This window comes from Rana temporaria, chromosome 8 (assembly GCF_905171775.1).
Source record: "Rana temporaria chromosome 8, aRanTem1.1, whole genome shotgun sequence".
Lineage (NCBI taxonomy): Eukaryota > Metazoa > Chordata > Amphibia > Anura > Ranidae > Rana > Rana temporaria.
Genome location: NC_053496.1, coordinates 34381613 through 34850131, shown reverse-complemented (window position 1 = coordinate 34850131; position 468519 = coordinate 34381613). Strand labels below are relative to the sequence as shown.

At 45.3% G+C, this 468519-nt stretch overlaps 2 protein-coding genes across 23 annotated transcripts; one reads left to right on the top strand and one right to left on the bottom strand.

Moving 5' to 3' along the window:
- Positions 1–16047: 16047 nt before the first annotated feature.
- On the bottom strand, positions 16048–314009 carry ABLIM1 (actin binding LIM protein 1). 22 transcript variants are annotated; one of them, XM_040361538.1, is made up of 25 exons: positions 313784–314005; positions 267570–267704; positions 224194–224377; positions 218258–218370; positions 189360–189486; positions 184994–185087; positions 131887–131974; positions 124708–124766; positions 113555–113632; positions 111643–111798; positions 108784–108822; positions 97000–97035; positions 92684–92813; positions 87281–87400; positions 74687–74791; positions 62078–62125; positions 52161–52307; positions 44073–44161; positions 40601–40697; positions 39154–39218; positions 30150–30210; positions 30022–30029; positions 24728–24802; positions 23230–23310; positions 16048–16974 (listed from the first exon to the last, which is right to left on the bottom strand). In XM_040361538.1, exons 1-25 carry the CDS (start codon positions 313800–313802, stop codon positions 16861–16863), a joined length of 2268 nt encoding a protein of 755 aa, XP_040217472.1. In that variant the 5' UTR covers positions 313803–314005; the 3' UTR covers positions 16048–16860. The 22 variants fall into 22 exon arrangements, with proteins under 22 accessions (XP_040217472.1, XP_040217473.1, XP_040217479.1 ...); XM_040361539.1 differs by having other exon boundaries at positions 52161–52301; XM_040361545.1 differs by lacking the exon at positions 52161–52307 and having other exon boundaries at positions 313784–314009.
- Positions 314010–425529: 111520 nt separating this feature from the next.
- On the top strand, positions 425530–465489 carry FHIP2A (FHF complex subunit HOOK interacting protein 2A). The gene is made up of 17 exons (XM_040361537.1): positions 425530–425735; positions 439473–439551; positions 440561–440730; positions 448155–448259; positions 449350–449472; positions 451057–451329; positions 451414–451610; positions 453107–453221; positions 453935–454011; positions 454106–454298; positions 457160–457329; positions 457937–458077; positions 459107–459197; positions 459304–459447; positions 461234–461374; positions 463450–463553; positions 464313–465489. The coding sequence occupies exons 1-17, from the start codon at positions 425691–425693 to the stop codon at positions 464416–464418; spliced, it is 2274 nt and encodes a 757-aa protein (XP_040217471.1). The 5' UTR covers positions 425530–425690; the 3' UTR covers positions 464419–465489.
- The last annotated feature ends 3030 nt before the right edge of the window (positions 465490–468519 follow it).

Genomic DNA, 468519 nt, shown 5'->3' with positions numbered 1-468519 from the left:
TAGTGGGAAGAATGTCCCTCTTATAGTGGGAAGAATGTCCCCTTTACAATGGTTGCCAGTGAGAGGAACATTCCCTTTACACTGGTGCTCAATGTGGTGAATGTTGCTCTCAGTGGTGGCAAGTGTGAAGACTGTCCCCTTTACAGTGGTGGCCAGTAGGAAGAACGTCCCTCTTTCTTTGGTGGTCATTGGGAAGAATGGCTGATAGGATGCTTCTGGATTCAAGATATAACCCACCAATGGGATATCACCAACCCAAGCTATGCCAAACACCTCCCTCATGTTCTCGCCTGTCAATGTTCAGACAGTTTTATAACAGCAAACAGGCTATCACATCACTTTGATCCAGGCGTTAGATTTGTGGTTAGGACAAAACTAAACCAAGACTTCCATCTTCTCTATAGAAACATCTACTTCTGATTTCAGAGCAACAATATATTTAAAGGAGTAATAACCCAAAACAAGAAATATATTTTAGGGGGGCTCTAACCCCCACCTCTTTCAATGGCCCCCTTAAAACGGTAGTCAGAACTCCACCCTTACAGACATCTAAAAAAGATCATTGGTGACTTGCTAATGGCTCTTTCAAATGGCATTGGCCATGAAATGGAAAGTGACCATCAAATGAATGAATGAATGAATGAAAAACTTATAAAGCGCGGCGCATGCGAACTGAATCGCTTCTGGGCGCTAGTTGTTCGTGTCTCATGTCATCAAAAGAGCAGAGTTTTGATTCGTCTTCTGAAAGTCAGGTGGTTTTCCTCCAACCGAATGCTGGTTGGTAAAGCGTTCCATAGTCTAGGACCCTGAAAAGCAAACCTTCTTTCTCCTTTGGACTTGTATTTGGTTTTTGGTACCCTGACCAGATTTTGGTCGGTGGATCGCAGAACGCGATTCGAATTGTGAGGTTCTATCTTGTCGCAAAGATATTGCGGAGCCTTCCCATGGATGCACTTATGTGTCAGGCAGAGTGCTTTAAATGCAATTCTGTCTTTTACTGGCAGCCAGTGAAGGGTTCTCAACGAAGGTGAGATTGATTCCCATTTTTTTTTCCCAGTCACAAGTCTGGCGGCCGTATTCTGTACGACTTGCAGACGAGAGATTTGGTACTTTGGGAGTCCGAGGTAAAGGGCATTTGCATAGTCCAGTCTGGAATTCACGATTGTTCCCACCACGACTGCTACGTCTTCTTTGGGGATAAATGGAATAAGTCTGCGTAGTAGGCGCAACAGATGGTGCGCTCCGCTGACTACTGACCCTATTTGTGCGTCCATTGTCATAAAGGTGTCGAAGATGACCCCGAGACTTTTGACTTTGGAGCTAGGGGTGATGATTTGGCCCAGAATGGGCGGGGGTGTCCAGGTTGTTGCCAGTTGACTCTTTCGGCTGGCGTGAAACATAAGGAGTTCTGTTTTTGAACTGTTGAGTTTAAGATAACTCTTAGTCATCCAGTTTTCTATCAAAGAGAGACATTTCTCTAAACTGAGATGATGATCCTTTTTGTTGCAGATGCGAAAATACAGTTGCGTATCGTCTGCATAAGAGTGATAGAGTAGTTCTTGGCTACTGATAATATCAAAGAGAGGGCGAAGATAGATGTTGAAAAGCACCGGTGACAGGGGGGATCCTTGGGGGACTCCACATGACACCGTGCGCTTTTCCGACGTGAAACAACCCAATTTAACTGTTTGTGATCGGTTTTCAAGAAAGGAAGAAAACCATGGTAAATCACCTTCTGCGACTGTGGCTACCTCAGCCAGTCGCATCAGTAACAGTTTGTGGTCTACCGTGTCAAAGGCTGCGCTTAGGTCCAGCAGAACCAGGAGACAAGATTCTCCTTCGTCTGCGGCCTCGAGGGCATCGTCCCATATTTTGAGTAAGGCCGTTTCTGTCCCGTGTCCGGGACGGAAGCCTGATTGTAATGGATCCAGTAGATTGTGGGTATCTAGATGCTGTTGCAGCTGTTGTACCACTACTTTCTCCATTATCTTCAAATGAAGAGGACCACCTAATAAAGAGGTCCACCAAATGAAGAGGACCATCAAATGAAGAGGACCATCAAATGAAGAGGAACACCTAATGAAGAGGACCACCAAATGAAGAGGACCACCTAATGAAGAGGACCACCAAATGAAGAGGACCATCAAAAGAAGAGGACCATCAAATAAAGAGGACCACCAAATGAAGAGGACCACCAAATGAAGAGGACCATCAAATAAAGAGGACCACCAAATGAAGAGGACCATCAAATAAAGAGGACCACCAAATGAAGAGGACCATCAAATAAAGAGGACCATCAAATAAAGAGGACCATCAAATGATGAGGTCCACCAAATGAAGAGGACCATCAAATGAAGAGGAACACCAAATGAAGAGGACCACTAAATGAAGTGGACCACCAAATGAAGAGGACCACCAAATGAAGAGGACCATCAAATGAAGAGGACCACCAAATGAAGAGGACCATCAAATGAAGAGGACCACCAAATGAAGAGGACCACCAAATGAAGAGGACCGTCAAATGAAGAGGACCATCAAATAAAGAGGACCATCTAATGAAGAGGACCACCAAATGAAGAGGAGCACCTAATGAAGAGGACCACCAAATGAAGAGGACCATCAAATGAAGAGGACCATCAAATAAAGAGGACCATCTAATGAAGAGATCCACCAAATGAAAAGGACCATCAAATGAAGAGAAACACCAAATGAAGAGGACCACCAAATGAAGAGGACCACCAAATGAAGAGGTCCACCAAATGAAGAGGACCACCAAATGAAGAGGGCCACCTAATGAAGAGGACCATTAAATGAAGAGGACCATTAAATGAAGAGGACCATCAAATGAAGAGGACCATTAAATGAAGAGGACCATTAAATGAAGAGGACCACCAAATGAAGAGGACCATCAAATGAAGAGGACCATCAAATGAAGAGGACCACCAAATGGAAGGTGAACCAACCATAGCTTAAGGAAACCCTAGCAATCTCTTGAGGAACCCTGGTGGAGAAAGGCTGTTCTACATAATGATGGACTCAAAGCTGTATGTTTTCATACATTAAAAGCAAGTTTTAACAAAATCAGTGAGTGAACTGCTGAATGTTGAAGTGCTCTTTTGTTATGCTGAATGCCTAATTGAGATTTTCCCTCTCGTCTCGCTCTGATTGTACACGTTGTATCGGTTGGGGATTCTCTCGGTCCCTCAGTCACATTCCTCTCTTGTTACTCACAGACTGAAGCCCCTTCTGCTGTGCCGGACTGGTGAAATGGGGAATTGTCCAAGCTCCCACATGCCGGCCGGGGAAGCTGAGTCTCCAATTCATATGAGAAAGACAGAATCTTGATCTTTGCTCTCATTGCTTCATTAGGAGACAGCCGAGGGATGGAGAACAGACAGTTGTTAAAATCAATAGATGGAGCACCAACACTGACCGGCACAAGACCACCAAATGTTGGAAATAAAAAGGATGTTTTCTAAGAGAAACATGGAGGTCACCAACGCTTACTCTTCATTCTGAAAATGCCAGATGCTTGGCTGGCATTAGGGTTTTCCACCTCATTCCTTTAAAACCAAACATGCAGCCCCACCAGCGCTTATCAATGCAGCTTACCAGCAACCATCAATGCAGCCTCACCAGTGACCATTAATGCAGCCTCACCAGTGACCATTAATGCAGCCTCACCAGTGACCATTAATGCAGCCTCACCAGCGCCCATCAATGCAGCCTCACCAGCGCCCATCAATGCAGCCTCACCAGCGCCCATCAATGCAGCCTCACCAGCGCCCATCAATGCAGCCTACCAGTGCTTATCAATGAATGTTTGCTTGCGTCCAATCATTCGGGAGTTAGGACACAGAGACAGTCCTCTACCGCCAATGTGCCTCTACCACTATGGGGGTTATGTACGAAAGGCAAATGCACTTTGCACTGCAAACTACAAGTGCAAAGTGCTTTTGAAATTGCAGTCGCTGTAAATCTGAGGGGTAGATCTGAAATGAGGGGAAGCTCTGCTGATTTTATTATCCAATCATGTGCAAGCTAAAGTGCATTTTTTTTATTTTCCTTGCATGTCCTCCTGGAATCTACAGCGACTGCACTTCCAAGTGTACTTTGCACTTGTAGGGCAAGATTCACGTATAATCGCGCAAATCTGCGGCGGCGTAATGTATGACATTTACGTTACGCCGCCGCAAGTTTTACGGGCAAGTGCTTGATTCACAAAGCAATAATTCAATAATTCCGCCTAATTCAAATGATCCAGGTAGGGGGCGTGGATCATTTAAATTAGGCGCGTTCCCGCGCCGAACGTACTGCGCATGCGCCGTCCCTAAAATTTCCCGACGTGCATTGCGCTAAATGACGTCGCAAGGACGTCATTGGTTTCAACGTGAACGTAAATGGTGTCCAGCCCCATTCACGGACGATTTACGCAAACGACATAAAATTTTCAAATTGCGACGCGGGAACGACGGCCATACTTAACATTGGATACGCCACCTAGGGGGCATGTTTATCTTTACGCCGCGTATCTCTTACATAAACGGCGTAAATTTACTGCGACGGGCAAGCGTACGTTCGTGAATCGGCGTAACGACTCATTTGCATATTCTACGCCGACCTCAATGGAAGCGCCACCTAGCGGTCAGCGTAAATATTGCACCCTAAGATACGACGGCGCAGGCCGTCGTATCTTAGGCATGTTTAAGTGTATCTCAGTTTGAGCATACACTTAAACTTACGATGGCTTAGATTCGGAGTTACGTCGGCGTATCTACTGATACGCCGGCGTAACTCTTTGTGAATCTGGCCCGTAGTTTGCACTTGTAGTGCAAAGTGGATTTGCCTTTGGTAAATAACTCCCATTGTATGAATGGAGCGGCTGCTACCTGCTGATGCTGAGACTTGCTGAAGAGAGAAGAGAGTGGGAACACCAGTGGCTGGGCGCCCTAGGCGGCTGCCTAGTTTGCCTAGTGGTAGCACCGACCCTGCGCTCAGCACAGAGCACTTCCCATTCATTCCCTGTCCAGTGCAGCTGAGGCTGCAGAGAAAGGCACGTGTGTTGGGGCTTTGGGGTGCACAGTTGCTCAGCACCCCTCCGCAGAGTACTCAGTCCTGATACAAGCAGTGGGCGGGCTCTTGGGAGGAGTTATGCAAATATCACAATGCATTGATACTGGATGTTAGTCTGGGGGGAGTGGGTGTTGCTAGGCGGGATGTATTTGCAAACAGACCACCCTGGGTAACAGCCGCACTCTGAAAAAATTGCAGCCTTTATTAACCACTTAAGGACCGGACCAATATGCTGCTAAATGACCCAAGGGGTTTTTACAATTCAGCACTGCGTCGCTTTAACAGACAATTGCGCGGTCGTGCGACGTGGCTCCCAAACAAAATTGGCGTCCTTTTTTCCCCACAAATAGAGCTTTCTTTTGGTGGTATTTGATCACCTCTGCGGTTTTTATTTTTTGCGCTATAAACAAAAATAGAGCGACAATTTTGAAAAAAAATCAATATTTTTTACTTTTTGCTATAATAAATATCCCCCAAAAACATATATAAACATTTTTTTTCCTCAGTTTAGGCCGATACGTATTCTTCTACCTATTTTTGGTAAAAAAAATCCCAATAAGCGTTTATCGATTGGTTTGCGCAAAATTTATAGCGTTTACAAAATAGGGGATAGTTTTTTTTTTTTTACTACTAATGGTGGCGATCAGCGATTTTTTTCGTGACTGCGACATTATGGCGGACACTTCGGACAATTTTGACACATTTTTGGGACCATTGTCATTTTCACAGCAAAAAATGCATTTAAATTGCATTGTTTATTGTGAAAATGACAGTTGCAGTTTGGGAGTTAACCACAAGGGGTCGCTGTAGGAGTTAGTGTTCACCTAGTGTGTGTTTACAACTGTAGGGGGGTGTGGCTGTAGGTCTGACGTCATCGATCGAGTCTCCTTATAAAAGGGATCACTCGATCGATGCGCCACCACAGTGAAGCACGGGGAAGCCCTGTTTACATACGGCTCTCCCCGTGCTTCAGCTCCGGGGAGCGATCGCGAGGGGGCGGCTAGAAACAAATAGCCGCGCCCTCGTCCCGGATCACTCCTGAAGCCACGGGAACCGCCGCATGTACCGGGGGGGGTCCTGATCGGACCCCCGACCCACGTCTAGGCAGGGACGTACAGGTACGCCAATGTGCCTGTCCGTGCCATTCTGCCGACGTAAATGTACATGCGGCGGTCCGGAAGTTAAAAGAAGGACAGCACTACAAATCACAGCAACATAAAATAAAACCTGACAGCTGACGCGTTTCGCACTGAAACTAGTGCTTAGTCATAGCTATGACTAAGCACTAGTTTCAGTGCGAAACGCGTCAGTAGTCAGGTTTTATTTTATGTTGCTGTGATTTGTAGTGCTGTCCTTTTAATAAAGGCGACAATTTTTTCAGAGTGCGGCTGTCCAGAAACAATTTTTGCTCCTGCAATGACTCGGGTGGACTGATCCTTGAAGTAGTGGGGTAGTTTGCTGAGTGTTCTGGGATTCTGGTTTAGCAGCAGTGATGAAATGCGCGGTTCATCAGAATGACTCGCCGTGTGAAATATCTGCTGGGGCTGGGCCCTGTGTGGGACATCACTATGGGCTGTTTATTTTGGCTATGACCGAAGCACAGTTGTAGTGACACGCCCGGGATCTCTGCGTGGGATCACTACACAGCGAGCGCCGGCCCTGGGAGTCAGGACAATCTCACCTACTGACTAATCGGGGTCCTTTGTGAGTTATGGGACTATCTGGGAAAGTTGCATATAATCAAGTTTCTATTGGCTGGGGGAGGCTGCAGAGGTTCTCTGTTCATTGGCTGCTTTTATTGCCACCAGACCCCATTAGATGTTTTGCTGTAGTTTAGAAAGATGTGCAGCTCTGGGCCGTGTTCACAAATGTTTAACACAGATCAGCCCCGGGCTGCATCCTCTCATCTTGTGATTTTCTACAAAGTTACAATGTTGCAGTCTGATCACTGGGGGGGGGGGGGGGAGAGGAGACTGAGGAAATGCTTGCCTGCAGCAGAATGAGAACACTAGTAGTCAGATCCCTGTACATGTGCACATGCACTGTCAGCTGCTGCCAGATTTAAAAAAAACTTTGCACCGTATCCGCACACGTGACGGATTTTGGAACATAGATATTCTATACCAGTGGTCTCCAAACTGCGGCCTTTTGTTTGCTGTTATTTGGCCCTTGGGGCAATATTTTATCCACTGACAAAACAATGGAGCCACGGTTCCTCCCAGTGACTCCAACAATGGGGCCACGGTTCCTCCCAGTGACACCAACATTGGGGTCACGGTTCCTCCCAGTGACACCAACAATGGGGCCACGGTTCCTCCCAGTGACACCAACAATGGGGCCACGGTTCCTCCCAGTGACACCAACAATGGGATCACGGTTCCTCCCAGTGACACCAACAATGGGGCCACGGTTCCTCCCAGTGACACCAACAATGGGGCCACGGTTCCTCCCAGTGACATTAACAATGGGGCCACGGTTCCTCCCAGTGACAGCAACACTGGGGCCATGGTTCCTCCCAGTGACACCAACAATTGGGCCACGGTTCATCCCAGTGAAACCAACAATGGGATCACGGTTCCTCCCAGTGACAACAACAATGGGGCCACGGTTCCTCCCAGTGACAGCAACAATGGGGCCACGGTTCCTCCCAGTGAAACCAACAATGGGGCCACGGTTCCTCCCAGTGACACCAACAATGGGGCCACGGTTCCTCCCAGTGACACCAACAATGGGGCCATGGTTCCTCCCAGTGACACCAACAATGGGGCCACAGTTCCTCCCAGTGACACCAACAATGGGGCCACGGTTCCTCCCAGTGACACTAACAATGGGGCCACGGCTCCTCACAATGAAACCAACAATGAGGTCACGGTTCCTCCCAGTGACACCAACAATGGGGTCACGTTTCCTCCCAGTGACAGCAACGAGGTCACTAACAATGGGGCCACGGTTCCTCCCAGTGACAGCAACACTGGGGCCATGGTTCCTCCCAGTGACACCAACAATTGGGCCACGGTTCATCCCAGTGAAACCAACAATGGGGCCACGGTTCCTCCCAGTGACAGCAACAATGGGGCCACGGTTCCTCCCAGTGAAACCAACAATGGGGCCACGGTTCCTCCCAGTGACACCAACAATGGGGCCACGGTTCCTCCCAGTGACACCAACAATGGGGCCATGGTTCCTCCCAGTGACACCAACAATGGGGCCACAGTTCCTCCCAGTGACACCAACAATGGGGCCACGGTTCCTCCCAGTGACACTAACAATGGGGCCACGGCTCCTCACAATGAAACCAACAATGAGGTCACGGTTCCTCCCAGTGACACCAACAATGGGGTCACGTTTCCTCCCAGTGACAGCAACGAGGTCACTAACAATGGGGCCCCAGTTCCTCCCAGTGACACTCACTTTGGGGCCACAGTCTCCTCCCAGTGCCACCAACAATGGGTCCATGGTTCCTCCCAGTGACACCAAAGATGGGCATTGTGTACTCCTACTGATGCCAGGACATTTTCTACTCCCAATGGCCAGTCTGGCCCCCAGTCTGAAGGATAGTAAACTAGCCATTTGTTTGGAAAGTTTGGAGACCCCTGATGTATACATAAATACAATATTGGTAGAGCTAAACAATCCGATTTCCATATTCTTGGTCCCCCTCATGTCAGCATACGATGGGATGTAACCTGCAAAAATGAATAAAAAAGAGAACAGAGATGGGCAAAAAACAAAAAAGGATGACAGAGACAAAGCTGTTGGTCCGCTGGCATGAAGAGGATCAGGAAAACATATTTACAATTGATACAATGGTGTCTCTATGGTGTCACAGCGGGATATTGGACGCTTGTCACTTCCAAGGTGAAGTCAGCGGGTGAACAATTTCCTCCATCTGTGGCGCACTTGTCACAAAGAAATAAATTGTTATTGGATTGTTTCCCCTCATTAGGAAGCGGAGATTATGGCTGAGCGATCGATAACAATGGACTGCGATCCCATTATAGAGGCAGCAGACAGTAACCGACCCCAACCCCCCACAGTGCCACTGACTGTATGATGGCAAAGAATGTGACAGTTACAGAAAGAAGAGATCAGACAGTATAGAAAAGAGATTACTGCATGAGAGACGGCTTATATCCTACCCTGGGGGGACATTCTCAGTATCTGTTCCTATTCTGTATATATGGACTCTGCACAGTACTACTTCTCCTGTCCTGAATGCTGGGTGTAATTCTCAGTATCTGTTCCTATTCTGTATATACAGACTCTGCACAGTACTACTTCTCTTGTCCTGTATGCTGGGTGTAATTCTCAGTATCTGTTCCTATTCTGTATGTATGGACTCTGCACAGTACTACTTCTCTTGTCCTGTATGCTGGGTGTAATTCTCAGTATCTGTTCTTATTCTGTATATATGGACTCTGCACAGTACTACTTCTCTTGTCCTGTATGCTGGGTGTAATTCTCAGTATCTCTTCTTATTCTGTATATAAGGACTCTGCACAGTACTACTTCTCCTGTCCTGTATGCTGGGTGTAATTCTCAGTATCTGTTCCTATTCTGTATATATGGACTCTGCACAGTACCACTTCTCTTGTCCTGTATGCTGGGTGTAATTCTCAGTATCTGTTCTTATTCTGTATATAAGGACTCTGTACAGTACTACTTCTCTTGTCCTGTATGCTGGGTGTAATTCTCAGTATCTGTTCCTATTCTGTATATAAGGGGCCAGATTCACAAAGAGATACGACAGTGTATCTACAGATACACCATCGTATCTCTGATTTTTACTGGTCCTATCTATGCTCATAGAATCAGATACACATAGATAGGGCTGAGATCCGACAGTGTCACACTGTGTTACACTGTCGGATCTTTTTTTGGATTTAAAAATGGCGCCGGGGGCGTTCCCGCTGATTTACACTGAATAATATGTAAATCAGCGAGATACGCGAAATTCACGAACGTACGCGGACCCGACTCTGTGTTCTTACGTCGTTTCCGTAGCGCGGTACCCGTCGTATACTTACCCCTGCTAAAAGCAGGGGTAAGTATTGTTAAGTATGGCCGTCGTTCCCGCGTCGAATTTGAAATTTCCTACGTCGGTTGCGTACGCCGATTCACGAACACGCGCGTCGCAAGTCCCGCTCACGTCGCAACCACTGACGTCCTAGTGACGTCACTGGGAGCAATGCACGCCGGGAAATTCCCCGGACGGCGCATGCGTATTTAAATCGGCGCGGGAGCGCGCCTGATTTAAATAGTACACTCCCCCAGCCGTGGAATTAGAATTCCGCCGGGGGAGTTAGGATCCGCCGTCGCAAGTTTGGAGGTAAGTGTGTTGTGAATTTGACACTTTCCTCACAAACTTGCGAGGGCGGATCTTAAAACACATAGGTTACACGGATCTAAAGATCCGCTAACCTTTGTGAATCTGGCCCAAGGACTCTGTACAGTACTACTTCTCCTGTCCTGTATGCTGGGTGTAATTCTCAGTATCTGTTCTTGTTCTGTATGTATGGACTCTGCACAGTACCACTTCTCTTGTCCTGTATGCCGGGTGTTATTCTCAGTATCTGTTCCTATTCTGTATATAAGGACTCTGCACAGTACTACTTCTCTTGTCCTGTATGCTGGGTGTAATTCTCAGTATCTGTTCTTATTCTGTATATAAGGACTCTGCACAGTACCACTTCTCTTGTCCTGTATGCTGGGTGTAATTCTCAGTATCTGTTCTTATTCTGTATATACGGACTCTGCACAGTACCACTTCTCTTGTCCTGTATGCTGGGTGTAATTCTCAGTATCTGTTCTTATTCTGTATATACGGACTCTGCACAGTACCACTTCTCTTGTCCTGTATGCTGGGTGTAATTCTCAGTATCTGTTCTTATTCTGTATATATGGACTCTACACAGTACCACTTCTCTTGTCCTGTATGCTGGGTGTAATTCTCAGTATCTCTTCTTATTCTGTATATAAGGACTCTGCACAGTACTACTTCTCTTGTCCTGTATGCCGGGTGTAATTCTCAGTATCTGTTTCATATAAAGGACACACAGGATTAGTGTAATATTCCTCTTTAATGAAGGTTGTACAGATAACAGGTGAGGGTTCAATACTGAGGGGTGGTTGGCGGTTGGCGCCTCTCCTGCTATGGGGGGGAGGGGGGTCAGGGGTCACACGTACATTATTTCATACGTTCTTCCTTTTATATATTTGATATGTGAAAGTTCCTAAACTCCAGTTATATGCGGTTCCTGATCAGAGAAGCAGATTGGTGCACAGATCAGCGCCCTTCCCCCATCCTGGCTCCCAGAGATTGTCTGTGCGGCTGGCAGGAGAAGTGCAGACGGGTCATGGAGGGTGGCAGAAACATCATTTAGTCAAAAAAATTAATGGAAATACAAAAAAAAAAATTCCAACCACACCTCACTCACTGCAAGAGAATTTAATCAGATTGTCAGTTTAATCCTTTATTTTCTGTGTAGGGACACCTCCCAGCACTGGCATAGTTGTCAAGTGTCCCGGATTTTGCGGGACAGTCCCGGGATTATAGTCCCTCTCTCGTAATGCCCGTCCCGCAGAACCCAGGACACTAGGACTTTGCAGAATGGCAGCACCCGGCACTGAAAAACTGGTACTATCTCAGGTAGATGTGATCTCCACCCAACACTGCAAGTGTAGTCCCAGCCTGATGCCATCCTGGAGACTGGCAGTGATGCAGGTAAGGAAACACTGACTGCCAATGCAGGGGGAGGGGGAGTGTACATTTCACTGCAATGACCACTAATGTTAGTGATGGGGGGGATGGGCAGTAAATATCTCTGCCCCTGACCACCAATTATGGGGAGTGTACATTTCACTAACATTGACCCCCAAGCAGAGGGGAGTGGTACATTTCACTGCCATTGAGCTATGTGGGCAGCAGTTAAATAGTAATGCCACGGACACCAGTGTGGGGGTGTTTTTTTATTGCAGCCACTGACTCCAATGCTGGAACTTATAGTTCCACCCACTGACACCAAACCAGGGGGGTTAATTATTGCTTCCACTGACTCCACTGCTGGGGGGTAATTATTGCTCCCCCTGACTCCAAGGCTGGGGGGTAATTTTTTCTCCCACTGACGCCAATGCTGGGGGCATTTTTATTACTTCTCCTGACACCAATGCTGGGCGTAATTATTGCTCCCACTGACGCTAATGCTGGGGGGTAATTATCTGGCACCGATACTGAGAGCATTTTTCATACTTCTAATGATACCATTGCTGGAGGTAAAGGATTTGTAAAGGAACTGCAATGGCAGTGATCTCTAACAGTCTCTGTCTCTGAATATGCTCTGTGTCTCCAGTCCCAACCCCCCCTGTAGCATTGTCAACAGTCTCTGACCCTCTCCTGTGGTACCATTTTGTATTACATATACTGAACATGATGGGGTCTATTTATTCATTTTTATGCAAAAAAAACAATGGGCCAGATTCTCGTACCTGCGGCGCAGCGTAACGTAACCCGTTTACGTTACCCAGCCGCAAGTTTTCAGTCTAAGTGCCCGATCCATAAAGCACTTACCTGTAAACTTGCGGCGGTGTATCGTAAACACGTCCGGCGCAAGGCGACCCAATTCTAATGGGGCGGGTACCATTTAAATTAGGCGCGCTCCCGCGCCGGACATACTGCGCATGCTCCGTTCGCAAATTTCCCGACGTGCTTTGCGCAAAATTACGACGCGCCGACGTGTTGAGAATCGCGACGTGCGTAACGTACTTACGCCAAGAAAACAAAAAAATTCAAAAGCGACGCTGGAAAGACGGGCATAGTTTAACATGGTGGAGTAATTTTACACCATGTTAAAATACCCCTAACTTTGCGACGGGAAACTAAGACTTGCGCCGACGTAACGACGGGAAAAACCTTGGTGGATCGCCGTAACTGCTAATTTGCATACCCGATGCTGGAAAACGACGCAAACTCCCCCCAGCGGCGGCCGAAGTATTGCATCCTAGGATCCGACGGTGTAATTCAATTACACCTGTCGGATCTTAGGGCTAGCTATGCGTAACTGATTCTATGAATCAGTCGCATAGTTAGAACGGCCCTAAAACAGAGATACGACGGCGTATCAGGAGATACGCCGTCGTATCTCTTTTGTGAATCTGGCCCAATATTCTTTAGGCTATTTTCTATTCTTAACAATATTTTTTTTCATTATAGGCAGTAGTTAAATACTATGGGCCAGATTCACAAAGCACTTACGCCGACGTATCTCGAGATACGCTGCGTAAGTGCACAGATGCGCCGTCGTATCTATGCGCCTGATTTTGAAAGCAAGATACGCCTAAATTTAGGCTTCATCCGACCGACGTAAGTTCCCTACGCCGTCGTATCTTGGGCGCATATTTACGCTGGCCACAAGGAGCGCTCCCATTGATTTACGATTCGAATATGCAAATGAGTGAGATACGCCCATTCACAAATGTAGTTGCGCCCGGCGTAAGGCTTACGTCCGGCGTATAGTTATTCCCCATATATGAGGCGCAACTCAAGCAAAGGTATGGACCTGGGAACTGCCGTCGTATTTTATGTAGTTTACGTGGTAGTACGTGAATAGGGCTGGGCGTAGGTTACGTTCACGTCGTAGGCAGTGATCTTAGGGAGTAGTTTTGACGTGATTCTGTGCATGCGCACTGGGATACGTCCACGGGACGGTGCATGCGCCGTTCGTTCTGCCCATCATTTGCATGGGGTCACGGTTCATTTAAATGGATCACGCCCACTTCCACCTACTTTGAATTAGGCCTGGTTACGCCTACGAATTTACGTTATGCCAGCGCACCGTTGGGAGCATTTCCTTTGTGAATACTGTGTGAATACTGTGTGAATACTGTGTGAATTCTAAAGAACATTAGCCAAGGTTAAATTTTTCACCAATTTCCTCTAGCGTTCTCTACAATTGTTACATTAGACCTCCAATGTGTGGCTCTTTGGTGATGTCAGGGGCCACAGTTGAGGCCCTCTATACCTGGTAAATTGACAACCTCTGAGCTAGAGAGTCCAGTATAAAAACTAAAATATATCTGAATATGTGACTTCCCACCCAAGAGAGCACCTAGTTACTCGAAGATAAGCTCCCGTCACTCCTAGGTCACCCTGCGCAAGGCAGAAAAATTTAAGAAAAGGATTTTATCAAAAATAAATAAAAGCGGAGAAGCAGGAATAAAAGATATATTCCTTTGTCTAAAAACAAGTGCATCAAGTAATAAAAACATACAAGTGATGGTGGCCTTAAAACAATCCAATCAATAATGCTGGGACCTTCAGGTGGACATAGAGAAGACAGCACTCTAGACTTTTGCTCCTTTTGTATTCTACTGAAGGATGACAGTGATAGTCTGGTAGATATGTGACAGCCCTGGACTGATGGGAATGGTCATTTTTCTAATGTACATAAAAATGACAGCCTTCTTTACCTGTGGTGAAAGTGTGGTGTATGTGGACCTGGTCCTGGTCCTAGGCTTTCTGGTGATCTCCAACTGGTAGTCACATTTGTACTAGGAGCACCTAACCACACATTCAAGAGAGGCCCAGCTAGGGAATTTCAGTGTCACTAATGAGTTGTGTGCCTCTTAACTCAATCATAGAGACTAAAAAGGACCTGTACAGATTGCATATGGGAAATAACGCTGCTGACCCCTTAGACCTGAAAGTGTCAGAGCCTCATTTTTATATACATATAGGAAGGTTCCCTTGAAGTGTTGTTCCTGATCCATAGCCAAACTTCCTGACCCAAACCCCTTTCCCAGAGGAGCGAAACTCAGAGTAAGGTCTTTGTCCAAAGTTGCTGACCCAAACCCCTTTCCCAGAGGAGCGAAACTCAGAGCAAGGTCGTTGTCCAAAGTTTCTGACCCAAACCGCTTTGGACAAAGACCTTGCTCTGAGTTTTGCTCCTCTGGGACAAGCGGTTTGGGTCAGGAACTTTGGACAAAGACCTTGCTCTGAGTTTTGCTCCTCTGGGACAAGCGGTTTGGGTCAGAAACTTTGGACAAAGACCTTGCTCTGAGTTTTGCTCCTCTGGGACAAGCGGTTTGGGTCAGGAACTTTGGACAAAGACCTTGCTCTGAGTTTCGCTCCTCTGGGAAAGCGGTTTGTGTCAGGAACTTTGGACAGAGGAGCGAAACTCAGAGCAAGGTCTTTGTCCAAAGTTCCTGACCCAAACCCCTTTCCCAGAGGAGCGAAATTTAGAGCAAGGTCTTTGTCCAAAGTTCCTGACCCAAACCCCTTTCCCAGAGGAGCGAAACTCAGAGCAAGGTCTTTGTCCAAAGTTCCTGACCCAAACCGCTTGTCCCAGAGGAGCGAAACTCAGAGCAAGGTCTTTGTCCAAAGTTCCTGACCCAAACCGATTGTCCCAGAGGAGCAAAACTCAGAGCAAGGTCTTTGTCCACCCATTGGTTTGGTCTGATGATTTAGACCCATGCTGAGGGATGCCATATACATAGAGAAGTAATATCAGATTTTCCAAGGCATAAACTTGGCTGGATAACATTACTAAAGCCTGAACCGTACCACCCCTCCATACCCGAGGTTCCTGAGACAAACCACTTATTCGAGAGGATTAGAAGTTTGAGTAAGTAAGGTCTTGCTCTTTGTTCCCCTATTGGTTTGGCCGGAAGACCTAGCATAATACCGAGGGATTCCATATGCCTAGAGAAGTGACATAAGGTCTTCCAAGGCAAGAACTTGACTGGGTAAATTTACTAAAACCTGAACCGTACCACCACTCCACACCTGGGGTTTCTGACCAAACCACTTATCCTAGAGGAACAGATGTTGGAGTAAGGTGGTCTTGCTTGTTGTCCTATTGACCTATTGGTTTGGCCTGAAGATCTGGGCCCATCCTGAGGGATTCCATACACCTAGAAAAGTGATATAAGGTCTTCCATTGCATCAACTTGGCTGGATATAGTTCCGAAAGTGAAATATTACAACAATCACCCATTTATTAAAGAAAGATTGATTCCCGGAAATGACACTGCTGACTTGTGGAGCATCAGGGCCACGTTTTTCAAATGTAGATATAGGAAGGTTCCCTTTAAGCATTGTTCTTGATCTGTACCACAACCCCAGACCCAGGGTTTATGACCCATACCACTTGTCCTAGAGGAGCAGAAGTCGATGTAAGGTCTTGCTCTATGTCCAGCTGACGGCGCATCTGTGCACTTTGTTTAGAAAGTTTGGAGACCCCTGATCTAGGCCCATGCTGAGGGATACTAGGTGCATAGAGAAGTGATATGAGGATTTCCATGGCCAGGATATATTTAAAGCCAAGTTTAACAATGGTCACCCCTTTTCTATGAAAAGCGTCTCTAGTATCATATCTGTTATCAGCACTATGACCAGCCCACTCTATAAATCACAACAGCCCAATGTTACATCGACTTCAAAAAGTTAAATTCTCTTGCACAAACACACACACACACACACACACACAAAAAAATGCACCCCCCAGGCAACTTGCACTCTCATCTTATATTTGGATCCGCAGGGGAGGGCAGAATGATCCGCGGGGGAGGGCAGAGTGAGCCAGTGTGGCAGTTTAAGGACACCTGCCATCCATTGTCCAATGGCACGCCTAGAGACAGGATGTGGAGTAGCGTGGGAAGGCAGGGTGGCACCACGCCCGCTTTCCCACTAGCACCGCCCCGTTCGAGGGTATATCTTATCACACGGGGCAGAGTATTGGGTTGCTTCCTGTAAGTGACACAGCCGCAGAAGGGCTCCGGCGGTAAAACGTCTCAGAAAAGCCGGGCCCTCTTCTTCAATTCGTTGCGTCTCCAAAGCGGCAGCTTGTCGAATTCCTGTATCGTCATCCTAAAGATCTCTTGGAACGCTTCGGGTGCCAGGTGACGCTGCGGAGAGGACATGGAGAGGACATTAAAATCCACACTTCATTTATTTATGAATTTGTTTTACATTTAATAAAGGAATTAGCTAAAAAAACAACTACAATTCCTTCAGGGCATGCTCTTTGCCTGGCTGTCATGCCGATCCTTCTGCTGGAAAACTTTCTAAATCAATGACCTGGAACAAGCATTCTGTTTGGTAGCTGTAATTTCATTTTCCGCCTGTTCCAGCTGAGCGACTGAATAATAGGTAGAGTTAGGCCGACTTATCAGTAGATAAGTCGACCTAACTCAGAATCTACGCCGACCTATGTTTAAGCGTATGCTCAAACAGAGATACGCTTAAACATATCTAAGATAGGACGGCTTGCGCCGTCCTATCTTAGCTTGCAATTTTTCGGATGGCCGCTAGATGGCGCCTCCATTGCGGTGGGCGTAGAATATGTAAATGAGTTTGTACGCCGATTCACGAACGTACGCCCGGCCGCCGCAGTTGATTTATGCCTTTTCTGTAAGGCCTTAGGCGGCCTAAAGTTATTCCACCTATTAGGTGGAACAACAATGTTAAAGTATGGCCGCCGCGAGGTTCGAATTTTAACGTTGTTTGCGTAAGTCGTCCGCGAATCGGGATTAAGTCGTTTACGTCCACGTCAAAATCAATAGGCCCGTGCGGCGTACGTTACGTGCAATGCAAACTGGGAAATGTAGGCGCCCGGCGCATGCGCAGTGAAATAAAAACGTCAAAAACATGAGGTCAAGCCTCATTACCATGAAACACGCCCCCCTCCAAGTCATTTGAATTAGGCGCCCTTACGCCCGCCCGCTTTAGGCTACACCGCCGTAGATTAGCAGGCAAGTATATTGAGAATCATTACTAGCCTAGCTAATTTACGGCGGCGTAGCCTAAACAGGCTAAGCTACGCTGCCGCATCTTTAGGCACTCGTACCTGAATCTACCTATATGTATTTAAAGTATAACTAAAGCCCAAGCTTGGATGAGAAGTGGAAGGGTTAGAACATATGACAGGTTTTTATTGCCGTCTGTCCCCACTGGGAATATTCATTCTCTCGACTGTTCCTGGCGTCGCTGTGACAGAAAGTGCATGAAAACCCAACATTTTTGGATTGTCACCAGAAGAGGAAGTGAGGCGAAATCTTTCAATGTGGACACCTTCACTTGGAGAGATTTCCTCTCACTCCCTGTTGTGTCTCTAGAACAAGATGTAAAGGGAAATTTCTCTGATGGGGCAAAGACAGCAAAGAAAAAAGAAACAACCCCCCCCCCCCCCCACTCATAAAAAAAAAAGTATTCTTACAAGTATTGCATCTACGGAGCCTAATAATTTAAATCATTTTTTAGTAGCTTTTTGCCCTGATTACTTGTCCATCCTGCCGGTGTTTGCAGTGCCTCCTGGACTTCCTGGAATAGGGTGACAACACTAAACCAGCAACTCCCAATGCTGCAGTAGCATTGTCACCCTTCTCAGCTGTGCCACTAAGCTCCAACCACAGCCTCGGTTGGCCCTAAATAAATGGCAGTCAGATGACATCTGATGAATCAGCTCCAGTATGGTGAAATCTGTGGGTGTTTTTTTTTGTCATGCATATAGTGTATGGAGTAACTGATGATTTACATATACACTATATTACCAAAAGTATTGGGACGCCTGCCTTAACACGCACATGAACTTTAATGACATCCCAGTCTTATACCTTGTGCACACGATCGGTTTTCCCGGCGGTAAAAAGTCTGCTGGGAAAACCGAGAACCTGCTTGGCAGCTTTTTCCCCCTACACACCGCCGGTTTTCCTGGCAGGAAAACTGCCATAACAGCTTTGGTTGGGAAACCCGGCCATGTGTATGCTCCACCGCAGTGTTTCCCGTAGGAAAACTGCCGGGAAAAAGACCGCCAGGAATCCCGGCGGGAAAAAAGAGAACATGTTCTAATTTTTCCTGCCGGGATTCCCGGCGGTTTTCCTGTCGGGAAAACTGCCATGGAGCATACACACGGCCAGTTTTCCCAGCCAAAAGCTGTCATGGCAGTTTTCCCGACGGGAAAACTGGTCGTGTGTACGGGGCATTAGTCCGTAGGGTTCAATATTGAGTTGGCCCCCCCTTTGCAGCTATAACATCTTCAACTCTTCTAGGAAGGCTGTCCACAAGGTTTAGGAGTGGGTCTATGGGAATGTTTGACCATTCTTCCAGAGGCGTATTTGTGAGGTCAGGCACTGATGTTGGACGATAAGGCCTGGCTCGTAGTCTCTGCTCCAATTCATCCCAAAGGTGTTCTATCGGGTTGAGGTCAGGACTCATCCATGTCTTTATGGACCTTGCTTTGTGCAGAGAACTGACCTTAACCCGATAGAACACCTTTGAGATGAATTAGAGCGGAGACTGCGAGCCAACATCAGTGCCTGACCTCAAAAATGCACTTCTGGAAGAATGGTCAAACATTCCCATAGACACACTCCTAAACCTTGTGGACAGCCTTCCCAGAGGAGATGAAGATGTTATAGCTGCAAAGGGCGGGCCAACTTAATATTGAAATCTACAGACTAAGACTGGGATGCCATTAAAATTCATGTGTGTGTAAAGGCAGGCTTACAGTGCCGTGAAAAAGTATTCATACCCTTTGACATTTTCCACATTTTGTCATATTACAACCAAAAATGTAAATGTAATTTATTGTTTTTTTTTTATGTGATAGACCAACACAAAGTGGCACACAATTGTAAAGTGGAAGGAAAATGATAAACGTTGTTTTAAATGTTTTACAAATCAATATCTGAAAAGTGTGTGGGGGGGGGGGCATTTGTATTCAGCCCCCTTTATTCTGATACCCCCCAACTAAAATCTAGTGGAACCAATTGCCTTCAGAAGTCACCCAATTAGTAATTAGTGTCCACCTGTGTGTAATTTAATCTCAGTATAAATACAGCTGTGCTGTAAAGCCCTTAGAGGTTTGTTAGAGAAACTTGTGAACAAACAGCATCATGAAGATGAAGGAACACACCAGACAGGTCAGGGATAAAGTTGCGGAGAAATTTATAGCAGGGTTAAGTTATAAAAAAATATCCCAAGCTTTGAACATCTCATGGATCACTGTTCAATCCATCATCTGAAAATGGAAAGAGTATGGCACAACTGCAAACCTACCAAGACATGGCCGTCCACCTAAACTGACAGGCTGGGCAAGGAGAGCAATAATCAGAGAAGCAGCCAAGAGGCCCGTGGTAATTCTGGAGGAGCTGCAGAGATCCACAGCTCAGGTGGGAGAATCTGTCCACAAGACAACTATTAGTCGTGTTCTCCACAAATCTGTCCTTTATGGAAGAGTGGCAAGAAGAAAGACATTGTTGAAAGAAAGCCATCAAAAGTCCCATTTGTAGTTTGTGAGAAGCCTTGTGGGGGACACAGCAAGCATGTGGAATAAGGTGCTCTGGTCAGATGAGACCAAAATTTAACTTTTTGGCCTAAAAGTAAAATGCTATGTCTGGTGGAAAACTAACACTGCACATCACCCGGAACACACCACCTGTGAAACATGGTGGTGGTAGCATCAGGATGTGGGGATGCTTTTCTTCAGCAGGGACAGGGAAGCTGGTTAGAGATGATTGGAAGATGGATGGAGCCAAATACAGGGCAATCTTAGAAGAAAACCTGTTAGGCCTTGTACACACGACCGAACATGTCCGCTGAAACTGGTCCGTGGACCAGTTTCTACGGACATATCCGACCGTGTGTAGGGCCTAGCGGACAGTTTTCTGGCCTAGCGGACAGGTTTCCAGCGGACAAAAGTTTCTTAGCATGCCAAGAAACTTGTCCGTCGCACATGTCCGATGGTTAGTACGACTCATCGGACATGTCCGCTGGTTATGACGTATAACCAGCGGCCCGAAATCCCGCGCATGCGTCGAATTGATTCGACGCATGCGTGGAAGCATTGAACTCGCGTGTTAGAGAACGTCGGTGTCTTCTCAGTCATCGCGTTCTCTGTCCGCTGAGATTTTGGTCTGATAGTGTGTACACACATCAGACCAAATGCTCCCAGCAGACATGTCCGATGAAAACGGTCCGCGGACCGTTCTCATCGGACATGTCTGCTCGTGTGTACAGGGCCTAAGAGTCTGCAAAAGACTTGAGACTGGGGAGGAGGTTCACCTTCCATCAGAACAACGACCCTAAACATACAGCCAGAGCTACAATGGAATGGTTTAGATCAAAGCATATTCATGTGTTGGAACGGCCCAGTCAAAGTCCAGACCTAAATCCAATTGAGACTCTGTGGCAAGACTTGAAAATTGCTGTTCACAGACGCTCTCCATCCAATCTGACAGAGCTTGAGCCATTTTGCGAAGAAGAATGGGCAAAAATATCCCTCTCTAGATGTGCAAAGCTGGTAGAGACATCCCCAAAAGACTTGCAGCTGTAATTGTAGTGAAAGGAGGTTCTACAAAGTATTGACTCTATACAAATGTACCCCACACTTTTCATATATTTGTAAAAAATATTGAAACTCGTTTATCATTTTTCTTCCACTTCACAATTATGTGCCACTTTGTGTTGGTCTATCACATAAAATCCCAATAAAATACATTTATGTTTTTAGTTATAACATGACGAAATGTGGAATATTACAAGGGGTATGAATACTTTTTCAAGGCACTGTAATATAGTGTACTTTAACCCTTTCTCTGCTCTAAAAAACAAACACAAGTTTTTACTGTAAATATAATGTAAGCCGGTGAGTCAGCATAACAGCCAGTCAGCTAGCATTTTCTTAAAAGTAGGTCAGCAAAGGTCATTTAAATCCCAGCTAAAATTTCTGTTTAAATCCACTAAATACATTGCAGGGGCAGAAAACAGAAGGTTTGCAAAGTCCTACCGTTTGTTTTGCTTAGAAAACAACCATAGAATGAGTAGCAAGGCCTATCCTATGCCAGCATGCTACAAAGCGTGGAAGCAGCAGTCTCTCTGCAGAGGGCTGACACGCACCCTGCTGACTCAGACCAGTAGCCCTGGAATTAACAAAGCTCATACTCTCCATTGATTGGAGAGATCTTGGCTAGAGGTGTGTCAGAACTCTACAGGGAGACCACTGCTTCCACTCAGAGAGCAACAGTCCTTCTCTGCAGCATGTTGACAGGGGACAGGCTTTTCTACTCAGGCTGTGGCTTTGCACACATGTCATTAATGTAAACTAAAAAATTCAGTTGGGCTTTAAGAGTTAATTTACACTTCCGCATTGAGGTAACACATGAGTTACCCTGTGCATTATGGCAATATGCATAACACACATAACATGCATTGTCATTCATTTTGAATGGCACCCTAATGCACTAAGGCAATGCCCCCCATTGGAGCATGCTGCAAATACATTGCATTGGATATGCTTTTCTCAAAGTGTTACTAAACCCACAACAGTATAATTAGTTGTTAAACAGTAAAGCATGCTTGTTATACTCACTGTGGGACCTAAGGGGTTAATCCTGCTCATTGTGTAAAAAGGCTGTTTGATCCTGTCTTCTCTGATCCTCCCTTTCTTCCACTTCCCCAAACCATTTTCTGATAGAACAGAGCCTTGGAGACACTCTGCACATGCTCAGTTTGGTGTGTATTGCAAGAGAGATTTTTTTTTGGGGGGAGAGTGCATGTGATCAGCACAGGGCCAATCAGCACTGTCTAGAGTCTAGACCAGGGATCCTCAAACTACGGCCCTCCAGCTGTTGCGGAACTACACATCCCATGAGGCATTGTAAACGTCTGACATTCACAGACATGACTAGGCATGATGGGAATTGTAGTTCCTGAACAACTGGAGGGCCGTAGTTTGAAGATCCCTGGTCTAGACAGTGCTGATTGGCCCTGTGCTGGTCACATGCACTCTCCCCCCCCAAAAAAAAACTCTAGACAAAGGGTCAGGGATCCTGCATCCTCAAAAGACATAAAGAGCAGAATGAAAACTCCTCCTACAAGCTTTAACCAGACACTGATAGAAATCACAAGACTGCTCTATACTGCTGATGAGAAAAGGTATTTAGCAGTTTTTAGATTTAATACAATAATTGCATTCCCATGTTCTGTGTACTGTAGGAGATCAGATATAGTGAATGTCGGCTCCTGGGTTTAGTAACACTGTAAGCATGTCAGGGTGCATTGGCGGCCCATTGAACTTGCCTTTGCACGGCAAAGTAGTAAATGGGTCCTTAATATTTACTAAATAAAAAAGAGAAATTCAAAGGAAGAGTCACTGGTCTCACCTCCAGTCTAGTCCGGTCCACATCCCTTAGGATCTTGTTCCGAGCCCTGTTTGTTACCATCAGCATCTCATAGGGGTGAATCTGGGATAAACCAAGCAAATCATCAGTACTCAAGGACTGTATGATAGAGCAGAACACCCACTTGTGCAGAGGGAGGGCAAGTCATATGTGTGTGGCTGGTAGTATTGGAGGGGTGTCACTGCTGATCTCAGCCACTAGAGGGCAGCATGGAGCAATAGGGTACAGAATACTGTCCCATCACTATTACAGATACTGCTAGGGGTGCAGCCCTCTCCCTAAAGAAACCCCTGAGAATCATGACAGTCCCGGGGCCCCATGCCCTTATCACTTCCCAATTGTTATCGTAAGAACCTTTTGGACCCACAAACCAATTCAATCATGCTATGATGTCATACTGGTCTCAGAACCCCAGAAAACAAGTTAAGGCCTGACTATGGGGCCCAATATTCCGGTAATAAAGAACTGCCAGACATCTTTGTTTAATGAAAACTTTTTCTTGGAATGCCAAGGCCGCCATTGCTGATGTCTCATTCTGAAAAATGATCTGGCTGCTAGGTTGACCCTTTACTTTGCTTTGATTTTTCAAGTCGCTGACCTAGAACAAGCAAGCAGATGAGGATGTCTTCCATTACTCTCATTTCCCTGATGCTTCTGCTGGGTCATTGACTCAAAAAGTATTAAAGCCAGAGAGTAAGAAAAACAGCCAGGAAATATGCATTTTCAGAAGATGTTCAATGAAGGCTCCTGTATTCCTTCCTAGGGAAATTTACATTAAGTCCACCCAAAAAAAAAATATATACAGCAATCCACAGTCTATATGTGCTTTTTAAAGGGCACCTGTCATGAGACATATGGACAACCATTAAAGAGACCTGTCATGTAGGCCTGCTGCCCTACTTCTGAAAATGCTCTTCGCCTAGCTGCCTCTGGCTTCAATTGCAGGGCTGGGACAGGTAAACCAGAGCTCTTAATTTGCATACAACTGGTAAGATACTGAAGCCAGGCAATTGGCACTTTCAGAAGGTGGTCAAGCAGCAGCAGCCTACACGACGGGTCCATTCAAAACGGATTTGCCTGGACTGACACCCCATAATCCAGTGTTTCCCAACACCAGTCCTCAAGGCACACCAACAGGTCATGTTTTCAGGCTTTCCATTATTTTGCACAGGTGATTTGATCAGTTTCACTGCCTTAGTAATTACCATTTCCGAGGGAAATCCTGAAAACATGACCTGTTGGTGTGCCTTGAGGACTGGAGTTGGGAAACACTGCCATAATCTAACCCCAAAAGTGAACATTTCATAATAAAACCTCCTAGCCTGACCCCCTCGGCTACCTTCTCCCCGAGAACCCCCAAAAACAGACGGGGCCCCCTTTCACCAAATCAGAGGAAGTGAAAGCCGAGGCAACCCAAGCGCCATCCATTTCCCCCGTAAGCATCGGCGCCATGTCTTGTAGTGTATAAAGGAGAACTTGCCTTTGGTTCCAACATGTTGGGCATAGAGACACCCCTATCCATTCTCATGGCGGGAACGTGACCATCGGGCAGTGACTATGTGGAGAAACATTCAGAGAAGCACCAGTTACACAGAAGCAGGGAGGGTTCACTGCGCTTCCTAAACACCAGCTCTATGGGTACACATGCATCTACGTGGAAGTCAGGACGAGCGCACAGACAGGTCTACGCACAGAGCGCAAAGGGTTAAGGCAGGAGCTCTGTCACACTGCAGGTAAGCAGGATAAACGACTAGATCCACCTGGAATTGATATTCCAATTTTGGGGTGGCGACTAGCAGGATGGAGCACCCAGTGGTTTCGCACATCTTTCGGGGGACTCCAGCTTTGCTCAGCTGCTGCAGCCATTCTCATCGCTTAGTATGTGCAGCAGGTGGAGTGAGACTCCATTGGGCTATACTTTATGACAGCGGGAAACTCAGGCCTCGTACACACGACAGAGATTCTCGGCAGAATTCACCGAGAAACTCGGTCAAAACCCGGATTCTGCCGAGAATCTCTGTCGTCTGTACAGTTTTGGCTCGATGGAGCCGCCGAGGAACTCGACGAGAAAATAGAGAACATGTTCTCTATTTTCTCGTTGTCCTCGTTCTTCTATGGGAGAAGCCGGCCCGCCGAGCTCCTCGGCGGCTTCATCCCAAAACTCGACGAGGAACTCGACGTGCCAAGCACGTCGAGTTCCTCTGTCGTGTGTACGGGGCCTCAGAGGTACAAAATGATGGAGAAGCCTCTGGATGCGTCCAGCTGCAGCCATTCCACCCAAAATGGAATCATTCTTATTTTGGGTAATATTACTGCTTAAGCATTCAATGTTATCACTGTTGTCTTGTCACACTGTCTGCAGTCTACATGGGCGAGTCAATGGTCTGTCCCCATTTGCAATCATCTTTCAGTTTTCTAATGCTTTATTGTTGCACCAGCACGCCTGCTGCCTTCCTCTGGGGCCCTGGCATGAGTGAGGGGCCCAGGCTTAGCGACGTGAACAATAAAGCTGAAATGTTCTCCCCCTTTACCTGTCCCCAGTGTCTGGAATCAGCCAGGTGGCATCAAAAAGAGGATAACCAGAAGATAAAAGAGGCACCTGTGTGTTATCATGGCACTGCATTGCTCCCAGCCAAGGATGGCACTGCAATGTTACTAGTAAAAGATGGCACTGCATTGCTCCCAGCCAAGAATGGAATTGCACTGCTCAGAGAAAAAAGTCACTGTACTGCTTGCCAGGCCAGGATGGCACTGCACTGCTCCTAGAAAAATATTGTAATGTTTAGCTCCCAGCTATGGATGGCACTGCACTGCTCCTAGCAATAGATGACACAGCGCTGCTGATCACCCAAGAATGGCGCTGCTGACCAGTTAAGGATGGCGTTGTTCTGCTGACCAGGCCAGGATGGCACTGCACTGCTCCTAGCAAAAGATTGTAATGCATAGCTTCCAGCCACGGATGGCACTGAACTGCTCCTAGCAAAAGATGGCACTGCGCTGCTGACCACCCAAGAATGGCACTGCTGACCAGTTAAGGATGGCACTGTTCTGCTGACCAGGCCGGGATGGCACTGCACATTGGGTCAGGATAGCATTGGACTGCTGACCACACCAGGGTGGCACTGCTTCTAGAATTTTTTTTGTAATGCACTGCTCCCACCCACGGATGACACTGCACTGCTCCTAGCAAAAGATGGCACTGAGCTGCTCGCCACCCAAGAATGGCACCGCGGACCAGTCAAGGATGGCGCTGTTCTGCTGACAAGGCCAGGATGGCATTGCACTGCTTATTAGGCCAGGATAGCATTGGACTGCTGTCCACTTCAGGATGGCACTGCACTGCTTCTAGCAAAATATTGTAATGCATATCTCCCAGCCACGGATGGCACTGCTCCTAGTAAAAGATGGCACTGCGCTGCCCGCCACCCAAGAATGGCACCGCTGACCAGTCAAGGATGGCGCTGTTCTGCTGACATGGCCAGGATGGCATTGCATTGCACTGCTTATTAGGCCAGGATAGCATTGGACTGCTGACCAGGCCAGGATGGCACTGCACTGCTCCAAGCAAAAGATGGTACTGTAGTGCTTTAAAGCCAAGAGTGGCACAGCAACCCCAGATGACATTGCACTGCTGACGAACCAAGGGTGGCACTGCGCTGCTCCTAGCAAAATCTGGCACTGCATAGCTTGCAGCTATGGGTGGCACTGCTCCAAGTGAAAGATAGCACTGCATTGCTGTTCAGCCAATAATGTCACTTGACTGCAAGCCAAGGATGGCTCGGCACTGCTACCCAACCACACTGCACTGCTGACCAGCCAAGGATGCCACAGCTCTTCTGATCAACCAAGGATGGCACTGAAATGGTCTCAACCAAGAACGACACTGCATTGCTGCCCAGCCAAGGACGGCACTGCATTGCTATCCAGCCAAGAATGGCATTGCATTGCTGATCAACCTAAGATGGCACTAAACTGGCGATCCATCCAAGGATGGCACTGGACTGCTGATCATCCAAGGATGACACTGCATTGCTGATCCAACAAGGATGACACTGAACTGGTCCCAGCCAAGTGTGGCACTGCACTGTTGCACAACATCACTGAATAATGCACCATCACACAACATTAGACCTATCAGTACTCGATACTTGTCAGCACTGCAGATAACTAATTGGCACTTTTGCTTTGCAGACTTGGGGCCAGATTCTTGTAGAATCTGCGGCGGCGTAGCGTAAGGCATTTACACTACGCCGCCGCAACTTACTGGAGCAAGTGCCGTATTCTCCAAGCACTTGCTCCGTAATTTGCGTCGGCGTAGTGTAATTGGCCCGGCGTAAGGCCGCGTAATTCAAAGGGGGCGGCTTGTATTTAAATTAAGCGCGCCCCCGCGCCAATCGAACTGCGCATGCGCCGGGCTTAAAATAGCCCAGTGCGCATGCTCCAGTTCTCGATGGAAAACGTCAATGACGCCGACGTGGGTGTCATTGACGTAAAGTCGTATTCGCGGACGACTTAGGAAAACGACGTAACCGACGAAACAAGCCGACGCTGACCCGACGCCATACTTAACATGGCATACGACAGACCTACGTAAACTTGCCCCTCATATTAGCAGGGGCAAGTTTACGCTTACGTAAACGTCGTAAATTCTCTGCGTCGTTCGCGCGTACGTTCGGGAATCGTCCTAAATTGCTAATTTACATAAGCGACGGGGAAAACGGCGACACCTAGCGGCGGGAAAAAAAAATGCATTTAAGATCTGACAGCGTAAGAGCCTTACGCTTGTCAGATCTAAGGCCTGGTACACACGATAGGATTGATCCGCGGATACGGTCCTCCGGAAGTAACCGCGGATAAATCCTCTGGTGGATTTGGATCGTTAACATGTACTCACCATCGGATCCAAATCTGCCGCGGAATTCAACCGCGGTGACATGTCGCGCCGTCGCCGCGATGATGACGCGGCGACGTGTGCGACGCTGTCATATAAGGAAATCCACGCATGCGTCGAATCATTACGACGCATGCGAGGGACGGGTTCGGACGGATCGATCCGGTGAGTCTGTACAGACCACCGGATCGATCCGCTGGAGCCGATTCCAGCGGATAGATTTGTTAGCATGCTAACAAATTTTTATCTGCTGGAAATCGGAAATATCCGCAGATAAATATCTGCTGGAACGTACACACCAGGGGATCTATCCGCTGAAACCGATCCGCTGAGATTTTTCGGGGGCCTAAGGGATATCTATGCGTAACTGATTCTAAGAATCAGTCGCATAGATAGGCCGGGCCAGATTAGGACTTACGACGGCGCAAATGGCTTTGCGCCGTCGTAACGCCTTTGAGAATCTGGCCCTTGGAGTTCTGAGTTCATATCCACTCTGCATGGAGTTTGCATCTTTCCTCCCACAATCCAAAGACCTATTGGTAAGTTCACTGAAATCCGTTTAAACTGGCTCCGCAATGTGTACACTAATGAGGAAATAGATGGTGAGCTCCTTTGGTTGCAATGTGTGATATGTACTCTGTGACGCTCTGCATATGTCAGTGCTAGTTATATACATAAATATGAGTAATAGATAAGTAGTGTGAAGCTGCCAAGCAAAGTGCCACTGTGTACTGCAGAGTGAGAGTACATTATACAGTAGATGCTGCTGTAAATCACAGCATTGCAGTGCTCCACCCCGCAACAGCACAGCGCTATCCGGTAAGGAAGCAGCGAGCAAAAGGTTATATTAAACTTTTATATCATATAAGATGATGAGTACAAAGATTACATGATAGCCATAATGATAATCACAGCTGTACTCAGCAGATAACAATGCAAAACACCCAGGTGGAAAGCATCAGATGGAATTGCTCAATCATAGGCTGCATACTATTAGCTCTGGAGCAATGATGTCACTTGTAGTGAAGCTTAATAGCTTCAGCTTCACTGCCCCAGAACGAATACTAGACCTGGGAACCAGAGCAGAATAAGGTATTTTTTTAAAGTGAACCATTCACCAATAAAACAGTGCTAAAAAAGTTCACCAATTACATAACCAATGCTTCCGCCGGGTGTATCATTAGCAGCACTAAGATGAAGAATTGTTATCTCCCGAGTCCAGGTACCGAGCAATGCCCAGGCTGCTGACTCCATCCAAGCTGTCTGCTGTATTGAATTGAAATCACTAATTTTTCACTGCTGACTACTCATGGATTTACTACTCACAAAATGTAGGTAAAAAAGTGAAGTGAATTCTGCATTATTGCCATTCACTAGTTCTGTAATCTTGTCTTACGTGTGAAAGATTAAGAAATCAAACTTACTAGACTGTCAGACTGAAAACAGTGACCATGCAGTGACATAAACACAATGTAAAAGGTTTTTGAGGACAAATAGCTGATACAGTGTCATTCATTTCTATGCATTTCAGCTGCTGTATGCATGAATGTCCCTGGTGTGCCAAACATAAAAATATGATGAATAATAAAAATATATACACACACAATATATATATACATGAAGTATTTATATATATTTACATGAAGTGTTTAATATAAAGTAGTGGCATTTTTAAACACAAAGACAGATGGGGACAGACAGATCATTTCTGGGGACAGACAGACAGAGACATACAGACAGGTATAATTTCTACCCTACTAAAGTACATTCACCAGTGTAAATCTCATACACACCACATGGGGGCAGACTGGAGCAGAGGTTAGGCATATATCACCACACTGCCCCCTTTCAGTATAACATCATAGGGGCGAGGGGGCACCTACCTGAAAATCTGTAGGGGGGGGAAACAGAAAATATAGTCATTAGCTCTCATTATTAATCTCTTTATTATTTTTTTTAACACTGTATACTACTGTACTTTTAAGTGTTTTTATATAGTGCTGCTGCTTACCTCGAACGTCACTGTTTATGTCCCCGTAACTGTCATACTGCGCAAAATCCGTGGACACCGGCTGAAGCAAAAGAGGGAAAAGTCACTGATTTTGTACAGACAGGGAGTTTTCATTTTAAATGAACATTTATTTTATTATGTTCAACATAAAGTAAATATACTATGAATATTAAACATAAAGTATACTTAGGCTGCATTCACACCTGAGCGTTTTGTCGCCTGAAGCGCGATGCTCAAATACGCTAGAGGGGAAAAAATAGATTATGGTTTACATCTGCACGCCAATACGCCTGACGCCTGAAGCTCAAACAAGTTCTGGACCCTTTTTTGTCGCGCGTATCGGGCGGTTTGGGCGTATTTGAGCGTTTCCATTTCCCATAGAAAAGCCCATAGAATAGCGCGACAACGAGCGCTTTGCTACGGGCTTTTCGTCGCTTTAATCAATAGAACTTCTCACCCAGGCAGAAGATTAAAAAAATCTACCAACATAGCAACAAGTGATGAAAAGATGATCATTTTTCCTATTGGCTAAAATAAAAAACGTTGAAGTACAAAAAAGTCGGACAACGCTGTATGCAAACGCGCAAATAAGCATGAATACGCGTGACAAAACACCGGAAAAAAACGCCCGAAAAAACGACCGACGCTCAGGTGTGAATGCAGCCTTAAAGTTAAACATTTCTTTTTACATGTATAGTTGTGGGCGGAGTGGAAAACAGTTAACAATGGTCAAAAGGCCCAAATTGTGTTTTATGTGATTATCAGAATAATAAGAAATCCGGACATCCCCCAAATCAGAGTCTCCAAACATTTCAGTACAATTCAATAAACTTGAGCCAATTAGAACCCCATTTCATCAGAGTCCTCATCAGATGTTCTCCTTATATCAGAGTCCCTATTAGAGTTCCCACTTATAGTACATCAGGATCCCCATCAGAGTTTCCCCTTTCATTAGGGTCTCCATCAGAGTTCCCCCTTACATCAGGCTCCCCATCAAAGTTCCCCCTTACATTAGGGTCCCCATCAGAATTCTCCCTTATATTAGGGTCCCCACCTGAGTCCCCCTTTCATCAGGGTCCCCATCAGAGTACCCCTTTGCATCAGGGTCTCCATCAGAGTTCCCCTTTTCATTAGGGTTCCCATCATAATTCCCCCTTATATTAGGGTCCCCATCTGAGTACCCCTTTACATCAGGGTCTCCACCAGAGTACCCCATAACATCAGGGTCTCCACCAGAGTACCCCCTTACATCAGGGTCTCCACCAGAGTACCACCTTACATCAGGGTCTCCATCAGAGTTCCCTTTTATATCACAATCCCCTTCAGAGTCCCCCTTACATCAGGGTCCCCATCAGAGTTCTTCCTTAAATCAAGTTCTCCATCAGAGTTTCCCCTTACATTAGGGTCTCAATTAGAGTTCCCCCTTACACCAGGGTCTCCATCAGAGTTCCCTCTTATATCAGGGTCCCCATGAGAGTGCCCCTTACATCAGGGTCCCCATCAGAGTTCTTCCTTATATCAGGGTCCCCATCAGAGTCCTCCTAAAATCAAGGTCTCCATCAGAGTTCCCCCTTACATTAGGGTCTCTATTAGAGTTCCTCTGTAAATCAGGGTCTCCATAATGCCGTGTACACACAATCGTTTTTTTTCCCCGATGAAAAAAGTCCGATGGACTTGTGTGTGGGCCCCATTGGACTTTTTTCCATCGGTGTAAAAAAATAGAACATGTTTTAAATTCTTCCGATGGTAAATTCCGATCGTCTGTGTGGAATTCCGTCTGAGAAAAATCCATGCATGCTCAAAATCAAGTCGACGCATGCCCGGAAGCATTGAACTTCATTTTTCTCGGCTCGTTGTAGTGTTTTACGTTGCCGCCTTTTGGACGGTCGGAATTTAGTCTGATGGTGTGTAGGCAAGACTGATGAAAGTCAGCTTCATCGGAAATCCGACGGAAAATTCCATTGGAAATCCGATCATGTTCCCCTGTACACCAGGGTCTCCATCAGAATTCCCCCATACATCAGGGTTCCCATCAGAGTTCCCCTCTTACATTGGAGTGCCGCATAAAATTTTGCAGCAGGCCACATTTAGCCCTCAGGTCACAGTTTGGAGACCCCTGATGTAAAGTATCTACTTGTGTTATTTATATTTTCTCCTTTATACAATAAAATATAATATTTTGTAAGAATCTTTATATCTTCTCACTTGTGTTGTAACCCTGATGAGGTGAGATTGTCTGCACCCCAAAATGTGTTGACTTTCTAATTTTACGGATTATCTTATAAAATACCATTTTGGGACTCTTTGATCATTGGCGGACCATTGGCACCCTCACTGCTTCCTACATAATTGGATTTCTCCAAAGTATCCCCTCCCATTGGGGGTGCTTTGGTACATATGAGCAGCCTCACCAAAGTCAATCAGCTCAATCAATAAGATGGTCTTTTACAAAAATGGATATTAACAATAGGAGATCTAATAATCAGGTTTTTACTGCTGTTTGTGTCCCTGATGGGGAGATTCCTCCTTTCTACTTCTTCTAGTGTCACCAAGACAGAAAGTGATTGGACAGTTTACAGAAAGAAAGAAAAAAAAAAAAAAAAAACAATTGAGACACTTGTTCCAATGACAACTGTCACTTTGGAGACATTTTTCTATTACTTTCTGTTGTATTTCTGGTACAGGAAGTGAATATAAATCTCTTCAATAAGGTATTAATAAAATATATATATATTATAATAATAAATAGAAACTGACCGGGGTTTTAAAGTTGATTTCGTGCATAACCATTTTATTAAAATTGATTCCCCAATAGCAACAAAGAACATAAATCCATGTTGTGTGCACCAGATGCAAAACTATAACCTGAGAGCTGTGGGAGGGCCTAGGAGGCTCCACACATGGCAGATTGCCTGCAGAAAACTACAGGAGGGGGCGGAGCCAAGACCAGTCACCCTGCACAAGGAGAGAGAGCAGCAGTGAGCGGTCTATATTACAGGAAGCTCCTGCCCAGTGGTAACATTTTCACATTGTATTACTGCACAGGCAGGTGGGGGGGTCAGGCAGCTGCTACAGCATTGGGAACATGTTACATGTTCAATAGTTTCTCATTAAATAAATAAGTGTATAAATGAATATATAATTACTGTACTGAAACAGTGATAGTGGTGACAACAACCAATATTGAGTGAATATATATGTGGATGAAGTCCACAAACAAAACCAAACATAACAATATTGAGTCCATCAATATGACTTGTGGATGAATAATGAAGAAGATAAACATATGACCACGTAGATCCTCATAGGCAAACAATCATTCCTTCCAACTAAATATAGATGTGAATGTGCTTACCGGAACAAGTGGATCTACCGGTCAGCGACAGCAGATCATGTAGACATAAGAAATCTCGGGGCAAATCAGCTTGGCTCCGCTGGAAAATGGGAACCATGAACTGAATATATGAAAACCCAGGGCTTTTTTTCAGGGGGAACGTGGGGGAACGCAGTTCCGGCACCTCCTGCACTGAATGTATGTAATGGCAAATGGGTGCTGGGGTGTGCTGGAGGGTCTATTGTCACTGATGGGGGATCTATTTTTGCATGAGGATCTATTGTTGCTGGTAGAGGAACTATTTTTGCTGGGAGGGTCATGCTTGGGGTGGGTGGGGAGTGGAACCAAGGAACATGCTTGGGGGTGGAACCAAGGGAAATGCTTGGGGGTGGGTAGGGGGGAGCTACCAAGGGATATGCTTGGGGGTGGGTAGGGGGGAGGAACCAAGGGACATGCTTTACAGTGGGTAGGTGAGTGGAAGCAAGGGACATGCTTGGGGGTGGGTAGGGGGGAGGAACCAAGGGACATGCTTAGGGGTGGGTAGGGGAGTGGAAGCAAGGGACATGCTTGGGGGTGGGTAGGGGAGTGGAACCAAAGGACATTCTTGGGGGTGGGCAGGGGAGTGGAACCAAGAGACATTCTTGGGGGTGGGTAGGGGAGTGGAAGCAAGGGACATGCTTGGGGGTGGGTAGGGGGGAGGAACCAAGGGACATGCTTGGGGGTGGGTAGGGGAGTGGAACCAAGGGACATTCTTGGGGGGTGGGCAGGGGAGTGGAACCAAGAGACATTCTTAGGGGTGGGTAGGGGAGTGGACCCAAGGGACACGCTTGGGGGTAAGTAGGGAAGTGGAACCAAGGGACATGCTTGGGGGTGGGTAGGGGAGTGGAACCAAGGGACATGCTTGAAGGGTGGGTAGGGCAGTGGAACCAAGGGACAAGCTTGGGGGTGGGTAGGGGAGTGGAACCAAGGGACATGCTTGGGGGTGGGTAGGGGAGTGGAACCAAGGGACATGCTTGGGGGTGGTAAGGGGGGAAGGAACCAAGGGGCATGCTTGGGGGTGGGTAGGGGGTGGAACCAAGGGACATGCTTGGGGATGGAACCAAGGGACATGCTTGGGGGTGGGTAGGGGGTAGAACCAAGGGACATGCTTGGGGGTGGAACCAAGGGACATGCTTGGGGGTGGAACCAAGGGGCATGCTTGAAGGTGGAACCAAGGGGCATGCTTGGCAGTGGGTAGGCGGTGGAGAAAAAAAGCCCTGTGAAAACCAAGGATCCTCAATGATATGGTGATATGGCCCCTTAAAGCGGGAGTTCACCCGAAAAACGATTTTTAACATTAGATTGAGGCTCATTTTGTGAAGGCGAATCGGGTGTTTTTTTTTAAATCGAAGCAGTACTTACCGTTTTAGAGATAGATCTTCTCCGCCGCTTCCGGGTATGGTCTTCGGGACTGGGCGTTCCTATTTGATTGACAGGCTTCCGACGGTCGCATACATCGCGTCACGAGTAGCCGAACGTCGGTGTGGCTCTATACGACGCCTGCGCACCGACGTTCGGCTACTTTCGGAAAATCGTGACGCGCTGTATGCGACCATCGGAAGCCTGTCAATCAAATAGGAACGCCCAGTCCCGAAGACCCATACCCGGAAGTGGCGGAGAAGATCGCTCTCTAAAACGCTAAGTACTGCTTCGATTTGAAAAAAAAAACACCCGATTCCCCTTGACAAAACGAGCCTCAATCTAATATTAAAAATTTAGTTTTTGGGTGAACCTCCACTTTAAGGGGATAAGGCACAACGGAACTAAAAAGCAAGAAGATACTCCCTTCTCCGTCTCCATCTTGAACACACGGCCACCAGCATGAGATTTTCTCCATATCAGACAACACAGGGATACAGTATATATGGTAAAGATGCCCACGCCGGAAAAAAGAAGGGGAGTATCTTCTTGCTTTTTAGTTCCATTGTGCCTTATCCCCTTAAGGGGCCATATCACCATCCCCTCCATCCGTTGGATTTGGGGTGGGCATCTCGGGAGATCCGGTTCACCGTTCCAGGATATCGTTTATCTATGGTCCTTCATTGAAGATCCTTGGTTTTCATATATCCAGTCCATGGTTCCCATTTTCCAGCGAAGCCGAGCTAATTTGCCCCGAGATTTCTTATGTCTACATGATCTGCTGTCACTGACAGGTAGATCCACTTGTTCCGGTAAGAGCATTCACATCTATATTTAGTTGTAAGGAATGATTGTTTGCCTATGAGGATCTACGTGGTCATATGTTTATCTTCTTCATTATTCACCCACAAGTCATATTGATGGACTCAATGGGCCGGATTCAGCAAGAATTTACGACGGCGTATCTATTGATACGCCACGTAAATTCAAAGCTGCGCCAGCGTATCTTCTTTCTGTATTCAGAAAGCAAGATACGCCGAAATTAGGTTAAGATCCGACTGGCGTAAGTCTCTTACCCCGTCGTATCTTAGTTGCATATTTACGCTGGCCGCTAGGTGGCGCTGCCGTCGATTTCAGCGTAGAATATGCAAATGAGCTGGATACGCCGATTCAGAAACGTACGTGCGCCCGGCGGATTTTTTTACGTCGTTTGCGTAAGGCTTTTTCCGGCGTAACGTTACTCCTGCTATATGAGGCATAGCCAATGTTAAGTATGGACGTCGTTCCCGCGTCGAATTTTGAAAATTTTACGTCTTTTGCGTAAGTCGTTCGCGAATAGGGCTTTGCGTAAATTACGTTCACGTCGAAAGCATTGACTATTTGCGACGTGATTAGGAGCATGCGCACTGGGATACGTTCACGGCCGGCGCATGCGCCGTTCGTGAGAAACGTAATTTACGCGGGTCATGTTTTATTTACATAAAACACGCCCACCTCTTGACAATTTGAATTCAGCGCGCTTACGCCGACAGATGTACGCTACCCAGCCGTAACTTAGGGCGCACGTTCTTTGTGAATCCAGCCCCAGCCTCACTAAGTTACGGCGGCGTAGCGTATCTGAGATACGCTACGCCCGCACAAACTTACGGCGGGCTTTCTGAATCTAGCCCAATATTGTTATGTTTGGTTTTGTTTGTGGACTTCATCCACATATATATTCACTTAATATTGGTTGTTGTCACCACTATCACTGTTTCAGTACAGTGATTATATATTCATTTATACAGTTATTTATTTAATGAGAAACTATTGTTTCTATTGCACCACTAGCGATACATTTTTCTTTACATCACTATTCTATTGTTGTCACATTGTTGTGTAGCAGCTGTTCCTTAGTTTATTCATTTTAATTTAGATCAGCGCAATATTTTCCCCCTTTTTCGCATGTTACATGTTCCACCTTAAAAATGGGTGTAACATGTCCTTAGAAGTGAACTTATCCTTTACGTGCACGACTTTAAGATGCCATATAAACCATACTGCAGTTTGATGATTCAGGGTCAAGGTTTGGGATCACAAGCTGAGATCTACATAACAAAGCTGAACTCCGGCCTTTTTGGTATCTGTGAAGTCTACCCTAACCAGTGGTAAAAATAGTTTATGGAGGCGGTGAAGAAATGGGTCACACGGAACATTGACCGGAGCATGCTGTGAGCTGACATTTCACAGGAAGGTCTGGCTGTCCTCATAGGAAAGTTATAGCTTGTTAGTATAAATATTACATAAAAGTCAATGTAGATCCCATGCCTGCCTAATCACCTCTAATTAGCTACATTGTATCAATATGTAAACACACTTCCTCTTGTATAATGATGCCAGTCGGTTAACTCCTTCCTGTCAGCCCTTTAAAGTGGAGGTTCACCCTAAAACAATTATATAACATTACATCCAGCATACTTGCGACATGAACAGTATGCTGGTATTTTTCTTTTCTCCGCCGTACATACCGTTATATTGTTATTTTCCCCCCTGGCTTCCGGGTTCTGATTTCCGCAGAACTGGGCGTTCCTATTCAGGAGGAAGATGATTGACGTCTGGTGAAAAACTTCCCAAGGCGCATAAGGTGCGTCACCAGTTTTCCGTAAATAGCCGACCTGCGAGTCGACTCTATACGGCGCCTGCGCCCGCCGTGTTGAGCTAACTGCGCAGGCGCCATATAGAGCCGACTCGCAGGTCGGCTATTTACGGAAAACTGGAGACGCGCCTTATGCCCCTTGGGAAGTTTTTCACCAGACGTCAATCATCTACCTCCTAAATAGAAACCCCCAGTCCCGCGGGAATCAGAACCCGGAAGCCGGGGGGAAAATAACAATATAACGGTATGTACCGCGGAAAAAAAAAAAAAAATAGCGGCATACTGTTCATGTCGCAAGTATGCTGGATGTAATGTTGCATAATTGTTTTAGGGTGAACCTCCACTTTAAGTGGGTTGTAATGCCCGTTTTGTGGCATGGCTTCTGTATCTTGTGCAGTGGCGTTGCTATGGGGGGTGCGGCCGTCACCTGGGTGACAGTCACAGATGGGTGATAGCATCCCAAGGGTCCTGGGTCCCGGAAGCAGGTATTTTTTCAGCCAGAACACACTCATTGAGCACTGGTGTCTATTGGGGAACCAAGCCTGTACTGGGGGAGTCTATACTGATGGAGGGGGTCTGTACTGAGGGGGGGGGGGGTCTATACTGATGGAGGGGATCTATACTGAGAAAGGGGGTCTGTACTGAGGGAGGCTGTACTTAGTAGAGGGGGGTCTGTTTAGGCATGTTTTTCCCCCACTTCAGCTCCTCTAATCAACGCGCTGGTGGTGCATTCTTTTTTTCTTCTAATATGCTTGAAAATGCCTATGTGTCCATGGACACATAGGGGTTCATTTACTAAAGGGAAAAAAGTTGCTCCAGAGCTTAGTAAATGAGCAGAAACTCGTCTGACTTCCATCATCCAATCATGTGCAAGCAAAAAAGGGGTGTTTTTTTTCCCTTGCACGTGATTGGGTAGCACATTTATTAAGCTCTGGAGAAAATGCACTTTTAGAGGGCAAGTGCGCTTTGCAAAGTGCACAGTCTATTTATTTACCTTTAGTAAATCAAACCCATAGGCTAATATAGATGTGCATTTACAGGCAGAAAAAAAGAAAATGCCAAACGCTCGTAAAAGTGGCGATTGTTACGCCCTGTGTGCATGAGGCCTTAATCAAACAGGGATCAGGTGCTGATACCTTCCTGATTGGCCTCAGTCCTAGTCTGCAGTTTCAGATTGCAGAAAAGCAGAATGTAAACAATGCAATGTTTACACTTGTTTGGAATGGGGTCTATCATTGATGGCAGCCAGAGAGTCTATTAATGCTGGCTATGCAGAGATCTGTTGATGCTGCCGGGAGTCTATTGTTGCTGGGGGGAAATTTTGTTGTGGGTTGTGCATTGTTGCTAGGGGATCTATTTTACTGTTTTTCTCGATATCATTACCAAATTCCATACAAATTACTTAGCACCACAAAATGATACTTTGTTCAATATTGTCTAAAAGGGGTGGTCCTGGGAGGTGGGTAGGGGTGGAGAAAAGGGGTGACTTGGAAAGGGGGAGTTCCTGCACCTATTGTCTGAGAAAAAAAAAATGATATTTATAATTCTAATAGGTAAAGTGCCAACTTCTCAAAAACAGGGCATTGTTAAGTAAACTATTATGAAACACGCAAGCTATTCACATGAATTCTTCTTACCCGGTGGAGGCCGTTCCGACCGTACCCTGGAAGAGAGGACGTCTTGGATACATCGGTGTGGAGAGCTGCAGTGAGAATCATTATTCTTAAGTATTTGTGAGTCATCTTTTGTGCAGAAAATGTTAAAAAAAAAAAAAATTTAAACAAAAAGTTATCTGCAAAACAACTTTTCAATAAAAAATTAACAAAAGCATTAACATTTTTGGAATAAATAAAAAAAAGTTTTTGTAGAACATTGAGGGGAGAAGGGGGAGAGCTACAATGTCTTATAATGTCTCGGTATAAATTCCATGTATCAGCACATCAGTCTAAGTATATCTAGTTTATCACATTCATCCGGACTTGGGCCCAGATTCTCAAAGGGCTTACGACGGCGCAACGCAATGTGCGCCGTCGTAAGTCCTAATCTGGGCCGTCGTATCTATGCGACTGCTTTAGAATCAGTTACGCATAGATAACCATTAGATCCGACAGGCGTAAGGCTCTTACGCTGTCGGATCTTAAATGCAATTTTTTTTTTGCCGCTAGGTGTCGCCTCCGTCGTTTCCCCCGTCGAGTATGCAGTGAAGTTACGACGTTTACGTTAGATTTGCGACGCGTAAAGTTGCCCCTGCTATATGAGGGGCAACCAATGTTAAGCATGGCCGTCGTCCGTTTGCGTAAGTCGTCCGTGAATGGGGCTGGACGCCATTTACACTCACGTCGAAACCAATGACGTCCTTGCGACGTCATTTAGCGCAATGCACGTCGGGAAATTTTGGGGAGGGCGCATGCGCAGTACGTTCGGCGCGGGAACGCGCCTTATTTAAATGCTCCACGCCCCCTACCCGGCTCATTTGAATTAGGCGGGCTTGCGCCGGGGGATTTACGCTATGCGTAAATAGACACCACAGACACACTCCTAAATCTTGTGCACAGCCTTCCCAGAAGAGTTGAATTTGTTATAGCTGCAAAGGGTGGGCCAACTCAATACTAAATCCTACGGACTAAGACTGGGATGCCAGTAAAGTTCATGTGCGTGTAAAGGCAGGCGTCCCAATACTTTTGGTAATATAGTGTATATTATGACCTGGATAAAAGAGAACCTTTAGGCCCCTTGCACACTGGGGCGTTTTTCATGCGGTACAGCGCTAAAAATAGCGCTGCTATACCGCATGAAAAAACCTGCCCTGTAGTGTTCAATGTGAAAGCCCGAAGGCTTTCACATTGAAGCGGTGCGCTAGCAGGAGCGCACCAAAAGTCCTGCTAGCCGCATCTTTACCGCGGTATAGGAGCGGTGTGTTCACCGCTCCTATACCGCGCCTTTCCATTGAAATCAATGGGAAAGCGCGGTAATACCGCCCGCAACGCGGGCGGTATTACCTCACGCCTCAGTGTGAAAGCAGCCTAACAGACAATCTAAATATAAAAATAAAATAAGAGCGCACAGAACTGAACGGCGACTTACAAGAGAGGACCGAGGGGTCGTATCGGCCGGCAGAGTGCGGTCTCTCTCGGCTCTCCTTCTCCTCCTTCAGTATCAGCTGACCCAGACCTGAATTCAGCTAAAAATGAAACCACATCAGACATCAGTTATGAAAACAGTTGTAAATAGTTGATAATGTTCTGGAAACATTCATAGAAGATGTAACTGTAACTGTAGATCTGCTACTATATAACAAGAGCCATTTATAGCAGTGAATCAATTCTGCTACAAATTACAAATGCCAATGATTAACAGCGATTTATTGCTAGCATATAGGTTACTGGCTATTTGTTGCTGCTTCAAGTTACACATATATATATATATATATATATATATATATATATATATATATATATATATATATATATATATATATATATATGTATATATATTTAGCAGAGCATCTAGAGAATAACATGGCGATTGTTGCAATATTTTATGTCACACGGTGTTTGTGCAGCAGTGTTTTAAACGCAACTTTTTTGGGAAAAGACACTTTCATGAATTAAAAAAATATATGAAAAAGTAAAGTTCAATTTTTTTGTAAAATGTGAAAGATGATGTTACACCGAGTAAATAGATACCAAACATGTCGCGCTGTATAATTGCACGCACTCGTGGAATGGCGAAAAACTACGGTACCTAAAAATCTCCATAGGCCACGTTTTATTTTATTTTTACGGTCATCAGGTTAGAGTTACAGGGAAGGTCTATGGCTAGAATTATTGCTCTCACTCTGACGATCGCGGCGATACCTCACATGTGTGATTTGAACACCGTTTACATATGCGGGCGCGACTTCCGTATGCGTTTTCTTTGCTGTGCGAGCTCGCGGGGACGGGGGTGCTTTAAACATTTTTTTTCTTATTTATTTTTACAAAATGAAATGGTGTTTAAAAAAAATAATAATAATTTTGTTCACTTTTATTGCTGTCGCAAGGAATGTAAACATCCCTTGTGACAGTAATAGGTGGTGACAGGTACTCTTTATGGAGAGATCGGAGGTCTAAAGGACCCCCAATCCCTCCTTTGCACTTCAAAGTATTCAGATCGCCAAAAACGGCGATTCTGAATACTGATGTCTTTTTTTAAAACCGGCGCCATTGGCAGCCGAGTAAACAGGAAGTGACGTTGTGACGTGTTTACATTAAAGAGATCGAAGCCGTTCGCGGATTCGTTTCAGTCTCTCTCTAGGCACTGGAGGCGGCGGCTCGTAGATCGGGTCTCCCGGTGAGACGGAAGGCCCGGTAAGAGCGCCGGAGGCGGCGCGCGCGGGGGGGATGTCCCTTCTTGCTCATCCAAAATAACAACCAAGCGCATTTTAGCCGCATCGGTTGTTATCCCTGGAAAGTCAATCGCCGGCTCTAAAAAATTGTATCGGGATGATTCCTGCAGCTGCGGGCATCATCCCGGTATAACCCCTGTGACAAGAAGTCAGGTAAATCTGTGGGTGTTGTCACAAACGGACATACATTTCTGCCTTGTTTAGACAATACACCAATTGTTATTAGGCGTCGGCTGCAAATGTAGCCAGAAATGGTCTAAGGGCGTTGGAAGACTTCAGCTGTTCAGAATGAGGCAATTAAGGCCTATATAAGTAGTCCAGAGGATTACCACTGATTTGCTGCATTCTGAGGCTTTCTGAGTGAAAGAGAGCAGTACTGAAAGTCTTCTGAGGAGGTGAGGAGAGGATTGATTTTTCTGTGTGATAAAAATCAAAAGACTATTTTTTTTCTGCTGTATGACCAGCACTGTCTACCCAGCAGTAGGATGTGCTAGACTCCATAGATAGGTTCCTGTGTGGAAGGTAGACGCCCCAAATGGCCAGGGTTTATTTTATGTTTGATTTTGTTTATGCTGTTTGGATGCTTGCACTTGTTTCCAGCAAGATGGAAGAATAAACCAAAATCTTTGTTTTCAACAGTCTTCGACTGCCTGTCTGTATAAATTCAGTGTGTGGTGAACCCATCCAAGGGGTCACACACCCCGCTACAGAGCTAACCCCTTACACCCCCGAAAGCCGAAGAAGCATATGTGCGTACGCTCGGCGACAATGGGGGTTAAAGGCTAAGTTCACTGTTTTTTTTCTTTTAAATACCAGCTCCCCTATGTATCAATATTATTAGTATTTGTTACTTCTTTTGCAAAAATAAAACAGGTTTCCATTAATTCTACAACACTTTACCTCACTCTCTTCATGGCTGTTTAAACACACTGCTTCATTACTTCTGCCTTACTTCCTGGTCAGACTTCAGGTCGTGACACAGGAAGGAGTTGACACAGCCACAGCCTTATACACAGATTATTTAATTTTCTATACTAGTTGGGCTAGATTCAGATATAATGGTCTATCTGTCCGCCTCGGCGTAACGTATCATAGATACGTTACGCCGCCGTAATTTAGGGCGCAAGTTCTGTATTCAGAAACAACTTGCGCCCTTAGTTACGGCGGCGTAACGTATCTGTGTCGGCGTAAGCCCGCCTAATTCAAATGTGGATGATGTGGGCGTGTTTTATGTATATTAACTGTGACCCCGCGTATTTGACATTTTTTACGAACGGCGCATGCGTCGTTTGTGAAAAAATCCCAGTGTGCATGCTCGAAATTCTGCCGCATTACTTTCGACGTGAACGTAAATTACGTCCAGCCCTATTCGCAAACGACGTAAAATTTTCAAAACTCGACGCGGGAACGATGGCCATACTTAACATAGGATATGCCTCATATAGCAGGGGTAACTATACGCTGAAAAAAGCCTAACGTAAACTACGTAAAAAAATGCGCCGGCCGGACGTACGTTTCTGAATCGGCGTATCTAGCTCATTTGCATATTCCTCACGTAAATCTATGGAAGCACCACCAAGCGGCCAGCGTAAATATGCAGCCTAAGATACGACGGTTTAAAACACTTACGCCGGTCGGATCTTAGGGAAATCTACGCGTAACTGATTCTATGAATCAGGCGCATAGATACGACCGGCTGGACTCAGAGATACGCCGGCGTATCTCCTCTCTGAATCTAGCCCGTTGTATTTATTTATTTTAGAAGAGATTAAAGTAGAACTTTGAGTAAGGGAGAGTTATAACTCAGATTTTTTTTTCACCATCTGTGTCCCATTGCAAAGATTTCCTTTCACTTTGTGACCCATAGAGAAACAGGAAGTGAGAGGAAATCCTTGCAAATGAAGGGAATTCCTTGGGGACCCCCCAGGTCACCAGAACTAGTATCCCCATTGGAAGATTTCCCCTCTAACCTTTCTGGGGATAACCCAAAACTTGGCATTTTCTTTCACTTTGACTCTCAATAATAATGGTAAACAGGACAAATAGAGAATCTCCTAATGGGGGCAAAGACAGCAATAAAAACCGACAGATGTTATAATCCCTCTGCATCCGTCCAAAACGTAGTTATAAGTTACACTTTAAGCAATCGATTTACATTGGCTCTCTCACCTTCATTAACTGCTCTTCCTGCAGCTGGCGACGTTTTAACAGTTCCTCGTCCTCTTCATCCCGGCCGCTGGACCGCCTCCTGGGGTCACCTAATCCCCGAAAATAAGATGACAATGAACTTTCTAATATAGTTACTGTGCGGTTATCCCACAGTGGTCCAGCCTGCTTATTGACAAGGAATTGGGACGGCCCCCTTCCATTGGCTGAGAGCGCTGATCGCATGCTGCTTTGCAGACCATTTTCGGTCATGCCCCTTCGACAGAAGCCGGACGAACGCTGTCGAACCGGCTGCCGCACACATGGGCCGAATGCTGCCGGTTCAATAGAAACCGCCTGATATTCAGCCTGTGTGTATGGCCCATAAGTGTAAGTTCTGTCTGCTGCTTCATTCCTCTGCTATCAGTATGAATCACTTCTGACAAGTTTTCCTGACACCAAGAGAAAAAAGGTAACATGGGAGGAAGCTCCAGCACACAGCCTGTGACTGACAGTCTCAGCTCTGTTCCTATGTGCCGTGTGAAGGGAGGTGTGTCTCTTCCATCCAATCAGTTCTCAGAGCACTCCCTACTGAGCTGTAAATTCTGGACTTTGAATGGATGTAGAGAAGAAAAGACAGCAGATAAACAATGTACAACTTATGTAGATTTGTTTCATCTCTTTGTATCACCTGAGGCCAATCACAGCACTGGGTATATGTCAGGGTTTACAGCCACTTTAAAACACATAAGAATATTCAATTAAAATAGGCTAAATACAATTCAGGTGCAATAAAACAAAAATTAGTTCAATGTCTTAAAGGGGAGTTCCAGCCAATAATTATGTTTATTAAAAGTCAGCAGCTACAAAAAGTGTAGCTGCTGGCTTTTAATAAACAGACACTTACCTGCTCCAGCGTTCCAGCGGCGCGCCGGCCGGGGCTCCGCTCCCCTCCTCCCTGGCCGGCGTCTTCATTGTCACTGTGGGCACCCGGCCGTGACAGCTTTTGGCTTCACGGCCGGGTGCCCACTGCGCATGCGTGCGCGGGCCGGCGCTGCGCCGTTTGATTGGACAGGCGATCGCCTAGGACCTGTCACGTGTCCTAGGCGATCGCTTACAGGGAGGGGCTGCCAAAAGGCGATTAAGCTTAATCGCCTTTGCAGCCCCTCGGCGGAAGGAGGAAGTGGGACAGGAAGTCCCCTTCTCCTGAAGCCCCCACTCCCCCCCCCAAAAAAAATGACATGCCAAATGTGGCATGTAAGGGGGTGAGGAGTGGGATAAGCGGAAGTTCCACTTTTTGTTGGAACTCCGCTTTAAAGTCTATTTTCTTTAGAAAGCAGCCACAGCTTGGGAAGAAAAGCCTTTCTCGTGCCAGCATGCTGCAAATGAGGGACCCTTGCTCTCTTTGTGAAAGCAGTGGTCTCTCTGCAGAGGTGTGACATGCCCCCTGCTGAGTCACAGCTATAGCTCTACAATCTGCAATGGTCATGCTCCCTGCTGCTTTGAGATCTCTAGCTCTGACCTCTGCAAAGAGACCACTGCTTCCAAACACACTGCAAGATCCTTCTCTGCAGCATGCTGGCAGGGGGACAGGCTCTCCTACTCAGACTGTGGCTACTTTTTAAAGGCAATTGTAAAGCTTACACACATCTAAATTTTGATGCATCTGGAACATATTTAGCTGATTTAATAAGAACGTTTACTCGGGCTTAAACAGAGCGCATTCTGTATCAACTCATATGCCGGAAACTGAGATCTGACAGATCCACTTGAAATGATGCTTATTTATGAAGACTTATTAGGCCTTAGGATGCATAATACAGAGGGGCGATTGTTCCGGGACAGCCGAGTGTCACTGTATTGGGGATACGCTGCAGATGGTAAATCCGGCTACCATGTGACACATGCCTGGGACCCCAGAGGCTGAAAACACAACATGTAGGATGCTAAATGAAGTGCCTTCTAGATCAATGTGGATATTGTGTCTGGAATGATATATATAGATATATAGTCACACGGAGTGAGACCCTCCATTGGCAACAGACAGCTGTAGATGAGGACTCGGGGAGGGAGTGCATATAAAGCCTGTACTGTGTGCTGCACTGCCATTCATTTAGAACGGCACCCAACATAGATCTACAGTAGCAGGCATTGAACTAAAGCTGCAACGCACCACAACACACACGCCATGCGTTGTGGTGAGCTGTGTTCCTAAAAAAAGTCATGTCTGTTTGGCAGGCCCTTCATAATGAATGAGTCTCCTTAACCACTTAAGCCCCCCGGACCATTTGGCTGGCCAAAGACCGGGCCACTTTTTGCGCGATTCGGCACTGCGTTGCTTTAACTGACAATTGCGCGGTCGTGCGACGTGGCTCCCAAACAAAACTGACGTCATTTTTTTCCCACAAATAGAGCTTTCTTTTGGTGCCATTTGATCACCTCTGCGGTTTTTATTTTTTGTGCTATAAACAAAAATAGAGCGACAATTGTGAAAAAAATTCAATATTTTTCACTTTTTGCTATAATAAATATCCCCAAAAATGTATAAGTTTAGGCCGATACGTATTCTTCTACATATTTTTGGTAAAATAAAAAACGCAATAAGTGTTTATTGATTGGTGTGCGCAAAAGTTATAGCGTCTACAAAATAGGGGATAGTTTTATGGCATTTTTATTATTTTTTTTACTAGTAACGGCGGCGGCGATCAGTGATTTTTATCGTGACTGTGACATTATGGCGGACACATCGGACACTTTTGTCACCATTTTGGGACCATTGTCAATTTTTACAGCGAGCAGTGCTATAAAAATGCACGGATTACTGTAAAAATTACACTGGCAGTGAAGGGGTTAACCTGTAGGGGGCGCTGAAGGGGTTAAGTGTGTCCTAGGGAGCGATTCTAACTGTTAGGGGGCATGGCTACGAGTGACACGTCACTAATCGCTGTTCCCGATGACAGGAAACAGACAATCAGTGACATGTCACTAGGAAGAACGGGGAGATGTTGTGTTTACACTGACAGCCCCCCATTCTTCAGCTCCATGACACGATCGCGGGACACCGGCAGACATCGAGTCTGCGTGTCCCGCGGGCACGGTCATAAAGCTCATGACAGGGTCATGAGCTTTATGACAACCACACGGCAGCAAATTAAAGGGGACGTACCTGCACGCCCATTTGCCTGTACGTGCCATTCTGTTGACGTATATGTGTGTGAGCTGGTCCTTAAATGGTGCATGTAACACACAAAATATCACAAAGTATAATATATATAATGGGCCAGATTCTCAAAAGAGATACGACGGTGTATCTCAAGATACACCGTCGTATCTCTGTTTCTGAGCCCGGGTATCTATGCGAATGATTCTTAGAATCATTTACGCATAGATACGGCGTAGATCCGACTGGCGTAAGTCACTTACACCGTCGGATCTTAGATGTAATTCCACGCTGGCCGCTAGATGGCGTTTACGATGATTTCTCATTTGTCTATGCAAATGAGCCTGATACGCCGATTCCCGAACGATTTTGCGTTGCCTCGTCGTCGTTTACGTTGTTTCCGTAAGCGTAAGGTTACCCCTGCTATATGAGGGGTAACCTTACGTCAGTCCGTCGTATGCCATGTTAAGTATGGCGTCGGGTCAGCGTCGTCTTTTTCCGTCGTTTACGTCGTTTTACTAAGTCGTTCGCGAATAGGACTTTACGTCAATGACGCTCATGTCGGCTTCATTGACGTTTTCCGTCGTGAGCTGGAGCATGCGCACTGGGCTATTTTTACGGCCGGCGCATGCGCAGTTCGATCGGCGCGGGGCGCGCTTAATTTAAATACAAGCTGCCCCCTTTGAATTACGCGACCATACGCCGGGCCATTTACACTACACCGCCGCAAATTACAGAGCAAGTGCTTGGAGAATACGGCACTTGCTCCAGTAAGTTGTGGCGGCGTAGTGTAAATGGCTTACACTACGCTACGCCGGAATCTACGAGAATCTGGCCCATTCTGTGTATGTCAGTGTTCATATATATATATATATATATGTATGAACACCGACATACACAGATTTTTCCAGTCCACTGGGAATCATACAATTGATCCTGAATCATGATTGGCTGGGTTTCTGAAAATTCTCCACAGAAGAGATCCACATAAAAATATTTCAGTGAAAATTACACAAATGTGCAGACATCAGTTTTCAGTAATATTTCTGCCACGCTTAAAGGGCATGTATTGTGACCAATCATATATAACAGTGAGGAGCTGTGTGGGGCCAAGAGTTTCGAGTTAAATTAAGTTTAAGAGTTGGGACCAAGAGTTTATCAGAAGACTTCTGTGTCCCCACATCGGGTTCACTGTGGCTTAAAGGAGATGTATAACCAAAACCTTTGCTTTTTTCATTTTGGATAGAGTATGGAAGGGATAAATCAACCGTCAAAAGGTGGGGTTTTCACCTCCCTTGTTCTTCTATCGCCCTGGGTGGTCACCAGGACAGAAAATAGGGAAAGTCTACCGAAAGTGGACATTGATTCTAACCTTCCATTTAATCCAAAATTAAAAATATATTTGATTGAGGTTGGTCTTTACATATTACGGATAAATGCAAGATAGATAGATCTACAGATCCTCAAGATCCACAAATCCATTTAAGTACAGAGGGATCCAATTCCTTGTGTTCCAAAATTAATGAGCTGAAGGCCAGAAGAATTCAAATATTCTGGTTAATGTCAAGCAAAGTTTACAATGATCCAGATTCAAACAATGGCTGTACTTTGGGATCTATAGATTTCAGCAAATCACACTTTATGAAGCACGAAAAACTCACACAGAGTAATGTGTGATTTGGGGAACACAGAAGGTGGAGAGAAGATGGAAACATAAAGATCAATGTAGTAAGTAGAAGACATATTGCTTGTTTCATGAGTTGTATCACAGTCCACATACACAAGGGGATATTTCAGAAAAATATCTCACTATAAAAAAATTACACAACAGGCAACGAATACACAATACGGCCAAAAGTTTGTTGACACCCGACCATCAGACCTTTCTATAAGCCAAAAGTATGTGGGTCCCCCCAATAAATGATTGAGATCAGATGTTTGAAGAAGACTATTATTACTACAATGAAGAAGACCATTAATACTACAATAAAGAAGACCATTATTACTACAATGAAGAAGACCATTAATACTACAATAAAGAAGACCATTATTACTACAATGAAGAAGACTATTAATACTACAATGAAGAAGACTATTATTACTACAATGACGAAGACTATTTTTACTACAATGAAGAAGACCATTATTACTACAATAAAGAAGACCATTATTACTACAATGAAGAAGACCATTATTACTACAATGACGAAGACTATTTTTACTACAATGAAGAAGACCATTATTACTACAATGAAGAAGACTATTAATACTACAATGAAGAAGACCATTAATACTACAATGAAGAAGACTATTAATACTACAATGAAGAAGACTATTAATGCTACAATGAAGAAGACCATTAATACTACAATGAAGAAGACTATTATTACTACAATGAAGAAGATTATTAATGCTACAATGAAGAAGACCATTAATACTACAATGAAGAAGAACATTATTACTACAATGAAGAAGACCATTAATGCTACAATGAAGAAGACCATAAATACTACCATGAAGAAGACCATTATTACTACAATGAAGAAGACCATTAATACTACAATGAAGACTATTAATACTACAATGAAGAAGACCATTAATACTACAATGAAGAAGACCATTAATGCTACAATGAAGAAGACTATTAATGCTACAATGAAGAAGACCATTAATACTACAATAAAGAAGACTATTTTTACTACAATGAAGAAGACTATTATTACTACAATGAAGAAGACCATTAATACTACAATAAAGAAGACTATTAATACTACAATGAAAAAGACCATTAATACTACAATGAAGAAGACTATTATTACTACAATGAAGAAGACTATTATTACTACAATGAAGAAGACTATTAATACTACCATGAAGAAGACTATTATTAATACAATGAAGAAGACCATTAATACTACAATGAAGAAGACTATTAATACTACAATGAAAAAGACCATTAATACTACAATGAAGAAGACTATTATTACTACAATGAAGAAGACTATTAATACTACAATGAAGAAGACCATTAATACTACAATGAAGAAGACTCTTTTTACTACAATGAAGAAAACCATTAATACTACAATGAAGAAGACTATTAATACTACAATGAAGAAGACTATTAATGCTACAATGAAGAAGACCATTAAAACTACAATGAGGAAGACTATTATTACTACAATGAAGAAGATTATTAATTCTACAATGAAGAAGACCATTAATACTACAATGAAGAAGACTATTATTACTACAATGAAGAAGACTATTAATGCTACAATGAAGAAGACCATTAATACTACCATGAAGAAGACTATTATTACTACAATGAAGAAGACCATTAATACTACAATGAAGAAGACCATTAATACTACAATGAAGAAGACCATTAATACTACAATGAAGAAGACTATTATTACTACAATGAAGAAGACTATTAATGCTACAATGAAGAAGACCATTAATACTACAATGAAGAAGACTATTAATACTTCAATGAAGAAGACTATTAATACTACAGCATACAAAGACTATTTAGACATCAATGCTCTTCCAACCTTGTGGTAGAAGTTTGGTGAAGACCCTTTTCTGTTCTAACATGACTACGTCCCTGTGCAAAAGCCATCTCCAAAAAGACTTGGTTTGACCAGATTGGTGTGGAGGAACTGGGGTGGCCTGCACAGAACCCTGACCTCAACTCTACTGAACACCTTTGTGATAAGCTGGAATGGTAATTGTGAGCAGACATCCAACATCAGTACCTGACTCTACAAACTGGCACAAATTCCCACAGACACACTCTGTGAAGAGTGGAGGATGTTATAGCTGCAGAAGGAGGAACCAACTTCATATTAATGGCCATTTTTTTAATTGGATTGTCAACAAGCTCATGTACAGTAGCTGTAATGGTCAGATGTCTACAAACCTTTAGCCGTACAATGCAAATGTTGACTTTCAGCTATAATCTGATCACTGTAGATCTGTTTTTCAATCTGACCAATGTATTCTCTTGGGAATGGAATGGGTTAGCCCACAAAAATGATATCACAGTTATGGAAGCATCTAGTAGTGGTTTCCCATATCTCAGAGGCTTCATCCCTGAGATCTATGCATCTGTGTTCTCAGCTACACCCAACTGCTATAAGAGACTACATTTTTTCACACATTTTACACTATATACAGTTGGAGGAGTGAGACTCCTAGTAAACTTGAGGAGAGTAGGAGATTTCAGGGAGTCTCTTAGGAGTCTTAGGAGTCTCCAAGATGTATCATGGGTAAAGCAATCCATCAGATTCCATCAAATGACTGAAAAACATACAGTCTGATTTTTCCATATAATTTTGTCTATATGTAGTAGTAAGTATGTCAGTTTTGAAAAATATTCCCCATTATGTATGTATGTGTCTTATGGAGGAGATACCAACTCAGAAGACGCGCTATGTGCTTAGCTAGCAATCCCACATCTCATATCAATCAACATCAAGGGTGTAACTTAGCCATAGCAAATGGGGCCCAGAGTTGTCTGCTTGTACAGAGAATTATGCAGGAAGCAATAGCACATGACAAGTACATTTTGATACAGGTAATCCATGTATATACAGAATTTTGGAACTCTCGATACACTTGATATGCAAGCAGTAAGTATTCTGTATTGGTAGAAGATTTAGAGATCAGAGAGGCAATAGTTTTGCTGTGGGGTACCATTACACATAGTTACAACTCTGATCAACATTAAGAGATAGAAAAGACTTTAGTGTTGTCAATCCCAGCTAATGAACACCATAGAGGATAATATGATGCCAGAACAAACAGCCTCACCAAACCGGATCTTCAAAATTACAGCCAGCATACTCCTGAAAACCTCTGCAGATGTGTTTTCCGCTCTGCCAATCCTCCTGGGCCTACCGGTTCATTGGAAAAGAGCCACGTTGTGAACAGTTTGGTCTGCCTACCTATGGCGGCGACTGAGGGTGGGCCTGGCCAGTAGTCGGTCTCAATCTTTGGGACTTCATTGGGCGCTGGAGCGTAGGCAGCCGGAAACTTGGAGGATTTGATGATATCGTCTGAGCTGTTGGCGAAGGCTGCCATGGCAGCTGCATCTGGATGGGATCAGGGAGGAATTTGTATGGCTCAGTGGGGAGAATGTGCCAAGGCAGGAATGCCAACCTGTTGCATCATGTGATTAAGAGCGCCGTGCACCAGGACAGTGTGATCTCATCCCTCTGCAACCAGCTGATTACTACACTAATCTTAACAGTCCAGTTCTGACAACTCCCTCCCAAGAGGCCACAATCCTAAAACCCACAGCTGACCAGTCTATAGGACGAGTCTACGTAAAAATCTAGAATATATATTTATCTTAAATTGTCTCCATTGAACTGGACTTAGTAAAACTAAAGGGTTTAACATTTTTTTAAGCATTATTTAATGAGTGTGATGCAATTTTTTTTACACTTTTTAAAACATTTGGTCAAAAAATTATTCTGTCAAAGTCATCTCTTTTCATAGAATGGGCCTTCCATTTCCTCCTGATCCTACAAGTTCCACCTCTCTGGTCTTCCTCTGTCCAACGTCTCTTAATTTCATTTCACACAGTCATTTCAAAACACCAACCAAACAACTAGGCACACAACCACACACTGCCATTATGCTCCCAGTTGCGGGGCGTTATTCGAGCGTTTCTCAGTCGCTTTGGCGTTAAAAAAAGCCTGTAAAGCGCCCGAAAGAAGCCTCATCTGCAATCCCAATGTGCAATCCCAAGAGTGCTTTCAGAGCCCTTTCACACTGCCAGCGCCCGAAAAACGCTGATAAAGACCCCTTTCACACTGGGGCATTTTTCAGGCGCTTTGGCGTTAAAAAAAGCTCCCTCAACGGGAAGGGGGCTCTAGGAGCGGTGTATTCAACGCTCCTAAAGCGCTGCAAAGAAGCTGTTTGCAGGACTTTTTTTGACGCCCTGCCAGCGCAGCGCCTCAGTGTGAAAGCACTCGGGCTTTCACATTGGGATTGCAGATGCAGCTTCTTTCAGGCGCTTTACAGGTGCTTTTTTTTAATGCTAAAGCGCCTGAAAAAAAGCCCCAGTGTGAAAGGGGTCTTAATAGTAGACTTTAAATAAATTTTACCCCCCTTCCTATCCTCCCTAAAGTCTTTCAGTTCACATAGGATCCCATCCTGTTTCATGCACACATTTTTAAACTTAAAAAAAAAAAAAAAAATGTAGGCCAGGTTTTCCATGACCCTACTTCATCGATGGAGCCAATGCATTAATTGGAGACATGGGCGATCGTGCAGAAAATGTGCACATTCCTCGCCGTGTGATCCTGGAACGATGCAATTCTAGCAAATATTTGTCTCCGGCCCCGAAAGCTGCTTCTGATTTTCAGCAAAACCTTTTCCTTCCTTGCAATAAGCTTCACCCAGAAGAGGCAAATAGACTTAATCCAAGAATTCCATTCAACAGCTTAGAAACTGCTTCTACTTTCTCGGGTTAATTATTTTCAGATTATGAGTTTATAAAAGTTTAATCACAAAAAATGGCGTAGTGATAGGCAGGTCAGGGAAACAAACCCTGAAGGTTTTCAACAATTTTGGAGACATAAACCCGTATGGCCTCTTTTAGGAGGACCAGTCTGGACAGGGATATGGGATCTGACATGGCAGATCGATGGAAGCAAGTTTGGGGGGGTTGTTGTCCTCATCTAGGCTTTAGAGCTGGTAACAGTATTCAAAACATTAAAAGTGTGGATATATGGGGCTAGGGAATGTACAGACACTAAGGCCCCGTACTCACGACCAAACATGTCTGCTGAAACTGGTCCGCGGACCAGTTTCAGCAGACATGTTTGGCCGTGTGTAGGCCCAAGCGGACCATTTTCGGGCGGATCAGACAGGTTTCCAGCGGACAACTGTTTCCTGGACTTGCTTTAAAACAGTCCGCTGGAAACCTGTCCCCCCGACATGAACGGTCGTCTGTACAGACCTACCGTACATGTCCGGCCGCCCGCCATCCCTCGCATGCGTCGAATGACTTCGACGCATGCGTGGAAGCATTTAAAAGGCAGGCCCGCCCACGTCGCCGCGTCATTGTCGCGGCGACACTGCGTCATCGACGCGGCGACACCGCGGACACGCCCCGCGTATTGTTTACGCGCAGAATTCTGTTCGATGGTGTGTACAGCCATCGAACAGAAGTCCCCGGGCAGACATGTCCGATGAAAACGGTCCGCGGACCGGTTTCATCGGACATGTCTGCTCGTGAGTACAAGGCCTAATATGCACAAAAATGTTTAGCAAACATACTGTCACTAAATGGGACTAACTAACACCCTTTGATCTAAATTTATTCCAAGAAATCTAATAAAAAAAATAATTAAAAAACAAAATATTTGATCCCCAAGCAAAACATGACTTGGTACTTGGTGGAGAAACCCTTGTTGGAAAGCACATAGGTAAGACGTTTCTTGTAGTTGGTTACACAATTTGCACACATCTTAGGAGGGATTTTGGTCCACTCTTCTTTACAGATCTGCTCCAAATCCTTAAGGTTTCTTGGCTGTCACTTGGCAACTCAAAGTTTCAGCTCCCTCCATACATTTTCTATAGGATTAAGGTCTGGAGACTGGCTAGGCCACTCCATGACCTTAATGTGCTTCTTCTTGAGCCACTCCTTTGTGGCCTTGGCGGTATGTTTTGGGTCATTGTCATGCTGAAAGACCCATCCTCAACCAATCTTCAGTGTTCTGGCTGAGGGAAGAAGGTTCTCATTCAAGATTTTACAATACATGGACCTGTCCATTGGCCCCTCAATGCGGCAAAGTTGACCTGTATCTTTAGCAGAGAAAGAGCCCTAAAGCATAATGTTTTCACCTCCATGCTTGACTGTAGGGATGGTGGGCCAGATTCACAGAACAGATACGACGGCGTATCTCCTGATACACCGTTGTATCTCTTGTTCTATCTATGCGGCTGATTCATAGAATCAGTTCCGCATAGATAGCCCTAAGATCCGACAGGTGTAATTGACTTACACCGTCGGATCTTAGGATGCAGTACCTTGGCCGCCGCTGGGTGGAGTTTGCGTCATATTCCAGCGTCGGGTATGCAAATTAGCAGTTACGGCGATCCACAAAGGTTTTTCCCGTCGTTACGTCGGCGCAAGTCTTAGTTTCCCGTCGCAAAATTAGGGCTGCTATTAACATGGTGTAAAATTACTCCACCATGTTAAAGTATGCCCGTCGTTCCCGCGTCGCTTTTGAATTTTTTTTGTTCTCGGCGTAAGTACGTTACCAACGTCGCGATTCACAAACACTTCACGCCGCCGTAATTTTGCGCAAAGCACATTGGATAAAATTGCGAACGGAGCATGCGCAGTACGTCCAGCGCGGGAGTGCGCCTAATTTAAATGGTACCCGCCCCATTTGAATTGGGCGGGCTTGCGCTGGACGTGTTTACGATACACCGCCGCAATTTTACAGGTAAGTGCTTTGTTGTGGATCGGGCACTAACTCTGAAAACTTGCGGCGGTGTAACGTAAACGGGTTACTTTACACGGCCGCAATTCTTTGTGAATCTGGCCCGGTGTTCTTAGGGTCGTAGTCAGCATTTTTCTTCCTCCAAACACGGTGAGTCGAAATTAATGTTGTATAGATTAATTTTGGTCTCATATTGCCACATAACTTTCTCCCAATCCTTCTCTAAATCATTTAGATGTTCATTGGCAAACTTCAGACGGGCCTGTACATGTTCCTTCTTAAGGATGGGGACCTTGCGGGCACTGCAGGATTTCAATCCATGGCGGCGTATTGTGTTACAAATAGTTTGTTTGATTTTGGTGACTGTGGTCCCAACTGCCTTGAGATCATTCACAAGCCCCTCCCGTGTAGTTCTGTACTGATCCCTCACTTTTCTCATGATCATCCTCACCCCATGAGGTGAAATCTTGCATGGAGCCAGAGACCGAGGACGATTGATGGTCATTTTGTATTCCTTGCATTTGCGAATAATCGCTACAAAAGTTTTCTCCTTCTCACCAAGCTTCTTGTTGATGGTCTTGTAGCCCATTCCAGCCTTGTGCAGGTCTACAGTCTTGTCCTTGACATCTTTTGACAGCTTCTTGGTCTTGCCCATGATGATGGGAATGGAAGAAAGATTCTGTGGGCAGGTGTCTTATACACATAACAAGTTGTCGTTAGGAGCACCTTCTTAAAGCGGGGGTTCACCCTTTTTTTCTACCATGCCATCCAGCATAGTAGCGCGAGCTACAGTATGCCTTTATTTTATTTTTTTGCGCCGTACTCAGTTTAATCCCGTAGTTAAGTTTCAGACTCCCCGCGGGGAGTAGGCGTTCCTATGCAGAGGGGAACATGATTGACGGCCGGCTATGGCGCGTCACGCTTCCCGAAAATAGCCGAAATAGGACTTTGCTCTTCACGGCGCTATACGGGATTAAACTGTGAGTACAGCGCAAAAAATAAAAATAAAGGCATACTGTAGCTCACGCTAGTATGCTGGATTTCATGGTAGAAACTTGTTTTTTTAGGGTGAACCACCGCTTTAAATTTACAGGACTAATCTGTGTACCACATGAGCACCTACTGTAGCCAGTCTCTGAGAGACAGAATTATTGTTGGTTGGTAGGGGATCAAAAACGTATTTTACTCACTGAACTGCAATTCAAATTTATAACATTTGTATTGTTTGTTTTTTTCTGGATTTTTGGTTGATATTCTGTCTCTATTATTTAAAATACACCTATTATAACAAATATAGACTATGCATGTCTTTGTAAGTGGGCAAACTTACAAAATCTGAAGGGGATCAAAAATCTTTTTTCCTCACTGCACACACACACAAAACAGACTTTTTTTTCTTCAGTAACTATTTTTTCATCTTCATACGTTCTGTAAACATCTGGCCACAATCCCTGTCTCTGAAATTTTACGCAATCCTAATATTTCCTAACAATCCTAGTTGAAGCTCGAGATTCCTAAACCCAGAAATTAGAAGCAGTTCTATTCTGGATTTAGTTCATCCCTTGATGCCTTATTTTCTTAAAGGGATAAGCCAGTCCCTCAAGATTTGTGTAGCGTTTTATGTTGAAACATAAATATGTCACAGTGCAGTCCCACAGAGGTGACAGCAGGGAAGACACAAGGTCACCTCTCTATCCTGTCCCTGACACCACCTGACTCTACCTAAGTGACCCCACTAAGGAGAGGATCCCACCTGTTCCTGGTGCACAGTAACCCACAAAGCCTACAGTACCAAGACAGATCCAAGAGAGGCTCATGCACAAATCAGAACCACCCAGAAAGTTAGAGGATTATAAAGGATTAGCGGCAGAGGAGAAGGAGGGAGGATCAGGCAGGAGCCCTAAAGAGCTGACCATGTGCTGGGGATACAGCTACTAATGGTAACATCCTTCCCCTGTGTCTTCTAAACTAATGATGCTGACAGATGCTGTATCTTCTATAGGTGTGTATGTGTGCATGTGTGAGTGCATGAGTAATGACAGGAAGGGAGAAAGGAAAAGTTAAAGAAATAATACATACATAAAGAAAGAAGGGAAAGCAAGGGAATGCAAAATAAAGGATAGGAAGGGAAAGGAGAAGAAAGAAAATTAAGGGATGGGTCTAGAAAAGAAATAAAAGGAGAAGAAAAAGGAAGCAAACAAAGAAAGGTAAAATGGAATAAATGAAAATGAAAGAAAGGATAATAAATGAAGGGATGTGAGAGGTTAGGAGAGAGTAAAGGAAATGAAGGCCAAGCACATGATAGGAAGGTAGCGTAGCAGAAGATATGGGAGAGGAGAGGAAATGAAATGAATGAAAAAAAAGCAAAGGAAAAATGGAAAGAAAAAAAAGGGGGGAAAGGAAGAGAAAGGAAAGAACAAGTAAGGAAAGAAAGGGAAAGGCAAGGAAAGGAAAGTAAGAGCTAGTTTACACTTGCTTCAAAACAGGGCTTCGGACATGCTTTGTTAAAGCTCTCTCTCAATGCCAGTCAAAGCCCAGTCACTAAATAAAATGGTTCGCTTACAGTAGGGTTAACACCTTGCTTTTGCTTCAAAAATTATACCCCACGTCGCTTTATTGGTGCTTCAAAGCATCTTCAAAGCCCCATAGAAGTCTAGGACAAAGCTTGCTTGAAGCACCACCGAAGCAGCATCAAACTATCATCGAAGCACCACTGAATCATCATCGAAGCACCCCCGAAGCATCAAAAACACTTAAAAAAGGCATGTTAAAGCAGTAGGCGCTTTAATGTGTGTTGAAGCTGAAGCAAGTGTAAATGGGCCCTAGGGGTTCGACAAATAAAGGAAAAGGAAAGAAAAGGAAGGAAAAGGAGAGGAGGAGAAGGGAAATGAAAGGAATTAGAAAGGGAAAGGAAATTAGGAAAAAGGAAAGTGAAGGGAAAGAAAGAAAGAAAGAAAGAAAGAAAGAAAGAAAGAAAGAAAGAAAGAAAGAAAGAAAGAAAGGGAAAGAAAGAAAGAAAGAAAGAAAGAAAGAAAGAAAGAAAGAAAGGGAAAGAAAGGTAAAGAAAGAAAGGGAAAGAAAGGTAAAGAAAGAAAGGGAAAGAAAGGTAAAGAAAGAAAGAAAGAAAGAAAGAAAGAAAGAAAGAAAGAAAGAAAGAAAAACAAGGTAATGAAAAAAAGAAAGATATGAGAAAAAAAAAAAAAAAGGGTAGGAAAAGGAGAGAAATTGAATAGGAGGGTAATGGACGGAAAAAAGGAAAAGGAATCGAAAGCAAATGAAAAAAAAAATCTAAGGAAAGAAAGGGAACTTTAAAAATGTAAAGTGAAAATAAAGAAAAAAGGAGAACAAAGGAAAAAGAGAAAAAGGAAAGGGAAATAAAAAAAGGAAGAAAACAAGAAAAGGAAGTTGGAAGGAAAAGAACAGAAAGGGGAGGCAAAGTAAAGTTGGAAGGAAGAAAATGGAAAGAAAAGTAAAGGAGGGGAGAATGGAAATGAAAGGAAGGGAAAATAAAAGTAAAGTAAAGGGAAGGGAAGGAAAGAAAAGAAAAGAAAAGAAAAGGAAAGGCTAGGTAACGCAAGAAAGATACAGGAAAAATGGTAAGGAAAATGAGAGCAATGAAATAAAAAGGGAAGGAAAGGAAAAAAGAATAGAAAGCAAATGAAAGAATCAAAGGAAAGAAAGGAGAATTAAAAAAAGGAAAAGTGAAAATAAAGAAAAAAGGAGAGGAAAGGAAAAAAAATGGAAAGGGAAATAAAAGCAAGAAAACAAGAAAAGGAAGTTGTAAGGAAAAGAAAAAAAGAGAAGCAAAGTAAAGTTGAACGGAAGAAAACGGAAAGGGGCTGAAGGGAAAGGATTGCAAGGGAGGGAAGAAAAAAAACAATGTAAGGGAAAGGAAGAGAAACAAAAGAAGTTGCAATGAACGAAGAGAAAGATAGGAAAGGGAAGACAAGAAAAAGAAAGTTGTAAGGGAAGAAGTAGTAAGGAAGAAATGAAGTGGAAAGAACAGGAAACCTGAAGGTTGGACAAATAAACGTTTTTAGTGCACATTAATCTTTATGTGGCTCTGGTGCTCTCTGGTGGTGATTTGTGATTTTACACACAATACAGGAGCCTGAAGCCCCATCTCAGAAAAGAGTGATGGAGAGGTCGAGGCGCATTGTACATGATATAAAAGTGTATTGGATACATACACAGAAGTTTGCCTAGTGTGTGCAGAGAACACATTTCTATTCTATTTCATTTTCTGTGTGATCCTTCTACTCTCCATCCATCTCTTTCTCTTCCCTGATTTTTTCTTTTTGTAACAATGAAGAGACGAGGATTCCCAGGGACATGCTAAGGTATCCTGAATTTTATAGAGGCGTTAAAGAGTGGGAGTGCAGGAAATGAGAAGAACAGACTAAGCCAAGTGCCCAGAAGCGCTTTGTGGGATTGAGGAAGCCAAGTACTTACTGAGAAAATACGATGAGGCCGCAGGGCACATATCATGTTAGGAGGGTGACACACACAACACACCATAAAACAAAATAAAACAAGACAATGTTACAGAGATATGAGATGGGATGGTAGAGATTCATACTTTTACAGATAATTGGAGCTGTAGGGGACATTGATCAGTCTGTACGCATCCAGCGAGAAATCAGAAAGCGCATTGGGGGAATTTCTTGCTAAACCAAACTCTTTCTAGGGCTGCCCATACATTATACAATTTTCTTATTCCATTTCCTTTAGATTCACATTCAACTATGTAGTGCATGAGCCTGCCTGATTGCATACAAGCAGGGACCGACTGACCATTGGGGCTCTCGGGCACTGATGAGGGCCCCATGCCACTAGGGGGCCCCATCAGGGTTGCCAGGCTCAACAAAACCAGGAAAAGTATGTAAAAATCTGTGTTTTTTTTATACATCTGTCCCTGAAACTGACATGCTTTTGATGTGAAAATCTAGAGATTTTAACTGCCCTGCCTCCTGGCATGGTGGTCATCTGTAAGCCCGGGGGCCCCATAGTCTTCTATTGCCTGGGGGCACCATGAGTTCTCAGTCCGCCCCTGCATACAAGTTAAAAGTGTTCAGGTTTGACCTCATATTATATGGTTATTGGTAAAGCAAAATTGTAGAAGAACATTGTATAATGTATGGCCAGCCTAGGCTTAAGAGACCCAACCATCATCGATTAGTAGGATTTCCAACCAGCCTCCAATCAGCAACTGAAACTAGCGCCAATCACAATGAAATGACTGCCGTTGTTTTGGTTACCACTGCAACGTTTTGGGGATATTGGGGGTTAAATGTTACCCACTGAGTGCCAACAGCAGTCTCACACCCAAATGTGGGTATATTTTGGTTAAAGACATTTTACCTTTATATAAAAAATAAATATTATAGACGTTTATACATTATTATATTGTGGCAGCAGGCAGGTTAAATTCCCTGGTTGCATCCAGGATGCAATATCTATATGTCCTAGGTTCAGGCTTTATGCCAGTTTATACCTCTAGGGGGAGTGCTGGGAGGACCTAATGAGCCCACCTAATTCAGCTGGGCTCATCAAGTCCTCCCAGCACTCCCCCTAGAGGTACAAACTGGCATAAAGCCTGAACCTAGGACATACCGTATTTATCGGGGTATTGCGCGCTCCGGCGTATAGCACGCACCCCTAAAGTGGACCCGACATTTCTGTAAAAAAACATTTTAGTACTTAGTTTTGGTGTCTTGCGCGGCGTCCATCAGCGGCCTCGTCGTGTCCGGCATCCGCCTGCGGCTTCGGGTGTCCTCTTCGTCGGGTCCGGCGTCCTTCTGCGGCGTCCTCCCCGCTCGATCCCCGCCGAGTTTGAATACTGCGCCGGCATATACCGAGCGCAGTACACTCGTGTATCGTCGGGCAGGCTCGGCTACTCTCGTGCTCACGTCCTTTACGTCCAGGACGTGAGCGCGAGAGGAGCCGAGCCTGCCCGACTATATACGAGTGTACTGCGCTCGGTATATGCCGGCGCAGTGTTCAAACTCGGCGCGGGTATTGGCGTATATCGCGCACCCACGATTTTGCCCTGATTTTCAGGGCAAAAAAGTGCGCGGTATACGCCGATAAATACGGTATATATATTTTATCCTGGATGCAACCAGGGAATTTAACCTGCCTGCTGCCACAATATATTTTATTTTACTGCATCTCCATGATAATGACAAGTGGGAGTTTAGGGTGATGTGACACAGAAGTAAGTATTGAGGATCTACGTTTGATTAAATAAAAGACATCCATTTTTAGGAAGCAAAATATTGGTTGCTCTAAGCCACGCAGTGTCGGTGGGACCACTGAGAAGATGGACATGCATAGGCCAGGCCATTAATGCACAGCAAAACAGGCAGAGACGACTATCTGCAATCCAGGGAAAACGTTACCTTGCTGTTTGTAGATGGGGGGCTTCCGGTACATGTTCACGCCTTGGTCTGCGGAAAGAAAGAGAGAATCTGTTAGCCAGCATCGGAAACTCCAAGAGACGACAGGCTCACAGAGAAAATAAAACACCGGCTTTGAAAGTCAGAGAAATAATGAGAAAGTCGTTTTGCCACACTACACATAAAACAAACAGATGCCAAAAAAAAAAAAAACCCCGAAGAGACACCATCATATATTATTGGCAAAAAAGACACAAGACAGATGGAGACACAGCGGTGGAGACACGAAGCATGGAAGAACGGAACAGAAATGGATATGTTTTGAGAAACATTTGTTAAGAGACAACTTGCAACTATTTCAAGAGACAACTGGAGCCGCAGGCAAAATACCATCCAGCTGGGTGGATGAAGCGTTTTAATGGACTCATGAAAAAACTATTTTCTCCCCATTTATTTATTTTTAGGTCATTTAATTTATTAATATTAAAGTCTTATAAGTTCTATAAACACCTAGGGCCAGATTCACATAGAATTGCCCAGGCGCAGCGTATCAGAGATACGCTACGCCGCCGTACCTTACCTGGCTCTAAGTCGAATCCAGGAAGATTTTGCGCCGTAAGTTACGGCGGCGTAGTGTATTTCTCGGCGCGTATTTCAAATTGTTCGGGTAGGGGGCGTGATTCATTTAAATGAAGCGCGTCCCCGCGCCGATTGAACTGCGCATGCTCCGTTTTGAAATTTCCCGCCGTGCTTTGCGCGAAATGACGTCGCACCGACGTAATTTTTTGAACTTCGACGTGAGTTACGTCCTTTCCTATTCACGGGCGACTTACGCAAAAAAAAAAAAAAATTAATTTGACGCGGGAACGACGGCCATACTTTAACATGGCAAGTCTATCTATACGCCACATAATAGCAGCTTTAACTATACGCAGGGAAAAGCCGACTAGCGACGGCGTAAGAGAATGCGACGGCCGCGTGTACCTTCGTGGATCACCGGAAAAAGCTACTTTGCATACCCGACGCGGAAAACTACGCGAACTCCACCCAGCGGGCGCCGAAGTATTGCACCTACGATCTGAAGGCGTACGAAGCCGTACGCCTGCCGGATCGAAGCCAGAAGCCGTCGTATCTTGGTTTGAGGATTCAAACTAAAGATACGACGCGGCAAATTTGAAAGTACGCCGGCGTATAAGCAGATACGCCGGCGTACTTGTACTGTGAATCTGGCCCCTAGGGGTTGATTTACTAAAACTGGAGTGCAAAATCGATTGCAGCTCCGCATGGTAGCCAATCAGCTTCTACCTTCAGATTGTTCAATTAAGCGTTGACAATAAAATGGAACAGTGGCAGCTGGTGTTTTTTTTTTTTTGGGGGGGGCAAACAACCCCCCCTCCCCCCCCCCCCCCGGGCAGCCGGCGGCACCCCCCATCTAGGTTGTGGGCAGCAGCTTCTATCACGTCTCCTCCTCCTCTGCATCACGGCGTCCAATAGGATTCTGTCCTTTCAGCCAATCGGGTGATGGGTCTCAGGACCCGCTTCCTGCTTGACAGGGAGGAGGATCAGTATGACCATAGCGAATATTAATTCGCTATGGTCATACAACTGGGTGGGCTCGGAGCGCAGTGCTCTGCGCCCGAGCCCACTCTTTCTTAAAGCCTATTAGAGCCGCTGGTTCTAATCACATGCTTAAACCCCCCCCCCCTCCCCATTGGAATCCATGCATCCGGCGACATGTAGATTAGGAGGCTGGACGCATGGATGGGGGAACTGGAAGCTGATTGGTTTCTATCAGAGCTGCACCAGATTTTGCACTCTCCAGTTTTAACAAATCAACCCCTTAAAGCGGAGTTCCACCCAAAAGTGGAACTTCCGCTTTAAGTACTCCTCGCCCCCTTACATGCCACATTTGGCATGTAATTTTTTTTAGGGGGGGGGGGGAGGGGGTGGTTACTTTTGGGTGGTTACTTCCTCCCACGGCCACCTAGGCGACTCCTCCTCGCCTCCTAGGCGGTCCCATCCCTCTCTGCAATCTTCTGGGACAAGTGACAGGTCCCAGAAGATTGCCTGTCCACTGGGAACATGCAGCGCAACTGGGCGTGAAGCCGAAAGCTGTCAAGGCCGTGCCCACAATGGGTATGACGGTACCTGCGGAGAGGAGGGGGAGAGGAGCGACACTCCTGGCGGCTGCATCGCTGAACTGTGGGACAGGTAAGTGTGTTTATTAAAAGTCAGCAGCTAAACGTTTTGTAGCGGGTGACTTTTAATAGACAAAAAAAGCCTGGAACTCCGCTTTAAGCTTGCCATACACTATACATTTTTCTTCAGATTTACCCTGAACTATGTAGTGCAAGGGCCTGCCTGATTGCATACAAATTGAAAGTGTTTAGGTGTGACCTCATATTATATGGTTTTAATAAATCTAAAGGAAAATTTTACAAGAACATTGTATAATGTATGGCCAGTCTAATGCCGCGTACACACGATCATTTTTCGGCATGAAAAAAACGTTGTTTTTAAAAAATGTCATTTAAAATGATGGTGTGTGGGCTTCACATGATTTTTCGGGTTCTGAAAAACGACATTTTTTTTTCCGAACATGCTGCATTTTTTAAAGACGTTTTAAAAGATGTCGTTTTTCGGGTTGTAAAAAATGATCATGTGTGGGCTAAAACGACGTTAAAAACCCGCGCATGCTCAGAAGCAAGTTATGAGACGGGAGCGCTCGTTCTGGTAAAACTACCGTTCATAATGGAGTAAGAACATTCATCACGCTGTAACAGACAGAAAAGCGCAAATCGTCTTTTACTAACACGGAATCAGCTAAAGCAGCCCCAAGGGTGGCGTCATCCGCATGAAACTTCCCCTTTATAGTGCCGCCGTACGTGTTGTACGTCACCGCGCTTTGCTAGAGCATTTTTTAAAGACGATGGTATGTGGGCAACGTCGTTTTAATGATGAAGTTGGAAAAACGTCGTTTTTTTTCATGCCGAAAAATGATCGTGTGTACACGGCATTAGACTTTTTAGGGCTGTGCATTTTTGGGTATCCTTTTCCAGATGTGCACAATGCAAAATGTAGATGTAAAACAAAATCTGAGCTACAGCTATGAAAAAAATGAACTGAACCGCCAACGCTGTAGTATCAGTTTGTTAAATCGGCATTACACCCAAAACCAAAAATGTGATATACTGCAGCTTACTGATCATTAGATGTGGTGGCTGCATTCATTTTCTTTTTTTAGGCTTTTTTCCCTTTGTGTTCACCTGGGGGTCTGGCCAGTAACACACCTCCTGTATTAGAATGCCCCCACTCTGGAAAAATGGCACCTGTGGACAGCAGCATTGTCAGTCTGGGGGGGGGGGGGATAGAGGAGTGTTAGATGTAAATAACAGGGTGTCCCCGAACCTCCCACTAGGGGAGACACGGGCATATGTTTGTTTTTTTTAGCATGCCCAGCAAAATAGTACACAAAAAAGCAATGTGCTTAAAAACAACAATATTTATTATACACGGGTTAATTCAGAGTTTACAGTCTAAAAACGTGAAAAAATGCTGCCAAATTTGTTATACAATCAACAGAGCCAAAATGGTGGGATTGACGTGTTTCGCCCAAATTGAGCTTCTTCGGGACCCACTTGGTGTTCACAATATATTAACCCGAAAAAGCAGAGGGAGCGGAAGGTTGATGGGGAGATTAGCTCACAGTAAATATACCAACAGGGTATCAAGAGAGATAGTTTTCCTTACAGAGGAGTATAGCTCAATTTAAACTCTGTAGGTCCGTATAATGTGAAGGGAGTTGATGAAAGTCACAGCCATAGATGGAAACCCCACCAGTCATCCATATGGATCACTAAAAGCGTCAGCCCTGCATACAGCCAGAAAAGCAACAAGTGCCGCTGAATCGGCCAGGACTACAAAATGACGACGAGTGTTCTATGTACAAGCAGATTTGCCTTTAGGAAATGGGACGTTGCAATGTAATAAATGTTTGCTTTTAGGTTTAATATTGCTTTAATTGGAGTGGTACTATTGGGTGTATATTAAACCAGCGCTAAGAAATTTTACACAGGACAAATGATTTGTTGTAAAACCATAAAAAAAAAAAAAAAACGGTTGCATTCGAAAATGTAGAAAGCTAATACTACATTACATTCAGCCGAGTTGTCCTAATGACAATCGGCTGTTTTTTTCCCCGTACGTACCGTATTTCACCGCTGCTTCCAGGTATGTCTTCTGCGGGACTGGGCGGTCCTATCTGATTGACAGGCTTCCAACCATCGCATACAGCGCATCACGAGTTGCCAAAAGAAGCCGAACGTCGGTGCGGCTCTATACGGCGCCTGCGCACCGACGTTCGGCTTCTTTCGGCAACTCGTGACGCGTAGTATGCGACGGTCGGAAGCCTGTCAATCAGATAGGAACGCCCAGTCCCGCAAAAGACATACCCGGAAGCGGCGGTGAAAATACGGTATGTACGAAAAAAAAAAAACAGCCGAATGTCATTAGGACAACTCGGCTGAATGTAATGTTAATTTTTTTTTTTTTTGGGTGAACCTCCACTTTAAGGGGAGGTGTGGAGAGTGTGAACCCCCCAAAACGCATTGGCTCATTTATATTATTGGTCATTTATAAAATTAAAACTATTCTTTTGGACTCAACCAATGATAAAGCACCCTTTCTTTCTCAAGACCTCCTCATCTGTTTGGTGATTTTATCGAATGTCTCCTCCCTAAACGTTTCCATCAAGGTCGTTAGCACAACTATCAGTCCCTCCGCTCATGCCAGTGTGCTCGGTGTAATTCTGAACTCAGACCTTTGCTTTGGGCTGCACATCTAATCACTGTCCAAATCTTGCTGACTTCACCTCTAACATTTCCAAAACATGCTCCTTTTTAATCAATGACACCACCAAACTTCTAATTCACTCCCTTGCTCTATCCCCTTGACTACTGCAACTCCCTCCTCACCACCCCTCTCTGCCAATCCCTTCATAGGCTTACTGTCACCCAACAAGTAAAATTCAAAACACCACAACATCCAAAGCCACCCAAAACTTTGTCCCAAGCTACATCACCAACTTCATCTCAAAATGTCACCCATGTCGTTCTCTTTTCTCCTTTGAAGACCTGGATCTGGATCTCCCTACCCTAATCTGATCACCTTTATGTGACCCATAAAATGCGATCTAGTGCCTCTTATGCATGCACTCCTGTTGCCACATGTATGTCCAGCTTTATCCTGACATTCAAAAATAGATATTAACCCCAACCTAATCTTTAACCGCTTGAGGAACGCCGCACGACGATATACGTCGACAAAATGGCACGGCTTGGCACAAGGGCGTACATGTATGTCCCCTTTAAGATCCCAGCTGTGGGTCACGAGCGCGCTGCCGCGCTTGCGACACAGTCCTCTTCTCCGTGACCATCCCTGCATGAACAGCGGACCCGATCGCCGCCGGTGTCCCGCGATTGGGTCACAGAGAGAAAGAACAGGGAGAGGTAAGTGTAAACAAACCTCTCCCGGTGCTTCCTAGTCAGACTGTCACTGATCGTCTGTTCACTGTCATAGGGAACGACGATCAGTGACGTCACACGCCGAGCCACGCCCCCCCACAGGGAGAATCACACATTAGGGCACACTTAACCCCTACATGGCCCCATCCTGGTTAACCCCTTCACTGCCAGTGTAATTTTTTACAGTAATCGGTGCATTTTTATAGCACTGTTCGCTGTAAAAATTACAATGGTCCCAAAATAGTGTCAAAAGTGTCCGCCATAATGTCGCAGTCGTGATAAAAATCGCTGATCGCCGCCATTACTAGAAAAAAAAATGTATTAATAAAAATGCAATAAAACTATCCCCTATTTGGTAGACACTATAAATTTTGCGCAAACCAATCAAACGCTTAATTCTTATTTTTTTTTATATATTTTTGGGGGATATTTATTATAGGAAAAATAAAAAAATAGTTTTTTTTTTCAAAATTGACTCTCTATTTTTGTTTATAGCGCAGAAAATAAAAACCACAGGGATGATCAAATACCACTAAAAGAAAGCTCTGTTTGTGGGAAAAAAAGGACGCCAATTTTGTTTGGGAGCCAGGTCGCACGAGTTAAAGCGACGCAGTGCCGAATCGCAAAACGTGGCCTGGTCTTTAAGCTGCATAATGGTCCAGGGCTTAAGTGGTTAAACCCAAGACTACACCTACAGATATTCTTTAATATAACTCCTATTAACATTAAAAAGAAGAAAATGATTTATATCAAAACTCAATTCTATCACGCCAAAAGTACCTCTGTAATTTGGTGCTTTTTGCAGAAACACACTACAGTTCATTTACATGTTTTCCTATGGGACACGTTCACATCCATGATTTTTTTTCAGCTGCTGCGTATTTGGAAAGGGCAAGGACTTTTTAACGCAAAACGGTGCTATTTTGTTTTTTTTAGCTTAATATACTTTATTGGAGAAGCTGCGGAAAAGCATGTCATGTGTTTTTGCGGCAATTTGTGTTTTGTAATCTGCCCAACAACTAATTGGCCCAAAAAAAATAAAAATGCAAATCTTTTTTTTTTTTAAGGATATTATCCGATTAATCATAACAATAATCGGCCAACTAATCGATTATGAAAGTAATCGTCAGTTGCAACCCTAGATTAAGCTATTTTTTTGGACAAAACGTGATGGAGGATGACAAGAGGGATGTCATATTTAGTACTACTGGGCTAATTGATGGTGACATCATTCGTTTATTCATGTGACCCTTGTTTGTGGAGCAGTGATGCCAACAGCCAGAGGACCAAGGACTAGAGGGTGTTAAGGAGCAGCATAGATTACTGATGGCCCCATAAACTGACATTTCCTTGTGGCAAATTCCCCGCTGACCAAGCATTTGAAATGAAACCACCAAAACCCAGTTTAGTTTATATAGAATACTGCCATGTGATGGGTGGGCATACAGCAAGTCGCACTGCCCATCTTTTTGTATGCATTAATAACAGGAGGGAGCTATTCAACTCTACGGCTCTGCAAGGCACAAATCCACAAAGGTCTTCTCTGCTGCGCCCATTTCTATGGCTCTCTGAACACACAACACTGTCTCTGCTTATTTCAGGGAGACTATATTATTTCTGCCGATTCTTTTTAGAATAACTTGATGTAAATGAGGTAATCAATGCATATGCTTTAAATATTTTGACTCTATAAGTTGTAATTATATATGCACATGTGCACGTGGATGCAATGCAGATCTGTGGATTCTACTTTGCAGTGCCACACAATGATTCTGCTTAATTTTACGTTGCAAACCTAAGTCTTCTGATACATTACAATGACTTGTCAGCAACTTTACAAGTGTGCACATGAATACATTTTCTGACATGTTACAGCATACAACAATATAGATGTATTGTATATTATAACAATATATCTATAATATAGATATATTGTAAGCAAGGTCTATAAAGACATGAATGTGCAAGGTTGGGGTGGAGGAACTTGCCTAGCTTGTACTGAGTCCTGACCTCAACCCGATAGAACACCTTTGGGATTAATTTGAACAGACACTGCGAGCCAGGCCTTCTCATACACATCAGTGCCTGACCTCACAAATGCGCTTCTGGAAGAATGGTCAAACATTCCCATAGACACACTCCTAAACCTTGTGGACAGCCTTCCCAGAAGAGTTGAAGCTGTTATAACTGCAAAGGGAGGGCCAACTCAATATTGAACCCTATGGACTTATGCCTCATACACACGATCGCGATTCGTAAAGAGAAAAGTGCGATGTGAGCTTTTTGTCGCAAATTCTGACCGCATGTATGCTCCATCGCACTTTTTCTGTCAGAATTACGGCCAAGAAAAGATTGAGAGCAGGATCTCAGTTTTCGTGACAGGAAAAATTCCTGTCGCGAATGTCTGTATGCAATTACGATGTGCAAAAAAAACGTGCATGCTCAGAATCATGCAGAAGAGCCGAACTGCCTATTGAACTTCATTGATCTTGGCTCGTCGTACGTGTTGTACGTCACCGCGTTCTTGACGTTCAGAATTTCAGACAAGATTTGTGTCACGTATCAGGTGTGACCAGATCTGTGTGGACTGCACAGAGAGAACCAAAATGCAGGTAAGTGAAAATATAATAATTTATTAAGGTAAGTGAATATAAACACAACCACCTCCAACAATAAACCAACCAACGAACAGATCCCAAAAATAACAATAAGCAGATATGTACAAATAAATGGGAGATATCAGAATCGTAAACAAAATCCAGGCCGGGGTCATACACAGGGAGATCGGCAGATGGGTAAGGACGGGAAACCAACAGGACAGGGAGAGGATGGATGGACAGGCTGCAGGGCAGGGATCCAAGGTAATCAGGTTACAGGTGGGACAGGTCCAGGATGAGCTTGGAAAAGGGATCAGGTCAGGTCAGGTGCAGGCTCAAGGTCAGGATTGCAGGCTCAAGGTCAGGGAGAGAGATACCAAGGCAGGCATGTGAGGGCTTGTCGGGTATTTATAAGACTGCAGTGATTGTGCTCAGGTGACACATGAGCACGGGAGGTGCTGCCTGCCCCATACTGCCAGGATCCATCCGCTGGAGAACACCAGTACTGCGGCCAAAAGATGACAACTCCAGCAGTGAGAAGTTCCCCTGACAGTTCCAAACTGCCAGGAGACACCTGCTGGTGGGCCCCAGTACTGCAAGCCAAATGATAATTATCACCAGTGGATGGAACCTTTCCTGACAATTAGTGTGACTGTGTGTGCGCAAGACAAAAAAAACATGATTTTATTGTCGGAAATCGCGATCGTGTGTGCGAGGCATAAGAGATCTAAAAAAGCAACCCATCATGCTGCGATCTAAAGAAATTAAATAACAAATGAGAAACAAAATCATTGACATGTATCAGTCTAGAAAGGGTTACAAAGCCATTTCTAAGGCTTTGGGACTCCAGCACACCACGGTGAGAACCATTATCCACAAACAGAGAAAACTTGAAACAGTGGAGAACCTTCCCATGATTGGCTGGCCTACCAAAATTATTTCTAGAGCATGACGAACACTCATCCAGGAGGTCATAAAAGAACCCAGAACAACATCTAAGTACCTGCAGGCCTCACTTGCCTCAGGTAAGATCAGTGTTTCAACAATAAGAAAAAGACTGGGAAAAAATGGCATCAGAGGGAGATTTCCAAGGCCAAAGCCACTGCTGACCAAAAAGAACACAAAGGGCTAGATTCAGCATTGAATTACGCCTGCGTATCTATAGATACGCCGTGTAAATTCAAAGCTGCGCCGGCGTATCTTCTTTCTGTATTCAGAAAGCAAGATACGCCGAAATTAGGCTAAGATCCGACTGGCGTAAGTCTTACGCCGTCGTATCTTAGGGTGCATATTTACGCTGGCCGCTAGGTGGCGCTTCCGTCGTTTTCGGCGTAGAATATGCAAATGACCTAGATACGCCGATTCACAAACGTACGTGCGCCCGGCGGAATTTTTTTACGTCGTTTGCGTAAGGCTTTTCCGGCGTAACGTTGCTCCTGCTTCTATGAGGCGTACGCAATGTTAAGTATGGACGTCGTTCCCGCGTCGAATTTTAATTTTTTTACGTTGTTTGCAAAAGTCGTTCGCAAATAGGGCTGGACGTAATTTACATTCACGTCGAAACCAATACGTCCTTGCGGCGTACTTTGGAGCAATGCACACTGTGATATGTACACGGACGGCGCATGCGCCGTTCGTAAAAAACGTCAATCACGTTGGGTCACCACCCATTTACATAAAACACGCCCCCCCAAACTCATTTGAATTAGGCGAGCTTACGCTGGCCCCATTTACGCTACGCCGCCGTAACTTAACAGGCAAGTGCTTTGTGAATACAGCACTTGCCTCTCTGATTTACGGCGGCGTATCGTAAATACGATACGCTACGCCGCCTTAACAATGCGCCCGGCTACCTGAATCTAGCCCAATGGCTTTTGGGCAAATATTCTGTGGACCGATGAGACAAAAATTTAACTTTTTGGAAGGTGTGCGTCCCGTTACATCTGGCATAAAACAAATACAGCATTTGATAACAAGAACATACCAACAGTCAGACATTTATGGTGGTAATGTGATGGTCTGGGGCTGCTTTGCAGCTTCAGGACCTGGACGACTTACCATAATTGATGGAACCATGAATTCTGAGCTCTACCAGAAAATCCTGAAGGAGAATGTCCGGCCATTCATTCCAGACCTCAAGCTTAAATGCACTTGGTTTATGCAGCCGGGCAATGATCCTAAACACACCAGCAAGTCCACCTCTGAATGGCTCAAAAAAAAACTAAAGGTTTTGGAGTGGCCTAGTCAAACTCTGGACATAAATCCAAATGAGATGCTGTGGCATGACCAAAGGCGGCTCTGGGCTTTGTGAGGCCTTAGGCAAAACTTGACATGGGGCCCCACTCACGCCCATGATGGCAAAAATAATTCAAGGACAAGAGCCTCTTCCCCACAACCCTGGCCGGTGGTTGTGGGGGTCTGCGGGCAGGGGGCTTATCAGAATCTGGAAGCCCCCTTTAAGAAAGGCGGCCCCCAGATCCTGCTCTTTAATAACTAAGGGGCAGGGGCCACCCGGTGATGTCACCTAGTGAACCCGCCCCTTGTGACATCATTGACTGAAGGCATGCTGGGTCATTGACGTCACAAGGGGTGGTGTCACCAATATTCACTGGTTGTTAGGGATGCTGGCGGCCCCGCTCCTGAGTTAGGGCTCTTAACGCTGCGTGAACACAGCATTGTTAAGGTCCCACGTCCCTCAAGACTGGAGTAATGCATTGGGTAAGGCCGCGAGGCCCCTGTGAGTGTGAGGCCTTAGGCTAATTTGCCTAATTAAAAAGCCGCCTCTGGGCATGACCTTAAACAGGCCGTTCATGCTGGAAAACCCTCCAATGTGGCTTAATTTCACATAGGGCCAGGCACTAGGTTTGGGCAGCTTTTTTCCCTTAAATGAAATAATGTAAAAACGGCATTGTGTAATATTAAAATTTGTTTGATGATCTGAATTATTTAGGTGTGACAAATTTGCAAAAAAAAAAGAGCAAGGGGAAAATACTTTTTTACAGCACTGTACTGTATATAATTTTCATTTTCCTTCGACAAAAAGCTGTCCTTGAGCTCCAGTTAGCAACTTTGCCTAAACTGAAATTATGTCATCGGTCTGCTGCAGGCAGGAGAAAGCATTTCCTCAGTCTTTCCTCCCCCAGTGCTTGCCATTAGACTGAGATAATCTTGTGCCAGTAAAGAAGTACTGCTGGACTGAAATTGAATATCACAACAAAAGCTGTTATTTTTTCTTGTTTTTTTGCTTTTAATGGGCTATTAATTTTAATTTGTTATTTCTGGCTGGAGTTCTGTTTTTAATACTTTTCTATTATTTTAGACAGGAAAATACAGAGTGCAAAGACAGACTAATGCATATTTGGGTGTAGGCATTGAGACATTTTCCTGTACCCTTCCATCAGCACATGATCCTGCAATTGAAATTTCCAGTTCTAGGTGGAGTTATGCTTTAAAGCTATGCACACCGGGGTAGATCCACGTACAACGGCGCATTATTGCACCGGGCGCAGTGTATCTAAGATACGACGCCGCTGTAACTTACTTTTTTTGTTTCGAATCCTCAACGAATTTGCGCCGTAAGTTACGGCGGCGTAGTGTATCTTTTGCGGCGTAAGTGCGCGGGATTCAAATGGAAGTGATGTGGGCGTGTTTTATGTAAATACGTCGTGACCCGACATAAAACAAAGTTTTTTTTTAAACTGCGCATGCGCCGTCCATGGGGGTATCCCAGTGCGCATGCTCGAAATTAACCCGGAACAAGCCAATGCTTACGACGGTGACGTCATTCTACGCAAATTCCTATTTGCGAACGACTTACGCAAACGACGTAAAAAATTCAAAATTGTACGCGGGAACGACGGCCATACTTAACATTGAGTACGCCTCAGAACAGCAGCTTTAACTATACGCCGTAAAAAGCCGAACGCAAACGACGTAAAAAAATGCGCCGGGCCGACGTACGTTCGTGGATCGCCGTAACTAGCTAATTTGCATACTCAACGCGGATTTCGACGTGAACGCCACCTAGCGGCCGCCGAAAAATTGCAGCTTAGATCCGACGGCGTACTAAGACGTACGCCTGTCGGATCGATCCCAGATGCCATTGTATCTTGTTTTGTGGATACAAAACAAAGATACGACGCGGGAAATTTTTAATTACGCCGGCGTATCAGTATATACGCCGGCGTAATCCTTTTGTGGATCTGCCCCACCATCTGTAAGTAGGTATGTCCTGTCAATGTTGGCTTTACAGGTTAGATTACCTATGGGATCTCCAACCAACTAGCCACTGCCTGTGAACCCCTTACCTTGAATCATCCATAATGAGTCAATGTATCCATTCTACAACTTACAATTATGTTTGCACTACAGCGGAACCCCAAGACACACAGCATGGCTCCCAGCAAACAAGACAATGGAAACACAGAAACAGACGGATTCTCCTACACTGTACACTCGGACAGGACGCAGACAGACACAGCACAGCCTCCTACCTGGAAAATGGAAATGTTTGGGGGCCTGAGAATATGTAGGCGTTAGTGGGCGGCTGTCTGGCCGATGGGGGAGAGGGGAATTCCTGCCGCTGTTGGGCTCAGTGCCTCCAATGGAAAAAAAAAATAAAAACACAAAAAAAAAACACAAACAAAGTGAAAAGAAATAAAAAAAGAGAGAGCAGAACATAAGCTGGAGATTGAAATTTTCGTAAGAAAATTATACAAAAATCTAAGAAACCAAAGTTTAATCAAGCAAGAAGGACGGTCAGAACACAAGTGACTCCACAGCAATATGAAGTGTCAGTTAAAAAGGAGAGACAAGCGACCCATTCAGCGCTATCATGGCGTCCTGGGTGGGGTGGAAAACTGGTTTGATTGTGTTATTAAGGGGTTAATGTATATCACACAGTCATTCCCGCTACAGAACTTTCCTGCCAGGTAGGACATATCAAGAGTGGATTACTAAAGTGACTCCATACATGTATCAGTTTCAAGAAGCAAATTAAAAAGGAAATCCCTATTTTACTTGCCTTTAAAACAAGCACAACCCCAATGAGAAAATTACAGTGGGCCGGATGCAGATACAATGGTGTATCTGTCCGGCCGGCGTAACGTATCTTAGTAACTTTGGGCGCAAGTTCCGTATTCAGAAAGAACTTGCGCCCTAAGTTACGGCGGCGTAACGTATGTGGGCCGGCATAAGTCCGCCTAATTCAAATGGCGATGTGGGGGGCGTGTTTTATTTAAATTTGGCTTGACCCCGCGTTTTTTCCGTTATTTTTGAACGGCGCATGCGCCGTTCGTGAAAACATCCCAGTGCGCATGTTTGAAAATCCGCCGCGACGTGAACGTAAATTACGTCCAGCCGTATTCGCGAACGACTTACAAATTTGAAAACTCGGCCCGGGAACGACGGCCATACTTAACATAGGATACACCGCACATACCCCTCATATAGCAGGGGTAACGTTACGCCAGAAAAAGCCGAACGCAAACGACGTAAAAAAAAAGCGCAGGGCGGTCGTTAGTTTCTGAATCGACGTAAATAGTAATTTGCATATTCCTCGCGTAAACAAACGGAAGCGCTACCTAGCGGCCAGCCAGAAAATGCAGCCTAAGATACGACGGTGTAAGACACTTACACCTGTCGGATCTTAAGGATATCTATGCGTAACGGATTCTCTGAATCAGGCGCATAGATACGACCGACCCCACTCAGAGATACGCCGTCGTATCTCTTTTCTGAATCTGGCCCAGTATATCTAAAGACTTTTTTTTCAATGTATCTGGCATAGGGAATGGCTATACATTGCAAGTCTGTCAGGTTTGCTTTCATCTCTGTCCCATTGGAGAGATCTTTCTTCACTTCCTGTCTTATAGAAAAGATAAGAAGTGAGATGAAATCACTCAAACTTGAGTATACTGGATATATGGGAGAAACACCAAACCAGCCCAAAAGGTGAATCAGCAGGGCGACTTCAGCCAACTCAACCCAGGCCACGCCCCAATGCATTTCACCCCACCCACAGGGCTTAATCATGGAGGTCAAAATTGAGAGAATTCCCCTGTTAGGTGTCATCAAAACAAGTGTCCTTCTTGGAAGATTACCCATCTATTCCGGTTTTGGTGACAACTCAATTTTGGATTTTCCTTCACTTTTAGTCCTGGTGCCAATGGCGACGGACCAATAGAGAGGGAAGGACACCGACCACAACAAAAAAATAAATACAGGAATAAACATAAAGCACCACTTTAAGTGGAAAAGTCCTTAATGGTATTTTATTTAAGATAGCTAAGGAAAATCCGACATGTTTCTCGAGTTATGAAAGTCCTCTTTCTTCAGGACTGAAAAAGTCTATTCCTATTTGTTCCATTGGGAGCCATATGTCTCGCTTTAGTTTATAGAAAAGCTTTTGCTCACCACCATAACACATAAACTAGGTTACAAAAAGTATTGGGACACCAGCCTTTACACACACGTGAACTTTAATGGCATCCCAGTCTTAGTCCGTAGGGGTTCAATATTGAGTTGGCCCACCCTTTGCAGCTATAGCAGCTTCAACTCTTCTGGGAAGGCTGTCCACAAGGTTTAGGAGTGTGTCTATGGGAATGTTTGACCATTCTTCCAGTAGTACATTTGTGAGGTCAGACACTGCTCTGGATGAGAAATCCTGGCTCACAATCTCTATTAATCCCAAAGGTGTTCTATCGGGTTGAGGTCAGGACTCAAGTCAAGGCCAGTAAGGTTCCTCCACACTCATACATCCATGTTTTATGGACCTTGCTTTGTGCACTGGTCCAAATCATTTGATGGAGGGGGGATTATAGTGTGGGGTTGTTTTTCAGGGTAAGACTTGCCCCTTAGTTCCAGTGAAGGGAACTCTAAAAGGTGTCAGCATACCAAGACATTTTGGACAATTTCATGCTCCCGACTTTGTGGCAACACTTTGGGGATGGCCCCTTCCTATTCCAACATGACTGCGCACCAGTGCACAAAGCAAGGTCTATAAAGACATGGATGAGCGAGTTGACTGGCCTGCACAGAATACTGATCTCAACCCGATAGAAAACCTTTCGATAAATTAGAGCAAAGACTGCGAGCCAGGACTTCTCATTCACATCAGTGTCTGACCTCACAAATGCGCTTCTGGAAGAATGGTCAAACATTCCCATAGACACACTCCTAAACCTTGTGGACAGCCTTCCCAGAAGAGTTGAAGCTGTTATAGCTGCAAAGGGTGGGCCAACTCAATATTGAACCCTACGGACGGGATGCCATTAAAGTTCATGTGTGAGTAAAGGCAGATGTCCCAATACTTTTGGTAATACTGTGTATATGCGTCAGCAGGGCGGATGGGCCTTAGAAGATAAGTAAAGGATTCCCCCCTCCCCCAATTATACTTACCTAGGTGGATGCAGCATCGGTCCAATGCTGCATCTGTCCCCCAGCACCTCTACACTGAGAATCGAGCCATCAAACACCACCGATCACTCGGTTCTGACAGTTCCCCAAGCAGAGAGCTGCTGACTGTCAATCAGCAGCTCTTCGCTCTGGCTCCTCCTCATTCATTGGAGAGCTGGGCTGTGGAGGGGCATTAAGTGGCCAGCTCGGTCTCTCAGCGGCTCGCTGAGAGGTTGAGATGGTGGTGTCGGTTCAGGCACCTGGCGGATCCAGACTCCCATTGTCAGGATGACTGATGGACTGATTTCTGTGACGTCAGCAGAGAGCGGACTTCAGCTGACTTCGCTAAGAATGGGTCACAGGAGTGCAAAATGAATTCACTCCTGTGATCCATAGAAGTACAGCTAAACAAGCTTTGGCTATACTTCTCCTTTAATGCTCAGTCGTCGTACTTATACGTCTATGTGGGTCCTAGGTTGTATTCTGAGAAATCGCTGACAGCGTCTGGTCTCTGATCAGAAACCAGACGGACGAGGCTCCCGATCATGTGATTGCTCTGAGAGCCAACCACAGTGATCATTTGATGGGGATGCTGTCTCTGCTTTCAGCGTTAATACCCACCTAAAGGGCACTGGGAGGGGTTCAAGCAAGACACAAGGCTTCCAATGGACATATGAGCAATTACTTACCCATGCCTTTGATACTAATGTCTGGTCCAGATTTCAGACTTTGTATCCTTTTTTAGTCTTTAAAGCGAAGGTGCGCCCATTTTTTTTAAAAAAAAGCCAGCAGCTCCAAATACTGCAGCTGCTGACTTTTAAAAAATGGACACTTACCTGTCCAGCTCGCCCGCGATGTCAGCAGACGAGGCTGAGCAATCGATCAGTCCTCGGCTGCCTCCGCCGCCATCCTCAGTGAGGGGATCAGCTTCACTGCCCGATTCCCTACCGCGCGAGGATCGCGGCGCGCCATCACTGGTCCCCGCTCTCTCCTGGGAACAGTGTTTCCCAGAAGACAGCGTGGGGGGGGGGGGGGGTTTGACGTCACGAGGCTGGACTCCCGCGGGAGTCAGAACCCGGAAGTGGTGCAAATACCTGTCTCAGAGGGATCAAAAAAGCAGAGGTTGACATTTTGTGTGAACCTCCGCTTTAAGAAGGGTCTTTTGATAACCTCTGAAATGCGTTGATCTTTTATAACTCCAAAAAGCATTTATTTTCCTTCACAATTCTAAATAAAATAATATTCTGGACTTTTATACGTGGAGTTCACTTATTTTCCTTATCGTATATATTAATGCTTTTCTAAGGTCCAAGGTACAAATAGAGCTTCCAGTTGACTCCAATACAAAAATGTTTAAACCTTTAGATACTCATTGAGCAATCCAGCTCTCCTCACTACCTGGAAGAATTATCAAGCAATGAAAACCTGACAAGGGTTCTGACGACTTGCCACTGTATTCAAAACTAAATAAAAACGTTTCTATACATTTTAATACAAGTCCCTAAAAGATTCCAGCATGTCATTGAACATCTGCTCTAAGTTCTGACCTATGCAGTGCAACCTTTCTACCGGATCAGATTAGGACATTGCCGATCCATTACATACACATCATTGCTGAAAATCTTGCACTAACAGGCCCAGATTCACGTAGAATCGCCTATCTTTCAGGCGGGCGGGCATAGCGCCTCTGAGATACACTACGCCGCCGTAACTTAGAGCGGCATGTCCCGTATTCTCAAAGAACTTGCGCTGAAAAATTTTACGCTGTTCCGACGTCCATACCTAACATTGGTACGCCTCATCTATGCCTCATAGATCAGGGGTAACTATACGCCGACAAAAGCCTTACGCAAACGACGTAAAAAAATGCGCCGGACGCACGTACGTCTTGAGACTCGGCGTATCTAGCTCATTACCATATTCGACACGTAAATCGACGAAAGCGCCACCTAGCGACCAGCGTAAATATGCAACTTAGATACGACGTCTCTTACCCCGGTCGGATCTAAGACAAATCTATGCGTAACTGATTCTAAGAATCAGGCGCATAGATACGACGCCTCAAACTCAGAGTTACGACGGCGTATCTGGAGAATCTGGGCCACAGTTTCCACTTTAAAATTTGAGGGCCTATTCACTAGGGGCCCTTTTATCACATGTGTATGTGTTGCGTTAAGGCCACTGTTTCTAAACATACTGTCAATGCCTTTTAATCCACCAGAAACCGCGCCTGCACTATTTTTGACAACCCGGTATACCGCAGTGAACCCATGATTTCTTGTGTGTTGCAGTAAGGCACAGAAAAAAATGTGTTTTACCACACGTTACCACAACACAATAGTGTAAATGGGCCCTTGGTTTTTTCTTAAGGGTCTATTCCCCTGATGCCCAACCTGTGGCCCTATGGTGTTGGTGTGTGGCTCTTAGACCCCAACAGTCTTTAAAGCAGACCTACAAAAGTCAAAGGCCTCCTCCCCACTCTAACAATTATGGTGTGTTTTTTTTTTTTGCCTGGGAGCGGCTATTTTTTTTGTGACAGGTACTTTCTCCCACTTCTGCAATTCTCGCCAGGAATTATGAAAAAATGTATCAGCCACACTCCTTTTTTAGCAAATCTTGGCATATTTATTACTTATCAACAAAATGACTACATGCACCAATGTCTCCACTTGGGAACCAACCATTCTTGATGCGTTTCACCACTCCTGGCTTGCTCACAAGGATATCACTTATCCTTGTGAGAAAGCCAGGAGTGGTGAAACGTATCAAGGAAAATTGGTTCCCAAGTGGAGACATTGGTGCATGTAGTCATTTTGTTGATAACTAATAAATGTGGCAAGAGGAGTTAAAAGTGGAGTGCGGCTGATACATTTTTTTGTATTTCTGATGGGGAGTGGAGACGGACTACAGTGGACGGCACCCAGGTTGTCCATATACAGGTGAGGCGAGTCTTGAGCATGGCAGTGGATTTGGGTATGTTTCTGGTAGGTAAGAATTACTTAAGCTTGGCCTGGTCCCACACATGTGCATAGTGGGGAGCTGGCTATAAGCCTTCAGGAAGTCACAGCTGGCTTTCACATCCAAAATAGGATACGAAGCCCGACCATTTTTAAAAAACAGGAGTGACGTTCCTTTTTAATAGTGATAGCAGTGATCTGTACTCGGCTCATGTAACATGTCCCCACTCACTATCTTCTGAAGCAAATTCTTATGCCGCGTACACATGATCGGACATTCCGACAACAAAACCGTTGATTTTTTTCTGACGGATGTTGGCTCAAACTTGTCTTACATAGACAGGGTCACACAAATGTTGTCCGAAATTCCGATCGGCAAGAATGTGGTCATGTATAACTAGAGGTCGACCGATATATCGGCCGATATTTGGCCGTTTTGGAGAAATCGGCATTGGCCGATTTTTATCCAAATCGGGCCGATATTTTACAATCCCCGCTAGCGATGCCACGGCTCCGGAGCTAGGCCGGAGCCGCGGCCTTTCCTGATGCTGTGACCGTGGCGGCAATCCGCGGATTCGTGGATTGCCGCCGCGGTCACAGCATCAGGAAAGACCGCGGCTTCGGCCTAGCTCCGGAGCCGCGGCCATCTTGGTACACCCAGCGCGGCGTCCCTCCTCTGTTAACGCCCACAGAGGAGGTGGGGCCCGTGCTCGTAGGACACACACCGCTCTGGTGTCTGTACTACGGGGGGAAGGGGGGGGTGTCTATACTGGAGGGAGAGGGGGTCTGTACTGAGGGGGGGTGACACCATTTTTTTGCACCAGTGCCACTTGCCATCTGCCAGTAACAATACCAGCGCCACCATCCAGTGCCATCTGCCAATGCCACCTACCAGTGCCAATACCAGTGCCACCATCCAGTGCCAATTAGTGCCACCTTCCATCAGTGCCAATGCCACCTGCCAGTGCCAATACCAGTGCCACCTTCCATCAGTGCCATCCGCCAATGCCACCTGCCAGTGCCAATACCAGTGCCAATTAGTGCCACCTTCCAGTGCGATCCAGTGCCACCTACCAGTGCCAACTAAAGCCATAAGTGCCACCTGCCAATGCCAACCAGTGCTAACTATTGCCACCCAGTGCCACCTGCCAGTGCCATCAACCAGTGCCATCTGCCAATCAGTGCCACCTGCTAGTACCATCTTTCAGTGCCATCCAGTGCAACCTGCCAGTGCCAATAAGTGCCTTTTGCTAGTGCCATCTTCCTTCCAGTGCCAATTAGTGCCATCCAGTGCCACGAGCCAGTGCCACCAATAAAAAATAAAAATCGGCTTAAAATATCGGCCACAAAAATCGGCATCATATATCGGCCACCGGCCGCCCAGATTTCTAAATATCGGCATCGGCCAGAGAAAAACCCATATCGGTCTACCTCTATGTATAACATGTATGACTACACTATAAAAGGGAATTCCAATTGCGCCACCCTTTGGTCTCCTTCTGCTAATCTCGTGCTAGTAGAAGTTTGGTGAGAGACGATTTGCGCTTTTCAACCTTGTGCTTTCAGCCCATTACAGCGTGATGAATGCGCTATCTCTATTATGAACGCTAGTTTTACCAGACCGAGTGCTTCTGTCTCGTACTTGATTCAGAGCATGCGTGGAATTTTGTGCATCGGAATTGTCTACAGACGATCGGAATTTACGAGAATGGATTTTGTTGTTGGAAAATTTGAGAACCAGTTCTGAATTTTTTTTCTCTATAAATCTCTGTATTACATTTTCTCTTTTCACATGTCCAAATATATCTTTCACATTTCACATTTATCAGCTTACTCCAAGTTCTCAAATTTTTGTTGTCGGCAATTCCGACGGCAAATGTCCGATGGTGCATACACAGGGTCGGAATTTCCGACAACAAGCTCCCATTGAACATTTGTTGTCTGAAATTCTGAGCGTGTGTACGCAGCATAAGTCTCGAAGCTTACCCGTAGCATGACTCTAATCTCTGACCATCATTTCCTCGAGTATGTCTACGGTCTCTGGCAATCCTCACTGGCATTACATATATTTAAACTTATGTGATGTCCTGCCTCTTGTAAGATGACAACCATTGGTCTTTACCCTAAATTCAAGAATAATGGACAATATGCACCCTTGTGTACCGATTACAGTGAGAAACATGTAGGAAAATGTATGTCTTCTCACCACATTTTGTTTTTCTGTTAAAATGCTCAAAGCCCGTCAACTTTCTATTCCACTCCAAAGCAGTGAACTCCAAACCACAAAACTATTTCAGAGCAAACTACCTTTATTGAAACCTGACCATTTGTGCAGTTGCAAAATTCTATAAGTATCCCTCACCACCACAATGTGAGGCCAACAGTATTACAAAACTATATAACAGACAATGATGACAATTGTAAATTTATACCCTTTATTATTAACCAGATTTTTTAAATATTAGGGAAAAACAAGTATAGGATAACCACATTATGGGTGGAATAGTATTACAGAGCTAAAAAAGAGGTATACAAATAAAAAATTACATATACAACAAAAATAGCCTTGATTTATATTAAGGTGTTCTATATGGTTAGTTGTTTGTGGACAGTTGGCCATCACACTGATATAAGCTTGTTAGACATCCATTCCAAAGCCATGGCCATTAAAAAGCAGTTGACCCCCCCTTCCTTTGTGGCTATAGCATCCTCCACTCTTCTAGGAAGATTTTCTACAAGATTTTGGACAGTGTCTGTGGTACTTTGTAACCATTTGTAAGGTCAGGAACTGGATGAGAACACCTTGCTTGCAATCGATTGTCCAATTTATCCCAAGGATGTTCAGTAGGGGTTAGGGCTCTGTGTAGGCCACTTGAGTTCCTCCTCACCAAACTAGTCAAACCATGTCTTCATGGAGCTGGAAATAGCATTCCCCAAACAAGGTACATAAAGACATGGGGCCATATTCTCTCTAAATATCCGCCTGCTGCGCTTAGGGCACTTACACTCCGCTGTCCCAACTTACTGGAGCAGGTGTTGTATTCCCCAAACACTTGCTCCATAAGTTGGGACAGCGGAGTGTAAGTGTCCCGGCGTAGCCTGGCGGATCTCCAAGGGGGCGTCTTCTATTCAAATGAAGCGCGCCCCCGATGCTAAAGAACTGGGCATGCGCCGGGCTGCAAAAAGCCCAGTGCGCATGCTTCAGTTCTCGGCGGAAAACGTCAATGACGCCGACGTGTGCGTCATTGACGTAAAGTCGTATTCAAGAACGACTTACGTAAACGACGTACCCGACGAAAAAACACGACGGGGACCCGACGCCATCCGTAACATGGCCTACGCGAGACTTGCGGAAACTTACTCCTCATATAGCAGGAGTATGTTTCCGCTTACGCAAACGACGTTAGCGACGGTTACGCGACGCGAACTCGTTCGGGAATCGGCGTAGAAGGATCATTTGCATACGCAAATGACTCCTTCACGTAAATGCCATCTAGCGGCGGCCGGCGTCATTGCATTTAAGATCCGCCAGTGTAAGTGACTTACAGATGGCGGATCTTAAGTGTATCTATGCAAAAATGATTCTGAGAATCAGGAGCATAGATACACTGGCCAAAAAAGGGAGTTACGATGGAGTATCCTGACTTACTCCATCGTAACTTCACTGAGAATATGGCCCATGGATGAGAGAGTTTGGGGTGGAGGAATTTGACTGGACTGCACAGAGTCCTAACCTCAACCCAATAGAACACCTTTGAGATTAATTAAAACAGAGACTTTGAGCCAGGCCTCCACCCCAAACTCGCTTATCCATGTCTTTATGTACCTTGTCTGGGGAATGCCATTTCCATCTCCATGAAGACATGGTTTGACCAGTTCGGTGTGGAGGAACTCAAGTGGCCTACACAGAGCCCTAACCCCTACTGAACATCTTTGGGATGAATTGGACAACCGATTGCAAGCAAGGTGTTCTTATCCAGATCCTGACCTTACAAATGGTTACAAATTACCACAGACACGCTCCAAAATTTTGTAGAAAGCCTTCCCAGTATGAATTAAATTATTAAGAATAAATATATACAATATATAAATAAAAATAATTTAAATATGAATATATAATATTACATTTAAATATTTTACATTATAATAACTACTATATGATGACAGTAAATATAATTATTCTGGCAACAGCAATCATTCAGGATAAGAGGAAAGCACACACTCCAAACAGCAACCAAAATCTCATTTTCGGAGAATATTGGTAGAAATTTGTGGAAAGTGTTCCAAGGCTTCAGACTGCAAAGTTTATTATACAACATCTACTGCATGGAGAAAGACGCCCAGCAAACTATAAAAGATATACGTCTCTTTTTTTAAGTACACAGTAAGCAACAGAGCAGGGTGCAGAAATGTGCAAACCAACAACCATATCTGTGTAACGAGAGAGGTGATCTCACATCCCACATCAGTATGTGAAGTATGAATGTGTTCTATGAATCAAGGACCGGTAATTCTAAATGGCACCATCATTTTGTAGGGTTGGAGAAATTAGAGTAGAGTAGAATTTCTACCACATAGGTGACTTCATTTTCCTTGTACAGCATTAAAGGACACTACAGGCAGATTCTGTAATCCAATAGTGACCTGATGGTGGGCATAACCAGATGATATTTTTTATTTTTTTCAGCCAAAGGGGGATCTTTTATTTATGGCAGGGCCTTTTTTACTTGAATGGGCTGCATTTGTTAATGGTACTAGGGTTGCACCGATACTGGTACTTGTGCAAATGCTTCGATACCTGAAACCGATGCTTTCAGGCTCCGTTCTTTTAGTGGTCATAGGGATTCCATCCACTGACAGCTGAAATGTTTATATATAAAAAAAAAGCTGTCAATTATCGGTTCCAATCATTCATTCAGCTGTCAGTGGGGTCCCCCTGTTGACAGCTGAAGTATAAATGAAGTCCCGGCATTTAGAGCTGTCAAAATAAAAATAAAAATAAAAAGCAGCATGTTTATCAACAACATTGCTCAACCACTGAAACATTTTTTCTTTTTGGATCTGTTTCTTCATCTACAGATCAAAGGAATGAACTTCCCTCTGCAGATGAATTCAGTTTAAAGCAACCTATCAAGTAAATAAATATATATTTTTTTAATTAAATGTTTTAACCCCTTACTAACCCTTAAGTTACTTTAATCAGCCTTAATTAATCACCTCCATTATTTTCCTGCAGATTTTTTTATTTCTTTTTTATATTTTATAAACTTTTTTTTTGTTTGTTTGCTTTGTTCGACATTATTTTTTAATTAATATTCAACATATATTTAAATGTTGAAAAATGTTGAAAAAAAGAATTAATGCTTTGTACCATTGCTAAAAGCTGAAGTGTAAACAAAACAGTTGCGGTAGGTTTCGGTAATTGGTATCGACAAGTACTAAAAAAAAAAAGTGTCAGTACTCGGTGCATCCCATAATGGTACTGCTTGCCAAATGCGACCTGTTGCATTACATCTTGCCATGCAGCATCCGGGACAGTGTTTACTTAAATGGTCACTGGCCATGTTAATTTGTACCTTGGTGGTCAGTGGGAAAGTGACGGGGAAAACCGCGGCTCATCCACCTACTTTTACATCCACATGGCTGCCTGTGTAAATTTGCCCTACAAATCCCATCTTCTACAGTGGCAGACAAGACTTCTAGTCAATTTTTTTGAACAATCTCTGGCCTGGATGACATTGAGCTAAATGTCAAAGAAACCAGAATGCTGAACCCTGCAATTTAGGTAAGGGAAAGGCAAAAGAAACCAGAATGCTGAACCCTGCAATTTAGGTAAGGGAAAGGCAAAAGAAACCAGAATACAGAACCCTGCAATTTAGGTAAGGGAAAGGCAAAAGAAACCAGAAAGCTGAACCCTGCAATTTAGCTAGAGGAAAACGGGGGTTTGGGGATGAGGTATGTGACCATGTTTCAGGTTACACTCTAAACATGAGTATAATAATAACACAAAACATGGTTCAAAAAATGGATTATGCCTTTAAGAAGGGGAGGTGCACAGCAGTTGCACAATTTCAGCCAATAAAAACAACAACGAAACACATGAAGATACAATGCTAGATTTTGCACAGGAAATTGTGCAACATATGCTTTTTTTTTTACAGGAGGGCAATTTGGATTTTAGGATTACTGGCCCTTTAAATTCATTTGTGATTTACACTTTTCCATTAAAGGGTCATTCCACCTTTAAACTGACATTTCAGCTTTTAATAGATGCTGGATAGATGCTGTTTCATATATCTCTTGGAGTTCCCAGCTCCGCCCACCTGCTGTGTCTATTATTAGGGGTTCCCACTCTGGCCACTGGATTTTTTATCAATTTTATATTATGGACAATGTAACAAAGAGGAGCTAGAACACAGGTGGGTGGCAACAGAGCCTGGAACCAAAATCAGGACTTCTCGCCGTTATAGTTCAAAAGAGATATAAGAAGCCAGCGGGCAGCTCAGCCAATCAGACGCCGCTCATTACTAAAATCCCATGTTTAGGTGGAATGGCCCTTTAAGCATGCCGTTAATGAAACACACACAAAAGGCTGTCATTACAAGCGGTGCAGCCACCGTGAAGCGTGCAGCAAGAGAGCGGCCTCCGAGCTCAGACACTGGACAGCCAACTTATTGGTTTCCCGCCCGGAGAAGCCAATAACGCTACCGGCGTTGGCGTGACCGGTCCGCTTACCTTTGACATGGAGGATCGTGTGATGTCTGAAAGGGGAGTTGGGACGGGAGTCGCTGAGGGTGGAGCTGAAGCTGCCGGTGCGGGTGTACGAGAAGCGCTGCACACCAGTACACAACAGCTCTGGAAAGTTACAGGACGTAGTAAGAAAGCCGGGAGATTATGGACAAACCAAAAAAAAAAAAAGAACAGGAAAAGAGACAGACGGAGGGTCAGAGAACAGAACAAAATAAGAGACAGATTCGGGAGGAATATGGAGGACGCAAAACCTTTTCTCAAATTAAGCAAAAAGTTATAGCCTGGAGGAGGAAAAGAACTTAAAACATTACAGGAACAAAAGGGTTAAAGCGGCAGCCTTGTTAACTCTGACAAAGAAAAGTTTTAAAGAAGACCTTGCGCCGTGACCATGTTAAATATATGATATTCGTAGAAAACGTCCCATTTCTAATACTGGGTCTATATATTTCTTGCATTACCCGTGAAAGAGTGTATTCTGGAGCTGGCATATCTAAGAAGCCTCAGGGCTAAGAAACAAGGGGGATTCAATATAGTGCTACTGAGAAATTTAAAGGGGAACCTGTCAGTAACTTAACATGTTTGCATGTTCAGACATATCACAATATACATCAACAATATCTTTTTCTGAAAGGCTCCACTTTTTTCATATCTTTATTTTTGTACTTATCGTCAAATCTTTTCCTTCAAGTCTTTTTAGGGACACAGGAATTCAGGTTATACTTCTGCTTACAATCTGGGACTAGTAATGAACTAAGGTTTTGGCCGAACAGTCTGCTCCCCCACCCCCACGTCTTTATTGGCTGGCTAGGACACAACTGAGGCATGCTGGGTAAAGGAGTTATACAGGGGGCCGAAGTACAAATCTTCTGTTTGCCAGTGTCCCAACTAGTGATAAGCTAAGGTATGGACCACAGTCAGTTCCTCCCAAACTCGCTGGTAGATGTCACATGAAAGCAGGCCACTGGCCCAATCAGCTGTGGCTGGGAATTTCACACCCTGCAGGTATTTCCCACCCATAGCAAAGAGGCGGGAATGCTGGTGACATCATTGACCAAATATGGCACCATGGTCATATCTGGTCAATGGTATTGTCCAAATATGGCCATGTGGCCACATTGGGAAAATAACATCAGCCAACATTTCCACCCCTTTGTTATGTGGAGCTGCGGGGTGGGGAATTACCAGCCACAGGTGATTGGATCGGTGGCCTGCTATCATGTGACAACTACCAGCGGGTTTGGAAGTAACTGACTTTGGCCCGTACCTTCGCTTATCACTAATTGGGAAACTGGCAAACAGATGAGATGTAAGCCAGTCCCTTGTATAACGCCTCCTGTACCCAGCATGCCTCATTTTTTTTAAAAGCATACAGAGGGCCAGGCAAAAATCACACAGAGGGGTGGGACCTGTGGCCTTCAATGGACTTGAAGGAAAAATATTTATGGTTAGTAAAAAAATCTTATTTTCTCCATCATCCTTTAGGGACATAGGAGTTTGCAAACAGTCAATACATTCAAAAGCAGTCCAACTGAGGGGTCAGCAACAGCTATTAAAAAAAATAAAAAAAAAAAAAGGTCCAAGGGTATTATAAACCCTCTAAAAACACAGAGGTTCCTGAAGGACCAATGCCTGGATCAGAGCCAGTTGAGGAGAACCCTAAAAAGACAGTGACACTGCCACAGCCAAGGGGAGATATCCAGAGCAGGAATAGAGGCCACCACCAAAGGCTGTGGCACGTTGGGTAGCGGAGGGGTTATACAGGGGCTGGCTTATAACTTTTCTGCATGCCAGTGTCCCAACCTGCTGCAGGTGGCAGTATAACTTGACTGTTTCTGGATTCCTGTGTCCATCAATAGATAGTGAAGAAAAGCTCTAAGTAGCAGAAAATGAAAACCACTCATGTAGCTCTAGCCTTAGGCTGGTCTCATATATCCATGACTGCTTTTTGAAGCCCAAATCCAGTAAACTTTAAAATGACCACTTGCAGTGGGGCTGCACCCACACGGCAAAGGTTAGTTCCTCGTTTAAGACTGGGGGACTTTGAAAAGAAGATTATTATTTACCCGATCCTCCAGCTCTCTGCACAGCTAGACCTGTCCCTGCTGGTCAAAAGCCCTGGATTGGATGTGAAGATGCTAAGGGACACATGCTAAGGGACACTCCACCGCCAGAACGTGGGGGAACCGAGGATCAGGTAAGTAAAAAGGGCTTCTCCTCTCACCTAGATAAAGAGTTAACCCTTGCAGCGCAGGCACAGCCCCACTGCAAGGGATCACAGTAAAGTTTCCCAAAGTTGGGCTTTAAGCCTAATGAAATGTCCTTCACACAAAACAAGAGAGGACGATTATTACACATTACATGGACAGTCTACCGCGAGATGTTTTATGTCTGCACTGGCTCAATGCCACCGAGTTGCAATTAGCATAATGCAGTGAAAGGGGACAGAATTTTTGTACAAGAATATAACAAAAGTAGGATTCATATATTTTACAAATCTTTGGGAACATTTAAGTTATATAAAAATAGATTTTTTTTTACAATTTTTGCAAGGTCTGCTTTAAAGCAAAACTCTAGGCAGTTCTGAACAACACGCTGTACATATTTCAATGACAATCATAAAATTACTTTTTTTATTTCTGCCAGAATAATAGCAGTCAGCCATAATATTGAGTTGCCACAATCGCTGAGAGATGATATACGGCTTCCAGTGAAAGTGCCTGCCCTAGCAGCTCATGGGCAGGAGGAAGAGGTAGTCAGGTGGGTGTACAGGAGCTGATTTGATGACCTCTGAGTGGTGGTGTCACCAGTTTTATAGCGGAGCAGGATGGGGGGATCCCTGGAGAATGTATACTACTTTATAGGTAAATAGAAACCCTATATACTGTATCACCCACATATGTATTTAGCTGTGAATATTTGTTGTCAGAATATTTCCAACTTGCTACAATGAAAAAAGGTTTACAGTGCAGAAGCTCACAGGCTGCCATGACAGGGAAAGGAGAGAGAATCAGGGAGATAAGATAAGACACTATCCTTGTAAGTGTAAAGCCCTTTTCACACGGGGCGGTCCGATCGGACCCTCCATTTACCCCTACGGAGTGGCGGATATCAGTGGTGACATGTCCACCGACATCCGCCGCCATCCGATCCTGCACTCTAAATCCAGACAGATGGTAGTCCTATTTTCCATCCATCAGGCGGATCGAATATGATTGGAAAACCAATCGCCTGTCCGTTTTCACCCAATTTCCCCATAAGGAAGAGCGGGACTGGGTCCGTCTCCGCTCACTGTGCAGAGCGGAGAAGGACCTGTCACAGTTCTCCCTGTGCCTGTGTGGGTTTCCTCCTGCACTCCAATGACATGGGGGTAGGTTAGTTGGCTGCTGTCTAAATTGACCCTAGTATGTGTATGTATGAATGTGAGTTAGGGGCCTTAGATTGTAAGCTCCTTGGGGCAGAGACTTATGTGAATGTACAATGTATATGTAAAGCGCTGTGTAAATTGCAATATAAGTACCTCTAATAAATAAATATGTAAACCCTGGGAATGGACTTCTTGTATTTGTTCCCTTTCAGCCCGTTATATACACCATGGAAAACATTTTATTTTACCTGTTCAATAAGCCCCAAAATATACCTGTTAATCCTGGATTTAGTAACACTTTAAGATGGACTAAGTGGCACTTGAGGCATGCTGGTATAACTAAGAGTTCCATTTATCATGCCTTAAAACATAACTCCACCTTTGTTGAGAAATAAACAGTCCCCTGTGGGTGATCTATGTACATTACAAGGATTTTAACAAACTTTGTTGCAGATTTCTACCCTTTGTTAGTCTGAAGAAATCCCTGTTTGTTCCTCTGTGCCCCTCTAATGGGAGTGGGTTCATAATTATCAATGAGCTGTTCACCTGCAGGGCTCTAATGAGGAAAGCTGCTGGGCCTGTTTCCCTTTAAACGTGATTTCCTATTGGGAGTATCTCACCAAAAAATAAAACTTTTGTTGCAGGGGATGCCTGAAATCTGACTTGTATATTAGTGCAGACTTCTGGGAAAATCAGTGAGCCAATCACACAAGCAGGAAATGATGTTTCTGGGGGGCGTTCTGTATACCATCTTTGTACAGAAAACCTCCAGGTGGCCATATTGCATTTTCAGAAAATTACAGAGCTGCAGATTGAAAAGGAAATGTATATTTTAAAAACATTCAGATACAATATGACTTGTTTCGCAGTTGTATGCGCTATATATATATATTTTTTATTTGCTAAATTGTTCCCCCCATGGAGTTACCCTTTAAGTGTTATTTAGCATCAACGTGTTTTGGCCGCTTGATGCTATCTTGAGGAGAACATGTCCTATCATGGAGTTAAGAAGTGAGGGGAGATCTCCCCAAAGTGGTCACAGCATGCAAACTTAAATCTTCCAAAAAAAAAACTAACAGGATCTCTAACCCTTCCCAGCTCTATCCAAAATAAATTTGCGTTGCGCTGGGCTTCACACAGCCACTTAATATTTCCTGGTTCAGCTTTTTTTCAGCTTTCACATTTGGCCACACACAGGTATGAAAACTCAAACCTTTCTTTGTGCTTTGTTCAACTTGTTGGCATGGGGTCGTCTGCTACATAAAAGGTTGCCGAGTTCCTACAATCATCCCCAGGGTAATGTTCTACACTTGTTTGCATACAAATTATGCTTAGCAGAGAGTACAGCCAAGGATTCAGCTGCAGCCAAGTCTTACTCGAGAATTCTGAGCCCAGCAGAGTTTAGGGTGCGAACGTCTCACTGTTCCTTATCAATAATTTTATAAAGTGGTCACAGAGACAAAAACCTGCCAGAAAATGTACAGCAAATTCTCACGTCTGGTTGACTATGATTGGCTGTCTTTAAACCAGAGCTGTCTGCATTGACCAATCAGATTGTAGTATTCATTTTTGAAAATCTGGACCCGATCGGTATCTTTGTTGGGTCTGAATTTGTCCCCTGACTGACACTACACGATCTTTTTAAGTATCTGGTTTTATATTTATGTATTTATGGACATCAGTTTGAATGTATTGCTATTATGTTTTATATCTGTTTTGTAGCCTCGATGAAGGGAGTGTTGTTGCCCCGAAATGTGTCAGAATTTTTTATATGATAAAATTTCGAACAATTGAAAGCATCTTGGACTTTTTGTCCTTTGTTTTGTTGCCATTTTTTATATGTCTATCCATTGACCACACAGTCGTGGTTCCTTCTGTGCCCAAGTCCTCTGAACACAAGACAAGGATGGCGAAGTCTTGGCGCTAGCTTGAAAGTGTTTGCACTCACCAGGGTTTTTCAGCACTGTATTCCTCCCTTCCCCTTCTATGTAAAGTCTCAGACATGCTCCACACCTGGTACTTACCGGGTCTGTGGAAGTGCTGGGGTGAGCGGGAGATGGTGGGGGTGTAGTTATGACGGCTGTACACTGGAGAGTTGATGGATCCCTGACTGGTAGATCGCTGGATTATCCGTTCCCGTCCATCCTGGTAGCCCTGCAATGACACAGACAGCACGGTGACCCCCAATGATAAATATAATAATCATACTTGTGACAACCTGTAGAACCCCCATAAGATATCACCCAGAGAGTTGGCCACAGTTTGAAGAGACCCTGTCACAACCTTCTAGAATTGTATGAAAAGCCCAGAAAATCATGTATTTTAAATTCTTATGCCGCGTAAACATGGTCGGACTTTTGACTGTGCAAAACTGTCGGAATTTCCGCCGGAAAAATAGAGAACCTGCTCTCTGAATGAATGAATAAATGAATGACTTGTATAGCGCTACACATGTGAACTGAATCGCCTCTAGGCGCTTTTTCCAGCCAGTGTCTGCTTGGCTGGTGCAGTCATTTTACCCCGTAGGATCTTGACACGTTTGGGACACACAGATATACATATATATATATACTGGGCCAATTTGGACAAGATCCAATTTACCTACCAGCATGTCTTTGGAGTGTGGGAGGAAACCGGAGTACCCGGAGGAAACCCAAGCAGGCACAGGGAGAACATGCAAACTCCAGGCAGATGGTGTCGTGGCCGTGATTCGAACCAGCGACCCTTTTGGTGCTCGGCGAATGTGCTACTCACTGCACCACTGTAATCAACCCAAAAGCCCAAGTAAACCCCCCCCCCCCCCAAAAAAAAAAAAAACAACAACAACATTTTACCATTCCCGAAGACTCCAATGCATATCACCAAAAAGGCAACATTTCACCAAAATTTGATTTTCACAGAAATTAGATCGAAATAAAATCTCCTAATTTTGCTAGTCCCTATCGGTACTAATTGTTTTACATAAACTGGTTATTACATGACCAAAAGGGAAAAAATTCCCTAGCCAACATCTGGATTGTTTCTCTGGACCAAACCTCCCCCTTATCATCCTTTTCTTGAAGGACTAAGCTTTGTCCTTCTTTCTTAGTTTTGGATAAAGTAGGGATTTGTTAGAACCGCTGTCTGTCTCCCAACTTTTTCTTCACTTCCTGTCCCAAAAACAAAACAGGAAGTGGGAGGAAACCTGTCAAATATGAAAGGGGATACTCTCTTAAACTTGCCATACACCAGTAAAATTAAAACATTTTCATTTCTATTAAATTTTCTAATCATTAGTGCAGTCAAATCAACATTTGTTTTCAACTGCAATGATGAGAAAATAAAGCCTCACACACGCGATCGGATTTCCATCGGACAGCCCTGGAATTTTGTTCGAAGGGCATTGGCCGTGAACTTGTTCTGCATACAGACGGTAGAACTTTTTCTGCCAACATACACAAAACTTCGTAGTGTGACAGGAAGTCAGGTAAATCTGTGGGTGTTGTCACAGACGGGAGATACATTTCTGCCTTGTTCAGACAATACACCAATTGTTATTAGGCGTCGGCAGCAGAAGCAGCCAGAAAAGGTTTAAAGGGCGTTCGAAAACTTCAGCTGTTCAGAATGAGGCAATTAAGGCCTCTACAAGTAATCCAGAGGATTACCACTGATTTGCTACATCCTGAGGCTTTGTGAGTAAGGAGAGCAGTAGCTGAAAGTCTTCTGAGGAGGTGAGGTGGTGATTGATTTTTCTGTGTGATAAAAATCAAAAAGAAGATTGTTTTTCTGCTGTATAACCAGCAGTGTCTACCCAGCAGTAGGCTGTGCTAGACTCCATAGATAGGTTCCTGTGTGGAAGGTAGACGCCCAAAGTGGCCAGGGTTTATTTTATGTTTGATTTTGTTAATGCTGTTTTGATGCTTGCAAATGGTTGGATTTTCCGACAAAACCCCGCCACCACACATTTGTTGTCGGAAAATCCGATCGTGTGTGCGAGGCTTAAGAATTTTCATACAAATGTTCGTACATTCAAAAATGTATTAGTGTATAACCAGCAGACAGTTGTCACCAGAACTGGTGTCCCTATTGGAAGATTTGCCCTCTATTAATGTTCTGGGGACACAACTGTAAAATGTCGAATTTCCCATCGCTTTCTGTCTCTGTGGCAATAGTCACTAGTACAAATAAAGAACCTAAATCTCTCCATACTACTTTCAAAACGAAAAGAAATTTGGCTTTAGATAGACTTAAAAAAAAACAAAAAAAAACCCCAACAGTGCAAAAACATAAATCTCAAATAGAAAAAAAAAAAAGCTTCACTCCAAATCATCAACCACATGTTTGTATTAAACAAATTCCTGGTACACCGGCAATTCACCTGACCTCCCCCACTAACGCGTTTCACTCAATAAAAAATAAGCTAAGAGTTGGCACCGAGATTGAGCTTGGCTGGTTGTATGGAGCGCAGCATGGATATGTTTTTAAAAATGCAATAAGGAGCATCAATCACACAACACATCAATGCACACAACACACCTGCGACCACAACGCACGGATGCGAACCTAGAAAAAAAGAAGCGCAGGTCCATTAAAAGGTCTGTTGTGCCACTTTTTGGTAAAGCGCTGGACCCAAAAAAGGTGGGATGAGACTTTAAATTGAAAATTTTAAAGCAATTCTCTGTTAGCAGGGGTATCCTTGGGGGACCCGAAGTAGACTAATGAATATGAATAGAGAGGGAACACCAAAAGTATAATGCAAGTCCAGTAAATCTTTATCATGACAGGAGGTCACAAGAAAGGGGCCAACATGTTTCAGGGGCTCAACACTCCCCTTCATCAGGTTTAAATGCTGACCATAAGTAGGGAAAATACTTGTCTGTCTGACCGGCAATGCAAATGATCATATTTAATCGTTTTAGGCGTCATGCACAGAGGTTCATCAGGCCATACAACTTTAATTAAAGCGAATATTCCCACCCAGGAGACAAAGCTGCAGCATACAGCTGCCCAAAGCTGCTGTTAGAAATCACAGGGCCCCATACAGACAACCTGACATGGGGGCCCCATACAGCCAATGCTTCAGTTATAAATTAATACAGTGAGTGATCAGTACTGATCATTCCTTGTGTTCATTCAGGAAAGGAAGGCGCTGCTCAAGATTACATTTATCAGACCCTTTCCCCACGCTCCATCTTGAAGGATCCTATTATGTGTGTTGCAGCTTCTGGCAGGAAGGAGAGGAGGGAAGCTGGCAGCACTGCAGGGGTGGGAGAGCACACGGGGGGCCTGGAGAACAGGGGGAAACGTTTGGTGCACAGGGAGCGTAATCTAGCTTCTTCTCCTATCCCTCCTTTTGGCTTTCAGCTGCTGCAGAAACAGCCATACAGGGGATCAGTTTTAATATGCGCACACCCCCCCCCCCCCACACACACCGACCACCCTCCCTGCCCACATCCAATTCTCCCCGGCTGCCTGTGCCCCCCTGGTGGCCAGGGCCCTGTACAGGAGGACCAGTAGTACCCCCTCATCCAAGACCCTGCAGCTGCACACAGTAATAAATAACTGTACACTTGCTGTTGAGGGTGTACTTGTGTAAACTTGCGCACTGACATAAATCCCTGAAAGCTGATTGTCTGTATCTAATGATTCGTGTCCGTGTACAATTTTAGCGCAGTATTAACCCCAAAAGCAAAATGTATTATATTGCAGCTTACCAATTCCTATGTGTGATGGCTACATTAGTTTTCACTTTTTAGCATTTCTTTCTTCTATTTTCATGTGGTGATCTGGCCAACAAGTCTGTTATTTTAAAAAATACCAGGCTCTTTTCCAGATATATAAGTGTACATGGATGGCGCCCTAGATCGCCGGGAACACAGGACGTCATATAACGTCCACCCGATTCGGCGAGGGGTTCCATCATTTCCCTATGGCGCGGTATGGAAGCTAGCTACAGCTAGCGTACAGCTATTGACTACGGTGGGTGGCAGTATGCTATGGCTGTGCCTGCAGAGCATGTAAATACACCCACAATTTATGTTGTACAGCCTTATGCATTGATGTACATCAGGCATTCCTTTTACATCCTATTGTGCTGTATTCTCCCTATTTACTTTCAGAATCTAAGCCCTGATGAAGGGGAGTATTTAGCCCCCCAAAACTTAATTTTTTTTGACCTACTGGTCTATGCAGTAAAAATTTACTAGACTCGCATTATTGGTGTTCTCATCCTTTTCACTTTGTGGCACTTTGTATCCCATTCCAGGCTGCCTTACTGCAATGCACATGAACACATGACATAACATGCCACAAAGGCGCAAGTCTGCCCTTAGTGTTTGGGTTCAAAGATTTTAAGACTCACCTCCGCAGATGGTGTCGGGGACAGGGTCCTGGGAGACTGCAAGAAACAAAAACAATATACAACATCAGGAAGCGAACACGGCCATAGAGATTACATGATCGGCCCCAAGCGGGAAAAAGAGAAGAGCTGAAACTAAATGTTACATTACAGATCAGAAATAAAATTATTTGTTTAATTGTGAAGGAGCATGCAAGAGACCGACTTCTGGATCCAAGTGTTACTACAGGATAACCAATCAGGACATATCCCTAAAATAGAGGAAAGTCCCCTTAAACTGGCCATACAAAGTACAATCTGATTGTACAATCTCCTCTAGATTTCTCCAATAATGGAACAGAATGAATATAGAGAGATCTCACTTATATCCCATCAGGTAGATCCTTGCCATATCGTTACATCATTTAGTAATTCTATATCACAATTGTGGTGGACCATTTAATATCAATAGATGCATTCGGCACCTTACTAACTCACAAAGTAGGTAATGGTGCATCTGTTGATGTTAAATGGTTCTACTTTCCTCTCCTACAAATGATTCATTGAGTAATAAATAGAGGATTAAAGGCATATTTGTAATATAGTAAATCAAATTGCAATTTGTGTGGCCAGTTTTAGATTAAGCGCAAAGAACAGAGATTAAGGCATATGGAAGCGACAATAGTAAAGAACAGGGGAAAACAAGTGACATTTTAAAATGATATACCGTAAACATCAAAGAAAAGCAAAAGAGTAACTAAAGGCACATGTGTAATATAAAACAACTATTTATTACACTGATATAAGCAGATTACGTGAATTGCCATCCACTCCATAGTATCTCTGCAAAACATTTCTGCCATCGTATTTTTGCAGATGACACAAAGATGTGGGATAGCGCGACTATTCCTAGAGGTGTTTGTAACATGGAACGTGATTTGGCATCGCTGGAAGATTGGTCAAAGTATTAGAAATTGCAGTTTGGCATTTCTAAATACAAATTAATGCACTTAAGGGAAAATAATCCGCTGATGGAGGTTCCAGTTCCTCTAGATAATGTAGATACTTTAGCCATCATTACAAAAGGAATTGCCAGCAGGAAGGAAAAAGGTCCTGGTTCCTCTATATAGATCTTTAGTTATCATTATGAGAGTAATTACCAGCAGGAGGAAGGAGGTCCTGATTCCTCTATATAGATCTTTAGTTATCACTAGAGGAGTCACCAGCAGGAGGAAGGAGGTCCTGGTTCCTCTATACCAGAGGTGTCCAACCAGTGGCCCGGGGGCCACATGTGGCCCGCGGAGCCCTCTGATGTGGCCCGCGACCTCCTGCTCTGGGACGTAATAAAATAGAATAGAATACTGTTATTAAAAGTAAGTTTATTACTAAAATCACAGTGTATATATATGGGCATATCTGTTCTGCAGGGGTTACTGGGCTTCTTTCAAACTGATCCACAGGTGCAGAGAAGTGCATCTGTGGGCTACCTGCACTGAGCCATAGACTTCTATTACCTGCGAGTTTTGTGTGCTTTCTGAAAGTGCACCACACCTATAGGATATTATAGAAGTCTATGGCAAAGTACAGCTAACCTGCAGGAAAGCCACAGGTGAATTGTGCTACACCCGCGAGGCGGGTAAACAGTGCATCAGTGTGAAAGCAGCCTTATGCCCATTTCACATGGTCAGTCCGACCCAATCGGACCCTCCAGTCACCTCTAAGGAGTGGCAGATATAAATGGACTTGTGTCCGTTTACAAATGCCTACCACCAATCCAATCCGCAAAAAAAAAAAAAAAGTAGAGTGGGCTGCCATCCACCAGCTCCGCTCATTGTGGCCCGCGACTGGTTACCAAGTCGCTTAAGCGGCCCTCGCTCTTCAAAAGGTTGGGCACCCTGCTCTATACTGTATAGATCTTTAGTTATCACTGGAAAGGAAAGAGGTCCCAGTTCCTCTATATACTGTATATTTTCAGTTATCATTACAAGAGGAATTACCAGCAGGAAGGAGGAGGTCCTGGTTCCTCTATATAGAGTTTTAGTTATCACTGGAGGGATCACCAGTAGAAGGAAGGAGGTCCTGATTTCCCTATAGGGATCATTAGTTATCACTAGAGTAATCAACATAAGGAGGAAGGCGATCCCGATTCCCCTAAATATATATATTTAGTTATCGCTAGTGTAGCACTACCCCCGAAGGAGCTGCTGGTTTGATTTGGGTGGCATGTTACCTCTATTTCTCTGCCGTCTAGGGTACTGGATTAGAGCTGTAAGAAAGTAAATGTCCACACTGTAGGTCAGGGCCGATCCTAGGCAGGGTGCTCAGGGTGCTTTGCACCCAGGCGCCTGCAGAGGTGAGTGCGCCAAAGTGGCAGAGTTCTCCCCTCCCTCCTTCTCTCCTTGTTTGTGTCCATCCAGAACTAGTGTTCTGAGCATAGGTGTGTGTCCGTCCAGAACTGATGTGTCTCTGACCATCTCCTGTACCATTTCTGCAGTCTCTGACCGTCTCCTGTACAATGTCTGCAGTCTCTGACCGTCTCCTGTACTATGTTTGCAGTCTCTGACCATCTCCTGTATTATGTCTGTAGTATGTCTGGGGGCTCTTTCTAACAGACTCTCTAACAGTGTCCATCACAGAGGCCCCCCTCCAGGTCCCAATAAAGTACTCTGCTTCTTTTCCTGTATTTTGTTTATTGTTAAGAGATCATGTAAGGATCCCAGGGTAAGGAAGACTTTGTGGGGGAGCATTTCTGTGGTTGAGTCATTGCCATAGAAACATTTGTAAAGGGGAGGAGTTAGTAAAATGACCACGCCCATGTGGGGGCACCAGAAATATTTCTGCACCCAGGTGCCTGTGACCCTAGGATCGGCCCTGCTGTAGGTATCTTTTTTCTGTGCTTTATTACCCAACGGGGTAAAAATTGTAAAAGTAGTAGTAGGTGAGATGATAGAAGAAGTGGTAGGTAAGGGATTCAGGCGTATAACAGGGTTTCGGAAGCAGTCCTGCTTCCAACGACAACTTACGTCACCACTCCAGCCAGAGTGGGTATAGTGCATCTGGATAGGCCAGACTAGCAGCCAGAGTGTCACTCCGAACTTTAGCAAAGTCTCTGCCACAGACCTTCCCAAGGGTGGAGATATTCTCGGTCCAAAATCCTTCTCAACACTGGTTTAAGCACCCGAATCTCCCTTGGACAGCTTTTAGTAATCTCGGGACTGATAGGCGACCATCGTCCAGCCTCTCAGTAATGATGTGTCCTTCGATGAAGCACTAGGCCTCTCTTGAGATACCAGCCTCGTGCTCTGTATTTCCCAGACAGGTTATCCATCGGTCGCAGACTCAATCTACACACTGAGCCTACTAATTCGATTCTTTGCTCCAGACCAACGTGGTGCCGGAGCCAGGAACACTGAAACACACACACCCCGGCCAGGAGGGCCACACACAGGGGTGGTGGGACGACTGCCCAGGCGGAGTGCGGCGAAGACGAAACCCTGCACCACTGGAGTCTGCCCCCTAAAAACCCCTCTCCAGCATGCCCGCCGAGGCGATCAACCCTCCTGATTGGCCCCGAGGAGAAACATCCACACTACCCTGACTCTACTGCTGCCACCTGTCGGTCTGGGGTGGGACCAACTCCCCAGATAACGACAGTGTATACACACAGTACAGCCAAAGCTGGAACAAAAGCCCTGAATTTATCAAAATAAACACGGTCAGAGGCAACTAACTCTCTGACCACCCTCTAAATTTACAACAGCACCGGCTATGAAAGTAGCCAGGCGCTACACTAGCATGGCCACCAGCAGAAGGAGATCCTGATATATCTATATAGATCTTAGTTATCACCAGAGGGATCCCAAGCAGGAGTAAGGAGGTTCTGATTCCTCCATATAGGTCTTGAGTTATTGCTAGAAGGATCTCCAGCAGAAGAAATAAGTTCCTGATTCCCCTATAGAGATCATTAGTGTGACGGTATCGGTATGATATCCCCGTCAACGTTCCCTTCTTCCCATAACGAAAATCACCCCAATATTCCACGAGGAGGGATATCCCTGGAATCGCCCAGAAAGCCACACATGAGACCAGCTTACTGCTTGAACAACACAGACTTTAATGTTATAACACACAGCTTATATGTCATTTCCAAAACTGTTACAATGACAAATCTCCGCCCCCCTCACACTGGGGCTTCCATACAGATGACTAGGTAGACACGACGGGGCCGATGCTGAAACACATTTTCTTTAGACAATGACATCAATGACGCTGAGCACTAGCTGTACTGAATACATCAACCAGACCGCTCGACCCCGCATATAGAGAGATAATTACCACAATGAAGCAATCAGAATAATTAACACAAGCCACTTAAACCCAGCTCTCCTTCACACAACACAATAGATCAATTAACCTTTAGAAATAGTGAGGGGACATTAGCACATCAATAACCTGGCTAGCAGGGAGCAGTAAACTGAGACATATAGGCAAATGTATCACAATGGCCCCCCTTTTGCTCCCTGTTCCGGCAAACCCGGTTGGACCTTCCCTGGTCCAGTAGGGTTGACGGGTTCAGAGCTATTAGTCAGAGGTTAACTCCGTTTGGCATGACTGACCTCCCTTGGCAACTGCTTCAGACTCAGGTATGTCACCGGGTCGTCAGATCACACGCCGGTCAGTCCCCAAGTCTTTGTGCGATCTGCAAAGTCACCAGAAGTCAGTGTGAAGACAGCGAATGGGTCTGTGCGCCGCCGTCTAGGTGTCCCGCTATGGGAGGGGGCAGGTTATGGCTCTGAAGTGACAATCCCAGGGGATTCATAAAAAGAAAAAGTTATATTTGTTGAAATGCTGTAGCACTGGTGCTCAGAGTCCGGGGAGGGGGGGAGGGGAATCGGAGCCCCATAAGGTCAGCCACCCCCGGCTCCCTCCGCAGCCGCCGGTTCTCCTCTTGGAGCTTCTCCAGCTCCATCTCCAGTTCATGCTGCTGTGACCTCAGGTGGTTGTTCTCCTCCTCCATGCGGCTTATGCACTCCTCCAGCTCTATGTACTCACGGATCAGCTCCTGCTTGCTCATGTCCTGCAGGCTCTCCACATGGTCCTTCATCATCAGGAACTGGGTGGTGGTGTAAGGGGCCACCGGTGGGCCCTTGGCGAACATCTCGGCACGCATCTGGGACGCCCGCTGCGACTCCCTCTCCTCCAGTCGCTTCTTCTCCTTCCAGGTCAGCTTGTTATACGGCTTCCAGGACCTCTTCTTCTTGAAGGGTGGCCGGCGGTGCCTCTTTCTGCCCAGCTCCCTCCAGGGCCCCTCCGGCTCAGGGCTGTCGCCCATGACCAGCTGACAATGGTGTTCCCTGTTGTCCGTAATAACAGATTGTACCATGAGGGCTTCGTAAGGGGTGCCCAATGGTTCTTCCTGACCCAGCTCCTTTGGATCCCAAGCCGAGTCTACACAATGGGCTGCTGCTGGTGGGCGGTACCCAGGTTGAGACCAATTTGACCTGGTGTTGTCATTCATGGGGCAATTCTGCTTGAAGTGACCCAGCTGTTTGCACCGGAAGCAGCGTTGTTCGTTGCCCTCCTGGCGATGATAGCGAGGGCTAGATGTCACCGGTCTGTTAGGAGGTTGGTATCTAGCGGTTGGTGGGTGTGAGGGCACCGTTTGTGGTGGAGGTTGTTCCTGTGGTGTGACCTGGTTCGTCTTGCGAGTATCTGCATATTCATCCGCCAACTTCGCGGCCTCTGGTAGAGTCATGGGCCTGCGATCTCTCACCCAATCCTTGACGTCCGTCTGGATGTGATTGTAAAATTGCTCCAGGAGCATTAGTTGCAAAATGTCCTCTGCGGTGGTGGCCTGGCTGCTGTTAGCCCAGTTAGAGGCCGACCGGGACAATTGGCATGCCCATTCCGCATAAGAGTCTTTCGTGGTTTTGCGTGAGTCCCTGAACTTCTGTCGGTGGGACTCTGGGGTTACTGCATAACGAGCCAGGAGCACTTCTTTAACCCGGGCGTAGCTATGGATATCCTGATCTGGCACGGTCCGGAAAGCATCAGAAGCTTTGCCTGACAGTTTGCCTGACAATATTGCAACCCAGTCTCCTCTAGCTATTCGGTGCAGGTTACATTGTCGCTCAAAATCCGCCAGGAAGTTATCAATCTCACAGTCCTTTTCATCAAAAGCTTTAAAAGCGCTAAACGGAATCTTCCTTGCGTCTGCTGTGCTGTACTCACTGTTCGTAGAAGGTGCGGCTGCTTGTTGGACTGCTGCCAGTTTTAACTGTAGTTCTGCGTCCCTTATTTGTTTATCCTTCTGTAGTTCTGCGTCTCTTATTTGTTTATCCTTCTGTAGCTCTGCGTCTCTTATTTGTTTATCCTTCTGTAGTTCTGCGTCCCTTATTTCTTTATCCTCCTGTAGCTCTGCGTCTCTTATTTGTTTATCCTTCTGTAGCTCTGCGTTTACTAACATGTCCATCACTTTCAGTACCACATCCGGCGTTGGGTTCGGGCCGAACCACGCTAGCTTCTCTCTCATTAGCTTGTTGGTTGGCGATTCCTCCTCCTGAATCACTGGTGTCTCCATCTCTTGTACTGCTGGCGTTGCTGCAATCCCGTCCTCCTGGTCTAGCTCCATTGATTCTGCTATGATGACCCGCTTGGTTTTGTTGCTAGCAATCCTTCCACGAACTTCCAGTAGTTCTTCCAGTGTCTGCTTGGAATCCGGGTGTGAAGGGGAATAGAAGGGAAAAATCCCACTGCTACCAACCAATTGTGACGGTATCGGTATGATATCCCCGTCAACGTTCCCTTCTTCCCATAACGAAAATCACCCCAATATTCCACGAGGAGGGATATCCCTGGAATCGCCCAGAAAGCCACACATGAGACCAGCTTACTGCTTGAACAACACAGACTTTAATGTTATAACACACAGCTTATATGTCATTTCCAAAACTGTTACAATGACAAATCTCCGCCCCCCTCACACTGGGGCTTCCATACAGATGACTAGGTAGACACGACGGGGCCGATGCTGAAACACATTTTCTTTAGACAATGACATCAATGACGCTGAGCACTAGCTGTACTGAATACATCAACCAGACCGCTCGACCCCGCATATAGAGAGATAATTACCACAATGAAGCAATCAGAATAATTAACACAAGCCACTTAAACCCAGCTCTCCTTCACACAACACAATAGATCAATTAACCTTTAGAAATAGTGAGGGGACATTAGCACATCAATAACCTGGCTAGCAGGGAGCAGTAAACTGAGACATATAGGCAAATGTATCACAATTAGTTATCACTAGAGATCACCATCAGGAGTAAGGAGATCCAGATTCCCCTATAGAGATCTTTAGTTATCACTAGAGGGATCACCATCAGGAGCTAGGACAGTGGTCTCCAAACTGTGGCCCTTTGCACACATTTAACTGGCCCTTGAATCACTATTCCTTCCACTCATACAATACACTATTATACCATCTGACACCAACAATGGGGCACCATTTCTTCTACTAACACCAACAATGAGGGATAATTTCTCCCATTGGCATCAAAATGGGGCACTATTCCGCCCTATGATACCAACAATGGGGCATTATTACTGCCCCTAATAACAAATGTTTTGATGTTTACTCCCACTGGCCACAGTCCAGCCCTCCTAAAGTCTGAAAGACAATAAACCGGCCCTTTGTTTAGAAAGTTTGGAGACCCCTGGGCTAGGAGATCTAGATTCCCCTATAGAGATCTTTAGTTATCACTAGAGGGATCACCATTAGGAGCAAGGAGATGCTGATTCCATAGCTCCCAACTGTCCCTGATTTCGAATCTTTGGAGAAATGTCCCTCTGTCCCTCATTCCTCCTCATTTGTCCCTCATTTTGGTCTGATCTATATATATATGTTTCAAAAAGTGTTTCCCAGTGCTAAACCTTTCATCCAAATTCTAAATTGCTGGATTTGTAAATTTTAAAAGCCAATATAAAAGGAAAATTTGTGGTTAAAAAAAAAGAAAAAAAAAATCCCTTGTGGATTTAATTAATCTTTTTTTGATAATTCTCCTTTAAGGGGGTGTGGCAAGAGGCGTGTCCTATGCCTACATACGTTTGCTAGTAGGTGTCCCTCATTCTCATCTCAAAATGTTGGGAGGCATGCGATTCCCCTATAGAGATGTTTAGTTATGATTGGAGGAATCACCAGCAGGAGGAAGGAGGTCCTGATTTCCCCAATAGGTCTTTAATTAATACTAGAGGAACCTAGAAATATCTCAAAGTCTAAAGAGGTAATTAAACCCCCAAATGTTAAATATCTATAGGGCAGGGGTCTCCAAACATTTTAAACAAAGGGCCGGTTTATTGTCCTTCAGACTTTAGGAGGGCCGGATTGTGGCCAGCAGGAGTAGAAATTGTCCTAGCATCAGTGGGAGTAAACATCCCCGTATTTGGGTTGGGGGATAGTGCCCCATTGTTGGTATCCTAGGGAAGAATAGAGCCCTCATTATTTGTGTCGGTGGGAGAAATGGTGCTCCATTTTTGGTGTCAGATGGCATAATAGTGTCTTGTATCAGTGGAAGGAATAGTGCCCCAAGGGCCGGGTAAAGGCAAGCAAAGGGCCACATCCGGCCCTCAGGCCGCAGTTTGGAGACCACTGCTATAGGGGATGAACTCAATGGACCAGTTGCTCCTTTTCTACTGTCATTCTTCCATGTCTCTATCCAGTCACTAGATGGCACTGCAGTCAGTGTGGAATACTGCAAATTGATGTTCGGTGTGACGGGTGTATCCAGTCTGGGCTTGTAAATGTTCTTGCATTTCTTAGGGGATAATACTTGGCTGTGGGAGGTATTAATCTTCAGGTATAACATAATGTTCTTTAACAAAAGATGTTGCAGCAATACTTGCTTACCTACATAAAGCTAATACTGATTATAATTTATATATTTATTTTACTATTCTGGGGAATTTAGCTGTTCTTGTGAAGCTTCTTTCAAATTGGCCAAGAAAATTATCTTCAAATTTACTCGGTATAATTTTTTTTGCACTGGCCAAAGGAGACAAACTTGCCGTATGATAAAATATTTATACTTTGTATTCATGGTGTATTATATTGTACAGAAGAAGGAGTTAAACTTGGAGGCATTAATGAATGGGCAGGAATGCTGACCCACATAGCGGGTATTGTCCCGTGCCATCCGCATGGCCGCCTCTCCCTGACCGTTCTCATTAATCCAGAACGTTACAAATGTCAATGTGTCATCAGCATAATGAAGTGGAATGAATTTTCCAGCGAGAACACATGGCAAATAAACAGAATGATCATGTCCCGTCCCGTGCTCGGGGAGCGGCTGATCCGGGTGAAATAAAAAAACTTTCTAGGAAACAGATTTTGCGTATAAAATAATTAAACCGCTAACGTTACCATTGAGTCAGCACCAGATAGGACGGGAATGCAGCTGTTATCACCTGTCTTCCAGAAGGTTCTGTGTGGCATCAACTAAACTTTGCAGGACAATAACTTATAGGGCCCATTCAGACTTTAGGCATTCTGTCGGGGTGCGTTAATGCACACGTTGCATTTTATTACATATGTTAAGATAGCCCATTTATTATGAATGGGCTGCCAATGCACCACAACGAATGTTGCACTTTAAACATATAGTGCCCCTTGCACTATTTATGAAGTACTCCTGTATATGCCTCATCCAGTAAGGCAAAGGGCAAACCCTTACCAACCAGAGTTTAGTGAGCTGCCTTTAGAAAAATAGAATCTCATTGGCTGTTGGCTAACACTTTGTTCTTTAGCTCTGCTCTTCTGTTGTTTTGCTATTGCAAATAGAACAACATTCTCAGGAAATAACGTCCCAAACTGGATTTTTCTTGTAGGGACGCATCCATAGCCTGGGTTCACAGTGTATTGAACACAGACATCGCATGTCAGTTGCACCCGCATCGCGGTGCCGATCACATGCGATGTCTGTGCTATGCAAGTTCAGTCATACAGTTCTATGGCTAAAATGGCATTGGACTTTTGGCAGTACAGGTAGTTAATGTAAAAGATCTATAAATATTTATTTTGTAAAAAATGCATAAATAGAAACTTGTACACATAATTTCATGAAACAATATCAGCATATGATATCAGTGCATCCAACACAAAGTAAGAGATAAATTTGTACTTATACAGATACATTCATGGCATAAAAGCACATAGTGTCAAGAAGGTATAGAACTCTGAGGCCTCGTACACACGGCCGAGGAACTCGACGTGCCAAACACATCGAGTTCCTTGGCGAGTTCAGCCCTGAAGCCGCCGAGGAGCTCGGCGGGCCGAGTTCTCCCATAGAACAACGAGAAAATAGAGAACATGTTCTCTATTTTCTCGACGAGTTCCTCGGCGGCTCCATCGGGCTGAAAGTGTACACACGACAGAGTTTCTCGGCAGAATCCGGCTCTGACCGAGTTTCTCGCTGAATTCTGCCGAGAAACTCTGTCGTGTGTATGGGGCCTTAGTGTTTGAAGCTGAATCCGATATGTATAATGGTAGATCTTGCATTTACTCTCGACATGTTTCGCGTACAGGACGCTTCATCAGGAGCATAAAAGTGGATCAATCGAATCTCAAAGAGTCCAACCACTGATTGTGTGGTAAAGAGTGTACAACGCTTTTAACCTAACCAGCCTCCTGGGCATGTGGTAGGTACTCGTGTCTAAAGGTACAAAGGTAGGACCATGGTACAAACTGTTGGTAAACAGTATATGTAAATGGGCATAAAAGCCCTAACTGGGATCCCACTGGCAGGCCTTGGACTGAAGTAGACTCCAAATGGCAGATTGCCAATTGGCCAGACATTAGAGGGGAGGTAACCACCTCAACAGCTACCGACAGAAAAATAAATCTGTCATTAAGTAGAACAATGTCTGATCATAACGAAGTTGAAACAGCCAGGAAAAGAGACCAGCAAAAAACGGAGGTCCATGCATAGGCGCCGTGATCCCTTGGCAATCTGCCATTTGGAGTCTACTTCAGTCCAAGGTCTGCCAGTGGGATCCCAGTTAGGGCTTTTATGCCCATTTACATATACTGTTTACCAGCAGTTTGTACCATAGTCCTACTTTTGTACCTTTAGACACAACAAGTACCTACCACATGCCCAGGAGGCTGGTTAGGTTAAAAGCGTTGTACACTCTTTACCACACAATCGGTGGTTGGATCGACTCTTTGAGATTCGATTGATCCACTTTTATGCTCCTGATAAAGCGTCCTGTACGTGAAACATGTTGAGAGTAAATGCAAGATCTACCATTATGCATATCGGATTCAGCTTCAAACACTAAGAGTTCTATACCTTCCTGATGCTATGTGCTTTTATGCCATGAATGTATCTGTATAAGTACAAATTTATCTCTTACTTTGTGTTGGATGCACTGATATCATATGCTGATATTGTTTCATGAAATGATGTATACAAGTTTCTATTTATGCATTTTTTACAAAATAAATATTTAATGATCTTTTACATTAACTACCTGTACCGCCAAAAGCCCAATTTATTAGTCCATTAATTTCCATTGTCACTTTCCCGGGACGTTGGTACATTAAAATTAGTGCATTCACAGTGATTAGGCATCCTGTGATTATATGCAAGTCTGGCAAGACCCATTTAAATAAAATGGCATTGGATTCGCACAAAAAAGGTGCAGGGACTTTTTTTTCCCACACTGGAGTATCCTAATGTATCCTAAATGTATTTCTTCCTATAATTTTAGATATTAAATCTCTGGACATTACTTATCCCAACTTACACTCTCGTTGTATGATGAAGACCTGTCACTTCTGGCGCTCTGTTGGTGAGAGGTGACCACTCATTAGTCACATTTACCAATCTACACAGTATTTACTACACGGACTAAACACAGAGAGGCCTGTTTATATGGTTTTTATAGTTTCTGAGCCGAGTGACTTCTGCACCAATACATTAAGGGTAAAAATTACCCAATTTTAGACCTATTTTTCAATTTTTTAAAGAATTTTCTTTTCAGAAAAATTTGCTGATGACTTTCTCCGCCCTAAACATTGACCAATTTTTTTTTTAGTGGAGGAAAATCAGAGAAAGACTTTTCATCAAGGTGACATCGGAGGTAAAAGGAAAATTGTGATTTTTAGCGGCAAACATGATACTTTCCCAGTCCTTATAAATAGGCCTCTTAGCAATATGAATAAACATTAATTAAACTGAATAGAAATTAAAGATTGTTCTTCTGATGCCCAAAAATTAAAGAGTACATTTTAGGAATTTGCTGCAGGGAAAGAATAGTGAATTAAATACATATATATATTTTTTTATTTGCTATTAAGTAGAAAGACCAAATTCAGAGTTGAAAGCCGATTACACGTTACATTTGGTTAGTACAATCTCTTTTAATGGTTTTAATTTTTTTTTTTAAAACAAACATGTTATATTTACCTGGTCTGTGCAAAAGTTTTTTTGCACAGAGCAGCCCAGATCCTCTTCTTGGCTCCCCCCCCCCCTGGTAAATGTCCCCAAGGCAAGTTGTGTGGGCATGATCCCTAGCTGCACTCTGTGTGTACATAGACACACAGAGCGAGGCTCTGTCCTGCCTCCCTATCTCTGCTCACTGACTTTTTTAGGACCGAGTACAAGTACCGATACTTTTTTTCAAGTACTCACCGATACCGAATACCGATACTTTTTTTTAAATGTGTCCCCAAATGCAGCCATGTCCCCCACGAATGCAGCGATGTCCCCCACAGATGCAGCCATGTCCCCCACAGATGCAGCCATGTCCCCCACAGATGCAGCCATGTCCCCCATATATGCAGCCATGTCCCCCATATATGCAGCCATGTCCCCCATATATGCAGCCATGTCCCCCATATATGCAGCCATGTCCTCCACATATGCAGCCATGTCCCCCACATATGCAGCCAAGTCCCCCCACATATGCAGCCATGTCTCCCCATACCTAGATGCCGCCGCCTAGTTAATCAGCGTGCGGGGAACATTACAGCTTTCATTTGAATAGCTGTCTGTTCCCCGCCGCGCCGCGTATAGACACTCCCCCTTGCTCGCGATTGGACGGGTGATCTGCATTTGATAGACAGATCACCCGTCCAATCCTGAGCAAGGGGGAGTGTCTATACGTGGCGCGGCGGGGAACAGACAGCTATTCAAATGAAAGCTGTAATGTTCCCTGCACGCTGATTAAATAGGCGGCGGGGGCGTTGCGGTATGCGGCGGCGGCGCGGGGGGGGGGGGGGGTTAGTATCGGATCTGGCATCGGGGGCATTTGCGGGAGTACAAGTACTCCCGCAAATGCTCAGTATCGGTCCTGATACCGATACTGGTATCGGTATCGGGACAACCCTAACAGAAAGTGTCTGGTTTGTGATTAGTCATCACCATACAACATAAAATATGGTACATCAAAGAAGCCAAATTATGAATATACCTTTTAAAATATACTATAAAATAAGCACTTTTATTTTTGTTCACAAAAATTGGTTTAAAATCGCAGATGACAAAGATACGTGCCATTACATGTTTTTCCTTTTATATCTGCAAATAAATCAATGACATAACCTCCGACTATCTCATAACCTCCTATCTAGCCGAATCAATCATATCTAATTGTATATGTAACTTACCGTATGTGATACCAGCAATTAGATATAATTAATTCAGCCAAATAGAAGGTTATGAGATAGCTGGAGGTTATGTTATTAATATAAGTGCAGATGTAATAAATTAAAAAACACATGTAATGGCATGCAGTTTTTTAATCTGCGATTTTAAGAACAATTTATGTGAACAGAAATAATATTCAGTATTTTAACATGCTTATATGTGTAGTGTCCAATGGCGTAGCCTGGGGTGAGGCAAGTAATTTGCGCCCCCCCCTGACCCATGGACTTACCTATTTTCAGCTATCTCCAGTCTGGTCACATGATCCAATATGTGAGACAGCAGTGGCTGTAGGGAAGAGGAGAGTGTGCTTGATAATGACTGGATAAGCCAGGAGTGGTGACATCATGCATATGTTCCTATGTCCCATCTGTTGTTGGCGCTCCCTCCTCTTCACACTCGTGACATCGCCCCTCTAAATTTTGCGACCGGGGCGGTGGCCCCCCTCACAGCCCCCACGCTACGCCACTGGTAGTGTCACTCTAAGCAAAAAAAAAGAAGATATATATTGTCCTGCTGGCAGTGGTGTATTTTGGTTTTGTGCTGCCCAAGGCAAGACTATGTAAATTTGCCCCACCCCTTCCTGTTCAATGGATGTGACTCCCTCCAAATTTGAAGGACTACAAGTCCCAGCGTGAACCCCTGGCTGCAGTCGCTGATTGAATGCTGGTTTTTAAGCAGGACCATTCAACAGAACCTGGTCTATCGATTGGCTTCTGTTGAACAAACAGAGCTGCACACCGATGGAAATCCAGCCGGTTTCTGCTGAACCGTCTGAATTTTGATACATGTGTACCCACATTCGGTAGATAGTCTGTAGTTATCTTTCTTTTTCAAGTGAAGATAATGAGTTAAAAACAAGTTCATCAACAATTGGCTAGTCCTGAAGAGATGCTACAGAATTTGTCTGGCTCCTCGTTTTTTAAGGTATACACCGTTAATATAAGAGACCACATACCTCACCCACACTCTGCCTGTCCTGGCGGTCTTCATAAGTGGACGTATAGAAGGATTCATAGGTGATGAGGTCTGGCCGTTCAATGTCGTAGATGGCTTTTACTTTGGGGATGGCGGCGAGGTCCTTGTAATCCAGGATCTCATCATCCACTTTAGCCTGGAGAGAAGAACAAGAAGAAGAAGAACATCACTGTAGGGTTATACATGTCTGCAATATGATCCTTCAAAGCCAATGCAGCAAAAAGTGGCCATATGTCGTCACCCTGTGATCCTTCAGAGGTAGTGTTGTAAAAACTGGCGGTGTGGCATACAGAAGGACTACTTTTGGATATTGTAGTAAAAGCTGACACAGTGATAACTTAATTTGATCCTTCAGAACCAAAGCAGTGAAAACTGTCATGGAACTGGCATAAGATCACATTGGCACAATGTAGTCAAAGCTGACACTGTGATATTGTCATGTGATCTGTCAGAGGCTCAGCCACTATAGTGAACACTGCCAATATGATAAAGTCATGTGATCACTAAGAAACAATCTAGTGAATGATTGCAGAGTAATGCCCCTGCAGTGTGTGCCATCGTAAGGTGAAAGCTGGCAGGGATGTGAGCAAGGGTTTCTTAGAAGCATGATTCTGCCAGTAGAAAGAATGTCTCCTTACATTGGAGATCAGTGTGAAGAATGCCCCTTAGATTGGTGATCAGTGAGAAGAATCCCCCTAAAGCCCTGTACACACGATCGGATATCTGATGGAATCTAATCCGATGGATTTTTTCGTCTGATATCCGATGAAGCTGACTTTCATCAGTCTTGCCTACACACCATCAGTCAAAAATCCGACCGTGTCCAACGCGGTGGCATAAAACACTACGACGACTTGATTCTGAGCATGCATGGATTTTTGGATTGATGGACTTCCACACAGACGTTCGTTTTTTTATCCAAAATTTTAAAACAGGTTCTATTTTTTTTCACAGATGGAAAACAAACCATCAGACAAACCGATCGTGTGTACAGGGCTTTACATTGGTGATCAGTGGGAAGAATGCCCCTTACATTGGTGATCAGTGGGAAGAATGCCCCTTACATTGGTGATCAGTGAGAAGAATGTTCCTTACATTGGTGATCAGTGGGAAGAATGTTCTTTACATTGGTGATCAGTGGGAAGAATGTCCCTTACATTGGTGTTCAGTGGGAAGAATGTTCCTTACATTGGTGATCAGTGGGAAGAATGTCCCTTACATTGGTGTTCTTAGTGGGAAAAATGCTCCTTACATTGGTGATCAGTGGGAAGAATGTCCCCTACATTTGTGGTCAGTGGGATCATCAATACTCCATACATTGGTGGTCAGTATGAAGAATGCCCCTTACGTTGGTCGTCAGTGAGAAAATGACCCCTTACATTGGTGGTCAGTGGGAAGAATGCTCTTTACATTGGTGCTCAGTATAAAGAATGTCCCTTACATTGGTGGTCAGTGTAAAGAATGTCATATACATTGGTGGTCTGTGGGAAAATGCCCCTTACATTGATGGTCAGAGGGAAAGTGCACCTTACATTGATGGTCAGTGGGAATAATACTGCTTACATTGGTTGTCAGTGGGAAGAATGCTCCTTACATTGGTGGTCAGTGGGAAGAATTCCCCCCTCACAGATAACTAAAAAGGTTTTTGGTGCTATTCAGCTGGCTCTACTAAGTGGTCTTGCCCCTGGGACCATCCAAGCACCTTTAAATGGGAGGTGTATCAACCACATCTCAAGGAACCCATAAAAAACTATAGAGGAACCTCAGGGTTGAGAATGTCTGGTGTAGGGTGCTATTCTCTGCCTGTCATTGGCTGTGCAGTACTATGTTAGCCTCCTGGCACTCTCGGCAGGACTCTCTGACCATAAAAATCCATAACAGAAACTACTTACACAGATGGTGTGGCCCGGGGAGCCCGGTATACTGGATCCAGGCCGGGAATAGACACTTTCAGAAGATGACCTTGTGGGCTGCAAAATGAGAAAAAGAAGAGTTAAAGAGTGGAGAGGGATTAGATCCCCTGTCAGGTTTTTATTTTTTCTTGTGTCCTCATTAAGAAGATTCACCCTCTCTATTTGTCCGGTTTACCATTATCATTGAGTGAAAGCAAAAAATGTTTTTTTTTTAAAAGTAATAGAGGGAAATCTTCCAATGGGCACACTAGTTCTGGTGACCTGGAGTTCCCCAAGGGATTCCCTTTAGCTTGCAGGGATTTCCTCTCACTCCCTGTTGTGGCCATGGGACAGTAATTGGATGTAAATCTCTGCAATGGGAGACAGATGGGCAAAAAAAATCTGACAGGGGTAACCTTCCTTTACTCTATCCAAAATGAAGAAAAAAAGTTTTGCCTAGTTTTATTTTAAAGCAGATGAAACAGACACACTAAGAATAAATGCTCCACTGTGCACTAAACGTTGTTGGGGTAAAGAGTCCAGCCCAGCCCTCTGCATGTTGCTGCGGAACTGAAAATGCCAAATTGACAGCCCGCAAGGCCAATCCTAGGGTCATAGGCGCCTGGGTGCAGAAATATTTCTGGCGCCCCCACATGGGTGTTGTCATTTTGCTAACTCCTCCCCTTTACATTTCATTATACATCACATCTGTAGATGGACTAGGCACAGGAATGGGCATCTATCATGCCATAAAATCTATCATGCCATAAAACATCAAGAGCAGGGGCAGCCCAGAGCACGTGTAAAGGGATGCTGGGGATGCCATCCCCCAGCACACTGAACACTGTGACTCACCTCGATTCTCTCTCTGGGCAGCCTGAGATAGAGATGGGAGTGGGAGGCATTCCAACTGGGGTTGGTGGAGACAGGATCCAAGACTCCCAGTGTTAGGAATTCATTCCTGCACATCAGCACTCAGCAGCCACTGAAAACTAGAACTCTCATGTCAGGAAGAGGAGCGGCCCCTCCCCCCGAGTACTGCAAGGCTGGACGGGCTGCCCTATGCTCACACATCAGTTCTGGACAGACACACACCTATGCTCAGAACACTAGTTCTGGACGGACACAAACAAGGAGAGAAGGAGGGAGGGTAGAACTCTGCCACTTCGGCGCCCCCACCTATGCAGGCGCCTGGGTGCAATGCACCCTGCCTAGGATCGGCCCTGACAGCCCAGATTTTGCAACTACCAACATTTTATTTACCAGGGCCTTTGTTTTAATAAAATATATACCTATGGTGGGGTTTACAGTATATTGTAATAAAAATTAAATTCTAACATGTGTGCAAAACATTTAAAACCTTCCCTGGTAGACAATTAGTTAAATGGAATAGGGCCCCAGAGAGATCTAAGAAGGATAAAAGTTACTTTTTCCCCCAAACATGTAGACTTGTGCCCGGCAATAGAGGTAATGCGGCCCCTATAGACACAATGTGGCCCCCTGTAACCTTTGAGTTGTGTAAACAGACTCCAGACTACTGTTGGTGGAAAATGTTCTCCCTGCGATAGTTTCAGCCTGAAGGTAAAATTGTGTCTGCCGGAGAACTTAGAATGGATAGGAAATATAATGTGCTGTGTCAGGTTGTACAATTCTTCGTCTCTAACATGTTTCTGTGCCGAGATTCTGTCTGCAGCCATTTGGACTGCATGGCAAGAAAGGGCTTAATGCCCCCGACACATCCAGGGCTGCAGGTGTTTACCCAGCCGGCGGGTCTGGGACATGACGTCACTTAATTGCCTGCGACAATGGCAGCTGATGACATCATAAGCTATGTAAAGAGCAATAGGAGAGGTAAAAAAGGTTCACAACCAGGATTCTTTAATACAACCTATTATGCATGAACCTATCAGAGCTTATCTTACACCAATCTGACTGAAGAAACCCAAATTCTGATTGGTTGCTGTGAGTTATTGCACTTTTTACATCATCAATGCTTTTTTAGATATTGCTAGCTGTATTCCAAACACTGATTACTATAAAACTTTATTGTTACAACAACTGCATAATCTCCTCCCTCTCCACTCCCAACAAAGCTTTACCACTTAACCCCACTTCCTGGTGGCCCTTTAAGTGGGCTTTAATGCCCCGCATGTGCCTTTAAAAAGTAGTCATACCCCTTGGGATTTTCCAAATTCTGTCATGGTACAACCAAAAATGTAAATGTAATTTATTGGGATTTTATGTGATAGACCAGGGGTCTCCAAACTTTCTAAACAAAGGGCCAGTTTAATATCCTCCAGAATTTAGGAGGGCCGAATTGTTGTCATCAGGAGTAAAAAGTAACCTGGCATCAGTGGGAGTAAACAATGCATCTTTGGTATTAGGGGGTAAAATGGCGCCCTATCACTGGTTTCATTGGGATTAAAAGTACCCCATTGTCACTAGTGTACCATCATTGGTGTCAGTGGGATTACTAGTACCCCATTGTTGATATCTGTTTGAGGAACAGAGCCCCATCATTGGTGTCAAATGGAAGGAATAGTCCCCTATGGTTGGGGTTAGTGGGATTAATAGTGCCCCATCGCCGATGTCAATGGAAGAAATAATGCTCCATCATTGGTATCAGAGGGAAGAATAGTGTCTTGTATCATTGGAAGAAAAAGTTCCCCAAGGGCCGGATAAAGGCAAGCAAAGGGCGGCATTCGGCCCCAGGGCCACAGTTTGGAGACCCCTGTGATAGACCAACACAAAGTGCCACATGATTGTGAAGTGGAAGGAAACTGATAAATGGTTTTAATTTTTCTTTTACAAATAAATGTTACTTTACTTTTTACTTTGATACCCCTAACTAAAATCTAGTGGAATCAAATGCCTTAAGAAGTCACCTAATTAATAATAATGCCGCGTACACACGACCGTTTTTCGGGTTGTAAAAAAATGACATTTTTAATGGTCTAGAAAAAAACAAAGTTTTTTTCAACCCGATCGTTAAAACGACCTTGCCTACACACGATCGTGGGAAAAAAAATGCTCTAGCAAAGCGCGGTGACGTACAACGGCACTATAAAGGGGAAGTTCAATGTGGATTGCGCCACCCTTTGGGCTGCTTTTGCTGATTTTGTGTTAGTAAAAGACGATTCGTGATTTTCAGTCTGTTACAGCGTGATGAATGTGCTTACTCCATTACGAACGCTAGTTTTACCAGAACCAGTGCTCATAACTTGCTTCTGAGCATGCACGTTTTTTTCAAGTCGTTAAAGCCCACACACAAACATTTTTTACGACGTTAAAAACGTAGTGAAAAATTAGAGCATGTTCTAAATTTTTAATGGCCATTTTTTACATTGTGAAAAATGCTCTGGAGCGCACACACGATCGTTTTTAATGACATTTAAAAAAAACGTAATTTTTTACAACCCGAAAAACGGTCGTGTGTACGCGGCATAAGGGTCCACCTGTGCGTAATTAAATCTCAGTATAAATACAGCTGTTCTGTGAAGCCCTCAGAGGTTTGGCAGAGAACATTAGTGAACAAACCGCATCATGAAGGCCGAGGAACACACCAGACAGGTCAGGGATAAAGTTGTGGAAAAGTTTAAAGCAGGGTTAGGTTATAAAAAAATATCCCAAGCTTTGAACATCTCACAGAGCCAGCGGCTCTGATAGGCTTTCCGAGTACAGCCCTCGGGTCCCCGGAAGCTTATCCTCGGAGCGCACGGGGGGTGCGTTCCTTGGATAAGACTGTCTCAGCCAATCAGGTTGGCCGGTTCTGGCTACCGGTAACCTGATTGGCTGAAGCGTCATCGAGGGCGGGAGAAGACATCGAGGGTCGAGGACGTGGATGGCTGACTCCAGTAAAGGTAAGTGCCGGGGCGGGAGGGGAAAGGGGCATTTTACAGGGCACAGCGGCGACGAAGGGCACAGTGACATCAATGGGCACAGTGGCGACAATAGGCAAAGTGGGGACAATTGGCACAGCGGCATGAATGGGCACAGTGGCGACAATTAAAGGGCACAGTGACATCAATGGGCACAGTGGCGACAATAGGCACAGTGGGGACAATGGGCACAGCAGCATGAATGGGCACAGTGGCGACAATTAATGGGCACAGTGGCGACAATGGGCACAGTGGCGACAATTAAAGGGCACAGTGGTGACAATTGGCACAGTGGCAACAATTGATGGCACAGTGGCTGTGTTTGATGGCATGGCACAGTGGCTGCGTTTGATGGCATGGCACAGTGGTGACAATTGATGGCACAGTGGCTGCATTTGGTGGCATGGCACAGTGGCTGCGTTTAATGGCATGGCACAGTGGTGCGAATTGATGGCACAGCGGCTGCGTTTGATGGCATTGCATAGTGACTGCATTTGATGGCATGGAACAGTGGTGACAATTCATGGCACAGTGACTGCATTTGATGGCATGGCACAGTGGTGCGAATTGATGGCACAGTGGCTGTGTTTGATGGCATGGCACAGTGGTGACAATTCATGGCACAGTGGCTGCATTTGATGGGCACAGTGACGTTTCCCTTCTTTTTTTTTCGTTTGCGCCCCCCCAAAAATTTTGAGCACCAGCCGCCACTGCATCCGACAAAAAATGTTATAGTCTGCACATCCAGCTTTTGTCTGACAAAAAAATCAAATCGGCTGTCGAAAGCACCGTACTAACCGAGGCCTTACACAGATTAGCACCCTGCTGCAGCCCTTCATCTTGTGATCTTGAAGTTTCAATCTGATCACTGGTGGAGAAAAGACTAATGCCGCGTACACACGACGCAAACAACGTAAAATGTTAAAACTTCGATGCGGGAACGACGGCCATACTTAACATTGGCTGCGCCATGTATTTGGTGGAATAACTTTACGCCTGAAAACCCCTTACGTAAATCGGCGTATCTAGCTGATTTACACATTCTAGGCGTAAATCAGCGTACATGCCCCTAGCGGCCAGCGTAAATATGCAGTTAAGATACGACGGCGTAGGAGACTTACGCTGGTCGTATCTTAGCAACATTTAAGCGTATCTCAGTTTGAGCATACGCTTAAAGTTGCGACGGCGGGGATTCGGACTTACGACGGCGTATCTACTGATACGCCGTCGTAAGTCAATGTGAATCTACCCCTATGTGTGTCGGAAAACTAACACGGTCGTTTTTTGTGATGGAAAAAAATTACATTTTTCAAAACGTCATTTAAAATGACCGTGTGTGGGGAAAACTTTGTTTTATGTCTTCTGAAAAACGACCCAGAAAAAATTCGAGCATGCTTGAATTTTTTATGTCGTTTTTTTAAAACGTCGTTTTTTGTGTCATAAAAAAATCATCGCGTGTAGCTAAAACGAAGTTTAAAACAACGTTTTTAAACCCGCGCATGCTCAGAAGCAAGTTATGAAGCGAGCTTGATTGGAACAGAGTGCCGCCGTACGTGCTGAACGTAACCGCGCTTTGCTAGAGCATTTTGAAAAAACGATGGTGTGTAGGCAACGTCGTTTTTTAAAATAAAGTTTGAAAAACGTTGTTTTTTTTTCATGAGAAAAAATGACGTTTTTTTTATCACAAAAAACGACCGTGTGTACGCGGCATAAGGAAAAGCTTCCTCCTGCCTGAAGCAGACTGATGAGATCATCTCAGCCTAGGCAACGTCACTGGACAGGAGCCAAGGTGGAGATTTTCTGAACAATGATATTGTTTCTCTATATTGTGATATTTCAGGATTCTATTCATGCCGACTTTTTAATACCTCCATTAAAAAGGGTGGTGGGTCATGTCACAGGGAGATTTTCTAAGAAGCTTAAAAATCTGTGTGCAATAACAATAATGAGTCTGGAAGGGTTCATGCTGCTCCATCCTCACCTGAGCCGCCAGATTCAGGGAGGTGACGCAGGGGTCGCTGTATTCACTGTATGAATTCACTTTCTGGGTGCGGGCGGGGATTACAAGTCAGAGTTATAGAATTAAGAAACACTTTCTACTCATCCATCTGGTTCTACAAGTCTCCAATGGTTCGGTGTAATGCTGACAATATATATTTCACTATGGAACCACCCAGATGATTCATGAGAAAAAAGGTAACATGTTACATAATAAACAGCGGGATGGTGGAGAACATAGCCTTGCAGCTAACCATGTACCACAAGTTCCAGCATGCTTTGGAACCAGCAACAGCCAACTGAACATGAACCTATACTGCTTGCGGAAATCACTGTATCAAGTATGAAAATGGAGCCTTATTTATATACTTTTATCATATAAATATTACCCCTAAGTTCTGGTTCACATCTAGGCGACCTGTCAGGCGACTTAGCCCCCTGACAAGTCGCGCTTCATGCACTGCAATGAAACAGTTCTAATAGGAGAGACTCAAGTCGCTCCGACTCAGATAAAGGTTCCTGTACTGCTTGGGGGCGAGTATTGTGCATTGACTTCTATTACAGAAGTCGTTTGCAAGTAACGCTGTACAGGGTGGCTTCAGAGTAGCGTGACTTTGAAGCTGCCCCAGTGTGAACCGGTGTCCTGACGAGAAATGCCCCCTATGGAAAAATGCCCGCCCGGAACTGCGCAGAACGAAGCCTCAAAACACCTGAATTTATGATCAGCTGTTGTCTCGCGTTGCCGAGGCACGTTCATCTAGGAGAGGGGAGGATAGTTACATGGATGGGGCGGATATTTACATGATGAGCAGTGCTGGGGGCAGAATTTTTATCGATGGCCAAACAAATCCGAAATAAATATTTATCTGCTATTCATTTTGAACGCTTGCGGGCCGTGTTTAGTCAATTGAGGGGCGGCTTTTTTTTATATTAGATAAAGATTTCTTTAGCAGATTTGTTTGGCCAGCGATACAAATTTCGCCCCCAGCACTGCCCATCATGTAAATATCCGCCCCCTTCATGTAAATATTAGCCCCTCTCCTACATGAACTTGTCTCGGCCACGCGAGAACACAGCTGATTGTAAACTCAGCTGTTCTTCAGCTCCGTGCGGCGCCTGCGCTGCTCCACCCGGGCACTATTCGATAGCCTGGCAATTCTCGACAGAACACCGACACTCAGGCCTCGTACAGACAACCCAACATGTCCGATGAAAAGGGTCCGCGGACCGTTTTCATCGGACATGTCCGCTGGGATCATTTGGTCTGATGGTTGTGCACACCATCAGACCAAATTCCCCGCGGACAGGATACGCGGTGACGTGGTGGCGACGTTGCAACGACGTGGTGGCGACGATGACGCGGCGACGTACGCGACCCCGGAAGTTCAATGCTTCCATGCATGCGTCGAATCACTTCGACGCATGCGAGGGATTTCAGCCGAGCGGACATGTCCGTTGAGTCGTACTGACCATCGGACATGTCCGACGGACATGGTTCCAGCGGACATGTTTCTTAGCATGCTAAGAAACATTGGTCAGCTGGAAACCTGTCCGCTAGGCCGGGAATCCGGTCGGTCGGCCCTATACACGACCGAACATCTCCGCGGACCAGTTTCAGCAGACATGTTCGGCCGTGTGTATGAGGCCTCTGGACGCCTGTGTGAACGAGCACTTTATCTTTTTTATTCTGTTTGGTTTTCCTGTTTATTATTACCATTATTTTTATTTTATTTATAAACGTTGAATTCATCCAGCTGAGTATCCCTATTAGTGGCATTACTTGTCTGTAAGCCTGGGTTCAGACTATTGCGAACACAGATATCGCATGTAATTCGCACCCACATTGCGGTGCCGATCAAATGCGATGTCTGTGCAATGCAAGTTCAGCCATACAGTTGTATTTACACAAAAAAGGTGCAGGGACTTTTTTTCCTCGCACTGGAATCGGATCGAATGGGTGTTCACACCCACGTGATCCGATTCCTGTCCAAATCCACAGTTCCCACTGCGATCCATGGGTGTCATTAACATTGTATTGACACCCGCAGCGGTTCGCAGAAGGCAGTGTGAGAGATGCAATGCGGAAACCGGCTCTGGAATCCCGCATCAATACAGTGTGAATCCAGGCTAAAGGCTTTTGATTAGAGGGTGGTCTACTTTGGCTCTGGAGTCTGGACGACCCTTTATATTTTTTTTCTGATTGTATATACAGACCAATGCCCCGGTATTTCTATGAAACATACGTAATCACAGGAAGCTCATTAATATTAATAATAATGAGAAATTGATAATCTTCTTTCTTCTCTCAGGTCTCTGTATATTTTCTCATAAACAAAAAGAGCAAAGAATAAAAAAAAAAAAAATGCAAAGACTAAAATAAATTGACTGTGAGTTGGTGTACGGTGTCAGTGCTGCAGGTCAGGAAGTGACAAGTGAATTCACAGTCGGCAAAACACAACTCGTGAATCAAATATCCCCAAAAGGCCGAGACGGGACCCAGGAGGGTGTCACACAGTGATGTTAATTATAAAGAGGCTAAATAGAGTTATGTCACCAGATAATAACACAATACCTTCCTCTGTCTGAACCTCGGAAATAAGGGAGGTAATCTCTGTAGAGACATGAGATGTAACTGAATGTGTATTGAGGATTTTACAGGCTGAACTGCACTACAATTATCAGCACATTAATATAGAGACATGTATTCAAACTCTGCATAAATAAACAGTGCTGTGCTACTTAAAGTACAATGTGCATAAACAATACAATGAAAACATGAACTAAATATTCCAGTCCATGAAAAAGGATGAGTAAAACAGGTGACAGAAAACAATCCACCATTCGTGTAACATGATAAAGGATGAGATGTTCGAAACCCGCACGTGCAGAGCCCGCCAGGACATTTCCTGATCTCTGCAGCCACGGATCAGAAAAATGTCTCACTGCCTGTGATTCGTGCTGTGCAGTGCCGACTTCCTGGCGGGCTCTGCACGTGCAGGTTCCGAACATGCCTGAGCTCATCCTTAAAGATAATGAAAATAAACGGCACTTGTGCTCTCCTCCACCTGTGTATTAGGCTGCTCACCTCACAATTTGACCCCCGTTTCACCAGCGGGTCAAATAAAGCAGTTCCCCTCTGGGGATATCACAAGGGAATGGCGTAAAGCCGACACCGGAAGTTCTCAATTCGAAACACTTCCTCTAAGTGGTTGACAAGTTCTCCAAGTGTGCAACGATCAGCATATGTATAAAAACAGAATGGCGAGATCTAGTGCCGTTTATTTGGATAATTCTACACGAATGGTGGATTCTTTTCTGTCACCTGTTTTACTCATCCTTAACCGCTTCAGCCCCGGACCATTTTGGTGGTCAAAGACTAGGCCACTATTTGCGATTCGGCACTGCGTCGCTTTAACTGACAATTCCGGTCGTGTGACGTGACTCCCAAACAAAATTGACGTCCCTTTTTTCCCACAAATAGAGCTTTTTTTGGTGCTATTTGATCACCCCTGTGATTTTTTTTATGCGCTATAAACAAAAAAAGAGTGACAATTTTGAAAAAAATCGATATTTTTTACTTTTTGCTATAATAAATATCCCCCAAAAATATATAAAAAAAATCTTTTTTTCCACAGTTTAGGCCGATACGTATTCTTCTACATATTCTTGGTAAAAAAAAATCGCAATAAGTGATTGGTTTGCGCAAAAGTTATAGCTTCTACAAAATAGGGGACTGTGTTATGGCATTTTTATTAATATATTTTTTTTTACTAGTTATGGCGGTGATCAGCAATTTTTATCGTGACTGCGACATTATGGCGGACACATCGGACACTTTTGACACCATTGTCATTTTTACAGCGATCAGTGCTATAAAAATGCACTAATTACTGTGAAAGTGACACGGGCAGTGAAGGTGTTAACCACTAGGTGGCGCTGCAGGGGTTAAGTGTTCCCTAGGAAGTGATTCTTACTGTTAGGGGGCGTGGCTACACGTCACACATCACTGATGACCGCTCCCGATCACGGGGAATGGTCATCAGTGACAGTGTCACTAGGCAGAATAGGGGAATGCCTTGTTTACTAAGGCATTCCCCTGTTCTGCCCTTGCCGACCGCAATCGCGGGGCTCCCGGGAACATCGAATTACAGGGACCCGCGGCCGCACTCGCGAGGCACGTGGCGCGCTGGGCAGCAAATTAAAAGGATGTACCTGTATGCCAATCTGCCTGCCCGTGCCATGTTGTTGACGTAAACAGTCGTGCGGCGGTCGGCAAGTGGTTAATATACTGATTCCAAAATACTCTGCTCTGCTGGAGGACTCTGCTCCTTCCTCTATCTAACTCTCATCTCCTGAAATACTCTGCACTGCTGGGGGGCTCTGCTCCTTCCCCTAACTCTCCTCTCCTGAAATACTCTGCCCTACTGGAGGACTCTGCTCCTTCCTCTATCCAACTCTCCTCTCCTGCAATACTCTGCACTGATGGAGGACTCTGCTCCTTCCTCTATCTAACTCTCCTGTCCTGAAATACTCTGGTGGACTCTGTTTCTTCATCCTGATTGGATGCAGGTGCTGTTCGTTCAACTATTTTCTCCCATCTTCTTTCACAATAGTTGATTGAAAAATCAACTTTTGTTGAGCCCAGGTAGTGCCAAAAGGGCCACCAATGGAGTGAATTTCAGCAGATTCAATTTTGATTCATGTATGGCCAGTTGAAGCTCTACGAGTAAGGCTCTGACATTAAGATTTGCCTCGAACACACCCAAGTCCTGTTATCAATAACAATAAATAATTCTGTGATTTCCCAGAACAAAACATTCTTTAGTTCTGTAGAACAGCCAAGATCAGAGCAGAATGATCACTTTCATTGTGGCTCTGAACCAACCTCTCAGAGTTTCCACACTCTGGTCAGCACAGAGTTCATGGCTGATAATTGGCGAGCCAGCCGGAGACTCACAGATATTATGAAACAATCCACAACAGCCCTCCAAGAGCTTCTAACTGTCATGGGACACTCAAGGGAAATCATACATGGGCCGATGTATAAAGCCCTGCAAAACTGTTGCTTCCAATAATTTTACAGATTTTACTAATTTATGAGAATTTATACAGAAAATGATTTAAAGTGTATATTACCCCTATATTTAACATTGCAACATGGCCACCGGTCTTCTAAATGTCCCTCTGAGGTTTCGTTTTATGAGTTTAGTATTAAATAAATGTATTTCCTCATCACAGAGGTATGAAACACCTCGTCAAGGATGGGAGGCCACTTACCCGCAACTTCTCCTCTGCCTTGGTGCTTTGCTTACAGTCGGGATGCCAGACGGTGGAACCTGCAGGAAACAGAAGAGACAACTTAGAGTGAGGTGATAACAGCTCCCACGGGAGGATTCCGATTGGTCAGTTCCACAAAATGCGATAACAAATATTCAACAGGTTGGCCAATCCTAAAAGGACCCGACCCGCTCGCGACCTGGTCCGAAGCTCCAATTGCAGCCTGCATTCCGGTTTCAAACAGCCCCACTGGTAATTTGGCTATATATAACTTTTGTGACCCCCAACGAGCGCCGCAGGAGCCACAAAAGAAATACACCCGTATTTATGTATATATGGACAGGGAGGGGGAGCTGGACGAGCGCTGACACAATACATACAGTGAGCATCTCCTGTTTACTCAGCGGCCTCTGTAATAGGAACTCCCGTCTCCTGGGCTGCCATTGGACGACTGATCTGTCTATCATAGGAGGCGGGACTTTGTATTAAAGAGGCTGCCAAGAAAACAGGAGATTCTCCTGTATGTAATCTGTTGACGCTTGTCCCGCCACTGTGCCCTCCGAGGCTGCAGATGGGCATCGATCAGGCTGCACTGATGGCAATGGTAGGGCTGCATTAATGCAATAGTGAGGCTGCATTCATGGCAATGGTAAGGCGGAATTCAGGCAATGGTAAGGCTGTATTCATGGCACTTGTGAGGCTGCAGCTGGGCACTGATTAGGCTGCATTGATGGGCACTAACCCTTATTATTTTTGGGCAGTGTATTAGTGCTTGACGAACAGACTTAGACTGAATTTTAATGGTTCAACGAATGTCAGGCAAAATGGTCGGCCCTCACGCACGTTCACTTCATCAAATCTGGCCCTCTTTGAACAAAGTTTGGACACCCCTTCTTTTAAGGCCATTGCTGCCATCGATGTTCATCCTCTATACTCAGGATCAAGGCTGTATGTAGCTATCGTACAATTGGACATATGCATGATGACACCCTTTGTACAAGCTCTACCTCTTGCCATATAATTATTTTAGTAAGAACTAATGGTAGGATGGTGTATTGGAGGATTTGCATTCCAATTTGCACATCTACCTTTTAACTGTGCAGATCAACAAATAAAAAGAAGCAGAGATGGCTTATGAATTATAAAGTATCCCCTGACGGTTCTCCACATCCCCTAGCATAAAGAGTCTCCCAACTCTTCTAAATGCCCCCTCCCATAGACAGCCTTATGACTCTTCTCAACATTCCCTCCTATAGAGAGTCTCCTGACTCTTCTCAATGCCCCCTCCCATAGACAGCCTTATGACTCCTCTCAACATTCCCTCCTAAAGAGAGTCTCCTGATTCTTCTCAATGCCCCCTCCCATAGACAGCCTTATGACTCTTCTCAACATTCCCTCCCATAGACAGCCTTATGACTCTTCTCAACATTCCCTCCCATAGACAGCCTTATGACTCTTCTCAACTCCCCCTGAGACACAAAATTTCCAGAGGTGGCCACAAAAGGGAATCAAAATATGAAAATGATCAAAGTTTGTAAAATGTACGGCTTGGTGCCCCCTCTCACCTTGCTGTCCTACGCTGTGGTCCACGAGTGCCATTTTCAGGGTTGTTAACAGACTGGTGATAAGTTATAGGTTCCAGTGACTATCATTCCGCTGCAAGATGGTCAGATCACAGCTGAAACCAGCCAGTGACTCTGCAAACTTCCCCATATCTCCGCAGCTGGGAACCACATGGGAAACGCAGCTCAAGGAGGGCCCCTCTCCAGGGCAAAGAGCACAAATATTTATCCCGACACCGACAGCCAATCTCTTCACTTCAAGGGAAGGCTCAGAATTATTTGACATCCACAAATACTCGATTTGTATTAAATTGGCGGCTTAAACGGCCAGTCAGTCATGTTTATTTATTAGACATCCCTTTGGAGTTCCAGATCGTCTCCAAATCCCTCCATGGCAACTCTTTATATTCTCATATATATCAATACGCATTATATATTTACTGATGTCATCAATCTGTATTATTATTATTCTGCTTTATACATTTTTTATGTTTTTATTTTTAGATTGCATTTTGCTTCAAGGCCGGTTATTTTGGCAATGTTCGGACATATCTAATTTTTTTACTTTTCCACCAGAAATAATGCAAAGGCTGAACTTTATAGCTTTCAAGTTTTTGCTTTAATAATTTGTGAGATGTCGTTAAAGAGGAACTGCAGTCCGCTCACATAATTTGTAATAAAAACATCTTTGCCATTCTGAAGCTTCCCTCCAACCAGCAAATTATTTTATATATATACTGTGATTCTGTAAATGCCAAATATACTGCAGAAATCTCCATCCACCAAGTCTGGCTGCAGCCATTTTAACTGTGGGCAGCTGAAGCTGCTGCCTGTTTACTTCCTGGATTTACATAGACACACAGAGGCACACCTCCAGCTCTCATTGGCCCTCTTATGACTCATCCCTCCTCTCTTCCTGGCAAACTCTCACAAGAGTGAGAGAGAGCTGTGCATGATGTCATAAGCCTAGGCTATGCCCGCCTCTGTATCATGGGAGCCGAGACAGCCGCCGAGGGACCCCAGAAGACCGGATTCGTGGACACTCTGTGCAAAACAAGCTTCACAGTGGAGGTAAGTATAACATGTTTGTTATTTAAAAAAATAATAATTCCGCCTTTAGTGTTCCTTTAACGTAAAAAAAAATCTTCAATTTTCAAATTGGGATGCAGACAATAATAAAAATAAAAATCTAAAATGTATGTTACCCCAACATTTCATATTCCTGATACGTGTCTGTTGAACCATGTAATTTGTGTGAAATAGCTGATGATTCTGCCAGTGCTCTTGCTTTCCTATTTTGAACTGACCACACTAGTCAGTTTTCTGGCTATGCTAGGAGCACAGCCTGTCAGTCTTCTTACTGACACAACCCCCTGAAATCTCCACCACCACCTCTCCAACTCCCTTATGCATTTTTGGCCTTGATTTCTGTTTTAAAATTAAAGTGGTTGTAAACTCTGTTAGACCACTTGTACCTACAGGTAAGCCTATAATAAGGCCTGCCTATAGGAACTGTAAATATCTCCTTAACTTGCACAATATAGGAGATATTCACTATATACACTGCTACCGATGTCATCGGCGCATGTCCACTGAAGAAATGGCCCGCTGGTGCCGTTTCTTCAGAACCCAATACCGTGACCGGCGTCTCCTATGTCCATGCGCGGGAGTGACGTAATTGCGGCTCCGGCCAACCACAGCACCGGAACCCGTGAACCTGGAAGTAACTCTAGTTAAAGATGTCGGTCCATGGCAGCAGAGTGCGGGCAGCACTGCAGGGCATCTTTCCAAGGTAAGAATTTCATAAGGAGCTAGTATGAGATACTAGCTCAGTGATGGTGAACCTTGGCACTCCAGATGTTTTGGAACTACATTTCCCATGATGCTTAACTACACTGCAGAGTGCATGAGCATCATGGGAAATGTACTTCCAAAACATCTGGGCTGCCAAGATTTGCCATCATTGTACTGGCTCATTATGGCTTTTTCTTGCAGGTTTTTCTTTCTTTTTTTTTCTGAGGTTTACAACCTCTTTAAAGTGGGTTGTAAAGGTAGAAGGTTTTTTTTTTATCTTAAAGCATTCTATGCATTAAGATAAAAAAAACTTCTGCAATTAGCAGTCCCCCTAATACTTACCTGAGCCCCATCTCTGTGCATGAGCAGTCCGGGACTCTCCCTCCTGTTTGGCTGAGACACAGCACAAGGAGCCATTGGCTCCCGCTGCTGTCAGTCAGTTAGCCAATCAAGAGAGAGAGGGGGCGGGGCCGCACCACTGCTCTGTGTCTGAATAGACACACAGAGTTCTGACTCGGCTTGGGTGACAACCTGTAGAACGCTGCTGACTGAGGGGCACTCAAAGGAGGGAGGGGCCAGGAGCAACACAGAGCGACCCAAGAAGAGGAGGATCCGGGCTGCTCTGTGCAAAACCATTACACAGAGCAGGAAAGTATAACATGTTTTTTATTTAAAAAAAAAAACAAGACTTTACAATCACTTTAATGAGTTACAGGTTCACATACATGGTAAGCTCTCTCTAGTCCAAAAAAAAAAAAGAAGGGGCAGATCCTCAAAGCCATTACGCCGGCGTATCTGTTGATACGCCGCGTAATTTCAAATTTTGCACATCGTATCTTTTGGTTGGTATCCAACACCGACGGCATCTGTGTTAGATCCGACAGGCGTACGCCTTAGTACGCCGTCGGATCTAAGATGCAATTTTCCGGCCGCCGCTGGGTGGCGTTTCAGTTGTTTTCCGCGTCGAGTATGCAAATTAGCTATTTCCGACGATCCACGAACGTACGAGCGCCCGTCGCATTTTCTTACGTCGTTTTTTTCCCGGACGGGGCATGCGCAGTTCGTTCGGCGCGGGGACGCGCTTCATTTAAATGAAACACGCCCCCTACTCGCCGCATTTGAATTACGCTCCCTTACGCCGCGAGAGATAGACTACGCCGCCGTATCTTACGGCGCAAATTCTTTCTGGATTCGAAACAAAGCCAGGTAAGGTACGGCGGCGTAGCGTATCTCAGATACGCTGCGCCCATGCAATTGTATGTGGATCTGCCCCGAAGAGTTTTGCAGCATTGGCCTTAGCTTTCCAAGGGACCCTATATTCCCAAATTAGGGACCATTACGAAGATTGCATAATGCTGTTAAAAATCTAAGCGCTAAAAATCCCAATTCATGTTCTGCTTTTCTCAACATTCTCCTGATTGACAAGGAAAATAAAGATTTACAATCTACAAGTTGTTCTTGAGAAAGTTGAAAAACCAGAATATAAAATGTGAGGAGTCACAATGTAACCAGCACCGCGTGACCCCACTGTTTGCACAGAGGAAACGTTCTGTATAAAAGACGATTGGAAGCCTTAAAGAGAAGGCGATGCGGCCAACTCTGAAACATTTATCAGCGGAACAAAAGCCTCTCCTGGGCCAATGTAAACATTATTACTGACAGAGGCCAGAGACGGCTCGGATCCCACAGTACGGACCGCGCAGGGCCCGGGGGCTTCTACCAATATCAGGGGGAGAGGAGAGGAAGCTGCAATCCAGATCACTCTTATTACTTATTGATAACACAGCAAAACCAATAAGTTGCATCTCAAAAGTATAGGATGCATCCACAGAAATACAACACAAAGCAAGAAACACAGAACCGTCATCTACACTGCTCTATTTACGTCAATGGGAATTTGTTGCATTTGATATGCATTTCAAACACCATAAAAAATCTCCCTGTATATGATTAGGCTCCGTTCACACTTGTGCAACTTGTCATGTGACTTTGGACACAAAGTCGCCCAAATCGTCCCCTCTGCTCCTCCCAGGATCTCCTATTCTCTAGCTTCCTTGTCATCTCCTCCCATGCTCGCCTACAGGACTTCACTAGAGCCTCTCCCATGCTCTGGAACTCCCTGCCCCAGTATATCCGATCAGCCTCCACCCTGTCCACCTTTAGGAGATCCTTGAAAACTAATTTATTCAGGGAAGCCTGTCCCACACCCACCTAAGAACTGTACCCCCACCAAATCATCCCCCACAGCTATTACCTGTTGTACCCTCACAGCTATTACCTGCTGTACTATCTCTCCCCTCCCTTTAGAATGTAAGCTACATGAGCAGGGCCCTCCTGTCCCTTCTGTATTGAACTTGTGCTGTCCCCCCTCTACATTGTAAAGCACCGCGCAAACTGTTGGCGCTACATAAATTGTGTATAATAATAATAATAATAATAAAGTCGCATGACAAGTCACAGCCCATTGTTTTCAATGACACCCGTTTCGATCTATGTGACTTAAAGTTGCAGCAAATGAGAAGGTAGGAAGGAAGGGAAAGAGAAATTAATGCAGCAAGGGGGATAAAGCGGAAGAAAGGAATGGAAAGGGGAAAAAGGAGGGAAGGAAGGAAGGAAGGAGAGAAGGAAGAGGGAGGGAAAAAGAGGGTGAATGAGGAAGGAAGAAAGAGTGAAAGAAAGAGAAAGGAATGCAGGACGGAAGGAAGGAAGAGAAAGAGAAAGGAATGCAGGAAGGGGGCTAAAGTGAAAGAAGGGAATGGAAGGAAGGAAGGAAGAAAGAGGAACGGAAAGAGAGGGTGAATGAGGAAGGAAGGACAAGTGAAAGAAAGGGGGGAAGAAAGAGAAAGGAAGGAGGAAAGAAGAAATGGAAAGGTGGAAAAGGAAGGAAGGGAAGGAGGGAGAAAGAGGGTGAAGGATGGAAAAGAAAGAGGGTGAAGGAGGAAAGAATGGATTGGGTGAAAATGCAAGAAAGAAAGAAAGAAAGAAAGAAAGAAAGAAAGAAAGAAAGAAAGAAAGTGGGTGAAAGAGGAAGGAAGGAAAAAAATCAGGCGAAGGATGAAGGGAGGGTATGGTTGAAGGAGAAAGAAAGAAAGAAAGAAAGAAAGAAAGAAAGAAAGAAAGAAAGAAAGAAAGAAAGAAAGAAAGAGAAAAAGAAAGAGAAAAAGAAAGAAAGAAAGAAAGAAAGAAAGAAAGAAAGAAAGAAAGAAAGAAAGAAAGAAAGAAAGAAAGAAAGAAAGAGGGTGAAAGAGGAAGGAAGGAAAAAAATCAGGCGAAGGATGAAGGGAGGGTATGGTTGAAGGAGGAAGAAAGAAGGAAAGAAAGAAAGAAAGAAAGAAAGAAAGAAAGAAAGAAAGAAAGAAAGAAAGAAAGAGGGTGAAAGAGGAAGGAAGGAAAAAAATCAGGCGAAGGATGAAGGGAGGGTATGGTTGAAGGAGGAAGAAAGAAGGAAAGAAAGAAAGAAAGAAAGAAAGAAAGAAAGAAAGGAAGGAAGGAAGGAAAGAAAGAAAGAAAGAAATGAAGGAAGGATGGAGGCGAAGGATGAAGGGAGGGTGTGGTTGAAGGAGAAAGAAAGAAGGGAAGGAAGTTTAGGAGAAAGGGGTGGAAGGAGAGGGAGAGGAGAGGTGGGGTGAGGCGGGGAGAAGAGAGGAGCAACTTTATTTTGAACGGTGCAATCCCCCTCATAAAGTAGAACTGACTTCTCCTTGCTCTGGTGGTGTCCAGGCGAGGTGTTTGATCAGGAACAATGGGTCAGCTGTATGTTGGGGGGGGGGGGGGGGGGAGATCAGAGAATAGTCGATCAGTTTACAGATAAAGGGTTCCTCACCTTGCAGGTACATTTCCTCTCCTTCGGTGAACATCTGGTGGCATCTGCTGCATCGTGCACAGCTCGGATGATAGTGCTTGTCCCCAGCCTGCGGACACAAATACAGAGACGGTGCTCAGCACATGTCATACCAGGACCCCAACCAGAACACAGCAAGAACATTCATTACTTTACTTCTATTGTTTGCATTTTAAGGCAGGACTTCAGAGTTTTACATTCCAGTGTGATAATATTCAGGGACAGAACCCAGGAAAAACATAATTAGAACAAGAGGTAGAAAGAGCTGGAAGCAGAGGGGTTAAGGGTTCAGTCCAACCAAAATCCATGATGTCATGTAATAGATATAGACAAGAAAATTGAAATCTCCCAATGGCTTCCTATAGAAGAGAGGGCTTCCTTCAGAAGCATACTTCACATTCCATTGGTAAAAGCTGTATTAAACCCAAAGACAAAAATGATATATATTGCAGCTTAACAATCCAAGGACCTATTCACATCAGGTGTGGTAGGACGGCGTTGGGCTGCTATTCCAGTGCAGTGCCACTGCAAGACAAGACATAATGCCTCGTCTCCTACCTGCCTGCTTCACACCATTGCATTACGGCAGTATGGCAGCATGCACCACTTTTTTTCAGCACAGTGCAGTGCAGTGCATTTCAATCCACCACCCCATACAACTTAATGTGATGTCACTGTGGACCATTTCAATATAGTTAATAAAAAAAAGGTAACAGTGCGATGCGGCACTGCTTTCATCCTACCACATACCAGTGGCTGGGTCCAGTCACATGATTCAGCAGCTGTGGTTCCCCTGTCTAAAGAAGCGCTCAACAACAGCTGGGAATTCTGGGAGCCATGATGTCACCCACAGGCTCTCATGGCCCAGCCATTGTTGGAGCCCCCTCCTCTCCCCTGCAGCAGCCATTCACTGACACAGGAGAGCTGAAGCTGCAGAATATAAAAAACAGACCAGAGAGGATTGAAAATAGGTAAGTTCACCGATCCTTTTTTACAGGGTATACGGGATAGGTAGGAGGAAGGGGGAGGAGAATGTTTTTCAGAATAGCTAGAGTTAGGCCCTTTTCACACTACCACGACTTCAAAGTGGCACGATTTTGCGGCCACAATTTTGATGCGATTTTGACGCAATGTTTGCCGCGGTTTTCATTGTCTGTGCAACTCGCATCAACGTCGGACCAAAGTAGTGCAGGGACTACTTTGAAATCGGCATGATTTGAAGTTGTACTAATATGAATGGTTGTCATTGGAAATCATGGGATGCGACTTGTCATGTGACTTTGCAGTCCCAAGTCGCAGGGCAAGTCGTACAAGTGTGAAAGGAGCCTTAGCCTTTTTTTCCACTTTTAGGCTGCATTCACACCTGAGCGTTTCAAAGTCGGCGCGATTTTTACTGCCTGATTCCACAGCAACTGAATAGACGTTCCCAAACTATATATTACTGTAAGGCTACTTTTACACTGAAGCGCTAGGTGCGCCGGCGCTAAAGCGTTGAGGTTTTAACCCCCCTTAGTGACCGAAAGAGGTTTTAACCCGCCTGCGAAAACGCCGCCTTGCGGGTGGTTTGGAGGCGGTACTCCATTGATTTCAATTGGCAGGGGTGCTGTAAGAGCAGTATATTCACCGCTCCTATAGAGCCTCAAAGATGCGGCTGGCAGAACCTTTTATTTTACAGTCCTGCCAGCGCAACGTTCCAGTGTGAAAGCCCTCAGGCTTTTACACTGGATATAAAGGAACGGCTCTTTCAGGGCGCTGTGCAGGCTCTATTTTTAGCGCAATATCGCCTGCAAAGCGCCTCAGTGTGAAAGCAGCCTAAAAGGTATTTACTATGTGCTATAGCTACCTGCATAGATCAGTGTAACTATACAGCTCTGGGCCCCATAGCAGTCACATGGTGTGTAATATGACATGGCGTCAGTGACGTTTTTTTACTGCAGAGATGTATGAAGCTTCAGCTGATCTGTGATCTGTCCTCTCTTAGGCTGGATTCACACCTACAGTAGGCATTTTTAGTGCTTTTTGCATTTTGCAGATTTGCACTACAGAACGTGTTCCATAGGAAACCATGTTAAATGGACTGTAGTGCAAATTTGCAGAAAGCGCTGAAAATGCCATAGGTGTGAATCCAGCCTTAGAGTTCTGCTTCAGCAGAGGCCGGACACAAGCAGAATGATAACAGATGATAAGAGATGTGTATGACGTGAGTTTAGTAAATGTGGATTGTCTGGAATGTATCATTTTCAGGATCTGATTGCATTAGGGTGGAAGGGGGATTCTAAAATGTCAGCTTGTTATTACAGACCACACCTTCCAGCAATGTGATGTATAAGCCGATTCTCTTGTAATAAAAGGGGTCAGCGGGGTCGTCTACCAAATAAACACACCACATTCCCCAATCAATAGTGATTAATATACTGCAGATTACTGCGGAGAGGGTTCCAGGAGAGACACATTAAAGTAGAACTCTAGTATTATTTTATTAAGTGCATTTAGTGACAATGACAATGAATCTAGACAAGCAGCCTTGATGAGAAGGACATGATAATTGCACCGGAACATGCTGGCTTTATATTCCCACAAATAATATCCATTATTACGATCAAACTGTCTGCCCTTTTTCCCTGGATTATATGACAACATATGACCCGCTTTCACTACACTGACTCTGGGTGATCACATGACATCACACTGTCAGTTTTCACTAAATTGGCCCTGGATGATCACATGACATCACACTGTCAACTTTCACTACACTGGCCCTGGATGATCTCATGACATCACACTGTCAGCTTTCACTACACTGGCTCTGGATGATCACATGACATCACTAGTGTCAACTTTCATTACATTGGCCCTGGATGATCACATGACATCACACTGTCAGTTTTTACTACACTGGCCCTGGATGATCACATGAAATCACACTGTCAACTTTCACTACATTGGCCCTGGATGATCACATGACATCACACTGTCAACTTCACCACACTGACCCTGGATGATCACATGACATCACACTGTCAGTTTTTACTACACTGGCCCTGGATGATCACATGACATCAAACTGTCAACTTTCACTACACTGGCCCTGGATGATCACATGACATCACACTGTCAGTTTTCACTACATTGGCCCTGGATGATCACATGACACCACACTGTCAACTTTCACTACACTGGCCCTGGATGATCTCATGACATCACACTGTCAGTTTTCACTACACTGGCTCTGGATGATCACATGACATCACACTGTCAGTTTTCACTACACTGGCCCTGGATGATCTCATGACATCACACTGTCAGTTTTCACTACACTGGCTCTGGATGATCACATGACATCACACTGTCAGTTTTCACTACACTGGCCCTGGATGATCACATGACATCACACTGTCAACTTTCACCACACTGGCCCCCCTGGATGATCACATGACATCACACGCTCAGCTTTCTGTTACTGCAGATTGATGATTAACATGCAAAGAATAATTCATAGAGTATTTTCATCTATAAGGATTTTAGTTTTGTTTGATACCATGAGTGTCTGCGTCCTTAGTAATGCCTCTATATCCCAGGAGGTTTTCAGCCAATCATTGGTTTGTCCTGTAAAATGCAGCCGTACTACACTTCCCGAGCCTGCACAACCTGCACAATGTGTAAGTAATTATTACAACACACACGATTCTTTCCGTTCCAAGACTCGAGGCTCGCTGTGCCGATTCCCAGAGGCCCCCGGGATCACATCCAGAGCTCAGCAATCTTCATCCAACCCCACCCTGTGTCTGCGCACACACACGACCCCAGAGAGGGAAGATAGTTAACATGCTAATCCAAAGATCAGCAACTTTCCATCCCCCGTTGAACTGCAAGTCCCAGCATGACAGATCAGAGCTCCCATCTACAAACATGAACGTTCATGACCTGAAAGCCGGCCCAGGCTGTGACCTGCTGTGTGTCTGTACACTGACGGAGGAAACAGTGGGCCACTGGCCAGAAGTTTCCAACCAAGTCAAACTTTCACTGGGATCTTAAAGTGAACCCTTCACTCCATTTTAGAGTCAACACATGCATTCAATTATTCATTTTATTAATACTACTCTGCTCTGTGCTCCTCTCTGATTCAGTTTCACTTTGTTACTGGTCTTGGCTTGTTGGTTACTCTATACCAGATTGTAGAGAGTGTAAGGTGTGTGGCCAGCTTGGGTTCCCGTTTTCAGGCTATGTTCCCGATAGTTTCACCAAGTGGTCCTGCCAGTATCACACGTCTTGTCCTAGGGTGACAACACTCACTGGGGGGGGGGGGGGGGAGACTGGAGCTGCTTATTAACATTTTAATAAAGGGGGGATGGAGGAACCAGGGAAGGAAAGTATAAGCAGATCAAACTTTATCTTTAAGGTGTGGGAAAAGCTGAGCAGGCCAGTACATTAAAGTCATCTGCAGGTGGAAAATTCCTTTAAGACTTGACTGTATACGTCACGCACTCCCCGTGGTGCCCGGGGCTGCAGGGCACCTCCTGCAGATAATCACCTTCATGATTGACATTCCAGAGGGAAACACAAGCTGAGAATCGGCGGTCTCAGAAATCGGAAACAGAAGAATTCCTCAGACAAAGAGAAGGAAGTTTATCCTAAAGGAAATACGTGAAATTGGCTGCCTGGAACGGGGCCTTTAAAGGGAAACTCCACTTACCTTACAGAAAAGTTGCCATAATCCTACAACTGCTATACAGGTCACTTTATATATTATTAAGGATCACCAATCTGCTTCAGTCCACAGTTACTCTTATTTTTTATTGTCTACATGAAATCCAAATGGGGCTACAAGACAACACTGGGGGTGGTCTGTACGCTACCTGTGTGGTTGGCTCATTTCTTCCACCAGAAATCTACATGAAGTGCCATACAATAAAGCAGTAGAGATGGCGGGAAGAGCAGGTGTGCAGACCGGGGAACTCAGGCATGATGGGAACCCCCTCATAATGGTTCCATCAGGTGTGCAGACCTGGGAACCCCTCAAAATGGTCCCATCAGGTGTGCAGACCAGGAAACCCCTCATAATGGTCCCATCGGGTGTGCAGACCTGGGAACCCCTAATAATGGTTCCATCAGGTGTGCAGACCTGGGAACCCCTCATAACGGTCCCATCAGGTGTGCAGACCTGGGAACCCCTCATAATGGTCCCATCAGGTGTGCAGACCTGGGAACCCCTCATAATGGTCCCATCGGGTGTGCAGACCTGGGAACCCCTCATAACGGTCCCATCAGGTGTGCAGACGTGGGAACCCCTCATAACGGTCCCATCAGGTGTGCAGATCTGGGAACCCCTCATAATTGTACCATCAGGTGTGCAGACCTGGGAACCCCTCATAATGGTACCATCAGGTGTGCAGACCTGGGAACCCCTCATAATGGTCCCATCAGGTGTGCAGACCTGGGAACCCCTCATAATTGTACCATCAGGTGTGCAGACCTGGGAACCCCTCATAATTGTACCATCAGGTGTGCAGACCTGGGAACCCCTCATAATGGTACCATCAGGTGTGCAGACCTGGAACTCAGCACAGGGATGGTGAGGACCCCTCATAATGGACACAACAGATGTGCAGACCCGGGAATTCAGCACAAGAGATCTCACTAACCGAGTCCCTGAGAGAGCAGCAAACCACATAACTATTTACATTGAACCACCTGCTGACCATGCTGTAGCCAAAAGGCAGACACAGCTGATCACATGGTAAAGGGACGCCGTGATTGGCCCTTTACCATGATCTGTTGACGCCCTCCCAGAACCCCGCCCCTGCCCAAATCACCCCCCCTACAGTGCGCGCTCTGTGACCGGTGGTCACAGATCAGGGTAAAGGGGCCAATCACAGCGGCCCTTTACCATGTGATCAGCGGTGTTCAATCACAGCTGATCACATTTAAACAGAATTATTGGTTATTAGCAGTCCTTTCCTCCCACTCTGTGATAGGAGAGGCGTTAACCGGGAAGCCTGTCAGCACATCATTTACACTGTTTATCAGTGCAGCATATCAATGCCCATCAGTGCAGACTGTTAACGCTTGGACAGGAAGGGGGTGAGTGCCCAGTACTGCATTGAAGTGGTAAAAGTTGTCACCAAAACAGGAATAGAGAGGAATTCTTCCAATGGGGACACATGTTTTGTTGACAACTAAGAGGCGATTACTCCTCACATCAGTTGTGTCTCTAAAGAAGGAAGAGAATGTAAATTTTCTGAATGAGACACGCAGCAAAAACCTGACAGCTATTCTAATCATTCATTCAAACATGTAACAAAAGATTGTCCATTAGATACATTCTAATGGAAGTTAATGATAAGTTGTTACATTGTGTGCTAGTTAGAGCCGCTTCCAGTTCTGGGATCGCTCCTCCAGCGCTCCGGTCTACATCAGCGCCATCCCCCCGAGGACCGGAACTATTCCTTTCATCACTTTGCATTACAAATCGCCGCGTCTGACGGTTAATTATACGTGAAGTCAGCAATTCTGAACCTTTCACAATGACCGGCTCTGGCTAATTATCACATTGAAGGCTCCCCAGCCACTGGAGCCGACCCAACTCCGCCGGGTGGTTTTAATAAGCGCGATTACACTTGATTAGAAAGACCACAACAGGGCCTCCCCCTGCACTCTAATTCCATCCAGACTCTCTTCCAGGAGAACTACAAGTCCCAGCATGCAGTCACAGCCCACAACAGGGGGCGAGAAATCGCAGCTGGAGATTTTGCGCTGTACAAGAACTAAACCTGACCTTCAGTCTTGCACAGTTGTAGCGGCTCCTCTCCTCCACTGAAATGGCTTACTCTGACTTCATAGGATATGATTTCAAAATTAAAGGATTTCAGGTCATAGACTAAAGGCCTGTACACACGATCGGATATTCCGACAACAATTGTCCGACGGATGTGTTTTGTCGGATAATCCGACCGTCTGTATGCTCCATTGGACAATAGTTGTCGGAATTTCCGACAACAAAGGTTGGATGGTCATGCTCTCACATTGTCTGACAACAAATGTGTTCCTTCGGATTATTCGATCGTTTGTGCACAAGTCCGTCAAACTAAAATCCAAAGTACAAACACGCATGCTCCGAACAAATGCTAAACATCAGACAACAATACCAGAAGTTGCCCAAAGGGTGGCGGTAAAGAGCTGAAAAAACACGTAGTTTGGTGAATGTTGGCTGAAAATGTTCTGCCGTCTGTATGCAGAACAAGTTCACGGACAACGCTCTTCGGACAAAAATACACGGATTTATCCGATGGAAGTCCGATCGTGTGTACAAGGCTTAAGAATGTATTAAAGCCAGAGGAACAACATGACGGCATGCAGGTAAAAGGTGTATTAAGATAATTGGGGGGAATTCTATTTTGAAGAATGAGTTCTCTTCACTCTGACCTATTCCCCCCCCCCCCCCATGGCAGAATTCCTCTTTTTAATGATTTTTTTTAAGGTGTGTAATTAGCTGGAATCCAATTGAGTATATGGTGGCAATTATTTAAGGAAAGGTGAAAGGTGAAGGTCAGGGGCTCCGGACGTGAGCTGCAATTCCGCTCAATTAATGACATCTAATGAGGCCACAATGTCATTATCACCTTATAAACCAGAGACGGTCCCAGTTCAGGAACAGGCTGGAGATGGAATCCACAGACCATGGAGCCCAGGGGAGCACATGTGGCCCTTTACCCCTCGGGGGCCCCTGCAGACAGTATTCTGTGTTTTGGTTCTCACTTATGCCAGTGAAAAAATATATATATTCTGTAGAATGGTTCTAGTAGTTGCATGGTTTGGGGTATTTCTTTCACAGTCTTGCTTTCTTTCCCAGTGCTGTCTGTCTGTCTCTTGTCATGTTTTTTTTCCCTCTAATCTTTTATAATGGATCTTACGAACATAAATATCAGATATATCACAAGTCATTTTATGTGAGCTGCAAGGAGCACAAACCTAGAAGAATCCATTTGAAATAAATGCTGTAACAGAAGAGATCTCTCGCAGTCTCCCAGTCACCAACAACACCTATATAGCATATCAGCACGCTCTATCTTATGGAGCATATCTGCTGTCTCTGACCATCCCTTGTAGGTTACCATTAATCTCTGACCCCGTTTCATAACATTCCCATAGTCTCTAATCATTTCTTGTAGCATTGCTGTAGTCCCTGATCTTCTCTTGTAGCATGCCTTTAAACACTGACCTACTCTAGTAGGAAATGCTGTAGTCCCTGACCTCCTTTTGTAGCATTCCTGCAGACTCTGACTATCTCTCGTAGCATGCTTGTAGTGTCCGACCATCTCTCACTGCATGCCCATAGTCTGACCATCTATTGCAGCATGTCTGCAGTCTCTGACCATCTCTTGCAGCATGCCTGTAGTTTCTGGTCATCTCTTGCAGCAAGCCCAGTCTCTGATCATCTATTGCAGCAAGCCCATAGTCTCTGACCATCTCTTGCAGCATGTCTGCAGTCTCTGACCATCTATTGCAGCATGTCCATAGTCTCTGACCATCTTTTGCAGCATGCTTATAGTCTCTGACCATCTCTTGCAGCATGCCTGTAGTCTCTGACCATCTCTTGCAGCATTCATGTAGTCTCTGACCATCTCTTGCAGCATGCCTGTAGTCTCTGACCATCTCTTGCAGCATGCCTATAGTCTCTGACCATCTCTTGCAGCATGCCTGTAGTTTCTGATCATCTCTTGCAGCATGCCTATAGTCTCTGACCATCTCTTGCAGCATGCCTGTAGTCTCTGGCCATCTCTTTTTCCATACCTGTTGTCTCCAATCTTCTCTTGTAGCATTCCTGTTTTCCCTACCTACTCTAGTCCCAGGCCTCCTTTTGTCGCATTTCTGTAGTTTCTGACCATCTCTTGTTGCATGTCTGTAGTCTTTTATCCTCTCTTGTAGCATGCTCATAGTCTCTGACCTTCTCTTATAGCATGTCTGTAGTCTCTATTTCTTGTAAGATGCCTGTAGTCTCAGGTGGTCTTTTAGCATGCCTTTAATTTCTGGCCTTCTTTTGTACCATACATCTAGTCTCTGACCATCTTGTGCAGCATACCTGTAGTCTCTGAATATCTTTTGTACTATGCATCTAGTCTCTGACCATCTTGTGCATCATGCACACTGTAGTCTCTGAATATCTTTTGTACTATGCATCTAGTCTCTGACCATCTTGTGCAGCATACCTGTAGTCTCTGATTATCTTTTGTACTATGCATCTAGTCTCTGACCATCTTGTGCATCATGCACACTGTAGTCTCTGACCATCTCTTCCAGAATACCTGTAGTTTGACCATCTTTTGTACCATACCGGTAGTCTCTGATTATCTCCTGTAGTTTCTGACATTCTTTTGTAGCATGACTGTAGTCTCTGATTGCTTCCTGTAGCATTACATTCCCTAAATATTATGTGCAGCACTTTGGTGATTTCAGTGTCAAGGCCCACATTCAAGGTCCCTTATATAAATTACCAATGTTACTTCATATAGAGGGGAAGCGTCTCCTCTCCCCCAGTGATCAGACTGCAACATTGAAAGGTGAGAGGCTGTAGCAGGGGGCTGATATGAGTCAGAAATTTGTGAACACATCTAGGAACTGCACAGGCACTCGGATTTGAATGACTACTGTATATCAGCTCTGAGCCAGCATCTCGGTCCAGGAAGCAGATGGTGGCCTTGGATGATGACTGAACAAAGATGGTGCTGTCCTACTTGAGAAAGACTCATTACTTAGTCTGCTGCATTTAGCATTTAACAATATATCGGATGACAGGTCCACTTTCGGAAATTTGGGCTACTGACAATGCAGAATAGAAAAGTGTGCAAAACTCTGATTGGTTCACAGCTAGTACCAGCATGCCTATTCCGGGGGGGGGGGGGGGGGGGGGTGTCCCAGGTGAACTCTAGCAGAGCAGCATGTCACCCTCTATGCCGGTTGGACTCTCAGGGCTCGCATGTCTGCCGGAAGGCTCGGTGTCCACTGGGATGGCAGGACGGGCAGATGTGTGCGCACTTCTTACAAAACCGCCCTAAGAAATGCCCAGAGAAATAATGCGATGAGTCACATGACCCACAGCGCAGGGACATAGACACTGTCACTGGTGGTATAAATAGCACCGCGGTACAATGCGACGCACACACTGTTATTACTCCACCGCCTGTGTCACCAAATACAAGAGCTTAATTACAGGGACAGGAATAATAATGACAAGCTGAGATTTTATATGTTTAATGAGCGAGTCTGAGAAAAACTCCCACAATTACCATTTATAGGACTTTTAATCTGTTTAAAAGTTCCTTCCCGGTTCCTTCCTCCCCCCCCTCCCCCTCATCAACATGCTAATGACAACTGTGCAAGACTGATGCCGCGTACACACGATCATTTTTCGGCATAAAAAAAACGTTGTTTTTAAAAAATGTAATTTAAAATGATCGTGTGTGGGCTTCACATCATTTTTCGGGTTCTGAAAAACTACAATTTTTTTTTTCGAACATGCTGCATTTTTTAACAACCTTTTAAACAATGGCCCAGATTCAAAGAGATGTGCTCTTTTTTTGCGGAGTCACAGGGCAACGATTTTGCCCTGCACCCCCGCAAATTTGCGGCGCTGCCCTCGATTCACGGAGCAGTAGCTCCGTAAATTGCGAGGGCGCGCCGGCAAAATTGCCCAGCGTAAGCGCGCGCAATGTAAATGATCCCGCCGGGGGCGGGAATCATTTAAATTAGGCGCGTTCCCGCGCCGATCGTAAAGCGCATGCTCCGTCGGGAAACTTTCCCGACGTGCATTGCGGCAAATGACGTCACAAGGACGTCATTTGCTTCAAAGGGAACGTGAATGGCGTCCAGCGCCATTCACTTACGCAAACGACGTAAAATTCGAACGTCGCGACGCGGGAACGACGGGTATCCTTAGCATTGGCTGCGCCTGCTATTAGCAGGAGCAGCCTTACGCTAAGCACGCCGTATGGAAACGACGTAACTTGCGTACGCAAGGCCTGCGCAACAATTGTGAATCGGTGTTAGTATGCAATTTGCATACGATACGCTGATCACAATGGGAGCGCCCCTTAGCGGTCAACGCAAGAATGCAGCCTAAAATCTGCGTGGCATAAGAGCCTTATGCCACGCAGATTTTAGGCTGCAGTCGGCGTTACGATGTTCCTGAATCAGGAGCATTCGTAACGCCGGAGCAAGTAAGCAATTGCGCTGCGTAACCTATGGTTACACAGGCGCAATTGCTTCTTGAATCTGGGCCAATGTCGTTTTTCGGGTTGTAAAAAATTATCGTATGTGGGCTAAAACTACGTTAAAAACCCGCGCATGCTCAGAAGCAAGTTATGAGACGGGAGCGCTCGTTCTGGTAAAACTACTGTTCATAATGGAGTAAGCACATTCATCACGCTGTAACAGACAGAAAACCGCGAATCGTCTTTTATTAACATGGAATCAGCTAAAGCAGCCCAAAGGTGAATGGAACTTCCCCTTTATAGTGCCCTTGTACGTGTTGTACGTCACCGCACTTTGCTAGACCATTTTTTTAAATGATCGTGTGTGGGCAACGTCGTTTTAATGGTGAAGTTGGAAAAACTTTTTTTTTTTCATGCCGAAAAATGATTGTGTGTACGTGGCATTAGGGGAACGTTGGAGGTCAGCTTTAAAGTGTCTGTAAAGGTTGAAGGTTTTTTTACCTTTCAGCGGACATGTCCGCCCGGAGATTTCTGTCTGATGGTGGCCGCGGCCCTGGAAGTTCAATACTTCCACGCATGCGTCGAATCAGTACGACGCATGCGAGGGATGGCGGTCGGTCGGACGTGTCCGGTGAGTCTGTACAGACGACCGAACACGTCCAACGGACAGGTTTCCAGCGGACAGATTTCTTAGCATGCTAAGAAATTTTTATCCGCTGGAAACTGTCCGATCCGCCGGACAATTGTCCGCTCGGGTCTACACACGACCGGATCTGTCCGCTGGAAGTGGTCCGGCGGACCAGTTTCAGCGAATCGATCCGGTCGTGTGTACGGGGCCTTATACATTCTATACATGAAAGTAGAAAACCTTCTGTGTGCAGCAGCTCCCCTAATACCAGAGCTCCCTCTTGATCTAGTAATGTACACAAGAGCATCAGCTCTTGGGGACTCACCCTCCTCATTGGCTAAGACAGCGGAGGAAACCATTGGTTCTCGCTGCTGTCAATCACAGGCAGACAGCCATTAAGAGAGGGGTGGGGCCAAGGCTCTTTGTCTGAATGGACATGCAGAGCAGCGGCTTGGAAGTGTGCCTGCTTGGGTGCCCCTTATAGAAAGCTGCTTGCTGTGGGGGCACATGACAGGAGGGAGGGGCTTGGAGGGCCGGTGGGGGACTGAAGAAGAGGAGGATAGAGGCTGCTATGTGAAAAATCAATGCAGAGAGCAGGTAAGTAGAACATGTTTGTTATTTTATTTTTTAAATACATTTTTGCCTTTAAGATTACTTTAATAATAACTGACTATATTTACTTGTATGCACTTCGAGGCCTCTATTTTATATTTCACTTCTAGTCCTGATGACAACTGGTTGTAAACCTCAGACACGAAATAGGAACAAAGCATATCCCTCTATGATGTCTTCTTGTCTCAATCCAGAGCACTGAGTGTCATTTCTGTCTGCTGTTTCCTACCTCTGCTATCTGCATGAATCAATTCTGATAAGTCTTCCTGACACCATGAGAAACATTGTGACAGGGGGAACCTCCAGCTGATTGACAACCTCAGTGGTGTTCCTGTGTGAAGGGGGTGTGTCCCTTCCCTCCAATCAGCTCTTAGAGCTCTCCTTTCTGATGTAACTTCCGCCCCCTTCTTTTCAGAGCTGAGAGATCCTGTGTAAATTCTGCACTTTGAATGGATGTAGGGGAAAGACGGCTGTAATTAACAGGTACAACTTATACAGGAGGATTGGTTTTCTCTCTGTGTATCACCTGGGGCCAGTCACTTCATCGGGTATATGGAAGGGTTAACATCCATTTTAACCACTTGACCTCCAGAAGATTTACCCCTCGCCCCCCTTTATGATCAGGCCATTTTTTTGTGATACGGCACTGTGTTACTTTAACTGACAACTGACAATTGTCCGGTCGTGCAACGCTGTACCCAAATAAAAGGTATGTCCTTTTTTTCCCCACAAATAGAGTTTTCTTTTGGCGGTATTTGATCACCTTTGCGTTTTTTTTATTTTTTGTGCTAAAAAACAAAAAAGGCCAACAATTTAAAAAATATATATATATATTTTTTTTACTTTCTGCTATAAAACATATCCAATAAAAAAAAATTGAATTTCTTCATAAATTTAGGCCAATATATTATCTGCTACACGTTTTAAAAAAATCCAGATAAGCGTATACTGATTGGTTTGCGCAAAAGTTATAGCGTCTAAAAACTATGGGATATATACTGGAATTTCTATATATATTTTTTTATTTATACTAGCAATGGTGGCGATCAGCGACTTATAGCAGGACTGCGCTATTGCGGTGTGGACAATCTGACACTTAAGCTGCGTACACACAATCGGTTTTATTTCCATCGGTGTAAAAAAATAGAACATGTTTTAAATTTTTCCTATGGATAAAAAACTGATAGAAAAATCTAATCGTCTGAATGGAACTCCATCGGACAAAAATCCACGCATGCTCAGAATCAAGTCGACGCATGCTTGGAAGCATTGAACTTCATTTTTTTCGGCTCGTCGCAGTGTTGTACGCAGTGCCGATCCTGACCTCCCTGGGGCCCTAAGCAAAATGACATGTCACATTAAAGTTGGGGGGGGGCGCTGCCGATGGTGACATGTCACATTAAAGTTGAGAAGTGGGGGGAGGGGGTGTTCTGCTGTCAGATATGACATATTACTTTAATGTGAGAAGCAGGGGGTGATGACTTCTTACCTCTTCTCCCATGCAGCCAGCGAGTTGAGAAGCAGGGTGAGGGGCTGAAAATGACTTCTCACCAGGCGGTGCCTATAGTAATTTGGGGGGCCCTCCGCAGCTTTGCAGGGCCCTAAGCGGCTTGCATAGTGAGCCTATAGGGCGGATCGGCCCTGGTTGTACGTCACCGTGTTTTGGCACGATCGGATTTTTGACTGATGTAGGTAGATTCAAGTAGACTTATCAGTAGATAAGTTGACCTAACTCAGAATCTACGCCGACTTATGTTTAAGCGTATGCTCAAACAGAGATACGCTTAAACATATCTAAGATTGCAATATTTTGGATGGCCGCTAGGTGGCGCTTCCATTGCGGTCGGCGTAGAATATGTAAATGAGGAGATTCACGAACGTACGCCCGGCCGACGCAGTACTTTTACGCCTTTTGCGTAAGAGATAGGCTGCGTAAAGTTAGAGCTAGGCCCTAGTGGAATAGTAATGTTAAGTATGGCCGCCATTCCCGCCGCGAAATTCGAAATTTTTACGTCGTTTGCGTAAGTTGTCCGCGAATCGGGATTTACGTTGTTTACGTCCACGTCGAAATCAATAGGCCCGTGCGGCGTATTTAGCCGCAATGCACACTGGGAAATGTAGGCGCCCGGCGCATGCGCAGTTTAAAAAAAACATAAAAAACGTGAGGTCAAGCCTCATTAGCATTAAACACGCCCCCCCTCCCCAACACATTTGAATTAGGCGCCTTTACGCCCGCCGATTTAGGCTACGCCGTCGTAACTTAGCAGGCAAGTACATTGAGAATCATGTACTTGCCTAGCTTACTTACGGCGGCGTAGCCTAAACACGCTAAGCTACGCCGCCGTAACTATAGGCTCTGCTACCTGAATCTACCTAATGGTGTGTAGGCAAGACTAATGAAAGTCAGCTTCATCGGATATCCGAGAAAAAAATCCATTGGATCAGATTCTATCAGATATCCCATCGTGTGTACAGAGCTTTACTGAAACGTTTGACACTAATACAGTGATGAGTGCTAAAAATATGCACTGTCACTGTAATAATAACAATGGCTAGACAGGGGTTAAACATCTAGGGCGATCAAAGCATTAAATGAGTGCCTAGCCAGTGTTTATGTGTACTATGTGGTGCTTTTACTAAGAGGTGCTTTTGCAGGGAAAGAAAATCTATCATATCCGCTGTCAGAACGGAACATGGTTTTCATAAGCAGCCTGTCTCCTCGACAATCAGCGGGTGCTGGCGGACATCCATTGGCTGGCAACTGCTGATTGGCTTCTGCTGTCACTAATCACAGCAGATGTGGAGTGTGCGTGCGCCTCCTACCTGGAAGTGCCGATCACCAGGGCTGGACTTACAATTGGGCTTGACTGGGCCCAAGCCCATGGGCCCGCTCAATAGGGGGCCCCGGGAGGAGGAAGCAGGAAGAGCCATGTCGCGAAGAGGTAAAAAGTCCCCTTCACCCCCCGTTTAACAACTACGATCAGCGGCACGCCGCCCCCCGCTCGACAACTTCAACCCCCCCCCCCCTTTGCTTCTCAGCTCTAGGGGGCCCCTCAATCAACACTCAAGCCCAGGGGCCCCCACCACCCTAAGTCCTGCCCTGCCGATCACGTACAAAGTGGATTTATATCCTTTGTGGCTGTTGAGGAATATATTTTGATTCAAGTTTTTGTGCTCGGAGTTCAGCTTTAAGCTGGTCGGGGAAGCTAAAATGCGAGCCCAGCAATGATATAGAGCAGCTCTAATCATTTTTTTGATGAAACAAATACAGATGTAAAGGTTGTACAGTCACACAGCATGTCCCTCACCCCCATTCATTGGAGTCAGTCACTGTGAATGGGACTTGTACGATGAATGTGGACAGCCAGACGCACGGACACGGGAAGTGACTCGCGGGTGAAGAGATTTAGTAAATCAGGAAAGGGTAACTCTCACTTAAGCGGGGATCAAAGACAAAACAAGGGATAAGGAACAAATCTCTTCCTTCCTCTTTTTGCTAATTAGACCCAAAATGCATCCAGACTTTGTCACTACGCTACACTCAACTGTCTGAATGCCAGCCCTGCCATGACGCCCAACGTTGGCCGTCTCCACCGGCCCTCACTGCCAACATCCAGCTGATCTGCGGCTACTGCCAACACATGACACAGCTACCGAGTCGTGGGATTTAAATGGTCAGTCCACCTAGATGTTGTATTTCAATTATGAATAGATGACAGTGGGCGGAGTCACATGATGTTTTTTTTTCCAACTCGATCATTTTCTCATCATGGTTCTGCCTTTAATTATGTTGGAGGTTTGGGTGTCTCCCTAAACCCAGCAGTATTCACAGCTTACAGAGTTGAGAGGTCAGTGGTATGTAATGCAGAGGTTGGAGGTCAGGAGTAAGTAATGAAGAGTTCAGGGGTCATCAGTATGTAATGCAGAGAGTAAAAATCAGGAGCAATTAACTCAGAGGTCATTAGTATGTAACGTGGAGTGCAGGCCCAGGGGTAAGTAACACAGAATGGAGAGGTCAGTAGTATGTAATGCAGAGTTCGGGGGTCAAGAGTAAGGACGATTTCAGGGGTCATTAGTATGTAACGCATAAAAATCAGGAGCAAGTAGATCAGAGATCAGTAGCATGTAATGAGAAATGCAGGGGACAGGGGTAAGTAGTACAGAGCTGAGAGGTCAGTAGTATGTAATGTGGAGTGCAGGGGCCAAGGGTAAGAATTGAGAAGTCAGTAGTATGCAAAGCAGAGTTCAGTGGTCAGGAGTAAGGACAAGTTCAGGGGTCATTAGTATGTAATGCAGAGGGTAAAAATCAGGAGCAAGTAGATCAGAGATCAGTAGCATGTAATGAGAAATGCAGGGGACAGGGGTAAGTAGTACAGAGCTGAGAGGTCAGTAGTATGTAATGCGGAGTTCGGGGGTCAGGAGCAAGTAAGGAAGAGTTCAGGGGTCACCAGTATGTAATGCAGAGGGTAAAAATCAGGAGCAAGTAACTCAGAGGTCATTAGTATGTAACGTGATGTGCTGGGGCCAGGGGTAACACAGAATTGAGAGGTCAGTAGTATGTAATGCAGAGTTCGGGGGTCAGGAGTAAGTAAGGACAAGTTCAGGGGTCATTAGTATGTAATGCAGAGGGTAAAAATCAGGAGCAAGTAGATCAGAGATCAGTAATATGTAATGTGAAGTGCAGGGGACAGGGGTAAGAATTGAGAGGTCTGTAGTATGTAATACAGAGTTCGGGGGTCAGGATTAAAGGAAAAACATTTTTTTGCTGAAATGACTGTTTACAGGGTATAGAGACATAATAGTTAACTGATTCCTTTTAAAAATGATTACAAATTGATAAAAATCAATCATATAATGCACTTGTAGTTTCTAGTTTCGTTTTTGCATGTTGTTTCCTGCTTCTCTGCTGTACAGAGCGCCACAGAGCCAATACAGGGCAGTGATGGTTTGGAAAAACGAAACTGATTGGTGCTGAGGGGTTTTAGACACACAGTAATCACACCTCCTTGATTAGTGACCACAGAGAGAAAGCTCCCAGTACTGTGGTTATCAGGAAACAGACAACCAGGAAGTGTGGAGATCAGAAAAGATTTACAGCAACTTGAGAGAAAAAACGGAAAATGAGGACATGAAAACAGCACTGCATTAAGGTAAAGGAAGCTATTAAGATAAAAAATAAAATTTCCTTTACAAACCCTTTAAGTAAGGACGAGTTCAGGTGTCATTAGTATGTACTACAGAGAGTAAAAAACAGGAGCAAGTAACTCAGAGGTCATTAGTATGTAACGTGGAGTGCTGGGGTCAGGGGTAAGTAACATAGAATTGAGAGGTCAGTAGTATGTAATGCAGAGTTTGGGGGTCAGAAGTAAGTAAGGGCGAGAGCAGGGGTCATCAGTATGTAATGCAGAGAGGAAAAAAAAATCAGGAGCAAGTAGCTCAGAGGTCAGTAGTATGTAATGTGGAGAGCAGGGGCAAGAATTGAGAGGTCAGTAGTATGTAATGTGGAGAGCAGGGGTAAGAATTGAGAGGTCAGTAGTATGTAATGCAGAGTTTGGGGGTCAGGAGTAAGTAAGGGCGAGAGCAGGGGTCATCAGTATGTAATGCAGAGAGGAAAAAAAAAAATCAGGAGCAAGTAGCTCAGAGGTCAGTAGTATGTAATGTGGAGAGCAGGGGTAAGAATTGAGAGGTCAGTAGTATGTAATGCAGAGTTCGGGGTCATTAGTATGTAGTTCACACAGATGGAAGCCCTTGCTTAGGGTTAGGGTTCACTTTTCAGAGGGCAGTAGAGCAGCGACTGCTAGGCATTGAGGAGGCGATACTGCCACCACCTGAATGTCCTTATTTTTTGGCCCCGTGTGTGTCCATCGGCTCAGCGCGGATCATCTGTAAATCCCCGCTGAGCTGTCGGCGGACAGGGTGGTCCCCGCACACTGTGCAGAGACCGCCCTGTCTTTCCTCCGCTCTCCCCTATGGGGAATCGGATGAATACGGACTGTGTGTCTGTATTCATCTGAACCATTCCGCCAGATGGAAGAAAAATAGGGTTTTCTTCGTCTGAAAAAGCGGATCTTTGCGGACGTTAGCGGATGCTAACCGTTTGTCCACACATGTGAAAGGGCCCTAAATGTCCTTATTTCTTCTGAGAAATCCTCACTTGCTGTTCTTCTGTCTGTAACTACACACAGTAATGCAAGGCTTTCTTCCTGGTGTGGAGTGTCGTGCTCGCCCCCTCCCTTGGAATACAGGAGAGTCAGGACGCTCTCTACATTGCAGATACAGAAAAAGTGAAAAGCTTCTGTGCAGTTCTATCTTCACATAAAAAGAGAAAGCTAAAGCCACAAAACGCTCACAATGCAGGGCGGAGGCCGGTGTCACTTTGATCTCCAAATCCTCCTAATAAAGCGTCATTACACTCACACTGCAAAATATTCCAAAAAATAGATTTCTATTAAAAGGTGGAGGAAGAATATGACAGGTCGTTAATCCGCGCCGTATTCATAACACAACAAGCGGAAATCAGACATCCGAACGCACGCAAAGGATGACACATATACAGCCTGGCAAGTGTCTGCCCGCGTGTCACCAGCTCTGTAATGGCAGCGACGCCCGGCACAGCCCAAATCTGTCACCTCCACCTGGAGACCTTTAAATGCCAAAGTGATGGAGGAGGGAAAGGGTCAGCCCACCCAAAAGTGATACTTCAGTTATAAATGGAGGTGGATGGACTGAGTCACCTTGTTCTATCCCATGGACTCTCCCTACAGTAATTCCTGCCTCTGCTCCCTGTTATGCAGACTCAGTAGCTAGGAGACAGAAGTTATGCAAGAAAAGCCGACCATAGTTACAGTGCCTTGAAAAAGTATTCATACCCCTTGAAATTTTCCACATTTTGTCATGTTACAACCAAAAATGTAAATGAATTTTATTGGGATTTTATGTGATAGACCAACACAAAGTGCCACAGGATTGTGAAGTGGAAGGAAAATGATAAATGGTTTTCAAAATTGTTTACAAATAAATATGTGAAATGTGTGGTGTGCCCCCATGCAGGACGCCGGATGCATGAAATCCAATGGCGGGGTGTTTTTTTGGAAGGACGTGATTAGAGGCAGAGGCTCCAGACCCGACTGTACCGAAGGGGTGGGTTACCCGACCAACACGGGGGGGGGGGGGGGTGTGGCTTGTGGGGTGGCTGTGGGTGCACTGTTTGAGGCCCCACCACCCCAACAAATTACCACCAGCCCCCACTGCTTTTGTGCACATTGCTGGATTACAATGGGATTCAGATAAGGTATTAGGGGGGCTGAGGGGGGACCTGCATACAGAAGGTTTTTTTTATCCTCATGCATAAAATGCATGCATGCATTGAATAGTAAGAACCACTTAAAGGGTTTTTTTTTTATTTAAATAATAAACATGCCTATAGTTACCATCTCTGTGCAATCATTTTGCACAGAGCAGCCCCGATCCTCTTCTTCTGGGGTGCCCCGTCAGTGCTCCTGGCCCCTCCCCTTCATCGGGTGCCCCCATGGAAAGCCGCTTTCCCTGGGGGCATTGTGCAGGCTCGCTCCCGAATCCATTGACACAGACAGCAGGACTCGGCCCTGTCCTCTGCTCCCATGACACTGGATTTGATTGACAGCAGTGGGAGACAATGGCTCCTGTTGCTATCAATCTGTCCAATGAGGAGAGAGACATCAGCTGGTGCCGCTGCACTCGTGCGCATCGCTGGATCAGATGGGGCTCAGGTAAGAAAAAGGGGGTCGGAGGGGGAACGCTGCATAGAATGCATTAAGATAAATAACCTTGAGGGTTTACAACCCCTTTAGGTGATTTTGTGATTGGTTTTGAGCCACAGTAAAATTAAGTGGTTCAGAATTTCGGATTTTTTATTTTGAAAAGCACAATGAACATTTTCCTCCTGTAGCCGCTGAGTGCCAGCTGGAGAGAGAGAAGGAGAAGCCGGCTTTCAGCGGTTGCCGGAGGAAAATGGTTCCAGTATATGCCGCCCCCGCTGTGCCTTCTTTCCAAGTATAAAATAGAATGCGACATGGAAACTGCATGGGCCCCCTGGAGCATGGAGCAGGGTCACCACTGCAACCCCTGACGCTACACCAGTGGTTGGGGGTGTGCGGTATGACTCAAATATGGGGTTTTCCCCCCCCCCCCCCCCAAACTGTAAACAAGTCCTTACTGCCCTGAGCCCCCTATAAGGGGAGTTCCAGACGTTTTTTATGTTTATTAAAAGTCAGCAGCTACAAAAAGTGTAGGTGCTGGCTTTTAATAAACATACACTTACCTGTTCCACAGTCCAGCGACGCTCCGCTCCTCTCCCCCCTCCGCCAGCGCCTTCATTGCAACTGTGGGCACCCGGTCGTGACAGCTTTCGGCTTCACGGCCGGGCACTCACTGTGCATGCGTGAGCGGCGCAGCGCTCCCTGAGTGGACAGAAGATCGCCTGGGACCTGTCACGTGTCCCAGGCGATCGCCTACAGGGAGGGGGCGCTAAAAGGCGATATGACGTGTCGCCTAAGCGGTCCCTGGGCGGAGGGAGGAAGTGGGACAGGAAGTCCCACTCCTCCTGAAGCCCCCACTCCCCCCCCCAAAAAAATTACATGCCAAATGTGGCATGTAAGGGGCCGAGGAGTGGATTAAGCGTAAGTTCCAATTTTGGGTGGAACGCCTCTTTAATACCCTGTGGTTTATCCGCACTGTACAGCGCAGTGCACCTGCAGCTCCCCTGCGGGTTATCTGCACTAAAAATGAAGCTTATCCACAGAGTTTTACCACTAGGGTGAACGAGCTCTAAAAGTGTGAAAATGTATCCAAATAAAACAAATCCCTCTGACTAGTTACAAGCAATCTGTTCTGCATTCAGAATCATTTATTATTTGCAGAGCGCAGTGTCGCTATGTATACAAACACTTCCCCGCAGATCGGACGGCTCTTGGCGTCTTCTCCAGGGAACGCTGCAGCTGTTGGAGGAGCAGGTGGCGTAATTATGTCTAATAACAGCGAGGTGCGCCAATCCGCTCACCGCCAAAACAAAGACATTGCGCCTCTGTGTACACAATGACAGCAAGTGATACACGCATTCCGGCGTCACTTCTTGTGGTTGTGAGACACAAATAATCGCCGTCTTCTGCGCCGGCGCTCGCAATCACTTCGAGATTTTATATGCATTCAGGGAAATCTGTGTCACTGCGCACTGAATGCTCCGCCTTCTGTAAAGGAATTAACAATGAGAGTGCCTCCATCACTATTACAGATTATTATTAGTTATTATTATTGTATACTCGTATTGTATTATATATTATTATTATTATTATTATATACTCGTATTGTATTATATATTATTATTATTATATACTCGTATTGTATTATATATTATTATTATTATATACTCATATTGTATTATATATTATTATTATTATTATTATTATTATTATATACTCATATTGTATTATATATTATTATTATTATTATTATATACTCGTATTGTATTATATATTATTATTATATACTCGTATTGTATTATATATTATTATTATTGTATACTCGTATTGTATTATATATTATTATTATTATTATTATATACTCGTATTGTATTATATATTATTATTATTGTATACTCGTATTGTATTATATATTATTATTATTATTATTATATACTCGTATTGTATTATATATTATTATTATTATATACTTGTATTGTATTATATATTATTATTATTATTATTATTATTATTGTATACTCATATTGTATTATATATTCTTCTTCTTCTTCTTATTATTATTATTATATACTAGTATTGTATTATATATTATTATTATATTTTTATTATAATAAGTAATAAAAATAATAACTATTATTTTTAATTATGGAGAGTTATGAACAATCATTATTGAAAATTTGACAAAAGAATCTGGAACACACAAAGGTGGGCGGGGACACCCGAGGGTGGGGGGGAGGGGTCAGGAACAAATACGGGAATTATGTCAGGAAGCTCTCACTGTTGGAAGTATCCAAACAGAAGCTGCCTCATCTTACCAGGCTACACCTATAATGAAAATATCACTTTTTGGGTGGACAAGCCTTTTAAGAATTAATAAGCCATGAATAGGTTTCTTAACCACTTCAACACTGGGCACTTTTACCCCCTTCCTGCCCAGGCCAATTTTCAGCTTTTAGCGCTGTCACACTATGGATGACCAATTTCGCGGTCATGCAACACTGTACCCATATGACATTTTCTTCCCACAAATAGAGCTTTTTTTAATGGTATTTAAGTTTTGCTAAAAAACAAACAAACAAAAAAGACAGAACATTTTGAAAAATAAAAGTTTTTCTTAGTTTCTGTTAAAATGTTGTAAATACCGTATTTATCGGCGTATAACACGCGTATAACACGCAGGCACGGTTTACTCTCTATTTTCAGGGTAAAAAAGTGAGTGTTATACGCCAATAAATACAGTAAGTAATTTTTCTCCTTCACTGGATGAGCACTGATGAGGAGGCACTAATATGCAGCACTGATATGTGGCGCTGATATGCAGCATTGATGGGCACTGAAAATCAGCACTGATTGGCATCACTGATGGGCACAGACTGGTGTTACTGATGGCACAGATTGGCCTAATTGATGGGCACTAAAAGGCATCACTGATGGGCACAGACTGGCCTCATTGATGGGCACAGACTGGCATCACTGATGGGGACTGTTGGGGCTGCACTGTAATCAGTTCCCCCGATTACCTGTACAGGTCTCCCCTGTAAGGAGATGCCACTGATCGGCTCTATTCTCCACACACTCTGCCAGTGTGAGCCAAGGAGCACCGATAAGCATCTCCTTGTTTACATGTGATCAGCTGTGATTGGTTGGTTGAATCCTCAAACCAAGATATGACGGCATCTGGGTTAGATCCGACAGGCGTACGTCTTTGTACGCCTTCGGATCTAAGATGCAATTCTTCGGCGTCCGCTGGGTGGCGTTCCCGTCGTAATTCGCGTCGAGTATGCAAATTAGCTATTCCCGCGGCGGTCGCATTCTCTTACGTCGTCTCTAGGCGGCTTTTTCCGGCGTATAGTTAAAGCTGCTGTTTTGTGGCGTATAGTTACACCTGCCATGTTAAGTATGGCCGTCGTTCCCGCGTTTAATTTGAATTTTTTTTTTTTCGTTTGCGTAAGTCGTCCACGTCAAAACAATGACGTCCTTGCAACATCATTTAGCGCAATGCATTTAGCGCAATGCACGGCGGGAAATTTAGGGACTGCGCATGCGCAGTTCGTTCGGCGCGGGGACGCGCTTCATTTAAATGAAACACGCCCCCTACTCGCCAATTTGAATTAGGCGCTGTTACGCCGTAAGAGATACACTACGCCGCCGTAACTTACGGCGCAAAATCTTTATGGATTCGAACCAAACTGCAGTAAGGTACGGCGGCGTAGCGTATCTCAGATACGGTGCGCCGGGGCAGATCTTTGTGGATCTGCCCCTGAGTTTCTCACAATGTGCGTTAGAAGCTGCAGCAAGTAAGACAGAGCCTACCTCATTTCCTGGCTGGAGGGCGTCCAGCATCATTTAGTACTCTCCTCCCCAGCCTGACTGCCTCTGGTCTGTCCCCTTCATTTATTGGAGTTCAGGTCTACCAATCACATGTGTGTGCTACCTAGCCTGGTTTACATTCAAATACAGTCTGCTAGGAATGGCCACACCTCCACACTAACATCTACCCATCAAGGCACTTTGATATTTGCATAACTAACTAGCAAGATGGGTGTCGCAGGCAGCATAGAAAAATTGTTTAGGTTCCTTTCGTGTCATTTATTTCAGTGCCGGCACATAAGTGCCAGCCATCTGTCAGTGCCCATCCATCAGTACCAGCTATCCGTCAGTGCCCATCCATTAGTGTCACTGCCAGCCATCAGTGTGTGCCACCTATCAGTGCCATCTTTCAGTGTATGCCGTCTTTCAGGGTGTGCCACCTATCAGTGCCATCTTTCAGTGCGTGCCATCTTTCAGTGCGTGCCACCTATCAGTGCCATCTTTCAGTGCGTGCCATCTTTCAGTGCGTGCCACCTATCAGTGCCATCTTTCAGTACGTGCCACCTATCAGTGCCATCTTTCAGTGCGTGCCATCTTTCAGTGCGTGCCACCTATCAGTGGCATCTTTCAGTACGTGCCACCTATCAGTGCTATCTTTCAGTGCGTGCCACCTATCAGTGCCATCTTTCAGTGCGTGCCACCTATCAGTGCCATCTTTCAGTGTGTGCCACCTATCAGTGCCATCTTTCAGTGCGTGCCACCTATTAGTGCTATCTTTAAGTGCCATCTTTCAGTGTGTGCCACCTATCAGTGCTATCTTTCAGTGCCATCTTTCAGTGTGTGCCACCTATCAGTGCCATCTTTCAGTGCTTGCCACCTATCAGCGCCACTACCAGCAATCAGTCCTAGCCATCAGTCAGTGCCACCTTTTAGTGCCCATCAGCCAGTTCAATCTATCAGTGTGTCACATGACAAAAGTATTGGTAATCAGTATCGGCGAGTACTTAGAAAAAAAGTATTGGTACTTGTACTCTTAAAAAAGTGGTATCGGGACAACCCTAGTTACATAGTAGGTGAGGTTGAAAAAAGACACAAGTCCATCGAGTCCAACCTATGGAGTATCCAAAACAGCGGCCCTCCAGGCTCCGCCTACAACCATACATAAAATATGATCCTTTAATAACCACCACCCATGGATATGCTCCTTCCAGCAGTCAGGGTTGTGCAGTGTGACGTTGTTGTGGAAATGACATGCAAGACTGAGAACCATCAAGATGTATCGTGTCTGTCACCACCAGCTAATTACTCGTGAAAAGAAACTGGAAAATACAGAGACGCAAAAAGATTATCCTCTATTGACTGTTCGCCACGCGGGAAACCACCAGAAGTGTTCAGAGACGCCGTCCAGGAATATATTTCCCCTGACAACCTACTCAGAGCTGAAGACATAAGGTTACATTGTTACACTGGGTTTGCAATCTCAAATATTTGATGTTAGGCCGCGATTATAAAGAGATCAATTTAATGGAGTGCAGATGGAGATGTCACCAAGACTGAAAGTGATGAAAAAACAAAATGTTACTGTTGTCACCAGAACAGGAAAGAAGGGGAAATCTTCCAATGGGGACAACCAAAGGCAACAAGAATCCGATATTTCACTCTGCACAAGTCCGGAATTTTCAGAACCAAACACATCTGAAAGACCAATAATGTATGTTTGGACAACCCGCCAACTTGTTAAAAAAACGCAGAACCGGCCAACGTGTCAACGCTTTACACACCGATAAGCCATAACATTATGACCACTGACAGGTAAACCAAAAGGGGGGGGGCCCTTTCACACGGGCGGACGAACGGACTGTTTTTTACAAGTTCGGTGCGAAATTTCTAGGATAAATTTTATTTAAATTGGATTTTTTTTATTTTTTATCACATTTATTTTAATAAAATGCTTTTGGAGTAAAAATATATCTAAAGATAGTTTTCTAATTAAGGTACATTAATCATTTAGTTTATTCAGCATGGAATGGAGCTTAGTTATGTAGCATGAGGCTGTATATTTTACAATATTAACATTTTTGGTAAACCCATTCAATGAATCCAAGTTCTGCAAGCTGACATAACACGCACTGCATTGATGCATTCACACAATTTCACTGAAACCGTGAGATAGAACAAAATTCAGGAATATTCCTTTATCCCATTGTTTTGCAAATCTATGTACACTACGAACTGTATGATTGAATCAGTTCTGATATCGCTGTTTTACTAACCTGACAACTTATTATTCTGAATAGGAAACCTTCATTTTGTTTGCAAATATTAAAGATTCGAACTACCAGCAAGATAAAGTCCTTACATTTAAAGAGCACCTGTCATTTCAGATCCATCATGGCAGCACTTGTTAGCGGGAATCCACTCACCCTACTGCCGCCACATCCCTCACCTTGTTGTGTCACCGCCGCATTACCAGCCGTCCCATTTAAGTGAATGGGACTGTCGGTGAGTCAACAGCGGGTCAGAGGAGGAGCCGCTGCAGGACAGAGATGACAATTACTCTTTAACCACTTAGGACCGCCTCCTGCAGATATACGTCGGCAGAATGGTACGACTGGGCGCGCACCCTCGACCCGGTCCGAAGCTCTGTGACCGCGGCTGCGGGACCCGATCACCGCTGGAGTCCCGCGATCGGTCCCCGGAGCTGAAGAACGGGGAGAGCTGTGTGTAGACACAGCTTCCCCGTTCTTCACTGTGGCAATGTCATTGATCGTGTGTTCCCTGATATAGGGAAACACGATCAATGACGTAAAACGTCCAGCCCGGCCCCCCTACAGTTAGAAACACAGATGAGGTCACACTTAACCCCTTCAGCACCCCTAGTGGTTAACTCCCAAACTGCAATTGTCATTTTCACAGTAAACAATGCATTTTTATAGCATTGTTTGGTCCCAAAAATGTGTCAAAATTGTCCGATGTGTCCGCCATAATGTCGCAGTCATGAAAAAAATCGCTGATCGCCGCCATTAATAGTTAATTTTTTTTTAATAAAAATGCAATAAAACTATCCCCTATTTTGTAAACGCTATAAATTTTGAGCAAACCAATCGATAAACGCTTATTGCGATTTTTTTTTACCAAAAATATGTAGAAGAATACGTATTGGCCTCAACTGAGGAAACATTTTTTTTAAATATATTTTTGGGGGATATTTATTATAGCAAAAAGTAAAAAATATTGAATTTTTTTCAAAATTGTCGCTCGATTTTTGTTTATAGCGCAAAAAATAAAAACCGCAGAGGTGATCAAATACCACCAAAAGAAAGCTCTATTTGTGGGGAAAAAAAGGACGCCAATTTTGTTTGGGAGCCACGTCGCACGACCACGCAATTGTCTGTTAAAGCGATGCAGTGCCGAATCGCAAAAACTGACCGGGTCCTTTACCTGCTAAAGGTCCGGGTCTTAAGTGGTTAAAATTTTTGATTTAAATCAATACTTTTTTTCTAGTGATTTAAATCAAATCCACCCTGTGAAATACAGAAACAAATATTCTGCAAATGTGAATAGTTTTTAATATCTGACTTTAGAATTGTGTGTTCAGCAGAGAATCAGACAATTCAGTGACTCACAAATTTCCTAATTCTCTCCAAATTGGACGCATGGCACACCTATGTCTTCACACAAAAATCGCACAACAAATTGCATCATTTCTCGAATTGGATTCATTGACCATGATGAACAACGCATTGGAAACACAAAGAGGCCTCTTCCATACAGACAGCAGTCCCTGACACTCCTCTATAAAACGATCTGCAGTGGTTCACTTTTTAAAGGCGGTTTGCAGGCGTTCATACTGTCCGCTGCTGAATGCCTCTTTTTTTTTGTTTTCTCTTCGACTTTATTATTCCAGCATTGAAATACCCCCTGCCACCAAAAGCCAAGAATTTCGCTCATGGTCCCATTGACATCAATGGTCGCGTCTGACAGGTGCTGCCGGCTGTCAAACTCAGCATGCCGAGATTTTGCTGTACCCGGGAAATAAAGCATTGAGGCCGACATGTGTACAAGGCGAGTCCCTCCGGGTGCCATGTGAGGTTTTAGGTGGGCAGTCAGGGGACAGTAAAAAAATGGATCAACCACCTATTATTAATGCCCTCCCCTGTGTAGACCTGATCTAATATCATGTGTGAAGGTGTGAACTAAAGCTCCATTAGAAAAATGTGTGAAAGTTGCACAAAAGATACACTATACTACCAAAAGTATGGGGACACCTTCTTTTACACGCACATGAACTTTAATGGCATCCCAGTCTTGGTCCGTAGGGTTCAATATTGAGTTGGCCCACCCTTTGCAACTATAACAGCTTCAACTCTTCTGGGAAGGCTGTCCACAAGGTTTAGGAGTGTCTATGGGAATGTTTGATCATTCTTCCAGAAGCGCATTTGTGAGGTCAGACACTGATGTTGGGTGAGAAGGCCTGGCTCACAGTCTCCGCTTTAATTCATCCCAAAGGTGTTCTATCAGGTTGAAGTCTGGCCAGTCATGTTCCTCCACCCCAAACTCACTCATCCTTGTCTTTATGGACCTTGCTTTGTGCACTGGTCCAAATAATTTGGTGGAGGGGGGATTATGGTGTGGGGTTGTTTTTCAGGGGTTGGGTTTGGCCTCTTAGTTCCAGTGAAGGGAACTCTTAAGACGTCAGCATACCAAGACATTTTGGACAATTTCATGCTCCCAACTTTGTGGGAAGAGTTTGGGGATAACACCTTCCTGTTCCAACATTACTGCACACCAGTGCACATAGTACACTTGCAACAACACAGTTGAGTATTATCTGGGATGCTTACATAGTTGATCAAGTTGAAATAAGACACAAATCCAAATAGTTCAACCAAAAGAAGAAAGAAAAAAATAGAGAAGAGAAAAAAAATATAAAACAAAAAACAAAATAGAGAAGGGAAAAATAGAGTATAGAATAAAAAATAGAGAAGAAAAAAAATAAAGGAAAAAAATAATCAGTGAAGAGAAGAACAAATAAAAATAAACAGACAAGACAAAAAAAAATTAAATATATAAAAGAAAAAAGAGAAAAATATATATATAGTAAAATAGAGAAGAGGAAAAAGTTAAAAAGGGGGAACATTTTTTAAAAAAAGCTTTAAAAATAGAACAAAATACAAATATAGAAGAAAAAAATATTGAAAATAAAATTTAAAAAAAGAAAAAAATAGGAGAGGGAAAAAAATGAAAATTTAAATATAGAAATATAGAAAATATTTTAAAAAATAGAGAAGAGAAAAAAGAAACATTAGAAAAGAAGAAAACAAATAGAAACAAATAAATAAAATTGAAATAAGAGAAAATATATATATATAAAAAAATAGAGAAAAGAAAAAAGAAAGAAGTTGAAGAAAAGGGGAAAAAAATTGAAAAAAAAGGTAAAAAAATATAATAATAATATAAAAAAATATTAAATATGTAAGAGAAAAAATATTGGAAAAAAATAAAAAAAAGGGTAAAAAATATTTTAAAAAAAATAGAGAATAGAAAAAAAAATTTAATATAGAAGGGAAAAATAATTCAAAAAATAAAGAAGAGAAAAAAAAATTAGAAATTATGAAAAAGATAAGAAAATAGAGAAGAAGAGGAAAAAAAGAATAGAAAAAAATTCTAGAAGGGAAAAAATATTTTAAAAAGAGAAAAGAAAAAAAAAAGAAAAACGTTAGAGAAGAGGAAAAATGTACAAAAAAATGGAAGAAACAGAAAAAAGAAAAACAAATAGAAAAAGCAAAAAAAAAAAAAAAATGTATTGCATTTTTTTTAAATTAAACTTTTGTTTATTAAATATATGTGAAAATCTTTTGGGGTGTACTTTAGTCCTGCCAGGGTGGTGAAGGGGGGGGGACCCCAAATGCTTGTACTCATATTTAAACTGTTATTGCAAACGAAAAGTATCAACTGTGTTATCAAAGTACTCAACTGTGTTACTCCAAGTCGCTCACTTCTTCAGAGCGCCGGTCACACATAATGGATAATATTTTACACAATTCTAAAATAAGATTTGAACCCATCAAATGATCCTACTAAGCTTACAATGAAAAAAAAAACCCAGAAAACTCCATGAAATGTCTCCTCGCCCCGCAGCAAAGCAGAGCTCAGCGAGAGCGTTTCCGACACAAGTTCACAGAAAGTTGATGGAGAACATCCTACAGATAACAATCCCCATCCTATTCATCCCCAGGCTTCCTCCGGTTACCTCTCAGCTGATCCCCCGATGTCGGGTTGCCCCTCTGCCCTGAGTCTTGGCTCCTTATTCGTCCTCTTTAAAACATTTGCCACAAACGAGAACTCTCCAGCGTTGTCACCTCATATCGCTGCGATTACATAATGAGCCGAGAGGGGGAAAAACACACAACTGCAGCTGTGTCGCTTGACAAAAACACAAGCCAGCAGAACGGGGAGGGAGGGAGGGGGCAGAGAATGTTCTGCAGCCTCAGACACGTTCCAGCAGAGCCTGGGCCGGGCCGGGGAGGGGGAGCGGATCCAGGTAGCTGGGGAGGCAGAAAGGACTACTACATCCCCCCCCCTCCCCTCCCAGGAGGTAATAATTACAGATTGGAGTCATCACTTTTCCCCCAGCAGGTCATTGCACATGACACATGTCACCAACTACAAGTCTCCATAAATAAACTCCCAACTTATCCAGCAATTATCATTTTCCACAAAAGCTCCACCTTTTATCATAAAAATACTGGGCCAGATTCACGTAGAATTGCGGCGGCGTAACGTATCCTAGATACATTACACCGCCGCAATTTTTCATCGCAAGTGCCTGATTCACCAAGCACTTGCGATGAAAACTACGCCGGCGGCCTCCGGCGCAAGGCGGGCCAATTTAAATGGGCGTGTGCCATTTAAATTAGGCGCGCTCCCGCGCCGGACCTACTGCGCATGCTCCGTTTCTTAACTCCCACCGTGCTTTCCGCGCCGTGACGTCATTTTTTTTAACGTGAAGGCGCGTAGCGTACTTCCGTATTCCCGGACGGCTTACGCAAACGACGTTAAATTTTGAATTTCGACGCGGGAACGAGGGCCATACTTCAGACAGCAATACGCTTGCTGACTAGTTAGGGCACCAAAAAAAACGACTAACTTTGCGACGGGAAACTAGACTAGTGGCGACGTAGCGAACGCGAAAATCCGCCGTGGATCCGCCGTAACTCCTAATTTGCATACCCGACGCTGGTTTACGACGCAAACTCCCCCCAGCGGCGGCCGCGGTACTGCATCCTAAGATCCGACAGTGTAAAACAATTACATCTGTCGGATCTTAGGGATATCTATGCGTAACTGATTCTATGAATCAGTCGCATAGATAGAAACAGAGATACGACGGCGTATCAGGAGAAACGCCGTCGTATCTCATTTGTGAATCTGGCCCACTGTCTTCAAACTCCAGTCAGTGGCCCGGATTCAGATAGATTCGTCTATCTATCTGCGGGCGTAACGTATCTCAGATACGTTACGCCGCTGTAACTATGGGCGCAAGTTCCGTATGCAGAAAGAACTTGCACCTTTAGTCACGGCGGCGTAACGTATGTGTGGCGGCGTAAGCCCGCCTAATTCAAATGGGGATGTTGTGGGCGTGTTTTATTTAAATTTAAGATGACCCCGCGTATTTTACGTTTTTTGTGAACGGCGCATGCGCCGTCCGTGAAATATCCCAGTGTGCATTGCTCCAAAGTACGCCGCAAGGACGTATTGGATTCGACGTGAACGTAAATGACGTCCAGCCCTATTCGCGAACGACTTACGCAAACGACGTAACATTTTCAAAACTCGGCGCGGGAACGACGTCCATACTTAACATTAGCTACGCCTCATATAGCAGGGGTAACTATACGCCGAAAAAAGCCTAACGTAAACGGCGTAAAAAAAAATGCACCGGCGGGACGTACATTTCTGAATCGGCGTATCTACCTAATTAGCATATTCATTGCGTAACTATACGAAAGCACCACCTAGCGGGCAGCGTAAATATGCAGCCTAAGATACGACGGTGTAAGACACTTACAAAATAAGTATTTGATCCCCTACCAACCAACAATAATTCTGGCTCCCGCAGACTGGCTACAGTAGGTGCTCATGTGGTACACAGATTAGTCCTGTCAATATAAGAAGGTTCTCCTAACAACTTGTTATGTGTATAAAAGACAATGGCCCGGATTCAAATACATTGGCGCATAGTTATGCGAATATACGCTACGCCGACGTAGCACAGAGCGGCGAGCACAGTATTCACAAAGCACCTGCTCCCTAATCTACGCAGGGTTCCCTCGGCGTAACTCGTCGTAAGTGGCAGTGGGCGTGAGCCATCCTAATGAGGAGTGACCCCATGTAAATGATGTACTGAGCGTCATAAAGATACGAACGTACGGCGCATGCGCCGTCCCGTGGACGCAACCCAGTGCGCATGCGCAGAATTACTGCAAAGCTTCTCCCTAAGATACGTCGAATCACTGCCTACGACGTGAACGTAACCTACGCCCAGCCCTATTTACGTACTACTACGTAAACGGCGTAAAATACGACGGCTGTGTTCCCTGGTCCATACCTTTGCCTAAGTTGCGCCTCCTATTTGGGGAATAACTTTACGCCGGACGTACGACTTACGCAAACCGCGTATATGATGCGCCGGGCGCAACTACGTTTGTGAATCGGCGTATCTCCCTCATTTGCATATGTGCAATGAGGCGGCAAGCGTAAATATGCGCCCACGATACGCCGGCGTAGGAAAGTTACGTCGGTCGGAAGAAGCCCATTTTCAGGCGTATCTAGTTCTGAGGGCACGGCGCACAGATACGACGGCGCATAGTTACACTTATGCTACGTGCTAAGTGAATCCGGGCCAATCTGTCCACAGAATCTCTTTCTTCCATTCAAACCCACCATCATGGGCCAAGTCCAAGGAGCTGGCAAAGGACGCCAGGGACAAGATTGTAGACCTGCACAAGGCTGGAAAGGGCTACAAGACCATCAGCAAGAAGCTTGAAAGAAGGAGACAACTATTGGAACGATTATTCGCAAATGGAAGAAATACAAAATTACCATCAATCGCCCTTGGTCTGGAGCTCCATGGAAGGTTTCCCCTCTTGGGGTGAGGATGATCATGAGAGAAGTGGGGGATCCACCCAGAACTACATGGGAGGAGCTTGTGAATGATCTCAAGACAGTTGGGACCACAGTCATCAAATAAACCATTGGTAACAATTCGCCGCCATTGAATAAAAATCCTGCAGTGCCTTCAAGGCCCCCCTCCTCAGGAAGGCACATACCCGTCTGAAGATTGCCAATAAACATCTAAAAGATTCAGAGAAGGATTTTGAGAAAGTGCTGTGATCAGATGAGACCAAAATTGAGCTTTTTGGCATTAACTCGACTCGTCGTGTTTGCAGTAGGGTTGTCCCGATACCACTTTTTTGAGACCGAGTACAAGTACCGATACTTTTTTTTCAAGTACTCGTCGATACCGAATACCGATACATCACGGGGGGAGAGCGTCACAGAGGGGGAGCGGCATGGATGGGTAGAACACATCACGGGGGGAGAGCGGCACGGAGGGGGAGCGGCATGGATGGGTAGAACACATCACGGGGGGAGAGCGGCATGGAGGGGGAGCCGCATGGATGGGGAGAAGACGGCACGGAGGGGGAGAACACATCACGGGGAGAGAGAGGCACGGACGGGGAGAAGACAGCACGGGGGGAACAAGACGGCACGGGGGAGAAGACATCGGGGGGGGGGGGGGGGGAGACAACACAGAGAAGACTTGTAACTCCCCCCACCACCCGATACCTGACTGTACAAGTATCGGGTGAAGCATCGGAGCATTTCCCCTCCGAGTACAAGTACTCGGGAAATGCTTGGTATCGGTCCCGATACCGATACTAGTAATTCTTTATTTATATTTGTTCGATTTCAATTGTGTTGGTGCGAATATTACAGAAAAGTCACGCAGATGATTTCCTTTACTGAAAAACAATCAACATTAAAGTGGTTGTAAACCTCAGACATGAAATAGGAGCAAAACATATGCCTCTATAATGTGTACTTGTCTCTGTCCAGAGCACTAAAGCCCTGTACACACGATCGGCTTGGCCGCTGAAAACAGACCGATGGACTGTTTTCATCGGACAAACCGATCGTGTGTGGGCCCCATTGGTTTTATTTCCATCGGTGTAAAAAAATAGAACATGTTTTACATTTTTCCTATGGATAAAAAAAACGATAGAAAAATCCGATCGTCTGTATGGAACTCCATTGGTCAAAAAGTCGACGCATGCTCGGAAGCATTGAACTTCATTTTTCTCAGCACGTCTTAGTTTGGCACAGTCGGATTTTTGACTGATGGTGTGTAGGCAAGACTGATGAAAGCCAGCTTCATCGGATACCCAACGAAAAAATCCATCGGATTAGAATCCATCAGATATCCGATCGTGTGTACAGGGCTTAAATGTCATTTCTGTCTGCTGCCTCCTTCCTCTGCTATCAGCATTTATCACTTCCGAAAAGTTTTCCTGACACTTTCAGCCTTTTTAGGGTAAAAATAGGCAGTGAGGGGGTGACATATAGGGAGAGATTAAGACCCCTTTCACATTGGTGCAGTGGGTGCATCGGCGGTAAAGCGCCACTATTTTATCGTTAATTTTGCGGTGCTATTTGGCCGCTAGCGGGGCGCTTTTAACCCCTACTAGTGGCTGATAAGGGGTTAAAAAATGGGCAGGAACGGTGGAGGAGCGGTATACACACCGCTCCAAAGATGCTGCTAGCAGGACTTTCTTTACCGTCCTGCTAGCGCACTGCTCCAGTGTGAAAGCCCTCGGAGCTTTCACACTGGAGAGACAGCAGCAACTCTTTCAGGGTGCTTTGCAGGTGCTATTTTTAGCGTTTAAGGGTTGGATTCAGAAAAGAGATACGACGGCGTATCTCCTGATACGCCGTCGTATCTCTGAGTCCGGCCGTCGTATCAATGCGCCTGATTCATAGAATCAGTTACGCATAGATATCCCTAAGATCCTCCAGGTGTAAGTGTTTTACACCGTCGGATCTTAGGCTGCAATTTCAGGCTGGCCGCTAGGTGGCGCTTCCGTATGTTTGACGCAAGGAATATGCAAATTAGTATCTCTGAGTCCGGCCGTCGTATCAATGCGCCTGATTCATAGAATCAGTTACGCATAGATATCCCTAAGATCCTCCAGGTGTAAGTGTTTTACACCGTCGGATCTTAGGCTGCAATTTCAGGCTGGCCGCTAGGTGGCGCTTCCGTATGTTTGACGCAAGGAATATGCAAATTAGGATTTACGCCGATTCAGAAACGAACGACCGCCCGGCGCTTTTTTTTTACGTCGTTTGCGTTCGGCTTTTTCCGGCGTATAGTTACCCCTGCTATATGAGGCGTAGCTAATGTTAAGTATGGCCATCGTTCCCACGCCAAGTTTTAAAATTTTACGTTGTTTGCGTAAGTCGTTCGCGAATACGGCTGGACGTAATTTACGTTCACGACGAAAGCATGACGAGTTGCCGACGTCATTTGAAGCATGCGCACTGGGATTCAGTCGCGGCCGGTGCGTGCGCAGTTCGTTCGGCGCAGGGACGCGCATCATTAAAAATGATACACGCCCCCTACCCGCCGAATTTGAATTCCGCCGGGTGGATTTACGATACGTCGCCGCAACTTTACAGGCAAGTGGTTTGTGAATAAAGCACTTGCCTGAAAAACTTGCGGCTGCGTAACGTAAATGAGATACGTTACGCCAGCAGAAAGATCCGCTGATCTTTCTGAATCTGGCCCATAGCGCCTGCAAAGCGCCTCAGTGTGAAAGGGGTCTTACTGAAACTGGGGCACTCAGAATCTGGTGCACCTGTACACGGCAACCAATCAGCTTCTGACTTCAGCTTGTTCAATTAAGCTTCGATAATAAAACCTGGAAGCTGATTGGTTTCTATGCAGAGCTGCTCCAGATTTTGCATGTTCCAGTTTTAGTAAATCAACCCCATTGTCTCCTCAAACGCCTCTAAAAAACAATCCAGTCCAAATTGCTTTTCAGAGGGGTGGCACATGCCACCACATGTGGGAACAATCCCTAAAGTACAATTAGAAGCCCTTTCTATCATATCCTACACCTAGATGACATGTTAATGTTCCGGGTAAAAACCAGAGCCTCCCTGTTGCCCAACACTCCTTAGAATATTATATTACTTTCACAGGCAGCTTGTTATTATTATAGGATGACATTGCAACAGTGACCTGGTGAGATCACAAAATGACATTGTTATAATGTATTATACAGGTATTATCCCAATCATATCACTCCCATACAAATTAAAGATCAGAAAACGCCTGAAATAATTACCGTTGTTCCAGATTATACTAATAAAATATTGTCACAGCAATTACCTTAAAGAGGTACTATATAGTATTACAAATGCTGGGGTAGATTCAGCAAGCAATTACGCCTGCGTATCCATAGGTATGCAGCGTAATTGGTAAGTAGCGCCGGCGTATCTACTTTCTGTATTCAGAAAGCTAGATACGCCGACTGTAGCCTAAGATACGACTGGCATAAGTCTCTTATGCCGTCGTATCTTAGGGTGCATTCTGACGCTGGCCGCTAGGTGGCGCACCCGTAGTTGTCAGCGTAGAGTATGCAAATTGCATACTTACACCGATTCACAAACGTACGCACAGCCGGCGCTCGTTTTTTACGTCGTTTGCGTACGTCGTTTTCGCCGTAAGGCTGCTCCTGCTATTAGGAGGCGCAGCCAATGGTAAGTATAGACTTCGTTCCCGCGTCGCGATTTTCAAAATTTGCGTCGTTTGCGTAACTCGTTCGTGAATGGCGCTGGACGCCATTTACGTTCACGTCGAAGCCAATGATGTCCTTGCGACGTCATTTACCGCAATGCACGTCGGGAAATTTACCCGACGGAGCATGCGCAGTACGTTCAACGCGGGAACGCACCTAATTTAAATGATCCACGCCCCCTACGGGATCATATAAATTACGCGCGCTTACGCCTGCCCCTTTTACGAAACGCTGCCGCAAATTACGGTGCAAATGCTTTGTGAATGCAGCGTAGCTCAAGTAATTTACGGAGGCGTAGCGTAAAAACGATACGCTGCGCCGCCGTATCAGTGCGCGCCCCTACCTGAATCTGGGCCGCTGTTCTTTGGCGGACTGGCATAGTGTAAACTCCTCTGATGAATAGACTGATGTGACTGGTTCAGTGTTTTCTATACAGCGCTATGAAATATGTCAGAGCTATATAAATGTATACAAATAGTATGTGACTGTACTGGGACATTAGAGTGTAAGCTCTTCTGGTGAGGAGACTGGTGTGACTGCCTCAGTGTTCTCTGTACAGCACCACAGACTATGCCAGAGCTATATACACGTATAATAATAACAGTGTGTGACTGCGGTGGAACATTAGATTGTAAGCTCCTCTGGTGCAGAGAATGACGTGACTGGCTCAGTGTTCTCTGTACAGCACTGCAGTATATGTAAGAGCTATATACATGTATAATAATAATAATGTGTGTGACTGTGATTGGACATTAGAGTGTAAGCTCTTCTGGTGCAGAGACTGATGTGTCAAAGTTCTCTGCTCATGGGCCCAGATTCACAGAGAGGTGGGCGCACATTACGCCGCCGTAACGCAAATGCCGTACGCCACGCCGACGCAGCGCAGAGAGGCAAACATGGAATTCAGCAAGCCAGTGCTCCCAACGTTGCACCAGCGTGGCGTAGGTTTCGAAGGCACAGGCCGGCGTAGGTGGAAGTGGGCGTGACCCATGCAAATGAGGCGTGACCCCATGCAAATGATCGGCCGAGCGCCAGACAAGTACGTATATCGAACTGCGCATGCGCCGTGACGTGGATGCATCCCCCCGCGCCTGCTCACAACCACGTCGGAACAACTGCCTAAGATACGCCGGATCACTGCCTACGCCATGAACGTAACCTACGCCCAGCCAGACACACGTCCAATGTAAAATACGCCGGCTTGTGTTCCCTGGCGCAGACCTTTGCATGTCTGCTGCTGGGTTACACCTCCTTTATGGGGAATACGTTTACGCCGGACTTACAACTTAGGCACACCTCTCGTAGCCTGCATCGGGCGCACGCAGGTTCGTGAATCGCCGTATTTCCCTCATTTGCATGTTTGAATGGCTAATCAATGGGAGCGGCACCATGCTCCCAGCCTAAATGTGCGCCAACGCTACGCTGGCGTAAGCAAGATACGTTGGCGGGGTGTAGCCTGGTTTTAGGCGTATATCTGTTTGTGGGTCTTGCGCACAGATACGACGGCGCACATTTGCACTTACGTCGGCGTAACTTGTTATACGTCGGCGTAAGTGCTTTGTGAATCTGGGCCATGATGTTCGGATTATGTCCTTCATATCACAATGACAATAAACATTTCTGCATAGTGATAATAATAAATTGCAGGTGACATAATTACTGTCTGTGTTGCACATGACTCCCGGGGGGACACATTGTAACACATTGCCCTCTATACTGAAGTCAGTGGACTGCACCGGCTGGGAATCGTCTCACTGAGAACTGGCAGGAAATGGACCTTTCAACTATTTCTGGTCTGTTCTACAAGGGGCCCCGGAGGAGGGGCCCTGACCTCTGTTTCCTTGGGAACCGCAGGATGTAAAGTACACACTGATATCTATGGGTTGCTGTAAGTTCTGTATTCAGGGAAAAGGAATTCACATGAATCTGTGATTGTCTTATTGTCTGTGACATTTCACTCACAATGTTCCTCAGATTCCCAGGACGGTGGAGTCTGAATATCAGCACACAAGACGAGTTCCCAATGACCTATCGGGATACGGTGTGTACTGACTCTGCAAGGGCCTCCGAGTGTAACAACAAAACATATTGGACCCTGGATCCCAAATGTCAGTGTGTCATTGTTATGGACCCCAAGTGTCAGTGTGTCATTGTTATGGACCCCATGTGTCAGTGTGTCATTGTTCTGGACCCCCAAGTGTTAGTGTGACATTGTTATGGACCCCAAGTGTCAGTGTGTCATTGTTATGGACCCCATGTGTCAGTGTGACATTGTTATGGACCCCAAGTGTCAGTGTGTCATTGTCCTGGGACCCCAAGTGTCAGTGTGTCATTGTTATGGACCCCAAGTTTCAGTGTGTCATTGTTATGGACCCCAAGTGTCAGTGTGACATTGTTATGGACCCCAAATGTCAGTGTGTCATTATTATGGACCCCATGTGTCAGTGTGTCATTGTTATGGACCCCAAGTGTCAGTGTGTCATTGTTATGGACCCCAAATGTCAGTGTGACATTGTTATGGACCCCAAGTGTCAGTGTGTCATTGTCCTGGGACCCCAAGTGTCAGTGTGACATTGTTATGGACCCCATGTGTCAGTGTGTCATTGTTATGGACCCCATGTGTCAGTGTGTCATTGTTATGGACCCCAAGTGTCAGTGTGACATTGTTATGGACCCCAAATGTCAGTGTGTCATTGTTATGGACCCCATGTGTCAGTGTGTCATTGTTATGGACCCCCATGTGTCAGTGTGTCATTGTTATGGACCCCATGTGTCAGTGTGTCATTGTTATGGACCCCAAGTGTCAGTGTGTCATTGTTATGGACCCCAAGTGTCAGTGTGTCATTGTTATGGACCCCAAGTGTCATTGTTATGGACCCCATGTGTCAGTGTGTCATTGCTATGGACCCCAAGTGTCAGTGTGTCATTGATATGGCTAAAACGACAGGCGCTGTAATTGGATGCCTATTACCCGCTTCCCCACTAAGACAGTGCCGGGCAGACGTTGGCAGTGTTTGATGGGCACAGTGGTGGCCTTTGTTGGGCAGAGTAACTGCAATTGATGGGCACAGTGGCGGCCTTTGTTGGGCACAGTAGCTGCAATTGATGGGCACAGTGGCTGCAATTGATGGGCACAGTGGCTGCAATTGATGGGCACAGTGGCTGCAATTGATGGGCACAGTGGCTGCAATTGATGGGCACCGAGAGGCTGCAATTGATGGGCACAGAGAGGCTGCAATTTATGTTTTTTCCCCCAAAATTTTTCAGTTTGTTTGCGCCCCCCCCCCCCAAATAAAATGTGAGCACCAGCTGCCAGTGAGAGCATTCGATGGGCACAGTGGGAGCATTTGATGGGCACAGTGGCAGTGTTTGATGGGCACAGTGGCAGCCTTTGATGGGCACAGTGGCAGCCTTTGACGGGCACAGTGGCAGCCTTTGACGGGCACAGTGGCTGCAATTGACGGGCACAGTGGCTGCAATTGACGGGCACAGTGGCTGCAATTGATGGGCACAGTGGCTGCAATTGATGGGCACAGTGGCTGCAATTGATGGGCACAGTGAGGCTGCAATTGATGGGGTTTTTTTCAAAAAATCAGAATTTTTCAGTTTGTTTGTGCCCCCCAAATTTTGAGCATCAGCTGCCAGTGGTTCTGGATTAGGTTGGCAGGCACCGGCAAACACATTGTTCTATTTCTGTGGCCTATATACAGATATAGACATTTTATATGGACCTATGATTATAAATGAAGTGCATTGTCCATTCCTCACCGCCCTTAATAAAAGTTACTAATAAGACGTTTCCATCCCTGTAATATAAGTGTAAAAGGTGTCAGCATTGTGTCCAAATTGTGCGTTAGTCGCTCTATAAATTGTCTGTATATCCTACCACAGGTACCAGGCTATGGAGACACCCAACATGCTTTATATAATAATAATAAATATTTACACCCTAACAGAAAATGGATCCACACCCACCAGCATTACAAAGAAACCACACTTGTTGAACTAAGAATTTTAAAGTGGACCTGTCCTGTGCAAAGCCACAGGTTCCCCCTAAATCTGACCTGCAGCCTTCCCTTCAGTCTTGCACAGTTGTACCGACTCCTCTCCTGTACGGAAATTGCTTGCTTTGATTTCACAGCACACTGTGAGCTTCTTATGGAGCTTGCCAACCCTTGGGCACCCTCTTGTGGTGACTTTAATTAGTGATCACTCAATATCTGTTGGGCAGTTCCTGTTGTGCGCTCCTGCAGTGCACCAATAGACCACCCGATATCAATGGCCTTGAGAATGCTGGTGTCATCCTGAGATCCCGTCATCTTGAGTTTTTTTCCCATCTATTTATGTGATTTATGATTATATATAATTCCTTGTGGATATTTAACGTGATAATGGGTGATATTGGATAATAGTGTAAGCTTCATGTAACTAGCTCTCCCTGAAGAAGCCGGAAAGGCGAAACATGTCAGAGCAGGAGCATTTACGTGAAGCCATTTTTTTGACACAAGAATTACTATGATGTTTGATGATTTTAATAGAAAATAAAATTGAATCTGTTTCTATGGAAAAAATGTAATTGTTATCCTTTTAGTTAACATTTTGGGACTGTTTGGTACTTGAAAAGTCCCATCTATTTCTACTTTTGTTGATCTTTAACCACTTAGGCTACAGATTTTACCCCCTTCATAACCAGGCCATTTTTTGCTATTTAGCACTGCGCTACTTTAACTGGCAGTTGCGTGGTCATACACGTACATTTTGGCCAAAATTTATATTATTTGTTTCACACAAATAGAGCTTTCTTTTGGTGGCATTTCATCTGCACTGGATTTTTATTTTTTGCTAAATAAACAAAAAATACAGAACATTTTGGAAAAAAATAATGTTTTACTGCTATGAAACATCCAATATTTTTTGTTTTTTTTTAAATCAATTTTTTTTTATAAATTTTGGCCAAAATGTATTCTGCTGCATGTCTTTGATAAAAAAATAAAAATAAAAATATAGCGCTTACAAACTATGGTATAGATCAGGGGTCTCCAAACATTATAAACAAAGGGCCGGTTTATTGTTCTTCAGACTCTTGGAGGGCCGGACTTTGGCAAGCGGGGGGTGGAAATGGTGCTCCACTGTCGGTGTCAGAATAGTGCCTCATATCAGTGGGAGGGATACTGCCCCAAGGGCCGGATAAAGGCAAGCAAAGGGCCGCATCTGGCCCTCGAGCTGCAGTTTGGAGACCACTGGTATAGATACTGGAATTTTGTTTTATACTACTAATGGTGGTGACCAGCAATTTTTAATGGGACTGTGATAAATAGTGCGGTGGGCATTTTGACACTGACCCCAACGCACCCCCCTAAACCATACCAGGCCATGTGCCCGCAACATGGGGGGGGGTGCTTTGAGGTCAGTGTTATCACAGCCCCATTATAAGTTGCTGATCACCACCGTTAGCGGTATAAAAAAAATTGCAGTATTGATTCTATACCATAGTTTGCTCACTTATCCCCTTCCCTTTCAAGACCTGCCGGGCTGCATGCTCGAATATGGTTATGGTATTTTTTTTAGGAGGGGGGGGCACACCATTTAAATAAAAATAACCTTTGCGTGGGGTTCCCCTCCAAATCCATACAAAACCTGAAGGGCCTAATATGGGTTTGGGGAGGGGGGGCCACGCAGTTTTTTTTTGCCTGAATTTTTTTTTTTTACAATCAGCTGTCAGCGGGAAAACCACTGACAACTGATGTCTCATTGATTGCTAAAGACGCAGTGGACGGCTTCCTGGCCGCTCCTTAGCAACCAACTATACACCATTAAGTGGTCGTAAATTTAGGCGTATTCTGGAAACAAGATACGCTTAAATTAGGCTAAGATACAAGCGGCGTAAGTCTCCTACGCCGTCGTATCTTAGGGTGCATATTTACGCTGGCCGCTAGGTGGCGCTTCCGTTGAGTTCAGCGTCGAATATGCAAATGACTAGATACGCCGATTCACGAATGTACGTGCGCCCATCGCAATTAGTTACGCCGTTTACGTTAGAGATACGCCGGCGTAAAGATAAAGCTGCTTCCTAGGTGGCGCAGCCCATGCAAGGTATGGACGTCAGAACAGGCCTATCTTTTTACGTTGTTTGCGTAAGTCGTACGCGAATCGGGCTGGACGTAATTTACGTTCATGTCGAAACGGCGTACTTTGGAGCAATGCACACTGGGATATGTCCACGGACGGCGCATGCGCCGTTCGTAAAAAACGTCAATCACGTCGGGTCATGAGTAATTTACATAAAACACGCCACCCCATCATCATTTGAATTAGGCGCACTTACGCCGGACCATTTACGCTACGCCACTGTAACTTAGGAGGTAAGTGCTTTGTGAATACAGCACTTGCCTCTCTGACTTATGGCGGCGTAGCGTATATGCGATACGCTAGGCCGCCGCAAAAGTGAGCCGCCCTATCTGAATCCAGCTAAGTGTGTTTAACCACTTAACCCCCGGACCATATTGCTGGTCAAAGACCAGAGCACTTTTTGCGATTCGGCACTGCGTCGCTTTAACTGACAAGTGCGACGTGGCTCCCAAACAAAATTGGCGTCCTTTTTTCCCCACAAATAGAGCTTTCTTTTGGTGGTATTTGATCACCTCTGTGGTTCTTAGTTTTTGCGCTATAAACAAAAATAGAGCGACAATTTTGAAAAAAAATATTTTTAACTTTTAGCTATAATAAATATCCCCCAAAAATATATAAAAAAACGTTTTTTTTCCCCTCAGTTTAGGCCGATACGTATTCTTCTACCCCTATTGGCTGCTGGGCGAGGTGACGTATAGCTACGTGCTCTCGCCCAGCATAGCCGATCGGCGGCTGGTCGGCAAGCAGTTAAAGAATGCATGAAAACTGCAGGCAAAAATGCATCAAACACATGGGTTTAAAAACGCAAAACCCAGCTGAAAACTGCATCAACCACAACCGTATACATGTCAACCTAATGTAATACAGTGATCAGTGATAATACTATGCACTATCACTGTACTAATGACACTGGCTGGGAAGGGGTTAACATCTAGGGCGATCAAGGGGTTAAATATGTGCCTAACTATGTGTAATGTGTGTACAGGGTGCTGCTTTTCCTATTAGATCTCTAGGTTACACATCCTTGCTTTGCAGAGTATCAAATCGCACCACAACACAAATCAGTGCGTTGCTGCACCTCGAGCTTCACTACATCACAAATCAGGCAGCAAGGTGCTTTGGGACACCATTCAGAAGGAATTCCACCGCAGCGCGCCAATCTGAACACCACACATAAAATCTCTGCTGTACTTTATGACCAAAGGATCTTGGGGCTTGCTACAGGGTTGCAAAACATAAGATGAAATATGTAGCAGTTCAGGGGGAACAGAGACTCTGATTTATCGGCCTCTCCTAAATCCCGACGTACCAGATCGCCGTCATCAGATAAACTCTGTTCTGCCAAATAAAACATTATCAATCAGTGCCGTAGAATGACTTCATCCGCAAACAATTCTATTGAGTAAAAATATTCTGAGCAGAGAGGATGGGATCGCTTTGAGAATTGAGTGAATGTGGGGAATTTAAAGTGGTTGTAATCCTCAGACATGAAATCTGAACAAAGCATATCCTTCTATAGTGTGTACTTGTCTCACTCCAAAGCACTAAGTGCAATTTCTGTCTGCTGCTTCTTTCCTCTGCCATCAGCATAAGTCAGTTTTGACAAGTTTTCCTGACACTAAAAGAAAAAAGGTGACAGGGGAGGGAGTTCTATCTGATTGACAGCCTCAGCTCTGTTCCTGTGTGTGTGTGTGGGGGGGGGGGGTGTCTCTTCCCTCCAATCAGCTCTCAGAGCTCTTCTCACTGAGAACTGCAGAGTGCAATTTCAGCCCTTAGCCTTTTTTGACAAGGATCTGTGGTGGCGATATGGGGGGGAACTGAAGACACCTGGATAAAGACAGGGGTGCTGCAAGGGGATATAATTGGGGATGGGGAGGTCTAAGTTTTAAGTTGGGCTTTCAAACACAATTCCAGGAAATCAGAAAGTTCCTTAATGCCAGTGGTCTCCAAACTGCAGCCCGGGAGCCTGACGTGGCCCTTTGCTTGCCTTGCCCTTGAGGAATTATTCCTGTCACTGACACCAACAATAGGCACTATTCCTTCCACTGACACCAACAATGGGACATAATTCCTTCCACTGACACCAACAATGGGGACATAATTCCTTCCACTGACACCAACAGTAGGACATATTTCCTTCCACTGACACCAACAATGGGGACATAATTCCTTCCACTGACACCAACAATAGGACATATTTCCTTCCACTGACACCAACAATGGGGACATAATTCCTTCCACTGACACCAACAATGGGGACATAATTCCTTCCACTGACACCAACAATGGGACATAATTCCTTCCACTGACACCAACAATGGGACATAATTCCTTCCACTGACACCAACAATGGGACATAATTCCTTCCACTGACACCAACAATGGGACATAATTCCTTCCACTGACAACATTTGAGCACCATTTCTCCCACTGACTACAACGATGGGGCACTATTCCTCCTCCTAATACCAAAGATAGGGCATTGCCTGGCCCCCTAAAATCTGCATGACATTAAACTGGCCCTTTGTTTAGAAAGTTTGGAGACCCCTGTTCTATGCTATAGGGCTGAGCCCTTACTACAAGGTTTACTACAACTGCTTGTTTATTCTAGGGGAGAGTAAAAGCAATTTACCTACCTCATCCTCTGCTCCCTTGGTAGGCAATGCTCCCACATGTTCTGAAAGTGGACTGCCCCTGGGCTTTATCACATCCAATGTAGGGCTATGAACGCTGCATTGGTCTTGATGATTCCAGGACCTTAGACCACAGAAACATGGGGGGAGACGACACTGCAAGGACCTGGAGAAGTGGAGGATCGGGTAGGTAAATCTTCTTTTCCATGCCCGCTACAACTAAAGGACCAGTTAACCCTTGACAGGTGGGTGCAGTCCCATTACAAGGAGGATCTCTTACGTTGCCCAGAGTTGGGCTTTAAGAGTCGACGAAACAAACTAGGGGTGGGTAATCGGAAAAGTCCTAACACTGGTGAGTGACGCATGAGATTTTATTATGTCGAGGCTGACTCGTTCTCACATCAGAAAATATTTGCCATTTTATTGGTGGTTCACTGCCTCGTTTCCACTAAACAGATTGGTACGGTACGCCATTTTGGGTGTTTCCATTATGAAAGCGGCCCATACCACCGAACCATACCGCACCATTCTGGGTCCTGCTTCAGATGTGGGGCCATAGAAAATAGGGTGCGACTTGTCATGCAATTTTAAACTGTCAAATCATACGACAAATGGCATTGGTGTAAAGGTGTGCTTAGAGTGGAACTCCTAACAATGACCACAAGTGTAAGGTCTCTTTCACACGAAGCGTACTCCGTCGCTACGGAGTCCGCCAGCTCAGCGGGAGATCTCTCCGCTGAGCCGGTGGATGACAAGTCCCTCTCTGCTCACTGAGCGGGGAGGGGCTTGTGCAGTGCCGCTGTCTCCTATGGGGAGATCTGATGAAAATCCGATCCGCCATGGACGGATGGGGACGTCTGATTTTGGCGGATCGGGTCGGATGTCAGCGGACATGTCTCCGCTGACATCTGATGCTCCATAGGATTGCATGGAGTGGCCATTCGGGTCCGCTGACAAAACTGACCTGAACTGTGTGAAAGGGGCCTAAGGATCATTCCTCCCACTGACCATCACACTAATGTATCATGAGTTGTAGATATAGTAATTATTAGCAGAGGGTTCCCTGAGATCAGAAAGTTATTTCAAGGGTTCCTCTGTGTTGAAAAGGTTAAGAGAGACTGATCTATGGCCACACACGCACAGAATTTCAGCTGAAACTGCTTGTTTTCAGAAAGATCGTTCGACAATCGTGCCATTAGTAGACCCAGCTTTATCAAGGATATCGACTGTGGGACCGGCTAATGTCAATGGATCTGACGTGAAAACGTCTACAGGTTCAACTATAATGTATATGTGTATGTTGTAATCGAAATGAAAAGAATATTCTGTCTTGTATGATTTATATACCGTATTTATCAGGGTATTGCGCGCTCTGGCGTATAGCGCGCACCCCTAATTTTGACCCTAAAATCCTGTAAAAAAAATGTATTACATTTTACTACTTACAGTTTTGATGTCTTGCCCGGCGTCCATCGGCGGCCTCGTCCGGTCCGGCGTTCGTCTGCGGCCTCGGTGGTGTCCTCCCGGCTTCTCCCGCGAGTCTTCATGTCGAATCCCCGCGCTCAGTTTGAAGCCTCCGCCGACGTATACCGTGCGCAGTACACTCGGGTATATTCGGCCAGGCTCGGCTTCTCACGCATAAACGTCACAGAGCGTGACTACGAGCGAAGCCGAGCCTGGCCAAATGTACCCGAGCGTACTGCGCTCGGTATATGTCAGCGCAGGCATTCAAACACGGTGCGGGAAGCGGGTATCGGCGTATATCGCGCACCCACGATTTTTCCCTGATTTTCAGGGCAAAAAAGTGCTCGGTATACGCCGATAAATACGGTATGTTTTTATAGTTGTCCAACAATCACTTTGATCATGTCAGTAAGGCATTTTTTTTGTGCGTTTTCATTGTTGCAGAAACACACTACAGTCCATTTAACATGGTTTCCTATGGATGTAGTTCACATCTGTGGGCCAGATTCACAGAATAAGTACACCGGAGTATCTGCTGATACTCCGGCGTACTTTCAAATTTGCCACGTCGTATCTTAATTTGTAATTCACAAACAAGATACAACGGCATTTGGCTAAGATCCGACAGGCGTATGGCTTCGTACAACTTCGGATCTTAGGATGCAATACCTCGGCCGCCGCTGGGCGGAGATTGCGTCGTTTTCTGCATCGGGTATGCTAATTAGCTGTTTACGGCGATCCACGAAGGTACGCGCGTTCGTTACGTCGTCGCTAGTCGGCTTTTCGTGTCGCAAAGTTACGGCTGCTTTTGAGGTGGTGTAACAATAGACAGCCCATGTTAAAGTATGGCCGTTGTTCCTGCGTCGAATTTCAATTTTTTTTTCTTTTTTGCGTAAGTCGTCCGGGAATACGAAAGTACATTACGCACGTTGCCATTCAAAACATTATGTCGGGGCGACGTCATTTCGCGCAAAGCACGGCGGGAAATTTCAAAACGAAGCATGCGCAGTATGTTCGGCGCGGGAACGCGCCTAATTTAAATGGTCCCCGCCCCATTTGAATTAGGCGGGCTTGCGCCGGACGGCTTTACGCTACACCGCTGCAAGTTTACACGCAAGTGCTTTGTGAATCAAGCACTTACGATGAAAACTTGCGGCGGAGTAACGTAAAGGACATACGTTACACCGCCGCAATTCTTTATGAATCTGGCCCTGTGTATTTTATGGAAAGGGCCGGGGACTTTTTTCAGTTTTTTGGTTCCATAGACTTCAATAAATCAAAAACGTGTTGAAAAAATGCAAAATACACCTGAAATATGCAAACTGCAACCTGCATAGGTGTGAACCAGGCCTCAGTAGCCAATTCGCTTTCGACCAACGAATAATCCTTCAGTGTGCAAACGGCCGAAATGTTGTGCGTGTATGGCCAGCATCAGACTGGGTTCACATCATTGCGAAATGCTGGTTTCCCTTGCATCCAATTTGCATGTCAGGAGATTGTGACCGTCGCCGACTCTCTATGGAGCCGGGTTCACACAGCTCCGGCACGGCTGCAGAGTGCACAGTGAATTGTGCGTCTTCTGGTCCGCTTCAGTTCCGACATCAGGCAAAAAAAAAACACGGAAATCGGACCTGAAATGGTGAACAGGGACTCACCGGACACCCTCCGTATGGCAGTGTGAACCCAGCCCCAATGTGTAAAAAAAAAGAGACTAGTCAATAGCATAAAAATGATCCATCAGCACTCTCTGCTGCCCTCTGCTGTCAATATGGAGAATTGACATCCTAAACCACCCAGAAAAGGAAGATCACAGGTCTTCTTTTTAGTTATTTTTGCTTTAAAACTTCTAGTTATTGTGCTGATTCTCTGACTTGAATACTTTCTCAGTCACATAACAAGCACACAGCCAGTAAAGTTACTCTTACCTGCACAGCTTACCAACCGTGGCTCTAGAGTCCTTATAACAATATATGTATTTATATATTTTCATTATATATACATACATATATATATATATATATATATATATATATATATATATATATATATATATATATATATAATCTCAAAGATATACCTGGTGGTCCAACTATATTTATTTTGCTGCTTAGCAGCAACATGGTTGTGCCTCGCTGGCCCTCTTACCAGTCTGATTGAGAACAGTGCACTATCTGCAGTCTCTAATAAGTGAAATAGCCTCGATGATCCTGCCTGCCAGGGATCTCGTGGTCTTAAAGGCACAAAAGCATTTAAAAAAAAATAAAAAATACAGTTTAACAAGCTATTGTATTTTGGGAAGCTGAAAAGCCCCCCTTTGATAAAGGACCGAAGTGCTGCAATTGAACAGAACAGATGGGCTCTAAGAAGTTTGGAGAATATTGCTGCTGATGATTAAGGTAGAGTATCCCAGCCCCTGGAATGCACAAGCCGGTTACCCCACAACTTTAAAGCAAAACTTCAGTAATTTTTTCATCTATTAAAGCGGAGTTCCACCCAGAAGTGGAATGTCCGCTTAATCCACTCCTCACCCCCTACATGCCACGTATTTTTTTTATTTTTTTTTGGGGGGGGGGCTTCAGGAGGAGTGGGACTTCCTGTCCCACTTCGTCCTTTCGCTCAGGGACCGCTAAGGCGATACGTCATATTGCCTTTTGGCGGCCCCTCCCTGTAGGCGATCGCCTGGGTAAAGTGACAGGTCTGTCCAATCAGGTAGCGCAGCGCTGCTCGCGCATGCGCAATGAGTGCCCGGCCGTGAAGCTGAAAGCTGTAAGGAGAATCGTGCCGCCAAACACAAACCCCGCTCCATGACACACAGCGGAAGATGCATGCTGTGTGTGTGTGTGTGTGTGATACAAAAGGAGGAGGAGAGTGCTGCAGCCTCGGCTCAAAGCGGCGCCAGTGTTTGTGTGAGGTGTGTCTGAACTGATGATGGGGCACAGTAATGTGGCAATTGATGGGGGCGATGTGATGGGGCAAAGTAATGGGACAATTGATGGGGCAAAGTAATGTTGCAATTGATGGGGCACAGTAATGCGGAAATTGGTGGGGCAAAGTAATGCGGCAATTGATGGGGCACTGTAAGGCTGCAAGTGATGGGGCACAGTAAGGCTGCATTGATGGGGCACTGTAAGGCTGCGTTCACTGGCACACTGAGGCTGCAAAGATGGGTACTAATATGCTTTATGTTACTATTGTTAAAGTTGTTAATATTTATTTTTGGAACTTAATTCTGCTTAAAATATTTAACAGTGTAATTTCATGAGATAATTTACAAGGGCGTGTTTAGGGGCGGACTTAGGGGTGGGGCAGGGGAGGTGTTAGGTGGGGCAACTGTGGCAAGTAACTCTTAAGGCCTGGCTAGTGGCTCAGGACTTGAAATTTTGAGCCCTGTATATATATATATATATATATATATATATATAAATATATATATATGGCACAGGAGGGCACATAAGAACCTTCCATAAGGGATCATGCACCAAGATGTATTGATCACATAGAACTGCCAGGATAATAGGATGGCTCATTGGGAGGTCTGAGTGTTAAATCCTCATAGAATAGACTTTGTTATACCTATAAGAGTCGTTATATCACAGCACGCATTCCTACAAAACACTGATTATATCTTATTCATTCTCCGCCAGCCTTATTATTATACTTTTTAGTAGATTTTATGTGTAATAAAGGGATGTTTTTATTTTTTGTAAAGTCTGGCTGGTGGTGAATAAATGAGATGTAATGAGTGTTTTGTAGGAACCCGTGCTGTGATGTAGAGATTGTTCAAGTATAACAGTGTATTCTACGATGATTATATTGTAACAATACACCTTCACAGTCACAGCAATTCTATGTGGTGCGGGAAAGCTTGCACCCCCGCATGCGTTCCTGCATTGCATGAGACTGCATGTTATACTGCAGTGGGAATTGCATTGCTATTATTTTGTTTAATGGCACCCAACACACCTAGGCATCACATGCACTGCATGCGCACCACAAAACATGGTGGTGGTTATTGTGGTGCAGTACGATTTAAAAATTCACACTTCTTTGGCACAATGTAAATGAATGGGCTTGGCCCTGCTGCAATACACAGTAACTTGCATAAAAACGCACAGCAACGCATGTGCGCTGCTGCATCACACAGATGTGAGCGCGGCCTTCGTTTTCCTGGAAGCAGCGTCAGATACAAAGCTAAGAGAGTGTTTCCTAAAGCAGGCATGTGAAGCCTGGCTGAGTTTTGGGACTACATAACCCAAATCCCCCCCCCAAAAAACATATAAACCTGGGACTCGGTCACTAAGGCTACTCTCACACTGCAGCGTTGCGGTATTTGGCAGTAAAGCGCCACTAAAAACAGCGGCACTTTACTGTTGTTTTTGCAACGTTTTTCAGACGCTAGCGGGGCACTTTTAACCCCCACTAGCGGCCAAAAAAGGGTTAAAATCGCCGGAAAAGCAGCGGTTTGGAGGCACTGCCCATTGATTTCAATGAGCAGGGGTGCTTTAAGAGAAGTGTATTCACCGCTCCTACAGATGCGGCTGGCAGGACTTTTTTGAGCGTCCTGCCAGCGCATCGCTCCAGTGTGAAAGCCCTCTGGCTGGAATGAAAGAAGCGGCTCTTTCAGGGCGCTTTGCAGGTGCTATTTTTATCACTATGGCGCCTGAAAAGTGCCCCCGTGTGAAAGTAGCCTAAAGATAACAAAGCAAGGCTGGTTGTTGCAGCTACTGAAGCCATGAATTTAAAAATCACATTCGGAGTATAGGCAAAGGAGTGCCAGAGTCCGGGAAAACTTTTATGACAAGTGATTAGAGAGAAAAAAAAAACAACATGTTTCAGGGGCTTAAAATGTGCCCTTCATCAGGGCTAACAAACAAGAAAATACAAGTCAGTGTCAACAGAGAGAAGATCTAAAAGAACTATCTTTTATACTAATAATTGAATATATTGTACTATATATAAAAATAGTACCGTATATATAATAATGTATATATATATAAATATATATATATATAAAAAAAAGTATATAGAACTAAATTACATTAAAGGCAGGATTAGCCCCACAATAGGTAGTAAAATCACGGGAAAATAAATGGGCCCGGATTCAGATAGCAGTTACGACGGCGTATCTCCGGATACGCCGTCGTAACTCTGAGTTGCGGGGTCGTATCTATGCGACTGATTCATAAAATCAGTTACGCATAGATTTCCCTAAGATCCTACCGGCCTAAGTGTCTTACACCGTCGTATCTTAGTTGCATATTTACGCTGGCCGCTAGGTGGCGCTTCCGTATATTTTTTACGCGTGGAATATGCAAATTAGGTAGATACGCCGATTCAGAAACGTACGTCCACCCGGCACATTTTTTTACGTCGTTTACGTCGCTTTTTCCGGCGTAAAGTTACCCCTGCTATATGAGGCGTAGCTAATGTTAAGTATTTTTTTGAAAATTTTACATCGTTTGCGTAAGTCGTTCGCGAATAGGGCTGTACGTAAGTTACGTTCACGTCTAAAGCATTGACGATTTGCGGCGTAATTTCGAGCATGCGCCGTTCGTAAAAAACGTCAAATACATGGGGTGATAAATAAATAAAACACGCCCACATCATCCACATTTGATGTAGGCGGGCTTACGCCGGACCGCATACGTTACGCTGCCGTAACTTAGGGCGCAAGTTCTTTCTGAATACGGAACTTGCGCCCTAATTTACGGCGGCGTAACGTATCTGAGATACGTTACGCCCGCCGAGAGATACACCATTGGATCTGAATCCGGGCCACGGTATCATTAGGTACTCTAAAACAAATCAAAATAAGAGCAAACGCTTTACTATTCTCCAAATAACATTTAATCGTATGCACATGCTCTTTCCTGTGGTTGGTATAGCTGCAGCTAAAAAGTCCACTTATAATGTCAGACCATTTAGAAAAATAAATTCAGCTCATTGCGTCCCCTGGTGTCACCTCACTGCGCACTTCTATACACAATCGTAAAATACGGCGACTCACCTCCAGCACTTTCCCCGTGATAAATTCGTGGCACGCTTCACACTTGACCCCGAACAGAACCTGATAATCCTTTTCACAGTATGGAGAGCCATCCCTGAACAAGAAACACAAGCATCTTATAACTCTTCAGAAGAAGAAATGTAATGTATATTCCCTCTTATAGCACCAACAACATCTGGAGCGCAGTAATATTTTATTGCTACAACTATTGATTAATACAGTCTTACATCTGCCTTAGCTCGGTACAAAGTGGGGGCATACATGGGCTGTAGCATTATATTATACACAACTACACAAATGTCATGGGGACTATCACAGGTCACAATTGTTATTTTTCATTTTTTTTTACTGAAAACATGAATTGTAATAATTTTGTCTTAAATCTGCCAGGAATCATTTGTCACAATTTTTCTATATGAGGGACATTCTGACAATAAAACCTCATGGTGACACATCATTACTGCTAGTACAACTTTCTTCCCATGTATAGTCAACAACTATTGCATTGCACAGTGCTGGTAATCTCACATCAGACACATCAGACACTGGCAGCTAAAGGGGAACTTACAATATATGGGCAGCTTACATAAGAGAACGCAATGACCAGACAAGAGGTCCAAAGTTACAAACGCTGAATAGTATTTGCTACACTGTCATCTGGCAAGGATTTGTGATCCACAAAATAGCCAGATCAGAATTAGAAAGATTTTTTTTTGGGGGGGGGGGGGGAATAGTTCACGTACGTTTGTTTCATCTCTGTATTTCGCTATTTGGCTGAAGTCATACTTTAAAGCATCGATGTTACCTACAGACACTATGGGGTTTATTTACTATAAGTGGAGAGTGCAAAATCTGGTGCAGCTGTGCATAGAAGCCAATCAGCGTCCGCCAATCAGCGTCTGCCCTTGTTCACACTGAACACACAGCTTTGAAATCATGCGACTTCATCTGAGCTGCATTTCAGTCTGACTTCGGGGGCGACTTGAAAGACATCTGTGCGGGTTCATGCACAGATGTTTAATAACCACTTAAGACCCGGACCAATATGCAGGTAAAGGACCAGGCCCCTTTTTGCGATTCGGCACTGCGTCGCTTCAACTGACAATTGCGCGGTCATGCGACGTGGCTCCCAAACAAAATTGGCGTCCTTTTTTTCCCACAAATAGAGCTTTCTTTTGGTGGTATTTGATCACCTCTGCGGTTTTTATTTTTTGCGCTATAAACAAAAATAGAGCGACAATTTTGAAAAAAAATCAATATTTTTTACTTTTTGCTATAATAAATATCCCCCAAAAATATATAAAAACACGTTTTTTCCCCTCAGTTTAGGACAATACGTATTCTTCGACATATTTTTTGTAAAAAAAAAATCACAATAAGCGTTTTTATCGATTGGTTTGCACAAAATTTATAGCGTTTTCCAAAATAGGGGATAGTTTTATTGCATTTTTATTAATAATTTATTTTTTACTACTAATGGCGGTGATCAGCGATTTTTTTCGTGACTGCGACATTATGGCGGACACATCGGACAATTTTGACACATTTTTGGGACCATTGTCATTTTCACAGCAAAAAGTGCTATAAAAATGCATTGTTTACAGCAACCATATCAAATGATTGATAAGCATCAATATATTACATTTTTGGTTTTGGGTTTTGTACCGATTTAAGCTACCCACAGACACAGCTGATAAAAGCGTCTGAAAAGTGATCATTGCTGGTGGTATAACAATGGTACCTACACCTGTAATTCTGGATATTAAGCAGAGTTTAACAAATCATTGATCAGGAACAATTATAAATGCTGTGTGCTGTCAAATGGGCCTTGATCTGGTGTAATAGTTCCAGCTGACTCATATGTATTATAATCATAGCGATTATGAATAAACACAGAATAACTATTTTCCAATTTATAAATAACAAATATAATTCTTCCCACTATAGGATTTGAAGATAATGCCATAATGTGTCTTAATTTTCCAAAGTCAGGCTTGGCTGCTATTCCCTGAAAAGTCCATTAGATGGCAGCAGTGCTGTTTGCACACAGAACAGGGGCAGTACAGCGACAGCTACAGTGCTGCGTAGTCTGACGTTGGTATGGCAGGTCTCTCTGGACTGTTCTATTCTACTGTTCAGTAATTATTTTACCATATATTATTATTAATAATTAGTATGCAGGTAGACAAAATCTATTTGTCCCATCTAATGCCTGATTCACACCTATACATTTTTAGTGCTTTTTGCATTTTGCAGATTTGCACTACAGAACGTGTTCCATAGGAAACCATGTTAGACTGTAGTTCAAATCTGCAAAATGCAAAAAGCACTAAACATGCACAGGTGTGAATCCAGCCTCAGACAGGGATACACATTATTTATTCATTACCTGCAGCTCAGTTTAAAGTGATAGTTCACCTTTTCCAGGATTTTTTTTAAAAGGTGAACCAACACTGGACACCCTCCCCACCCCCCACTGTACTTACCTCTGGGGTTGACAAGCTGTCAGCACCCCTGCAGCCGCTCCGCGCTCCATGCTATATATAGGGTCAATGCACACTGGATTTAAAAAACGCTGTTTGTATAGGAGTTTTGCGTTTTGCCTGTAGAAGCAGTTAATGTTCTCTTATGTGTCCATGCACATTAGGATGTTAAAATATTCCTCTAAAGCTCAGCGTTTAGAAGCAGAAAACAAAATCTTCTGGTTTGCGTTTTTGCGAGCAGTTTTCTAGCAGAAACAAATGCTAAACGCTCCCAAATGCCTGTACAAAAATGCTCTATATGAGCGTTTTTTTTCTTCTGACAAATGAACTGGCTTTTTTTTTAAGCCCAGTGTGTATGGACCCATAGAAAAATCCATACATAGGTGGAACCAAAAACCGCAGCTATCCCAGGCGAATACCGTACAGAAGATGATGCATATACCTTATAAGAAAAACAGAAGAGAGAGGGAAGCGCAATAATGTTTCACAAAATTGCTGCACTTCCCTATCTCTTCTTCTTCTTCTTTTATCAGCATGAGGTCAGGAAGCTGACACAACTCGAGGTTAAAGGGATACTAAAGGTTCACGTTCAAAAAAAAAAAAGTAACAAACATGTCATACTTACCTCCTCATCTGGGGTCCCACTGCGGCTCCTCCCCACAATAGCTGACCCCCTCTGGGAAGCACTTTTCCCAGGGGGTTACCTTGCGAGAGCGCTCCTGTGTCATACACTTGGCATACATAGACACGGAGGGCCAGATTCTTAAAGAGATACGACGGTTTATCTCCTGATACACCGTCATATCTCTGAGTTAGGCCGGTCGTATCTATGCGACTGATTCATAGAATCAGTTTCGCATAGATATGCCTAAGATCCGACAGGTGTAACTGTGTTACACCGTCGGATCTTAGGCTGCAATTCCCGGCCGGACGCTAGGTGGCGTTTCGCTTTATTTACGTGACGATTATGCAAATGAGGAGATACGCTGATTCCGTAACGAACGACCGCCCGGCGCTTTTTTTTTACGTCGTTTGCGTTCGGCTTTTTCCAGCGTATAGTTACCCCTGCTTCTATGAGGCGCAGCCAATGTTAAGTATGGCCGTCGTTCCCGCGTCGAATTTTGAAATCTTACGTCGTTTGCGTACGTCGATTCTCAAAAGCGCTGGACGCAAGTTACGCTCACGCCGAAACCAATGACGTCCTAGCGACGTCATTGGGAGCAATGCACGCCGGGAAAATTCGCGGACGGCGCATGCGCATTTAAATCGGCACGGGGACGCGACTGATTTAAATAATACACTCCCCCTAGCCGCGGAATTTGAATACCGCCGGGGGATTTACGATGCGCCGCCGCAAGTTTGGAGGTGTTTTGTGAATTACCCACTTGCCTCTCAAACTTGCGGCGGCGGATCTTAAATCAGATAGATCACGCGGATCTAAAGATCCGCTGATCTATCTGAATCTGGCCCGGAGTGTATAACTTGGCGTCATTGGATTTAATTGACAGCTGCGGGAGCCAATGGCTGCGCTGCTATCAATCTATCCAATGAAGAGCCGAGAAGCAGTGGGGAGAGCAACGCGGGATTGCGCCCATGGTAATTCGGGGCTCAGGTAAGTAAAACGGGGGCCCGTGGGGGGGTCACGGACACAGCAAGGTGTTTTTTCACCTTAATACATAGGATGCATTAAGGTGAAAAAACGCAAGGCTTTACAACCCCTTTAACTCTCAAAGTCAGTCTCAGGCATAGTACAGAATATGCATCTTAAACCCGTTTTGATAGGATAAAACTGAATATATATCGCATAATCTCAGCTGTGTCTGAAACCCAATAAAGATTCAGGACTGCATCAGGACCGACCCAAACTGGAAGTAATTACGTACTTGCTGATGTACTCGCCGGTCAGGACTTTGCCGCAGGATTTGCACTTGAAGCAGCCGAGATGCCACTGCTTGTCCAGCGCTAGTAAGGCTTGGCCGTTCTTGATGTCCCTGCCGCAGCCTGCGCAGCCTGCAAACCAGAACAATAAGAAATGTAAGAAAACTTCCATCAAATTTGTAAATTGCTACAAAAGGTACAATTTGTAGTTCGGTCACTAGAGAAAGGAGACTGAAGAACTGCTGCCTCCTGCCTGCAGCAGGCAGGCTGATGACATCATCTCAGCCTAGACAAAGTCACTGGAGATTAAGGACTCTATAGTGGAGCTCATAAAACCTGTACAATCAGACCGTAATGTGTGTGGCACATCAAGAGGACATTTTGGACATGTGGGTTCATGTAAGGGAACACAGAATTGTTAAAAATGTAAAGGTTACACAAAACAAATATCGGTGAATAACCTCACAATATTTTATATACGATCAGCATTGTGGGGAGTATTCTGTCAGAGTGATGTGTGGCTGAATTGCACAAGGATATCTTGCAAGCACAGGATCAGTTTAAAAATATGAGAAAAATATTGATTAGAGATACCTTAAAGGGAACCAGTCATGCAAGAGTCCCTGGAAGGAGTAATGCCGCGTACACACGACCGTTTTTCATGTCACGGAAAAAACAAAGTTTTTCTCAACGCGATTCCTCTCAAGCTTGCCTTGCATACATACAATCGTGATAAAAAATGCTCAAACATAGCGCGTGACACACAACACGTACGACGGCACTATAAAGGGGAAGTTCCATTCGAATGGCGCCACCCTTTGGGCTGATTATGCTAATTTCCCATCTCATAACTTGCTTCTGAGCATGCACGTTTTTTCCCTGTCGTTAAAGCGTACACACGACCGTTTTTCACGACAAGAAAAACGACAACGTGAAAAACGATGAGAAAAAAATAGATCATGTTCTAAATTTTTAATGCCCATTTTTCTCGGAGCCTACACACGACCGTTTTTAACGTCCAATTAAAAAAACTGCATTTTCTCGTCATAAAAAAAGGACGTGTGTATGCGCACAAGTCAGAGGTGCTCAATCCAAACACTATTTGATTTTGTATGTGGATACAAAGACATGTCATGGGCAGAGGTCCCTATCCTAGGATAGAAGGGTAGTTCAAGTGATGTAGAAACATACTGGAGGCTGCATGGAGACACAAGTGTCACAGAGGGTCAAATGTCAGACTTCAGAAGCTCTGATGAAGAGTTTTTGAACCCCTGAAATGCGTTGGATATCCTTTTGTTTGTCTGACCTTACTGGAATAAAATTGTATCTGGCAGCTTAGGAGGCACAGTGCACCTAGCGCTGGAAGAAAACATGGAGAAGGCAGAACGACTCTGGAGAACACTGTGATATAGGAGGCTTTAAAGATACTGGTGGCCCAAGGATGCAGGTAAGACTCCGGAAGCACAAGGGTCTCAGCTAGGCATAGTATCACATCACTTAAATCAGGGCTCGACAAATCCCGGGTGCCAGGTCGCCATGGCGACTAGAAATAGGGTCCTGGCGACTTGGCTTTTTTTTTGTGAGCTGGCGCCATCTGGTGGTGAGCCATTGGTATTACAAGTTATTACCACCAGATGTGTAAGCTGGCGCCATCTGGTGGTGGCCGTTGGTATTACAAGTTAAGCATTACAAGTTAAACAGCAATTCTAATGTAATTTTTCACTATTTTCACTGCCATCTTCTTCCCTCTAATTAGAACCCCCAAACATTATATATATTTTTTATCCTAACACCCTAGAGAATAAAATGGCGATCGTTGCAATACTTTGTCATGCCGTATTTGCGCAGTGGTCTTACAAGCGCACTTTTTTGGGAAAAAATTACATTTTTTTTAATTGAAAAATAAGACAACAGTAAAGTTATCCCCATTTTTTTAATATTATGAAAGATAATGTTACGCTGAGTAAATTGATACCCAACATGTCACGCTTCAAAATTGCGTCCGCTCGTGGAATGCCGACAAACTTTTACCCTTTAAAATCTTCATAGGCGACGTTTAAAAAAATCTACAGGTTGCATGTTTTGAGTTACAGAGGAGGTCTAGGGCTAGAATTATTGCTCTCGCTCTACCAATCGCGGTGATACCTCACATGTGTGGTTCGAACACTGTTTACATATGCAGGCGCTGCTCACGTATGTGTTCGCTTCTGCGCGCAAGCTCGTCGGGACGGGGCGCGTTTTCTGGCGCCTAAATTTTTTAGCTGGCTCCTAGATTCCAAGCAAATTTGTCAAACCCTGACTTAAATATTGAGGCTTGGTTCACTTAGCAATTTGAAGCTATGACAATCAAGTGAGCTGCCTCCTGATTGGCCATGGTGAAACCGTGCTTTGGAAAGAAGACTCAGAGATCCCAGAAGAGGAGATTGTAACACCTTCCTTGTGGTCATAGTTTGGTGAAGGCACTTTTCTGTTCCACCATGACTGTCCCCCTGTGCTGCTCCATAAAGACATGGTTTGACTAGTTTAGTGTGGAGGAACTGGAATGTCCTGCACATAGTCCTGACCTCACCTCTACTGAACATAACACTGAAAACCTTTGGGATGAATTGGAACATTGATTGTGAACCAAATCTTCTCATCCAACATCTGTACTTGACCTCACAAATGGGGACAAATTCCCCTATACACTCTCCAAAATCTTGTGGAAAAACCTTTCCAGTAGAGTAGAAAATGTTATAATCATAAGCAAGGGCGAGGTGGGCAACTCCTTATTAATGGATATGGTTCTGGAAAGTCAAACAAAAGGATTCGCCCCAGGACTTTAAATGAAGTGGGTACCGTTACCGCCAGTACTGGAGGTAACGGTACCCACTTAATTTAAAGTCCCGGGGCGAATCCTTTTGTTTGACTATATGTTATAGGGATGGAAGTGTGTTACTGGGGACACCAGACCTTTCCTCTTTCTGTATATGGTTCTGGAAAGGGACGTCCAACAAGCTCACATAAGTGTCATGGTGAGGTGTCCACAAACCTTTGACCATATAATGTTTATATGCATTTAGTCCTGATGAAGGAGACACTTTAAAGCCTTTGAAACGAACCATCTTGGAACTCAAGTCATCACCTTGGAACTCAAGTCATCACCTTGGAACTCAAGTCATCACCTTGGAACTCAAGTCATCACCTTGGAACTCCAATCATCACCTTGGAACTCCAATCATCACCTTGGAACTCAAGTCATCACCTTGGAACTCCAGTCATCACCTTGGAACTCCAGTCATCACCTTGGAACTCCAGTCATCACCTTGGAACTCCAGTCATCACCTTGGAACTCAAGTCATCACCTTGGAACTAGAATCATCACCTTGGAACTCAAGTCATCACCTTGGAACTCCAATCATCACCTTGGAACTACAGTCATCACCTTGGAACTGGAGTCATCACCTTGGAACTCCAGTCATCACCTTGGAACTCAAGTCATCACCTTGGAACTCAAGTCATCACCTTGGAACCCAAGTCATCACCTTGGAACTAGAATCATCACCTTGGAACTCCAATCATCACCTTGGAACTCAAGTCATCACATTGGAACTCCAGTCATCACCTTGGAACTCCAGTCATCACCTTGGAACTCAAGTCATCACCTTGGAACTCAAGTCATCACCTTGGAACTAGAATCATCACCTTGGAACTCAAGTCATCACCTTGGAACTCCAATCATCACCTTGGAACTACAGTCATCACCTTGGAACTCGAATCATCACCTTGGAACTGGAGTCATCACCTTGGAACTCCAGTCATCACCTTGGAACTTGAGTCATCGCCTTCGACTTTTAAACCCCAAATCTATTTTATAACACCTCAGCAAAGAGTCCTTGAACAGGTATGTAGACCAGTAGTTATGATTTCACTTGTTGCATACTTGTTCAATTCAGTAACTCCAAGACTTAATGCCAAAGACAGCCAGACAACTGCTATTTTTGCAAGGAGATCAGCAATGGAAGCTTTCATGTGTTCATAATGACAGTTTTTCCTTTACTGTAATACATGCACCATCTGCAGCTCTGTTTTCGTTCTCAGGTCTGTCCACTAGGAGGCGTACACACACCACAGTCAGCGCTCCTACAGCGAGTACCTGTCTCCAGTAATCGGAGGTGATGCATGAGATGTGGGCGGATGGGCAGGGAGGGGGTGCCGTGTAATCTCACATGTCAATTACAGCAATACAGTCTGACAAGCCTTTTACCAATGTAACAAGCGTGCACGTAACAAGCAGCCCGGGGTGAAGAGGTGCGCGTGTCCAGTTAGTTACGGAACGCCGTGATAAGACACGTTGTACTCTGTGCGACTAATAACACCACAAATCTACAAAATGTAATAAACTGAGGGAGAGAAGAATACAAATAAAATGACCAATGATGCAAAAAGCAGCAGACAATTATGTTAGTGATATTTCGGTTATAGGTGGAGACTGGTGGGACAAATCACCCACTGGCTTATTTATATCCCTTGGGAACAGCTGCAAGATGTGCAAACCTGGGAACTTGGAGAAGGGATGGTGGGAATCCCACATAAAGGGTGGACAGCAGGGGAGCAGAACCAGGAACTCAATGTAGGGATGATGAGAACCCAGCATAATGGGCACAACAGACCTAGATACCTGGAGCAGGGATGGTGGGAACCCCTCATAAAGGGCACAATAGGTGTGCAGACCCAGGTACCTGGAGCAGGGGTGGTGGGAACCCCTCATAAAGGGCACAATAGGTGTGCAGACCCAGGTACCTGGAGCAGGGATGGTGGGAACCCCTCATAAAGGGCACAATAGGTGTGCAGACCCAGGTACCTGGAGCAGGGGTGATGGGAACCCCTCATAAAGGGCACAATAGGTGTGCCGACTTAGGTACCTGGAGCAGGAGTGGTGGGAACCCTTGAAGTGGAAAAAAGGTGTGCAGACAGAACTTAGAACAGGGATTGTAGAATTTTTTCAGACCTCCCCGTTATGGTCTTTGGGACCAAAACTGCATAATTCCACCATAAAGACGCTCTTGTAATTTTTTGCGTTTAATGCAAGAGGTGACACCAACAAAATGCTCAGGTGTAAACGGCCCCTTTAAGGATAATAGGATTCTTCAGGATGGTTTGGATATCACATGACAAACTATTCTGGGGCCCACTCACACCTGAGGGTCCGCCCTGGTTCACACTGATGCGATGCGGAAAAAGCACAAGATTTGCTGCGTTTCCTTTGCATTGCATTGTGCTGCATAGCAATAGCACAGCATCTATGCGGTCTGCTGCAGGTGTCAATGTTAGAGTAACGACACCCTGAAACAGATCACAAAACGCAGTGGTAGAATCAGGTGCAGAAAAAAATAAAATGGGCCTGCACTATTTTGGTGCGGATGCGATTTGAGCCATACAAAATGTATGGCTCAAATCACACCTCAAATCGCACGCAAAGACATTGCATGTGATGTGCACAGAATTGCGGTGCGATTCCTGTGTGAATCACATGCGTGTTTCGCACGCACTAGTGTGAACCCAGGCTCCTGCACAATTTTGGTGCGGAAGCGGTCGGATTTGAGCCACAAAGAATGAATGGCTCTAATCGCACTGCTGAAGAATCGCATGTGATTTGAACAGGAATAAAGTGCAATTCCTGTTAAAATTTCCTGCGGTTCCCATTGTGAACCGGCACTTGGACTTCTTTGTCATTCTATTACATGATCACACCTGAGCGATGCTCTGTCATTCAATGCTCAGAAAAAGCACAGGAGCGTCTGTGGGGCATGATCACTTGATTTTGGCGCCAATACAATATAACGGGAGAACCTGAAAAACGCCTTGAAATGCAACGTGTGTTTTTTGTGTCATTTTTCATCTAACAACTGCATTCTTCTTCTAGTGACTAGCTTTCCATTGGCTAAAACAAAAACACTGAAGCCTTAAAATGCATGAAAAAAAAATACAAAATAATAAAAACAAAAATTTAAAAAACAAACAAAAAATAAATAAATAATATAAATTAATTAATAATAATAATAATACATAAAAAATAAAAACAATAACAAATAAAGATATTAATAAATCATGAAAAAATAAACAAAAAACATACAAAACTTTCTGAAAACAAATATCATTAAAAAATAACAATCAAAAATTCAGAGATTCAATTTATTTTTATTTGTGTGCTAAGGGAGACAAAACCTGACATCATCCTATGGAGTCTCCCCTCCCTGCCTGATCCCATGGCAGTGCCACTTTCACAAGGGATAATGGAAGCTGAATTCCAGCAAATCCCCTGTTGTTGAGGGGTCATCGATGACCCTATCTGGAGTCAGCTGTCAGCAACCAGCGCTGACCCCAAAGGTATTTTCCAAGTTCCCTAAGGTGCTGTGACCCCGCTCTGCTCCGCACCTTTGGCAGCTGCCCCCTGCTGACCTCCCCCAATTATATCTGGCTTCATTTAACGCTCAACATGGGGAAACATTTTTCGTTTACTCCAACAGGCACTTGAAAACTCACCAGCAGAGCTGACAATCTAATCTCTTTCCAGTGAACCATCCGCTATAAGAGATACTGTTTCTGTCATAATAGACAAATATGGGCAACAATTGGGGTGTTACTGGGGGCCAGGGGCCCCTGCAAAAAAAAAAAAGAATTCTCAATGGGCCATTGGTTGAGCTGCTATTATTGGTAGACATACATGGGAGGTGTGCAACATCCTTTTATAAAGACACCAGAATGCCAAGGTGGCGATTTCTCAAACTCCGTCTGCTGAAAAACTTACAGCCAAATTAAAGCAGACCTGTCATCAGATACATATTTTCATAGTAGGTACAGTCATGGCCGAAATTGTTGGCACCCCAGACATTTTTCACAGAAAAGTATTGCAGTAACACATGTTTTGCTATACACATGTTTATTCCCTTTGTGTGCATTGGAACAAAACAAAAAAAGGGAAGAAAAAAAAAGCAAATTGGACATAATGTCACACAAAACTCCAAAAATGGACTGGTCAAAATTCTTAGCACCCTTTCAAAATTGTGGATGAATAAGGGCCCTTTCACACGGGGCGGATCAGTAATGATCCGCCTCCGTGTGTCTGTCAAGCTCAGCGGGGATCCTCCGTAAAATCCCTGCACACTGTGCAGGGACCATCCTGTCTTTCCTCCGCTCTCCCCTATGGGGGGATCGGATGAACACGGACTGTATGTCCGTGTTCACCCGATCCGATCGACGGAAGAAAAATAGGATTTTCTTCCAACCGATTTTGCGGAGGCGGGTGATTACGGGTGTCAGCGGATGGTCATCCTCTGACACCCGCAATCACATAGGGACCAATGTATGTCCCGTTTTCATCCGCAACGGATGGATGAAAATGCGGACATACGGTCCGCACATGTGAAAGGGGCCTAAGATTGTTTCAAGCATGTGATGCTCTTTTAAACTCACCTGGGGCAAGTAACATGTGTGGGCAATATAAAAATCACACCTGAAAGCAGACAAAAAGGAGAGAAGTTCACTTAGTCTTTGCATTGGGTGTCTGTGTGCCACACTAAGCATGGACAACAGAAAGAGGAGAAGAGAACTGTCTGAGGACTTGAAAACCAGAATTGTGGAAAAATATCAACAATCTCAAGGTTACAAGTCCATCTCCAGAGATCTAGATTTGCCTTTGTCCACAGTGCACAACATTATCAAGAAGTTTGCAACCCATGGCACTGTAGCTAATCTCTCTGGGTGTGGACTGAAGAGAAAAATTGATGAAAGGTTGCAACGTAGGATAGTCCGGATGGTGGATAAGCCACCCCAAACAAGTTCCAAACAAATCCAAGCTGTCCCGCAGGCTCAGGGAGCTTCAGAGTCTGCGCCAACTATCCATCGACATTTAAATGAAATGAAACGCTATGGCAGGAGACCCAGGAGGACCCCACTGCTGACACAGGGACATAAAAAAGCATGACTACAGTTTGCCAAAATGTACTTGAGTAAGCCAAAATCCTTCTGGGAAAACGTCTTGTATACAGATGAGACCAAGATAGAGTTTTTTGGTAAAGCACATCATTCTACTCTTTACTGAAAACGGAACGAGGCCTACAAAGAAAATAACACGGTACCTACAGTGAAATATGGTGGAGGTTCAATGGTGTTTTGGGGTTGTTTTGCTGCCTCTGGCACTGGGTGCCTTGAATGTGTGCAAGGCATCATGAAATCTGAGGATTACAATAGGATTTTGGGTTGCACTGTAGAGCCCAGTGTCAGAAAGCTGGGTTTGCGTCTGAGATCTTGGGTCTTCCAGCAGGACAATGACCCCAAACATACGTCAAAAAGCACCCAGAAATGGATGGCAACAAAGTGTTGGAGAGTTCTAAAGTGGCCAGCAATGAGTCCAGATCTAAATCCCATTGAACAGCCGTGGAGAGATCTTAAAATTGCTGTTGGGAAAAGGCGCCCCTCCAATAAGAGAGACCTGGAGCAGTTTGCAAAAGAAAGAGTGGTCCAAAATTCCCGGTGAGAGGTGTAAGAAAGAAGCCTATTGATGGTCATAGGAAGCGACTGATTTCAGCTATTTTTTCCAAAGGGTGTGCAACCAAATATTAAGTTAAGGGTGCCAAGAATTATGACCAGCCCATTTTTGGAGTTTTGTGTGACATTATGTCCAATTTGCTTTGTTTCCTCTTGTTCCAATACACACAAAGGGAATAAACATGTGTATAGCAAAGCATGTGTTACTGCAATACTTTTCTGTGAGAAATACTTGATTTTCCATAAAAAATTCTGGGGTGCCAACAAATTCGTCCATGACTGTATATGCATGCTTAGTTATGTGAGAGTTAGACTGCCAGGAATGTATTACTTCTCTCAAAGGTCACATTACTCTCCATGACAATGCCTTTATCTGCTTTTCTTTCCAGAGGACATCGCCATCTTTGTTTAAGGATCATCCACAATCACCATCTATTTCCTGGACTGAGATGTCTGACACAGATCAGCCCCTACTGCACGCTCCCATCTTCTGAATTGCTACACAATTACATTGTTGCAGTCTGATCACTGGGGAAGAGGAGACTGAGGAAATGCTTCCTCCTACCTGCAACAGACTAATGACATCATCTCAGCCTAGGCAAAGTCACTGGACTGGAGTTTAAGGCTGCTTTCACATTGGGCAGGGGAGCCGCGGTGACAGTATAGCCACGCTATTTGTAGCGCCGCTATACCGTCGTATTTACAGCGATATTCGGGCGATAGCGGTGAGGTTTTAACCCCCGCTAGTGGCCGAAAAAGGGTTAATTCCGCCCGCATTGCGGGCGGTATTACCGCGGTTTCCCATTGATTTCAATGGGAAGGCGCGGTATAGGAGCGATAAACACACCGCTCCTATACCGCTCCAAAGATGCGGCTAGCAGGACTTTTGGAACGCTCCTGCTACCGCACCGCTTCAGTGTGAAAGCCTTCGGGCTTTCACATTGAAGCCTGCAGGGCATGATTTTTTCGAGCGGTATAGCAGCGCTATTTTTAGCGCTGTACCGCATGAAAAATGCCTCAATGTGAAAGGGGCCTTAAGGACAGCTTTTTAACCACTTGAAGACCAAACTTCTCCTGGAACTTTTTGCTTACAGGTTTAAATCATTATTTTTTGCTGGAAAATTACTTATAACCTCCAAACTTTATATTTGTTTTTATAGCAGAGACCCTAGGGAATAAAATAGCGACCGTTACAATAATTTATGTCACACGATATTTGCGCAGTGGATTTTCAAAAGCAATTTTGGAAAAAATACACTTTAATGAATTAAAAAAACAAAACACAATATCTACCCCAATTTCTTGTAAAACGTGAAAGATGATTTTACGCCGAGTAAATAGATACCAAACATGTCACGCTTTAAAATTACGCATCCTTGTGGAATAGCGACAAATGACAGTACTTAAAAATCTCCATAGGCGACGCTTTAAAAAGGAGCTCCACCCCAAAGGGTAAGTTCCGCTTTAAGTACTCCTCCCCCTCTCCCTTGGCACTTTTGCCGTGTACTTTTTTTTGGGGGGGGGGGGGGGAGTTCTCCTCGCTTCCTCCACCCTGCAGTTATCTGGGAAACGTCACAGGTCCCGGAAAACTGATGGCAAGTATACAGTCTATGCTTATTCTTCCTCAGGTCAAAACTGAATACAGAACCCCGGGGGTGCTGCAGAAAAACAAAGCTGGACTTTTAATTGAAGAATAATCAGCACACAATCTTCAAGATTCAGTAAAAGAATGCAGACTCTGATCATTCTGTAATTGCTCGCAGAACCGTAACTGGATTCCTACTGACATTAGCAGCTTCAGGTTAAATCTCTGCATGGAATGTGACAAAGCAGAGTAACATGAGTGTCACATGACTGGCGAGCTGGACGGGTCAGGAGAGACATATGACTCCAATACAGAAATGGACGATTCCTCATCTGTGGGGCAAAGGGTTCATGGGGGTGGGAGGAAGACAGGGCAGTTAGTTTAATGTGGGGGGCAGGGAAGCCAAACTATATTGTAAGTAAAACTTCAGCTTTATACTGGTTGTCAATAAGAATTCATTTAGCAAGTATAAAACCAAGGTACGTAAACCCTAATTACAGAATTGTCTTTGATTTCATTTGAAAGTGGGTTTTTTTTAGAAGTGAGGGGAAAAAAGTCATGAGGTCACTGGAAACACTGGAGTGCAGATCACTGGAGACACTGGGGCCACTGGAGACACTGGAGTACAGATCACTGGAGACACTGGAGTACAGATCACTGGAGTACAGATCACTGGAGACACTGGAGTACAGATCACTGGAGACACTGGAGTACAGATCACTGGAGACACAGGAGTACAGATCACTGGAGACACAGGAGTGCAGATCACTGGAGACACAGGAGTGCAGATCACTGGAGACACTGGAGTACAGATCACCGGAGACACTGGAGTACAGATCACTGGAGACACAGGAGTATAGATCACTGGAGACACTGGAGTACAGATCACTGGAGACACAGGAGTACAGATCAGTGGAGACACAGGAGTACAGATCACTGGAGACACAGGAGTGCAGATCACTGGAGACACAGGAGTATAGATCACTGGAGACACTGGAGTACAGATCACTGGAGACTCTGGAGTACAGATCACTGGAGACTCTGGAGTACAGATCACTGGAGACACAAGAGTACAGATCACTGGAGACACTAGAGTACAGATCACTGGAGACACTGGAGTACAGATCACTGGAGACACAGGAGTATAGATCACTGGAGACACAGGAGTATAGATCACTGGAGACACAGGAGTACAGATCACTGGAGACACAGGAGTGCAGATCACTGGAGACACAGGAGTGCAGATCACTGGAGACACAGGGGTCAATGGGACACAGGAGTGCAGATCACTGGAGACACAGGGGTCACTGGTAACACAGGAGTCCAGATCACTGGAGACACAGGAGTGCAGATCACTGGAGACACTGGGGTCAATGGGACACAGGAGTGCAGATCACTGGAAACACAGGGGTCACTGGTAACACAAGAGTGCAGATTACTGGAGACACAGGGGTCACTGGTAACACAGGATTGCAGATCACTGGAGACACAGGGGTCACTGGTAACACAGGAGTGCAGATCACTTGAGACACAGGGGCAACTGGTGACACAAGGGTTCAGAATACTTGAGACACAGGGGCCACTGGTGACAGGAGTGCAGATCACTGGAGACACTGGGGTCACTGGTGACACAGGAGTGCAGATCACTGGAGACACTGGTGACACAGGAGTGCAGATCACTTGAGACACAGGGGCCACTGGTGACACAAGGGTTCAGATCACTGGAGACACTGAGGTCACTGGTGACACAGGAGTGCAGATCACTGGAGACACAGGAGTGCAGATCACTGGAGACACAGGGTTCAATGGTGACACAGGAATGCAGATCACTGGAGACACAGGGGTCATTGGAGACACAGGGGCCACTGGTGACACAGGAGTGCATATCACTGGAGACATTGGGGTCAATGGTGACACAGGAGTGCAGATTACTGGAGACACAGGGGTCACAGGTAATACACGGGTCACTGGAGACACAGGGGTTGGTAAAGTCAAAAGGGTCACTGGAGTCACAATGGTTGCTGAAGAAACCTGGAAGTGCTGGCTGCCCACCCCTTGGCCAGCCCCGATAAATGGATCATTTTCTTTACCGATCTCAGGAATTTTTAATATTAGAAGTCATTTGTCTGGTAATTCTCTGATAAGATTCTGTTGTATGTATAAAGGAACACAATGACTAACCACTGAGGGTGGAGCCCCTATGGACAGGTCTGGAGCACTGGCGGCTCCATGACCGCAGCAGATGAAGTGCGGCCTTGGAAGGCCTGTCAGCCTCACCCTATTATCTCCTCAAACCACAGAAATAACTTTTTCCCAGGAGGGCGTCTGGCGTACCCAGACCCTGGCACCGCGCCTCGTCTCATACAGGGTGTTACATTATAAATGAGACTCTCATTGTTCATCGCAGAAGGCAGGGAGGGGGGAACCTCCACACAATAACATTTATGACAGAATGAGGTGACAGCGTGTAGGACCTATTCACAAAATGGGCAGGACTGTTGGTCCAGGTGCAGTCCTGGGTTTGCCCATATTCACCAGATTTATCCTTGTCTGTCATTGCATTGCACTTCCCAGCAGTGGGTGCAGAAGGCTGTGCGCCATATGAGAATTTTAGGAACATCTTAAATAGGATCCTAAATATACTGGGGCAGATCCTCAAAGAAATTATGCGGTGTATCTCTTGATACGCTGCGTAATTTAAAATTTAGCGCGTCGTATCTTTGTTTTGGTATCCACAAAACAAGATACGACGGCATCTGTGTTAGATCCGACAGGCGTACGTCTTCGTACGCCGTCGGATCTTAGATGCAATTATTTTTCGGCGTACGCTAGGTGGCGTTCCTGTCGTAATCCGCGATGAGTATGCAAATTAGCTATTTCCGACGATCCACGAACGTACGACCGGCCGTCGCATTTTGTTTACGTCGTTTCCGTTCGGCTTTTTCCGGCGTATAGTTAAAGCTGCTATATGGTGGCGTACTCAATGTTAAGTATGGCCGTCGTTCCCGCGTCTAATTTTGAAAATGTTACATCGTTTGCGTAAGTCGTCCGTGAATGGGGCTGGACGCCATTTACGTTCACGTTGAAAACAATGACGTCCTTGTGACGTCATTTGGAACAATGCACCCTGGGAGTTTTTACGGACGGCGCATGCGCAGTTCGTTTGGCGCGGGGACGCGCTTCATTTAAATGAAACACGCCCCCTACCCGCCCAATTTGAATTACGCCACGAGAGATACACTACGCCGCTGTAACTTACAGCGCAAATTCGTTGAGGATTCAAACAAAAGCCAAGTAAGTTACAGCGGCGTAGTGTATCTTACATCTGCGCCGGGCGCAGCGTCTGTATGTGGATCTGCCCCACTGTTGTGGTTGGACAGAGTATAAAAAAAAAGTGTGGTTGGTCATTTTTGTTTGTTTGAAATTATGTTACCATATTTTTTTTTAATCCAATTAGCCATTTTTTTTTTTAATATTTAATAATAATGTTCTATTATTTGTGATTAATAATCAGGACCAAATTCATATTTTTAAAAAAAATATTATTAATAAAATAATAATAATAATAATATAATAAGTATAATAATATACTTTAATAATGTTAAAATATAATACATTTATAATACTAATAAAATAAGAGTTCCTAAAAAATATTCTTTGGTCATTTTTCAGACACTTTTTTGAGAGTTTGTTTGGACATTTTGGACAGGCTGACCTTTGTTTTTTATATATTTTTTTTTTTCAAATCAATATTAAGCTAGTTACTATTCAAGAAGTTGTGGGAATGCATGCAAAATAATGCGCGTTCCTGCAACGCACAAAAACGCACAGTCTTTTGCTGGGGCACGGTGATAATTCCTGATGGCACTCCCATACACCTTGCTAACTTATTGTTTGTGTGCCAAAACGCATGAAAAGTAGCATGAGCTTTTTTTTTTGGTGTCTTTTTTTGAGTCACGTGTGAATATTTCACAGGTGCATGCTGGGACTTTTTTTGCGGGGGAAAAGTTGAGTTTTCCATTAAATTAAGACCGTTTGTTACTTTAAAGGAAGCAATGTCATATTTGGTGCTACGCAATATTTTAATAGATTCTGTCCAGTCTTTGGGGGGGGGGGGGGTTGCCCCCATCTCACTAGAACTTCTCATGCAGCCCCCTAAAATGATGTCACCCTAGTCTGGAGCATATCCTGCCTTTCCACAACTCCACTTTTCTGTGTTCTGCACCTGCCATAAGCTCCCTATGGACTCATGCAAGGGCTGTAATAAGCAGGACAGACCCAGCAAGCGATCATAGAAACATGCATTGTGACAAATTCCCTCTGTCACCTCCAGTATGTCCCTCATATAATGAAATGAGACTGTTCACAGTGACCGTCCCCCAACCCCCCTCCCATCCCCGCCGCCAGCGCCTGACCGCCACAGCTAAGATTCTTCCAGCAGGATGCGGCGTGAAGAGGTCGGACATCCAACAACACCCAGAGGCTCCCGACTGATCCTCTCTGTGACTGCCCAATTAACATCAGATGTACAGACTAGTAAATATTCTGCTTAACCAAGTGTTTATATTTCCACGTTGTTATGTCACAAATAAGACATCCAATAAAGTATTGCATCGCTTTTATGTACCAGTCAAATATTTGCTTCCATTTTTGTTCTAAGGACCACCATAGAGGACTATATACCTCCCTAGAGAGATGTCTTCCTGTCCTCGAGCAAGCTGTTCACGAAGATCAGGGGAGTGATGTGTATATGTATACATGCATGTGTGTGTATGTATATATTTATGTGTATGTATTCATGCATGTGTGTGTATGTATATATTTATGTGTATGTATTCATGCATGTGTGTGTATGTATATATTTGTGTGTATGTATTCATGCATGTGTGTGTATGTATATATTTGTGTGTATGTATTCATGCATGTATGTGTATGTATATATGTGTGTGTATGTATTCATGCATGTGTGTGTGTGTGTGTGTGTGTGTATGTATATATTTGTGTGTATGTATTCATGCATGTGTGTGTATGTATATATTTGTGTGTATGTATTCATGCATGTGTGTGTATGTATATATTTGTGTGTATGTATTCATGCATGTGTGTGTATGTATATATTTGTGTGTATGTATTCATGCATGTGTGTGTATGTATATATTTATGTGTATGTATTCATGCATGTGTGTGTATGTATATATTTGTGTGTATGTATTCATGCATGTGTGTGTATGTATATATTTATGTGTATGTATTCATGCATGTGTGTGTATGTATATATTTATGTGTATGTATTCATGCATGTGTGTGTATGTATTCATGCATGTGTTTGTATATTTGTGCATGTATATGTATTCATGCATGTGTATGTATGTATCTATGCATAATTGTGTATGTATGCATGCATGTGTGTGTATGTATATATGTGGCTGTGTGTATGTATGTGAGTGTGGTAATCTTAGGCCCCGTACACACGACCGAACATGTCTGCTGAAACTGGTCCGCGGACCAGTTTCAGCAGACATGTTCGGTCGTGTGTACGGCCGAGCGGACAGGTTACCAGCGTACATTTGTCCGACAGACCGTTTTCGAGCGGACAAATGTTTCTAAACATGTTGGACATGTTCGGTCGTCTGTACAGACTTACCGTACATGTCCGAGCGGCCGCCATCCCTCGCATGCGTCGAATGACTTTGACGCATGCATGGAAGCATTGAACTTCCAGGGCCGCGCACATCGCCGCCTCATCGTCGCGGCGCGGCCTCGTCACCGCGTATCGTGTACGCACGGATTTCTGTATGATGGTGTGTACAGCCATCAAACAGAAATCTCCGGGCGGACCGTTTTCATCGGACATGTTTGCCCGTGTGTACAAGGCATTAGGGTCACAATGTGGCCAAATTTTGATCAAGAGAGTTCTTGAAACATTTGCTGTATCTCCTATTACCTTCACAATAAAGAAGTGAATAGGAAAATCTCTGGCATACAGAAGTCTTTCTGCAATTTTTTCTAGTCTGACAGTCTCCAGTGGCATTTCCCCAGTCTCTAAAAGTCTCCGACAGCATGTCCACAGTCTCTGACTGTCCACTTTAGCATGTCCCCAACAGTCTGCTGCAGCAAATCCCCAAGTCTCTGACAGTATCTGACACCATGTCCCTGGTCTCAGACAGTCCCCTACAGCACATCTCCAGTCTCTGGCAGCCTCCTGGGGCATGTCTCCAGTCTCCAAAAGTCCCCTGCAGCATGTCCCCAATCTACAAAAGTGCCCTGTAGCATGTCTCCAGTCTTGGACAGCATGTTCCCAGTCTCTGAAAATCCCATGCAGCATATTCTCGGTCTCTGACAGTCCCCTCCACCATAACCCCAGTCTGACAATCCCCTACAGCAGGGGTAGGCAACCTCGGCCCTCCAGCCGAGACATTTAAAAGCCCCTGACAATCACAGGCATGACTCCTAGAGGCAGAGACATGATGGGATTTGTAGTTTTACCACAGCAGGAGTGCAGAGGTTGCCTACCCCTGCCCTACAGCATGTCTTCAGTCTCTGATAGCCTTTGGCAGTATGTCCCCAGTTTGAGACTCTCTAGTCCAGCCTTCCTCAAGCTTTTTACCCCTGAGGAACCTTTAAAATAGTTTTCAGGTCTCAGGGAACTAAAACCAGTTCTTAGGAGATCATTGAGCTTCATATTGATTGCTGGTGGGAAGAAGACAACCGTTACAACATTGGTCAGAATGCCACTCTTATGCCCCGTACACACGATCGGAAATTCTGACAGCAGAAGTCCGATGTGAGCGTTTGAACGGAAATTCCGACAGTGTGTTCGCTCCATCGGACTTTGCTGTCGGAATTTCCGGCAACAACAGATTGATTGCTGGTTCTCAATTTTTTTTGACGGAAAAAAATTCTATCGGAAAATCTGATCATCTGTAGCAACTCCGACGCGCAAAATTACGATGCATGCTCGGAAACAATTCGACAAATGCTTGGAAGCATTGAACTTCATTTTCTCGGCTCGTCGTAGTGTTGTACACCACCGCGTTCTTGACAGATGACAATTCAGAGAACTTTTGTGTGACTGTGTGTATGCAAGCCAAGCTCGAGTGGAATTTCGTCGGAAAAACCATCCAAGGTTTTTCCGACGGAAAATCCGATCGTGTGTACGCGACATAACAGGTAGATAAAAAGACTATTGGTGTCATGCCTCTGGTTCTGCCAGGTGGCATTGTTCAACCCTAGAACTCTGCAGGCACCATCAAATGGGAGGCCAATCAGTCAAAGCTAAAAAAAAACTGGACACCTCTGGAGGAAAACCAGGGTTCCACGGAACCCTGGTTGAGAATGACTTGTTCTAGCAGAATGTCCCCACCCAGTCTCTGACAGTGCCTTGGACATGTCCCCAATCTCTGAGGCCTCGTACACACGACCGAACATGTCTGCTGAAACTGGTCCGCAGACCAGTTTCCGCGGACATGTTCGGTCGTGTGTAGGGCCGACCGGACAATTTTCCGGCGGATCGGACAGGTTTCCAGCGGACAAATGTTTCTTAGCATGCTAAGAAACATGTCCGCTGGAATCATGTCAGCCGGACAAGTCCGATGGTCAGTATGACTCATCGGACATGTCCGCTGGCCCGAGAACCCGCGCATGACGTCGAAGTGATTCGACGCATGCGCGGAAGCATTGAACTTCCACGTCAGAGAACGTCGGTGTCGTATACGTCACCGCGTTCTCTGTCCGCGGGGATTTTGGTTTGATGGTGTACAACCATCAGACCAAAATCTTGGAGCGGACATGTCCATGCCTACAGTCTCTGACTATCAACTGTATTATAGTTGGCTATACACTGTATGGATTTCATCCAGTTTCCCAGGAACTGACAAACAATTGCATATTGGGTGGCCCTGTTGGACACCTCCTGCCCGACATCCCTCCATTGAAGAATGGAAGGAGCCTGGCAGAAAACTGTTGGCCAAAAATCTTCTGCATTCAATGGATTTTTACAGCCAACGAGACTGGGTGTCAAGTCAAAGCAGGAGCTATAGAGCTTTGAGCAATGCAAATATATAAAGTGTATGGCCAGCTTTAGTTCAGTGTCTGAATGTGTACTGTAGCATTACCGGCACTAAACATGATGGGTGGTGTTTTGGTGATATCTCGGGCCCCCCTATATCAAGTAAATTGACCACCAATGATCAAGGTGCTCGTTTTGGTTTCTCTCCACTCTTTACGCATTATTTGTGAACTCGCCCTCTGTGGATTATTCCGGTCGCCGAGCCAGGTTAACGACAGGGTTAATTCTTGTGATGCAGAATTTTCAGCGATCTCAGCATTATGAAAACGACCTCCGTCAGGTAATTGGGATCATTATTTCTTCATAATGCACATTGTCCAGATTCAGCATCACAGCAACATTGGATAACTTGCCGGGGCTTTTAAGGAAGAATTGCTGCATGGATACATAATTATTAATGATTCAGCTGCTCTGAACCACTCTGTGAAAAAAGTCGGATTATCTGCGAGTCGCAGCTCGATTCTGATGCTGATGGCAGCAGTAACTGCCCGCCTCTAATTACCCAGCCGGACAGGTAATGGAGGGGCCGGCGTCTGTCGTGTTTTTGTTTTTTTTCACTTTGATTCACTTTCTATTTCTCAACATGCCGGTGGACTAACGAGGGAAGGTAGAGGCCAGACCTACCGACCCCCTACTGTCACTGGCTGCTAATTATTGAACTTTCTCCAGGCTCGAAGGGCGGCTTGAAGCTGATGCTGGACCAGCAATTCTTCCGCCTGTCTAAGCGCAGACGGGGCATCCTGCGGAGCCGAAGGACAAGGACGTTCTTTGCTCAGTGTCAGGAGTCTAACGGCATCTCTCAAAAATTCCACCAAAATCCAATGGCACGCTGCTTAGCCTTACTGTCTATCACTTAGTAGCTGGGTTCAAAAACACGTATTCACCATGGTTAGAGGTCACCAGGGATCAGCACATTGACTGGGGACCACATGAGGTTCTAAAATGCACACGATCTTACATTTTTATATAGTTTCCTCTGTCCTCTGCACCACTCTCTTCCTCTGTCTGCTAGAGCAGGGATCTCCAAACTTTCTAAACAAAGGGCCAGTTACGCATAGATAGCCATAAGATCCGACAGGTGTAATTGACTCACACCGTCAGATCTTAGGATGCAATTCTAGGCCGGCCGCTAGGTGGCGATTCCATTGCGGTCGGCGTAGAATATGCAAATGACTAGTTACGGCGATCCACGAAGATCCGCGCATTCGTCGCAATCCCGTACGTCGTCGCTAGTCGTTTTTAGCTGTCGCAAAGTTACACCTGCTTTAACATGGCTTATCTTTAGATCAGCCATGTCAAAGTATGGCCGTCGTTCCCGCTTCAAATTTTTTTTTTTTTTGCGTAAGACGTCTGCGAAAACGAAACGCCGTAACGCACTTTGCATTTAAAAAAAAAACCGTCGGGCGCCGTAATTTCGCGCAATGCACATCGGGAAATTTCCTAACGGAGCATGCGCAGAACGTTCGGCGTGGGAACGCGCCTAATTTAAATGGTGCCCGCCCCATTTGAATTAGGCGGGCTTGCACCGAGCGCATTTACGTTACACCGCCGCAAGTTTACAGGTAAGAGCTTTGTGAATCAGGCACTTACGCGGTGTAACGTAAATGGGATACGTTACGCCGCCGCGGAGTAACGTAATTGTCTCTGTGCAAGTGGAATATCCAAAAGGTTTCCTAGCAGCATTTTTTTTAGATTTTGTCCTATCAGATAACACTTGTCCAATTCTCAGCGAAGGAAGCTTCAGGCTGTGAACTTTTACTGATGACGGACCAGAAACACTGCAGACTTTTCCTGTTACTCCCTTGTTTATTACTAGGATTGGATTAGAATTGACTTCAGTTGCATTGTAACTATTTAAGGATATTTTTCTTTAAACAAATTTAGAATACAATGTCTGAGTTACTATCAGTAGAGTGCACAGCTCAGATCCAGCTGATTACTTTTGTTTCACTTCTTTTGGAAATCAATCTCTCTGTTCCTAATTCCTCTTCAAGTGTCTAAAAGCACAGACCCCCATCCAGTGGTGGTGCGTCCATAGTGGGCGCAGGAGCGCCGCCCCCTCTCTCCTGCACCCGTCACTCAACAATAGATAGATTCATGCATTGAATGAATATATTTATTGTCGCCGCTGCCGCCCACTATTCAGGTGTCCGGCCATCTGAATAACATTGGTGGGTGTGTTTTGGAAGTGCCTGATTAGAGTCAGAGGTTCTAATAGGCTTCCCAATTAGAGCCTGTGTGCTCTAATTGGCTTCCAAATGGTTAAATAGAAGGCGCACAGCCTGTGCATTCCCTGTTTAACTACTTCAGTCCGGGGCCATAGTAAAAATATTGCCTCCAGGTGGCTCTATAAATCCCGGAGGCCGTCTTTTTACGGCCTCGGGTTCTCCGGCCACTGGGGGGCGCGCGCCACCGTGATGCCGATGCGCGTGCCTGGCGGCCACGATGTCCGCCAGCTATCCGCGATCGGCAGTTTTAGAGCAGGGACGTGGAGCACCTGTCAGGGAGAGGAGACCGATGCTGTGTCCCTTGTACATAGGTCACCTCCCCCAGTCAGTCCCCTCCCCCCACAGTAAGAATTGAGGACGGGAGAAGACATCGAGGGAGTGTGGAGAAGGACAGCGCTGACCCGAGGAAGGTAAGTGCCAGGCTGGGGGGAAACTGGCTGCATTTGGGGACAAGCTGGCGGCATTTGAGAGGATACTGGCTGCATTTGGGGACAAACTGGCTGCATTTGGGGGGGGAAACTGGCGGTGTTTGATGGGCACAGTGGCGGCAATTGATGTTTTCTTTTTTTTCTCCAGTTTGTTTGCACCCCCCAAAAAATGTGAGCACCCGCCGCCACTGCCAGTATAAATACAAAATACACTGTATTACCAAAAGTATTGGGCTCTAACAGGTCCCTCCCTGCTCAGTGAAAGGGGCCTAACTCAAATAACCACTCCTTACACCAAGGTATGCAGAATACCATCTCTGAATGCGCAACACAACCAACCTTGAAGCAGATGGGCTACAGCAGCAGAAGACCACACAGGGTGCCATCCCTGTCAACTAATGCCGCGTACACACGACCGTTTTTCATGATGTGAAAAATGCCATTTTTTTTAAATGTCATTAAAAATGATTGTGTGTAGGCTCCAGAGCATTTTTCATGACGTGAAAAATGACTATTAAAAATTTAGAACATGCTCTTTTTTTCGCGTCGTTTTTCACGTTGACATTTTTCACGTTGTGAAAAACGGTCGTGTGTGGGCTTTAACGACATGAAAAAAATGTTCTTGCTCAGAAGCAAGTTATGAGACGGGAGCACTCGTTCTGGTATAACTAGCGTTTGTAATGGAGTTAGCACATTCATCACGCTGTAACAGACTGAAAAGCGCGAATCGTCTCTCACCAAACTTTTACTTAACACGAAATCAGCAAAAGTACCCCTAAGGGTGGCGCCATCCTAATGGAACTTCCCCTTTATAGTGCTGTCGTACATGTTGTATGTCACCGTGCTTTGCTCGAGCATTTTTTTTTCACGATCGTTTGTAGGCAAATATTCAAATTCCTTGACTGCCATTCCGGTCCTGAGCTTTTACTGAGCAGCCACAACTATTTAGGGTATTTGACTTCACTGCCTGCTTGCTTGTTCCAGGTTAGTGACCTCAGGTAGTGAAGGGGTCCACAAACCTGCTTAGAATTTTTCCTTCAGAAAAAAATCCCAGCCATGGCTGCTCTCGTATGGTTTTCCTGATAGGTACCCTTTAAGACCGTCCAGGATGATACCGCGCCATGCAGCAAGAACGCAGTGACAGTAATGAGATGTTACAAGTTGTATGTGACACCCTGGTGATATCACAGCGGAATGTCAGTGGATTGTCAGCTCCATGGACTGTCACAAGGAGTTGCTGTGTCACAAGTTGCTAAACAAGCCCGGCTGATCTGCCATGTCCAGTATGGACGCTGCCCGCTAGCAGATGGCCGCGCTGATTTCTCATATGGTCCGCTGAGCCTTCCAGAAATTTCACATTAATTTGCATATAATGGCTGCACGTTCCATCTCTGTGACTAACACAATTAACAGACACAGCTGATTCACTATAATTACTATTATCCCAAATACAGACTGATATAAAGGCCATGCATGTCACAAAGCTGCATAATACTCATCACAACACAGATCAGTTACATCATTTTCACCTGTGATTAAAATGTTTGGAAATTGTACGGCCTACTCTTATTTTCTTCCTTTTGCTCAGTTTATTATACAAAAAAAGTTGACGGATGTGGATGAGAAGGCCTGGCTCGCAGTCTCCGCTCTAATTCATCATAATCACAAGACCCAGACCTTTAGGCAGGTAAAGGACCCGGACAGTTTTTGCGATTCGGCACTGCGTCTCTTTAACAGACAATTGCGCGGCTGTGCGCCGTGGCTCCCAAACAAAATTGGCGTCCTTTTTTTCCCACAAATAGAGCTTTCTTTTGGTGGTATTTGATCACCTCTGTGGTTTTTATTTTTTGCGCTATAAACAAAAATAGAGCGACAATTTTGAAAAAAAATGCAATATTTTTTACTTTTTGCTATAATAAATATCCCCCAAAAATATATAAAAAAAAATGTTGTCCTCAGTTTAGGCCGATACGTATTCGTCTACATATTTTTGGTAAGAAAAATCGCAATAAGCGTTTATCGATTGGTTTGTGCAAAATGTATAGCGTTTACAAAATAGGGCATAGTTTTATTGCATTTTTATAAAAAAAATATTTTTTTACTACTAATGGCGGCGATCAGTGATTTGTTTCATGACTGCGACATTATGGCGGACACTTCGGACAATTTTGACACATTTTTGGGACCATTGTCATTTTCACAGCAAAAAAAATGCATTAAAAATGCATTGTTTACTTGTAAACAGGAAAAATGCATTGTTTACTGTGAAAATGACAATTGCAGTTTGGGAGTTAACCACTAGGGGGCGCTGAAGGGGTTAAGTGTGACCTCATCTGTGTTTCTAACTGTAGGGGGGCGGGGCTGGACGTGTGACGTCATTGATCGTGTTTCCCTATAAAAGGGAACACACAATCAATGACAGCGCCATGGTGAAGAACTGGGAAGCTGTGTTTACACACAGCTCTCCACGTTCTTCAGCTCCGGGGATCGATCGCGGGACTCCAGCGGCGATCGGGTCCGCGGGTCCCGCGGCCGCGGAGCTTCGGACCGAGTTTTGCAGTTATATATTTTTTGGGGGGCCAAACACTCTATCCACCCACCCGGCAAACAATCCATCCAATTTGGGCTGTTTGTTTCTTTTAATGGTATTGCCGAGTTCACTTCTCACGGCAGTAAAAATGGAGGACAGGTGTCTCTGTTACTCAAACGTCCCACATTGGGGATCAGCGTCTGGCTCATATTTGGGAACAAATCAGCGCCCAGGAATTTGGCTTGATGACTAGAATGTCGCAATGACCTCACTAGTTATTGTAGGACAGACCTGTGCGGGCATGTCGGAGTTTGGCACAAAGGTCACCCGTTGTTGGAAAATATTCGTAAAATCACCCAGAGAGGATTTATAGAGAGATGGTGGAGGCAGCGAAGCAGAGAGAACTCTTCACGGCCTGATAAATGTAATTACTAAAGAACTGTACACATTCACCACACGTGATTTCAGTTACAATGTTCATGACCATCCATGAGTGCGGCACGTAGTGTACAGCATATTGTCTACAAAGGACTATTCATGATCGGGTTTAGCTGAGAATTGCAATAATCAGTTTGTGTAATAGCATCAAATAGCAGTGTACATTCCCCTCTGTAATGCATTACTGTTATGGGTACTCTAGAGCTGGGAGATAACTAGCTAGATTCAGTAAGAGTTAGGTCGGCGTATCAGTAGATACGCCGACCTAACTCAGAATCTGCGCCGACCTATGTTTAAGTGTACTTTCAAACAGAGATACGCTTAAACATATCTAAGATACGACGGCTTGCGCCGTCCTATCTTAGGTTGCAATATTATTCAGGCTGGCCGCCAGGTGGCGCTTCCATTGCGGTCGGCGTAGAATATGTAAATCAGTAGATACGCCTATTCACGAACGTACGCCCGGCCGCCGCAGTACATTTACGCCGTTTACGTAACGCATTATCAGGCCTAAAGTTATTCCATCAAATAGATGGAATAGTAATGTTAAGTATGGCCGCCGTTTCCCGTGTCGAAATTCGAAATTTTTACGTAGTTTGCGTAAGTCGTCCGTGAATAGGGATTTACGTCGTTTACGTCCACGTCGAAATCAATAGGCCCGTGCGGCGGACGTAGACGCAATGCACACTGGGAAATGTAGGCGCCCGGTTTAAAAAAAACGCCAATCACTTCGGGTCAAAGCATATTAACATAAAACACGCCCCCTCAGCCGAATTTGAATTAGGCGCGCTTGCGCCCGCCGCTTTCACGCTACGCCGCCCTAAGTTAGGAGGCATGTACTTTGAGAATACAGTATTTGCCTCTCTGACTTAAGGCGGCGTAGTGTAAACACGCTAGGCTACGCCGCCTTATAGTTGCGCGCCCCTACCTGAATCTAGCTAAACATGTCTACACAGATCCATTCACGATTGGGCTTGGGGATTGCAATAATCAGTTTGTATAACAGTATCAAATAATAGTTTATAACCCTCTGAACTACAGGTCTCCCTTATTCATTACTGTTATGCACATTCAGGAGCTAGAAGATAGCGTGTTACCATCAGGCAAAAAAAAAGAGACTTGCTCTCTTTTGCTGACTTTGCTTTAGCGAAAGTAATAAAGAAATTCAGCGCTGGAAAAATTAAAACTAAATAAACCTAAAAAATTGCAAGCCAGCACTGAAGGATAAATTCAAATACAAAATCCCAATAGTGATCAATGGTAATAAAGTGCAGCGCAAAAACATAATCATAAAATTTAAATAACATCCAAAGTGATTAAATATAAAAATTTAAAAATTCTGATAATGACACAAAAAGAAGTCCATAAAGTGCATCAGTAAAAAGTCCAAAGGTGCTCCAAATAATGAAGTGACTATTAGTGATGAACATCAGAAACGGTGATCAACAGGAAAGGTTCCTCCACCACTAACTACAGATTGCTTTAGCAAAATGACTACTACAGCACAGTTGGCCAGTTCTGGGAGGGCGTCATATGACGTCCTCCAGACACAGCTGGTCACAGAACGGGGTAAAGAGCCAATCACAACTCCTAACGATGTAAACACACTTGCTGGTTATCAGCATTCCTTTCCTCACACTGTCACAGCATGAGGAGAGGAGAGAGCTGGTAACTGGCTAATGTGAAAGGGGACATCTGCACTGATAATCAGGGCAGCTTATCAGTGTTCTGATTATCAGTGCAGCCCCAACAGTGCCTATCACTGCTGCTTATCAGTGCCCATCAGTGATGCCAATCAGTGCCCATCAGTGATGCCAATCGGCGCTGCCAGTTAGTGCCCACCAGTGCCGCCTATCAGTGCTTATTAGTGCCACATATCAATGTAGGCTCATCAGTGCCTCCTTATCAGTGCCCACCAGTACCACCTTAGTGTCCATCAGTGCAGCCTATCAGTGCTGCCTCATCAGTGCCCATCAGTGCCGCCTATCAGTGCCCATCAGTGCACATCATGAAGGAGAAAAATTACCTGTTTGCAAAATTTTATATTTTGTTTTATTTGTTTAGCAAAAAAATAAAAAATAAACCAGTGTTGATTAAATACCACCAAAATAAAGCTCTATTTGTGTGCAAGAAATTATAAAAATGTAATATGGGTACAGTTTAGCATTACCGCGCAATTGTCATTCAAATCGTGGCAGCGCGGAAAGCTGAAATTTGGCCTGGGCAGGAAGGGGGTGAAAGTGCCCAGTAGGCAAAAGGTAAATACCTCTACCTCAAACTGGTTTTGTTAGAGGGCACCAAGCTGTATCAAAGATTTAAAGTCATGCAAATGCTGCTGCAAATTGCAAGAAAACATGAAAACACCTGATTATTAGGGGAAAAAATGAACAAAAGCATTCAGAAAAAGGTGGACACACACAGAGGGGTTTGATTGATAGCTAAGGCCCCTTTCACATTGAGGCGTTTTTCATGCGGTACAGCGCTAAAAATAGCACTGCTATACCGCATGAAAAAAACCTGCCCTGTAGTGTTCAATGTGAAAGCCCGAAGGCTTTCACACTGAAGCGGTGCGCTAGCAGGAGCGCTCCAAAAGTCCTGCTAGCCGGATCTTTTTTTTTTCTCAAACAAGTGTTTTTATTGAGCATATATAAAAATAAAACAGTTTACAATCTCCAGAGCATATTCACATTGAAAGTCACATGGGAGAGTACACATAAAACAAAACTTTGTACTACAATCAAATCTCCGCATCATGGTAAAATTCCCTGCAACTAATCCCGTCTCTTCCCCCTGCGAGGCTTATAAGGTTGCTCCCAACCCGGCTAGAAGAGGTTCTAAAATAACCTGTCGTATACCAAATCTATTGGGGCAAGTCCCGGAACATCAAACCACTGGGCCCATAACTTCTCATATTTGCCGCTCGTCCCTCGTTTCTGATACACCACCTTCTCCAACCTCAAAGTGACTCCAATTTGTTTAACCCATTCCTGCACTGTCGGTGGTTCAGTGTCTTTCCAGTGTCTCAGTATTAACAAGCGGGCCTGGAACAGAGCTCTACCTATAGCCTGTCTAGGGATATCCTCTACCAGGAGACCCTCCGTGATCCCCAGGAGACACACCTTGGGCTCCAAAGGAACCTGAGCCTGAAAGGCCCTGTTAATCGTATCCACCACCCCTGACCAATACAGATGGAGCTTCGGGAATCGCCACAGGAGGTGAATGAGATCTCCATGGTCTCTACAGCATCTAGTACAGCAGGGGTCTACCCCCAGTCCCATCCTCGCCAGCTTGGCCGGCGTGTAATGAACCCGTAGGAGTATGTACAGCTGTGAAAGTCTCTGTGCCACGTTTAGGGAGCAAGCGGGAACCGCCTGCAAGGCCTCTTCCCACTGCTCATCCTCAAACGCTCCTACATCCCGTTCCCACAGCGCCACCGCCCTGTGAGGGGCAACTGGTAAGAACAGGTTGAGCAGCATAGCATAGCAGCTGGATATAAATCCCTTGTAGGAGGACACATCCGATAGGTAATTAAACACCGGTGCCACATTCATGATCCATATGTCATCCTCCCGCTGGGCTTCATATGCGTGTTTGAGTTGTAGGTAATAAAAGTGCATGGATGTCGGGAGTTGAAAGTCAGCCCTGAGCTCGGCGAAAGGTCTCAGCCGTCCTGCCCTTACAATGTGTGTCATGAGGGATATGCCATGTTGTTTCCACCTTGAACCATACGGGATTTTCGCTATCTCGCGGTAGTGTAAGTTGTCCCATATGGGGCTATATTTAGTGTACCCTGTCACACCCTGCATCATCCTGACCTTGTTCCAGACTTTCTGCATGAGTACATATGTGGGGAACCGTTTGTTGGATTTCGCATATCTCAAGGCCTCTAGTCCTTCTATCACTTCCCCCCCCCGGTCGTGAATCTGAGCAGCCGAACCGATGAGTCCCTCAGATTCAGCTGGAGGTCCTGTTGAGGGCCAACTACCCTCGCAATATGCTGCGCCTGGGAGGCCAAATAGTAGAGCCAGGGATTGGGCAATGCCAATCCGCCGGCCTCTTTTGGACATTGCAGTTGTTCAAGTTTGACCCTGGGGGGCTTTGCTAGCCAAATTAAAGAGCGGAAAATAGAATTAAAAAATGTTGAACTTTTTCAGAGGGATGACCATCGGGGAGTTGTGCAATATGTATAGTAATTGTGGCATAAGAATCATCTTTATCAAGTTTACCCTCCCCACCGGTGACAATTTAAGTTTGCTCCACACCTTGACCCGGTCCCTACAGCGATTAAGCAAGGGGGTGAGGTTGAGTCTGACATAGTCTAGCGGGCATGCCATAACCTGGACACCGAGGTACCGAAAAGATTCGGAGACCGGGATGTCCTGAATAGTATGTATGGGTAGGAGAGGCCGTTGATCAAGTAGCAACAAAAAGGACTTCGTCCAATTAATGGTCAGGCCCGAATATACGCCAAACCGCCGGACCACCTCCATGGCCTCCGTCAATGACCCGGTCGTGTCTCCAAGTAGCAGCATGGTATCGTCGGCGTATAGCATAATTTTCTCGTGCAGGTCCCCAAAGTGGAATCCCTGAATCAATGGATCCGTCCGTATCATGACCGCGAGAGGCTCAATGGCTAGGGCAAAGAGGAGGGGTGACAATGGGCACCCCTGTCTCGTGCCCCTGTGCAGGTCGAAAGTGCGCGATACCCTGCCGCCCTCCCTTATCGCCGCCACCGGGGATGAGTATAGGAGCTGGACCCAAGAAATGAATCCCTCTCCAAACCCAAATTGTCGCATCACCGCCCAAAGATAAGCCGCATCTTTACTGCGGTATAGGAGTGATGTGTTCACCGCTCCTATACCGCGTCTTAAATTTGAAATGGGAAACCGCGGTAATACCACCCGCAACGCGGGCGGTATTAACCCTTTTTCGGCCGCTAACGGGGGTTAAAACCTCACCGCTAGTGCCCGAATATCGTGGTAAATACGACGATATAGCGGCGCTACAAATAGCGCGGCTATACCGTCACCGCGGCTACACAGCCCAATGTGAAAGCAGCCTTAGGGAAACTTTGCAGAATTTTCTGTGAACACTTACTGTTGGATGTGGTGATCTCTTTAGGTCCTGGGGCCATGGGTTGTGCAGCGCAGCTCTGACACAGACAGTCTCTCCCATTGAACGTGACGCGATCTCCTGGAGGAAACGGACGCCTGGCAAGAATAAAGACATTTGTGTAGAAATTAGTATGTTTGTGGCTGAGAAACGAAGAACAAAGACAAAAAAAAATCTCCACCAAATTTATCTACTGTATCTTGTCTGTCTGTCTGTCTATCTACACTATATTACCAAAAGTATTAGGATCCCCCTTTTTTTTAAAGATATGTTTATTGATTTAAAAAAAAAAAAAAAAACCTACAAAAACTTTAAGCCCAGTACACAAAAAAGAGTTGTGCACTCAACAAACATTAAACAATAAGCATCAGTAAAATGACATCACGCACGCCTCACGTGATATTAAATACATAGTCACAGCTAATTATATAGACAACTGAATTTCAAGCCAAGTAAGCACTGGTCTAAATAAATTGGGAGGCAAGCATAACCAAAGAAAGGAAGACAGCTATTATATTGACGTTGAATTTAGAGTTAAAGGACTAGCTATCCTTCTGTCCCAAATTTTGAGAAATGTTTTTGCTCTTTTCCAAGTCTCGAATGTGAGAATCATTGACTAGTTACAACCAGAGGGATTTCGTTGGATACTGTGATCCCTTCCATGATCATACATTTTGAAACCAGTAACTAGAGCTTGTGTCTCGGTTATTTGGGAAATGGAATGGATCTTGCCTGTCGGATTGTGGAGTGTCAGATAAGCTGTCGTGGTTGATGGAATGGGAATATCGTAAACGGTGGTGACCGTTGCATTCCCCATAGTACATAAAAGTAAGAGCGTGTGAGACCAAATATTTTAGATAAGCAAAACAATTAATAACGAAAACAAAAAAAAAAAAAAAAAATCCAGCCACAGTCATCATCGCAGGCTGGAGAAGTTCCAGGAAAAACCCTACCCAATCCATCCCTGCTCAACCATCCCAAACATGGCGAGCCTTGGATCCTTTAACGAAAACACTCAACCGAGGTTATAGACTACCCGTGGCCTCGCCACAAACTGGTATGGGCAATGAAACCGAAAAGGCTCTTGGCAATGGAAGTATTGTCCTTGGTTAAGATGGAGTTCACATTTTATCTTCTATAATAAGGCACAAAATGACAGCGGTCTATAAGGTACTCCAAGAGGTGGGCCGGTGAGAGTTGCATAAAATGCAGGTCACAGATCAAGGTTCAGGCACAGCAGAGTAATTTCCCAACAGGGAAAGGGAAAGGAGCAGCAACCATTAAAGGCAGATAGGCAGGCAGGATATAAGCAATGTATGGTGGCCCCTGTTTATAGGCGAGGGGATCCTAAGATCTGCAGAAAAAAAGTCAGAGGGGTGCTCCGGGCATCAGGAGCTAAAGATCAGTTGCGTCTGTGTTTGGGTGCAGCTCCAAAGCGATCATTCAGCCAGGCCATAGCTTCTTTTGGGTTTGTGTAGAATTGCACTTTACCATTTTGAATGATCCACAGCTTAGCAGGAAAAAGCATAGCGTACTGTAGGCCTTCGGTACGCAGGCGGTCTTTCACAGTTGCAATGGAGGTGCGTTGGACTTCAGCCGAGAAGTCAAGATAGACCGATATGGTATTACCATTATATTTGAGTGGCCCTTTTTCCCTGGCAAGGCATAAAATGGCAACATTTTCCTGAAAATTGAAGATCCATGCAATAAAGGGATCGCAGAGGGGCACTTGTGGGAGGAGCATGTGAAGGTGTACGATGTGCACATTCAATCACAATGGTGGATGAAAGTGTATCATTGTCAAAAACATTACGCAGCCAGGAGCAGAGAATTTGTTCAGGGTGGGGACACTCCGAACAATCGGGGAACCCCACAAAGCGAAGGTTGTTCCTGCGGGAATGATTCTCCAGGTCATCTATATGGCTCTGAGGGTCGCTAAATCATCTGTGGCAGTAAGCACTGTAGCAGTGCATCTTCCAGGGAACTAATGTGTTCTTCAACTACCCTGGTTCTATCACACAGGTTCTGTGCGTCCTACTTAAGTAGGGAGAAATCAATGTGTATGGTTTCCATTTGGGCAGTGAAAGAGGCCTTGCAATCCTGTATAGATAGCATAATGTGTGCCAGCATGGGATCAGCCTGAGACGGATCAGTGACATTGCTGTTCTCTATGCAGGGAGGGGAGAGACTGCATTGTACCAGACAGAATGGATGAGGCCCCTACACCATCTTGTCTACGGGAACCAAGCAAGTTGTTCTGCCGCAGGTGGGGGAATGGGTGGCCCATATTTTATCATCATGACGGTCGGGGAAGATATCCACGACTGTGGGGAAGGACATTGTGCCGTTTAGCGAGAGAAAGGACTCAGGATGACTGCAGGATCGGGTAGTAAGAGCCAAAGCCAGGGATCTATGCAACCTCTTGCTCTACCATCAAGCCACGCCCCACACATGAACTTTAATGGCAAGTTATAGTCCATAGGGTTCAATATTGAATTGGCCCACCCTTTCCAGCTAGAACAGCTTAAACTCTTCTAGGAAGGCTGTCCACAAGGTTTAGGAGTGTGTCTATGGGAATGTTTGACCATTCTTCCAGAAGCACATTTGTAAGGTCAGGCACTGATGTTGGACAAGAAGGCCTGGCTCGCAGTCTCCACTCTAATTCATCCCAAAGGTGTTCTTTTGGGTAGAGGTCAGTACTCTGTGCAGGCCAGTCAAATTCCTCCACCCCAAACGCGATAATTTATGTCTTTATTGACCTTGCTTTGTGTATTGGTCCAAATCATTTGGTGGAGGGGGGATTATGGTGTGGGGTTGTTTTTCATGGGTTGGGCTTGACCCCTTAGTTCTAGTGAAGAGAACTCTTAAGGTGTCAGCATACCAGCAAGACATTTTGGACAATTTCATGCTCCTAACTTTGTGGAAACAGTTTGGGAACGGCTTCTTCCTGTTCCAACATGACTGCGCACCAGTGTACAAAACAAGGTCCATAAAGATATGGATGAGCGAGTTTGGGGTGGAGGAACTTGGCTGGCCTGCACAGAGCCCTGACCTCAACCTGATAGATCCCGTTTGGAATGACTTTGTGCGTTGACTGTAAGCCAGACCTTCTCATCCAACATCAGTGCCTGACCTCACAAATGCGCTTCTGGAAGAATGGTCAAACATTCCCAAAAAATAAAAACCAGGCAGCCTGGCAAGTTTATCAGAACATAGCTTAGGAAAGACAAAGAGAAACATTGTAACATTTGGTTCTTTTAGATCAAAGGATTGAACTCCGGTCTGTAAAAGAGGTCAATTTAACCACTTAAAGACTAAACCTTTTTCTGACACTTGTTGCTTACAAGTTAAAATCTGTATATATATATATATGTATATATGAATATATATATATATATATATATATATATATATATATTTATAAATATATATATATTAGCAGAAACCCCATAGAATAAAATGGAGGTTGTTGCAATATTTTTTGTCACATTGTATTTGAGTCTTTCAAACGCATTTTTTTGGGAAAAAAATACACTATAATGAATAAAAAAAAAAAAAAAACAGTAAAGTTAGCATAAATTTTTTTGTATAATGTGAAATATGATGTTACGCTGCGAGAATCATGAGAGAATCGTGATCTTTATTCTAAGTAAAAATTGTGATTCTCAAAATTGTGCAGCTCTAATAGGCAGAAATGTTACCTGTGCCAAAGCAGTATCTTGGAAGATTCATGCCGCGTACACATGACCATTTTTAATGGTCTAGAAAAAACAAAGGGGCAGATCCACAGAGCAAGTACGCCGGCGTATCTACTGATACGCCGGCGTACTTTCAAATTACCCACGTCGTATCTTTAGTTTGAATCCTCAAACCAAGATATGACGGCATCTGGGTTAGATCCGACAGGCGTACGGCTTTGTACGCCTTCAGATCTTAGATGCAATACTTTGGCGTCCGCTGGGTGGAGTTCGGGTCGTTTTCCGCGTCGGGTATGCAAATTAGATATTTCCGACGATCCACAAACGTACGCGCGGCCGTCGCATTCTTTTACGTCGTCTCTAGTCGGCTTTTTACGGCGTATAGTTAAAGCTGGTGTTTTGCGGCGTATAGATAGATTTGCCATGTTAAAGGAACACTAAAGGTTCATATTTTATTAGATCAATTGATTGCTGTAAGCTAGAGCATTTAAATATCACTTACCTCGTTTTTCCTTTTGACCTCCAAAATACAGTAATCCAGGTTTGAAAATGCCATTTCCTGTCACTCCTCTTCTTGCTTTCCACCAGCATCTGAGCTGTTTTGCATGGTGGAAAGCAGAATGTGCTCACCCCCTTCCTATGACTACAGCCCTGCGTGAAGATGCTCTCTTATCCCTCACAGGCATGGAGGCTAAGCCTAATGGGAATTGTAGTTCCCATTAGGCCGTGATGTAGCAAGAATGAATGCGCACCGCAAACCAGGAAGTCAGTGAGAATAACAATTCAGGAGTGACGGAGGTGAATAAAACAGCTCGATTTCAACAGGTATCAAACTAGTTATAATGCAAAACATTACTTTTTACTTTATCAGCTACTGTCAGACTTTAATTTAAGAGGAAAATATTTTTGTCTTTACAACCCCTTTAAGTATGGCCGTCGTTCCCGCATTTAATTTGAATTTTTAGATTTTTTTGCGTAAGCCGTCCGTGAATCGGGATGGACGTAATTCACGTCTATGTTAAAAAAAAATGACGTCCTAGCGACGTCATTTAGCGCAATGCACGGCGGGAAATTTAGGGACGGCGCATGCGCAGTTCATTCGGCGCGGGGATGCGCTTCATTTAAATGAAACACGCCCCCTAATTGCCAATTTGAATTCCGCCGCCAGAGATAGACTACGCCGCCGTAACTTACGGCGCGAAATCTTTGAGGATTCGAAGTCTGGCAAAGTAAGTTACAGCGGCATAGCGTATCTCCCATACGCTGCGCCGGTGCAGATCTCTGTGGATCTGCCCCAAAGTTTTTTTTCAACCCGATTATTGTTAAGCCTGCCTTGCCTACACACGATCGTGAAAAAAAAATGCTCTAGCAAAGCGCGGTGACGTACAACACGTACGACGGCACTATAAAGGGGAAGTTCCATTCAGTGAATGTGCTATCTCCATTACGAACGCTAGTTTTACCAGAACGAGCGCTCCAGTCTCAAAACTTGCTTCTGAGCATGCGCGTTATTTTCACGTCGTTAAAGCACACACACGACCATTTTTACAACGTTAAAAACGACAACATTAAAAACGACACGAAAATTTAGAGCATGTTGTAAATTTTTAATGGCCATTTTTAACGTCGCGAAAAATGCTCTGGAGCCCACACACGATCGTTTTTAATGACATTAAAAAAAAAAAAAAAAAATTCACATCGCGAAAAACGGTCGCGTGTACACGGCATTACTTTTTGTTTTGAAGTCCTCTAATATAATAGCGGTGAAATTCCTGTGTCCAAGCACTAATGTTCTATAGCGTCATAGCTGTATTTCTGCAGCGTGAGATCATCTAAGGTACTGCTGTCCCCATTCTTGCCAGGTTTGGAGTGAGAGTCAGTGACATAACTACTGTGCAGCTCACTGTTCTTGCTGAAGAGGAAATTGTACCTGGAGGTATGCAGTGCAAGGATTTCCTTGCCTCTGCTTCATCTATTCCATGCTATCGTTACCCCACCAGTCGACAGCTCTGAAAAGAGGAAGCAAAGCCCTGCTCTTTTACACTGGCCGCTTTACAATCAGTAAAGGGGAAAAGATCAGCCACAGGCAATACCGATTACTTGCCATTTTTCCTTTGCCTCCTTTCTATTGGCACAGCTTCCAGAGTACAAATTTGAAGACATATCCAGAAAGACGCCCACTAAGATCTACATTTCCCCCTCATTTGCACGGACGATACTTACTTGCAGACTGTGCAGGCGAAGCAGCTGGGGTGATAGGTCTTTCCTAACGCGGTCACCACCTCTCCCTCCACAAACTCCCCACAGCCACTGCACCGCGTCCCGTACATGCGCTGGTAATCCAACGTACATAGATACTCCCCGTTCTTGATGAAGAAGCCTCCCTGAGCCAAGTCGCAGCCACAAACTGAAATACAGAACACAAAAATAGTTTGGATCAATCCAACAAGAAAAATAAATGTTGCACGTCACACATAGATGGTTTTATTTATTTATTTATACGGTATGTCAGAAAACTTAAAACGAAACCAAATCAGTAAAAACATTTTTCTATGGTTTTGTATGGCGTCTGGAATGGGTTGTAACCCCTGTCTTTGTTCCTACTAGTAAGATTTTCCCTTACTTCCTATCATGATGACTCCCCATGCAGAAAGAGGATCTGCCATCAAAAGTCAACATTATGATTAAATCCCACCATGCCAGCGGATTCTTATTTATCTAATATTATTCTGAAAATAATAGGAGGAGGAGCCAGAACACCCAAAATTGGGCATTCAAAGGTGCCAGGTAGACAGGAATAGTGCTGGGAATTATGGCAGGGAATTATACTGTTGTTGTAACGAAGACATTTATAAGAACGCCCACCAGGGTGGTTTGGGTGGACTCATTGTTTAACCGTCGCTGAGCATAGGCACATTTATTTTTTAAGCTTTGCAGTGCAGTGGGCCCAAAATGAAACACCAGGTGGAATAAAAAAAAAATGAGCACACAAAAAAGTGCATAGGGTGTAACACATGGTCCTGTTCTAAAGATTAAAGACCATACTTGTGTAGTCGCCGGGTTACTTTCAGAATCAGTGCTATGTTAAATTTAGGGGAGACTTCAGAGACGTAGTTGGCTCTGAAATGGGTGGATTGTTAAAATTTGGGTCTCTGCTTTGGCTTGGCTGTGCTGTGGGCTGACCTTTTGTCCGGGGACTCCCGTCACCCCCGGACGGCAGGTGGCAGCAGTGTGGTCAAGAGTTCTGAGTGCCACTCCTTAGCGGCCAATGCGGGGTTGGCTGCCTCGCTGTGCATGCTGGGGAGAGGTATAAAGGGGGCAGACGCCATTACCTCGAGGTTCTTCTTCCTCGTGTGGCGCCTTGGGGTAGCCATTCCACGACACCCCCGCATATGGCCCTCCTGGCCGGGGTGTGCGTGGGCAGCAGTGTTCTTGGTTCCGGGACCACGTTGGCCCGGAGCGATTGATCCACTGTGTGGGCCCAGTAGTCGACTGGGCCCCCAATTCCCCGAGCTGTCCATCCAATTGGAGGAAGCTGACCGATGAGGAGTCTGTCCGGGGGATACCGAGCACGAGGCTGGTGTTCCAGTCGGGGCCTGTCCATTCATTGGGGGACCACCTGAGTTCTGACAGGCTGGATGTTGGTTGCCTGTTAGCTACTGACTGTGCAAAACTACCTGAAGGAGATCCGGGTGCTGAATCTACTAGAGAGGATTCCGGACCATAATTGTCTCCAATTTTATAGGAGGGTCTGTGGCAGAAACTTAAACCTAAGTTCGAGTGACATTCTGGCTGCCAGGCTGGAGAATATATACCCACTCCGGCTGGAGTGACGAAGTAAAGTGTCGTTGGAAGCAGGACTGTTTCCCGTGTTCAGTTATACCTGGATCTACTATCTCCTATCTCGTATCTGCTATCCCTTCACCTCTCTACTGTTTAACCGTTTTTACCCGGCTGGGTAATAAAAGCACATAAAAGACACCTGTTGACATTCCATTTACTACAACTCTCATCAAGTACCCTAGATGGTGGAGATACAGAGGTAACGTGCCACCCAAAACAAACCAGCAGCTCCTTCGGGGGTAGTGCTACACCCGTAATCTCCCCAGGGTACAAGACTCCTAACAGGGACCTGGTACTTATGGTCTACCTGGCCAAAACCAGGTGGACTCCATTCTTTGAGGGCCCTTTCCCTGATGCCGTAGGGTGCAAGACTCCGGACAGGGACTGGGTACTTATGGTTTACCTGGCTGAAACCAAGTGGACCCCATTCTTTGGAGGACCCACCCCTGATCTCCCAGGGTGCAAGACTCCTGACGGGGATTGGTTACTCATGCTCCACCAGGCTTAAACCAGGTGGACCCTATTCTTGAGAGGACCTGCCCCTGATCTCGTAGGGTGCAAGACTCCTGACGGGGACTTGGTACTTATGGTCTACCCGACTGAAACCTGGTGGCCCCTATTCTTTGGAGGACCTGCCACTGATCCCACAGGGTTCAAGACTCCTGACAGGGACTGGGTACTCATGGTCTACCCAGTTGAAACCAGGTGGACTCCATTTTTCGGGGGACCTGCCCCTAATTCCCCAGGGCGCAAGGCTCCTGACGGGGACAGGGTACTCATGGTACTCATCAGCTCTCAAAGATGATCACCTGCATATAATGACCATGGGAAGTGGGAAAAGTTAACCATCATGTCTGATGTCTACTATATCTGTTGGTTGTCAGCATTCATTTCTTTATACTTAAAGTGGCAATTATTATACATTTCACAGAATTTTGATAATTTCTGAAAAAATGTTGACTATCTATGGCCAGCCTAACCAATTGTAAGTCATCTAGTATGGAGGACATTGAGAATGCTATAACACTGCAACAATATAAAAGAGTTAAGAGAAGAGTTTTCCCTTCGGTATGCCACCCTATGTGACTCACTGGCACGTGTTCTGTCTGAAGGTGTTTTGCAAAGTTTTGAAAACTCAATATTTTCCCGTTCAGTGGTGCCAGAGGGTTAATACCTGGGAAAGTTGTTTTATGAGACTTTAAGTATAAGCCAGCAGGCGCTGCCAGGGAGATGTCAGGTAGCAGCTGTACAAGTGCCAGATGGCATTATGTATTGTTTGCCCAAGTGACCTGGCACCTCCAGCACTAGATACTGAATCAATGCAGCATTCTGTGTGTCTAACAAGACGTCACACCAAGCGGGCACCATATGTTACCTTGATGTACTGCAGACGTGTTATCAAACACAAATGCCTACACACACCAACAACTGTGGGGGCGACCTGGCGCTGAATGGCAAGGCGGCTCCTTGTGATGTCATTCATCAGAATCCTCTCTCATAACATACTCAGAATAGCTTATTCAATAAAAGATGGAAAAGAAGTAAGAACATGGGCAAAGTATACACTGACATTTTGAGGGTCCAGGAACCATGACACACTGGTAATTGGTGGTCCTGGAATAATGACACACTGACACTTGGGGGGTCTCAAAATGTGACAAATGGACATTTGTGGGTCCCATAATAATGACACACAGATACTTTGGGGTCCAAGAAAAATGACACACAGAAACTTGGTGCTCCTAGAAATAATGACACATGGATACCTCAGGGTCCCTATAATGACACACAGATACTTGGGGTGCCAGAATGATACATTGACATTAGGGGTCAACAAAAATAAATATAAAACAATAACATACTGGCACTATGGGGTCCCAGAACAATGACTCACTGATACTTGGGGGTCCCAGAACAATGACTCACTGATACTTGGGGGTCCCAGAACAATGACTCACTGATACTTGCGGGGCCCAGAACAATGACTTACTGATACTTGGGGGTCCCAGAACAATGACTCACTGATACTTGGGGGTCCCAGAACAATGACTCACTGATACTTGCGGGGCCCAGAACAATAACTCACTGATACTTGGGGGTCCCAGAACAATGACGCACTGATACTTGAGGGGCCCAGAACAATGACTCACTGATACTTGGGGGTCCCAGAACAATGAAACACTGATACTAGGGGGTCCCAGAACAATGACTCACTGATACTTGGGGGCCCTAGAACAATGACTTACTGATACGTGGGGGTCCCAGAACAATGAAACACTGATACTAGGGGGTCCCAGAACAATGACTCACTGATACTTGGGGGTCCCAGAACAATGAAACACTGATACTAGGGGGTCCCAGAACAATGACTCACTGATACTTGGGGGCCCTAGAACAATGACTTACTGATACGTGGGGGTCCCAGAACAATGACACACTGACACTCTGGGGTCCCAGAACAATGTCACACTGACAATTGGGGGTCCAGAACAATGACACACTTATACTTGGGGGCCCTAGAACAATGACTTACTGATACGTGGGGGTCCCAGAACAATGACACACTGACACTCTGGGGTCCCAGAACAATGTCACACTGACAATTGGGGGTCCCAGAACAATGACACACTGACAATTGTGGGTCCACAACAATGACACACTGACACTCAGGGGTCCCAGAAAAATTATACATTGACACTTGGGGGTCTAGATCAATGACAAACTGATAAGTGGGGGTATAGAACAATGGCTCACTGACACTTGGGGTCCCAGAACAATGACACACTGACACTTGGGGTCCCAGAACAATGACACACTGACACTTGGGGTCCCAGAACAATGACACACTGACACTTGGGGCCCTAGAACAATGACACACTGACACTTGGGGCCCCAGAACAATGACACACTGACACTTGGGGGGACATATAGAGTGACATATGTCAGCATTTCACTTTCAGTGACCCCTACATAACAGTATGACTCTTCAGTGTACAGTGTGTTTCACCACTTCACGCACCTGCTGCAGTTAGTGGGTCTCCTAAGGTGGACACAACAAAGCCATTTGCTGTCCCTCCACGTTCTCACCTCGGACTGTCATCTCCTCACTAGAACAGCATCTCACACACTTAATACTCCATCCAATCTCCCCTCTGTCACTTCTATCCGCTCCTCCCAGGGTGGATATTATTCTGTAACAACCGCAATCTGCTCCACACAAAGTTCTGCATTTCATTAAAGCAAAGTAAATAAAAACAGTGACTTGGCTTGCGGCCATTGGCGGAGTATAAACGTAATTTGCTTCAATTAAAACACAAAGGCCTCAGTTGTCTCACAAACTGGGAGTGCAAACTCTGCTGGGCCTGGCCTAGCTCCAGACTCCTCGCAGCTGGGGACCACTTCACATAGGGACTGGGACGCAGTTAAACGCAATCACTGTACAACAATGGTAAGCATATACTGACAATCCAAACCTAGAAATATGATTATTAAGCAATAAAACATTGCACTTAGGCCGCGTACACACCGCCGGTCCATCCGATGAGAACGGTCCGAAGGTTAACCGATGAAGCAGACTGATGGTCTGATGTGCCTACACACCATCAGTTCAAAAACCGATTAAGTCCAACGCGGTGACGTAAAACACAACGACGTGCAGAGAAAAATGAAGTTCAATGCTTCCAAGCATGCGTCGACTTGATTCTGAGCATGCGCGGGTTTGGAACCGATGCTTTTGCATACTAACCATCAGTTTTGACCTATCGGTTAGGCGTCCATCGGTTGAATTTTAAAGCAAGTTCTACATTTTTGGACCGAAGTATAACTGACCGATGGGCCGTACACACGGTCGGTTTGGACCGATGAAACTGAACTTCAGTCCGTTTTCATCGGTTTTGTCCGATCGTGTGTACAGGGCCTAAGTATGCAAGAAAACACAAAGATAGAGAAAGTCATCCAACCTTCTCCATCTTTGTGTTTTCTTTTACAAAGGAATTTATTAAAATTCAATTTGACAAATTAGTCTTTTAGTTTTTTTTCCCTGTATGTTTGTCCTCATCTGTTGTATTGATTTCAGATCGGGTGTGGATCATCAGCGATTTCTTTGTGTACTGGGCTGCCCGACGTGCTTCCATCAGACGCTATGGGAGAAACCTGGGACTTCCTTTTGCAGTTGCCGGTATAAACCGGCCGTGTGTATGCTCCATCGCAGTTTTCCCGACAGGAAAACCGCCGGGAACCCCGGTGGGAAAAAAGAGAACACGTTCTCTTTTTTCTTGCCGGGATTCCCGGCTGTTTTTAAGCCTTCGTTCACACTGAACGCGGCTTCGAAATCGTACAAATTCATCTGTCAGGAGCTACTTTTGGAAAAAGGTGCGCGCCGCAATGTCGCCGTCGCACAGGTTCGGCCGGTGCTGTTGCCGGCAATGGGCTCTCATTTGGCGTTCAATTTGACATGTCAAATCGGCCGGATGTGGACGGGGGCTTAGTAGGAGATTTGCTAAAACTGATGCACACCAAATCGCATCGCAGCCTATTGCCAGCAATGGCATTGACCCAATCAATGCAATGCCGACTTAGTTCCTGCACTACTTTTGGCGACTTTGGTGGTGATATCAATAGACATCTGTGCAGGAACCCGCACAGATGTCATTCAAATCGCCCCCGAAGTCAGACTGAAATGGAGGTTTGAAACCATGCGAGTTCAGCTGAACTTGCAGGATTTTAAACTCGCCTTCAGTGTAAACAAGGACTAATGCCGCGATCATTTTTCGGCATGAAAAAAAACAACGTTTTTAAAAACGTCATTTAAAATTATCGTGTGTGGGCTTCACATCGTTTTTCGGCTTCTAAAAATTGTTTTTTTCTAACATGTTGCATTTTTTAACGTCATTTTAAAAAATGTCGTTTTTTGGGTTGTAAAAAATGATCGTGTGTGGGCTAAAACGACGTTTTAAACCCGCGCATGCTCAGAAGCAAGTTATGAGACGGGAGCGCTCGTTCTGGTAAAACTACCGTTCATAATGCAGTAAGCACATTCATCACGCTGTAACAGACAGAAAAGCGCGAATCGTCTTTTACCAACACGGAATCAGCTAAAGCAGCCCCAAGGGTGGCGCCATCCGCATGGAACTTCCCCTTTATAGTGCCGTCGTACGTGTTGTACGTCACCGCGCTTTGCTAGAGCATTTTTTTAAAACGATGGTGTGTGGGAAACGTTGTTTTTAATAATGAAGTTGGAAAAAATTGTTTTTTTTTCATGACGAAAAATGATCGTGTGTACGCGGCATAAGGGTCTTTTAGACCCCTGATGTCTCCTGTGCCCTTCGAAGCAGCTGATCAAACAAATATCATATGTGATCAGCTGCTCCCCTGTAATAGCCAGGGAATGACAACACGGAAACCGGAAGTGACGAAATCCTGCTATAACCGCTTCTCATCAGGACGTTTATGTGCGTTTGTCAGGCGGCAAGTGGTTAATATGTTCATTAAAGTGGAGTTCCACCCATAAATATAACATTACATCAGTAGTTTTAAAAAAATGTCATTAGTCCTTTACGAATTTGTATTTTTATTTTAGATGCCTTCAAAGTGTTGTTGCTAGGCAGAATAGTTAATCTTCCCACTTCCTGCACCTAGGTGCTTAATGCTTCCTAACCTACACCGCACAGACTCCTGGGAATGTAGTGGGTGTAACTTTCCAGGAGTCTGTGCACTCCCCAGTCTCAAAGAATCATGTGACTTGGACAGCACAGGTGCTGAAACCTGATCTGACACTGCTTGTGCAGCACTGAGCATGTGCGAGATCTGCAAGGCTGAAATCCAGGAAGTCATACAGTCTGGCTTCATGATGCCCACACTTAAGATGGCCCCAGTCAATTTCTATTTTATAAAGTGTCTAAATGCTGTAACAACCTAACAAAACGGACCTTGGTTTACAGACTAACTTTACTAGAATACATTAAGCTTGTGTATTACAGGGGTATTTATATTTAAAAAGTGAAATTGTGGCCGGAACTCCACTTTAATATTAGGGTCTCTGTGCTTCTCTACACAATTCAGGCAGATCATGGCTGGTGGGAGATGCCCGCAAGGGTTGTACAGAGCTTCCTGAAAATATCAATGCCCCTTGCCTTAGTACTCCCTCTCAGCCCCGATACAAGAAGTGGCCTGGCTCTTGATATGCACCTAAGAAAAAAATTTGATGGGTGGTTGCAGTCTGGAGAATTGGATGCTCCCAGGCAGGCTGTGTTTGAATGCTTTTTGCCCTGGGTAATGCCCACATGTGATGCTGAGCCACCATGACTGAAAGAACTGAAATCCAATGAATAAAGGAACAGGAAAGTCAGGCTGGGGAGGAAAGAGCTAGATGATGCTGGACATTCTGCAGCCAGGAAAAGAGAAGGGCTCTGACTCTGCTACATATTCTAATGCACATTGTGAGAAGCTCACAGTGTGCAATGAAATCAGATTAAGCCATTTCAGTAGAGGAGAGGAACGGGTACAAGACTGGAGGGAAGGCCGGGGGTCAGAGATGATATGAAGGAATGGGGCAGAGAGTGTAAGGAAAATAAATCAAGATCTATCATCTGTCTTTATGGAGATCTGAAGGCGGTTCAGGCACCAGTAGCACTGGACAATGTCAGGCTGAGGTTGGCATCATGGAGGGCCATTAGGTTGCAATCTTCTCCTGAGTGCATTCTGTGTACATTGTATCTGATCCATTTCCATTCTACACATAGCAGACTCCATGTTTAGGTCGATCTGCCAACCCCCCCCCTGCAGGGAACCGCCTTAGGCTCCTGCCTAGTCTGCCTTCACATGAAGCTGCCATAAAAAAAACAAAGCGCTGACGTTCGCTCTGATGCACTTTATATTGCCAATCGGCGGAATGACTCCATTTAAAACACAGAATGAAAAAGCTGAAAGTCAGTGACAATGCAATCCCATCCGTCATACACGATTCCCATTACCCTTTTACAAAAGACGGGGAAGTGCATCACAATCAATAACCGCACAATTAATCCTGCACAATGGCGCATTCAGACTGTCAGCTCCGCAATGAATGCACGAGCGTCAGGGATGTCAGCGTAACCCCTAAGGTGCTGTATTTCTTGGGCTGACGAGAACTAAACTGCCACCATTAACACTGTGACCCCCTTTGTCATCCACCCCCCTTTATATCATGTAGTTTCCTTTATTACATACACTATAATTCCAAAAGTATTGGGACGCCTGCCTTTACACGCACATGAACTTCACTGGCATCCCAGTCTAATGCCTAGTACACACGGTCGAAAATTCCGCCAGCAAAAGACCGGTGTGAGCTTTTGGTCAAAAATTCCGACCGTGTGTATGCTCCATTGGACTTTTGCTGTCGGAATTTCCGCTAGCAAAAGATTGAGAGCAGGTTCTTTATTTTTCTGCCGGAAAAAAATACCAATCGGAAATTCTGATCGCCTGTAGCAATTCCAACGCGCAAAAATTCAGACGCATGCTCGGAAACATTGAACTTAAAGGGGTTGTAAAGGTAAAACATTTTTTCCCTAAATAGCTTCCTTTACCTTAGTGCAGTCCTCCTTCACTTACCTCATCCTTCCATTTTGCTTTTAACCACTTCCAGACCGCCGCATGTATATGTACGTCGGCAGAATGGCACGTACAGGCACATTGGCCCACGTCCCTGCCTAGACGTGGGTCGGGGGTCCGATCGGGACCCCCCCCCCCCCCCCCGCTACATGCGGCAGTCGGATTCCCGCGGGGAGCGATCCGGGACGACGGCGCGGCTATTCGTTTATAGCCGCTCCATCGCGATCGCTCCCCGGAGCTGAAGAACGGGGAGAGCCGTATGTAAACACGGCTTCCCCGTGCTTCACTGTGGCGGCTGCATCGATCGTGTGATCCCTTTTATAGGGAGACTCGATCGATGACGTCAGTCCTACAGCCACCCCCACTACAGTTGTAAACACACACTAGGTGAACCCTAACTCCTACAGCGCCCCCTGTGGTTAACTCCCAAACGGCAACTGTCATTTTCACAATAAACAATGCAATTTAAATGCATTTTTTTGCTGTGAAAATGACAATGGTCCAAAAAATGTGTCAAAATTTTCCGAAGTGTCCGCCATAATGTCGCAGTCACGAAAAAAATCACTGATCGCCGCCATTAGTAGTAAAAAAAAAAAAAAAAAATAATAAAACTATCCCCTATTTTGTAAACGCTATAAATTTTGCGCAAACCAATCGATAAACGCTTATTGAGATTTTTTTATCAAAAATAGGTAGAAGAATACGTATCGGCCTAAACTGAGGGAAATTTTTTTTTTTTATATATGTTTTTGGGGGATATTTATTATAGCAAAAAGTAAAAAATATTGCATTTTTTTCAAAATTGTCGCTCTATTTTTGTTTAGAGCGCAAAAAATAAAAATCGCAGAGGTGATCAAATACCACCAAAAGAACGCTCTATTTGTGGGGAAAAAAGGACGCCAATTTTGTTTGGGAGCCACGTCGCACGACCGCGCAATTGTCTGTTAAAGCGACGCAGTGCCGAATCGTAAAAACCCCTTGGGTCATTTAGCAGCATATTGGTCCGGTCCTTAGGTGGTTAAATGTCCTTATTTCTTCTGAGAAATCCTCACTTCCTGTTCTTCTGTCTGTAACTCACCACAGTAATGCAAGGCTTTCTCCCTGGTGTGGGGAGCAACAACAGAATGAGCCCACAGCACAACCCAGCCAAAGCAGAGGCCCAATTTGAACAAATCAACAGGATGAGAGCTAACTAACTCTCGCATCCCCCTTAAATTTAGAATAGCACCTGTACAGAAAGTAAAATGGCAACGGCACAACGAGCGGAATATAAATGTAAATAGCAGACAGAATGACAGAGGAGCGGACGTTGGACACCAAATACGTGAGTTTATTTAAGCTATGCTATTAACTATTTAACTACCCCAAAAAAAGAAAAATCGTATTTGCGTGGGAGATCCGCTTTAAATTTTGTTTTACATTTGTGCTTTTTGTAGCACCGAGTTGAAAAGCTTGGAGGGAGGGGCCCCACTTTGGCATCCTTGCCTTGGATGCCAGGGGACCTTCTCCTGGCCTTGCTGGTGCACCGGTCACTGATGGTTCCTCTTCGGCTCTGGGTAGCACTGATGGGAGCTGGGTAGCCTTGTATCTTTTTATTCTAATACGCAGAGATTTGGAGCCGCTTTGGACCGATGTCCAAGCAATTCTCTGACATGTTCCCTAATCTCTGCAATTAGACTCCGAAGATTATTCCCACACGGTGCTGGCAGCGATGCAAAATTCTTGATTAATTTCCCCTCTTTGCAGCCTAGAAGAGACTAGAACTCAGGCTGGTATAGTCCAGCTAACAATATGATGGAGGAGGACTGCAAGTACTAGCGCACTGTTGGAGATTTTAATAATTAGGTATGTTTAAAGTGGTTCCAAATATTATTTTTACCACAATACGTAAGCTAAAAAATGCCCAATTAACCCCCCCCCCCATTCCCTAAACACTTATTTGACCCCATATCACCATTTCAGGGCTGTTTTGGCTCTAGTCTCCTTTTTTTTCTTACCAACCCCTTTACTTTCTGGTCTCACAGAAGGCACAGAGCATGGGCTCCTGCTGCTGTCAGTCAAACTAATGTGTATAAGTGCTGTGTATGTCTATGGATGCACACAGCTCGACTCATGAGCGGCCATGCACAGGCAACCCCTTAGCACTCGCCTTGCTTTGGAGGCTGCTGGAGGAAGGAGATGGTGACAGAAGTAGTAGGGGACTGCAAGAAGAGGAGGTAAGGGGCCGCTCTGTGCAATATGACTGTACAGAGAAGGTAACCATGACCTCTTTTTTATTTTAACGAAAAAAACAATAGCCTTCAGAGCTTTTTCACACTGAACAGTTTCTCTTTCGTTTTTGCCTTACCAAAAGTGGAAGAAGGATAAATGACTATTAAAGTGGATGTAAAGGCACAGTGGGCCAGATTCTCAGAAGAGTTACGACGGAGTATCTCAGGAAACTCCGTCGTATCTCTGTTTTTTGACCCGCGTATCTATGCGAGTGATTCCTAGAATCAGTTTCGCATAGATACGCTGTAGATCCGACAGGTGTAAGTCACTTACACTGTCGGATCTTAAATGTAATTCGCCGCCGGCCGCTAGGTGGCGTTTACGTTCAGGTCTCATTTGTTTATGCAAATGAGCCTGATACGCTGATTCCCGAACGAAATCGCGTTGCGTAACCGTCGCTTACGTCATTTGCGTAAGCGTAAGGTTACCCCTGCTATATGAGGGGTAACCTTACGCCAGTCCGACGTATGCCATGTTAAGTATGGCGTCGGGTCCGCGTCGTCTTTTCCCGTCGGGTACGTAGTTTTCGTAAGTCGTTCTTGAATACGACTTTACATCAATGACGCACACGTCGGCGTCATTGACGTTTTCCGTCGAGAACTGGAGCATGCGCACTGGGCTATTTTTAGCCCGGCGCATGCGCAGTTCGATCGGCACGGGGGCGCGCTTAATTTAAATATAAGCCGCCCCCTTTGAATTACGAGGGGATTCGCCGGGCCTTTTACACTACATCGCCGCAAACTACGGAGCAAGTGCTTGAGGAATACGGCACTTGCTCCAGTAAGTTGCGACGGCGTAGTGTAAATGGCTTACGCTACGGCCGCGGGAAAACTACGAGTATCTGGCCCAAGGTTTTTAGGTCCATGCGTTCTAAGCCTCCCCCCCCCCCCAATACTTACCTGAGCCCCCTCTCGAACCAGCAATGTCCACGAGAGCCTCGCCTCTCCGGGGACTCGCACTCCTGATTGGCTTTGCCATCAGCTCCCGCTGCGGTCAATCACAGCCAGTGAGTCAATCGGGACACAGAGGGCGGGGCCGAGCCACGACTCCATGTGAATGGGGAACACAGAGCCACAGCCGGCACACCCGGCAGGAGGGAGGAGTCAGGAGCACTGGCATGGGACCCAAGAAGAGTAGGATCTGGCCTGCTCTGTGCAAAACCACTTTACAGAGCAGGTAAGTATAACATGTTTGTTATTTAAAAAAATAAATAAAAAAAATCACTTTAAATACTATGTAACTCTTCAGTCCGGTCAGTTGCATTTTTAAAAGTCCTGCATGCTACATTTTTGTTGCATGTTTTGTGCGGTTAAAAAAATGCACCTCCCTATTGAAATTAATAGAAAAGGCATCAAAAATGCATTAAAAATGCACCCACGGTTGCAATTTTGGTACTTTTTTTGTCTTTTTGAGTGGAGATGTCAAATAGGAAAGAAAAGAAAAAAGATGACAAAATATAAAAAGTCAGGTTGGATGACCTCTGGCTCTCCCTGATATAAAGAATAAACAGAGCAGAGGTGATCGGCTGTGGGGAATGTTTGGAAATTTGACAGTAACCCCCAGGAAAAGAAATAAGCTTTACAAATTTAATAAAAATTTTCCTGAATCCTGCAAGCCCTGAGATCTCGTCCCTATCAGCCTGCAGCAAATATCGACTTCAATTACTTTCCAGACTCAGAAACCTGTCTGCGTGGAACTACAGGGGGACGGGCGCTACGGGCAGACAGAGAGGCAAATCTCTGCTATTAGCCAATCCCTGAGGACTTTGAAGAGCAAGGTGAAAATTGACCATAAGCAAAATTCAACATTATAAAGAAATTATAGCATGAAATAAGAGGCAATTAAAGGGCAATAAATAGACTCCACCCAAAACACCCACAGTGCATTAAAAAAGTATTCATACTGTACCCCTTAAAATTTTCCACATTCTGTCATGTTACAACCAAAAACGTAAATGTATTTTATTGGGATTTTATGTGATAGACCAACACAATGTGGCACATAATTGGGAAGTGGAAGGAAAAATGTTGTTCATTTTTTTATACAAATAAATACCGTATTTATTGGGGTATAGCGCGCTCCCGCGTATAGCGCGCACCCCTAAAGTTGGCCAGAAATTCCTGTGGAAAAAAGGATTTTGTACTTACAGTTTTGGTGTCTTGAGCGGCGTCCATCGGCGGCCTCGTCGGGTCCGGCGTCCGTCTGCGGCTTTGGGTGTCCTCTTCGTCGGGTCCGGCGTCCTTCTGCCGCATCCTCCTCGCTCGTTTCCCGCGCCGAGTTTGAATACTGCGCCGGCATATACCGAGCGCAGTACACTCGGGCAGGCTCGGCTACTGTCACGCTCACGTCCTGTACGTCCAGGACGTGAGCGCGGGAGGAGCCGAGACTGCCCGACTATACACGAGTGTACTGCGCTCTGTATATGCCAGCGCAGTATTCAAACTCGGCGCGGGAAAGCGGGTATCGGCGTATATCGCGCACCCACGATTTTGCCCTGATTTCAGCCTGAATATTGGGTTTAATTTGCACCTGAAATGGACCTAATGACGAACAACGCAAAATACACCGGACCTGCTGCGGAGATACGTGAATCGGCTCCATAGAGAGCCAGTCGAAATCTCCTGCCATTGCAAATTGGGTGCGGTGATCCACATCCAATTCGCAATGGTGTGAACCCAGTCTGAGTCATGCACTCCACAAATCTGGCCGTTATGGAAGAGTGGCAAGAATAAGAAGCCAATGTTGAAAGAAAGCCATAAGGCCCCTTACACACGGTCGGAACAAAACCGATGAGAATGGTCCGACGGACCGTTTTCATCGGTTCACCGCTGAAGTGGCCCGACGGCCTGATGTGTGTACACACCATCAGTTCAAAATCCGATCGGGTCAGAACGCGGTGACGTAAAAAACACAACGTAAAAACAAGACTAAAACTGAACTTTTTGGCCTAAACGCAAAACGCCATGTGTGGCAGACAACAAAACCAAAATCTAATTGGGAATCTGTGGCAAGACTTGAAAATTGCTGTTCACAGACGCTCTCCATCCAATTTGACAGCTTGAGCCATTTTGCAAAGAAGAATGGGCAAAAATGTCCTCTCTAGATGTACAAAGCTGGTAGAGACATCCCCAAAAAGACTTGCAGCTGTAATTGCAGAGAAAGGAGGTTTTACAAAGTATTGACTCCGGGGGGCTCACATATTTGTAAAAACTTTTAAAAACCATTTATCATTTTCCTTCCACTTCACAATCCTGTGGCACTTTGTGTTGGTCTACCACATAAAATCCCAATAAAATACATTTACGTTTTTGGTTGTAACATGAGAAAATGTGGAAAATATCAAGGGGTATGAATACTTTTTCAAGGCACTGTAAGTCAATGTTTGACAGACAACGGAGAGTTAAAGTGGAACTCTCTCAATCAACAAGAACTATTTTGAATCCTTAATCTGCTACTTTTATGCCCCAAACACACGATCGGAATTCCATCGGATTTTCCGTTCGTGTGTAGCCCCATCTGAGTTTTTTCATTGGAAATTCCTGAAAATTCCATCGGACTTTAGATATAGAACATGTTCTATATTTTTCCGATGGAATTCCGATGTGATTTGGCCAGACAAAAGCCAGATCGTGTGTTCACGGCATTAGTAAATAGATAGGAAGGCAGATTTTATTTACTTATTTTAAACTTTGTTTTTCCATTTCTTCAGTTGCTTCCTGGCCTAGGCCAAATTATATCATCCATCCCATCTAGAGGAGGGGCTTTCTCCGCTAAGCAAGTCCTCCTGCCTGCATGCCTGAGCTAAGGACAGGTGAATTCCAGTAAGTAAGTGCTACATGAATCATTTTCCCTTGCTCAAAAAAGCTGTGGCTAGAAATGTTAGGGAGGTGGGGGGAGGGGGGTTGTTCTTAGTGATTTCTCCTCAAGTTAAAGCATGGAGACACAGATAGATGGGTGAGTTTGTTGTCACTGAGACAGATAATGGGAAATGTTACAAACAGGGCTTTTTTCCCTCAAACAATAGGTGCTGGAACTCAACCACGACCCCCCCAAAACCCTTCCCCCTACACACACCCTCCAAATCACATCAAATAGTAAGTGTGGTCAGATTTCACAAAGAGTAGGAGGGTCTTACAGGCGCATTAAATACAAGTATTGCATTACATACAGAGTGCAGAGTTCAGGAGGGTTGCACACAGAGTGCAGAGCTGTCACTTGTAAATACATAAATCAGACTTCTGTGTTTACAAGTGATTGCGGTGAGCAGGCACCAAAGGGTCTGAGCCAAAGGTGGTGGAACCAAGTTCCACCTGAAAAAAAGCCCTGTTTACAAAGGTCACCAGAACAGGAAATCAGGGGAAATCTTCCAATCAGGATACCTGTGCCAGTCGACAGCTGTCTTACACTTACCAACATTCCTGTCCATACCAACCCCAGGACAAAGCAAACCTTGCCCATAGTCCCTCAGTGACCAGGCATGTCCCACCTACTTACAAACATTCCAATCCTGACCACCAGAACATAGCAAACCCCGCCCATAGTCCCCTCAGCGACCAGGCATCCCCCACCTACTTACCAACATTCCAATCCCGACCACCAGAACATAGCAAACCCTGCCCATAGTCCACTCAGTGACCATGCATGCCCCACCTACTTACCAACATTCCAATCCCGACCACCAGAACATAGCAAACCCCGCCCATAGTCCCCTCAGCGACCAGGCATGCCCCACCTACTTACCAACATTCCAATCCCGACCACCAGAACATAGCAAACCCCGCCCATAGTCCCCTCAGCGACCATGCATGCCCCACCTACTTACCAACATTCCAATCCGGACCACCAGAACATAGCAAACCCCGCCCATAGTCCACTCAGTGACCAGGCATGCCCCACCTACTTACCAGAGTGGGCAATTCAAATCCCTCCTTTAATAATAACACTGTGACCCCAGGACATCACCTAAAACATAGCACCATCGGGACTGGAGTCCAAGATGCAACGTCATATTCAAAGAAGTTGGCATCTATGATGACTAAGGGTTGAAGGTTCCTTTCTATAGGACAGGAAGTGAAGGAAAATGTCCCCAATTGAGACAGACATGGGGGCTTTTAAAGTGGGAGTTCACCCATAAATTTTTTTTTACCCTTAGTTAGATTGATGCTCATTTTGTCTAGGGGAATCGGCTAGTTGTTTTAAAATCGAAGCTGTACTTACCGTTTTAGAGAGCGATCTTCTCCGCCGCTTCCGGGTATGGGTCTTCGGGACTGGGCGTTCCTATTTTGATTGACAGTCTTCCGACAGGCTTCCGACGGTCGCATCCATCGCGTCACGAGTAGCCGAAAGAAGCCGAACGTCAGTGCGGCTCTATACTGCGCCTGCGCACCGACATTCGGCTACTTTCGGAAAATCGTGACGCGATGGATGCGACCGTCGGAAGCCTCTCGGAAGACTGTCAATCAAAATAGGAACGCCCAGTCCCGCAGCCCATACCTGGAAGCGACGGAGAAGATGCATCTCTAAAACGGTAAGTACAACTTCGATTTAAAAAAAAACAAGCCGATTCCCCTAGACAAAATGAGCAGGAATCTAAGGTTAACATTTTTTATTTCCGGGTGAACCTCCACTTTAACCCTTTTTGACACCATATTCAGAAAGCAAATGGGGAGTAGGAACACCCCTACAGTGGGCCAGAACATCCAAAACTCCCTAGTGAGTGGGAAAAAGAGGAAGGAACTATGTCATGAGGATATATCTGCTGGGGCCCCCAAAAAAGATATCAGAAGCCAAGGTGGATTTATCCCACCTGGCTCCACCCATCACTAAAATGTAAATTTTGGGTGAACTTTCCCTTTAGGGCCCTTTCACACGTACGGACCGTATGTCCGCATTTTCATCCGTCCGTTTGCGGATGAAAACGGGACATACATGGGTCCCTATGTGATTACGGGTGTCAGCGGATGTGTCCGCCTCCGCAAAGATCCGCATTTGCAGACGGAAGAAATCCTATTTTTCTTCCGTCTGCCGGATCGGATCGGATGAATACAGACATACGGTCCGTGTTCGTCCGATTCCCCATAGGGGAGAGCGGAGGAAACACAGGGCGGTCTCTGCACAGTGTGCGGGGACTGCCCTGTCAGCTGCCAGCTCAGCTGGGATTTTACGGAGGATCCCCGCTGAGCTTTGCGGACACACAGAGCGGATCATTACTGATCCGCTCCGTGTAAAAGGGCCCTTAATCCCTGTTTTGTGTACTACCCAATTATACATCAAACAACCCAAAACACCCAAAATGGGAAGAACAATATTGATTTACTAACAGCTGATATTACGTAATTTCCTGAAAATACAGATTTTAAAGACCAGTTATCCTGTTTGTTTTTCTTTATAATGGCTGCCCGAAAGTGTCCCACAAGGATACAGCGTACAGGTTTTAGCGTACCTCTTCTTTAAAAAAATCAACACTGTTGTGTTCTGAGTGATTACACGCTAGAGTTCCCCTTTAAATCAGTGCAGTGGTTAGGAGGGAGAATGGACACCAGGAATCATATGACCCCCTCCCTTCCTCTCAGGAGAAATCCCACAATCCCGTCTGTCTCCCCTACTGCAGATAATCGTACTGAATTTCCCAATATCTTATAAATAATGGATGACCGGCTGAAACCAGAGCGCTGCATTACCAAGAGCTGGACAAGGTCACCGCTCCGCCACAAATGACATTCCACCAGTGACTTAATTGCCAGAACTGAGGATCGTTCCAATTAAAGGGACCTCTCAAATGCTGAAAGTTCTGCACAGCTGTTGGCCACAAGTGACCTTTCTTAAGGCCCATTTGCACTATTTTGTTGCGGTAACGTTACTTGCGTTGCAGTTCCATTAGTTTTAAATTGCACCCCATGTCAACACACATATGCTGCAATGTGCATCGATGCCCGAGCGTGCCTTGTGGTGAGTTACAAAAAAAATAGGCCCTTTCTAATTTTCAGGATGCTTTGGTGCATTGGCAGGCCATTAATTTCAATGAGCAGTCTTAATGCAATGCATGTAAATGTGCGACATAACAGTCCAGCATTAAAGTGGTTGTAAACATCAGACGTGAAGTATGAACAAAGCATATCCCTCTATAGCAGGGATATGGAATTAGCGGACCTCCAGCTGTTGCAGAACTACAAGTCCCATGAGGCATAGCAAGACTCTGACAGCCACAAGCATAACACCCAGAGGCAGATGCATGATGGGACTTGTAGTTTTGCAACAGCTGGAGGTCCGCTAATTGCATATCCCTGCTCTATAGTGTGTACTTGTCTCAATAGAGAACACTAAATGTCATTTCTGTCTGCTGCCTCGTTCCTCTGGTATCAATCACTTCTGACAAGTTTCCCTGACACCAAGAGAAAAATGGTGACAGGGGAGGGACCTCCAGCTCATTGACAGCCTCAGCCCTGTTCCTGTGATCTGTGTGAAGGGGTGTGTACCTTCCCTCCAATCAGCTCTCAGAGGTCACCTCATTGAGCTCTGCGGAGTGTAATTTCAGCTCTCCGTCCCCTTTTATCCTGAACTCTCAGACAAGCTTTATAAATTCTGCAATTTGAACAGGTGTAGAGAAGGGAAGTCTGCAGCTAAATAGGTAAAAATGATGTAGGAGGATTCGGTCAATCTCTGTGTATCACCTTAGGCCAGTCACTGAGTATATGTAAGGGTCTACAATCACTTTAATGCACTGCCAAAATGTAACTGGACCTTTAAACAGATAGAATAGATAGATACACTGTAGAAAGACAGATGAGTCAGTACACATTTGCTTTAATGAGTATTTGAGTAATTCTCTTATGGATTCCCTCCAAAATCTATAATGAATAGGCAGTGCAGTCACATGGATTACAATATTTTTGGATTGTTTCCAGAGAATTTTGTGTAGCTAAAGGGAGGTAAATTAATAATTTTTGATCTTGTCTCAAAGACAGATAGATAGATAGATAGATAGATAGATAGATAGATAGATAGATAGATAGATAGATAGAAAAATAGGCACATAGGATATAGATGTGAAGAAGCACTCTTTTTCCAGCATGACCCCTGGCCCTGGTAAGGACCCCATTACTGACCCTGATTTAGGGATGCGGAATGTTTCAGACTCTCAGCTCACATACCTTGTGTATCTCCAGAGGAATTTAACTTAGGACATTGGATAGATACATAGATACAGTAAGTACATAGGATAGATAGATAGATAGATAGATAGATAGATAGATAGATAGATAGATAGATAGATAGATAAAGAATACATTGTAGAACCACCTTTCGCTGACCAGCTTCCCTGTCCCTGTTAAAGAAAAGCATCCCCACAACATGATGCTACCACCACCATGTTTTATTGTGGAGATGGTGTGCTCAGGGTGATGTGCAGTGTTAGTTTTCCGCCACACATAGCGTTTAGCTTTAGGCCAAAAGGTAAAATTTTGGTCTCATATGACCAGAGCTCCTTCTTCCACATGTTTGCTGTGTCCCCCACATGGCTTCTAGCAAACTGCAAATAGGACTTCTTATGGCTTTCTTTCAACAATGGCTTTCTTCTTGCCACTCCTCCATAAAGGTCAGATTTGTGGAGAGCACGATTAATATTTGGCCTGTGGATGGATTCTCCCACCTGAGCTGTGGATCTCTGCAGCTCCTCCAGAGTTACCATGGGCCTCTTGGCTGCTTCTCTGATTAATTCTCTCCTTGCCCGGCCTGTCAGTTTAGGTGGACGGCCATGTCTTGGTAGGTTTGCAGTTGTGCCATACTCTTTCTATTTTCGGAGGATGGACTGAACAGAGCTGCGTCAGATGTTCAAAGCTTGGAATATATATTTTTTTAGAACCCAACCGTGCTTCAAACTACTCCACAACTGTATCCCTGACCTGTCTAATGTGTTCCTTGGCCTTTATGATGCTGTTTGTTCACTAAGGTTCTCTAACTGACCTCTGAGGGCTTCACAGAACAGTGCATTTATACTGAGATTAAATTACACACAGATGGACTCTATTTACTAATTAGGTGATTTCTGAAGGTAATTAGTTTCACTGGATTTTAGTTAGGGGTATCAGTAAAGGGGGCTAAATACAAATGCACGCCACACTTTTCACATATTTGTAAAAAAAATTAAAAAAACATTTATCATTTTCCTTCCACTTCACAATTATGTGCCACTTTGTGTTGGTCGATTACATAAAATCCCAATAAAATACATTTAAGTTTTGGGTTGTAACATGATGAAATGTGGAAAATTTCAAGGGGTATGAATACCTTTTTAGGGCAATGTAGATAGGATAGATCGATAGATAGAGCGATAGATAGATTGATGGATAGATATTGCATGTACACAGATGTGAAGAAGCACTTTAATTCCAGCATAAACCCTAGGCCTGGGTAAGACCCCATTACTGACCCTGATTTAGGAATGCAGAATGTTTCAGACTCTCAGCTCACATACCTTGTGTAAGTCTAGAGGAATTTAACATAGAACATAGGATAGATACATAGTGGAGATAGATAATGTAACGGTCACCACCGTTTACGACCTTCCATCAACTACGACAGCTCATCTGACACACAGACAAATCAGCAGGCCTCCCATTTTCCCAGAATCAAGACGAGACACGCAGCTCTGTACTTGTTTCAAATGAAGACAATTTTAATGGTTTCTCCTCAGCTTATATACAGTACAAGGCATTAAAGGAACAATCAACTCCCCACCCACACACTAAGGCTAATTACTAAACATTCCTTCATTAACAGCATTACAAACAAAACACCGTCACACAATGCTCTCTTTCTAATCCACATCCCCAGACAGACGTTCTGTCTCCAACAAGTATATTCCACACATAAACAGTATTTAGCATATATAATTAGAGGTCTGGGAGCAGACCTGGATTAACACCTGTCCGTTACAACACCTTTACACAAGGACAATGAAATGTCTTCCAGGCCCTGACTCAATTAGCATGTCACTAGTCAGGGCTAATCATAGAATGAGTCACTATTGACTGGTTGGGCCAACATATTGCAGTATCTCAAAATCCTGCAATACGAACTATCAGTGATGTCCCATCTCATGTAATACATGAATTATGATTCACTTGCCACCCCATGCCGAAAGGGCACAGGGTGGACTCAAACCCACGAGTTATCAGTGACGCTGACACTGGAGTATCCCCTATCCTCACAAAGTCTCTGGGTGTCCCGGGTCATTCCGTTACAGATAAGTATATGGGAAAGATAGATAGATCAGATAGCATATATAGATCGATCGATAGATAGATATTGCATGTACACAGATTACCCTAAATCAGGGTCATTACTGACCCTGATTTAGGGATGCAGAATGTTTCAGACTCTCAGCTCACATACCTTGTGTAACTCCAGAGGAATTTAACAAGATCTCTGCCAACATTTACATAAAAAAGGCCAAGAAACACAAATATCTCATCACTTCAGCATACTGTTCGATTGCACATCAATCACAACAACTGAACAATACAAAGTAAATGAAGAACACAGGGCAGAGATGGAATGTTCCATATGTATGAGATTTATAATAGAATCTTCTGTTGGTGGATACAGAGTATACGAGGGGATCAAGTTATTGTAAATCTTATAAAACGTGTTCAGACGTGACCATAAAATATTCCTGCAGAGCACAGAACCGGTGTGACCAGCTTGGCAGGAGAGAATAACGTACCCCGCTGGCAATGGCTCTATAAACATTTATAAAACTTGACATTTGCCGTACATTCACCCAGGAACTGCCCCAAATTCCATCCTCCATTGAGGACTCGTGTATATGTGACACGTTCTAATGATAAACTAGAATTATCATTATATATTTTGTCTCTTTGATCAATTATACATGGCTCTCTCATACTGTTGCGCAGTTCTGGTGGTGTTTTTATCATTCAGTATATGTGTTATCTTGTTGCCCACCATCCCAAGACTTCTCTTTGGATCCTATTTCCAGGCCATTTTTCAGTAATGTGATAGTTTGAATGACAATTACTCTTACAACACTTCCCAAAATAATTTTATATCATTTTCTTAATATCTTTTGGTGGAATTTCAAGGTCCATTAAAGCGGAGGTTCACCCATAGAGAACACATTTTCCCCTTAGATTAATGCTCGTTTTGTCTAGGGGAATCGGCTAGTTGTTTTAAAATATGAGCCGTACTTACCGTTTACGAGATGCATCTTCTCCGCCGCTTCCGGGTATGGGCTGCGGGACTGGGCGTTCCTTCTTGATTGACAGTCTTCCGACAGGCTTCCGACAGTCGCATCCATCGCGTCACTAGTAGCCGAAAGAAGCCGAACGTCGGTGCGCAGGCGCAGTATAGAGCCGCACCGACGTTCGGCTTCTTTCGGGCTACGAGTGACGCAATGGATGCGACCGTCGGAAGCCTCTCGGAAGACTGTCAATCAAGAAGGAACGCCCGCTCCCGAAGACCCATACCTGGAAGCGACGGAGAAGATGCATCTCGTAAACGGTAAGTACAGCTCATATTTTAAAACAACTAGCCGATTCCCCTAGACAAAACGAGCATCCATCTAAGGGGAAAAGAGAAAAAAAAACCTAATTGGGTGAACTCCCGCTTTAAGAATGGATGAGCGGGTTTGGGGTGGAGGAAATTGACTGGCCTGCATCGGGATGAGTCCTGACCTCAACCCGATAGTACATCTTTGGGATGAATTAGAGCGCAGACTGCGAGCCAGGCCTTCTCATCCAACATTAGTGCCTGACCTCACAAATGTGCTTCTGGAAGAATGGTCAAACATTCCCATAGACACACTCCTAAACCTTGTGGACAGCCTTCCCAGAAGAGATGAAGCTGTTATAGATGCAAAGGGTCGGCCAACGCCATATTGAACCCCAAGGACTAAGACTGGGATGCCATTAAAGTTCATGTGCATAGATGTTACTATGAAAAGAAAAAAAAAAAAAGTTCATGTTCGTGTAAAGGCAGGCATCCCAATACTTTAACAATAATGGGGTGGATTCAGGTAGGGGCGCGCAAAACTGCGGCGGCGTAACGTATGACATTTACGTAACGCTGCCGCAAGTTTTACGGGCAAGTGCTTGATTCACAAAGCACTTGCCTGTAAAGTTGCGGCGGCGTAGCGTAAAAGGGGGCGGCGTAAGCGCGCGTAATTCAAATGATCCGGCAGGGGGCGTGGATCATTTAAATTAGGCGCGTTCCCGCGCCGAACGTACTGCGTATGCGCCGTCCCTAAAATTTCCCGACGTGCATTGCGGTAAATGACGTCGCAAGGACGTCATTGGTTTCGACGTGAACGTAAATGGCGTCCAGCGCCATTCACGGACGACTTGCGCAAACTACGTAAAATTTTCAAATCGCGACGCGGGAACGACGGCCATACTTAACATTGGCTGCGCCTCCTAATAGCAGGAGCAACGTTACGACGAAAACGACTTACGCAAACGACGTAAAAAACTACCGCCGGGCGCACGTACGTTCATGAATCGGCGTAAGTATGTTATTTGCATACTCTACGCTGACAACTACAGGAGCGCCATCTAGCGGCCAGCGTCAGAATGCACCCTAAGATACGACGGCGTAAGAGACTTATGCCAGTTGTATCTTAGGCTAAAGTCGGCGTATCTAGCTTCTGAATACAAAAAGTAGATATGCCGGCGCAACTTAGCAATTACGCGGCGTATCTATGGATATGCCAGCGTAATTGCTCTCTGAATTTACCCCAATGTGTATATCTATTAGGAAAAAGGTATTACATTACAGTGCTGTCATCCATCTAGAGAAATAGAAGGGACACTTCTAAGGTCCCGTACAGACGACCAAACATGTATGTTGAAACTGGTCTGCGGGCCAGTTTCAGCAGACATGTTCGGTCGTGTGTAGGCCCGAGCGTGCAGGGTTCCAGCAAACATTTGCCCGCCGGGCCTTTTCCCAGCGGACAAATATTTCTGGACTTGTTTTAAAACAGTCCGCTGGAATCCTGTCCCCTCTGACATGTTCGGTCGTCTGTACAGACCTACCGTACATGTCCGAGCGCCCGCCATCCCTCGCATGCGTCGAATGACTTTGACGCATGCGTGGAAGCATTTAACTGGCAGGCCCGCCCACGTCGCCGTGTCATTGTCGCGGCGACACCGCGTCATCGACGCGGCGACACCGCGGACACGCCCCGCGTATTGTTTACGCGCGGCTTTCTGTACGATGGTTAGTACAGCCATCGTACAGAAAGCCCCGGGCAGACATGTACGGTGAAAACGGTCCGGCGGACCGGTTTCATCGTACATGTTTGCTGGTGTGTACACGGCCTAAGTCTTTTAGTTCAGTAACTAATCCTTGATCCCATCCTGTCCATCATCATAATGTAAATGTTACTTAGAGTGTCGGTCCATTATCTGCTCCTTTGTGTCTCTCCAAAGTTGTGTCCAGCACATTCCCGGCATGTCACACTCTGGTCCTTCCCCCATCCCTTGGGTACAAGATGGACTATTCTGAGTCCTTTATCAGTGGATATATTTAGATGGAGTCATTTTGTCCTAATTGTCCTTCACAAAGCAGACTTCAAATTCCTGGGGCAGTAAACAGAGTGAAGACATGGGGGGTTTTGGTTTAAAATGAAGGAGAAAAAATACTGGATAACATTTTTTTTTTTTAAAGGGAAACTCCAAGATCATCAAAATAAATTTGTCATGTGTATTTTCCTCAAATCGCGGTTTATTTTGTGTATTTCTTCTGGATCTGTGCAGTAATCCAGTGTGAGATTTTTCCTGTAATAAAGACCACTCACTGCTGCTCTCTCTCCTTGTGCAGGGTGACTGGTCTTGTCTACGCCCCCTCCTGTAGTTTTCTTCAGGTAGTCTTTAGTAGGTGGAGCCTGCTGGGCCCCTCCCACAGCTTTGTTCTTTGCACAGACTATGTACAGCACAGTGATGATTTTACTGCTACTTTTACAAGGTAAAACTGGGTTTGCAAAGACACTATTAGGTAGATTCAGAAAGAGTTAGGCCGGCTTATCAGTAGATAAGCCGACCTAACTCCAAATCTACGCCGCCGTATGTTTAAGCATATGCTCAAACAGAGATACGCTTAAACATATCTAAGATAGGCCAGCTTGCGCCGTCCTATCTTAGATTGCAATTTTTCGGATGGCCGCTAGGTGGCGCTTCCATTGCGGCCAGCGTAGATTATGTAAATGAGCTTGTACGCCGATTCACGAATGTACGCCCGGCCGCCGCAGTCGAATTACGTTGTTTCCGTAAGGCCTTAGGCGGCCTAAAGTTATTTCACCTATGAGGTGGAATAACCAGGGCTGTGGAGTCGGTAGATAAATGTTCCGACTCCGACTCCTCAGTTTTATGTACTTCCGACTCCGACTCCGACTCCTCTGTATTAATATGCAAATGTATTTTATACATTCCTTGAGGGAAAGAAACGCAACCTACCACAGGACTACTGGCTGGGAAGCCAACAGTCTACTGTATTGCACAGTTTAAGCAAAAGACAAACACAATGAAAACAATCAAGTGACTGGATAGTAGCAGCAGGCATAAACATCAGGAACAGGATCTTTACCAGTTCAAAAATACAAACCACATTATTTGGTTGTTTTAGAACAAAAACAAAGCTTATCTATAATGAACCAAAAACAAAGTCTGTAAAACCTAGAAATGGTTTATATTAATCTTGAAATGTAGTTCTAGGCTTAGCAAATGCAAATCAATTCAATGTAGAGTTCTAAGGAAGAGAATTGCCTCTGCCAGATCCTCTTTCATAGAGGCTCTTAAGTCCGACTTTATTATTTTTAGGGCTGAAAATAATCTTTCGACACTGACTTGGGTGGGTGGCATTGCAGTAACTATTCTGGCCACATCACTAACGATCTCTGGATAAACAAGGATGGCTTCTTCAACAGTAAGTTTTGATGAGCGATCATACTTTTCAACTTCTTTTAGTGCTTTATAAAACTCCTGTTGGAATTTTTTTATTTGGACACTTACTGGTTCTCTAACATGCGTTCCCTGTAAAAGCAGAACACAACACTATGGAAAGTATAAGTATTGCAGCTCCTAATTGTGCGTTGCGTGCCATATAGTGAAGCACATGAAAAGCATGCTTCTTCACGGTCACTTAACGTGTTTGTTTTGCGGTTACGTGAGGCACTGCATGCATTGGTCTTTATTCTTATGCCGCGTACACACCATCACTTTATGTGATGAAAAAAAATTACGTTTTTAAAAACGTCACTTTAATTGACTGTGTGTGGGGGAAAACTTCGTTTTATGTCTTGTAAAAAACGACCAAAAAAAATTGAAGCATGCTTCAATTTTATGTGTCGTTTTTCAAAAGTGCACTTTTTACTTCACAGAAATTGACCGTGTGTAGCAAAAAACGTCGTTTTCTAAGACGTTTTTTCATCCGCGCATGCCCAGAAGCTACTTATGAAGCAAGCTTCAATGGTAAAACGTGGTGGAACGTAACCTCACTTTGCTAGATCATTGTGAGAAAACGATGGTGTGTAGGCAACTTCGTCTTAGAAAATTGAAGTTTCAAAAACGTCATTTTTTACTTCACAGAAAGTGTCGTTTTTTTTCATCACATAAAGTGATGGTGTGTACGGGGCATTACAGTAGAGAAGTCATTAATTATAACTTTTTGTGAATTGGGACATTTAAACTTGCTTTTTTTTTTTTAATTCCAATCTAAATTTAGTAGGAGTCGGAGTCGGAGTCGGTGCATTGTTTGCCGACTCCGACTCTAGGTACCCAAAATTTCCCCCGACTCCGACTCCTCGACTCCGACTCCGACTCCACAGCCCTGGGAATAACAATGTTAAAGTATGGCCGCCGTTCCCGCCGCGAGATTCGAATTTTTTACGTCGTTTGCATAAGTCGTCTGCGAATCGGGAGTTACGTCGTTTACGTCCACGTCTAAATCAATAGGCCCCTACGGCGTACTTAGCCACAATGCGCACTGGGAAATGTAGGCGCCCGGTGGATGCGCAGTAGCAAAAAACGTCAAAAAACGTGAGGTCAAGCCTCATTTCCATACAACACGCCCCCCTCCAACCAATTTGAATTAGGCGCCCTTACGCCCGCCGCGATTACACTACGCCGCCCTAAGTAAGGAGGTAAGTGCTTTGAGAATCATGTACTTTCCTCTCTTACTTAAGGCGGCGTAGTGTAAACACGCTAGGCTACGCCGACCTTAGTTTTGCGCGCCCCTACCTGAATCTACCCATTGGTGCACACAAAGTGGATTTATTGAAAAATATATTTTTTAATGCGTACATGGTGTTTGATTGGAAGCAATGAAAATAGATGTTCCACTTCAATTAGTTAATAACGTGTATGTAAAGCTCAAAAAAGTACATGAGCTACTTTTAGGCTGATTAAAAAACGTTTTTGACCCCATAGACTTCAATAGAAATGCCTGACTTGAGCGCTTTACAAACATTTTACGAGAGATTCCCCAATTCCCAAGGTGTGAATGGAGTTTAGTAAACCCAGTAAATCGATACACTCAGGTGTGAATGGAGCCTTACCCAAAGGGAACCCATGAATTAATTTTCATGTCTCAGGGTACACAGCTAAGCCCAACTCATTGGTGGCCAGGCAGAAAAATTGCCCCTTGCATTGTTGGCTAGAGGGAAAAATCCCACCTTACCCTTACAGATAGTTCAAAATATCATTGGTATCTGGCTACTGGCAATGCCATAAGGTGTTAGACCCAGACCTATGCAGACACCATCAGATTTGAGGTCAATCAGCCACAGAATCCCTAACAACTTCTGGAGGTACCCTAGGGTTCCAGGGAACCCTGGTTGAGAATGGCTGGGCTAGAGCTCTGCCTAGAATTTATTGTGGTATGTATACCCACTGTGAAGGTTTCCTCCTCTATTTGTCCTGGTGACCACTGTAAATTAAACAGAAAGCAAGGTGAAAACCTGAATTTTGTTGTCATGAAAGCTAAAGCTAGAGACAAATGTTCTAGTGATTACCATGCAAGTTATTTTTTTGTGTGTTTTTAAGACAGGAAGTGAAAAGAAGTCTCCCTAACAGGACATGGACAGCAAAAAAAAAAAAAAAGAGAAAAAAATAAAGGTGGTTTTATCCCATCCCTACTCAATTTAAACTACAAAAATATTGGTTTGGCTTTACATACATGCGGTGTAACGTAAATGACATACGTTACGTCGCCGCATTTGTACCTGAATCTGGCCCTATATGTGTAAAATACATGTGTGGTAAAGAAATTGTGGGCCAGATTCAGGTACAAATGCGGCGGCGTAACGTATGTCATTTACGTTACACCGCCGCAAGTTTTCAGCGCAAGTGCTTGATTCACAAAGCACTTGCCTGTAAACTTGCGGCGGCGTAGCGTAAAGCCGTCCGGCGCAAGCCTGCCTAATTCAAATGGGGCATGTATCATTTAAATTAGGCGCATTCCCGCGCCGAACGGACTGTGCATGCTCCGTTTTGAAATTTCCCACCGTGCTTTGCGTGAAATGACGTCGCACCGACGTAATTTTTTGAACTGCGACGTGCGTTACGTCCTTTCCTATTCCCGGACGTCTTACGCAAAAAAAAAAATTAAAATTTGACGCGGGAACGACGGCCATACTTTAACATGGGCTGTCTAATTTTACACCACCTAAATAGCAATCGCAACTTTACGACGGGAAAAGCCGGCTAGCGACGACGTAAGAGAATGCGACGAACGCGCGTACCTTCGTGGATCGCCGTAAACAGCTAATTTGCATACCCGACGCGGAAAACGACGCAAACTCCACCCAGCGGGCGCCGAAGTATTGCATCCTAAGACCTGAAGGCGTACGAAGCCGTACGCCTGTCGGATCCTAGCCCAAAGCCGTTGTATCTTTGTTTGAGAATTCAAAATAAAGATACGACGCGGCAAATTTGAAAGTACGCCGGAGTATCAGCAGATACTCCGGTGTACTTTTTCTGTGAATCTGGCCCTGTGAGTTTTTAATGTCCACGTGATACATTTTGACATCATTTTTCAAATTTTTAAAACTTATTGGAGACAATGAGGAAGGAAACAATAGTTATTTGTTTATCTCAGCTTTTAAGGGAACAAGGAGCTCTCCAAAAAAAAAGCTACCGTGGTTTTGTGTTTGTGACAAAAAATAGCCCCTCGCTATTTTATTTATTTTTTCACAAAAGGAGAAAAACAGCCAGTAAAAAAACAAGTGAAATAAAAATTTTAATTATACACCGGAAAAAAAAAGAATCAAAATATCTAAATGCACCCAAAAAACAAACAAAACATCTAAATACATCCCAAATTTTATTTTATTTTTTCAGACTTTGCCTAAGAAGCGCCTGCATCTGGGAAATTCAATCATTTTGCACTCGTCCCTAGTGAATGTGTCTAGGCAGCTCACTATACAATGTAAACAAGCACCACACACAAAAATAAAATACAAAAGTGCAACAACCCACAGCACCCAATCAGGAATATTCATTGTTCCGAACTCCATCAACCTTATGAAAGCTAAAAAAAATATCTTGAAAGAAGATAAAAAGATAAAAAATAATAATAATAAAAATAAAAAAAATATATATATATATATATATATATATATATATATATATATATATATATTTTTTTTTTTGCATTTACCAGATTAAACAAAACAGCCTCATACAATCATGTCTGCTTGACTGTTGTTAAAAAAAAATATTGCACACAATGCAGCCGATCCTTTCCTCAGTTTGAAGCAGTTTAGTCAAAAAATGATTAGGAATTGGTTACCTTGGGTTATTGCACTTTGCACATTTTAGTTAAAGTGTATCTAAAGCCAAAACATTTTGGGCCAGATTCACAGTGCAAGTACGCCGGCATATCTACTTTCAAATTTGCCGCGTTGTATCTTTAGTTTGAATCCTCAAACCAAGATACGACGGCTTCTGGCTTCAATCCGACAGGCGTACGCCTTCGGATCGTAGGTGCAATACTTCGGCGCCCGCTGGGTGGAGTTCGCGTCGTTTTCCGCGTCGGGTTTGCAAATTAGCATTTTCCGCCGATCCACGAAGGTACGCGCGGCCGTCGCATTCTCTTACGTCGTCGCTGGTCGGCTTTTCCCGGCGTATAGTTAAAGCTGCTATTTTGCAGCGTATAGATAGACTTGCCATGTTAAAGTATGGCCGTCGTTCCCGCGTCGAATTTAGAATTTTTTTTTTTTTTTTGCGTAAGTCGTCCGTGAATAGGAAAGGACGTAACTCACGTCGAAGTTCAAAGAAAAAGACGTCGGTGCGACGTCATTTCGCGCAAAGCACGGCGGGAAATTTAAAAACGGAGCATGCGCAGTTCAATCGGCCCGGGGACGCGCTTCATTTAAATGAATCACGCCCCCTACCCGCATAATTAGGAAATACGCGCCGAGAAATACACTACGCTGCCGTAACTTACGGCGTGAAATCTTTGAGGATTTCAAAATACGCCAGGTAAGGTACGGCAGCGTAGCGTATCTCTGATACGCTGCGCCTGGGCAATTCTATGTGAATCTGGCCCTTTTTTTTTTTTTTTTTTTGGATGCAGTGGTGAAGGGTTAGAACCTTCCTTGAGTTTGCATTGATGTCAGTGTCCCACATTGGTAAGATTCCACCCCTCTATCCGTCCTGGTGACCACTGGGGCTGGAAGTCACGAGAAAACCGACAATTTTACAGTTGTCACCATAAATAGAGGGAAAGTCTTTATGTCACTATTAATAGAGGGGAAGTCTTCCAATGGGGACAACTGTCCAAGGAGATTTCCATCACATTGGAGAGCTTTGTTCTCACTTCCTGTTGTGTCTCTGGGATAGGAAGTAAAGGGAACTTTCTCAAATATGACAGAAATGGCAAACCATTCTATACTCCATTAAAAATTTAAATAATAAAAAACAAAACAAAAAAAAAAAAATTGTCTTATGATATGTTTTAAGCCCAATTATTAGTGAATGTCTTCACTGACCTTCTCCCTGAACGCAGAATGAAGTCTCTTCCTCCAGTCCCAGCGTGAAGTGCTCAGCACAGAACACACTTCTTGCAGAATCTTTGTGTCGGCCTCCTATCAGCTGCTCTCTGGTCTGACCAGGAATGTCTTCATAGAATTAGTATCACAGGACGGACACAAGGGTCTATCCTTTTGAGGATGATGCAAACGTTTTTGTGAGGTATGTCCCAGAATAGGCGCACAATGAGGTCCTCTTAGACAGCGATAAAGATTCTTGTGATTGGAATGTCATTGTGTGTATGGAGGGGACAGCCTGGAGGAAGAGCGCAGCTTCTCCCGGTACAAACACATGACGGGCCAGGAATGTAACAACCAAGAGTGATAGCGAGAAATATATAAACACGTCACCATTCACATCTCTCCACCATCTATCTATACATTCACATCTCTCCACCATCAATACATCCACATCTCTCCACCATCTATACATTCACATCTCTCCACCATCTATCTATACATTCACATCTCTCCACCATCTATCTATACATTCACATCTCTCCACCATCTATACATTCACATCTCTCCACCATCTATCTATACATTCACATCTCTCCACCATCAATACATTCACATCTCTCCACCATCTATCTATACATTCACATCTCTCCACCATCTATACATTCACATCTCTCCACAATCTAACCATACATTCACATCTCTCCACCATCTATCTATACATTCACATCTCTCCACCATCTATACATTCACATCTCTCCACAATCTAACCATACATTCACATCTCTCCACCATCTATCTATACATTCACATCTCTCCACCATCTATCAATACATTCACATCTCTCCACCATCTATACATTCACATCTCTCCACCATCTATCTATACATTCACATCTCTCCACCATCTATCTATACATTCACATCTCTCCACCATCAATACATTCACATCTCTCCACCATCTATCTATACATTCACATCTCTCCACCATCTATCTATACATTCACATCTCTCCACCATCAATACATTCACATCTCTCCACCATCTATCTATACATTCACATCTCTCCACCATCTATACATTCACATCTCTCCACAATCTAACCATACATTCACATCTCTCCACCATCTATCTATACATTCACATCTCTCCACCATCTATCAATACATTCACATCTCTCCACCATCTATACATTCACATCTCTCCACCATCTATCTATACATTCACATCTCTCCACCATCTATCTATACATTCACATCTCTCCACCATCAATACATTCACATCTCTCCACCATCAATACATTCACATCTCTCCACCATCTATCTATACATTCACATCTCTCCACCATCAATACATTCACATCTCTCCACCATCTATCTATACATTCACATCTCTCCACCATCTATACATTCACATCTCTCCACCATCTATACATTCACATCTCTCCACCATCTATCTATACATTCACATCTCTCCACCATCTATCTATACATTCACATATCTCCACCATCTATCTATACATTCACATCTCTCCACCATCTATCTATACATTCACATCTCTCCACCATCTATCTATACATTCACATCTCTCCACCATCTATACATTCACATCTCTCCACCATCTATACATTCACATCTCTCCACTATCTATCTATCTATACATTCACATCTCTTCACCATCAATCTATACATTCACATCTCTCCACCATCAATACATTCACATCTCTCCACCATCAATACATTCACATCTCTCCACCATCAATACATTCACATCTCTCCACCATCAATACATTCACATCTCTCCATCATCAATACATTCACATCTCTCCACCATCCATCTATACATTCACATCTCTCCACCATCTATACATTCACATCTCTCCACCATCTATCTATACATTCACATCTCTCCACCATCTATACATCCACATCTCTCCACCATCTATCTATACATTCACATCTCTCCATCATCTATACATTCACATCTCTCCACTATCTATCTATACATTCACATCTCTTCACCATCAATCTATACATTCACATCTCTCCACCATCTATACATTCACATCTCTCCACCATCTATACATTCACATCTCTCCACCATCTATCTATACATTCACATCTCTCCACCATCTATACATTCACATCTCTCCACCATCTATCTATACATTCACATCTCTCCACCATCTATCTATACATTCACATCTCTCCACCATCTATACATTCACATCTCTCCACCATCTATCTATACATTCACATCTCTTCACCATCAATCTATACATTCACATCTCTCCACCATCTATCTATACATTCACATCTCTCCACCATCTATACATTCACATCTCTCCACCATCTATCTATACATTCACATCTCTTCACCATCAATCTATACATTCACATCTCTCCACCATCTATCTATACATTCACATCTCTCCACCATCAATACATTCACATCTCTCCACCATCTATCTATACATTCACATCTCTCCACCATCTATACATTCACATCTCTCCACCATCTATCTATACATTCACATCTCTCCACCATCTATCTATACATTCACATCTCTCCACCATCTATACATTCACATCTCTCCACCATCTATACATTCACATCTCTCCACCATCTATACATTCACATCTCTCCACCATCTATCTATACAATCACATCTCTCCACCATCTATACATTCACATCTCTCCACCATCTATCTATACATTCACATCTCTCCACCATCTATCTATACATTCACATCTCTCCACCATCCATCTATACATTCACATCTCTCCACCATCTATACATTCACATCTCTCCACTATCTATCTATACATTCACATCTCTCCACCATCTATCTATACATTCACATCTCTCCACCATCTATCTATACATTCACATCTCTCCACCATCTATCTATACATTCACATCTCTCCACCATACGGGAAAATTAATTTTTATTGGTCATTAAGGTGAAGCTCAGATCTTCACCTCTCTCAAGCTGCACCCAAGTTGGTGGAATGAAAGTATTCCATTCCTTATTTTATTTATTACAGGTACTTATATAGCACCGTCAATTTACGCAGCACTTTACACATGGATTGTACAATCCCTGCCCTCAAGGAGCTTACAATCTAAGGCTCCTAAAGGTTCGTACACACTATAAGAAAATCGGGCGAACATTTACGTCCCAAGAATTTTTGAGAACTGTTGTGGACACTGATTGGTACTGCCATCCATTTATTATGGGGGTCAGGCTGGCAGGTGTTGGGCACTGATTGGCAGCTGATGGGCACCTTTTGGGGGCTGTGCTGATAATCAATATGCTGATTATCAACACAGACCCCCCCCCCCTCCCTCTGACAGGGAGAGCCACCGATCGGCTCTCCCTGTCAGCGTGAACCGAGGCGAGCCGTTTACCGGCACTTCCTGGTTCATGTGTTGATCGGCTGTGATTGTTTAATTCTCTAGATGTGCAAAGCTGGTAGAGACATCCCCAGAAAGACTTGCAGCTGTAATTGCAGTGAAAGGAGGTTCTACAAAATATTGACTCAGGGGGGCTGAATACAAAATGTACCCCACACTTTTCACATATTTGTAAAAAAAAAAAAAAATTAAAACCATTTATCATTTTCCTTTCACTTCACAATTATGCGCCACTTTGTGTTGATCTATCACATAAAATCCCAATAAAATACATTTACGTTTTTGGTTGTAACATGAGAAAATGTGGAAAATTAAGGGCTATGAATACTATTTCAAGACACTGTGGGCCAGATCCACAAAAACCTGACGTAACTTAAAAAATCCAATTTAAGTTACACTGGCTTAAAGTTTCTACCTAAGTGCCTGATCCACAAAGCACTTATCTAGAAATTTCAGGCTGTGTAACTAAAATTCCGCCGGCGCAAGGCGTTCCTATTCAAATGGGGCGAGTCCCATTTAAATGAGGCGCGCTCCCGCGCCGGCCGTACTGCGCATGCGCGTCGGCCGTACTGCGCATGCGCGAAGTTACGTTACGCCGAGTTTTGAGGATCGCGACGGCTTAAAGTTGCGTCGGGGAAAAAAAAAATGACAGCGGCATGCATTCCTGAGGGAGAACTCCATGCCAATTTTCAAAGAAAAAACCGGCATGGGTTCCCCCCCCAGGAGCATACCAGGTCCTTAGGTCTGGCATGGGTTGTAAGGAGACCCCCCCACGCCGAAAAATTGACGTAGGGGGTCCCCCTACAATCCATACCAGACCCGTATCCAAAGCACGGTCCCCGGCCGGCCAGGAAGGGAGTGGGGACGAGCGAGCGCCCCCCCCCCTCCTGAGCCGTGCCAGGCCGCGTGCCCTCAACATGGGGGGGTTGGGTGCTCTGGGGCAGGGGGGCGCACTGCGGGCCCCCCCACCCCAGAGCACCCTGTCCCCATGTTGATGAGGACAGGACCTCTTCCCGACAACCCTTGCCATTGGTTGTCGGGGTCTGCGGGCGGGGGCTTATCGGAATCTGGGAGTCCCCTCAAATAAGGGGGCCCCCAGATACCGGCCCCCCACCCTAAGTGAATGGATATGGGGTACATCGTACCCCTATCCATTCACCTGGAGGCAAAAAGTAAAAGTTAATAAACACACAACACAAGGCTTTTTAAAATATTTTATTATTCTGCTCCGGACGCCCCCCCTGTCTTCGTTATTAGCTCAATTACCAGGGGGGGCTTCTTCTTCCACTCTCCGGGGGTCTTCTCCGCTCTCCGGGGGTCTTCCGCTCTCCGGGGGGGGCTTCTCCGGACTCCGGGGGGGCTTCTCCGGACTCCGGGGGGGCTTCTCCGGACTCCGGGGGGCTTCTTCCATCTTCTCCCCTCTTCCGCTCTTGACTCGGCGAACCCCGGTTCTTCTGCAGCTCTCCGGTGCCTTCTTCTTCAGCGCTGGCTGCCTGCTATGTTTGTGTGTTAGCTCGATTTCAAACAGGCAGCCGGCGCGGTCTTCTGTGGCGTCATCTTCTCTTCTGGTCTTCTGTTCTTCCGATGTTGTCTCGTCGCCTGTTGTCGCTGTAATGATGGAAGCGCGCCTTGCATCACATTTATATAGGCATCACCGTCCCATCATGCTCCGGTAGGTACCCACGTGGTGGGTGCCTACCCACGTGCACCCACCACGTGGGTACCTACCGGAGCATGATGGGACGGTGATGCCTATATAAATGGGATGCAAGGCGCGCTTCCATCATTACAGCGACAACAGGCGACGAGACAACATCGGAAGAACAGAAGACCAGAAGAGAAGATGACGCCACAGAAGACCGCGCCGGCTGCCTGTTTGAAATCGAGCTAACACACAAACATAGCAGGCAGCCAGCGCTGAAGAAGAAGGCACCGGAGAGCTGCACAAGAACCGGGGTTCGCCGAGTCAAGAGCGGAAGAGGGGAGAAGATGGAAGAAGCCCCCCGGAGTCCGGAGAAGCCCCCCCGGAGTCCGGAGAAGCCCCCCCGGAGTCCGGAGAAGCCCCCCCCGGAGAGCGGAAGACCCCCGGAGAGCGGAGAAGACCCCCGGAGAGTGGAAGAAGAAGCCCCCCCTGGTAATTGAGCTAATAACGAAGACAGGGGGGGCGTCCGGAGCAGAATAATAAAATATTTTAAAAAGCCTTGTGTTGTGTGTTTATTAACTTTTACTTTTTGCCTCCAGGTGAATGGATAGGGGTACGATGTACCCCATATCCATTCACTTAGGGTGGGGGGCCGGTATCTGGGGGCCCCCTTATTTGAGGGGACTCCCAGATTCCGATAAGCCCCCGCCCGCAGACCCCGACAACCAATGGCAAGGGTTGTCGGGAAGAGGTCCTGTCCTCATCAACATGGGGACAGGGTGCTCTGGGGTGGGGGGGCCCGCAGTGCGCCCCCCTGCCCCAGAGCACCCAACCCCCCCATGTTGAGGGCACGCGGCCTGGCACGGCTCAGGAGGGGGGGGGCCGCTCGCTCGTCCCCACTCCCTTCCTGGCCGGCCGGGTAGCGTGCTTTGGATACGGGTCTGGTATGGATTGTAGGGGGACCCCCTACGTCAATTTTTCGGCGTAGGGGGGTCTCCTTACAACCCATACCAGACCTAAGGGCCTGGTATGCTCCTGGGGGGGAACCCATGCCGGTTTTGTTTTTTACAAATTGACGTGGAGTTCTCCCTCGGGAAAGCATACCAAATGCCGTCGCTGCAATGGGCCTTTACAAGGTGTGACTAACTTTACACTTTGTAAAACGAGCCCTAATTTTACACTTGCAAAATAACACTTACGGCGCAAAAAAGAAGCTAGAAAGCTTTGTGGATCGCCTTAAGTGCTAATTTGCATACTAGCAACGGCATTTCGACTCGAAATGCCCCCAGCGGCGGATGCGGTACTGCATCCTAAAATTAGGCAGTGTAAATCCCTTACACATGCCGGATCTTCTGTGTAACTTTGGAAAAAGCCTTTTGAGGATCGTTTCCAAAGTTACACACAGACTGAACAGCACTTAAGTCGGAGTATCTCTTTTGAGGATCTGGCCCTGTAAGTCAATGTTTGGCAGACAATGGAGAGTTAAAGTGGAACTCTCTCAATCAATATAAACCATTTTGAATCCTTATTCTACTATTCTTAGTAAATAGATAGGAAGGTATATTTTTTCCATTTCTTCAGTTGCTTCCTGGCCTAGGCCAATTATATCATACATCCCATCTAGAGGAGGGGCTTTCTCAGCTAAGAAAGTCCTCCTGCCTGCATGCCTTAGCTAAGGACAGGTGAATTCCAGTAAGTAAGTGCTACATAAATCATTTGCCCTTGCTCAAAATGGCTGCGGCTAGAAATGTTGGCGGGGGAGGTGTTTTTCATAATACAAATGTACACCACACTTTTCACATATTTATTTGTACAAAATTTTCAAAAACATTTATAATTTTCCTTCCACTTCACAATTATATGCCACTTTGTGTTTGTCTGTCACATAAAATCCCAATAAAATACATTTACCGGTACGTTTTTGGTTGTAACATGACAAAATGTGAAAAATTCCAAGGGGTATGAATACTTTTTCAAGGCACTATAACAGGTCAGAAGATGCAGCCAAAATGTTTCAGAAACATAAATGAACATTTAAAAAAAAAAAAAACACACATATTGATTTATGTTATCTCAGCTTTAACCCCCTCATGAAGGGGGAGTTGTGAGCCCCTGAAACGAGTTGGCTTCATGGTCAACCTTTACTGGACTTAGTATGAATTTGTGACACTCTTATCCTTTGCATAGTTTTTACCTATGCAAGTGGACTAAAGCTGGCACAACACATACAGTCTAATTACACAACCCATTCAGATCTGCCTGTGAGAGGGTAGATATAAACACTGAGGCCCCGTACACACGGCCGAGAAACTCGACGAGCAAAACACATCATTTTGCTCGTCGAGTTCCTTGTGAAGCCGCCGAGGATCTCGGCGAGCCAAGTTTCCCCATTGACTAACGAGGAAATAGAGAACATGTTCTCTATTTGGCCCGACGAGATCCTCGTCGGTTTCCTCGGGCGAAAGTGTACACACGACCGAGTTTCTCGGCAGAATACGGCTCCGATCGATTTTCTGGCTGAATTCTGCCGAGAAACTCAGTCGTGTGTACGGGGCCTAACTGCATAAGGTCCAGTTTGGCATGTGCATTGTGTATAAAAAAAATAAAAAATTCCCCCATAAAATCCAGTTGTTTTTATCCCTTTTCAGCTCACAAGGCAGAAGCATAGTCAGGCTAGCAGGGAGCAGACAAGGGCTTGACAAGGGTAGTTGGTAGAATCAAAGTCCAAATAGAGTTCAACAGGCTTAGGTCAGAGGTCAGATGTGGTCCCACTGACTTCAATAGGAGCGCATTAAAAAAAAACCACACATTTTTCTCCAATATATTTGGCCAATGAAAATATATTTCCCAGGCTTGCTGCCTGGGTATGATAAAGCCAAGTGCGGGCCTAAGCTCTGGGACCCAAGGCCTTTTCTCTTTTGCCCCTGGGCTGTTACCAGGAGAAGGGACTGTGTAGGGGCCTCTGACGTCCAAGCTTGCTGCCTGGGGCCTGGGGATAGTGAAGCCAAGTGTGGGCCTAGGTCTGGGACCTAAGGTCTTTTGTCTTTGCACCCTGTTACTAGGAGAGGTGGTTATGTTGGAGGCATCTGCCTCCTGGCCCGCTGTCTGGGTATGGTGAAGCCACTTGCAGGCCTAGTTCTGAGACCTAAGGTCTTTTGTCTTTGCATCCTGTTACTAGGAGAGGTGGTTATGTTGGAGTGTTGGAGGCATCTGCCTCCTGGCCTAATGCCTGGGTATGGAGAAGCCACTTGAAGGCCTAGTTCTGAGACCTAAGGTTTTTTTGTCCCTGGGCTGTTACCAGAAGAGGTGTCTGTGTAGGGGCCTCTGACGTCCAAGCTTGCTGCCTGGGGCCTGGGGATAGTGAAGCCAAGTGTGGGCATAGGTCTGGGACCTAAGGTCTTTTGTCTTTGCACCCTGTTACTAGGAGAGGTGGTTATGTTTGAGGCATCTGCCTCCTGGCCCGCTGTCTGAGTATGGTGAAGCCACTTGCAGGCCTAGTTCTGAGACCTAAGGTCTTTTGTCTTTGCACCCTGTTACTAGGAGAGGTGGTTATGTTGGAGGCATCTGCCTCCCGGCCCGATGCCTGGGTATGGAGAAGCCACTTGCAGGCCTAGTTCTGAGACCTAAGGTCTTTTGTCCCTGGGCTGTTACCAGAAGACTGGTCTGTGTAGGGGCCTCTGGCTCCCAAGGTTGCTGACACATAGTTATGAGTGAGCTGCATTACACAGGGTGCTTTAATCCCTTTAGCAGGTTCTGGCTAGGATCACCATATCTTATCTTCAACTGACAACCCTGCACAGTGCAACACACAGCAACCTGAGGACACTATATGCACCATCACAACTAAAAAGAAAGTAGCTAAGCATATGTAAATGACAATATGGACAAATAAAGTATACCAGATATTAGTAATACACAGGGTGCAGTGATGATACAGGAGGTGAGTTGACACCCTCCCTGCAGTGTGCAGGAGCTCGGTAGAAGCTCACTTACTTAAGAATGAAGATATTGTTATCGCCTCCTGTGTACCATAACCCGAACAAACACTGCCGCTTCATACAGAGAGCGGACAGGCAACATTCCCAACCAGTTTTATGATGCCAGGATACACATGCTTCCTTACAGGGCATTTAAAGGGGTACTCCAGGCATACAGAAATAGGATACACAGGCTACAGGGGGTACTCCAGGCATACAGAAATAGGATGCACAGGCTACACAAGATCATTGGAAATAATAATTACTTTTGTTAGTTTTAACAGCAGCAGTAGCATAATATATGACATCATCAGACATCACTAGAGCGTTTTTTGGCACAGGAACAGGTCTAGGATAGATGAATGGAACTTCTGTAACCCTCAGAGTTCATTTGATGCTTATTGAACCCTAAAACCCACCTTCATTTTTGCCTTCCATATCAACTACAAGTTATGCCAAAAAAATCCTGAAATGTCAGTTGGAAGCCAAGGAAAGATAGCACCCAGCCTTATCAGTAATGGTTGGAGATCAGTGAATCAGTCCACCTGCCCCAGAGGACTGAATTGGGTTTGATGTATTTCTAATACCCTTGGAGATATGTTTACAAGGGGATAGGGACTAAGCAGGGATGCCCCCCTAGCTTGCATTACATTTTGAAGCTAGGCTCTAGTCAGCTTGAACTTGAATGGTTATGATTCTTGCAGGGGATTGTTCATAGTAGATAGACCAAGAAGAAACAATAGTATTGGGTACAATTATGCATGTGTCTCTCAGGTAAATTACTACAGGGTTTTATTACCAGTGGAACCCACTGGGGAAGAATATAAATATTTTGGGTGACCTTCCAGAAAGGTTTTTTATCCTTGCCGCCTAGGCTGTTACCAGGAAGGGAGGCTGTGTTGGAGGCATCTGCCTCCGGGCTTGATGCCTGGGGATGATAAATCCAAGTGCGGGCCTAGCTCTGGGACCTAAAGTCTTTTGTCTTTTGCCCCTGGGCTGTTACCAGGAGAAGACACTGTGTAGGTAGGGACCTCTGCCTTCCAAGCTTGCTGCCTGGGGACGGTGAAGCCAAGTGTGTTCCTAGGTCCAGGACCTAAGGTCCTTCGTCTTTGCCCCCTGTTACTAGGAGAGGAAGTTATGTTGGAGGCATCTGCCTCCAGGCCTGCTGCCTGGGGATAGTGAAGCCACGTGTGGGCCTAGGTCTAGGACCTAAGGTCCTTTGTCTTTGCCCCCTGTTACTAGGAGAGGAAGTTATGTTGGAGGCATCAGGCTCCAGGCCTGCTGCCTGGGGATAGTGAAGCCACGTGTGGGCCTAGCTCTGGGACCTAAAGTCTTTTGTCCCCGATCTATTACCAGGAGAGGAGACTGTGTAGGGGCCTCTGCCTCCCAAGATTGCTGCTTGGGGCCTAGGGAGGGTGAAGCCAAGTGTGGGCCTAGGTCTTTTTCTTTGTCCCATTAGGGGAGGAGGTTGTGCTGAAGGCCTCTGATCCCAAGCCTGTTGCCTGGGGACGATGAAGTCAAGTGTGGGCCTAGGTGCCGGGGTCTAATGGGCTTGCACTGCTTTGCTGGGGGGTAAATCTAGGAGCAGTAATACTGGAGCCATGTAGTCTGGAGATAAGTAGAGTTGTCTTTGGATGCGTTTTGGGTATCACTATGACTAATAAACCCTGTTAGGTTTTCTAAAGCGACTGAAGCCCAATTTTTTCCACACTAAAAAGATTCACAGATTTCACCCAGACATTTGAAATGCTAGCCCATCAAGTCATATGTGGCACCTCCTCATCTGCCCAGGGATAATCAGGTGCTACATTTTTAAGGTTTAGAAAAAAGACACACGTTCAATAAGTTCAACCAACAGTAATGAATAAACAAATAAGCTGAAAACCTTCATACAAAACCCTTGAACTCCAGTTGATGAATATAAAGGCAAAAAATCCCTATAAAGAATGGTCCGATTTGCTTCAAAGGGGAAAAAAAAATCCTTTCTGATCCCCTAAGGCAATGGTTATCAACTCCTGTCCTCAGGATCCACTAATGCCCCGTACACACAATCGGATTTTCCGTCGGAAAAACCTTGGATGGTTTTTCCGGCGGAATTCCACTCAATCTTGGCTTGCATACACACGGCCACACAAAAGTTCTCTGAACTTTCGACCGTCAAGAAGGGGGTGATGTACAACACAAAATTAAGTTTGATGCTTCCGAGCATGCATTGAATTGTTTCCAAGCATGCTTTAGAATTTTGCGCCTCGGAATAGCTACAGACGATTGGATTTTCCGTAAGAATTTGTTTCCCTTGGAAAATTTGAGAACCTGCTCTCCATCTTTTGCTGGCGGAAATTCCGACAGCAAAAGTCAGATGGAGCATACACACGATTGGAAATTTCGACAGCAAAAGTCCGATGTGAGCTTTTGAACGGAAATTCCGAGCGTGTGTATGCTCCATCTGACTTTTTCTGTCGGAATTTCCGATCGTGTGTACGGGGCATAACAGGCCAGGTTCGCAAGATAACTGAATGTCTATAAATAACCAGAACTTCCAGACTCTTCTCAATTATTGACATTTGTGTGAACAAAGGGCCGCCCCCGAGGATTTTAAACATTTGTTACCATAGCAGTTGTCACATATTTACTCCTTATTAAAAGATATCTAAACCCAAGAACAAAAATGCGATATGATGCAGACCTAAAAGCTCAGGGATGGTGGGGCCCCCTCCTGTTGGGAGGGGGGGGGGGTGCAACTCTTTAGCATCCTCCAAACACCGAAGCATCAGTTTTTGCTGGAGGGCCTCCTACCCATCATTGAAGCTCCTGAGGATGACAATGATAGCAGATACAGAAACACAAGAGGCTGGTTCTCACCTTTGCATATGAAGCATTTGATGTGGAAGTGTTTGGACTGGACTCGGAGGACCTCCCCTTTGCATGGCTCTCCACATTTATGGCAGCGGATGACCGGCTTCTCGGCAGGCTGCCCGGGGTCCTGGGAGTGGGCAACTGGAAGAGAGCGAGAGGGGAAACGATTAAACCACTTCCTGTACAGAGGAAACCTTTCAGAGTCACAGAGAACAAATTATATCTTCCCAAAGACATCTGCAATCCCAGAGGAGAGTCAGAAATAAAACATCATGATACAGGCATACAATTGTAGAAGAGCTCAACATTGGTTCATCTGCTTGAAAATTATCTACTTTGTGACACAACAGGAAGTAAGGAAAATCTCAGACCGTTGTCACTGGAACAGGTATTCTCATTTTAAATAATACGTTTTTATTCACTAAATTTTCATTTAAATTTGTATTTATTTTTCCTTAAATAAAACCATGTGACTGCATCATCGCCAATCCCCACTGGACAGCCACGGGAAAACAAATGAAACATTTTGCAGTGACTGCAGGATCCGGCAGCGGTTTCCCGCTAGCTCCGCCCACCGTCTGCGCAACGTGATACTAAGCAAGAAAACAATATATCTTATATGGTCTACAGTTGCTTGTGTTGCTATTTTAATTTATCATACATGTGAAATGATAGAACTTTAATTGGATTCTTTGATACACACACATCCTATATCTCCTGATGAAGCAGATCTTTTATCAGGGAACGTGTTGGGAATTTCCAGTGATGGAAACAGTGATACCTGCGTTTCAAGCATACATTGCTGATTGCATGTACAAACTCAGTGTAACGAGACCCTTGCTCGCTCAGTTCCACTCTCCCGACACTCCTCTGCTGCTGTTGAATCAGATTGCAACGTCTGATGGTTCGGTCATCCAAGGCTCCGGGATCCGAACTACAGCTATGTGCCGTTCAAAATCCATCAGAACAAACACCAGGCAGGCTGTATGTATGTTCAAACAGGCAACTCTTTATTGGGATGCACACAACACACTTTTATACAGCAGCTCGAACACCCCGCCCCCAACAACCGCTTTCCTATTGGTCAATTGTAAAGTACATGGTAGTTCTCAATTAGGTCCTCTTAGCCATGCAAATGAGGACTTGAAACAGGGTCAGCAGGGATTGGTCCGATAGCTTGAATAGAAGGACTGTTATGTGTAATGAGACAGAAGCCCCAGGGGGCAATCAATGTACATAAACAGCCAGACGCAGAACAATGCTTTTCCTCCAGACCATGGAGATGTCTGGAGGGGGTGTTAGCCTTAAGACAGGGCAGAAGACCCCCCCCCCCACTGTGTAACAGATTTTAAGGAGATACACTTCAGCATTCCAAAGTCCATGACAAAACTCCCCCCTGGGGAGACACAGTGGGACCCCGAACGGGTCAACTCGAGGATGTTGGAAAAGTAGTCTTAAGGTTCCAGGTCTGTCTGCCCGTGATAACCCATCCGCCTTCCTGTTTTGAGGCCCTGGCCCATAATCGGAATGCAAGAGGCTCACATTCAGTCCTCTCCAAAAGCCTCTGTCGCAGCTAGGTCAGTCACACTCAGACTTTAACAGATGGCAGGCAGCAGAGCTGGATGCTGCACCTAGGGTGCATGAAAATGGCAGGCTTGGACAAAAAAGGGGCGAAACGCGCAGTGCACATGGGGCCTTAACACAGACCTAGGCATTTTATAGGCCCTGGGCCACATCCAGCTCTTTTATTGTCCCTGTCTGGCACGCGTAAGGCCAATCAGAAACCAAATGTAAAAAGGTATATGCCATGCAAAATATACAACTGCATTGCTTTATTTTGATGGCAACTTCTATCCAGTTTATGCATGTGCGTGCGTGCCTATGCCCTCTCACAGAAACGTGTTGGAAAACATGGGCCAGTTCCACGTACCTCCGCGCATTTTTCAGTCCGGCGTAGCGTATCTCAGATACACTACGCCGCCGTAACTTTCAGCGTATTTTCCGTATCCTGAAAGAATTTGCGCCGTAAGTTACGGCGGTGTAGTGTAACTGTGTCGGCGTAAGGGCACGCAATTCAAATAGATAAGATGTGGGCGTGTTTTATGTTAATACGTCTTGACCCAACGTAAATTAGTTTTTTTCTGAACGGCGCATGCGCGGTCCGTGGGGGTATCCCAGTGCGCATGCTCCAAATTAACCCGCAACAAGCCAAGGCTTTCGACATGAACGTCATTCTACGCAAAGCCCTATTCACGAACATTTTACGCAAACGACGTACACGACGGAAAATTCTACGCTGGCCCGACGTCCATACTTAACATTGGCTACGCCTCATATAGCAGGGGTAACGTTACGCCGAAAAAAGCCTTACGGAAACAACGTAAAAAAATGCACCGGCCGGACGTACGTTTGTGGATTGGCGTATCTAGCTAATTTGCATACAAAACGCGGAAATCGACGGAAGCGCCACCTAGCGGCCAGCGTAAATATGCACCTTAGATCCGAAGGCGTACTAAGACGTACGCCAGTCGGATCTAGCCCAGCATTAGGCGTATCTTGTTTTGTGGATACAAAACAAAGATACGCCGGAGCATCCTAGAAGTTACGCGGCGTATCAATAGATACGCCGTGGATCTTTGTGGATCTGGCCCCATGTGTCTACAAGAGATGGCAGCAGCCATACTTATGCCCCCCCCCCAAGAGCATGTGGACTGCTCCGTGGCTATGGGGGAGCAGTTTGTGTTCCCCCAGATCCAGGCCAGTCAGCCAGCAAGGTGGCGGCGCTGTGCATGTGCCTTCATTGGTCCAATGGTAGCCAAAATGTCGGCAGTTGCACTTTCACTCATTTTGTGCAGCTTCAGCCGTGTAGGAGGGGGTCGCCAGCTCCTATTTTTGTCAATAAAAATGCATTTGAAAATATTACAGTCCGTGTTATTGATATGTGCCAAAGATACCGAAAAAGTCCCATGTGTATATTGACTTTTTCGTCAATCATCTCCGCCTACCCTGGGCAAAGTCAGACTGGAGGTCAAGGATTGCTTTTTTAAACAGTAAAAAGTAAATCTTTTTTTCTAAAAAATTATACTGTTCTCATACATCATAAAATACCAGGAATTCATCCATACAGATTGTATAGTTACTGACAGGTCCACTTGTCTCCAATATCTAATGCAGTGGTCTCCAAACTGTGACCCGGGGGCCAGATGTGGCCCTTTGCTTGCCTTTATATGCCTCTTGGGGCACTATTCATCTCACGGATAGGAGACACTATTCTGCCCACTGGCACCAACAATGGGGCATAATTCCTGCCACTGGCACCAACAATGGGGCATAATTCCTGCCACTGATACCAACAATGGGGCATAATTCCTGCCACTGGCACCAACAATGGGGCATAATTCCTGCCACTGATACCAACAATGGGGCATAATTCCTGCCACTGGCACCAACAATGGAGCATAATTCCTGCCACTGATACCAACAATGGAGCAGTATTGTTCCCCCTAATACTAAAGATAGGACACAGTTTTCTCCCATTAATGCCTAAAATAAACTTCTATTTTTGCTGGTCACAGTCCGGCCACCAAAAAGTCTGAAGGACCTTTGTTTAGAAGGTTTGGCGAGCCCTGATCTAAGGTATCCATACATCCAGAAAATCCTGGATAAACCCAAAGCACATACACAGATCTCAGGTAATTCGGGGACGTGTCACCCCATGCAGGTGCTGAAGAAGATTGTTTCCTGTAGACAAAGACACATTGTGCGGGAAATAAGCGCCTCATTAATCGCATTGTTGACAGACGTCCTTCCTATCCCGCTGTAATTAAAGCACAGTGACCTTTCAAAGTGAATCCGAGAACCAACTGGGAGGCGATTTTATATTTCCACTACTCCCTCAGTGATCAGACTGCGACTATGTACCAGGGGGCTAATCTGGGTCAGACATTTGTGAACACAGCCAGGAACTGTACAGACACCAGGACTTATATGATTGCGTCATCTCTGAGCCGTCATCTCAGCCCAGGAAGTAGATGGTGACCCTGGATGTTGCCAGAACAAAGTTGGGCCCATCCTTGATAAGACAAAAGTAGATGAAGGCTTTGTCAGGGGGAGTACTGTGATCTTCATGAGAGGTACTAAATACCTGGAAGTGTTCATGTTCAATTCTCTTGTACAATTTTCCTTTATATTTATGTCATTTTTGTTGCAGGAGATGCCCAAAATCTGACCTGTATCTTAGTGCAGACTTCTGGGAAAATCATTGTGCCAATCACACAAGCAGGAAATTACATTTCTGAGGGGGGGACGTTCTGTATACATTCTGGCCCAGATTCACATAGACTTACGGCGGCGTATCTCCAGATACGCCGGCGAAAGTCCGAATGGCCGCCGTCGTATCTATGCGCCTGATTAATAGAATCAGTTATGCATAGATTTGGCCAAGATACGAGCGGTATAAGTCTCCTACGCCGTCGTATCTTGGGGTGCATATTTACGCTGGCCTCTAGGTGGCGCTTCCGTTGATTTCCACGTCGAATATGTAAATTAGCAAGATACGCCGATTCACGAACGTACGTACCCCCGTCGCAATTAGTTACACCGTTTACGTTAGACATACGCCGGCGTAAAGATAAAGCAGGTCTCTAGGTGGCGCAGCCCATGCAAGGTATGGACGTCGGAACAAGCGTATCTTTTATGTCGTTTACGTAAGTCGTACGTGAATGGGGCTATGCGTAGGTTACTTTCACGTCACAGGCATTGAGCCGGCGTATCTTTGGGCGTAAATACGACGTGATACTGAGCATGCGCGCGCATGCGCCGTTCGTTTGGACAGGCATCCACATGGGGTCACGCTTAATTTAAATACAACCCGCCCACGACCTGCCTACTTTGAATTACGCGCATTTACGCCGGCCGATTTACGCTACGCCGCCGTAACTTAGGACGCAAGTGCTTTGTGAATACAGCACTTGCCTCTCTAAGTAGCGGTGGCGTAGCGTAAATAAGATACGCTACGCCCGCACAACGTAAAGCCGCCCTACGTGAATCTAGGCCTCTGTGTACAGAACACCTCCAGGGTGCCAAATTGTATTTTACAGAAAACTACAGCAGCTGCAGATTGCAAAGGAAAGGTCATTTTTAATAACAATCAATTACAATATGACTTGGGACGCAATTGTATACGCTAGTTTTTGTTTGTTTTTTTCCACAAAAATGTTACCCTTTAACCAAAACTATATAATAAGAGGTCCTACCTGTACAAAGCATTCATTTGTATCAAACCAGGCAGACCCTTGTACTATACATACTGTAGTTGGTAGATCTAATGCCGCGTACACACGACCGTTTTTCGGGATGTAAAAAATTAAAAAAAAAATTATGTCATTAAAAAACGATAATTTTTAATTTTTTTTGCTGATATTTACTGCTCCCATATATTTATTTGTACTTCCTACCTATGTTCAATTAAACTGTATTGAGACTTATTTTTCAATAAACCGTTTGTAAACAAAAAAAATAAAACGATCGTGTGTGGGCTTCAGAGCACTTTTCACGACGTAAAAAAGGGCCATTAAACATTTAGAACAAGCTCAAATTTTCAAAAAATGTGCATGCTCACAAGCAAGTTATGAGACAGGAGCGCTCGTTCTGGTAAAACTTCGTAATGGAGATAGCACATTCATCACGCTGTAACAGACTGAAAAGCACGAATCGTCTCTTACCAAAGTTTTACTAACACAAAATCAGCAAAAGCAGCCCAAAGGGTGGCGCCATCCGATTGGTACTTCCCCTTTATAGTGCCGTCGTATGTGTTCTACGTCACAGCGCTTTGCTAGAGCATTTTTTTTTTCACAAACGTGTGTAGGCAAGGCCGGCTTAACAATAATCGGGTTGAAAAAAACATTGTTTTTTCGAGGTACGCGGCATAAGGCCCCTTTTCACACTGGTGTCGGCGGTAAAGGAGCGCTTTGCCGGCGGTATAGCTGCTGGCAGGACTTTTTTTACCGTCCTGCTAGCGCACCGCTCCAGTGTGAAAGCCCTCGGGTCTTTCACACTGGAGAGACAGCAGCAGCTCTTTCAGGGCGCTTTGCGGGCTCTATTTTTAGCGTTATAGCGCCTGCAAAGCGCCCCGGTGTGAAAGGGGTCTAAAAGAGATTGTACTGACAGATTGCAGTCTATAGTCACCTTTAGAGGGGTTATCAGGAAGCTGCCTTAGTAAAGAGCAGTGTCACCTCCTGACAAGGGAGCATTGTGTAAATCACAGGAATTGCTGGACAGAATTAAAAACATTTCCCCTTGTTCATTTAGAGTAGCTGCTTCCCGGAGTTCCTCTATAAATCCATATTAGAGAGCGCAGAGGAACTCTCCATCATGTCAGCAGTGGAGACACAAATTCCGGATATTTCTCAGTAAACAAAAACTCATCAAATGTGTCTGTGAGATTCTATCAGGCGGGATTAACACCTCCTGTCTAAATGTATCACACCATGTGTAATTACTGCAGAGAAGTCACACTGAAAAGAGTATGATAATATACAATGTAGAGATACAGAGGAAGGAGCAGAGTCCTCCATCAGTGCAGAGTATTTCAGGAGAGGAGAGCTAGAGGAAGGAGCAGAGTCCTCCAGCAGTGCAGAGTATTTCAGGAGAGGAGAATAAAGGCCCGTACAAACTATTCGAAAATCGGAAGTATAATTTTGTCCAACGAACGATCTGCTGATTCCGTTTTTTTCGTCCGACACAAGCTGGATGTGCAGACTATAAAATTTGCGTCGTAAGTGAACTCTGCGTCTGATTTTCATTTATTTAGTACTGTTTTTGGACGAAAAAAAAAATCTGAAGAGCAAGACTACGCATGCTCAGAAATGAAGGAATACATTAGGGCCGAAACAACTAATCGATTAATCGACAACTAATCGATTATGAAAATAGTTGTCAACTATTTTCATAATCGATTAATCGGCCAGTTGATTAGTTGGCCTGCATATAGTATGCATTATTTGTTTATATATCAGGAAATACAGTGCAGCACACATACAGCTCAGAACACCATCCATACATGTCACTAAGTGCCTGAGAATTTGTGAATGTGAAAGTGTGAGGAGCAATGCCTCATGGGACATGTAGTCCTGGAAGTGAGTGGTTCTAAAGGCAGAAGTTTTTTTACCTTGCTATAGCGTGCGCTCTATACTATACTTTGCAGCTTGCTATTGAGGCACTCTGAAGGCAGGAGGAGCCACAAGCATCGGTGAGGGACCCCAGAAGTGGAGGATCAGGGCTGCTCTATGCAAAACCATTACACAGAGCAGGCAAGTATAACAAGTTTGTTTTTATAAAAAAAAAATAACTTTAAAGACTGTGCAGGGAAGATCAGCATCTGAACCCAGAGAAAGTGGAGGTAATATAATTCATTACAATTACTGTAGTTGGTTATTTATATTTACCACTGCATATGGATATTTAAGAATAAATTGCTTTTATTTTACATATTAACTAAATTGTACACCACACTTTTTTTTTTTTAAGATTATCCGATTAGTCGATTAATCGAAACAACAATTGGCCAACTAATCGATTATGAAAAGAATCGTTAGTTGCAGCCCTAGAATACACACAAAAGTATTCAACACATTAAGTCACTTCTGAAGTTGTATTCTGTCGTCCGAAAATTTTTGTAACCTCTTCACTTTGCACATGAGACTAGCATGCGATAAACAACGGCCAAACGCTCGTCCGAAAATCTGATTGTGTGTACAAGCAGAAATAAGCAGAGTTCTCCAGGCGAGCAGAGTATTTTAAGAGAGGAGAGTTGGATAGAGGAAGGAGCAGAGTCCTCCAGCACAGCAGAGTATTTCAGGAAGGAGAGTTAGAGGAAGGAGCAGAGTCCTCCAGCAGGGCAGAGTATTTCAGGAGAGGAGAGTTAGATAGAGGAAGGTGCAGAGTCCTCCAGGTGTGCAGAGTATTTCAGGAGAGGAGAGTTAGATAGAGGAAGGTGCAGAGTCCTCCAGGTGTGCAGAGTATTTCAGGAGAGGAGAGTTAGATAGAGCAAGGTGCAGAGTCCTCCAGCACAGCAGAGTATTTCAGGAGAGGAGAGTTAGATAGAGGAAGGAGCAGAGTCCTCCAGCACAGCAGAGTATTTCAGGAAGGAGAGTTAGATAGAGGAAGGTGCAGAGTCCTCCAGCACAGCAGAGTATTTCAGGAGAGGAGAGTTAGATAGAGCAAGGTGCAGAGTCCTCCAGCACAGCAGAGTATTTCAGGAAGGAGAGTTAGATAGAGGAAAGTGCAGAGTCCTCCAGGTGTGCAGAGTATTTCAGGAAGGAGAGTTAGATAGAGGAAGGTGCAGAGTCCTCCAGCACAGCAGAGTATTTCAGGAGAGGAGAGTTAGATAGCGCAAGGTGCAGAGTCCTCCAGCACAGCAGAGTATTTCAGGAGAGGAGAGTTAGATAGAGCAAGGTGCAGAGTCCTCCAGCACAGCAGAGTATTTCAGGATGGAGAGTTAGATAGAGGAAGGTGCAGAGTCCTCCAGCACAGCAGAGTATTTCAGGAGAGGAGAGTTAGATAGAGGAAGGTGCAGAGTCCTCCAGCACAGCAGAGTATTTCAGGTAGGAGAGTTAGATAGAGGAAGGTGCAGAGTCCTCCAGGTGTGCAGAGTATTTCAGGAGATAAGAGATGTTGGAGGAAGGGGCAGAGTCATCACGGTGAGCAGAGTATTTCAGGAGAGAAGAGTTGGATAGAGGAAGGGCCAGTCCTTCAGCAACACAGAGTATTTCAGGAGAGGAGAGTTGTATAGGGAAAGAAGCAGAATCCTCCAGCTGAGCAGAGTATAAGCTGGTATGAAAAATTTGAGACTAGTTTTGTAACACACCAACAGATGGCAGCACACACACAGTCACAGGGAGCACCAACCTTCATAAGTCAGTGTGCCAAAAGACATCGTCCTGTGTACATCGGGAGCTGTGCAACTGGTGCTATTCTGATCACGTGCGTTACCACTTCTGCTGGTTCATCACGGACAGCAAGTTAGAACACAGAGCAAACATGAAATTGTGAGTGAAACTGGGAAAATCTGCCTTATAAATGTTTGACATCATTCGGCAAGTTTACGGCGATGCTACAATGAGTTGAAGCTCCATTCGGATGGCGCCACCCTTGGGGCTGCTTTTGCTGATTTTGTGTTAGTAAAACTTTGGTGAGAGACTATTCGCGATTTCAGTTTTTCAAAGATCAAGTGCAAATAGCAGAAAGTTCTTGATGCACTTTGAAAAGAAGACTCCCAAGACACGTTCACAATGCTGGGAGCGCTGTATTGCTGTGCAAGGGGACGATTTTGAAGGTGATAGTATGCAAATGTAGATAAATATTTCCCTTTAAACAGAGCTTGTCTCAAAACGTTCTGATAACACCTTGTATGTGTGTTCCTGGTTCTCAGACCCAAACTGACAAGTTATGTCGCGTACACACGGTGTGAATTTCCAACAAGAAAAGTTCAAGGTGAGCTTTTGGTTGGAAATTCCGACCGAGTGTAGACTCCATCAGGAGTTTCCGACAGCAAAAATTTGAGAGCTGGTTCTCAATTTTTCAGACAAGAAAAGTTCATGTCGGAAATTCAGATTCTCTGTATGCAATTCCGACGCACAAAAAAAACACGCATGCTCGAAATCAAGTCGGTGCATGCTCGGAATTAAGGTTGTCCTGATACCGATACCAGTATCGGTATCGGGACCGATACCGAGTATTTGCGGGAGTACTCGTACTCCCGCAAATACCCCCGATACTGAAATAGAATACTTGCCCGCCGCCGCAGCCGCAAACCCGTCGCCGCAAAGCCGCCGCCGCTGTTAATCAGCGTGCGGGGAACATTACAGCTTTCGTTTGAATAGCTGTATCCCCACCGCGTATAGACACCCCCCCTTGCGCGGGATTGGACGGATGATCTGTCCAATCCCGCGCAAGGGGGAGTGTCTATACGCGGCGGGGATACAGCTATTCAAACGAAAGCTGTAATGTTCCCCGCACACTGATTAACGGCGGCACTTGCGGCATCATCAAGGTATGTAGGACATGGCTGCATTATGTGGGGGACATGGCTGCATTATGTGGGGGACATGGCTGCATTATGTGGGGGACATGGCTGCATTATGTGGGGGACATGGCTGGAATATGTGGGGGACATGGCTGGAATATGTGGGGGACATGGCTGCATTATGTGGGGGACATGGCTGGAATATGTGGGGGACATGGCTGGAATATGTGGGGGACATGGCTGCAATATGTGGGGGACATGGCTGCAATATGTGGGGGACATGGCTGCAATATGTGGGGGACATGGCTGTAATATGTGGGGGACATGGCTGCATTATGTGCGGGACATGGCTGTAATATGTGGGGGACATGGCTGCATTATGTGGGGGACATGGCTGCATTATGTGGGGGACATGGCTGCATTATGTGGGGGACATGGCTGGAATATGTGGGGGACATGGCTGAAGTATGTGCGGGACATGGCTGTAATATGTGGGGGACATGGCTGTAATATGTGGGGGACATGGCTGTAATATGTGGGGGACATGGCTGCAATATGTGGGGGACATGGCTGCAATATGTGGGGGACATGGCTGCAATATGTGGGGGACATGGCTGTAATATGTGGGGGACATGGCTGCATTATGTGGGGGACATGGCTGGAATATGTGGGGGACATGGCTGCAATATGTGGGGGACATGGCTGCAATATGTGGGGGACATGGCTGCAATATGTGGGGGACATGGCTGTAATATGTGGGGGACATGGCTGCATTTGGGGACACATTTAAAAAAAGTATCGGTATTCGGTATCGGCGAGTACATAAAAAAAAGTATCGGTACTTGTACTCAGTCCTAAAAAAGTGGTATCGGGACAACCCTACTCGGAATCATTGAACTTAATTTTTCTCGGCTCGTCGTAGTGTTGTACGTCACCGCGTTCTTGAAGGTCGGAATTTTGTGTGACCGTGTGTATGCAACACAAGTTTGAGCCAAAATTCCGTCTGAAAAAATCCCACAGTTTTCTTGTCGGAATTTCCGATCGCGTGTACGCGGCATTAGTCATCGAGCTACAACCAAGGTTGAGAAATTTGGTCTGGACATCTAGGCTTTGATGGCCTTTGGTTACAACCCTTTCTGGTGCGTAACCCGACTTTGATAACTTGTCCAGGGAACAAACAAACTCCATTAACCAAATAACATAATTTTCTATACTGATCATATCCTGAGGCAGAATCTCACGGATTCAGAAGATGTAATAACTGAATTACGTCAGCAGTACAATGTGCAGATAATTAAAGCAATTACTACTGTCACGCAGCACTGTACGGGAGACATTTCCTTACATTAAGTCGCTATATCCATCTATGGAAATCAGTAGTCAGCTTTACATTAGTAATATATTTAGATATTCCCATATTGTATGAAATGTTCTCAGAGATAGGACAGCACTTGTTCCCGTAGGTTACGGGGCAAGGTGATGTCACAGGTCACATGACTGAACATTGGTACTTATGTAACATTGTGGACAGTGTCAGCCGTCATTAACCACTTAAGCACTAAAGCATTTTTTTCATTTTTTGCACACATGTAAGAATCGCCATTTTTGCCCATAAAAAAAAAAAAAACATATATTTTCCGAAAGCAGAGGCCCTGTAGAATAAAAAGATATTATTTGCACCATATTTTTAGGAAAAATTTCATAAAATGTATTTCGTTGCAAAAACAAAACAATATAATACCCATTTTTTGGGGTAAAATATAAGCGAGATTGTGTTGAGTAAATACATACCAAATATGTCAAGTCTTAAAACTCCCTGCGCTTGTGATATCACAAATATGCTACCCAGAGATCGCCATAGGCAACATTTTAAAAGGCTTTACTGCTCACCAGTTTAGCGTCACCTTTAGGGCTCTTTCACACGGAGCGGACCGTTTCCGGGTCCGCTCCGTGTGTCTCCGTCGGCTCAGCGGGGATCCCCGCTCAGCTGTCGGCGGATAGGGCGGTCCCCGCACACAGTGCAGGGACCACCCTGTCTCTCCTCCGCTCTCCCCTATGGGGAATCGGATGCAGACGGACCGTCTGTCCGTCTGCATCAGTTCCGCTCCGCCGAACGGAAGAAAAATAGGGTTTCTTCCGTTCGCAAAAGCGGATCCCGACTGACGCGGACGCTAGCGGATGCTCCATCCGCTAACGGACGCGTTCCCATAGGGATTCATTACAAGTCCGTTAACGGACTTGTAATGAGCGGACGAACGGTCCGCTAGTGTGAAAGGACCCTTAGCTATGAGGCTAGATTTATTGCTTTCACTCCAACATTGATGATAATACCTCACAGGTGTGGTGTGATTGCGGCTTACATACACATGTGCACCCCATGCGCTTGCATTTGCACTTGTGGGTGTGCACGGAGCAACAGGCACGGGGCCAGATTCACGTAGAATAGTGCAAAACTGTGACGGCGTAACGTATGACATTTACGTTACACCGCTGCAAGTTTTACAGGCAAGTGCTTTATTCTCAAAGAACTTGCCTGTAAAGTTGCGGCTGCGTAGCGTAAATCCCCCGGCGCAATTCAAATGAGCCGGGTAGGGGCGTAGAACATTTAAATTAGGCACGTTCCCGCGCCGAACGTACTGCGCATGCGCCGTCCCTAAAATTTCCCGACGTGCATTGCGCTAAATGACGTCGCAAGGACGTCATTGGTTTAGACATGAATGGGGCGTCCAGCCCCATTCACGGACGAGTTACGCAAACGACGTAAAATTTTCAAATTGCGACGCAGGAACAATGGCCATACTTAACATTGGATACGCCACCTAGGGGGCATGTTTATCTTTACGCCGCGTATCTCTTACGGAAATGGCGTAAATTTACTGCGACGGGCAAGCGTACGTTCGTGAATCGACGTAACGACTCATTTGCATATTTTACGCCGACCTCAATGGAAGCGCCACCTAGCGGCCAGGGTAAATATTGCACCCTAAGATACGACGGCGCAGGCCGTCGTATCTTAGGCATGTTTAAGTGTATCTCAGTTTGAGAATACATTTAAACATACGACGGGCTTAGATTCGGAGTTACGTCGGCGTAACTCTTTGTGAATCTGGCCCACGGTGTAAAAAAAAAAAAAAAATTCCTTAATAAATGTTATTATAACTTAATTTATTTTAACTTTTTAATTTAACTTTATTGCTATCACAAGGGGGTTGTGATAGCCTTGGGCAGGTGACAGGTACTCTTTATGGAGACATTGGGGGTCTATTAAACTCCAATTCTCCCCTTCCCTCTAAGCCAGCTAACCAAACACAGATCGTGCTTGGTTAGCTGCTTTCCAGGCTGTTGACAGCTCTGAACCTGGAAGTGATGAAAATTTCTTCAAGCTTCATGCACTGCAGAGGAGATCTTCATGTATCATATGGTGGGGATGGTGTGTTCAGGGTGATGTGCAGTGTTAGTTTTCCTCCACACATAGCGTTTTGCCTTTAGACCAAAAAGGTCAATTTTTGTCTCATCTGACCAGAGCACCTTCTTCCACATGTTTGCTGTGTCCCCCACATGGCTTCTCACAAACTGCAAACAGGACTTCTTATGGCTTTCTTTCAAAAATGGCTTTCTTCTTGTCACTCTTCCATAAAGGTCAGATTTGTGGAGCACGACTAATGCCGCGTACACACGATCGGAATTTCCGATGGGATAAAATCCGATGTAATTTTCCGGCGGAATTCCGTTCAAGCTGTCTTGCATATACACTGTCAGACCAAATTCCAACCATCCAAAACGCGGTGACGTAAAAAAAACACTACAACGAGCCGAGAAAAATGAAGTTCAATGCTTCCGAGCATGCGTCGACTTGATTCTAAGCATGCATGTTTTTTTTCTCCGTCGGAGTTCCACACAGATGATCGGAATTTCCAATAGAATTTTTTTCCATCGGAAAAAAAATAAAACATGTTCTATTTCTAAACTCCAACGGAACAAGTCAGATGGGGCCCACACACGGTCGGAATATCCGCCGAAAAAAATTCCGTCTGACTTTTTTCATCGGAAATTCTGATCGTGTGTACAAGGCATAATAGTTGTCCTGTGGACAGATTCTCCCACCTGAGCTGTGGATCTCTGCAGCTCCTCCAGAGTTACCATGGGCCTCTTGGCTGCTTCTCTGATTAATACTCTCCTTGCCCGGCCTGTCAGTTTAGGTGGACGGTCATGTCTTGGTAGGTTTTCAGTTGTGCCATACTCTTTCCATTTTCAGATAATGGATTGAACAGTGCTCCATGAGATGTTCAAAGCTTGGGATATTTTTTTATAACCTAACCCTGCTTTAAACTTCTCCACAACTTTATCCCTGACCTGTCTGGTGTGTTCCTTGGCCTTCATGATGCTGTTTGTTCACTAAGGTTCTCCAACAATCCTCTGAGGGCTTCACAGAACAGCTGTATTTATACTGAGATTTAAAGGGGTTGTAAAGGCAGAAGTTTTTTTTTTTTAACTTAATGCATTCTATGCATTAAAATAAAAAGCCTTTTGTGTGCAGCAGCCCCCCTAATATTACTTGCGGTCCTTCTCTGTCCAGCAACGTTCACGAGTGTCTTAAGCCGTCCGAGATTATCCCTCCTGATTGGCTGAGACACAGCAGCGGCGCCATTGGCTCACGCTGCTGTCAAAGTCAGCTAGCCAATCAGGGGAGATGGGGTGGGGCCTGTAGGTCTGAATGGACACGGGGAGATGGGGTGGGGTCTGGAGGTCTGAATGGACAGATGGGGTGGGGCCTGGAGGTCTGAATGGACACAGGGAGCTGTGACTTAGCTTGGGTGCCCCATAGCAAGCTGCTTGCTGTGGGGGCACTTAACAGGAGAGAGGGGCCTGGATGACAGAAGAGGGACCCGAGAAGAGGAGGATCTGGGCTGCGCTGTGCAAATCCACTGCAACAGAGCAGGTAAACATAACGTTTGTTATTTTTTTATAGGGAAAAAACAAGACTTTACAATCATTTTAATTACACACAGATGGAATCTATTTACTAATTATGTGACTTCTGAAGGCAATTGGTTCCTCTAGATTTCAGTTTGGGGTATCAGAATAAAGGGGGCTGAATACAAATGCACCCCCCCCCCACACTTTTCAGATATTTATTTGTAAACAATTTGGAAAACCTTTCATCATTTTCCTTCCAATTCACAATTATGTGCCACTTTGTGTTGATCTATCACATAAAATCCCAATAAAATACATTTACATTTTTAGTTGTAACATGACAGAATGTGGAGAATATCAAGGGGTATGAATACTTTTTCAAGGCACTATACACCCAGTGATGTGTGTCCCTCGGAGTGGACACCTCTGCTGGGAGTCACAATGGCGGCTCTCATTGCTGAACGGGAACCTCAGCTGCGACAAGTTCTGTTCTGATGGGTAACTTTTAAAGCCCAATGAAGATAAATGGGTCAAGTCATCCTGGGACTTGTAGTGCACCAAGAAGAGTACGTCATGCATCATCTGTGTGCTGTGCGTTGGGGTGCTGCAGATCAGCAGACAAGGGTTTGGCGAAAGAGGTAGGAATTAGTGACGCAGGGGATGGGACGGGGGTTAATGGTGGGATAAAGTGCACCGTGTGCCGATTTCCATTTATAGTCAGAGGCCTGGATGTAAACCCCCCCCCCCCCCCCGCCACGTTCCGAGATAACGCCACTATTTTAATGCTGCGGAATCAGGTGGAAGTCTGAGCAGAAGGTCACTTTCCCTCTCCATCTGGAAGAATCGCCCACCCCTCTCCTGCTGGGGCTGGGGCTGGGGCTTAATAGCATCATGGGCCCCTGGGCAAAGTAATGCTCTGTGGCCCCTGGCAGACTGCCTCCCTTTCGCAGCTATCACTCTCAGTGCCATCATGGGGCCCCCAATTTTAGGGCAGTGTGGGCTCAAGGACCAGCTGCTTTGGGGAAAGTGCAGGGGCCCCCCATGCAGCTGGGGCCCCTGGGCAGTGCCCAGGTGTGCCCTCTCATTAAGACAGCCCTGCTGCTGGGAACAGGAAGGTGTTTACACGCTGTGCCCAGCACCTATTACCCAGCCAGTGATCTGCTCATGTCAAACATGGCAACTGCGTGCAAAGAAGCAAAAGAGGCGGGGTGCAGCTTGAAGGGGCGCAGGGGTCTGCTGGGTCACAGGGCTCCTAACCCTTCACCTCCAAATCAATCTACTCCACCCCAATCAATCTGTCCCTGTGTTATGTACTGACCTGTATAAACCAAATACGGGCTCTTTCGCACTGGTAAAAATAGGCAGCTGAGCTGCAGTTTTACCACCCTCCGGAAGTCTATCATTACAGCTTGACAGGGACATATACCACAGCCATGATGCTTTGCTTGGTCTGCGGCAATTTTACCTCAGGCTGCAGAATTCGAGAGGTGACACCACCTGTCAAACTCGTCCTTTTTACGACCAATGAGGTGCGCCACAACCGTGAGCGAAACTCTTGGCTTGCAGTTGCAGCAAAGTCCTCCATTGCAAAATTGCTGTTTAGCAATAATAAAAAAAAAAGTAAACCAGGTGACAGCAGTGCTCCTGAATGGCTGTCAACTGCTGCTTTACCACCCTCTGAAAAGCAATCCACTGTGGCTCACTTTTCAACTGGCAGTAAGCATTACCGCCAGCCCTTTTTAGAAAGGTTTATATTGCTCTGTAAATCAGGGATCCAAATGAAATACAGAATCTGACTATGTAATCTAAGTCGTGAAGAGGCTGCCCTAATTTTGTAATTAAAAAAAGTATTATGAAAAAAAATCCTATAACTAGAGGTGAACATTTTGATGCCAGAACCGAAAATGCAGGATGCCGAAAACCGTAAATTAAAAAATATATATATAATTTTATATATAATTGTATTATTTTTGACTTTTTATTGCATTTTGTGCATTTAAATCAATAGGAATTTATTGTCGGACATTGCTGGCACCTTTAGCGCAAGAAAAGCTCAAGAAAAAAACATCCCTTCAAATTTTATGTATAAATTTGTCTGTTGTGGTGTTAAAAATGTACTTGCTGCATTTTGGTTAGTAAAAAAAAAAAAAAAAAAAAAAAAAAAAACACACCAAAAATGCACCTCCCTGTTAAAAAGCAATGAAAATGCAGAAAGAAACAACGCATCAATAACGCACCCGTGTTGCATTTTTGATGTGGTTTTTGAGTCACATGACCTATGAAAAACACACTGGGCTAGATTCAGCAAGCATTTACGGCGGCGTATCTCCAGATATGCCGCCGTAATTTCAAATCTGCGTTGGCGTATCGTTACGCCGATTCTCCAAGGCAGATACATCCAAAAAATAGGCTTCCTCCTCCGACGTAACTTGAATGCGGCGGCGTATAATTGTGTGCATTCTCACGCTGGCCGCTAGGGGCGCTTCCGTTGTTTTCGGCGTAGAGTATGCAAATTACCTAGTTACGCCGATTCACAAACGTACGTGCGCCCGGCGGTAGTTTTTTACGTTGTTTGCGTAAGGCTTTTTCGGCGTAACGTTGCTCCTGCTTCTATGAGGCGCACGCAATGTTAAGTATGGACGTCGTTCCCGCTTAGAAATTTGAATTTTTCACGTCGTTTGCGTAAGTCCGCGAATAGGGCTGGACGTAATTTACGTTCACGTCGAAACCAATACGTCGTTGCGGCGTACTTGGGAGCAATGCACACTGGGATATGTACACGGACAGCGCATGCGCCGTTCGGAAAACACGTCAATCACGTCAGGTCATCACACATTAGCATAAAACACATTTGAATTACGCAGGCTTACGCCAGCCCCATTTACGCTACGCCGCCGTAAGTTAGGAGGCAAGTGCTTTGTGAATACAGCACTTGCCTCTCAAACTTACGGCGGCGCAGCGTAAATACGATACGCTGCGCCGCCGTACGAATGGGCGCAGCTACGTGAATCTAGCCCACTATAAGCACCGTAAAATGGTGGTAAAATCACGACAAAAATCACATGCATTATCGCCACCTTCTTTTATTTTCTGCAAAATGCTGACAACACCATTGATGTTTCAGTGGTCGAAATTTCAGTGCATCGCTACCTATAACAACATACTGTAATATAAATAACAATAAGAGGGCGCCATCCCCTAAAAATGATAATCATAATAAATGAATATGACAAAGATTAGGGCAGCTGCCCCTTTAAGTGTAAAAAACACAATATACTGTAGTAGGCGCTAGAACCTACTTTTGTTTTTTGCACATAAATATAACCATGGCTTGTTTTTTGTATTAGAGGCCAAGTGAACATGTATTTTAAATCAACTAAATACAAAAAGGCGTGAAGTCTTAAGCCTCGTACACATGATCGGATTTTCCGACAACAAGTGTGTGACGGCAGGGTTTTGTCGGATAATCCAACTGTTTGTATGTTTCATCGGACAATTGTTGTCGACAAATGTTTTAGAGCATGCTTTCAAATTTTCAGACAACAAATGTGTGTTGTCGGATTATCTGATCCTGTGTAAACAAGTCAGTCGGAAAAAAATCAACAGTACAAACACGCATGCTCAGAAGCAATGCTAACCATAACACAACATTAGCAGAAGTTGCCCAAAGGGTGGCGCTAAAGAGCTAAAAAAAAAAACACGTAGTTTTGTGTATGTTGGCTGAAAAAAGTTCTGCCGTCTGTATGCAGAACAAGTTCACGGCCAGCGCCCTTCCCACAAAATTCTACGGATTTGTCCGATGGAAATCCGATTGTGTGTACGAGGCTTTACAATTAATTTACTCTATAAAGCAGCCACAGTAGAAAAGCCTGCCTCCTGCTGCTGAAAATAACTCTTGCTCTCTATGAGGAAGCAGTGGCCTCTCTGCAGAGGTCTAACTCCCTCCTCCCTGCTGATTCACAGCTCTACATAAGAGAAAGTCCGCATTACAAAAATAAGCCTATGTGATTTTTTATGATTGGGTTCACATGCTTACATTAAAGCTGAACTGTGGGCACAAATATCAAATAGATTCCTCAATAACTACAAAGGATATCAATCCACAATGTTTGCAGCAAATGCCTTTGTAAACTCAGATATCACCTTGTAAAAGTAGCAGTGACATCATCTCTGCGCTGTACATAGTCTGTACAAAGAGCAGAGGCATGTGAAGGGCAAAGTAGGCTCCACCCACAACAGGTTGCCCATAGAAAACTACAGGAGGGGGCGGAGACAAGACCAGTCACCCTGCACAAGGAGAGAGAGCAGCAGTGAGTGGTCTTTATTATAGGAAGTTCCTTGCGCAGAGGCAAAGTACAGGAGTTGTTCCTTGCTAGAATACTGCAGAGATGATATACAAACTAATAATATCCATTTCTTGTGTATTTAGATAATATTTTCTTTGCCCGGAGGTCAGCTTTAAGGGTTGCATTTACCTAACTGCAACAATTCGGCAGCTTGCTGATAAAACACTCCAGTTATAAAGATACATTTCAAAGAAGTAATATAGTACTATAAGGGCTCGACAAATCCCGGTCGCCAGGGCGACTAGAAATAGTGTCCTGGCGACTTGGCTTGGACTGGCACCATCTGGTGGTGAGCCGTTGGTATTACAAGTTAATACCACCAGATGTGAGCTGGCGCCATCTGGTGGTGGTCGTTGGTATTACAAGTTAAGCATTACAAGTTAAACAGCAATTCTAATGTCATTTTTCACTATTTTCACTGCCATCTTTTTCCCTCTAATTAGAACCCCCAAACATTATATATATTTTTTATCCCAACACCCTAGAGAATAAAATGGCAATCGTTGCAATACTTTCTGTTACGCCGTATTTGTGCAGCGGTCTTACAAGCGCAGTTTTTTGGGAAAAAATTACACTTTTTTAAATTAAAAAATAAGACAACAGTAAAGTTATCCCCATTTTTTTTAATATTATGAAAGATAATGTTACGCCGAGTAAATTCATACCCAACATGTCACGCTTCAAAATTGCGTCCATTCGTGGAATGCCGACAAACTTTTACCCTTTAAAATCTTCATAGGCAAAGTTTAAAAAAATCTACAGGTTGCATGTTTTGAGTTACAGAGGAGGTCTAGGGTTAGAATTATTGCTCTCGCTCTACCAATCACGGCGATACCTCACATGTGTGGTTTAAACACTGTTTACATATGCGGGCGCTGCTCACGTATGTGTTCGCTTCTGCGCGCGAGCTCGTCGGGACGGGGCACGTTTTCTGGCGCCTAACTTTTTTAGCTGGCTCCTAGATTCCAAGCAAATTTGTCAAACCCTGTACTATATAGTAATAGCAACTCATATTATACATGTCTTTGTTGGTTTGGTTGGATTGTCCTTGATAGACATACAAGAAAACATTGATCAATCTCTCCATCAATGGATCTCTGGCTTCTCAGAGGGTCATGCAAGTATCTGAATGGTGGTAATGAGAATGCATTCCCTCGGACCGGACGCAGGAAAAACAGCGACGCGTTCTGAAGCTAGAGAGGATGAACAGATGTCTGCCCACCTGTCCTACTCCGGGAGACATCTGCCTGTCTATGGTCAGCTTAACAATATTCACAACCTACTAATTATCTGCTGCAAGGATAGAAACAAAGGAGATCATTGCAGCATGAAAGGGAATCAACAGACGAACGTGAGCAACAGATCTCCCCCTACACACAGAGATGGTATCCCCCAAAATAAAGATTTTTATATACAGCTCTTATTTTGTAAATTTCGCTCTCCATCGCTTGGCTACATATATTCAGCAGAGTGTAGATCAGGGGAAGGCGACCCCAGAGAGGCGGAGATCTGCTATAAAAACAAAAAGAAATCAATTATCACTGGTTGGGTACATTTTAAGGGGGTGTGGCCAAATTAAAGTGGGTGGGGTTATCGATGATAGGGCAATGAAATAAAGCATACAACTGTTGTCAGTGTCACCCCCCCCCCCCCCCCAAATAATGCTTTCTTCACATTGGGGAGCCCTAGTAATGACTCCTTTTACAATGTTGGTCAAGGAACCCCCCCCCCTCTATAGTGACTCCATTATACTGATCCCCATTAGTGCTGCTCATCATCATCATTATAATATTAGTCACCCCCAGTGCCACCATGTCACCCCAAAGCCACCATTATATTTCCCCAGTGCCATCAATATATGCCTTCATTGCTACCATTATGTACTCCAGTGCCACCATGTCACCCAAGTGCCACTATTATGTCCTTTCCAAGCTATCCTGTCACCACAGTGCCACCATCATGTCCTCCCAGTAACTTCCTGTGACCCTCTAGTACCATCATCATGTCCTTCCATCCTTTCATCCCAGTGCCACCATCATGTCCTCCCAGTAACTTCCTGTGACCCTCTAGTACCATCATCATGTCCTTCCATCCTTTCATCCCAGTGCCACCATTATGTCCTCCCAGTGCCATCCTATCAACCTAGTGCCAATTTGATCTCCCAGTGCCTCTCTGTTACCCCGTTGCCACCATCATGTCCTCCCAGTAACTTCCTGTGACCACCAGTGCCATCATTATGACCTCCCAGTGTCCTCCTGTGACCTCCTCAGTGCTACCATTGTCCTTCCAGTGCCACCATTATGTCTTCCAAGTGTTATCCTGTCACCCCAGTGCAACAATGTCACCCCAGTGCCACCATTATGTCCTCCAAGTGCTATCCTGTCACCCCAGTACAACTATGATGTCTCACCAGTGCCATCCTATTGCCCCAGTGCCACTGTTAAGTCTTCCCAGTGCCATCCTATGCACTTAGTGCCACCATTATGTCCTCCCAGTGCCATCCTGTCACCCTAATGCAAATATGACGACCTCCCCAGTACCATCCTGGATGCCACAATTATGTTATGTCCTCCCAGTAATATCCTGTGACCCCCAGTGCCACCATTATGTCCTCCCAGTGTCATCCTGTGACCCCAGTGCCAATATGATACGGTACGGGAGCCAGCAACACGGCAGGATTGGTCAAAATCTGCATGTCAAATGCCTGCAATTTAGGGACCACCCAAAGTACATATAACTTTCTATATCTGTAGTACATTGTTTTCACAAAGCTAACACAACAGGATAAGGATAAGTGACAGTTGTTTTCAGGATCCTTAAAAAAGTGACAGTTATTTTTAGTTCATTGATATATAGAAATAAGTCACATGGCTAAAATAAAAATTCTCGTCCTTATGTTAAAGGTTTGTGAAATTAGCTTATTGTATATACCACCAACAACATACAGCCCAGCGTTAGGCTATAGAGACCTCAGATTCCTGAGCACATCGCCGGCCATAAAAGAGACAGTCAGGGCGGCAGTGTCCTCTCCGCCACAGACGCTGATCTTGCGGATACGAAATGTTGGCCCGGCTTGTAAAAGCAGATGATGCTGACTGCGCTAAGCCCGGCCATGAATGGAAACGCTCGCAAGTCAACATTTTCCGCTACATTTATTTCCAGGGCCCGAGTCAGAAGGCAGCAGGCAGGGCAGGGAGAAGGTCATGCAGGATCTGGACAGCTCACTATCCAAGCAGACAAAGGCAGGCTTATGTATGAGAGCGCCACCGGATGTGCCAGGGGGTAACCCATAGCAACCAAAGCTAAAAGATCATTGCCAAATCAGAACATTGGGCCAGATTCACAGCCGAGATACGACGGAGTATCTCAGATACTCCGTCGTATCTCTCAGAGTATCTATGCGACTGATTCATAGAATCAGTTACGCATAGATATCCCTTAGATCCGACAGGTGTAATTGTTTTACATTGTCGGATCTTAGGATGCAATACCGCGGCCGCTGCTGGGGGGAGTTTGCGTCGTAAACCAGCGTCGGGTATGCAAATTAGTAGTTACGGCGATCCACGACGTTTTTTTGCGTTCGCTACGTCGCTGCTAGTCTAGTTTCCCGTCGCAAAGTTAGTCGTCGTTTTAGGTGCCCTAACTTTAGACAGCACACGTATGTGCTGTTTAAAGTATGGCCGTCGTTCCCGCGTCGAAATTTAAAAATGTTTTCTTCTTGCGTAAAACGTCCGGGAATACGAAAGTACGCTACGCACGTCACACGTCGTCGCCGTTCGAAAAAATGACGTCACTTCGCGCAAAGCACGGCGGGAAATTCAAAATAGAGCATGCGCAGTAGGTCCGGCGCGGGAGCGCGCCTAATTTAAATGGCACACGCCCCTTTGAATTACGCGGGCTTACGCCGGAGGCCGCCAGCGTAAGTTTTCACGCAAGTGCTTGGTGGATCAGGCACTTGCGATGAAAACCTGCGGCGGTGTAACGTATCTACGATACGTTACGCCGCCGCAATTCTTCATGAATCTGGCCCATTATTCCTTGCCTTAGATTACACACTGTAATCTAAAGGCAATTGGATCCACTAGATTTTAGTTAGGGATATCAGAGTAAAGGGGGCTGAATACAAATGCACCCCACACTTTTCACATATTTATTTGTAAACCATTTTGAAAAAAATGTATCCTTTTTATTCACAATTATGTGCCACTTTGTGTTGGTCTATCACATAAAATCCCAATAAAATACATTTATGTTTTTGGTTGTAACATGACAAAATGTGGAAAATTTCAAAGGGTATGAATACTTTTTCAAGGCATTGTATGTGATGGATCTTTTTCATGTTTTCCTTTTATAACAAAAAAAAAATTGGGATAACATTAATTGAAATAGGTGTGAGGAACGATGACACTGATGCCTCATTGAGATGGCTGGTTCCTACAGGAGTATAAAATGGCTTCACACATCTCTAGGCAGCACGCTGAGACGCTGATGTTCTATTTTCTGATTTTTTTTCTTTTTAGGCAATTAACTTCATACATTTTAGAATGTGATACTTCCATGCGGCCCTGGCGTTCACACTCGTCTCGCAGCAACATTACGATACGAACACACCGCCTCCCACATCGCAGCTGTCCCAGCAACACGTGCCGCATAGCGAAATACACGCCGATCACTACCACAGCTAGACGTCCCATGGAATTCCAGATATGGCGGAGGGACGGATGAGAATTCCAGAGAGGAAGAGTTCTCAGGAAGCTGAGACTTCTAGGGTTATTCTCACAATACCCCATAACGGTCCAAAAACTCCCCCAAAGAGTCGGCGGCGATATAAACTATGTTTGTTATTTTTATTTCCTTAGTAGATGTAAAGCCAATCACTAAACTCCCATAGAAGCTTCAACATGCAAGGATAGGTTCACACTATTGTGTGTTGAACAGACATAGCAGTCTATTCGTTTGAATGGGCTGCTGTACCTGCAGGAAATGCCGGGAAAAAGTCCCTGCACCTTTTCTAAAATGCAACTGCATGCAAACCGCATGGTGCTTAGGCGTTTCGTGCACCCGAAAATGCACTACATTTTTCAATGTGTGGGGATGCCATTAAGAATGGCACCCTTGCACGACTGCTGATCAACAGCGCCTTTTCGCCGCAAGTGCAGTAACGCATGCAATTTACATGCTGTCCCTCACCCGCATAAGTGTGAATCTAGCCTTAATGTCATTTTAACCACTGGCTCAGCTGGGCAAAACAACCTTATGTTACGTCACTTTGCCTTGTGGCCACTAGGGGCGCTCGCACACCGCCGGAGGCACATGCGTGCGCCCGCTGCTTGCCCCCGTAGACAATCGCTCGTGAAACAGCGAGAACCGGGATCTGTGTGTTCTCTTAGGGGAGAAATTATTGATCGTCTGTTCATACAAAGTATGAACAGCGGTCGGTCATTTCCCCAAGTCAGTCCCATCCCCCTTCAGTTAGAACATGCAGAGGGAACACATCACTTGATCGCCCCCCTGGTGTTAACCCTTTCCCTGCCGGTGACATTTTTACAGTAATCAGTGCATTTTTATAGCACTGATCGCTGTATAAATGCCAATGGTCCCAAAAATGTGTCAAAAGTGTCCGCCATCATGTTGCAGTCCCAATAAAAATCGCAGATCACCGCCATTACTAGTAAAAAAAAAAAAAATGGCATAATTCTATCCCTTATTTTGTAGATGCTATGGCCCAGATTCTGAAAGGGCTTACGACGGCGCAACGCCATGTGCGCCGTCGTAAGTCCTAATCTGGGTCGTCGTATCTATGCAACTGATTCTTAGAATCAGTTACGCATAGATAACCATTAGATCCGACAGGCGTAAGGCTCTTACGCTGTCGGATCTTAAATGCAATTTTTTTTTTCGCCGCTAGGTGTCGCCTCCGTCGTTTTCCCAATCGATTATGCAAATTAGCAAAATACGCAAATTCATGAACGTACGCGCGGTCGACGCAGTGAAGATACGACATTTACGTTAGATTTGCGACGCGTAAAGTTGCCACCTGCTATATGAGGGGCAACCAATGTTAAGTATGGCCGTCGTTCCCGCGTCGAAATTAAAAAATTTACGTTGTTTGCGTAAGTCGTTCGTGAATGGGGCTGGACGCCATTTACGTTCACGTCGAAACCAATGACTTCTTTGCGACGTCATTTCGCGCAATGCACGTCGGGAAATTTTAGGGACGGCGCATGTGCAGTACGTTCGGCGCGGGAACGCACCTAATTTAAATGATCCACGCCCCCTACCCAGATCATTTGAATTAGGCAGGCTTGCGCCGGGGGATTTACGCCGCCGCAACTTTACAGGCAAGTGCTTTGTGAATCAAGCACTTGCCCATAAAACTTTCATGTTAAAAGGTAGCAACGCTCAGTCCCTCCCTCCCAGATGTGCTCTTGTGTTGTCACCCTACTGGAAAACGGAAAAGTCCTGGAAGTTGCACATCTCTGCAAAACCCTGTAAGAAGGTGTATGACAGCCTCACCCAGAGTTCCAACCAGGCCTTGCCAGGTTGGAACCCAGGGTGCATGGCCTGGTTGAAGCCCAGGCTGAGGCTGCCATACACAAAGAAAAGGTAAAAGCTATTGGGCTGACTGTATCCCAACCGTTATTAAACAGGGGGAACATAAGAAGGCCAAGAGAGCAGGGGCGTCTTAATAGCATCATGGGCCCCTGGGCAAATAAATGCTCTGGGGCCCCTACAACGATGACAGTGCAGGTAAACAGACATCAAGTAGGTAGGAGGCAGACTGCCTCCCCTGTGTATCTATCACTCTCAGTGCCATCATGGGGCCCCCAATTTCGGGGCAGCATGGGCTCAAGGACCAGCTGCTTTGGGGAAAGTGTAGGGACCCCCATGCAGCTGGGGCCCCTGGGCAGTGCCCAGGTGTGCCCTCTCATTAAGACAGCCCTGCAAGAGAGTGGTAGGGAACACCACGTAAAATGGATGCAGCGCCTCTCAAATTAGGTCTTGAGATCTTAATGCGCATTTAAAAAAAAAAAACACAAGAGGGCGCCTCCAAATCACTACACCTAGATGGAGGCGCTTTCTTGTGTTTGTTTTTTGAGGCTGTCATACACCTTCTTACGGGGTTTTGCAGAGATGATTTCCAATACCTTTCCCTTTTCCATTAGATGTCTAGAGCTAGGACGAGCTCTGTCTATGTCTGCTCCAAGCAGCTGCTACATAAGAAGGCCTGGTGGAGCCTTGAGAGGTACCTGTAAATTTAGTTTTGGTCACTGTGTTGTCACCCTATCACATACACCCCTAGTGGAGAAAACACACAACCAAGCTGACACACATTGCACAGAGATGGTCTACCGTTGTCACTATCAGGAAGATGGTCAACAGCAATGGTGTGCTGCCGATACTGGACTGAGTGTATGTGCAGAGTAAGTGTCATGACCTTGCAGCAATACCTTCATGACCTGTCTGTCTCTTACCTTGTCTGTGTATCAGCCTTAGGGCTTGCCTTCTCTCACCTGCATGGTTAAGTAATCTCCCCTCAGTGTGGCTCCACCCTAGCCGCAACAGGAACCACTATTTAACACTGTGTCCTCCAAGCCTGCCTTGCTGTGCAATATTGTGTGTTTGGTTTCCTGCTTGCCGTGTGCTCTACGTTAGTCTCTGTTACCGATCTTGGCATGTTCCCGACCATCCCTGTTTTTTATGACCCTGACCTTTGGCGCATTCTTGACTATTCCTGCCTGCTTGTGACCCTTGACCTTTGACTTGTTCACAATTTATCCTTGTCTGCTTGTTGCCCTGACCTTTTGCTTATCCTCCTATAGCCTACCGTGAGCTGGGAGACCCCAGGGGCCGTGACCTGGAGTCAGCTGCAGCGAAGTCCATCCTCACCACTAGAGGCTCTGGTGAACACCAGCTGGCTCTTAGACTCTGCGCCCTGGGGAATCTCACGTTCTAGCTCCCTGTGGGATCTCTGTTGACGCCCCAGTGCACCTGCCTTCCTGCACCACCCAGGGTTCCAGACGCAGCAGTCAGCCGTAGGGTCCACTATCTTAGCGGTGCACTCCTGACCCAACGGTGTGCATCTGTCACCTGCCCTCAGGTGACCTGACAGTAAGTGGCTAAAAGAGGTTGGAGGAGAACAGCACTGAGATAGAAAAACAGGATTTTATGGGGGTAAAAAAAACATGGAAAAATTGCCATACTCAGGGCATAAAGCAAACTAAATGTTATCAGGTTCAGGTTGTCAGGAAAGCATCAGGTTGTCAGGAAACCATTTTATATTACATAGGATAACATATTCATTATATACATCTTATAATTTCAATAACTGTCAGATGGTACATATCACACTACACAGGAAATCTATGAGTAAGCATGCTTTCAGTTGAGATTTGTAGCCAATGGTTGGTAAATGTGCACAATGTGCTCCTAATGAAAGCAATGCAGCTCAAAAAGCAGAGCGTGAGGGGCCGACAATGTGATGCAAAGCCAATGCTAATGGAAAGTGTGATTAAGCATCAATTACTGTGTTGGGGGCTCGTCCGGGACAGTTTGCAAAAGCATCTACGATCACGAAGAGCCATAACTCCTCATATACATGGAACTGGACTAGGAAACACCTACTGCATACAGTTGGACTCTTTAACCTCGAACCACAAAGGTAATACCTAAATGTGGAGGCAAACAGGGTGGGCTTTAATGCCCACGTGCGCGGCCATGGCTGAATGAAGTTTGTGTGCTGAAAGCGCACTTGCTGCACGTTCCCACTATAGTGACCAAGCTGTCATCAACAGCTTCCAGTACTAGTAATGATTGGAAACTGGCGGGACTAGATCCTGATCAAGTGACCACTGTCACAGCCAATCATCAGGCAGTCCTTGGGGACAAAAATAACTGTGTTATTCAAAGGATCCTGACTGGTTGATCCATAATTCTACAACACTCTTCTGAAAACACAATGGATACTTCAAGAGCCTGCTAATGCCTAATGATATCAACTGGATATCTTTGGCAGTTCATAGAGATCATGAATCTCTCTTCCAGTATGTCTCTCTCCCCTTCCTTTCCTCACCTTCTTTACAATTATTTCCGAATCAATTGAGGAATTGTTATGGGTTGGATGGGGTAAGCAGGAATAAGTCAGAGGGCATCAGATCTCTCTCTTTCTCCCTCTTTCTTTCCATCTTTTTTACTGATCTCTATCTTTCCTACCCCATTTCTCTTCATTCCCTCATTCCTGTAGTGAGGCAGAAGAGGTGCCTGCCTTGTTGTAGGGGGTGCAGCTGGGGTGTGAGTCTTTCCTTCCTCTGTATCACCCAACCATCTCCTTCCCCGTGCAGAAATGACCTGTTAAACTGACCGCTCAGTCCTGTAGATTGTACTGGAAGAAGGCTCAGTCCTGTAGATTGCACTGGAAAATCACTCAGTCCTGCAGATTGCACTGGAAGAAGGCTCAGTCCTGTAGATTGCGCTGGAAGATCGCTCAGTCCTGTAGATTGTACTGGAAGAAGGGTCAGTCCTGTAGATTGCACTGGAAGATCGCTCAGTCCTGTAGATTGCACTGGAAGAAGGCTCAGTCCTGTAGATTGCACTGGAAGAAGGCTCAGTCCTGTAGATTGCACTGGAAGATCGCTCAGTCCTGTAGATTGCACTGGAAGAAGGCTCAGTCCTGCAGATTGCACTGGAAGATCGTTCAGTCCTGTAGATTGCACTGGAAGATCGTTCAGTCCTGTAGATTGCATTGGAAGATTGCTTAGTCCTGTAGATTGCACTGGAAGATCGTGGCTCTCCCTGTGTAATCAGCAGCACTCTGCTACACTGTGAGTTTTACAGTGACCCTCATTCATTTATAAGTGAAAGTAGCTACTGTCATTCATAAATTACTCTTCTTTGTAGGTTATAAAAAAAAAAAAATGTACAAGTCTTATTAATCCCTGGTGAATTCTAATTATTTATTAACTCATCCATTCTCTTAAGGGAGAAGTCCAGTCTGAGCTCATTTGGCTGGGCTTCTCCTAAGGGTCACAGGAGTGCAATTCGTTTTGTACTCCTGTGACCTGTTTTCAGCTGAGAGAGGTCTGAAGTCCGCTCTCTGCTGACGTCACTGGATCCAGTCCAGGCACCGCGTCATCACAACAATGAAGTCTGGATCCACCGGGTGCCTTGACTGATGCATGTCTCAGCGAGCCGATGAGAGCCTGAGACAGCCGCTTCCTGCCCCTCCACAGCTTAGCTCTCCAGTGAGCAGAGCAGGAGAGATGCTGATTGACAGGCAGCAGCTCTCCACTCTGGGATCTGTGAAAATGGCCAATGAGGAGGAAGAGCCCCGGGCAGCCGAGGCTGTTAACATCGCTGGATCAGAGGAAGCTCAGTTAAGGATTGGGGGACTGGAGGGGGGGCGGCGCTGCACAGAAGCATTTTTACCTTCATACATAGAACGCATGAAGATAAAAAAAAACGTTGGCCTTGAGAACTACTTCAAAGAATTTGTAAACTTAAAGTGGTTGTAAACCCACTTTTTGACTTTTACCTACAGGTAAGCCTATAATAAGGCTTACTTGTAGGTATGAAGAATATCTCCTAAACCTGTACGGTTTAGGAGATATTCCCCTCGCAATGCGCAGCGGCGCATGCGCAGGAGGGAATCCACGGCGAAAGGTCCGGCAGCCGCCGACCCTTGCCGATTTTAAATCTCCCACATGCACGCGCCGGAGTGATGTCATCGCCGCTCCAGCCAATCACAGCGCTGGAGCGGCGATACCCAGAAGACACGCCGGAGCAAGATGACATCTCGCTTGACGTGGACCAGGTAAGTGTTATTCACCTCGTTCCGAGGCAAGTATTTCATAATCAGCTAGTATGCGGTGCATACTAGCTGATTATGCCTTTTGCCTTGCAGGTTTGAAGAAAAAAATTGTTTATGCGGTTTACAACCGCTTTAACATTTCATATTCCTGATATGTCCCTGCTGTACCATGTATCCCTATGAGAAAGTCTCCTGTTTTCTTTGTATTGCTTCCTTTGTGCGAAATCCTGGTGTTCCTGCCAGTCCCTCTGCTTTCCTACTAAAAACTGACTACACTAAGCATGAGGGCACAGGGTGGTAAGTTTTCTGGTTGTGCTGGGAACTCAGCCTACTCTCCAATGATCAAACTTGTGTGGACAGACCCCACCCTGTACAGCCAATCACTGGAAAGACCAGTGTACTGCTGTTTCTCCTACCCTAGTCCTTTTGAGCTCCTTATGCAGCTGAGAACAGAGCGATTTTGATCATTTAGAAAAAAAAAGGGGGGGGGGTCAATTATAATTTTTTATATATATATATCTATAGACAAGTGTTTTGCCTTTCTTTTCTATTTTAAACGGATTGGCTTGTTTTATAAGGTGAGGGTTCATATACTTTGAAGAGGGGCAGTGCACTTTGGCATTCTAGTCTGGGGTGCCGGAGCACCTTGCATAGCATTGCTTGTACTTTACAAAGCCACCTATTGGTTCCTATATAAAGCACTAATCACTATATTGCAAAGTGCAGATTGTAATATGCTGGTACCAGTCACTATTATAGAACTACAAGCAGATAGTCTAGGTTTAGGAGGTGGCTCATTCCTCTACAATGTGGCGGCATCTTACCCGGAGGAAATCCCGACTCTATCCTGAATGCTGTGCGGAGAGAGATGGACACATTACACTCTATGACACCTTCTATAGAGAAGTGCGCTCACCTGTGTACACGTCACACAATCCACAATCATTCCTCATTAAAAAATACCAGACTTTAAAATAAATAAATCATGGCAAAATGATGGCGCCCTCGTTGCTTACCTATTTCTGAAAATGCTTGCTGCCTGGCTATCACGTTGATATTCCGGTTTCAATATCCTGAAGTTTGCTAGCCCAGTATAAGTATGCAGCATGTCCAAACCCCTGATCTACAAGCTTGGTCAGTGACCTTAAGTGTTACGAACCCCAGGACCGTGCATTCACTATATCTGATCTCCCACAGTACACAGAACATGGAAATGCAATTAATTTAGTACATGTAAACCACTAAATACCTTTTCTCTCCAGCAGTATATAGCAGTCATGTGACTTCTATTAGAGTCTGGTTAAAGCTCGTAGGAGGAGTTTTCATTCTCCTCTGACTGCCTTGTGAGGCTGCAGGACCCCTGACCCACTGTCTGGACAGTGCTGATTGGCCCTGTGCTGATCACATGAAAAAAAAACACTCTGGGCCATATTCTCAGTAGAGTTACGATGGATCATCTCAGGAAACTCCGTCGTATCTCTCTTTTTTGACCCGCGTATCTATGCAAGTGATTCCTAGAATCATTTTCGCATAGATACGCTGAAGATCCGACATGTGTAAGTCACTTACACTGTCGGATCTTAAATGTAATTACTCCGCCAGCCGCTAGGTGGCGTTTACGTTCAGGTCTCATTTGTTTATGCAAATGAGCCTGATACGCCGATTCCCGAACGAAATCGCTTAGCGTAACCGTGGCTTACATCGCTTGCGTAAGCGTAAGGTTACCCCTGCTCAATGAAGGGTAACCTTACGCCAGTCCCACATATGCCATGTTAAGTATGGCGTCGGGTGCGCGTCGTCTTTTCCCGTCGGGTACGTCGTTTTCCTAAGTCGTTCTTGAATACGACTTTACGTCAATGACGCACACGTCGGTGTCATTGACGTTTTCCGCCGAGAACTGGAGCATGCGCACTGGGCTATTTTTAGCCCGGCGCATGCGCAGTTCGGGGGCGCGCTTAATTTAAATATAAGCCGTCCCCTTTGAAATACGCGGGGATACGCCGGGCCTTTTACACTACGCCTCCGCAAACTACGGAGCAAGTGCTTGAGGAATACGGCACTTGCTCCAGTAAGTTGCGGCGGCTTAGTGTAAATAGCTTACGCGAGGCCGCCGCAGATTATTGGAGAATCTGGCCCTCTAGCAATACACACCAAAATGAGCATAGTGCCTCCAAGGCTCTGTTCTATCAGGAGACGGATTAGGGGCTGTGGAAGAAGGGGAGGAACAGAAAAGACAGGATCAAACAGCCTTTTTACACAATGCAGAGGATTAACCCCTTAGATTCCACATTGAGTATAACATGCGTACTTTCCTGCATTTTACTCTTGTGGGTTTAGTACCACTTTAAATGTACTGAAGCCACAGACAGCCAGGTAGTCAGCTTTTTCAGAAAGAAACTAGCAACGGCAGCCCGGCATTCGTCTTCTAGTGGGTTCACTTTACCTGCTTAAGGACCGCCCCGTCTACATATACTGCGGCAGGGCGGCCCTTAATAACAAATCACGTACCTGTATTTGATTCCTCTTCTTGGCTCTGGGGCGCACTCATTTGTGCCGCCGGAGCCCCGCTGTGATTGAGCACAAGGGGAGCCAATCAGTAGGTTCGGCGTCCGTGATAGCCGCCGGGACCCACCGTTCAGAGAGGCAGAATGTAAACAAGGCAGCCTTGTCAAGCTGACCAAGATTTCCCATTGACGTCGAAGTTAAAAAACAGGAGTAGTGCCATGCCAAGCTGACCAAGATTTTACATAGACACCAATGTGTCACGAGTACGTAAAGTGAGTGTATGTAAAGCGGGGTATGCCGGTACCCACTCCATAAATTGTAGAAGAGGAGAACTTGCCTTTTTAGGGGAAGTTCTGCTTTAATGTTAGAGTTGATACCACTTTAAGCCCCTGTTCACCCCGGTGCAACTTATCATGCGATTTGACAGTTCCAAATCGCAAGACAAGTCGCACTCTATTGTCGGCAATGGAACTATTCAAATCGGTGCAACTCTAACTTTGCGGTGCCGCACCGTCTTGCAAAAAAGATTCCTGCCCTATTTTTTGTATAACATACCACTGGAGGAGAGCTGCTGCCGCTGCCGCCGTCTAGTTGTTCGGCGCTTAGGGAACATAACAGCTTTCATTTGAATAGCTGTGTGTTCCTCGCTGCGCGTCGTCATAGCCCCTCCCCCTTGTCCGGGCACTTTGAAAGACAGATCACCCGTCCCAGGATTGGATGGGTGATCTGTCTATCAAAGTGCCTGGGCAAGGGGGAGGGGCTATATATGACGACGCGTGGCGCGGAACACACAGCTATTCAAATGAAAGCTGTTATGTTCCCTGAGCGCCGAACAACTAGACAGCGGGGGGGGGGATGAGACCTACACAAGGCTGCATTTGGGGGAGAGACACAGACAAAGCTGCATTTGGGAGACACAAAGCTGAATTTGGGAGACACAAAGCTGAATTTGGGAGACACAAAGCTGAATTTGGGAGACACAAAGCTGCATTTGGGGGGGAGACATGGCTGCATTTAAAAAAAAGTATCGGTAATCGGTATCGGCGAGTACATGAAAAAAAATATTAGTACTTGGTACTTGTACTCGGTCCTAAAAAAGTGGTATCGGGACAACCCTAGTTAAAAGCGCGCATTCCAACGTGCGTGCACATTAGTGACATCACACTAAACAGGTCATTTATCAAATGTCAGGAAATAAATGTATATTATAACAGTGACTAATAAGAGGTGTGGGAAGTCAGAGGGAATTATAATTCATATCTATATGTAGGACATTATATGTATTATAGTAATTATAACATTGTGAAATGCATATTCTACAATCTACACATTACTACATAGAAAAAAAAAATCTCTGTTTTTAGTTTTCATATAAAAGAGGGTTTGCCATTCTTTTTGAGACCATAAACATATTACAGCACCATTACGGCACAATGTACATATAAGGTAACCTTGTATGTGCTGATTTTTATCCGACACGTTTCATGGAACAAAGTCCACCTTTTCAAGGAAACCTACGCAAATAAAATACTAAGAATAACCTTATAGAAAAACGTCTCACTAGATGCAATGGGGTTGATTTACTAAAGGGAAATAGACTGTGGACTTTTGAAAGTGCAGTGCTCTCTGTAAGAGAAGTTGCTCCAGAGCTTTGTAAATGAGGGGAAGCTCTGCTGATATACATCATCCAATCATGTGCAAGCAAAAATGCAACATTTGTAGCTGCAGACTTTAATTTTTTTTTTTTCGCCGGCGACAATCTGCTTTAAATTGGTTGTAAAGGTTTAAATATTTTTCCTTTAAAATAACAAAACATATCATACTTACCTCCACTGTGCAGCTCGTTTTGCACGGGGTGTCCCTAAACGGCGTTTTCTGGGGTCCCACAGCGGCTGTCGGATGGGAGGGCCCACAGAGTAGAGTGGGCTGTGTCTGTGTCCGCTCTATAGAGCAGACAGGGATTCTGTCTTCCGTCCGCTCCACTTATTGTGGCCCGCGACCAGTTACCAAGTCGCTTATGTGGCCCTCGCTCTTCAAAAGGTTGGCCACCCCTGGCCTAGATTAAGGCTTACATGTAGGTGCTTCAAATATCTCCTAAACCTCCACGGTTTAGGAGATATTTACTATAATCATGGGCGCCGCTGTCTATGGCGCATGCGCCGTAGACAAGCGGTGCAGGCACACTGTAGTGTGCCGTTCCTCATAGAGCCTGTGTCGTCATTGCCGCTCCAGCGAGCATGGGAGTGACATCATCGCTGCGCCGTCCAATCAGAGCGCCGGACCCGGGATACACGGAAGTAACCCCCGGGCAAGATGTCGGCTGCCCGGGCGTTGGAAGAGGACGGCTGCGGGGGAGTCGATCGGAGGTGAGTATTACATAATAAGCTAGTATGCCTTTGTCTTGCAGGTGGTGTTTTTTTTCTTTCCTGGGTTTACTTCCTCTTTAAATCAGCATGGCCGCACGGGGCTCCACCCACACAGCCGTGTCATTCATTCACGCAGCTCTGTGTGTAAATGAAAAACAAGCCCGACAACCTTTGCGGCTGTCCGCTTGTACTGCTCAATAGAAAAACAAAAGAGAGAAGCGCCTCTGAGTATACTGGTTTAATTATAAAACATAGAAATATATCCAGCACTTACATCATAGTAGTATGGTGCAGTCGTGGGAGCTGGTATGCATGTGTAGCAGACAGTCCGCAAAGCGTGAGAGCTGGGCAGCCGGAGGGAGCCGGGGAGAGAGACGGCTATGTCCTCAATAAACGGCTATGTCCTCAATAAACCACCACGGCGCTGTCCTGTCAGTGTATTTGGGTGCCAGTAGGGGATGTATGAGCACACAGATACACTGACAGGTCTGCAGGAGCCCTGCATGGCACCAGCAATCTACTAATCGTGGGTGCAATGCTTTAAAGGCTCCAAAAAAAATGTAATAAACACATTTTTTTACCTGCAAAATAATGTGCATTTTTTTTTTTTAAAGTGAACTCATTCTTTAATACAGACCTCCATTTTATTGGATCATAGTACTATAAAATGTTTTAGGACATGTGTCCTTAATCTGCATTTTAACCTTGAAACCTATGACACGGATAATAAGGGGTAATATGGAAGATTCTACATACGGCCAAAAGCAGCGATAGTCTATTCATGGCGCAGCAGAAAATCGTTGATCGCCGTCAGCTTACATGTTGCAGGAAAGAAAAAGTTTCCAGCATTATCGGCAATGTTTATCACAAGTCAAAGAGCAAAGGTGTATTCCGTCGGTGACACGGGAGATACGCCGAGCGCGCCCACTTCTCACACAGCGCCAGTAATGGAGCTGCAATGTTATCTCCTATCATGTAATGCATCATGCATCAATCATCTGCCATACCGCCCTATAAACCAGAGAGATACCAGGCCCAGCCCAGCATTCAGCCTGCCAGGTAAACGTCAGAGCCCAAGTGTCTTCCAAATTCCAGTTCATACAATCAGCTGTACTGTATGAAACCTGCTGTAGAACTACAAATCCCAACAATATATTGCCAAAAGTATTGGGACGCTTGCCTTTACACGCACATGAACTTTATATATTTTAACAGTTACATATATTGCACCTCCTCCTGATAAAGTATAATTGTTCCACGAAATGCGTTGAGCCCTATAGGTTGCAATTACTACAATCATGTGTATATATGCTTTATATGATATATGGAACCTTTGTCAATCATGAATTTTATTGTATTGTTCCAACATGTACCTACATTGTCAGCTCTCAATCCAATGTACACTTGTCACAGTGTGTTTGCTCTGATAGAATCATTGGGGCAATGTTTTTATTATTTGTATGAATTACAGGCAAACCCCAATTTTAAGTACACAATGGGACCAGAGCATGTATGTAAAAACGAAAATGTACTTAAAGTGAAGCAATACCCTTGTTTACTTCTCAATGCATGTACTGCATTGCAATAGCCATTTACAGGCATAACTGATTACCCAGGCAAGCTGACCCCAAAATTGAATATGCTGTAGTCCTGGGTCTCCTCTCGGTGCCCCCCAAGTTTGGTGTCCCTGTCACTTATGGTTCGGGAGCAGTTCCATGTCAAGCTGACCAAGTGTTCCCATAGACGCCAATGTTACAAACTGGGAGCAGTGCCATGTCAAGCTGATCAAGATTTCCCCTAGACGCCAAGGTTAAAAACCGGGAGTAGCACCATGTCAAGCTGATCAAGATTCCCCCTAGATGCCAAGGTTAAAAACTGGGAGCAGCACCATGTCAAGCCAATCAAGATTTCCCATAGACACCAAGGTTAAAACCGGGAGTAGTGCCATGTCAAGCCGATCAAGATTTCCCATAAACGCCAAGGTTAAAACCGGGAGCAGTGCCATGTCAAGCTGATCAAGATTTACCATAGACGCCAAGGTTAAAAACGGAAGCAGTGCCATGTCAAGCTGACCAAGATTTCCCATAGACGCCAAGGTTAAAACCAGGAGTAGTATGATTGTATGCTCGCTGTGGTCCGTATATGCCATATGTATCTCTTCTCTGTTTTGTTTGTTAATTTCAATAAATACAGATTATACAAAAAAAAAATTAACGGGAGTAGTGCCATGTCAAGCTGACCAAGATTTCCCATAGACGCCAAGGTTAAAACCAGGAGCAGTGCCATGTCAAGCTGACCAATATTTCCCATAGACGCCAAGGGTAAAACTGGGAGTAGTGCCATGTCAAGCCGATCAAGATTTCCCATAGACGCCAAGGTTAAAACCAGGAGTAGTGTCATGTCAAGCCGATCAAGATTTCCCATAGATGCCAAGGTTAAAACCAGGAGCAGTGCCATGTCAAGCCAATCAAGATTTCCCATAGACGCCAAGGTTAAAACCGGGAGCAGTGCCATGTCAAGCTGATCAAGATTTCCCATAGATGCCAAGGTTAACACCGGGAGTAGTGCCATGTCAAGCTGATCAAGATTTCCCATAGACGCCAAGGTTAAAACCAGAAGCAGTGCCGTGTCAAGCAGACCAAGATTTCCCATAGACGCCAAGATTAAAACTGGGAGTAGTGCCATGTCAAGCCAATCAAGATTTCCCATAGACGCCAAGGTTAAAACCGGGAGTAGTGCCATGTCAAGCCGATCAAGATTTCCCATAGATGCCAAGGTTAAAACCAGGAGCAGTGCCATGTCAAGCTGATCAAGATTTCCTATAGATGACAAGGTTAAAACCGGGAGTAGTGCCATGTCAAGCCGATCAAGATTTCCCATAGACGCCAAGGTTAAAACCAGGAGTAGTATGATTGTATGCTCGCTGTGGTCCGTATATGCCATATGTATCTCTTCTCTGTTTTGTTTGTTCATTTCAATAAATACAGATTATACAAAAAAAAATAAACAGGAGTAATGCCATGTCAAGCTGACCAAGATTTCTCATAGACGCCAAGGTTAAAACCAGGAGCAGTGCCATGTCAAGCTGATCAAGATTTCCCATAGATGCCAAGGTTAAAACCAGGAGCAGTGCCATGTCAAGCTGACCAAGATTTCCCATAGACGCCAAGGTTAAAACTGGGAGTAGTGCCATGTCAAGCCAATCAAGATTTCCCATAGACGCCAAGGTTAAAACCGGGAGTAGTGCCATGTCAAGCCGATCAAGATTTCCCATAGACGCCAAGGTTAAAACCAGGAGCAGTGCCATGTCAAGCTGATCAAGATTTCCCATAGACGCCACGGTTAAAACCGGGAGCAGTGCCATGTCAAGCTGACCAAGATTTCCCATAGACGCCAATGTGTCCATACCCATGAGTGTACTGTATGTAAAGTGAGGGTACGTAAAGCGGGGTATGCATGTACTGTTTATATGTATTTTTCTACATTTTGTTGATAAGGCTGTTCAACAAAACCGCTTCTAATATCACTGTCTTCTATATGTGTATGGCTAATCCACACTATTTACCCATTGTTTTGCATGCACACCATTCAAAGTCCCAACCTCTCTTCTCTTATTGCATATATACAGGGATAGAGGCACTGAGCCCATTGTGTCATGCATCTCAATCAAAGTCTCCTCTCCTTTAAGATCTGCCCTAGGTAACACCTATATGTGATAAACGTGTATAAAAGGGGGAAACTAAAGCGCTGGCCAATACTCTCAACGTGAGGAATAAAATTGTAGAAACAATGGTGTGAGTAAATTAATAAATGCAGCTCAAATCTACAATGTACTAACGACAAAAAATATAAAATGAATATGGTTAAATGATGAGCGCAAAAATAAGTGAATGGTGAATAAACAAACAATAATATATATGGATAAGATCCCCAATGAAGGGGAATAAGCCAATAGGTGAATGAATTAAGTTCTAAATAAAGATACCATAATCACTCAAATCACTGTGACAGTGATGAACAAACAATAAATCAAAGTGTCCTGTGTTGTAAAAATGAAGGAAGAAAATAAATGTCCCAAAGTGATCAACCATAAACTTGTGCATCCAAATAAAAGTGTTTAAACACGATCCCACCGGCAGCTGGGCTCACGGAGCGCTTACCTTCCTGATGTGTAAAAACAGCGTGTGGATACTCAGATGGAGACTTAAAGGACTTCCCTCTGCTCGGACGAGCTAATACGATCCTCTGTGTTTTTGCCTGGAGAACGTCCACCCTCACTGTATGTGGTCCGGGCCTGTGTATCACGGCTCCATCTATGATCTGTCACCCCAGGATTCTGCCTCCACCGCTCTGCCCTTTGTATACAACACGTGTCAATTAGTCCAGGGTTTCCATTAAATACATTTTCACAGATGTCTCCTTTCTCAACATGTTTCACATATCCAGCTTCATCAGGAGAAAAGGGAGAAGGATATTAGCCCTATGAAGGTGTACTGGAGTCGCTCTTCAGATGACTATGTTGGTGACAGATGGACCGTTCCACGCCCGACCAGTTCAGTTTAAGGTATGCGGTTGTAACTTAGTACCCACGCCCCGACATGTTTCATCATACTGATTTAATCAGCATGATTAAATCAGTATGATGAAACATGTCGGGGCGTGGGTACTAAGTTACAACCGCATACCTTAAACTGAACTGGTCGGGCGTGGAACGGTCCATCTGTCACCAACATAGTCATCTGAAGAGCGACTCCAGTACACCTTCATAGGGCTAATATCCTTCTCCCTTTTCTCCTGATGAAGCTGGATATGTGAAACATGTTGAGAAAGGAGACATCTGTGAAAATGTATTTAATGGAAACCCTGGACTAATTGACACGTGTTGTATACAAAGGGCAGAGCGGTGGAGGCAGAATCCTGGGGTGACAGATCATAGATGGAGCCGTGATACACAGGCCCGGACCACATACAGTGAGGGTGGACGTTCTCCAGGCAAAAACACAGAGGATCGTATTAGCTCGTCCGAGCAGAGGGAAGTCCTTTAAGTCTCCATCTGAGTATCCACACGCTGTTTTTACACATCAGGAAGGTAAGCGCTCCGTGAGCCCAGCTGCCGGTGGGATCGTGTTTAAACACTTTTATTTGGATGCACAAGTTTATGGTTGATCACTTTGGGACATTTATTTTCTTCCTTCATTTTTACAACACAGGACACTTTGATTTATTGTTTGTTCATCACTGTCACAGTGATTTGAGTGATTATGGTATCTTTATTTAGAACTTAATTCATTCACCTATTGGCTTATTCCCCTTCATTGGGGATCTTATCCATATATATTATTGTTTGTTTATTCACCATTCACTTATTTTTGCGCTCATCATTTAACCATATTCACCTATATGTGATGCTAAGCCTCCATGATTGAAAGAACTGAAATCCAAAGAATGAAAGGCCAGGGACAGTCAGGCCGGGGAGGAAAGGGCTAGATGATGCTGGATGTCCACCAGCCAGGAAAAGAGACGGGCTCTATCTGATTTGCCGTAGGTTCTAATGTACATTCTGAGAAGCTGACCGTGCGCAGGAAGTGATTTCAGTACAGGAGAGGAGTTTGTATAACTGTGGAGTAAGACTTTAAGGTTGAAGGAAAGGCCAGAGTTCAGATTTAAAAAACTCTGTGGGGCAGATCCACAAAGATCTGCCCCGGCGCATCCTATCTGAGATACGCTACGCCGCCGTACCTTACCTGGCTTTGGTTCGAATCCATAAAGATTTTGCGCCGTAAGTTACGGCGGCGTAGTGTATCTCAAGCGGCGTAACGGTCGCGGAATTCAAGTTGGGCGGGTAGGGGGCGCGTTTCATTTAAATGAAGCGCGTCCCCGCGCCGAACGAACTGCGCATGCGCCGTCCCTAAATTTCCCGCCGTGCATTGCGCAAAATGACGTCGCAAGGACGTCATTGTTTAGACTTGGACGTAAATTACGTCCATCCCGCGATTCACGGACGACTTACGCAAACAAAAAAAACCGCGGAGAACGACGGCCATACTTAACATGGCAAGTCTAACTATACGCCGCAAAACAGCAGCTTTAACTATACGCCGGAAAAAGCCGACTAGAGACGACGTAAAAGAATGCGACGGCCGCTCGTACGTTCGTAATTTGCATACTCGACGCGGAAAACGACGAGAACTCCACCCAGCGGACGCCGAAGTATTGCATCTAAGATCCGAAGGCGTACGAAGCCATACGCCTGTCGGATCTAACCCAGATGCCGTCGTATCTTGGTTTGAGGATTCAAACTAAAGATACGAAGCGGGAAATTTGAAAGTACGCCGACGTATCAGTAGATACGCCGGCGTACTCTCTTTGTGGATCTGCCCCTTTATATTTTCCTAAAACCCTTTATTTTTAGAAGGTGTGGAGAAGAGATAGGACTGCTGACAAGATTTGTATTGTTATCTCTGTCCCTGTTGGGGCGCTTCCCCTGGTCTCCTGTCCTGGTGACTACACAGGAAGTAGCTGAAAATCTGCCCCATAGACTCACACCAACAGTAGGCACAGTCATCAACACCATCTGGCACAGTCATCAACACCATCTGATTCTATACAAATTAGAAGAGAATATATAAAAAAACAATGGATGAGAATGAAGAGGGACCCTCCCAAAATACAACGCGCAGAGTTGTGTTCCTGCATAGCTGTCATCGCTGCCATCGCCCGGCCTGTGATGTGTCACATTGGGGCCCCCGGAGTGAGATAGAGACATTCCTGACATACTGGACACACAATCCATCTCATGTATGTGCAGCATGTGTGACACATGGAGGTGACCACAGAGAGTGGGGCCCCGCCCCCACATGTGTCATCCCAGCTGGTGGTAACATGACCCCCCCCCCCCCCGAGTCGTCTGTCATATGCGGCGCCCCCATAAGGCAGGATTTTATTATTCTACATTCACATCAGGATTATTATCATTTATTATTATTATCAATGATGTCATCATTCATGGTATATGTTCACCATATCATGGTATATATATATATATATATATATATATATATACACACATATACACCTCGGTGTGCAATGTTTTTACCCCAAATATAATCTATAAAGCTTGTCGCATTTATGTGTCATCTATTTTTATATTGTTTAACCAATTTCTGACCAACGTATGTATTAAACCATCCAATCAGAAAGTGGTAACACCGGGATCCTGCTCCTCTTTTCTCACCCGGCGATCGGCTTTCTTGTAATGGTGCCAGCTGATCACTTATAGGCGCCGTTCAGACCTCGCATAGCAGGAACGAGCATTCCCACTCAAAATTCTTAACTGCTTGAAGACCAGTTCACGCCACATGCAGTCCAGTGCGTTTTTATCAAAAACGCATGGAAAGTAGGTTATATGGTTCTCAATGGCATAGTTCACACCAGTGCATTCCAGTTCCAGAAAAAACAGTAGAACATGCTGCATTTTTCCTGCACTGGAACGCTGTAAATGCATCAAAAATGCACTGGAACACACATGTCCGTATTAAGAACCAGTTCTCACCACGTGCAGTCCAGTGCGCTTTTCTCTGCATCAAAAATGCATGGAAAGTAGGTTATATGGTATTCAATGGCATAGTTCACACCAGTTCTCGCAGTTCCAGTGGCAGAAAAAAAAAGTAGACCATGCTAGAGCTGGGCGATTTTTTCCCCTTAAAAAAATCTGCGATATTTTTATTTTTTTTAATCAAAATTTTAAATCAAATCGATTTTTTTCCCAGCCCTAGAACATGCATTTCACCTGTACTGAAATTATGTAAAACGCATCAAAAAGGCACTTTGAAGCACCGAAACGCACCTAAGCGCAATAAAAACGCACTGGAACACACATGTCCTCATTTAAAGTTAAGAAAAAAGAGGAGGGAAAAATGCACTGGACTGCATCAAAAACATGTAAAAAAGGCGCATGCAGAAAAGCATCTGGAATGCATCCGGACTGCATTTCTATGGTGTGAACTGGCGCTTAAAATTAAAAAAGAGGGGGGGGGGGGAATGCACTGGACTGCACCAAAAACGCATTAAAAATGCACTGGAACGCATCGAAACACATAAAAAATGCACATGCAGAAAAGCATCTGGAACGCATCCGGACTGCGTTTCTATGGTGTGAACTGGCCCTAAGGCCCACCCACAGTATATACTCTGCGGACTGGTGACTCCGCTGCACTGGATCACGTACATATATACATGATCTGGCATTATCAGGTATAGGGTGCGCACATATTCCCCCAACCCCCCCCCCCCCCCCCGCTCTGTGCTGTCATTTGGTACAGCACAAGTCGATCAGCAGGTCCCAGCCAAAGATTTATGGCGGCGACCTGCTGATTGGCTTAGCGAATCACAGCACAGAGCCCTGTGTTTACTAACAACTAGGGATGCACTGGTGCCAATACCGAGTATTTTCAGGAGTTCTCATGAAAATGTTCCAATACCCAAAACTTTTTTATGCTTGAACCGGATGGACTTTTTTCAACCTGACTAACTATGTAAAACTGATACTTTGCGGTGCAATTTGTGCCCATACAATGTGTCATTAGTACAATAACAGTGTACAGTATTATCACTGATTACTGGTAAACTCAGTGTCAGTCAGTTGCCATTTAGTGTCAGATTGTCCACCACATTTTCACAGTCCCATTATAAGTCGCTGATCACCTCCATTACTAGTATAAAAAAAAAATCCCAGTATAGCCCCCATAGTTTGTAGACGCTACAACTTTTACACAAATCAATTAATATACACTTATTGGGATTTTTACCAAAGTCATGTAGCAGAATACATTTGGGCCTCAATTTATGAAGAAATTTTTTTATTGGATATTTCTTATAACAGAAAAAAAAAAAAAAAAAAATTTCAAAATTTTCCATCCTTTTGCATTTATATAATGAAAAAATAAAACCCCAGGGGTGATTAAATACCACCAAAAGAAAGCTCTATTTGTGTGAAAAAATGATATAAATTTAATTTGGGTACATCGTTGCACGACCGCGCAATTAGCAGTTAAAGTAACGCAGTGCCAAATAGCAAAACATGCTCTGGTCATGAAGAGGGCAAAACGTTCCGGTGCTCAAGTGGTTAAAGTATGAATTACATGTGTAAACGCATGTGGAGCATAGGGCAGTCCTTCACTTCAACGGGCTGTCCTATGCACGCTTGTCACCCAAAAGAAGCTCCTGCTCCTTTTTGGGGCGACAACCTTAGCGTGATTTGTGATTTTTACAGAGATTGGTGTTCAATTCTATTGTGTGACAATTGCAGCAGAATTGTACCGCGTTTGGGGTGCCATTAATGAATAACGGCACCTAAACGCACGTCACCAGCAATTCTGCAAGTGATTCCAAATCGCTAAGTGTGAATGCAGCCTTAGGCCCCGTTCAGGTTAGATGATTTGGAATAGATGCGATTCTGCCTGCGCCAAAACGCACAGTGCGTTTGTGTGTCCTAATATTTAATCTTAGTTCTCAATTGTCATGTGACAGATTCTCGGAAATCACTGCAAAACCCCAATGTTAGTATATCATTGTTCTGGGACCCTCAAGTGTCAGTGTGTCGTTGTTCTGAGAACCTCAAGTGTCAGTGTGTCGTTGTTCTGGGACCCTCAAGTGTCAGTGTGTCATTTTTCAGGACCCCTGAGTGTCAGTGTATCATTAGAGAAGGGAGTAACCGCTCAGGTGTAGTAGATGAACCTCCTCACTGGATCCAAAACCACGGGTGCTGGCAATGCAAATGATAATGCAGAAATACGAAAGAAGGTTTGGACAGCCGCACTCCAAAAAATGTTCCTTTTTTTGTAAAATCAAATCACAAAAATACATGCCACAGCAAAAAAAAAAGATGAAAGCTGACGCGTTTCACACTGTAACTCAGTGCTTAATCATATATATAATAAACTTGATATTAACAAGAATCACTCACACAACATTGCCAAATCTTTACATCCCTAACCAGTAGTTGTTTATCAATGGTTTGGGTCAGAGATAACAGTACAGGTCATATCACATAGAAAGTGCATTAAATCTCAGACAGTGAGAGTGGAGTGAGAGAAAAGAACAGGAAAGCACAGTCACTGTGCATCACTACTAAGCAGGGATCAGAGCCGCATATACCATACAATGAGCAATTACAGCTGTCCCATTCAGAACAAATCAACAACTTTACCAAAGATAGCGCCAGGTGAGCGCCAGTCAGGGGAGAGAGTGATAAGGGAACTTAGGGAAGTAAAAGTGTTTATGGGTATCCTAGGCAAAAATGAGCATTTAACCCTACTACAAGTATTGCCTATTTTGAAGTTCAGCTATACATTCAAATCCTATATAAGCATTAGCATGTTAATGTCCATTCAAAAGGAGTTTTCAATAGTATACCTGTGTATATATAGCATATGATAGATAGATAGATAGATAGATAGATAGATAGATAGATAGATAGATAGATAGATAGATAGATAGATAGATAGATAGATAGATAGAATAATAATAATAAAAATAATAGATAGATATAATATTAATAATGATAGATAGATAGATAGATAGATAGATAGATAGATAGATAGATAGATAGATAGATAGATAGATATAATAATAATAGATAGAAATAATAATAGATATATAGAAATAATAATAGATAGATAGAAATAATAATAGATAGATAGAAATAATAATAATAATAAAAATAATAGATAGATATAATAATAATAATAATATATAGATAGATAGAAACAATAATAATAATAAAAATAATAGATAGATATAATAATAATAATAATAATATATAGATAGATAGAAATAATAATAATAATAATAATAAAAATAATAGATAGATATAATAATAATAATAATAATAATAATAATAATAATAATATATAGATAGATAGAAATAATAATAATAATAATAATGATAGATAGATAGATAGATAGATAGATAGATAGATAGATAGATAGATAGATAGATAGATAGATCTATTTATGACAAAAATAAATTACGATAAACGGTTCACAGAGCAAACTATAGATCATCCAGTTGGGGTCTAGATCTACTTGATCGCCCGCTATATTTGCATTTCTCTTGCTCCACCGTGAATCCCAAAGGAATGCCACTTTTCGGGAACACACCCGTACCCCTGAAAACAATGTTAGAAGCCAAGGCCATGCGATCTTTTACTTTTTTAGCAGGAATGAGCCCTTACAGAACAGAAGAATTCAGTTACCTGCTTCGTCTTTCACCATGACCCTCGGCACTCGCTCAGCGTTCCTCCAATCCTCAATTACTCAGCCGGCTCGCTCCCCTTGGCGCGGATCACCGGATGGGTGGCGAGAAGGTGACAATGGGAGAGGGTGCGTTGGCGTGAATGGTTGTGAGACGAGGAGGTGTGGGTAAATCCTGTCTGCTGCCGGCAGGGACAGGCTGCCTTGTGTAGTGGACTCTGCTCTGTGTGAGAGGCGACTGCAGCTGCTGCTGAGAACACATGCAAGGATTTCCACCCCACCTAACGCTGTGCATTCCAACCCTCCGCTCCCATCAGCCCAACTGCTGACCGATCACTGAGGGGGGCAAACTCCATCCCTGCCAGGAGGACGGCTGCAGCCACCCTGCCAACGGATCGCTTCCATTTATAAACGTAATAATAAAAAAGTGAGCAGAGTACAGGAGCACAGGGACGTTCACTTCCATGGCCGGCTGTGAGTCTCATCTGCAGCTCCCCAGGTGCGGGAAAATGCAGTTTTTTTACACTAGCCATTTTTTCTACCTACAAATGTAAGTGTTTAGTGAGAGAAGAGCACACTGGAGAGGGCAAATGAAATTCCCTTTATTTCATTAAATATAATTGGGTGTGGGTTCCATTCACATTAGTCGCTTTTCCAGTGCGACTTTTGGTACAATTTTGATCCGACTTTACAACGTCTAGACCAAAGTCGCATCAAAAGCTGCACCAAAGTAATGCAGGCAACTTCTTCGAATTTGCTGCAACTTTAAGTCACACCGATCTGAACGGGTGCCACTGCAACCAATGGGCTGCAACTTGTAATGTGACTTTTCATGTCAAAGTCGCATGACAAGTCGCACAAGTGTGAATGGGTCCCTAAGTGTCAATGCCACCCCTGTGCGTCTTCTAGCGCAGTGGTCTCCAAACTGCGGCCCCGGGGCCCTTTGCTTGCCTTTATACGGCCCTTGGAGCACTATCCCTCCCAATGATACGAGACACTATTCTGCCATCTGACACCGACAATGGAGCACTATTTCTCCCACTGACACCAACAATGGAGCACCATTTCACCACTAATTGGGCACTATTTCTCCCTATGATACCAGCAATGGGGCACTATTTCTCCCTATGATACCAGATGTTTACTCCCACCGATGCCAGGAAAATGTTCACTCCCGCTGGCCAAAGTCCGGCCCTCCAATAGTCTGAAGGACAATAAACCCCCCCCTTGTTTAGAATGTTTGGAGACCCCTGCTAGCGCATGTGTATTTTCAAGGAGCAAACTGCATGGTGCCACAGTGCCTCCCGATTTTGTAAAAGGGTCAGACTCCATTCACACTTTATATATCAGAAAGTAAAAACTATTTTTCAAAAGTGTCGTTATTTTTTTTTTTTATAATGCAAAAAATAAAAACTGCAGAGGTGATCAAATACCACCAAAGAAAGCTCTATTTGTGGGGAGAAAATTCCATTTTTTTTTGGGCACAACGTCGCACGCCCGCGCAGTTGTCAGTTAAAGTAACGCAGTGCCAAATCACAAAAAATGACCTGGTCATGAAGGGGAGTAAAACTGTCCTGGGGTCAAGTGGTTAAAGAAAGTTGTAAATGTCAAATATTAAAACGATTTTTGAAATGAGATTGGTCGCCGGTGCGACTCGACAGTTCCAAATCCCATGACAAGTCGCACCCCATTGCCGGCAATGGACCCATTCGTATTGCCGCAACTCTTGTCGCAGTGATTATAAAAAAGGTTCCGGCACTACTTTTTACCAAATTCTTAGCGACTTGCATAGACTTCTGTTAAATAAAGTTGCAAGCCGCAATGAAATCCGCAGTGCAAATAGCACTGATGTGCGGCTTTGAAATCGCACTGAAGTAGTGTGATTTCAAAGTCGGTGTGACCCAGGCCTAACATGTTACGTCTCACTTGTGTCCTTTTCAGTCTTCTAGTCCCAGGAAGATATAAGAGGATGGGAACAGGTGCTGTAGACGTACATTACACTTCCTGTATTACCTTCACAGGGAAAACAGGATTACACTGAGTGCTTGTAAAATGCGACTTCACCTTTACTCTTTCCTGGTGACAAGGCAACACCTCTTGTAAGAATGTCATAAAGTTTATCCATCACAAGCGACACTCCATTAAAGAGTCAAACAAGAACTAGCTTTTATCTTTACTACATTCCAGCTGCCATTGCTGGGTGGTCAGTACTGGAAAATCAGTGGCCCAGATTCAGGTAGCCTTGCGCTTTTTTTACGTAGGCGCAGGGCACCGTTTTTGCCCTGCGCCCCCGCAAATTTTCTGCGCTACCCGCGATTCACGGAGCAGTAGCTTCCGTAAATTGCGTGGCCATTCCTGCAAAATGCCCGGCGTAATTGCGCGCAATTTAAATGATCCCGTAGGGGGCGGGAATCATTTAAATTAGGCGCGTTCCCGCGCCGAGCGTAGGGCGCATGCTCCGTCGGGAAACTTTCCCGACGTGCATTGCGGTAAATGACGTCGCAAGGACGTCATTTGCTTCAAAGTGAACGTGAATGGCATCCAGCGCCATTCACGATTCACTTACGCAAATGACGTAAATTTCAAATTTCGCGACGCGGGAACGACGGGTATACTTTAGCATTGGCTGCCCCTGCTATTAGAAGGGGCAGCCTTACGCAAAAACCGACGTTCGCAAACGACGTAAACTGCGTACGCAGGGCTCGCGTAAGGTAGTGAATCGGCGTTAGTATGCAATTTGCATACTATATGCTGACCACTACCGGAACGCCACCTAGCGGCCTGCGTAAGAATGCAGCCTAAGATATGAGGGCATAAGAGCCTTATGCCACGCATATCTTAGGCTGCAGTCGGCGTAACGAGCTCTCTGAATCAGGAGAAGTCGTTACGCCTGCGCAAGTAAGCAATTGCGCTGCGTAACTATGGTTACGCAGACGCAATTGCTTCTTGAATCTGGGCCAGTGTTTTTTGGAGCCTTCTACTCAAAGCCCAATCGCACTTTCTGTTTAAGCCCTGGTTCACATTGATGCGATTTGGAATGCGATTTGACATGTCAAATCCGTGGCAATGGCAGCGTCTGAAGCGCCGCACCAGTTCCCAAAAGTAGTTTCTGTACTACTTTTGGTGATTTCAGGGTGCGATTTCCATTGACATCTGTGTAGAAACCCGCACAGATATCTCTGAAATCGCCCCTGAAGTCGGGACTGACATGCGGGAATGAAATCTTGCGACAGAGAGCCGGAGCATTGTGTGTATAAGGCAGCAGTGTGATCCAGGGGGAGGGGGGCAGAGAGCCGGAGCATTGTGTATATAAGGCAGCAGTGTGATCCAGAGGGAGGGGGGCAGAGAGCCAGAGCATTGTGTGTATAAGGCAGCAGTGTGATCCAGGGGGAGGGGGGCAGAGAGACGGAGCATTGTGTGTATAAGGCAGCAGTGTGATCCAGGGGGAGGGGGGCAGAGAGACGGAGCATTGTGTGTATAAGGCAGCAGTGTGATCCAGGGGGAGGGGGCAGAGAGACGGAGCATTGTGTGTATAAGGCAACAGTGTGATCCAGGGGGAGGGGGGCAGAGAGAGACGGAGCATTGTGTGTATAAGGCAGCAGTGTGATCCAGGGGGAGGGGGGCAGAGAGAGACGGAGCATTGTGTGTATAAGGCAGCAGTGTGATCCAGAGGGAGGGGGGCAGAGAGCCGGAGCATTGTGTGTATAAGGCAGCAGTGTGATCCAGAGGGAGGGGGGGGGGAGAGCCAGAGCATTGTGTGTATAAGGCAGCAGTGTGATTCAGGGGAAGGGGGGCAGAGAGACGGAGCATTGTGTGTATAAGGCAGCAGTGTGATCCAGGGGGAGGGGGGCAGAGAGCCGGAGCATTGTGTGTATAAGGCAGCAGTGTGATCCAGGGGGAGGGGGGCAGAGAGACGGAGCATTGTGTATATAAGGCAGCAGTGTGATCCAGGGGGAGGGGGCAGAGAGCCGGAGCATTGTGTATATAAGGCAGCAGTGTGATCCAGAGGGAGGGGGGCAGAGAGACGGAGCATTGTGTGTGTAAGGCAGCAGTGTGATCCAGAGGGAGGGGGGCAGAGAGACTGAGCATTGTGTGTGTAAGGCAGCAGTGTGATTCAGGGTAAGGGGGGCAGAAAGCCAGAGCATTGTGTGTGTATAAGGCAGCAGTGTGATCCAGGGGGAGGGGGGCAGAGAGACGGAGCATTGTGTGTGTAAGGCATGTAAACTCATGTTAGTGGTTTGCAGGATTCAAAATTGTGAGTTTAGTGGTTTGTGACGTCTGAAAAGTTGACGACCGCTGTGCTAGGGAACTTCTGGAAATGTTACTGTGCCTAGGCAGTGCTCTTGAAAAGTATACCTTTCCTTTTGAATTCCTCCAAGAAAATATCAGTGCATATACTGTTCGCTGCTGTTCTGTATCTTCACAACTGTATATCCACAGTGTGAGATCGTCTAAAGCACTGCTGTCTCTGATTGCTAGTCTCACTAGATTTGGTGATGTCACTACTGTGCTGCTCACTGTTCTCCTTGCTGGAGAGGAAGCTGTACCTGAGGACCTGCAGTACAAGGATCTCCCTGCTTCTGTGTCATCCATTCTGTGGATCTGTGCTTCCTCCACCTGTGTCATTACCCCACCAGTCATCAGATCACCCTTCATCGGGGATCAGTGGGGGTGGGGAGGTGTATAGTGTGTGAAGTGTGTACACTGCGTGTGTACAGAGTGTGTATAGAGAGTTTGTGTATAGAACAAACACATTTGTGAACAGCCCAGTATTTACACACGATCAGTCTTCTACCTGTAGATAGATATAATCTGTATGTAAATAGACAGAAATAGAATGTGCTACCTTAAGGCTAGGTTTAGACATGTGTCTAAAACCGCCACTCCTCTTAAAAGTGATGAGTACTTGGATTGCTTTTCAGAGGTGACTGACCGGTGCTGAGGAGGCGATGTGATGCCCCCTCACCACCCGTTTTAACCCTGTAAATTCACCAACACATGCATTGCATGAGGTTGCGGGGCATTTGTGGCGCTTCCCCATTCGATTGAATGGCTGGGTTACCATTGCAGCTTAACCGTTTGCCGACCGCCCGCCGTAGTTTTACGGCAGCAGGTCGGCTCGGCTGCGCAAAATCACGTAATATTACGTGATTTTGCATTGGGCCACTAGGGGTGCACGCGCGCTGCCCGAGGTGCAAGCGCACACCTCCTGCTCGCTCCTGGTGCCGATGCGAGTGCACGGCGAGCACGATCACCGCCGGGCACCCGCGATCTCTCGCAACAGAGCGAGAACCGGGAGCTGTGTGTGTAAACACACAGCTCCCGGTTCTTTCAGGGGGGGTAATGGCTGATCGTGTGTTCATACAATGTATGAACAGCGATCTGTCATTTCCCCCAGTCAGTCCCACCCCCCCCCCCTTCAGTTAGAACACAATGAGGGAACATAATTAACTCCTTGATCACCCCCCCTAGTGTTAACCCCTTCCCTGCCAGTGACATTTTTACAGTAATCAATGCATTTTTATAGCACTGATAGCTATAAAAATGCCAATGGTCCCAAAAATGTGTCAAAAGTGTCCCAAGTGTTCGCCATAAGGTCGCAGTACCAATAAAAATCGCAGATCACCGCCATTACTAGTAAAAAAAAAATGTATTAATAAAAATGCCATAAAACTATCCCCTATTTTGTAGATGCTATAACTTTTGGGCAAACCAATCAATATACACTTACTGCAGTTTTTTTTTTTTTTTTTATGAAAAATATGTAGAAGAATACGTATCGGCCTAAACTGACGAAAAAAATATAGTTTTTTTATATATTTTTTGGGGGATATTTATTATAGCAAAAAGTAAAAAAAATATTCATTTTTTTTTCAAAATTGTCGCTCTATTTTTGTTTATAGCACAAAAACTAAAAACCGCAGAGGTGATCAAATACCACCAAAAGAAAGCTCTATTTGTGGGAAAAAAAGGACGCCAATTTTGTTTGGGAGCCACGTCGCACGACCGCGCAATTGTCAGTTAAAGCAACCCAGTGCCGACTCGCAAAAAAGTGCTCTGGTCTTTGACCAGCAATATGGTCCGGGGGTTAAGTGGTTAATACCACTGTAAGAGGGGTGGTAAAAAAGCAGCTAATTCGCCCATTATGATCACCCCCCTGAACCGCTAGTCCAAACAAGACCTCAGATTATACTTATTGCATGCATTGGTTCAGTCTACATGGGATTCCATATGAACATTTACTGCATTATGGACATCACTGTACAGCATCACCTTCCTAAACAAGAACTGTACCGTGTGTATGCCCAATGGCAGCACCTCGGAATACCACCTAGTGTGGGCGTGTATATAATCCCTATAAACTCCATATACTCTTCTATACGCCAAGCAATTTGCTCTGATAAAACTACCTTTGCCCTGGGGGCTGCTGCCTAAGGTGGCCATTTTTGATAACCCCCCCCCCCCCCCCCCCCCCAAGGATGCTGGCAGCCTCTTGGCATAGCGTCATTATTTGCTATAGCACAGACAGCCGGCAGATAACCACACTGACCAATGACTTTGTGCATCCTGAAGGCTCAACATACATAGGGCATGCACAGAGGATGAAGAGCCCCCGTGTCACCCTTCAGCGTTCCTCCGTGAGTTCACCCCCAGAGGCGGCCATCATATTGGTTTATCTTACAAGCTGTATTTGTTCTGGGATGAATTTTTAATGAGATACGACAATTTTTTATATTGTTTTATACTAGCATGCGTTGATACGATCAGATACAAAGTCACAAACAAGTGAGTTGGACAGTCAGCCCCAATCACACTTATAACAAGTGGGCATGTGCACATTCATTCTTAATGGCACACCAAATGCACCAGCCAACACAACTTAACCACTTGACCACTGGGCACTTAAACCCCCTTCCTAACCAGACCAATTTTTCAGCTTTCGGTGCTCTAACAATTTGAATGACAATTACTCAGTCATGCAACATTGTACCCATATTAAATTTTTGTCCTTTTTTTCACACAAATAGAGCTTTCTTTTGGTGGTATTTGATCACCTCTGGGTTTTTTAGTTTTTGCGCTATCAAAGAAAAAAGACTGAAAATTCTGTAAAAAAATTAAAATAAAATTCTGGTTTCTGTCATATTAGCAGGTTATTTCTCACACACAGCTTTTACATACCACAAATGACACCCCAAAACACATTCTGCTGCTCCTCCTGAGTATGGCGATACGACGTGTGTGAGACTTTTACACAGCGTGGCCAGATACAGAGGCCCAACATGCAGGGAGCACCTTCACATGTGAGACTTTTACACAGCGTGGCCACATACAGAGGCCCAACATGCAGGGAGCACCTTCACATGTGTGAGACTTTTACACAGCGTGGCTACATACAGAGGCCCAACATGCAGGGAGCACCTTCACATGTGTGAGACTTTTACACAGCGTGGCCACATACAGAGGCCCAACATGCAGGGAGCACCTTCACATGTGTGAGACTTTTACACAGCGTGGCCACATACAGAGGCCCAACATGCAGGGAGCACCGTCAGGCGTTCTGGAGCACCCAGGCCAATTCTGACATTCCTCTCCTACATGTAAAAATCAGGAGGGAGAGACCCAGGAGAGCCTCAGGTCTCATGTATATAGCTGGATCAAGATGGGGCTTAGGTAAGTATTTGGGTTCTGAAAAACGGAAAAAAAAAAAATTCGAACATGTTGCATTTTTTTTTTAATTCTTTTTATTGAGTTTTAATACAACATGTTGCATTTTTTAACGACATTTTAAACAATGATCGTGTGTGGGCTAAAACGACGTTAAAAAACGGCGCATGCTCAGAAGCAAGTTATGAGACGGGAGCCCTCGTTCTGGTAAAACTACCGTTCGTAATGGAGTAAGCACATTCATCACGCTGTAACAGACAGAAAAGCGCAAATCGTCTTTTACTAACACGGAATCAGCTAAAAGCAGCCCCAAGGGTGGCGCCATCTGCATGGAACTTCCCCTTTACAGTGCCATCGTACGTGTTGTACGTCACCGCGCTTTGCTAGAGCATTTTTTTAAAACAATTGTGTGTGGGCATCGACGTTTTAATGATGAAGTTGGAAAAACTTTGTTTTTTCTACATGCCGAAAAACAAAACGTTTTTTTTTTTTCATGCCAAAAATGATTGTGTGTTTGTGGCATAGTGGTCACCATAAATGTTATAATCTGACCATAAAATCTTTGTACAATCAACTGTAACAAAAAATGGAAAAAAGTGTTGAAAAAAAAAAGCACTATCGGGTTCAAATGATCATTTTGTACACATTTACAGGAAGGTTTGGGATAAGAATTAATAATTTGGGATAAGGTCTGGTCCTCTTTCCCATTAGAGGATTGGATGATATGCAGAATCTATGCAAACCTACACAATGCAGAGTACATCACACACAGGATCCAGCGCAGGCACTGGGCCCAGGTTATAAGGACACCTGGTTATTTATAGTCTCTCTGAGGATGAAACGGAGGAATTCAATCTAATAATAGATCAGCATCTGCAATGGAAGCACCGCACTACCCCGGCTACAAAGACACAAAGATAACCCCCCCTCTGTAGGGAATGACCCCCCCCTCAGCTACAAGGGACCACATAGCTGCAAATCCTCCACTGTGCACATAATCTCACCCTCCCCCATCTACGAGACTGCATCCCACCCCTGAACCCCCACCTTCTCTGCCCCTCACCTGCATGGCAAGTCACAATGGGGTTGATTTACTAAAGGCAAATAGACTGTGGACTTTGCAAAGTGCAGTTACTCTCTGCAAGTTCAGTTGCCTCCAATGCTAGCAAAGTCTTCACTGCTCCGGGTTGTTACATTAGCTTTCAGTGGTGTGCAGGGGTGGACTGACCATATGGGCACTCAGCCCGAGGGCCTCATGCCACTAGGGGGCCCCATTAGGGTTGCCAGCCTCAGTAAAACCAGGGACAGTATGTAAAAATCTGTGTTTTTTTAAAAAAAATCCCAAGATTATAGCTGCCCCACCTCTCCAGTACCTTTTTAGTGTGTGTATGTGTATTCTGTGTGTATGTATACTGTGTGTATATTGTGTGTCTGTGTGTGTATACTGTGTATGTACACTGTATGTGTGTATACTGTGTGGCCCCATAATCTATTGCCTGGGGTCCCCACAATTTCCTATTGCCCGGGGGCCCCATAATCTCCTATTGCCCGGGGGCCCCATAATTTCCTATTGCCCGGGGGCCCCAAAATCTCCTATTGCCCGGGGGCCCCATGAGTTGTCAGTCCGCCCCTGGTGGTGCGAGATCAGTGCAGGCAGAGTTTGACACAGGCCTTCTTACAAAGAGAACACTGCTCTACTCTAAGGCCTCGTACACACGACAGAGTTTCTCGGCAGAATTCAGCGAGAAACTCGGTCAGAGCCTGATTCTGCCGAGAAACTCTGTCGTGTGTACACTTTCAGCCCGATGGAGCCGCCGAGGAACTCGTCGAGAAAATAGAGAACATGTTCTCTATTTTCTAGTTGTTCTATGGGAGAACTCGGCCCGCCGAGCTCCTCGGCGGCTTCAGGGCTGAACTCGCCGAGGAACTCGATGTGTTTGGCATGTCGAGTTCCTCGGCCGTGTGTACGAGGCCTTAGGCTCCCAACATATTAACCAGTTCCCGGTAACCCTATTACATATCCTTCTGTAACATTAACATTAATCTTTGCTGTAACCCTAACACTAGCTATCCCTGTAACCCTAAAACAACCCCCCTGTAACTCTTATGCCCCGTACACACAACCGGGTTTTCCGATGGGAAAACTGCGAGGAGAGCTTTTGGCCCGGGAATCCTGGCCGTGTGTATGCTCCCTCGCTCCCTCTCAGAGGGGAAAAACGGCCATAATTCCCCGGGAAAAAAAAAAGAGAACCAGCTCTCTTTTTTCCCGTCGAGATTTCCGACTGACTTTTTCCCGTCGGAAATCCCGAGCGTATGCACAAGGCATAAGGGCTCTTTCACACGGGCGGCCCGTTCAGGTCCACCTGCCAGTTTTTTTGGCGGACCTGAACGGGCGCTCCGTGCTCCTCTATGGAGCCGCGGATGTCAGCGGTGACATGCCCGCTGACATCCGACCCGCTCCGACGCGCCAAAGCGTGACGGAGGAAAAACCTACTTTTCCATCCATCTGACGGTCCGTGTTCATCCGATCCCCCCATAGAGGAGAGCGGAGAAAAGACAGGGCGGTCCCTGCACAGTGTGCGGGGACCGCCCTGTCATCCGCCGGCTCAGCGGGGAGAGCAAGCGGAGGTTCACGTGGCGGATCATTACTGATCCGCCCCATGTGAAAGGGTCCTTACATTAACTCTCCCTGCTACATCAAACAATAATGTTCCCTGAAACATCAAAACAAATCATCCTTATAACCTTAACACTAACCTTTCTGTAAATCCAACACCAACCATCCCTGTAACCCCAACACTAACCCTTCTGTAAACCCAGCACTCACCCTCTCTGTAACCTTAACACTAACCCTCCTCTGTGTAACCCTATGAACATTTCTTACACTAACTCTCCCTGTTACTCCAAACAATACCATTCCCTATAACCCCCAAATGAATCATCAGTATAACCCTAACACTAATGCCGCGTACACACGATCGGTCAAACCGATGAGAACGGTCTGATGGACCGTTTTCAGCGGACCAAACCGATCGTGTGTGGGCGCCATCGGTTATTTATCCATAGGTTAAAAAAACACAATCTTGTTTTAAATTTAAATCCCATGCATTCTCAGAATCAAGTCGACGCATGCTTGGAAGCATTAAACTTCGTTTTTTTTCAGCACGTCGTTGTGTTTTACGTCACCGTGTTCTGACACGATCGTTTTTTTAACCGATGGTGTGTAGGCACGACTTTCCATCAGTCAGCTTCATCGGTTAACCAATGAAAACGGTCCATCAGACCGTTCTCATCGGATGGACCGATCGTGTGTACAGGGCTTTACCCTTGCTGTTATCCTCAAACCATAACAGGTACTCTCTCTATGACCTGCTGTGATCTTGGATGAAAATGAGGATAAAAACCAGGTGGTGGTGCTGCAGTTTTACCGCCCTTCACTGCCTGTGTGAATCTGGGCATGCAGCTTCTGAGGACTGAATCCCTCCCGCAGCAAAATATTAAACAGCATTTTGCATTTAGCAAGCTAACGGCTGCCAAACGTGACCAATGCAAATCAATGGGGGAACGCTGCAGCATGCATTGCACGCAATTGCCGCATGGTAGTGCAGCATTTACAGGGTTAAATTGGGTGGTGATGAGGGAAAAACGCCTCATCACTGCTCTATGAAGAGCGATCCAACACAGATCGCTCTTCAAAAGAAAATTCACGTGTGAATAAGTCCTTACTGTGTATGTGGTTTTCGGGAAATGGCATTCATTCCAAAATGAAATGATAAAACAAACAGAATATTGAAGTACTTTTGAACGATCCATGGAATGTACTGAGAATGTTTGTAGGAATCTTCATTCAGAAATCTATCAGTGTATAGGCAGCTTTATTCTGAGGTCTGTCTTATAATTGGATAGTTTATCCAGATAGGCGGGGAAGGCCAGGTACCACATTCCCAGCACAGGTTCACGGATCCTTTCAATGTTCCATTCTCATATATAATATAAATAAAGATTTCATTTTGCCGTTTCTATTCCTGTATCCCCCCCGAGCGATCCCCGTATCACGCCGAGCAAAACACGACTTTGGGAAATGTACAGAATGTCTGGAGGCAGCGGGGACACGGTACAAAGGGATCAGGAGGGGTTACAGAGGGAGAATTCAGGGGAGGAATTTGGATTGATACATTATTTAAAGTGCAGCTTCTTCTGAGAAATGACATCAGGCGGTGCAGGGAGTGCTGGAGGAATTAAAGGAATAAATCTGAGATTGATTGGAACGCTATAAAGAGGAATCACAATGACTGCAATGCAGGATGAGCCATCGCCCAGGAGACATGCATGGAGGATTATTATAGGATATCTGTCTGTCTGTATGTCTGTCTATCATATAGGATGAGCCATCGCCCAGGAGACATGCATGGAGGATTATTATAGGATATCTGTCTGTCTGTATGTCTGTCTATCATATAGGATGAGCCATCGCCCAGGAGACATGCATGGAGGATTATTATAGGATATCTGTCTGTCTGTATGTCTGTCTATCATATAGGATGAGCCACCACCCAGGAGACATGCATGGAGGATTATTATAGGATATCTGTCTGTATGTCTGTCTATAGGCCTGTCTATATGTCTGTCTATATTATAGGATGAGCCATCGCCCAGGAGACATACATGGAGAATTATTATAGGATGTATGTCTGTCTATCATATAGGATGAGCCATCACCCAGGAGACATGCATAGAGGATTATTATAGGATATCTGTCTGGATGTCTGTCTATAGATGTATAGCAAGAGCAATCCGCGCTAACCCCTATTCAACAAACAAAGTGCAACAAATGTGTACAAGGACACCAATAATTGGTGAAGACAATAAACTTAAAGCGGAGTTCCGGCCATAATTTCACTTTTTAAATATAAATACCCCTGTAATACACAAGCTTAAAGTATTCTAGTAAAGTTAGTCTGTAAACTAAGGTCCGTTTTGTTAGGTTGTTACAGCATTTAGACACTTTATAAAATAGAAATTGACTGGGGCCATCTTAAGTGTGGGCATCGTGAAGCCAGACTGCATGACGTCCTGGATTTCAGCCTTGCAAATCTCGCACATGCTCAGTGCTGCACATGCAGTGTCAGATCAGGTTTCAGCACCTGTGCTGTCCAAGTCACATGATTCTTTGAGACTGGGGAGTGCACAGACTCCTGGAAAGTTACACCCACTACATTCCCAGGAGTCTGTGCGGTGTAGGTTAGGAAGCATTAAGCACCTAGGTGCAGGAAGTGGGAAGATTAACTATTCTGCCTAGCAACAACACTTTGAAGGCATCTAAAAAAAAAAAAGAATTCGTAAAGGACTAATGACATTTTTTTAAAACTACTGATGTAATGTTATATTTATGGGTGGAACTCCACTTTAATAAATAAAATGAAAAATTAGATGTGAGTAAAGGTGCAGCACCTAAATACAAAAAACCTGAATACTCGGCTTAAAACACATGAAAAATTAAAACAAATAAGTGCGCAACCCAAATAATTAATTAATTAATTAATGAATGCAAACGTCCTTTACTCCTGAAAAGGAAAGAGACCAACCAAACAAATGATATATTGCATGAATGGTTTAGGGGTACAGTCCTTATAACATTGACAAAGAGGATCCAACTTCCATCCACTAGCAGGGATAATGCAGGTATCTTCAATTACAATCCCACCATCAAAGGTAAGTAAATGGCTGCTTACCAGATCAGTAGGACCCCCCCCAGGGATCAAACAGGCTCTGCACAAAAAAGTATCCTCGGCTTGTTCCAAACACTCAGTCCTGGTCCACTCCTCCACAGATGATTCGAGGGACACTGCTGTCTCAAATCTCTCCTGGGATGGTATCCACATCAAAAGGAAATGCAGGAACGTGTGCATAAGGAGGAAAAACAAGGCTTCATGGTGCAGTATTTGGTAAAAAAGGGGGTCACTTTATTCCATTCAAAGGAAACAAAATACTGACATCTAAAAAGCTCTTGGTATACAAGTTTAAGAAACTAGAGCAAAAAAAGTTCAGCCAGCTTCGGCTCAGGCCGATCAGCTGGGAGCGTGGTGACGTCAGCTGCTGATGCTCCACCTGAAGATGCGTTTCTCCCTATTGGGCATCCACGGGGCCTGAGCTGAACTGTTTTTGCTCTAGTTTCTTAAACTTGTATACCAAGAGCTTTTTAGATGTCAGTATTTTGTTTCCTTTGAATGGAATAAAGTGACCCCCTTTTTTACCAAATACTGCACCATGAAGCCTTGTTTTTCCTCCTTATGCACACGTTCCTGCATTTCCTTTTGATGTGGATACCATCCCTGGAGAGATTTGAGACAGCAGTGTCCCTCGAATCATCTGTGGAGGAGTGGACCAGGACTGAGTGTTTGGAACAAGCCGAGGATACTTTTTTGTGCAGAGCCTGTTTGATCCCTGCGGGGGGTCCTACTGATCTGGTAAGCGCCCATTTACTTTCCTTTGATGGTGGGATTGTAATTGAAGATACCTGCATTATCCCTGCTAGTGGATGGAAGTTGGATCCTCTTTGTCAATGTTATAAGGACTGTACCCCTAAACCATTCATGCAATATATCATTTGCTTGGTTGGTCTCTTTCCTTTTCAGAAGTAATGTCTGTCTATAGGTCTGTCTATAGGTCTGTCTATATTATAGGATGAGCCATCGCCCAGGAGACATGCATGGAGAATTATTATAGGGTATCTGTCTGTATGTCTGTCTATAGGTCTGTCTATATTATAGGATGAGCTATCGCCCAGGAGACATGCATGGAGAATTATTATAGGATATCTGTCTGTATGTCTGTCTATAGGTCTGTCTATATTATAGGATGAGCCATTGCCCAGGAGATATGCATGGAGAATTATTATAGGATATCTGTCTGTATGTCTGTCTATAGGTCTGTCTATATTATAGGATGAGCCATCGCCCAGGAGACATGCATGGAGAATTATTATAGGGTATCTGTCTGTATGTCTGTCTATATGTCTGTCTATATTATAGAATGAGCCATCGCCCAGGAAACATGCATGGAGGATTATTATAGGATATCTGTCTGTCTGTCTATTTTATAGGATGAGCCAGGAGACATGCATGGAGGATTATTATAGGATATCTGTCTGTCTATCTTATTGGATGAGCCATCGCCCAGGAGACATGCATGGAGAATTATTATAGGATATCTGTCTGTCTATCTAATAGGATTATTATCTATGTATGTACTCTATTCATATAATACCCAATGGATTACTGTGGCTTATTCACAGAGTCATACACATACATCACTGAACCAGAGGAGCTTACACTCTAATGCCCCACCACAGTCACACACTATTATTATGTTTTTATATAGCTCTGACATATTCTGCAGGGCTGTACAGAGAACATGGAGCCGGCCTCTGCACCAGAAGAGCTTACACTCTAAAGTCCCACCACAGTCACACACTATTATTATTATCTATTTATATAGCGCTGTGCCGAGAACACAACACATTCATACTTTTGTGCACCAAAGGAGCTTACACTCTAAAGTCCCACTATTACCATTATACATTTATATAGCGCTGACATATTCCGCAGTGCTGTACAGAGATCATTAAAACAGAAGTAAAGGAATTATTTTATTTGCAAATTCGTACTTACCTAGGAGGAGGCAGCAGCATCAGTCTGAAGCTGCATCTGCCCCCCGGCGCCTGTACACTGAGAACCGAATGATCAAACCCCGCTGATCGTTCAGTTTTCAGAACTCTGTCAGTCACAGCTCTCTGCTCTGCCCCCTCCTCGCTCATTGGAGCGCTGAGCTTTGTAGGGGGCGGGTCAGCCATCTCAAGCTCTCAGCGGCTCGCTGAGAGGCTTAGCCGGATGTCAGTCCAGGCACCTGGTGGATCCAGACTCCGTGGTTGGGATGACGCTGTGCCTGGACTGATCTGTGTGACGTCAGCAGAGAGCGGACTTCAGTCCACTCTGCTGAAAACGGGTCATAGGCATGCAAAACGAACTGCACTTCTGTGATCCATAGGAGAAGTGCAGCTAAACAAGCTTTGGCTATACTTCACCTTTAAGCTAGTCGCATAATTCTTCTGAACCAGAGGAGCTTACACTTTAATGCAGGGCTCGACAAATCCCGGGCGCCAGGTCGCCATGGCGACTAGAAATGGTGTCCTGGCGATTTGGCTTGGAAGGTGGGCACATTTTTTTTTTTTTTGTGAGCTAGCGCCATCTTGTGGTGAGCCGTTGGTATAACAAGTTATTACCACCAGATGTGTGAGCTGGCGCCATCTGGTGGTGGCCGTTTGGTATTACAAGTTAAGCATTACAAGTTAAACAGCAATTCTAATGTCATTTTTCACTATTTTCACTGCTATCTTCTCTTCTTCCCTCTAATTAGAACCCCCAAACATTATATATATTTTTTATCCTAACACCCTAGAGAATAAAATGGCGATCGTTGCAACACTTCCTGTCACGCCGTATTTGCGCAGCGGTCTTAAAAGTGCACTTTTTTGGAAAAAAATTACACTTTTTTAAATTAAAAAATAAGACAACAGTAAAGTTATCCCCATTTTTTTTAATACTATGAAAGATAATGTTACGCTGAGTAAATTGATACCCAACATGTCACGCTTCAAAATTGCGTCCGCTCGTGGAATGCCGACAAACTTTTACCCTTTAAAATCTTCATAGGCGACGTTTAAAAAAATCTACAGGTTGCATGTTTTGAGTTACAGAGGAGGTCTAGGGCTAGAATTATTGCTCTCGCTCTACCAATCGCGGCGATACCTCACATGTGTGGTTTGAACACCGTTTACATATGCGGGCGCTGCTCACGTATGTGTTCGCTTCTGCGCGCAAGCTCGTCGGGACGGGGTGCGTTTTCTGGCTCCTAACTGTTTTAGCTGGCTCCTAGGTTCCAAGCAAATGTGTCAAACCCTGCTTTAATGCCCTCCACTATTATAGTGTTTTGATATAGTTCTGGGCTGGTCATACATCCCAGGAGTCTTCAAAAGGGGAAGGAGGGGTTTTCTCAGCTTAACACCCTCCTGCCTGCATGCCTTAGCCAAGGGCAGATGGATTCCAGTCAGGCAGTTAGCATTTCCAAAAGACATTTGGCAGCCTACTGGTCTCTTTCAAAGTGGTTGTAAAAAACGAACAGATGCCCTGTGAACAGATGCCCTGTGACTGGCCTCAGGCGATACACAAAGAATAAATAAATAAATAAATAAATAAATAAATAAATCCCCCTACGTAAGTTGTACCTGTCTCTCTGCAGTCTTCTCTTGTCTACATCCACTCAAAGTGCAGAATTTATAAATCTTGCATGAGAGTTAAAAAAGAAAGGGGAGGGAGAGCTGAAATTACACTCTGCAGAGCTCAGTGAGGAGAGCTCAGAGAGCTGAGATTGGAAGTTAGGGCACCCCCCCCCCTATTCACATACCACACAGCAACAAAGCTGAGGGTGTCAAACAGCTGGAGCTCCCTCCCCGCCACCATTTTTCTCTTGGTGTCAGGGAAACTTGTCAGAAGTGACTCATGAGGATAGACTCATGAGGAATGATGCAGCAGACAGAAGTGACACTTGGTACTCTTATTTGAGACAAGTACACACTATAGAGGGATATGTTGAGTTCACATTTCATGTCTGAGGTTTACAACCACTTTAATTAAAGGACCTCTTCACTTAGAATGTTCAATGACTCAGCCATTTCTTCCCCCCCCCCCCCCCCCAAAGAATTTAGTTGGAACGTCAGTGAAGTGAGATCACCCTTTCTACACGTGAAATGTGACAGCGTGCCCCCTGTGTCTCCCTGTACCGCTTGCCTTTATCCTCTTACCCAACGCTGACCTGTGTCACCTCGGATAATTCCTCAATGATCTAAAGATAGTTCTGCCACGTCTTCTATTCCTGTGCCACGTCATATCACTCTCACTAGTAAACACTCAGCCACTCCATTCAGGCAGTGTTGGCACTGCCCGTCCTGTAAAAGAAGGACACTATGGGGCAGATCCACATAGAAATAGATGGGCGCAGCGTATGTGAGATACGCTACGCCGCTGTAACTTACTTTTGGCCGGTTCTAATCCCCAAAGTTACAGCGGCGTAGTCTATCTCTGGCGGCGGAATTCAAATTGGCGATTAGGGGGCGTGTTTCATTTAAATGAAGCGCGTCCCCGCGCCGAATGAACTGCGCATGCTCCGTTTCTAAATTTCCCGCCGTGCATTGTGCTAGATAATGTCGCAACGACGTCATTTTTTTTAACTTAGACGTGAATTACGTCCATCCCGATTCACGGACGACTTACGCAAAAAAATTCAAAATAAACGCGGGAACGACAGCCATACTTAACATGGCAGGTCTAACTATACGCGACAAAATACCAGCTTTAACTATACGCCGGAAAAAGCCGACTAGAGACGCCGTAAAAAAATGCACCGGCCACTCGTACGTTCGTGGATCGTCGGAAATAGCTAATTTGCATACCCGACGCGGAAAACGACGTGAACGCCACCCAGCGGACGCTGAAGTATTGCATCTTAGATCCGAAGGCGTACGAGGACGTACACCTGTCGGATCTAACCCAGATGCCGTTGTATCTTGGTTTGAGGATTCAAACCAAAGATACGACGCGGGTAATTTGAAAGTATGCCGATGTATCAGTAGATACGCCGGCGTACTCGCTCTGTGGATCTGCCCCAATATAGATATATAGGACCAAAGAGAACCTGTCTAGGGGGAATCCAAGGTATAACAAGATCTGTCATAAATGTTAAATATTACAAATCCACTATAAAAAGGGAGATATTTCTGTAGATCTGGAGACCGCAGACCTTTTATCCACATTAGACCCCCAGAGGAGCTGTATGTTCTTATGACATCTAAAGTATCTCACAAAAGTAAGTACACCCCTCACATTTCTGTAAATATTTTATTCTATCTTTTCATGTGACCACACTGAAGAAATGACACTTTGCTACAATGTTGTGTAGTGAGTGTACAGCTTGTATATCAGTGTACATTTGCTGTCCCCTCAAAATAACTCAACACACAGCCATTAACCACTTCCATACCGGGCACTTACGCACCTTCCCGCCCAAGCCAATTTTCAGCTTTCAGCACTGTCGCACTTTGAATGGCAATTGCGCGGTCATGCTACACTGTACCCAAACAAAATTGGTGTCCTTTTTTCCCCACAAATAGAGCTTTCTTTTGGTGGTATTTGATCACCTCTGCGATTTTTTTTTTTTGCGCAACAACTAAAAAACGACTGAAAATTTTGAAAAAAAAATAAGTTTTTATTTTTTTCTGTTAATTTTTTTGTAAATAAGTAAGTTTTCTCTTTCAATTACGGGCACTGATATGGTGGCACTGATGGGCACCGATGAGATGGCACTGATGGACATCGATGAGGTAGTACTGACGGGAATAGATGAGGTGGCACTGATTGGCGGCGCTTGTATGCGGCACTGTTGGGCACACATAGGCGGCACTGATGGGCACACATAGGCGGCACTGATGGGCACACATAGGCGGCACTGATGGGCACACATAGGCGGCACTGATGGGAACTCATGGGTGGCACTGATGGGCACTCATGGGCGGCACTGATGGGCACTCATAGGCGGCACAGATGGGCGGCACTTATGGGTGGCACTGATGGCTACTTATGGGTGGCACAGATGGGCACTGATAGGTGGGCACTGGGCATGGATGGGCACTGTGGGGTGGCACTGATGGACACTGTAGGGTGGCACTGATGGACAATGTGGGGTGGCACTGATGGACACTGTGGGGCGGCACTGATTTACCTATGTTGCCAGTCAGTGCCCATTTGTGCACTGATTGGCATCTTTTTTTTTTTTAATCCTTTTTTTTTTTTTTCAGGCTTTTTTTTTTATCTGCCCTTCCCTGGTGGTCCAGGGTGAGCTTCCCTGGTGGTCCATGTGGCGAACCGAGGGGGGGCTGCGCTGATAAACAATCACCGCGAACCCCCCTTGTCAGGAGAGCCGCCAATCGGCTCTCCTCTACTCGCGTCTTTCAGACGCGAGTGAGGAAGAGCCATCAACGGCTCTTCCTGTTTACATCGTGATCAGCCGTGGTTGGACACGGCTGATCACGTGGTAGAGTCTCCGTGAGAGACTCTTTACCGAGATCGGTGTTGAGGGGTGTCAGACTGACACCCCGCAACAACGATCGCCGCGATGCAGCGGCTCAGAATCCTGAGGACGTCATATGACGTCCAGTCAGGATTCTACAACCACTTTGCCGCCGTCAATCTGTCATTGGCGGGCGGCAAGTAGTTAATGTCTAAACGGCTGGAAACAAAAGTCAGGACACCCCCAAGTTAAAATATCCAAGTTGGGCCCAATTAGCCATTTTCCCTCCCCGGTGTCATGTGACTCGTTACTGTTACAAGGCCTCAGGTGTAAATGGGGAGCAGGTGTGTTAAATTTGGTGTCATCGCTCTCACTCTTTACTATTGGTCACTGGACGTTCAACATGGCACCTCATGGCAAAAAACTCTCTGAGGATCTGAAAAAAATGAATTGTTGCTCTTCATAAAGATGGCCTGGGCTATAAGAAGATTGCCAAGACCCTGAAACTGAGCTGCAGCACGGTGGCCAAGACCATACAGCGGTTTAGCAGTACACGTTCTACTCAGAACAGGCCTCGCCATGGTCCACCAAAGAAGTTGAGTGCACGTGCTCAGCGTCAAATCTAGAGGTTGTCTTTGGGAAATAGACGTATGAGAGCTGCCAGCATTGCTGCAGAGGTGGAAGGGGTGGGGGGGTCAGCCTGACAGTGCTCAGACCATACGCCGCACACTGCATCAAATTGGTCTGCATGGCTGTCATGCCCTATCACAGTTGATCACATGTAAACAAGGAAATGACGGTTATCGGTGTGAGATGAGGAGAGCCGGTCAGGGGCATTTCCTCACAGGGGAGACCTGTACAGATTATCAGTGCAGCCTCAACAGTGCCATGCAGTGATGCCAATCAGTGCTCATCGGTGCTGCCCATCAGTGCCGCCTATCAGTGCCCATCAGTGACCCCTATCAGTGCCCATCAGTGACGCCTATCAGTGCCCATCAGTGACGCCTATCAGTGCCCATCAGTGACGCCTATCAGCGCCCATCAGTGACGCCTATCAGTGCCCATCAGTGACGCCTATCAGTGCCCATCAGTGACGCCTATCAGTGCCTCCTCATCAGTGACGCCTCAACAGTGCCACCTCAACAGTGCCACCTCAACAGTGCTGTCTATTTTAGATTTGTTTTCCACTGTTGTGCCCATCTGCAGTTCTTCTCACCCCTCATCCTACTCTCACAGGATATTCTGAAAGCAGCAGTGAGCCTAGCCGTGACGTCATCACGCTCGCCGCCCCAAGGGTGGAAGTGCTGATGTATTTGTCGCTATAGTTCTACATCATGAGTACCCTACTGTGAAAAAACTGTTTTATATTGACAGTAGTAAACAAAGTGGATAGTTTTTGTTCTCTTTTTATGGCGGATACACTGAGATTTTTATTGGGAAGGACTGGGGGCCATTTTTGGATAACTGGAACTCTAGAGTGTTGGAGGGACATAATTTATGTTACCATATGCAGTGATGGAGAACCTTGGCACCCCAGATGTTTTAGAACTACATTTCCCATGATGCTCAACTACACTGCAGAGTGCATGAGCATCATGGGAAATGTAGTTCCAAAACATCTGGGGTGCCAAGGTTCCCCATCACTGCCCTATGCACTGAGGACCTCTTACAACATAGAGGCCTATTACTAAAGGGTTGACAGTCACTTTCTAGGCAATATACTAGTAAATTAGACCACCACATCAGAACTCCAGCCAAAACTAACAACGTAACAATGAATGGATCATTAAAAGATAGAATAACAAGCCAGCTTTTGCTACAATATTCAGCTTCAACCCAAAGACGTCTTCTGCAGTACTCACTGTTTGCTGTTAGATAACCTCATTCTGACAGCCAGCAGCATTCAACCCACTTCCTCTAAACCATGGGTGCTCAATATGTGGCCCTCCAGCTGTTGCAGAACTACAAGTCCCATGATGCATTGCAAGGCTGACAGTCACAAGCATGATTTAAGTTTAAAGCGGATGTGCCACGGGAACAAAATATTAAAAGTCAGCAGCTACAAATACTGCAGCTGCTGACTTTTAATATTAGGACACTTACCTGTCCTGGAGTCCAGCGCCGATCGCAGCAGAGCACGAGCGATCGCTCGTCACTCTGCTGCTCCCCCCGCCATCCACGCTGAGGGAACCAGGAAGTGAAGCGCTGCGGCTTCACTGCCCGGTTCCCTACGGCGCATGCGCGAGTCGCGCTGCGCCCGCCGATTGGCTCACACGCTGTGTGCTGGGAGCCGAGTGTTCCCAGCACACAACGGGCGACAGACGGGATGTGACGGAATGCCCGTCTTTCGCCCGTATCGTGTGGCCGGAAGTGGGTGCAAATACCTGTCTTTAGACAGGTGTCTGCACCCCCCTCCCCCCTGAAAGGTGTCAAAAGTGACACCGGAGGGGGGGAGGGTTCCGATCAGCGGGACTCCACTTTAGGGTGGAGGACCGCTTTAAGGAAGTCGGCAGCCAACCAGCGGGCCTGTAACAGTCAATCGGCGGCCGCCGCTGCAGACATCCTCCACTGTAAAAAAAAACGTCCCCTGACGTGTTGCGCGCCCTGCCTCTGCCTACAAACCCCAGAATGCAGCTCGGGCCGGCAATAGCCAGCCTGCGCTGCATTCTGGGGTTTGTAGGCAGAGGAAGGGCGCGCAGCACGTCAGGGGACGTTTTTTTTCAGAGTGGATGATGTCGGTAGCGGCGTCCGCCGATTGGCTGTTACCGGCCCGCTCTGCATTCTGGGGATTGTAGGCAGAGGCACTGATGTGATGCACTGGTTGGCACTGGTGTGATGCACTGGTTGGCACTAATGTGATGCACTGGTTGGCACTGATGTGGTGCACTGGTTGGCACTGATGTGATGCACTGGTGATATGCGCTTGTGAGATGCACTGGTGGGCAATGATGGGATGGCACTGATGGGCTGCACTGGTGGGCACTGATAGACACCAATGAGGTGGCACTGATGGACACTGATAGGCTGCACTGGTGGGCACTAATGAAGTGGCACTGATGGGCTGCACTGGTGGGCACTGATGTGGCACTGACAGGTTACACCCCACCTCTCCACCCTAAACAATTATCTCCTAAAAATCGGCAACAAATATCGGCCATCGGCCGCCCCGATTTCCAAATATCGGCATCGGCCAGAGAAAAACCCATATCGGTCGACCTCTAATCTTTTATATCTACCCAGAGTTTCGTTTTAAGACTAAACAATGACATTCATTCATTCTTTGAATGACACTTGGAAGAATTCACATCACCCGTCCTCAGGGAACGTACACGTGGCAGGAATAGTGGCCAGGGTGGGTTTGCAGATTTGGGAGAGCTGGATAAAGGCTGAGTGACAATAATAGGATGGTGGATGGAAATGAGGAAGACTCACCAACCATTCATATAGGAGGCCAGCTTATAAAAAATCTACAAAGTAATCATTTCTCCTGTCACCGCATCATAGCACACTACATTATGAAAGTTGTAAATAGAAAGTTGAGGCTTCAGGGAAAAACAATAAAAAGCAGACATGGAGGCAAAAACAACAAAAAACAAACCAGAAGGATAAAAAAAAAAAAAAAAATAGACATCAAATAAAGTACTGTATAGAAAAAAAATTAAAACACAAAAAAAATTAAAATAACTTACCAAAATAGTTTTAGTTAAAACTAGAAAGTCAAAATCTATATTTTCCAGCTTTCTCTGGTTGGTTTTTCTTGGTCTTTTTTCAGCTTAGGCTTCTTTCACACTATGGATTGTATGTCCGTTTTATAATATCCGTTACTACTGTTATTACACCTATTAACGGACGTTTATTAACGGATTTAATAACGGATACATACGGATAAATATTTTACCATTCTTCCTTTATTGAAAACGGATAATGTTTATCCGTATATATCCGTATACATCTGTTATATCATTCCTTTCTAACGTCCGTTAATAAAAACCATTTCACCCTTTCTTGAAGTCCAGCTCCAGAAGTCTTTACTGAGCATGCTCAGTAAAATTAACGTCCGTTAACATAACATTTACGGAGACATTTACTAACGTCCGTGCGCCATAGACTTCAATGTTAAAATATAACGGACGTTAATATATCCGTTACTTGCAACGGAAAAAAAATTAGTGCAAGACCCGTCACATATTCCGTAATAACTAACGTCCGTACGTTATAAAGGACTATTACGGATCTTTACGGAACATAAAAAAATCCCATAGACTTTAATGATATGTTATAAAGGACGTATAACTTCCGTTTTTTAACATTATCTGACGGATTTTAATTTTAATACGGATTATTAAAACGGATTTATTTTTTAGTGTGAAAAGGGCCTTATGTAATTATGTTCACTGTAGACAAATATGCTGAAAATGTGCAAATGACCTGAGAGTCTTTACAGAGAGACGCAATTTACATTTCCTACGAAAGATAAGTTAATGACATTATAAAACTTATAAATAGGTCCAGTTTGTTTTTTTCTGACATTTTAGAGGTCGGCTCATAAAGCAACATTTAGGAGATCAGTCCACCGAAAACTGATATCTCAGTGATTTATGGATGCTAGACAAGCTCTTCTCGCTCTTTTGTTGAGATGCCCATTATGAGGGATCCCCACCATCCCTACTGTGGGTTCCCCATCTGGCGATACCTAATGGACCAGTTATAGGGGGTTCCCACCATCCATGCTCTGAGTTCCCCATCTCTGCACACCTGCTTGTATCAGGAGTGCCCACGATCTCTGTGCTGGGCTTCCATGTCTAAGCACCTATTCTACCTATTATGGGGGGATAAATAAACCAGCCTATACAGGTGACCATGTGGTTGCCATCATCCCTTGGAAATTGTGAGTATGAAAACCTCTAGGGTTGGGATTATGTAGGCAACAATGATAATCAAAAAATATTAAAAATGTATTTATTTTACAAAAGATAGAAAAATTCATGACAATACAATATTACATAAAAAAAGAAAATACAGGCATAAGATGAACAGAAGACACAATGCCACAATACAAGGTTCCCCCATGGGGGTAGAATGAAAAATGGATGAGCCACTTTTTCATTCTACCCCCATGAGGGATCCTTGTATTGTGGCATTGTGTCTTCTGTTCATCTTATGCCTGTATTTTCTTTTTTTATGTAATATTGTATTGTCATGAATTTTTCTATCTTTTGTAAAATAAATACATTTTTTATATTTTTTGATTATCATTGTTGCCTACATAATCCCAACCCTAGAGGTTTTCATACTCCTATTATGGGGGGTTCCTGGCTCTACAAACCTGCTGTGTTCATTAACCCTTTCATGACTATTTCTGACATTTGTTGTTTACAAGTTAAAATCCGTATTGTTTGCTAGAAAAATACTTAGAACCCCCAAACATTATATATATATATATATATATATATATATATATATATATATATATATATATATATATATATAGTATTTAGCAGAGAAGCTAGAGAATAAAATGGCGATTGTTGCAATATTTTTTATCACATGGTATTTGTGCAGCGGTCTTTTAAACGCAACATTTTAGGGGAAAAGACACTCATGAATTGAAAAAAAAAAAAAACAGACAGTAAAGTTAGCCCAATTTTTTTGAGTAAATAGATACCAAACATGTCACGCTTTAAAATTGCGCACACTCGTGGAATAGCGAAAAATGACGGTACCTAAAAATCTCCATAGGCGACACTTTAAAAAAGATTTATGGTTACCAGGTTAGAGTTACAGAGGAGGCCTAGTGCGATCTGACGATCACAGCGATACACACATGTGTGATTTGAACACTGTTTACATATGCGGGCGCGACTTCCGTATGTGTTTTCTTTGCTGCGCGAGCTCGCAGGGACGGGGGTGATTTTCCTATTTATTTCATAAATTTTTGTTTTTTACATTGTGTTTAAAAAAAAAATGTGATCACTTTTTTGCTTTCACAAGAGATGTAAACATCCCTTATGACAGTAATAGGTGGTGACAGGAACTCTTTATGGAGGGATCGGGGGGTCTAAAAGACCCCAAATCCCTCCTTTGCACTTCAAAGTATTCAGATCACCGAAAACGGCGATTCTGAATACTGTATATTTTTTAAAAAACTGCGCCATTGGCAGCCAAGTAAAACGGCTTCGTGCCAGTCTGTGTCTAGACGCCAGAAGAGGCTGACCGGGTCTCCCGGTGGGACGGGGTTGCCCGATAAGACCTGCAGCTGCGGGCATCATCCCGGTATAACCCCCTAAAGCTGAGGCCGCATATATGCGTACGTTCAGTGCGAAGGGGGTTTAAAAAGGGTTCCAAACAACCCTGCACTGAGCACCTGGGTGTGCACCATTTGATGTTCCTCCTCTATCCCTGTGCTGAGTTCCAGGCTCTGTACACCTGCTGTGCCCATTATAACAGGCTCCCACCATCCCTGAGCTGCATTCTGGGGTCTGCACACAAACGGTGTCCAGAGTTGAAGGGTTATTACTAGGGTTGTCCCGATACCGATACTAGTATCGGTATCGGGACCGATTCCGAGTATTTGTGGGAGTACTCGTACTCCCGCAAATACCCCCGATACCGAAATAGAATACTCCCCCCCCCCGCCGCCGCCGCATCCCGCCGCATCCCCGCTTGGTTAATACGGGCGGGGAACATTATAGCTTTCATTTGAATAGCTGTAGTGTTTCCTGCCGCGCGGCGTATAGACACTCCCCCTTGCTCGGGTGAACTGTCCAATCCCGAGCAAGGGGGAGTGTCTATACGCAGCGCGGCGCGAAAGACTACAGCTATTCAAATGAAAGCTGTAATGTTCCCCGCCTGTATTAACCAAGCGGCGGCACGGCGCGGCAGCATGTACGGTAAGGGGGACATGGCTGCATATATGGGGGGGGGGGGACATGGCTGCATATGGGGGGGACATGGCTGCATATGGGGGGGGACATGGCTGGATATGGGGGGGGGACATGGCTGCATATAGGGGGGACATGACTGCATATGGGGGGACATGGCTGGATATGGGGGGACATGGCTGCATATGGGGGGGACATGGCTGGATATGGGGGGGGCATGGCTGGATATGGGGGGGACATGGCTGGATATGGGGGGGACATGGCTGGATATGGGGGGGACATGGCTGGATATGGGGGGACATGGCTGGATCTGGGGGGACATGGCTGCATATATGGGGGGGACATGGCTGCATCTGTGGGGGGACATGGCTGCATATATGGGGGGGACATGGCTGCATTTGTGGGGGGACATGGCTGCATTTGTGGGGGGACATTTTAAAAAAAGTATCGGTATTCGGTATCAGCGAGTACTTGAAAAAAAGTATCGGTACTTGTACTCAGTCCTAAAAAAGTGGTATCGGGACAACCCTAGTTATTACCATCCCTGCACTGAGTTCCTGGCTCTGTATACCTGCTGTGCTCATTGTGAGGGACTCACACCATCCCTGCTAAAGAGAGCTAGGATGGAGATCCCATTCTCATGGCTTTCCCAAGACACATAGAAAGCAAGGTAACGCCTCATGTACACTGTTGCTCCTAAACGTGAGTTAAAGAGCTTTTCGTGTTTTTTTACCAATGCTCCTGAACTCAACTCAATAAAAGCCTATGTGTCCATGTTACCAGAGTTTAGGAAGAGTTTACGGGCAGTTAAATGTCCTTCTTCTGAATGCATAAGAATCGAGTTCAGGAGAGGAACACTTTCACAAAGAAAATGTGTCATAAACGTGTGTAAACGCGGCTAAGTACGTGGGCGTTTATTAATTTCTATGGCTAGTAAAATAAAATGAATAAACTTCCAAAGCAGGTTAAACGTGGGTAAACGCGCGCTTACCCACGTTTTGCCGCATTTAGCGTCTGCCTGCTGACGGGAAAGTTAACATCTAGGGGAGATCCAGTGTACATGTAGCCTATCTCATCTCTCCAAGAGTCCACTTGAAACTGAAACATCATTTTTAGCTGAAGCAACCCTCATCCATGACCACAGCCACCCGTGACTCACCCAGGCCGGAGGGCAGGCTGGACAGCTCCTCACACAGGTAGTAATCGTCCGGGTTCAGGAAGGGCACGTGTTGCAACATAGTCTGCTTTGGGATGAGATACAAGACCTCAGCGATCTCCCCATCCTCGATGATGGACATCCTCTTCACCACGTTTCCCGGCTTGTTCTTACAGGGCTGAGCATCCTTGCTGCGGCCGGACGAGCAGAGCCGTCCCAAGGCGTTCAGACTGCGGGGGAAGGACGGCATGGCTGGGCGTTAGGCCTCAGGAGAGGAAGTCTGCTCTAAACACAATGGTCGGTGGCCAATTACCCCACAAGCAACGGAAGAATATAAGCATAGTATCACCGCTATGGTATAGGAGGTGCGATAAAATAATCCAGAAGCAAAAATTTGCCGCAGAAAGGGCTGCCGTCCCGGTGGCAGCGACACCCCGGACTGCAGACAGCGAAGGAGCTATATATCGTTCCTGCTGGGCCAGGGAGATTAAGGCGAGATATATTTACTGAGATTAACAAGAGAAGATTACCAGCGGAGCCCGGGTCAGCTGAGCCCCCTCAAACACACCCATCCAACCACGTCCTGATAGATACCCCCCCCCCAGTCTGGTCCCGGCATCTGATGGGGAAAGTCTGGATATTGGTGACATTACATAACAAGATTATTGAGAAACATCTTAAAAACAGTATCCGTCAAGAAAAGGGATTTATACAGTAAACCAAACGCATAATCCATATCACGGCACAAGGAAAAAAAAATCTGATCGTGGGCAGATTAAAACTTTCCAGCTACAAATGCATTAAAATAAAAAAACATTAGTGTGATAAACTAATAAAGTTCCAATCCTGCGGACAGAGCAGAGTTCTGGAGTTTTATGTTAAATCAGAGTTCCTGGCTCGTGCCCGGACACGTTCACACAGTTCAAAGACAACCCTGTATTAGGCTCGATTGGCATCTATGCATATTGCTTTTGAGCTTTTCTGCAGTGCTTTTTGCTCTGCTTGCCGTGTTTTTGGACACGTGTTTTTACCGTGATTTGCGTTTTTTTTTACACTGTATACAGTATAGCTGGTTGCTAAGAGTGGGCTGGGAAGCCGGCCGCCGCGTCGTTAACAACCGATGAGTCATCAGCTGTCAGCGGGCTTCCCAGCTGAATGTAAAAAAAAGAATTGCTGGCTAAAAAAAAAATGTGAAAAAAACTGAGTGGGGGTCCCCCCCAGGTCTATACCAGGTCCTTGGGTCTAGTATGGATGACTCATCAGTTGTTAAGGACACGGCAGCTGGCTTCCCAGCCCCCTCCTTAGCAACCAGTTATATACAGTGGATGTACAAAAAAAAAAAACAACACAAACCGCAAAATGCAAATCACGGCAAAAATCTGTGTAAAAATGTGGTACTTGCGTTTTAGATGCGGGTCCATTCAAGTCTATTACAGGCAAAACGCTGCATTTTGCCGGGGAAAAAAGCCCTTGACCCTTTCCAAAAACGCAGAGGAACAAAAATGCATTGATGTGAACAAGTTCCATAGGAAAAAAATCTGTGCATAGTGGTTAGTTTGGGGCTGGACATACACAAACGACCTTGGCGTAAGGTGACCAGATTTCTAAAATGAAATCCGGGACACTAGTAATGGCGGAAATCAGTGATTCTCTGCCCCCCGCCTCACAGCCTGCCAAGTCTTATGCCGCGTACACACGATCATTTTTCGGCTTGGAAAAAACCTTGTTTTTAAAAAATGTAATTTAAAATGATCGTGTGTGGGCTTCACATAATTTTTCAGGTTCTGAAAAACGAAAAAAAAAAAATTCGAACATGCTGCATTTTTTAAGGACGTTTTAATCTATGTCGTTTTTCGGGTTGTAAAAAATTATCGTGTGTGGGCTAAAACGATGTTAAAAACCCGCGCATGCTCAGAAGCAAGTGTAGCGCTACCCCCTCAGGAGCCGCTGATTTGTTGTTGGGATCGGCGTATTAAGTTACCTTAGTACTGTCTAGGGGTGTAGTTGGAGAACAGAGTATTGAGCGAATGTCCAGACGAGGAATAAAGGTTTTCCAATGCTTTATTTCCAGGCCAACACGGCCAACATTAACATCAAATAGGAAGAAAAGGTTGATGAAGAAAGAGGGAGAACTTTGCAGTATCAGGCCTGGATAAGAACCGATCAATCCTGCTCTCAGCAGTACCAAATTGCAGTTCGTCGCCTCTCTAGCCAGAGTGGGTGAAGTGCCCCCGGACAGACTCCTGTCACAAGCCCGGCAGCCGAAGTGTCACTTTAGATTGCTGGGAGGAACAGGCCTCTGCCACAGGCCTGGCTCTAGGGCCTCTGCCACAGGCCTATTACTTTAAATGAGCTAAATGGACGAATTGAGCGAATCCTCCCAGTAGGTTTTAGCATAGGTCACCGGATGACAGCAAAGTGTACCTGTCAGCATTCCGGTCACCAGATCCCGATTGGTTCGTTCAAGCCCTGTTGGACAACCTGCCTCCGGGTTCTCCACAAGCTGACCCCCCAATCGAACCTGGGATCCTCTCAATAGAACTGGGGACCCAGTAAGTCACTGGGGCCCCTCTCGGCAACATAGAGCTCCGCATAGCATTTGACCCCGGCCTGGAAGGCCATCGCCGGGGTCCGTTGGATGCGCGCACCCTAAAGTTGGATGCCGCACCTGGAACCCGCGGAAAGAACCAATAAAGATGGCGTCTGCCACAGATATACTCTCCCCCAGCATGCTCCGCGAGGGAAAACACCTCTAATTGGCTGCTGGGGAAAATTGCTCTGCCAGAACCCCTCTAGTGCCACCTGTCACCCAGGGGGTGGAAACAACACCCCTGGAGCGCAGGCTGACCTACAGGACATTTCTGGAATGACAGCAGCCCAAATTTGACAAATTGTGAATGGGAGCAAGAATAACTCTCCGATTCCCCACTAACTTTAGCGTAGTGCCAATACCGGAAGTAAGGGGGCGCTACACAAGTTATGAGACGGGGGGCGCTCGTTCTGGTAAAACTACCATTTATAATGGAGTAAGCAGATTCATCACTCTGTAACAGACAGAAAAGCGCAAATAGTCTTCTACTAACACGGAATCAGCTAAAGCAGCCCAAAGGGTGGCGTCATTCGCATGGAACTTCCCCTTTATAGTGCCGTTGTACGTGTTGTACGTCACCGCGCTTTGCTAGAGCATTTTTTTAAAACGATGGTGTGTGGGCAACGTCGTTTTAATGATGAAGTTGGAAAAACTTTGTTTTTTCTACATGCCGAAAAATGATCGTGTGTACGCGGCATAACTCTCCGGGCCCCGGCTACAACTGGGTGGGGAGCGGAGGAAGATCACTCCACCAAGGAAGGCAAGGAGATAAGCAGGCAGGCGGCTGGCCGGGACTTGAGCCAAGGCAGAAGAACATGCGAGCGGAAGCTGAATGCCCGGGTAATGGAAAAAATACACCCCCCTAAGCTAGTAGAAGCGGTGGAACTGGGGTTTGTAATTCAGATAATTTTTTTTTATTCTGCACTCAGAGGCGTTGCTAGGGGGGTGCGGTCCACACCGGGTGACACCCGCTAGAGGGGTGACACCATCCCGTTTTTTTTTTGTTTGTTTTTTAGCTGACATGCCCAGCCTGCCCTGTGCAATCCCAGCCTGCTCTGTGCCACCCAGCCTGCCCTGTACCACCCCAGCCTGCCCTGTACCCCCCCAAACAGAACTGTACCACCCCAGCCTGCCCTGTACCACCCAGCCTGCCCTGTGCTACCACAGCCTGCCCTGTACCACCCCAGCCTGCCCTGTACCACCCCAAACTTTCCCATTCCACCCCAACTTGCCCTGTGCAACCCTAACTTGCCCTGTACCACCCCAATCTGCCCTATGCCACCATAACTTGCCCTATACCACCCTAACTTGCCCTGTACCACCCCAACCTTTGCCATGCCATCCCAACTTGTCCTATGCCACCCTAACTTGCACTATACCACCCCAACCTGCCCTATACCACCCTAACTTGCCCTATACCACCCCAACCTGCCCTATGCAACCCTAACCTGTCCTATACCACCCCACTACACCAACCTGCCACTATACCACTCTATACTACCCTAACCTGCCACTATACTGCCCTATACTATCATTTACAGGGGCTGGTTTGGGGTGCGCCCCGTGCCCGTGCGCTACCTGCTTGGTGCTGGGCAGCCTAGACAGAGGGGGGGTGACACCATGTTTTACCGCACCGGGTGACACCAACCCTAGTGACGCCACTGTCTGCACTGACTGTCTTTGAAATTGCCCCAGCCCCTGTTCTAATCCAATCCGGGGACAAAACCGGAGACAGACTTGATCCGGGGACAGTGTCCTCTATACGGGGACTGTCCCCAGAAACCGAGGATGGGCATATGAGTTCCTAATTTTGTCCACCTGCTGCTGCCATCAATGTGAAGGGTCTCACTGCTCAGGTCTGGGCAGAGTTGAGAACTTCACAAAGGTAATCTGCCTAAAGAAAAAGAACCAAATGGGGCACTTCAAACCAGCAGAATCCATCCACAACTACAACCTCAGAGAAGCCTTTCTAATATCAGCTGCAAGTTTGTGCCGGCTGCTGGTCCTTCAATTCCAGAAGTTTTTCTCTCTGCATTTGTGCAAATGCCAGTTGCAGCCACTCCTTCTAACATGCACGGCGGAGGAGACCTAATTGCAGCAACTCATGGGAGGGGCAGGATAAAAATAAATCCCCCCCCAACCCACAGGCGGCAGAGAACTCTGCAATGCAGGGTGCAGAGAAAAATGAGATTTCATTTAGCAACTTCATATCTGCGATATAATTCATTGGTGAAGGCGCTGCCCTCCGCACTGCCTATCGCATTTTCCTAATAGCACTGGCTGGGACAGAGGTTGTCCAACTGATAAGGACACGGCTTACTAATTCATTATCATAGTTTAATTCCATCATAAATGCAGATTATATTTTATACACAAGTAGCTTATCTCCCAATATGTCCAGGGAGGACCAGTGCCACTACGCCTGTACATTGGTAGGTGGGCACAGAAAAGGAGCGCAGGGCACAAGTAACAAATATAATTCAATGTTATAATAAAACAGCTACACAAAATTCACAAAGCTTTATCACGGGATAAGGAATGCTTATGTTCAGACGTCTGTCATTTATTAAATCTCAGCTGGAATTCACCTTTGAACGCAAAATAGACATATAAACAGGAAGGGTCTGGACATAGGAGCTTACAATCTAATGTGCAAAACAACATTAAATTCACTGCAAAAAGTGCTCATACCATTATGATTCTTAAATATGATATTGCCAAAATGAGTACAGAATCCTAAAGCCACAACCGGCTTTTATCAGCTGATGGAAGTTACAGCCAATGACAGCTCTCCATACACAGGGATCTTACCAATGCAACGGTCCACAAATTATTATTATCATTATACAAGATTTATATAGAGCCAACAGTTTGCGCAGCGTTTTACAATAAAGGGAGACAGTAGAGTTACAATACAAAAAACAAGAATCTAATAGCTAGATTCAGAAAGAGTTAAGCCGGCGTATCAGTAGATACGTAACTCTGAATCTGCGCCGTCGTAAGTTTAAGTGTATTCTCAAATTTCCGTCTGTCGATCGTTGTGTGCTGGGAACACTCGGCTCCCAGCACACAGCGTGTGAGCCAATCGGCACGCGCAGCGCGACTCGCGCAAGCGCCGTAGGGAACCGGGTAGTGAAGCCGGAGCGCTTCACTTCCTGGTTCCCTCACTGAGAATGGCGGGGGGAGCAGCAGAGAGACGAGCGATCGCTCATCCTCTGCTGCGGACGGCGCTGGACTACAGGACAGGTAAGTGTCCTGATATTAAAAGTCAGCAGCTGCAGTATTTGTAGCTGCTGGCTTTTAATATTTTTTTATACTGCCACATCCGCTTTAAGTAAGGACGTCGTTCCCGCGTCGAATTGTGAAAATTTTACGTCGTTTGCGTAAGTCGTTCGTGAATGGGGCTGGACGTAATTTACGTTCACGTCGAAACCAATACGTCCTTGCGGCGTACTTTGGAGCAATGCACACTGGGATATGTCCACGGACGGCGAATGCGCCATTCGTTAAAAACATCAATCGCGTCGGGTCATGGTTTATTTACATAAAACATGCCCACCTCTACCTCATTTGAATTAGGCGCGCTTACGCCGGCACATTTACGCTACGCCGTCGTAACTTAGGACGCAAGTGCTTTGTGAATACAGCACTTGCCTCTCTAACTTGCGGCGGCGTAGCGTAAATACCATACGCTACGCCCGCACAAAGTTACACTGCCCTACCTGAATCTGGCCATAAGAATCTAATAGAATAGAATCTAACAGGGAGGGGCAAGGGGTACAAAAGCTTATAATTTAGGGAACAACGATGAGCAGATGAAGGGCACAGTTGCCAAGATTTTAAAATAACACGCAGGGACTTATCAGTGTATTGTTTAAAGTTTTTGTAAAAGCAAAAGTTTTTTTACCTTCATGCATTATAAGCATGAAGATAAAAAAAACTTCTGTGTGCAGCAGCCCTGCTAATACTTACCTGAGCCTCCTCTCGATCCAGCGATGTCCACGAGAGCCTGGCCTCTCCGGGGACTCGCTCGCACTTCTGATTGGCTTTAGGCAGCAGTGGGAGCCATTGGCGTCCACTGCTGTCAATCACAGCCAGGAAGCTAATCAGGAGGCGGAGGGGTCGGGCTAAACCGCAGGTCTGTGTGTGAATGGACACACAGAGCCGTGGCTCGGGAAGCAGCTTGCTTAGGTGCCCCCAAAGCAAGCTGCTTGCTCTGGGGGCACCTGGCAGGAGGGAGGAGCCAGGAGTGCCAGGCGTGGGACCTGAAGAGAGGAGGATCCAGGCTACCATTAGGTAAGAGCCGGTTCACACAGGGGCGACTTGGGATCCAACTTGAAGTCGCCCTTAGGGCCCTTTCACACGGAGCGGATCAGTAATGATCCGCTCCGTGTGTCCGCTTTGCTCAGCGGGGATCCTCTGTAAAATCCCCGCTGAGCTGGCAGCTGACAGGGCGGTCCCCGCACACTGTACTATGGGGGATCGGACGAACACGGACCGTATGTCGGTGTTAATCCGATCAGATCCGGCAGACGGAAGAAAAATAACGGCAGGCCTTCTCTGCGGCGCCCAGTATCGCACGCTTCTGCATTCTTGTCTCGTAAGCCTTTCACCTTGCCAGAGTATGAAAAGTGAAATTTAGCATTTATCACTCGGCGCTCCAGACATAAAAGGCGCCGATGAGAACAGACGGCCTGACTCATCCCTGTCTGTTCCAGCCAAATCTGCAAACGTATATTTTTTTTAAATATGCAGAGCGTCAGAGCGACAGACACGTGTAAAAGGCTTAAATAAACAGGAGCAGCGTGGACTGCGCTTAAAGGGGTTGTAAAGACAAAAAAAATTTCCTCTTAAATTAAAGTCTGACAGTAGCTGATAAAATAAAAAGTAATGTTTTGCATTATAACTAGTTTGATACCTGTTGAAATCGATCTGTTTTATTCACCTCCGTCACTCCTGAATCATTATCCTTACTGACTTCCTGGTTTGCGGTGCGCATTCATTCTTGCTACATCACGGCCTAATGGGAACTACAGTTCCCATTAGGCTTAGCCTCCATGCCTGTGAGGGATAAGAGAGCATCTTCACGCAGGGCTGTAGTCATAGGGAGGGGGTGAGCACATTCTGCTTTCCACCATGCAAAACGGCTCAGATGCTGGTGGAAAGCAAGAAGAGGAGAGACAGGAAATGGCATGTTCAAACCTGGATTACTGTATTTTGGAGGTCAAAAGGAAAAACGAGGTAAGTGATATTTAAATGCTCTAGCTTACAGCAATCAATTGGTCTAATAAAAAACGAACCTTTAGTGCTCCTTTAAAGCTGCAATGATCTGAGGAGCAGTGTATGGCGGACACACCCAGCACATGAGAATACGATCAGGATATGGAGATGTCATGCAGGCTCTCACTATATGTATACTTAGATCGAAAGGAGATTGTACAATCACATTGCAAGGTGTATGATCACTTTGGTATCTACACTGGCTATAGTCAGACCTCTGTAATTTGCTGTTCCATGGATGCTGTCCATCAGAGTCCCTCCTGACATCAGAATCCCCATCAGAGTCCCCCATGACATCATGGCCCCCATTAGAGTCCCCCCTGACATCAGAATCCCCATCAGAGTCCCTCATGACATCAGAATCCCCATCAGAGTCCCTCATGACATCAGAATCCCCATCAGAGTCTCTCATGACATCAGAATCCCCATCAGAGTCCCCCCTGACATCAGAATCCCCACCAGAGTCCCCCCTGACATCAGAATCCCCACCAGAGTCCCCCCTGACATCAGAATCCCCACCAGAGTCCCCCCTGACATCAGAATCCCCATCAGAGTCCCCCCTGACATCAGAATCCCCATCAAAGTCCCCCCTGACATCGGAATCCCCATCAGAGTCCCCATGACATCAGAATCCCCACCAGAGTCCCCCCTGACATCAGAATCTCCATCAGAGTCCCCCCTGACATCAGAATCCCCATCAGAGTCCCCCCTGAATCAGAATCCCCATCAGAGTCCCCCTGACATCAGAATCTCCATCAGAGTCCCTCATGACATCAGAATCCCCATCAGAGTCCCCCCTGACATCAGAATCCCCATCAGAGTCCCCCCTGACATCAGAATCCCCATCAGAGTCCCTTATGACATCAGAATCCCCATCAGAGTCCCCCCTGACATCAGAATCTCCATCAAAGTCCCCCCTGACATCAGAATCCCCATCAGAGTCCCACCTGACATCAGAATCCACATCAAAGTCCCCCCTGACATCAGAATCCCCATCAGAGTCCCCCCTGACATCAGAATCCCCATCAGAGTCCCCCCTGACATCAGAATCCCCATCAGAGTCCCCCCAGACATCAGAATCCCCATCAGAGTCACCCCAGACATCAGGGCCCCCATTAGAGTCCCCCCTAACTTCAGGATCCCCACCAGAGTCCCCCCTGACATCATGATCCCCATCAAAGTCCCCCCCTGACATCAGGGTGCCCATTAGCATCCCCCCTGACGTCAGAGCCCCCATTAGAGTCCCCCCTAACTTCAGGATCCCCACCAGAGTCCCCCCTAACATCAGGATCCCCATCAGAATCCTCCCTGACATCAGGGTCCCCATTATGCTCTCCCTTATATCAGAATCCCAATAAAAGTCCTTGCTTACATTAGGGTCCCCACCAGAGACCCCCTTACATCAGGGTCCCAATCAGAGTCTCCCTTACATCATTGTTACCCCTTACATCAGGATCCAAATAGAGTCTCCCTTAACATTAGGGTCCCCTTCAAAGCCCCCCTTTCATCAAAGTTCCTCTTACATTAGGGTTACCCCTTACATCAGGATCCAAATAGAATCTCCCCTTACATTAGGGTCCCCTTCAAAACCACCCTTTCATCAGAGTCCCCATAAAAGTCCCTTTTACATCAAGGTTGCCCCTTACATCAGGATGTTCCTTAAGAGCCCCCCCTTACACTGGGGTCCTCATCAGAATTTCCACTTATATTAGAAGCAGAAACCATAGGGGGACATAATTTGGAGGCCCCTGAACTGCAAGTACCAGCATGCCAGATAAACAATATACTCAAGTCATTTTTAGATGAATAAAGGTGATCCTAGCACCTCATCATTCTTACCGTTAACTCCGAAGCAAGAGGTGATTTTCTGGGCGTACTGGCACAAGCCGTCATACTGCTGCACCTCTTCCACCTGGCAGTACTCCGCCATCCCGCTGAGGCTCAGAGCGGCCTGGACAGTCGCTTGTCCTCTGTCAGAATGAGCCCAGTCTCCTCTTTCTGGCCTCTGATATGAAGTCATTAATATTTCAAAAGCAGAATTAAACTTGCTGAGTCGTCAGCCTGGCTGAGCCACTTTATGGGATCAGAAAGGAGAGAGTTTCGATCCCAGGACAGGGATCCTGTGTCCTAAGCCAGGGTGGCCCCCAGCTGTGGCAAAGAGGGGCAGCATCCACGAGCAGTGGTCATTTTTGTGTGGCTACAGCTGGGGGGGGGGGCTTCACAAGGCTGGGGAACCAGTTGGTGGTGTCTGTCTCAATCCGGCGACCGGGCGAGCTGCGGCGGAGTCGTCGGTGGGGCGAGGGTGCTTAATGCAAAGAGGACGATGCAGTCTTAATTACATCACACCCAGCTCCGGGGAGATGGCTCACTTAGAGGGAGGCAATAAGTCAAGTGGACGACTCCAATAGAATGCACTTTCCAAGACGTCTCGGAAAAGGGCCGTGGCTATCGTTATAAATTATATGACACGGGGGCCAAAGTCGGCACAACGAATGGACAATGCCGAGCCATTCTGCGTCATAGGCTTCCTGCAATGGGCAGCTCGTTGCTGGTTCTTGTATTGGTTGATTCGTTAATGGAACATAAAAAGTGACCAAATCCTCAAATTTTAGTGCTGAATTGCTCTTCGGTCAGAATAATGAAGGTCTGAAGTCAATGTCTGGCTAGACTGTCTGAGATACAGCAATCCTTCTGCAGTACAAACAGCCAAAACCCCCACGCGGAGCCGGGATATATTTCTAATTTCATGATTAATATTTTTGACATTTGTTGCTTACAAGTTAAAATCAGTATTTTTTGCTAGAAAATGACTTAGAACTAGAGTTGAGCGGACACCTGGATGTTCGGGTTCAGCGGGTTCGGCCGAACTTCGGAAAAAAAGTCCGGGTTCGGGACCCGAACTTGACCCGAACCCGAACCCCATTGAAGTCAATGGGGACCCGGACTTTTGACTACTAAAATGTCTCTAGAAAACTAATGGAAAGGGCTAGAGGGCTGCAAATGGCAGCAAAATGTCGGTAAGAGCATGGCCAGTACACTGCAAACAAATGTGGATAGGGAAATAACTTAAAAATACATAAAAATAAACTTAGAACTGTCCCTGCACAAAGTGTAATTTCTGAAAGGAAAAAAAGTCATTTAAAACCGGCTTTGCGGCTATAATGAATTGTCGGCTTCGGCAATTCAGAGAGGATTCATTCATAAAAAATAAAAATAAAAAAAGCGTGGGGGTTCCCCCAAATTCAATTACCAGACCCTTAAGGTCTGGTATGGATATTAAGGGGAACCCCGCCGTCAATTTAAAAAAAAAAATGACGTGGGGTTCCCCCGCAAATATCCATTCCAGACCCTTCAGGTCTGGTGTGGATTTTAAGGGGAACTCCACCCCAAATTAAAAAAAAAATGGTGTGGAGTTCCCCCTAAAATCCACACCAGACCCTTATCCGAGCACGTTAACCTGACTGACCGCAGAAAAGAGGGGGGGGACAGAGTGCGGCCCCCCCCTGTCCTGAACTGTACCAGGCCACATGCCCTCAACATGGGGAGGATGTCCCCATGTTGATGGGGACATGGGTCTCATCCCCACAACCCTTGCCCGGTGGTTGTGGGGGTCTGTGGGTGGGGAGCTTATCAGAATCTGGAAGACCCCTTTAACAAAGGGGACCCCCAGATCCTGACTTTTATTTCCTTTCAGAAGTTACACTTTGTGCAGTGCCATTACATAGCCGAACTCCGAACCCGAACCCGAACTTTCAGCAAATTATTCGGGTTCGGGTCCAAAAGAAAAACAAAATTCGGTACGAACCCGAACTTTACAGTTCGGGGTCGCTCAACCCCACTTAGAACTAGGGGTGCAACGGATCAAAAAACTCACGGATCGGATCGATCCTCGGATCAGGAGTCACGGATCGGATCATTTTCGGATCAGCAAAAAAAAAAAAAAAAAAAAGGGTCCGTTTTTTCATTGGTCCAAAAAAAAAAAAAAAAAAATATATATATATATATATATATATATATATATATATATATATATATATATATATATATTTAATAAAATAATATATATTTTTTTTTTGGACCAATTAAAAAAAAGGAACCTTTTTTTTTTTTTTTTTGCTGATCCGAAAAAATAGCACAATAGCAATTCACAGGGGTGGATTAAAGAGGAAGCAGGTGAGGCTGTTTGGGACTTAAAGTACAATCTTGATGTTTTTACAGCAAAAAAACAAAAAACCAAAAAAAAATTATATATATATATAATTTTTTTTTTTTTTTTTGCTGTAAAAACATCAAGATTGTACTTTAAGTCCCAAACAGCCTCACCTGCTTCCTCTTTAATCCACCCCTGTGAATTGCTATTGTGCTCTTCTTTCCCCCCCCTCCTCTCACACCAGTGCTTCACTGCTAACATTCCCATTCAGCTTGCTAGAGCCCAGTGCACAGCGTGACACGCCGGGGAGGCGGGGAGGCGTGTCACGCTGGGCTCTGGCAAGCAGACTGGCCGCCGCTCCGGAGCTAGGCCGAAGCCGGGGACTTTCCTAGGCCTAGGCTCCGGAGCGCTCCGCGGATCGCGGGGTGTGCCGATCCGAACGGGGTGGCCCGTTCGGATCACGGATCGGTGACGATCCGTTACACCCCTACTTAGAACCCAAAAACATTATACATGTAAATTTTTTAGCAGAGACCCTAGAGAATATAATGGTGGTCGTTGCAATATTTGATGTCACAATGCGTGTATTTGCGCTGCAGCCTTTTAAACATGTCCCTATGTACAAGGGACACACCATCGGTCTCCTCTCCCCGACATGATGTGGATCTCTGTCACAGATCCACGTCCCTGGCTCTGTGACGAGCAAACGCGGGTGCCCGACACGCGCACCGGGTCCTCAGTGATGCGGCGAGTGCACGTGCGCAGGCAGCTCATGGCTAGTGGAAGGGGCTAGCAGGGTGCTGTAAATAGTTTCCTGAAAAAATCACTGTCCTCAGTCCAAATGGGGGCCAAAATGCCTTGATGGGTGTCAGTCTGGAGGAGGGCATTCCTGGGCAAGGCTGTATTTGCATGCGGATCACCCTGGGTAACGCCCACATGTGATTCTGAGCCTCCATGATTAAGAGAACTGAAACCCAAGGACTAAAAGAGGGCTGGGGGTGGGGGGGCAGGGACAGTCAGGCTGGTGAGGCAAGCTATTTCTGACTTTCTACAACTTTTAATGCACATTGTGAGAAGCTCACAGTGTGCAGTGATATCAGAGTAAGCAATTTCAGTACAAGAGAGGGGAAGAATGTGTTCAACTGTGCAAGTCTGAAGAGAAGGCCGGAGTTCAGCTTTAAGAAAATTGATTTAACCACAAATAAGTGTCTCTCATGAAAGCCATAAAATTAATGTATTTCCCTTTGCTTTATATCTGAGTCGATTCCTTTTTACACACTGCTGAGAAGTTAACCCAATATACCTTACATAGCATTATAGAAGCATTGAACATTTCCAGGCACACTTTACTGCTGATCCAGACTGCTTCAAGGGCCACACCACCCAGAACCAATATTTTTATTATTAGTGAATGCTGAAAAGGTAAAGGGTCAGTCCATCCAAAAGTGATGCCTCAGTTAAAGGTGGTCTTGTCTTCTTGTATGTTTTGGATGCACCAAGATCTCCCTTCTGTGATTTTCTGTCCCTCCCTTTTATAAATCTCTGCCCCTCCCTTTTGTGATTCTCTCCTCCTTTTCATGATTCTCTGCCCATCCCTTTTGTGATTCTCTCCTCCTTTTCATGATTCTCTGCCCATCCCTTTTGTGATTCTCTGCTCCTCCCTTTCATGATTCTCTGCCCCTCCCTTTCGTGATTCTCTGCTCCTCTCTTTCATGATTCTCTGCCCCTCCCTTTCGTGATTCTCTGCTCCTCCCTTTCGTGATTCTTTGCTCCTCCCTTTCGTAATTCATCGCCCTTCCCTTTCATGATTCTCTGCCCTTCCCGTTTGTGATTCTCCCTTTCATGATTCTCTGCCCCTCACTTTCATGATTCTCTGCCCCTCCCTTTCGTGATTCTCTGCCCCTCCCTTTCGTGATTCTCTGCTCCTCCCTTTCGTGATTCTCTGCTCCTCCCTTTCGTGATTCTTCGCCCTCCCCTTTCATGATTTTCTGCCCTTCCCGTTTGTGATTCTCCCTTTCATGGTTCTCTGCACCTCCCTTTCGTGATTCTCTGCTCCTCCCTTTCATGATTCTCTGCCCCTCCCTTTCATTATTCTCTGCCCCTCCCTTTCGTGATTCTCTGCTCCTCCCTTTCGTGATTCTCTGCTCCTCCCTTTCGTGATTCTCTGCTCCTCCCTTTCGTGATTCTCTGCTCCTCCCTTTTGTGATTCTTCGCCCTTCCCTTTCATGATTCTCTGCCCTTCCCTTTTGTGATTCTCCCTTTCATGATTCTCTGCACCTCCCTTTCGTGATTCTCTGCTCCTCCCTTTCGTGATTCTCTGCTCCTCCCTTTCGTGATTCTTTGCCCTTCCCTTTCTTGATTCTCTGCCCTTCCCGTTTGTGATTCTCCCTTTCATGGTTCTCTGCACCTCCCTTTCGTGATTCTCTGCTCCTCCCTTTCGTGATTCTCTGCTCCTCCCTTTCATGATTCTCTGCCCCTCCCTTTCATTATTCTCTGCCCCTCCCTTTCGTGATTCTCTGCTCCTCCCTTTCGTGATTCTCTGCTCCTCCCTTTCGTGATTCTCTGCTCCTCCCTTTTGTGATTCTTCGCCCTTCCCTTTCATGATTCTCTGCCCTTCCCTTTTGTGATTCTCCCTTTCATGATTCTCTGCACCTCCCTTTCGTGATTCTCTGCTCCTCCCTTTCGTGATTCTCTGCTCCTCCCTTTCGTGATTCTCTGCTCCTCCCTTTCGTGATTCTTCGCCCTTCCCTTTCTTGATTCTCTGCACCTCCCTTTCATGATTCTCTGCTCCTCCCTTTCATGATTCTCTGCCCCTCCCTTTCATGATTCTCTGCCCCTCCCTTTCGTGATTCTCTGCTCCTCCCTTTCATGATTCTCTGCCCCTCCCTTTCATGATTCTCTGCACCTCCCTTTCGTAATTCTCTGCACCTCCCTTTCATGATTATCTTCCCCTCCCTTCTGTGATTCTCTGCTCCTCCCTTTCATGATTCTCTGCCCCCTCCCACACAGCAGGTGTGCAGACCTGTAAACTCAGCACATGGATGGTGGAAATCCCTCATAATGGGCACAGCAGGTGTGCAGGCCCAGTAACGCAGTGCAGGGATGGTGGGAACCCCTCATAATGGACATAGCAGGTGTACAGACCTGGGAAACCCTCATAATGAGCACAGCATTTGTGCAGGCCCAGGAATTCAGTGCAGGGATGGTGGGAGCCCCTCATAATGGACATAGCAGGTGTACAGATCTGGGAACTCAGCACAGGGATAATGGGAACCCCTCATAATGGGCACAGCAGGTGTGCAGACCCAGAAACTTAGTGCAGGAATGGTGGGCACCCCTCATGATTGATATAGCAGGTGTACAGACCTAGGAACTCAGCACAGGGATGGTGGGAACCCCTCATAATGGACATAGCAGGTGTACAGACCTCGGAACTCAGCAACTGGGTCCTCAAGAGACAAACACGTTTACCACTCCAGTATCCGCTCCACTCCAGAATCGCCCAGAGGCGATTCAGTTCGCATGCGTTGCGCTATACAAGTCATTCATTCATTCATTCATTCATATTGACACTTCATGTTTGGGTGAAGTGACCCTCATCTGTGCACATCACAAAAGCCACACCACTTTCCTGCAGGAGGATAAAGCTGCTGATCCATCATGGCCACAGCTGGTACCTTTCTTCCCATCACCCCCCTCAGAAAGATTAAACTTTGGCTGAGCTACCATGAACCTCTCCACCGATCCCCCAGGACCATGTAACCTTGTCACCAATCCATTTTTGCTCTTCTTTAAATTCATAAGTGTTCCACCGTGAAGAATCTTTCCTCTCATCTCCTCGTATCATCCTCCTGGCAGTGAATAAATCCTGAGGGACTGCAGACGATAAGACGCAGAACGCCTGCGCTTGGGGCTTCCGGGTAGCGACATTAAAAGACTTTCCATATTGATCCAACGTGTCTAGGACAATGGTGGGTGGGGCAAGGAGACATAAAATACCGAAATTAGATCTCATGGCCCTAAAGGCGAGCATATTAATTGGAACCAGAGTTGCCAATATTTCCTGTAAACCGCAGAGAAGACGGTAAAAAAAAAAAAAAAGAAGCCGCGAGATGCAGGAGTGATCAACAGTGTCCTTTTTTTCTAATGATCTGTACCCATAAACACCAAGATCTTTTACTCATTGCCAATACCTATGAGTATTAAGAAGGTGCACAAACGTGTGCTTGCGTTTGTGCATGTTCTAGCGTTCTATGCATTTTAATAGGATGCGTTCTATGCATTTTAATAGGCTGCCTCAGACGCGGCAAAGTAGCTCATGTAGATTTTTGCTGGATTGAGTTTTGCACATTTTGACACATTTGTTGCACATTTTTCCACCGCACTGCAAACACAACACGCATTATTTTGCGCACAGTCACAAAATGCTCAGGTGTGAATAGAGCCAGAGAGCGGCGATCAATTGCTACACAGATGGAACCATGGCTCCCTATGGTGTGAGCTACACAGGCATCATAAAGTTCCTTTATTTTCTCCTTTACCACTGATGCACTTTTGCCGCGCTGGAACACACCTTTCCAGCATGACAAAAGCGCATTGAAAAAATGATTTGCCTTTAAAGCCCATGAGACTTTTTACATCACTGTGAGGCGTTTGCGCTGCAGTTTGAAAAGTTCTGCATTCAGCATCTTTGGTGCTCTTTTAAAAAGTGTACCTAAAATAGACCTTCCATTGAAGTCAATAGGAACCGCAACAACAAAAAAAAGACAAAAAGCGCACCCAGGGTGCGTTTTTGCTAATTGTTAAAAGGATAGTTCACCTTTACCACAAAACTGCCTATGCCAATGAGGGGCATTTGTACATAAAAACAAACTGTGCACCTCTGACTAAAGATGAATAATACCCTTGTTATAGTTGTAGGCCATTTACTAGGCCTCACTTAGCAATGTCCTGGGAGTATTCCAGTCAGGCTTCATAAGGTATGTAAATGGCCTACAGCTATAGCAAAGGTTTTATTCATCTTCAGTCAGAGCTGCACAGTTTGGGCTAGATTCAGTAAGAGTTACTCCCGCATATCAGTTGATACGCCGTCGTAACTCTGAATTTACGCCGTCGTAAATTTAAGCGTATTCTGGAAACCAGATACGCTTAAATTAGGCTAAGATACGAGCGGCGTAAGTCTCTTACGCCGTCGTATCTTAGGGTGCATATTTGGTGGCGCTTCCGTCGTTTTCGGCGTAGAATTTGCAAATGACCTAGATACGCCGATTCACAAACGTACGTGCGCCCGGCGGTATTTTTTTACATTGTTTGCGTAAGGCTTTTTCGGTGTAATGTTGCTCCTGCTTCTATGAGGCGCATGCAATGTTAAGTATAGACGTCGTTGGCGCTTCAATTTACGTTCACGTCGAAACCAATACGTCGTTGCGGCGTACTTGGGAGCAATGCACACTGGGATATGTACACGGACGGCGCATGCGCCGTTCGTAAAAAACTTCAATCACGTCAGGTCATCATACATTATCATAAAACACGCCCCCCCCCCCTTCCACATTTGAATTAGGCGGGCTTACGCCGGCCCATTTACGCTACGCCGGCACGGAGCAAGTGCTTTCTGAATAATGCACTTGCCCGTCTAAGTTGCGGAGGCGTAGCGTAAATAACATACGCTACGCCCGCACAAAGATACGCTGCTCTTACTGAATCTAGCCCTTTTATATATAAATGCCCCTTATTGGCATAGGCAGTTTTGTGGTAAAGGTGAACTATCCCTTTAACAATCAGCAAAAACACACCCTGGGTGCGATTTTTGTGCTTTTTTGTTGCGGTTCCCATTGACTTCAATGAAAGGTGCCTTTTTTGGTCGGCACCAAATATGCTGAATGCAGAACTTTTCAAACTGCAGTGCAAACGCAGCAAACATCCCTTACCTGCATAGGCAGTTAAGGAGCGGAGTCCTTAACAACCATTAAATAGCTGATTGCTAAGGAACGGTGTCCTGTCAAAATACCACTACCCATCAGAAAATGTAACAGAAGCGACGTTCTGAGTAAAAATGCTTACTGCGCATGCGCCCCAATAGATTTCCTAATCTGACTGAACACGAAGGCAGCAGCATACATCTTCTTACACCCAAACAAGTCTTCAATTTCACACTTATTTTAGCAATAAACTCACCTTATATACTGAAATGCAGTATATTTAAATCTGCGACACTGTTTTTAAGTTGCAATTGAAAAACAGTGACAAGCCTGCAGTCAGAAGGTGGCGACGGCCATCTTGGTACAGTGCTCAGCGCCAAACTGATAGTTATTTGGCGCTGAGGGACATTTTTTCAACACCCTCACTCGGTCACGGTGAAATAGTCTATTTCAGTATATAAGGTGAGTTACCTGCTCAAATAAGTGTGAAATTCACGACTTGCCTGGGTGTAACAAGATGTCCACTGCCGCCTTTGCGTTCTGTTTGACTGGGAAACACATAGCGGCCATGTTGGAGCATGCACACTAAGCCATTTTGTCACCTTGGTGCTCACCAGCTCGGTACAGCGTCCCCTACCTCCTCGCCTCAGATTCTGGGAGCTGATAATCCCTGCTGTTCCGCCCGCTGTAGATCCGCCTCCCCCATCTTGTGGTAGCTCCTGAACTGGAGCATGCTGACCACAGGAGAGGCATTATCACTGGTTGCTAAGGACGCTGTCGGGTTTTCAGCTCCTTAACAACCATCCACGTCCTTAACCAGTGAATAGCTGGCTGCTAATGAGCCAGCCCAGACGGCATCCTTAACAACCAGCTATTATTGGCTTATGCCCTGCATGCAACTCATTAAAAATATGCAATGTTTTTTTTTTTTATAAGTGCTGCAATGTAAAAATACATGCGCTGCAGTGTGAAAGGGCCCTAGGGCCACTAAAGTATCCTGACAGTTACTTGCGCTTCCTTAATTCTTTGGATTGTTCTGTTTTAAATACCACATTATGCATTTACAAACCTCCATAGACCCAGTCTATCCAGCTAATATAGTCACCTGCTGACTTGGCACCATCCACAGGCAGCTTAACTCTTCAATACGACACAGAAGTTGAATTCAATGCAATTTTCATCTGATAATTGCAGTAGAGAGGATGTTATTACAGCCTTTGGAAGTGTAGGAGGACAATGAACATGGAAGAAATGGGGAGGATCTACCTAAGACTGAACTATCTATCACAAAACAAGAGGGGAAGAAAGAGGGAGAAACCAAGATCAAATAGTAAACAAGTTGTAGTGGCCCAAAACCGCCCCAAGATGTCAGCATACAACAAAACAATAATAATCTGATGCAGTCCAATTAAACACACTGGGCCATATATCTCAGGATACTCCATCGTATCTCTCTTTTTTGGCCAGTGTATCTATGCGAGTGATTCTTAGAATCATTTTTGCATAGATACGCTGAAGATCCAACATGTGTAAGTCACTTACACTGTCGGATCTTAAATGTAATTACTCCGCCGGCCGCTAGGTGGCGTTTACGTTCAGGTCTCATTTGTTTATGCAAATGAGCCTGATACGCCGATTCCCGAACGAATTTGCGTCGCGTAACCGTCGCTAACGTCGTTTGCGTAGGCGTAAGGTTACCCCTGCTATATGAGGGGTAACCTTACGCCAGTCCCACGTAGGCCATGTTAAGTATGGCGTCGGGTCCGCGTCGTGTTTTCCCGTCGGGTACGTCGTTTTACTAAGTCGTTCTTGAATACGACTTTACGTCAATGACGCACACGTCGGCGTCATTGACGTTTTACGCCGAGAACTGGAGCATGCGCACTGGGCTATTTTAAGCCCGGCGCATGCGCAGTTCGTTAGAATCGGGGGCGCGCTTAATTTAAATAGAAGCCGCCCCCTTGGAGATACGCGGGGATACGCCGGGCCAAATACACTCCGCCGCCCCAAACTACGGAGCAAGGGCCATTTTCTCGTACATTTCCGGCGGGCGCGTAAGGCATTTACACTCCGCCGCCCCAACCTACAGGAGCAAGTGCTGTATTCCCCAAACACTTGCTCCGTAGTTATCATCCAGCTCAACTGAAAAATCAAAGAAGCCAGGTGCCGGTGTAGTGTCACATTCTGCTGAATATCGTAGAATGCTGCGGAAGTCACGTGGCGGCCAACTGCGCATGCGCAATGTGTTCCAAACGCAAGTGCGATGCGTTCCAATAGATTTACGACAGTACACACCAGCGAACCCGGCATTCAGGGCGACGTGGAATTAGAGGAAAGTGGCCAGTCGGCCTCACGTCCTCGCTTAGCTCAGACGGCTCGCTCCGCTCGCTCGGCCTCCTGGCTCTTTTTTTTAACATCCTCCAATCCACGGGGATGTTAAGGAAAGAGCCTGGATGCCGACCGAGGTTTCACTGGTGTGCACTGTCGTGAATCTATTGGAACGCATCGCACTTGCGTTTGGAACGCATCGCACATGCGCAGTTGGCCGCCGCGTGACTTCCGCAGCATTCTACGATAGGCAGCAGAATGTGACATTACACCGGCCTCATATCTAAATCAGTCACTGTTTAGCCTCGATCACACATGTGCACAAGGGGTGATAAAAACAGGTGGTTCCACGGTTTTACTTTCCCCGCACACCCACTTAAACAACATCAAAAGAAGGAATCTATTGATTTCTTTTGTTCAGTCTGTGGGAATGAATGAGAGAAATCAAAGTACAAGTAAAACCTTGCATTGCGAGCATAATTCGTTCCAGAAGCTTGTAATCCAGCGCACTTGTATATCAAAGCAAATTTCCCCATAAGAAATAATGGAAACTCAAATGATTCGTTCCAAAACTATTTATTTATAGGTCCTTCAGTTTAAAGTCCATATACAAATATTATAGCAATGTGATTGGTTGTGTAACCATAAAATGTCCATCCACAAATGGAAGCCTCCCCAAGGGGATTAGGAGCAAAATCCAGCAGGAGCTCCAGAGTATAAAAGAGAAGAGAGGCGCCTCTAAGTGCAGCAATATATTACTAAATGTTGTAACTTCATTAAATGTAACCATATTGCTACACTTAGAGGCGCCTCTCTTTTCTTTTATACTCTGTTGTGACATGACACTACTTGTATATCAAGACATCGCTTGTATATCAATTCAAAATGTATTAAAAAATGTTGCTTGTCTTGCAAAACGCTCTCAAACCAAGTTACTCTGAAACCAAGGTTTTACTGTATGTATGACCTGCCTTAGCCTCCTTTTAGATTTGCGCGAATGCGCTGCAGGAAAGCACATTGAAATGCACTGCATGTTAATGTCCAGGTCTAGGCACATTTCTTTAGATTGGCACCCCAAGGCACATATACAGTGTACTACAATAGATGAGTGAGATGTAAAAGCTGTTTGTTGTAGCGCACTTGCTTCAGAAACAAAGAATGCAATCTGGACACAGGTAACAACCATAAAACAACATGCACACTCTAATATCCTACCACTGCCACCAGATGTTAGGGAATCACACCCACAGTGACTTACTAACCCGAAACACGATCCTTGTTTGGTGGAGAAGGAATGAGGAGACAGCTAAAACAGTGCTGTGATATGATTATCAGAGCCTGCAATAACGCTGGCTGCCACTGAAGGACCCAGGAAAAAGAGAAAAAAAAGCAGAGGGCGCCAACTAAGTGTAGCATGTATGGGAAAAAAAAAATAACTTATTATAGAAAAACAAGTAGAAACTCATTTGATAAAAACAAATAAAAGTTTCTCTTTCCATAATCATATGGGTTGGCGGTGTTCCTCCTGGTGGACTGTTGATGGTAACGGTGAACAGTTGTGGTTGTCTGCTAAGTGCTGGAGCCACGGTGGAATGCAGGGAGGGTGCAGGACCATAGATGACATCATAGAAAAACACAAGTAGCCGATCCAGGAAGTGCTGGAGCCACAGTGGAACGCATTGGGGGGCGAAGGACCATAGATGACATCATAGAAAACACAAGTAGCCGATCCAGGAAGTGCAGGAGCCACGGTGGAATGCAGGAAGGGCGCAGGACCATAGATGTGTAGCGCCCCCTTACTTTCAGTATGGGCGTTACGCTAAAATTAGTGGGGAATGGGAGGATTTGTTTACTCCTATTCATAATTTGTGGAAATTTGGGTTGTTGCCAATTTCAGAATCTGTCCTGTAGGTCAGTCTGCGCTCCGGGGGTGCGTTATCACCCCTGGGAGGCAGGTGGCGCTAGAGGGGTTCTGACAGACCCACCTTCCCCAGCAGCCAATCAGAGGAGTTCTGCACTTGTTGGGCATGCTGGGGGGGGGGGGATATATCTGTGACAACCGCCATTGTTCCCTGTTCTGTGCGGGGCCCCAGTTCCAGGTGCGGTATCCACCTTCAGGGTACACGCATCCATGGGCCCCGCCACCGTGGCCTGCTTCACTGAGGTTACGCACCATGCGGAGCCTCACCCTAATATTGAGAGGGGCCCCAGCGACTTGCTGGGTCCCTACCTTCTGCTGAGAGGATCCTAAGCTGGGAACTGTGCGATGGGGGATCGGCTCGAGGAGAACCTAGAACCAGAGGTTGTCCAGGAGGCCTAGACGAACCATTGGGGATCCGGTCACCACACCGTATGACAGGTATGCTAAGCTGTCAGTTGGTGACACAAAAATCTGAATTGACTGGGAGGATTCACTCATCCTGATCTCACATATCTCCAATTGACAAAGCCTGTATCAGAGGCTCTGAGTCAGGCTGGTGGTAGAGGCCTGTTCCTCCCAGTGATCTTTAAGTGGCGCTCCGGCTGCCAGGCATGTGATAGTCGCCTGTCTGGGGGCACTTTACCCACCCTGATCGGGGTGGCGAAGAATTGAGTTACACTATTGCTGAGAGCAGGTTTGCTCTTTTTCATATGCAAGGCCTGATACTAAAGTTCTCTCTACGCTCATCAACCTCTCTCTATTGTGTGCCATGTTGATGTTGGCCATGTTGGGCCTTGGAATAAAGCATTGAAAACTCATTTTGTGTCTGGACACTTGCTCTTCATCTACACTCACGGGTGTCACCCCTATACGAAGCCAAGAAGGTAACTCAATATCCCAAACTAATCAGCGGCTCCCTTCGGGGGTAGCGCTAGATGACATCATAGAAAAACACAAGTAGCCGATCCAGGAAGTGCTGGAGCCATGGTGGAACGCATGGGGGGGTGCAGGACCATAGATGACATCATAGAAAAACACAATAGATGACATCATAGATGACATCATAGAAAAACAGGAAGGGCTGGTGCCACGGTGGAATGCATGGGGAATGCAGGACTGTAGATGACATTATAGAAAAACAACAATGGAACGCATGGGGGTGCAGGACCATAGATGACATCATAGAAAAACACAAGTAGCTGATCCAGGAAGTGCCGGAACCATGAAGGGTGCAGGACCATAGATGACATTACACACGAAAGGACTGGAAGACGGGGTGGCATAGTTATGCGTTTCGGAGCATCAGTAGCCACGCCCCCTGTCTTCCAGTCATCCCACGTGTAATGTAATTTCCGATCCTGCGCCCTCAGTGCGGTTCACAGTGGAACCAACACTTCCTAGATCGGCTTCCTGTGCTTTTTTAGGCAGGGAGCTGCTGCACCTGCGGACCACTACCATCGTCAGTCCACAAATCTATATGATTATGGAAAGAGATATCCGTTTATTATTTTTTTTCATTTATATCAAGTGAGTTTCTATTTGTTTTTATATAATAAAACTTTTCGTACATGCGACACTTAGTTGGTAAGTCTGTTGTCTCCTTTTTGGGGCGACAAACGTGCAAAGGAAGGCCATTCAAGTGAATGGGCTGCCGTATGCGACCTGCAGAATCGCATTAAAATTGCGACGTCAAAATGATGTGAAAGGGCCTTGGGCATGCAGACTTTTTTTTCTGATCTATTGTTTTTAATAGACCTGTACACACAGGCAGGTAAACTTGCACTGCGTATAGATCAGCATTTATACAAAGAATCTAAAAATCGGCGTTGCTCGTCAGTATTTTGCGCACGTGTATTTGCGTATGCCACAACCCCTTGAGTAAAAAAAAAAATAGCTAGAAGAATTTGAATGCGCATTTTATGAATGTACTATACAGCTCATCCTCGCGTTTTGTACGCAGGAACTTCCGATGTTCATACATCAGTACCGCAGCAAATGAAACCACTTGGAATTGTTACCCCCCTTTTTCAGTAGGGGGTTCCCCTGTGTTGACAAAAGCCTCCAGTGTCCCCCGGAGTGGCGGTGACACCGGAACGCCCTCCATACCCGGGACACATAACTTTCAGGCAGCCAAGCATTGAATGGAAATGACATATCCCGGCACAGATTTCACCATCCAAGGTCACCGCATGCTGAGCTCCAGCTGTCTGAGAACAGGTGTCCCCGGCGCTGGGTCTCTAACAAGCTGACCTGGCGCTACCGGCAGATGGTAGTGTGGCCCCCTCGGTGCCCAATTACCGAGCCGCGTGCTGCTGTTCGGCTGGTACCAGTTACACCTGCTACAAGCCGGCTACAAAGAGGGTTCCTCAAGGTGAAGGCTTCGGAAATCATTAACGTTTCACCAAATTGTCCCTCTGCGGGGTCAAACGCCAAACTCATTACATTAAATTTCCTGAACAACGCACATTTCACTGAAGGACCCCAATTCCACAAAAGAACAATGTATAACAACAACACAACTTATTACACAACATTGATTACTAAAATTGGAATACTCAGGATATGGTGCAGCTCTGCATGGTAAATTCAGCTTGTTCAATTAACCACTTAAGGACCGCCGCACGACAATATGCGTTGACAGATTTGCACGGCTGGGCACAAGGGTGTACATGTACATCCCATTTAAGAACCCAGCCGTGGGTCGCAAGCGCCGCCGGTGGAGCGCTCGCTACCCGGTCCGAAGCTCCGTGACCGCGCCCGCGGGACCCGATCGCCGCAGGTGTCCCGCGATCGGTCACAGGAGCTGAAGAACAGGGAGAGGTGAGTGTAAACACACCTTCCCTGTTCTTCTCTGTGGCAGTGTCACTGATCGTCTGTTCCCTGGTCCCTGTTATAGTCCATTGGTCTGTTTTCATCGGACAAACCGATCGTGTGTACACGGCATAATAGATGGTACTGATGGGCACTGATGGGTGGCACTGCTAGGTAACACTGATAGACAGCACTGATGATGAGGCACTGATAGGTGGCACTGGTGGGCACTGATTGGCAGCACTATTGTGCACTGGTAGATGGTACTGGTGGGCACTGGCAGGTGTCACTGGTGGGCACAGATGAGGTGGCGGTGGCTCTCTGCGTGAGGGGCTGAATTCCCTTGGACAGTAGCTGATGATCGGGGGGGGGGGGGGGGCTGGATTTCTCCTCACGCTGTTTGAGCATCTACTTTTTCAGACGTAATTTCAGGCGTAAGTATTTATGCATATTTCTGCACTTGTGCATATCTGTGTGCATTTTTACGCATGAAGCATAAATTACTGACCAAAATCCACTAGTGCCCCTTCATTGGTGTAAGTGGGAGGATTTGTACCCCGTCATTGGTGTCAGTGGGAGGATTTGTACCCCATCATTGGTGTCAGTGGGAGGATTTGTACCCCGTCATTGGTGTCAGTGGGAGGATTTGTACCCCATCATTGGTGTCAGTGGGAGGATTTGTACCCCATCATTGGTGTCAGTGGGAGGATTTGTACCCCGTCATTGGTGTCAGTGGGAGGATTTGTACCCCGTCATTGGTGTCAGTGGGAGGATTTGTACCCCGTCATTGGTGTCAGTGGGAGGATATGTACCCCGTCATTGGTGTCAGTGGGAGGATTTGTACCCCGTCATTGGTGTCAGTGGGAGGATTTGTACCCCGTCATTGGTGTCAGTGGGAGGATTTGTACCCCATCATTGGTGTCAGTGGGAGGATTTGTACCCTGTCATTGGTGTCAGTGGGAGGATTTGTACCCCATCATTGGTGTCAGTGGGAGGATTTGTACCCCCGTCATTGGTGTCAGTGGGAGGATTTGTACCCCGTCATTGGTGTCAGTGGGAGGATTTGTACCCCGTCATTGGTGTCAGTGGGAGGATTTGTACCCCGTCATTGGTGTCAGTGGAGGATTTGTACCCCATCATTGGTATCAGTGGGAGGATTTGTACCCCGTTATTGGTTTCAGTGGGAGAAATAGTGTACTATTGTTAGTATTAATGACAGGAATTATGCCCCGTTGTTGGTGTCAGTGAGAGGAATGGTGCCCCAAGGGCCGGGTAAAGGCAAGCAAAGTGCCACATCTGGCCTCCGGGTCGCAGTTTGGAGACCACTGGTATAGCTAGTGATGCTGTGATATTTAAAATGAAATGAATGTATGTAGAATTGTTGAAGGATCAGTGAGCTGTGAAATAGCACCCCCGAGTGGCAGGTTTTATCCTATCCCGACCCTATGCTGGCTGGTTTTATCATCCATCTAATATCTGCAAAGAAAAAACAACTAATGGAGCCAAAGCTGCAGAAAGGTGGAATGTGATGTGACATGGATCTTGGCTGCTCACAATTATTCGCTTCATTCCCCTCCTGGAATCCGTGCCGATGGTTAGAGATCTGACCCCTCCCACCAGATTAATGACCGCCAGGGAACCGGAGAACACAAGAACTGATAACTATCCAATATGTTACTAATTAATTCAACAACAGAATTACAAATAATATAACTCTGTACACTGCTGTCTCCCAGCACCAGAGTGAGCTGAGCTTTTCATCCATGCAGAACATTTTTTTCAATTGGGAAAAGTTCTCTTGCCCCTCCGATCCCAAATTTCCTGCTGGTGATGGTTGGGTAAACTTGAAGGGACAGTCTACTCAAACCTGATATTTCTGTATGAATCACATGATCACTTCTTATCATTAATTCTTATAACTCCCTTTAGCTAAATTTCAAGTTCTATTGCAAAACTACATAAGTGCATCATCACAATCTATAAAGAAGCAAATAATAGGGAACTACTTAAGGAAAGCCACCTTAAGGAAAAGGAGAGATACCCCCCAGATGGGACTTTAAAGGCCAAACCACAATATAGGTATAAAAAATATATATTTTTATTCGGACAAAGTGGACCTGTTGACATTGGCTCTGAACGCACACTGAGCACCTAAGTACATAAAAACATAAAAAAACATATTCCATAGCCATATGGAATCACCAAAAAATTAATAAAGCATGTGCCGAGTGGCAAAAAGAAAAAACATAACTCAATACAATACACAACAAAAACTGTAACATCAAAAACACTCTCCAAATGGTAGATAATGCCCGACGCGTTTCTGGTTCTTATCAAACCATCATCAGTGGCTTCAGGCGTGGGTATTATGCGAGATTTGACATTCTGTGTGGAAATAGAAGAAAATATAAAAAAAATTACAGGAAACACAATGAGAGAAAATCTCACCATTGTGGGAGGGGCAAAGACACAAACTACTGCAGGAGCTCTCACTATTGTGGGAGGGGCAGAGACCAGTGGCGGCTGGTGCTCAATTTTTTTTGGGGGGGGGGGGCGCAAACAAAAAAAAAATTGCAGCCTCACTGTGCCTATTAAATGCAGCCACTGTGCCATCAATTGTCACCACTGTGCCATACCATCAAATGCAGCCACTGTGCCATCAATTGTCACCACTGTGCCATGCCATCAAATGCAGTCACTGTGCCATGCCATCAAACGCAGCCACTGTGCCATCAATTGTCTCCACTGTGCCATGCCATCAAACGCAGCCACTGTGCCATCAATTGTCACCACTGTGCCATGCCATCAAACACAGACACTGTACCGTCAATTGTCACCACTGTGCCATGCCATCAAACGCAGCCACTGTGCCATGCCATCAAACGCTGCCACTGTGCCCATCAAATGCAACCACTGGGCCCATCAAACGCAGCCACTGTGCCATGCCATCAAACGCAGCCACTGTGCCATCAATTGTCTCCACTGTGCCATGCCATCAAACGCAGCCACTGTGCCATCAATTGTCACCACTGTGCCATGCCATCAAACACAGACACTGTACCATCAATTGTCACCATTGTGCCATGCCATCAAACGCAGCCACTGTGCCATCAATTGTCACCACTGTGCCATGCCATCAAACGCAGCCACTGTGCCATCAATTGTCACCACTGTGCCATGCCATCATACGCAGCCACTGTGCCATCAATTGTCACCACTGTGCCATGCCATCAAACGCAGCCACTGTGCCATCAATTGTCACCACTGTGCCATGCCATCAAACACAGCCACTGTGCCATGCCATCAAACGCATCCACTGTGCCATCAATTGTCACCACTGTGCCATGCCATCAAACGCAGCCACTGTGCTAATTGTCACCACTGTGCCCTTTAATTGTCGCCACTTTGCCCATTGTTGCCACTGTGCATGTCACTGTGCCCTTTAATTGTTGCCACTGTGCCCATTGTCACCACCACTGTGCCCATTGATGCCACTGTGCATGTCACTTTGCCCTTTAATTGTTGCCACTGTGCCCATTGTCACCACTGTGCCCATTGTTGCCACTGTGCATGTCACTGTGCCCTTTAATTGTTGCCACTGTGCGCATTGTCACCACTGTGCCCTTTGTTACCTCACCACTGTACCCATTGATGCCACTGTGCCCTGTAAAATGCACTTACCTTTCTGCTTCCACGTCCCTCGATGTCTTCTCCCGCCTTGGTGACGCTTCAGCCAATCAGGTTACCGATAACCAGAATCCGGGAACCTGATTGGCTGAGACGGCCGTCAGTCTTATCCGAGGAACACACCCCCCGTACGTTCCGACGATAGACCTTCCGGGAGCCGAGGGCTGGACTCGGAAAGCCTATCAGAGCCGCTGGCTCTGATAGGCACTTCTGCACAGCCAACCAGCTGCCGTTATTCAGGTGGTCGGCGCTCAATGTCTGGCCACCTGAATAGACCAGCGGCAGCTGGCAACAATAACATACATTCATGCAATGCAATGCATGAATGTATGTTATTTGCAAAAGCCGGCGACGCTGCAGCGCCCTTTATAGACGGACCGCCATCACTGCAGTTAAAGCGGGGGTTCACCCTTAGAGGGCACTTTTTCCCCTTAGATTCCTGCTCGTTTTCTCTAGGGGAATCGGCTATTTGTTTTAAAATATGTGCAGTACTTACCCGTTTACGAGATGCATCCTCTCCGTCGCTTCCGGGTATGGGCTTCGGGAATGGGCGTTCCTTCTTGATTGACAGTCTTTTTTTACGTTGTTTGCGTTTGGCTTTTTCCGGCGTATAGTTAAACCTGCTATTATGAGGCGTACTCAATGTTAAGTATGGCCGTTGTTCCCGCCTCACATTTTGAATTTTTTACGTTGTTTGCGTAAGTCGTTCGCGAATAGGGATTTGCGTAGAATGACGTCACCGTCTTAAACATTGGCTTGTTCCGGTTTCATGCATGCGCACTGGGATACCCCCACGGACGGCGCATGCGCAGTTAAAAAAAAACGCTGTTTACGTCGGGTCACGACGTATTTACATAAAACACGCCCCCATCACAGAGATTTGAATGCCGCGCCATTACGCCGCCAAAGATACATTACAGCGCTAATTCTTTGAGAATTCGAAAAAAAAGTTACAGTGGCGTAGTGTATCTTAGATACGCTACGCCCGGCGGAATAATGCGCCGCTGACTGTGGATCTACCCCTATATATATGTATAATAATAGTGTGTGACTGTAGTGGGACTTTAGAATGTAAGCTCTTCTGGTGCAGAGACTGATGCCAATGGCTTAATGATACTAATGTTTCCTGATCAATCTGGCTATCAGCTTCTGGATGGAGTGAATATTCTGTAATGTCTTTGGGCTCCTTTGGACGGTGGGCCGGCAGACAAGGCTGGGATCAGGACATTGCGCTACTCCTCTGTCCCCTGGTACAAAATGTTATCCCCCCCCCCCCCCCACAGCTGTCTCTCATAATATGGCAGAGCCGTGATCAGAAAAAGCCCCAGGATTCCCCCCTGCTGCAAGAAAAGACAGGCCAACTGGAATGGATGGGCAGTAAGGGGCCCTGAAGGGCCACAGGCCTGCTGGCATAGCTCTGCCACAACACGGCTGGGGGGGGGGGGGGGGGATTTGCTTAGGAAGAGTTGGGTCGCCCTGATCTCTCTGACTCCTTGCATACTGGGACTATTAGTTCCCCGGTGGTTCTTTGCGTGTTAAGTATAAAATATATAAAGTGACACATGTCACTCCCGGCGTCCCTCGCCTGTGTGACAAGGACAACGTCCCTGAGCCGAGGCCTCTGATCTGTGGCTTGGGTTCATTTGTGCATCACACACGGTGAGTAAGTAGTGAGTCACTCCGTGTCTGCGCCAGCATGGCGGGCTGACGTCTGCCATCGTCACCTTCAGCTATATTAATTAGCGGGGGCTTTGTTAATGATCTGCCGGGGGCTCAGCAGAGAAATAGCAAACTGGACAGGGGGGGGGGGGGCGGAAACATATTGGGACAATCCCGAGAGTACAGGGGATGGCAGTGAGAATCCGCTTCATCCACAAGACATTCACTCAACTTATGAACTCACAATCATTACATCATCTTATGTCATCCGTCAGATAGTCACATGGTGCAATAAAAGGGAAAGTACTATTTAAATTATTATTTCAGTGTTTATTAACCACTTGACCTCCGGAAGATTTACCCCTCCTTCATGACCAGGCCATGTTTTGCGATACGGCACTGCGTTACTTTAACTGACAATTGCGCGGTCATGCCATTGTGTACTTGACAAAAATGTGTGTAAATTTTCTCCCACAAATAGAGCTTTCTTTTGGTGGTATTTGATCACCTCTATGTTTTTTTTTTTTTTTTTGTATTAGGCCCCTTTCACATTGGGGCGTTTTTCATGCGGTACAGCGCTAAAAATAGCGCTGCTATACCGCATGAAAAATCATGCCCTGTAGTCTTCAATGTGAAAGCCCGAAGGCTTTCACACTGAAGCGGTGCGCTAGCAGGAGCGCTCCAAAAGTCCTGCTAGCCGCATCTTTACCGCGGTATAGGAGCGGTGTGTTCACCGCTCCTATACCGCGCCTTCCCATTGAAATCAATGGGAAAGCGCGGTAATACTGCCCTCAACGCGGGCGGTATTAACCCTTTTTCGGCCGCTAGCGGGGGTTAAAACCTCACCGCTAGCGCCAGAATATCGCGGTAAACACGATGGTATAGCCAAGCTACAAATAGCGCGGCTATACCGTCACCGCGGCTCGACGCTGCAATGTGAAAGCAGCCTTAGTGTCTGTGGTTCCAGTAAAGTGTCATACCTAGACAGTATTTCTCTCGGGGCAAAGAATCAGTTTGGTGCCCCCCCCCCCCCCTTATGGGACAAGATTAGGCAGAAGTGAGAAACTCCCAGGCCGCTGTCACTGAAGCCGGCCCACTGAGCCATCGGCCCACCGGGAAACTCCCTGCAGTCCCAATGGCCAGTCCATCCCTGATGACTGCACAATTGTCATTCAAAGTGTGACAGCACAAAAAAAAAAAAAAAATTGGCCTGGGCAGGAAAGGGGTAAAAGTGCCCGTTATCGAAGCGGTAAAAGAGTCGAATTTACAGAAGGAGGCTAATTTGCAGCTGGTGAGGACATATTGAAGACGTCACAAGGGGTTGTGAATAGAAGTCTCCAAAATAGAGTGTAAGCCTCCATGTCCTCTAATTAGGTGGATAATGACTATATGACAGTAGAGGGGGCAGCGGGCAGAGATTATGCCCGGAACGTCCCCCACAATGGCATTTTGTGGGCTCATCATTTTCTTGGATTAGCACAATACAGCGAGGGGATAAATTATAGCACAGGACACTGAGCTGCCACAAAAACAACGTGAGCAATGAACAGCCGGCACAGCAGCCCCCGAGCCAACGTTTAGTCATCTAGAAGAGAAATCCTGGAGTCTGACAAACGCCGCCGTCCAACAAAAAATGGGGCCACAGTGACAAGTCCCAGAATCCTCTGCTTCAGCCTGCGAGCTGCTCAGGTGCCAGGATGGCACAGAATACATGAATGTAAAGAGGTAACAGTTATATAATAAGGCACCGCGCAGAACTGAGCCCAAGAGCTGACAGTCTACACCAGGGTTTGACAAATTTGTTTGGAATCTAGGAGCCAGCTAAAAAAGTTAGGAGCCAGAAAACGCACCCTGTCCCGACGGGCTCGCGCGCAGAAGCGAACACATACGTGAGTAGCGCCCGCATATGTAAACGGTATTCAAACCACACGTGAGGTATCGCCGCAATTCTTAGAGCGAGATAAATAATTCTAGCCCTAGACCTCCTCTGTAACTCCAAACATGCAACCTGTAGTTTTTTTTAAACGTCGCCTATGGAGACTTTAAAGGGTAAAAGTTTGTCGGCATTTCACGAGCAGACGCAATTTTGAAGTGTGACATGTTGGGTATCAATTTATTCGGCGTAACATTATCTTTCATAATATAAAAAAAAATTGGGATAAGTGCTGAATAAAACGAAGTTCAATGCTTACAAGCATGCGTCGAATTGATTCTGAGCATGCGCGGGTTTTGAACCGATGCTTTTCTGTACTAACCATCGGTTTGGTCCGATGGAGCAGCGGTCCATCGGTTCGGTTTTGAAGCATGTTTAGAAATTTAGGAAACCAGACCGATTGCCTATACACACGGTCGGTTTGGTCCGATGAAAATGAACTTCGGTTCATTCTCATCAGACCAAACCGGCTGTGTGTATTGGGCCTAAGGGGCCCCAAAATTCCTGATGGCGGCCCTGCCAACATCAGTGCCTGACCTCACAAATGCGCTTCTGGAAGAATGGTCAAACATTCCCATAGACACTCCTAAACCTTGTGGACGGCCTTCCCACAAGAGTTGAAGCTGTTATAGCTGTAAAGAGTGGGCTAACTCAATATTGAACCCTACAGACTAAGACTGGGATGTCATTGAAGTTCACGTTTGTGTAAATCCAAGTGTCCCAATACTTTTGACAATATAATGTATGTCTTTCATAAGTCACAATATATTTGCTGGGAATGGATGGTAAATGGCCGCCACCGTCATGGGGACAACACTGATCCTCTGAGACGTCCCGTTGTTTTTGCATCTCTTCTGGCTAATGCAATGTGATGTCAGAGAAGGGATTCATCCTGGGAACGTCCAGTACTGTAGAAGTGACTGATGTCTGTAATAACCCGGAACATGTGAACTGATTGTGAACAAAACCATCATGGTGACTCAAATTCAGCGTTTTAGTTAAAAAAAAAACTGCCTTTGCTTTTTTTGTCTCTTGCCGCTAGACAACAAAGTATCCATTACACCAATATTGGAGAACAGTGTTGTAGCATTCAGTGCAGGGATCTCTGCAGGTTTCTGGTGATTTTCTTTTCACTGACTGATGTCCTATTACTAAAGTGGAACTGGCATGACTTTAAAGCGGAGGTCTGCCTAAAACAAAGCCGATCAATCACTCGGCTCTCGGCTGCCCCCGCCGCCATCCTTGTGAGGGAATCAGGAAGTGAAGCGTTGCGGCTTCACTTCCCGGTTCCCTACTGCGCGTCCTAACTGGTCCCCGCTGTCTTCTGGGACCTGTGTGTTTCCCAGAAGACAGCGGGGGACGGGAAGGGGTGTGACCCCCGCGAGAGTCTATGCCTGGAAGTGGGTGCAAATACCTGTATTTTTATCATTTTCTTCCCGCAAATAGAGCTTTCTTTTGGTGGTATTTGATTACCTCTGGGGTTTTTATTTTTTGCTAAACAAACAAAAAATTTCCCCCAAAAATGTTTTTTTCTTTGTTTCTGTTATAAAATGTTGTTTTCTCCTTCACTGGTGGGAACTGATGAGGTGGAACTGATGGACACTGATGAGGCGGCACTGATAAAGTGGCAATTACGAGGAGGCACTAATATGTATAATTGATAGGCACTGATATGCAGCACTGATGGGCACTGATAGGCGGCATTGATATGCAGCAATGATAGGCGGCACTGAAGGGTGGCACTGATAGGCAGTACTGATGGGCACTGATAGGCGGCACTGGTGGACATCAATAGATGGCATTGATGGGCAGCACAATGATGAGGTACTGACAGGTGTTACTGATGGACACTGATTGGCATTGTGGTGGGCACGGATTGGCACTGTGGTGGGCACTGACTGGCAGCTGATGGGCATGGATTTGTAGCTGTGGTGGGCACCTCTCATGGGGGCTGAGCTGATAATCAATGTGCTGATTATCAGCGCAGACCCCCCCTCTGATAGGGAGAGCCGCCGATTGGCTTTCCCTGTCAGCTCGAACTGAGGAAAGACGTTTACCGGTTCACGCTGTGATTGGTCACAGCTGATCACGTGGTAAGGAGCCTCTGTCAGCAAACTGGTCACAGCTAATTGGCATTTACCCACCTCTGAATGCAGGAAAATGTGTGCCCCTGGCTATTAGTGTGAATGCAGCCATAGGCTCAGTTCACACTTATGCTTTTTGCGTATCTCCGTTTAGGGCAGCCTATTAAAATCAATGCGCAAAAAAAAAAACGCACTAAAGAAGTGCATGACCCTTATTGAAAAATAATGCCACCCTAAAAACGCTTGGTGCTTTGTAGCTAGATGCAGTGGGGTTTCTTTTAAGTATTAAGAACTAGCCGCATAATGTGAACCTAGCCTTACTAAAGATAGAAGCTGATTGGTTACAACGCACCACTGCTCCAGATTCTGTCCACCCCATTTTTGATCATTGTGTAATATTCTCTTACAATAAATTGTTCGCCAAATGCACACGTCATCGCATCTTCCATTTTTATCGCCGTGCGTCATCTACTTGGCATCCGATTTGCGTTGGTTGCGGCACAAGCCGGCAGAACCATTGTCTGGTTACACAAGATGACTAAAAAGTCAGGTAGCAGGTGGTGCAGCGCGAAGATTAATGTTGTGAAACTGCTTATTATTGGAAGAAGATTACATTTGGCTTACTTTCATCAGCCGTCTTTTCTTTTTAATCCTATTTAGCCCGGACATGGAGTGCTTTCCGAGCCATTTACCTAAATTGTGGGACTTCGGAAGGCGGAGTCTCTCAGGCGTTGCGACATTCCTGGGTTATTGGGATGAGGAACAGAAATATCCTTACCTGGGCTCTCTGTGGCAAAACAAAGATTACATTATATATTAGAGATACATAAAACACTCATACATTGTGGTTGGTTCACTAAAGGCCAATAGACTGTGCACTTCTAAAGTGCAATTCACTCTGCGAGGGCATTTTCTCCAGAGCTTAGTGAATATGGTGAAGCTCTGCTGACTTCCATCATCCAATCATGTGCAAGCAAAATGCATTTTTTTTTTTCCTTGCATGTGATTGGGTGTTCTTTACAAAGTGATGCTTCCCCTCATTTACCAAGCTCTGGAGCAATTTCACTTAGAAAGTACAGTCTATTCGCCTTTAGTAAATCAACCCTATAAAGCTGCACGGCCAGTGGTAGCCCATTGATTTCAATGGCACTCGTTCCAATCGATGCGACAAAGCCCTGCACTCAGGGCCGATCCTAGGGTCACAGACGCCTGGGTGCAATAATATTTCTGGTGCCCCCAACATGGGTGTGGTCATCTTACTAATGTTTACAAATGTTTCTATGGCTACGACTCAAACACAGAGGGCCAGATTCTCAAAGGCGTTACGACGGCGCAACACCATTAGCGCCGTCGTAACTCCTCATCTGGCCCCGGGTATCTATGCGACTGATTCTTAGAATCAGTTGCGCATAGATAACCATTAGATCTGACATGCGTAAGGCTGTTACGCTGTCAGATCTTAATAGTAAATTTTTTTCCCGCTGCTAGGTGTCGCATCGCCTTTTTCCCCGTCGTCTATGCAAATGAGGTAAGTACGCGAGATTCCCGAACCTACGCGCGTCCGACGCTGAGAATTTACGTCGTTTCTCCGTAGCGTACGCGACGCGTAAGGTTGCCCCTGCTATTAGCAGGGGCAACCAATGTTAACTATGGCCGTCGTTTCCGCGTCGAAGTTTAAAAAAAATACATCGTTTGCGTAAGACGTCCGTGAATGGCGCTGGACGCCATTTACGTAAACGTCTAAGCAAATGACGTCGGGGCGACGTCATTTAGCGCAATGCACGTCGGGTAATTTACCCGACGGAGCATGCGCAGTATGCTCGGCGCGGGAGCGCGCCTAATTTAAATGGTGCCCGCCCCATTTGAACTGGGCGGGCTTGCGCCGAGCGAATTAACGATACACCGACGCAAGTTTACAGGTAAGTGTTCTGAGAATCAAGATGTAAACCTGTAAACCTGCGGCGGTGTAGCGTACAGCACATACATTACGCTGCCCAGGAGCAACGTTAATGTATGAGAATCTGGCCCAGAGATGCTCCCCTAAGAAGTCTTCATTAGTGTCCCCCATCAGAGTCCCCCCCAGCAGCTGTCGCCCATCAGAGTCCCCCCCAGCAGGTGTCCCCCATTGGACAGTGGGAGGTACGCGCTCTTGTCAGTTGCCAGCGGAGAGAGCAGGCGGGATGGGGTACCGCAGCACCCGCTACATGTGCTCCGCCTCTGGACACAGACAAGTAGGAGGGAGGGGAGCACTTTGGAGCTTCGGCGCCTGGGTGCAGAGCACCCCGTGCACCCTGCCTAGGATCGGCCCTGCCTGCACTACTCTGGTGTGACTTTCTTGCAACTTGAGTGCCAGAGAGTGGCACTAGTGGGAATGCAGCCTAATTGCTACATTTGCAGGAGAGCTTGTTCTGTTGAAAAACAGACTTAAAGCGGAGGTTCACCCTAAAAAACAACTATGTACCATCCAAACCAGCATACTAGCGTCAGCTACAGTATGCCTTTTTTGTTGCGCTGTACTTACCGTTTAATCCTTCAGTTTCGTTTCAGACTCCCGCGGGGAGGAGGCGTTCCTATGAAGAGGGGAACATGATTGACGTCCGGCTATGGCGCGTCACGCTTTCCGAAAAAAGCCGGAGTAGGACTCGGCTCTTCACGGCGCTATACGGCGCCTGCGCACAAACTAGGAGCTGACTGCGCAGGCGCCGTATATATCCGAGTCCTATTTCGGCTATTTTCGGAACGCGTGGCGCGCCATAGCCGGACGTCAATCATGTTCCCCTCTTCATAGGAACGCCTATTTCCCCACCGGAGTCTGAAACGAAAGTGGACGATTAAACGGTAAGTACAGCGCAAAAAAAGGCATACTGTAGCTGACGCTAGTATGCTGGTTTGGATGGTAGATAAAGAAAAAAAAAATTTTTAAGGTGAACCCCCGCTTTAAGCCCTGTACACACAATCGGTTTGTCTGATGAAAATGGACCGATGGACTGTTTTCATCGGACAAACCGATCGTGTTTGGGGGCCGCATCGGTTTGTTTTCCATCGGTGAAAAAAAATAAAACATGTTTTAAATTTTTCCTATGGCTAAAAAAAACGATAGAAAAAAAAGTGGAAGTCCATCGGTCAAAAAATCCACGCATACTCAGAATCAAGTCGACGCATGCTCGGAAGCATTGAACTTAATTTTTCTCAGCACGTCGTAGTGTTTTACGTCACCGCGTTTTGGCACGGTCGGATTTTTGACCGATGGTGTGTAGGCAAGACTGATGAAAGTCAGCTTCATCGGATATCCGACAAAAAAATCCAGCGGATTAGATTCCATCAGATGTGTACAGGGCTTTAGGCCTCTTTCACACGTCCGGACAGTATTAGCTAGATTCAGACACATTGGTCTAAACTTGCGGCGGCGTAGCTTAGCGTGTTTAGGCTACGCCGCCGTAAGTTAGCTAGGTAAGTACATGATTCACAATGTACTTACCTGCTAAGTTACGGCGGCGTAGCCTAAATCGGCGGGCGTAAGGGCGCCTAATTCAAATGTGTTGGAGGGGGGCGTGTTGTATGTTAATGGGGCTTGACCTTACGTTTTTTGCGAACTGCACATGCGCCGGGCGCCTACATTTCCCAGTGTGCATTGCGGCTAAGTACGCCGCACGGGCCTATTGATTTTGACGTGGACGTAAACAACGTAAATCCCGATTCACGGACTACTTATGCAAATGACGTAAAAAAAAAATCGAATTTCGACGCGGGAACGGCGGCCATACTTGACATTACTATTCCAATAGGGCCTAGCTCTAACTTTACGCGGCCTATCTCTTATGTAAACGGCGTAAAAGTACTGCGTCGGCCGGGCGTACGTTCGTGAATCGGCGTATCTCCTCATTTACATATTCTACGCCGAACGCAATGGAAGCGCCACCTAGCGGCCATCCAAAATATTGCAATCTAAGATAGGACGGCGCAAGCCGTCGTATCTTAGATATGTTTAAGCGTATCTCTGTTTGAGAATACGCTTAAACATAAGTCGGCGTAGATTCAGAGTTAGGTCGGCTTATCTACTGAGAAGCCGGCCTAACTCTTACTGAATCTACCTAAAAGTCCGTATTTCATCCATCTGTTTTCGGATGACATACATGTATCCCTATGGGATAGCGGGTGTCAGGGGATGAACATCCGCTGACGCCCGATCTCATCGGTCCCCGCTATGGTCCGATTTTGCAGACGGAGGAAAATCCTATTTTTCCATCCGTCTGCAGAGCGGATCGGGTGAAGATGGACAGACGGTCCGTATTCATCCAATCCCCCCATAGAGGAGAGCAGAGGTCTGACAGGGCGGTCTCTGCACAGTGTGTGGGAACCGCCCTGTCATCTGCCGACTCAGCGAGGATCAATTGATCGATCCCCGCTGAGCAAGAGGATAATAAAGGTACGGATCCTCACGGGATACGTATGTGTGAAAGGGGCCTTATTGGCAGGATCATCAGATGAAAATAAATGAAAGAAAGCCTAAAAAAAAATTTAAATAATAATGCAGCCATCACATCTAAGAAATGGTAAGTTGCAATATAATAAAAGTTTACTTCCACTTTAAGCTATGTAGGGTATTGTGCAATGTGTTTGGTACACTGTCACACAATAGTAGTGTTTATAGCTGTGCAGTTGGCCGTATCCCTCAGACATGGGGCAGGGCAGGCACAATACCTGGTGTGGCGCTGTACCAACTGGCATGTGTCCAAGCTTTCCAAGAGGAGTACCTTCAGCTGGTAGTTTTATACTACAGGAGCCGGCGAATGGATACCAGAAAACTGCACATCCCAGCTGGACATGACAAATTATTTGTGCTTCTGTTTAGCCAGTCATGTGATTCAGGAGGGTGACACCACTGAAGACAAGAGGGTGACACCACTTCTCTCTGACTGCTGAGGAGCACAGTGGGGTCATCTGATACTCTGGGGTTGATATACTGAAGAGTGCAAACTTGGCTGCAGCTGTACATGGCAGCCAATCAGCTTCTAACTTCAGCTTGTTCAATTAAACTTTGCCAATAAAACCTGGAAGCTGATTGGTTCCTATGCAGAGCTGCAGCAGATTTTTCTCCAGTTTTAGTAAATCAACCCCCTCTGAGTGCTGCTGTGCAGAGGATTAAGGAAGCTACAATGAAGACAAAGGGCCAGATTAAGAAAGAAGTTACGCTGGCGTATCTATTGATGCGCCGCGTAACTTCTAGGATGCTCCGGCGTATCTTTTTTCTGTTTTCAGAAAACAAGATACGCCGGAATTTAGCTAAGATACGACTGGCGTAAGTCCCTTACGCCGTCGTATCTTAGTTGCATATTTACGCTGCCCGCTAGGTGGCGCTTCCGTCGATTTACGCGAGGAATATGCAAATTAGGTAGATACGCCGATTCAGAAACGTACGTCCGCCCGGCGCATTTTTTTACGTCGTTTACGTAAAGCTTTTTCCGGCGTAAAGTTACCCCTGCTATATGAGGCGTATCCTATGTCGGCCCAGCATCGAATTTTCCGTCGATTACGTCGTTTACGTAAGTCGTTCGCGAATAGGGCTGTACGTAAGTTATGTTCACGTCGAAAGCATTGACAGTTTGCGGCGTAATTTGGAGCATGCGCACTTGGAAACGTTCACAAACGTTCACTTAAGAAACGTCAATTACGTGGGGTCACAAGTAATTTACATAAAACACGCCCACATCATCCACATTTAAATTAGGCGGGCTTACGCCGACACATTTACAGCCGCCGCAACTTAGGGCGCAAGTTCTTTCTGAATAGGGAACTTGCGCCCTAAGTTACGGCGGCGTAGTGTATCTGAGATACGCTACGCCCGCCGAAAGATACGAAAATGTATCTGAACCCGGGCCAAATTCAGCTACTTATGTCAGTTGTTTTTAAAAATATAAAAAAATATATATATATTTTCATAATATTATTTAGCCTCAGTTTCACATATATGCTAATTGGATTCCTTTGAAACCGCATCTGATTCACATGTCAACCAATTGGCTTTCTATGGTCCTTTTAAATATATCTTTTTTTTTATCACTTTTATTGCTGTCACAAGGAATGTAAACATCCCTTGTGACAGTAATAGGCAATGACAGGTACTCTTTGTGAAGGGATTGAGGTCTATAAGTCCACAAACCCCTCCTCTTCACTTGAAATTATTCCAAACGTCAAGATCGGCGTTTTTGAATACTTTCTATTTTTTAAAACTGGTACCTTTAGGATGCCAGTAATCCAGAAGTGATGTGATGACGTGCTGGCTGGTGGGTGGTTTTGTTTTCTTCTTTACTGATGGGCACTGATGAGGCGACACTGATGGGCACTGATGAAGAAGCACTAAAATTTAGAACTGATGGGCACTGATAGGCTACACTGATATGCAGCACTGATGGGCACTGATAGGCAGCACTGGTGGGCTCTGATAGGTGTCACTGATAGGCAAAAATGATATGCACTGACAGGCATTACAGATGGGTATCTAAAGGGTACTGACAGGCGATTTGATGGGCACTGATTGACAATTTGGGTGTGCACTGACTGGCACTGATTTGCACCTGTGGTGGGCACCTCTGATGGGGGCTGCACTGATAATCAATGTGTCGCCGATCAGTTCTCTCCTGTCACTGTGAACTAAGGAAAAGCCAATTACCAGCACTTCCTTGTTCATGCTGTGATCAGTTGTGATTGGTCACAGCTGATCACGTGGTAAAGAGCCTCTGTCAGAGGCTCCTTACCACAATCGGAGATGTGGTGTGTCAGAGTGACACACCGCACCACCGATCACCACGCTGCGTGCCCCATCGGCTGCGCGCTGGCTTGTTATCCTGAAAGACGTCATATGACGTCCAGTCAGGATAACGGAATCACTGCCCGGCCGTCATTCTGCTATAGGCCGGGCGGGAAGTGGTTAAATATCAATACAGTTTCTTGTCACGTCACCCCGGTGTCCCCGCTCTTGTAGTGGGGGACTTTAATAATTTTTTGTGTGCCGACCTTGACAAGTTTTCTCCTGGGGCGCGGGCGGCCACACCAAGGAGGAGCCAGACGCCTTTTGCTCGGCTTCTACAGGAGCTGGGGTTAAGAGATGTCTGGAGGCTTGCTCACCCACAGGAGAGATGTTACTCTTGCCACTCCGCCTCGCATAGGGGCCTTTCTAGAATTGATCTGGGCCTGGGCAACAGTGAGATGCTTCCCCTGGTTTCGTCCATAAAGTACGAGGCCAGGACTGTTTCTGACCACTCGCCTTTATGTATTGAGATACTGGCGTCTGGAATCTCTAAGCGCACTTGCTGGAGGCTCAATCCCTTCTGGATGTCGCTGTTCCCAGCCCCTGATCCTATTCATACTGAACTAGTAAACTTTGTTAGGATTAACAGGAATTCCACGGGCCTGGGTGTCCTTTGGGATGCTCTTAAAGCCTTTTTGAGGGGCCAGTTTATTAGGTCTATCAACTCCATTAAAACGGGGACGAAGTCTTGGGAACAATTCGTGCTTCGGGAGGCTGGGAGGGCTGAGTCGGCTTATGTGGACTCCCCCTCTGAGCATACCGAAAGGGCATGGAATGAGGCTCAGAATATGGTTAAGCATGTGACTATGACCAGGGCGGAGAATAAAAGATTTTTCCTTCAGCAGAAGTACTTCGAAGACGGGGAGGGCACAGGTCATATGCTGGCTATGATGGTGAGAGCACAAAGGGGCTCGCCACACATAGAGTCAATAACTAATGTCTCGGGGTCACTGGTCTCATCTCATGCGGATGTGCTATCCACATTTAAAGATTTCTATGCTGATGTGTATTCCTCTAAAGTCTCACCTACTACTGAGGAGATTGCCTCCTTTTTGGATCAGTGCCACCTCCCGCGTCTATCGGCCGCAGACGTGGCGCAATTGAGTGCGCCGCTCACGACTGATGAACTACTGGAGGCATTGGCGCTTTCCTCTCCTGGCAAGTCTCCGGGCTCGGATGGCTTGCCGGCGGAGGTATATGGGCGCTACTCTGAAGGCCTGATACCTCTTTTGAAAGAAGTGTTTATAGATGCGTATGATCAGGGGTCCCTGCCCCAATCCATGAATGAGGCCATTATAGTTCTCCTATTGAAACCTGGTAAGGATGCCCAAAGTGCTGACTCCTATAGACCTATATCACTACTGACAACAGACGTTAAACTACTGGCTAGGGTACTGGCCACTAGGCTCGCTAAAGTTATAACTAAACTAATCCATACGGACCAATCAGGTTTTATTCCTTCCCGGTCAACTGCCCTCAACATTAGGCGCCTCTTCCTTAATTTACAGATACCTGTTGATAACGAGAAACAGAGGGCGATCCTGTCATTAGACGCTGCCAAAGCCTTTGACAGCGTCGAATGGCCCTATTTGTGGGAGGTCCTGGGACGCTTTGGACTGGGTGACAGTTTTATTAGATGGGTTCGGTTACTCTATGCTGCCCCCACGGCCAGGCTTCGAGTGAACGGGGACCTTACGGACCCCTTTCCGCTCTACAGAGGCACAAGGCAGGGGTGCCCTTTATCGCCCCTGCTTTTTGCACTAGCCCTCGAGCCGTTAGCGGCGCGGATAAGGTCCTCCCCTGAGATAATCGGTTTTGAGAGAGGTGAACAGATAGAGAAGATTTCTCTTTACGCAGACGATACCTTGTTGTATCTGGGAGATGTGGATACATCTCTTACGGCAGCTATGGAATTGATCCAACGGTTTGGCTCCTTGTCGGGGTTCTCGATAAATTGGGGTAAATCCGTCATTTTGCCTGTGGATGGTCCGGTTGCCTCTCTACCGGAGGCGGCGGGGTCACTGAAGGTGGTGGAATCTTTTAAATACTTAGGAGTTCAGGTGTCAGCTAACCCACAGAAATACTTGGAGGAGAATTTGTTGCCCCTTTTCCAACGACTGCAAATGACCTGTAATACCTGGTGCAAACTTCCGCTCTCAGTAATTGGTAGAATAAATCTAATAAAAATGGTGTGGGGCCCCCAACTTCTATACATTATGCACAATTCCCCTCAGTGGATACCTCGTCGTTGGTTCACCCGGATAGATTCCTTGTTTAGATCACTGATTTGGAAAAAAAAAGTGGCCCGTATCAGATTGTCCACGTTACAATATGATAAAGACCAGGGAGGAGCGGCTGTCCCTAATCCTAAATTCTACTTCTTAGCCTCTCAAATGCAGCATCTGTGTGGCATGGGGCGGGCCAATGATAATGACTCAATTGATACTCTACTGCGAATGGGTTCGGGGAGTGCGTCGGTCCTAGCAAATTTGGAGGCGGGTTTTCCGCATCTGCCTCAGGCGGCACCCACCGTGGTCCTCCTTAGGAAGCTGTGGTCTATGGTTAGATCCACCTTGGGTGTCTCGGGATTTCTTGCGGACACTCCTTTGTGGGACAACCTAAACCTAATGGAGGTCTTCAGGCTTGAAGGCTTTCAGGTTTGGAAACTGGCAGGAATTAAGAACGTCGCCCAGATTTACAGTAACAATGTGCTTAAATCATTTCAGGATTTACAAAATGAATTTGGTCTACCCAGACAACACTTTTATAGGTATCTACAACTCAGGCATGCCCTTCGGGCACAGGGGCAGGTGTCGGTTCTCCAGCTATCTAGCAATAGGCTGTTAACTGAGGTATTTTCTGGCACGGAAAGAAAGGGTATGATATCCCATGTATACTCCTCGCTATTGTCGTCTGTGCAAAACTCAGCAACTCTGCCATGCAGAAGAGGGTGGACAGAGGATTTGGGGGACATTGATGGCGAGACCTGGGAAATTTGTTTACAGGCTGGCCCTCTCACTTCTGTCTCGCAGTCTCACAGGTTGTCTCACCTGTTCCTGTTACACAGGGTTTATCGTACGCCTATTCAACTGTTTCGATGGGGAAGAAGGGACTCTTCACTGTGTCCCAAGCAATGCGAGGGGGAGGGGTCGCTTATTCACCTGATGTGGAGGTGCCCCAAGTTACACCGGTTCTGGAGGAGTGTCACAGAGGTTATCTCCTCGGTGTATCAAGTTAGGGTCCCACTGGACCCCATAGTATGTATACTGGGTGCCGTGGACGAAGAGGTATACCCCCCACCTATTAATATAGCAGTGATTAGGCTCCTATATCTAGCAAGGAAACAGATAGCTAGATTCTGGCTGTCCCCGCATGTCCCGACTAAGAAACAATGGATTGATCAGGTGAATCTTATTATAGTGAGGGAACATTATACATATCAGCATAGAAATGCCCCTAAGAAATTTAATTCCATCTGGCAACCCTGGCTGGAAACACCTGGACTGGCACCTCCGAGACTGGTTATGACCCGGCTGTTCCAGATGTAGTCGATTCTATCTTCCTGACGCACAAAACATAAAATTATAAAATATGTCTGACTCAGTCAAAAAATGTATAAAACTTAGACCATGGTTGAGGTACGCGCCTGTGGGGATTACATAATATGGTCGGGAGAACCTACTTAAGGATGGATAAGGACTCTGAATGCTTAAGCAGACGGTGGAATGCAGACTTTCAGTTTTGGCCCGTTGGCCGAGTGTGTGTTAGTGTTGGGGGGAGAGGCGGTTTCTCACCTGCCCGGCATAGTTCAAACTCCTTTAATGACGGAATTTGGTTTAGGTCACCTCCTGGTGCCTCTGTTCTAGCATGCGTACAAAGCAAGTCTTTTTGTAATAATTTTATTTTGCAACGTTTTTTGTATGCTGATATATATCTCTGTACCGTACTTATATTTTTGGCACAATAAACCATTTTACTGATTTAAAAAAAAAAAAAATATCAATACAGTGATTAAACTGCATCCAGTATTACGTAAAGTAATATATTAGGTTACAGATGATAGAAGACGGCAGCAAATTTACAGCTCAGATGTCAGTGCGGCCTCTCACCATAGGCGTGCGCACAGGGTGTGCCAGGTGTGCCCAGGCACACCCTAATCACCCTGTGCAGCACAGATTCCCTCTACTGCCCTGGCTCCCATCTTTCCCCCAGCAACTTTTTCCAGCTTTCCTCCTCTCCTATTGGCTGTTGCTCCTGGGATGTTTTAGGAGTGGGGAAGGGGTCAGTAAATATGTAATTTACCCGCCCCCTCCCTTTCTGAATGAACACCATGAGCGATCGGTAGAGTGTTTGGGCTTTGGGGTGCACACCATAATGCAATAGGCTGTGCACACCTATGCCTGTCACTTATAGCGGTCGTAAACTTTGCTTTGTGATTTTTCACCTACAGGTAATTCTATAGTAAGCCTTACCTGTAGATAAAATGAATATCTCCTAAACAGGCACCGTATATGAGATCTTCACCCTGGATGCAGGCGGTGATGTCACTGGCGCATGAGCTCTGAAGGTCCGGTGTTCTATCAGATTACCGCTACCCATCAGATCGTGTAACGGAAGTGACGTTCCCACCAAAAAATACTTACTGCACATGCAAGATGTGTTCCAACATGCATTCCACGGCGATATGCGTTCCACAAACTTTATGATCTGATGGGTAACACTAATCTGATAGAACACCCAATGCGGACATCTTACCACACCCAGCTATGCCTTAAATTTCAGAGTGTTTTTACAATAAGTGAGCGTATATAAATAAATAGGGTTGTCCCGATACCACTTTTTTAGGACTGAGTACAAGTACCGATACTTTTTTTAATGTACTCGCCGATACCAAATACCGATACTTTTTTTTAAATGTGTCCCCAAATGCAGCCATGTCCCCCCACATATGCAGCCATGTCCCCAAACATATCCAGCCATGTCCCCAAACATATCCAGCCATGTCCCCCCACATATGCAGCCATGTCCCCAAACATATTGCAGCCATGCCCCCAAACATATGCAGCCATGTCCCCCCACATATGCAGCCATGTCCCCAAATATATGCAGCCATGTCCCCAAACATATTGCAGCCATGTCCCCAAACATATTGCAGCCATGTCCCCCATATACGCAGCCATTTCCCCAAACATATTGCAGCCATGTCCCCAAACATATGCAGCCATGTCCCCAAACATATTGCAGCCATGTCCCCCATATACGCAGCCATGTCCCCAAACATATTGCAGCCATGTCCCCCACATATCCAGCCATGTCCCCCATATACGCAGCCATGTCCCCAAACATATTGCAGCCATGTCCCCAAACATATTGCAGCCATGTCCCCCACATATCCAGCCATGTCCCCCATATACGCAGCCATGTCCCCAAACATATTGCAGCCATGTCCCCCCACATGCAGCCATGTTACCCGTACCTAAATGTTGCCGCCGCCGCCTTAATCACCGCGCGGGGAACATTACAGTCAGCTTTCATTTGACTAAGCTGTTTTCCCTGCCGCGCTGTGTATAGAGACCCTCCCCCTTGCTCGCGATTGGACAGATCCGTCCAATCCCGAGCAAGGGGGAGTGTCTATGCGCGGCGGGGGAAAACAGCTATTCAAACGAAAGCTGACTCTAATGTTCCCCGCGCGGTGATTAACGCGGCAGCGACGGCGGCTTTGCGATACACGACGACGGCGGCGGGGGGGGTTCAAGTATTCTATTTAGGCATCGGGGGTATTTGCCGGAGTACAAGTACTCCCGCAAATACTCGGTATCGGTCCCGATACCGATACTGGTATCGGGACAACCCTATAAATAAATATAGTTTTATAGTTTATTGACATCAATGATGCTGTTTTGATATTATATTTTGAAAGAAGCTGGATGGCAGCAGTAGGAAGGTGGCGGAGGCCATATTGGTACACCCCGTACTGCCCCCCCCCCCCCCCCGCTAAACCTTTAGGCTTTCAAGATTAAACATCCATACAGCATCATTAATGTCAATATACTATATTTATTTATTTATTTATGTACACTCACTTTATTGCTAAAATTACTCTGAAATTCAAGACATAGCTGGGTGTAGTAAGATGTCCGCATTGGGTGTTCTATCAGATAACTGCTACCCGTCAGATCATGAAGTGTGTGGAACGCATAACTCCCTGGAAAAACATGTTAAAGTGTATAGCACATGCACAATACGTATTTTTGGGTCGGAACATCACATCCGTTACACGATCTGACGATTAGCGGTAATCTGATAGAACACGGCATACCGTTCCAAACCTTCAGAGCACTGTGCTGCAGTGGCGGCGGGTGTTTTTTCTTTTGGGGGGGCAAACAGCCCCCCCCCCTCCCAGGGGGACAGCCAGGACACCTTCCGCCGTGCATCCCCCTCCTCCTCCTTCTAGGCATCCAATAGGATCGATTGATCTTTCAGCCAATCGGCCCGTGTGAAAGGGGCCTTAGTGCTCTGGACTGAGACAAGTACACACTATAGAGGGATATACTTTGGTCATATTTCATGTCTGAGCTTTACAATCACTTTAATATTCCACTAATTTTATATTAGGAAACTGAAATCTGGTTGCTACGGGTTACCCTGCTCTTTAAATGATCTCTGCTTGTTACAATGTATCGCCTCCCTGCTAAACAATCTTACCACGATCCCCATTATTAGGCTCCGGAAACACCCAGCTGTTACTATTCCTACAGCCACATCCCAGGCGTTGTACGGCGGCGGCCACAAGTGCGACAATCTTTTAATTTATATGTGTACGCTAAAAATACCACAAACTTCGACAAGGATAATTACACGGGGAGCCCAGCTGTGACTACTGAGGATCGCAGATTCAAAATCACACTTTGATCTCGATGGCAAAAATGGCCAATGAATAGAGATCAACGTTCAACATATATACTGGATACTGTAAATATATATATGTCTTTATTCTATAAATGTCAGAAATGATTTTATGTATACATTTTAGTTATTAATATAATTATTATTTACTATCATTATTAATGTAATTATTTTATGTATACATTTTAATTATTAATAAAATTATTATTTACTATTATTATTATTAATGTCATTATTTTATTTTATTAATATACATTTTAGGCTTCATTTCCACTGGCGTTTTTACAGCCACTGTTGTTAGCCTTTTTACAGCTTAAAAACGCCTGTCCATGTTTATTTTGTGTATTTGTATTTTTGAGCGTTTTTAAGCGTTTTTTTAACGTCTGGCGTTTTTACAGCTCTACTCTGGAGCTTCAGAATGCCCTGGTCCCGCGTTTTTTTTACAGCTCAAAAATGTCTATGCCACTTGCAGCTCAAAAACGCCTATGTGGGCATGAAGCCATAGAATAACATGGACAGGCGTTTTTAAGCTGTAAAAAACGCTCAGAAACGTGGCTGTAAAAACGCCAGTGGAAATGAGGCCTTAATGTATAGAGATCAATGTTCAACATGTATACTGTAAATATATATGTCTTTATTCTATAAATGTCAGAAATAATTGTATGTATACATTTTAATTATTAATATAATTATTATTTACTATTATTGTTAATGTAATTATTTTATTTGATTAATATAAATTTTAATGTATAGAGATCAATGTTCAACACTTTACAATAAGATACTATGTACTGTAAAGATAAATGTCATAAAAAACTTAACAAAGTTTTCTTTGAAATGTCACAAGCATATTCCACAAGCTGCTTGCATGTTTAGGTGCTCCGGTGTCCAGGGGGCCCTAACCATGAATTTGTCATTTGCAGCATTTTCCCAAATGAGCGACATCCTGCGCCAGAGCGAATCCGACCGATCTCTGGGTGTGACAAATATCCTTCATGCATGACATATTCTGATCCTGAACAAAAGTGGATTCCACTGTCAGACAGCTTGATAAAACCACATTGGACAGCATCATCCTTATCCCAACAATTCTCTGTAGGGGCTCATTAGACTGAAAGTGACACCAGCGCCCCCTAACTGACAGTAAAGAGAAGAGCAGCAATCATTTTATAACAGGGTTGCAACATACAGAAGGAAACACAATCTCTTGCAAAGTTTCAGCTAAAAAAAAAAAAAAATTATAATATAGTAACGATTAACATCAGTCTCTGTACCAGAGGAGCTTACACACTAATGTCACAGCACAGTCACACACTATTATTATTATTATACAGTAATATAGCTCTGACCTATGCTGCAGTGCTGTACAGAGAACACTGAGCCAGTCACATCAGTCTCTGTACCCGAAAAGCTTACACTCTAATATCACACTACAGTCACACGCTATTATTATTGTTGTTATCATTATTATTATTTTATTTTTTTATATATACATTTATACAACTCTGACTTATACTACAGTGCTGTACAGAGAAAACTGAGCCAGCCACATCAATCTCTGCACCAGAGGAGCTTACACTCTAATGTCCCACCACAGTCACCCACTTCATGACCGCAATGCAGTTTGTATATTTAGTTCTGTTTATGTTTTATTTTTCTGGCAAAAAAAGCCATTATATATATATAGCTCTGACTTATTCCATGGTGCTGTAAAGAGAACAATGAGGCAGTCACATCATCCTCGGCACTAGAAGAGCTTACACTCTAATGTAATGAAATTAATGTAATGAATTGGTGAGGGTGGAGGTATCAAATATGTTTGAGTGAGGTGTTTTCAGAGTTGGAGGGTGAGGGTTCATCTGCTGAGAAGTCGGTGACTTCTATGGATGAAGAATCCTGTAGGGTCTCCGAGTAGGGAGGGGGGTGAGCAAGTTCAGAAAGAGGGCCGGGTCCTTCACTGCCGCCCCCCGCCAAAAAAAAACTGAAAGTCCCCCAACCCGTGCTCATCATTGCCGCCTTACCATAATTGCAGCCTTACCGTGCTCTCACTGCAGCCTCACTTTCAATGCTGCCTTACTGTGCCCTCATTGCAGCCCCCCTCACCATCATTACAGCCTCCCTCACCATCATTACAGCCTCCCTCACCATCATTACAAGCCCCCCCACCATCGTTACAGCCACTCTCACCATCATTACAGCCCCCCTCACCATCATTGCAATCCCCCCTCACCATCATTACAAGCCCCCCTCACCATTGCAGCCCCCTCACCATTATTACAAGCCACCTTCACCATTGCAGCCCCCCTCAACATCATTACAAGCCCCCCCTCACCATTGCAGCCCCCTCACCATTTTTACAAGCCCCTTTCACCATTGCAGCCCCCCTCACCATCATTACAAGCCCCTGTCACCATCATTACAAGCCCCCCTCACCATTGCAGCCCCCCACCATCATTACAAGCCCCCCCACCATTGCAGCCCCCACAATCATTACAAGCCCCCCTCACCATTGCAGCCCTTCACCATCATTACACCATCATGACCCCTGATCTAAAGCATCCTGATGGCAGTTAAAGTGGAGTTCCACCCAAAAATGGAACTTCTACTTTTTGGAACTCCCCTCCGGTGTCACATTTGGCACCTTTCAGGGGGAGGGAGGAGCAGATATCTGTCTAAAACCGGTATTTGCTCCCACTTCCTGGCATTGATCACGTCAGTGATCTACGCCACTTCAGGCGCCTACTCTGTGCCCCCGCTGTCTTCTGGGAGACACACAACTCCCAGAACACAGCGGGGACCAGTGAAGGCGCGCAGTGCAACTCGCGAATGCGCAGTAGGGAACCGGGAAGTGAAGCCGCAACGCTTCATTTCCTAATTCCCTCACCGAGGATGGTAGCGGGGGCAGCCGAGAGCCAAGCAATTGTTCGGCTGCCGACATCACGGGCACCCTGGACATGTAAGTGTCCGTATATTAAAAGTCAGCAGCTGCAGCACTAAGCCAGTCACATCAGTCTCTGCACCAGAGCACACTCTAAAGATCCTAACACATATTTCTATCTTATTATTATTGCCACTTTCTTAGCACGCTGCCTGTTTGGGTTCCCATCAGTTGTATTTGAACATATTAAATCTCTTGGTTCCAGGATTGCCGGGGTTAATATATACAGATATTCACAATGTGAAGTTCACACTGGGGAGGTGTGCGGAGATAAAACACAATTGTATTTCCCCTGTAATTTTGGGATAATAATTTGCTGACACAAGTCAGGAAGTGAGTCTTCCTTAGAGATGTTAGCGGGTAACGATCGCTCCCGGCATTTTCTCTACAATGGTTGTAACGTTTCATTCTGCACTGAGCAGGACTCGGCCTGTCTTCTAGGTGTTTTTCCATAGGAAGGACGTTTATTACAGTCTCAGGGTGTGTAAGAGGGCTGGGTGGATTCTGCCAACCTCTACACAAAGCGAATTCCAAACAGTGCACACCATCCAAAGTACAACCCTTGCATGTATATCAGGCAAGGGGGCATCGGTAGCGGCTGTCCATTTATTTTTTTTTTGGTTGGGGGGCTGTCCCTCTCCAAAATCCCTCAGCCCCTATGTCTCCACAAATGTATAGGACTCCATAAAAATGTAACATTTAAAAGCTAACCTAGCTTTTTAGGCCATATTTCATGTTATACCTATAGTCAGGTCTGTTCTCTGAGGAGCTGTAACTGGACAGATCAGCAGGTTTGTGCTTGGTGTCTGAACAGAGAGAGAAGCCAACTCAGAACCTCCTTAAGAATGCAGGGGAGCCCCAGGGCACAGCCGAGCGGAGGCGGCACAACAGGTGAATGTACCAGTGTCAGCTTTAACCCTAGCCAGGTCCTCATCTCCATAAAGTAGGGAGATATGCAATGCAATCCCCTAACAAGACCAGAGTATGACCCCCTTACACCACCCATATATGGAAACCTTCTGGGACTTGTGGTTCCCGGACGTTGCTCTGCCTGGGCCCTCTGCAGAAGATTGGGCACTAATGGAATTTCCTGTAAATCTCTCTCCCGAGTTCCTGCCATTGTTAGTGCCATTGTAAGGAGTTTATCGCAGCCATGCGTCCAAGTCTCTCTACAATATAAGGAACTGATCTGCCAAGGTCAGCATTAACCCTTCTGTCTGAGAACTGCAAACTTTTAAAAACAAATTCGATCAAAATCACTAAAGTGCTAATTATAAATCACAAAGCAACCCGCCAGGTGAAAAATGTCCAGATTTCTAAGTCTTAGGCCTGGTACACACGACCGAGTTTCTCAGCAAAAACCAGCAAGAAACTTGCTGGGAGATATTTTTTTGCCGAGGAAACCGGTCGTGTGTACATTTTCGTCGAGGAAACTGTCGAGAAACTTGACGAGCCAAAAAGAGAGCATGTTCTCTATTTCCTCGACGGGAATGGAGAAAATTGGCTTGTCGAGTTCCTCGACAGCCTAACAAGGGACTCGACAAGGAAAACTATGTGTTTCGCCCGTCGAGTTCCTCGGTCGTGTGTACGAGGCTTCAAAGGGACACTAAAGGTTCCCTTTTTATTTTTTTAAATAACAAACATGTTATACTTACCTCCACTGTGCAGCTCATTTTGCACAGAGTGGCCCGGATCCTGGTCTTCTGGGGTCCCTCGGAAGCTGTCTCGGCTCCTCCCCGCAAGAACGAACCCCCTTCATGGAAGCTCTCTCCCATGGGGGTTAGTTGTTGCGGGCGTGCTCCTGTGATACAGCCGGCGGCCATAGCCGCCGACTGAATCACTCGGCCCCGCCCCCCCGGCGCACGCGTCATTGATTTGATTGACATCAGTGGAAGCCAATGGCTGCGCTGCTATCAATCAACCAATGAATGAGCCGAGAAGCCCCGCCGAGAAGCCAGCGCGTTCACGGCACGGGACTTTCGAGGGGTCGGGTAAGTAAACCTCGCTAATCCTCAGGTGTTTTTTCACCTTAAAGCGGGGGTTCACCCTAAAAAAAAAAAATCTTGGTCTACCATGCCATCCAGCATACTAGCGTCAGCTACAGTATGCCTTTATTTTTTTAATTTTTTTGGAGCTGTACTTACAGTTTAATCCTTTAGTTTAGTTTCAGACTCCCGCAGGGAGTAGGCGTTCCTATGAAGAGGGGAACATGATTGACGGCCGGCTATGGCGCGTCACGCTTTCCAAAAATGGCCGAGATAGGACTCAGATCTATACGGCGCCTGCGCAGTCAGCTCCTAGTCTGTGCGCAGGCGCCGTATAGCGCCGTGAAGAGCCCAGTAATATCTCGGCTATTTTCGTAACACGTGACGCGCCATAGCCTCTTCATAGGAACGCCTTTCCTGCGGGAGTCTGAAACTAAACTATAGGATTAAACTGTAAGTACAGCGCCAAAAAATAAAATAAAGGCATACTGTAGCTGACGCTAGTATGCTGGATGGCATGGTACAAAGTTGTTTTTTAGGGTGAACCTCCGCTTTAATGCATAGAATATGAATGAAAGCCTTTGGGGTAAAATATTTAGATACTATGGTGAAAAGTACCATCATCCTGGAAATTTAAATATAGAATAATTGGGTCTAAGGTCCCCGAACCAAAGAACCAAAAAAGAAAAGAAGGGCCAATAGGACTATTACGGTAATGGTACAGAAGTAACATCAAAATGAAGATACAAGTATAAAACAAAAATAAATTGTATTCAAACACAGACAATAATAAAAAAAAGAGATAAAATGGTGATAACCATATACAACACCAATATAGAGGTCCCCAAGAGGGGAACAGCACGGTGGGTTGAAGCTGCAAAACAAAAGAAAGGATTCTTCTGGACAGCCGCACTCCGAACAAAAGTTGCCTTTATTGTAAAGATCCAAGATAGAAAAACAGCACTACATGTCACAGCATACCGGCAGAGCTGACGCGTTTCACACTGTATTTCGTGTTTAATCATAGCTTCAATGGTGGGTTGAAGGTTATAACAGTTTCAACTAGTTTTGCAGTGTGTACCGCTTCATCAGGAGCAAATCTAAAAAGACCCTGTCAAGTGAGGACAGCGGGCGCAACCAGACAAGGTCCAATGCGGTAGCCATGGGGGGGACACATGTATGGAAGGACCTACTTGTCTTGATGACAAGGAGGGTGGTCGTAGGTGGAAGGATCCCGGGAGTAGGAGCCCAACTGGAACACATGTTGGGGTACATGTGGACCCAGCAGGAAGTGGGGATGATGGTGAATATATGTGAGGAGGGGGACCACTAATGGTCCCAGGGTCGCACCAGGGTAATGATGCTAGCCAGTGATGCTATGGGCTAGATAGAGCCGCAGCGATCCTGGGATGCAGCACTATATCTGGCAGTGGTGATCTGTGTATTCTTGTCAAATGTTTTTATTGAGATTTCAATAGGGTAACATAAGTTGGGGGGAGGAGAAAATAAAAAAGGAAATGTACTGAAATACATAAATGTGTATATATATATATATATATATATATATATATATATATATATATATCTGGGTTACATTTGCAGTACCTAGTACAACACATTTAATCAATACATATGCAGTTAACTGTTCCCTATAATTAATAAATACACAGAAAATTAAGTGAGTGTATAAACTAAGTAGGAAAAAATAGAAGATGTATCAATCCAACTATATGTCAAGGAATTATTATAATGTAATAGAACATGAAACCATAATAGAGTTATGAGTGAGTAACCCTAGAAAAAAAATATGTTAACCACTTAAGCCCCGGACCAAAATGCAGCTAAAAGCCCAGGCCAGGTTTTGCGATTCGGCACTGCGTCGCTTTAACAGACAATTGCGCGGTTGTGCGACGTGGCTCCCAAACAAAATTGACATCCTTTTTTTCCCACAAATAGAGCGTTCTTTTGGTAGTATTTGATCAGCTCTGCGGTTTTTATTTTTTGCGCTATAAACAAAAATAGAGCGACAGTTTTGAAAAAAAATCAATATTTTTTACTTTTTTCTATAATAAATATCCCCCCAAAAATATATAAAAAAAAAAAATTTTCCTCAGTTTAGGCCGATACGTATTCTTCTACCTATTTTTGGTAAAAAAAAAATAAGCGTTTATCGGTTGGTTTGCGCAAAATTTATAGCGTTTACAAAATAGGGGATAGTTTTATTGCATTTTTATTAATTTTTTTTTTTACTACTAATGGCGGCGATCAGCGATTTTTTTCGTGACTGCGACATTATGGCGGACACATCGGACAATTTTGACACATTTTTGGGACCATTGTCATTTTCACAGCAAAAAATGCATTTAAATTGCATTGTTTATTGTGAAAATGACAGTTGCAGTTTGGGAGTTAACCACAAGGGGGCGCTGAAGGAGTTATGTTTCACCTAGTGTGTGTTTACAACTGTAGGGGGGTGTGGCTGTAGGTCTGACGTCATCGATCGTGTCTCCCTATAAAAGGCATGACACGATCGATGCAGCCGCCACAGTGAAGCACGGGGAAGCCGTGTTTACATACGGCTCTCCCCGTTCTTCAGCTCCGGGGACCGATCGCGCTCATCCCGGATCGCTCCCACGGAAGAACCGACCGCCGCATGTACCGGGGGGGGGTCCCGTTCGGACCCCCGACCCGCGGAAAGGCAGGGACGTACATGTACGCCATCTGCCTGTACGTGCCATTCTGTGGACGTACATATACATGCGGCGGTCGTTAAGCGGTTAAATCGTCTCGCGATTATCCTATCGGTAAACAAAAAAAAAAGAGAAAAAAAAAATGTAGATAATAAAAAATAATAAAGGGTACAGGAGAGGGGAAAGTCAAAAATATGAGAGAAATAATAAGCACCCGGGATGGTGGTCTGACTCCTGGCATACATATACATAGAAAAATTGTAAAAGATTCTAGTTTGGTAACAACAAAGACTGGTCAAAATCGGCGGGGAGGTAATGTTTCACCCAAGGCTGCCACATTTTACCAAATGTTGATCTGTGTATTCTAATGGCGGAGGAGTCTCCCCACTGTCAGTTCAGTGGGGAGTATTCCCCCATCCACCTTGAGTTTGTGGATGGGGAAATCAACCCGCTGGTTGAACGATTAAAAAAAAGACTAATCTATGGGCAGCTTGAGGGTCCTTTCACACGTGCGGACCGTTCGTCTGTTTTTTCATACGTCCGTTTACGGACTGCAATGCTTTCCAATGGGATAGCGTACGTTAGCGGATGAGCATCCGCTAACGTCCATTAACATCCGTCTCCATTAAGCTCCGTTTTTTGGAACGGAAGAAAACCCTATTTTTCTTCCGTCAGAAAAACGGATCGGACGAAAAACGGATGTTAGCGGACGATCCGTTTAACATCCGATCCGCTAACATCTGTTTTACATCAAAATATGTAATAAAAATAAAGTTCTAAAAAAAAAAAAAACGGATGAAAAACGGAAGAAAAACTGATGAAAATGGATGAAAAACGGATGACAACTGATGAAAAACCGATGTAAAACGGATGAAAAACGGATCAACTGATGATAAAAAACTGATCAACTGATGATAAAAAACTGATCAACTGATGATAAAAAACTGATCAACTGATGATAAAAAACTGATCAACTGATGATAAAAAACTGATCAACTGATGATAAAAAACTGATCTAAAAAACGGTCCGCACATGTGAAAGGACCCTTAGGCCTCTTTCACACGTCCGCTCCATTCGTCCGTCCATTACAAGTCCGTTTACGGACTTGTAATGGTTCCCTATGGGATCGCGTCCGTTAGCGGATGGAGCATCCGCTAACGTCCACGACCATCCGCGTCCGTCGTGATCCGCTTTTGCGGACGGAAGAAAACCCTATTTTTCTTCCGTCCGGCGGAACGGAACGGATGCAGACGGACAGACGGTCCATCTGCATCCGATCCCCCATAGGGGAGAGCGGAGCAGAGACAGGGCGGTCTCTGCACTGTGTGCGGGGACCGCCCTATCCGCCGACAGCTCAGCAGGGATTACGGATGATCCCCGCTGAGCTTTTGCGGACACACGGAGCGGACACAAAAACAGTCCGCTCCGTGTGAAAGAGGCCTATGTCTTGTCTTCTACTTGCTGTAGAAATGAATAACAATATAAAGAAATTCTTGGAATTTGTAAAGGTTGGGTAGTTTTCTCTCGCTGTGTCACGCTTTCTATAGATCTGCGCTATTTCACATAATGACTTGGATACAAAGAAGCAACAAATACAACAAACAGAAGAAGCAACAAATACAACAAATACTACAAGTCCCAATGGAGGATGATAGGAGGGTGTTTTTTTCTTATGACAGGTTGAGAAGTTCAGATCTCTCACACTAATACGAGACATAATAAGAAGCCTGCGGTCGGCCATTTCCACTTACAATTAGAAAGAGAAAGGTTTTCAGGGATCAGATTAGAAGCATGTTCTTGGTGAGTCACTCCTCAGTTCATTGATGGCGGGAGGAATGTGGAGTTTCCAGGAAAAAAAAGAAATCCACAAATAAAAGCTGAGCAAACAGAAGAGTTTCTACACATCCTATAAAGAGCCTTCCATGAGAAGATCGCTTCCTCGCTCGCGTGTCAACTTCTTAAAGGAGCCCAGTACTGAGAGAAAAAATGGAGGCTCTCATTGCCGGCCTCCTTCTGAAAATGCCAAGTTGCTCTGGCCTCAAAATGATCTATATTCTAGGTATCCAAACTGCAGCCCGGGGGCCAGATGCGGCCCTTTGCTTGCTTTTATCTGGCCCTTTGGGTGCTCTTATACACTGACACCAAAGAAGGTCACAATTCCTCCCAATGACACCAATGATGGGCACTAGGGTTGTCCCGATACCGATACCAGTATCGGTACCGATACCGAGTATTTGCGGGAGTACTTGTACTCCCGCAAATACCCCCGATGCCTAAATAGAATACTTGCCCCCCCGCCGCCGCCGCATATCGCAAAGCCGCTGCCGCGTTAATCACCGCGCGGGGAACATTAGAGTCAGCTTTCGTTTGAATAGCTGTTTTCCCCGCCGCGCATAGACACTCCCCCTTGCTCGGGATTGGACGGATCTGTCCAATCGCGAGCAAGGGGGAGTGTCTCTATACACAGCGTGGCAGGGAAAACAGCTTATTCAAACGAAAGCTGACTGTAATGTTCCCCGCGCGGTGATTAACGCGGCAGCGGCATCATTTAGGGGACATGGCTGCATGTGGGGGGACATGGCTGGATATGTGGGGGACACGGCTGCAATATGTTTGGGGACATGGCTGCGTATATGGGGGACATGGCTGCGTATATGGGGGACATGGCTGCGTATATGGGGGACATGGCTGCGTATATGGGGGACATGGCTGCGTATATGGGGGACATGGCTGCAATATGTTTGGGGACATGGCTGCATATGTGGGGGGACATGGCTGCATATCTGGGGGACATGGCTGCATATGTGGGGGGACATGGCTGCATTTGGGGACACATTTAAAAAAAAGTATCGGTACTTGTACTCAGTCCTAAAAAAGTGGTATCGGGACAACCCTAATAGGCACAATTCCTCCCAGTGAAACAAACAAAGGGACCCAATGACACCAATGATGGGGCACAATTTCTCCCAGTGAAACCAACAATGGGACCCAATGACACCAATGATTGGCACAATTCCTCCCAGTGAAACCAACCATGGTACCCAATTCCTCCGACTGCCAACAACAACGGGGCCCAATGACACCAATGAATGATGGAGCATAGTTCCTCCCACTGACACCAACAATGAGGCAAAATGACACCAATGATGGGGCAACATTTCTTCTAATGACAGCAACAATGGGACCCAATGACACCAATGATGGGACACAATTCCTCCCAATGAAACCACCAATGGGACCCAATGACACCAATGATGGGGCACAATTCCTCCCAGTGAAACAAACGGTGGGACCCAATGATACCAATAATGGGCAGAATTCCTCCCAATGACACCAACACGGGGCCCAATGACACCAATGATGGGGCAGAATTCCTAACAGTGAAACAAACAATGGGACCCAATGATGAGCACAATTCCTACCAGTGAAACAAACAATGGGACCCAATGACACCAATGATGGGGCACAATTCCTCCCAGTGAAACAAAAAATGGTACCCAATTCCTCCGACTGACAACAACAATGGGGCCCAATGACACCAATGATGGGACACAATCTCCTCCCAATGAAACCACCAATGGGACCCAATGACACCAATGATGGGGCACAATTCCTCCCAGTGAAACAAACGGTGGGACCCAATGATACCAATAATGGGCACAATTCCTCCCAATGACACCAACACGGGGCCCAATGACACCAATGATGGGGCACAATTCCTAACAGTGGAACAAACAATGGGACCCAATGATGGGCACAATTCCTCCCAATAAAACCAACAGTGAGACCCAATGACACCAATGATGGGGCAGAATTCCTCCCAGTGAAACAAACAAAGGGACCCAATGACACCGAAGATGGGGCACAATTTCTCCCAGTGAAACCAACAATGGGACCCAATGACACCAATGATGGGGCACAATTCCTCCCAGTGAAACAAACAATGGTACCCAATTCCTCCGACTGACAACAACAATGGGGCCCAATGACACCAATGAATGATGGAGCATAGTTCCTCCCACTGACACCAACAATGAGGCAAAATGACACCAATGATGGGGTACAATTTCTCCTAATGACAGCAGCAATGGGACCCAATGACACCAATGATGGGACACAATTCCGCCCAATGAAACCACCAATGGGACCCAATGACACCAATGATGGGGCACAATTCCTCCCAGTGAAACAAACAATGGGACCCAATGACACCAATGATGGGCACAATTCCTCCCAATGACACCAACACTGGGCCCAATGACACCAATGATGGGGCACAATTCCTAACAGTGAAACAAACAATGGGACCCAATGATACCAATAATGGGCACAATTCCTCCCAATAAAACCAACAGTGGGACCCAATGACACCAATGATGGGGCACAATTCCTCCCAGTAAAACAAACAATGGAACCCAATGACACCAATGATGGGCACAATTCCTCCCAATAAAACCAACAATGAGGCGCAATGACACCAACAATGGGGCACAATTCCTTCCAGTGAAAGCAGCTGGAGTTTGTCTTCAATTACTTAGTGTATCTAAATCTGCTAGTACAGCGCACACAAAATGTTAGGCTTTCCGTTTACTTTAACATAATAATTGCTTGGTTCCTCGACAGGCTCAGCGACGACTTGCTAATTTGGCTCTTGCTGCACGAGGAGGAAAGCTGTCAGGTGTTCTGGGGCTCTATTAGGAGGCTGCTGGGGAGACGCCGCGCTTTTAATGACTCCGCTCGCTGAATTCTCTCGCTCGTGGCGAAGAAAGGCATTCAAATATGAAGTTTAATCTTCTGATGTTCTCCCCTCCCCTCACATCAAGGTGCTAATGATATTTTTAAATAAATATTTTACTGTTTTATTACATATCTTATGTGACAATCAGTGATTTATTCACTGGGTCTCTGTGCTTCTCTAGGCAATGCGTGACTGGGAGGTACTGAACGTGGCTTCCCCAAACCCTACCAGCACCCCGCCTCAGTGCACCTCTCTGATACAAGCAGTGGGCTGGCTCTTGGGAGGGGTTATGCAAATATAAATAGGCCTTTATGGTTGAATGTCAATGGGGAGGAATTTGCATTACTAGTCCGGCTGCATTTGCATGCATATTGCCCTAGGTAATGCCTTCATTATTTGAATGTGTTATTTTCACTGACAATTGCGCGATCGTGCGACGCTGTACCCAAATACAATTTACGCCATTTTTTTTCCTCACAAATAGAGCTTTCTTTTGGTGCTATTTGATCACCTCTGCGATTTCTTTTTTTTGTTGTTTCTGTGCCATAAACAAAAACAGACCAACAATTTAAATAAACAAATAAATATAAATATATAGATACATAGCTATAGATATATATCTATAAATAAATATATATATATATATATATATATATATATATATATATATATATATATATATATATATATATATATATATATATGTATATATGTATATATAATTTTTTTTTTATTTTTTTTTTTTTTTTTTTTTTTGCTAGTAAGCGTATATTGATTGGTTTACGCGAACGTTATAGTGTCTACAAACTATGGGATATATTTATGGAATTTTCTTTTTTTTTTATATACTAGTAATGGCGGCGATCAGCGACCTTTAGGGGGACTGCAATATTGCGGCGGCCAATCGGACACCAACTGACACTAAGCTCTGGAGCAACTGTACTTCCAGAGTGCACAGTCTATTTGCCTTTAGTAAACCAACTCCTATGTGTGACCTTATATACTAGGGTTGTCCCGATACCGATACTAGTATCGGTATCGGGACCGATTCCTAGTATTTGCGGGAGTACTCGTACTCCCGCAAATACCCCCGATACCAAAATAGAATACTCCCCCCCCACCCCCCGCCGCCGCCGAACGAATCCCGCCGCTACGCCGCATTCCCGCTTGGTTGATACGGGCGGGGAACATTACAGCATTCATTTGAATAGCTGTAGTCTTTCCCGCCGCGCCGCGTATAGACACTCCCCATTGCTCGGGTGAACTGTCCAATCCCGAGCAAGGGGGAGTGTCTATACGCAGCGCGGCGTGAAAGACTACAGCTATTCAAAGCTGTAATGTTCCCCGCTCGTATTAACCAAGCGGGGATGCCGCGCGGCAGCGGGGATGTGGCAGCATGTACGGTAAGGGGGACATGGCTGCTTTTTTGGGGGAGGACATGGCTGGATATGGGGGGGTCATGGCTGGATATGGGGGGACATGGCTGCATATGGGGGGGGACATGGCTGCATATGGGGGGGGACATGGCTGGATATGGGGGGGTCATGGCTGCATATGGGGGGGGGGACATGGCTGCATATGGGAGGGACATGGCTGCATATGGGGGGGGACATGGCTGCATATGGGGGGACACGGCTGGATATGGGGGGACACGGCTGGATATGGGGGGACATGGCTGGATATGGGGAGGACATGGCTGCATATGGGGGGACATGGCTGGATATGGGGGGGGACATGGCTGCATATGGGGGGGGACATGGCTGCATATGGGGGACATGGCTGCATATGGGGGGACATGGCTGGATATGGGGGGACATGACTGGATATGGGGGGACATGGCTGCATATGGGGGGACATGGTTGGATATGGGGGGACATGGCTGCATATGGGGGGGACATGGCTGCATATGGGGGGGACATGGCTGCATATGGGGGGGACATGGCTGCATATGGGGGGACATGGCTGCATATGGGGGAGACATGGCTGCATATGGGGGGGACATGGCTGCATATGGGGGGGACATGGCTGGATATGGGGAGGACATGGCTGCATATGGGGGGACATGGCTGGATATGGGGGGGGACATGGCTGCATATGGGGGGGGGACATGGCTGCATATGGGGGACATGGCTGCATATGGGGGGACATGGCTGGATATGGGGGACATGACTGGATATGGGGGGACATGGCTGCATATGGGGGGACATGGTTGGATATGGGGGGACATGGCTGCATATGGGGGGGGACATGGCTGCATATGGGGGAGACATGGCTGCATATGGGGGGGGGACATGGCTGGATATGGGGGGGATATGGCTGGATATGGGGGGGACATGGCTGCATATATGGGGGGGACATGGCTGCATTTGGGGACACATTTAAAAAAAAGTATCGGTATTCGGTATCGGTGAGTACTTGAAAAAAAGTATCGGTATTTGTACTCGGTCCTAAAAAAGTGGTATCGGGACAACCCTATTATGTACAAATTACTGATCCAGCACTATCTGACAATACACACACTGTCATCTTATAGACAGATTACTGATCCAGCACTGCTTCCTCCTCCACTATCTAACAAGGAATGCACTGTCACCTTATAGACAGATTACTGATCCAGCACTGCTTCCTCCTCCACTATCTAACAAGGAATGCACTGTCACCTTATATACAGTTTACTAATCCTGCACTGCTTCCTCCTCCACTATCTGACACTAACACCTCGGGATGGATTTACTAAAGGCAAAACGACTATGCACTTTGCATGTGCCCTTGCTCCAGAACTTAGTAAATGAGGTGAAGCTTCAGTTTACATTACCCAATCACATGCGAGAAAAAAAAAAAAAACAGCATTTTTGCTTGCACATGATTGGATGATAAAAAACGGCAGAACTTGCAGTGATGTCCTCACCCGAGCCGATTCTTCAACTGGCTGCTGGCAAGGGAAAATGGCACCGAAGCCTTGAGGCTTCACAGCTGTTTTACTATTGCGCATGCTCGAAGCGCTCTGTGCTTTGTGAATGGGCTGCAGTCTTCTGGGACCTGTGAAATGCAATATTGCGGCAGACAATCGGACACAAAATTTACACGTTTGACACTTTGTGGGAACCAGCGACACTAATACAGTGATCAGTGCTAAAACTATACACTGTCACTGGCTGGGAAGGGGTTAAACATCTAGGGCGATCAAAAGGTTAACTGTGTGCCTAACCAGTGTTTATGTGTACTATGTGTGCTGCTTTTACTAAGAAAATAGATGGATTTTATTCCCTCCTTTGCAGATACAAAATCCATCCCTTCCCCCCTGTCAGAACAGAGATCTGCCTTGTTTACATAGGAAAATCTCAGTTCTGTGTGTATTACCGACAACCAGCGAGTGCTGGCGGAAATTCATCACCCGGCACCTACAGATCAGTGGCCCTTCCGGAGGCTTGTGCACGCCCCCTGCAGGCGTAAGTGCAGAATCACGTATATACACATGATTCTGCACAGGAGAGCCCCCCTGTAGCTGCTATGGGGCGGTGAAGACTTACAATTTTTGTCAGTTTCTGTTTGTGACCACATTGGGGACCATGTCCCTGTGTCACCTAGTTCTCAGTTGGTTGGCTGACTCATAGACTTGTGTTATAAGGATCAGCCATTGTGTAATACTGCAGAGTAGGAAGCAGGAGCTGAGCATGGCATGAGCACATATGTCTTCCCCCTTGTATACTGTATATAATATTACATCTAGGTTCCCAGCGGGCAGCGCTCCTATGGGTGACGGGCAGCTGTCTCCTCCCTCCTCCTCCTAGGCGTCCAATAGGATTGCCTGTCCTTTTAGCCAATTGGGTAGCGGGTGTCACGACCCACTTCCTGATTGGCCGGGAGGAGGATCAGTGATACAATAGTGAATAATTATTCATTCCAGCTCGTGGCTTCCCCCTGCATCTCCTCCTGAGTCCCGGCAGTCGCTTCAACTCCCGGCCAAATCGGGTCTCAGGACTCCCGGCCAAATCGGGTCTCAGGACTCCCGGACAAATCGGGTCTCAGGACTCCCGGACAAATCGGGTCTCAGGACTCCCGGACAAATCGGGTCTCAGGACTCCCGGACAAATCGGGTCTCAGGACTCCCGGCCAAATCGGGTCTCAGGACACGCTTCCTGATTGGCTGGGAAGAGAAGCAGGAAGACATTAGCGGATATTCATTCGCTATTTTCACACAACTGGGTGGGCTCGGAGGAGAGTGCTCTGCGCCCCGAGCCCACCCTTTTTTAAAGCCTATTAGAGCCTTTGGCTCTAATCACGTTCTGAAAAAAAATAAAACACCGCCCCCCATTGGAATCCATGCGTCTGACATTGCTGGACGCATAGATGGGGGAGGCGCCCCCTAATGGACGAGCTGCCACTGCTGAGAAGGGTGGACATACAAAGCCACAGCTTCCTCCGACTTTTCTTCACTAAATATAACTAAAGCAATTGCTTTCTTTCTCTTCTTTCTGTGCTTTTCATCCAAGTCCTTCTACTATTATTATTTTTATTTATTTTTATTTAACTTACAAAGTGCACGGTCTATTTGCCTTAAGTAAATCAACCCCAAAGTGTCATCTTATATGCAAATTGCTAATCCAGCACTGCTTCCTTCTCCATTGTCTGACACTGACACTTAGGGACGGATTTACAACTATGCACGTTGCAACAAGTGCAGATGCTTCAGAGCTTAGTAAATTAGGTGAAACTTCAATTTACAATGAATACCCAATCACATGCAAGGAAAAAAAAAAAAAAACAGCACTTTTGCTTGCACATGATTGGATGATGGAAGTCAACAGAGCTTCACCACATATGCTCTGGAGAAAATGCCCTTGCAGAGTGAATCACACTTTAAAAGTGCACGGTCTATTTGCCTTTAGTGGCTCAACCCCAATGTATTCGTATTTTAGGTATCTCTATGTAATGTTCTGCCATAGAGAGCCCAGATAAGGCTATTTCTGATTGGCTGATGGAACTCCCCCTTATTTACTAAGCTCTAGAGCAACTGCACTTCTAAAGTGTACAGTCTATTTGCCTAGTAAATCAACCCCCATTATGTTTGTATCACTTTTTGCAGTGCCATGGCATATGATGGCACTATACCAATTGTTAACCACTTAAGCACCGGACCTTTAGGCAGCTAAATGCCCAGGCCAGGTTTTGTGATTCGGCACTGTGTCGCTTTAACAGACAATTGCGCGGTCGTGCGACGTGGCTCCCAAACAAAATTGGTGTCCTTTTTTCCCCACAAATATAGCTTTCTCTTGGTGGTATTTGATCACCTCGGCGGTTTTTATTTTTTGCGCTATAAACAAAAATAGAGCTACAATTTTGAAAAAAATGCAATATTTTTTACTTTTTGCTATAATAAATATCCCCCAAAAACATATATATATTTTTTTTCCTCAGTTTAGGCCGATACGTATTCTTCTACCTATTTTTGGTAAAAAAAAAATTGCAATAAGCGTTTATCGATTGGTTTGGGCAAAATTTGTAGCGTTTACAAAATAGGGGATAGTTTTATTGCATTTTTATTATTTATTTATTTTTTACTACTAATGGCGGCGATCAGCGATTTTTTTTCGTGACTGCGACATTATGGCGGACACTTTGGACAATTTTGACACATTTTTGGGACCATTGTCATTTTCACAGCAAAAAATGCATTTAAATTGCATTCTTTATTGTGAAAATGACAGTTGCAGTTTGGGAGTTAACCACAAGGGGACGCTGAAGGAGTTATGTTTCACCTAGTGTGTGTTTACAACTGTAGGGGGGTGTGGCTGTAGGTCTGACATCATCGATCGTGTCTCCCTATAAAAGGGATCACTCGATCGATGCAGCCGCCACAGTGATGCACGGGGAAGCCGTGTTTACATACGGCTCTCCCCGTTCTTCAGCTCCGGGGAGCGATCGCGAGGGGGCGGCTAGAAACTAATAGCCCCGCCCTCATCCCGATCGCTCCCTGAGGCTTACCGACCACCGCATGTACCGGGGGGGGGGGTCCCGATCGGACCCCCGACCCGCGGAAAGGCAGCGACGTGCGGGCACGTCGTTCTGCCTGTCCGTGCCATTTTGCCGACGTATAAGTACATGCGGCGGTCGTTAAGCAGTTAAAGAGGAGCTCCAGTCTCCCCCCAAAAATTAAAAGTCAGCAACTACAAATGCTGCAGCTGCTGACTTTTATTATTAGGACACTTTGCCTGTCCAGGGGTCCAGTGACCTCCTCACCCGAACCGATTCTTCAATCAGCTTTCCGGTGCTGGCGCCTCCGCACTGACTGATGGAACCCGGCAGTGAAGCCTTGGGGGCGGTTTCCTATTGCGCATGAGTGAAGCGCACTGCAGTTTGTGAATTGTCCGCAGTCTCCTGGGACCTGTGAAGTGTCCCAGAAGGCTGAGGGGAAATGAGGGGGGAGAACTTCCGACTCAGTTTGCTGCAGCGATGCGAGTCGGAATTGGGAGCAGTACCTGTGAAAACCAGGAGGAGGCAGACAAGCGGACCATCCACGTTTTTTAGTACTGATATTATAGAAATACCTGTTTTTTTTTCTTTGTTCCCTTTAGATCTCGCTAACACAAACATACCTAAGCGTACGCACGGAGGGGCCGCGCCTACACCAATGTCACATTGGGAGCAGCGGCTGTGAATGGGACTACATGCACTGGGATGCACAGAAAGACTGTACTTCCCTGTGCAGACAAAACGTGGCCCTCGTGGGTGTATAAGTGGAACCTAATCTCCCTTCACACCCGTGCGACTTGTCAGGAGATTTGACAGGTCCAAATCGCATGAAAAGTCGCCCCCTTTTGTCGGCAACAGGCCCGGATTTCCCACAAGGCCACTTAGGCCAGGCCTTGGGGCGGCAGGACTCCAAGTGGCGTCAGTGGCATGGAGTCCCCCGACGCCCGAAACATGCAGTTAAGGGCAGTAAGTTGTGGGGGAATCCGCTCGCTCGTTAACAAGTGATTGCGGCGATGTCGCCGAAATCACTTGTAAAATATGTGCTCCCGTCCGTCCTCCCCTCTCCCCCCCCCCCCCCCCCAACCCCACATACCTCTCTATGCTGGCTCTGTCTTTGGGACTTCGTCCTCCCCCCCCGGCCACCGAGTCTGTCTCCTGTCCCTGCTGCCGATGTACACAGTGAGAGGGGAGAGCTGTGCGCTTCCCATCTCAGCTGTGACAGGAGTTCTAGCACTGTGCTAGGACTCCTGTTTTGGAGGTGACAGGGTCAATAAAGAGAACATGTCACCTCCAATTGCTATCACACAGGAAATTGTTTTCTCCTGTGTGATAGCAAAAAAGTTAAGTGAAAAAAAAGTTATAAATAAATAATAAGAAATAATAATTAAATTAATAAAATAAAAAAGTAAAGAATAAGAAAAATAATAAGAAAATGATAAAAAAAATAAAAAAAAAGTAAGCAACAAGCTACAAATAAATAAAAATAAAAAAGTGATAAGTAAAAAAACAAACAAAACATATTTGAACTAACCGTGCCGCACATTCTCCATTGATTGGGGGGGGGGGGTGCATTGTGGAACCTGGCCTTGGGGCAGCAGGGAGAGCAAATCCGGCCCTGGTCGGCAATGGAACTGTTCAAATCGGTCCGACTTTTTGGTGCCTCACCGATTTGAAAAAGTATTTCCTGCACAACTTTTTTCGATTTCAGATGCGACTTGCATAGACATTTGTGTATGAAATTGCACAGACGCCAGCCAAAGGATATATGGAAAGAACCCGCACTCTGGAGTCCATCCAAATTCTTTAGTTCATAATCACCAAGTACAAAGTAACTGTTAACATGTTTCAGCGAAGAGCCTTGTTCACAGCATGCCAGCCAAGTCGCACCCGAAGCTGCACTGACGTGCGATTTCAGGTGAAGTCCCATGATTTCAAAGCCGCATTCAATGTGAACGGGGGCTCAAGGTATTAATACTCACCTGGCCAACGGTTCCTCGCCGGCATCTTCTTCTAAGTGTCAGTCTTCAGGCCTCTTCATTGGCCGTGAGGGGGAATGACAGCACTCCATGTGCAGCAGCTCGTCATCCCACCACTCAGAGACCAGCCTGGCACTGTAAGCTGCACTGCACATGCACAGCTCAGTTTACAGTTCCGGGTTAAACGGAGGGCAGGCAGGCAGATAGGGGCATTTGTTTTTGCAGAAGAGACAGTGCATGTCTCCTCTGCAATGAAAGCCTGCTCACTGTTTCTTATAGAGGAACTTTAGTTCTGCTTGGGGCTGCTTTCACACTGAAAGCGCCCCGGGCGTCGGCGGTAAAACGCTGCTATTTTTAGCTGCACTTTACCAATGTTTTTGCAGCACTTTTAACCCTGGCTAGTAACCAAAAAAAGGTTAAAAGCGCCCACAAGGCACCGCTGCAGCAGCACTTTGCCGCCGGTTCCGAGGAGCTGCCCATTGATTTCAAGGGGGCAGGGGCGCTTTAGGATTGGTGTCTCATAGGACAATCAGAGCAGAACGAAAACTCCTCCTACAAGCTTTAACCAGACACCGATAGAAGTCACAAGACTGCTCTATACTGCTGATGAGTAAAGTTATTTAGCAGTTTATATACAGTATACTATTTTTTGCATTTCCGTGTTCTGTGTACTGTCCGGGGGGGGGGGGGGGCAGATATAGTGAATGCAGGCTTCTGGGTTTAGTAACACTTTAATTTCGCCCGTGTGAATGAGGCTTTACTGTCGCATTTCTCGCCTAAACAAGAATGACATCAGGACTGCCCAGAGACTCCTGGGATATGGTGATGTTGCTGATACTATGGCAAGATGCAAACAGCTAGTGCACCGCCATGCGCATGCGTGCGCAGCTAGCGCTCTAACCTAATCATATTGTTTACTCGCTTCCATGCTATTGATTGCCACCCTAAACACATGCGCTGGATAAACAAGGAAACAAGAACGTGCTGGGAAAACAAGGACCAGAAGCGACACTCGTGAAGTTGGTCGGAATACAAGGCAACATAACTCTGCGTGGAAAGACGCGTTTGTTTTTAACAACGAACACTCATTAGGCTCGGATCACACCAGAAGACGCGGCTGAGCGCGCTTTTTTTTTTTTTTTGCACGAAGCACGAGAAACATGCAAAAAACATGCCTGCCCCTTTTTAAAAATCACATTGCGCCAAAATGCTTCACCGTGCGATTTTGCCATGCGTTTGGGGGAGGGGCATTAAGAATGAATAGGGCCACAGCGAGTCTGCAAAGGCACAGTGCACTGGTGTGGATGAAGCCTGAATATTTGTTTTTAATTATCTCCATTTCCAGGAGGAAGTTATCAATAATAATAAACAAACAAACATTCCTCCTCATTGGGTGATACATCGCAGGTGGTACAACATAACGATAAAGTCGCCCCTTGCGCACCACCCAGCCCCTCCCCCTCCAGGAAGACGCAGAAGTAACAGAACCAGATTTTTTTCTTTTTTGGGGGGACGTCCCCTCTAATTACACCCAAAGTCACAAGAAATGTCACACTTCATAGGAGCAGACAGGAGGGGGCTGGGCACTGGAGAGTGAAGGTTGCATGTGATTGGATACTTGGGGGCACACAGACAGTTTTTATTCTCACACAGACCTCCAGCACACAGCCGGGAAATAATCATATAACAGAAAACCGTTTACAATATCGCCATTGTGAGCTTCACAGGAGATCGTTCACAGCGCGACCCCAGAGAGAGAGAGAGAGAGAGAGGGAGAACCTGATTGGTTGTTGGTGACGACTACCACAGTTCTCCGACTCATTTTTAGATCTCACCTTGGTAATTGCTCCTCCCACCAGCTGGTTCACATATCAGACACTGAAAGCCTGATTTCAACTTTCAGCTGGTGGGCAGCAACTCAATATGAAGGGAGAGGGGCTCAGTTTACTACAGTGTTACTATACACAGGGCAGAGATACAGATGGTGTTACTATACACAGAGCAGAGACATATAATAGATGGTGTTATACACAGGGCATAGATACAGATGGTGTTACTATACACAGGACTTTATACAATTCTCCCAAATTGTCCTGTGTACTAGAGGTGTAATCTCTATATAAGGACACCTGTCCTGTGTAATCTCTGTATAAGAATGCCTGTCCTGTGCATTAGAGGTGTGTGATCTCTATATAAGAAAACATGTCCAGTGTATTAGAGGTATGTGCTTCTAATACACAGGACATGTGTGCTTCTAATACACAGGACATGTGTGCTTCTAATACACAGGACATGTGTGCTTCTAATACACAGGACATGTGTGCTTCTAATACACAGGACATGTGTGCTTCTAATACACAGGACATGTGTGCTTCTAATATACCTGTCCTGTGTATTATAGGTGTGTGATCTCTATATAAGAACACCTGTCCTGTGTATTAGAGGTGTGTGATCTCCATATAAGAACACCTGTCCTGTGTATTAGAGGTGTGCGATCTCTATATAAGCACACACCTGTCCTGTGTATTAGAGGTGTGTGATCTCTATATAAGAACACCTGTCCTGTGTATTAGAGGTGTGATCTCTATATACGCACACACCTGTCCTGTGTATTAGAGGTGTGTGATCTCTATATAAGAACACCTGTCCTGTGTATTAGAGGTGTGTGATCTCTATATAAGAACACCTGTCCTGTGTATTAGAGGTGTGTGATCTCTATATAAGATCACCTGTCCTGTGTATTAGAGGTGTGATCTCTATATAAGCACACACCTGTCCTGTGTATTAGAGGTGTGTGATCTCTATATAAGAACACCTGTCCTGTGTATTAGAGGTGTGTGATCTCTATATAAGAACACCTGTCCTGTGTATTAGAGGTGTGTGATCTCTATATAAGAACACCTGTCCTGTGTATTAGAGGTGTGTGATCTCTATATAAGAACACACCTGTCCTGTGTATTAGAGGTGTGATCTCTATATAAGAACACACCAGTCCTGTGTATTAGAGGTGTGTGATCTCTATATAAAAACACACCTGTCCTGTGTATTAGAGGTGTGTGATCTCTATATAAGAACACCTGTCCTGTGTATTAGAAGCACAGACACACCTGAGTGCCCTCCTCGGGGTATATATTTCCATTCTCGGCCTTCCATCCTCCGGTCACGTGCAGAGAAATGCAGCAATCCGGTGTGCGCTCTATAGAATGCGGAGAGCCGGGTGAGAAGGAGATGGGGGGGGCAGCGGACGGACACTGCACCATTCCCCGCACACCGCTCCGCACACACACAGCCCGACACGCTTACCTTTGGCAGACATCTCTCTTTCTCTCTCTCTCTCCCGGGGAGATGCGGAGGGGACCGGTCTGGCTGCGGATGATCCCGGGGACCGGCTCTCAGCACAGGAGGGAGGGGGGAGGAGGGAGCCGGGAGGGGGAGGAGAGGGGGGCTGAGCCGGGGACACTCTCCTGGCGGCGGGCGGTGTGCGGGGAGGAGGGTGTCACTGCAATGACATCGGGAGATCACTCCGCACCCTACACTGAGCCCCGAATCTTCACCACTCACACATCACACTCTATATATATATATATACACCGGATTTACTATTATATACACACCGGATTTACCATCAGCAGGGAATAGGAGATACAAGGATGGACAAAAGAGCACCAAGGATAGACATGGCAGAACCAGAGAGTGTCGGGGTAATCAGGAGAGAATCAGAGAGTGCCAGGGTAATCAGGAGAGAATCAGAGAGTCCTGGGGTAATCAGGAGAGAATCAGAGAGTGCCGGGGTAATCAGGAGAGAATCAGAGAGTGCCGGGGTAATCAGGAGAGAATCAGAGAGTGCCGGGGTAATCAGGAGAGAATCAGAGAGTCCTGGGGTAATCAGGAGAGAATCAGAGAGTGCCGGGGTAATCAGGAGAGAATCAGAGAGTGCCGGGGTAATCAGGAGAGAATCAGAGAGTCCTGGGGTAATCAGGAGAGAATCAGAGAGTGCCAGGGTAATCAGGAGAGAATCAGAGAGTGCCGGGGTAATCAGGAGAGAATCAGAGAGTGCCGGGGTAATCAGGAGAGAATCAGAGAGTGCCGGGGTAATCAGGAGAGAATCAGAGAGTGCCGGGGGTAATCAGGAGAGAATCAGAGAGTCCTGGGGTAATCAGGAGAGAATCAGAGAGTGCCGGGGTAATCAGGAGAGAATCAGAGAGTGTCGGGGTAATCAGGAGAGAATCAGAGAGTGCCGGGGGTAATCAGGAGAGAATCAGAGAGTCCTGGGGTAATCAGGAGAGAATCAGAGAGTGCCGGGGTAATCAGGAGAGAATCAGAGAGTGCCGGGGTAATCAGGAGAGAGAGAACCAGAGAGTGCCGGGGTAATCAGGAGAGAATCAGAGAGTGCCGGGGTAATCAGGAGAGAATCAGAGAGTCCTGGGGTAATCAGGAGAGAATCAGAGAGTGCCGGGGTAATCAGGAGAGAATCAGAGAGTCCTGGGGTAATCAGGAGAGAATCAGAGAGTGCCGGGGTAATCAGGAGAGAATCAGAGAGTGCCGGGGTAATCAGGAGAGAATCAGAGAATGCCGGGGTAATCAGGAGAGAGACAACCAGAGAGTGCCAGGGTAATCAGGAGAGAGAGAACCAGAGAGTGCCAGGGTAATCAGGAGAGAGAGAACCGGAGAGTGCCGGGGTAATCAGGAGAGAGAGAACCAGAGAGTGCCGGGGTAATCAGGAGAGAGAGAACCAGAGAGTGTCGGGGTAATCAGGAGAGAGAGAATCAGAGAGTGTCGGGGTAATCAGGAGAGAGAGAATCAGAGAGTGCCGGGGTAATCAGGAGAGATAGAACCCGAGAGTGCCGGGGTAATCAGTAGAGAGAGAACCAGAGAGTGCCGGGGTAATCAGGAGAGATAGAACCCGAGAGTGCCGGGGTAATCAGTAGAGAGAGAACGAGAGAGTGCCGGGTAATCAGGAGAGAGAGAACCAGAGAGTGCCGGGGTAATCAGGAGAGAGAGAACCAGAGAGTGCCGGGGTAATCGGGAGAGAGAGAACCGGAGAGTGTCGGGGTAATCAGGAGAGAGAGAACCAGAGAGTGTCGGGGTAATCAGGAGAGAGAGAACCAGAGAGTGCCGGGGGAATCAGGAGAGAGAGAACCGGAGAGTGCCAAGGTAATCAGGAGAGAGAGAACTAGAGAGTGTCGGGGTAATCAGGAGAGAGAGAACCAGAGAGTGCCGGGGTAATCAGGAGAGAGAGAACCAGAGAGTGCCAGGGTAATCAGGAGAGAGAGAACCAGAGAGTGCTGGGGTAATCAGGAGTGAGAGAACCAGAGAGTGCCAGGGTAATCAGGAGAGAGAGAACCAGAGAGTGCTGGGGTAATCAGGAGAGAGAGAATCAGAGAGTGCCGGGGTAATCAGGAGAGAGAGAACCAGAGAGTGCCGGGGTAATCAGGAGAGAGAATCAGAGTGCCAGGGTAATCAGGAAAGAGAGAACCAGAGAGTGCCGGGGTAATCAGGAGAGAGAGAACCAGAGAGTGCCGGGGTAATGAGGAGAGAGAGAATCAGAGAGTGCCAGGGTAATCAGGAGAGAGAGAATCAGAGAGTGCCGGGGTAATCAGGAGAGAGAGAATCAGAGAGTGCCGGGGTAATCAGGAGAGAGAGAATCAGAGAGTGTCGGGGTAATCAGGAGAGAGAGAACCAGAGACTCCTGGGGTAATGAGGAGAGAGAGAGAACCAGAGAGTGCCGGGGGAATCAGGAGAGAGAGATTTAGAGAGTGCCGGGGTAATCAGGAGAGAGAGAACCAGAGAGTGCCGGGGGAATCAGGAGAGAGAGATTTAGAGAGTGCCGGGGTAATCAGGAGAGAGAGAACGAGAGTGCCGGGGGAATCAGGAGAGAGAGTGCCGGGGTAATCAGGAGAGAGAGAACCAGAGAGTGCCGGGGGAATCAGGAGAGAGAGTGCCGGAGTAATCAGGAGAGAGAGAGAACCAGAGAGTGCCGGGGTAATCAGGAGAGAGAGAATCAGAGAGTGTCGGGGTAATCAGGAGAGAGAGAATCAGAGAGTGTCGGGGTAATCAGGAGAGAGAGAGAATCAGAGATTCCCGGGGTAATCAGGAGAGAGAGAGAACCAGAGAGTGCCGGGGTAATCAGGAGAGAGAGAGAACCAGAGAGTGCCGGGGTAATCAGGAGAGAGAGAATCAGAGAGTGCCGGGGTAATCAGGAGAGAGAGAGAACCAGAGAGTGCCGGGGTAATCAGGAGAGAAAGAATCAGAGAGTGTCGGGGTAATCAGGAGAGAGAGTACCAGAGAGTGTCGGGGTAATCAGGAGAGAGAGAATCAGAGAGTGTCGGGGTAATCAGGAGAGAGAGAATCAGAGAGTGCAGGGGTAATCAGGAGAGAGAGAACCAGAGAGTGCTGGGGTAATCAGGAGAGAGAGAACCAGAGAGTGCTGGGGTAATCAGGAGAGAGAGAATCAGAGAGTGCCGGGGTAATCAGGAGAGAGAGAACCAGAGAGTGCCGGGGGAATCAGGAGAGAGAGAACGAGAGTACCGGGGGAATCAGGAGAGAGAGTGCCGGGGTAATCAGGAGAGAGAGAACCAGAGAGTGCCAGGGTAATCAGGAGAGAGAGAACCAGAGAGTCCTGGGGTAATGAGGAGAGAGAGAGAACCAGAGAGTGCCGGGGGAATCAGGAGAGAGAGAACCAGAGAGTGCCGGGGTAATCAGGAGAGAGAGAACCAGAGAGTGTCGGGGTAATCAGGAGAGAGAGAACCAGAGAGTGCCGGGGTAATCGGGAGAGAGAGAACCAGAGAGTGTCGGGGTAATCAGGAGAGAGAGAACCAGAGAGTGCCAGGGTAATCAGGAGAGAGAGTGCCGGGGTAATCAGGAGAGAGAGAACCAGAGAGTGCCAGGGTAATCAGGAGAGAGAGAACCAGAGAGTCCTGGGGTAATGAGGAGAGAGAGAGAACCAGAGAGTGCCGGGGTAATCGGGAGAGAGAGAACCAGAGAGTGCCGGGGTAATCAGGAGAGAGAGAACCAGAGAGTGCCGGGGTAATCAGGAGAGAGAGAACCAGAGAGTGCCGGGGTAATCAGGAGAGAGAGAACCAGAGAGTGTCGGGGTAATCAGGAGAGAGAGAACCAGAGAGTGCCGGGGTAATCAGGAGAGAGAGAACCAGAGAGTGCCGGGGTAATCGGGAGGGAACCAGAGAGACATTCAGATGGTCGGGTCAGAATTTGGAGTAAACAACATAAAAGCATGGATCCATCCTGCCTTGTATCAATGGTTCAGGCTGGTGGTGGTGTAATGGTGGGGGGGATATTTTCTTGGCACACTTTGGGCCCCTTAGTACCAACTGAGCATCGTTTAAATGCCACGACCTACCTGAGGATTGTTGCTGACCATGTCCATCCCTTTATGACTACAGTGTCCCCATCTTCTGATGGCTCCTTCCAGCAGGATAATGCCCCATGTCACAAAGCTCCAATCACCTCACCACTGGTTTCTTGGACATGACAATGAGGTCCCTGCACTCCAATGGCCTCCACAGTCACCACATCTCATCCAATAGAGCACCTTTGGGATGTGGTGGAATGGGAGACTCACATCATGGATGTGCAACCAACAAATCTGCAGCAACTGCGTGATGCCATCATGTCACTATGGAGCAAAATCTCTGAGGAATGTTTCCAACACCTTGTTATTTATGCCATGAAGAATGAAGGCAGTTCTGAAGACAAAAGGGGGTCCAAGTACCTTACAATTTTATTATATTTTTCTATCTTCTGTTTGTTTATATTACTTTGTAATTTCTTGGAAAATAATAAAAATGACAATATAAAAAATAAAATAAATAAACCTGAATATAATACGTATAACATTATGAAAGTGTAAAATATTCTGTGCTCCAATTTTAAAGCAACGTGTGATAAGTCGATGAGAAAATAATAAAAAAAAGTACTTTACAAAGTTACATAGTTAGGTTGAAAAAAGACACAATGCCAAGGAAGAGACTATCCATCTCTTATCTCTATGATCGCTTGTCTTAGACGATTACCATAACATCTGGAACACCTGGGTTTCATTTAACCACTTAAGACCCAGACCAATATGCAGGTTAAGGACATGGCCCCTTTTTGCGATTCAGCACTGCGTCGCTTTAACTGACAATTGCGCGGTCGTGCGACGTGGCTCCCAAACAAAATTGGCGTCCTTTTTTTCCCACAAATAGAGCTTTCTTTTGGTGGTATTTGGTCGCCTCTGAAATGGAGGGGCTCTCGCGCTATCGGTGCTATGAATCTAACAGAAGCCATCACAGAGGCCCCCCTCCAGGTCCCAATAAAGTACTCTGCTTCTCTTCCTGTATTTTGTTTATTGTTAAGAGATCATGTAAGGATCCCAGGTTAATGAAGACTTTGTGGGGGAGCATCTCTGTGGTTGAGTCATTGTCATAGAAACAATTGTAATGGGGAGGAGTTAGTAAAATGATGACGCCCATGTGGGGGCGCCAGAAATATTTCTGCACCCAGGCGCCTGTGACCCTAGGATCGGCCCTGGTGTAGCCTTTCGGCTTCACGTCGGGAACCTTACTGCCGACATCGCTGGACTCCAGGACAGGTAAGTGTCCAATTATTTAAAGCCAGCAGCTGCAGTAAGCGTTTTTACAGCGTTTTAGCGCTAAAAATAGCGCTATTAAAATGCTCATAAAACGCTCTCCATGCATCTCAATGGACCATTTCACACTGAGTCTCGCAAGCAGCATCTTTGGAGCAGCTTTTGGGCGCTGAAAAAAACACTCCAAAAACGCCCCTCTCCATTGAAATTAATTTAAAGCGCTGTAAAAACGCCTTACCCTTTCACACTGAGGCGTTGCACTGGCGGGGCGTTGAGAAAAGTCCTTCAAGCAGCATCTTTGGAGCAGCTTTTGGGCGCTGAAAAAAAAACACTCCAAAAACGCCCCTCTCCATTGAAATGAATTTAAAGCGCTGTAAAAACGCCTTGCCCTTTCGCACTGCTAAAACGCCCTAAAACGTTAGGGTCTTAGCGGTGCTTTACCAGCGTTTTTCAGGCGCTGGCAGTGTGAAAGGGCTCTGAAAGCACTCAGGTTTTCACATTGGGATTGCAGATGAGGCTTCGCTCGAATAACGCTCGAAAACGCCCCAGTGTAAAAGGGGCCTTAATATTTTTTCCCCGGACCTCCTCTTTAAGATCATCCACTATTACCTAAAAGTATTTTTCTATGTCCTTTTCATTAAAAAAAATTATTATATTTTCAACCAAATCAAAAAAGAAAAAAATCACACAATCCCATATACACAATCCTATACCCACAGTTGATCCAAACCTGCAATAATAAACTGTAATAATAAAATAAATAAAATATTGAAACATTAAAGTGGTTGCAAACCCTTATAGCTAGATTCAAAAAGACACGCCTAACGTTAGGCAGGCGTAGCGTATCTCATATACGCTACACCGCCGTAAGTTAGAGAGGCAAGTGCTGTATTCTCAAAGCACTTGCGTCCTAAGTTACGGTGGCGTATCGTAAATGTCCCGGCGTAAGCGCGCCGAATTCAAATTGTGAAGAGGTGGGCGTGTTTTATGTAAACAAAGCATGACCCCACGTAAATGACGTTTTGAACGAACGGCGCATGCGCCGTCCGTGGACGTATCCCAGTGCGCATGCTCCAAATTACGCCGCAAAGACTCATTGGTTTCGACGTGAGCGTAAATGACGCCCATCCCCATTCACGGACGACTTACGCAAACGACGTAAAAATTTAAAAATTTGACGCGGGTCCGACGTCCATACTTAACATTGGCTGGGCCAGCTTTTTGGTGGACTAACTTTAGGTCTGAAAACGCCTTACATAAACGGTGTATCTTTACTGCGATGGTCAAGCGTACGTTCATGAATAGGCGTATCTTGCTGATTTAAGCATTCTAGGCGTAAATCAGCGTACACGCACCTAGCGGCCGGCCTAAATAGACAGCTAAGATACGACGGCGCCCGCAGTCGTATCTTAGCTAGATTTAAGTGTATCTCAATTTGAGAATACACTTAAATTTACGACGGCGCAGATTCAGAGTTACAACGGCGTATCTACTGATACGCTGGCGTAAACCTCTCTGAATCTGGCTATTACAGACCACTTGGCCCTACAGGTAAGCCTAGATTAAGGCCTACATGTAGGTGCAAGAAATATCTCCTTAACCTGCACGGTTAAGGAGATATTTGCAATAAAGACTGCACTGATGTCTACGGCGCATGCGCGCCATAGACAAGGCGCAGGCACACTGAGTGTGCCGTTAATGAATGGAACCGCGCCGTCCCTGACGGCTCCCACGTCATTGCTGCTCCGGCGAGTCACAGTGCAGGAGCAGAGATACCCGGAAGTCACCCCCGGGGTATCATGGCGGCGGCGGAGGAGAGGAACGAGGGTTGTTGCGGGGGCTTCGATCTCAGGTAAGTAATTCATAAGGAGCTAGTATGCTATGCATACTAGCTCATTATGCCTTTCTCTTGCAGGGTTTTTTTTTTTAGAAGGTTTACTTCCTCTTTAAATTAAAACTCTGATTGGTGGTTATATCCAGCAATCCAATTTTATCTCTCTGTTTTACCTTTCTGTCATGGTTTATAAGAATTGATTTGGTCTCAGCGTTCACCAAGCATGGATGTTTTTATGTTTGCAAATATTAAATGCGGTCACAAATATAAGGAACACACAACAGGTTCCTATATCAGATACAGAATCATTTTTTCTCCTGCTGTCTGTCGCCATCTGGTGGAGGCCAGTTGAGCTACAGTTAAAACAGTGAGGTGGATTTGCCTTCTATGACATGTACAGAGTCCTTGGCCCGGATTCAGATACGCCGTCGTATCTCTGAGTGCGGGCTGTCGTATCTATGCGCCTGATTCAGAGAATCAGTTACGCATAGATTTCCCTAAGATCCGACTGGTGTAAGTGTCTTACACCGTCGTATCTTAGGCTGCATATTCACGCTGGCCGCTAGGTGGCGCTTCCGTATAGTTACGCAAGGAATATGCTAATTAGGTATTTACACCGATTCAGAAACGTACGTCCCGCCGGCGCATTTTTTTGCATCGTTTACGTTAGGCTTTTTTCGGCGTATAGTTACCCCTGCTATATGAGGCGTAGCTAATGTTACGTATGGACGTCGTTCCCACGCCAAGTTTTGAAAATTTTGCGTTGTTTGCATAAGTCGTTCGCGAATAGGGCTGTACGTAAGTTACGTTCACGTCGAATCCAATACGTCCTTGCGCCGTACTTTGGAGCAATGCACACTGGGATATTTCACGAACAGCGCATGCGCCGTTAAAAAAAACATCAAAAACGCGGGGTCATCCTAAATTTAAATGATACCCGCCCACAACATCCCCATTTGAATTAGGCGGGCTTACGCCGCCACACATACGTTACGCTGCCGTAACTAAGGGCGCAAGTTCTTTCTGCATACGGAACTTGCGCCCAAAGTTACAGCGGCGTAACGTATCTAAGATACGTTACGCCCGCAGATAGATAGAGCATTCTATCTGAATCCGGACCCTTGTTACTATTTCATTGGTCAGGGAGACGTCTTCCTTCTGTTTGTATAACCCTGAGCACACCTGGCACTGAACGTGCGTCTTTATGTAATCCGTCTTGCACAATACATTATTATATTCATGAGAGGTCAGTAATGAGAACACACGGGACACTTTGTGCAATATACATTTATTTTCCAGATCTCGTCCCGCTTCTGACATACAAAGCTGCTGTGTTTATTGACATTCTCAGAGCAACCACCTTGTAACACACACAAAAATGGATGTTCACACGAAACGCGGCATTGAAATGGCGCCACAGGACAGTGCAATTTCATCTATGGCTTGCAGACAATCGTGTAATTTCATGTAAGTCGCACCCGAAATCGCGAATAGTGCCGGAACTATTTATCAAATTGTGCTACTTAAAAATGGAACAAGACGATGTCATAGAAAGATATTAGACGCAACTTCAGGAGCGATTTGTAAATTGCACGTCGCACCTGATGTTGCACCAGTGTGAACGGGGCCTCTAAGGCTGCATTCACACCTGAGCGTCGGTCGTTCTGCGTTTTTTCGGCGTTTTTTTCTGGCGTTTTGTCGCGCGTATTCATGCTTATTTGCGCGTTTGCATACAGCGTTGTCCGACGTTTTTGTACTTTGGCGTTTTTTATTTTAGCCAATAGGAAAAACTATCATCTTTTCATCACTTGTTGCTATGTTGGTAGATTTTTTTAATCTTCTGCATGGGCGACAAGTTCTATTGATTAAGCCCATTCACACCTTGGCGTTTTGTAGCCTGTAGCGCGACGCGCACAAATGCCAGAGGGACGAAAATACATGTAAGGCTATGGGCATGGTTCACATCTGAACGCCGATGCGCCTGACGCGCATCGCATGTAGTCAATAAAAGTTCCGGACCCTTTTTTGTCGCGCGATATGCGCGTATTTGAGCGTTTCCATTTCCCATAGAAAGTAATGGAAACGCTCGATTCAAGCGACTTGCGCGACAACGGGCGTTTGCTACGGGCGTTTCGTCAATAGAACTTGTCGCCCATGCAGAAGATTAAAAAAATCTACCAACATAGCAACAAGTGATGAAAAGATGATAGTTTTTCCTATTGGCTAAAAAAAAAACGTCAAAGTACAAAAACGTCGGACAACGCTGTATGCAAACGCGCATATTAGCATGAATATGCGCGACAAAACGCCGGAAAAAAACGCCGGAAAACGCCGCTATTGCCTACGCCTAGGTGTGAATGCAGCCTAAAGCGACGAAACGCCCGTAGCAAACGCCCGTTGTCGCGCAAGTCGCTTGAATCGAGTGTTTCCATTACTTTCTATGGGAAATGGAAATGCTCAAATACGCCCAAACCGCCCGATACGCGCGACAAAAAAGGGTCCGGAACTTTTTTTGGCTACAGGCGATGGCCGTCAGGCGCATCAGCGTTCAGATGTGAACCATCCCCATAGACTTTCATGTATTTTGGTCCCTCTGGCGTTTGTGAGCGTCACGCTACAGGCGACAAAACGCCTAGGTGTGAATGGGCTCTAAGAGACATTAGATTTGCTGTCAGTGCGTCACTGACAGCAATACAAATGTTTTCATCTTTTCATCTATTAAATCTTCTGCCCTTGTTGTTTTAACTTTGGATAGTAAAACATTTTTTTTTCTGCCAGTAAAATACCTTATACAGCCCACTTCCTGTTTCTTGTCTGGTCATTAAGCCCACTTCCTGTTTCTTGTCTGGTCATTAGTCTAGGCTTATGACATCATTCATGGCTCTCTCTTACTCCTCAGAGTTTGCCGGTGACTTGTCCTCAATGTTCCCCTAACGGGGAAGTTCCTTCACTGACTGCGCAGGCGCAAACTTCCTGACGGAAATCTCCAAACCTCGCCCAGCATCCAGGCTCATTCTTTAACATCCCCGTGGATTGCAGGATGTTAAAAAAAGAGCCAGGAGGCCGAGCGAGCGGAGCGAGCCGTCCAAGCGCAGCGAGAACGTGAGGCCGACTGGCCACTTACCTCGAAATCCACGTCGCCCTGGATGCCAGCCGCGGTTCGGAGATTTCCGTCAGCAAGTTTGCGCCTGCGCAGTCCTTGTAGGAACTTTCCCGATAGCTGGATCCATCTCAGCACATAAGCTTGCGCATGCGCTGGAACTTCCACGATGGCTGGAACAAGCACGGCAGATCACCGGTGTCTTAATGTTCTTGTTCCACCATCTGAGAAGTTCCACAACCGACTGCGCAGACTCCGGGTATGCGCAACTTCTCAGATGGTGGAACAAGAAAGTTAAAGGGGTTGTAAAGGAAAACATTTTTTTTCATAATAAGCATCCTTTACCTGCAGACATTCCTCTTTTCACTTCCTCATTGTTTGTTTTTGCTCAGAAGTTGCTCTATTTCTTCTCTGTTCTGTTCACTTCCTGCGTGTCTGATTGTTACTCACCACCATGAAGAGAGGCTTTACTGCAGTGGTCAGTGACGTGCTCACCCCCTCCTGGGAACTACATCTGTGTGGCAGGACGCTCTCTACGTGTTTGAGACTTCAAGGAGATGTGAATTACTGGGCGTGCCGCAATTCATACTGGGAAATGTAGTTCTTACATGAACGAGCGCCGCAAACCAGGAAGTGAATGAGAGAACAGAAACTAGAACGCCGGAGGTGATATAGATGAAGGAATTTAATAGGTATTTACTCGTTTTCTAACAGAATCATTACACTATTCTGTCTGTCTACCTTGCAGACATTCATTTTAGGCAAAAAAATGTTTTCCTTTACAGCTCCTTTAAGACACCGGCAGGGGCGCCGTGTGTCTGTCAGAGTGCAGTGTACGGAATTGTCCGGCAGGGGCGCCGTGTGTCTGTCAGAGTGCAGTGTACGGAGCTGTCCGGCAGGGGAGCTGTGTGTGTGTCAGAGTGCAGTGTACGGAGCTGACCGGCAGGGGCGCTGTGTGTGTGTCAGAGTGCAGTGTACGGAGCTGTCCGGCAGGGGCGCCGTGTGTCTGTCAGAGTGCAGTGTACGGAGCTGTCCGGCAGGGGCGCTGTGTGTGTGTCAGAGTGCAGTGTACGGAGCTGACCACCAGGGGCGCTGTGTGTGTGTCAGAGTGCAGTGTACGGAGCTGACCGCCAGGGGCGCTGTGTGTGTGTCAGAGTGCAGTGTACGGAACTGACCGGCAGGGGCGCCGTGTGTCTGTCAGAGTGCAGTGTACGGAGCTGACCGCCAGGGGCGCTGTGTGTCTGTCAGAGTGCAGTGTACGGAGCTGACCGCCAGGGGCGCTGTGTGTGTCAGAGTGCAGTGTACGGAATTGTCCGGCAGGGGCGCTGTGCGTCTGTCAGAGTGCAGTGTACGGAGCTGACCGCCAGGGGCGCTGTGTGTCTGTCAGAGTGCAGTGTACGGAGCTGACCGCCAGGGGCGCTGTGTGTGTGTGTCTGTCAGAGTGCAGTGTACGGAATTGTCCGGCAGGGGCGCTGTGCGTCTGTCAGAGTGCAGTGTACGGAGCTGTCCGCCAGGGGCGCTGTGTGTGTGTGTGTGTCAGAGTGCAGTGTACGGAATTGTCCGGCAGGGGCGCTGTGCGTCTGTCAGAGTGCAGTGTACGGAGCTGACCGCCAGGGGCGCTGTGTGTGTGTGTGTGTCAGAGTGCAGTGTACGGAATTGTCCGGCAGGGGCGCTGTGCGTCTGTCAGAGTGCAGTGTACGGAGCTGACCGCCAGGGGCGCTGTGTGTGTGTGTGTGTGTGTGTCAGAGTGCAGTGTACGGAATTGTCCGGCAGGGGCGCTGTGCGTCTGTCAGAGTGCAGTGTACGGAGCTGACCGCCAGGGGCGCTGTGTGTGTGTGTGTGTGTCAGAGTGCAGTGTACGGAATTGTCCGGCAGGGGCGCTGTGCGTCTGTCAGAGTGCAGTGTACGGAATTGTCCGGCAGGGGCGCTGTGCGTCTGTCAGAGTGCAGTGTACGGAGCTGACCGCCAGGGGCGCTGTGTGTGTGTGTGTGTCTGTCAGAGTGCAGTGTACGGAGCTGTCCGCCAGGGGCGCTGTGTGTGTGTGTTGTATGGTGGCCGGTCTGTCGGTCGGTGTGAGGTGTCGGTACCGCTCTGGTCGGTGTGAGGTGTCGGTATCGCTCCGGTCGGTGTGTCAGGCTGGCGGGGAGGCGGCCGGTGTCGGATCGGTTGGCCCAGCAGAGGCGGAAGATGTTCTCTCGGATCTCTTCCATCCTGCAGCAGGCGGTGGAGGCGGTGAGTGAGGCCGGGAACGGAAGGATGGGAGGCGGTGCACTACGTACTACAGACCGGGGATCCGGGGGGGAGCGCAGGCCGCAGTGATGATGTGGCCGGAACTGAGCGCACCGACCCGAGTGTGTTATGTGTGCACTGAGCGGGGAGATCCGTGTATATACTATGTGTGTACTGTATATAGATAATACCCCCCTCCCCCATCCCAGGTGTGTGTATACAGGCCCCCCCTCCCCCCTCTAATCATTACATCTATACACAATAATACAATATATATCCTACAGAGATCTATGTGTGTATGCATGTATCTCTCTCCATATTACACCACACTGTATATACCCATTGTATCCCCAATATTATATATACCCCCCATATTATACCTCTACACCCCCAATATTATACCCCCATATTATACCTCTACACCCCCAATATTATATATACCCCCCATATTATACCTCTACACCCCCAATATTATATATACCCCCCAATATTATATATACACCCCATATTATACCTCTATACCCCCCAATATTATATATACACCCCATATTATACCTCTATACCCCCAATATTATATTTACACCCCATATTATACCTCTATACCCCCAATATTATATATACACCTCATATTATACCTCTATACCCCCCAATATTGTATATATACCTCTATACCCCCAATATTATATATACACCCCATATTATACCTCTATACCCCCCAATATTATATACCTCTACCCCCAATATTATATATACACCCCATATTATACCTCTGAATATTATATATACCCCATATTATACCTCTATACCCCCAATATTATATATACCCCATATTATACCTCTATACTCCCAATATTATATATACACCCCATATTATACCACTGAATATTATATATACCCCATATTATACCTCTATACCCCCCAATATTGTATATATACCTCTATACCCCCCAAAATGATATATACACCCCATATTATACCTCCCAATATTATATACACCCCATATTATACTCTATACCCCGAATATTATATTTACACCCCATATTATAACTTTATCCTCCCAATATTGTATATACACCCCATATTATATCTATATACATCCCATATTATACCTCTATACACCCCCCATATTATACCTCCCAATATTATATATACACCCCATATTATACCTCCCAATATTATATATACACCCCATATTATACCTCTACACCCCCAATATTGTATATACACCCCATATTATACCTCCGAATATTGTATATACGCCCCATGTTATACCTATATGTACCCCATATTATACTTCTATACCCCCCAATATTATACACCCAATATTATACCTCTATACCCCCCAATATTATATTATACACCCCATATTTTACCTCTGTACCCCCAATATTATACACCCCATATTTTACCTCTATACCCCCAATATTATATATACACCCCATATTATAACTCTATCCCCCCCCCAATATTATATATACACCCCATAGTATACCTCTTTACCCCCAATATTTCATATACATTCCATATTATTTTATATACAATCCAAATTATACCTATATGCCCCCTGATATTTTGTACGGACCCCATATTATACCTCTGTATCCCCCATTATTCTATATACCCCTAGTGTTAAATACACTCCATAATATATTTCTATACCCTCAATATTGTATATACACCCCATATTCTATCTATCCACCCCACAATATTTTATATGCACCCCATATTATAACTCAATATCCCCCACTATTTTATATACACCCTATATTATACCTCTATACCCCCAAAATTATATATACACCCCATATTATACCTCTATACCCCCAATATTGTATATACACCCCATGTTATACCGCTATACCCCCAAATATTATACACCCCATGTTATACCGCGATATCCCCCAATATTATATATACCCCCTATATTATACCTCTATACACCCCATATTATATATACACCCCATATTATACCTCTATACCCCCCAATATTATACACCCCATATTATACCTCTATACCCCCCAATATTATATATATACACCCCATATTCTACCTCTATACCCCCCCAATATTGTATATACACCCCATATTATACCTCTATACCCCCCCCAATATTGTATATACACCCCGTATTATACCTCTATACCCCCCAATATTTCATATTTTATATACATTCCAAATTATACCTATATGCCCCCTGATATTTTATACGCAGCCCATATTATACTTCTGTATCCCCCAGTGTTCTATACACTCCATAATATATTTCTATACCCTCAATATTATATATACACCCCATATTCTATCTCGCCAACCCACAATATTTTATATGCACCCCATATTATATCTCAATATCCCCCACTATTTTATATACACCTCATATTTTATTGCTATATTATTGTTATACCCCACAATATTATATATGCACTGTGTATTATGTCTTGGTTTGCGCAAAAGTTATAGCGTTTACAAAATAGGGGGTCGTTTTATGGCATTTTTCTAAAAAAATATTTTTTTACTAGTAATGGTGGCGATCAGCGATTTTTTTTTTTTTTTTTCCCGGTACTGCGACATTATGGCAGACACTTTTGACACATTTTTAGGACCATTGGCATTTTTATAGCGATCAGTGCTATAAAAATGCATTTGATTACTATAAAAATGACACTGGTAGGGAAGGGGTTAACACGCGGGGAAGGGGTGAAAGAAGGTTCCCTGGGTGTGTTCTAACTGTAGGGGGGGGGTGGACTCACTAGGGGAAATGACTGATCGCTGTTCATACATTGTATGAACAGACAATCAGGCATTTCTCCCCCTGACAGGACCAGGAGCTGTGTGTTTACACACACACAGCTCCCGGTCCTCGATCTGTAACGAGCGATTGCGCGAGTCGGAGGCGTGCGCCCCTATTGGCTGCTCGGCGAGATGACGTATAGCTACGTGATCTCGCCCAGCAGAGCCGACCTGCCGCTGTATAACTGCGGCGGCTGGTCGGCAAGCAGTTAAAATAAATTTGCTAAAATTAAAAACTTTTTTTTTCTTTTTTTTTTTTTTTTTCTTAATTTATTGATTTTTATACACCCTGTTTCCAATTGTTTGAAGTATCCTGAGACCATTCATGTGTGGGGTTGCTTCTCAACCAAGAGAGTGGGATCACTCACAATTTTGCCTCAGAACACAGCCATGTATAAAGAATGTACAAAAACCTCTCCCAAAGATTAGTTGGAGGCGTGATAGGCTTCCCTGAAGAGGTGAGTTTTCAGGGATCGCCTGAAGGTAGCAAGAGTAGGGGATAGCCGGACAGGTTGAGGTTGCGAGTTCCAGAGGATGGGAGAGGCTCTGGAGATTCTGACAAACTTCAAGCATTGATGGTGATGATGCAAGAATGAGCTGCCATCAGTCGGGATGAGGCCCAGAAGTTGATTGACAACATGACGGAACGAATTGCAGAGGTTTTGAAAAAGAAGACTCAACACTGCAAATATTGACTCTTTGCATAAACTTAGGCTGCATTCACACCTGAGCGTAGGTCGTTTTTTTCCGGCGGTTTGTCGCGCGTATTCATGCGTTTGCATACAGCGTCGTTCAACAGTTTTTTACTTCAACAGTTTTTTACTTCAACAGTTTTTTACTTCAACAGTTTTTTACTTCAACAGTTTTTTACTTCAACAGTTTTTTACTTCAACAGTTTTTTACTTCAACAGTTTTTTACTTCAACAGTTTTTTACTTCAACAGTTTTTTACTTCAACAGTTTTTTACTTCAACAGTTTTTTACTTCAACAGTTTTTTACTTCAACAGTTTTTTACTTCAACAGTTTTTTACTTCAACAGTTTTTTACTTCAACAGTTTTTTACTTCAACAGTTTTTTACTTCAACAGTTTTTTACTTCAACAGTTTTTTACTTCAACAGTTTTTTACTTCAACAGTTTTTTACTTCAACAGTTTTTTACTTCAACAGTTTTTTACTTCAACAGTTTTTTACTTCAACAGTTTTTTACTTCAACAGTTTTTTACTTCAACAGTTTTTTACTTCAACAGTTTTTTACTTCAACAGTTTTTTACTTCAACGGTTTTTATTTTAGCCAATAGGAAAAATTATCATCTTTTCATCACTTGCTATGTTGGTAGATTTTTTTTACCTTCTGCCTGGGTGAAATGTTCTATTGATTAAAGCGACAAAACGCCCATAGCAAACGCTCGTCGCGCTAGTCGCTTGAATCAAGCGTTTCCATTACTTTTTATGGGAAATAGAAACGCCCAAACCGCCCAATACGCGCGACAAAAAAGGGTCCGGAACTTGTTTGAGCTTCAGGCATTCGGCGTCAGGCGTTTTGGAGTGGAGATGTGAACCATCTCCATAGGGAATAATGTCTTTTTTTCCCCTCTATCGCTTTTGAGCGTCGCGCTTCAGGCGACAAAACGCTCAGGTGTGAATGCTGCCTTAATGTCATTGTCAATAAAGGCCTTTGACAATTATGAAATGCTTGTAATTATACTTCAGTATACCATAGTGACATCTGACAAAAAGATGTAAAAACACTGCAGCAGACTTCTCTGGTTACTTTTCTTGATTTTGACTGAATGTTAGTGATCACAGCAGAATTTAGTGTAAGGAAAACACAGGAAAAAATGCATGTTGACAAGGGCAGTGTAGAGGAGGGTGGAGAGCCTACTGACATCACAACTCCACCCACCGAGCTCCAGACAACAGATCCACCCACAGAATCTACAGTTTTTCAGTTCTTATAACAGACAGAGGGGAGACATTTGACAGGTAAGGATACATGCAGGAGGCGTCTATATCCTTATAGATCAGCACTATGGCAGGAGTTTAGAAAGGATGAGCGTGGGTTTACATCCACTTTAATGAATACAAAGCCTGCTCGGATTGGCAGAGGCTGTAACATCATCAGCCCGCGCCTCTGACTCTCAAAGCCAATCCAAGCAGGCTACTGTATGCCTGCTTGGATTGGCAGAGGTTGTTCCTCCAATCCGAGCAGGCTCTGTATTCATTAAAGCGGAGGTCCACCCTAAAAAAAAAGGAAAAAGGCTGCAAAAAAAATAGAAAACATATTATTTTTTTTTTTTTTTAACACTTACCAGAAGTGGCTGTTACTAGGCAGATCTCCTAATCTGCCACTTCCTAACAATGACACCCTCTTGACAGGAGTCGTCTTTTGCTCCTAAGAACGACCGATGAGGTTCATTATTTCTTATAAGGCATCAGGAGTTATGCTATGGGCGATAGCCATTGGGCTAACTCAAGTTACATGTTTGCTCACGATTGTCACTTTTATGTAACATTGATTATTGTTTCTTTCTTTATCGTTACATCACGGGACACAGAGCGGCATTCATTACTATATGGGTTATATGGAGTACCTTCAGGTGATGGACACTGGCAATCTCAAACAGGAAATGCCCCTCCCTATATAACCCCCTCCCATAGGAGGAGTACCTCAGTTTTTACGCCAGTGTCTTAGGTGTTGGTCATGGTTTAGCTTGCCTCCGCATCCTTGGGATTAGGTGAGCTAACCGGTTCTGTCCAAAGGCCTCAGCGCTAAAGTGGTCAGTAACCGGACCCCAAACCCTTGGGGTATAGCCCATAATGCTTTTCTTTTTAGAGAGCTGGACCCTGGGCCCAGAACTTAGAAACCTTTGGGTGCCTAATGTTTCTGTTGCCAGAGTGCTATATGGGCCCAGGACAGTGGATCCTTCATAGGAACCCAGGGCCTGAAGGTCTAGACATCCCCACGGAGATGGGGGAAGATTGGGCCTCTTGCTTGGCAAAGTCCTGCGGCATGGAGCAGGTAAGTGAGGGGAAAACTTGCGGAACTTGGTTCTTAGCAGGTTTTTTCTGGGGGGTCACAGGGGACATGCCTAAAGTTATGCGCTGCATCTGGCAAACTAGTCACATATCTTAATGATAGGATGGCTCTATGTGTATTTTTTCCCCATAAGAAGTGACCTCCCTTGTAGTGTTGGAAAAGCATTTGAGTAGGGCCTGTGTAATATAAAGTGTATGTGTGTGTCAGAGAGCTATGCTTACCTGCAAGCCTCCAGGCGATGCTCCATCAGCCTTCCTCCTCAGAGCCTGCAAAGCAGGCAAAGCGCTGACCTCCTCGTGGTTCCAGTGGAGCAGAGAGGCTCCCTTCCCCCCAACCCCCCCCCCCTATCGGCGGGCGCGTTCACGTGTTATAGGCGCAATTCGCGCCGTTTAGCTGAGGGGGGAAGGGCGGGTCAGTGGTTTAAGGAAGGGGCGGCCCTTCCTTTTCGTTCCAAACAGCATTTGATACATTGGAACTGGGGAGGAAAGACCAGAGCGGCAGCACGGGGCGCCGAGGACACACAGTGGCCAAAAAGAATATTGCAGTCTTCAGAAGACTGTTTTCAAGCCTAGAAATAGGCTGTTTCTTTCCATCTCATAGTTTTTCTTGCAATACTACTCAGGGGGACAGAATGATTTTTCTTTCCTGGATTTGAAAAAAAAAAAGAAAAAAAAGTCATCTAGGGAAGAGGAAGCATTTTTTATCCCCCAAACAGGTGTTTGGGCAATTAACTTTTATAGTTCCAAGTACCAATAGGTAGCAGGTGTACCTCGGTATTGTACCATGGCATCCGGGTCAGAGGGTACAAGAGGTGGGGATTCCCCCAGAGAGTCTGAGGTCTCGGACAAAGCTATGCCGCTGCTTTCCCCACAGGGAGCCTTGGGGCCATCGGGATCTGGGGCTGGAGCTGGCGCGGGTCAGTCCAACCCTAAGATGGTCACGGACGAGGTATTACTCACCTCTTTAAGAGAGATGGAGAAAAGAATGGGAAAAATGATAGCCACATCTATGCGGGGCAGTAAACGGATTCGATCTCCGTCGCCCGAGCGTGGACCCTCAGAAGAGGAGGTCCTTTCCTCAGGGGAATTGGACGATCTCTTGGACAAGGACCAAGTAGGTTCAGGGATCGAGGATCCGGATACAGAGGAGTCTGGAGCAGTCTCCCAAGGGGAGGGCTGGTGGATTCAAGCCTTAACGGACTTGGTCCATAATGCATTCAACTTGCCAGTACCAGATCTCCAGGTATCGACGGTTTCAGCTTTGGGCTCACTGAGGGCGCCTCAAAGCAATGCAGTGTTTCCGATCCACCCTCTATTAGAGGGAGTTTTGTTCCAAGATTGGAACAAGCCAGATAAAATCTTCTTACCACCTAAAAGATTCTCTGCCCTATATCCTATGGAAGATAAATTTTCCAAGAAATGGGCTACTCCTGCAGTGGACGCAGCCATCTCATGTGTTAACAAGTCGTTAACATGCCCTGTAGAAAACATACAGGTATTCAAGGATCCAGTTGATAAACGCTTGGAAGCACTACTTAAGAACTCCTTCACTACGGCAGGGGCAGTAGTACAGCCAGCTGTGGCTGCGATTGGGGTTGCTCAAGCATTATCGGATCAAATTAAGCAGATGCTTAAACTTATTCCTGCCCAGCAGGCAGAAGAATTTTCGGATGTCCCTAGGGCCATATGTTTTACAGTAGACGCAATTAAGGATTCTATCCAGCAAGCGTCACGTTTATCGTTATCCCTTATCCATATGAGAAGACTCTTATGGTTAAAGAGCTGGGAGGCCGAGCCCCCATGCAAGAAGCTCCTGGTAGGGTTTCCCTTCTATGGAGGACGACTCTTCGGAGAAGACCTAGATAAATACATTCAGACCATTTCAAACGGCAAAAGTACTCTCTTGCCAACTAAGAAGAAGTTTCAGGGGCCTGCGTTTAAACGACAGTACTCCCCTGGGCAGGGGCCCTCTAATGCCAAACAGTATCGACGGCCTCCTGCGAAAGCAAACTTTGGCTTCAACAGCAAGTCTCAAGGACAGGCTGCTAGAGGCAGAAAGCAGTGGTTTCGCAAACCAGCAAAACCAGCCCCCAAGCCGACCTTATGAAGGGGCGCCCCCACCCACGAAGGTGGGGGGAAGGCTGCGACTCTTTTCAGAGGTTTGGGAAGCCAGCATTCCCGACGAGTGGGTACGGTCTTCCGTGGCCACGGGCTACAAATTAGATTCCCTAAAGTTTCCTCCTCCTCATTTCCAGGAGTCGAGGATTCCAAACGATCCGGAGAAAGGAGCCGCATTAATGTCGGCATTAAATCATCTACTTTCCCAGGAAGTAATAGTAGAAGTACCAGTCCTGGAACAGGGGCTAGGTTTCTACTCCAACCTATTCATCATCCCGAAGTTCAATGGAGATGTCAGGCCAATTTTGGACCTAAAGATGGTAAATGCATACCTAAAGGTCCCCTCATTTCGGATGGAATCCGTGCGGTCAGCAGCTGCCACACTCCAAAAGGACGACTTCATGGCGTCCATAGACATAAAGGATGCCTACCTTCATGTTCCAATTTATCAGCCACATCAAAAATATCTACGCTTCATGGTGGCTTTGCGTCACTTCCAATTCGTGGCGCTTCCCTTCGGGTTGGCTACGGCCCCCCGGGTGTTCACGAAGGTCCTAGCTCCAATCCTAGCCAAACTAAGGATCCAAGGGGTCACGATCCTAGCATACCTGGACGACCTCCTAGTCATAGATCACTCGTCTCCCGGCTTGGAGCGAGCAGTGGCCCTCACGGTCCAATACCTCGAGAAGTTCGGCTGGGTCCTAAATCGAGAAAAGTCAGCTTTCCTGCCCACAAGGCAGTTGGAATATCTCGGCATGAGATTAGACACAGAACAACAAAGAGTGTTTCTACCTCTGAGGAAGGTCAAAGCCATCAAGGAATTAATCCTACTGGTTCTAAGCAAAAAGGAACCGACTATTCGCCTATGTATGAGGTTACTAGGCAAGATGGTGGCCACATTCGAGGCGGTACCATACGCCCAGAGTCACACTCGCATCCTGCAGGCAGCCATCCTGTCAGCATGGAGCAGAAGGCCACAGGCCTTGGATATCCCGTTGCCGCTCTCATCAAGAGTCAGACAAAGTCTGTGTTGGTGGTTAGACCCTCAGAACCTACGGAAGGGGAGATCTTTCAGCCCAGTGGCTTGGAAGATAGTGACCACAGACGCCAGCCTGACAGGCTGGGGAGCAATTTTGGATGGTTGCACTCGCCAAGGTACTTGGGCAAAGCTAGAGGAGCAGTTGCCCATCAACATCTTGGAGCTCAGAGCTGCTCGACTAGCCCTCAGGGCTTGGACGTCAAAATTGCAGGGGTTCCTGGTGAGAATTCAATCAGACAATGCCACGGCCGTGGCATACATAAATCACCAAGGGGGAACCAGGAGTCAAGCCGCTCAGAGAGAGGTGAGCTTGATTCTCCTATGGGCAGAGGCTCATGTGCCCTGCATATCGGCAATATTCATTCCCGGAGTGGACAACTTTCAGGCGGACTTCTTAAGCCGCCAGACTCTATGGCCGGGGGAATGGTCTCTGCATCCACAAATCTTTCAAGCACTCTGCCAAAAATGGGGAGTGCCGGACGTGGATGTCATGGCATCGAGACTCAACAAGAAGCTAGACAGGTTCATGTCCCGCTCAAGGGATCCGATGGCCTGCGGAACCGATGCGCTGGTTTGCCCTTGGCATCAGTTCAAACTTCTTTATGCGTTTCCCCCGCTTCAGTTACTACCCCGCCTGCTGCGCAGGATCAGGGTGGAGCACATACCAGTCATCCTGGTAGCTCCAGCATGGCCCAGAAGGGCATGGTACTCACTAATCCTAAAGATGGTAGTGGGAGACCCTTGGACTCTTCCTCTACGGCCAGACCTGCTATCGCAAGGTCCGATCCTCCACCCTGCCTTACGGCATCTAAATTTGACGGCCTGGAAGCTGAATCCCTGATTCTCAGGGGTAGAGGTCTGTCTCAGAAAGTAATCTCTACCCTAATCAGAGCCAGGAAACCGGTCTCTAGGGTGATTTATCACAGGGTCTGGAAGGCCTATGTAGGCTGGTGTGAGTCCAAGCTATGGCTTCCTCGCAAATTCACCATTGATAGAGTTTTAAGTTTTCTCCAGCTAGGAGTGGATAAAGGATTGGCATTAAGCACAATCAAAGGACAGATTTCTGCCCTGTCAGTGTGGTTTCAGCGGCCGCTGGCCACCCACTCGCTGGTTAAGACCTTCCTTCAAGGGGTCTTACGTATTAAACCTCCAGTTAAATCCCCGCTTTGCCCGTGGGATTTAAACCTTGTTCTGTCAAGTTTACAGAAACAACCGTTTGAGCCGTTGGCTGAAATTCCTTTGGTTTTACTGACAAGGAAGTTAGTATTTTTGGTCGCCATAGTTTCCGCAAGAAGAGTATCGGAACTGGCGGCCTCATCCTGTAAGGAACCATATCTTATTTTTCATAAGGACAGGGTCGTTCTCCGCCCTCATCCTTCCTTCCTACCGAAGGTTATATCCAGTTTTCATTTGAACCAGGATTTGGTATTACCATCCTTCTTCCCTAAACCTACTTCCAGAAAGGAAGGGTTGCTGCATACCTTGGATATCGTCAGGGCCATGAAGGCCTATCTTAAAGCTACAAAGAAGATCCGGAAAACAGATGTGCTGTTCATATTACCGGATGGGCCCAAGAAGGGGCAGGCAGCTGCAAAGTCCACCATTTCTAGGTGGATTAAGCAATTAATCACTCAGGCCTACGGCTTGAAAGGGTTGCCTCCTCCAGTATCATTAAAGGCTCATTCTACTAGGGCCATGGGCGCCTCCTGGGCAGCACACCACCAGATCTCTATGGCTCAAGTTTGCAAGGCGGCAACCTGGTCTTCTGTCCACACGTTTACAAAATTCTACCAGTTGGACGTAAGAAGGAATTCTGATACAGCCTTTGGGCAGGCAGTGCTGCAGGCTGCAGTTTGAGACCCTCGGATTCCGGGGGCTCCTCTTTTTTGAGTTAAATTTAAAATGTAAGATTATTTTTCTCAACTAAGTTGGATTTATTATGATTTGAGTATTTCTCTAAATTAAATCCTTTTGTCTTGGAGATGTTCTCCCTCCCCTCATTGTAAGCATTGCTTTGGGACATCCCATATAGTAATGAATGCCGCTCTGTGTCCCGTGATGTAACGATAAAGAAAAAGAGATTTTTAATACAGCTTACCTGTAAAATCTTTTTCTTGGAGTACATCACGGGACACAGAGCTCCCACCCCTCTTTTGAGGACCATTTTGGGAGGCATACTGCTTGCTAAAAAACTGAGGTACTCCTCCTATGGGAGGGGGTTATATAGGGAGGGGCATTTCCTGTTTGAGATTGCCAGTGTCAACACCTGAAGGTACTCCATATAACCCATATAGTAATGAATGCCGCTCTGTGTCCCGTGATGTACTCCAAGAAAAAGATTTTACAGGTAAGCTGTATTAAAAATCTCTTTTTTTGTATTTTTTTGTATTGTTTATTACACTACCAATAAATATATTTTCAACTCTAATCTGCCACTTCCTGGTCTGCAGTGGTCTTCTTTCTTTTCCTCCTCGCGCTGCCTCCTGGGAAATGGGGAGCGGTGTTTTCTGGGACCTTGTGTGTGTCCCGGGAGACATCCACCCGTTCACATAGCGCATGCGCAGTAGGGAATCGGGCAGTGAAGCCGCAGCGCTTCACTTCCGGATTCCCACACTGAGGATGGCGGTGGGGCAGCTGAGACCCGAGCGAATTGCTCGGCTTCAGCTGCCAACATCGTGGGCACCCTGTACAGGTAAGTGTCCTTATTAAAAGTCAGCAGCTACAGTGATTGTAGCTGCTGACTTTTAATTTTAATTATTTTAAGCTGGACCTCTGCCACTGGTATTGGCTCAGCGGTGTATACTGTATGTATGCAGTATTACCGCACTTTCAGCGAGCATCCGGAGGGCTGACTTCCAGCTGGCGTGTAATATGGACCCCCGATTTATACCCGGCGTATAAGACCACCCCCGCTTTTTGGACAGTTTTTTTTTTTTTACTGTAAAAGGTCATTTTATACGCCGGGAAAATACGGCGCTATACATAGAACCAGATCCCTGTCTGGGGAATGACCTTTGTTTATAAAGAGAACTCCTCACAGCTGATGTGCTGAGAGTATCAAAATGTTCAAATGTGTCCTTGTTTCCAATAGAGTGGTGAGGAGGGGTTTGTCTGTCATCCCTTCTATTTGTCCTGAGGCAGAGCTTAGAAAATCCAAAATGTTTCAGTTGTCACCAGAAAACAATTAGAGGGCATGTCTTCCTATGGGGACAGCTGTGTAAGTGGGGATATCCCCTCACTATAGAGAGTTTTGCTTTCACTTCCTGTTGTGTCAACAGAACAGGAAGTGAGTGCAAATCAGCCCAGTGTGTTAAAAAATTTGTGAAAAGAAGGAATGGCTGCACACCAAAGTAGCTTATCCATAAAAACAAATGCTGCACACCACAGGACAGTAACAAATGCATCAAGGTAGACACGTTTCCCACAGATGCATGTGCTTATTTATTACTGAGTAATGTGTTTTACAAGTAATTACAAGCTCCATTGACATGACATAAAGTGAACCTGTCAGAGCAAAGTGACATTGGGCCAGATTCAGGTAGATCCGCGTAACTTTGCCCGGGCGTAACGCATTCCGATTTACGTTACGCCTCCGCAACTTAGACGGGCAAGTGCTGTATTCTCAAAGCACTTGCTCCGTAAGTTGCGGCGGCGTAGCGTAAATCGGCCGGCGTAAGCCCGCCTAATTAAAATTTGGATCAGGGGGGCGTGTTTTATGTAAATGTACTGTGACCCGACGTGATTGACTTTTTTCCCGAACGGCACATGCGCCGTCCGTGGAATTTCCCAGTGTGCATTGCTCCAAAGTACGCCGCAAGGACGTCATTGGTTTCGACGTGAACGTAAATGACGTCCAGCCCCATTCACGGACGACTTACGCAAACGACGTAACTTTTTCAAATTTTGATGCGGGAACGACGGCCATACTTAACATTGGTACGCCGCACTTACGCCACCATATAGCAGGGGTAACTATACGCCGGGAAAAGCCTAACGTAAACGGCGTAACTTTACTGCGTCGAGCCGGGCGTACGTTCGTGAATTTGCGTATCTAGCTGATTTACATGTTTCGATGCGTAAATCAGCGTACACGCCCCTAGCGGCCAGCGTAAAATTGCAGTTATGATCCAACGGCGTAAGCAACCTACGCCTGTCGGATCTAATAGATATCTATGTGTAACTGATTCTAAGAATCAGGCGCATAGATACGACCGGCCAGACGCAGAGATACGACGGTGTATCTGGAGATACGCCGTCGTATCTCCTCTAAGAATCTGGCCCATTGTTTCTTACTAGCACACACCCCACCCACCTATGCTCCCTTTTCCTCACACTCCCTTCACCATTCTGTGGATGCGCAGCAGGTATGGGAGATCACGTGACTGCCCATCATGCACTGCTCAGGTCTCAGTGGCCAGTTGCTAGACTTCAGCACTGTCATATGACAAAGGGTGACATTATCAACACTGTGTAAGGTGGCTGGTGAGAGGGGGGGGGGGGCTAGTAAGAGACCCTGTCACTTTACCCTAAATGTAGCCCATAGCCCTCTCCCATAAGAATATGTTCAGCATTCCCAGGCTGGTATTGGCGTGTTGGCTCCTCTGATGCAGAGACTGACGCGTTTGGTTCAGTGTTTTCTGTACAGCACCACAGAATATGTCACTATAAACTGTGTAAAAATAGTGCGACAATGATGGGACATAGAGTGTTAGCTCCTCTGGTGCAGCGGCTAATGTGTTTTCTCTCTCTCTTTCAGCTTGCCCCATCGCTGCCGCTGCAGGAGGACTTTGTGTATCACTGGAAAGCCATCACTCATTACTACATCGAGACATCCGGTAAGAGGTGGCGGGAGGATCTGTCTGTCTCCACATTGTCTGTGCAGTGTATGTGCTCTGCTGGGAGACTAGGATGAGGGCCTGCTGTCTCACTAGAGCAGTGTTTCTCAATTCCAGTCCTCAGGCCCCCCCAACAGGTCAGGTTTTCAGGATTTCCATTATTTTGCACAGGTGATTTGATCAGTTTCACTGCCTTAGTAATCACCACAGCCTTTTCATCTGAGGGAAATCCTGAAAACCTGACCTGTTGGGGGGGCCTGAGGACTGGAATTGAGAAACACTGCACTAGAGTCTGAAATCTTCTTTGCTGGCACTAAAGCTGAACTCCATTCAGGCAACTAGATCTACCACTAAATAGTTATATGGAAAGTATCTATGTTCAGCCTGTCCTGCAGTTCAGACACCCCTCCCAGGCAGCATAGCTGGGCCCTGGACTTCCTATGTACTACACTGCAGATTAGCAATACAGCCTTGTTTAGGACATGCCCATAATGGGATTGGACAATAAAGTATTATCAAAACACTGAAGATGTCATACTCAGGCTCCATCCTACAGTAGCAGAGCCCTGATTGGCTGCTAGTGCTGTCCTCCTTACTCCCAGTGTGAGTGCTCCTGTGCAGGGGCTTACAAGAGGCTGATATAAAGACTGATTCAGGTAGATCTATGCTAAAATGATTTTGTGTCAGGAGGAAGTAGGGGAATTTGGGCTAATAGGAGGAATTGGAGGGGATTTGTCCTGGCAGGGAGGCTTTGGGGGAGAAGATTTGTGCTAGGATAGAAAGTTTGAGAAGAAAGAGGATATATGCTAGGCGGGTGATATTTTGTGGTGAGGGTGATTTGTCTAGGAGTGGGTATTTTTGTCAGGTAGACTGTACAGGGCCCAGTGATTTCTAACAGCGGCCCTGTGCACAGGTATATTTAGACACCTCGTACAACTGCTGTAAGTGCAGGTAGGAATATTATTGTAACGTATATAAGTATTTCTGAGATTCTTGTTCTGTGACACAGATGACAAGGCCCCGGTGACGGACACCAACATCCCCTCTCACCTGGAGCAAATGCTGGACATTCTGGTGCAGGAGGAGAATGAGCGGGAATCGGGGGAGACCGGGCCATGCATGGAGTATTTATTACATCATAAAGTTCTGGAGACTCTCTACACCCTGGGGAAAGCCGACGTGAGTTTGATTCAGAATATTCTACCCATGCAGTCTGCTCTGTGCATAGCAGACATATAGATAACCTACAGCTTATGTCCCTTCTCAGCACAAATAACAGAAAATGTGCAGCACAGGTTCCTTTTGGTGACCTGCTCACAATGAGCTGCAGAATGGATTTGGTTTGCTGCGCCCTGGTGTGATGCAGACTATTGCAAGTAACTCACTACAGACACACAGAGGGGAAGACCAAAACCCCCTTTAGCTTTATTTTTTTTCCTCTGTCCCCACTAGGGATTTTCTCTCTCTGCTTGTCATTGGACAGGAAATTAGTGGACATCTCCCCGGGGAGGGTCAAAGTGTTTGACCCTTCTTCAAGCTTTCAGAGTCTGTTTGACCTCCAGCCTTCCCTTCAAGTGGTTGTAAAGGTTAATTTTATTTTCTCTTTCGTTCATAGACGGACACAGCCTTCATTGACCTTAGGGTTATGCTGCCTAAATCTCCTGGTAGGAAGAAGCATAACCCTAAGGTCAATGAAGGCTGTGTCCGTCTATGAACTCAGAGAAATGGATTTTACGGTGAGTACAAAAATCCTTTTTTCTCTTTCGTTCATAGACGGACACAGCCTTCATTGACCTTAGGGTTATGCTTCTTCCTACCAGGAGATTTAGGCAGCAAAACCCTAAGGTCAATGAAGGCTGTGTCCGTCTATGAACTCAGAGAAATGGATTTTACGGTGAGTACAAAAATCCTTTTTTTTTTAAATAACAAACATGTCATACTTCCCTCCACTGTGCAGTTTGTTTTGCACAGAGTGGCCCCGAACCTCCTGTTATGGGGTCCCACGGCGGCTTTCGCTGCTACTCCCCACAATAGATAACCTCCTCAGGGAAGCTCTCTCCCGAGGGGGTTACCTTGTGGGTGCGCTCCCATGTCATACACTCGGCGTCCATAGCCACCGAGTGTATGACTCGGCCCCGCCCCCCAGCGGCCATATCATTGGATTTGATTGACAGCAGCCGCAGCCAATGACTGCGCTGCTATCAATCTATCCATGAAGAGAGTGACGCAGGATCACGCCCACGGAAATTCAGGGCTCAGGTAAGTAAAACGGGGGGCTGGGGGCCCGACCAAGCAAGGTGTTTTTTTCACCTTAATGAATAGGATGCATCAGGGTGAAAAAACACAAAGGTTTACAACCCCTTTCAGTCTTGAAGAGTTGTACGGGATTCTCTCCTGGACTGAAATGGCTTAGTTACCCATGGTAGTCTTTTTGCAGATACAGCATGTCTAGGAATACCCACTCTTACAGACTGATATCCACACATCAAAGCATTTTCATATTAGCATAACTCCTACTATTTGCATCAGGGTTGATTGCTCTTAAGGGGTGTACTGTACATGGAGCTATGTACATCACTCTGCTGGCCCCTCCCATCAGCCATGACGTAGACATTGAGAAGCACAGAGACCCAGTGATGTCACTGGGTCAAAAATAATGAATGTAATGAAAATAGGTTTTCTTTTAAAGGATAAATACCGGTAAGTGCATTTATCCTTTTGCCTCCTTTGCCCTGACCTAACTGAACCCACCTTCCCCCACCAACGATGCATACTCCCAGAATCCAGTGGCTATGGCCTCCAGGGTTTGTTTAAATCCTGGCCACATCTGCACTTTATAGCCCAATTGACCTCTATGGGGTTGTCTTTTGTCCCTGGCCTCTGGACACAACCCCATAGAAGTCTATGGGCCTGTAATACTCAGGCATGGCAAGGATGTTAACCAAAACCAGGTAGACTGAGGTAGCTATGCATCTGTGGAGAGAGGGGGGAGGTTAGGTAAGGTCAGGACAATGAGGCAGAAAGGACAAGTGCTCTTTTTCTTACGTTCAGTATTTTTGTTAAGCCCCGTACACATAAGCCGAATGCTAGACGACATTGGTTGGTTCAGTAAAGACCGTCTGACGTTAAACAGTACAACTGAAGATCAAAATGGCATCTTCCAGTTTATATTAGTAGGGGGAAGTTATTGGAGCTGGAGCCGATGGAATTTGGAGCAGCTGTGTGTGGCGACCAGTGGTGGTTCAACTTTTTTTTTTTCCACTGCCCCCCCACATTCCATCACGATTAAGGCACATATTTTTTTTTTCCTGCTGTACATACCTTACTACAGTATATTGACCTGTGCATCCGGGTTGCGAGTCCCGCGGGAGTGGGCGTTCCTCACATGGTGTTGATTGACGTTTTGCCTCGCAACCCGGATGCCACGGGTCAATATACTGTAGTAAGGTATGTACAGCAGGAAAAAAAAAATATGTGCCTTAATCGTGATGGAATGTGGGGGGGCAGTGGAAAAAAAAAGTTGTTTTTAAGGGGGAACCACTACTTTAAGGTTCAAACATGAAAGATAGAATCTGACTGGTTGCCATGCACAGCTGCCCCAGAGTCTAGCCACTCAGGTTTTGATAAATTCCCCCTCAACGCGTTCAATCAGGGCCCTATTTGCGTGTGTTTTTATCTGTTTTTCCCCAGTATAATCTGATTGGAGGGCAATATTGTACAATTGTTGCATGTAATTGTTAAAAGATCCCCCAAAAGCATCACAGCGGGTTGGCTTTATGGAAATCAGCCCATACAGCCTGCCAAATATATTTTCCAACAGAGGAATATTCTACTTGAGATGTATTAGATTATTTGTATGAAAGGCCAAAGTGCCCTTATTACAAAACAAGCCAAAGATATTTTTCACTGTTTTCATTGTACGTTTCTGAATGTGTTGTGTAAAGGTAAAGGTAAAATAAACACAAGTGGCTGAGCGTGCTGATAGGAGTGTTGAGCACGCTCAGTGGGGGTAGATCACTGGGTTGAACGGAAAAAAAACCTCATAGGGCTAGATTCAGCAAGAATTTACTTATCTATAGATACGCCGCGTAAATTCAAAGCTGCGCCGGCGTATCTTCTTTCTGTATTCAGAAAGCAAGATACGCCGAAATTAGGCTATTATCCGACTGGCGTAAGTCTCTTACACCGTCGTATCTTAGTTGCATATTTACGCTGGCCACTAGGTGGCGCTTCCGTCGATTTCAGCGTAGAATATGCAAATGAGCTGGATACGCCGATTCAGAAACGTACGTGCGCCCGGCGGATTTTTTTACGTCGTTTGCGTAAGGCTTTTTCCGGCGTAACGTTACTCCTGCTATATGAGGCATAGCCAATGTTAAGTATGGACATCGTTTCCGCGTCGAATTTTGAAAACTTTACGTCATTTGCGTAAGTCGTTCACGTCGAAAGCATTGACTATTTGCGACGTGATTAGGAGCATGCGCACTGGGATACGTTCACGGACGGTGCATGCGCCGTTCGTTAGAGACGTCATTTACTTGGGGTCATATTTTATTTACATAGAACACGCCCACCTCTTTTCAATTTGAATTTGGCGCGCTTACGCCGAGAGATTTACGTTACGCTGCCGTAACTTAGGGCGCAGGTTCTTTGTGAATCCAGCCCCAGCCTCACTAAGTTACGGCGGCGTCTCAGATACGCTACGCCCGCACAAACTTACGGCAGTCTTTATGAATCTAGCCCACAGTGTGTACCAGGTTTAGACGAGATTAGAATTATATTTAAACTTTATGCAATTCAGGAAAGCTTTCAGATGTTACAATGTGTAAACTAAAGATGCGCAGTCATCCAAAATTAAGTACAAAACAATATCTTGTATTGGCCAATATGCTGACATTTAAAAAATAGAACATATTCAGCAACAGTGTTTCCCGGAGTTTGAAAATATCCATCTCTATAAAATTTGACTGACAAAGCAAGAAAGAAAAAGGCATTGGAAAGATAGGAATGTGAGACCTGGAAACCTCTAAGTGCTAAAGTGGTCTTCTACTTTAAAACTTGTGGTGGCATGTTGATGAAGGGGGAAGCAGAAATGCCAAATAAGCAGATTAAAGGTTAATTGCACATTTTTTTTTGCAGGTAAAAAAAATAATTGCATTTATTTATCAAATTTTTTTGTTTTTGTTTATTTGGAGCCTGTAAAGTATTGCCCCAGCAATCAGAAGATTGCTGGTGCCATGCAGGTCTCCTTGAGATCTGTCAGTGTATGTGTGTGTCTGTACATCCCATACGGGTAAGCAGACACAATATGACGGGGAGAAATCCATGAACTACCACAGCGTAGTGGTAGTTTATTGAGAACTACAAGCCGACAACTGCAAAGGATGTCAGGGATTGTAGTTCATTTATACACAGAGCTGTGTGAATGAATGACATGGCCATGTGGGCAGATCCCCACACAGACCGTGCTGATTTTAAAAATGACAGGTAGTAAAAGTGGGGTGGGGGGATCGGGCAGCGGCTGCAGCATTGGGAACATGTTACGAGTTCCACCCTAAAAATGGGTGGAACATGTAACATGTTCCCAAAGGTGAACTTATCCGTTAAGCTTTAAGGGCTGGTTCCCACTGCTGCGATGTCTGAGATCGGATTTGATTCGCACCGCAGTGCATATCACATGTGATCTATGTGCGATGCGATTTCAGCCATACCGAGAGTATAGCTGGATTTGCATCAAACTCGCACAGGACCCTTTTTTTTGGTCCACAGCAGAATTGGATCGGATGGGTGTTCACACCCATCCGATCCGATTTCTGTCCAAGTTTGCAGATCGTACTGCGATATGCAAACTGATTTGGGGGTGTCATTGACTTTTAACTGACACTCCCAGCAGTTTGCATAGGGCAGTGTGAACTGCCGCCGGGAGACATGCGATGTGGGAACCTGCATTGTATTCGCAGGGTTCCTGCATCGCAGCAGTGTGAACCGGCCCTTAGTGTTGATGCTGAGGTAAGGATAATGGCTTTAAAATCCATCAATGGCCACTCCGCTATTCCTGTCCTGGCTAATTCCGTTCCCAATTGATCATCCTTTTCAGTTTTTAGGACAGAGTTCAGTCCTGTCTGCACTTTTAATAGGAAAAAATATAGGATAAATAGGACACACTGGTCAGGTTATACTGAGCACAGATATCAAAGGACAGTTGGATGTTTAGTATAATCCTGAAGGTCCAGCTTTAGTCATAATGTGAATATTTGGGTCAAATTATAGTTTCTTGCAAAGTTGGAGGTAAGAGCTTGTAGACACCCCCAATTTGTAAAGGAGTAATAGCAGTGACTGGATACGATTGTCTAACATGTCCTGGGTATTTCCCAACATCCGTCAGAATAGTGAACCTGTCAGATTAGCTAATGAAAGTGACGTTCTGCCAACTGCGAATGCGTTCCACCTCTACCAGGTTTACTAATCTGACAGAACATCTGCAGTCAGAAAAAGCTGGCAGTGGACATCTTACTACACCCAGCAATGGTAATTTTAGCAATAAAGTGAGCGTATATAAATAAATATAATGACGTGTGATGCTGTTTTGATGTTACATTTTGAAAGAAGCTGGATGCCAGCAGTAGGAAGGTGGCGGAGGCTTTGTTGGTACACCTGGCACTTCTCAGCGCTAAACCGTTATTCACTTTACGGTCAACACAGAGGACAAGGGGACACTCTTTACGTCTAGAGGAAAAGAGATTTCACCTCCAAATACAGAAAGGTTTCTTCATAGTAAGAGCTGTAAAATTGTGGAACAGACTCCCTCCAGAGGTGGTTCTGGCCAGCTCAGTAGATTGCTTTAAGAAAGGTCTGAATACTTTCCTAAATGTACAGAATATAACTGAGTACTGACATTTATAGGTAAAGTTGATCCGGGGAAAATCCGATTGTTGCCTCTCGGGGGATCAGGAAGGAATTTTTTTCCCTGCTGTAGCAAATTGGATCATGTTCTGCTGGGATTTTTCGCCTTCCTCTGGATCAACTGTGGGTATAGAATTGGGTATATGGATGTTTTTCTTTTTTTCTTTTTTTATGGTTGAACTGGATGGACTTGTGTCTTTTTACAACCTGACTAACTATGTAACTATATAACATCCTGACTGGGCGTTGAATGACGTCCAGCAGGATAACATGCCGCCGCGCACTCAGCGTGGCGATCTCTGATCGTGGTAAGAAGCCTCCTAGAGGCTTCTTACCACGTGATCAGCTGTGACCAATCACAGCTGATCATCGCGTGAACCAGGAAGTTCCGTTAAACGGCATTCCTCAGTTCACGCTAACAGGGAGAGACGATCGGCAGCTCTCCCTGTCAGAGGGGGGGGGGTCTGTGCATTGATTATCAGCACAGCCCCATCAGATGTGCCACCACAGTTACAAAAAAGTGCCCGTAAGCTGCCAGTTGGTGCCCCATAAAAAAAACTGATGACAGTGCCCAGCACTAAAACCTGTCAGTACCTCATCAGTGCCGCTCATCAGTGCCCATCAATTCTACATATCAGTGCCAACTCATTAGTGCTGCCTCATCAGTGCCCGTCAGTAAAGGGGAAAACATTTTTTTAACCAAAACAAAGAAAGTTTTAGTTTGTTTAGCAAAAAATAAAAACCGCAGAGGTGATCAAATACCACCAAAAGAAAGCTCTATTTGTGGGAGCAAAATGATAAAAATGTTGTTTGTGTACAGTGTGCAATTGTCATTCAAAGTGCGACAGTGCCGAAAGCTGAAATCTGTCCTGGAAGGGGAGGGGCGTAAGTGCCTGGTATTCAAGTGCTTAAACATCCAAACAGAATCACAGATGTCAATATACTATATTTGTATACAATCACTTTATTGCTAAAATGAAATTCAAGACGTAGCTGGGTTTAGTAAGATGTTCGCTGCCTCCTCCTGACTACAGGTGTTCTGTCAGATTAGCAAACCTGGTAGCAGCGGAATGCATGTGCAGCTGACGAATCATCACTTCCTTTACTTAATCAGACAGGTTCGCTATTCTGACTGCACACCAGGGTGTCTCCAAGGTTCCTGTAGACATGAGAATGTTACTTAATCCAACCAGACAGAATCTGCCTGCCGGGGAAATCCTCTTACATCTCCTTTACTTTCAATTTTAGTCATCAAAACCTTTTGAGCAGCAGAAAAGTTTGCAGCATATCATTATTTTGCTATTTCAGATAGTTTTAGAAGAATATTTATTTGTAAAGTGTATGTAAAGATTATACTGCTAGTTGGATGACTTATCGGCACAGATGCAGAAATCCTCTTTATTGTGACAGGAAGGTCTGCAATCTTTATTATACTGTCTGTCAGATTGTTATCGGAGATTGCATTGAACTACAACAAACATTTCTTTGCGCTTAGAGAAAGAGAGGCTTGTGTTGCCTGGAACTGTTTGAATCAGTTTTAAAAAACACAGATTTCATTTCCTGAAAGTTAAGCGATAACAGTGGAGATTTCCTTTCATTGTACAGAGTAAGCAGAAAATAAAACCATGCAGAATCAAAGATAAGAATTTTCGTACATTGTATGTTTTTGTTTTGTGTAACGTGCCGCTTTTTTCTGCCAGTGTCCGCCAGGCATGAAACAGCAAGTCCTAATGTTCTACACTAAGCTCCTCGGGAGGATTAAACAACCTTTGCTGCCGCATATTAATGTCCACCGACCAGTACAGGTACATCCGGTAACTCCAACAACTTGTGTTTATCAGTGTACTTGACACCACAGAGCCAGTCACATCAGTTTGCACCAGAGAAACTTACACTCCAATGTCCCCATCACAGTCGCAACACCATTATTATACATTTATACAGCTCTGGCATATTCCACCGTGCTGTGCAGAGAACATGGAGCCAGTTACATCAGTCTTTGAACCAGAGGAGCTTACACTCGAATGCCTTGTACACACAAACAGTCTGATGGAATTTTTTCATCAGAAATTCCTATCGTGTGTGCGCCCATATCGTGTGTACAAGGCATAATACCCCACCACAATCGCACATTAATATTTTTTTATATAATGTTCTGACCTATTCCACGGTGCTGTACAGAGAAGATTGCGCAACAGCAGTCTCTACACAAGAGGAGCTTGCACTCTAATGCCCTACCACAGGAAAAAAAAATGTATAATGATTATAATACATTTATATAGCTCTGACATATTCCACAGTGCTGTACAGCGAATCCTTAGCTATTTACATTAGTCTCTGCACTAGAGTAGTTTACACTCTAATGTCCCACCACAGTTACACACTGTTATTATACATTTGTATAGCTCTGACATATTCTACAGTGCTGCACAAAGAATGCTGATCCAGTTGCATAAGCCTTTGAACCAGAGGCTTGCACTCTAGTGCCCCTCTACAGGCAATCATTTTTATAATTATACATTTATATAGCTCTGACATATTCTGCAGTGCTGTACAGAGAATCCTGAGACATTCATGTCAGTCTCTGCACCAGAGGAGCTTACACTCTAATTTCCTATCACAGTCACACACTGTTGTTGTTATACATTTTTATAGCTCTGGCATATTCCACAGTTCTGTACAAAGAACACTGAGCCAGTGGCATCACCTCTACACCAGAGGAGCTTTCACTTACCCACCACAGTCATACACATATACATTTCGATACCTCTGACATATTCCACTATGCAGTACAGAAAATGTACACTCCAGACAACTTTTATCTATTGGCATCTTAATCTTACTGTTATATCAGACCATTTAGACCTTGATATCTGGTGTATTTTCTCTCTGTAGAAGCTGATCCGTCTGTGTGGAGAGGTGTTGGCCAATCCAACGGAGAATGAAGAAATCCAGTTCTTGTGTATTGTGTGCGCCAAACTAAAACAAGACCCATATCTGGTCAACTTCTTCCTGGAGGTCAGTTTCAGTGTCGCCTGTACCATCATTTCTAATATTTGGTGAACTATGAACTGCCTTAAGTACACTGAAAGGTTCATCAACAATGTTATGTCATTGTAGGGCGCACAAGGTCCATACAGTAATAGCTCAGCAGAAACAATGACATGTGTTGCATAACCCCTTATATTTTCCTATTCTTTTCTAACAGTCATGTGACAGTTCTGGACCTGTTTTACCCTAGGGCAGCATTGACATATGGTATGTTCCCTTAGGTTCCCCCATGTGGTTTTCTCTTCAGCTTTCTTTGCTTCTAAGGCCCAAGTAAGCCTCGGAGGAAGGAAGTTGCTGGAAGTGCTGCCAAGCAGTGTCATTTTTTTTTCTATAGACTGACAAAACCTGAACATCATAGAAAACATCAACATGACCACAAAGGATTGTAGTCCAAGAGTATAGTGTGACAACGCCACTGGGATTTTAGCCACGGCCTTGCAGCTTGTTGACCCTCTCCAGGATATGACCTTTACTAAAACTTGACAGGATTGGGACAAATTTTTGCTGTATGCCAAGTGCTACGCTGTACATCTCAAAGCATTAAGATAGTTGGAGTTCAGCCAGTGTAGCTGCTTCCAATCTCCTACATCGTGTTTCTGACCTGGGAGAAGAGTTAATATTTGCCCAGAGAGGGGATTTAAGTTCATCATATAAAACCAGCTTGTTTTAGGTGGAGGGTCTACCACGTCTTAAAGTAGAGCTATAAGCAATACTTTTTTCCCATTTTGGATAGAGTAAGGGAGGGTTATATCCACTCTCAGTATTTATTTATTAATTTTTTTGCACCATCCGTGTCCAATTGGAGAGATTTCCCTTCACTTCTTGTCCCATAGCCAAAACGGGGAGTGAGAGGAAATCCCTTGGGGGTCACAAATTTTGGATTTTTTTTAACTTTCAGTTTCAATGATAACGGTAAACAGGACAAATAGAGAGGATGAATCTCCCTAATGGGCACATAGACAGCAAATAAAAACCTAATTAGTGTTCTAATCCATCTCCACTCTATCCAAAACTAATAAAACAATCTTGCTTTTAGTTATACTTTTAAATGTAGAAGTCAACAAAATATATAACATATGACAGTTCATAAGTTAATGATATTAATTTAAAATTCTATTTATGTAAAAATGGTGTCTTATCTGGTAAAAACTTCTAAACTTGTCTACATTAAGTATCTATAGTTTATAAGTTTATTAGTTTAGTTATATAACATATAATTAGCTCACATAATGCATGTAATCGTAAAGTTTATATAATTAATACCAATGGGTAAAATGTGCAGATAAAACTACAGTAACTTTAAACAAATAATTGTTTTTTGATTCTAGGCAGAATTTGCTAATAAGTTTGGGCTGGAATGATACTATGGAACATAAAAATGAATGTTAAAACTAAATTAAATAAAGTGGTTGGGGGGTTGAGCAGGGGTAAGGTAAGGGGGGCAGTTAGCAGAAGTTGGGGGTAATTAGAGGGGAGGCAGGACAAAGGAATTTTAAACGTTTGTAGTATGCTCTCCTAACATCTGTTTGTTGTGTTCTGAATGTTTTTCAGAATAAGGTGAAGCCCCTTCCAACAATCGGATCTTCAAACAGCCTCGGAGGACTTGTTGGGGGCGGCATTGTGGAAGTACCTGCTAATGACACAGGGCAGTCTCCTCCACTCGACCCCAGTGTTGGAGCAGAGGCAGGTGAGACTAAGAATGTACCAGCAGCCCCTGCCAGTCTTGGCTCTACAGATGATGGGGCTGAAAGTGGAGTATCGACCAAACATGTACAGCAGGACTATAACCTGGTGAATTCCTTACTCAACCTGACCAAGAGCCCGGTGAGTGATGATAAAACCCACTGAGAGTATTTGCAGAACCTCGGAGAACATGGTGTTTATATGCTGTGCTCTCTCATCCCTTAGGACGGCCGGATCGCGGTGAAAGCCTGCGAGGGCCTCATGTTGTTGGTGAGCCTGCCAGAAGCGGCTGCCGCCCAGTGCCTTACACAGAACACCAGTTTATGTGAGCTGCTCACCAACCGGCTGACCTCCTTATACCGTGCTCTGCCTCAGTCCATCGACCCACTGGATATCGAGACTGTGGAGGGGATTAACTGGGGGTAAAGATGTTCTTTTCTCTTCTCTAAAAGCTGCACACGCCGCAGAAAGAAAACTGCAACACTGTGTTCAACAAACTGATCTCTAATTGTATTGTAGCTCCAAATAATTCTCACTGATCACTTAATTGTTAGTGACCTTGTGAAAAGAACATTTACACGGTTCAGAATGCACTAGTAGGCTATCGGCTTGGAAAGATTTCCACCACTTCACCTTGCAGTCTAGCTATTTTTGCTATAAAATACAAAATAAGAGAGAACAGTGCACCAGCATAGTGTTGAAACATTTTAATCCAGATAAGAAAAAGTCAAGTGTAGAAAACCTTTTACATAGGGCATATTGGCTCTGACTATTGATGCAGTCCCTCATGGTCATCAGTGCTGGGAACAGGCAGGGTAAGGATCTCAGGCCTGAGGCTTTAATGATGGTCACCTCTCTTGAACTTTTGTTGGCTATTTTCATGGTGGTGATTGTCAGAAGGTTCCGCCCACCCCTTTGTCCATCAGTGGCAACAGTCACTGGTGACATGTTTTGGGGACATTCCCCTTAAGCTCAGATTCCCCTATATACTAGGTTGTGTGAGTGCAATGTGATTTGGACAATACAGGACAAGTAGCAGGCTGATGAACATATTTCTCTCTGTCACTCTAATTTTTCCTATCGGCATGTTCTTTATTGGCACATAAGCACTGCAGCACAACAGACTGACTCCATGCTTACACTGATAATTGGGGTGGGGAAGGAGGTGGTGTGAGCTTAATGGAGCCAGAAATTAGAATGTCGGTCCCATTGGAACGCAGATTCACCTCCTGCAGGAAGCACTGTGGATATGCTTCCCGCTGGGTATGTCAGTTGTGGATGGTGCTGGTCTACATTTCAAAATCTATACTGGCTGCAGTGATAATCAGTTGATGGTTGTCTGTTTCTGCAACAGGTTTAAAGTATAACTAAAGGCAAAAAGTTTTTTAGTTTTAGAAAAAATGGAGATAGATTAGAACACCTCTCGGCTTAGATTGCTGTCTGCACCCTTAAAGTGGAGCTTCACTCAAAAGGGGACATTCTGGTTATTTTCAGGTACCCGCTCTTACTTCTGGCTCTGTGGCGAGCTGAGCTGGAATTTTGTCCGTCTATCCCCCCCCATGGTCTGGGACATCACAGGTCCCAGAAGACTATGGGGCCATTTACAAGGCACAGCACAGCGTAGCTCGCGCATGTAGAGTAGGAAACCGGCTGTGAAGTAAGGAAACTTCCTACTTTACTTACTTCAGATGGCAGTGCCAAGGAATTCTCTTCATTTGCATGGATTTCCTCTCACTTCCATTTTGGCTATGGGACAGGAAGAGAAGCAAAATCTCTGCACCGATTGCGGAAAAAAAATCTGTCAGGGGTTATAACACTCCCTTATTCTATTCAAAATGAAGAGAAAAAAAAAAGTTTTGCCTATAGTTCTACTTTAAATATTATGTACACTGACCATTCTCTTCTCTCCCCTCTCCAGCCTAGATTCATACAATGTTAAGGAAGATGCTTCAGCCTTTCCAGGGAAGAGAGCGCTCATCTCCTTCTTGTCCTGGTTCGACTATTGTGACCAGCTTATTAAAGAAGCTCAGAGGGTGAGAGAAGACTTTATTCTATCATATGCATTGGGAACAGTTCCCTATCTCCAGTCTTACTCAGCAAAGAAGCCCTCAGCAACCAGTCAGAGTTGGCCTTTTCACTGACTGATACAAACGAGAGGGTCACACACACATAAATAAATGTATTTATTAAGGTGCTGTTAATGGGAGTCAGGTGTGCATCTTAGATTTGCAGCTTTTTGTCAGAAATTTGTGCAGTAAGGATGAGCTCCGCCGTGTTCGCATAGAACACGTGCAGAGCCCGCCAGGAAGTGAGCACGGCGCTGTGCTAATCACAGCCAGGGAGACATTGTCCCGATGCTCGGCTGCAGGGGGCGTGAAATGTCTCCCTGGCTGTGATTAGCGCAGCGCCGTGCACACTTCCTGGCGGCTCTGCACGTGTTCCATGGGAACACACCGGAGCTCATCCTTATTGTGCAGCACAGCCATGTATAGGCTGACAGACAAGGAAAGCAGTAAGTGGGAGGAATAATGCTGACGTTTAGGAAATATCTTCAAACAAATACAGGGAAGCAAAGCCTAAACAGGAGAATGAGGTTTTATATGCTTGAGTTATCAAAACCTGACAGTAAAGGCTGTTCCAGTTTGTTCTTGTGTTTAGATATGCTTTAATACTACTTTTGAGTGTACTTGAGTGATGTTAATATGTTTGTCACGTTTCAAGGAATTTCTCCTTTGTCTCCTTTAAGATGGCAGGTGCCACAATGGCCAGGTCTGTGCGGGAGAGATTTTTGGTTGGTGTGATGGAGCCTCAATTAATGCACACGTGAGTACTGATTTTTATTTTCAGTTCATTTTCTTTTGGCTCCGTATACAGTGATTAATCAAAGCCTGTCATCGCCATCCTTCTCCTCTTCCAGGTCAGAGATTGGCATTCTTACAGCCACATCGCTCCTGCACAGGATAGTGCGGCAGGTGACATCTGATGCCCTTCTGGAACAGATTGTCTATTTTCTGCTGGGTGAGGATCGAGACCCTGAGACACTGAGCGGGATCCAAAAAATTCCACTCCGCCATCGTCTGATTGAACACTGCAACCATATCTCTGATGAGGTGAGCGCAATCCTTCCTTTCCTGGGTGACCGGTTTCCATGTTAGATGCTGATGGTCTTGTATAGTAGGTCAGTTTTATTACTTTTTTTTTTTTTTAAGGGGTCATTTTTTTAACATTTTCTTAGTTCTACAAAACAAGCAAATGCACAGAATCGTGTGCATGGTAAATGAAGATGATAATCCTCAAGTCACAGTACATTGTGTTAAGTACCATTTCGTAAATCAATGTCCAGGACTTCTATTGTAAACAGAACATGTAGTGCACCTTGTAGCTCCAGAAAAGAAAAAAAAAAGGGGGGGGTGGGTGGAACATAAACTGGTGAAAAAATCCTACATGTAATATATCATATGCACATATTCGCAATCTGAATACTCAGTATGAAGGCAGTACTGCACAAGACAGCCTCTAGGACAGTGATGGCGAACGCGTGGCACGCGTGCCGCTCCTGGCACGGCAAGCTGTTTCGCTGGGCACGCCAGGAGAAATGGAGAAACAGACTTAAAGACTGAAATCGGAATCGGACCACGCCGCAAAAACTACATCTCCCACAGGTCCCTTCGTTTGCGGCGATGTGTCCGAGTGCGCGTGGAGTAGAAACAGCCAGGGGTGACGTGTGCGTGCGCGCACACACAAATCCAATCCTAGACCCCGATTTGTCCACACTGCACCCCCCATCAAACTACAGCTCCCACAAATCTCTGGGGCCAGCGTGCGTGGGTGTGTCTGAGAAAACACTGCTTCCTGATAGCTGGGATCGATCAGGGGTGATGTGCGGGCGGGAATGAGCTGCCAGATCGGACGGGAAACACTGGAGACAGGTGAGAGAGTTATATGGACAAAAAATAAAAAGCTGGGAACCACACTGTTTAAATACAAATACTAATGAGAGCTTGCATCCACTCACTATCCAAAAGGATTTGGGACTCAGTGGCCAAAAAGCTGCATACAAGGGAAAAGGACTGTGCCAGGGAGAAGGAATGGTCAAGGTGCCACAAAATAGCACACAGGGATATAGCAATCAAAAAAATAGAAAACAAAAATGATGGGAAATTAAATGACAAAAATTTATTAATTAAAACAAGTCAAATACAAAAAGATGCTTTTCCACCTACAACCATCTTAAAAGACAACGTTGTCTAAAACAAAAACATCTAGGCGCCATTATGCTGATTCTAGCATTCTGAGCGTAATGCACTCCTGATCCTAGCATTCTGAGCGTAACGCACTCCTGATCCTAGCATTCTGAGCGTAACGCACTCCTGATCCTAGCATTCTGAGCGTAACGCACTCCTGATCCTAGCATTCTGAGCGTAACGCACTCCTGATCCTAGCATTCTGAGCGTAACGCACTCCTGATCCTAGCATTCTGAGCGTAACGCACTCCTGATCCTAGCATTCTGAGCGTAACGCACTCCTGATCCTAGCATTCTGAGCGTAACGCACTCCTGATCCTAGCATTCTGAGCGTAACGCACTCCTGATCCTAGCATTCTGAGCGTAACGCACTCCTGATCCTAGCATTCTGAGCGTAACGCACTCCTGATCCTAGCATTCTGAGCGTAACGCACTCCTGATCCTAGCATTCTGAGCGTAACGCACTCCTGATCCTAGCATTCTGAGCGTAACGCACTCCTGATCCTAGCATTCTGAGCGTAACGCACTCCTGATCCTAGCATTCTGAGCGTAACGCATTCCTTTAAAAAACACACGTTTTTTTCTGGGCAGAATCGTACGTTTTTGGTCCCTTGGGGCTTATGCAGAGGGATGATCAGTCCCATCATCTGTACAGAGCCGCTGGTAGGTTTAATTCTGTGTTGGCACTTTGAAAGAAATAAGTTGGTTTTGCGTCGCGGTTTGGGCACTCGGGTTCAAAAAGGTTCGCCATCACTGCTCTAGGAACATGTCACTTTTATATAGAGGCAAAGCCTTATTTATAATATCTATTCAGTATTGGATGGTGGGAGGATCTACCTATTTTCTATTTCAAAACCATGTAGCTCCTCCTAAAAAAAAAAAAACGAAAAGACGGTGGATTGGGGTGCAAATATTTGCAAGAGGCCACTTCTCCATAAACCTCGTAATATCTGACCAGAACTGTCTAACTCGTGGACACGTCCATACCATATGAAAATAATCTCAGGTTGGTAATGACCCCATTGAGATTCTGTGGATGGCTGAAATAACTGCTGAAATCTGGTCCTCAATTACATCCTCCCAGATATCATCATCCATTGAGGAAATATCAGTTTGCAACCGGGTCTTTATTTTCTTCATCCTCGAGGACGAGGTTGATTGAGCCAAATAGTATAGGTCAGTATTACTTTTCCTGTCCAGTGTGTGTGTGTGTGTGTGTGTGTGTGTGTGTGTGTGTGTGTGTGTATATATATATATATATATATATATATATATATATATATATATATATTATTACATCCTGGACTGGAAGTGGTTATACCAGGATCCTGGTATCATTTTGTTGGTGCCGGAGATTGCCTGTCATGTAAAGGTGATCTGTGCAAATATTCAGCCGCCCAATCACTTTTACAGGGCTTGGAAGGCAGAGGACCTTCCAAGCCACCCACTTGTTGGGTATTTATTGCTTTGGGTTACCTATGAACAGATATGCTTGAAGCATTTGCATGTCTCTTGTCACTGGTTGCCCTAAGGACGAAGACCCTGCAAGGCCCTGTAACATTGGAATAGTAAATTTACCTTTTATGACATAAATTAATAATAAATCACGCAAAGGTATCCTGGGAGTGCTGGTGACTTCTCAATCTTTATTTGTGGTTGCACATGGCACAATGTTTGTTGTATTATATTTTTTTGTATATTTCACCCCAGATATTTCTTCCCTGCAGATCAGTATTATGACACTTCGACTGTTTGAGCACCTTCTACAGAAACCCAGTGAGCACATACTCTATAATCTGGTCCTTCGGAATCTGGAAGAAAGAAACTACACAGAGTACAAACCGCCCTGTCCAGAAGACAAAGACATCGTGGAGAATGGGCAGATCGCTGGAGCTGTGTATGTCACTGTCACATCATGGTATAGCTTCAGTGGTCCTCTGTGGGGTCTGAGGATAAGCTATACATTTTTTTTTTTTCCTGTTGCATGATTTTGTACCTTGACTATGCAGGGTAAAGCAACAAGTTTACGTAAATGCTGGTGCCCACATTAGTTAATGCTCGCCTTGTCTCCACACCCCTTTCACTTTGTTTGCCTTAGAGAAACCATACGTGACTTTCAAGACGCACTGGGGTTGATTTACTAAAACTAAAGCGTGCAAAATCTGGTGCAGCTCTGCATGGTAGCCAGTCGGCTTCTAACTTTAGCTTGTTCAATTTAAGCTTTGACAAACAAATAAAAAACCTGGAAGCTAATTGGTTTCTATGCAGAACTGCACCAGATTTTGCACACTTTTAGTAAAGTAACCCCACTGTTCAGAGCATACAAAGGGCAGTGGACTTTCCCTCTGCCCCATGTGAAAGGGCTTGGGCCTGGCTATTGGCCACTGAGGCATCCAGTGTTGTGATGTGGTAGAGATAGGAAAGAGATGCATGTCTCCCATACCCGAAAACATATTTCTCTTCTTTTGTAGTAGAATTGATTGTATCTTTCTTTATGGTTGCAGAGATTTGGAAGAAGACCCAATTTTTACCGGTATGTCTCCTGAAAATACACTGTCCAAGGAGTGGCTGAGCTCCTCGCCTCCTGTCACCCCCGACCACCAGAAGAATGATGGGAAGACAGAGGTGCACAAGATTGTCAATAGGTGAGTTTTCCAACATCACCCAGATCACTCCCCCTGCCACACGAGAAGGAAATAATTAAGGAGATATTCAAAAACAGATGCCACTGCCACTAGTGGACTTGCCAGACACCACACTCCCTCCTGTTCACCAGCTCTCTAACTTGCTGAGCTGTGTTTAAGGGCCCTTTTCACTGATCAGTTTATTTTCCATTCCTGCATTACCAAAAGCGGAAGAAAAATGAAGGACTATTAAACCCCATGGAACTCTTCACACCTGTTGTGCTTTTAAAAGTCCTACATGCTGTATTTCTGGTGCAGTAAAACAACACAAAATGAAAACACTGTTTTTACTGCGTTTTTGCAACAGAGCTGCGCAAAGGCAGCCTTACACTACAATGCATAACCATGAGCTTTATGACTAAGCGTTTTAGCACAAGAGGCATTCAGGTTATTTTTCCCATGTAATGTGCTGGTTTAAATAAAGCCTAGTGCTCTGCCCAGTTAATGGACTCCATTTCCGTGTGTGCATTAAAACAAGGACATTGTATGAGATCTGCCTGTAGGAGAAGGGAATGTTGGACAAGGAGGCCCATAGGGGAGCACTTCTGGAAGGATACACACAGTAAGTTTACCATTGTGCTCTAGCACCGACTACTGTTTATAGCGTCCTCTGCCTGAATATCAGTCTGCTTAGTCCTTTTTAAGTCCATTTAACATTCTGCCATTTCATCCCGTCCTGAAACGCGCTGTTTTTTGCCCTGCTTATTGTAACCAGTTGAGCAATAAATACTTTGGACTCCTAAGAATTTTTCATTTGACCTATTACACACAGCTTTCTCATGTGACAGTGCTGTCTGACCCAGTGCTGTCGTTGAGTCACAATTTTCTTTTTTTAGGGGTGGGGAGGATAGACTGAGATGAGGTAGGGCTGTAAGGTGAATAGATAGTTTGATTATTGGTTTCCTCAAATGGCTGCTTTGTCGCTAATGTATTTGATTAGTAGTTTACAGGTTGAATGACACCATAAAATGTCTTCTTTGTGTCCTGCAGTTTTCTCTGTCTGGTCCCTGATGAAGCCAAGTCCTCTTACCATGTGGAGGGCACCGGCTATGACACTTACCTCAGGGACGCACACAGACAGGTAAGTCAAAACTCCTCTCATTATCCCGCTGCCACCAATATCGTCATCTTTTTATAAACCCATCAAAGGCAGTGTGATAACATTTTCCATTTATTTTTTTGTTTAGTTCCGGGATTACTGTGCAATATGCCTGCGCTGGGATTGGCCTGGCTTAGCAAAGGCCATTGAGAAGTGCAATTTAGAGGCTCCATTCTTCGAGGGACATTTCCTGAAAGTCTTGTTTGACAGAATGGGAAGGATACTAGACCAGGTACAATCCCAACCCACTGTAAAAGTACTCAAATGATTAATCTGATTTTGACAGAGATGATTAGTAGAATACAATGGCTGTAAACTTTACCTGTCCAGTGCAACTCTAAGACCCTGCAGTGCTCCAAAGTATACACCTTTTGGTACCCCACCTGACTGTTTAATGTGGACCTAAATTTTGAGTCTAATTCTCTTTTAAAAAGGGGCACAATGCATACAGCAGCTTCCCAATCCTTCTTCTCACTGCTGAATCCCAGCCAAATCTGCTAGGCATCACCTCACCACTTTCGGATAGTACTTGCTTCTAAGCACTGCTCCTTAACCTTCCTATTGGCTCATCACTGTGATTGGCAGCTCCGTCAGCCAATAAGAATATGCAAGAGGCAGGAACATGCAGGAAAACGTTGGTGCAGTCAGAAAGTGTTGAAACCTTACCAATCAGAATGGCCAAGCATTTGGCTATGACAGGAAGGCATGGGTTCCTGCTAGTGTTGGTCAGGGCACCGTCTGCAGGAAGAGAAATCTGCTTCCAAGGTGGGGGTTCTGTGTCTGAAACGCCTGTTTAGCAGCAAGCCCAGTGCCCTTTTGCAATTTACTTTTTTTAAGCAAGATGTAAGAAATAGTAAGCAAAATTAATGAGTACCAAAAGTGAACTTGTTTGTTAAAGAGACACTGTCACTGCCTATATAAAGTAAAGTGACAGTGTCTGTGTAAGGGGGCCACCACACAGTCACTGATGCTCACCTGTGCGGAATTTTTTTTCTCATCCTTCCTCTGGCTCAGCCGTGGGCAGAATACCTGATGCTTCCAGGTATAGTGGAATGTCACTTCTTCCTGTGTGTGAATGGCCACTAGGCCCAAACACTAATACATAACAGGGGGTGAGGTCATCACTCCCTCGCAACTCAGACATCAGCCAAATTTGATGTTGGAAGGAGTGCCAAGGGTGCTGGAGAGGGGAGTGTCATTGGTTTTGGGTATATAAAAGTTCCATGTACAAGACGATTAAAAAAAAAAAAACATTTTTATACGTTGTCAGAATGAGCTACAAAAAGATTTTGCTGGGCTGCTTTTCAATGTAGACAACATATAGATAACTGCGGAATAAATCAATTATACTGGATTTAAAATAGTTGTGCCTGAAGGGGTTTCCTCCAGATGCCCTTTTTTCCTCCCACACTATGAGGACATGCTGGTAGGTTAATTGGCTCCTATCTAAATTGGCCCTAGTATGTGTATGAATGTGAGTTACCTCAGATTGTAAGCTCCTTGAGGGCAGGGGTGACAGTGTTAAATAAGTAACTGTAATAAATACATTTGTCATGATTTTTCCCATGATTTGTAAAGAAATATTAAAACTCACATATTGAAATTAGAGCAAACTCAAGGCTAGGTGTTTTTTTTTATATAATTGTCTTTAGTTTGTTAGAAGATCTGTGATTTTTTTTTTTTTTAAACATATGGAAGATGCTATATGGACTTGTTTTTATGGACCTGTGCCTCTGGTGCTGTCATGCTCATCCTTGCTTCATTACCTAATAGGTTGCTTACCTGTAACAAACACACATCAAATATTGGGATTATCCTGCACACTTGTTTTATGGTACTGACTCACTAAATAAAAAAGCAAGGATGGGGATGATTGTACTCGGCTGCACATTTTAAAATCAATCAAAAACAAGCTAGCATGTCTTTCTTGTTGGTTCCAGGTTTGAGTCTGTCAAGCCTGTAAAATAAAATCTTATATTTTTTGCGTATGGATAACCTTTGTGTTTATTTTCCTCCAGCCCTATGATGTGAATTTACAGGTTACTTCAGTGTTGTCCAAACTTTCCCTCTTCCCTCATCCCCACATCCACGAGTTCTTGCTGGACCCCTACGTCAACTTGGCCCCTGGGTGCCGCTCCCTCTTTTCCGTCATTGTTAGGGTGAGTCCTGTCACCCCTTTGTGGGTTTTATACTAATATCAGCCTGACTTTTCCTGTCTCTTGGGGTATCCAGCCTCTGTGAAAGTTGTTTATACAGGGGTTATCATAGTATTTCAGGTTTAACATTGGCATCAAGCAGATTTATTGCATTTCCAGCACCAAATAAACAAAAGCAGCTTTGCACAAAAATAAAAAAATAAATCCCAGCCTCTTCGCAGTCAATTATTTATCTAACTGTGTAATCAACCTTGTGTTCAGCTCCCCAAAATAAAAGCTTTGGGCCAGATTCACAGAAAAAGTACGCCGGAGTATCTGCTGATACTCCGGCGTACTTTCAAATTTGCCACGTCGTATCTTTATTTGTAATTCACAAACAAAGATACGACGGCTTTTGGCTAAGATCCGACAGGCTTTGTACGCCTTCGGATCTTAGGATGCAATACTTCGGCGACCGCTGGGTGGAGTTTGCGTAGTTTTCCGCGTCGGGTATGCAAATTAGCTGATTACAGCGATCCACGAAGGTACGTGCGTTCGTCGCATTCTCTTACGTCGTCCCTAGTCGTTTTTTCCCGTCGCAAACTTAAGCCTGCTTTTTCATGGCTTACATTTAGAACAGCTATGTTAAAGTATGGCCGTCGTTCCCGCGTCAAATTTAATTTTTTTTTTTGCCTAAGATGTCCGGGAATACGAAAGTACGTTACGCATGTCGCCGTTCAAAAAACACGTCGGGGCGCCGTAATTTCGCGCAAAGCACGGCCGGAAATTTCCTAACGGAGCATGTGCAGAACGTTCGGCTTTACACGCCCCATTTGAATGCGCCGGACGGCTTTACGCTATGCCGCCGCAAGTTTACAGGCAAGTGCTTTGTGAATCAGGCACTTACGCCGAAAACTTGCGGCGGTGTAACATAAACGGGATACGTTACGCCGCTGCATTTGTACCTGAATCTGGCCCTTTGTACTTACAAGGCTGCCACCGGGTAGTCTCTCTGCAGACCAACAGAAACTGTGTCTTTCAGAGGCTCTACATAAAAATGATTGCTAGTTTTCATTGTTGTACTGATATGCAATTTGAGTGGCAATTGGGGGGAGGATAAACAAAACTTAATTTCAAGCAAATTGAACGAAATATAAATGTTTGTGGCACCAAACATTTGCAAATACATTGCTAAATTCTGAATTTTTAATATTTAAATTCTGAATTTATAATAATTTTAATAGAAACACATTCTATAAAGGTTTGACTCCAAAAACGTACAAATACATAATGTAAGAATCGATACAAAAATGGATTCAATGAGGTCAGCATGATTAGTTCAGAGCCATTAATGCTTTTAGGCTCCATTCACACTTATGCGACTTCAAAGTTGCATGACAAGTCTTTGCCCATGTTTTCCAATGATAACCATTTATATATGCACAACTTAGTTGCAGCAACTTTAAAGTCGTTCATGCACTACTTTTGGTCCAACTTTCATGCAGCTTGAGGACCATAGACTTCAATGTTAACCCTCAGCAGTTTCTTGAAAGTCGTACCTGAATGTTATACAATGCAACTTGTGTGTAACAGTTGTCCATTATCATTGGTCAAAGCCAAAGTTGTATCAAAGTTGCACCCTACAAATGTGAATGGAGCCTTAATGCTGGTTGTACGCATATATGTGGGCAGTATGGTGGTGGGTTTTATGCCATGCTGTTGCATGTATTCTTACTTCTGGGATCAATGTTTGTGTCAGGAGTAAGTTCAATCACATACCCCCATGTGATCACTGCGGCAGCCAGTCACAGTAATCAAATGATCAGGAAGGCCAGAAAAGGCCTTTTGAGTTTAGATCTCTTTTACAGGGCTGGCAGGAGACAGTAGTGTTGGATTAATAGTGTACTAATAAAATGGGTCTCAAAAAATTAATGGTTTTCAAAAATGTAACTCCGGCCCCATCCTGCTGAGTTTACATTTGTTTCAGGACAGGGAATGGAAAGTGTAAGGTGATACACTCTCTCTACTTGCTGACTATAAATGTATGAGGCCAGCAGACTTGTAATCAGAAAACCTTGTGTTGTCTTTTCTCTTCCTAGGTGGTGGGAGATCTGATGGTGAGAATCCAGCGTATCCCAGACTTCACCCCAAAACTCCTGCTTGTAAGGAAGAGGCTACTGGGGTTTGAGCCGGACGGGCCAATGTAAGAGACACACACACACACACACAGTGGAACCTCGGATTACAAGCATAATCTGTTACAGGAGAATGCTCGTAATCCAAAGTGCACGCATATCAAAGCGAGTTTCCCCATTGAATTCAATGGAAACGAAAATAATTTGTTCTGTGTTTACTTCAATGGCATGCAATACCACATGCGGCCAGAGGCGGGGGGGGGGGTGGTTTGCCGGAAAGGCCCGAGGACAGCTTGGCTAACCTCTGCAAACCTCGGGAACGGAGTATTTCCATGTCTTTTCAAACATTCCCGAACTGCGTCGTTCGGCTCCGGCGCCCCCTCACCTCAGGCCAAACGCAGTACTGCACAGCGCTTTGGCCTGAATTCTGCTCGTTTTGCGAGACAACACTCGCAAACCGATTTAGGATTTTTTTAAATACAGTGCTCTTATTGCAAAACGCTTGTTAACCGCGTTACACGCAGTCCGAGGTTCCACTGTATTAATATTTATAGTTGATCAGTAAGATTCTGTGATGTACACTTGCATTGCTCTCTTACTAATTTAAAATTATTAGCATTTCTATTATTAAAGAAATATACTATATACCTTCATGCTCATGTGTTTAGTTGAACTTAAGCTGATTTTTTCAGTACATCTTTACCTTGCTTTCTTCGTAGTTTTCACTCTTCCTCCCCTTCCCACCCACCACCTCTCCCCCTTTTCTCTTTTCCCTTTCTCTCCTCTCTTCCCTTTCTCTCATTCACTTACTCTTCTTCTTATTTCAGAGTTGATCACATGACTCTGTTGGAAGGAGTGATTGTCTTGGAGGAGTTCTGTAAGGAACTAGCTGCCATCGCCTTTGTCAAGTTTCACAGCTCTACTACCCCTTGATGTCTTCGACACCCTCCGATGATGTCACAACTACGAGACCAAATCTGTTTTTATTTGTTTTTAATCATTGTGCAAGGACCAAATCTTGGAAAGAAGGGAATATTGACAAAGTCTGTAGAGGGGCCCAGTGCTTAGTCGCTGCTCTCTCCTCCCACGTGGACCTGATGACGCGTGACTAAGGGAAAAGCTGTCCCTCATTGTCCAGGAGACGCTTTAATGATGAGTTCTTCCGTTACAATTGAGTGTTTTACAGAACTTTAATCGTGCCGGGAGTTCTATCTGATGTCTGGCTTCTGCGCATAAAAAAAAAAAATTGTGTTATTTTAATTTCCTTGGAATTACCTTTAAACCTGACTTTGCTGACGCAGTGGAAGGGGTTAATTCCGATGACGTTTACATTACAGCGTGGTAAATTGAGTGAGCAATATTACCACATTCATGGTCGTTAAAACTTTTACTTCACTTTAAGGGGCGCAGAGCCTGGAGCTGTTGGCTTTAAGGCATCACTTTGCAAAAAAAAAAAAGTTTTAAAATGCATATATTTTATAATTAAAAACACGCCGACGAACCTCTCCATCCATATAAAATCTTTGTATAGAAGCGCGTTTTGCTGTATTTTACAACCACCACTGCAGCCTTGCTGTTCTGCAACAGCGAAAACGCACTCTGCCGCAGTGGATAAAATGGACTCCATAGTAACCACATGATCCACCGCCATTTTATACCCCTCATGAGAGAGCACAGCTGGACTGCATTATACATAACCTGCTCTGGTGCCCAATTGTGTCGCTAATTAATGTGCTGCTAGATTCTATACTGCCACCTGATTTTTTTGTTTTTACTATTTTAAGTCACTTTTCTTTGTTTTTTTTCTTTTTTTTATTAATGTTGCAAAAGTCTTTTTTTTGCGATGCAAGGCTTGTAAAAAGATAATATATTTCAGGAGGGGATGTGAAACATTAGATGTCGGAAACAGTGTCTTATTTTATCATTTATATTCTGTATATATGTAGCGTATGAATTGTATTATACATGCATATAAAGCTTTTCCCTTGAAGGCGGTCATTCAGATCAAGATGTGAGCTCTCATTTCCTTACTGTAAGCATTTGCTTTGTCTTAAAGGATAAGTGCACTTTAAAAAAAAAGTGTATAATTTTTTTGCATAAGAGGCTACAGAGCATTGCACCCGTAATCTGTGAATGATAAGTGCAATGCCAAGTTCCTGCAGCGTCTTCCTCCAGCTCTCTATCTGTAACAAGGTACTAGCTTTCAGTTAGAGAACTGGAGGAAGTGGTAATGGACTACAAGTGGCGGTGGAAGGCGATACTTTCAGTTTGTTCATTTACAGATCTCGGACCCCACACAGCCTCACCTATTTCAAAAGTGACAGCGGCCATTGGGGAGCTGATCTTTTTCCCTTTACTGATGTATCATACTTTGTTTTGCTCTGTGTTAACTTGGTCATCATGGTAATAGCAGGGCCTTTGCTTCCTCATGTTGGAGCTACCCCATTAATGCCTGATGTTTTTGAATCTGATGGCCGATGGGGGATTAATGAAGGAGCAGCTGTAGGGATGGAGGAAGCACAAATCCACAGAATGGATAAAGCGGAGAGATCCTTGCACTGCAGGTTCTCGGGTACAGTGTCTTCTCGGGCAAAGAGAACCGTGAACAGCACAGTAGGGACACCACCAAATCTTACTCTACATCTGCTAAGATTAGCACTTGTAGGCAATGCCTTGGATCAAGGGTCCCCGGGCCGCGGCCTCTTGATGCTCGGGCCGTACTGCAGAAGGTGAGTTGCAATCGCAGTCCACAGAGGGCTATCGCAGACCACGCTCGCCGCACATCTCCTGATGTGTGGCCACAACCGTGTGTTCTCTCCCAGCCCCTCAGCCGATTATGTCATCCAGCCAGCAGGGCAAGGGGCAGGAGGAGCTGCAGATCCTAATTGAGAGCTCCTCCCACCCCCGGCCCTGTTGATGGGATGACCTTGTGGGGTAGCCGTGAGAGCAAACATGGACTGAGCATAGCCTCTGTCCTGCTAAAGGTGGGAGTCCTGAGCAAGGGAGGCAGAGATTAACAATATGTGATGTTAAAAAGAAAAGGGGGTGGGGGGGCAGACTGCAGGGGCACTGTGATGGAGGAGGCTGTGATTGCTAGGGACACTGTAATATAAAGGGGACTGCACTGTAATGATTACAGTGCCCGCTTTACAGAGAAGTCTCCGTTACATTATTGTAAAGGGGGCACTGTGATGTAAAGGACTGCACTGTAATGATTACAGCCCCCTTTATATCAAAGTACCCCTTTTACATTACAGTGCCCACTTTACAGAGCAGTCCTCGTTACATTAATGTAAAGGGGCACTGAATTTTAAAGGGGGATGTGATGTGAAGGGGGGCTGAGGAAAGACTCTGTGAGTATGCCATCCACCAAAATGTTTGGATTTTTCACCATTAATGGGCCGCAGCAATGGCGCATTTTCGTGCAGCCATTAAATTTGAGTAGTTGGGCATGTTGGAATTTTTTTGAAAAACAAATGATTTTCTAATCAATGATGGGTGCGAGAAATATTTTGGAAAATCGTGAGCGCAAGAAGAGAAAATTCCCCTAAAAAAAAAGATTTCCGGCCACAAATGTTCTGTAACCACATGAGGTGAAATTGAAGGCTTGGTTGGTGGAATTTCAAAATCAATGGTGGCACCATCAGATCACAAAATGCGCTAAATTTCTGATCTTCCTAAGAAAATTAGTTTGGAATGCGACCCATTTATGACCTCCTTTAAATGAACAAGCCAAAGTTAGAAACTGGTTACTATGCACAGCTGCACCAGATTTTGCGTGTACCAGTAAATCTCCGCCATAGCCTCAATATGCCTCTGGTCATTCAGATTTTAGGCCTCATTCACACAGGATGTTTTTACTGCCGCTTTTAGGGGTGTCGGGTGTTTTATTTTTTTCTGCTTCCAAATGCCCCTCCATGTAGGCCTATGCGACATTGCACACATAGACTATTAGCAGCTTTTAGAGGTCGAAAAAAAAAACACTGCCAGAGCGTCCAAGAGCAGCAGCATTTTGTCTATAAAAAAAAAACCCGCTTGGCGTCTTTAGCGCTTAAACGTTAATTCAATGGGCAGAATAAATTATTTTTCTGACCAGTAAAACAAATTAGCGCCCAATAGCTTGAAGCCTGTAAACGAACCTAAGCGCATTTAAAAGCATTAGACACTTTTACAAGTGTCTGGCATTTTTCTGCCAAAACACTGCTGCCAGGAGGAAAGGCTTCTAGGAGAGTTTTCAAAAATAACCCGTGTGAATGAGGCCTTAAAGTGGTTGTAAACCCTCTGGCGGAAGTTACACCTACAGGTAAGCCTAGATTAAGGCTTACCTGTAGGTGCTTGCAATATCTCCGAGACTTGCACGGTTTTTAGAGATATTTGCAATTTCCCTGAGCGACGCCTCCTGCGCATGCACCGTCTTGAAAGGACACGCTGTGCCGTTTCAAGCCGGGGTCATGCCGTTTAAAGTCGGCTCCCACGCACATGCGCAGAAGTGACGTCACGTGACTCCGGACAGTCACAGAGCCGAAGTTCGTGGCCCCCGGAAAAAGAGGGGTGAAGATGGACGCTTGCTGCCATGGAAGAATACGGCGACATGCAGGCTTCTACTGCAGGTAAGTGTCTTGCAGGCTTCTACTGCAGGGGCATGATTTGGAGGTCAGGGCTGCCTGTGCACGTGGGTTTAAATGCAATTCCGGGATGAAGTGCATACTTAAAGGTGAAAAAAAGTCACTTGAAAGAGTTGTCGCAACTTTGCTATGTAGTCGCCTGTTTGAGGCATACAGGTAAAATGTGTCACTATTCTATGGCCGGCATCTGTCTCATAGTGGTGCATTTTGATCCTCGTGTCCATCAGGCTTCTACTTTGCAGTCCTTAGTGGTAACTCTGTCAACATTGTATACAAAGGTCTCCAATGTAAAAGAGGAGCATCTATACTTACCTTTCTGATTGCCAGTGTTTTCAAACTCTGCTACTTTTCTTCTCTCCAGCTGCAGGTATTTGGCATTTCCAGGTGTGTTAAATACTTTCTCTGCATA

Bases quoted from the DNA above. Each gene is read 5' to 3' on its own strand.
- ABLIM1 (XM_040361538.1), bottom strand. The intron at 108,823-111,642 runs GTATGTGGTCTC...TCTCACCAACAG, and splicing joins ACAGGCAGAGTGTGGGTGAG to AGCGCCAGAAGTGACAGGTC. The intron at 52,308-62,077 runs GTAACGTTTTCC...GATCCCATCCAG, and splicing joins CCCCATCTACAAACAGCAAG to ATGCAGCTGCCATGGCAGCC.
- FHIP2A (XM_040361537.1), top strand. From the start codon at position 425,691: ATGTTCTCTCGGATCTCTTCCATCCTGCAGCAGGCGGTGGAGGCG. The intron at 454,012-454,105 runs GTGAGTACTGAT...CTCCTCTTCCAG, and splicing joins GAGCCTCAATTAATGCACAC to GTCAGAGATTGGCATTCTTA. The intron at 457,330-457,936 runs GTATGTCACTGT...TTATGGTTGCAG, and splicing joins GGGCAGATCGCTGGAGCTGT to AGATTTGGAAGAAGACCCAA.